General features: G+C 40.1%; 11 protein-coding genes and 1 pseudogene across 37 annotated transcripts; 6 read left to right on the forward strand and 6 right to left on the reverse strand.

The window, feature by feature from the left end:
- Positions 1-152,766: 152,766 nt before the first annotated feature.
- Positions 152,767-274,602, reverse strand: bckdhb (branched chain keto acid dehydrogenase E1 subunit beta). Its single transcript, XM_088625913.1, has 11 exons — positions 274,370-274,602; positions 273,460-273,537; positions 270,458-270,526; positions 255,724-255,857; positions 253,398-253,553; positions 244,155-244,263; positions 231,842-231,939; positions 225,891-226,001; positions 179,797-179,883; positions 154,705-154,851; positions 152,767-153,128 (listed from the first exon to the last, which is right to left on the reverse strand). The coding sequence occupies exons 1-10, from the start codon at positions 274,566-274,568 to the stop codon at positions 154,711-154,713; spliced, it is 1,182 nt and encodes a 393-aa protein (XP_088482039.1). The 5' UTR covers positions 274,569-274,602; the 3' UTR covers positions 152,767-153,128; positions 154,705-154,710.
- A 1,597-nt stretch (positions 274,603-276,199) lies between these two features.
- ttk (ttk protein kinase) lies at positions 276,200-297,089 on the reverse strand. 2 transcript variants are annotated; one of them, XM_088625914.1, is made up of 22 exons: positions 296,945-297,089; positions 295,020-295,106; positions 294,499-294,721; positions 293,526-293,632; positions 291,845-291,988; positions 291,419-291,533; positions 291,234-291,312; positions 290,978-291,066; positions 290,714-290,816; positions 290,086-290,194; positions 289,520-289,689; positions 289,303-289,430; positions 287,262-287,409; positions 287,057-287,143; positions 286,258-286,415; positions 285,542-285,693; positions 285,070-285,194; positions 284,698-284,766; positions 282,693-282,869; positions 281,876-281,972; positions 278,936-279,021; positions 276,200-278,430 (listed from the first exon to the last, which is right to left on the reverse strand). In XM_088625914.1, the coding sequence occupies exons 1-22, from the start codon at positions 297,063-297,065 to the stop codon at positions 278,353-278,355; spliced, it is 2,652 nt and encodes an 883-aa protein (XP_088482040.1). In that variant the 5' UTR covers positions 297,066-297,089; the 3' UTR covers positions 276,200-278,352. The 2 variants fall into 2 exon arrangements, with proteins under 2 accessions (XP_088482040.1, XP_088482041.1); XM_088625915.1 differs by having other exon boundaries at positions 296,949-297,087.
- Positions 297,090-301,434: 4,345 nt separating this feature from the next.
- Positions 301,435-321,653, forward strand: elovl4a (ELOVL fatty acid elongase 4a). Of its 2 annotated transcripts, none has more exons than XM_088625916.1 (7): positions 301,435-301,681; positions 303,995-304,088; positions 311,058-311,245; positions 312,236-312,316; positions 316,709-316,880; positions 317,492-317,619; positions 319,202-321,653. In XM_088625916.1, the coding sequence occupies exons 2-7, from the start codon at positions 304,022-304,024 to the stop codon at positions 319,493-319,495; spliced, it is 930 nt and encodes a 309-aa protein (XP_088482042.1). In that variant the 5' UTR covers positions 301,435-301,681; positions 303,995-304,021; the 3' UTR covers positions 319,496-321,653. The 2 variants fall into 2 exon arrangements, with proteins under 2 accessions (XP_088482042.1, XP_088482043.1); XM_088625917.1 differs by lacking the exon at positions 301,435-301,681 and adding an exon at positions 301,760-301,780.
- Positions 321,654-325,186: 3,533 nt separating this feature from the next.
- On the reverse strand, positions 325,187-398,026 carry LOC148675027 (uncharacterized). Its single transcript, XM_088623467.1, has 104 exons — positions 397,799-398,026; positions 396,704-396,855; positions 396,346-396,519; positions 395,377-395,581; positions 394,875-395,080; positions 394,105-394,304; positions 393,011-393,135; positions 392,473-392,605; positions 391,157-391,242; positions 390,927-391,074; positions 390,468-390,603; positions 390,043-390,180; positions 389,729-389,849; positions 389,060-389,152; positions 388,723-388,934; positions 388,278-388,362; positions 387,946-388,157; positions 387,365-387,482; positions 386,603-386,728; positions 385,665-385,767; positions 384,819-385,014; positions 384,141-384,361; positions 382,410-382,588; positions 381,975-382,088; positions 381,448-381,623; positions 380,902-380,992; positions 379,749-379,814; positions 378,587-378,699; positions 378,068-378,167; positions 377,462-377,575; positions 377,234-377,365; positions 376,753-376,862; positions 376,139-376,235; positions 374,368-374,631; positions 373,545-373,637; positions 372,936-373,135; positions 371,878-372,064; positions 371,351-371,464; positions 370,933-371,067; positions 370,132-370,356; positions 369,503-369,611; positions 369,081-369,205; positions 368,596-368,664; positions 368,220-368,318; positions 367,846-367,983; positions 367,131-367,351; positions 366,734-366,927; positions 366,182-366,330; positions 365,801-365,999; positions 365,330-365,589; positions 364,435-364,521; positions 363,953-364,060; positions 363,563-363,649; positions 363,227-363,291; positions 360,808-361,014; positions 360,573-360,723; positions 359,998-360,112; positions 359,765-359,863; positions 359,228-359,310; positions 358,843-358,986; positions 358,542-358,616; positions 358,165-358,335; positions 357,737-357,889; positions 357,487-357,591; positions 357,143-357,309; positions 356,838-357,021; positions 356,404-356,511; positions 355,716-355,852; positions 353,977-354,108; positions 353,648-353,849; positions 353,092-353,243; positions 352,316-352,482; positions 351,480-351,572; positions 351,150-351,295; positions 349,247-349,330; positions 348,680-348,839; positions 347,110-347,209; positions 346,418-346,545; positions 345,946-346,190; positions 343,205-343,294; positions 342,944-343,056; positions 342,644-342,769; positions 342,098-342,206; positions 341,417-341,599; positions 340,493-340,648; positions 339,849-340,058; positions 338,143-338,288; positions 337,661-337,846; positions 336,049-336,160; positions 335,134-335,301; positions 333,728-333,844; positions 333,139-333,263; positions 332,737-332,959; positions 331,525-331,710; positions 330,794-330,991; positions 330,225-330,329; positions 329,910-330,021; positions 329,310-329,440; positions 329,142-329,226; positions 328,879-328,988; positions 328,316-328,432; positions 327,352-327,564; positions 326,398-326,559; positions 325,187-325,746 (listed from the first exon to the last, which is right to left on the reverse strand). Exons 1-104 carry the CDS (start codon positions 398,009-398,011, stop codon positions 325,420-325,422), a joined length of 15,141 nt encoding a protein of 5,046 aa, XP_088479593.1. The 5' UTR covers positions 398,012-398,026; the 3' UTR covers positions 325,187-325,419.
- An 8,099-nt stretch (positions 398,027-406,125) lies between these two features.
- Positions 406,126-434,663, forward strand: mtcl3 (MTCL family member 3). Of its 13 annotated transcripts, none has more exons than XM_088625919.1 (10): positions 406,126-406,214; positions 408,169-408,957; positions 409,250-409,474; positions 413,446-413,604; positions 416,134-416,205; positions 417,000-418,175; positions 420,094-420,396; positions 423,727-423,777; positions 425,019-425,125; positions 426,155-426,291. In XM_088625919.1, the coding sequence occupies exons 2-7, from the start codon at positions 408,226-408,228 to the stop codon at positions 420,202-420,204; spliced, it is 2,475 nt and encodes an 824-aa protein (XP_088482045.1). In that variant the 5' UTR covers positions 406,126-406,214; positions 408,169-408,225; the 3' UTR covers positions 420,205-420,396; positions 423,727-423,777; positions 425,019-425,125; positions 426,155-426,291. The 13 variants fall into 13 exon arrangements, with proteins under 13 accessions (XP_088482045.1, XP_088482050.1, XP_088482053.1 ...); XM_088625924.1 differs by having other exon boundaries at positions 417,000-418,166; XM_088625927.1 differs by having other exon boundaries at positions 417,000-418,166; positions 420,277-420,396.
- An 8,720-nt stretch (positions 434,664-443,383) lies between these two features.
- On the forward strand, positions 443,384-450,060 carry grcc10 (gene rich cluster, C10 gene). Of its 3 annotated transcripts, none has more exons than XM_088625935.1 (4): positions 443,384-443,526; positions 444,250-444,346; positions 448,204-448,380; positions 449,689-450,060. In XM_088625935.1, exons 2-4 carry the CDS (start codon positions 444,295-444,297, stop codon positions 449,826-449,828), a joined length of 369 nt encoding a protein of 122 aa, XP_088482061.1. In that variant the 5' UTR covers positions 443,384-443,526; positions 444,250-444,294; the 3' UTR covers positions 449,829-450,060. The 3 variants fall into 3 exon arrangements, with proteins under 3 accessions (XP_088482061.1, XP_088482062.1, XP_088482063.1); XM_088625936.1 differs by having other exon boundaries at positions 443,397-443,526; positions 444,192-444,346; XM_088625937.1 differs by having other exon boundaries at positions 443,415-443,438.
- Positions 450,061-451,040: 980 nt separating this feature from the next.
- Positions 451,041-469,802, reverse strand: LOC148675030 (cytospin-A). Of its 3 annotated transcripts, XM_088625933.1 has the most exons (13): positions 469,435-469,802; positions 468,999-469,296; positions 467,502-467,999; positions 462,503-463,009; positions 461,881-461,954; positions 458,802-459,307; positions 457,898-458,027; positions 456,751-456,829; positions 456,071-456,152; positions 454,305-454,401; positions 453,584-453,700; positions 452,701-452,760; positions 451,041-451,955 (listed from the first exon to the last, which is right to left on the reverse strand). In XM_088625933.1, exons 3-13 carry the CDS (start codon positions 467,539-467,541, stop codon positions 451,866-451,868), a joined length of 1,782 nt encoding a protein of 593 aa, XP_088482059.1. In that variant the 5' UTR covers positions 467,542-467,999; positions 468,999-469,296; positions 469,435-469,802; the 3' UTR covers positions 451,041-451,865. The 3 variants fall into 3 exon arrangements, with proteins under 3 accessions (XP_088482059.1, XP_088482060.1, XP_088482058.1); XM_088625934.1 differs by having other exon boundaries at positions 469,052-469,802; XM_088625932.1 differs by having other exon boundaries at positions 468,999-469,802.
- A 6,407-nt stretch (positions 469,803-476,209) lies between these two features.
- On the forward strand, positions 476,210-481,027 carry LOC148675031 (avidin-like). The gene is made up of 4 exons (XM_088625938.1): positions 476,210-476,444; positions 477,533-477,734; positions 479,323-479,443; positions 480,145-481,027. Exons 1-4 carry the CDS (start codon positions 476,370-476,372, stop codon positions 480,176-480,178), a joined length of 432 nt encoding a protein of 143 aa, XP_088482064.1. The 5' UTR covers positions 476,210-476,369; the 3' UTR covers positions 480,179-481,027.
- A 2,430-nt stretch (positions 481,028-483,457) lies between these two features.
- On the forward strand, positions 483,458-513,842 carry cmtr1 (cap methyltransferase 1). Of its 6 annotated transcripts, none has more exons than XM_088625940.1 (24): positions 483,458-483,848; positions 489,370-489,600; positions 490,877-491,031; positions 491,915-492,073; positions 492,807-492,899; positions 493,970-494,041; positions 496,369-496,463; positions 496,785-496,857; positions 497,459-497,657; positions 502,128-502,246; positions 502,436-502,532; positions 502,979-503,111; positions 503,268-503,447; positions 504,971-505,027; positions 505,321-505,378; positions 506,993-507,061; positions 507,256-507,387; positions 507,748-507,873; positions 508,692-508,783; positions 509,092-509,160; positions 509,541-509,588; positions 509,892-510,004; positions 512,280-512,388; positions 512,552-513,842. In XM_088625940.1, exons 2-24 carry the CDS (start codon positions 489,378-489,380, stop codon positions 512,685-512,687), a joined length of 2,607 nt encoding a protein of 868 aa, XP_088482066.1. In that variant the 5' UTR covers positions 483,458-483,848; positions 489,370-489,377; the 3' UTR covers positions 512,688-513,842. The 6 variants fall into 6 exon arrangements, with proteins under 6 accessions (XP_088482066.1, XP_088482070.1, XP_088482065.1 ...); XM_088625944.1 differs by having other exon boundaries at positions 489,370-489,483; XM_088625939.1 differs by having other exon boundaries at positions 483,458-483,634.
- On the reverse strand, positions 498,854-502,128 carry LOC148675033 (E3 SUMO-protein ligase ZBED1-like; annotated as a pseudogene).
- Positions 513,438-520,221, reverse strand: ccdc167 (coiled-coil domain containing 167). Of its 4 annotated transcripts, none has more exons than XR_015935432.1 (5): positions 520,073-520,221; positions 517,073-517,167; positions 516,561-516,613; positions 515,028-516,082; positions 513,438-513,805 (listed from the first exon to the last, which is right to left on the reverse strand). XR_015935432.1 is itself a non-coding variant. In XM_088625948.1 (5 exons), the coding sequence occupies exons 1-4, from the start codon at positions 520,208-520,210 to the stop codon at positions 515,979-515,981; spliced, it is 390 nt and encodes a 129-aa protein (XP_088482074.1). In that variant the 5' UTR covers positions 520,211-520,221; the 3' UTR covers positions 513,438-513,800; positions 515,954-515,978. The 4 variants fall into 4 exon arrangements, 3 of the variants coding, with proteins under 3 accessions (XP_088482074.1, XP_088482072.1, XP_088482073.1); XM_088625948.1 differs by having other exon boundaries at positions 513,438-513,800; positions 515,954-516,082; XM_088625946.1 differs by having other exon boundaries at positions 515,954-516,082.
- Positions 520,222-524,685: 4,464 nt separating this feature from the next.
- LOC148675035 (immunoglobulin lambda-1 light chain-like) lies at positions 524,686-530,280 on the forward strand. The gene is made up of 4 exons (XM_088625950.1): positions 524,686-524,766; positions 525,090-525,385; positions 527,688-527,727; positions 529,196-530,280. Exons 1-4 carry the CDS (start codon positions 524,718-524,720, stop codon positions 529,534-529,536), a joined length of 726 nt encoding a protein of 241 aa, XP_088482076.1. The 5' UTR covers positions 524,686-524,717; the 3' UTR covers positions 529,537-530,280.
- Positions 530,281-576,716: the final 46,436 nt, after the last annotated feature.

Consider the following 576,716-nt stretch of genomic DNA (forward strand, 5'->3'; position numbering starts at 1 on the left):
CAGGGTCATAGGGGGAGTCGGAACCTATCCTGGCAAGCAACGGGCGCAAGGCACGGTACATCCTGGGCAGGACGCCAGTCCATCGCAGGGCAATGACCTGTAACCTTGTCCATGATATGTGAATTTGTACCCCTGAATCCATCAAAGCCTATGTCCCCCAGTTGTTCTAAGGAATTCAGGAATGATTATGTCCCTGCAACTCTGTGATTCTTCATTCCCAGCAAGGCTTTACTTTTTACTTGACTCATCTTCCTCATGGTGTGTGAGGAGGATTCGTTCCACTGCTTCCTCCCAGCTCTCAAGATGCTCTGTGTCTGGTGACAGGATGAGGCTTGTATTTCTGGATCATCACTCCTTCTGGAATGCTTCAGCCTCTGCCACCCAACATGAAGCGCTGGCTCTTTTTTGGAAATTCCATTTTTAGAAATTGCACAGATCAGGGGGACCTCAAGTTTGATGCAGACTGATGACCTAATTCTGTAACTTATCTTGATAGATTATCTCAGATAGATCATTTGTAGACCGAAGTTCACTTTATAGCTGGAGGGTTTTAAATTTCCATTTGCTGATGACTCTGCATTGATACCCTTGTGAAAGGTACTTTATTCACATAACATTGGTAAAATGCTTACCTAATGTTCAGGCTTGTAGACTTGGGTAGAACTGAAGACATTGTTCATATCAACTAATTAATTATTTTGTCATAGTATTTATCTGTGCTTCTCATACAGTACATTAACAATTAAAGGGGAACATAGCAAATTACAATGATAATCTTACTGTAATATTTGTTTAAGTAAAATTAGAGGTCTATACGTAAGAGAGTATTTTACCTTTCCCCCCTGAAAACAGAATGATCAGATTTTTTTGCTCACAAATGTAAATTCTAAACTATATTACACAGTACATGTTTTTCTTCCAGCAAGAAAAAACTTGTGAGATTTAATACTGTATCTGAGAGCACTGAACCTGAATGTGTTTGAGTTGTCTTTTGATGAATGGATGGAAATGGATAAGACAGCTTTTTCCAATGTACAGACTTGTTCTAATACAATTTATGAAAGTTGGCTCTGTGTGTATGTTGCCATGAGGCTATTGATATAAAAATGTGTTATGAAACTCTTTAGTTTGCAGCTAGAAAGTAAGACTTGCTAATTTCACGCATTCAGTCAACTTGTTAACTGAACAATGTTAACTGTACTGTAAGTGTTATACTGTACATTGTTAATACATTAACAAATATAACTGAACCTCGGTTGTATTTAATGTCTGCATAACCATTTCAGACTACAGGATACAAAGCCTTGTGCTTTTACCAAACTACAAGTTTGTGTGATACTAATCCAAAATGTACTTGTTATTTTTGTTTGAAATAACTGACCACAACATCATTTTTTCTAAGTTATTGCAAAGGTTGTAAATCCTTTGTATCCACAATTTTATGTAAAGTGGTACAAAATGTGTCTGTAGCAAAGATTTTTTAATTAGGTCTGTCAGACCCTGCTCTGGAAGGAAACCTGCACAAAGCGGTTTGTGTGGATTGCTGTGTTATTTTAATAATGCTGAACGCAACTCCTAGTGGCAGTAGCTGAGGAGCATGACATTAATCTAACAGTTAAACTGCACCTGTGGGTCACAGGTTTTCAGACAAACCAAGATGTGACAATGAACACGTAAGGATAGCTCTGTGCTCTTCACAGATAGTTCTCTGTCTCCTGGTGCACTCATCAGTGGTGTCCTTTATCATCGCTGTTGTTTGCTATTTCAATAGAACACAAGCACTTTGCTGGCCACCGTCACCATTAACATTAAAAAACATACAGTACTGTTCATAGCACCAAATCTCAGTTTATGCTGATGATTTCCTATTATTCCTTTGAGATTTTGCCAATGACCTTATTATGTAGTCCTTTCATAAGTTTTAGGAACTTTACAGTTGTTGATTTGTTCTGGCAAATTTAGTTCTGAAATCTAGTTCTGACAGGTTTTCTCTGGGAACAGTTGATGGGCTGCAAATGTCCTGCCTTGCTATACATTTTCTATTAGATTTCAGTCAGGACTTAGACTGCGGTCAAGGACAAGTCAAGTCAAGGACTTTCACTTGCCTCTTATAAGACCGCTTCACTTTGGTTTTAGAATATCCGTCATCTATGGTGACGCAAGTGAGTCTTGTGCCAGACATAGCAGCTAAATCACCTTGCAACTCACAACTGACACCTACTGAAGCTAAGAAGCCATGAGCCTTGCTACTACCTGGATAAGAGACTTTTTGGAAAGCTAAGCTTGCTGCTGGAAGAGGTGTTAGTGGGACCAGTAGGGAGTGCTCACCTGATGGGTCCTGATGCCGCAGTATAGTGACGGGGACACTGTACTATAAAAAAGTTGTCCTTTGGATGTGACGTAAAACTGTGGTCCTGACTCTCAGTAGTCATTAAAAATCCCAGGGCATCCCCCGAAAAATGTCCAGGTCAAATTTCCTATCGGCCTTTACCAATCATGGCCTCTTAATAATCCCTATCTCTGAACTGGCCTCATCACTCTGCTCTCCTCCCCACTGAGAGCTGGTGTGTGGTGAGTGTACTGGAGCACAATGGCTGCCATTTCATCATCCAGGTAAGTGCTATACATTGGTGGCGGTGAAGGGGAGTCCCCATTACTTGTAAAGCACTTTGAGTGGAGTGTCAAGAAAGTGTTATATACAGTAAGTGTAAGAATTATTAGTATAACACCGCATTTAGACAAAAAAAGCTAGAGTATCAGCAGCTGGTGGGAGTAATAAACTAAGTGTACACTAGTGAAGATTCCATTAGCACATCACTCAGTATTTAGAATGAAAAATCCGGTAGTGTTCTCATTTTTTACTTTTCTTTGATCACAAAAATTACAACATTTACAGATGTCTATCTGCCCTTTGTAAATGATTAATTCCAATCACACTCATAGGTGGTATTTATAAAAGCTTCCATAGGTGAACAAGCAAGCACTATTTTTTTTGTCATATTTCTTTTCCAAAACGAATGTACACATAATCTATCTAGCTAGTGTCATGTTATATCCTACATTGGCACAGGTAGCTAGAAGCAATGAAACTAAGTTATCTAGGCATGGGCCTAGAAAAATAAAAGTAAGAGAAAAAAGTGTATGCAAGTTCACAAACAGTACTACAAAGTCAACACTTTTATGAGATCAGCAATGCCACTGAAGGGTCTGAGAGGACTGGCACAGGTTTACGTTAAGCGGCAAGGCTGCTGATTTCTGTATGTGGGTAATATTGCATCAACATTTACTGAAGTTAAGGCCAGGACAGTTCAACTTGTTTGATACTTTTTTGATGCTGCTAACAAGTAGAAGCATGTCTACTTAACTAACTTAATTTTTTTTTTAGTTTTAGCTGCAGTATGTTGGTTTTTGAGGCCAATACAATGCATTCACAATGTCTACTACAGTATGTCAAATTAATCTAGATGCATTACGTTCCAATGTTCATTTACTTTTTATAGTACATTTATTTATGTTTTGTATTGATTGATGCATATTTGGGCAATTGGGGGTGGTAATAAAGGGCGTGAGGGGTCCCCATCCTTTACGTTTGTTCAGGACCCCAGAATCACTTACTCTAGACTGCTGCTGATGATAAAAACCCCTGTGTCATGGTGATAACTAGAAGAAAACTCTAGTTTAATAAATGTTATAGTTTAAAAAACATACAGTAAATTCATATTTCTACGTTTTTTTTTTTATGTGATCACATCAATTACCTATGTTTCACAATGTTGTCTTTTCTGCTGGTTATCCTTTCATTTTTCCCCAGTGCTCTGATTTCACACTCTGGCAGATAACATGGAAATCAACTACTGTATATATTTCAGGATCACCCTATACTTTACTGCCTTGTGGTTTTTTTTCCTGTCTTTGCTCAGCAATGCAGGCTTATAATATTCCCTGGGGTAAAGCGCTTCCGTTTTTAATAAAACACTGAACGTACAGGGCAGGACAAACAAAAGTATTCACTCTATATTCACCTCTTGGGATCCTTATATACTGTAAACCACTGGAGATCAGTGCTCTCTGGAGCCGGGCCAGACATTTGACAGTTGAGGACACTTTTTTGACGACTCTTTGGGATAAAAAGTTGGTCTTTAAAAGCCCTAACCTTTATCTGATCACTTTTAATTTTTACTCACAGAAATCCTTTTGAGTATTGAAGATGATTCCTAATGGGTCTAAGGACACCCTCAAGTGTGCACACTGGATTTACGGAGCAATGGGTCCCTTTGTTCGTGTGATCAAGGAGGTTTTTAGGGTAGTTTCTCTTCAACGTTATCTACTTTTATGGAAAAAATAGATATCTTGTTCTGCAGTGATTCTTTCGTTCGTTGATGACTAGATGTGTCTGTGCAGTGGAGGCAGGTTTGGCTGTCTGCCACTGCTGCTGCTCAAAGGATAGTTGCTCAGCACTGGTAGCCTCTGCATTCCTTTTCCTGCTGTCAGTGGGACTCTTCTATGTTGATGTCATACATACTGTACTGCATGCAGCTCTCTGTTACATGTTTCCATTGGCCTTATAGGGGATGGAATCTAAGTAAAAAGTGCAGGTTTTATTAAAGCTTTATGGACCTCACTCCTAAATAATGCTACCTGACGGGAATTCTTTGGGTGCTATTTGGATGTGAGGGATGACGGGTTGGAGAAACCTCTTGGGGAAGGGTTTTGAAGACGGAGGAAGGGGAGCATGAGAAAAATGTTATGTGACTATTTTGTTCTCTTTCTCCACCCAAACAAAATGGTCACAAACAATGAAGTAATCATTATCCATAGATCCCATGACAGCATCACATAAACACACGGCATTAGTCATTAGCATTAGAGTGGTCCTGCAAGTGTAGCTGCATAACAAAAACTTTTACTGCATGAAGGCTGACCTGAAGTGTTTTTATCCAAGTGCCACCTCTAAGCAGTCCTTACTGCAAGAACATATTTTAGAGCTTTTCAAATATTATAATTTGTAATGGCAACCATTACGTATGTTTGTCAGATAGCAGCAGTTAGGGCCAGAGAACTTATATTACCATAGAAAACATCTGCATATTTTCAAATTCATGTTTACCTACATAATGTTATCCCTCATGACAGCTCTGTTGTAAATTATAGTAAAATAGGAAAAGCATAAATGTGATAAAAGATGTTTATTATTTAATTCTTTGTCTTTAGTAATCCTTCCTTCAGCAAATTCTTATTTTGCTTTTGGGCTGGCCCAGATCACACTCTGATAATCTATGATGGCCCAACGTTGTTTGCTAGTATACATTTCAAACACCCAACAGTGAAATATGAACCATGTGGAAGTTACTCTTATTTCATTTGTCAGAGAAAGGCATATTAACTTGGATCTACTGTAATTCCATTATACTGTAAGTGTTAGTGAGCCTCTTGAAGTTGAGTCCATTAAAGTAAAGTCACTGAAGAGGTCACTGGACATGGTTTCTTCTTCTGTGTAGTACTTAAGCACTGCAATCTTCAGTACTTGCTTCCACAGTTCTCTGTACTGTTTGGAAATGACTAAGAAGCATTCATTTAATTTCTGATGAGACTGCCTCACTTACAGTATTGTTTGTTAGTTTTTCTTCTGAAATTGCAAACAGGTACACTACTATGTTCATTGAAAAATGTACAACATGATATTGAGGAAAATGGCTGGAGTTATATATGAGATGATGTTTATGATTCCTCACAACTTCTTTTCAGCAATATTGGCAATTGCAAAAATAAAAATTAGATTTGTTTCTGTCGTATGTAGTTGTGTTTTTGCCTGAATTATTCAGTTGAAGACAAATTGTACCTTTTGCACATTTTGGCATATTTTTTTAATAGCTCAAACAAAATAGTAATAGGAAGCTCAACATTCATTTCTGAAGATCAACCTTAGGTGAGAATTGAGAGGATAGTTTTTGTTGGATGCTTTCTGTTTTGCTCCAGAAATGTAGATATTTTATTTTCTTTCAAAAAGGATTGATGCTCTTTGTTTTGATGGTTTTAGTGCCCTATTTTCCAGGGACTTTCAATGAATAAGTTTCAATGGTCTTGAAGAGCCATAGGCTCCTCTACTTTATTTTCTACATAAGCTCTTAATGAATTAGGAGTGGCTAAGGTAAAGCGCTTGCTGTCAGGAAGTTCCAGGTTCACAATTTGACTCTGCTACTAACTCAGTGCGGATTATGTTGAGCACATTACTGAACCCACTTGTGGAAGAGACATAAAACAGGTCACACCGTGCGTACCTCAGCAGGGTCAGTTTTAACGTATACTTCACTTCCTAGCCTGTTTAAGACTAACTGACTTGGATAAAAGTGAAACCTAAATGAGTTTCTTTCTAATATATTCATATATATTTATATTTTACATTCCATCATTTATATTCTTTTTCATATTTTTATTGATAATCAGAGTAATTTTAAATTAACCTAAAAACATGCAGGGCAAACTAGGTTCAATAGGCTGGTGGTTAAAGAAAAATATTTGAAATCAAGATGTTTAGTTACTGCCCCACTTGGATGATTCTGTATATTGCAATGAAATTTACATATAAAGAACGTGCAACAGGAATTGCAGGTAATCAATTCACTCCAAACATTAAATAGTCAATTTTATTTCAATTTATGTAAATGTTCCACCAAACTTTAAAATGTGGATTTTGCAATTAAGGTAGAAAAATATCTAAACTTCAGATGAAATCCTTTGCTGCTGTTTAATGCATTTTCCAGTCATGGACTGGAGGAGAGCCTATTCTTTCATGGGATTCTTTTCTATGTTTCCATAAAACATTTTTTTCCAGATGAAGATTTTATAGAATTAGGGACTTTTGGTATGGAAAAGCTTCTCTGGTTAAATACTTTTACTGGTACATTTTAGAGCTCATTTTAGATTCCCTTTGCCTTAAGTATAAAATGCAGACCTTCTGTTTTGATTTATTGTGTGGCCTTATTCTGAAACCAAGTAAGCTGATAGGGGCAGGATTTTCCAGTTAAAATAATAAACGGAATATATACCCAACACAACAGGAAGTTTTATAAACAAATACCAGAGCAGTAACTTTGTGAACATTGAATGAATTATATCATACAAACCACCAAAGTGGAAATTGTCCTCAGGACAGAATTAGGTTTTTAAACAAATGTTGATGGGCTGCCTGAATTGTATTGTGTGTTCTTTTTGCACAATCTAGGCTTTACAAATGAGGTGCATGATAATAGAACATAGACCAAATGGATGAGATCAAAAATGTTTTTAAAATAAATGTATATATAAATATTGATTTATCCTGCAGTGTGATAATACTAGCTCAAATATGTTTAAGCAGTTCCCTAACCAGAACGTAAACATTACACACTGAAATTTATTCTAGTAATTTAAAAGCAGGTTAGTCTTGCTAGTTTACTTAAAGATAGTTTATGAAACAATGTGGTTGTCTTATACAGTAAGTATCACGTTATTTTTATGGTTAATATCCTTGATATATAAAGTGTTGTGCAAATGCATTGGAAATTCTCACCTTCCTGAAAAATGTTCCTGTTAAAATGTTTGGTTGATGAAGGGTGTAAAATTAGTATTGTTCTCTAATTTATATTTATAAACCAGTCAAATGAGTGATTTATACAGCATGTACCTGGCTAGCTGAAAAACGCAGGTACTGGCAAGAGAGAGCTGAAACATATTAGTATGATATCCAGTGTTAAATACTTGAGACTGATGGTTATCCAGACATCTCACAGCTAATCATCATTAGAGCTGGCAGCTTCGGCTTTAGTCAGTGAGATGCTTTTCACTACAGACAACTGAGATAATCATCATCTCACTGTATTAAGAGCCAGAACTACAGTTGGTGGAAATCGCAGCACTACCGTGTGATAAAGGAATTACATATACTGAAAAGTTCAAAGAATGCATGATGTAAACCAGTTCTTTTCATAACTTATTTCAAGTATGTCAAGTATGTGAAAAATCAAGTGTGATAAAACATTTTTGTACCTTTATGATATAGTCCAGTTTGTCTCTTGGGTTCTTTCGATAGGAAGAAATGTTCCATTCTTTGTCTCCTTAAGATGTTGCGATCCTGAAATCCTTCAATTGCTAAAGAATGAATAGCCCCTACTATACAGTTCTTTTAAAATATTTTTTAGAATTTACCACAAGTACAGTATTTTTGTGAAATGGAAGTCAGATCAGGCTTTGCTACTCCTGCTGCCATAATGCCTCATTTGATGGTGCAGGACTTCAACTGGCCAGTTATTGCCTTGCATAAAACCAGGTAGCGCCCAGCCAGTAAAATGACCTAGTGTCTTCCTGATATTGTGCATGACTAAGGGTTGAAAAGGAAATTATATATGAGGCCAAAAATATTATGCTTTTTACCCTTTTGATTTGTAACTGTAATGCCAGCACTGTGCACACTGACATGGCAAATACTAGTCAACATACCAAACATTACTGCATTCATGAAGCAGAGATGCCTTCAATGTTTTGGTGATTTTCACAGTAAAGATGATGATGATGATGATGATGATGATGATGATGCATTCTGAATGTCCAGCTTTCCAAATGATAAAAGGCCAGAATACCACAAAAAAGTATCAGTCAAGGATTTAGGTAAGCAGAACATGAAAGCTATTGGTATTGGTACAAATCCATTTGAAGCTTTGACAGGGTCCAGAGACAGATGACACCACACTCTCCAACACAGATTCCAGCACCAAGATGAATCAGAAATCAGGACACATGGATACAGAAACAGGATAGAATTGTTTCATCAACAATGGTTGCAACACAGCGCTCTGAAACTTATGGCAGTGTGTGAAAATCTTTAATCGCCTTTAGCACCTGTGTTAAGAATGTAGTATATTTTGCTGAAGAGTTAATGTAAAAAAGGATGCTACAATACCGATCAGTTATTAAATAAGCTACATTTTTAAATAAATATATGTATAAATATTTTATTGTGTTTTGTTTCACAGATAATTGCAGAGACTGGATTTATGTGGAAAATGTTTTTCAAATTTATTTCTGTATAATTTTCAGTTTACAGCAATTTCATTTTTTAAATGGTCTTCTTTTCTAAAACCACATAACTATACGTTTTACCACTCTAAGTCAAGACTGGCAAGTATATCGGAGAAATATGCAGAGGTTCCAATAATATCTCTATGGCCATTTTTAAAAGTGAAATGACTGCAGTCATTCTCCACTCTGCTGTGGTGCGTTTTCCTCTTGCCCTGAATCCCTTGTCTCAATTTGCTTTAACATTTGTATTTATTTTTTAAAGAAAAAATATTTTTTATTACAACAGTCTGGCATTTGTGACTCAGACACATTCCTTAATTCCTCTGAGGAGCACTTCCAAGAGATAGAGCAGTGACGCTTAAGCCAAGGTCTCCCCTCAGAAGCTTTACTCTTTCAGTCGGATTAGGCGTATTAACTCTTTCCTGTCTAAGTCTTTGAGAAGGGTTTAAACTGGAATATGTCTTTTTGCAGATGTGCCTCTGCTAATATAAATGTTATATTATATTAACTTATATTAAATGTTTCCATAATAATACTACTACTAATAATAGTAGAAATTATGTAATGTAATGCATTTAAGAGAATGTTATGTTTATTTGTCAGTTGTTTGTTATTATACAGTATATACAGTATATTATTATAATGAAATTCACAGCAGCATTTTGAAATACGTTGCACCCTAAAAGCCAACATTTAAAAGAATAAAAAGATCTTTTAAAAGTTAACTGAAAATTACATTGAAGCAATTAGCTTCTACAATAGTCATTCATTATTAATAAATTGTAGTATTGTATAATTTAAAAAGAGGTTTTTCAAAAGAAGGAGCACTAGTTTTTTTGAATACATCAGTTACAAAGTCGACTCAGGGTGAAGTTTTATTTGTTTTGGTTTAATCAAAATTTTTGGATTTAATTAAATTACCTATCATGAGTTTATATTATATTAGCACTACAGCCAGAAGATGGAGTATGGGGTGCATATCGAAATGTAACACACAATCCTAAATATAAATACTTTGGAACAGTAAGTGAAATCCTGCCAATAAGTACCTCCATCTTCTTCTCATTTGTGATGTTCTAACACAGTATAGAAAAAATCAAAACAAAACTTAAATGTAAGTCTACAAGGGATACAGTACTAATTACATTAAGGACATAAAAAAGCATTTTAATATTTCAATGCAGAATTGTTTTAGCCAATTGTAGAAATAACTATTTTGAGCGAATGATTAATAAATGGCTACACATTCTGAAACAAACTACTGACTCTTTTCTTCTATAATGGAAATTCAAGAGCTTGTAACAGAACGTTCAACAGAAACATAACTAAGTCCAAAAGTACACATAACTTTTGCTGCTCATTAAATTGCATTGCGTGTCCTAAGTGGTAAGGTGACTTAAGACTTGGCCTGTTCTGCTTTTGTTGTCTTTATTCAATTAAGACAAACCAAATTTGAGAGTGGAACTGAAAAAGGTCACTGTTTTCCATCCTTTGCAGTTGCACACTGCAGTTACAGGGCATGATGTGACTCATCAGATAAGCACTATAGTTCATATGTTAGGTTTGGCAAAGTGTTATAAATGAGTAGCATTTTGGAATTCTGTTTGCTGCAGAGATTAACAAGACTCATAAAATGGCATGTACATTCTCGTAGATGAAGGGTGGGTATTATCATATCTGTCAGATGTTCAGGCATGTAAGAACTACTCAAGTCCTACTGTCCCAAGAGCACATCAAATTTCTCCATGCCTTTTGAACACAATTTACCACATGAACTACTTGTTCATGCTTGGCTTTCCTTTTAGTTCAAATTCACTTTTAAAATCTTTTAACCAAACTGTAAAGCATCTTAAAATTAGATTAAAGTAGATTAAAAGTTTCAAAACAAATTTAGATATGATGCATTATATCTAGAAATCTTGTTCTGTGATGCATTAAGATATTTAAGGTGCATTATATCTACTGTACATCTTGTTCTGTGGTGCATTTACATATTTAAGAAACAAAGATAAGATATGTGAATGAGAGGACAGGCTTCTGTGAGTATCTTGGCAGCAACAGGCAATGGTGTAGTCCAGAGGCATTATAGAGAGCAACTTGAAGAGAGAAGTCAATCTGCATCTAGACTCCAGCTTGGAAGGCATGAGTCTGGGCCTTGCAGTTAGAAGTTTTTTTTTCTAAAGCCAGACTGGGCTGCCTTAACGAGTGCTGCACTGAGTTGCATTACAGGTTCTGATAACATGGTGATTGATAACATGTGTGCCACTGTATCTTTTCAGCACAGATGAAAGAACAACACTGAGTAAAGTGCAGGAACTCTCTGTATCTTATTAATAGTAGACACAGGGGCAACCAAAAGAGCGAGAAAGAGTAAGGAACAGAAGACTGGCTGCTGCTGTTTCAGAGACATTGGTATAGAGAAGCCTCCCTGGCCAAACAGGATCATCCAGGTGTTGAGTGTAAGTGTGTGGTAAGTCTGAATACTCTCCATGTATGAGGTGCATTGAACTTGCCAGCAGACTAGGGAACTCAGTGAACTGTATGGTGGTTTGAGAGAATACAATGAGGGATGCTGTACTAGGAGGCCACTGGAAGGGAAATTTGCCACGGAGGACACTGGAGTGAATATTCTCTTACATAGTGTAAAATGGGAAATCTGGAAGCTACAAGTACTCTTATGCCTCGTAAGAGATCAAGGAAGTAGTGAAAGATAAGTTTGGAAACAAGGAAAAGATCTTCCTTTCCCAAGAAAGAGACCAATGTAAGAGCCAATCCCTGAGGGCAAGTGGGAGTCTGGAATAGTTGAAAGGGTTAAGGTGAGGATCACTGGCTGGGCAGGCTCCTTCAGGGACAACAGGAAAGGAGGACTGAGAAAGAGAAAGAGATGAACACTGGTGATAAGCTGGCACTGAAGGTGCGGTGAGGTGGGTGCCCTTTCATGAAGTAGAGCAGAAAGGGCAGAGAGAAGGACGGAGAGACCAAATGAAGTTGGGGCTGTGGAGGAGGAAGGGAAAGAGAGGAGGGAACAGAGGAGAGGGATAGAGAAAAGTGTCATTAGAGGAGCAGTAGTTTCCAGAGCTACAGGGATGGGTGAGAACATCAGAAGGAGAGAGAAAAGAACTGACTTCATAGCCACTGCTGAAGGTACTGACATAAAGCGACTGCGGAGGGCCATTGGTTTCTGCGGAACGTGAAGTAGAGGTCAAAGAGCTGCACGTTCGAGACAGCGACTGCCTGTGGCTTGGAGGAGGCAAACATCAGCCAGATTGCTAGATTTCTCCCTGCTAAACAGCTAGCAATCGCAAGGAGATAGTGGAGTGGGAGCCGGGTGACAGTTCCTGTTGCTGCTGGAACTGGAAGGAACAATAGAGAATAAAATGTTGGAGATAGAGAACTGGAAGGTAAGGTCTGTTTCTGGTAAGAGCTAATGCTGAGTGAGAGATATCTTACTTTGGCAAGAACAAAAGCAATGTGAAAGAAAAGATCCACACAAACAGCACTCAAGAGGAAAGATATTTGTGTGAAAGAGAGCCGAAGTTGGCAAGATTTAACTTTTGAATTTGACCTGCTCCTGAAAGAAACTAAATCAAGCTTTTAACTGGACATAAACCACCTTAACACATTTATCTATTGTGTATAAACCAGCGAATATGCTGATGAAACTATAGTGTCCTACTTTAACATAATTTCTGATTAAACATTAATCAATACCTTCCATAAAGTAAGAGATTGTAGTTAAATCTGAATACATACTGTATAAAGGAGTTGTAAATAAATGCATGTGTATTATTTAGGTAACCATCATTAAATATACTCTACTGCTGGAGGTCAGAAATACATAGACACCAGAGAAATCTCACTGAAATGCAATGAACAAAATTAGAGTTAGCTTAAATTATTATAATCATGCAACTGCTGATTATACAAATCTCTTATTTGCAACAATAGAGTTGTTTTATTGCAGACATTTCCATTGTATGTAATCATAGCTATACTTGAGGCACATTTTCCCCTTTCCTACCATGCTTATCCTATATCACTTCATTTGGGTTAAGGTCACAATCAAGACATTTCAATCATTTCAAAATCATTATCTGTTTAGAAAAAAAGCCTTTACCATAAGATGGATTCCTGAAAAATTAGAGCCAACATCTGATTTTCAGTTCATTTTTGATTTAGCTTTATGTCATTCAGCAAAAAAGACCTCTAGCCCTAGCAGCAACATTGTTCTAATGTAACGTGGCTCCTTCTGTGTGAGCCTGTCATTGTGATGATGACCCCTGACCCTCTGGAGCTTGCTTTAGGCTTTCTAGGATTGTCATAGATTGCACCGAAACTGTTGGCTTGATAGTGTGGCTTAGTTCTTGCAGTTGCGTATTACTCATATCGTCACACCCAAGTTGTATTGAAGATTAAAATGATACCAAGTAAAGGGCTCTAATTGGAATTATGTAAATTGCCAAAGATTAACTGTGTTCGTAGTTTTTTTCTTTATGTCTTTTGACAAATGTCTAATTTCCATAATTATTCTTGAACTTCACTTTAAGGTTTTATTTGTTCATCAGCCTATAAAATTGTTTTTTTTTCTAAATGAGGAAAAAGACAAGGCAAGAGGTGCTGTTTGAAGCGATGAGGCAAAAACTCTGACGTAGACAAATGGAATATTATTACACATACTAGCAGGTAGAAATATGACGTAGCACAATAGCTTTACTAGCAACTTTATCCAATCAGAACAACAAGGCAGAAAGACACAAGGCAGCATCCAGCGAGATAGGTGACCAGTCAAGACACAAGGCAGCATCCAGCGAGATAGGTGACCAGTCATTGACATACACACACTGACACAAACACACTCAAACCAGGGCCGGGTTTCCCAGAAGCCAAGTAACCTACCAGTATGTCTCTGGGCTGTGGGAGAACCCACAGGAAACCCACTTAAACACTGGTAGAACACACAAACTCCACACACCTACAGTAACACTCCAGGTCCACAATTGAACCCAGACGTCCAACACCATGAGACAGCAATGGTTAACACTGCGCCACTGTGCCGAATTTAGGTTGTTTATTGCGAGCACCAGATCAGCTGAGGTAAGGAAAGAAAAGTCTGACATTTATACTGGGTCAGAGTAATTCTGCTTGACCACTGCTGTTGTCTATAGATAAAAATTACTGGATGCCATATGCAGCCCATGGTACTGTATACTGCAGACCTTAGTCCAGCAAAACATCTCTGAAACCAGTTCATCAATGCCATTAACCGGGGGCAGCCTTGACCAGTAAAAGTTTTGCTAACTGGCTGCAGCTTTGCAGGAGAAGTGGCCGAACATCAGCACTCTGCAGTTAATCAAGTCAATATATCAACAAGGCAAGGACTGTATTAAAGCTCAGGGAGTATTCCTGATCCTAAAGTACTGCATAAAGGAAGAGAATGTTTTAAACAGACTTCACATTCTGAGAATTTGTTAACTATGAAGGTAACCTGTAGTACGTGCAGATTATAAAAAATTATGAGGTCATGGAGAAAGTCTGAGGTAGGATGGTCAAGAATCAAAAGCAGAAAAACAAGACCTGATGTTCTAATCTTCCTAATTCTAGAATAGATGAGAATTATGGAGCTCGATGACAAAGAGAAAGGAAGAACAAAAGATGAAAAATACATTCTATTTACATGACTAATTGATCAAGATGGATTTGCCAATTAAGTATTTTTTCATATTCATGGAGCAATACCTATGAAAAGAAAAAAAAAACGTTATATACTGAATAGAAAAGTAATTTCTGAAACAAAATGTTTTAATTTTAATTATTTTTGTATCTTATTAAACATAATAAAGCAGATCTTTCATAGAACCTAGATGCTATTTTAATAAAAGTGCAGTGCAACTCTAGAAAGACTGGATACAAAGTGATTATGCAACTGCGTCTTGCTAACTGACTGTGACACACCCACTGTTGTTAAATTTACAATACTGGTTATTCTGTTTATTAATTAATGAAGCTTCAGCTATTTTAGGCAGTGCAAACAAAAAGATCATCTACCTTCTTCAAATCTCTTTTTACTTTACAAAGCATTTTAGTGCCTTAATTATATATTTATGCAAAGCATTATGTTCTGGGGTGTATGACACACTTCTCATTGCAATTTCCCTCTCCACAGTTAGGTGAATGTTTGATGTATCAGCTTGAATTTCAAAATTTCAATACATAAAACAGTAAATATCGAGTTTTGAAGTGTGCTTAACTTGGACTAAAATGTAATCAACCCCCAGATGTAGAATTTGTTTCAGTGTCTGTCATGTAGCAAATGGAGCTCTGCATCTGTATTACCTGTAAAGACACAACATTCACAAAGTTACCAGATCATTGCTTTTGCTTATATTTTTTTACCATAACATTAGGACAGGAAGTACAGTAAAAAGGCTCTTTCAGAGTGCTCTGGACATCAACTATTTAGTCAAACAAACTTCTCCAACTTCACTTGTCATCCTAGTTCTGGGACATTGCCAAAGTGGATATTGGCTGGATATAAGGAAATTGTGGGTTTGTGTATGAACAGCTCAGTATCAACGAAGAGGAAATTATATTCACTTTAAATATTGATCATATTTTACCACAATAGAAAAGTTAGGATATATATAATGAAAAAACATACAAAATATCCCTTTGTAAGGCCCAACATATGTTTATTTTCATCAGCGATGAACAGTATAAAATATACAACAGTTTACTATCTGATAAGAGGCACAACAGTTGTTGATGAAAACAAGACCCATCACAGGTTGAAGCTTTGCTAATCTGACAACTGAAATTCTCAAGTTATGATCTTGGAAATTCTGTAGAGGTTGTTCTTTATGACTAGACTCCACCACTAAGCCCATTCCCCGTGCTGTTATAGCATTTACAGTCTGACCTGCAGTAATAGAGATCACAAAAATCGCAAAATCTTTTTCTGTTATATATTACTCTATTATTACTCTCACCACCATCTACAGTACTGCTACAAGAGGAGACTAAGCTTTGTAAATAATACAGATAACAACACAAACAGAAATAAAATAAAATCAACACCATACTCCATATTGTCAGATAAATCAGATAAATCCATCTCCAGCTATATTTGCCACAGTTAACACTCTTCAGGGACCACTTAAGTACAATATCCCAGAACTGTAAACGATTTACTATCTGTTGGACACTTCTTCATAAATGGAATATGTTTTTCTTGATAAAGACAGATACAGAAAAATACGTATGACTTCTATCTCTGTAATAATTTCGTGATAAAGGGTTTATCTGTGAAGCAGGATTCTTAATGTTCTTGTACTTTGTATTATTTTCCCATTGTCACACGGAAAGAATCTGAAATATGTGCCATTGTAGCAGAGTGAAAGGAGACTGTTAACCTGATGTGACCCCCCCACCCCCCCAATAAATCTTAGTAAACCCATTAGAACATCAATAGCTTGAAACCTGAAAGATATTAAACCTTTACAATTAAGGAAACGATTCATTACTGATTTAGGGGTAAAATTAGGGGTGAAATTTGGAGTGATTTATCTTTGCATTAAAGAGAGAATAACACCGGACACTTTCTGCTGCATGACAAACTTTGCGGCATGAACACGTGTGAACTACAGACCTCTCAATTCAGATATCCATAACGATGCTTTACTGTTTAATGAGACTTATGTGTAGCAAAAAAGATACCATCATAATTGTACTTACTAAATGACTTATTTCCTTGCATAGACCAGGATGAGCTAATAAGGAGAGCTTATTTTAAACTGAAATAGTGAGGAATTGATTTACAAGTCAATCTGAAAGGGCACCAATACAAAGACAAATGGATTAAAAGGGCAGATGTGACCACGTATTGTCACTTTTGAGGTACAGTATTTATTTTTAAAATTTGGCTAAGAATTCTAATAGAAACAAAACAATGTAAATGAAAAATAATTAGTGCCTTGCACAGTTTCACATTTTTGTTGCTTCCAGAAATGACTTTTTGAAATAGTAATTAATCATTTTTAGATATACAACATACTCCCCACATTCAAACAAAGTAAATCGATAATTATATGTGAAATATGTAATATGCGTACTATAAAAAATAGCAAAGGGTTTGCTTGATTCCTTTTCCACAGCACATCTAAATTAATTTAGGTGCACGAAAAACCGTAATGAGCTACACAATTAGATGACTCTATCTGTGTGTAAAAATAGTCGTTTTGTGATTTCAGAATAAAGACAGTCTCTGTGAGGTTCCTTGGTCGAATAATGAATTTAAAGTCTTAATAATAAAGACTCAGGCACTGTTTAAAGCAAGTCAGTGGTGAAGTTATTTAAAAGCACAAATGGAATTGAAAGACAATATCAAAGTCCCTGAATATCCTTCTGAGCAGTCTACTCCATCATCAATAAATAGAATGTGCATCCTTAGAGCTTGTTAGGAATGAAGGAAAAATGAGTAAAGCAAATTAAATGCAGATAATAGAGGAAAACCTAGTCTGCTAAACAGGGTGATAATTCATCTTTCAGTAGGGCAAAACAAAACAAGAAAGTGAGCATCCTTCAATGGCTTGAATTGTATTGAGGAAAAGCTTGAGAACTGCTGTGGATAAGAGATTCCATGAGCAAATTGAAAGAGATTCAACACATTTGTGGAGAAGAATGGGCACAAACTGCACCAAGCCAGCATGCAAAGTCGGTAGATATTTGTTAAAAAGACATGTGGCTGTAATTGCTCACAAACATGCTTCTATCAAATGCTGCGTTCACGAGTCTGAATACTTATTCTACATATTTCAAGGTTTTTTTCTCTTTGCTGTGTTGCTGACACTTAATGTTAAGAAGCTGTCAGTCTGAGCATTCTTAAAATATTAAGTTTAAAACATGTAATTTCACTAAATGGTTCACAATTGAAAGGATCTGAATATTTTTGCCTGACACTGCAGTATTAACAGAAAGAAGAAAAAATAATTGTTGCATTTTAACAATGTATTACTAGAGGCACAGATATAGTTTATGCTACATTAAAACAAATTAAGGTCTAGAAAATATTTGCCTAAATGGGTGAAATGGATCAATAAATGGATCATATCAGGATTAAATTGTTTTAGAAAACAATGAGAGTGCTATGGTGGTAAATACTGGCATTCAAGAGGACTTTGCCACTATTCAGATTTGGGTTTACACTTGGCAAATTAAATGTAATGTAGATAAATGCAATACATTACATGCAGATAGCAAGAGTGTGCAGTACATTTTAAATAATAGGTGATATTGATCTAGGAAAATCAATGTATGAGAATAATCTAAGAGTTCATGTAATAGTACCACTTTCATCATTTTGACACTGCAGAGAAGTACACAGTAAAAAGGCCAAGAAAAATGTCTGAATTTATAACAAAGTAATGTTATAATATACAATACACAAGTGAGTTCTCCTTTAGGGTGCGGTATTCAGTTTTGGTCACTTCAAAACAGAAGAGATGTTGTAGCATGTTTCCTGGTCTGATAGGAATATAATACTTGGACAAATTAAGTGAACAGTCTTTTATGTTTGTAAAAGATGGTTAATATGTAACTTGGTCCGGGGTTCAAAATCCTGAAATTTTTTGATAAACCTACGTATTTCACAGGACATCCTCTTTCTGTTTCATAGCATTGCACAAAAAAAAAACAAATGTTTTTTTCTCAAGACACATTTTTATCTCCTGTTTTACCTGAAAAATAATATATATATATAATATATATATAATATATATATATAAAAACACAATGCTTGTGTACATTAAAAACATACAGATAGAAATAACAGTGTTTTGTATCACTATTCAGTGGATTTACTGAGCCCACAAAAATTGTTTCTGTGCTTTTGAGCTTTTTAAGTTTTCAGAATATTCATTCACTTGAAGAATTCAAATAATTTATTTTCTTTCCAATATTGGTATCTATTTTATGACTCCTACACTGTAATACCTCTCTCATAACTTCTGCAAAGCTCAAAATTCCATCCCTAGCTGAATGCTCTACCATAGAGAATACCACCACTTTAAGGATTCTGAGTCAAAAAACAGCTGCTAACTAAGGAAGTGCAATAACATTACCACAGCAGACCCAAGTGTGACTTATACAAGCACTGTACTCCTATTTCGCTGACAGAATAAACAGATGCGAGCATGCAGTGCACTTAAGGGTGCAATAACAAATGTCTCCCAGTTGTAAACACCTATAGTCACATGTTATTTTCAGCTTTCATATACACAGCATGCATTCCCTGATTAAGATAAAATAGAAACAAACTATTTACTTCCACCTATGTGTATTACTTTTGTATTTTTTAATTTCTTCTTAGTCTGTTCTTATCAAACAAAATCTGTTTGAAATTGCTGTCAAAGTGCAATACCTTTGAAATAAATATTTATACAAACACAAGGAATTTCTGTGTAAAAGATGGCCTGAACTACACGTACAGTATGAGACTTTTTGGATTGCATAACTTTCAGAGACCCAGCTATCTGACATACATCTGTTACCTGTAGCAATATTTAGTGTCTGGGATCTGCTGCCAAAACCCCACAGGGGCTCAAACAAAATCAATCTAATGCAAGAGAGGCAGACATGGCCTCTTTCCAGAAGGTGAGAAAGGATATGAAGGTACTGCATTCATTTGTGGGTATTTTGTGAGGGCAAAATAACATCAATGAAGAAGAAAATAAGATCATGTGGTGTTCCTTAGAAATGCCCAGTGTGCAAGATGTGATACTGTAGTCAGTCAGAGTGAGAGGGAGGAAATTAAAAATATGCATTAAAATCTCCACTAGTGGTTTTATGACCCAATGGGATCTGTTTAGTCCTACAAACAAAGTTTGAACATATACTGAGTGCTGCTTGCTGCCTCCACTGGACTGGACAACTGCATATCCTGTGAGCCAGACTGGAATATATAATGCACAGGAAGAACCCACTTCCTACAGTATTACAATAACTACATTCCTTGTTGTGTGGCTGATATTGTTGGGGGGGGGGGGGGATATCTACTTGCCTTTAGGTCAATCTCATCTCATGCTCTTTTTCCCTTAGTCTCACACATTGAATTCTGAACATGGACTGCAATACCCACCCCTCACTATTTCCAAGGGGCTTTAGCTGATCCTGACAAAATCCTACTGCCCACCACGCGGCATACTCAGGAAAATAGTCATAAAAATATTAAGAACTGGTGCAGCAACAGAAATCCAAGCTTCTTGATTACAGCTTGACAAGTCCAAAATCTGTCCAGTTTCTTTTGATCTACTACTACTGCTTATGCCTATCAAAGCACATCTGTGGAATTTGCTGGGGGAAATTATCTTCACTAACCAGGAACGTTTTCACTGTTTCTTTTTTAATTTAAGACAGTTTTGATCTTGGACATGCCTTATTCTGGATGTTATGGCCACTCTTGTGATCTCAGTAATACATACAATTTCATTTCAAAAACAAGACCATTTCACCAACATAATGTATGTACTTGGTCTTGGGAGAAGAATGGAAAAAGAATATTCATGTAGTAGAGATAGAAAGTCAGGAGGATAAGATGCTTCAATTGAAGGCAGACCCCCATCATAACAACAGGGTTTACCAGAGGTAAAAGAGCAAGTGGGACGATCCGGTTAGATTTGTAACAAAAACATCCTTGTGCTGTTTCCAGATCTGCACGGTGGGATTGGAAATCCATTCACTGAATCTATGGAGACCACTCACAAGCTCCAAGTATTTATTTTCAGGGTTCTTTATTACACACTGAAAAAGTATTTGGAAATTAAACAAGCATTCTGGTTGAGGGATCTAGGTTGCATTTTTACCTGAATTCCAGGTTTTGTCCAGAAGAGATGTGTGTTTTAAGGAAAGAAGAAATCACTGTGAGGCCAGCATCCAGAACTGTTTACTTTACTCTATGGTGCTCATAGTTCTCTATGCTAGCAAGCACCAGCTGTTTAATCTAAAATCTAAAAAGAGGAGGTGGTCAATACACATGAAAGTCTTTCTACAGTATATCAGATTGGATTTAAGAAAACATTCTTTCTCAAGGTTTTTAATGGTTTTGGTGGTATTTCATTTTCTGATAAGATTACATCTTCGTATGTAAATAACATCAGACCTGCTGTAGGTGTACTAATTTTTTGTTTACTTCTGTTTTTTGAGACACATTTCCTTGTTGTGACTTTTAATTCCGAGGGGTGGTGTCAGTTTAGTGGTTTTGTGCTATGCCAGATATCGCAAGCTGAGGCCTCACTGACTGCATCTTTCTGCTACATTTATTTTTTTCATCAGAAGTAACACCTGATTCCCTTACATTTCTTTTGCTACTGCTTATGTTTATATACAAAGTCTGTTTCTGATTATGTCAGATGTCTAGAAGATTTTATAGCAGTCTGGAAGAGGTTTATTTTCCCTTTTATTGGTGAGGGTTATTGACTAAGGCAAACAACAGTTCATCTGCATATGTGTTTCTCTTTTTTTCTTACTAAGAGATGTGTTTTTGTTACAGCATCTGTTGATTGAATAATAAGGATGGGGGGACATGAAGTACTTTTGCTTTGAGCCATGATGCCATGCGTGTTGCCTATTCTGCAAGGGCAGAGATTTGGAGTTAGCTTACCGTTCCTAGTTAGGGACTTCTCTGTGCCCTTGAGGTGTGTTTTCTGAGGGGCTTCCTGTTTTTGGTGTGGTTTGGGATGTGGTTCCTTTAGCAGTAGATATGTATAATTAATTTACTGTATTCAAGACATAATTTATTCCTCCATGATACTGGGTTTACTCTCTAATGCCCATGACTAATGAGTTGGTGGAATTCCCCTACTGAAAAGTGATAGCTATTTGGATATGCAGTAGTCTTTGCTAAGGGGAATCATAACACATACAGTATCGCCATGATGCAAGAGTCCCATGTGAAATAAAATATTTGTACATTTATTATATTATTACACATTTATTACACAACTGGCCTTGGCATGAGTGTCTGTGTCTGTGTGAGCCTTGTGATGGACAAGTGTTCTGTCCCGCTTGACCTTACTTTGTGCCCATTGCTTGCTGGGATAGACTCCAGCTCCCCCATGACCCTGAATTCGCTGAGGTGGTTGGAAAATGAATGGATGGTTTTGCTATCCATCCATTAGGGATACTGTTTGTTTTTAGCTTTTTAATTTACTCACTTGTGGAATATTTTTTTACATGGAAAGTTGAAGTCTTCTTTAAAAATACTTATTGTTTTGCATATACAGGTAAATTAATAATTTCATTATATAACAGTGAATTGTAATCCACATCTGCAGTACTTACCTACTTATGTCCATGGACACATTTAGCCAATTTCCATCTGGAATTTCTTCCCCCTTAAACATTTGTTATATCTCTGCAGCAGAAAATAGCAGGAGCCTGGTTCAAATTGAAGCTAACCCCCTTGGCTCTGAGTGTGAACAGTCAAATTTCTTATATTTCTTAATGTGTCCACTCAGCAGACAAACATATGAAAAAATGTTTTTAATTCTATGCATGTAAAAAGGCCTGGGAATGATTTGAAAACCTAGGTGACTACTAGCTTCTGGGACAAATTGACTGGGACTGGAATGAAATTTCATGCCTATAATAAAAAATCATGAAAATATTGAAAATAAGCAATTGCTATAAAAACCTTAAGACACTGCTAGAGAGCTTTTATCTGCTGTTATGCAATGAAAAAAACCTCAGAGTTGCCTTCTGGTGTGAAAAAAAGGAGCACTTGTTACGATCCCTGCCTCCCAGCAACGGAGGAGGCAGAAGTAGGCGTAGCCCCTATCCATCAGTTCACCTATCAGTTTTCCTATTCACCACCACGCCCCCGTCTCATCCTACTTAAACACCTGTCCTTCCCTACCTCGTTGCTCAGTATTGGTTTTCCCTTTCGAGCTTCCTGGTTGCGCTACTTCTACCCTGTGTTCGTCTTGGCTTTCGGTTTGCGGTTTTTCCCTTTGGACTTCGGCTTTTCGGATCTCGGTTTGGCTTGGTTTCTTTCACTCTGTTTCGGATCACTGGCTACCCCTGGATTATTGGATTGCTCTACTGACTACGACTTCGGATCACGCTTCGGCTTCGGTACTCGTTCCCTTTCGGATATCTGGCTTCCCCTGGACTCTCGGCTCGTTCCTACGATTACGGCTTGCTTTCGGATTACGGCTTGGCTTTGTTTGCTCCTGCAAGTGGGTTCACTCACTGGTTCGGTCCCTCGTACCGAATCCCTAACAGCACTGATAAGAGAATGATAAATAACTGATTGATTACCCCTTCTGAGTCAATGATTGACAGCTAAAAGGCAGGTGGAATACAGCCTGAAGCTTCTAGAGGACGTCTTACCCCCTAAGGGCTCTGAATGGCTGAAAATACAATGAATGACGGCACTTTTTACCAATCAGATCGCCTTATTTCTCTCGGTCCTGCTTCAAACATTTACTACTATTTACTACAAAGGCAACAACGGTCAGTAGCCTCCAGGCCTGGATATTAACTAGTCTGGGTTCCTTTGGATATGTATCATGCTTCAGAATAAGGTAAAAACATGGGATATATATATATTTATTTGCTGGTTTTTGCTTTTGTGGTTTTGTTGGTAAAAATGTATGAAATTGACATGCTGTGCTGGCCGGGTGGCCGGGTGTTTTTATTGGGGTTCTGCTAGTTCATTAATTTATTTGTTTATTGCACAATTGTGTTACATCTGTAGAAACACTTTATGGTTTTGTTGTGATGATATTGGAGAATACTTGCATGTAAGAAAATCCGTGGAGTGGTTTGAAAAAAACGTTGTTTATCTTGCGTTTATCTTTACAAAAAAAAAGTGGAGGCTGAGGAGACGGGCGTGGTCGTCGGCGACCACGACCCGGACTAAGTGGGTAAGTAGTGAACACTACACCTTTGAAATGTTTTTAATGAATTTGATCCATACTGATTCAGATCTTTGATCACTCTGCTTACAGACGAGTCCCAGGAGAACAGCCGTCAGGCACAAACATGTGCTCTTTATTTATAGTGCAGCAATACAAAACAAACAAAAGTTGAGCTTATTTTTTAGTTCTAGCTGACTAATATCTTCAGTCCCCTCTCTATTATAGTAATAACCAGGTAGCTAATCTGCTTACCAGCTTCAGAAAACAAACTCAATTTAAAAATTCAAACTCGCGTCACACAGACTCCATTGTTACACAAGGGATCCTTCAGCTTCTCACAGAAGATCTGCACGTGCACATGCACTTGGTTCTCAACCCAACACCCTCACAAGTGCTATACCTCCATCTCTTCTATCTTTCCTGTCTCTCAGGAACAGAGCATATCTACTAATGTTAAATTCCTGTCCCTGAGTTTCTGTTAGCCAGGTTTCTGTGATTCAAATAACATCAGAATTACTTGCTGTTGTGGTAGTTTCTATCCCATCTAATATGTTTCTTATACTCCTAGCATTTAGGTACTGTTTATGTCCTTTATTACCTGATCATTAATTTTGTTTTTCTCTCTGATTCTTTGTTTTTGGTTTTTCTTTGGATTCTCTCCCCTGCCATTCTAGTTTAAGTGTTCTGTATCTTGTTTGATACGTTTTGAGCCATGGAGACCAGTACCCACCTCACTGAGGCCTAATCCACTGCATCTGTGCAGATGGCCTTTTTGCATGTTTTTTGCATGTTTAATACCATTGTTAAGATTGATCCTGGCTGACCTAAGTTCTGATTTATTGCCCGATTTGAATGCTGCATCCCTTGCTTTGATTAGGGTGCGAACCTCACTGTTCATCCATGGTTTCTGGTTAGGAAAGGTTCTTATTTCTTTTGGGAGAGTGACATCGTCAGCGCATTTCCTGATGTAGCTAGTGACTGACGATGCATATTCCTGTATGTCGGTGTATGATCCCTGTGTGGCTGCCTCTTTAAACACATTCCAGTCAGTGCATTCAAAACAGTCCTGCAGGACCGATTCAGCTCCTTCAGGCCACACTTTCACTGTCCGGAGCGCTGGTTTCACGCGCCTGCAATGCCTTTCTTTTCCTGCAATGCCGATTTGCAAAGTACTTCAATGGTCATCAGTGGTCTAAGAGTAGATGTACTGTACTTAGAATGGATAATGATCATATCCCAAAAACTACCTTAATATGGACACCATCAGGCAAAAGAAAACCAGGGACGCCAAAAACTACTTGGTTCAGACTACTTGGTAGCCAAGATGAATCTTTCCTGGGCAGAGGCATAACAAGCCGCCAAGGATAGGAAATATTGGGAAAAGCTCATTGTAGTTTATGTACCACTTGGGATAAAGAAGACTCACTAGCTAATGGGCATCTATCAGTAAAACAAAAGGCATTTTATTTTTAGGTTAGAGAAAATCACTAGCTAAAACAACTCCTATCCGGCAAATCTTTTTTACCAAAATGTCAACTTCATCTGGTTTCGTTCTTCTCCTTCCAAGCATTCTCTCTGCTGGTCAGCTTTCTGTTCATTATACTCCCTTCCCTTTGACTGTGTCCTGTTGTTTTCTCAGTGCTTTCTTTGCCTTATACTGTATTCTTCTTGTTTGATTTATTTAACTATTCAGGCCACTGCGTGCCTGACAGTGATGCATGTTTTTGTGGGATAAACAGAATCTATTTAAACTGTTGCCATCCTTTTTCTTCTTATTTTATCTTTATCGTGTTCCTTTCTACTCCTCTTGAGCTCTGTCCCAATTCTTAAAAGTCTGCTTTTCAGACATTGTCAAACTCTGTCCTGGACACTCTCCACACTTAGAGTGTGTTTCAAAGCATGCCATATTATAATCAAACTTCTCTGCTATCTCTTCCTCCCCCATCTTGACTATTTCATAGCACTAAATTGATACTAACATGCCCTCTAGTAGATGTACTCTCACACTGAGCAAGAGAGCAGTCATTAGACATACCTACTCTTTCGGTTTTAACTGCTAATATTCATACTTGCTTTTTCCCAGTCTATGTGATAAAAATTAAAATCTCCCATGAGAAACTCTTCTTTTCTTATACTGTATATACGTCCCAGATTTCAGTATGTAAGAAGGCATTATAACTCATGTCTGAATTTTGTGGTCTGTAGCATACTCCTAACTCTGCCTTTTGAATGTTTTTGTCAATTTAATCCTTATAGGTTCCAAGGTCCTTGATTTATCTAGGTCAGTTTCCTGTGCCCGAATGTTATTTTTGATGTACTGCCACTCCCCCTATCCAATCTTCTCCTGTCTTTTCAGAATGCTGTGTATCCTCTAATTTTGTGAATCGCAAAGTATAAACTTTGGTGGAAGAAAATGTTGAATTGTTACTGTAAGTGTCATTTTTTTCTAAAATACAAAATGAATATAAATTGGTTCACATTAATTATACAGTTTTGGTGGATGTAAAACAGCTTGGAAGGTGACCTCAGGTAACTTGTCATGCACTGATAATTTATCACTAGGCAAATTTCCCTTGGCTGAATTACTAATAGTCTGTGCTACTACTCTAAAGCTATTAATATTATTGTGTATAATATTAATATGCAATGCCGATGAAAGCTCTATCTTTCATGTATGAATATTGACAAGGTCCTTGATTAATGGGGAATTGACAGGTTCCCCTGTGAATTTCTCTGTGAATTTTGACCTTTCCCAAATGCAAAAAACTCTGATGGTGTTTATACATCCCGTGAATAGACAATTTTGGCATGAAGTGAACTATGCCATTTCCTTTCTTTTTGTTGTAGATTCAAAAAGCTGTCACTGTAGGGACATTTAGTTAACAATATTTATTCAGTTTTGTGCAGATCTATTTAGTAATGAAACAGTGAAATGAACAAGCACTTTAATGTGTTTCCAGATCTTTCTTTTTTTATATAAGAATGGGAAGAGACAAAATGAAGTGAATGTAGATCTGTGGTGTTCTGTTTCTTTTGTGGATTGAAGAACCTCATCAAGTAAGTTCCTGAATAATGTATGTAATTCAGTTTCTGTGAAGCTGTCATGATAATTTAATAACTCATCGATGCAGATTATTAAGAAAATATTAAGGAAAATTAAGACTGTCTGGAAAATTTTTCTACTGCTAATTCTTATAACTAATTTGCTGTAATTAAAATATGAAAACGTGTCCTCACTGCGGTTTGCCAATTTGGGAACTCTAGGCAATTGGCCAATAGTTTATTAATTCAAGGATCAGCTCCAAACATTACTGGTCCTGGTTATTATTTTGAAAAATAGAATGTTCCAGACACCCAACACACTATGTGTAAAAAAGGCTCCCGCTCTCAGTAATAAAGGCATTTCCCCCTTCATTTTCATTTGTACTTTGTTTCATTGCCAAATGTAAAACAGATACAATGTTTAAATCCCACTCCTTTTGATTGTTTAAGATATGAGGTAATGGAGCATCATATAATTTGAACGGTGCATGATTCTGTAATGCGAGAACTGAACATTTAGGGAATTTTGCTTTTGAATTCTTATGATTTTTTTTTTACATTGGTAATACATTTTGAAAATAAGGATATATTTTTAGGGTGGTATGGTGTCACAGGGGTTGACATTGCTGCCTCACAGTACTGGGGCTCTGCGTTCATTTCCTGGGGTTCTCTCAGTGTGGGAGTTTGTACGGTATTGTAACGAACAGTTCTTTCCGGACCCTATGCGGACGACACAATCCGACGAAGTGGGGGAACACTGGGGAAACGTCATGCAGGAAAACAGGGCTGAAGACAGGGGGGCGTGTCCAAGGTGCGCTGGTGCACGGGGGAGGTGTGGCCGAGGCGAACAATCCCAAAGAATAATCCATAGAGTATCCAAAACACGAAGGTAAGTCCAAAACCAGGAGATCCATCAGAACTCGGAATTAAAAACCACGAAGGCCGGGTCGGAACCGGCGGACGGGAAACAGGAACGGGAACGGAGGTTAAAACCTTAACGGGACCAGGCGCTTCCTGGTCCCGGACTCGCACGATATGGAAATCAGATGCAGAGCCCGGAAGAGCGTCAGCGCCTGGCTTTTAAGGTGGGCAGTGAATGGGAAACAGGTGCAGAGAATGAAGTCTTTAGTGAAAGGGCTGGAGCACCCTTAAGGAGGGGGGACTATAGTCGTGACAGTACGCCCCTCCTTTTCAGGGCGGCTCCGAAGCCCTAAGAAAAAAAAGGGAGAAAAAAAAAACCGATGGAATCCAGGCTGCCAGGGTGCCGTCCGCGGGGTCCAGGTGTTGGCTCTGCATTCTGTAACGAACAGTTCTTTCCGGACCCTATGCGGACGACACAATCCGACGAAGTGGGGGAACACTGGGGAAACGTCATGCAGGAAAACAGGGCTGAAGACAGGGGGGCGTGTCCAAGGTGCGCTGGTGCACGGGGGAGGTGTGGCCGAGGCGAACAATCCCAAAGAATAATCCATAGAGTATCCAAAACACGAAGGTAAGTCCAAAACCAGGAGATCCATCAGAACTCGGAATTAAAAACCACGAAGGCCGGGTCGGAACCGGCGGACGGGAAACAGGAACGGGAACGGAGGTTAAAACCTTAACGGGACCAGGCGCTTCCTGGTCCCGGACTCGCACGATATGGAAATCAGATGCAGAGCCCGGAAGAGCGTCAGCGCCTGGCTTTTAAGGTGGGCAGTGAATGGGAAACAGGTGCAGAGAATGAAGTCTTTAGTGAAAGGGCTGGAGCACCCTTAAGGAGGGGGGACTATAGTCGTGACAGGTATGTTCTCCCTGTGTTTGTGTGGATTTCCTTTGGTTGCTCTAGCTTCCTGCCACACTCCAAAGACATACCGGTAGGTTAATTGGTTCTTGTATAAGTGTGCATGTCTGTGTCTGTCTGTGTCCTGTGACGAGCTGGCGTACTGTGTCACAGGTATACTGTACACTGCCAGGATACGCTCTGCAATGGGTTAGAGTTAAGATGGATGGGTCAATTTTTAAATGTCATAACCTTTACGGGATTAACTTTCATATGAGTTAATGTTAAACATATGAATCACACCCATTGTTAAACATTTTGTAAATGTTTACAGCTTTTTGTACTATGGAAGATGAAATCAAGCTTCAACATTAAGCTGAACTATTTGGTCTTCCAATGAGATCATAACACCACCTGTGTGAAAAGGATGGTGTAGGATAATTAACTTGTAGTGCATAAGAAACTAAAACTATGTACTGTAGTATCTAAAGCAGCTTTTTCTGTAATGTTCATCTATGTTTCCTGCAGTGCATTAAACTCTGAACGAATTAGTTCCGCAATATGTTTTTGCAGTTTCCTGCTTTTGTGCTTTTTTTTAGAATACCAAATACATGCACTATGAATCACAAAGACCCTCAGGCAAAGACTGAGGAGACTAAGTCTTTCTTGATGTACTGTAGGTTCAATACCGCACATTAGAATTACTCATGATGTCCCAAGTTGGCAAGAGTGAAAGTAGGGCAGCACAGCTGTGGAGGTGGAAGGGCTGCAGGCTGACAAGCAGACGGAGAACAACCTTTCCCTGCCAATATCTTATAATCATGTTTAATTTGATCCTCACTGTTTCCTGACCTATCACAAAAACGTATTTTCTGACCTTAAATTCTCATTCTCAACACGTTAGTTTTGTTGAGTCATGTGATTGAACACATTTCAGCATTTGACATATTATAAAATTGTCCATACTTTAAATATCTGTTTTGGTTTTATGTGGTATGTTGTATATCTTAAAAGTTGGTTTTTGTAAGTGACTTCTGGCTTAATAGCAGGGTAACATAGGATGTGCAATTGCACAAGGAAAGTTATGCAGAAAAGAGACATGAGAATTGTACAAGCAGCAAAAAACATTCCATGCCAGGAATTACTATTGGCATACATTACACATTTCACTGGAATAAATTTATGTAATAAAATGCATTTATTGGATTTTAGTACCAATTTGCAACTTATTTTTCTCCATGAGTGTAACTTTAAGTTACAATTACACCACAAAAAGGCTTATAAATCACATGGGGACTCTAAGGTAAAAGCAACACTTTTTGAAACATATCAACCCACTTCACTCTGCCCTGCAATTTATCAACTTCTGTTTTCTGCAATGTAACTGCTGCAGCACAACTACACTTATAGCCTGTATGATTACAATGGGTAGTATGTTATCAGGACAATATTTTCATAAAGGGAATCCTGAGTTAACCACATACCTGGGAAAAGATAAGTATACCTTTGCAGATGACAGATACCTTCATTTAAATAGCTGGTTTCTAAAATGACTAGTCGTTGAAAGAAGCATGTGATTAAATTGAGTCTTACATAAACTTTCCTCACACCTGGGCAGTTTAAGTCTTGAGAAGCACATGTCTGCAATCCAAGCCAATCTAACAGTCCAGTTCTCTGTTCAAGTCAGTCCTGACTTCCTATGTCCTCAGACCTTTTTAATAAATTGTTCAACAGGGATCTGGCTTTCACACTTTAGCATTAACAAATGATTCATGCTTAATCAAAAGCTATTGGCTACTCTGTCCATTTACAAATCCAGAATTGTCTGTCCTCACTTTTCAGGTTTGTTGTTTATACAGTATGTTAAACTGTTGATTTGTTAATTTATTTTTGAAGCATCGTATTGATACCTGTTAATTTAATCTATGTGGTATAATGCTGTTCCATTTTTACTGTATATTTTCTGTGCTTGTCGGATGTGCTGCTGAAATCCAGCTGAAAGAAAGGAACTGATTTATTTCCAAGGTATCCAAATGGAAATATTTAGAAGTCTTAGGCTCCAGATTTCAAAACTTCATCCTTTTGTTTATTTTGTGATGAGACTACAAAACAAAAAAAAATAGAGTTTCCAAGCCAGCTGACTCTTAGCAAACAATTCAGTTTGTTTCTGGTGCCGAGGGAGGTACACTGTGTCTGTGTGCCTTTTGAGTTTGAGGTAAAGCTTTATGTTGGCCTGCCGTATGATTATGAATTCATATAGTTTTGTGTGGTCATAAAAATGGTATGATATGGCATGATATATAACATTCAAGTAAATCTATTGATATTGTTTGGTACGGTATATTACGTTTAAAGAGTATGAGTAAAGCCATGTTTTGATTATTACAAACAGGCATACTACTTATTGATTTGACCGAAAAGATAATGTATGTTTAACGTGCTGTTTAATTTAATTTTGATGAAGTTTTGAAGTTGAAGTTTTGATTCAGTGGTGTACCTTCGGATTACATTACTAAGCATTTATAGCACTTGCTCTCCAAAAGTTTGATTGTCTCAAGGTGCGTTTTAAATATTCCTAAATCTTCCTATATTCCTAATACTCTTAATAAAATTCCTAATATTCCTTTATTTGTTCTTCATCTTCCTCTTTAGTAAATGTGCAGCTTGCTTTGCCCTTGACTAGATGGATTTAGTCATGGACACTTGTAGGCTCGTAGCAACAGAGTGCCATTCCCTAGACAGTGGTGAACGTGCCAAAGACTGGCTCTCCTGCTGTGGGGAAATTCTACTCTATCCAGGCTTCAATGGCTTGATGTCACTTCTGCGGCATGGGCAGTGCCACTGAGCCACTGAGCTGTTACACCAGCTCACCCCAAGCAGGGCAAGCAAAGCAGCTTTTTCTGGCCTATCATGGTCACAGGGTACTGTTTAGTTGCTCATTTAATTTTTTACATTTTTGTGTTTGAAAAGGCATAATTCCAAGTTGAATTCCCATTTTTATCATATAGTAAATGCGTTAGGATTATTTTAACAGAAGGTAAATGAATGAAGAAATGAAGGATTTCTACAGCGTACACTGTACATGAAATACAACAATCTATTAAAAAAACTGTTTTTTGTGTTTAAAAAATGAAGAAAGGGTGCGAGAATGGTCTAGTATGATTTGCATATTCAAAATCTTTTTCAAACGACAGGTGTTTTATTTTCCAGCATTTGTCAGTTATACTACTATTATAAAGTGGAACAGCTCATTTAAATTGATCGTCTTTTTGCATTGGTTTGAAGGCAAGCTCTGTCTGTCTCTGGGGAAAAAGTCATTGGCATTCTTTTAGGAACTTCAAGCCCATTTCCATTTATCCATCTGCCACACATCTTTTCAAATGAAGTATTATTACTAACAGATCCCGGACTCTCTTCGCTTTCTTGAGCATTAAGCAGATTTATGGCATGAAAGGGCAGCTACAGGCCCCAGTGAAAATGTAAAACTGTTTCTCTTTTCCCTGGAACCAAAACATCATTCTGGCAATCTCCATCAGTAATAGGAAGAAAACACTGGTTTTTCCTGTGTCAGCTGTTTCAGTCTCTAATTGTTAACGTCAGCCTTGCCTCATAGAATCATGACCCTGGAAATGCAGGTCACCATGGAAATTGCAAAAGCTGACTAGCCCACCATGACCTCTGGCACATCTCCTGCATAGTAGCTTACTGTAGGTCTGGGTCTTACAAAAAAGCATATAAAATATTAATCAATACAAGAAGCCCTATGGCACCTTTCTGTTTCATTATTTCCAGTTTGTTTATTATTTCAATATTTAAAGCTCACAAGGAAATATTTACTAGCTAAACACAATTTCTCTTGGAAAGTTATAGATGGGATTTCAGGATGAAAAAAGAAAAACTACTGTGGACAAAATATATTTTTACTCATCCTATTAAAAATAATTACAAATATGGCAGCCACAATAACCAGATGCCAAATGAAGGCAAACTTTCTAAAATATTTTCCTCATTTTAAATCAAAATGAGTGGATTGCAACTGGATTAATGTTGTTCATGTTTACTTCAGGTACTTCATTAACCTCATACTGTTTACAGTATGTATGAGATTAATATACATGATGTATATTATATTGACCTTATTTACTGTATATATGTAAAATGTTAATTTGTTACATGTTTATTGGTTGGTCATTACAAATTATAAATCTTATCTTAAGACAAAATTTAGAGTTATTTAAATTACATGATGGGATAATCCTAAATAAGAGATAACACTGAAAGAACTTGAAGAAAGATGTGAAGACGGGGGTTTGATTTTAATCCTTTCTGTAGGGGGTTTAGACTTCTAAGTCACAAGCTGGGGTTTATGGCAGGAAAGGGGGTTAACTGATAAGGATTGCAGATGCAAGCTAGGAACCCCCCTGGGTGTAATGTTAAACTGACCATTTGTCCAGAACATCGTAAACTGGCCAAATACCATGAACCCCCCTCTTTACCATCAGACCGAGTGACGTCAGAAAAGGAGAAGAAAACACTATATAACCCAAACGTTTGTACCAGTACGTTGAACAATACTTCGGTTTTGTTGTTTCTTGCGGGAAACAAGACTTCAGCTTTATTGTTCCTTGCATGCAATAAACTCATCTGTTTTACTTCATCTCGGGATCAAGAACCTGGAGCTGCAGACATTTTAGTAAGATTCTCTTTTTAAAATAAAAAAAACCTTGTTATATTCAAGTCAGACTTTTGAAGGTTTGATTGTACTATAGACATAGTCATGGTACAGTAGGCCCTATTTAAGAAATCTGTGAAGTAACATTTGAGTAACACAATAATTCAGATGTTGACTACTGTATGTGATGACCTATGCTGTGTTTCATACATTATTTTTTACTTTTTGAAAGTATTAAAGTATTTAATGCATATAAAATAAATCCTTACATAAGGAATATTGAAAGGTAATGCTAAAAGTTGTCTACAACAACTTAACACCAGTAATGATCTGGCAAGCTACAAACTGCTGTGTGATTTTCAGGAAATTGGAAAAACATTAAGGAGTGTTTAAATAATGTTTCAATGGCTATGAGGTGCGAAAAATCAAGAGGTGGACAATGCATGAACTACAGAAGGACAATGACAAGCAGATTCAGTGTAGATTGAAGAGTGCCTACAGGATATAGATTAATCAGGTGGCAATGACGCACCAGTAGCAGAATCCAGACATGAACAGGTACTATCACCTCCAAAATCACTTGCACTCTTGATAAAGCTGAGCAAAAAATGCTGTATAAAATACACAACACACATTATGAGCTATATTGTTATTTTGTGACGTTAAATACATACTTTATTATTGATTCACAGATCGTAAAAAAATTAATTGTATTTCCAGAACCATTAAGTGCCATTTACTGGCACTCATGTTTTCAGTACTTTATGCACCCTCCACGCAAGGATAACAGCACTCAGCCTTGTTCTAGGAGATTTTATTAGATTAGAGAAGACATTAGGAGAGATTGTATACCATTCCTCCATACAGAATCTCTCCATTACCCTAAGATCCTTAGGCCAGTGCTTATGGACTGTCCTCTTCAAAGGGGTTCAAATCTGGAGGCCAAGATGGCCGTTGCAAAATGTTGATTTTGTGGACAAAAAAACACTTCTTTCAGGATTTTGATGTGTGCTTGGAGTCATTGTCTTCCCGGAAGATTCACTTGGGGTCATGTTTGAGCCTTCTGGTAGATTCCATAATGCCAACAAGGACCGCAGGGCAAGTGGAAGCAAAACAGCCCCAAAACACCAAAGATCCACCAATGACATATTTTACAGAAGCTATGGTGTTCCTTACTGCATACACATCTGTCTTCCAACATTGCTGTGTGCGTGACCGAAGAGCTCTATTTTTGTTTCATCAGGCTATAGCACCTGGTTCCAGGCAGAGTGCCAATATCGTTTAACAAACTCCTGACGTTTACGCATGCTGGTTGCTGTCAGTAATGGTATTTTTTGACAGACTTTCTAAATAGCCTATTGGCACATACAGTACATTACAGTAGGTGGGATATTGTAGATTTAGAGTCTTAGTAACCCCAAGATGCAATATGTTCTGTAATTCTCCAGCTGTGGCCCTTGGGTTTTTCTTTGTCTCCTCCATCCTTATTTACAGTATTTCTACCCAGCTCTGTATAAAAGATTGTAATGATTTCTCGACCTGGATAAGCTGAAGTAGCTTCCTCAAGCTTAGCTTTTCCTATGTTGCATGTACAGTATTGTTTGTTTTTGGCTACCTGCATGTAATATTCTGTTTTTCTCTCCATTAAACATCATACATGCGTTTGCCCAGTCTTGAAATGCCTTTAATGATTTGGATTCCCTTTGAAACTATACAATATTTTCTAATTTTCTTATCATCTGCCAATGCCATTAGTTCTAGAATTGTCTATAAATTATAGGAAGAGCGGTGGTCCTAATACAGGTCTGTGTGGTACTCCACTGATTACATCTCCCAAACTGAAGCATTCACCCCTCATCTGTACTAAAAAATGGTGTTTGCATTGGTTTTTTTTTTCTGAAAGCTATAAACTGAGAAGCATTTATCCGTAAAATATACCAAACATTTAAAACATGTCAAATAAACTGTATGACTTCCTTTAAAAAACTGACATTACAGTATACCAAGTTTATGATAAATGTTAAGAGTATAGAGTTCTGTGCTCACTGCACCTTTTAGTGCAGTGTTCCTGTGGTCCCCCTGACTTTACATGGATAGAAGCACCCCTCCATCCCCCAAGATTGCATTATGTTTCATACTGGGAATTGTAATTTTTCCATTTAGAATAATATACTGTACATACACCTGCGTGTACAGTAAGAGTTTTTGGTGACCATGACACTTATTGTCTTTCTTGCATTTGAGGTTACATTTTCAAGGATGTTTTTAAGTTTCATCTCCAGGTGAAATCTAGGTCAGATGCACAATATCTGGAAGATGTAGTAGTTCAGGTGGATAACTGCGTCAGCGTGCACAGGCTGCAAAGGAACAAGAAATAGGTTTATTCTATGCTGAAAAAAAGAAGAAAGAAAACACAACGTTTCGGCCGTGGAGCCTTCTTCAGGTGTCTGGAAGATCTGGATATCTGGAAGATGGTTATCTAATACTGGACACATGTGTAAATACATGGAATCTGTCAGTGTCTAAACCAGTTAATTGCTTCAGGAAGGACTTGGGTAAGAGTTAAATAGTTGATGCTTATCTCTTTACAGCTCTTGCAGAAAAGGACCTGCACTGACATGCTGTCCAGTTTGTTCTTTCCAGGGACTGTAAATTATTAACCTCAGAACTGAACATGTGTAGGCAAAGGGTGGATGGGTGAAGTCATAAACATGGAAAGAAATCTGATTCATTAATGAAGTGTACAACAACTTTGAAGTAAAAGCACAACTATTTCCAAAGTGAACCGACATTTTGAGTTTACTTTTCCATTTTTTCTTTTGCCAATTTATAGCAGGATTGCCTTGTAGAAGGCTGAGAATGTCAACACAAAATCTGTTGTTTGGTGAAGAAGGTACCATTAATAAAGACTGTTGTTGTTGTTATGGCTGTTGCTGTGTCCAAAAAAACACACCGTATCCACACCAATGTAAAATACATCTTTGTTTAGATTGCTGATACAGTAGGTCCATCTTCTACCCCGACATTCTTTCTTCTGTCAACAAATATTTATAACGGTTTGATGTCACTCAGGCACCAGAGAATCACAGATTAGAAAATTCAGCAGTTTTCACAGTGCATACAAGGATGAACAGTCTTTAAACACTGTAACAAGTTACAAAATGTTTAAATATATTGTTCTAGCCTTTTATGTTATTTAGTCAGATGTATACAGAGTATTGGAGTAAGTGGGGCTCTACAAATCAACAAAGGTAATACACAAGCCTTTTGGAACAATGTTATTTGGAAAGATGAATCAAAGGCAGAAATCTTTGGCCTCAATCTCTGATTTGGTGAAGAAATACAGTGTTTGCCAAAATCCTGACACTGCTTTTGAACAGAAAAACCTCCTACCAGCTACAGTATTAAGCATGGTGGTGGGATTGTGATGGTTTCGGAGCTGCTTTGCTGCCTTAGGACCTAGACAGCTTGCCTTTATTGACACGACCATGAATTCTGTTTTGCATTGGAAGATTATAGAGGAGAATATCAGTGACCTGAAGCTGGTCCAAACATAGATCTTGCAGCCTGATAATAAATCTAACAGTCAAGCAGATCTACAAAAATGGCTGAAGAAGAAGAAATTTGACTTTTTACAATGACCTAGTCAAAGTCTGGATCTAAACCCCATGAAGAAAGTGTCCTAGGCCTTGAAGCTAGCTGTCCATGCAAGGTATCCTTATAACTTTTAGGTTTCAAATATGCGACATATGAGAAAATGCTGAAGGGTTCACAAACTTCTTCACAGCACTTTAGATAGGGAAGAGCCAAGGGCCTAAAATGAATCCCTGTGGTATACCGCTGCTTACATGTTCAGAGGTATACACCCTAGATGTAGCAGATGAGTAGTAGAATGGTTAACAATGTGTGGAAGATGTACTCAATGTTAATCATTACAATTTGAGAATTAACATTTGATGACCTTATCAAACTTTTTCTTGACATTTAATTACGTCAGATTGTATGCTTATCAAGCCTCCCTGTTGCCTTTTCAATTCTCATATGTTAACCAGTACGTTGTTTTTCTACATCAGCTGGAAAGAAGTGGGCCTTGGCTGGCAGCTGATCTGGTGCACAAATGACCAGTAGGAGTGGAGTTTGTCGCTGCTGTGAGGATGGTTAGCTCTGATCCAGTTGCAGACTGGAGTTTAAATATCAGGGAGCGTGCCTCTGTGGGCTTGATTAAATTGCTACTTCATGTGGCGTTGACATTTTTGGACAGTGAAGGGAACAGTTGGAACAAAAGGTCATTCTGCATGTGGACGTTGATGGGTGTTTTATCCTATTTTTAGCATCATGGGTAAAGTTCCTGTGCTGTGTTGTGTTCCTGTGCTGCTTTGCAGTGCAGCAGAGTCTGGAGAAGGACATCTTGAAAAGTGTATCCTCTGCTCAAGGGTGTAGTTCTTTGGATTGAATTGAATTGCTCAACACTTGTTGGCCTCTGGAAGGAATCAGGCAGTACAAATCTGTTTACTGCTTTGTGGCTGAGGAAAGTGGTGAGACACATTGAGAGCCACTGTCGGTGGTGATGGCCTGAGGCATGTGGAGTGCAGATCACTTACAGTACTACCAGAAGGTATTGCTGATGGTGGGGAATACAATGGATTTCGGGCAACAGGTGTCAAATTGCATGTGCCTGGCTACTACTCTAAGCCATGGCTCAGCCTCTTCAGCTTCAAAACTTGCACATGGCCCTCAAGTGCCATATCTAAAATGGGTGTACAGTACATAAGGAACTGAGAAGAACCATGGAAAGGCCCTGCACTAGAATACTGTTTCAAAAGGACAACATGGACCAGCAAGGTCATCAGGGACTTGAGCAGGCCAGTCATCAGTGGAGCATAGTATGCACAGCAAAGGGTCTTTTATAGCCTGCTAGAGCTCAAGAAGAACATGGTTTCCTGTAGAAGAAGGTGTTATAGTAACAGCCGCTCATGTCATAGTCAGTGCTTCAATTTCTCTTGTGTTCACTTCTCCAAATTTAAAATGAAATTCACCCCTGTTAAGTTGTTCACTATAAAATCCATTTGATGTTAGGCTTCCCCACCTTGTTTACAGGAGTCCCCACTTTTTCACTACTTCCTCTTCACGGTCACATTAAAACAGACCAGTTGTAAAAGAAAAAATACCACATTTTGTTGTAATCATTATCAGATCTATCTCCTTGTTAACTCTCTTTCCCTCTTATTCGATTATTATTTATGTTTAATAGACTTCTAATATTGTTACTTCAGGCTATACAGTATATACAGTATACTGTATAAACTATGTTTTTACAGATTTTGAACAATTAAGCTCCTCTGACTTAAAGCACAAGCAGTAGTCCTGCTTTGCAAAGCCCCAAGGTTAAACTAAATGTGCAATTATCATGTTCTTCCATGCAATTACAATGCTGTTTAAAAGGGATCACTTTGTTATAGGAGACCATAAAACTCACAGGATTACACAAAAACCCTATTTGTTAAAATATAGTCTAAAACTATGAAGTTTTACTTTTGGGGCAATATTTTACTTCTTCACATAACAATGATATAATATGCACAGGTTCAGACACTACTTGCAGGGCTAAATTCCTAGGTTCAGGGTTAATATTAGAGTAAAACAGTGAGAATCTGCAGACATAAGATGACAAATTCTTGGCAGCTCTTCAGTCCAAATATCTACCATAAATCTTCAGGAAGAATGTTTCCTCTCTGTACTCACTGTTGGGTCTCTCAGATGCTCACAGTCTTTTATTCAATAATGAATGCTGGTGGCTGGAGCTTCCAGCCTAAGCAAACATTTAACTTATTAGTGGTTAGTCATGATAATTAACTTTCTGTAAAAGGTGGTGATCACTTTTTAAAAAGGTTAAAGTGGAAATTGCTATCTTGCAGTTTTGACTTTGGCTTTACTCTTGCTAATCAATTTGCTCAAAGAAAATAACCTGTATTTTGCAGGAATGTGATGATTTATCAAACAAAAAACACATCTTCCCTACTGTAGCTACTGTACTTTATATAGCAACATAGGACCAGGAGGGAGGGCCTCCTCTTACAGTATTTGTAAACTTTTATTTTTCTGTAGGAAGATGCATTCAACTGCCCTTACAATCTCAACACCAGAAGAATCCTCATCAATGTTTGTAAACAGCATTTAAAAATGAAACCATTATGCAATTAATAACCATAACACATGCTAACAAACATTTCTGGTAAATTGTTTCATCATGTAGTTTGATAAGCTTCATTTTTCCGCTGATAGCAAATACTGTAGACAGTACACAAATCTATAGAAACTACTTATACTTCCTGTAGAAAATAATTCTATGTTGCTGTAAATGTGTTACATACTGTATGTCTGTAATTAGGTGCCTTTCAATTCTTGTTATAGAGTAGGTATTCTCCAAGTACTTTTCAAAAACAAAATCTTTAAAAATATCAATATATGAAAACTCAAATGGTAAGCTAATGTTGTAAATGATTATGTACAATTAAAAAATATACTTTTTTTCCTTTCACATATAAGCAATTTGTTTTTATGCATGTTAAGCTGGAAAGTAAATTTTTATGTATTTCTTCATACTGTATGTAATGTTTGGCTAAATGTTTTGCACTTAGAACCCTTCAGTTAGAGAGATACTAATAGCTTGACCAGAAACTGTGTACAACATGTACTGTACATGACACATTCCTATTTCTATTGAGACTTGTCCTCCATTATTATAGTCCATTTGAATGCTCTTATCGTATTGCTATTTTTATCATTCATTTATGTTACACATAACAAATGTACAAACTAGGATTGTTGGAATATAATGTGTTCATTTTCAGTTTAATGTTTGATAGAAAATGTATATACCTTTGCCCATTTGTTTTTAATCTTTTTTTTGTTAATTATACCTTTTATTTGATAAATAATGTCTGACCAATGTAACATTCTGCTCAGGAATAGGTATGGTTTTGTTTGCTTAGTTTCACAATATATTCGTACTTTCTTATATTCTGAAATCTTAGAAAGTTCTAATCTCTAGTTTTACAAGTTCCTGGTAAAACATTTGCACTAGAGTCTCTGGTTTTTAAATTAGGTACAGTAAATGTATTGCTATTACTACAGTTACTGTGGAAATTAGTTGATTTTTCCACTATACTGCCTGAAACATGACTGACTTTGAAAGCAGGTATGATTGAGCTTGAATTGCAGGTTGTGAGTAAACTAAAGGGATTATCAAACGTACTTTGAAACAAACATTTCTTGGTAAGTGTAGCATCTCAGATCTTTTTAAGAATAATGTTCTGTGTGTATGACTTGATTGTGTAGATAAAAATTAAAAATATTAAAGAATTGTTATTTCTTTAGAATTTTTAAGGCAAGGACTAATGTTACAAATTTGTTATTTAACTAATCTATGCGATAGTTATAGTATTTAACTGAACTTCATTAACCCACCCTGAAGTTGTGGGTTTTAAGAAAAACATTTAATGATGAATCATTAAAACAATATGTTTAAATATAACAAAGAAGAATATGAAAACAAAGTTAAAGCAATTTAATTTTAATTTTAAAATTAAGGAAAGCTAAGTACCAAATAGAAATTTATAACTGTTGCTCATTGTGGCTGTGTACCTTCTGGGCATTTCTGACAGGCCTTTTCATTGTATGTGTTTATGGTTGGAAATAAGATCGAGCACTGTCTCTTTTCACTGGCCCAGTGACCGCAAGTCAACAGTAATTCACTTTTGCCTTGTTCTCCCAAGCCCATCGGTCATGAATCATCTGCTGATTATGGTCATTAGCAAAGGAAGACCCTGTGAGAGCATTACTTTATCAGTCAAGAATACTTATGATGCATGTATGAGTTGTAACAGGAGGGGAAAATGTTCTTTGGAGCCTCAGAATGAAGACAAAAAAATAAATAAAGTAATCCTTCAGTTAACCAAATAAGTCACTTGGAAAATATTCTCGTTTACAGTGATAACCAGGCCAGGAATCTTCACAGCATTGTTTCAGAGTACAGATCAGTGAAAGAAAAGGAGGATCAAGAAAATGTAAATACCATAAAAGTAATTGTCATTCTGAACAAGTTCAAGTATGGAAGGAGGAAAAGATTTCAACATACAATTGAAAACACCCTCAGATGAGAAAGTTGATAGTATAATCTCATTTTGCCAACGGCTCTAGCCATTTTCAGCAGCCATTTTAAATTATTTATGCCCAGAGTTGATAGGTGCTCTTGGAAGGTCTAATAAAGTAGAAGAATCACTTAATAAATTAAAGGATGGTACAGAGAACTACAATACTTTTATAAGACAGGAAAGAGTTTTCTCAGTTAAATTGGATTTAATTTAAATCTGAAAGTGAACTTTCCAGTCAAGGACAATCAAACAATAATGATCACCATGATGTTTGTAGGAGAGGGTTGCTAGTGATTGTGTGCACACCTTGAGCAGAAGGGCAAGAGGCTTCTGCCCAGAAAGAGAGAGATAATTGGGTAAATGCAAGCCACAACTACAAGGAAAAGTGTGTACTCTAAACAAGCTAGGTATCAACGTATCTTTCTGTGTTCGACTGCTTCCAGAGCACCTTGGAGCCCACTTCCCTCATTAAAAGTGAATTAATTATACACTGTAGTTGGACACATCCAATGTACAGTATAGACAATATTGTGTGCATGTGCAATTGAGAGTCTCACACTGTACATTGTGTTGCCTGCCTGATTGTCAGATTGCACACTCCACTGAGCAAGTGAACAAGGCCAGAGCCTTGTGTCCAGAGCCGAGCTAGAACCACTTACCATGGTCCATTTAGGAGCAAATGACTTGGAAATGACAATTCTGCAAGACACAGTTAAGGATTTAGCTTATAAACTAAGGAACCGAATGTCAAAGGTGGTCTTTTCAGGAATTCTGCCATATATAGAACATGTCCAGAAAAGCAAGAGGAAATATGAATATTTAACACATGGCTAAAAGATTGGTACAAAAATCTAAATTGGGGTTTGGGCTTATGGGGCATTGGCGGTCTTTCTGGAAGACGTGAGACTTGTAAAAGCAGGACTAGTTGGTAATGGGAAAGCATGTTCATGCACTGAGTATATTTCAATGGATCTTGGGGATAGGTTCATAAAAAGCCAGTTCTGATAGGACCATACAGTACATGCCCCACACAATCTTAAGAAAAACATTAAAACAGCTCATCCTTTTAAGTGCTTATACTGTATCTTAAATGCTACATGGAACAACATGCATGACTCTGGGGATGTTGCATTAACACAGAACTATGACATTATAGGAGTGACAGAAATATGGCCAGTGCAGACTGGCAGAGATGGATGTGGTATACACATTTGTCTGGAAACACTGGCAAGACAGAAGGGGTAATGCTGTGGGATTATGGATTAAAAAATATTGTGAAAGCTAGAAAACAGGCTCATAAAGTTTTGAAGCACTGTTGGGTAAATTAAAAATTCAGAAGTGTTAACGACACCTACAAACCTTATGCAGACATGGGCACAAACCGTTACTGTATAATAAGTTAAGAGAGGCAAAGGTGATGCTAATGTATACTAATGGATGATTTTTCAGACAAAATGGGATGTACATTTATTGACTTTCTTTTCAAATAACCAAGATATAATTAAAAGAGTAACAGAATCACGAGTTGCAATATCTATTGTTTTGTGGTAGGGCTTCATTAATTCAGAAACGTAAATCAGAAATGATGGTTAATATTAAGTAAGCAGAATTAAGATTAAAAAGGATAAAAATAAATTCATATTCTATAAACTGCCAAAACTATCCAAAATTCAAAAGAAGACAATATACTGTAAGGTTGCATGAACTGCTGAAAAAAGTAAAATGTATAAATATAATGGGAGGCAGAAAAGAACACGACAGTACTGTAAGCACTGAACACTACAGAGGCAAGCACTATGCAAAGCACACAATTTTCCCAATACCTCAGCACTAAAAGAACTGTAAAAGTGGGAATAGGCATTCTATATATTAATAGAGGATTAACAATATAAAATGAGAAGGATATGAAAGACTTCATTAGTATGATCCATGCTGTAGAGGAAGCATAATCAAATTATGAAATTTTAATATAACTAACACTGGTGTTCTGCAGCAGCAATATAGCCAGGGCCTGATGGTGTTTTCCCAGATATACTTAAGGAGATGAGGGATGTTATTCAAAACCCCTTAATTGGCTATTTCCATTCACACTTAGAATGGGAGTAGTACCCACAGACTGCAGAGCTGCAGATGTTATAACAATTTATTAAAAGGGGGAGCAGATCTGAATCAGGAAGTTGTAGACCAACCAGGCTTATTGTGTTACAGACAAAGTTTTGGAAACTATAGTGAGAGCTAAATTACATTGGAATTTCAAGACAGCCAACAGGTACTTCATTAGGAATGGCTTAATTTAACTAACTTGCAATGGCGAAGTCTCTTAACAAGCTTCAAATACTTAACTCGAATCTGATCTTAAAGGCTGATCAGAACAAGAACCTTTCACCTTCTGTCTCCTTGTCTTTCTGTCTGTCCTCTTCCTGTCTTTTTATCCTGTGCTCCTGAAGTGTTGGTGACTCTTAGTGATTTACCAAGAACTAAATTAACCAGATGATTTCTTTGATCAATGTGTCTCAGACCCCTTATGACTTAAACATCTCGGTTTATACTTCTTGCTTTGAAGGCCCCATAACTGCAAATGTTGACAACAGCCAGGTGCTAACCTCAATGAATACTTCCAATCATCATAACATTATAAACGTTTCCCCAAATTGCAGTTTCATCCATCCCCAGGTTCAGCCAGGAGAACTGTTTTATCTCAAACCAAGCAACATGGAATTTTCTCAATTGTTTTTCTGGGAACCCACCAAGACACGTTGAAGTATTGGTGACTAAAATCCAAAATTTGTTGTTATTCTAGGTTGACCGCATTGATCGTCCAAAATGAAAACATCTTTCATGCAGTTTTAATTTGTAAAGCAGGGATATGCTTGTTAAATGCAAACCGTACTGACTCTGTCTAATGTCAGGTTTTATCAAACACGTTAGAAAAAGGGTTTTGCTGGAAAGAGCTCAAAAAAGCCCCACTAAAATAAATCTTCATCTTAAAAGTGTATAATTTGTAGATATTTTGAATAAACTGAATTTTGGTTTTCTGAAATGATCATGGCCTTTACACTGTATATTTGAAGTTTTTTTTTTTGTGGTCATGGAAATCATTCTAATTCTCTGTGTCAGAGCCAGCAATTAAACAATAACCCAATGAAACAAACATTAAGGGGCAGTTCATTTTAAATTTTAATTGGAAACTTTTGCTATATGTTCTGCATTACTCTATGTTATTACTGAAATACACTTGATAAAAAGGTTTAGTAATAGAGGTTCCCAAATTGGCTTAACTTGTGAAGGAGGGTGGATTACACCCTATAGGTTTTATGAATTTTATTTTAGCTAGCAAAGACCAGTATTTGCTAAGTAGGGAGGTCGTGTCAGCATCGGGTCCATTTAGTTTGAAGAACAAACTCTTCCTCTGCTTAAAGCAGTGGTGATCTAGTTACCCCTTTGCCCTTAAACCATTTTCTCTATATTCATATTTCTAAACATCTTCTTTTAATTTTTTAGAGATGCAAAATGGTATCTCTTAAAATGGACACAAGCCTAATAAAAAAATTAATCACCAGATGAGATTACATGCTTTTTCCAATAGGGAAAAATCCTCTTTCCAGTTTGAGGTTCAAAATCAACAGCAAGAAGATATTATGCCTATCTGAATTACATCATGTCTTTTTTACATGCTTATTCTATACATTTTCTAGGCACAGTGCATAATAAATGACATACAATAAGCTGAGTAATTATAGGTTAAATGTTTAATACTCAGATACTATGTAATGTAACTAATGTTATGTATGTAACTAATGTAATGTTACATTACATTGATCTATTGTCTAACAAGTAAGTTTAAAAGTTATTTGGTTTTCTAAGTCAAAGGCATTTGGTTTTCTAAGTGAGCAATATATGTTTCATACAGTTGCACCAATGTAAATCAATTCCATATACAGCAAATATGCAACTGCAGAACAAGTTTACCATACATTTTGGCTGCTGCCACGACTAATGATGTCTTGGCATGGAAAACCTTAATTCACTGTCTTCATACTGAAATAGCTTTACGAACCTTTCTCTTTTTTGACACTAAATATGCGTTAGTTTCTCATTTTAAAGAAAGTAACTCTGCCAGCATTAAGATTTTTGTCAGCGTCTTCTGTTAAAGTCCAAGATGTTTTTCCTATTTATTAAACACCATTAAAATTTAAGACATGTAGGAGGCCAACTGCACAGGGAAATCCTTATGAGGTACCTGGTTCTGACTATAACTAAAGCCAACTTCTTTGATCACAGATTCGAAAAAAAGCTTTCACCTTATAAATGAACATGTAGCCTAATTGTGAAACCACAGATGTTGGACATACTATTGCCTGTGGCTGAAGGCTCCAAAATCATTAAAAGTTTCCTTGCAATAAACACACATTTTATTTCCACCAGATGAAAATGGGAAAACTAGGACAGAGAATGAGGAAGTATTACACAGGCTTTGGAAGCATGTGTCAGCACTTAAAGGTGTAAGGTATTACATCCATATAACTTTTGACAGACTGTATGTTTTCAGCAAATACAGTACATAACTCCTAACAATTTCTTCAGCCTTCCATTCGCATTATATTAGCTGTTGTAAATTACAAGTGTTTTGACACGAAGAGCTGTATGTACAGTATATTGTATATTGTAGTTGCATGCTAAAGGCAAGACCCATAGGACATTGAGACCTTGGGCTTGGGGAAACTGAATAATTGATCGGTATTAGATGGTGCAACAGATATGTCTTTGAGGAAATCATGACACTGTTCCTAGTGTCATGATCTCTCATGTCATTTATTGCTTGTGTCATACGTTTTGCCCCTAGGAGGGTCTATGAACAGGAAAAACCCCAGTGCAGACTCTTTGTAGGAGCAGGAGTGTCCTTACAGTGATCTACTGTTTGAACATTTGCACATCTGTAGGTGCTCTGTCCTTTGTTTTTTTCTCTTTAGTTCCACACGGTGTCTAAAGTAGGTAATCTACTGATATCCTTTTAGCCTGTCTATGGTAACCTGTGAACTCACTGAAACAAACTGTTTCACAACAAAATAGTGTAGCGTTCCATTCCTTGGTGTTGGACTGCCCTTTGACCTTCACCCTGTAACCTTAGCCAGGCTCATTCCTTCCTGTTTCCACCCTATTTAAGGGGGGGATGGGGGTTCCTTCTCTTCTTTTCAGTTTACATGTATGCCAAGTGAACGCCTCTCTTTCTCTTTCCTTATCTATACTCCTCACCCCTCTCTGTGATCAGCACTCCCAACTCCTATAGGCAATAAGCCTGAGAGAGCCAGAGGCTGTATCTCCTGCCTGTATTTCTGTACCCACTGACAGCTTATTTTCCCACTCTGAAAGTTGATAAAACTCCTGAGATCAAATACAAGACTTGGATATGAAGACAATGAAATCAATTGCACTTTATATCAATACCCCTTTAACTGAACTGCAGTCACAATGAGAACTGTTTGTCCCACCCTTCCTTTTCAATTGCATGGCTACAGTAAGATTTCAAAGCTCTGGGGATGTGGATGGCTTGTCGTGTATTTTAGTATAGCTGAAACATATCAGTTACACTTACTAGCAGACTATTAATATCCGCTTTCTTCTCAGCCTTTCATTTTATGACTGTTCTTTTTTAATGTGTTATTCCCCACAATTTGAAACCAAATAAAAACATGGCTGTTGAAAAGGGACAGATTTCTGAGTCACAGTAACAAAATATCTAATCAAGAACAGCAGTTTGATTGTCTTTAAAATCAAACTCTTGTTATTTATGTCTTTTATGATGAAAAAGAATAAATTACACTGTTGTTATAGCAGCAATTTTTTAATATACAGACAAAAACACAATGTAACACGTTTCTCTCATACCGTAGGTGTCTATAAATTATCCTAAATTTATCATAAAATACTAAATGTTGTAATAGCCCTTTCTACCACCACAGGTACCACGATGTGTATATTCCTACAGGGACATCCCACAGAGGCCTTTCCTGCTAATTTATTTAAACGTTTCCATAGGGAATAAATGCCATAATATCCAAAAATGTCAAAACAGAAAACATTACAATACGTTGCATGTTGAGTTAGCAGTTTAATTGTTTGTAGTTTTAAAAATTTTGTTTTGAAATTGAATTAGAACAATAAAAATAATGCTTCAGATCTACTTTATATCGATGCCTCAGTGGCAATTCAGCCTTTATAGTATAACTGTCTTCTCTTTTGTCTAGCATTAAATGATTTAGTAGACATTTTGTTCGTTTTTTGACATAGGCAAAAAGGATTTGAATTTTGATTAAATGTGCAAAGTCCTTCATAATGAGCCTTCTCTTCCCCTGTTGTGGAGCTTGAAGTATTGATTCATATACAAGGAATGATAAGATTCCTGAAGAAACTGCCATTCCAGGTGATCCATGCCTGATGCAATGTGTGGAATGCCTGACAATGCGTTCGCAGCTTTGTGGTGTAAGCAAGAGGCATCCCATGTGACCAGTGGCAGCAGTATTTCCATCCTGAGCCTGCAGTTTCAGTTCTGCTGAGGTGCTTGGATTCCAGGCGTTGTCCTTAACTCATCTATCTCATTCTACGCCAACATGTAAATTGCTATTGGCTCGATGCAGTTTCCTTTGGGGGATGAGATCTTAGCAGGGATGAAGCTGGAGAAATATTTTAAACTGACAACCTGCCACACACACACAAGAATTTCTTGCGCAAACACATCTGGAGGCTAAACTACTTATTAATTGTTTCATAAATAGAAAAAAGTGCCCATATGACATTTCTGTACTGTTCATTATATCAATCATAATAGGATATTATTTCTGTTCCCATTTTATTAGAATTCTAACTGCAGGGAATTAATAATTTTAAAGTACTGTATTTTTAGAAGCATGAGAATCGGACTATCACCTAAGAATAACAAAGGAAGGATTCCAAAGAAGTATTTGTGTGGCACTAAATTGTAGTTTAAAAAAGGACATAAAATATTAAGTTAATAACCAGCATTCAAATGGTTGGAAAGATACTTCAGCTCTGTATGACTGTAGAATAAAAAAGATGTCATTGTAACTGCTTTTCACCCTTCTCTGCCCTGGTTACAAGCCTGATTCAGACATTTGCGGCTTGAAAATGACTGAAGAGCAAAAAAGTCTCACATAAGGTGCTGAATCTTTAGCTTTTCTAAAATCAGATTGTGGTACACCTTTTCTGTTTGGGTCACTGAAATTGATTTACAGTAGGTATGTATGGAGTCTTTATGTGTACAAGGGAAATATAACAAAGAAACTGTTTTTTGCAAAAAAGTATGTTTGGTAAGTTGTTGGAACAGAAAATGCAAAAGAATTAAAGGATTTTTATACTGTAGATTTTTATGACACTTTTCAAGCACACACTTTCTATAAAACATTAGTTACATTAAAAATGATAAAGTTAAATAAAACTCAAAATTACTAAAGGGAAAAAATAGACCTAAGTGGAATATGAATTAAATTCTGATAGCTTAAGTCTACATAAACACTGAAAATGAGCTGTTATGTGCATACCTAAAAACTAACCTTAAAATAGACACTTACTGAATTAGAAACCAACCTTTTGAAATGTTCTGTTTTGAAACATAGTAGATATAGCTATTATCTGAATACAAATTTAAGGTTAAGTCAAATAAGTAAAAAATAACTTATTTCCTTTTATCCTTATAAATGCCAGAATGTTCTTTGACAGAGATGTGTATTAATACATTTTAAATAACAGATCATTATTATTATAACATTAAAACATGTAAATAATAAAAAAATAAAAACTGAAGATTTCTTAGAGCTTGTGTATAAGTCAAATTTGACTAAAATGTACTAATTGTACTATTTTTAAAAAATGACCAAGTTAGTAACAAGGAACAGACAAACTGAGAACTATCAAAAATGCCCATTTAGTAAAAGAAATCAGTCCTAAAAAGATGTTACAAACATTGCATAAATAGGACACTATATGGACTACATTAGTTATCACCCCTTTTTTCTCCTTTTGATCTGTAAGATGTGAGTTTTATAATGACGTGTAGACCAGTGTACCTTAATAATCTCTTGATCGATATCTTTATGATAGAAACCTTTAGTCAAATTAGGATGCTTAGAGCATATTGTACTTTATGTTCATGACTGTACATGAATAATTATTTCACATCACAATGCTACCATTTTAAAAATCCTTTTGTGATGTTACAGATCAACATAATATTCAGCTTATGTCCTATTGGCAATCTGTGGAAAGACTCGAAAACTGCTGTCCATGAGCAATCCCCAAGCAACTTAATCTTAATCTTAAACAAACTTGGCAAGAAAAATAGGTAGAACTTGCACCTAGATGGTATGCAAAGTTCGTAGAGCCAAAACATGTGAGGCTTCAATTGCTGCCAAAGTACTTTCACCAAATATTGAATTCACGGATCTGAATACTCAAGCAATCAATATTTTCATTTTGCTAACATTTACTGTTTATACCTACTGTAAGATACTCTTTGAAGTCTTCAGTCTGAGCATTCAGGTTTTGGATGAAATCTTAACTTTAAAAATGTGTGCGCATTATTGTGTAATTTCACAAAGGTGTATAACATAAGGAGGACTTGAATACTTCTTCAAGGCACTATACAGTACATAGTGTCTTTCTTCAGATCTCAGATTTTTTACAAACTTTTCTAAACTCACTTCCTGCAGGTAATGTTAAAGACATTGTTTACTGTAATAATATTTGTAAGAATAGTTTTCACTAATTCAGTAATGAAAAATATATAATCTTCTCTTTTGCTCACTTAGAATCACTACTTTGATTATTATAGTTGTATTCCGTATTATGGTAGAAGACAATAAGGCTTCAATGTAAAATGGCAACAGAACTTTTTTGTTCTCTGGATATACTGCATTGTTACATGTACATAATTAGTATCATGGTTTTAAGATTAGGTAGGTATATCATGTGATCTTTTTCAAGTATTTATTGCAAGTGGAATATATTCAGTGAAATATGATTAGAGTAGCATTTAGTTCACCAAAGCTGTTCATTTCCTGATACACAAAGCAGTATTATCATTACATCAAGCCAAGTTTTAAAAGATCCCAGTGCCTCTAGACCTTATTGATTTATGTTTATAAAACTTGACAACTAGTTCTAAGAATTAATAAGTGCATTCGAGTAGCATTAGAATGTTTTCTTGTGTTGATGTAGATTCCAATCATTAGGATTACCATGGTAATTTGATAAAAATATAAACATATAATACAGATAAAAATATTTTTCTGGATGAAAAATACGATTTTCTTTTCATTATGGGCCCTGTGTATGTCATGTTTCCAGACATTTTTGTTTTGGAACATATTAAGGGTTTTGCAAGAATTGTGTTTCAGACTAAGTGCATGGATTGGAATTAAATAACCTTTTCTTTTCACTGTGCCATTTGTTGTTATCGTTGTCTTTGTTGAGTTACTGAACCAATGAGCTTTGCATGTGGTACTCATTAGTTCAAGGCATGATGTTTCCTTACTGCAGGTCTCGAGTTCTGCAGCTAAATATCCCTTATGGGTGTGTTAATGATGAGTGTTCAACAACGCAAGACCATTTAGGCTTTGAACAGAATTTGGCACATGACCACATATTAAGGAGAAAAATGTATTTAGCAAAATTCCTAATTTTAAAAACCTGGTTGAAACGTGTTATTTCTGTATACAGGAACTACTGGAGACAAGTGGGGAGATAAGGGGTTGAGATCCAAGGGTATTTGTTAGAAAAAAGTATTAATCAAAATCAAATAAAAAATGTATATGGTATCCAGTTTTAATAACGTGTTTCGAGATGAAAGGAATAAAACACCACATAAAATGATTTGGGTCTCAGTGATGTGCTGTGGCTTGATTCTTGAGAGGAGAAGGAAAATGAAGGACTTCCTTCATCCTCCTGGCCGAACCCTCAAGGGGAAGAGGGACCTGATGGGCTGTCATTGTCATACTCGCTAGAACCTCCTGAGGAGGAAGAAGACAGATTTGGAATCCACTTTCCCTGTCGTTATCACCTAAGGGAGAGAGTGTCACAGCAGCCTCCGTGCGGGTGGACAGTTGTCACCAGGATGGAGGTTTGGGGGCATCCGCACAGCCTCCAGGAGACCACCAAGATCACTTAGCAAGACGAGCAAGGGCTTGGAGGCTCCAGACGTCTCCCGAAAAATGACTCACAAGAGAGGTATGTTTAAAGAATTGTTCCCTTCCAGCCTAAACCTTGCAGCAGGTTGACTCTTTTCCTGTTGCTGAAGGAGTTGTATAAGGCCATCTTAAGATAGGACTGCAGATACAGGTGACCTGCCCCTAATCCTTGTAAATAGCCACAGTGGGTGTTTATTATCTAATTATATAATTATCTGTTATATATATTAATTGTACAACTGGTAGAGGTTTGAAAATTCCCCTTCGCACATGGGTTTAATTATAATATTAGGTAGCTTGAAAAGGTCTGCAAATAAATGCTTCTGAACTTCATTTTGTGGCCACTGAGATTTTGGGGAAAACTTGCAATTGTCCTCAGATTGACCTACCTGACTTCTGTCCATGATTTTCTTCCATTACTTAATGTGCTGTGTAGTTCCCATAATGAATGTTACTGATTGAATTGGCCATTTCATTGTTTCTACCCAGAGTTTTTTTTTGTGCAATTATAAAGATCTACTGTATAAAGGTGAATGTATTTCACAGTGAAACTTAAAATCTTAGAGAATTACAGTACTTCTTCCTTCACACATACTGTATATATATATATAATTTTCAGTTGTGACTGTCTAATAACTCATTTGTTTTGGTGGGCTATGAAATACTCCTAACATTATGCTTCTTGAAAGTGTTTTAAAAGACAAATTCTAAGCTATGCTTGATTTATCCAAGTTACTCTGTATGCACTGATTTTTATACATACAGTATAGTTCACGGCACCTTGGGGGGAGTATCTGATCACAAAAGGGGAGTTCATACAGTTGCCCTCTAGCATAGAAGCTGAATAACTTTTATATCCCAAGTTCTTATAGTAGTCAGGGGGGTCGATCCCCAGCCTTGATTTAGCAACAACAAAATATCTCCCAAGACATTATTTTCCTCTCTCCCTTCAAACTATGAAACATCAATTTCAGGCTTTTTGTTTTAAAGAAACAATCTTAAACTTCTACCATGTTGCTATTGATCTCCTAACAAAAGACCCAAAGCACACGTTACCAAGCCCCCGGAGTGGTGTGGTGGCTCTGTGGCTAAGGATCTGCCCCTGTGGCTGGAAGGTTGCTGGTTCAAATCCTGTGGCTGGCAGAGGAATCCTACTTCATTGGGCCCCTGAGCAAGGCTCTTAACCCCAACTGCTCCAGACATGCTGTACAATGGCAGACCCTGTGCTCTGACCCCAAGTGTGTCTGTGTCTCTGTTTTGTGGAGATCAAGCTGGGGTATGTGAAAAAGACAAATTCCTAATACAAGAAATTGTATATGGCTAATAAAGTGATCTTATCTTATACTGAAACTCTGAAGAATAATAGAAAACAGCTGTGAACAATCAACCTAGACAAACTGTCGGTGTACTCTCAATTGCTCAATTACCCCACTGCTCCCTGGTAGCAAGCCAGAAGGGGTATAAACTGTTCCATGTCCTGAGTCCACAATATACTCTTTCCATTCCCCTTACATTATCACAAGTGCAGCTCCTACCCCTCCTTTCAGTTTCTTGTATTCTTCACTACAAGTGTTTGTTAACCAAAGGGTTTGTGATTCCTCTTACTGTATGTAATTTTGAGATTCTAATGCAGTTTTTCTGTTAGTTTGTTTGCATGAACCTAGTGTTAAGATACAGTATAATTATTTATGTAGTTCTTTAATGTTTTATGTTCACCTGAGGTTCATTTTTGACTGTTTGTATTCTCTATATATCTCCCTTGCAGATTTTCTCTAGACTGCCCTCCTTTAATTCTAGTTATGTTTCTAAATTTACAATAGTTACTTAACTCTAGTTGAGTGGTACCTTCCTCATTTAGATATAGCACATTTGTCTGCAGTTGTTCACCTTTGCATTTTTGAGGGACAGGAGACCATTTATACTGTACAGTCCCACTGTTTAGTTTGTGTCTAAGGTTTTTAAATTTGTTTCAAACAGAAGGTGTGTTATTTATGCCAATGTCATCTGTCTGGACATGGACAATAACAACTGGATACTTCATGTGTTTTAGCTCCTTTCTTAAAAATGTGAGGAATTTTGAAACATTTCCAAAATCAGGCATCCCATAGGTTTGAAAGTTAAAATATGAAACTTGGAGGGCCATTTTATGCCATGTATATACTGTAGTGTAATTGTGTTCATTAATCACAAGGACAGCTTGATTTAAGGAACAAGTAAAAGCAGCAAAATCCATTGTTCCTTCAGAGCAAGGCAATCAATATGGAAAGTGGAAAAAACTACAATATTAATTGTTCCGTATAGCTGGGTACTAGTACTATAACCCTGGTCTTTGCTTTGGAAGATTCTTCAATAAATAGAAAATGTAACATCTTCTGTATTTCTCTCTTGATAACCTAGTGTTGGGTTGGGTTGTTTTCTAACCACTTCAATTGCCCAAGGTGGGGTACACATTGGATGGGACACCAGTCCATTGCAGGGCACACATAGACACGAAAAGGCACACATTCCTACCTTATAGCATGTCTTTGGACTGTGGGAACAAACTGGAGCACCTGGAGAAAATGGGGAGAACATACAAACTCTATGCAGATAGCACCCCAGGTCCAGGGGTCCAAGCACTGTGAGGCAGCAATGCTAACCACTGTGCCATTGCACCAGAACTTTAAATCTTTAGCATCTCATCGATCTTGATAAAATGTTAACATAAATTTTAAAAGAAGGAATTTTTAAACTGAAATTTCAAACTGAAACTTTAAACTATGTAAACATCCGTGATAACTTCTAGGATAAGTGCAATTAAATGTAAAGTCTTTCTAGCTCAATTTTTAGTAAAGGCCAATTGATTAAGAAAAGATGCAGCCGTGAAGTCTGACTTCTCTTTTTATTGGCAAAAATATGCACTTATTAGAGCATATTTAAAAAAATAGTTTAATAGTATTCTATTTTATCATATTCTATTTAGATGCTTTTTTAGAGCATGTAGTTTATCTTCTCTGGAGCTATATACTATCTTCTTTTATTTAGCCACATATACATTTGAACTAGAGCCGGGCGATAATTCGATAGCGATAATAATCGCGATATAATTTTCCTCTATATAATTTTAACAAAAGTTCGATAAATGTTCGATATATATGTTTATGCTTTGCGCACGATACGCGCATGCGCACAAAATACTGCGCGAGTGCGCGTGCGTGTTGCAGACTGGGCAGCTAACAGATTTGTTTAATGTTTCTGCTGTTTGGCAAGTGTTTGTTGTGTTCTTAAAATAAAAAGTTGTTTGATTTACCAATGAACTGTCTGGTTTCTTCAACTTTCACTCAGAAGGAAAAACCTGCCTTTAAACTTGAAAGAAATAATGATTTCACATTTATTGTGATAATTATCGATATCAACTGATATGAAAATTTTTATCGTGATAATTTCTTAGCCATATCGCCCAGCCCTAATTTGAACCACTGTAAATTTTATACAGTTAAAAACTGATTACGTTGCAATACAAGTAGTGAGCTGGAGCACTTTTGACAAATATATAAACGAAGGTAGAAATGAGTTTTATGGTCATACGTCAGTTACAATTTGACACTATAGACATACTGGATACAGATAAAGGTCTAGCCTTGCCCAGTTACTGAAAAACATAACAATTACGGTTACTAGTCTATCATGTGTGTCCGTTAACCTCCTAGGCTTCAACACATAGGAAATGATTTTGAAATTGTTCTTAAATCTTGGCCTTGGTGCATCTACTGATAGAAACTGTTTTTGTTTGATTTGCTTTTTTATTTAGAATTAAGTCATTTAGAATAAATATGAATTAGAAAAAAATCATATATATATTTATACAGTAAATAAGAGCAACAGGAAGAGAAATACTGTACAATTCCGCTAACCATATACTGTAGTAATAAACTATGTCTGTGTTTATGCTATGTTGATTTCTTAAATGTATATGTTGCATTTTAAGGAAACAGTACACTAAACTGCAAAATAACAAGAGAGTACTCTTCTGGTATTAAGCCACTTCTGGAATTATTATTCTTGTTTTTTAAAGGCTTGCTTGTTCCTCACCTCATGCTTTGCATTATTGATGAGGTTAAAGTTACACGGAGTGAGGAGTTAGGTGAAGCGTAGCGCTGGCCAGCTGGGAAAAGGACACCAGCATGTCGTCATCCTCCACAATGGCCACCTTTGTGTCCTGAATTCTTTAGCTGGAAAGCTGCGCTGTGCTGGGATGACCAAACTTCTGTGTCTGGTTACTGGGAAATACTGATCCAGTGAGCTGAAGCAGCAGTGAAAGAATCTTGGCTTTGGAACACACATTTTTTTGTGAAAACCTGTAACTGACATAAATCTATAAATTCCTTCAAACGAGAGATAACTGTAGGTTAAATTGTTCCTAATCAAAATGAAAGGATGAATATACAAAGAGACTGGACGGTTGTTTTTATACAGTATTTTTTATTTTGATTTATCTAACAAAATATTAGGTATACTTTGTTATTTTAGATTCATAGAGATTTCTTTTCTTAATTGAAAAAATCATTTCATAGTATTTATTTTGTATATCACAGTATCAATATAAATATAGTATCTATTTTATCATGTACTATTTACATGCTTTTTTTAGAGGGAACTACCAAGACATGGGATTTCGGACCATTTACACTGACATTTGTAATGAGAAGAGATCTGTATCATGATAAGAGAAATACAGATCAATCATCCATTTCTAAAAAATGTTATTCAATATCCAGTATTGCTTAGTAAAACACGCTTTACAATTTTAGTGTATCTCTACCACTATGTGGAATTATATGGATTAATCTCTAATGACACAGGCACAGGCAGGACTGAGAAATGAACTCAGTTCAATGCTTGGAAAGCAGCTTTATCAACCACTATCCTGCCAACACAGTTTGTGAATGTTCATACCAGTGAAAATAAATAACACAGAACTGGAGGATATCAATATCCAGCCATCTAACAAGGTACAGGACGTCTTCCAATATTATGGTGTGCTTTAAGAGCAAGTGAATTCTCTGTGAATTATTGGAATGTCATTTTTAATTAATTCTGGCCATTTCATAATTTTGAAAGTCAATGTAATCTTAGTTGACATTAATCCTTCTATATAAAGTTTTGACAAAGTGTAATACAATTTGGAAGGTTCTGCTCTCTACCATTGTGAAATGGTCATAGCTATTAATATTCAAAATTCTCATTATTTATACGTTTCAGTCCCTACATAATGCTACAGAAGTGGGCAGTGCTGTTCATTTTATAAAACTGACAATGCTTGGCATGAGTCACAGCAAAACTGAATGTATTACAGAAGGGAGACCTTTCATTGCAGGGCATGTAATGCACGCTGGGGAATTAAGAGATACTCATTAACATAAAGATTGTGTCTGTGAGAGGTGGGAGAAAGATAGCGTACCCACAGACAGCCCATACAAATATAGGTAGAGTAATACTGTTCTATATAGGGCTGAGAAGCTACAATTGTGTTTAGGCTCAGTGCAGAATTCGTCTAGATCCTGGTCTGTGTGTATGCACGTGGTTGTATGGTTGTATGGAATTGTTGTATGGAATTGAAAATGACACCAGCACCTAAAATGTATTATGGGGAGGAAGATTGTCTCAGTATTGAATTGCTGCATGTAAGATTTAGCAAAGTTTCTGTGTCTGCTTGGTCCCCTACAGTAAGCTTCAGACAGTACAGAGGTAATTGTCTCCCAGATATTCAAGGATTTCCATATAAGAGTTGCCATTTATTCTATATGCTAATGTACAAAATATCTGGTTTAGTACAAAAGCAATCATTGCACTTTATATTGCATGCTTAACTCTTTGGTCAGAATAATTGATGTTTGAGGAACAGATAGTGCATTCTGTCTTTAATAGATATTGTAACGCATACAGCCACCATTGCAGGTTGTTTGAGCCAGCTTACCAGCGCGGTGACGTCACCACCCTTCCCTGTGAATAGCAGGGACCGGAGCCGTTGTGCTGAGGGGAGATCTCCCTTTAGTTCAAGTGGTTGGGTCCCTGTTGAGTGATGCTGGAGGCCTGGGTTCGAGTCCTTGACGGTGGGGGGCCGACCTGAGGTGGTAGCGGTGAGGGCGCATACCCACATGAACCCCGGAGCATTACAATATACTATCTGAAATTTGTATGATAATTTGGAAGACAATGAAAGTCACACCTACATGTACAGTGCCTTGCGAAAGTATTCGGCCCCCTTGAACTTTTCAACCTTTTGCCACATTTCAGGCTTCAAACATAAAGATATAAATTTTTTATTTTATGTGAAGAATCACCAACAAGTGGGACACAATTGTGAAGTGGAACGAAATCTATTGGATTTTTGAAACTTTTTTAACTAATAAAAAAATGAAAAGTGGGGCGTGCAAAATTATTCGGCCCCCTTGCGTTAATACTTTGTAGAGCCACCTTTTGCTGCGATTACAGCTGCAAGTCGCTTGGGGTATGTCTCTATCAGTTTTGCACATCAAGAGACTGAAATTCTTGCCCATTCTTCCTTGCAAAACAGCTTGAGCTCAGTGAGGTTGGATGGAGAGCGTTTGTGAACAGCAGTTTTCAGCTCTTTCCACAGATTCTCGATTGGATTCAGGTCTGGACTTTGACTTGGCCATTCAAACACCTGGATACGTTTATTTGTGAACCATTCCTTTGTAGATTTTGCTGTATGTTTGGGATCATTGTCTTGTTGGAAGATAAATCTCCGTCCCAGTTTCAGGTCTTTTGCAGACTCCAACAGGTTTTCATCCAGAATGGTCCTGTATTTGGCTGCATCCATCTTCCCCTCAATTTTAACCATCTTCCCTGTCCCTGCTGAAGAAAAGCAGGCCCAAACCATGATGCTGCCACCACCATGTTTGACAGTGGGGATGGTGTGTTGAGGGTGATGAGCTGTGTTGCTTTTACGCCAAACATATCGTTTTGCATTGTGGCCAAAAAGTTCGATTTTGGTTTCATCTGACCAGAGCACCTTCTTCCACATGTTTGGGGTGTCTCCCAGGTGGCTTGTGGCAAACTTTAGACGAGACTTTTTATGGATATCTTTGAGAAATGGCTTTCTTCTTGCCACTCTTCCATAAAGGCCAGATTTGTGCAGTGTAAGACTGATTGTTGTCCTATGGACAGACTCTCCCACCTCAGCTGTAGTTCTCTGCAGTTCATCCAGAGTGATCATGGGCCTCTTGGCTGCATCTCTGATCAGTCTTCTCCTTGTCTGAGCTGAAAGTTTAGAGGGACGGCCAGGTCTTGGTAGATTTGCAGTGGTCTGATACTCCTTCCATTTCAAGATGATCGCTTGCACAGTGCTCCTTGGGATGTTTGAAGCTTGGGAAATCTTTTTGTATCCAAATCCGGCTTTAAACTTCTCCACAACAGTATTACGGACCTGCCTGGTGTGTTCCTTGGTCTTCATGATGCTCTCTGCGCTTTCAACAGAACCTTGAGACTATCACAGAGCAGGTGCATTTATACAGAGACTTGATTACAAACAGGTGGATTCTATTTATCACCATCAGTCATTTAGGACAACATTGGATCATTCAGAGATCCTCGCTGAACTTCTGGAGTGAGTTTGCTGCACTGAAAGTAAAGGGGCCGAATAATTTTGCACGCCCCACTTTTCATTTTTTTATTAGTTAAAAAAGTTTCAAAAATCCAATAGATTTCGTTCCACTTCACAATTGTGTCCCACTTGTTGGTGATTCTTCACATAAAATAAAAAATTTATATCTTTATGTTTGAAGCCTGAAATGTGGCAAAAGGTTGAAAAGTTCAAGGGGGCCGAATACTTTCGCAAGGCACTGTATATAGTATGTACTGTATAGCATATAGTGCTGGAGATTCTGCCACTTATATTTGTTTGAAACTTTAGCAATTATGGGGATTAGCATTCAGCAGAAAGAAACAATAAATGGAGTGCAAAGGAAATTAAGTGAATATTCTTATCATTCCAGCTTTGTGAGAGAAAATCAAAAATAATTCAAGGAATGTAAAAATTGTCAGAATAATGATGACAAAAGAAATTCTCCAGGTATCTCCAAATATGCTTACGATATATTGTCAAATAAAAAAAATCAGTTTCTGAAGAATACTTTTTTTTTTCTTTTAATACTCTGTGCCTGCTAATAAAATGCTACTTGTTAAGTAGTATGTCTGTTGGTTTGAGCACTAAACTAAATTCATGCTTCTATTCACTTGTCATCTGTCAAAGATGTTTTACTAAAATTCTAATAATAATAATAATAATAATAATAATAATAATTGCTTACACTTATATATACATATATCATGTAAATATATTTACAAATATATCACTGCTGTTTATCAGAAATATTTCTGAATGAGCTACTGTAGATAAGCATAGCTACTGTATATAAATGAGGTAAACTGTTATAATAATTATTTTGGGATTCACATAGCAGCTGCGTGACATCTCTAGCTAAAGAAAATTCTGGATCTGATTAAATAAAAAAAATACCCCATCTTTTGGCAGGCTTTCTCTTCCTCTTTTGGGAAAGCTGTAGACTAGAGTCTCCATAACATTCTTGGCAATAAAAAAATGTATACTGTGACACACCTGGGGCTTGGGGATGTTGTAGCGGGCAACCTTTTAACAGGTAGGTCCCGTGAAGATACGACACAAAAGCAGCCATAAAGTACGAAACTAGTGCTCTTTATTCAAGGTGCGAAGGAAAACCGAAACTTTCACAAACAAAATAGAAACAAAAGCCTGAGCTTCTCTTTCAGCTACTAACTAAACCTCAGCATCACTCTCTAATAAAAACCAGGCAGCTTAGGCACTTATCAGATTCACACTCCCTCTATTCACAAGTCCCTCTCCAAGACTCTTCTCAAAACATACTGCTCAAAAACAAAATTATTTTTCTAAAACCTATCCTAAAACCTCATAACACAAAGACTCAGTTCCTCACAGGAACTGCTTTTCACTCTCTCTTTTCTTGCTCCTGCTGTTCTTTCTTCTCTTTTCTAGAAACCTCCGCATCCCTGGTTTTAAGCCATCCACTGACCAATTGTTTTCTCCCAACTGGTCAGGTGACTGAGGATGGCAAGGCATTCTCCCCCCCCCCCCCCCACAGCTTTCTGGGTAATGTAATTCAGGCCAGAGCTGTCATTTGCCACTCACAGCTGTTCATCCATCTATTTCTAACTGTTCTATCCCATAAAGGGCCGTAGGGGAGCTGGAGCCTATCCCAGCAAGCAAGGGGCTCAAGGCGAGATACACCCTGGATGGGACACTAGGTCATCGCAGCCAGTGCTCTTACACCAGAGCCAGATTCCTATAAATAATTTAACCTGCCTTTATGACCGTGGAAGGAGCACCTGGGGGAAACTCATGAGAACACAGGGAGAACATACAAATTCCACACTTTTTTGTATATATTTGTGAGACACTAAATATAATCTACCTTACTTTTAAAAATAGTAATATTATGCCAAGTTTTGTTCGCTGTGTTGCACACAAACGTCTCTACATCTGTGGCTAAATAGCTGGATATGGCAACCTATTCTGGTTTTAGGTTTACATTTCTCATTGTGCCCAGTGTTGTACTATGTAGGATGATCATTTTTCTGCAGTGTGTGTATATACTGATGTTTGTCTCTGGTTACAGTGTATCTTGTATCCCATGCATATTGGGTGGAGAGACTAATGAGAAGTAATGTAATGATATAATGTAATGTCTGATTCTGTGACTTTCCAACTAACAGTGTGCCTGACTCTAATGTTTAGGTGTCCTGGGGTTATGGTTTAATAAAATAACTCAATGCACAGACAGTCAAGTCCATCCTGGTCAATATTACAATTAAGATTATATTTATGCCCCCATGAAAATGCTAAAGGATTTAATGTTTCTTAGGAGAGACTTATACTGTCCAAATTATTGGGAATGTTTCTATGTCACATGCCCCATGATTCCTGCAATGTGGTAGAAAAACACGTATCCTCAGTGTGCTCTACTGTAGAAAAGATGAATGCAAAGTAAGCTCCCCAGAAGGTCAGTAGATATCAACAGCATCAATTCAAATAATTTTGATGCAGTGATAGGCAGATGAAAAGAAATACCACAACAAGCACAACTGGGCCAGTGTACAAGAATATGCAGAACCAAAGAAAATGAGGATGGATTTCCTCTGTCTTGTGGACCCATATCTCTATGGACACATAAACGTGCAATGCGGCTCTAAGTCCGAGATGGACTGACCTATTAGTAGTGCTCCTTGTTTTCTTGGGTAGTGTTGCATATGTATATATTCTGTTCTGTTGTGTTTTTGGTGTTATTGAACAGACGTTCAGGTGGAGGTGGAATTCACACTTCTACTTCCCTGACTACTGCACATCCACTCCTCCGTCCACCCCAAAATCACTGCTGCAGCAGCTCCATCCCCCCGGGTCACTGATCCTCGCCCAGCACTGCCATCTCCTCGGACGGGTGAATAAAGGCGGACTAGTGAGCACGCTATCTCTTACTTTGTCAGGTTTTTCATCATTATTGGAATTCGACTGAACAACCGAATTAGTTGTTGTGCAGAGCTGTGCAAATCTTTTAAACATCTTCAACACAATCAGAAGTTACAACACAAATAAAAGCATCAATTTACTCAATGTTTACTCTTGTAATACTACTACTAATAATATATTGTTATTTATTTTGCACAGTTTTGAGGCCCTGGATTCAATTCCAGACCTGGAGTGCTATCCGCATGCAGCCTATATGTTCTTTGTGTGTTCATGTGGGTTTCCTCTGGGTGCTCTGGTTTCTTCCCACAATCCAAAAACATTAGTATAATGTTTTTATTATACTATTTTATTTTATTATAATGATAGTATAATTGGCTTCTCAGAAAATGGGAGTGAGTGCATGCATACCTCTGTGTCTGACTGCCCTGTGATGGACTGGCATCCCTTCCAGGGTGTAGCCTGCCTTGCAGTTTTTGCTTGCCAGGATAGACTCTGGCTCCCCTATGACCCCGAATTGGAAAAGAAATGTTAGAAATGTGATTGATGGATGGATAACGTATTTAAGTGGGAAGAACTCAAGCTTGTAATTTAGCAATCCTGAATTTAGGAATCTTGAATTCACATAGATCAGAATCTTCAAAAATCTCATAACAGATCCAGTTGTTACTGTTTTACTCCATTTTCAAGTTTTCCATTTCATTGATGTATTTTTCCTGCATATCTATAGAGCTTATAATATAAAACATGCAAAAAGATCAAAGCATGTTTTACTAGCTAGCCTAAGAAAATATTAAAATTTCAGATCTCTCTAGAATTTTGCGTAAAGAAGGATCTCCAGTAAGTCAAAAGAGTACAACAATGTAAAATGTCCATTAAAGTCTATACTGTATTTAGTACTTTGCAAAAGCATTCACCTCATTGCCTTGTCATAGTCCCGTCCTTCAATAGTTTAGAAGTGCAGATGGAATGCAGCAATAATGATGACACCGCCAGAACTGCATAGTGCAAAGGTGTTCATTGTGAGGAACAGTGTTCCCAAAGTCCAAAACCAAAAAAAAAAACACTGAAAAATACAAACTAACCAAAGGGGAGAAAAAACACAAACTCTTTCCATCCTTTAGAAACATTGCTCTTGGTATCAAGACTGTTTTGCTGACAAGTACTACATACTTGTTAACGTTGGAACATTGTTGCACTGGGGATGTGCACATCCTGGACAAGCAAACATGTCCTAGGTCATCACATTGCATACTGCCAAAGACACGACTTCACCTGGGAGAAATCTGATGATCTAACAAAGACAGTCATAGCTGTGTCTTCAGAGGGCAGGTGTGCCCTCACGCTGTATTCTACACCAAGGACTGACCAGAAACACAAAGATAAAAGGACTGTGAGCTGACCGTTTCATGTTTGCGCATAAGAGCCCTATAAATACAAACACGTGGATAATGCCAGTTTTTCAAAGAACCTGGATATATGTTCACTTCTGTTCTGTGAAAATAAAGTTTACACAGTCCTGAAGTCCTGGTTCCTTTTCATGTTGGCGAATGTGCTTTGCATAAAAAAGAGCAACAATGGTTCAGAAAGCTGCAAATTCAAGTCTATTTAAACACGTGGCTCGACAGACAGGTCGAATCTTCGAATCAAATCTTCACATGTCCCTTGATGCCTATGTTTATTTAAGGAGACAATGCGAAACTTTTTACTTCTTCAGATTTTTTAAAAAGGACACCGCTACGAGGTATTGAGACGTGTTCATTAAAGCTTCTTTGTAAGAACATACAATTGTTTGCTAATGTTCGCTTTTTAAAGCTACACCCGCAACTCTTTCGAATCGGGTATGATATTGGAGACAAATTTAATTTTCCTGTTCACGTAAAAGATAATGATATTAAATGCAAAATCCACCGCCGTACAAACAGAGGAACACAATTGCAGAATTGTTACTCTCGCGCCGGTAACAGGCGCTTGAACTCGGCAGACGGGGTCACTGGAGGTCAAAGTCACCGTGCATGGTCACGTGATCACCGGAAAAACAAGGCGCTATATCTCGGGAATGACAGCAGCTGGGAAGTTACTTTCAATGGCACAAACCGGCACAAACGTAGCACTAACGAATGAGACCGGTCTGGATCCCCTACGACGTTGTAGGGGGGCTGAGTGACATCACGACCCTGAAAAAACAAAGCACTATATCTCAGAAACAAAAGCAGCACAACGCTACTTTCAATGACACAAACCGGCACAAAAGTAGCATTAACGAATGAGGTGGGTTTCATCATTTGTGCTGTCTGTACGGTGGCCAACTTCACGGAGCTCACATTGGTACATCCTGATAACTGACACAGGGGAGGAGTGTTATACTGTGGGAAGACCTTATCAGATAACATCACGGTAATGTGATCAATTTTGTGATTATCACACTAATTTGTTCAATTCTATAATTACAGAAAAGATATAACCCAAGGGACATGTGCGTACTTAGCACAGATGGAAGTCTTAAAAATAAAATGTTGTTTCTGTGTTAATATAAAATGTTGCATTTTTAGCTTTATATGAAAGATACAGCATCTTCTATCTTGATTGGGGTGCAATTGTTTGTGGTATGCCTCACATGTCTACTCATTTGCTACTGTATTTGACAGATAACGTGCCAAAAAAAGGTTTTATTTTCAATTTTATTTCCTGAGTTTAAAAGAAAATAAATGAATTAGATTTGCATTAATCTTGACAGAAATAATACTTCAAAACGTTTAGCAAATTCTAGTGGAATACATAAAAAACACCAATATACATAATCTAAATTCACAGGTGTCATCCATCATTTCTCCAATAGTATGCAGACCTGTAAAACATACTGTAGGTCTCTTGAGATAATAATGTCCAAGATTATGTTTTACAGATGCTGTGCAGCCCAAAACTCTTTGTTGTCATTGCCACACAATTAGAAGTGACAAAACTCACTGTACTCAGGGGATAATTATTGACAGAATTTGTATTGCCAGTATTATTGTATTTGTCTTGTATGTGTGTGAAATAATGTGTTTTGACACTGCAAATTTCATGATGCTTTAAGGGTGGGAAATACTGTATATAACGTACAGTAGGAATGCAAATAATATCAATGTTTGAAGTCCTTAGGACAAAGTGGAAGTAATGCATCAAGATCTTTTAAACATTCTTTACAATTCTATTGTTAATTTCAAAGAAGGTGTTCAAGAAGAAACAGTGTAATCTGTGTGAAAATCAATGTCTTTTTCTATCGCCTTTATGTTTTCCTAATGACAATATTGCTGTGGAAAGGGAGAAAGCTGAGCTTCAGCAAAATTTGCAACATTTGCTCTTCACAGATTGATTGCCGTACACAAAAGGATTGGAACTATGGGTATGGGAGGGTGGTGCTGATAATAAAAATGAGACCTCATAATATACTCAAGTTAATTATCATCACTGTAAATCAGGAAGAATCGTGAGGTCATCAAACCAGTTTCCAAATGCACATGAACAGACATCCAGAGGGCAACATTATCATTGTCGTCCATCACCCTCCTCTTCCTCCAAAGCCTGTGTTGAGGAAGAACATCCATCAATCTGTTTTCTAACCACTTCACCCTTTTCAGGGACACCCTGGAGGTGTTCTTTCGCAAAGGTAGCATGGTGGCGCAGGGGTTAACATTGCTGCCTTACAATACTGGGGTGTGGGGTTCAAATCTGGACCTGGAGTACTGTCTGTGTGGAGTATGTTCTCCCAATGTTTGGGTGGCTTTCCTCTGGGTGCTGTGGTTTCCTCCCACAGTCCTAAGACATACAGCATGTAAAGTTAATTTGCTTCTTTGAAAACTGGCCCTGGTGTGATGCTGTCTGTCCTGTGATGGACTTGCGTCCTGTCCAGGTTCTATCCACTGCTTGTTGGGAGAGGCTACGGGTCACTGTGAAACTGAATTGGATAAAGCAGTTAGAAAATGGATAGATGGATAAAAAAAGATATGATGCTTTTATATTTGTATGGGTGGCACAGACTGACCTTCCTGTTAACTTGTCATACATATTTCCTGTTGCCAAAATACACATTTTACTGAGAGGATATTCTATTTCAGTTCTAAGCTTACAAATGTGTTATGGAACCCTTTGAACACAGCTGGAGAACAGACCCTGAAATAAAGAACATTGTATCTGAGAAACATGAGCACTGAGTGCTGCTTACAGGTCCTGTTAAAAAACAGTGATAAAGGAATCTGGAAAAATGTTGTGTTTTTTTTTCAGAAAACGTCATCGTTGTGTTGTAGGAGAACAGTAAATACTGTAGAATTTTCCACCACCATTTGATAGTAATAGCACTTATAATTTACCTGATTAGTGTGATGTAAGTGGTGTTATACGGAAATACAGTACTTGGGCACAAGGTGGGGCACAGCCCGGACTGAACGCCAATCCATCGCATGGCACACAGAGGCAGAATCATACACATTCTGTTAATATTGATGAACTTTTTCAATACCATGTATTCTTACTATAACAGAATAAATGTTTCATTCATATTCATAAAACTGAGTTGAAAAGGACATTATCAGCAAATCTAGATGAAAATATGGATGTTGTTGTTGTTTAGGCAGCATTCATCCTATAAAAGGTCATATTCAAACTTCATATTCATGCATCCATTTTCAACCCACTTTATAAAATACAGAATTGCAGGGGAGCCTGTATGGCCGAAAGCAATGGTCACAAGGCAGGACACACGCTGGACAGGATGCCAGTCCATCGCAGAAGCTTCATATCATTTTTGAGAAATAACTTTCATGTGTTCAGAGAAAATGCCACTGTCGTAGTAGTTTACTACTGTATGCTCTTTGTATTCTCTACTGTATTCTATTAAGTAGTGTGGTTCCAATTTCTAATCAAAAGACATCCTGGGTTTTCTTCATCAGGATATTTCTCAAGTACATGACAAATTAATGAGTGACAAATTAGAAAGTGGAATGAATTTAAATATGGTGTAACACGTGAAAGAATGGCAAGGAGTTACAGTAGCACAGTGCTGAGCATTGGGGCCCTGGGTTCAATTCCTGGGGTGCTAACTGTATGTGTTTTTTAATGTCAACCAACATTCACATGGGTTTCCTCCCACAGTACAAAGACTTGCTGGTAGGTTAATTGGTTTTTGCAAATTGGCTGTGTTGTGAGTGTGTGCGCCTCCCAGGGTGTATCCCACCTTGTGCTGAATGCTTCCAGGATGGACTTCTGGCCATCGGGACCCTGAACTGGATAATCAGCTATTGAAAGTGATCTAATGGGATGTGGCTGTAACACTATAATAACATTACCTGTTAAGTTACTGTAAATACAGTTTATATTCATCTCTGTATCCGTTATAGCATCAGGTTTAAAACACGGGGTACAGAGCATTATAAATTGTCAAAATGTTTGTTCAGAGATCTTTTTTTCTTAAGACACGTGTTTAAAATTTCTCTTCTTTGTTCTTTTTTCAATGCTGGGTTACTGGGTAAGAAGGGAAGCTGTTATCCTCTTAGTGCACGCCTGGGCACTGTTACTTTAAGAATCCCTGTCTTAGCAGTTGTCATTAAAATAACATCTGCTGTGGTTTTGCTCTCAGCCAGGTTGTTATACAGGTCACCACTGGGATTGTTCAGTTTGCTTTTTCTGTTCTGCTCTAAATGGGTAATATCTGCCTTAATTTTCATAAGGGAGATTGCATATAGAAATGCAACTTGTCAGTGAAAATTCCCAGGTCTCATACAGTATCTTCAGCTCCTGGAATATAGTATGGCCCTGACTTCAAAGCATACTCCATGTCCTAACACAGCTGCAGTAAATCTAAAAACAAAAACCTAATGCTAAAATAAAAATAGAATGCCAAGAATCTGCATTTCTAGCATCTGTATATATGCAAACAGAATGCTCTACTTACTGAAAAGTGGATTTAACTTCTGATTTGCCATTATACTTTATACTTTAATACTAAAATGTTTTCAGTATTGAAAGCCAAATGGGTAATTTGACACTTGGTGTGCACAATAAATAATTTGTTGCTTGTTGCATGCTTGTGAAGTAGGGTTAGTGGTGTGAAGGCTTAATTATCCCAAAAGGGAGGATATTCTAAGTGAGCTCTTACCAAAACTTATGGCAAAAATGTAAACTGTGCAATTTGTGTTCAGTGTGCTAAATATTAATTTTAATAGACTTATGTATGCTTTAAATTAACTCTGTGTAAATGTATTAATATTTAATATTCAGTTGCAATATTTTTAAGTAAAAAAAATAATGCTATGAGACCTATATGCTATACTCAGAAAGACTATAGACTGCTGTAAATTGCTTGTAAAACACAGGATTTCTTTGTTATATTCTTTTGTGGGAAGCTTATTTGTTCTATTCCAAAAATGACTTATGAGGGAGTTGTGGGCAAACGTAGCTCCTTTCATTTTGCCAGAACTATTGTACACACACATCATGAGCTTCCCATTGTCCTCCTTTCCTGAAGTACTGAAGATCCAATGGACATACATACAGTAACAATCTGTATGAACAACGGTGTTACATCTGTAATTATCCAGTAGAAGACATTTTGTTTTCTCAGTTGCTGATTGTCCAACTGCTGTACCCTTCTTAATGAAATTAAGTTTGGGACTTTCTGACAGGCAGACCTCAGGCTGTCAGGCTTGGAAACCACACCTCTGGCACACTAACTCTGAAGACTGGGGTCCCCCAGGGTCGTGTGCTTAGTCCATTACTCTACTCCCTCTACACCCACGAATGTAAGGCCAAACACAACACCAACCCCATCATCAAGTTTGCCGATGACACCACAGTTGTAGGTCTGATCAGTTGTAGACGATGAGAGGGATACAGGGAGGAGGTCAATCTTACAACGTGGTGTGAAGACAACAACCTCACCCTCAACATCAGCAAAACCAAGGAGTTGATTTCAGAAAACTGTAAAATGGCCATGCCCCTATCCACATCAACCAGACTGAAGTGGAAAGGGTCAGTAACTTCAAACTCCTTGGCATCCATATCACCGAGGACCTCACATGGTCTCTCAACGCCACCTGTCTGATCAAGAAAGCGCAACAGCACCTGTACTTCCTAAGATGGTTGAAGAAGGCTAAGATATGTCCCCAGATCCTCACTAACTTTTACAGATGCACTACGGAAACCGCACTGACAGGTTGCATCACAGTGTGGTATGGCAACTGCAGTATTGCTGACCGCAAAGCCCTGCAGCGGGTGGTGAAAACTGCCCAGTCCACCAGTGGGGTTGCTTTCCCATCCATCCAGGAGATTTATGACAGACAGTGCTTGAGGAAAGCTCTAAGCATCATCAAAGATCCCACACACCCCAGCTACAGACTGTTTGACCCTCTACCATCTGGAAAACGGTACCGGAGCATTCGGGCCTGGTCTACCAGACTCAGAGAGAGTTTTCACTCCCGCACTATCAAACTATTAAACTCCCAGCCTCTCTCACATACAATCTGAACCTCACAGTGCCTTCTCTCTTACCAAAACTCAAACACACATTGAAATCTACCTCTACCTCACTCCCCATAATTTTCTATCCTTTATTTCATTCTGTCGATGTATGATTTTGCATATCTGATGTTGTTTTGCACATTACCTGTTACCTGTTGTTGTTTTGCTCACTGCCTGTTGTCTCTGTCACTTTTCTTATACAATTGTATTGTTGTTTTTTTGTACTTCATACCATCTGAGAGCTAGCTTAATAGCACTTCGTTATACTATATACCCATATATGAGTATAATGACAATAAACGTGAAGTAAAAAAATTAATATTAATCAAATTAATTAGGTGAATTATTAAGAATATTTGAATTGCTTACTAAGACTATAAAAATAAGTGATCCTAATACTCAACCCTAAGAAACACCTCTGAATACTTCATTCCAAGATGATGTATTTCTTTCTACAGTTTCTGTTTTATGTGCATTAAATAGATCTTAATATGTCCACATAAACACCTTCAGTATAAACTGAACTTAGCAAATGAAGGGGCTATCTGGTTGGTATCTTAGACTATGCTTTATGTAACTCTCGGAATACTTTATCATACACTGTGCTTTAATCTGTTTTCATAGTTCCAAAAATGTCTGGCTAGACAAGAGCTTCTAAACCTATGCTAACTATCTTAGATGATAAAATCACAAAAATACAGCTAACTGGTCTTCAGTGTAGGTGGTACTGTACATTTCACCTCCTTTTGTATATATGTTATATGTACATTTATATTATACCTAAAAAACTTATTTTACAAAGTTTTATTTGACTAGAAAAACTTCACCTCCTACATTTTATATTTACAAATCTTTATCAGTGTTTTGGACATCAGGGACATCTATTGGCTAAGGCAAAGTAAAATTTAAGGCTAAATAAAATAATCTGAATAGCATGAGATTTATTTTTTCTAATGCATGATTTACATGTGTTTGTGTAAGTTGTCATTTTATTGGAGATGAATGAAAAGCTGTTTTTGTTTCCATGTTAAGACATGTCAGAAAGACTCAAATGGATAAATGTAATAATGAAATGGCTGATAGTGCCACATCAGCAAGAACAAGACGACTGTTGATCTTGGAGGTTTGAGGTTACACAAAGCGTTTCACTGACAAAGTGCAGCTTTCCTAATTTTTTTGCATCACATTATCATTTTTTTTGTAAATGATTTATCTCTTGGGTTTCTTACTGATATTATTAAAATTGTGAATAGCATTTTCCTTTTTTAAGGTGCTGGAGGAGCTCCTAAGGCACATGAATTTCGAAACCTATTACAACATATTATATTGCCCTAGTAATCAAGTAAATTGTAAATCCAGCAAAAATTGAAGTTTTATTTATTAAAGTAATTAGTATTTGAAGTAAAACATTTTGTTCTTCATGTTTGCATTTACATGGTTAATTTTTTTAAGCAACTGCTTTTCATTTTTTTTTCCAGATTGACCCCTATTAGACACAACTTTATTTACTACTGTGTATTAGCTGTGAATTATATTTTACAGTATAATTTATTATAATATAAAATCTTGTGACGCTATTGTTCAGGGGCAGTGAGCATTCAGCATATTTGAAGGCCATTTGTCTTTTCTCATCCGTTCAATGAACAGCGTAAAGGGCTTGTGGATGGTGAATACAAGCATGTATTTTTTTACTAGAGCTATCCTTTGGTCTTTTATCAACAAAGGAGTGGAAAAAATAATTCCTCTTTCTTAATCTTTCGCTTTCTTTATTTCACAGAATGTTACACAGAAACCTTTCAGATGTGAATAAGAAAGAAAGAAAAAATTAAAGATGCCAATTTGCACCTTCCTGTTAAGTACAAAGGGGAAAGAAATATGGGATATTGACTTACTGTGTCATGTAAAACTGGGGCAGGCAAACAAAGCATGTATTCTCTGAGCCCGAGTTGCTCTGATGGTAAACACCTATTTTCACCTCTGGTTTTGAAAATTAATACTCACTTAACACAAATTTATTCAGCTCAAGGTGTGAAGAAGGAATGTGATTGATAATGTCCATTTGACACATTTTTCACATACAGCACAGTTGGAGAAATAAGGGTGGTGAATCTCCCTTTTATTCAATTCAATTCATTTTATTTTTATAAAGCGCCTTTCACAACAAGCCCAGCCCGGGCACCATCCAGACATGTGGGGAGGAGAATAGGATAGTCTGGTCAGAACAGATGTATCTACCTGGTGGGCCAACACAGAGACACACAATGGCATGTACAGCAGCACCAGCAGCCATGGTTGCAGCAGGCTATGATGTACAGTAAGGTGTGAATAGGCTAGGCTGAATAGGTTTTCAGTCTTTTTCATCCCATACGTAGGCTGGCAGACTGTTCCATAAACTAGGGGCCCTGTAACGAAAGGCTTTACTGCTGTTTTCTTTATTAAAGCGTGGAATATGAAGAAGACCTGCATTCTGTGGTCTAAGATGGATTGTATACCTTTATAAGTTCCATTAGATAGACAGGTGCCTGACCTCTGAGAGCCTTGTAAGTAAGTAGTAAGGATTTTGAAATCCACCCTGTACCTGACAGGAAGCCAATGAAGAGAGCTAAGTATGGGGGTTATATGGTCATACCTTCTGCTCCCAGTACCAATTCTAGCTGCTGCATTCTGAATTCGCTGTAAGGTGTTGAAAGAGTGGTGGGTGCTCCCTGATAGTAGGGCATTGCAGTAGTCTAACCTGCTGTATACAAGAGCATGTATTAATTTCTCTGTGTCTGGAGCAGAGAGAAACTGCCTTAGTTTTGCAATCCTGTTTTTATCCTGTTTTGTTTTTGTAGTTCTATTGAAAAACCAAGAAAAGTAGTAAAGTATTGACAATTCCTCTATGAAAGCTGTATTTCCGTGTTTTCTTTTTAATATTGTTTTAAATTTTATTCTGAAACTGTTGTGTTTAAAGGATTATTTTCTATGGTCACACATTCAATCCATCATGAAGAAAATTTCCATTCCTCTTTATTTTTCATTAATTTAAAAACAAAAATCCTAAATAAAAGCAGAAGTTAGAACAGAAGAAAAGTTATAAAATAGAGACCGTCAGGCCAATCTCACACATCTGGTAGATGTTAATTGATCTAAGGATCTCCTCCAGACATTTGTTGAAAGAAACCAGGGTATCAGTTTCAATAATATGACTGGTTTGCTTGTTCTATACTTATAAAAGTAAAACAAATACTGCTAAAAAACATACATTAAAAATAAGTACAATTATAAAAATAAAACACAAATATTGCATTGGAATCAAGAAAACTTTCCAAATGAGCATATGAGCTAAAGTACACGTAAAGCATACTGTACTTAATAATTACAAGTATAAGGTAATATTACAGGGCACACTTGAACTAAGTTTCCCTTTCATCTAGCAATGAAGTGAGTTACAAGCATCATGCCTAATAGCTGATAATAACAGCTAGAGACCTTTCATTTTTTGTGTCATGCTGGGAAGCTTTAGATCCCTTTTTAAATGTAACATTTATGGGCATATAACTTAGAGTCTGATAGATCCTTTATTAATTAAAGTTTCAAATGGAAGTTAATGAATAATTGTTCTTAAACCCATTGATTGGAGGAACTTGTAACATGCCTTCAGCTAAACTTTTGGGACATTGTGCTGTACTGTCCAGATAAACTCCAACTATGTTTCCATATGGGTATTGAAATTTTTTCTATAATATTTTACATTTATTTTTGAGACGTGCACAACAGCCTTTGCTCTGGAAATGTTGGCTTTGGCAATAATATTTTTTATAGACGAACAGACTTATGACACTTTTTGCAAGAACAGTCAGTATTATTGGCATGGTTTATTGCAATACATGAAAGCGGTGTGAGAACATATCCTAAACAGTCCTTCTTTGCTTATTTTATTTAAATAAATACAAGTATTTTTTTCTCAAATAATTATTTGAGAGACATTCTATTTGCAAGGAGATGGTTACTGTATGTAATTGAATAGCAGCAGCAAGTTCTAACATTTTAACAAGAAAAGTAGGTTGGATATGGTGTGAAATTGTTCGGGTTGTCCAGGCTTTTTTTGGCACAGGTTTAAAGCTGTTAGTATCACTCCAGTGCTAAAAAACTCGTTTATTATGTTGAGGACAATAGCGCAGAGGCCAGAAAAACTGTATTGAAATAAAAAGGCAGAAATGGGATCTAATAAGTGGTGAATTTTATAAGCAATACCAATTTACTATGGAATGTAGCGTCAAGCTGAGAGAAACTAAAAAGAAGGGAACCAGCAAGACTAGGCAGGCAGGGAGGAGGTGTAGTAATAAAATGCATTGCAGAGAGAATGTGATGCTGGATGTTGTCAATCTTGGAACTCAATAATTATAAGGAAGTATTGTAAGGTTGAGAAGAAGCAGGTCATGTAGTTGGCAGTTTGACTTATGCAATCTATTGATGATGGAGAACAGGCATCTAGGATCGTGATGGTTGTTCTCAACGATAAGTGAGAAGTATGCAGATCAAGCAGACTCTACAGCGTCCTTGCATTCAGTCTGGTGCGCCTTCCAAGACTGAAGACACACATTTAAGCCAGAAAGGTGCCACCTACAGTCTAGTTTATGGGAGATGGCCTTCATTGAGAGCAAGCTGTCAGTGTACCATGGGGCAGAGTGAGTAAAGGAGATGGTTTGAGTTTTAAGAGGAGCTAAGGTGTCAAGAGTAGTCAAAAGGGAGCTATTAAAGACTTGTACCTCGGAGTTAGAAAAGCAAGCCAATGAGGACAGAGCTGAATCGGCAGAACTACTCTGGTCAACTGATTTCCAGTTGTGAAAACCTACAGAGCGTGAGAATGAAGACTGTGAGAGAGGAAATTCAAACTCAAAGAGAACAGCTACAGCAGGTGATCAGAAAGGCCAAGTTCTAGACAAGATAAGTGAGAATTACATCATTTTAATCCAAGGTGTGACCTTTGTTGTGAGTTGGGTTGAGTACAAGCTATGTAAGACCAAAGCATGCGAAACAAACCTAGAAACTCCTATGTTAAATTAGAAGGCTGTGAATCAACATGGATAATAAAACCACCAAGAATAAGGATCGTGTTAAATCTGAAGCATAAAAGTATATAATATAAATAATAATTGTAAAGTGTAAAAAAAGTGTTGTTTTTCACACTTTCCAAGTAATTTTTGCTTGCTTCTAGTACCAAGTAAAAAACAGAAGCTTTTGTAGGATGTAGGATGTAGGATGTAAGTAGAAACATGAACTACATAAATATATTGCATTTCTTTCACAACTAATTTTTCAGGTAATTGAAGCTATCTCCATATTATAAATGACAGCTGTTCTCAGAATTAGGTTTCAGGTGACAGAAGTGATACTACTGTATAGTCAGTGGAATTGGTGGACAAAACAGTAAAACTCATTTAAAACTTTAAAATGGAATGAGCAGTATTCAAATTTGTTGTAAATTTGTATATCCTGCCTTAGGTGTAAAATATAAATTAAATAAACATCTCAACAGAATATTCTGCTTTGACACTCAGCTGATGTAATCACCTGTTCATTCAGCAATTAGAGGTAATACATAAATACAGTGCTAAATGCGGTGTTTAAAACGAATCAGTGAAGAAGCATATGTCAGGACTGTTGTCTGCCAAGAACAGTTGTTTACCACCCTGGCATCAGTACACTTGAGTAACTGGAAATAATCCAGTATTTAACATCCGGCTCAGGTATTTTTTTTTTTTTACATTTTCCTCATTTGTATAACATAGCTCAAGATTAACAGTTATACAAGGCTTCGACTAGTCAAATGTTTTACTGAAAGTCCAATTACAGGAAACCATTTAAATTTTTACAAACTAAATTTTATTATTATCATCATTACAAATGAAGTTCACAGTTTTCTTTACTGATCTTTAACAACGTTAGAGCTTTTTGTACTTTAGAAAGAGCCTAGTTTTATTTGCTTTTTCTTATAGTGTTTAGTTTAACAATGTATTTTTTTTTCCCAAAAGAACGGGGTGGCATGGTGGCACAGTGGTTACCGTTGCAGTGCTGGGATGCTATCAATGTGGAGGTTGTATGTCCTTCCTGCGTTTGCTTGGGTTCCCTTGGGATGTTCCAGTTTTCACTCACAGTCCAAAGGCATACTGGTAAATTCGCCAGGTGTGAGTGTGTGTCTGTGTGCCCCTTCCAGGGTGTATCCTGCACGGTGCCTATTTCTTGCCAGCTTAGGCTCCAGCATCCATGCGCCAGCAGCCATATCACCCTGCAACTCACAGCTGGCAGCCCACTGAAGCTAAGCAGGTGTGAGCCAGGTCAGTACCTGGATGGGAGACCTCCTGGGAAAAACTAAGGTTGCTGCTGGAAGAGATGTTAGTGGGGCCAGCAGGGGGCGCTCACCCTGCAGTCCATGTGGGTCCTAATGCCCCAGTTTAGTGACGGGGACACTATACTGTAAACAGGCGCCGTCCTTCGGATGAGACGTAAAATCGAGGTCCTGACTCTCTGTGGTCATTCAAAATCCCAGGGAGTTTCTCGAAAAGAGTAGGGGTCCTGGCACAATTTCCCATTGGCCCTCACCAATCATGGCCTCCTAATAATCACCATCTATGAATTGGCTACATTACTCTGTTCTCCTCCCCACTGATATCTGATGTGTGGTGAGCGTTCTGGTGCACTATGGCTGCCGTCGCATCATCCAGGTGGGGCTGCACATTGGTGGTGATGGAGGGGAGTCCCCCATTACCTGTAAAGCGCTTTGAGTGGAATGTATATAATGCTATATAAGTGTAAGTGTAAGTAAGTAAGCATCCCTGTACTGGATAAAGAGGTTAGAAAATGGATGCATAGACTTTGAAATGGAGGTTTGGGGGAGGTCAAATACCTATTTATGTACAGATGTCATACATTAATGTAGTACTGCCTTGATCACCTGGACATTTAATTTCACATCTCTTCCTCCATCTCATTGCCACCCATCGCGCAACCTGAACTTCCTGACTCAACCCTCTTAATGGTGGTGGTGGTGGAGGGGGGGGTTCTGACAGCTTTGGCCTCTCTATGAATGTGTCGTTCTCCTCTACCAGATCAACTGTGAAAATAGCACACAAGATTCCAATCACATCTAGTACTTGTTAATTGAGAGTTTGGACCAACTCATGAGCCATACATTTGTGCCATAAACACAGTAACTGTGCACCAAGTGATTTGATGATTATTTGAGCCCCAAAGTGGGTAAAATTGGAAAAAAAAACAACTTTAATGTCCAAAAAAGTAATCCAGAGAAATTTTTTGTATTGATATTGTAACGCAACGGGGGCTCAGGCGGGCGCCCTTGCCGCATCTGGTCGGCCCCATCCCGACTGGAGGCTCGAACCCGGGACTTCCGCGTCTCTCTGCAGTGACCTAGCCCCGTGAGCTAAAGAGAGATCTCTCCACAGCCCAGTAGCTGTGGTCCTGCTATCACAGGGAAGGGCGGTGACGTCACCTGCTCTGGTACGCCGGCTCTTACACACAGTGCTTGTCGGCCGTAAGCGTTACAATATTTTGTGACTTCTGAAAGAGTTGTGTATATACAATTGGTGAAAGATATAAAATTTGTAAATGTGGCATATACATAAATCTACATAATCAATACAGAAGGTATGCATTTAGAAAGAATAAAAGTCTGTCATTTCGAAATGCATCCTGTTAATATAGGAGATTAATATTCTGTATAATCACTGACAGTGCAAAAAGATGTTGCATTTAAATTGAATTTGTGTAATTGCTAGGCTCATAAAAGTATAATACCTGGACGTAAAAAGATACCATTTTAATACAAATTATGTAAAGTCTGGAGCTTTTAAATATACTTTGCTAATTTATTGTTCTCTCTTTTCCCTTGCAAATCCAGTCAGTACCCCAGTTATGCTTAATGACTCAAGCAATTTTTCTTTATTACTTAATACTAATGATTACATAGAACAGACTTCATATTGAATGTTATAAAATTACCCTTTTCTTTACTTAACTGTTTTTATTCTTTCATTGCTGAGTTGTTTTCAGTAATGGTAAAGGGGGGATATCATAACAAAAACACACAGAAACTAAAAGTACTGTAATTGCTTTAATAATTAATCTTGCTAATTAATCTTGTTATTTGTGGAATGCTTGGAATGCTCATGTCAGAGTATTATTAGTGTGAAATTATCTGCACAAAAATCTTTATTGAATTTCTGCAAAATATCAGTCTGGTGAACTACTATTTTTTTTTCTCTTGACCTGATTCCTTCATTTAGGGGGAATTCATGCTTAAGTTAAAATGAGAAATTAATTCCCTCTGACTTTCATACATATAATCTGAACGAAAAGATCACCTGAAAAAATAATTTACGTCATTTTGATGTGCTGCACATTGCTTTGATTTCTTTGAACTTATGTTTACATAACTAAATCCATCTGTATTTTATTTTTAAGCATATGTTTTCCTGTGGGATTGCATTATATAGCTACTCCAGCTGTATACTGTATGTAAAAAAGTTAGGAAAATGTATTTCCTAGTAAAATCCCTTCTCATTGACATATTTATGAGACTCGCAAGAGTTTATTGAATAGGTAAAATATTACATTATCAGGACTTTCCATCCATCCGTCATTATTAGTAGAGGATTATGGCAAGCTTGATCTTATCACAGAAGTGTATTTCAGCAGTGAGAGTACGCAAATGCTCCCCATCACAAGGTCATCACTTTTATTAGACTGTAAGTCCTGGTTTGCATTATTGTATTTTGGGTTTGAATTGTGCCCATGATTTAGGTTTTGGTATGCTGGGTGGGAGAGAAGAGAAAACCCCTGTAAGAGCTGTTTGAATAGTTTTGCATTGTCTGCTGCCTGGGTGGTGAAATGACACTGTACGTATATCACTTTGCTTTAATTATTTTGTCTGTTTCATGAAATAAAAGAGAATTTGATTGCAGCTTACTCTTTGATCTACTCTTGTGATATTGCAATACTGTATATGGAGTCCCAAATTACATTGGCATCAGCTTGACTAATTGGAGAAGTTCGGTAGGTGGGCTTCTACTTGAGAATGTAGGAAATGCTGCCAGAATGACTCCAGCATTAATGACAGTTAGAGCAATAGAGAATTTTCAAGACAGTGTCTCTGCCAGGAAGTCAAGACATCTTGAATCAATCTCAGATTGCCATCAAATTGGAAACAAACAGCTTTTATGATAAGATCTTCCTGTACTACATCATCAAGGCTTTCTTGACATTTAAGGCAATATATTTACTTTTCCTTCTTAGGTTTGGAAATGTGATACAAGACCCTCAGAGAATAAGTAGCCTGATTTCTAGCCATTAGAATACACAAAAAGAGTATGTGAATCCAAATCATAATTGTGTGTGTAAGCAACACCTCTCATATTATAACTACACTGGTTCACAAGCCAATAGGTAGCACTCTTCCCTTTGGACCAGTATTTATAAATCAGTGCCACTAAATGGCACTCTGTACTGCAGTAGGTTTCAAGTGAGGCATTAAACCATGTTCCTGAATATTTAACCATTAAAGATCCCATGAAACAGTTTGTAAGAAAGAACAGTAGTGGACACAAAAATAGCATGCAATATGGTACTTTTAGATTTTCAGGCAGCTTTTGATTACAAATTACATTGTGTGGGCATTTGAGGAAACTCATGTCCTTGGATTGGGAACTGGTAAATAAATCTGATTTTGTCACGATTATAGTCCCCCCTCCTTAAGGGTGCTCCAGCCCTTTCACGTGAGACTTTATTCTGTGCACCTGTTTCCTATTCCCAGCCCACCTTAAAAGCCAGGCGCTGACGCTCATCCGGGCTCTGCATCTGATTTCCGTATCGTGCGAGTCCGGGACCAGGAAGCGCCTGGTCCCGTTAAGGTTTTAATCTCGGTTCCCGTTCCTGTTCCCTGTCCGCCGGTTCCGACCCGGCCTTCGTGTTTTAATTCCACGTTCTGATGGATCTCCTGGTTTTGGACTTACCCTTGTGTTTTGGATTCTCTCTAAGGACTTCTCTTTTGGATTGTTTGCCTCGGCCACACCTCCCCGTGCACCAGCGCACCTTGGACACGCCCCCCTGTCTGCAGCCCCGTATTCCTGCATGACGTTTCCCTAGTGTTTACCCACTTCGTCGGATTGTGTCGTCCGCATAGGGTCCGGAAAGAACTGTTTGTTACAGATTTGTTATGGAATCATTTAGGATGACAAATATTAGAATTAAAACTGTATTATTCTGTCTATGCTTTGATGTTAAAATACTGGGCATTACTACTGTATGATAGGATGGGATCCACTTTGTAAAATGAAATGGTTACATTGTTGGTTGTTAATTTCAGATTATTTTTTCAGTTTTATTTAGCAGTGGCAAAATCAATTTAAGTGCACATAATTACCTTACCCACACACAATTAGTTGAGTGGCCTGTATCTGCATACAATAATAAAGGTGCACTTGATTTCAGACTTAATACCTTTATACCAGACCTGTATGAGGTCCCTTGGTCAGGTAAAGAATTTCAAACAAAGATTCATTCAAGAAGACAGATGAGCTTTCATAAAACAACTAAGGGATAAAGTTATAAAGGCACAGACAGTATTTAAAACAGGTTATAAAACATTTCAAATACTCTTATCTCTTTGAGCGTGATTAAATCAACCATTGAGAAGTGGAAGGCACTTCTACACTGTCTAGATAAGGCTAATACCCCAAACTGAGCAGCCAGACAAGGAAGAAAATGGTTAGGGATGTCACTATTAGATCAACTGTGACTTTGAAAGAGTTAAGACTTGTATGGATCTGAAAAAAGCTAGTTCTGCATGTGGTTTGCAACAAATCTAAGTTATCTAAGTTACAGTGCAATCATGTGGCAAATGGTTTTGTGATCAGACGACACAAAAAGGGAACATTTTGGTCTAAATGCAAAGCGTTACATCTGAAACATACCCAACGTAATGCATCACTCAGTCAACACTATCCCTGCTGTCAAGCAAGGCAGTGTCAGCACTATGTTATAGGTCTGCTTCTCATTTGCAGGAACTAGAAAGCTTATCAAAACAGATGGGAACATACTGTAGATGGCAAAGTAAGATAAAATACTAGCAAATTTTAGAGGAAAACCTTCTAAAACAGGGACAAAAAATCACCTTTCAGAAAGATAGTGACCCAAAGCATAAGGACAAAGCTTCACTTGAGCGGCTTAATAATAAGAATGTGGAGTAGCTCAGTCAAAGTCTAACCTGAATGAAAGAATCTGAATGTAACTTTCAATTTGCATGAGAATGGGATCATAAGCGATCCCCAAACTGCTGTCCATAAGCAATCTCCATTTTTCTTAATTTCTTTTCAAATAATGGCCAACAATTGCACCAAGACAGTGAGCAAACTTGTAAGAGACTAATCCCAAATTTGCAACTGCAATTGCTGCCAAAGGTGCTTCCAGTTATACTAAGTAAGTCTGAATGCTTATGCAATCAACATATTTCATTTTTTGCTCTTTAGTTTCTTCTGACATTAGCTGAATTTCTCTCTAAAAATCTTCAGTTTGAGCATTCAGGTTATGAATAACATATTACAGTATGTTTAAACAATGTGTATACATCATTTTGCAATTTCAATAAATGAGATATAGGAAGGCTCTGAATAATTTTGCAAGGCACTGTGTCTTTTGCCTTTATTTATTCTTATGAAAATGTACAGCTACAGGCTTAATGATGGGGTGAGGGATGCTCAAGTGAGTATAAACATCAATTTCCCTACGGGATTAATAAAGTATTATCTATCTATCTAAATGAATATGTTTTATTTTTGAAAACTGAAGTTTTTAAACATTCATGCATATACAGTACCTGTACCTGATTGGGATGGGGGGTAATGAAGAATAAATGTACAGGTTTAAATGGGGTTTATTTAAAATGGATGATCTGGTGGGGATTACCTAGGCATGGGGATTTCTCAAAATCCTAAACAACACCTGTTTGCCAAACGTCGGAAATAGTATCTGAACTCATGTTCAGAATCTTCTTGTTTTCAGTTTTAGCTGTGAAAGGAAAGGTTTTAGGATTTTGTATGTAGTTATGTTCCCTCCTTTTGTGACTTTAGTGACTTTAATGCATTGTGTGGATTCAATTCAACCTACCAACAGTATATACAGTGCACCAAATGGATGCAAATAATCCCACCTTTGCCTGCTCATTGTTTCAGAAAATCAAGTGCCAGAAACCACACTCCTTTGTAGTTTGATTAGGTTAGGATTTCTCCATTCTAGTTTGTCTGCCAAAGCTTCAGCATCTCAGTGACACTGTGAAATTAGCATATTTAAGCAGCTCACTAGTTGATTTAAAAGTAATTTCCAATGGCCATCATTGTAGCTGATACAATAAGTAAAAACTGATAAGATTTTCTTAAGAGAAAAGTTGTGACAGTTAATTTCAAGGAATTGTCCTGGTCTTGAATGAAACTTGAAAGAGGTTTGTGGAAAAAAGAAGGAGTGCCATAAGAAGTCCAATTTCTTAGTACTTAGTGAGTCATTGACTATTGAGGCAAAAAAATCCAGTAAATTTTCTCTGAGGAAAACTTTGCATGACATTTTACTGAGGCTGGCAGATGGAATGATGGGAGGGTCTTTTCTCTGAACTCTGAAAGTGACTTTTAAAACCAAAAGTGTGTTAAGTTTCAGTCCTGGCTCATGTCAATATTTTTTTTAACACTACAGAGAGAGAACAGATGAGAGATTGCTAGAACTGGCCATGGCTACCAATCCCCTAGAGCCAGTGAAGCTCTAAAACTATCCTGGAAAACTATTAAACTACCCTTCTTAGAATAAACATTCTCTGTGAAAATTAAATAATACTCATGAACTGTTGGTATCAAACAAAACAAAAGCATAAAACTCATTGTCAACATTTCCCTAACATAATCCTAATGTTAAAGTGCAGGTATCTTAAAATATAAAACCATGTTATTTTTCAGTTCTGCAGATGAGACATCCATGGTGATTTTCAGTACATATTTCAACTACTTATTAAAGTATAATACCAGCTATACATTAAAAGGCATATCACATTGATTAGATTTGCCTTTTACGGAAATTAAAGTATCTGTTTAATACTTGTGCTAAAGATGGCTTGCACTCCCATAATGCTACAAGAACCAGCCACGTCTCCATGTGGTCTGAATCATCCACTGGGGCTGTCATACAGTATGTGATATGGGAATCTGTCAGTCTCCCCTGCTGCTCATTAATGAGGTACTTACTTGTTTACTGTGTTCATCTGCTTTTGTATTTAAGTCCTGACAGAGCTCAGTGCTCTATCATTGAGTTTTCTATTGTCTGTTGTGTGCTCTTGCTTGCTCTGCTAGTATTCTCTCTTAATTAATAATTAACAAAACTTTATTTTATATAGCACTTTTAAAAGTAGCTTCTCAAAGCACTTTACAGAAAGAGAGAGAAAATACAGAGTGAGAGAAGATAGCAGAATTAAACAGTTACAATAAGGGTTTGAAATACAGTAGGAAAGCAACAAGGCCTACACAGAACAAGTGAAAAAGAGCCCATCTGAAAAAGGTTTTGGATCTAGATTTCAAAGAGCTCAGGAAAGGTTACTCTCTGATATCCGTGGGGATAGAACCCCAGAGCTCTGGGACATAACAGGAGAAGGGCCTGTCACCCATCAAGTGGAGAGGGTCTTGGGGGACAGACAGGAAGCCAGAATTAGATGAATGAAGGTTGTGGATTTTGATACCCCAGCGAGTAGAGCATTACAATAATCAATTCAACAGAAAATGAAAGTGTTTGCCAGCACTTCAGGCAACAGTTAGTAATATCATAGGACATAGTCTGGTGATATTTCTGAGGTGTAAGAATGATGTTTTTACAATATTATGCAGCACATGTGCGTCACAGTAAATGTCAAGCTTCTTGCTTTGCTTGCTTTCCACCATGCACACTGTGTACTGACCTCTGTTAGTTTTCCTGACCGTGATCTCGGATTCCCCTGGCTTGTCTTCTCGTGTGTTCCCGGCCTCGAACCCTGCCCTGTTGACAACAATTTCTGGAACTGACCTACAGTTCAAGGACTGTGTTTTCTTTACCTGTCTAGCCTGTCTTACCTAAAGAGTACATTTCCAAGAAGCTCCGGAAAGATTTCATTCGCCCCTCTACTTAACCTGCCAGTGATGGGTTTTTCTTTGCTGGAAAAAGATGCCCTGCACCCCTGTATCAACTATAATGCTCTCAATAACCTCACAGTGAAGAGTTGGTACCTCCTCCTGTTGATTTCTTCCCATTTAGAGTTAGAGGTAGACATATAACCTGGTATGAATACGGAGGGGAGATCAATGGAAGATGGTATTTAACACCATCTTGGGCATTATGAATACCTCATCATCCCCTTTGGAATTTATAATGCCCCAGTTGTTTTCCAAAACATTATAAATTATGTCTTCAGGGATTTCACTGAAGACCCTGTGGTCATGTACATTGATGACATTCTGATCTACTCCAGCTGCTTCTGTTAACACATCCATCATATCATGCGGGTGCTCCTTCATCTGTGTCAACATCACCTCTTTGCCAAGTTGGAGAAATATGAGTCTCATCAACAAGTAGTGACCTTTCTGGGTTACATGTTCTCCTCAGTGGGCCTCCAAATGGATCCTGGGAAGGTAGCTGTAACAAAGAACTTGCCTACTTTCTCATCTCTGAAACAGGTGTAGCACTTCATGGGGTTCGTCAACTACAACTGTAGCTTCATCTGGGACTTCAGCACAGTGGTGGTGCTCATCACCTCCCATGCTAAGAAGGGTCCCAGATGTGGCAGGTGGACTCCTAAAGTGAAACAGGCTTTCGAGGAACTTAAGCACCACTTTAGCTTGGCTCTGCTAATCAGACACCTGGATTCATTATTGCCCTTCAAAGTTGAGGTATATTCTTCAAACATGGAACTGGGAGCCATCTTATGTCAGAGGACTAGAACCCTGCCAAAGCACGATCCCTGTGCCTGTGCACAATTCCAGGAAACTGTCAGCAGAAGAGCAAAAACTATGACATTGGCAACAAGGAGCTTCTGGCAATCAGACTGCCTCTGGAAGAATGGCAGAACCTACTGGAGAGGCCGGTCATCCCTTCTTAGTCTTTAATGACCACAAAAACCTGGCCTACATAGAGAAGGCCAAAAGGCTAAACCCCTGACAGACTTGATGGGCTCTTTTCTTCTTCCAATTTGCCTTCATCATTTCTTACTGTCTGGCCTCCAAGAATAGAAAGGCAGATGCCCTGTCTTGGATCTGTTCTCCTCTTGAGGCCCCCCATGATTCTAGAATCTATCACGCCTGCCACCCAAATCCTAGAGGTTACCCTGTTATGGGTGGAAAAGGCAGTGTTGGTTGGTCTGTATCCAAGCCTGACCCACCTGGAGCCCTGCTGGACAAAGAGTACATGCCCTTCTCATTCAGACCCACGGTGCTACAGTGGAGCACTTCATGCCATTGCCCAGGCTTCCATGAACCCCTATATGGCTGACATATTCATCAAGGAAATATTTTGATTGAATCAGCTCTGATCATGGCCCTCTGTTTGACTCTAGGATTTTTTAGAGCCTGAGGTGCAAAGGCTGTTTGTCAATGTCTGTCAACAGACATACCCACTGTTGAAAGATCTGCACAGAACATGGATGCCATTTGGAGCCTTGTTCACGACTCACAGGCCTCACAGAGGCAGATGCACCCAACTGCTCAGCCTGCTGCTGCAGGCGAGCCGCTCCTCCTCTGAGGCCAGACCAATGAGTTTGATTGTTGACACGTACCTCAGTCTGTGGATCCCCTCTAAAACATCAGCCCTCTGATTCATAGGATCTTTCAGGGCCATTGAATGAGTGAATGTCATAACATACTGGCTGCTCTTCCCCACCAGCTCAGATGATGGATCTCATTGGCTTTGCATATTCCATTATTGAAACCTGCACTGACCATCATCCTGGCACAAGAGACAACCAAATCTATGTTCCCTCTGGTTGAAAGGGCCCAAGAGCCCAGGCCCCAATGCATACTGGATTCCCGATTGGTCCAGGATAACATTCAATTTCTGATCCACTGGAAGTGTTGCCGTCGCCAAGAATGATTGTGTGTCCCAGCCATCGAGCTGCATGTGCCACACCTGGCCCGATCCTCTCTACCAGGTTCTCACGCCAAGTCTCATCCCGTTGGTCACCAGTTAAGGGGGCGGAATGTAGTGCCCGTGCGAATGCAGGCTCACACCCCCATATCGCTACAGAAACCAGCCCTGTTTCAATGTCGTTTGAATTTGTTTCCACCAGGGCTGTCTGTATGTGATTGACGTATCCCCCTGCCACTCATTAAAGAGTTACTTGTTTGGTCTTACGTGTTCATCTGTCATTGTGTCTCTGCTGTGTTCTTGCTTTCTCTGCTAGAGTTCTCTGTCACTTTACTTACTTTGTGCTGTACTTGTCATGGACTGACCTCATGTATTGTTAGTTTTCCTGACTGTGACCCCGAATTCCCCTGGCTTGCCTTTTCGTGTGTCCCAGACTTTGAACTACCATTGTGAGTACAATTTCTGAAACTTCCCTACAGCACCTGGACTGTGTTTTCTTTATCATTAGCACCTGTTTCATCTCCATTGAGCCCAGAGTGTGGATTCAGCCCAGCTCTCAGTGTGCTGTACTGCTTTATTAAAGTCTGTCAATATTTAATTCTGAACTTAACAATAATCTCCAGTTCACACTAAATCCTCAGTTGTAATTATGCCACAATATTTTTCAAAACAGACTAACTTTATTTTCTTCATTGTTAATTCATGGAACGTCAAATTTTCCACAAACAATGTTGTTAAACCAACAAAAAAATTACCGTGCACTTTCATTTGCTTATACCACCCTGCAACTGGCAACCCACTGAAGCTCAGTACGTGTGAGCCTGGTCAGTACCTGGATGGGAGGCCTCCTAGGAAAACTAAGGTTGCTGCTGGAAGAGGTGTTAGTGGGGCCAGCAGGGGGTGCTCACCCTGCAGTCTATGTGGGTCCTAATGCCCCAGTATAGTGACAGGGACACTATACTGTAAAAAAAAATATATAGTGCTGTCCTTCGAATGAGATGTAAAACCAAGGTCCTGACTCTCTGTGGTCTTTAAAAATCCCAGCACATTTCTCGAAAAGAGTAGGGGTGTAACCCTGGCGTCCTGGCCAAATTTCCCATTGCCCCTTACCAGTCATGGCCTCCTAATAATCCCCATCTATGAATTGGCTTCATCACTCCGTTCTCCTCCCCACTGAGAGCTGGCGTGTGGTGAGCGTTCTGCCATACTATCGCTGCTGTCGCATCATCCAGGTGAAGCTGGACATTGGTGGTGGTGGAGGGGAGTCCCCATTACCTGTAAAGCGCTTTGAGTGAAGTGTCCAGAAAAGCACTATATGCAGTAAGTGTAAGCAATTATTTTTATTAATTATTATTACTGTTTGCACATACCAATGAAAATGTAGTGAAGAGTTACTTGCATCTATGACAGTATTCCATTTCTGATTATGTAAACACAGAACAGATACCTTAAAGAACGTAAATTGGTAGTTACGTACACATACAGTACAGTATACCAAAAAAATTCTGATATGTGCTATAAGAAGATTATACTATCACTATAAAGAGTGTCTTCTATACCTTAAAAACTCTTTTGTAAAAGAAAAAAAATTGTCTTAGACTTTTGTGCAAGAAGAACTAGCACTTAAATTTGTAGAATAAAAATCATATAGATTCCTTTGTTTTAGATTTTTTATTGCCAAATGAGTATGCAATATGACTTTAGACATAAGGACTTTATTAAATCAAGCTGCTTTCAATAGACTTCTAGAAAATCTGTTTGAAATCAGCATAAAATAAGCTTGCTTAACTGCGAAAGCATGGTCTATATGATGGTATCCTTTTCATGGGCTTTTCATTCACTATAGAATATACAGTATAATTATGATCTCCCTGTTTCAGTTAGAAATCTGTTGCCTCTTTCCTCTTTCCACACAAGAAATAATATTATGGCACTGTCAACACCAGCAGGGATCAAGTAATGAAACTAGTTCCAGGAAGAAACTTAACGAGCAAAAGCTCTTCAGTCTCTTAAGTAACACTGTCAAGCAACGGGATAAGCAGACCAAACTGGCCATTCATTCAGCACATCCATTCAGCCAAAAATCAACTTTTCTGTATCATATTTATATAATCCCAAGAAATGGCTATTTGGGAGACACAATCAGGACAAGGGCACACGGCAGTATGCACCCATACAATTTGCAGTGGGTAGCAGATTTCCAAGTATTTTCATAATAATTTGAATTTTCATTAAATAATATGAAAATAATATTTTCATCACACTAATGTTTTCATAATAATATGATGATGAGCTGCATCTACAGTATATAATGTGTGTCAATTCTAAAGCTCTTTATCTAAAGAAAGGGGCCCACTTCTTTCACCACCAGACTGGGGAGGCTGGATTGAGAAAGCCCAGAGTGGAATTTAGCCGGGACGTGTGGGTTACACATCTTTTTCATTCACTATAGAATGCACAAATGAGAATATTTCTCATTTGAAATCCTATGCTTTGCTATGGCACATTGTCACCCAATTTAAGAACTGGTTTGTACATTCTGGTAATCAGCATACACAGAATATATTTAACAACATTGTGGAATTAACAGATAATATAGAATGACAAAAAAATTCATGGGCAGATTCATATTGGTTGCACAGCACATACTGTATGGTAATGAAACACAAATACAGAGCTCCTGCCTCGCATTTCTTTTGAGATGTCTTTCAATGTTTGATGATCAGCAAATCAGCATGAGAACAAGTATCAAAAAAGTTTGCATTTTTGATCAAAAGGTTCCTGAAGCTTGGTCCTTGAATAGTGCGACTATTAGCATGTTTTAGTTCCTTTTTCCTTTATTTCAACACAAACCTGATCTTGTAATCGGGTCCCACTGTAGTTTGGAAAAGTAAATATCACTCAAAGCAATGCCTAAATACACATTTTTGAATTAAATAAAGATTTAAATAACATTTTTTACATTTATTACAAGATCTAAATCCATTTAGCAAAATATATAAGTGCTGTTTCTAACATGAATGATACATTCTAATGTTACTCTTTGCTTTGCTTCTAGATGTTTTGCACAACAAAATGTGTTTTTAAAACAGTAATATATTGTGTAAAGAGTGTCTTACAAGGGCTGAAATAATACAAAAGCCATAGTAAGTTGAAGTGCTTAGATATTCTGTAAATGTCAAATTAATGGTTGCTAAAAATTTCTAAGACAGTAACACAAGTACAGTAAATACACAGTCAAAATGTGTGTGGATAATTGATAAAGTATGCAAGTTGGTATAGAATCATTGTACAAAATTACTGTATGTTCTTATTCTTTGACCAAATGGAACTGTGTTGCATAACTTATCATTCCTCCTGTGAGTGAGATAGTACATCAGTGAAATATAATAGCATATATTTGATATATATTTGAAAGATTTATGTTTTGTAGTATATGGGGCATCTCTTCTTAATTATGGGATAATTGTGTCGTATGCCAATAAATTAGACCGTTGCATTTATTACCCAGCTTTACTTAGAGTGAAGTAATTAATTAAATATGCTGTTCTTGGCATCAAAGAGAGCTGCATCCTGGAGAATCAGTCAGGCTATGGCTTATATTTACACCGTGAAAAAAGAGATTAGCTAGCACAGCAGGAATTCACCATCTTGGGTCTCAAGCAGCACAGTTTTTATAGTGTGATCAGGTGAGAAAGGAAAATCAGAGTTCATATTGAACATACTCCCATTTAACGTGAACCACATGTGTGCACAGCACGCTGCTTCTTGAAATCTGGGCCAGGCAGCAGGATCCCTGATCAGAGGATGGTTTTTTAATGATCAGTATTATCTTGGAAAAAGAATGAAGCCCAAATCTTAAAGTAAAACAAATCCATAAAGGTAGCAGATAAAATCTAAATTGCTTTGAAAAATGGTTGCAGAGGGTCTGGGAGTTGTTGAAATGAGTGCATTACAGTTATCTGTAATTATAAATCAATATATGTTTTTAAGTCTATAATTAATAGACACAAACTTAATTTAAGTGACATTTTTTTCATGAATTTTAATAAATAATGTATAACTTTACTTCAAGAGCTGGTTGTCATGTGTTCTGTAGCAACCCCCATTCCCCCCAGTATAATCACTGTCCTTCCCTATGTCAATCTGACACAAAATCAGTGAAACATCATATCACCATGTATTATTTTGAAAAAATATGGATTACTGATGTTGAATGTCAGGCAAGAAGGTTAACTGAAAGAAGAGGATGGGTTGCAATGCATTATGCTGTGAAGCAAAATTTGTTCCACTTTATCTGACAGTAATTGTTGATGACTGAAAGTGGAAATCTAGTAAGAGTCAATACAGAAGAGGAGATATATTAAAGAGAAATTAAGTAGAATTTGTTTGCTGATCTTTTATAGTTTAACTACTAATAGTGATGAGAATTTGAAAAGCGTGGTAAAGTTTTCTCTGTCACTGAAGTGTCAGATGTCATGAAAGCCTACCATTTAGAGAAATATTAAATTTGAGACAGCAATGGAGAATTGAAGGGAAATATGGGACTTTTGTTTTTCATTATCTGTTTTATTCCTGAAGTATAAAGATAGATCCTAAATATGACAATAAACACCCATTCTCCTTGTGACTTTCATTGCGTTTCACAGTCACAGAATGACTTTCATTCATTTCTGTATGAATCCAACCTATTTTGATTTTGAAAAGCTTAACTACGAATGTTTTGTTAAGGCTTTAGTCTGTAGCCATAAAATCCCAGCATCTCTGTTTTTGTCTTATGAGGAGCTGCATATCAAGATTGGTATGGAACCATAACCTAATCAGTTGTTCTTCAAGCCCATTAATTTTTTTGCTCAACAGTGAATTCATCATTGTGAGTTGATTCTGATTACCTTGAACTGAATTATTGTACTGAGGATAATCTTTTACTGTTCTTGTAGTTAACTTCAGTTGATCTTCCATAAAAGTCAAAAAGCAAAACTGCTCCTTTATTTTCGCATAGAATTAATGCTTATGTTTAAATGCTTAAAGTGAAAGAATATTGATGCATTCTCCAAATTGTAAAGCTATTGGTTCAAAAACAACTGCAAGCTTTTGATTAAAAAATGTTCCAATATTTTCCAGATATCAATATGTAACTTTTCCACTCACAACCCAACAGTTGCTATGAAAAAAGAGACTATCCAGATTTGCATCTTCTGTTTGTGACAGTCTAGTTAAATGCATTATTTTGAAGTTCCAAGATTAATCAAAGCACTGTTCAGCGCAGACCTGTGAGTAAATGATGTGTTTCATTTACAGTATATCGTCAAAGTTCCTGCTGTTTGCCAATGTGTCTTGATGCACATCCTACCATGTGCAACTGTCACGGTGTATGAATTACACTGAAACAATTCCATGACACTCTGACAGAAGACAGTGACAGGAAGGATAAGTGATCAAACCACACCAGGCAAGCCATGTGTAGTGACCAAGTGACAAGGTCTGCTTGTGGGGTCACTGCGCACAATGGGTGTCACCACTGATCTATAAACTCAGATGCAGTCATGAGGTGCCTCATCAATGGCAACTTTAAAACATACTACCAGACTAACACTGGATAAGTGTGCATAACATATCTGATATCTCATTTGTTACAGCAAATGTGACAAGGAAAAACAGTGAAACAGATCTAAATAAGAGAACGGCAAGTTATTAGAAGAAACCACTGTAAAACTGTAAGATGTTAATGCTCCTCCCTACATGGTTGTGGTCTCTCAGGAGCCCCTTGCATCACTTTAGGAATGGTAGCTTCATTCTTTATTTTTCTGTGTTTGAACCCTATCACCTGTGGAAGAAGGTGGGTTGTCACATACATTAATATTTACCGTTACCAAAATACATTCCTGACCTTGCAGACAATGGAGTAGCAGTAGTAGCAGTCACTGCCATATCACCATGCAGTTTAAATAGAAATTAAATCGGTGTGTAATGACCTAAAGTAGCATCATTGTGTTGTGTAGTTATCCTTTCTAAATAATAACCTGAAAGTGATGTTTAAAATAGTTTAACATAAATTAATTAATTACCTGAAAGTACAATAATACAAGTGTTTTTGGTTTGATAGCTGATCAAAAATCTTTGTTAACAAAAGTTTACTTTTCCAAGAACAGCACATATCGCATAATCTCACAGAAACCCACACAGGGTGCAGGAAAATGCAGATGCAAGCAATGAAATTGAAATTACTGCCCTTACAGTCCCTCACATCAGGTACTGATGCGCAGGAAACCATGTGCAGAGGAATGATTCAGACATTTTATGCAGCGAGAGATTATGGGCACACAAGTTTCTGCAGAATCATTAGTCTCTCTCAAAATCTAAGGATATTACTCATTCATCCTTTCTGCCATCCACCCCTTCATTTTCTAACCGTTCTATCAAATTCAGGGTCATAGGGGACATGGAACCTAGAAAGAAACACCAGGGCCAATTTTCCCTGAATTCAGTTAATCTACCAGTGTCTTTGGACTGTGGGAGAACACTGGTGCACCTGGAGGAAACCCACACTGACTCAGGGAGAACATACGAACTGCACACATATAGCAACCTACAGCAGGTCTGGATTAAACCACTGTGTCTCCAAGCTGCCCTAGTATATTTCTAATTTCAGAATTTCCTCAAAATAAATTTAATATGGAATTTTGTTGTTCTTCCGTCTAAAGCATGTCTATGGCTTCCTTGTGAAATACCTAGGTTCTTGCAATTCATTATATTTATTTTCTTTTCTTTAGCTTGATCTTGTTTTTTTAATAATTTTATGGAGTGATTTCTTTCTTTCAAGCCTTCTGTTTACTTTTCGGAAGAACGTGTTCTGCACTTTAAGGAAAGTCTTTTAACCGGTGCCATCCATTCTTTCCTGATCCCATACAGTATCTGTCTTTTTACTACTGATTTTACTTCTCATAAATTCTGTTCCATTCCTGAAAAAGTCTGCTTTCATGAAATTATAAACCTTTCTGGGACTCTACAGTACCTGTACTGTTTCAAATTATACTTCAAAGCATATGATATTAAAATCACAGGATACTTTGCCATTTTGTTACTTAATCTGCCTTGATTGTCTTGTCTTAAATGCAAGACTAGATGAGTACAGATATTCCCTCTAGTATATGTTCTGACAAACTGAGTCTAAAAGCAGTTGTTAGTTTTGTCTACAATTTCCCTTTCAGCTGCTGACATTCCTACATGTTTTTTGTCCCAGTGAGTAAAATGAAATACTATTATGATGTTAACTCTTCATTTATGATTTTATTATGGATGTTTTATTATGATTTTATGTTATGCCTAGCAGAAGTATTCACAACTTCCCAGTAATGTCATATTTTATTAAATTGCAAATTATTTTCAAATGAAATTCAAACTACGAATGATGTTCAAATTACAAATGAAATTCTGTGGCAAGACATGACAATTGCTGTCCATCAATGATCCCACACCAACCTGATAGAGCTTGAGCAAGTTAGCAAAGAAGAATGGGATAAAACTGTACCATGCCGGTGTACAAAGTTGGTAGAGATCTATCCTAAAAGACACAACTATGTAGTTGTGTTGGTTCCCTTTTATATTACTCCTGAATCACAGGAAAATAAACCAATTTTCTAACATGCCTGCTTTTGTAACAAAACGATCTATACAATGCTTTTGAATAATGGTAATTAATTTTAAAAACATTGTGCTTACAACCTAATTATATAATACAATGTTAGTACCTGCGAAGGGCAAACATCTGAAGAAGAACAATGTGTCACAGATGTGACTTTGGTGATTAAAGCAAAATTAATTTGATACAGTATAACTAACTATGTGACAGTGAGCAAACGTATACAGTATGAGAGATATACAGTATACAGTAACATACAGTATGAGAGGAGAACATTTAGCCCTTCTTATTTGGTATGTTAAATGTTGCATTTTAGATTAGATGTGCTTCCTGTTCTCAGTCATAAATGTCTGCGTACAGTACTTCACAGAGACTGTCATGAAACTGCAATGTCCTGAACTTTACATAGCACACAAGGGTTACTTATGCATTAATGTATAATGGATTTATTTCAGGCTTTCTAATATTTAAAATCTTAATACTTTTTGATGTTTCATAATTCAATTTTGATATCCCATCAAGCAGTCAGGCAGTATGTGCTGTAAAAGAAAGTACTGTAACATTAAACCTACTACCTTTGGCAAAGCTAAGACCTCCCCAGAGCTTACAATGAGTAAAAGTGATATATTGACTTATAAATGTATTACAAAGCCATACACCATATGATGTATTCCTAATTCACCAATATTTGATAGATTACTCCTTTTTGAGGTTACATGGGTTACATTTTGATATCCTTTCAGAGTGCTGTGTGCACCAAAAGCACATAGTGTACGGTATGCGCTAACCTTACTAGTTCAGACAATAGCTTGGGTAACAGGCAGCCTATACTGTAGGTCTTTATGGGCCATTAGTGGTGCATATACTGTATCACTTCATGGTAGCCCAAAAATGTTGATCCTGTGGCTCAGACAGAATAGAAAAGCATTATTTGTCACAAACCTGGAAACACAGATTAACAGTCAAAAGAGTGAGTTGAACTGATTGACATTGACTTATTTTAACATATAAAGCTGAGTGTTGAGTAAGTGAGTTTTTCCAAACTGTGACAGTAAGACATACAAGGAAGTGAAATATGTTCTGTTTCAAATTTGACCACAATAACGAATACATTTCTAAAGATTTATTCCAGTCTTTTATTTAAAGGAAGCAAGGCTTGAAAAACACCACTGGGTAATCCATACCATGCTCCCACAATTTTGGATACAATTGTGAAACATAAGACATTTAAACATATTTTTTTTTTCTATAAATGCGTGAAATAGAAGGTATAGTTTGATGTAGGATAACCAGATTTTACAGAAACTATTACAGCAAACCATTGCTAACAGTAATACTAAAGGTAAATTAGATGTACAGTACATGGTTGTCTTGATTCTCAGCTCCTTCATCTGTATTTATTGGAATCTAAAGAAATTGAGCTTGGCCACAGTGGCTGCTTAGCTAAAAGGCTTCAGTTGCATGGCACATCCTTGTCTTTTGAGTAGTTAATGTAAAAAATGTGATATTTCACAATTTGTGAAAATAGTTTTAGTGGAGTTTTTGCTGCAAAAATCTCAGTTCTCTAATCCTTAACTGGATCTTTGGTACCCATATCTATTATTGCAATTGACCACAGGTGACCTCTAAGAACTCCTACAGAATACTAATTTGTGGACAACTTTTCTTTATTTTTGTTCATGCCTCAAGTACATTCTCCACATCATTTTCTTAAGTCGTCACCACTACACAACCATCTCTTCCTGGAACAAGTTCAATTGTATTCAATTATAGACTGCATAGTAGTTCAGTTCCTGTAGTTCTGAGCTTACACTTAGTGTATCCACAGAGTTCCTTCACATATACTCTAATTTACAGATTATAGCTTTTACAAAATAAAGAATAATGTCTACTCAGTCCTCCCTGTGGTTATCTTATCTGGTTAGTAGTCTGAAGAACTAAATTTAAAAGCTACTTTGATGGTCTGATGAAAAGAAAGGTTTGAGATCTGGGGTTGTACTGTACATTTTTATGTCAACTAATTTCAAACTTCTCAGAAACAAAAAAAAAGATCTAAATTAGCAAACACATTCATGAATGTGAAACTGTAGTTAGGAAGGGTTTATGAAAATAAAGTTACAATACCTCCAGTATGATTTTTTTAATGAAACATTCAAGAGGAATTACTGTACTTTTTTAAAAAAATACCTCATTACCAAACACATGGCATTACCAAAACATGAAAATAACATTTCTTCCATTCCTGACATTATTTTTTTTGTGAATATGAATATGAACAACAGTAAGTATTATGAAAAAGAAAGAGGACACTTTGTTTTTGGTCCCCAATTAAGTTTTTGGTTTTGTCTGAAATAATACCAGACAGTATATGTGGATTATCTAAAAGCTTGATATACAGTATGTACTGTATATGGATAAATATACTTTAGATGTCAAAATAATGGTGACTCTTACATATCTTACAGTAAGATGAATGGAAAAATCAACATTAATTACTAATGTATTTGACAACCTTGTTAAAATAAAGTACAACAGAGGATATATTTTTACAGTACCTTACTGAAAACGTGTCCCGCACAAACATTCCTCTTTAGGAATAACAGTAGCTCATACTCCAGATATTCCACCACACAAGTGTAGAAATGTGCTGGCTTTCACTTTTGTCCATTTTTTCCTAATAATGTCTTAGAGCATATTAATGCCCAGTCCCTCAGTTTCTAAACCTGTTGATCTTTTTCCTTAAGGTAATTAACATTTAGTCTGGGTCTGTGGTTAGGCTTATTATTATGCTGAAACGCTAATCCTTTACCCACATACCACACTCCTGGGAATGTGGCAGTATATCAAAGAATGGAATGATATTGGATTGGATTAAACCAAAATGTATACCCACCCACCGGTTGCAAATTACAAACCCTCTTCTTTGATGGTTTCCACTGAGGAGATGGAAAAAGCCTCTTTCAAACCAAAACTCACCAACAAGCACTGAATTTGTCATTTGTGATTGGCGGTGAGTCAAAGTTTAATTTGGCCATTATTCCCTCACAAATACACCTTCCATTTTTATTTTATCTTATATATATATACAGTATTTACCAGCAAAACAATTCCATAGCTTCTGCACCATAGACACTGGACAACATTCTGACCATCTCTTGTTTTCTGCTTACATCCTGATTCCTGGACCTGGATAGTTGTTCAAACTTTCTATAGCACTTTTCGAGATCTCTTTACTTTTCCATAGCACCTTTTATAGGAGTTTTAAATTGTCCTTAGCACAGAAAAACAAGAATTTTTAACTTGAGTTAATGTCATGCACAGGCTTCTGAGTGGTATGTCCTCACAATACGATATGACGAAACTTTTTCTGATTTCTCAGAAATTATTTTTGCATCCAAATATTTTTACTTTTTTTTGCAAAAACACATACAAACAGTACATATAAACATTAGATTAAAAATAAATATAACATTACATATAAGACATCAACCTATACATAGTCATTACAAACTACTCCCACAGGAATTCACATAGGTTAACAGAACCTGTAAGTTTACTTCCCCATAACTACCCTAAGTCCCTAACAATACCCTTTCATTTTTTACCATAACCACTAATTGTACATGCTCATAAACCCATACTCCTTTATTGAGAAGTGATATATCGAGTAGTTTGATTAAATGTGGCATAAAGGAATTCCTTATTTTGTTACATCTGCATTGAGGAACTCTGTTTGAAAGCATCAGTTGTTATTCTTAATGCAGAACAGCTTGTCTCAACATTCTCTTAATGTAAGCAGTTTGATAGCTAAAGTTTCATCCCTGTTATCTTAGAACACATCTTCAAGAATCTGGACTTCTTGACTTTTTGTTACATGACTATTATACCAGATTTGTTATTCCATACTGTGTGACACATTCCATACTGTACTTTACCATAGAACTTGAAAAATGGACACAATGTGCCTGCTGGCACCTGAGAAGAAAGTAAATTCACTGTTGTACTTTATTCCAAATAAAGTTAACATGTGCCTTCAAAGACAGATCAGCATCTATGTATATTCCCAGAAATTTAGAGAATGTAACTTGCTTAAAGGACACGTTTTTAATTATCACTGGGGAAGAATATTCTTTGTCAAGACCAAAGACAATTTCTTCCTTTTTTCTAGTAATTAAAATCAAGGCAATTTTTCACACCATATAACCAAACTGTCTACAGTATTATGATACAGACTAAGGTCATCATCCATCAGAGAGTGACCATTCAAAAACTTCGGCAACTATAAATGATGTTCATTCTGACTCACTGGGGCTCGTCTGTGTAGTTCTGTCATGTCATGACCAATACGTAACAATTTCGTCTGTCTCATTTCTAACAGAAAACTTCTTTTCCTTTCCAAATCATTTATTATTCACAAACCTTGCACAGCTTCTGAAACTTTGATTAATTGAATGACACCGCAATGTACCAAGTAATGAAATATGAGACATGAATCTGAAAGCAAGTAAAGCCATAGATCACCCACACATTTACCAATTTGATCTTTTTAACAGAGAATGATATTATGAACTAGTTAAGTTATTAGGAAAAACAAGTTATTAAGTTCACAGAATAAGAGACTGGTAAGGCAATAGCAACAGAATTAAAGTAACAAGAGTACTCTTTCGGAAGGTGTTTATGAGAGAAATCTATACTGGGAGGCATAAAGGTAAAGGCATGAGCAGAAAAGGCCTTGCTTGTGCAGTTCTGTTAGCCTTCGTTTCTATCTGGCATTTTCCACAGAGTGACAGTGGTCAATAGAACTGATTGGCTCAGTTGTGTACACCTCACATTTCCTCTATAATGTTCTACACACATGGTGCCATGACAGTGTTTTATAAGGAGGGACTACTGAAGCAGCAGATCATTCAACAACAAAATAATTACATCTCCAATCATTAGACCTTCAAGTGACAGACTGCATATGTGTATTATTGTGATAAAGCAACAATGGAAAGGCCTTCTAAATTTTTAATTAAATAGTAAATGTGTTCTTTACAGTTATTGTGATAAAGAGACTTGCCAAAAATTAAATAAAAGCACTTGAGATAATAATCTGCTCCAATAACTGTTAATAATAATAATAATAATAATAATTACACTTATATAGCGTTTTCCTGGACACTCCACTCAAAGCGCTTTACAGGTAATGGGGACTCCCCTCCACCACCACCAATGTGCAGCATCCACCTTCACATTCCTCTCAATAAGGGGTTAGCTGCACTTTAAGATATAAAGAATGTGTTCTGTTTTTCCTAATGGATTTTTTTCTTAGTTACAGGTCAAAAACTTGTTCTAAGAAAAAACGGTGTTCTAGTTTTTACCACCTCCTGCTCATCCTACACAAGTTTTATCTTTCATTCACAGCTGATCGCCTTTCACGATCATCAGGCGTATCAATAAACAGATAAATGATACAACCACATACCAAAAAAAGGAATACAAATGAATACATTGCCATCGTATATAAAAAATTGAAGTTTTAGATCTGTACCATTATCGCTGAAATCATACTAACTTGTTCTTTCATGTTGCTAGAGTACTTTACTTATTCCTGGAGTTCCCCTTTAGCTGTGGTTTTCATTTCATTCTTAGTCATTTTGACAACTTAAAGCCATCTACTTGTTTAAACTTTCTACTTTCTACCACAAGTAGGTGGTTTTAAAATACGCTGGTGCTAAATAGTCCTATAATCTTATCAGATTCTAATACATACTATAAAACACAAGCAGACAAAATGATCAACTTTATCAATCTGCACACTACTCTCATAAGTATAGTAATTTAACAGTAAGGCAATCTCATTGTATAATCTTAATGTGATTATCTGGCACCTGTCTAGGGTGTATTCTGCTTGACAAACATTATCTGTACAGTTAGGCTCCACCTAACAATAATCCTCTACTGGACTTTGCTGAAACCACTTACTGAAGGTGGTGACTGAAAATGGATACATTATTTGATGAGTAAAAGATGAGTAAAAAAAAACACTTCCATCTGGTGCTAACCAACAGTCCAGTATCTCAGTATAACCCAGTAACTGATAGTTAAATTTCATATACTGTGTATCTTACGGAAAGAGTTAAATCATTCTCATGGTCTGGGAAAATCACTTTTTTATAAGTTATGGAAGAGTATAAACATCCCTGCGAATTCAAAAACATTATTCTGCTTGATCAATCCAGAGCATTTCATAGGAGTTTCACTCCACAAAATTATACCAATTTCAGATTTCTGCTGGTGTTAGTGCTTTCAAATATAAAACTATTTCTACAAACTTTACCAGTGGCACTCTTTTTTCTGCTCTCTTTAGTTGAAATTCAAAAATAGGAAGTCTGCAATAGTTTGTCGCCCCAGTAAACACGGCTCTGCTAATTTTCTCATGTTTAATTACAATTGTGCATTCACAGATTCTAATTAAATAACAATGAATCAGAATTAATGTAATATAAAGTTAGAATATTATCAGGCGGTTAGCATTAACACACATGAACTTTTAATTTTGTTTTCACCCAAGCTTTGCATAGTAATTGTACTTTCTGTAGCTTGGTGAAACCCTAAGATGGAGTGGAGGCTAGTGTGCTTTACTCGCTGAACTCAAATGGAACAGCAGCATGGTCATGAGGTTGACACAGACCACCCCCCCAAGAATAAAGTGGGACCCCATAACCTAGATGAATTCCTAAATTACAAGTTTAAAACAGAATATGAATAAGCACACAGTAGATCAGAGAAAGTAAACGGACATGCAAAGTCCAGTGGACACCTGAGAATTAAGGGCATGATGCCCTGGAGAATACTGTTTTAAGAGTAGGGGTCATAGGGGTTACTGGAATATAAATTCTGTGTGGGGAGGAACCTGCATTTTCTTTCGGAGCTTGTCTACGTACAGAGCATCCCTCCCCCACCCAAAATAAAAGCACTAATACAAATTTGAAAATTGCCAATGATGAATCTGGAAGGGGAGTTAGAAATATTTATTCGAGGGCAAAGGTTGCACACCATTTCGTCCGAAGGCAGGTATCAGCAGTGCCAGATTTCCCAGTAGGCACAGTGCCTAGGGCCTAAGAAGGAGGGAAACACTAGTGACCAACGAAAAACCAGCTGAAACAACATGCTTGCCATTGGCTCTAGGTGCTCCCAATCAATAAATATACGCTCTCTAGCGGCTGTTCTAGAAACTAGAAGTATCGAAGTGATGGTCGCTCGACTCGCTCCAGCCCGCACTGGTTGCTTTAGCGGGTGCACCTCCCCTTACCTACGTGCCCGCAAGGCAGGCTGGGGGCAGCGGCCATGGGGCTGGACTTGAGGTCAGTATGTTGACCAGAGATTTACCTGGCATAAATAACTTAGAGAGTTTATGATGAGCCATTGTAAATAGTTGTCAGTGTTTGATGCTTTGCTCCTGTAACCCACCGTAAACCCTCCTTGATCCTTACCCTGTGTGTGTGTAACCACTTCGAGGAGTTTCAATCTCTGTCTGTCAAAGTCCAATGGGCTTAGGTAAATAAACTTCTTGTTGCCAGCACATCAGGGGTGTGCGAACTTCATTCTATGCAAATCCCCCAATATATTTATAACGATAGTTTAAAGTGCATCATGTCAATCAACATAATTCAATTGGCATTTAACCCTCTTTTTGCTCATTTAGGAGTGAAAGTGCCTAGGGCCTAGGAACACCAAAATCCGGCCCTGGGTATCAGGGACACTGGGCAGGAGCCTGTACCTGAGGTGGACTGTTAACGCTTAATATCATAAAACTCCTAAAGAAAGCAGATCATGGTTTCATGGTATAATGTTGTGTATATTGCTTTATATATATGGTCATTGTTGGATTAGATCCAGCAGTTATTGATGTTCATCTCTGTTTTTGTGTTTCTCTTGTACTTATTTTTTGTCTACACTACAGCAAATGAATGTTTGGTTTGCCCAAATCTTCGTGAGATTCTGCTGAAACTACTAGTTTATCACAATATCATAAGCAGGTGTGACACTGCCGGGGGCTCAGTGCGGTAAGCAGTGATCTTTTAATAGGCACTTGGGAAACAGGCATATAAACACAGACATAAGGTAAAAAACACCGCTCTATAGTCAAACAGCTTTTAAACTATCAAATAAAAAGCAAAGCAGAGCTCTAATTCCTTTGCAGGCAATAACCACCTTTCTTCTTTGTACCTTCTGTATAAAGAGCAAGCAAACTAAGCTGCTTGCTGGTACTAAAAAACGTAAATGATTTGTCCCAAAACTACACATGTAGATCTGGGCTCCTCAGTTGGTCACTTCCTTACTCCCTTCTCACTTTAGAGGAGTGGATATCAAAGGCTCTGCTGCCTGCAATATGTAGATGAAGGGCCACCTGGAAGCCTCTGCTTCCTGGTTTTTAACTAACACCCAACCAATTGTCTTCTACCAACTGGTCAGGTGACGGAGGATGGCAGGTAATCACACACAGAATTCTGGGCAATTTATTTTCAACGAGAACCGCCATCTTGTCTTCTATTGCCCTCTAATATAGAATATTTGGTTAGCATCACATACTAATATAAGGATGTTAATCCTGGTACCTGGTTGGTATCATGATTCACCATCATTGCTTGGCAAAATATCTGAGCAGCAATACTTCAAAATCATTGAAACTCAATGAACATTTCGATTCACATTGAGTCATTTGACTTTTGTCATTTGGGATGCTATTTGGATGCTGTAGCCATTCTATTAATCATTTTTCAAATAAAGATTTTGGAATTGCATCGTATAACGCATGTATTTGTGGACAGGTGATGGTAGTAAGAGGTCCATAGTTTCACCACTTATGCAGTCCATGACACATTTGCATGTCCATCAATTGTACAGTACAATATACATCTTTAGCATCCTGCAGTGCAAAGCACTTCTCTGAATACTATTAAGCGTTTTTCTTCAAAAATGCTCGATGGAAGATTAAGTTAGAATTTTAGTTAAAGTAGGAAAAGACTATAATAGAATAACTTTAACCCAAATATAACATAATTAAAACCACCTACATCTAAATATTTAAGGAAGGCTGTCACGATAACTAAGGGACCTGCACCTTACTGTAAACCTTGAAAACAGTAGGCAAAATTTAAATAAATATTGTGAGCTGCCATTCCTCTTAATTATGTCTTTATTCATTTTATACATCAAACTAATGGTATATTTCCAAACCCAGCAAGTCACTAAAACACCATGTCACCTTCCTGGTCATTTAACAGAACTTGAAATCGAAAACGTACGGTTTTTGTCTTTAAAAACAGCAACAATGTTACTCGGAGCTCATGGTTAGCTTATGTTCTAATGCAGCCTTTATAGTGTTAAGCAGAATGCACCTCATCAAATGTCTGAAACGGTGAGTGAGAGGCAAAAAGAAAAGTGGGTGGATTTACAACTTGTCTGAAACTTGCAATTCTAAGTATCCATCCATCATCTGACTATGCATTGTGCTCTGAAGCGTATCGTGCCTCAGGCATTGGCACCTTCATTAGCTCTGCAGATGTCCATTGATACATGTAGAGTGACAGAGGCTTGCAAGTGCCTGTTCGCTATAAAACAGAGCAGTGTGGAAGATTTCCACAGCCAGCTTTTAGAAAGAGTGTAATCAACATATGACATTTCCTCCTCGCCATTGCACTAGGTATTTGAGCTTAGGCCTTGATAGACAGTGTAAAAGTCTTTAGTTACAGATACATTTTGGTGCTGACACTGACTCCTACAGTATTTTGCTTTTCCAACTGGTTTCTGTAGCGTGCAGTAAAGGCACAGTACTACCACCACATACTAGCTATTATTTGTTTTGAAAAGCAAATTATTTTTATCATTTGAGATACAGTATATTTACATTAATTATGGGCTCTTTGTCAATATTAAACTGATTATACAATGGAGCTGCTCTTGTAATCTGACTTGTAATATGAAGAATGTAGACTTGAAACTGAAATACTGTAACATGGTAAGCATTGTTAAATAATAATGTACAATTCTAAGCATTTAAACAATAAGGTTAAGTTTAATTTTTAGGCTTCAGTTATGGATCATGAGATGAGTAAAAATAATGTAATCGTATGTATAACAAATCATTTGCAAAAATTTAAATATTAATAGGAAGCAGAACAATGTAAAGCATACTATTTAATTAACCTGTAAAATAGTGTAGCATCTACAGTAATAGTTTACCAGTACACTATAATGTTGAAATCTGTAACATTAACTGCACCATTAAGGTTCAAGAGATACACAAAACCTCAACTTGCATTTGAGTTTGACATAAAGATTAAAAAACATTACTAGATAATTAGACTTGTTAACACTTGAGGCTTGACATGCATCAAGTTCATAATCTAAAGGTTGAAGCCTTTTCAATAAAATGAGCCAAGGGTCTGTTGCATTGTTAGTAATGATGGCTTAGTAGAGCGACACATAAGAAAAGATTATTGGGCAGGTTGACTGAAGTCCTCTGGTGAAACATTTAAGCAGGGGAGAGTTTTGTCTTTCACTTCAACTTTTTATTAAGAACTCCATGTAAATGTTTAAGTAGCAACAGCATACAGTATATTCCTATGATATAGGCATTTAAATTCCTAAACACAAATATTGTCTGTTCATTAAAATTCTAAGATATTTGTTTTATGCCAAAAGGAGTCAAAAGAGACAGGCTCATCCAGTTCTATCAAAACAGCAAATTACACATTGCTAAAAAGACATTTCTTCTCTGGAATCAGCAAGGAAGACTTTCGTTGAAGGGATTTGACTGGTCTGATTCAAGTAGTCAACCTCAAAAGCACTGAAGCACAAACTAGAAGACATTTAAAACTGAAAACATTTGTTTACACAGACGATTCATGAGTTTGGGACAAACTGGCTTCATTAAAGAAATGGTGGAATAACATCCTTGGATCAATTACCTCTCAGCAACTAAACAAGCTCTAAACAAGTCAAATGGGCTGAAAGGTCTCCTTTTTTATGCAAACTTTTTCTGTTCTAATATTTCTTAGCATTATCCCCAGAAGTATTAATGTATTTTTTTCATTAGTGTTCAAGATTCTGTAGGTCATCCAAGAAAAATTGTGGTTCCTGTTCTGAAGAAATAGTATGTCTCAAAGTTTCCAAATGCTGTTCTCTAGAACATTCCTTGAGTTTTGGAAAGAGAAAGAAGTCTCACTAGCCAGGTTAGTAACTGCCATTACCAACATAGGTTCATAGTCGGTGGTAAATTTTCCAGCATTTCAATTTTAAGCAGGATATACGGTGAATTAAAAATTTGAATCTGTATTATTTTGATAAAATAATACATTTTTATTTCAAACCCACCCAGTTGGAACTGGCAGTTGTTCATCAATCTGACTTACTGCAGGAAACCCCTGTACTGTGTTTGGAGAATGAGTGAAAACACGCCTCCCCTCATAGGTGCAAACTAACGATATTGAGGGAGCTTGTCTTGAGAGTTCTGGTATGTGCCTTCCATCTTAAAATAAAAACATTCCTTAATTGCTCTTCATGAGACACACAGACAAGGAGAGAAGTTTGGGGTCAGAGCGCAGGGTCAGCCATTAATACAGCACCCCTGGAGCAGTTGGGGTTAAGGGCCTTGTTCAGGGGCCCAACGGAGTAGGATTCCTCTGCCGGCTGTGGGATTTGAACCGGCAACCTTCCAGCCACAGAGCCACTGCACCGCCCTATGTTGTGATATGTACACAAAAAGTGGTCCATTAATTAAGGACAGTTCTACATTACACTAGAATCTCTTCCTCTATATACTGTATCACCTTCTCAGATCACGCTCAGATTATTGCACCCTGAACCTTCCACTCATTCATTACCTTAAATTCATCTCTGTCAACAGTCCTCTTAAATCGCCCTATTTCCAACACACTACTCCTTGACAAAGCGATAGCGAATGACTTGCTACAGTATAATCAGTTCCTACACCTCGAAGCTAAACCAGCTTCAACAGTAACCACGTCTGGCTATTCCTTCCATTAGTGCAGCATTATCACCACTCATCAAAGAATTAAACCTTGTTTGAACATTGACCCCTACTCCACTGAAGTAACTGATGTTTACAGTACATCATGTCTGACCCCCATCTACTTTAATAATGCTGATTGTGTTCCAAACTTAAGGATTCTGCTTCTCATCCATTCCCCTTATTTGTTCTCACCCAAACAACATTCTTCAAAGCACCATGTTCCAAACCTCCTTTCTCCATGGTTGATATGGAAAAGCAATTAAAACTTCCTTCAAAATTTCTTTTTCCCCTAATGCATTCAATCTGCAGACAGTACCCTCATTAGCTGTCTTTAGCTTTGGTAACTGAAGAATGCTACTTCGGTGTCATGGAATTCTTTTCATCTCTTTCTGGGTTCTTGTCAGCATTCCTGCAGCCTAGCAAATTACACCAAATAAACTTTAATACATTTCAGACTTTGAATGCATCTCATCCCTTTGTCACATTGATTAGGATTTGGCAGTACTACTAAGAAAGAGTAAAACAATTATTTTGAAAATGCAATAAATACAATAGGAGTCTTCCTGCATACTGAAGGAACTCTTTGTTTTTATTCTAACTTTATGTACAGATGCAGCCATCTAGATTGCAAACTGTATGCATCGCGGTATCCTGGACAGCTGACCGTCATTACGTTTTTATTCAAATAATCAAAAACAGGACTGCACTACTCTGTATAATTGCCAGGTGACGCAGTGAATCCTTAAAGTAACACAGCTGTGTGTGGTTTTCAGATAAACTGGTGGCGTATTAAATGTTTATTAACACATTAATATTTTCTTGCGAATCATACCGTATGCATGCCACTGACAAACAATTTCATTAAATACAATGATTACATTCTTGACACAGGATGTTGATACCACGTTGCTACCACAGCTCCAAATGAGATACAGTATGTCACAACACAATATAACACTCATAGAATTATGTTTTTTTTACATAATAACAGAATTATTAGCAATTGTATATAGTTATTAGAGAAGAGATCATTTTATTTTAGAGTTTAATGATAAAACATATTACATATGGTTGCCTTAAATACATATCATATTTAGAAACAAATGAAACACAAAAATAAGGCTAGATTAAAATAAAGGTTTTGAGTAATGATATGAAATATTTTGTCGCTTACTATACGATACATTAAAGCTAAAAAATTTTTTGAAATTGTTAATATTACAATTTGCCATTGAGCTACAGTATGCACCGCTTGAAACATTTTAATTAAAATTAATCATTGCAAAAATAGTGGTGTAAAATCTAGGTGAAGGTTGTCTACAAGAACAACACTGATGTTTTAGTTGTTGTTTAATTATTTTTTATGTCATCATTTGCTTTTAAATATAGTTCATTTTTATATCCACTATATTTAATATATTTTTATAATTAAAATCTAAAACAAAGTTATCAGCAGCAGTACTTCAAGGATTCACTAAGTGGGAAAGTGCAATATTTACAATTTAAGTTGTTTTGATTAGTTATAGTCACTCAATGAAATTAATTGTTTTCTGAGAATTTCAGTGAATCCAGGCACATTGAAAAATGAGGCATGATCCAAACTCCATTCATGGCATGTAATCCCCTTTTTTCTTATTTAAATACCATGAATATAACAGGTTACCTTTTACAATTTAGGCTATGTATTTCATATGTTTTATGTAACATATAAAATATGTTCTACAGTATTTTCAAGAAATATTATTATTAGACTAAAGAAAAAACAGATTAAATGAAGCTACTGTTTCACTAACATCTAATGCAAAAGAAGTTCAACCTATCAATCTCCTTTGAGCAGTGAAGGGCGAAATTCATTATACCATAGATTGCTTTCAGATAACGCAAGTTTTGATATGCATTCTAGGTGGCTACACTACCCTTTTTAAACACAACTACAGTACATAAAACAATGAAGACTCAGAGTTCAGAGCTACCCTCTTAACCAAAATAAGAATTGTGCATCACAACATCAATTCACACAGTATAAAAGGTGCAACATGGGAAGTCTACATCCACTATAAAAAGCAGTTATCAAATGCATACGTTACATTTTCTTCCCTTTTAGATATTGGTCACAACAGAGTTCTCTGTTCAGTGTTGGTCTGATGAATTAACTACAGTATATTCAATTAAGTCTGGTGACTTTAAGTTATATATTGGGATTTCATTTGCTTTTTCCTTTGCTCATGGCCTTGAGGTAGGTGTTGACTTTTCACTTACCTTAACATCACAGATCTGATCTATATGACTTCTCCAGATACAGATGTAAGATACATGTACATTAGGGCCTGTTCTCATGACGATTTTCTCTGATGACCACTTATCCGCTCCATAATCTCATGCAAGAACTTCCTGCCCTATAAAGCTCCTGATTGGTTTATCATTCATTTGATTGAATTGTTTAATTTGTTCTTGTATCTGAATGTCAGGTGCAAGACTTCAGGTTCCTGTTCAAGAACAAGAAGAGGAAGAATATCATTGCATCTTTATTCATGTTTATTCGTGTGCATTTTAGAAAGTTTGCACAAATTTCTCCACTAAGCCATTTGTGGTTGGATGGCGAGGAGCAGATGTGAAGTGTTTGGAAGTCTTCAACTCCTCTGAAGTAAACAATCATCCATTATCACTGCAGATAATGCATTGATATCCTCTAGAGAACTGCCCTGGCAATTAATTTCATTGAAGAAAATTATGATGACCTGTTTGAATTTTAGTCAATGATGACAAAATCCTCTAGAAAAAACAACCCACAATTATGCTGTTGAAGAAGTGGCTTCTTTAAATGTATTTAAAGCATTTAAAGACTAAATGCATTTTTGTTTGAGCAAATTAAGACAAGACAAAATTACCTGTTCTACTAAAACTCATGAACATTTCGTCACATGTGGTTCATCTTATGCGTATTTACCTTCTGTCTGGTAAATAGCTAGAAGAAAAAGATCTGGAGTTTGGCAGTACTTCGAGGATACCAAGTAAACTGATTGCAAGACATTGCTGAAGATAAAAATAGAATGTGGTTACTACAACAAATTTGAAGTGCCATATGCCAAAAGCACTTAGACACCTCTGAACTGTAAATGACATCTGTTTTTTACACTGTAGCTAGTCAACAAATTAAGTAAGACTAATTCATATTTTATCATTTGAATATTAGGAAATTAGTAGTTTTATTTCTTGACTAGGAATAAATGTATCAGAACTAAATTACTAATTTTAAAATGTGAGAATTGGTCATCCACACTGTATGGGTTGCATTTCAGCTTTGTAATGGCATTCTGTCAGAAAGAAATAAAGTTTAAATTCTTTTGTTCATATTTGATTTTGGAAACATTAAAGTGAGTGCAGAAACCACTTTTTGTGTACATATCACAACATGGGGCGGTGCAGTGGCTCTGTGGCTGGAAGGTTGCCGGTTCAAATCCCACAGCTGGCAGAGGAATCCTACTCCGTTGGGCTCCTGAGCAAGGCCCTTAACCCCAACTGCTCCAGGGGCGCTGTATAAATGGCTGACCCTGCGCTCTGACCCCAAACTTCTCTCCCTGTCTGTGTGTCTCATGAAGAGCAAGCTGGGGTATGTGAAATGACAAAGAAATTGAATATGGCCATTAAAGTGATCTTATCTTATATAATAGTCATCAGACATGAATGGTCTTTAATTGCATTTAGTTGTTGTAGCTGGGTGCTTAGCTAACCAAGAAAATATTATCATATCTCTAACTTCTTATAGTGTATGCAGGCAGTCTTTTTTATTTATTCAGACGAAAGTGCATGGAGTGAAAATGTAACGACAGACCTAAACCCCAGGCATGTCACTTTGTTAGCTAGCATGACATCATTAGCACTTAGACAACTTTTAGACTATGGTAGTTTGAATGAAATAATATGGTGTCAAAAGAGCTAGTTATTAAATAAAATAAGGAACTATTATTAACAGTTCCAAAATGGATTTTGTTATTATTAATGAATCATATAATGTCTCTATATAATATTATTTAACCTTTATTGTATAATCAATCATTGTATGTAATCTCTGACCACTCTTGGGATCAATGTACTTTAGAAACAATGACTTGTGCTTTTTGATAAAATGTCACCAAATCTTTGAAATATTTTTAGAGTCAATGTTAAGGTTTCTTAACTGTTTTATGCACTTGTTTCTTGCTCAACATTGTGTGTTGCCACACAACTATCCAAATAGAATTGTAAATTAAAAAGGACTTAATTTAATTTCCTAAAGAACTAATTTATTTTGTACTACAAATAAATAAAACTAAAATGTTTCTACATTTTATTATTTAACTAAATGAAACTGGATGAATAAATGTTAATGAAACGAATTCAATTTTAATCAACTAAAAGAAAGAGTGATTACAGTCAAAATGTACTCAACCTGACTAAATGTGAAACATGTGAATAAATGTGACTATGACTAAAAGACAATTTAGCTGACTTGACTAAGGTTATGACTAAACCAAAAACTGGTGATTTAATTAGCACTGCTTCCAGGCCATTTTTTGAGTACATTGTTACCAGTACAATCTTTTCAGAGGTTGTTGACTTATTGTAAATGACACTGGCCATGTACATCAACTGCAATCAGGAACACACAGTCTGAACTGCTTTGCAAAATCAACATGCATACAGTATGTTGAAAGCCACTCCCATTGGTGTAATGGAGTGTGGTGCTGCGTTCAGGATCTTTGTGAAGCATTCTCCTCCTGCCAAAGAATCCAAAATCTCTTTAATATGAGGCAGTAGATACTAAACAGTGAGGAGTACATGATTATTACTTTAAATTCCATTAAGATATGTGCTGTATGTTTCCAGCTTTTCTTCTCTTTAAAACTGGGGAAATTGGTATAGTGAACTCACTCATCCCCATCCCTGTATCCTCCGTAATAATTCCTACTGTAATTCCTACTTTGAGTAAGATTGCATATACTGTAGCTCTGCACAGGGCTTAGTAAATTTAAGACAAGCTTTTTTATCTTGTTAAATTCTTGCTTTCTTTCCTTTCAGTGTTCCAATTCCTTTTTTTGTAAAACTACTGAGAGTGTGTGAGCAGCTGTGAGTCTTTCGGCAGTGATCCTACTGCTGTTGTTTTGTGATGATACAGTACAAAGCTTTGATATAGTACCAGTCTAGTTCCAGCTAATTTTTCTTAACTTTTAGCATCCAAGCAATACTCGTGCTCCTTTGCAGTTTACAGTCACATTTATTTTACCCTTTTCTCCAGTGAAAATTTTGAGTTACTGTTGAATCACGGCTGTTTTTTTCAGTGGTACTTTTGAAAACAGTCTCTTTCTACAAAGCTTACAGATAAAGCTGATCCTCTGTCTACTTCCATATTCAATTTCAGAGGCATTCAAGACTTCAAATACCTCAAGTCAATAATAAGTTTTCAGCAATAATGTGAAGTTGAAAGCACAGAAATTGATTTTTCTCATTCTGATTATCTGATTCTGTCACTTTAAGTTATTTCGGACTGTCACTTTTGTTACGATCCCTGCCTCCCGGCAACGGAAGAGGCAGAAGAAGGCGTAGCCTTACTTCATCAGTCTACCTATCAGTTTACTTATTCACCACCACACCCCCGTCTCATCCTTTACTTAAACACCTGTCTTTTCCTACCTCCTCGCTCAGTATTGGTTTTCCTTTCGAGCTTCCTAGTTGCGCTACTCCTCGGATTACGGTTTTTCCCCCTTTGACGATGGTTTTTCGGAACATGGCTTGGCTTCGGTACTCACTCTCTGTTTTGGATCTCTGGCTTCCCCTGGACTCTCGGATTGCTCTTTTGTCTATGGTTTCGGATCACGGTTTGGCTTCGGTAACTCGTTCTCTGTATGGATCTCTGGCTTCCCCTGGACTCTCGGCTCGTTTCTTCGACTACGGCTTTCTTTGGATCACGGCTAGGTTTTATCAGCTCCTGCAAGTGGGTTCATTCACTGGTTTCGGTTTCTCTTACCGAATCCCTAACAGAATACTGAGCCATTTAACATGGACCCAGCGGAGCAAGAGGAAATTCGCTCGGTTTTGGATCAGCACTGGCAAGCCTTACTCCAGTTACAGGCTTCCGTCCAACAGATTTCCGCGCACCTGTCGGCAATGCCGCCCACCAGCAATCGAGAAAGTAACGCTGGAGCTGCCGCTTCGGCTCCACCCCCGCCAGCTCATACACCTGCCCCTCAACCTCTTCCACTTACTCCACCTGATAGGTTTGACATCAACCCTACGAAATGTCGGGGCTTCTGTGTACGCTGGTTTTCAGGCTCCATCCGGAAACGTTTTTTTCTCCTACAAGATTGCCTTCGTAGTTTCACTGTTAACTGGTCGTGCTTTGGAATGGGCTACTGCCCTGCTAGATCGTGGGGCCCCCGAAGTTCAGGATTATGATCTCTTTTTAGGAAAATTTAAGGGGGTTTTTTGTCGTCCCTTAGTTGGTCAAGACTCCGCCTTCCGCCTCTCCTCCATCCGCCAGGGCCGCAGGTCTGCATAAGATTATGCCATAGATTTTCGAGTAGCAGCAGCAGAGACTCACTGGGATGATGAGGTCCTTATTTTTCTTTTTCGTCAAGGACTTTGTGAAGAAATAAAGGACCACCTGGTAAATATGCCGCAGTTGGGCAGAACCTTGTAGGAAGTAATTTCCCAGGTGTTGGAATTAGAGCTTAGAATTCGTCAGAGGAGTACAGAAAGATCTTGGACACCAATACTAGGGGCTCCTCGGCCATCACCTACAAGAACTTTAGACTCAGAACAACCTATGGAAATAGCCCGCACCAGGTTAACCCCTGAAGAAAGAGAGATACGCCAACGAGAGGGTCGCTGCATGTACTGTGGAAAATTAGGACACTTTAAAGCTGACTGCCCTGCTTCATACTCATCCTTGAGGCGCACCCACCTTCTCAAGATCCTAAGGTGAGTGAGATAACGCAATCGCCTCAGTTTTCCTCAGGATTTTCTATTCTATTTACACTTTTCTGGGGTAATAAAAGGATGCCTCTTCTTGCTTTTATTGACTCAGGGGCGGCAGGAAACTTTATAGACGCCTCCATCGCTCAAACTTGGAACTTACCCTTGAACCTGGTGACTCCACCTCTTCGTGTTCAATCTATTGATGGTTCCCCAGTATCTCCAGGACTTATTAGGTGGCAAACTGAAATAATAAGCTTGCAGATTGGCGCCACCCATGTGGAAGACATCTGGTTTTATCTCCTTGAGACCCCAACACATCCCCTTGTACTAGGCTTTCCTTGGCTACAACAGCATGACCCTAACATTTCATGGTCCCGTAAAGAAATTTTAACTTGGGGACCCTGATGTATTAGGAATTGCTGTCATCTACCCGTAAGAATTGCACTCACGGCGACCTCCCCTTCTGGTGTTCTTACCATACCCCCTCAATATTCTGATCTACAGGAAGCATTTAATGAGCAGGAGGCTTTGGCCCTCCCACCCCATCGACCATATGATTGTGCCATTGACCTTTGCCAGGTACTATCCCTCCTAAAGGTCGTATATTTCCGCTCTCCAATTCTGAATCTGAGGCCCTGAAAGTATACATACAAGATTCTCTGAAGGCTGGACTTATACGTCCATCCACTTCACCTGCAAGTGCCAGTTTTTTTTTGTGGAAAAGAAGGATGGTGGGCTCCGTCCCTGCATTGATTATCGTGGCCTCAATGAGATCACAATCAAGAACTGGTACCCTTTGCCTCTAACTCCAGCAGCACTTGAGTCTGTGCATGGGGCCAAGATTTTCACCAAACTGGATTTACGAGGGGCCTATAATCTAATCCGTATTCGGGAAGGGGATGAGTGGAAGGCGGCATTCATGACTACCCATGGACATTATGAATATTTGGTCATGCCTTTTGGTTTGGTAAATGCCCCAGCAGTGTTTCAAACTTTTATTAATTACATTTTTCGTTATCTGCTACAAAGATTTGTCTTGGTATATTTGGATGACATTCTAATTTTTTCTAATTCCTTCCAGGATCATGTTCTCCATGTCAGAGAAGTACTCTCCCGGCTCATTAGGGATTAAACTTTATGTCAAACTGGAGAAGTACACCTTCCATGCTTCTAAGATTCATTTTTTAGGTTACATCATCTCTCCAGAGGGGGTGGAAATGGATTCGAATAAAGTCTCCGCGATTACTGAGTGGCCCACACCCAAGAATCTCAAACACATACAACGATTTCTTGGCTTTCTTGGTTTATTCGAAACTTCAGCTCGGTGGTTGCTCCAATAACCTCTTTAACTCGAAAAGGACCAAGACAAGGTAAATGGATCCCTCAAGCAGAAGTGTGGGTGCTGTTCTCTCTCAACGTCATGGAGAAAAACAGATTCTTCACCACTGTGCCTTCTTCTCTAAGAAGTTATCCCCTGCACAGATGAACTATGACGTTGGTAACCGTGAGCTCTTGGCCATTAAGTTGGCATTGGAGGAATGGAGGCACTGGCTAGAGGGTGCTCATCATCCATTTTTGATTTACACTGATCACAAAAACCTGGAGTATTTGCAATCGGCCGAACGGCTTTGTCCTCACCAGGCCAGATGGTCCCTTTTTTTTTTACCAGATTTAATTTCCTCATCACCTACACTCCAGGCTCTAAGAACATCAAGGCAGATGCTCTCTCATGGATCCACGACCCTCCTGAGGCTGAATTGATTCCTGAACCCATCATCCCATCTGGTAAGTTCCTGGCAGCTGTAAGATGGGACATTGAGGTTATAGTTCGACGAGCCTTGGTTGGACAGATGGTACCTCCTCAGTGCCCTCAAGACAAATTAATCGTCTCGAATCCAGTCAGATCTGCAGTTTTACAATGGGGACATGACTCCCGTTTCGCTGGACACCCTGCATTCCAACGTACTTTGGATTTCATCTCCAGAGACTTCTGGTGACCAACTATGGCCAAAGAATTCAAGGATTATGTCCAGGCCTGCTCTATCTGTTCTCAAATGAAGTCTTCTCGGATGAGGGCGGCAGGCCTTCTTCAACCGTTACCCATCACTGACCGCCCTTGGATCCACCTCTCAGTTGATTTTATTACTGACCTTCCACCTAGCCAAGGACACACGACTATTATGGTAGTAGTAGATCGCTTCTCCAAATCTGCCCATTTTATTCCGCTGCCTTCTTTACCTACGGCTCGAGAACTAGCAGAATTGTTTGTACTGCATATCTTCCGTCTGCATGGCATCCCTAAAGATATTGTTTCAGATAGGGGCCCTCAGTTTGTCTCCCGATTTTGGAAGGCCTTCTGTAAGTCGCTGGGTGCTTCAGTTTCGCTTACTTCAGCTTATCACCCTCAGGCCAACGGTCAGACGGAACGCATGAATCAAGAACTGCTTACGGACCTATATCTCCTCTACCCATGATAATTGGGTGTCCTTGCTTCCATGGGCAGAATATGCACACAATTTGTTGTATACTGCATCTACTGGCATGTCTCCCTTTAAGTGTGCCTTAGGTTATCAGCCTCCTCTTCTCCCAGACTCCCATCCCGACACAGAGGTTCCATCTGTTCAGGACTATATCACAAACCTGCAGACCTTCTGGAGAAAGGCCAAAGCCACCCTTCTTCGCACCACAGCTCAGCAGAAGAAGGTGACTGATCGGCGCCGTCGAATCCCACCCAGATTTCGACGTGGTCAATTTGTTTGGTTGTCTACCCTTAACCTTCCTCTAAAGCAACCTTCTGGCAAGCTTGCTCCCAGGTACATTGGTCCTTTTCGTGTCCTCACCCAGATTACCCCAGTAACTTATCAGCTGGCCTTGCCTCCTACCCTTCAGATCCACCCTACTTTCCATGTTTCCCTACTTAAGCCCTTTCACAGATCCACCCTGTCTAAACCACAACAAAAACCCCCACCGTCTCGAGTAATTGATGGACTCCCTGCCTACACTGTCAATAAGATCCTGGATTCTCTATGGTCTCGTGGATCCCTGCAATATCTAGTTGATTGGGAAGGCTACGGTCCAGAGGAGCGTTCGTGGGTTCCGGAGAAGGATATTCTGGATCCCAACCTCATCCGAGACTTCCACCTCAACTTCCCTGATTGTCCCGCTAGGGCGTCAGGACCCGCCCGTAGAGGGGGGTTTATGTTACGATCCCTGCCTCCCGGCAACGAAAGAGGCAGAAGAAGGCGTAGCCTTACTTCATCAGTCTACCTATCAGTTTACTTATTCACCACCACACCCCCGTCTCATCCTGTACTTAAACACTTGTCTTTTCCTACCTCCTCGCTCAGTATTCGTTTTCCTTTCGAGCGTCCTAGTTGTGCTACTCCTTCTGCTTTGTGTCTTTCTTGGTTTTCGGGTTACGGGTTTTCCCCCTTTGACGACGGTTTTTCGGATCACGGCTTGGCTTCGGTACTCACTCTCTGTTTTGGATCTCTGGCTTACCCTGGACTCTCGGATTGCTCTTTTGTCTACGGTTTCGGATCACGGTTTGGCTTCGGTAAGTCGTTCCCTGTTTGGATCTCTGGGTTCCCCTGGACTCTCGGCTCGTTTCTTCGACTACGGCTTTCTTTGGATCACGGCTAGGCTTTATCAGCTCCTGCAAGTGGGTTCATTCACTGGTTTCGGTTTCTCTTACCGAATCCCTAACAACTTTCTATGTCAGTAATTTTGTGCACATTTGTGTTTCTCTCTCTGAAATTTCTCTTTGTTGTTTACAGTATGCACATTCTCTAAGTGTGACCCCACTCAGGGTTTTCTCTACAATCTTTGTCTTTAAACCTTGTCATTTGCATCATTGACCTGCTGATGCCATATTTAGTGCTGGTGTTCTCTCCATCTTAGTTTGGGCAAAAGTGTAAACAATCTGAATGACAATTCATGCAAAGTATTGTCCTTCAAATTCAACACCCCTCATGGCATCACATAAAGTACAAAAATAATTGCCAATATCTCACAGTCTTAGAACATTTACATCCTTGTATGGAATTTGAAAACATTTTAAATAATCAAAGTAAATAAAAGGGGTTTTAAGCAAATAAAAGAGGATTCCCCATTTAACATTTTCTTTGAATGTGATTAACACCACAAAAAATATGTGACTGTTTTTCAAAACTATATTTTGCGACACATGTCAGGTTTGAAATCTGATCTGTGACATGAGCAAACTTAATCATCATAAAACTATTTAAAAAATATTGCATTGGTGTTGATCCTCTAAATGATACGGTCCACAGCTGGTATGTCTTAATGATTCTTTGAAAGCTTCACTAGAGCCAGATGAGGTCAATTTTAAAACATGAAATCCTTTTCTTCAAATCCATTTCTCTGACATTCCTCATGATAACCTGGTATTGAGTGTTTCACTTCCTTTCAAGCCCAGATTTAATCAAAGTGACTTCAAGGAGGGTCCCTAGATACCTTTATTTCCTGAGTAAGGTTTTTTGAAACTACTACATAATATCTCAAATAACTAAATGTTATTAGGTTGTTATATTTACAGCATTTAGTTTTGGCACATTTACTAGATATAAATAAATGTAATTTTTGTGTATTTAGAAATATATGTAAATATTTTTAATGATATGCTATTTTCATAATAAGGTATACTGTTGTACATAATTTTTAATCATATGTTAATCCTGAAAACGTCTGTCATTGCTAAATGAACTTTTAGTTTCAGATCATGAAGGATATGAATACATTTGGAGGCTGCTGTAGATCAGATATCACATGTATTTAACTCTTCAGTCATGGTCCTCCTTAAGGCCTGTTTAATAAAAATAGAAATGTACTGTATCTAGATCTACACAGAATAAACAAATAAATAAAATTCTGTATTAAGTGGCTGCATCAGTAACTTAAAAATCCTAATGTATTAAAAACGTGTTTAAAAAAGAGTGTATAAGTACTTAATGTTAATTACTGACTTAGACCTGAGGTTTATTTAAGCCCTACTGCATTTCCTATACAGCTCAGTGACTGTCAGAAGATAATTTCAGCAATGCGGAGAGAAAACCACAAGATGTTTCTGTTCTCTTAAACAATTTGTCTTCACATTAATCTTAAGTGTAGCTGACAAATGCATAAACCTGCTTGTCAGTCATTCAACAGACTACATTGATTCTATAACTGAAACCTTTTCACACTTTGTGTTTTGTCCTTTATTCCATATTTTAACCAAAATAAAAAAATCTTTATGCCTGAGATAGCTTTACTGTATCTATTGTCAAGACAAGGTCTCTAAAGCCCTGACCAAGTGATTGTCAAGGGGATGATATGGAGGTACACTAAGAGGAAAATGTGTATAAAAATAAAAGGCACTGTTCTTTTAAACAACAAGTACATTTGATTACTTATCCTATCGGCCAGGTCATCCATGTGTAAACAAAAAGTTATTTTTGTAAAGCCATCTTGTGCTTTTTTCACCTCCTTCATTTCAAAGCCACAAGCCATTATTCACATAAAGGTCAAATAATCTCATTCAGTTTGAATCTTGTGTACGCATACATATTAAGTTAACAAGTCCGACAAAGAGAGTAGACCTATATGTTAACAGTTAACATAAAATAGAAGTGAAAGATCCAACATTCTGTTATTTCCATTAGTAGTTAGATATTAAGCATTGTCAGTACTGCATACACACATACTGTATATGCGGTGCGGTGGCTCTGTAACTAAGGATCTGCGTCTGTGGCTGGAAGGTTGTTGGTTTGTATCCCACAGCTGGCAAAGGAATTCTACTCCATTGGGCCCCTTAACAAGGCCCTTAACCCCAACTGCTCCAGTGGTGCCGTATTAATGGCTGACCCTGCGCTCTGACGCCAAGTTTCTCTCCCTGTCTGTGTGTCTCATGGAGAGCAAGGTGGGGTAGGTGAAAAGACAAATTCCTAATACAAGAAATTGTATATGGCAAATAAAGTGATCTTTGTCTTATTGTTTCAAGGTATATGTAAGAGCATAAGAACCGTTTCAAAGAAGAGGAGGGCATTTGGCTCATCTAGCCTGTTTGGTAGTAGCTAACTGATCCAAGGATCTCATCCAGCTGTTTTGTGAAAGAAACCATGGTATCAGCTTTAACAACATGACTGGGTAGCTCATGCCATACTCACACAACTCTTTGGGTAAACAGCTGCCTCCTGTTTTAGGTTTTAAAATCACTTCCACACATTTCCACTTTCTTTGAGCTGATGCCAGAGCAGAAATATATTTTCTACATATTCTAACGTAATGATCAATATTGCACATAATGCTCTTAGTGACGTTTTACTGCTGCATTAAACATCTGTTGATTTAAGTTCTGCTCTTTTAACTGTTTATTCTAGCATTGTTTGCCTTTTAATTACTTCCCCACATTGTCTATAAGATGTAAATAAGGTATCAACATTAACACTTAAGTCTTCTTCATTTACAGCATCTTCTATAGTATATTAATATTTCACATTTTGTATTCATGTTCATGTTTATGTTTTTGCTACCTGCATACAAAGCTATGCACTTGTCTAAACAAAACGCCATCTACTGGTATTTGCCCACTCTTGAATTTGAACTAAATCTTTTTTTAATTCAATTTTCTGCACAGTTCTTCCTAATTTGGTATTATTACTACATGTAAATATAATTAGAAAGAGCAGTAATCCCAATACAGAACCCTGTGATGCTCTACTGATTACATCTACCTAATCTGAGCATTCACCCCTTTGTATACTCTCTATTTTCTTTTTACTAAACATTTCTTGATCCAATCACTTTTTGTCGAATTTCTACCACCAGAAATTTGAGAAATAATCATACTCCATATCAAAGATTCTGTGTGCATCCATTATAATTGTTGCTTGTTCCAAAAAGTAACAGATACGTGGGTCTGGCAAGACCTGCCTTTTCTAAATCTTATGTTGACTGTTCCCTAGTGTATGACTTCCATAGAGGGGACCCTCTAATTTGAGTTCAAACAATAATTACCATATCCACAGTTTTGTCACCCTTGTTATGGATGGGCACTACATTGCTGAATGTTGTTGAAATTAGCAATGTTGAATTATAATACCTTTATTTAGTGGTCTATACTATAGACCAGGGGTGCCCAGCCTTTTTTAATGTAAGATCTACTTTTTCATTTGCCAGTCCAGCGCGATCTACCAGTGTGAATTTGAAGCTCTGATATAGGAAAAACAGACTGTGGGCACATCAGTACAATAACGATACCCATCACTAAAATGACAGCAAATAAAAGCAAGTCACTCATGCTACAGTGAACAAGTAATCTTCCCCATTTTAGAAAAAAAGAATATACTACCTTAATAGGAGCATTGGCACTGAGTAGCCTTTTTTTCAGTGTCAGCCAGCACTCAGGGAAGAGACTTTTACAACCCATTCCACAAGGGCTAAACATACAGAAGGGCAGTAAAATGTATGACATTACATGCACAGACCTGAATTAATTTTTAGGCTATCGGAAAAAAAAAGTCAAATAGCTCATTTATTTTTTAAATTTTTAAATCGATCGACTGGCAAGCACTACGGGATCAACTGAATAGACTCTATAGCATACTTCTAACATGATTCCTTTATAATGTTTCTTAATCAATCTGGCCACATAGAATCTGAATTCCTCTAGCTAGATGAATATTCTTTTTAATATGGTGACTCATTGACACGAATTTTCCAACAGGTGATCAAGTCAGGGATAGTATCTATGGACTGGAGGATATGTAGCTCGATAGCTCATCCTCTGCTATCTCTCCTGTCTCTTCTGAACAGTGTGTATCCATTCATGATACATGGATCTCCATCTTTTTTCATTAGACAGGTTGCTGGGATTCCAAATACATCATAATTACTTGCTTCAGTGGTAGCATCTGTCTCGTCTAATTTCTTTCATATACTCATAAGTTTTAGCTATACAGATATGCACATAATTGCCTGGTCTTCATTATGTTATTTATTTTCTCCTGAGCTATAATGTAACTTCCATTTTGAAGTCTGTCTCTAACTAGAATGTTTTCAGTGGCCAAGAAAGCAGTATATTCACCCTTGTGTTGGGTGGATAGGTTAACAGTTGTAGTGGCTCACCTTTATCGTGAGCTGGTAGGATTAATGCAGAGACCACAGATTTAGTCCTGTACTTCAGGGCTGTGTATTCACTACTTCTGGTTTGCAACAAGGCTTATACTCCACCTGTGTTTTGGAGCATCCAAAGGTCTACTCTATAGTGGGGTGGTCAACCAATCTTTGTACATTTCTGTAAATACAATTGTTACTTGGTTGTAAATTGCTGCGAATTTTACAAAATATCAGATCTGAGAAATCTAAGCAAGGTTAGGCCTGACCTACTGACTGAGAAGGACCAGGTTGTTGTTCGAAGTGCTGTTGGTGGACACACAGGTGGCACTCTCCCTCTGCACCAAAATTTCTATACTACTGCTCCAGTATGGTGAACGGTAAGTCTTATCTATACAATTTGCTGTGCTTTGAATGAAATATTAAACTAAGGTCCTGACTCCTGGATCATGAAAGGTCTGATCACACTGCTTTTCAGAATAGTGGTGGAAATCCCAGTATCCCGGTTAAATTCCACTTTGGGCTGTACAATCTGCCTTCCTGATGTTCACCCTAAATTGAGGGAAGATCTCACATCTCCACCTTAAACAAACTGCCATGTAGGAAGACTGCTGGAGCAAAATAGCTGTTGTGAGTCACCCAGGAAGGTGTTGCACCTTAGCATTAGATGGTGTTGGTCCCATCTCATGTCTGAAACACTTTGAGAGCCTTTGGGATGAAGGGTGCTAAATAAATGCAAGGAATTATTGTTGTCATTAGTCCAGGAGACATACAGGTCCTTGTCCTTCCTGCTGTAATCTGTACAAAATGGGATTTTCTTGTGGATTTTATTTCATTTGTACTTTTTACAGTATATATAGGCCTTGTAGTTATACAGATCCATTGAACAAGTTAACAATGTAAAAACAGGCAAATACAGCTTGCACCTTAAAAGTATCTTGGATACGGCAGTTTAGGAAGGCAGCCAGTCAGTCCCTGGCATCAAAAAGATTGAGACGCGCTGGCTTACACAAGAGCGTGCATTACCATATTTATTATTACAGAGAAGTAGTACAAATTAAATCAAATATTTAGCCGTTTTGGGAGCAGCACACTGTCTAGGAAAAAAATGTTCTCTCAAATGCACAAGGCGTCTTGTTTTTATAATATGTACTGAAATTAAAAAAGAAAAAAGTAGTTTCCTCTGGAGGAAAGTTGATGAAAGGGGCAAGAAAGGGGCAAGTTTTAGTTTATTCGAACAGCCATGTTATAAGTGCACCGTTGCTTGTTTTTTTCCTCAAAGGCATTTAAGGTTAAAAGTAACAATTCCATTCCGTGTAATACAGTATCACTGCTCTTTCAGTGGTTTAATCAAAACCTCATCTATACGTCTGATTTTTACTAAATTTGTTAAACATTTAATGTTGTCTCAATTATACATGAGGAGTGCAACAAAAATGTTTCATATTTAATGTTTATTTTCTAAAATAATGTTTAGCAAAATATATCTAAAGCATCCACTCCAGGCACAATGTAATTTATTAAAGTTTCCAAGAATTTCCAAGAAAGCATATTGCTATAAACATACAGCAATTCATTTAATTTCAGTTTATATTACAGTACATGAATTTTTAACAAGAATTTGATGTTTTTAATTAGCCTTGTTTTACAACAGTTAAAAACTCTTGCCTTGTGTTCTGAAAAGGTTTCATCTGCCATACTGCTCTTGCTGCAGATAATAAAAAACAACATAATTTAATGGAGTGTTTCATACAGTACATTGTAATGAGAGATATCTACTCAGAGGAAAACATGACGTCCCTGCTGAGCACGAGCTCTGATTGAAATGGAGACTGAAATGTAAAAGCACTGCACTTTTTTTAAGAAGCAAATTAACATCTCAAAATCAAAGTCATTGTCCTATCAATATCTACCACTTGCGTCATAACATTCACTTCCTAGTGATCAAGACTTCTTTTCCATGTCGCAAAAAGGAAATAATTTCTATTCAACAATTGCTGGGTTAACTGTCAGCCAGATTACCTCCACAAAGCGAAGTGTCTTTCTGTTTCCCTAGTAACCCTCAGCTAATTTCATCCGGCTGCTTTCACTAATCTGTTTTGCATGAATAGAAATAATACAAATGGCAAAAAGGCACGAATGTGGTCCACACTTGAAAATACCCATTAATCTGCTTTATCGGAGGTTTTAAAGTACTCCTCTTTATACTCCTCTCTATTTCACATTCTTCTGATGCTTATATATATTATTTGTTCCCGAGAGAGCCGATCCTCTGCTATCATGGAAGATCAGCTCTACTGTATGTTCAGGAAAGACGTGCTCTCAGGTCCTCTGCACAATTACCTGACCGGTGTTATTACAGTCCTGTCATTAACATCATTGCTAATGTCTAATGGATACGCGGCAGGAAGTGAATTTTCTTGGTAAATGTTTGATGGAGTAATGGAAGTTTAAACACAGTGGAAAAAAGAACTATTCCATGGCAAAGCAGTTAAATGACCTTGGTGACTCAGTTAACAAACACTCAGTGGCTGGTTACAGCGGATGATTTATCTTTTCACTGTTCAGTTGATGTCTGCTTTGAAGGTTAAGGTGATGTTTCCAAGTAAAATATATAGTACATATGTATATCATATATAAATTAGACATCCTCATAAAAATATTTTTATTTTTAAGAAAATTTCACAGCTGACATATTTTTCAAAAGGTGTAGACGATGGCGCAGAATTACCTCAAAAATAATGTAAAAATGTAATGTGATGTTTGAAAGCTGACAGTTTAATATCATGCTGAATGTTTTGCATTCAAAATACAGGCATTTCCAAAAATGTGAATTAAGTGCATGTTCTCTATAACAACAGCTTTAGGAAATAAAATAGAATCTAATCATGGTAATGATACACAAGCTGTGTTAAGATTTGTTTTTGTGTTTTAGGTGAATCCATCTGAATGAATTTAAGAAAAAGCATTCTTTTGAGATATATACTGTACACACAGTAGTAAATTAAATGCTTAAATTCACAGTCATAACTAGGTGTAATTATGGATGGTATGTCAAACAATGATTTTGATTCTCAAGAATATTAATATATATATATCGTTAATTGTTTTACTCATTTTGATACCTGTCTTTAAAAATCAGTTGTTTTAAGTTCCTAGTTGATAAAATCTAAACTGCAGCCAAGCAGTTTAACAACTGAAATGATGTAGTGTGTCTGCCTCAGAACTGAAATGTATCATTAAAAACAAAAAAAACAAATAAGAAAAGGAACAATGACTTATAGCTGCTTATAGCCACAATTATTTGTATAATTTCAAACTAAAGGTAGACAATTTAAAGAGCAGATATTCTTAAATCTAAGTGGCAAGTAAATTAAAAGTCACCTAGTCATCAGGCAGTTTGCAAATGCATCTCAGACTGTTTTAAATTTGAAACAAAACAGATTAGAATCACGTTCATACTTGTGTCATCATGAATTTAAGGAAGGATTATGTATTATCTTTCACATTGGTATTTACAGTAAATATTGACTATCAGACAGAATAGCTTTGGACCTACGGTGGACTGAACAAATTTAATATTTCACTGAATCTTCTAAAACCAATGAGTATACATAGTGAGATAACTCATTCTTCAGTTTTTTTTTACTGTGCTCTTCAAAAGAAAACTTTTGTGTGAAAATAAAATTAATAGTTTTTATGCTTTTGGTGAATAATTAGTGGGGTTTCTGGTCCCTGCAGCTGGGCTCCTGTAGATATGTTCTTCAGCATGCAGGAGACTCAGGAAGAGTAGATGCACCAATATAGAAACACAATTTAAATACATTTACAGTAATAACAAAGTCCTTCTTTGCAGTTCTATTTACCCTTAAAAGAGACACTCCTTTCAAAAGAAGTGTATGACTAATTTATTTGCCAAACTGAATTAGCTTAGGAAAAATATTTAACTTCACTTTATTCCTTTCCCTTTATTATAATATATTCTAGTTTTTACACAAAATAAATCTTTTCACCAAGAGCAATTTAAACAGTATAATCAGAGCTCCTATACTCTACTTTAAAAAGAGAGACAAAATATTGCTTTTCCACACTTTTACCTGTACATACTCTAAACATGGAGCTTTAACTGAAATCACTTGTGCCTGATTAACTCAGGAATGATTCTAATAATTTGACTGTAATTTTGTGCATCACCACCTGGGAATTTTAGTTCTTGATATCTACAATGAACTACACAATTTAAGTGTCATGGTTACAGAAGGTACAGTACACATCCTTACAACATAGTAGACACCTTCTACTGTATAACCTTACTTCATACTGTCACATTATAAACATTTTTGGTACTATTTGTCAAATATTTAGTTGTTAAACCATGATATTTAATAACATAATTGAAAATATACTAGTTAAAATGCATATGCTATTTTTTTTAAAGAAGCATAAATATTTCTTAAAAGCATGTGATTGTTGTCCTTTTTCCCACCTAATCTGTATAATCTTTTGTCTACAATTCTCTTAACTTTCCACAGCCACCATCCAAACCAAGCACCTTCTGCTCTGGACTGCTTAGACATCCCTGTCAAAGTCCCCACAGGACTTTAATCAAACGAAGCAGATTTTGTTAACAGAACATCGATTCACAGCATCAATGTTAAAAAGTTAAAAAATAATTTCTCACCTAAATAAAAGTCTGAAGACTATGGAGTTCATAACGTACAGTGTCAATTATCACAATTTTTCTAAAGTTGTTAGATGATCTGTGACCTATTGTGTCTCATCAGCAACATGTACTAAACAACAACAAATCTTGGAAATTCAAGTCCACACTGTACTATAAATTTGAACAATACATTGTATTAAAAAAAAAACATTGATCTTAACTACAACATCTTGTGAAGCAATTGCAATTTGTTCCTTTGCGTTTTAAATTATTTTGATGGACTTCTTGTTGGGGATAGAGGTAACACGTGCGTCACCATTTTCATGACCCCCAACAAAAGATCCTGGAGCCCGAACATGCTCTAACTGGGCTCTTGAAAAGAGAAGAGCCACATTGAGATTTCATTGTCTTAATGGTCTGAGCGCTGCTGCACTCAGGGAGGTGGGAGTACCTCCCCTCCACTTGTACACTGTGATGACCTTCCTCCTATTCATCTGGATCAACAGGAGCTGCGAGAGAGTTCATAGCAGAACATAATTTAGTCAAATAGGTAGGCCATATTTACCTGAATTTAAGACAGCATTTCTTTTTATCAAATTTCAGGGTGGTCCAATTGGCCTGTATCTTATATTCGAAAGTAAAAGAAAGATTTTGGAAGTTGATCTGGTTGTTGACATTTGCCATCTCAGTACTGAACAGTATTGAACTGTTTGCACATACCGTATACACTGCTGTTTTGCTCGGTTCTGGCATGTTGATGTGATTGAGTGCTAAACTTTTAGATCCATTTTTGCATAATTATCCAAAATGAACAAGAGATCACAGTACATTTTTACTTACGAGAAGGAGGTGATGATGAGGCTGAAAGACAGTTTGCAGTGGATTCGTGGGCACAACAAATATGATCAAAGTTCAAAGCCCAGGAGGTACCTTAAAAATAAACATTCCAATTTAAGAATTCAAAGTGTCCCTTGCCTGGAGGAATGGGTTTTATCATTGTGGTCTTGTCCTGATCATTTTGCTGTAGGCTAGGTGACATTACATATCAGATTGCTCATGCATTCCAAAATTTACAATTTGAAATAGACTGAAGATTAAAGAAACCACTGGTATAATTACCCATCAGCCAAAAATAAAGTCTGCATCCGATGACAGAAAAATTATCAGAACTGTCAAGGAAAACCCTAAAACAACTGTGGATGAAATTGTCAACAACCTCCACAATGTAGGGGTGAATGCATTATTATCCACAGTTCACAGAAGACTGAGAAACCAGAGTTACAAAAGCCACAGTGCAGGATATACACCTCTCACTTACAAAGGAGAACCATTCAAGTTTTGGAGTGAGACCATAATATTAATAATAATAATAATTGCTTACACTTATATAGCGCTTTTCTGGACACTCCACTCAAAGCGCTTTACAGGTAATGGGGACTCCCCTCCACCACCACCAATGTGCAGCCCCACCTGGATGATGCGACGGCAGCCATAGTGCGCCAGAACGCTCACCACACATCAGCTGTCAGTGGGGAGGAGAGCAGAGTAATGAAGCCAATTCATAGAGGATGATTATTAGGAGGCCATTATTGGTAAGGGCCAATGGGAAATTTGGCCAGAACATCAGGGTTACACCCCTACTCTTTTCGAGAAACGAACTGGGATTTTTAATGACCACAGAGAGTCAGGACCTCGGTTTTACATCTCATCCGAAGGACGGCGCCTGTTTACAGTTTCCCCATCACTATACTGGGGCGTTAGGACCCACATGGACCGCAGGGTGAGCGATCCCTGCTGGCCCCACTAACACCTCTTCCAGCAGCAACCTTAGTTTTTCCCAGTGTCTCCCGTCCAGGTACTGACCAGGCTCACACCTGCTTTGCTTCAATGGGTTGCCAGTTGTGAGTTGCAGGGTGATATGGCTGCTGGCCATTACTTTACCAAATGTTAAAAGGTGGAGAAAGAAAGTACAAATGCACTTTATCTGTGAAGCATGGTGGAGGTAATTTCATGGCCTGGGTGTCTAGAGCTGCCTTCCTTATCTTGATTGATAATGTAATAATGCAGCAACTGAATTAATTTTTTAATTATAGAAATAATTTTGTGACTTTTCTAGAAGTACTGTACCTATTGTTGCATGACAATGACCCAGTGCATACAGCTAACATAACAAAATCTTACTTGGGAGAAAAAAGTGGAAAGTCTTACTTTGGGATTGTGTGTTGTTCTAGAAGACACCATTTTCTCAGCAAAACAAAGGATCGTCCTGATAATCATTTAACAGTTTTTATTGTACATATGTTATATATCTGGAGTCTTTGACTATTAGGGTTTGTAAGTCTCTTATGCTTTCTTAAATCAATAGAAATTGTTCAATTTAGTTAAGAAAGGTGGAATAAAAAATAGAAGATCCTGCAGATTCCCAGGACTGAAGAGGACTCGTCTTGTCTTAACAAGTAGGCAACCTCTATAATGAACCACTCAAGCACAAGCCGATTACAGACTTGCACACTCTGGAAAAAATTGTCACATACTGTGTGATATTATATTTTCTGCTTGTAATTGAGAGTTAACTTTGGCCAGTGTTAGTTTGGCCACTGAGCTTTTACCCCTACACTAGTATAGCTACACTGTTGCCTTTGTTATATGTGAATTTATGAGGTAACGTCATATTACAACGCATTTAAAAATGAGGAGACTGTAGACTTGTTTCTAAATATTAGATAGGTGTATATTTGTTGGTATGGGCAAATTTTGACTTAGATAAGTCTGCAACCTATTTTTTTTTTACTGTTTTGTAAACTACAGTATGTAATCCAATTTATGTAACTGTAAAGAATCACATAATTTGTGAATTTGTTTTTATTCGGAAAATTCCTGAACAAAAAGCTAGGATACTCATAGATTGCAGGTCATCTTGGCTGGTGTCAAGGAGTCTAAGGAGAACAGACATCTTGTCAAGTGCCCTGGCAGCAAGCATTCCCCTGTCACGACTATAGTCCCCCCTCCTTAAGGGTGCTCCAGCCCTTTCACTAAAGACTTCATTCTCTGCACCTGTTTCCCATTCCCTGCCCACCTTAAAAGCCAGGCGCTGACGCTCATCCGGGCTCTGCATCTTATTTCCATATCGTGCGAGTCCGGGACCAGGAAGCGCCTGGTCCCGTTAAGGTTTTAACCTCGGTTCCCGTTCCTGTTCCCCGTCCGCCGGTTCCGACCCGGCCTTCGTGGTTTTTAATTCTTGTTCTGATGGATCTCCTGGTTTTGGACTTACTCATGTGTTTTGGATTTTCCCTAAGGATTACTCTCGGATTGTTCGCCTCGGCCACACCTCCCCCGTGCACCAGCGCACCTTGGACACGCCCCCCTGTCTTCAGCCCCGTATTCCTGCATGACGTTTCCCCAGTGTTTCCCCACTCCGTCGGACTGTGTCGTCCGCATAGGGTCCGGAAAGAACTGTTCGTTACATCCCCCTGTTCCCACCCCACATGCTGAATGCCAAGTAAGCAGATGGCAGGTTACAGTTTCCTGTGGTACAGTATGTCTGGGCTGTGCTGAAACCCAGTTTGCTGAACACAGATCTGATACTCTAATCACATGGCTGCAACAGTTTGTGCAGTATGTACATTTTTATTTTTTCTGATTTACAGATAATAGGATGCCAAAACCTGAATTTTCTTCATCATGTTCTCAAGAGGTCTCCAAGCATCAGCTTTAATTCCACTCCATGTACAGAGAGACACACACATTCAACTCAGCCCCCAGCTTCTACTTCAAGGCAGACTCTTCCACTTATGTGATTATGACCTGCATTGCTCAAAGTGCACATTGCTCAAAAGCACACCATATGATGTATCATAATGACAAGGCAACAAGTCATGTTGACCCTAACCTCTGCACCATTTCTGGGTGTGGAACGAATACTATTTCACAATCATTCTATGGGTTTTGTGTGTCCTCCAGCAAAAAATACTGAGCAGACCCCTATTCTACTCAGTAAAAAAATATTGTAATTTATATTATACTGTAAATGAGGACACGCCACATCTTCACATTGAAGACTGAATGCATTGAATTCTCGGAGCCTGCAAACAACTGATTTCCTAAATGTAATGCTTAACATTCTTCAAGAAAGGTAGTCACCATTCATTTCAAGCTAAGGTTGCTGCTGGAAGAGGCTTTAGTGTGATGAGTAGGGAATGTAGGGAGCGTAGCATAGCCTTCATCCTGCTGTATGTGTGAGACTAATGTCCCAATCTAGTGATGGGGACACGGCATTGTAAAAAAGACACCGTTCTTCGAATGAGACGTAAGGTCCTGAGGTCCTGACTCATTAGAAATCCCAGTGTGTTCCTTGAAAAGAAAGGGTATAACCCCAATGTCCTGGCCAAATTTCCCCCTGGCCTTTACCAAACATGGCCGCCTAATAATCCTCATCTATGAACTGGCTTCATCACTCTGTTTTCCTCCCCACTGATAGTTGATGTGTGGGGAGCGTACTGTCACACTATGGTTGCTGTAGCATCATCCCAGTGGCTGCTACTGTACACACTGGTAGTGGTTGAGGGGAGTCTTCATTGCCTGTAGAGCACTTTGAGTGGAGCATTTTAGTCCTTAATTCTCCATCGGGTCTTGAGGAGGTCCTAACCTCCTCATCCTATGATCATGTGGTTGGTCCTCAGTCAAACATGTTAAGCCAGAGTTTCATATAACTCCTTAATAAATGTTCCTAAACCTTGTTGAGTAAAATTGAGTTTTTCACAAAAGTTGAGAAAAGAAAACAGCAACCAATGCAAACTCTGCTATTCTAATGTGTAATTCTCCATGACACCACTTATACAGACCATTGTTGATCTCTCGATCATATTTGTCTTCTGCGTCCCTTCTCTACCCTGTCTCCACCTTTACAGCCTCCACTTGGTTTGCTAGCTTTCCATCTCCTTTCTGTGGCATACTGGGGTTGTGGCAACATTCGAGCTCTTAGCAAAGGAGTGCTGGTTGGTCACGCAAGCTAATCTTCAAAGATTTGCTTCGAGGTACCTTGGAGGGCAGTATCTAAAATTCAGTCATTTAATGTCAACATTGCAATCCTCAATAAACATCTATTTATAAAACGTCTGTTGACTGAGCTGATGAATACTCTTCAAAGCACACAGAACATTCCTGACTCTTTGAAGACTGTTGCTGCAAGGAAAGTTTAAATGGAAATAAAAAAAACTGATTATTAATTAGAGTACAGGTTGAATCACATTATTCTATTCTAATGAGAGGATAAGGGGGACAAAATGCACTGGATTTATTTTATTGAGTCTATGGACTGAGAATTTGCTTCATAACTGTTTTATATATAGTAAGTAATAATATAGTGTTACAGCAATGTATGGTATTACACAGTATATACTAGAGGTCATCTCTGGAGACCCACCCTGGGTGGAGTGCAGTGAGCAATGGTTAAGGCTGAATTATTTTGACCAAAATGACAGACATTATTTTATCTTTATGTTTTGTCAGTGGTTTGAGGTTCTAGGCTTTATGGCTGGGAACTGTTCAGAAGCTAACATAAGGTTAAGAGATAATTAGTGATCAAGAGTATTGTCTAATTTTTCTTTGAAGTTTAAGCCAATTTAATTTTCTTCAGAACAGGGAACATTGGCTAGGAGGTAAGAAAACCACCTGCTTTGTCATATTTTAAAGATCAAATACTATGACAGAGTTTTTATTTTCTTTGTACAAAGAAGCGCAGAAGGTCAATCAGAGTATCATTTAACACTGCCACCCCCTTGCTCTGTTAATTCTCTAGACTGTATTTCTGAACGTTTGATCAAAGAACGCACTTTCTAGCAAAAATAATTTTAAATATATCGAAAAATGTTTTTGAACATTTATTTTGAGCTTTATTTCACTTTTGGTGCTACTGGCATATAGTATAAAATAATGACATTGTGAAATTTCAAAGTGCCTGGAAGGGCTCAGAGTTCAAGTGTAGAACTGGCTACCATTTTAAACAGGGTTTAGATATTAAAGTTAATTATGTCATTCATTACCACTCACCCTACCTAATTCTAAATTGTATTTCTGGTACTGTACGTCACATCAAACAGATTGCTAAATGGAAACTTACATGGAGTTGGGGTGATATAATATGGAGGTGGGTGCCACCTCGTACAAGCATTTTCCAGAACCTGGACCCAATCTTAAAGACGAACCCAGTCCTTCACCCTGTGGAATACCTTTAAAGCAGACGGTCTGATAGAAAAGGACTGGCCACCGTACGTGGATAAGAAAGGTTACAAACAAGAACAGCCCTACCTTGTTGGTAGTTAGTAATGAATCGGTTGCATTTGCCTTTTTATGGCCTCTCATTAGAGATATTACTTTTTCTAAAAGATGAATACAATTTAAAAAGTCATAATCTGTTAGTATGTATGGTAGTATTGTTCTTTTATCACTTCTTAGTCTCACTATACTAAAATATTTTTCAATATATGGAAACATAAAACAAAATAAAGAAAGTCTTACACTTAATGTTATTTTTATTTTGCGTGCTATGCCTTTCTAGTGCACAATTGCTTAAAGATTCAATACTGAACCACTTATACTTCCTTAATGATTTCCCTTTGCCCTTCAATGGTGCTGTTATCAAGATTCATAATTCATTGATATTCAGCACTGAAGAATATAATTGGCTTTTTGATTGAATGTGGGTGTCTTATAGACTTTTCCAGCCAACACTGCCATTTAATAAAATGTCAAAACTGTCTTTTAAATACAGAAGATTAAAGTATATTATATTAATGTAACCGTTTCACTTAAATATTTTCTTAGTTAGTTACAAACCTTTTAGAATTACTGAGCAATAGAAATATTTATGTTAAACTAGGAAGTGGACTTGTTTACAGTTACCATGATTTGGCAAAACCAGAAGCATAATCAAGTCACTGCTCAATAACATGCCCTTTAATTTGAATTGCACTCACACTCACCGTACACCCTATGTACAGCTTCCAACTATGAACTGGCAAACTATTTAATACTGTATCTTGCACTGGAATTACATCTGAACACATTGGTAACTGTTGATACCACTTTCCTTCTTTTTTTAAGTCAAAAAGAGAAAAGATAATGTTGTTTTAACTTCTACAATGAACAAAATGTATATAAAGCCTTTTAAAAAATATAGTCTATATATCATAGGGGTGGTTGATGTTCCTCACAAAAATGACTTAAATCCCAGTGACTATGCAGTTTCTGGAGAATGATGTATTAAAAAAAATCATTTTAATATATATAGTGTATACATTAATAATTTTACTGTACTTTCATGTCTATACATCTAAAAGCACTTCACAATAGAGTTCATAAATAGCATGCAGGAATAAAATAACATTTTCAGACAAAAACATATAAATGCATTACTGTATGAAATATTCAAAATGCATATGTATATAGAGGTTTATAGTCTAGCATTGTGTAGTCTTGTGTGAATTTACTGGACTAATTTATTTATTATAACAGTAAATCAGGATTATGAAGAGATACAAATACATCATAACTCTTTAATCTCATGTAAACACAGATACTCTCTGATAAGTAAATACTTTTACTTAGAGGAATTAAACTGGTATAAACGTGTTTAAAATCCTAATCAGATTAGGAATTGAAATATTGAGATCAATAAATTTAAATTTAATTTGTTAATTTGTTTTAGGCCTTCTGACCAGCAATACAGCTTGTGCAGTGAGGCATTGCAATTTGCCAATCACACGATTGCTCGTTAGATGCACTTTTAACCAACGAGGTCCAGAGGAACAATGCCTGATCAGGTCACTTTTAAAAAGGCCTTAATTCAAAGCTTGGGTCACTGCAAGAAAAAGGTCACACTTCAGTCAGTTTTCTGTGCATTCCATAATGCCTCGATTGTCACCAGAGGCAAAGGAGGGGGCCATTGGCATGCTGCAGGCAGGCATGTCATGTGCCAGCGTTGCCAGACACTATGGAGTAAGCCTCTCCACTGTGTCCTGACTGCAGAGAAGGTTTCAGCAGACTGGCAGGACAGATGACCGTCCAAGATCCTGTTGCGCCTTGGGTGAACACACCAGAGCAGGACCGACACATCAGACTGGTCCATCTGAGAGATCATTTCAGATCTGCCACCCGTACTGCTACTGAAACTGCTGACAGACACAATGCCCGCATCTGTGACAGGACAGTGAGGCTCCATGCTGCTGGCCTTAGAGTAAGGCGACCTGTCAGAGGCCCTCTGCTCACACCTCCTAGATGCACACCCGACTGGCTTGGGCCAGACAGAGGCTGCGATGGACCTGTCAGCAGTGGCATCAGGTCCTCTTCACGGATGAGTCACTCTTCAGCCTGTTCAACGCAGATGGGAGGGTGGAGGAGGAGGTGTTGCATTTCTTATAGCATACAGTATAGTACAAGTTAGCATATATGAGGCAGTTGATAGAAAGATACCCATGTAATATTTATGATTGAATCGCAAATGATACAATAAACTGGGGTGGAGAAGAACAAGATTTTTCATCTAGCTAGCTGATCTGACTTCCAAGCTATCGATTACTAGGTTAAAATATATCCATGATGAGCAGCTTTATACATACCACACTGGCATATACTGTAACAAATAATCTTTGCTTTCTGTACTTTGCATTTAACGTATACCTTTCAGTGTATTTTTTTCTCATATTCTTGAAATTTTCCAGCTGATAAGTGGATTAGACATCTGGTCTCCACTTACAGTAGATTGGGTTGATGTACATTCTCACAAAAATGATCAAAACCTTAGTGGCAGCATTTTTGTTGTATACCCTCCTTTTAGAGGTTAATTTTTAAATAAAATATTTAATATGAGTCATGTTTGTTTTGTGTGATGTGTTGTCAAAAATAGGAAAAAATGTAATAATAAGGAACAAGTAAGAAGTGTATGACACCTGAAGAAGGCTCCACGGCCGAAACGTTGTGTTTTCTTTCTTTGGGAATAAACCTATTATTTGTTCCTTTGCAGCCTAAGCATGCTGACGCAGCTACCCATCTGAACAAATTTAATAATAAAATGACTTCTACATATCCTTAGGACTGAAATTAGCCCACACAGTGAAATGGCTTTTTGGAAATTTCAAATAATGTAATCCTAAAGCTGCTTAATTAAAATTCACATTCAGACTTCAGACAATTCAATTGTTTTTACTTTTAATATGTTCTTTCCCCATGACCCTTAGAAGAGCATATCCAGATAATGTTAATTAAAACTGAATTAAGGTTATATTGCTCAAGGCAATAACAATAATACAAAAGTCAATATTGTATAATAAATGTTTGAGCACAGTGGGTGGTGCTGAGTCTTCCTTCATAAAATCTGCACATTAAATCCCATTCCTCAACATAAACACACAGATACATCATCATCAGTCATCATCATAAGTTTCATTCACTGTAAGACTGTGATGTTAAATTGACATTCGCTATTACTGTTCATACACTTTCAGATCTACAAAAGTGCAATCTAAGTATCATTAGAGATTTAAAGCATTTCAGGTAGTAAAAACAGTAATGTCAGACATTAAGAAACTCTTTTAACACTTTCAGTTTTCATCTGGGTAGTACAAGGCAACTCAGCTGACACCAGAATCTGGTAAAATCAGCACACATAAAATTAAGAATAAAGGGCATGCGTATAGTAATGTACACTATAGAATTAATCAAATTCATTGAGAAAATGTCTAAACTGTACTAGAGAATTTTTAAAATGTTCAATTGACATTTTATTTTTCAATTGAAATAACAACAAAAACAGTACCAGTGGCCCTACACAGTGTTCAAGGTAAGCATTCTTTTTGTGGGAATTGCAAATGTCAGCATTACATTCTAAGGTATCATGCAACAATAGTTCTTCAAACTAAGGTCTATCCACTAAAAACGTTAATAAAATAATCAAAAATACAATTAAAATGGCAACACAATTATAATCAGTCTGTACCAGGGATTGGCAATGAAGAAGAGAAAAACAAAGTTAGACTTGATGTGATCTCCGTCACGCAATTTCTGCAGTGAGAGAAAAGCTGCCTATCATGGAAACAGCCGTAAACTTGCCTCAACCTTATTAGTCTATCATTGCATGAGAAATAAAAATAAAAAACTATGCAATACAACAAACGTTATTAAAACAGTATCAATGGTGCTTCTGAAACTGAAATTAATTATTTTAGTTTTACTCAGCAGCTGCGTTGTTCAATTTAATAGCTTTTATTTAAATTGCATTTAAACATGCATATTTTTCTTTGGATGCTGATATTAAAATACAGTGAATTGTAATGTATTTACTGTTATATCCAACTTGGACAAAACTTTAAAGTAAAACACCAGGGAGCGTGATGGAACAACCTTATTTATATTTTTTTTCCTCAAATATATTATTATACGCTGACTCAATACCACTGGCCACGTTTTTGTTATGCAATAATTATTATTCATTAAACTTACCAGCAAGTTTAAAGGGGGGGATGTTCTTATAACTGTAAAATTAAGTTTAGAAGAAAAAGTGAAATTGTCTCTGGCATGTTCTATGAAAACTATCAGTATTACTAAGCTGTACTGTATTTTGTTTTTATAAAGTAAAGATACAAAGTAATTACAAGCCTTTACAGATACTGTACTGAATCTGATACTGTCATCACAATTGTTTGCTAGAAACGAGCATAATTGTAGTAACTAAGTTCATGTAGGATAACTTTGACGTGTGAGGTTAGAAATAATCTGGGGATCCTGCTTCTGCAGTTATTTGCTTGATGTGTTTTGAAAAAGAATTTTAAAAGAAATAAATGTATATCAGTTGAAGAAATTGACTCATCAGCAATGACAAAATAATTTTTGTGTGAAAATTGTCGGGATTTTGATGCCTCTATTCATTCTGGGCTGAAATGTAATTAATTTGCCTGATATTTTGTGTTATCAAGGGACCTACTGTATATTCTTTAATGCCACAGATCTCACCCTGTGAACAATTTTAGTTCATACTGTATCTGATGTTGTCATCTAAAAATATTAACAGTAATATGTCTGAAATTCTACAAGTAGACTTTGACATTTACGTTTTTATAAGACTTGCATTAAAAAATGTTAAACCCTTATCCTTGTCAGTTTATGTTATTGGCACCCACGGGAAATGTGGACCAGAACAGGGCTGAAATTGTCATTCTCAGTTTCAGAATCTCTACAATCCATTAAAAGATATAGAAGACTGAAGAAATACACACATCTGTCTATTCTGTTGTACTGTATGTGTGGTTTGATGGGGAAATTAGTGGATTTCTGTTTAGAAGGACACCTCTAAAAATGCATATCTTATTTGATTTTATTTTAAAACTTCAATTCACGAGTATTATTGCATTTTAATCATTGACAAAATCTTAGGTTTAAAATAGAACCTAAGATTCAAATTACTTACACTTAAAATATCAAGATTATTTCATGTTAAATTATGTTGGGCTTCTCTAATCATTATTAATGTCTGATGAAGGAAAGATGGTTTTGACATTATTAATACAAACATAGACTGAGAACATGAAGTATGTTTTCATTTTTAGTCTACCTAAGCAACTGACTGATTCTCAACCAATAAATAAAAAGCAATATGGGACATGATGAAGCAGTTCTGCTTTTGGAGTGAGTTTTAGAAGTTAATAGTACCATAAAATACTCTCCTACTCTGCTATGGTAGTTCTAAGATTTTCTCAAAAAAATCTAAAACACATTTTAAGACATTGGGATGCACTCAGAAAGAACTGTCTTTTCTATGTTTTATGGGAGTCCACCAAACAAAAAAAATTTAAAAAAGTTGTAGGAAGAATTCAATTTAAATATAAAATTGTCATTGAAATATTTATGATAAGAAAACATAAAACAAATACTGAGATTGGAGACAAACGGCTTCCTTTTGAAGCAAATATGTAGAAAAAGGGATATAACTCTGACTCAAAAGATATTAACACAATCAGACTTTTTCTGATTTAATTAACCTAGAATATGAAACCAGTCTGGATGATATACAAACCCCGTATTAATAACAGAACCACCTAGGGCACTGACAATGAGTCCTGGAAAGTTGTTGTGCCTTCTGGTTTACATTCAGAACCTAGTGGACTGTGACTCTCCAGTACCAGATGGATCACGGATCAACTCCAGACTCATTCATGAGATACTCTCCTGTCCTATGAGGAACTACACAAGGCTACAGTTGCATGAACGCTTACTCATACTTTCATTCTATCAATGCTTACTCAATACTTTTGGCCAGTAATATTTCCCTCCTTTTAAGAAATGTTGAAAGACTACTTCATTATAAACTAATCCATAATCTATGTGCTTTGTGCTTTGATATCACCACTTTTGAAACAATTACACTCTCTCGTTTGCTATACAGCAATTACCTCCCACCCATTATTATGGTGAAGTGTAGACTTAGCATGTGCAAAAGCATAGAAATATACTGATGAAAAAAAAGAAACACAACACCTCCTCCTCCACACTATGGCCTTCCTGTCTGCATGGAACAGGTTGAAGAGTGACTCATCCGTGAAGAGGACCTGATGCCACTGCTGACAGGTCCATCGCAGCCTCTGTCTGGCCCAAGCCAGTCGGGGGTGACGTCTAGGAGGTGTGAGCAGAGGGCCTCTGACAGGTCGCCTTGCTCTAAGGCCAGCAGCATGGAGCCTCACTGTACTGTCACTGATGGGCATTATGTCTGTCGGCAGTTTCAGTAGCAGTACAGGTGGCAGATCTGAAACGATCTCTCAGTCTGATGTGTCGGTCCTGCTTTGGTGTGCTCACTCGAGAAATCAGAGAAAGACATCACAAATACACAGATTACTTACTACACAGGAAGAGTGACTTTTAATATCCCAAAAGATACACTAGAAAGTGATCTAAATACTGGCACTAATATAATAAATTTAAAATGTATCTGTAATACTAAAATAAAGCTAATCCAACATAAACATCTACAATAAGCAAACCTAAGACCTTTCACCATAGGCCCGGTACAGTATCTGGATGTTTAAATTATGCCAGGTAATAAATCAGCTTTGTGATAAATCATCTAGACAGGGTATCTAGATTTTTAGTCTATTATATCCCAACTTATAGCTGTTAGCTGTGATCTCTCACCTAATGATCTGACCTTTAAAAATTCACAACTGATTCACAATTTATTTCCCTTTCAGTAGCAAAACAATCTTTTGTTCAACAGGTAAAGTAGATCTAATACTTCTGTTAACCAATGGGCTAACTAAAGACAGAACATATGTGTTGAAATATGCATTGCATCATTGCAAGATATGATGAAATAATATATTATCAGAAATACCTTTTTAAAGTTTTAAACTATTAATACTTTTAAACTCTATCACATTTGTTTTAAAGCTATTTTTCCTAAATGAGGTAATATTGTTAATTTTTCCCCTCAGTCCATATTCCCCTAATCTGTATCACCTACTGCATAAGAATTCAAATTCAAATATGTACAATATATGTATACATATACTGTATTGTATACAGCCTGCCAATAATATCACATTAGATGCATTACATGCAATGGATATATCCATCCATCCATTTTCTAACCACTTTATCCAATACAGGGTAGCAAGGGAGACAAAGCCGACACAGACTCAAGGCAGGATGCACTCTAGACTGGACACCAGTCCATCAAAAGGCACACACAGACACAAACACACATAAAACCACACCAGTGCTGATTTCCCAGAAGCCAGCTAACCTATCCATTTTTTTGACTGTGAGAGGAAATCAAAGCATCTGGTGAAAACTCTTGTGAACACATGGAGAACATACTGCACAAACGCCATGCAGATAGCACCCCAGGTCTGGAATTGAATTAGGGGCCACAGTGCTGTAGGGCAGCAATGCTAATCACTGCACCACTGTGCTGTCCCAGTGGATATACTGTACTGTTTCAAATTAATATTTTATATTCAAAACTGTAATGATCAGACTGAATATTGTTAAATGTGAACGTGGTATAATGTCCCTAAAACATGCAATGAAAATATACAGAAAGAAGTTCTCAGATAAAAAAATATTCAGCTCCTAATTCAGCACTTGAAGTACATTTGGCAGAAAATGCTGTTGTCAGTAATTCTGAATAGGTCTGCACATTGCAATGGTGTACTTCTGTCCATTTTTCCCGATAAAATTACTCCACTTCTGAATTCATTAGAAATAGCTTATGGATTGCAATAGTCAAGTCAGAGCTTTTCTTGTGCTCAACGACTTTCACTCATTTCTTATTATTCACTTACTGTCCAAACACACAAGAAAACAAATCAGTGACTTGGGCCTTCTGCTTTGGATCACTGTCTCGGTGAAATATTAATTTTTAATCCAGTTTCAGATTCTTGGCTGACTCGTGGAGGTTTCTCCTAGGATTCTCCTGTATTTTGCATCACCCATTTCCCCTTAGTCCTGACAAGCTTCCCAGTCGCTGTTGATGAGTAGCAGTCCCATGACATGATGCAACCACTATGCTTGACCAGTGAGTTTGTGATGCGCTATGTTGGGCTAATGCTTCGGTTTATGTCTCATGTGACCTTCAAAACATCCTGCCACGCGTCTGCAGTGTATCTGCGGTATATCTCATTTAATTTACTCCATTCCTTTCCAAAGTCAATGTTGGCTTTACAGTGGCATCCTTGACCAGCCTTCTACTACTTTATTAAGAACAATTTTCTTTTTTAAACTGAAATACTGAAAGAAATGGTCATTCTCTGCAAGACATTATTGTAATGAAAGAAGTTTAAACGGGGCTCCACCTTGAATGTCACTAGTCAGTGGTGCCTGTGATTCCTCAGGTAGTAATGCACAGTTGTCAGTTTCCCTGGGTTACAGTGGGGATAAGTTAGGTTTTATTTGGCTTACTGTAAAACATCTCCTGCTTTTTGCTACAGTAGGTACCTGCAGGCTTACAGTGATATTACTGAGAGACCCAAGATTCTTCCAATTGTGATTATCTTGACTGTAAGGCACTGTGGAGTTTTAAGCCTATCGATAGTCAATTTATAAATTAGTGAATAAAATTAGTGTAGGCATATTTATACCTGTCACAGTAAATTAAAGCTCTTAGGAAACAGTGACATAATATTCTAACTGAGCCATAGAAAGAGAGGAGAAAATGACATAATGTATGCTGCATAAGTCTGTTAAATCATAACTCAACATTTTCTCAAGATCATACTGATCCAAAACACAATGTATCATGAATACGTCTTGGAACCCATGTCTATAAGAAAGAATCGTAGTGATTCTGATTTTTATTTCCAGACAAACGCACTCTGTAATTTGAACATCAATGACAGGCAGCAAAGGTTTGTTTTTATTCATTTACTGTGCTAATTATTATTGGGCAAGCCAGGCATATTTAATGATGAGTAACTGTGGAGGCTATTAGGGAAAGTACTGTTTTTCAACACATAAAAACTAGAGTTGAAATAAGTGACTCATTTATTCCTGTGGATTAGAAAATGTTTGTCTCATTTAACAATGTAAAGCAGACTGCGTGTGCTGTGGAACAGAAGAAACTTATTTGACAGCATCTCTTTCTCCTATTTCATGCCATAGGCTTTCATTTCAACTTCCTCTATTCATGAATTAAAAAGAGCGGTTATTTAAATTTTTTAGTTGAATAAATAACTATTCTAAATGTTAGTGACATTGCTACAAGCAATGTCAAAGTTCCTAAATAATGGTCTAAGAATGAGAGCTGTGTATTCCCACACCACTTTTCTAAGCAACAAGCAAAAGAGAATATTATAGTTCCCAGAACACTTTGGAAAATATCTAAATGTAAAAGATTTCAAAAGAACAAAAAAAAACACGTTTACTAGCAAGAAATGATCCATAACAAATGTTTTAGCCTTGACATAAAGATTATACATACAGTATACAAGAAAACACCAGGCACCAATAGATCATGCAGAAACCATTTTTTCTAAATGGGTATAAATATGTTACTTTGGTTAAAAACATCAGATATGTGTAGTTGTTATGACCTTAAAAATACATCTAGGGTCCCACCAAAAGTTGTTTCTAGACAGACAAAGTAACCACAGGCAAACATCTAATGTCTCGGGGATCTGTCTGATGATGAATAACTATTGGTGCCAAAATATTCTATTTTATTAAAAATATTTAATGCATTCCCAGGGAGGTTATTTAAGCAGTTAGCGGTGCAACATACAACACATAACAATAAGAAACAACATTTCTAAAAAAAATGATCATCCGTGAGAGTGCCTGGCATTGAACAGCTAAGCATCTCTCGGAGTCCTTTCTATCTTTTGCAAGAAATCTTACAGTTTTTATAACAATTGTTTATATACACACTGAAGGTAATGTGGAAAAGGTATGAGAAATTATTTTTGACGTTACCCAGAAACTGGACACTGCATCCCCAAACACTCCTACATTCATTTCAAGAGATTTTAACAGTTGCAAACTAAAAAAAATAGACAACTATCTCAGTTAATTGTGCTGCTTTCCCAGTATGTGGAGCGGTTGGGATAATTATACAGTATTTAGAAAAGGCACTGGTCCAGATAATACCTGTATACTGTATGTGGAAGAGTTATTCACTCTTGTGCAGATTAGCTACAGTATACTGTATGATATTTTAGTCTGCTTTTTCAGATGTCCTTAAATTTACACTCTTTGTGGAAGAAATCTATTATTATAATTCCGATAACAGAAACTGTCAGACCAAGTGACCTTAAGTGAAGTCTGGAGAGAACAGTGAAGCAACACATCACAAAGAACACAGAAACTTATTGACCCCCTTCAGTTTGCATACAAACCAGGCAGAGGAAGAGATGACACAATACTCACATTGTTAAATCTGTCTATAAGCATCTCCATCAAGCAAAGATATTTTAAGAATCTTATACTGTATGGTGATTTTCCATTTGCTTTCAATACAACTATTCTTTCCAGCACAGAAACTCAAAGAAGTTCAAATTAAACAGAAAGCAGACAAGATGGGTCCTAGACTTCTTAACAATCAGAACTCAGTAGGTCACAGTGGGTAAATGGTTACACTACAGTTGTGTTAGATCACCACAGAGCTGTGTCTTGTCCCCAGTACTGCATGTACACTAATGAATAATTGTTAGAGCAAACACAGAGATAAAGCTCTGGTCAGCTTATTCAAAGATGCCGAAAAGCATCTTGGCCCATTCCACATGGTTTTACAAAATGGTGTGATGAGTTCTCTTTGAAGTTTGAACTAATTTTAGGAAAATGCAGCACCACTCCAACTACTGTAACGAGTAGACTGTAGAGGTTGTCAATGAATACAAGTATTTGAGACTGGTTGTAGACAAAGACCTAAGATGGGACAAGTGTTGGGATTCCATTTATAAAATTGGCCAACAGAGACTTTGTTTCTTAGGAAACTCCACTATTTTAAGGTACAGTAGACAGAACAATTTTAACATTTTTTACAAATCATCTAATGAAAGTGTCTTAACATACTCACTTGTTCATTTGGTAACTCCTGTACCGTTAATTGTGATAGGCTGGGAGAAATTAGTGAAGATAAGTAGCAAAATAATTGGGGCAATACAGATCAACTCAAAAATCTTCTACAAACAGGAACAGAGGGTACTTAGGAAGGCCAGGAAAACTATGGAGTGTATGCCTTACCCACTTGATTGTGAATGTTCACTTCTCCTATCTGAGAGATGACTCTGCCTTGGTGTAAAACTAACAGACACAGGAAATCTTTCTGCAATCCCACTCTCAGACAACGTAAAGTTTTCTCCTGTAACACTACTGTACTGCCGTTTGTCTGTCCTTCTTGTGTTGTTGTAATGGACTGTGCTGTGAAACAGATTTACCCCAGAGAAATTCTTGTTAGTAAAAAGTTCAGCCAGAAATAGTTTTGTTTTAATGTGATTTTAGAATGTAGAAGTTGTCCCTGACTTTCCGTCAACTTTGCAACCTGATTCTTAGCTCCTGTGATATTTGAGCCCAACTAACACAGATTAATTTAAGAACCAGACAGATTAGTAGGTCAGAACGAGATGGTTTCTTTGGTGGTTACCTTGCTGAGAAATGTTTTAGTGAGGACCTAGGCTTTTGTAAAGCCTTGAATTTCAAAGTGTTATGCTGATTCATAGCGTTCTGGGCATTTGGCTTCACACTATTAATCATTTTGTATTTTCTATTCAATAGTCATTTTATTGCATTTACATTTGAACCCTGTTTTTCAATTATTATTGAATGTACAGGAAAATATTATTTGCATATGTCCTCTGAATACAAACCATAATAATACTACTAAATACTGTGAGGATTTTGTGTTCCTCATAGTAAGTCACCTCATCACACACAGCATGTTAATTAATCATGCCTTCTGCAAACTCTTGTGTTCTTCAAGATCAATAATGTAATCCTGCTTGGGTTGTATTAAAAGTTTTTTTTTTATTATTCTTTCAGATTTGCCCAAGAATATATTGAATGCAATATTTAAAGGTAACATCTCAGGGTTTCCCAGAATCAAATCCAATGAACTGTAAAACCCTTGTGTGGTGCTGTATTTAAATGTCCTTATGGTCTAAACATCCTCCCAAAACGTCACTTGCAATAAGAGACTATTCATTAACAGTTAAATGTGAATAATTGTTACCTTCAGATCTCAATCATATCCATTTGCATGCACTCTTGTGCCTTATTGTCACTGGCAGGCAGCCACCTCCTGTAATAATGCGGCATAGGTTCAAGCTGTTGGATGAAATTCATTTATTCAGCGTCAAAGTATAGAACTTTCAATTAAAATATTAATGAAAATTTGAAAGGGATATTAGGAACAGTTTGCACACATACACAGCAATAAATAAACAGAACAATAATAATGTATTGCTGAAATACATGCACAGCAATAAATAAACAAACAGAACAATAATAATGTATTACTGAAAACCAAAATACAAATTTGGAAATTGTGCAATTAATTTTATTTACTTGCTCAATAAATATGAAATTAGAGTAAAATTAGAATTGGCTGCTTATATATTACATTATAATATACTGTACATTTGCTGTGGCAAGAAGTTTGATATATTTCAGATTTCAGAAGTCTAGTGCCAAGAATTCTTCTCACAGACAAAATAATATTGATATTAAACTCTGTATTTTGATTTTTGAAAAATAGACTGACATTAACAAACTCTTCAGTCTGTACTATATTTTGACTGTACTCTTTAGACTGAAAATACAGAAACAAGAATAACAGATAAACAGGAACATAGGGTCATTTCTCTTGGTCAATACTTCTTCGTGATAACCCTGTTGTGTCCTGTGTTGAGTGGATGCAGCTGCATATCTTCTCAGGAGTTCTGGTGAAATGACTCAGGTTTCAAAAGAGCACAGTTAGAATTTAAACCATTGAGAGCCAGATGAAAAGAAAAGTCATCAAAGTGTGATGAAGAGCCAAGAAAGCCTCACAGACCTTGCTTAGGCGAAAGGTTTAAACAGAAAGTTCTGACTTCCTGACACTTCTGTAATTCCTTGCAAAAAGAAAGCGGACTAATATCAAATGTAAATCTATGCTATACTGTAGCGTGTTAAGAAACACTGGTTTCTAGTACACCCAATGTTGCTAAAAAAAGTCCAAAACCTTGGGGTGATATTCGATTCTGGCTTAACATTCGACCCGCATGTGCAGTATATTGTCAAAACATCTTTTTTCACCTCAGAAATATTGCTAGACTACGCCCTATGCTATCACTAACTGTGGCTGAAAAGTGGATCAGCACATTTGTATTCTCTCGAATTGACTACCGTAATGCTCTACTCGCTGGGGTATCTAAATCTACATTGAACAAGCTCCAGTATGTCCAAAATGCGGCTGCCAGAATCCTGACCAGATCTAGTGCAAGTGTTCACATTACTCCTATCCTGGTGTAGTGTGCTCTCACGAGGCACCAGTTCTGTAGGGTTTGGGCATTTACGGGGACAATTATTAATTGTAGCCTTAAGTCACAAAATTGATTCTTTTAATGGCCTTAGAATCCAACCATGCGATATAACTCAAACAACACACACACAGGTACTAATACACGAGGGTACATTAATTAATACATAAAATATGCATGTAAACCTAACAGATCTTATCGTGAGAGTTATCAGAATACAAAAGATATATATTAATTCAGTTACAAGAGTTACATATATCAAGAGGACATACGTTCAGTATATCATTCATTTAGACCGTTTCGTAAATGAACTTGGTTATAACTTCTACATTGGATACTCAAAACAAGTACATAAATCTTAGGAATTAAATTGATATCGACTGGTTGGGATAACAATTGAATTCTCGAGCTGTAATGCAGTGAAGTTGAATACTCATCCAATCTCTGGGGATTCAGATCTCCTGCGGGCTCTCTGGCTCCGTGCCAGGCTGTGCTGTGCGGCTTGCGACGGTGCTCTGCTGATGCTAACTAACCAGCTAGTTAGTGTTGGCTTTAACTAGCAAAGTTTGTGCACAGGAGAAAAGATGACTGTGGGTCCCAGCAGGTCAGGAAGAAGACCGGTTCGTTCCTGATGAAGCGCTAGTTCTGAATAGTGATTCAGCTGTCCACAGTTCCGACCTGTTCACGAGGCCTGCTGCTGGTGCTAACCTCGGGAGGATCCTCTGGTAACTCTCTGGCAACCTCCGCTCTAGACTCTTAGAACAAAGGAAAGTTCTGGCACTCTGACACACTGGCCGTTCCGTGGTTGTCCGGGCTGAGTCTCAGGATGGTCAGGAGGCGCGCTGCAGAATGTCCTGCCCTTGGGAGCCTTTCTGCTCCTGGGCCGCTTGCCCTGGAATTGTCTCGCACCCCTGGAATTCTCCTTAGAATTCTCTTTAGAAAAGTCCCTAGAATAGTCTTGGAGCTCTGTGTTGCCTGTTTTTACCTGGAGGAACGTCAGCTCATTCATTGGCTGAAAGTTTCATGGGCATCGTAGACCCACGTGGGTTACTCGGCCCTACCAGTCCCTGATTGGTTGATCAAGGTGAGATATGAGTCACTTACTCCTGACACTTCGGAATGCAGTCCAGATGTCCATCTGGCACTCCCTAGACAGATAGGATCCAATGGATGACCATTGATCATGATAGCAAGGCTTAGCTAAGTGCATCCCCATTTGAGAGCTGTCCCTTATCAAAAGAAAACATCTTTAAATCAGCCTGCTTGAATAGCTTCTCTGTGGCTGCACCACAGAGATGAAGAGGGAGATGGGGCCTCATCTGGGAAAGCACAGCAACACTTAATTCTGTCTTATTAACAAGCATTGCCACTACACTGGAGTCCTTGCACTGGCTTCCTGTCAGATTCCATGTGGACTTTAAAATCCTCATGCTCACCTACAAGGTTCTGCATGCCTTGGCACCTCAGTACCTGTATGAGCTATAATCATCCAACTCCCCACCTCGCAACCTTCGCTCCTCTAATTCTGGTCTCCTGTCTGTCCAACAAGACTGTCTACATTCTATGGGTGACAGGGCCTTCTCCTCTTATCACCCCCAAGCTCTGGAACTCTATGCCCAAGGATATCAAAGAGTCACCTTCTCTAAACTCCTTCAAATCCAGACTCAAAACCTTCTTCTTTAGAACAGCCTTTACTTAACTGGTTCCATTCTTTACCCCTCTGCTCCTATTATACTTAGTACCACCATCCACGGTCTTCTCTGTGTATTGTAATTGTGTTTTATCTTGTGTATTCTTCTTATTTATTGTTGTTCTCATTCTGTAAAGTGCTTTGAGAAGCCACCTTCAAAGGCGCTATATAAAATAAAGTTTTTTTATTATTTTTATTGCTACCGAATGGAAAGACTGAGAAACTGAATCATACACTTAGCCCTGCCTTCAGGCCAATCAACTTTTAACATGCCACACTGTCACAAAACAACTTCTGTGTGGGTAGTGTTTGGCTGGAGAACACGTTGTTCACAGAGAGGAAAGAAAAATACACGACGGGGTGACCGTCGCAGTTCCACGCGGGCTCCTGCCCTCCACCACCCCGTTCCGTCCCGCAGCACCTGGGGCACGAACCCGGGTCTCCGGTGTAACGCAACAGCTAAAGGAGCTGTTAAGGAGCTAAAGGAGACCTCCCTCAGCCCAGGCAGCTGAGGTCCCTGCTACGCGCAGTGAGGGGGCTGATGTCACCATATCCGAATTAGCTCCGCTACAATGGCAAGCACAGCAAATAATAGGCCAGTTTTATTGAAATTTTGCATGCAGCTGGCCACACAAGCACTCACTGGGGTTTCTTCACCAGGTATGAAAAAGAACAAACTTTGTCTACTATCACACACACCTGCTCTTATTTCTAGACCTCTGACCCTATTACTCACAACACCCTTTAAATAGGTTTTGGGCTGTACCATTATGGATACAATACGTGTAAAATATAAAAATCCCAAGACAAACAACACATAGCACAGTAGTCTGGATTACTTGGACACACAAATACATCAAACCCTTACCAAAACACAGAACAGACATTCACTAGATCTTCTATACCTGGTTGCCATTTTTAGTAATAACATTAGGCTCTGATATCCTCCCCTCTCAGCATTCCAGCAATGGTATGATCCTCTAGCTAAGCTTTCAGGCATATAACCAGTCTCCTATATGTTTGCAACCTTTTGACCTTTCTGAGGACCCCTCCAAACAAATAGGCACTGGCTTCTCCTCTCATGTGGTGTTGTTAAGAGGTAAGCTAGTGGCATTCTACACTATGCCTTGTTTCCTTAGTTCAGTTTCTATAAAAATAGTGTTCTCTACCTTTTTTCCCCTCCATTCCACAACCTGCGTGTGCACCCACAGGCTGAGAAATGAACAGGGTGAATTGGTGAGAACTGACGCACTACGGTGTTTTAGAAAAACAAGCTCCATTAACTATTGCCACCCCTGTCCTAGCTGTACTGGAGGTGCAGCACTGACTGAAGGAGAAGCTCACTCCTCGTCAGCTCCATATGACTGCAAGCACCAGAGAGCCGAGGGGGGCCCTGGCTGACTAATCCCACCTCACCTTCCGCAGTTCTCAGCCATCTGTACAGCACTGCTTGGGAAATCCTGGACAAACTGTCCAGCTAGTGACAGGATCCAGGCTTGAGGCTGCGATGCCTGAATCATTGATCTCAGCCTTTAGTGGCCGAGCCATTGATGTGGCCTCAAGATGTCCTCTAGTGATCCCCAAGTTAATCTGGTTCTTCACTATATCTCTTTTAATCCTCTAGCATCACATTTTCAGGCCTTTTTTTTAATGTAGCCCTTTTTAACAAAAAAAAAATATTTTTGTTTCACAACGTACAATATTTCCATTCTAGAAATGAACTTACAAAGATTATTTTTTGGAAAACAAGGTTAAATGCCCCCTTAAGGAACTGATTTTAGAGCTATTTCGGGCTCATGTGCAATTCCGAAAAGTTGAATGAACACCAAATGGTTCATTAAATGCAGACAATACTGAAAGAATGTCCTGTGCAGTCTGTTTGAAACAAAGTATGTTTACTAAGCCATGGTTATTTTCAAATTTAAATATACTCAGAAATTCCTAAGTGCAGGTCACCTAAAGTTAATTTTTTAAAAAGAATACAGGTTTGTAAAATGGAAAATGGAAACAAGATTTTTTCACAGAATTAAATTACTAAAAAAGTTAGATTAAAACAGTAACTGCTGCCTGGCCATCCTAACAGTATTGTGTAACATATTGTGCCTAATGTGTCTTTGATGCTGTTGTGATTTGGCAGGTTTTTTTTTAAATGTCCATAATAATTCCAAAGATGTACACCAAGTGGAAGTTTTCTTCTTCTGTTTACAATTACAATTATAGAAGTGCGTTAAGTATTGTACTATTTACTGATGTTTTAAATTACCGAATTACATTTCAGACACCACAACTGCTTTTGTTTTATGGGCTTATGCAAATTAAAATCCAATTTACATACAAATGACATACTGCAGAAGAATTGGGAACATAACAACTAAATGTTAATTGTACTTTTTTCGAAAACAAAGAATCTAATAAAGTAACCCTTTAATTTGCCAGAAGATCTAAATGGGGCTAAACCTTCCTGGCTAACTGTAATGATAACATAATATTTGAAGTTATATTTTGTTAATATACTCTTGAAAACATTTCGAAAGAAAACATCAGAAAATAGGAAAATATGTATTAGATATTGGCAAAAAGCGGAGGAGGAAAGGGACCTTTTTAGGTTTCAGAATAAAAGTGGACACATGCTTTTACAACACTGCAACTTCATTGCTTTATTTTTATGATTTTCTTTTTTGGCAACGACCCGACATTTGTCATAACCTACTGATTGTCACTGTGGCTATGTTTTGACTTGGTAATTAATCAGACTGCAAAAAATAACAGGTTCAACAGTCCAGGCTTATTTGATCAGGACAGAAAGACATTAAATTATTCTGACACAAACTGCTGTATATGGAAAAATTCATAATCTGTATGACAGGCTTGTTGCCACGATACCAATTCAAGCCAGAACACGATCCTGAACTTTAAGCCAAATGGAATACAAAAAAATTTGCTTTCTTAGTCCCATTGGCAGCAGTGTAGGAGCTAATCATGAGCCCCTTATACCTTACAAGATTGTCATTTGAAATGTGCAAGTTTCATAGATGTCAAATAATAATTAGACTACAGTAACTTTACAGTAGCTCTCATTGTGTCCGAACTGTGTCAATATATACTGATGCACAGAAGAAACCACTCAGATTGAGTGGATTTCGTCAGACACTTTAAACATAGATTTAAAAATCAAATACAACGTGAACAAAAATACAGGTCAAGGAATTGTGACGTGTTTTTTGCATGAAATGTAATGAACTGTCAAAATAGAAAACACTGCACAGTGCGTTCTATTGGAATCTGACCTCCCTGAGCATTGTCACAATCTGTGAGTGGCAATGTTGACGCGTGGACCTGATCAGGTTGGGATGGACTGCTGCGGGATGCTTCTTCAATCTTTTTGTGTCGCTGCAGCCAGCTGGCAACCTTTGTGTGGCCAAGGTTTCCCTAGGGTGCTGGCATTGATGAGGTGGTCTCATGGACCTATTCCAGGCAATATTTTCTTGAGGTCACTCAAGAAACTAGTGCAATCCCAGTTCTGTGAAGTCTCATCATTGGTCACTTTGGTCACTCATCACTTTTTTATGGATGTCTTAACTTACCAACAAACCACTGAACAGCAAATTCACCCTCAACCTGCACCTAAGGTTGTCTTTAATGGAGATTCCTTTTCACGTTATCATACTCCCACCAACTCAGTCAGCAGTGAGCAGAATATTCAATAATAACACACACACATCAGGTCTGACAAGGATAAATGGCACTCACTGGTGATTAATACACTTCACTTCTCTCTTTGCCACTGCTTCTGATGTTTTCTGGACAACAGAAACAGCAGTTTCATTTCTTTCCTGTCAATATCTACCAAGACTAGATTATTATTATTTACAAGCACACAGTGAACAACAGTCAATCATCAGATGTGAATGGTATTTCTTTGATAGAATTTCTTGTGCTGCAGCCACTCGTCTGAAAACAATTAGACAGATGGGTCAGATATATGTGACCTGACCTCCCTGAGCATTATCACAATCTGTGAGTGGCAATCTTGACGCGTGGACCTGATCAGGTTGGGATGGACTGCTGGTGTTGGTGGTGCTGGTGTGTTGGTGTGTTGGTATGGTGGCCTTCTGCCATTCAGGGGGGTGACCTGTCCCTCTCAGAGCTCATATGCTTGTTTCTCCGGACTAGTCAGCTAGTTGTATAAGTAGAACATCTCATTATCTGAAAGCGTCTCTTACAAACAGGCCATTTTCAACCAGGCCATCTTCATTACTCAAAAAGGTCAGGGTCATACAGTAGCTTTCACAGTTTTTCTGTTAATTAAAATGGTCATTTTGAATGGTTATTTGCACATGCTAATGCACACGGGTTGTTTGTGAAATTATAAGGCTTGAGCTCAGTGATTTGTATGCCAAGGAACAACACCATTCAATAAACTCAATCGTCTTAACATTACTGATGAAAATGTTAAGACAATTAGACAAGGAAAGACAAGGCCATTTGGTTGGAAATCAACTACATACAAATACATAGTACATATTTTAATTCAACTAAACTTTCCTTTTAAATTGAACACAAAGCAAAACAAATTATGTGAATCTACAATAATTACAGGATTTAACTCAGAACATTAAGGTTGGATGTCTCTAGGACATTTTTCAGTAGATTAAGACTACTTCTCATCTCTTTTACACAGTAGCTTCAAGCTAATTCACTGTGACACCACACATCCTGTGCTTTGGGTTTCTGTTTGGCTTGGCATTCTGACAAATTTGCTTGGGGTCAATTTACCAACATTTTCCTGTTTATCAGCATTAATTAGAAAAACAAGTCTCTGGAACTACTGTAGCACTCCCTCTTTCAAGAACGCTTTTCAGTTTCTCACAACACTTTCAAGCTATTACAAAGGACCTTTTTCAATGAGTCTTTTGTGAAAGCCTTCTGCATAACTTGAATATTGCAATAAGAAGTCCTATTACAAGATATAGCATCCTCACATCAAGCGTACACAGTATTGACAAGTTGTTCTTTCTCTTTCATCTATAAAATGCATATTAAGAAGGACTGCCAGATTTCAAACCTAAAGCAGATGACCTTTTAAAAACAAATGGTAAATTTATTTGAAAAAATACCATATGGAAAAAGACAAATAGTATGAGAAACAGAATATTGTGTGGTTACTTTAATCCCAGGATCCAAATATCTCTGTGGCTGGGTTGGCGATTGCATTGTACAAGGTTGGGCGACTCCTGCACTGTCATTTGCTTGAGCTATGTTGAAATCACTACTGACTGACCCTCAACTGATGAAGATGATATTTTGTAGGAGATCAACAGGTGATGACCAATATACAATGCTTGTGTTAAGTTCGAAACGTTATACTAATTACTTAGTAGTAAGTAAAGCAACTTGAGAGAAAATACTGGGTTTATTTGCATTTACCATAAATCCAGGTAGCGAGCCAAGCAAAAATGCGGCATTTGATCCTGGTCTAGTTTCAGCAACTCATTCCTCTTCAGTCAGTAGGGATTATCAGATTGAACTTCACAGATGGTGCTGAAGTGAAGAAATTATGAGGCTACTGTACATTAGTAAAAGGAAAAAGCAGTTTATAAGTTTTACTACTTTATTTTTAGGCATTGAGAAACACATGATTCTCCTGTCCCATATAATATATGCTAATGATACATTAAAACTATTGAAAATGTATTAAGGTTTTACTGTCTTTACATACAGTATGTAGAACAAATAACACAATTTAAGTTTCAAAGTTTGAGCATTTTATTGAATTCAAATTCTCCTGCATATCCATTGTTCATACAGCCACTTACAAATCAACAAAAGAAAATCTAATTTACCAATTCTACAGACTTCATAAAGAATGCTTCCGAAAGAGCTTATGTTTCATCTGATGCAGTGTAGTGATAATGAAAGTCCACGCTCATCCTGTCTGGTGGTTTCTTGGTATCTTGGCCAGTCTGCCAGCTCTTCCATACAACTCTGTAAGATCCCTTGAGATGAGAGATGGACTATATCTGTCAGTATGTAGATGAGTTCCTTGATGAAGTTAATTACCAGAACAAAATGTGTCGAAGCTTTCCTTCAATGTCCTCAAAGCCCTAAAAGAGAAGCAGGTGACATTACTGTACTGTAAAGAGTTCAGAGTAGGGAGCTGCATCAGAGTATGCTGGCTGCAAAGGAAAACCTTCAGTAATCCTTTGCCAATCACAAAGTGTTACATTACGTTACATTAGGTAGTTACATTAGGTAGTTTACCTACCATGGGGGTTAAGATCTTATGGGAAAAATAGACTTAGGGAACTGATATCACGATTCAACTTATTGAAACATGTCTTTCAAGTACCGTATAATAAAGCAATGACATCAGGCTAAAGTAAAAGAGAATGTTATAGAAATAATATTGTACAGATAGTTTTTACATAAATTATTAAACATTGCTGTTCCACTTCCTACACTTACTCCGATAGCTTCCTCATTTGTCTTTATTGTATTGATTCGGAGAGTCATTTATACCAAACAATCAACCAACAGCAACTTATCAAGCACTTTCGTTTTTTCTTCTCAGCTCATCAAGCATCTAGATTGCTTAGTGACACTGGACTCTTCATCCTTTCTCACACGCTTACTAGCCATTTTAATTTATTCATCTATTATTTATAAAATGACTATCACTTTTATTTAGGAAATCACTATTACTAACACTTCTTTACACAATCAAATAGTAATAACCATCAAGCCCAATGCAATAATATACACTAACATGGGCAGAACACTAAGAATGTGAGAGAAGTTGCAGACACATCTCGGGCCAGCATGTATTACAGCTCACGGATGGTTCTCAAACTGGCCAATACTCAAAACTGGGGATTGTGCAAAGGAAAACGTTATACAGAAAATTCAGCTCAGATACACAAAACCACATGAGGTAAATTTGCATACAGTGAGGGATTACTGTAAGGATTTATTATTTTTTATTTTTTATAAGGAATTAAATATATGTTATTCTTTCTAGTTTCAGAGTATAATTAACCTTTATTTGTTCATGTACATTTATGTAGATGCATGATCATCTACATCAAGAAAGCAGTTTTCCTCTTCCATTGGAATATTTGTCTTTGACCACCAATATCGTGTAATCTCTTCAGCTTCCAATACCATCTTTATGAAAAAGAATGAGCTGACTTCTTCCTGGGTGGCACAGTGGTACAGCAGTTAGCATTGCTGCCTCGCAGCACTGGGGTCCTGGGTTCAATTCAGGACCTGGATTGCTGTCTGCATGGAGTTTGTATGTTTTCCCCATGTTCACCTGGGCATCCTGTGTGTGTGTGTGTGTTCGTGAGATTAGCCTGCGATGGACATATGGCCCATCCAGGGTCTACCTTGCCTTGCACTTGTATTTTGCTGGGACAGGCTGCGTTCCCCCTAAGACACAAAATTGGATGCAGAGGTAAGAAAATGGATGGATGGATAACTTCTTCCCTTGTGTTTTCTTAGGTTAATAACTAAATTGAGAAGCAGAAAAAGACAGGTGTGGTCATACAACATTTACTATCAACAAAGAGAATGCCTGCATTGTTTTACTTTTAGATTAAATGATGTGTGAATACCCAGCAAATACTAATATTTTAAACAAAATCATTTAGAACAACCAGATATTATTTTAGATGAAAATACCTTTCATTAGTAGTTTATCATTTTCTTAACAGCATCAAAACATTTCCATTTGTCAGGTATATAGAAGGGCTCAAAAATGTGAGGAAAGGGCGTGTCATATCCACACACTCTGGTAATAGGGGCTTCGAGGTTCAGAAAGCATTCTTCCTGTGAAGACACAAACATGGCACATGATAATCAGCATCAATCACCGGAGAAAGCAGTGAGCTGTGAATTGAAGAGTAGTACAGTATAAATGTTAAACATGTCTTTTATATGTAAGATATAAAATCATTTTTGCAGGGTAGAGATAGTTCTAAATAGCATTGGTATACGCACTTCGATTACTGCCAGAACATTTTAACATACTGTATACACATAAGAAATCTCATTCATGTCTGGCGCTTTAAAATTAAAGGGACCTTCAAAAAGCACTGTTTGGGGTGTTTTTTTTCCACTTTTTCAATTCATTAAAAACGCTGACGATATTTTTAAATCTACCCTTTTAACATTTAAATGTGAATTCGAACAAATGTGGAAAAATAAGCGGCACAGGTCCTCATTCGGTCCACAGGTTGAGCCCTACAGGCAGGGCATCTCCAGTACATGAACGGGCTATGTCATTTTCAGTGCGCCAGTGGTGGTGCGAAATTGATCGATTGCTTTTGAGATTTTGTGGACTGGAGTCCTTGACTTAACACTTACCAGTGAGTTGTCAGGCAATATATCTATGATATACAGTGTCCTGACAGAATAAAAAGAGTATTTCTGACAAATATATATAACAGAGAGCACTTATTGGAGATTGCTGAGCAAGTAAAATACAGTTTACTTATTTAATATACTATCAAACATGGGTCTGAAAGGGGAAGTGATTGTCCTTTAGAATATAACCTGACATTCTGTGATCAATCTAGGTGGGGAAATAGGGCAAAAATGACATGACTCCATCTCATCTTTTTATGTTTTCTAATATTCTCAATGAATAAAATACATGCTGGTTATTAACGAAGCGTCCTCCAGGACATTGAGGTTACTCACAAGTATCGTACTACTTCTGATAATGACCCCTATTGCCAGACCTCGCCAGAACCTAGCCTGGTTTTGGCATGCTGGGTAGCAGAAGTATACAAGGCAAGCCTGTCCGTGCTCTGCCTTCCTGGTGAAGAAGCAGATCCTCTAGCCAGTGGGTAGATTTGGGAGGGTTCCAGCCACCCTGAAGGACTGGCGGAGTTTTGCAAAATGAATGATTATTTCTGATTACATTTTCCTCATGCAATAGCAACACTGGTACTCTGATTAGTTTTGACAAGCATGTAAAGAAAGCTATTGTGCTGCTCTTATCAGAAATCTCATTTTCATTTTTTTCATTTTAGAAAATTGAGTTGGACAGCAAAAATGTTTTAAGCATTTTCTTATGCTGCAGTATTTGAAACAGCAATGATATCACGGGTAAACAAATGCCTGCATTTTCATGAAAAGTGTATTAATTGCTGAACTAGAGCCCTGAAGGGTGACTGGGACCAGTTGCCATAGAAGTGGCAACATTTTTACAACAAAATGCACATTGTTGCAGTAGGAATGGGTGGGCAAACAAAAAACAATTTTTCTTTGGCAATTTGGAGGAAAACACTAAATTTCCTGTCATCATACCAAGAGTAGCCTTTTCATGGAAATTACACGCACTGTCACTGTTATATAAACGTGCTGTCAGTACAGAATGTCTGATCCAGAATCTGAGGATTCAGTTTAATAAACAGTCCAAAAGAAAACAGCATTAAGGTTTTTGGTATAGTTGCTGGTGCTGAGAAACACTTCCAGGGAATTTATTATAATCACTTTTACTGTAACAAAGAAATTACTGAAAAATGTGTATATGTGGCTTTTACTGATATAAGACTGTGCAATCTTATAGCTGGCAAAGGTTTCCTTCAGCTCAGCATTTGTTTGACACTGCAGCAAAATAGAAAATACAATGAGCTCAAAACATGGCACTGCAAAACTGGTCACTGACTTGCTGCACTGACAAGGCTATATTCACAAGCTAAGAGTAAGCTTTGTTTCAGTTTCTTTAAAATTGTTGACATAATGGCTCTATAAAAAAAATTAAACAGTCGTTCAAGATGACTCGACTATCAATCATTGTCTCTTTTTAAAATAATATTCTCTGAATAATCCAATACAATGAAAAGTGTTTTCCATGACATCTTTTATATACGTGGCGTATATAAAAGTAGTTCTAGCGAGATGCTGTGACTCACACAGAATTCAAGAAGACCTATGCCAAATGCCAAGATCAATAGACTATTCTATGGCTGAGACCACAGAGAGGAAGCCACTGAAATTCCACAGCAATTTTAATTCTATTGTTTTAATAATCAGCATTGCTTCTATAATATTATATTTTAATATTGCATCATTTTAATGGGTCAAAATGTAAGTAGGGTTATACATGACATCAGAACAGTGACAATGGCACACAGATCCATACATGTAAGTGGACAGCTTAACTCTTATCATGCCCTGCTGAGAGGCTGCAAACCGCTGATTGTGGGGAAGCAATAATAAAGTAATAAAAAACAAAATGTTAGAATATGTAGTTAAATACCTTGAATTGAAACCATTGTTAAACTTATTATTTATATTAAAATTGTACAATGCACTAGTAAAATCTAGTTTTCAAAGTTATATTTATATTATTTTTTTAGATACAAGCTAAAAAATTTAAGTCTCCAAAATTACACAAAACCCAAACATATAAGAAGGTAAATACTAGATTTACTGCAAAGCCTGACACTTGCAGAGACCATGAACATTTTCACTCAGACTCTTTAAGATATTTTGGCATTAAGTCAGTTGTTTCATTTACAGTGCACTCCACCCTGAGGCAGAATTTATCAACATGTACAATGTAAAATAACTGCAATTCAACTCAAAGTCTTTCAGCACCATCTGAACTTTTCTGATAATAATGTACATTTCCTGTATATTTAATATTTGAGCAGAGCCTAGGAAGAGTAGGAGGCGTCTGGTAGAAAAAAACCAACGATGATGCAAAAGTGTAGATCCCTAAGAGGGGACCATACAGGTTTGGAAAGAGGGTCATGGGCAGTAGGTCACATGTGCTGGCATCTTAGGAGCCTTACAGTAATCGACTTTGACTGAGCGAAGGAGCTTACTGCTTACTATCTGATTAGAGCTAATGTGGCAACGAAGAAATCTGTGATGTCAGAGAAAAGAAGTGCTGACCAAGCAGAACAAGGCCTAGCACAAACTCATCATGGCTAGATACAACTGTCTTTATCATAGAAGAACTTTAAAACCTGGGGACATGAGAAATTTCAACTGTGGATACAAAAATCCTGCTGATCATGTAGATCTTAAAAAATCTGAAGTTGCGTCACTCAAAGCAGAATTAGATGAGACGTGTCTATAGATAAGGGGTGCACTGATCAAGATTTTCTTGGCAGATACCAATATCGTATGATTACCCAAATATATCAGCTGATAATTGATGCCAACGATGATGATTATTTGTAATTGCAGGTAGTTGGTATATTTAGTTCAGCCCCTGAATACAAAATCTAATATCATAAAGTTTAAAAATATTTAGTATCAATGTCTCCTCAAAAGAACATACTGCAGTAAATTTTTATGTTTCGTTACATTGTAGTAGAAACTGTTTACATGCAAGCATCATTTTTGAGTTCACCACAGAAAAGACCAGCATAAAATTACAGCAGTTCTTGCACACATTCTGCATTAACAAATTAGCCACTTAACAAAAGAAGCATCTGGCCTCAAACTGGACCACAAATACATTCACGAGCAATGCAGACCAAGATGGAAAAAAGAAAAGATCCAAAAAATGTTGGGGGTATTCTTTAGTGGTGGTAGTCAGAATAATAAAACAAGTTCTGGTAGTGCGAGACAAAACCCTATTGCAGTGCAAGGTGTAACGAGGCTCCAGACTTCAATGAAACAGGTGGAATCCAGGGTCTTAAACACTCAATATTGAATGAACTTTCTGAGCTTTTAATTCCTTTGAAAGTGATTTATTTTTAGTCAGCAAGACAACTGCTGGGGCATGTACCCATAATTTCTCTATTCCTTCAATTTTCTTGTCCTTTGCTATCTTCAGGTAATCATTGTATTCAGAGAGGGGGTAGTACCCTGAGGATGTTTATTAAATTTGTTGTAATCAAATCCTTACACATCCTGCACATCATTGGATACAACAAAACTGGTTACTTCTACCCTGAAAAGTAGAAATACAATGTTTCAGTTGTTGAGTTGTCTTCACACCTGAAGCTGAAAGGTTGTGTTCTTTCTACGTTTTAGTATGGAATTAACCTTTACTTGTATCACACTTTGTGTGCATCTCTTTCAGTGTTCTCCATTCTCGTCATTTTTAAACTCATCTCAAATCTTCCCTGGACTGCACTGTGACTCCTTGCATCCCTACAAAAGCAAACACGCTTTGCCCACATATGTGATTTTTTACAGTATATATGATTTATATATCATCTCGTTAAATTGGGTAACTTCAATTTTGTATTACATTTATGGTCTCTCAGATTAACACATATAACAAAACCGTGATCTTTATGATTGCTGAGCATGATTTGCAGAAGCGTGGCGAAATTACCAGAGGACCCAAGTGGAAAAAATGAGGAAGTGCTTTTAAACTCAGATCTTAGCTACTACCAACCACATGCTCTAGGATGGACTGAATGGCCCTGTCAAGGTTCTAACCTATCTTATGTTTTTAGTAAAATGCAAACAGCATAATAATGCAGCACAATTTTCAGTAGTAATTTGGGATGTGTAAAAAGACACTTATGTAGGTGTCTGTTTTGTTCTGTATAATCTTTTATTACAATCCAACAAGCTATGGTAACAAAATCTGGCTTCCACCTCATTTTCAATAGCCTCCCAGAAATATGTTTAATTTTAGGATCCTTTCTCATAATTAATGGAAAAATTAATAAAAAATGTGTTAAAGCCAGTTTATCAAAAAATGCACAATGAATGAAAACTCATATAGCAAGAAGCGAAAAAAATATTTTTACAATGTAAAAGTACAGAATTTAAGGGTGTTACATGGGAGAAAAACATATCAATAGTGAAAACTTAGGTGAAAAGCTTAAAAAATGGCAGAAAATGAACACATCAGTGTCAAAGTACTATATATACATCAGCCATAGGAAAATAAAGATACATTTTATCATTGTAGAATTTTGTTTTTTTTAAAGAATTTGTTGCCAGAATTACACAAAAGTATATTAATTTGCTAATGGCTTGGAAATTCTGGTCAACAGAGTGCCACCTATTGGTCCAGTCAGCACAACCTACAGGTATTAAAAGTAATATACTTTTGAATCAATTAATTTTAATAGTTCATACCCACACTAACCTGAGGATAAACCCACCAAGAACAGGACTGCACATAAAAGATTATATCTTGAGTCTAAAATGCTCTACAGTTAAAGAACACACCCACATGATTCATAGACATTTCAAAATCTTGTAACTGATAAAGAGTAGACTGAACACTAGCTTTTGTAGCAGGTGTGGTTCTTTCATAAACTTTAGTATCCTCTCAATGTCTGTATATTTCACACATAAGAATGCACTTATATTCAGAAACAAGTCACACTTAAAGAACCTTTAAAGTGCCTAAACAACAGACATTTAGAACACTGCCATGAAGAATTAATTTAAATTCTTTCATCTGGAGAGAAATGACCTGCAAATAAGAGATCAGTCTGTGAGAGCTCAGCATAACTCCTTAAATGTATGTGTACTTCTGTGTATAGTGTATACAATATATTTGAAAAAGGCCACTGAAAATGTATCTTAAACTTCTACAAACAAATACTGTATATTAAAACTGTATATATACACATAAAGAATATGTTCATTCACCGTTTTAGAAAACTGAAATTTAATGCTTTCCTACCAAAGTCTGCTTCTGCTCCAACATGGTCCATTAGGCTCCATTGATACAAAAAAAGATACTTTAGTTTTAATAAAATGGTGCACCATCTAACACTAGCCACCTCAAGGGCCTGCCAGAATCTAATTATCCGAAGTTTGCAGATAACATGTTTTCCCTGTCAATTCACAACAGTGAATTCTGTTGTATTGTGATTATTGTATACAGATTCTGCTGTATTGTGGGCAAACATTTCTTCTAACATGTGAACATCCCCATTTTGCAGCTGTTTTGCTGCGCCTGTGATTTTGAACATTTTAACATACTGTACAGACACAGACAGCATGAACCAAATGCTTCCAAACTGGAGAAACCACGCCTATAAGAGGAAACTGTTAGCACACATATCTGAAGTTGAACACTGACTGCTAGAAGCTGCAAAAATGTTTTTCCTCTCAATTTGCCATTTTAGAGTTTAATAATAATAAAAGTAATGATAATAACAATAACAACAACAATAATAATACAATGATGTATGATGTGATGGCTGACTAATCAGAATGTTTAGGAAACAGTTTTTAAAAAAATATATTTTGGGCATCAAAAACTAGAAAAAAAAGATTGACCTCTAGCATGCTTTTCCAAGCTTAATGTGCTTCTGGATTACGCATAATGTTTTAATTGTTTACTAATGTGAAAGAACTGCTAATTGAAATTAATTTGAAGTACATTGTATAACAGAAATTAAAGTATATATTAATTCAGGCAGTATAATGTTTCCTTCTATTGAATCCAAAAGGCCATTTTGTAATATATGTACTGTATATGTACTATATACACAATATATACTGTATATAATATAGGTAATATTAAAATGTCTTATTGTTAAGGAGCATGTTTTATTATGAAACTCCTTACTTGTATGTAACATTTTTGCAATTTAATGTGATATGCTATGGTTCCAAATAGAAACAGGACAAAAAACAAGAAATTACTAAACTCTTACAGGATTATGTATCTTTCATTACTTCCCAATTTGCTCTTTTTCAATCATTCCAGAATATTTGAAAGGACTGAATAGAAGCTCTTGTTACAACAATAATAAACAAATAATAACAACAAAAATTATTATTATTATTGAACATCATCTGTGGAATAAGGCCCTTTCCCTGACAGGAAAGATACAAATGTTTATGTTGGTTTTATTTCACTGTGACGTATCAGCGGTTTGAAATGCTAGGACTTTGAAATTAAAACCAGATATCCATTAGATATCAAGAAAACAAGGACAGAAAACAATTCAGAGCACCTAGTCGTAGCAAGCAAACAAACATGAAGAATACTTCTCATTAAGCGAATCTTTATCTGCAATAACGCACACCATCATTATGACCTGTGAGGGCGGACAGAGAGACCTGAGCAGAACGCTGCTCCAGAGGATAAATCTCTACTACCTCCATGATAAATGTTTGTGCAATTAAATTATATTTGCAAGAACAAAAATTCCATAGTACAAGTGCATAGGAGTAAGATAAGCAACTGACTCTTGAGATAAAAAGGGGGAAGCTATATAGTCATGGGCCATACTCAATATTATTTGCTTGCAAGTATTGGTGTGATGTAACTTTATGTATGTTAAGCAAAGCTGTTTGGAATATAAGAAAGGTTGCAAATGAGAGTAGGCTATTCTGCTCATTGAGTTCATTTTTTTGTAGGTGCTATTATGATGCAAGAATCACACGATAGGCCAGTTCCTTCTTGTAAGACGCCAGGTATCAGCTTTAACGACATGGCTGTGGAACACCAAAGCAGATGACTGAGGAGTGATGCATGAAAAAAGGTGCTTTATTTTCCTCATTATATTGGGTAGCTAGGTTTCCATAGAGATGAATTAATTAGTTTTTGTTACCATACCAGTGCGGGCTTGTTTCATTTTTTAGAGCTATGCACTAATTTTAACACCTTACCTACTAGGGTATCTATTCAGGAGCTAAACACGCTTCATTGTGTTAATGAAAAGTATAATGCCTACTTCTGTGCAAAACTATTAGAGACTCTGTGACTGCTGACAATTTTAAACTCCACTTAAAGACTTATTACTGCACTATACCTTTTAATGCAGAATTTTATTTTCACTCTTGGTCTTTTACTAGGTCAAATTGGCACGCTTTCATTTTTATGTGTGTATTACATTTGTGGTACTGTTAAGTGCTTTAAGTTTTTTTGAAAGTTGTTCAGAAGTAAAACTATGACTTTATTACTATTTTTAAAATGGAAAAGTCTCATGGGCTTTATGTATCAGTTATTATGGTTTAAAAAACATAAGAAAAGTCTGCAAATGAGAGGGGGTCATTATGGCCATGTTGCTTGTTTGGTAGTTTAGCACTTGAAGTGAATCTACAATTTCATCCAGCCATTTCTTAAAGGTACCCCAATTTCGGGAATCGACCACATGGCTGGAAAACCATCCAGAAAACGTTAAAAAAATATTTTTTTGAAAATAATTTAAACAATTTTAAGCACTGTGGCTAAGGATCTGCGCCTGTGCCTGGAAGGTTGCCGGTTCAAATCTGGCGGCTGGCAGAGGAATCCTACTCCGTAGTCTTTCAGTAAAGAAGTGTTTTCTATTCTCTGTTTTAACTACATATCTGTTACGTTTCCCACTGTCCCATGTGTTTAACCTATCTACACTATACCTCTTAGGATTGCATATACAGTCCCCTGAGACCAGGAATCATTCCCGTTGCTCTTCTTTGAATTCGTGCCAAGGTTATAATGTATTTTCGGTGGTGTGGTGACCAAAACCAATACCTCTAAATGAGGTCTTGCTAGTGCGCTGCAGAGCTTCAGCATAACTCCTCTGTATTTTAATTTTATACTTTTTTCTACGTACCCAAGCATTCTGTTTGCTATTTATATTGCTTACCCACACAATCTTGATGAAGAATAGAAGAATCTACACAAACACCCACACCCCTTTTGTAACTTCCTGTGGCTCACAAGCACCAATGCATGTCTTTACTACCAGTGTGGATTACTTTGCACTTATTAATGTTGATTTACACTTTACACCAAGTGTCAGTCCATTGCCGACAACCACCGCTGTATGCTGTATTGTTGTGCATTTGATAAATAAACCTTGATTGATTGAGCTTTTGTATAAGTCTTTTTGAAACACCCTTGTTGCTGTTTCACTGGTGCACTTCACATTCATTAGCCAATCTGAGTCTATACCATAATCTAGATCATCCACATAGATCAGGAAGAGCTATGGGCCTAACACGGATCCGTGTGGTACACCACTACTTACATCTGCCCAGTTTAAGTTGCACCCTTTAAAAAAACTGTTTCCTGTTTGTTTACCAGGAATTTGAACTCATTACCATGGATTCCTATGGATTTTGAGAATCCAGCTTTTATGAGGCACATTATTAAATGCTTTCTGGAAATTTAAATATATCATGTCATAATCACATCCATGTCAGCACTCATAGATTTACATGCCATCTTCCATCTTCTTTCCATCAAGTAATATTAATTTTGCTTATTATTGTTGATTTAAAGACTGTATTAATTCACATATGTACACATATTGCCATACTCCACTGAAAGCATTTTTGAAAACAAAACGTAGTTACCGGAATTACAAAAATACTGCATCGCACATTACATTACTGCTGCTGTTTAAGAGTAAATCTTTTTTTCACTGTACATTACATGAATTTGTAGTTTGCATGCAGGGGTGTTTTCTTGATGCTGCTATTTGAAGGATTAGAAGAGTTACAGGCACTATTCAGATTAATGGGCTTCAGTCTCACACATAGGGCAGATGGACCAATCAAATATCTGACAATCTAGTTTAGACTTCATAATTCTCTTTGAGTAGACTGTTCCATTAAATGTTTGTGCACTCATTTGCACTCAATTTACAATTTCTAATGGGAACATACTTAGAAAGAGGAGCATCATTTTTAACAATATTAGTTCTGCATCAACTAAAGAGTTGTATGTTACATTCATGTTTCTGAGAGGTGGAACTTTCCAGTACACTTTCATTTATCTTACATTTCATGTATATTTGTGAAGCTTTGTAAAGGAAATAAAGAATTTCACTAAATTCTAAAACACTTTGGCTGTTTAAAAGTAAAGAGGCAGTTCAGCTCCTTATATAAATTCAGCAATTTTTTCATGTATGGAGAAATAATAAAATCTAGGATAATTGTACACAGAAAATTAGCTCATTAAAGTATAGGCACAAAATCATTCAGAGTTCAGGTCTAGCGTTCATTATCCTTGGTTCAGACTGAAACACGTTTAGAAAACGTTGACAGAAATGCAGACAGTAAAATTCAAGTATGAAACAACTTCACCACAATAACAATAAATGAGTAAACTTATTTTGCAATTTTACTTATAGTTTGCATTTTCTGTAACATCTGTAGGATACCCTGTTCAGCTAGTATCATCAACAGTATATTTCATTATCAGAGAACAATCACATACAAAAAATAAGGCAGGGATTCTTGCAGTAATCAGATGCTAATGAACAACCTTTGATTGCACTACTGGCTTCAGGGCATACCTTTTATGCTTATCAGATGTGTATTTGAATAAGAAATCTTTCATAATAATAGTATTAATTAAACTGAAATTATTAGTCAGACAAAATGAAACACAATGATTTATTTAAACTGTTTTTCACCACTGACTAAAAGCTCTAAATGTAAAATAACAGTTTGTTTTTCTGTACACAGAGACATGGTAGTAAGTTTCCTCATGGTAAAAGTGTAATGCATTCTCTTTAAAATGGAAAAATATTAATTTTTAAAGAAATCTTTTTTTTACTGGAGAGAATAAAACAAGCAATTGTTAGAAGGTGTTCATTACAATTAAACAGAAGCATAAAAAGTCAGAAACTCAAGGAGACCACTCCACTCATTACTTGGTTGTTAGTCTATTATTATCTGCTTCAGGAACATGACTGGGTGTTTAAAGTGTAATTTAAATGGTCAGAACTGTAAATACCGTGAAGGGTTTCGCCCAGGAAACAGTTAATCAAGATGATAATTTTGCTGAATTCATAATCTCGATCAATTTCCTAATATTTTCTAAGGTGACTCAATGCATATTTTAATTCATAAAAGCACTAGATAAACACGGCACAGGAAATAATAGTATTATGAGCCTTCTTGCTCAAATTGCTTAAAGTACAGCATGAGATAATTTTCAGAGTTCTCAAAGGTCTGACTAAACTTGTACTTAAGTTGGTTTTATGTTTATTGATTATTCTAACAAAAAATTCAATATCAGCCACCCCCGATAAATCTTTAATCAATGTGATCTGTATAAGAGTTAAATTTTCTTTGTCAGTGCTCCTCGTATTAGCAACACCTTTGTAAACTGTAAAACACTGTACCATAATGTATATGAAAAGTTACCTTGCATGGATTCTGAAATTTCATAAGCTGGTTCTTTTGAATCAACGCAAGATAAAATATAACTATTTTTTGGGTTTAAGGAGAAATTATTATAAATGGTTTGTGCTTTGTGCTCATTGAGAGGAAGATGTTTAAAAATTCAATCTTCATTCAGTGTACAACATGCATTATATAAACAGAAACTGATCTTGACAGCAACTATTTGATCTTTAAAGATGAAGAAAGATATATTTAGAATTGTTTTACATTTTCAGTTACAATATTCTACAGAATACAGATATTACAGCACATATTTTATTCCCCATCAATACAATAAACTTTCACTATGATTCTGTGGTCAAAAATCTGATTAAAATCTGCATATATTCAGAACAGATTTTACATATTTTCCATGTGATATTTATTTTGTTTGAAATAAGTCTAGAAATTGAGGGGAGTGCAAACTATTTACAAACTTTAAGCAAACAAACAACATAATAATACACCTGAATTTTCACATTGTCACAATGGTAAGCTACATTTATGTTAGCCTTATTTAAAAAGGTATACATTTATGACTATGTCCTTTATCTTATTTTAAAAGAACAACCCTACAAGAGAGAACAAGTAATGATAACAAAATAGAACCTGCCTTCCACGTCACCTCAGGTTCTATGCCTAACTAATTCAGGCGTCCTGTCCTACCTCCTCGCTTGGAATTTATCTAAGAATAGAAAATAACCTGTTAACGTTATTGCAGATCTTCCAAAAATGCACTGTGATGGCACGTAGTGGAAAACTGAAAACGGAGACTCGCATGACAGAGAACATAAATCAATTAATCTGAAAGCTTGAGGTGGGAAACGTGTATTCCTGTTCTGCTGAGGCAAAGTGCTTTCACAGGACCCTAAAACTTAGCTGCTTATGTCAAAGGTTCATACGTTGTTTTTCTCAAGCAAAAGGAAAAACACAGAAGAGGACAGGCTCTTTATTTTATATTCTTTACCGCACTGTATGCAAGCACCGGCTTTTCATCACACAGAAAAGGAAAGAACTGCAAGAACATACTGTAGCAGCCAATATAAACTAAGCGCTACAAATTCATCATTTGAGATTTATGTTAATCTTTGTTCTTACATTTTGCCAGTTAAGGTGGAGGATTCTCAGACCTCTGAAAATCCTTCATGGCCCTACATCTCCGTCTTGGAAGACCAGAGATACCTTTCTCCATTGCCAAATCCATTGCCAGAATTCTCATAATCCCCTTGTTAAATTTACCAAACAACAGTAATCCATTGTCTTCTAAAAGCTTAAACAGCTCTGCCCTATTTAAGATACAGCTGTTATATAGAAATGTATTTGACCTTTTTACACCATGTGAATCTTAGAAACAACAGTCGAGTATTCAAAAATAATGGGACTCTTGCTAAAGGTAAACTTTAAAGTCTGGAATCACAGCTAAACTTCTGAACTTAAAAAAAAATTAAAAACTTAAGTTTATCAAAATCAAAACTAATCAGTACAAACATGAGTGCAAAAAATGTACTTTGTGCACAAGAGTATGTCAAGAAATTGCAACGTACAGTAGAAATTATTTTCAAGGTTATTCATAAGGCAAATGAATTAATTTGTACAAGTTTATGCTGGTATTAAACCTCCTCAAGCATTCTCTGTAATATAAACCCACCTGAAAGAACTCCACATGTCATATCCTTTGAAATGAACAGCAGTTAAAAACTCACCCCATAAAAGTATGGACTTTTTCCTACCTTTGGTATCACTCAAGTGCATGCCTATTTATTTTTTGGAAAATATTAAAATGTTCATGCAATCATACACATAAAAAGCCACATTAAAGTTTTTTTAAAGTTCTTAATATAGTGGACATTTATAATCCAGCCATTATCAATTCCAAACACACCCGTAAAGTTCTTCTCTTTGAAGAGGAGTGATCTGTAAATAATATATTAACCCATGGAAGTTTATCCCCCTTGCTCCACGTCTTTTTACAAGTTACGCATATCAGTACATTTCCTTTGTGTAATAAATCTATAATAAAAACTTAGTGAACAAAGAAGGAAGTGTCAATTTACAAAAAAGCATCAGCCAATTAATAAAGACAAATGCCAAGTTACAAGACAAAACAGGGGAGAAGCTTAGCTTTTGCCTTATAAATTATGTCAAATTGCTTGTGGGGCATGTTTACACTAATCCTTTCTTGTCGTTTGGCATCTATTTCTGATAAAGAACAAGTAAAGGTTTATTCCATGCTGAAAAGAGAAGAAAAACACAACATGTGACCCCCAAAGAAGGCTCCACAGCTGAAACATTGTGTTTCTTTTCTTCTCTTTTCATGATGGAATAAACCTTTATTTGTTCCTTTGCAGCCTACGGATGCTGATGCAGCTACCTTCGTGATCTATTTCTGATATGTCATTTGAATTTTTAATGCATGCCTTATACGTGGTCAATTTTTTCACTGCAAATTGCATTTATTTATGTGTTTTAATTGCTTTGAATTAAATAATACAGTATGATTAAAACAAACATTGTTTTATATTTTAATAGGTGGCCTAGAACTGCACATCACACATTATTCATAGAACCCACATTACAGCTACTGAAAGCAAATTAACTAAATTCTAACAGGGATTATGATAGTAATTCCTTATATATTTATCTTCAGGCAATATGTATTGTTAATGCCTAGAGGCAACTGTTTTGATATAAATAAACAAAGCTGGTGAGATTGAAACCCAGGAGGTCTGGGTCACAAACGTGCTTTTATCCACTACTTCATCACAGATCCCTTACAGCTGCAATCCAGTTAAGAAGTGAGTTAAAAGATGTGTGTAAATAGCAATCTTATATCTCTCTGACTAGACGAAGTTCTAACTCCAAGTGTCTTATTACATCCTCTACTTTCTAGTGTTGTTCTTTTGTACTGCCATGCCCCTGATGAACATCATTGCAGATGGGTTGATTAGATGACCACAGGTCTGTGTCTTGCATACATGAATATGTGCAACTTATTTGCGTAGAATAAAATATATTCCTCTTCCATATTGTGCTGAAAAACAATAGGGTCAGGGACAGTTTCCTTCACAATAGATACGCTATGCTTGCACTTAGCTTTTACACATCTAATGCTTTTTTTCAAAGGCCAAACCATTACATTTGCATAAATAAAATTAATCCAGCATCTCAGGACAGTAATAATTACAAGAGGTTTAATTTATAATATGAAGCAAATGACTAAACTATGATAGTAAAAGCTATTTTTTAGGAGTGACTTACTTTCACCTGTGCTCAAAATACCTCTTATAATTTAAATAATACTTATAACTTATAATATACTGAACACTTATATAATTATAAATATAATTAAATACTTATACATTTTATACTATTTTTCTATACTGTTAATAACACAGGATGTTTATTCTTATATTCCAATTTTTTGTACGAATTCATTTAGAACTGAATATTACTGAATCTTCCCTAAGATTGTATGGTACAGAGAGAAGCTTGGGGTCAGAGCGCAGGGTCAGCCATTGTACAGTGCCCCTGGACCAGCTGGGGTTAAGGTCCTTGCTCAGGGGACCAACAGAGTAGGATTCCTCTGCCGGCTACGGGATTTTGTGGGCGGAGCGGTGGCTCTGTGGCTCAGGATCTGCATCTGTGGCTGGGAGGTTGCCGGTTCAAATCCCGCAGCCGGCAGAGGAATCCTACTCTGTTGGGCCCCTGAGCAAGGCCCTTAACCCCAGCTGCTCCAGGGGCGCTGTACAATGGCTGACCCTGCGCTCTGACCCCAAGCTTCTCTCTCCCTGTCTGTGTGTCTCATGGAGAACAAGCTGGGGTATGAGAAAAGACGAATTCCTAATGCAAGAAATTGTATAGGGCTAATAAAGTGATGTTATAATGTTATTTGTTATGTTATGTTATGTGGTTTACTGTTGGCTTATTTAATGCTGAAAGCTGTCTTCCACTTGTCTCCCTTTCTCATGTGCACCAGGATGTAGGACCTGACTAGTCTTCTCCAGGAGGGAGGAGATCAGCAGAAGAGGATATTGATTTTTTATGGCCATCTTTTTGAGATCTTAGTAATAAATACAGGGATGTAGGGAGCCATTCTTGTTCTTCTGAGTGAAAAACCTATCACCAGCTGGTGAAGTGGATGGACAGATGAAGCCTTTCTCGAGGTTAACCAAGATTACAGGAACAGGTGACCCGTCAGCAGTGAGGTCCTGCTAGGAGGTCAAATCAGGAAATCATGGGGTTCGTGTGGAGGTAGGTCTGGGCTTTGTACATGCTAAAGACATCAACAGTCCTGATATTTTGCAGGCAATTGAGAACTGGTGACATCAGAAGTGGTGAGAATTTTTGGGATGGAGAAGCAATGACCCTGTCAGTCTTTCCTCCAAGTTAAAAGTTTGTGCCTGGGCCAGTCAAGATGAGGACTGTGTAGCTCCAATGAGGGGAACCCCAGAACCAAGGGACAACATGACGTCAAACACAGGAGGAGCTGAGCTTGTTCTTTAGCTCCTCCGAGAATCCCGAAATGGAAGGAGCAGTGAGCAACCAGTTGGCTGTCCTGTTTTAAGAGCAGTGAATGGTGAGTAGATTCAGCTGACCACGGGAGTCAAAGACGTCCTGGAAGGTGTCACTGAAAATTTCAGAATTGCTCCACTCTCTCACAGTGCTGAAGCCCAAGCCAGGATTTCCCCAGACAACAGCGAGATCACATAGTAAAGAGCTTTTATGTGCTTTAATTCAGCTATAGCAGCACCGTTCAAAGCAGAAAACCAACTGCAATGTGTATACTTTATATATGAATGCATTCTTTATATTTAAAAAAGGCAGTAGAAGATGATAAACCTTCCAATGCGCAATGTGTCTATATCTTTAAATGCATTTAGTGACAGACATAAACACACACATATATATATAGTATAATAGCTCTCCCTCTCTCTCTTTAAAAATGAATAACAAAAAATCTGTTCACTTTAAAAGTGAAATTCAGTGCTTTCCAACACATACTGCTTCTACCCAAAAATAATCCATTAGGCTCACTGATACAAAAAAATACACTTTAGCTTTAAATAATGGTGCACCATCTAACACTAGCCACCTCAAGGGCCTGCCAGAATCTAATTATCCGAAGCTTGCAGATAACATGTTTTCCCTGTCAATTCACAACAGTATAGATTCTGCTGTATTGAGGGCAGCCAATCTCACAACACTTTTTGATTCCAGCTTCCCAGCTGTTCTGCAAAGCCTGAGATTTTGAATATTTTAACATATTGTACAGACACAGATACCATAAACCAAATGTCTCAGAACATTAGAAACCATGACTTCTGGAGGAAAATAAATAAAACTAGCCAGTTAACACACATCTGAAGTTGAACACTGACTGCGAGAAGCTGTGGTTAAGTCTGCCTCTTGATTTGTCTTCTTGTATTTCATTGAATAATAATATCTGACTACTCATTTTACATAAAAACCACTGGTGCATATTTACAGCACATTTTAGTGGAATCATATACTCTTAACTTTTGATTACCTGATAGGAAAGATCAAATATTAATAATAGGGTTATTTTTTTATTTTTGATTCAATTTCTTAAAAATAGTGTAATACATAGAAATACATTCTAGACTTACAGTATGAGTTTGATGCTTATATATAGAATGATTTACAATTTAAATAAACTTTATGTTGAAAAAAATGTTTTGATTGCTTACAATGACAGAAATTTACAGTTAAAAATATCAACATGACATTAAGAACCAAGATAAGAAATCATTTCTGAGCAGCTAACTGTACGGAGCAAACTAATTAAACTTCACATTCCTTTCATCTTAAGTTGCAAGTGGAACTTTCATCTGGAGGTGGTGAAAGATGGAGAAAATAATGTCTTCATTAGAAATATTTCTGATTCAGCTGCTATTTATTATATATGATATTGCACACCGTCATCCTCCCCTGTGGGGGTGGACACTGAGCCTTCAGCGGAGAATACATTCTAATTGCTCCCTTTTCTATGATGACTGTGGCATGAAACCTGAAAGCCTTCACTATTTGCAAACAAAATCAAAAGAACACAAGTGTACAGCTGGCTCTTTTGCAAATGGAAAGTTATTTAGCCTGGAGTTCTTCTCCATAATGTCTGCTTACACATCCCACTGTGAAGTATCAGCATGCAGATAAAGCAAAGTGGTCTGGAATATAATGGGAAAATGAGAAAAATGACATACATGAGGGGTCATTTGGTCCATTTAACATGTTTGGTTGCTTGTAGCTAGATCTGAAGACCTTTTTTCATTTCATTGTGGTTCTCGAGAAAAGCCAGTATCAGCTCTATCAATGTGGCTGGGGAACACCGCTGACGAAAGCAGGGAATTTCAGAAAGATGTGCCACAAGGTGTTTAATTCTGCTGATAAAAGTCAGCATTTTTACACAAAGTAAGAGACAAAAAGTCATGTATGCTAGCTGTTCTTTTTGGAGTGTTTGACAACCAAGGATCCTGAGAATTAATTTAGGAATCTATATTAATAGTGGGATGCTCCTGCAAGTCTGTAGTGTAAATTTAATCTTCTTCTGCAGATGGACACATCACATGTGCTACAAGTTTACTCAGTGGACAAGAGAATTTTGCATGCTTTTCTGCATGCTTAAGATCAAAGCCTAACTAACATTACATGCATAAAGGCACTGGAGGAGAGTAATACAAATTGGAAATAAGTGTAATTATATGATCTAGTAGTTTAGGTGAGTAGCTGCATCAGCACGCGTAGGCTGCAAAGGAACAAGTAAAGGTTTATTCCATGCTGAAAAGAGAAGAAAACGCAATGTTTCGCCGTGGAGCCTTTTTCAGGGGCCACATGTTGTGTTTTTCTTCTCCTTTCAGCATGGAAGAGTTTTCTTTTAATTATTTATTACATGGAGTTGGAGTTGATGTGCAGGTGTGTTTCTCCAAGGCTTCTGGGTGACTGATTTCACGTGCAGCTGCTACAGAAATACTGAAATGCTACAGAAATGCTCTTCTCCCAATCTTGATGCAAAGATCCAGACCATTGAGGTAGATGTTTATGGTCAAGAATGTAGCAAAGCATGGGATATCAGACAGCCTCAATCTCTGCACCAACGACAGATCCATGCTACAGTAGCTGATATCATACAAGTACATGGAAACCTAAGTCTGAAGATCAATAAGAATGCAAACAATGATGTGAAGAATTATAGAAAATTGATATTAAGAACCTTATGAATAGCTCTTCAATACTGTATCAGTGTCTTTCTTATTTTTACATGAAAGGAATTTCTTCTTCTTGTATGGATTCGGGCAATAAGCTTTCATAAGCCTTTTTTAAAAGATATTTAATTGGAATAGTTATGACATCAGCTGTTACCTTGAAGGACAAAGGTAAATAAAGATGGAGATGAACACTAATAAATTTAGGAATTAATACTGGAGGCAATATCCATGCCCAAGACTCTTTAAGGACCACACACAAACTAGCATCTACTTTATCTACCATCTTTTAAACTTCAGTATTATGACCTTTTAAAACACTAATCAAGCCCAGACAAAGACAGAAATACTTGCTTTCTGTGAAATTCTTTTTAGAGTTTTCATATGTGGTTGGGGGTAAAGAGCTAGTTTCCTTCAAGGATAAATAATTTAGAAATAATAATAAACCAAACTGCTAGCCTGGAGACTCTGCCTTTTACTCTACTAATGTGAAGTAGTTGGATTGGATTTCGGTATCACACATACAAATCAATGAGTACTTGTAGCTCCTGTGGTCCAGTTAAGACTCTTCTGTGTTGACCAAACAACACTACCTTTGCTGCACTACAACTATTTATAATTATTACGAGTAACTCTAAGCCATTGTTAACATGACCTAAGTCAACTAACATTATTTCAATCACGTGTTTTTCTGAGGGGGGGAGAAACATTACGGAGAAACAAATAAAATTCATGACATTAGGCTTGAAAGTGACATAAAAAATACTTTCATTAACACTGCAAAGATTGTAACTGCAGACTGAAACCTGACTGATCTACAAAAACAGCAGTTTAGTTCATTTTTATCAATTGAGTACAACTTTAATATATGGACCAAAGATATGATAATGGCTATGATAATTGCATGTAAAAACTTCAGTATGTTCAACTACAAGTTTTGCAGAAAAGCATTAAAAGTTCAGCTCTGGTCTTCATTATCCCTGGTTCAGATTTAAACAACTTTAAAAAATGCTGACAAACTTGAACGCTGGAAAATTAAAGTTTAAAATCCAGCTTCACCACAACAACAATAAATGAGTAAAAGTAAACATTTTTTTCAACTTGTAATTAAACCATGCAGTTTCTGTAATGTCTGTGGGGTACCCTGTACAGATCAACTGTACCATGTTTCTTTTATTAAAGAACACACACATACATGGTTTCTTGCAAGTAAGTCACCAATAAACATTTGTGCATGTTGACAATTGGTATGTTTCTCACCAGCACACAATGTCCAGTAGAAGTTTTATTTTTCTCTGCACAGTCGTGGTAGACAGAATACCAGTAGTAACCGTGCAATTTTTAATATTCATACATATTTTATTGTATATAAAGAAGTAACTGCATTGGACAAAGTATGAAAAAGCTTTTTGTTGAAAGGAGTCACATTAATGTGAAATTCACTGTCAGAAAACTGAAGCCTGCAGAGCTTTCAACAAAAATACAAATCCATCAGTGTCTTTTTTTTTTTGCTGAATTGATAAAAATCACATACAGTATCTCTCTCACACGTATCTCTATTTATATTGAAATCATTTTGAGTGAGAACTCTAGGTGTCTTCTTGTTCAGAACGGGGTATCTGATAGAATGGGATTGTAAGAAATCTGACAGTTTTCAGAGAACTGACCAAAGCTGGTAAGGTACAGATATAGCCATTCAGAATGTGCGTTAAAACCCTGTAATGCGTTTCAAGGCCTACACTTTACAGCACCTTTGGCTGTCCAAAGATGATCGACAGGTGGCACCTGTGGTTCATTAGATTTTAGTGAAACAATAACTTAATTTAATCTCTCTACTGTGCATGTTTAAATCTGTGGAATTTTACAACTAAAGGGAAATTTTGGTAGCTGAGAACAAAAATAATAGGATCATAACGTCTCTGAACATCATAAATGATATTGATTTAGGAATATAAATATGTTACACATACCGTATATTGCTGGTAGTGGTAGCTAAAATTAATAAAAACAGTGTTCCACTTTCTTCATAAACATATTATGAATCAAAGTCTTTAACTCTTACTGCGGTTATTTTGGAAAAGTTTTGACATGCTCGTTCTAACTATATTAAGTTGATATACTTCATAAAAAGCTATAATGTTTTAACCTTTTCTATGAATACTTGGTGTCGTTATTGCAGTACAAAAATGTGTACTTTTTAGAATCCACTTAATAGGTAATTTAATATGGAATTGCTTATCTAAAGAAATAAATATTTATATGGCTCAAAGTATTATGGCATTACACTTTCTTTGTAAACATCTGCATCAATTTCTTTGAGTCATTCACTCGTGGTTACTTTGGAAACATTTTAATCTGTCTGTTTCTAAGCAATGCTTTGGTACAATGGATTTTGGTGCTTGCCTATCAACCTGGAGGTCAATGTTCGATTCCTGGTCAAGGAACAAGCTTTTCTTAAAACAACTACAGACTCATTTAAAAAACAAAGCAAATATTATGGCAATTCAAAACAAGCCTTAAAACAAAATTGTACAGTATATATTATAATTATAATTGAGAATAACAAAGTGGTATTAAAAAGACCACTGAAACTATAATAACATATGTGATCATTATTAACAATGTTAATTTCTTAATAATAAAAAAAATCAAACTGCTTGTATCTTGTTTAGGGTCATTTGTCACTGTTTTCATAACCTTTCTTTCTTATTGAAACCTATTGCCTATTTTTGAGACACGATGCTTCAGAGCAAACCACAGGCATTTTAAAGATCACGTTTTGTGAAAAGTTTCACAACTTTTATATAAACAACATCTAGCACCCGTTTCCATGTTCAGAAACCTTATATTAAATAAAGCGGATCCCAGGTGTAAGCGAGTTCATAATGCGAGAAGTACAGTACAATTTAAAAGTTATAATGTATGTATGCAAAACACCTGACCATGTATATCTATATATTATGATTACAATCTAGAATAACAAGTAATATTAAAAAGACCACTGAAACATGCACTGAAGCTTGCAAAATGATCTGCGTTTAATCGCAGCCAAAACGCAAGTTAGCTAATTATCCCTTGGAGTGCCTTTAGTGCTTTCTTTATGTGTTGCTTAATCGCGGTGGGGGGAGGATGTGTGGTGGAAAGTTTAGGCTGCATTTGAATTGGCACTCTCCGTTCTTCACACCTGAAGGTGGCTCCACAGCAGAAACGTGCCTCTTTTCTTCTCTTTTCAGCATGGAATACATTACTTGTTCCTTGCCGGCCTACACATGCTGACACCGCTACCTACTTGAACTCTCAGTTCGTGTCTGTGAAAGCTTTGGAGCACTTTACAACCATTTTTATTTTCTTTGTGGTGCAACTTTGAAGTGCAAAAGAAAATGAAACCAATTGTAAATAAAATGACATTGTCAGCTGTAAATATTATGACATTTACATAGACGTTTTTATTCATTTTATGTATCGCAGTATATTTACTTGACATTCACGATTACTTGAGCTTACTGAGGAGTATCAGATGTCAAGGAGACGCAACCCCCGAGATTTGTGTCTATTGTAACTGTTGATAAATGGAGGATATAATTCCAGTCTTGCTGTTTATTGACGAATATTGCGAATATTATACATGTGTGCTGTGTGATGTGGTTTTTGAATTGAACACACATTTTTATTTGTGGAATAGATTGTATTACATATTGTTAAATCACATTGTTAGGCTATATACTGCGATGAAAAAAAATCATACACAGGACTTTTTTATCCCAATCAGGATTTTTTAAGGAGTGCCTTCTTGTCTCCTGACACGACACACATCTGTATCACATGAAGTCATATCCACAGATACAGTATACTAAAACAGTAGTGTAGACAGGTCAATGAACTGTAGTTTAAGTGTGATCTATACTGTATAACTATACTGTGTATACAGTATTAAACTGCATTTTTTAAAGCCACTACAATACAATATGTGAAACATTTTTACAATCAAAATGTACTAATTGCTGAAATTTGCATTAAGGCAAATTCTAAATTCTAAATGCGGAAGTAAACCTGAAAGAAGCAAATCACGTTCACAACAAGCGCAGTATAATAAAAACATTTTTATACATCAAACTAAGCAATTTTGTTTTTGTAAATTAAAACAATATTAATTTCATATTTTATATGCTGTAATACACAGTTTAAAATTAATAAAAGTCTCAATATTATCCAAGTTAAATTCTATAATTCTAATATATTGTATATTCTAAAAGATTGACCCTCAGCATTGACCAGGATTTGAAACCAGGCATTTTCTAGCAACAGCCCAAATACTTCTACCCGCCAGATTAAGCATTCACTGCTCCGCCTGCTGGTTTTACTAAGTAATGCAATCCAAAAACTGATTTTAAAAAAATGGGGTGTGTTATGTTGCACACACCACAAGGTGCGCCAGTATCCGGCACGCATTCTGATTGGCTGGATCTGTAGATAAACACATTAAGACAACCATCCTCTTAGGAAGGTGAACTTGTTTTAAGGTCACCGGCCTAAATTCATGTTAAGTGGCTGCATCACAGGAGACCCCTTATGCAAATTACTGGAACAATTTAAATTTACAATTTAATGAACTCTGCATCTGTGATGCTTATATGTATTGAGCAGAATCAAAGCAGAATACAGTAAATGCAAGATGAACATCTGTTCTGAGATGTAAAAATACTTCTTGAGCCACTAAATTGAACCCCTACCTCTCACTTCTTGTCTTAGTTGATCTCCCTTCTGCAGCACAGTTGTCACTAACATCACATATGCTCTTGAAATTGGAATTGTTATGCCTTTTCATATCACATTTAATCTATTCTTTCAAAAATACTTTTTAATTCAAATTAAATGAAGCAGTTTTTGAGAAATTGTGTTAACAGAAAAGGTTAAACTAAAAAGCAAGAGGATCAAACACAGAAGTGATATCTACCTCAGGGACTGGAGAGAAATGCAAGAACATATATGCAAAAAAGATAAGAAGGCAGCAAGTGAGGACATATTTTTAATAACAGCTTCCCCAGCTGCACTGCATTCACCCTAAGGTCCATCACAACAAGCATCTACAACAATCATCTAGTTAGTTCCAGCTTTGTACTGAGGGCAAAACTAGGTAAAAGAATCAACGCATTATCTTCACTGACATGCAGTGTGAGCTCATCAGCAGAAAATTAGAAAAAAATGTAACACAATCTGCAGAAATAAAGTACTGAAAAGAGCAACTTTGAAAACTTGGCCATATCGTCCATCTCTTTAATGCAATGACAGTCCTGACTGCAAACATGAAACATTTCTTATCACCAAAAAAATTGGACAGTTTCACCACTTCTGTCTGAAAACTCTATTACTTTAAGCATTTAAAGATGATGCAAATGTAATAAAAATAAGTATTATGAGTAAATAAGTAATAAGTAAAATAAGGGCGAGGACGGGTATTTTAGCTCATCGTAACTTATTAGCAGGTTGAGAAAGAGAAGTTTCGTAATTTATTTAGATATATATGTGAGGCAATTCTTTGAAACATTATTTTAACACTCAAAAGTCAATGCCATTTACATATCAAAATCTTTGAAGAGAATGCTAAGGAAATGCAATGCAACAATTCCTATCATTTGTCTTTTATGTCCTCATTTTCTTATGATTATGTTTTTAAATAATTACTGCTTTAAATAAAATCACTGCAAAAACTCAGCAAATACTGTAATTCACCTATGTAACATGGCTCACTTGAGGCATAGTCCTCTTAAGGTCACACAACCCCCTAAGGCGGCCATTAGTGTCAACTTCTCCCTCAACAGCAGACTAGCCTTTTGGTATAACAGAATTCATCAGTGGGTGGAGGAGGCACTACCTGACTTTGGGCTGGGAATATGCCTCAGTGATGACAATGAAATCCTGGAGAGGGATACGTATTTATAAAATCATCAAATCAAGACATTTAGCATACTTCTAATATAGTTAACAACATGCTTAGAAGACTTTCAAGGAAAGAAGGCAGAGAGTGTATTTCACCCTTAAAAGTATTCAACTGATAGCCCCACAGAGGGGATAAGTGCTTTGAAGCCTCTCTATATTCCTTTGAAAAGGTGAAAAGGTTACAGACTCCACAGCATGCACACAATCACAGCATGACATCTTACCAGAAAGGCCAATTAAACTTTTAATTGCGACCCATGTGTGTCAAAGATGCAACACAGACAGGCTAGTCATCAGTTTGCTGGCACACTTAAAAGGAAAACCCAGGGTTCTGAAGTCACAGAATTTATAGGATCCAGTGGACATGGCATACCAGTTGTACTCCAAACTGAATGCTAGGCGTAGTTCAAATCTGCCAGCTGGTGCACTGTAAAGTGCACTTCATTAATAAAGAAACAAAAAAGCTCCAGATTATTAAAGCTAAAATGAAATCTTTCATGGTATTTCACCCAATCATGTTATCAGTGTAACTGGTGTTCACTTATTGGACACGGCGCCTTACCTGTACAGTGGAACTGATCTCAGCAGCAAATCCTCCTGTTACTGGAGCTTCATGGCTGATAAGGAGTCTCCCAGTCTTCGCTACAGACTGGAAAAAAAAGCAAAATAAACATGAGAATTTATTTCCTCATCGAGAAACACTGGAATGGTGTTTGCAAATAAATCTGATTGGAAAACAATTTTTGGAAGTTTGCAGAAGAAAGTAACAGCTAAATATACACAGTATACAATGTTTATTTGATATGGCTATGCACACTTCGGAAAACCTAATCATCAATACTGATTAACTGGCTTAACATGTGGCACCATGAGGTTTTACATTTGCGCATTATGACACATTTTATGCATGCAGGGAGATATAAAATACAAAATACAAAAAATGATTATGGAGTCACAAAGATAAGAACTCTTTGAATTTTAGGGTGTGAGAATGTATATATCAACCTAATCAACAATGTAGCAAGCTACACACTTATTAAAATGCCATTCTTTGCATCAGTGAATTCTATTCTGGTTTTAGCTGAAGAGTAGGTAAAAAAATCATACAGGTGAAGCACATTAACATCTGACACTGAACACTTAGATATGCAACTGAAGATCATGAGAAAGATAACAGTCATCAAGAAGGGGCATGTTTTGTTCTGCTTTAAGAACTTCTGTCATCTTATCCTGTGCTGGTCTTTCTACTTGTTGGGTCATTTAAAGATTGATAAGGGAACCTCCAGAGGCACGGGATCTTTAAGAGAACAAAGTAATGTGAAGTGTCATTGTTAGACAATAAACCTGTAGTAAAGATATTTACCTGAACATCATGAAGTATGAGTAAGAGTATTTTGGCTTGTTATGGCATATGAAAAAATAGTCTGTTAAGACGTGACAAAAAAAATATATGCTACAGTATGTGGCCCTGAGACCATTTCATAAATGAATTTAACTTAATGAATAATTAATGAAAATTAAATGAATGAATGAGTACATTCCGATATAAGACTAAATAAAGCAGTGATATTTTACTCAAATATAATTTCATTCTGCAATGCTACTTTAAACACTAGCACTTCCAGATATGTTGTTCTGAGTATTCTCATTGAACCACACAAGTTCAGTACTTTATTCGTTAATAACCACATACAATAAGTTTAAAAGTATTTATATAGTTGTAAGCTTGAAAAGTTGTAAACGAATCTATATTTTTATAGTCTGACCAAAAACACATTGACAAAAAACTCCAGCTGTTTATTTTTAAAAAATCTTAACGCCCATACTTGACAAAGTATCTGTATTAAAAAAAACTAAGTACAGAGAATATTCTAGTTACTGGATTATCAGTTTTAATTTGGAATACCCAGTTGGTTGATCAAGACGTACTTCAAACAGTGGAATATTTTTTTCTCCATAGATCAATTAAAAAAACCTCCCCTTTAACACTTAACTTCAGTTGTCTCTCAGAGAATAGTTTTCTTCCAATCTTGATTATATACAATGGGCAACACTGATGTAAGAGAGGTAGAGACATTATACTGCCATTTGTTGTAGCACAGCAAGGTTTACTGTTAGGAAAGGCCATTTTTTTAGAACACTTAGAGCACAAGCCCCCTGTGACCAAAAAAAAATGTTTTCAACCTGCAAGAAGGTTGCACAGAACTGACATAAGACACGTGTTGCATGTAAGGCATGGCATTTGTATTGCATTAAAGCGCAAGGGCATGATAATTCATTTCAGTATTATCTTACAGAGCAAAAGGTCAAATATAACACTAAACAATGACGTAGACTGATATTTGCTTGGCAATGACATTAAAGTGCGGATTAGTTCCATTTCTTTTTAATCTTCCTAAATAAATGGAAAAATTTAATCTTCCTCCCTACATGTTCACTTTTGAGCCACACCACATGGTAATCACTCTGCTTTAAAACTCCAAACACTTAATGAAGTTGGTACGACCACCTAAACATTCAAACCGGATGTATGAGTCAAGCCACAATAATTTCTTATTTATCCGAAGATCAAGCAATGAAATGAATAGCAATAAAATATATCAGTGTTGGCTACATCTCCAAAGTTCCCCCAAAATTATATTTAGTGAAAACACTGCAATATTTTCAGGTGTCACATTGGGCTATTTCATTTGTTCCTTAAAAAAATACACACACACACACACACAAAGCAAATATGGTAGCAAATGACTTAGAAGTGTGTCCAGAGAGGAAGTATTGTTGTGACTGTGCGTCTGAAATTTAGATACACATGGTAATTAAGGAATACAACCATTTCCCTTTGGATTTACTGTAACCCTACATTTCTGTATGAAGAGACTCCACCCGTGTTAAACCACTGCCTGAAGTATGAGACCAGACTTCAGCTGGGAGTCGACTGCTTGTTGGGTGCATTGTTTGCAGTCATGCTGAAATCAGCAGTTTTTATGGACAGAAGAAAGCCAAATGAGCTTCTTCAGAAATAAATTGCATAGTAGACTCTCACTATATGATTCCATAACTTGCAAACATTTGCATTTTTATAAAGGGATTAAAATGTATAACCTGTAATTCGGATAACTTCCTTCTAAACTACAGATTAGAAACGGGGGAAAAAAAGGCTTTCGTTTTAAATGTGCAACGTAAATTTATAGTATTTGAGACAGACATGGTCTAAAATCATTCTTTGGCTGTGTCGATTAGTGTTTAAAAAGCTATACAGGAAGTTAGTTAACTCTCACGTTTAACAACTTAGCTTTCAATAACTTAACATTTTCTACGCTGAAGTCATGCTTAGCGTTAAAAACATAAATAGGTTTTGCATGAAATGCTACTAAACATATGTTAAGACAACATGTTTTAGAATGTTGTCCTTACAGAACACAAAGGATTCATGATCACATTCCTATTAACATAAGGAACAATTATGAAAAAACAAATACAAAGAATATGAGAAAAGGTTCGTAGAACAGATACTGTAAAAACGAGTTCGAGTAAATAATTAACCAATGCAAAAACAAAGAGGTGAACAGGTATGTTATATATGTGCCAATCTCGGGTAAATGCATTACTTAAGCTAATGAAGCAAAGCATGTAATCAACATGCGCAGTTTTAAAAGAATATCTGAATTTGCATCTTAGCTGTAGCCCTAAATACTCTATAGCAGTGGCTGAAACTGGACATCAAACATCTCAACCTCCAGCCCTATAAAAATGACTGCTTATCTAATAATCTCACAGCTATTGATTACAAGAAAACACATTTCACAACAAGTCATTCTTTTGCAAATTTTGGCAAAGAATGCTTACTGAAGTCGTTCATTTACAACTCGGCTTCTTCATAAATGCCATTTTTTCTGTTACTGTATGTGGTTTCATTAGTGGACAAAAACTGAAAATGTGGGCTAGCTGGGGAATATTAAAAGGGGTTATACAGTCCTCATAGAGCTTCATTTTTGCTCTTTTGGCTATGTACTAAACATATTATACACAATATACTGTATGTAGATCTTGTCCATGACAGACTTTCAAGTGGGATACTTCCAGATACTAACTGCCAGGTGTAAGAAATTCGGTCATTTTTTTTCTATAAAATCCAACCAACTGTAGACCCACGTTACAGCTGATAAGGGTGGAAAAGTGAGAAATGGTTTCACTATTCCATTTAGGGGGAGGTGAAGATGGGATATAATGTGTAAACCCAGAATGGAATTTAACCTGGACACCAGGTTTATCACTCCTACAGTATTGCGAGAACATTACTGGCCAAGTAGTCAGGCCCATGGTTTATTGTTTCATCTGAAGGACGGCCACATGTCTCCAGACACCATAAGGAGATATTAGTTTGGAAAGTCTAGGTCAGAGGGAAAATGTCATACTGGTTTATCAACTACAAATCAACACTTTATTCATTAAGTGCACTACAAATCACACACATTTTAAGGTTAACTATGAGTTAAAATAAAAAATATTACTCGCTTACATCTAATAACAATTTTGGCTTCTTTTTCATTCTTTTGATGTTAAAAGATCAGAGAGAGACTTAATATATGATTTTCCGATACAAAAGACTCAGATGTACTGGGTTCATAAAGTACTAAAGCAGTATTTACAACAGATATTCTTACAACAGGTATTATGCATGTTATAAACCAACATGTGGTAGAGCTCATGCCTTACTTGGCTTCTAAGGTTTTAGCATTCTCTTCATCTGAAGTAAATCTCTCAGGCCTGGCGGTGATGTACTGCTCTTAATAAAGAAGACGACAGCCCATGACTACGCTTTAAATAAAACACTACATTACATCATGTCAGACAAAACAAAGGAAAAGGGAATTCCAAACTATGAAACATGCAAAGAAAAAAACAGAAATGACATAAAAAGGCTTGTGAGCCCATATTTCTGAATGAATGAATGCAGAAAATTGGAATTTCTTTGGCACAGATTCTTTGAGTATTGTGCATACTGTGCATACCATGAAGCAATATAATTGATGTTGAAATCTTTTTCAGTAAACTAAAAACAGATTTAGAAATAATGGAAATAATGCCTGTGATGCGGATGGAATGGTGCAAGGCAATACATATTTTATATAATTAATTAAAATGAAATGGTATTTCAAAGTTGACTAATTTAATCAAATACATTTTTTTTAAATAATATACCAAATCATAATCCTGAATGGCGGACCATTCTGAGACATTTAACATGAATTTGTAGCTGAAATCTCTATTGCACTATTTCAATTAGTACAAGACCGTAATTCCAAAAGACAATGTAACCATTCCGCAAAGTTCATGTGTAACTCTGATTTAAGTGTTATTTTAATACCAGAAGTGGTTAAAATATAAATGATTATTTAACAGGAAATGCCAGTTCTAGAATAAAAATACTACTTTAGGTGTACTAAAATTTGGTACCTCTGACTAGTAGTATATTGTTTAAAAAATAACTTTCGTGTATTTTTTCTGCTTTAGTTTTCCAGTTTAAATGATAACGAATAATTTGACATGTAAAGGATATACTTCATGTCCTCTTGGGTGAACCTCATTTTTAGATGTAAAATTCAGTTTAGAAGCACCAATAGGGGTTCAGAAAGATCATAAGGAATCACATTACTTAAACGTCACTAATAAAGAATTCAGAAATCTAACTTCGATTGCCTTCTAGTAGCCAGTTATATCATTTCAAATCCCAAAGGGTCTACAAAACTCTCATCTTGCTGCTGCCTCTATTTGACACCAAGTTTCTGAAATCAAAAAGATGATATTGGTACAGGGCGGCATGAGGGCACAGCGTTTAGCATTGCCCTGGGTTCAATTCTGGCCCTGGGGTGCTTTTTGTGGGTGAGTCTGTATGTTCTCCCCATGATCATGTGAGTTTCCTCTCTTAAACAAATACTGGCAGGTCAACTGGTTTCTGGGAAAATTGGCCATGGTGTTGAGTGTGTGTGTCTACCCTGCGATGGGCTGGCATCCCACCCACTGTGTACCCTGCCTTGCGCGTGTAGCTTGCTGGGATAGGCTCGGGCAACCTCATGACCCTGAATTAGATGAAGCAGTTAGAAAATGAATGGATGGATATTGGTATGATGCATACAGCTCATTTGTGTGGGCTTTGTTAGTGTGCAATTCTTGCATCGGTTCCAGGAGTTTTTGTGCTTTATCTGTGAAACCACATTAAAGACTTTCAAGAGAATTAAGAAAAGATAAGAAACACTTAACTTTCTCAAAACATGTTTCATTCAGTATGGCAGTCTCAGATAATCATTTGTGTCCTGAAATAACAAATTTCCTTGAATGAGACCTTTATAACATTCAGGTTGAGAAGTTTATTGAACTTTGTATCTGTTATTCACACCAGGCATCACTAAAACCCTCTTTTATCACCGGTTTTCACCAAAGGGCTGACATTGAAGCAGATCATGTTTATTAGTTGGTCAAACGGTAGCCTTTAACTTTTACATAAATATAATTTATTACAAAATAAATGTGATTAGCATGATTATATACCTATATTCTGTTGTGATTTTCACTGTGAAGTCTATTCATTTATGATTTGTAAAACACTTTCAGTTTTAAAGAAGTCAATGAGATTATCATGTGCTGAAATCAATTTCATATTACAATGACTAAATAAGCACAATTACAATCTCCAAAACAGTGTGCACAATGGGCTCTTACAGTTCACTTAAGGTTCACAAGAAGCTAAACATGATGGACAATATGAATGCTGTTTCACATTTATTTGACATTTTTCTTTTTTTGTTTACTGCAGAGAGTAAGAGAACTCTCCAACTTATTTTTTTGTTTGTTTTGCATGCAATTAACAAATTTGAAGCGAATCAGTTCCAGGAGAATTAGGGATATGGAAACCATTTCCAATTAGAATTAACACAGCTTCTCAGACAAAACTATACACAAAAGTTAGGCAGATATTTTTGACATAGGTAAACAAGAAAAAAAAACCTTGGATCTGAAAACTATCTCCGTTGTCTCAGTTAGTTTAATGCATTTTTTCACCAATCTCCATCACTCACTGCATCCTCCATAACCTTTTTTGATTTATATATAGGACAATACAAGTGTCTGAATGATATCACCAACCTGTTATTACAGCTTTCTTTTCAGCTCATCTGCATTCCAACTTGGTTAAAACTAAATAACAGCTTAAGAAATTGTAATATGTAGTTGAATGGTAAGGACATTCTTTTAAAAAATTCACTTCCATAGAATCCAACATTTTTCATTTTTAGAGAAAGAGATTGACAGTAATTAGGTGGTTCATTCTAATTGTGGTATATAATGTTTAACCCTACGCCTTCTGGGACCTGTCAACAGAGAAAAGACAACTATCTTAAAGACAGCAGATAAAACCAAAACCGTAACGATGCTTTAGCAGTAAAAGTTAAAGCTTTTATGTTTTAAATACCTTAAGATCAAATCTTATTTAATATTTTCAGCTTACAATCATCCCAGTCTCACCACACAAGAAAATCTTCTTAAACGAATCACAAATGGGTTAAAAGGGAAAAAAAGACAGCCTTAGCAATGCACTTACACAGGTCAGAGTGCAAAGAATAATAAATCTTTTGTGGAAAGAATTTTATTTTTGGAGTAATTAGCCTTTGTATTACTGATACTATAAGATGTACTTTGACATAAAGACATACTGTAAGTACATAAGAGATTAAGTACTTGACCTTTGGGGAAACACAGGAAGGTATTTTTAAAATAAAGATGGATATTTTACAGATCTTAAAATATACTGTAGCCCAATTATGTAAATTCAATAGACTTCAGATTTATTGAAGCCTCCAAGGAACTGTAACTAAATGTAGATTAAGGGTTAAATTGAAAAACTAAAGATTTGTCCGATGTTCAATATTGCATGCAAACATAGCACCCTTCAGGATATACAGTACTATACTCCAAATTATATACCTACACCTGTATCATGAAATGTATGATGATATGTGATTAAATTCATTTCCTGATCATCTGTATTTTGGGAACCCTACTTTGGCTATTATAACCTTAAGTAGATATTTACTGTAAACTTTTAATAGGTTTTGAAATCATGACGTGTATTTGACCACTCCTTCATGCATTACCTTTCCAGCTCATTCAGGCTGCTTGACCTGCACTTCAGATCAAAGCATACATGTTCTACTAGAGGACTGTGCTAACCAATCAAGAATACAGTTTTTTATAAGCTAATTTTTTAAGCTAATCATATAATTTGTCTTTGGCATTTGTACTTTTATCCAATTGTACAACCAACGATCAAACTTGAGTTTCATGATAGAAAGCAACAGGTTTTGGCTAAGACACGTAGATAAACGTTATACTATGCCTCTTCCTCTGGTCTAACTAGGACACCAGGACCAGAGGGAGCAAAATAACCCTAAAGCAAAAACACAAACATTTCTGTTCCTCATAGAAGGGATTACTTCATTTTTCAACATTTACTTTACCTTTCTGTGCCAATCACGCTCCTAGTAAGACTATTCAACAGATCAGTTTGGGTTTGATCTAACCACATCATGTGGTCTCAATGGACTTTAGTCAATTAGTTGCTGTGTGGAAAATGCTCATGTTCCTTTTCTTTTTATGCTGCCATGGAGCTCAGCCATAAACCACAGATTCAACTGCAAAATATTGAGGCATTGGGCGTTATTCATAGAAAATAGATGATAAATCCATACTGCTTGGTTAAATCCGTGCTAGCCATTTCATTTTATTAATAAAACCACCATTAGGATAAAAAATAATTTTAACGTAATACTGAAAATCACCAGCAAGTTTCAAGCAGCCTATATACTGTAAGTAAATGTTTCCAAGTCTGGCCCTTTAACCATGTGGTACTGGCTTGAGAAATGCAAAAGAATATTGGAGGTAGGCAAATAAAGTGGAGTTTCCTCACTCAAGATCTTATTATTTCAACCTGTGGAAAAGGCACAAACAGAGCTAAGATAGTAGACATTGGCCAAGTGATCATGATTTAAAAAAGGGGATGGGGAAATAGGTTCTAATATCAAGGTTCTATGATTGTCCTTGTTCCAAGAAGGAACACAGAACATATCAAAACTTCTGCTCTGGTAAAATTAATATGTAAACAAAGCCACACCATTGTGTCATGATAGTTTCATAGCACAGAAACAAAGGTTCTTTTCAGTTACACAAGTGTAACTGACAACTGGAAATTTTCCCTTTACACTGGAGAAACATGGAACCAAGGCTGAGGCCAGACCAACGCTGGTTTGATAACCTTCCCAAATCCTGTACAGTCCATAATCTACTGGCTTTTCCAGTTTCCCCTTCAGTCTTAAGAAGCTGTCTGGGGCTCCTTCAGCCTCAATCGCTGGCTGACATGGCTCTGTCCCTCTTAATGGTGCAGTTTAACCCTTTGCTGTTACTCTTATCTAATTATACCCCATAAGTGAGCACGATCAGCAACCCACTTGTGTGCTAATTCTAAAACTAACCTGAGACAAGACAACCTTTCCTGTGTGCTAAGCTTATTTCTAGATAAACTTGAGGAATATCAGCTGCACCTGATTCCTCTTACAACCTCCTTCTAATACCCTTGTCTTCTGTCTGAAGTGTCATTAAGGTGCCCTCTAGTGGTTTAAACGGACACTCCCAGGTCCAGCTGCTCAGTTAATCCCACCTTGCATCTGGATACCTTTTTATTGGAAGACTATCAATTGTTGCCTTTGGATAAGAGTTATCCTCCCAAATGACTGTTTGAGCAAACAGTAAATCACACTACTACTAATCATCTTTCTTTTATATAATACCTTAAAAAGCAATATCAAAGCACAATACAATATAAAAAGAACATTACTCACATTCAGACAAACTCAAGAGCCAAGATAATAAAGCACATACAGAAGACAAAACAATTGCAAAACAGCCCTTCTCATAAATGTGTCTGAGCTGCTGAGTTCTTTCGGGTTCCAGAGATGTTGGCCATAACAACAAAAGGCCCCATTTTGCAAATACACCTAATTACCAGGAATACATACTAAACCACAATCAGTTGAGTAAACATCATGTGGAAGTGGATAAGAGGATAACATTGAGTTTATAATGGGGAACCAAGCCATGTACAGCTTAAGTAGAGGACAGGAAATCAGTGCAAAGACACCAAGACACGGGTGATATGATCACTTATGCAAGACCTAGTTTAGATTTTAGCTGCCTAAGTTACAGTACATTTTAACTGTAGTGTAGTTTTAAAATATCTTGAAATAGGATGTTACAGTAATGAAAAACAAATTCATGAATAAGATTTTCATCTGCCAGTATCTACCAGTATTGCCAGTATAGAATGCAGCCTGGCAATACTGCTAAAACGGCTAAACATAGTCTTTACGATATTCTGTGCATCAGTTTACAACAGTAAAGATAGATTCAAAGATCACTCCCAAATACTTAATTCTGGATGGAATCACTAAACTGTTAATTGACAAGGTTACCACACTAAATTTAAGCAACTCAAGGGAGGAACCTCAAAACATAATGCCAGTCTTATCATAATTAAAATACTAACTTTTTGAGCCATGAAAGTTTTTTTATCAAAAATGCAGTCAGGGTGCACTGTTTAGTTCCACTTCAAAAGGAAAAACCTATAAGAGAAATGTCAGTGCTCAGCAAGGTAAGATTTAAAGGGCAATATCAGAGATGCCAAACAACCTATCTGTCTGAGTAAGTAGAATGTCATGATATAGAGTATCAAATGCGGCACCAAGATCTAAGAGAATATAGAAATTGTACCTGGATCAGCTGCTATAAGGTAATCATCAGAATTTTTAATAAGCAATTTGGTCTAAAGCCAGACTGAAAGGATTTGAAAAGTTTATTTACAGTGAAGTGACTGAGCTGGATATGTATCCAACATTATTCAGATTCTGGAGTGATTTATTGTGCTACGCAGCAAGGGGTAATGGAGAAAGAAACAGGAAATAAATAAGATGAATGGAACGATGTCCAACACCCAGGCAGTGGGCTTCATATGTACTACCAATTCAGTCATTTAGGAAGTGAAGCAACTGTGTGAAAATAGAGGAGAAGCAGCAAAGTCAGGCGTACATAGAGGCACTACGCAGAGGTGGGAATGCTGGGCTAGATGTTACCAAGGTTAGTTGTGAAAAATTCTAGAGAGGTTTTCCATAAGTGAGGCAGGTATTGCACAAGGATAGGAAGGTTTTACCAGCAGAACAATGTGTAAAAGTGTAAAAGTGGTCTCTACGATTGTTGTGATTATTCTCAATAATATAGGAAAAAACAGCTGGATCAAGCACTTGCCATAGCAACCCAATTTAATGTACCTACAGTGATGTAAAAAAGAAATCATACGATTTTACATATTACAATTAGATTTAGATTTTGCAATCTAAACTCATGTGACACACACAGATTTTACTGTGTCTATTTATGAAACAAAAAATCAGCCAACACTCAGAAGCCTTGTCCAAAAAAGTAAGTGCACCCTTACTGCCTGACAATTAGAATCAGGTGCTGCTAAACAAGTGCACATAATTAGCTGATCATCAGGATGTTCTTCCACCCTTATATAAAATCAGAAACCTTGTCAGTTTGGACTGGGGCATTCAGGGTTGTGGTAACATATCATGCCTGGGTCAAAAGATATCTGTGATGGTCTCAGAGAAAGAATCATTGTAGTTTATCAGTCTGGGAAGGGCTATAAAACCATTTCTTTCTTCTCTTTTCAGCATGGAATAAACCTATTACTTGGCCTTTTGCAGCCTACGCATGCTGACCCAGCTACCCACATGAACCATTACCAAACAATATGTCCATCAATTCCACAGTGAGAACAATAATTTTCAAATGGAGAAAGTTCAAGACAGTTGCCAATGTACTGTACCCAGGAGTGGATGTCCCAGCAAACTCACCCCAAGATCAGACCATATGATGCTCCTAGAGATCATAGAGAACCCCAAAGTTACATCCAGGGATCTATAGGCCTCTGTCAATATGGTAAACGTTAGAGTTTGTGATTCTACCATTAGGAAAAGACTGAACAAACATGGCTATTGTGCAAGGGCAGCCAGGTTTACAAAACAGCACCTGAATGAACCTCAAGACTTCTGGAACAATGTCCTCTGGACAAATGAGTGGAGTTGTTTTTAAAATAAAGTAAAACATGTTTGGCGAAAACCAAGCACTATGTATCAGGACAAGAATTTCATACCAGCCATCCAGCATTGTGGTGGAGAAGTGATGTCTGGGGCCTGCTTTACAGCTACAGGACCTGGACATGGCATTATCATTGAGATCACCATGAATTCCTCTCTATACCTGCGCATTCATGAGGGAAATGCGAGACCATCTGTCCAACAGCTAAAGCTTAAGAGAAAGTTAATCATGTAACAGGACAATGATCCAAAACACACATTTCAGTAAAATCGATGACTGAATGGCAGAAAAAGAAAAGAATCAGGGTTTTGGAATGGCCAAGTGGAAGTCCAAATCTCAACCCCTCTGAGATGCTGTGGCAGGACCTAAAGAGAGCTGTGCATTAACAAATGCCCTCAATTATCACTGAGCTGAAACAATTTTGTTAGGAGGAGTGGGCCAGAATTCCTCCCAGGTGATGTGAGAGACTGATGAACTCTTACAGGAAACATTTAATTGAAGTTATTGCTGCTACTGGGGGTTCTACACATTACAGTATCAGAGGGTGCACTTACATTTTCACACATGGGTACTGAATGTTGAGGTTACTGTCAGAAGAGGTTACATTTATCAACTATTAGGACTTGGTGAAGACTAGATGAAGGTCAGATATGTCATAATATGTAAAACCACAGAATCGTAAGGGGGTGTACTTTCTTTTTCATATCTCTGTATATATACCCTTATCCGCTCACAACTAGGCACTACTTCCATGATGAGAATGTACACTCAGTCTAGAAGCTCACTACCTATGCTCCAATGTAAGAGAAACTGCCTTTATAGAATCCAAGTATTTTGTAGTTGTATTATTTTGCTTCATTGTGCAGCCTCCTCTCATATCCAGTGGTAATCAAGTGACTTCTCAAAGTTTCTATCAACTTCCTGGGGTTTTGTAAAACTACCAGAGGACTAAAAAAACATAAGATGATTAAATTAATAGCATTTGTTTTAATCATATTTAGAAGATATGAATACATCTGAACATTGTGAAACTAAAGTAGATATTTTAAATAATGTTTAAAGCCTAATAATGATCAGAATTTATTCTGTATGCATCACAGGTTTCACTTTTTAAGAGAGACAAAATAATCTAAATTACCCAAAAAATGTACTCATTTTTTTTATGTTTTCAATTCAGAACTTTATTTTTAATACATAATATTATTTCAAACTGAACATTTGCGAAACAATACTGTTGAACTTGCGCCTATAATTTGTCTATAACACCAGCAGCAGTTTGTTTCAACTTTGCTATTCATCGTGTTAAGGGCTGTCATTACTGATGGCCTATGGCAACTGGAATTGGATGTTTATGCTGCTGACTTTGGTTAAAGTTTGCTAACATTCCCATACACACCCAATATAATGAGTATTGCTTGCCTTAATTTGCTGCCCACCATTCTTTATACAAGTAGAAGCCTACTACTGTTAAAGCACAAGTTCAAATGTATAACATGTGCGAATCTGGGTTAAAGTAAACACCAAGCAATAAATTTGATGTACACCAGCTGTTAAGGTTTTCTTCAAAAGGATCCTGCATTTTAAATTTAAAATAACAGAGGTTAAAAGGTTTCAATTTTTACCACTGTCCATTTTATAACTGTTGATTTGTTCCCAATAAATACTTTGCTGGAATCGTCAATGTTTCTGCTTATTTTCCCATTGTTTTCTTTAAACGTGGGATGTTTTTCACCTGAAAACTGCCCCTTACATGCATTCAGTCTTGACTCCCACCTTTCAAGCATATAAAATAAGAAATAAAATGGTAAAATGAATTAACAATACAAGTACTGTGTACTGTAAGCAACTCCATTTAAAATTGCTTTAAATCCATTTCTTAAACAAACCAATATTTTTCCTTTGATTTCAGAAGTTATAAGAAATGAAAGGGCAGAATAACAAAATAATGCACATACATTACAAATATACTGCATTTGTCTGCATAAGAGTAGAAAGTTTAAATTGAACATCATCACACCATTCTCCAAATTTAATTATTCAATTTAGACTGCCTTTTCTAATTGACTTCTGTTTCTTTTAAAACCATGTTTTGCTATGTAATCTTTGGCACAACAGGACATTGAAAAAAGAGATAAAATGGAAGCCAACAACTTCTGATACAAAGGTTAGTGGCTTACATGCAAATGCAAAGCACAACTGGAAAAATTACCTTAATTATTGTTTTTTTATGGAACTTAATTATGGTTGCTTGTAGTAGAAAACAATAGCTTTTCTTGCCAACCAGTTACTTTGAAGTAATAGAAGATATCTTACAGTAAGATCTGTGAGAAATGTCTTAAAATGTTAATTTAAATGTTCAGTTCAGTTCCTAACCAATATACTTGTATGCTTTGTAGCAATGTTAACCTTTCACGATTGAAGACATATATTATCCACAACCCACGTCACCTTTACACACATGACAGAAAACCTTTATTAATCTGTGAGGCAATATGACTCACAATATAATTGCCAAGTGGTCTTTACCTTGCTGGTAAACAGACTGAATCACAAAAAGATATCAAACAGGGTGCGCAACTGCACAGCCACTGCAATTTCTTATATAAGACAAAAAAAACAAGAAACCCACCTTTGTTAATGTTTCTCTATATTTTGCAGATATTTTATGAACTTGTGATGCGGTTCACATCATGGTATTCTTCAACCATCTAGTACAATAAAAAGAGCTCCACGTAACAGTTTGTCATTTTGTTTGGTTTTTTGGGGAAAAGATAAAAATTATAATAACACAAGACTTTAGTTAAAGAATAATTTCATTGGTTTAACTTTCCATCGGTTTTCTTCTAAAAACTAGTCAAACTGCAGCTATGTTGTCATGTCAAGTGAAATTTAACTTTTCGGTTCAAAACACCTTTGACCTTAGGGAAACACATTTTGCTTTGATCCACTCTAGTGTTCTTCTATACCCACATTAATAAATATATATCCCCCCCTGCTGAAGGATCTGCAGTGACTCACAATCCACCAAAATGCTCAATTACAACATGAAGGATTACAATTTGGAAAGAAATGTGTAACATTTTGCTGTACTGATCTGAATGAAAGCAATTTGACTTTTAATGTGATTTTCGGAAGCAAACTACTCCCCTTGCCCTCTGAATTGCTCAAATGACACCGAGGGCTCACCAGAAAATTGCAAGGCTCTTGAGCAGCAGTGAAACCAGGAATGCAGAAATTTGGATAATTGCTCTTGTTCTTCAAAGCAGATGGCAGCTACAGACACTAAAAAATGTGGCTACACAGACAAAAATCACACGTCTTGTAGAAACAAACCTGCAGCCTGTTTTCCAGAGAGTGACATGAGAGCCAAATAACTCGGAAGAGCACACAAGCCATATATCAGCAGCAACACTTGCAGTGCTGACTCAAACAGTAGACTGACTGTGCATGGCAGCATAAGCAATTAATTTACATTTATGTTAGGAACTTCCTAGAGCGAAAATTAAATATGTTCTGCTGGCTCTGCTTGTTAAACCCGCTGAAGCGAAATAAAATAAATGGGAATGTAGTCTTTGCCACTGGGATAAGATCCTCCATGAAGAAACAAGTGTATTAAAGCTCAAGGACAAATACTGTTTTCATTAAATCACAGTCATAGTCTGTTCGTACGTCAGATCGAAGCACCCCCTGAGAGAAAAATAACAGATCGTAAAATAAATCAGGTCTTAATAATATTAGGTATTTTTTCATTAATATGATATCTCATTTTTTAGGCCAACTGGAATTTTTTCAAAAGGTGCAACTCCCAATAAATAAAAAAAATAAAAGGAAATTAGAACAGTTAGCCTAATATATCAATTGACAAAAACATAAAAATGATTTAGACACTGCAGATGTAGCGATCATCATACTGTATATATGTTGCCGAAAGAATTAGAATATTCTGCACATCTGATCATTAACACATCCTTTTATAAATCTTTTAAGCAGCTAAGTAATCTCTACAATCTATAAAGCTGGCCTGTAGCCCTGTCTCTGTCCCAGTTTAGAGGTATCTACAATGCAAGGTGGAAGATTCTGACATCACAGAGAACAATTTGTTGAATAAGTAATTGACAGCACCCCTGGAGATACCAACCAGTAACACCAAAACCTTTAAGAATCAGAGATGCAGATCCCAAATCTAGACAACTGAGTGAACTTTAGAAAAAAATATTTCATAAAAAACGTGCCAACAAAAGAAGAACTACCATATGATATAAGGAATGGAGCAGAAAACATTACAAGATGTTAGAAAAATAAACACAAGAGCAGCATAATAAAGTAATTAATACATAATTGTATTAGATGGAAAATGTTCTCAGGGCAAAGTGCACAAATTCATGAGAGAGGTTAATGAAATGTAGAAAGAATTAGAAATGTAGAAAGAATTTCAATATATAAATGGGCACCCTTTCTGCATTGGTAATATTCCTAGTTGGTTATGTGCATTAGAATATAAGAATATGACAACATACGAAATATTACATAGCAGAGAAGAACATTCAGCCCATGCTAGCGTTGCTAGCGTCTAATTGCTCAGCTAACTGTTCCTTGAAAGAATCCATGGTACTGTATCAACATTCCTGGATAGCTTGTTCCATTCTCCCAAAACACTTTCTGGGAAAACAGTGCATCACATTCTCTGTTTTAAATGCAGTTTCAAGTAATTTCCACTCGTGTCCTGTGGTTCATATTTCACTGCTGATTCTGAAGAAGCCCATAGGGTTAACTTTGTCAAGACCTTGGAAGATTCTGAATATTTGAACCAGGTCCACTTGCAATCTTCCCTGTTCAAGACAATGATTGAATTATCTGCACATTCTGTTTGCCTTTCTTGTTAATACCCCACTTTTTCTTCAAGTGCAATGTTTGTTCTTTATATCTATAGTTAATGTTTTTGCAAAGTCTGCATGAAATACACTGCGCTCGACTGCATTAAACATCATCTGACGGGTGGTTGCCTAGTTTAATTCTATCTGGATGGATCTGAATTTTCTTTGCTGCTTCTAGTGATTGTGAAACAACTTATTTAAATACTGTTAGTTGCTTAGTAATTATACAAGAATCTAGATTGCTGTCATAACAGAACAGTGGTCATAATACAGATCCTTGTGTTACTCTGCTAATTACATCACCCCCCAGCTGATGGAGAACATATTATTGCAATTACAAGTTAAAGTACCCAAGAAAACAAAAATATTAATTTTGAGAAAGATATAAATTAAAGGGTGGCAAGGTGGTGCAATGAATAGCATGGCTGCCTTGCAGCGCTAGGGCCCTGGGTTCAACTCCTGGGCTGCTATCTCTGTTGAGTTGGTATGTTCTCCCTGTGTTCATGTGGGTTTCCACTGGGTGCTTCAGTTTCCTCTCACAGTCAAAAGACATACTGGAAGACTAATTGGATTTTGGGAAAATTGCCCATGGTGCATGTTTGTGTCTGTTGTGCCCTGCGACTGGCTGGTCTCCCGTCCAGGGTGTACCCACCCTGTACCTGTGGCTTGCCAGAACAGACCCCGGCTTCCCTTGGGCCCTGAACTGGATGTAGCGGTCAGAAAATGGATGGATGGATACAAATTACATTGCTGGGCCCTTTTCACAACAGGAGCAAAAAACAATTTCCCTGCTCCCATAGATCATAACACTATGACATGGTCACAGTAATGTGCAAATTTACTATGATTCAAAATGACCTTTTGATTTATGGAACCTCTTACTTCTGAAGAGTTGGTAATGTTGTTTAGGTGCTGTAAGTGACCGATTTATAAAACAGTTACTAAAAACTTTATATATACATTATGAGTAGGGTCAGGATTATGCATTGTTATTATCAGACTTATATCACTCTATTAATATAAGAAATACAATTGTTTTATAAAACATTTATAAATGCAGGTTGCAACCCCTATTCCAAACAGTTCCGAACATTAAAGTATTCATTAATCCATTAATAAAGCACTGACATATGAGAACAAGATTACTTTTGCTGGTAACCGTGGAATTAGTCATTAGTAGCGCCCAGCTGCTACCAGGTTATTAAGACTCCATTAGTGTTAATCTCTTACAATTTATAAAGAATTTATATTTAATATGAAATTGCAGCCTCTAAACTAAAGTGACAGCAAAGAGTGTACAACAGGTCATAATGACCTTAAGTCTGTTTTAAGTGTCAAGGTACAACTGTACCACAATAATGAAACCTAAGAAGGATGAAAAAATATTCTGTATTTGGCTGCTTGTCTTGACTAAATATTAAGTGAAGCAGAACTCAAATTGTTTTTAGATTATTCTGTTTCCAATATGGTATAATAGCCACAACAATGTATTTAGCAGATTTTCAATAATTAATATATTTTGTGTAATATATCCACTAATTAAAAACCATCTTACAATTGTTTTATTAGAAAACTGAACACAGATGAACAAGCAGGACCCTATGCGGCGCGTGTAGGTATTCTTGAAGTCAGACAAATCCGAAAAGTACAGTCCGAAGGTCAAGATCTGGGTCGAAAAGCTGGGAGAGCTGATCAGGAGAAAAGATGCGGAAGGAGACTCACTATGGCAAGAGACTCCAATACCAAGCACGGGAATGTGGGATGTGACGGTTTAATAGTGAAGGAGGCAAGTGTGATAGATTAACGAGGTGATGAGGTGATAGACCTCCTGGGAAAAACTAAAGTTGCTGTAGGAAGAGGTGTTAGTGGGGCCAGCAGGGGGCGCTCACCCTGCGGTCCATGTGGGTCCTAATGCCCCAGTATAGTGACGGAGACACTATACTGTAAACAGGCGCCGTCCTTTGGATGAGACATAAATCCGAGGTCCTGACTCTCTGTGGTCATTAAAAATCTCAGGGTGTTTCTCGAAAAGAGTAGGAAGTCCTGGCCAAATTTCCCATTGGCCTGTACCACTCATGGCCTCCTAATAATCCCCATCTCTGAATTGGTTTCATCACTCTGTTCTCCTCCCCACTGATAGCTGGTGTGTGGTGAGCGTACTGGAGCACAGGTGATGCTGCACATTGGTGGTGGTGGAGGGGAGTCCCCATTACCTGTAAAGCGCTTTGAGTTGAGTGTCCAGAAAAGCGCTATATAAGTGTAAGAAATTGTTTTTATTAATTAGTGACAGGTGCTGTGTGTGGTCATAACAAAACCATTAATTTAACAAGTACAATTTATAAAAGTTCTTTAAGGTTTTTTTTAAAAAGGCACATCTCTAATTGCAAGTTAAACTATGTTTGTCTGTAAACTTATTAGGACAATCCAAAAGCTTTATAATATCATTTAAATGTGCTGGCTGAAAATATTCGAGTCTCATGTCATACTCTCAGAAACTCTTACATACTGTATTATTCCTCTTTGTTCTTTCTTCCTCTGTACAGATTAATCCAAAGACTCAACCAAATGTCTAATGTCCAAATGTCTAATCAATGTATAAAAGATTAATAAAACTTCACATTTAATTTGGTTTAATATGCTTTTGTAAAGTGCTGTCCTTAGATAATTCACATACCTAATCAATTGAGGCTACATTAAGTTTTGGTATTGAACATGAAAAATGCCCCTTCTTAAAATGATCAAGTCTGTTGATAAAGATACATTTTGATGGAGATTTATAGACCTCTTGACAAATCCTTGCAGTACAAACATGCACATGGTGCACATCTTCTGAAATCGTAGTGTCTGACTCTGAGCAAAGGAGGCCACTTTTAGTTTTATGACAGAAAATTGACCTGCCTAGAAGTTCTACCTTACAATTATATTCAAAACCCTTGCCAAAACCACAGTGGCCAGGCCAAATGCACATTTGTTATGATTTATATGAAAATGACACAGAATAGAGACAGCCACATGAAGTTTAACTAGCCTTTCAATGTCTAAATTTTTTTTTTGTTTTGTATTTGATCTTTCATTGTGAAATACAATAATGATAGTGTCTGAAATTCCTGAAAGGAACACGGCCTTACAATTTTTATTTTTAAGAAACTGATTTTGATTTTTCCATTATTCGCAAATTGCAATTAGAGTTTTATAACAGTTAAGAAACTTTTTTTTCCAAACTAATACATATTAATGCTCACCTCATTACTGTTACAAACATACCCACTGCTACAGCAAGTACTCTTATTGCATATGGTCATGTAAGCTGCCTTCTTCAATGGAATTATATTTGTTGAGACAAAAAGACTCCACAAGCACATATAAGAATAATAGTAGCACTAATAGTCATTAATGGCATATTTTAATTTAAAGGGGTTTAGAGATAAGTGGGTGCATTAGCCACTTCTACTGTGAAAAATATAAAACAGGATCTTAGTTTTAAGTCTCATTTGAAGAATAAAATAAAGCTCAAAAGTTATTTTATTTTGTTTACTTCACAACATTCAGTATTTTAGACCATTCTTAAATAAAATTATTCCTGTGGGACAGAAGTAAAATCTCCAGGTCTTCAGATTTTATGACCCGACCTTTACGATTTTATGACTCCAGCACAACACATAGAAAATAAAACAGCTAGCTTTTATCAAATACACCACACTGTAATATTAATATAAATAAAAAAAAGCCAACATAAAGGGCTTAAGTGTTTAGCAGTCCATCATCTACAGCTTGAAGTCCACAAAAATAAAACAAGGCTATCAAAACGATATTTTGAAATGAAGACTGACAGCTATTTAGTTATTGACTGGATAAGCAGCACTTGTTACAGTATATAAAATATTACATATAAAATGTTTTTGGTGTGTAAAGATAACATTGTAGTGTTTGCTGGGAAGAAAAGTGAGTAACTTGATGACAACACATACAGTTTATTAGGAAGATTTACCTGCTGAATGAAATAAAGGATATTTTTGCAAGTATTGTAGTGACCAATTATATTACTCACTGTTTCCTTTTTAATATTTCTTTTATGGTCTGTGATATTTTCAAACCCCTTAATTTATTAATTAATTGTTAATCATTCATTACTATAACTAATTTCATGACAGTACTTTCGATCTGTGCATGGACAACTAAATACTTTATTACCGATTGAACAATTATTAAAGTGTCTACAGTTCAAAGCATTGCATCACAAAGACACACAAAAGATCTCTAGTGTTGAGGACAAAAAAGTATCCTTCACAGAATCAAAGCAGTTTAATTCTGAAAAACAACGAGTATATATTCATAGAAATAATTTAATATTATAAATGCACAATACTGCACATAACCAAATCATAGAACTGTTGGCAAAATGTAAATCATGTATGCCAAGAGGGTACATCTATGCACACTGTGTTAATATTAAAATTGCACAGATTGGTTTCAAACAAATACGCACAACAAAGACTTAACTAAAATAAAAGATTGTATCTTTATTCTTCTGCCATTTTCTACAATTGTTTCCAGGACTTTATTATTACTGTACCAAAAATAAAACAGCAAATGTCAGCAAATGCAGGACTTAACCTTCTGACTGGCAGTATTTTGTTTCCACAGACGTTTAAAGAAAAAAATGCTCCTGCTTCTGCTGCTTATTAGAGAATGACTTTTACATGTAGCTGGGCAAAAATTAAGCTCAGACCCCACAACATTAGATGACAAACCCCATATCTAAATATGTGAGGGTCGTAATGTTTTCTTCCAACATATTTCCACTGACAAAATTACTTTGAGAAATCATTTTATACTTTTGTGAAGAAAATATTACTGTTTTGCTCACGGGACTAAGAGAATACTATCTTAGAATTACGCCATACAATAGTAAAATACCAAAATACCAAAGCGTGTTGCTAAACAAATCTGTTGGAGGTGAAGGAGTTTCAAAAGGTATCAAATTCAAATTTAGCAGAATGTAAGAGTAACACCGCATTACTAGAAACTGGGATTTTCAAAAACTTCAAAAACTAAATACCATACAAGGGGAAAACTTGCAATAAGAAAATAAACTTTTAAGAAAAACAGTCCTCTCCAAAATGTTTAGGAAGCAAGGAATGACAATAATTGTATGCTTGAGTGCAATTATATAACAGCTAGGAGCAATGGTGTGGCTAGTTACAGAACAGAGAACAAACAGACCTACAAATATGTGGACAATACTTATTATAGCTGTGTTCCCACTGCATGTGCGCTACGTTATCGGCAGGGATACTTGACATCTCTGTTCCAACAGACTAATAAACATTTTATGAGAATCAAGTGGAGGAGAAACATTCATTAAAACTCACTTTTGTGACTGCTAAACTGCCTAAGATATTGAAACCTATAAAAAAACACACACAAGTTATAGGCTCACCAACTATTAACCTGTCAGGGAAATGTTATTTTTTTCTTTAAATTACTTTGATATTTAATCACTTAATTGTCCATCACAATGTATCTTTATTAACAGACTTGATCATTTTAAGAAGGAGCATTTTTGAAAAAACTTAAAGGGAGTTTTTTCATAGCTGTAAAGAAAGGAAAATGTATTTTAAAGATGGTAAGATCTGACTTTATATAAATGTAATAAGAATAAAACACAGAACCATTATCTAAAAATATAATGCTGTTTAAAATATTCGAAACATAAAAATATTTTCTTTTCTACAGTACATAATATCTAGATTTCTTACTGAAATCTTTCACTAGGACAAACACTTCTACATGCAAACAAAAGAACTCCAAAAATATTCTGGTCTCACGCAACTGGTACCAGCACATACCAAAGCCAACAAGGAAACACTGTATACAGTATAGTCAAAGAGTCTCTTTTAAGAGCTACATTTAGCTTTCAAAATATATGAACCTTCCCAGTAAAATGTTAATACTGTAATGCACACCTAGTACTCCTGCATTAATGTCAAACAATAATAAAGCTAAAGACTACAGAGTGAGAGGAAGAGGGATGTGAAGATTTAGTAACGGTTATTTGAGTTAATCACACAAGATAGTAGAGAACAAGGTGAGAGAGGCAAAAAGTCTAAAACTGAGAATAATGTCCTTTATGATTCTGTATTTGGGGTCCTTTAAGTTCATATTTAGTTTCTGGCCACTGTGTTAACTGCAAAAGAATCTGTGCTAAAAGATCAATTCTCTGTATTCCGTTTTTTAAATTCAGAGCAGATGTTAGGCAAAATAGCAATAAAATGCAAGAAAAAAATTCTCAGCAACATTTTTAATGTTGCAAAATAATTCTCTCATCGAACTTGACAGATTCATGTACCTGTTTATCTATTTAACAAACATGAACTGCAGATAAATTGCACCTTGCCAAGACTGGCAATAGCTACATTAAGTGTTCGCTTTAATGCACCAGTGGACCAAATCAGCACTGCTCTTTTGCTATGTGAGCATATCAGTCTTCTTTTCACAATGTGTTAAAAACAGATTTTCTCAGTTCACACAGATCACAGTTACCATTATGTCATCTGGCATTAGGCGCAAACTTGAGGGTAAGCCATTAAGCTAGCTGGACAAAATACTGTACGAAAGAGTCTTTTAATGGAAAATATAAGACAGCAAGTGAATAATAAGAAAAAAGTGTGAATTGTGCTGATTAGAGACCATCGCTCTTAAGGTGCTGGCATGAACAACACAGCCATAAATAAAGAATGCTTATAAAAATGACTTTAACATTAAGACAAAGAAGGGGCAGTGTCAATAAGATCAATGATTTTGTGTTACAAAACCCCAAAAAATATTTAATTCACTTTACATAATTCCTTAAAAAAGAACATGCAAAATGTTAGGAAATGATATAACACTATTGACATTGATACTACCATTTAAAGTACTGTAGTTTAACGTCCCACTCTACAGCTTCTATCACGGGACGTCTACAATCGGTGTATAAATACGCAAGTAGCCTTTGGTAGTTTTTAACCAGCTTGATTACATTAGAACAAGTAATTGAAAACTTCATGAAACATATTGTATAAATCTCTTCCAATAAATGTAGAAAAAACCTTTTTGATGCTATCATTTCTCTGAAACCTAGTCTAAACTGCTGATACCAACCCGCCTGTCTTTTTAGCTTTTAAAACGAAAAGCCTCTTTAATGCGGTGAAAAAAGTATCCTTTTCTGTTCCACAACTGGCATTGAAGCCATTTGAATCATCCACTGTTGTAGCAATTTTGTTAATTTTCATCAGACCAGGTCAATCTCATGTCAAATTGTGTTTTGATAATCACAAGTAGAAACTATAAGGAAATGCGTTAAAAACTGGAAAAAAAGGAGACATTCTGTTGAGTTGTGGCAGTTTAAAACAAGCCTAGACCTAGCCATCCTTTTAAATACCCTGGCTGCTTTCAAGCAAGAAGTCTGTAAACATACCTATATACTCATGTTCAAACTTATTTATTGACTGGGTGACTTTGCACATTGAAAAGAGCAGTCCAAAAAAATACCCACCCTCATTATCCCACATGCCTAAAAAAAGAGCCGGAAAATAAAAAATAAGCCGTAAGATTAAAAAAAACAGACAGTTTTGTTTTTCTTTCTTCTTACTTTCCAGTGCACAACTAACATCTTCTTGTTCCTTAAAGGTGTGCCTGATTTTCGGCTGAATGCGATGAGCAATAACAAAAACAAATATTAATGCATCACAGCAATACAAATTGTTTTTTTCTTTGACTTGCACATACAAACTCATTCTTTAAATCCTCGTAATATTTATCCACCCATCCATTTTCTAACCGTTTTATCCAATACAGGGTTGTGGGGGAGCCAGGGCGAAGACACCCTTGACTGGACGCCAGTCCATCGCGGGGCAGACAGACACAAATACACTCACACCAGGGCCAACTCTCCCAGAGGCCAACTAACCTACCAAGCATGTCTGTGGAATGTGGGAGGAAACCCACACAAAAATGGAGCGAACATAAAAACTCCTTGCAGATAGCACCCAGGTCCGGAATTGAACCTGTGGCCCCAGCGCTGCAAGCCAGCTACACTAAAAGCTGCGCCACTGTGCTGCCTTATTAAAATGTGTGAGTGCAATTTGCTTTATCATACTGAAATTCAACATGCATTAACTTCTCTTTCAGATTTACACACACATGTAAATGAGCATATGGACTCCATCTCAAGTTCTGTTGTTAAATTACCAACGCAGCTGGATACAAAGCTTATTTACCCTCATCAAAGGTGGTTAACAGAAATACAACTCTGAAACCACCTGAGGCCTTCAGTGAAAGCTATTCTTCTTAGCCATCAGGGGAACACACTCATTTGTTGGGCAGACTGAACTGTGCAAATTAATTCTATGATCTCACACGTACATCTAAAATCAGTAGGTGGAAGAAAACACTTCTCTTTCACGGAAATCTAAAAAAAAAATCAACGTTAAATGTTTTGTGACTTGTCTTTGCATAATGCATAGAAGAAGAAAAACAAACTGATATCGTGCGGACAAGATTTGTAAACCCTTCAAGGCAAGAACTCGTGCTGTGCTCCTTGTCATCAGTAAAATCGAGGGAAGTGGAATCACACGCAGACTTTTAGGGCTCCTCTGCTGGCACAGATCAAGGATACCCTGCTCGCGCACAGAAACGTAGTGCTAGCAGGGGTGTAATGCACTGGGTCTCTGTCTGTCAACACGTACCCCTTTCTTGGGCAGTTGCATTGCATCTTCACGTTCAACGTCCTCCGAGGGGAACCCTGACTTGTGTTTGCTAACAGCCTCCTCTCGAGAGGCTGTTGGCAAACGCAAATTTGCATGGGACACCGAAGGTTATCCCCAGCCTCATCCGGCACCCGGTTAAAAAACACAATCCACGCTGCAAATATACAACACCAGAAGTCTGAAAAAAGCCACCAAAATTATGTCTGACACACTCACCCTAGTCATAACTTGTTTGTTCCCCTACCATCTGGCAGAAGGTTCCAGTCACTCCAGTCGCACACAACTAGACTCCAAAATAGCTTCTTCCCCAGAGCTGTCAAGTTGGTGACGCCCCCACTCCCTCCCACCATATTATGATCTCTCCTAACGTCTTCCTGTACCCACAATGACTGTACTCCTACACCACTACACACACACGTAAGCCGAAATTGTACTGTCCCCTCGATAGCCCAGTAAAACTGTACCGGTCGTAATATTTAATATTTATTAATTAACCATACTATTTTTAACCATACTAGTTTTGCACTGTTCCAAGAATTACCTTGCACTGTTTTTGTCCTGTTATATTTTCTCTGTGGAATTTTGCACAGTTTTGATTACTTGATTACATGTTATTTATGTTATGTTATTACACGTTATTGTTATTGCTATTGTGTTACTGTCTATTGTCTTATCTTCTGTCCTATTTATATACTGCACCTGAGTGACTAATGAGAAACACTTTTCATTATACTATGCACCTGTGTAAGTATAATGACAATAAAGTTGAATTGAATTGAAAGAGAAACACATATTCATGTGAAATCTAGTCTTAGGACTCAACAATACTGACTTGTGTCAGGCTGTGTTCCAAACCAAGCAGCAACAGAAGGGTGCAGTTCAGCTGCATTTAATTAACTGTTACAATGACAATTTAATTTAATACTCACTCAGGGAAATCTTTCTTTATTTTGTCAGGGATGATTGCGACGTAGTTTGCTTTTATTCTTCACTAAGAATATGTGCAGGACAACATTGTTTGTGAGTATCTGCTTGTTTTCCTCCTAATGGCAACCTGACCCAATCTGATGTCAGAGTTATCTATCTCCAACGAGACATGATGTCAAACTGGCTTGGATCAGCTATGACTTTAACCTTCCACAAATGCTGAGTTCTGCCATTTTCAAATCAGTAACATCTGTAAAGATTAAATTCTTAGGCATTGTTACTGAGATTTCACTGTCATTAATTTTCATTTGTGCATTTTAGAACGTTTTTTTTTTTTCAAACAAAAAAAGTTTCTTGTTGCAAAAGTTTCTGTAAAGCACTTATCTGTGCATGGGATGTGAATACCCTAACAAACTTACTGTTGTAAATTCTTTATGGTTTACTGAATTCCGTACAGCAGTTTACTTGGAGTTTTTTTCTCTGGATTTTGAAATTAGCTTTCAGGTGTTCAAAAGAATCTTCAAAATATAAAAAAACAAATATAATCAGTAAGAAAATACAATGTTTTAATCAGAACGTGTAAACATAGAAGACACTTTATGATAAGCATGAGTAAAACAGAATTAAAACTAAAATAAAGACATTTGTAATGACAGAATTTTGCAGCTCAAAGTCAGTAATACTAACAGAAATAAGAGGAATGCTCAAGATACCTTTGTGTCTCCTTGGCAGGAGAACTGTTAACACAGATGACCTAAAAAAGGCTTCCTTCACAATCGATATCAGAAATAGAAGAAGTATATGAAGATGTCATAATACAAAATGTTTTTTTAAGAATATCTTAAACTGCAAAAGCTTAGACACCTATTTAATGTGAAATATTTAATTTATAGATACAAGCTCTATAAAAACTTCAGTTGTGATTTTGGTGTCCATCATCAAGACATTCAAGCCTGGAATGACGGCCGGTTTACAAATTCTCCCAAGTATCGTAGCAATAACTTAGTATCTATCCGTCAAAAAACACTGCCTACTGAAAATAAACTGAGGCTAAGTTACAAAAGGCTTTAAAATAGGATAATAAACATACTTGGCATCAAACACAATTACCAAAGAAGTGAGATACCATAAAGATCAGGGCTCTTGATTGGTTACCACTGTCCCCAATATAGCATTTACCACACAAACCGCAAAAAGCAGTTTGCACTTGTGAACTGCACAACCTAATGGACCCGGAGAGGTTCAACATGAAGGAGTGGTGAAATATCCCTCATACAAAGCTGAAGAACCCTTTACACGACTACAGGAAAAACCTCTGTGATTTTCATAGACATTCCATTTAGAAAACCTGAAAACTCAAAAGAGAAAAACATAATTTGCAACCTTAATATACTATATAGTATAGTGATAACACACTGTATACATTACAACATTTTAGATTAAGCATCTCTGACGAATAACAAAAATATTTATACATCCAATATTGAGTCTTTCACTTCATTTCTCTACATTAGAAAACACTGAATTGTATACATGGATTTTCTAATGTAATCAAATTTTAGTTATAATATGTCCAGGGTATGAATAGTTTTAGAGGTTGCTACAAATGGATTTCATTATATATTTTGGCCATCTACACCTCCTTCTTATTTCAGACTTACTGTTCTTCACAGAAAGCAATTCAATGCTTAAAACTTGGAATCCTTGAATATAACACCTATGAAGAGAGCATTGAATATGGTCATCATAGAGATAAGATCCTATCACCCTAATGACAACCAATGACATTGTAACTTAAAGCAAAACCTTGGCATAAGTGCTTGTATTACATTGTCACATTTAAAGGGCCATAAAAACTTAATGCCCACATTCAGTATTTTAATAAAGAGGTTGTGTCAGGTTAAGGAGTTTATTTGTAATCTAATACTTTCAATTATAGACATGATTTAGAGGACTTTCAGAACATTGTATTTCTTTATAAATCAATATTCATTTTCCGTTACATATCCATTTTCCATTATTTACAATTATTACAAAATACAAGCACTACAGAGGATGTTCAAGCAGAAATCAAAATATGATGGGTACTACATCAGAACATCTTTATTAAAAGAATAAAAAAATCTGAAAAATCTTTATTAAATGCAGTAAAATTCAACACAACCCCAAACTGCATTACCTATAGTAAATCATCCTCAAGTCCCGATGCATATTAATTTGTAATGCTGCAAAACAAAGTCTTGTCAATTGCCCTAAAACGAATTAGATAAACGATTCGATAACATTTTTGAGGACAATAAATTTTTATGCAAAGAAAAACTTGAAATACTTCATATATAGTATACTAAATATACTGTAGATCCCTGCCCTGTAGATAACTTACACCGTATACATTACAACATTTTAGATAGCAAATGATAGATAAATCAGTTCTGAGAAATAACAAAAAGATACTAAAACATTTTAAGCTTTCCAGATAATCTGAAAACACTACACAAATACAGCATATAAAAACACAGTGATTTTGTGAGTTTAGGGAGGCTGACATCTGTGGACCCTGGGGTACTATTTGCATGGAGACTGCATTTTCTCTCTGTGTTCTTGTGGGTATCCTACGGATACTCCAGTTTTGTCCCGCAGTCCAAAGACATACTGTACATGTTAGTTAATTGCCTTCTGGGAAAATCTGTGTCTGCCCTGCGATGGACCGGAGTCTCATCCAGAGTCTACCTTGCCAGGACAGGCTCGGCATCCTCGTGAGCCCGCACTGGATGAAGTGGTTAGAAAATAGATAGATAGATAACACTTTATTAAGCCCGTAGGGAAATTGATGTGTTACAGCAGTCCAGCCCAAGACAAGCAAAAACAGACATCAGAATAGTTATAAAACAAAAGACAACAAAATAAATAAAAATAAATAAATAAATAATGGTTTTTTAGAGGTATTTCTGAATAGGAACTCTTTATATAATCGGCAGCAGTTTTGCCAAATAGCTCATTTCCAATAAGTGGGTAAGGAAATAAATGCAGGAATTTGTGAGGTACAAATCAGAATCTGTTTTGGCTGTTAATGAAATCAGACAGGTTTCAACTGAGTCAGTGGACTGGGGCCAAGAACAAGGGCAGTTTCAGGTTTTGAGGACAAAAAGAGATGGCTAGGCGTCCCTCTTTGTTTACACCAAGTTTTAACTTCATTTTCATTAGAATGCTACCTAGAAGTTTGAAACTAATTGACTATTTTTTTCCAAGTGCTGTCAGGAAGACACCTTGGTTTATGCAAGGAACGAATAATTAAATATTCAAATCTCGTTGGCCCTAAACTATATTTATCCATTGGAGTTAAGAAGAAGCAGTTTGTGTTATGGCCTGCTTTCAGCAAAGCTACTGATGACCTGGTGTGGGTAACAAAACATCTCAGCCACATTTTACAAAAGTTTCAATTCAATCAGTAAAGAAGGAATTAATACAGAAATTTAATAAGCACTAAAGATTTAAAAGCATAAATCAAAAAAGAAAGCATCAGCATACCCAAATATAATTTTTAGTCAGAAAAATCCAGCATCTATATCAATATACATCAAGATAATAAAATTAACTGCATTATACCCGTGTCAGAAGTTTATAATTCAATAACCTATGTTAATTAAAGGTGCAACATAAATACCTTAGTCTTCAGATACACATGCTAACATAAACATGTTAAAATTAATACATCATCCTTTTTATAAAAAGAAAAGTTTTAATTTAAAGTTAGTCGTGTAGAAGTAGCAAAGTGAAGCACGTATACTGCATAAGACCAATTGTTCATTCATATATTTTCACAGCTCTGTATGAGTCTTGCCTTTTCTTCTATTTTTTCGATTCAATTCCCAGGAAGAAAATATGAAAAGGGTTTTCAAATATGAGTGCCTGGCTGCCGTCTTCATTAACATTGCATCCCTGTCCCTATCACAAATTCAATGGCTAACATATCCCCGTGGACGTGCCTAGTATCGAGTTGAAAAAAAGGAATTCTGTATTTTCCCAATAAGGTTACAATAGGCGTGCACTCTTTATAACACTCATTGTAATAACTGAAATGCTGGTAAGTGTATTACATTAATTAAGGTCACGCAAAGCAAAGACTGCCTTTCTGAGCTGAAACCAATACAAGTAAAAAAAGACAGTGTGTAACAACCATCAAGTGTTTCGTCCTTCTGTTTGAAGTAAACCTTCAATTGTTCATTTCTTTTTAAATCAGTTAATACAGTCAAGGGAAAGGAAAGCCAAACTATAGAACCAAAAGGTCATAAAGTCAAACTGGTATTAATTGCCGGTATTAAGGTGTCAAGCTATAGCACGAAGCGCAGTGTCCTATATATAATTCAGAAAGAGATTATGAAACAATGAAATTTATGCAAAAGCAAATTGGGTTTTCCTAAAAGATGGAAGAGATTATACTGTGTTTCTGCATTAATTCAAATCACCATGTAGTTTGAGGACAGACCAGCACAAGAATCCAATATTTGGCAGTCTAATGATATGCTAAAAAGTTATATAAAACAAACAAGAAAATAATATTTTTATATTAAAAATGTTCACACTAACAAACTTACCACACAATTGTTTTCCTTCTGTGCCAAACAAACCAAGAAAGCCATATACCTTCAATCAATAGATATTACCTGACAGATGCACAGAAGTGTTAGTCTTTAAATTTATGGACTTCTTAATCATTTTGAAGTATTTATCAGGCTCTGTAATTCAAAAATATCTTTAAGATTAGCATAAAACAGTGAATTAATCTATAACATGGCAATCCAATTGAGATGGAATGAGAATAAGGATAAAGAGCAGATAACAGGGAGATGCAGAACTTGTTGCACATCAATAACTCTTATCACCACCCAAACAGCCAGGCAAGTACTAGAGATAATCACACACACCCTCAGCAGGGCCTTGTGTGCCTCTTTTCTGCTTCAGTTTTCAGTAGTTACAGGGGACACAAGAGATACTGACTGGGCATTTCTCTGGCACACATTTATCAATCCAAGAGCACATTCAGCAGAAGCATTTGCTTTACTAGGAATTTCAATCCACTCCAAGAATTTCTAATACCGACCTGTTCTAAATGGATTAAATAACACAGACCACGACAGTAATGCAATTCTCTAGAAAACTATAGAATCTCTGAGTACAGAAGCCCAAAGCACAGATGTTATTGAAATTCCATCACCAATATTGTCAATGGGTGGAGACGGTAAGAACTATATATTTAAAAGCGGAACCAGCCATTTATAAATGTTATTAGTGCAGTATATCTATCCACTTTCTAACTTCTTTATCTGATATAGGGCCCTGGAGGGGAGGTTAAGCCTATCCCAGCAAGCAATGGGCACAAGGCAGGATAAACCCTAGATGTAGTTCAGGTGGGTAGCTGCGTCAGCATGCGTCGGCTGCAAAGGAACAAGTAATAGGTTTATTCCATGCTGAAAAAAAGAAGAAAGAGAACACAACGTTTCGGCCGTGGAGCCTTCTTTAGGTGTCAGACTCCACGGCCGACACGTTGTGTTCTCTTTCTTCTTTTTTTCAGCATGGAATAAACCTATTACTTGTTCCTTTAAACCCTAGATGGGCTGGCCATCACACATATACGCTCTCACTCACACCAGAAGCGAATTAATCTCCCGGTTAATCTACCGGCTGGAGTGTGGGAGGAAACTGGAGCACCTGGAGGGGACCCATGTAAGCATGGGGAGAAAATACAAACTCCACACAGAAAGCACCCCAAGAATTGAACCCAGGACCCCAGCGCTGCAAGGCAGCAACGGTAACTACTGCACCACCGTGCTGCCCAGGTATTTAATATCTGAATCAATCAAGACGTGATACACAGAAATGTTAGTCTTTAAATGTTGGGACATTAAACAGTGAATTAATCTATAGCATGGCAATCCAACTAAGATGGAAAGAGAATAAGGATGAAGAGCAGATGGCAGGGAGATCCAGAACTTGTTGTTCATCAATAACTCCTATGGCCGCCCACCAAAACTTTAAAAGCTAAATAAAATAAGTAAAAAGCACTTTGCATTTAGGGACTGAAGTTGACAGTAACTGGGTAACATGCTGTTGTTATGATAAAACTTGTATTTTTATTTTAAAAACATGTATTGGTCTAGTGTGGGATGCAGCAAAGTTTCCACATTATATCATCCAATCATTCTAAGTGGTTTGGCATGGCAAACTAACTATTTTGTTTATCCTTAAAATGAACGTCTTTTACATTTACAGGACTATTTCATACAGCAGAAACCTTTCACTTATTCTCACTTCACATCGTTCAGGATTCTGAAAGATATCAAATTATCCACAAGCTATTAAGTTTAGATTCCAAGTTTTCAAATGCATGACAGTGCATCATTAAACAGGAAAGCAAAAACAAAAACACAAGGGAAGGTTATTGCATATTCTTGCAGCAGGCTCTTTTAGGGTTGGCTGTATTGTCCCGACATAGGTGACTAACTATAATCCAGGATTTAATTGGTCTTTAACATCAGGAAATGCGTCTGTGACCTATATGCTATTTACATACAGAACCTGGTAATATGATTATCGACGTATGACTAATGATAGAGCTCTTGGGGGTACAGGCGTACTGCAGATGAGCACAGGATAGGTGAAGCTACAACTATACAGCCTATGACCACTATATATAAAAAAAAAAATAAGTACAAACTATAAACTTTCATCATTCAATTATAAGCACATCCATATTTTTACCAGCACATTCTGCATGGCTTGTAACGAGTTGTTTTAAATTACTGATAATACATGCTTTTCGACAAAGTTAAAATTTAAATCTAATCTAGGTGGATGTGGGCTTTTACTCATGCCTTAGTGTCCCTTCTTCAGATCGTGGATGAAATATGAACTTGTACCCAATACGTGAGGATGTAACATATTTGAATGCACAGGGCAAAGTAAAGGTTAATTTCACGCTGAAAGGTACAAAAGAAGGAGCAGTGTTTGGGTTAAGACTTCTGCAGGTGTGGTGATTCAGTGTGGAATTAACCTTTACCGCTTCATCTGCAGCCAAAACATGCTGACGCAGCTCCCCACTAAAACATCTTCAATGCCATTTTGCAGTTTTATAGTCATTAGTAGCTTCTGCTTAAGAAGGTTTGTGTTAGGAAACACAAATATATATATATATTTTTATCACTGTACCTATTGATTGATTAATTCCATTGTTTGGCTAAACATTGTCTTCAGCAGTCAGATCTAAAACTTTTTTATGCCAAAATGTCAAATGCCCTTTTGAGATTAACTAGAACTGATACAAAATCTGGATAGTAACCATTTGACAGTGGTTACCCTTTTGGCCACTTGCCAGGCAGCACAACAGCTGATCAATTTACACAGAACTGCCTGCATTAAGGAATGGAGAACAATTTAAAAAAATGTAGCACATTTATAAAAGCCAAAAGAGAACACATTAAAAGATTACTTTGGTCTACGCATTACATCTGTTCTGTGATTCTGTAATTTGTGCAGCACACTGCAGGATTTTCTTTAAATTTAATAAAGCATGTACTTATAGTATATTTAAGTTCTCTTGCTCAACTTAGGCAGTTATGGTGCATTAACATTTGGCATATTTAACTGGACAAATTTACACACTGTTAGGGAAAACGGGATGCTCAGTTTGTTGAAGCATGGCACTGACAAAGCTAAGTATCAGGGTTCACTCTCATTTTTACGTAAAGAAATGGGTTGGCACATCATACCACTGCTTAACTGCGGAGTTCAATATGTTATTGAAGCTATGGTCTGTTACACTAGGTACAACTGACTCAAAAGAGAAAGATGCATGACCATGTACAGCCAACAGTTGTGTCCTTTCATTTATGCCTTAGAACTGTTCAAATGTGGCAAGATAATTGTGGTATAATTTGACTTTCAAACTGAAAGTAGGAATTCAGAGTTACACAAACACAAATCCATGTTCCAGGTAATTAATAGCCCTTTACATTATTCACAGCAAGCACAATATCATATTCAGTTTCAATAGTTTCTCATGAATTATTACTTTAGAAGAAGAAAATGATCAAAACCGAACAACTTAGACTTCTTTAACTTTTCAACTGATACTCCAGCACCACAAGGTAAGCAGCCCTGTTACATAACTGCTGTTTGTTCGAAAAAGGCAAAATTCCAGAAAAACATTAACTTGCTTATCTTGGTAGTATCTCATGGAAGAACAAGAAATAGGCTTGTAATATGCAATGAAAATGAACGGTAGCATCTGATTACCACACAAACTAGAGTTTGCAATAACAGGAAATACAGTATATAAGGAAATGCTACATCATTACATAGGAGCAGGACTGAGTAAGTATAATTAGCTTCTCAGTTCTGGGGGGTTTCTGTGATTATTAGTTACCACACAAATCTCTGCTTGTAATTCAAGTCTGCCCTGACACAAGAACAAAAGAAGGGTTTCACAGGATGAAAAACACAATTCTATTCCTGTGTCCATATAAAAAAAAGTTCAGGAAAAGAAGCAACTGGGGCTTTCTGTCAAGCTCTCTCAGGAATGTTTCCCTTTAAATTTAAAATATTTAATCTAAACAAAGCTACCAGAATGCTTGTCTCTGTTTAGAGTTAGCTGCCAAGTGAGGAGCACCAAGAACTCCAAAAGCTACATATCTGAGGTGAAATGTCATCTCTTTATCAATCATGTCAAGATTGTTCTCAATTTGTAAGCACAGAGTTTGACGCCTGGAAGATGAAGTAAATACATGTTTTGCCATGATGGCTGCATAAGGCTAGTTTATGTCAAACATCATTCTGCTTGAATTTTAAGTAACCTTAAGACAAGGGAGGCAGAGATGATTCTATTTCTATATACGTTTTCAAGTCAGTCCCATGCCATACTTTTTACATGATGGTGATGATCTCTAATTCATCTCCTTTATTATTATTTATTTTGTCAATTGCAAAAACCAGCCTAAACAAAAGTTCCAGTTGGTAACAATGCTAACAAATAGTACTAACTAGAGCACCATAAACAATGGTTCTCTTTTCAAAGCAATGATAAAAATAACAATGTTTATTTATAAAGTGCCCTTCCAGACCCAAGGAGACTGTAATACAGAAGAGAAAGAGAGAAAAAAACAATAACAAGAAAATAAAATGAAACAAGAACAAGGAATGAATTCATTCTTTTAATCAAGGAATTTATTTTACCATGATAGTTCAGCTTTCAAGGTCAGTATATTCCATCCATTCATTTTCTTACTGCTTCGTCTAATTCTAATTATAGCCAGCAGCCATATCACCCTGCAACTCACAACTGGCAACCCACTGAAGCTCAGCAGGCGTGAACCTGGTCAGTACCTGGATACTCCTGGGAAAAACTAAGGTTGCTGCTGGAAGAGGTGTTAGTGGGGCCAGCAGGGGGCCTAATGCCCCAGTATAGTGATGGGGACACTATACTGTATACAGGTGCCGTCCTTCGGATGAGACGTAAAACCGAGGTCCTGACTCTCTGTGGTCATTAAAAATCACAGGGCGTTTCTCAAAAAGAGTAGGGGTGTAACCCCGGCGTCCTGGACAAATTTCCCATTGGCCCTTACCAATCATGGCCTCCTAATAATCCCCCTCTATGAATTGGCTACATTACCCTGCTCTCCTCCCCACTGATAGCTGGTGTGTGGGGAGTGTACTGGCGCACTATGGCTGCCGTTGTATCATCCAGGTAGATGCTGCACATTGGTGGTGGTGGAGGGGAGTCCCCATTACCTGTAAAGCGCTTCGAGTGGAGTGTCCAGAAAAGCGCTATATAAATGTAAGCAATTATTATTATTATCAATTAAGGGTCATGGGGGAGCCAGAGCCTATCCCAGCAAGCTACGAGTGCGAGGCAGGATACACCCTGGACAGGACGCCAGTCCACACAGACACACAGCACAGCAAACACACAGACACGAGCACACACTCACACCAGGGCCAATTCTCCCAGAAGCCACTTAAACTGCCAGCATGTCCCTGAACTGTAGGAGGAAACTGGAGACTAGAGGGCAGTGCAACCATCATGTTTGCCATTTTGCCACTGTAATGCACATTACATTTGGGTAATGTTAATAAGCTTTTCAAGCTCACTCTTTACTTTTCGCTGTTCTCTAATTAAGTAGTAGCAATAGAAGACTTTCATTTTTATTTTCATTATTATATAAACAATGTGAAATCTTCTACTTTATAGATGGAATATAAAATAGATTAGAAAATCGTGGCTTTGTAATTATCAAATCATTTGTGTTAAAAACTGCACTTGCAAATTCGGAGATGTTCTAACTGGACTACATTAATAATGCTTAATTAATGCTTAATGATACCGGTCTTCAGTAAGCACTGGGGCAATGAGGACTTACTGAAAGTAAGAGTTTTAAGGGAAGTTTTCATCTTTTTTCCCCTGAGATGAGAAAAAAAATTGTCCTAGGCTTAATATTTTTAATTGGTTAATAGACAACAACAATAGGATACAGAAGGACTTGATTATTAATGATTATGAATTTTGCTTTTCTAAACTGATTCATGTGATTAGCACTGTTTCTGCTATTGCGATATCCAAGCCTGAGCTACTCAATCTCCGAAGTACAAATACCACTGTAAAGAAATAAAACCTTAAAGAAAATTGGTGTTTTCTTACAACATCTGTATAATTGTGAGGGTCTATTACTTCAGTCCCACATATATTTAAACATTTATATTACTTACTGTTGAATAATTGAATATTTAAGAAGATGGAATTAGATCCATGATTTATTGATACATATGATATACATAAAGTATCTATCTATCTATGATACATCAGAACATTAAAGACACTAAAAAAGGTCTGGCATTTCTTCTCTTGTATATCATTCTATCAATAAACATTTCTGAATAATTCAAATTCAGACTTGGCTTTGCAAAATTCCTCTTTCATGATCTTGTTAACACACTCTCCCAAAACACAGACATTTTGCATGAGACTGTTTCTGCAAGATAATTTTCTTGAACAGAAGGAACAGAAGTAAAATGTAGGACTTAAAGGTGATAATGAATGTAAAAATAAAGAATATTTCAAGACAATCTGAAAAGCACTTGCATATTTTACTGGTATAAATATATAAATTTTCAAGTTTTCAAAGCTGTTCCCTTGAACAAAAAATGCATACACTGAGCATCATTAAAAAATACATCTACAAAACTAGCCAGTTGAAATCCTTATTTTAAATTCAATATAGATTTCAAAATGCTCCAATCTTCATCTCAAGTCTGATTTCTGAACACCAAGTTGTGATTTTTGCTGAGAAACCACAGGAATGGTGGATTGGTGCTTGCACTCAGGAAAGAGAACTATAATCAGCCTAGGTTGACTGGACTCACCTACCCACAGTGACCCCCTCGGGGCAGGTCAAGACCAGCCAAACCAAACACAGTCCAAACATAATCCTAGTTCACATTTATTACACAGACCTGCACTGTATCAATTGACAAGAGTCTACAACTCATACATTTAATGGCAATGGGACCACTCTGATATTGGTTTTAAGAAACCCTGTACAAAAAGTAAAAAATGCAATTCTGTCACCATAGTTAATTAATCTGGCATCACAGTTAATTACTCTCATTTACAGAGTATTTGATTTTAGACAAATTAAATTTTTATAATTTTTTTTGTGTCATACATAAGCTATGGGAATTCTGTTTATATTTTATTTTCAGGAAGGAGCCTCTTTAATTAAACCTGTTTATCTGCAAACAGGGTCCCATGTTAAAAGTCTACAAACATCCACACATAGAAGAGTACGTTCTTTACAAAAAATAAGAAAGAAAAACTTACTGTGGTTATGTTTAATCTGAAAATATTTTAAGCACAAAAAACACCACCTTTTTAAGAGGAAACTGATATTTTCAAGAGCAAAATTATCACTGTAATGATTAAACCCTATTGTACACATGCAAAGCACGTAACAGATCAATTAAAATTATAGTGCACGAGGCCCTCTAGTGGACACAGTGTAATTGAGAACTCCAGCTTCATTTAAGCTGGAGAAAAGGTATCAAAAGAAATGTGAAATGTGGCCCACATTTTTATTTGAATACATAATAAAATAAAAAAAACAGAACACAAGGAAACTGTCATTTTCCCTTTAAATATAGCCAGAACGTTAAAATGTTTTCAGAGATGTCTCCTCCTTTGCCACTTTCACTTTTTATTTATATGTGGACTGTAAAATGCTTTTCTTCTCAGTTTCCTCACTAAATCTATTAGGCTCTGACGTGGCACAATTACCCATCTCACTGTTCAAGAAGGAATGCTGTTCTCAGCATAAGACATGAGAAGAAAAAACAGGTGGCAGCCACATTCGTGCTAGCAAGCCAATCATTTTAAAGCAGTTCTTAAAATCATTCATTTTATTGCAGTTCTTAAAAGATATGGAACTGAAAACAGGCTCCTATTCCAACAAATGTCCCGTCCAGCAGAGCATAGCACAGGAAGAAATAACTTGTATAAGTAACACAGGGGGAAAATGAAACAGCATGCATTTTTATATACAGCAGTACAGATTAAGCATTTGGAAGCTTTGTATCAACCTACAATTTACAGCAGGAATTTTACTGTAATGACTATAACTATCATATATTTCTATGGGGGTGATACTCAAGTCTATGTCCGTACTAAACCTGACTCTGACGGAACTATTGCTGTACTCTCTAATTGCATCTCTGATAGAAAACTTCATTTAAACTGTGACAAGACTGAAGTCATTCTCGGCACCTCGCATCACCGATGTAAAACTAATGCAGTAACCCTATCTGTAGACGGCTCTGTGCTTGTATTTCAATCAGAATGAAATAATTTAGATAATTAATCCTGGCTTGACTTTTGACCCTCATGTGCAGAATATTGTAAAAATATAATTCTTCCATCTCGGAAATATTGCTAAACTACATCTTATGTTGCCTTTGACTGTAGCAGAGAAGCTGGTCAACACATTTGTGTCCTTTAGAACTGATTACTGCAATGGTCTACTCGCTGGAGTATCTGAATCATCACCAAACAAACTTAGTATGTCCCGAGGACATGAAACTAATTTCCCAGTGTTAGGGAGAGAAAGAATTGGTCTTAACCAGGTTTTGTAAATGGAAGAAGGATGTGCTGCAGTCTTTGCAGGCATGTGATTCGAATGATTGAGAACAAAATCACACTTTAGTTATGAACAGCATTTGAGGGAATCATTTATGTATCACTAGAAATGAGTTTTGGACAGTCTGCCTTTGAGACCTGATGTGGAGAGCCGATTCAAATCATCTAGGTTTTCTTCTTGATTAAGAGACGCTTTCTGTAGCATGAGAAATAATTGATTACTGCTCCTTAAAGAAACTCTCCAGCTCGATGTGCAGATGTATCTGTGCCTGTGGTCTCAGCTCAGCTCATACCATAAATGTTTTACTATAGACTGTGATACCTAATTGAGAACACTTAACCTTTGATTGCTGAGTTTGATGAATGCTTTGTACTGATAACCAAATAATACATTTTATTAGTGACCAGGCTTGACCTTTATGACAGTTTTTTGCAAAAATAATGTAGTAAATGTTATACTCCGTTTAACGTTTTTTAGTTCTAACTTGGTCACCAGAAGGAAAAACTCTACAGCATAATACATTTATCTTCTTCAAAGAAGGGCTCATCTTTGAGCTAATTCTATTTCCACTGAGATTGTCCAAAAACCTAGGGTTTCATTCTGCCACATCATAAAGTCATATTTGAATGGAGTCAATCAGTTGCTGTCAAGAAAATTCATGTCTTAAGGCATAACTACATAAGGCAGTTTGGAGACTTCATATACTGATAACACAGGTTTTTTTTTTAATTGTCATTTGTTGCCTTTGGGTGTGATTTATTGTCTTGGTAAAGTTCTCCACAATCAAACCAAGGAGGTCTTATGTATATTTTTTTAACCATTAATAGAGTCCATGACATTGACAATCTTTTACCAGAGATCAGACAACTCTCTGACATTTTCTGCGATGACACGGTATTGTTTTGTCTGTGTACTTGCTTTCTTTACCAACCTGTGTGAATCAAGGTAACCCGTACTGCAATCATGTCTGGGATGCAGTTGAGTGATCAGATTATTTTTAATATTAACTGTAGATTTTTTTGCTGAACAGTAAAATGGAGGATAATGTAATGCACAGTAAAATATTTTTGAAGTTGTTAAAAGAATTCTCACTCTCCAATGTGCATTATTTATTGTATTGTATATTTCTTCATTGTATGTTATAGTTTGTGTTTAATTATTTTAATTACAGTAGACTGCAGTTAGGTTCCTCACATAGAGTGAATAGCCAACAGCAGATATAGTCATAACAACCACCTTAGACCCTTCTATTCTCCTCCCTTCAAAACGTAAAATCAATCGTACGTGTATTAGTATGTGTATGCACACAGTTCAAAGTATTAGGATAGGAACAGTAATACAGCAAGTACAGCACTTGTACAGTATACAAAAGAGATCAAATAAAATAATAACAAAATGCAGGGAACACAGCAGAAGCTCTCTTGAATAGCCGCCTCTCTGTCTCTAACGGCACAAACTGAAGAGTCATTCTTGCCATACACACACGCCAAACTGGTCACCGTCACCCCAACCCTTCAAAAACTTGATTTTATCTCCAAATCAGGCAGTTTTCTTGACTTGCCTTTCCCCTTCCTACTTGTTTCTTCCCCCTCAGTACTTGTTTTGGGTTTACGAGCCATATTGACGGTGATGCCGCACGATAAAGAACGCAGCGGTGTGCTACAGGCTCTGGAACAAGTTTAACTGCAGGGTTCGTGAAGGTTCATTTCTCACTATCTTCCTGATATACCCCTATTTCCTCGTCACATTATTCAGCAAACGAGGAAATGTATTTTAACATAAACCTGTCTACAAACTGAAAGAGTTCTACGTAACTTAAAAATACTTTGAACTGTACCACTGAATAAAACAGCAATAACAGAGTTCCCAAAGCGTACTGTAGCTCTGGTGCCTGCCACGCCAGATTCTAATTTGTGAAATTTCCTGAAATATTTGATTTGATTGACATAAATTCTAATAAAATATTTAGTATAAAACCCTGGTCCACTGTAGGGGTTCAAAACGTTTTTCAGTATGCAAAACGGTTTCAATTATTAACATCATGAATGATAATTATATACTGTATGTTTACGCAACAGAAAAGAAGGGGTTAAGAGGTCTTAAATATGGCCAGCAGCCATATCACTCTGCAACTCACAACTGGCAACCCACTGAAGCTCAGCAGGTGTGAGCCTGGTCAGTACCTGGATGGGAGACCTCCTGGGAAAAACTAAGGTTGCTGCTGGAAGAGGTGTTAGTGGGGCCAGCAGGGGGTGCTCACCCTGCAGTCTATGTGGGTCCTAATGCCCCCAGTATAGTGAACGGGACACTATACTGTAAACAGGCGCCGTCCTTCGGATGAGACATAAAACCGAGGTCCTGACTCTCTGTGGTCATTAAAAATCCCAGGGCGTTTCTCGAAAAGAGTAGGGGTGTAACCCTGGAGTCCTGGCCAAATTTCCCATTGGCCTTTACCACTCATGGCCTCCTAATAATCCCCATCTCTGAATTGGCTTCAACACTCTGTTCTCTTCCCCACTGCTGGTGTGTAGGGAGCGGACTGGTGCACAATGCATCAACATCATCAAGGTGGGGCTGCACATTGGAGGGGTGCAGGTGGAGGGGAGTCCCCATTACCTGTAGAGCGCTTTGAGAGGAGTGTCTAGAAAAGCGCTATATAAGTGTAAGCAATTATTATTAATTTTTGTTGTGGTCTAGGTTGTGGTCAAAATGTGCCATCTGAAGGACTGTGCAATATTTTACATTGCTATTTAAAACTAACAGACCCATAATTTATAGAATGGTAGTTGAAAAAACAAAAGGTGCTAAAACAAGCAAAAAACTAATTGTTTCTCACAGTTAGATTGCAGCAGATTCAAAATGAGCTGAAGCCTTTAAAACAGTCCAGACTGCTTCTAAAAAATAGTGTAACTGTAGACTACTTCACTAAACAAAACCGATGAATTTTAATAATACTTCTGAGGAAAAATAATTTACAGACTGTTTAAAAATATCCTACATAACATTACAGAACTTGCTTTAGAAGATTCTGCACAATTTACATTCAGATTATATTTCAGATGAAAAACATAGTAAATATATATCATCATAGACTTTACCTCCCAAGTTTTGCTCAAAGCTGTACCATTATGTAGATCTACATGAGCATTGCATATTTTTATGAAATTTCTAGAATAACTATACAATATCGGAGACAGCACTTAGCTGATTTTTGCCTTACTTCTTCGAGTGGTCAAGGGCAAGGATTCTGATCATTCGCTGACTGACTTCTACAGAAGTGGTTAATGTCAGTCAGGAAAACACATCTGCCATATTTCATTTTAGGCAACATGTCTAGCTTTAATCTTAAAATAACATATATATATATAATTACCAGAAGAAATTTTAAGAGGTCAATTACAGCATAATTATCAAATCCAAAAAACTAACCTGTTAAATAATCATGAATTTGATAGCAATTTGTGCACTCGATCTTATCCAAAGCTCAGTGCAGTCAGTAAGAACCTGTGGTGTTAAGGGCAGGATGAGAAAACAGGCGTTGATATGCCGGGTGATGATGACACCTTTTTAAGATTTAAGAAGGTAAAAATAATTTTAAAACAGCCTTGAAATAGCCAGCTACTTTGACTTTCCTTTACAAGATGAGAACAAGAAAACACCAGAAGCATGCTATCAACAAAGCGTATAAACACCCTTACTGTAGCATCATGGAGCCAGTAAAATTTTGTAAACATCTTAAAATGACCACGTTTACTTGGAAAGTTGTGTCAGAACAAAAAAACATATGACCAAGAAGGCCCATATTTATTTCAGATTATGTAACAGCAAAATAATACATGCAATTGATTCCAATCGGGCTTGTTATTTAATTATAAGTCTGCAACCACAACTTCATTCTGAGCCATAAGGACTGGTTATAAGGTTAATTTAGCAGACAGGAACACTTATGAGCTTAGGAGATCAATCATGTGATTCTCAAAATCTTCTTCAAAACAGAATGATTAAATGAGAATGTAAAACTCATACTGAAGATTTTCCATCTGATATTCCCAATATGTTTATTGCTATGACGAAAAAGATAATAATGCATTCTGCAATAAGTTAAACCACATGCCACTCAGCTATTCACTGTGCATTTCATGTCCATTATTTCCAGTATTTCATTACTGTGTACTTCATGTCCAGCATTCATTACAGAAATATATCCTCTTCAGGGTACAAAAAGCTGGAGTGATTAGGCAAGGATAGTGCGGCATTTATGTTACATAATAAATATATTTTAATGTCCACAAATGTTTTTTAAGACTAGCACTCTTATGAACCGAGGCAAAAAAACCTTTTCCAAGAGTGAAGTAAACTCTCTTCAATATCTCTGTATCGTGTTCACTTCCTACAATCACTCAGCTTCATATGAGAGCTTATAATTAATTTGGCCATTGATTCATACCATTTACGCATTAGTAAATTAATAAAATTAGCTGTAAATGTATGTAAATAAGTCATCTGCTAAAGCAGTAAAATAAACGTAAGGTGTCAAAATGTTTTGTTTCCATTTTATCAGCAGTTTGATTATGCATATTAAAAATGCAATAACTGCATACTCTTATCCTCCATGTGAAAGCACAGTTCCTGTACTTTGCCAACAAAATAAAATATCCTGATGTTCCAGGGAAGATTACTCTCCAGCAGACCAATTTGCTTTATTTAAGATTCAGAAAATCTCTACAGAAATGCCTATAAGCAGCATGCTAATTTAAGGCTATAAACCAGAAGGACAGTCCCACAGTACCTGTGGACCAACAGTTTCACTTTATACTAAAGACCTCTTCTTTCAATGACTTCGGTGTACCTAACAGATCTTACATTAAAAGCAAAATAAGGAGAATTCTTTCACATTTTAAAATCTGTAGATCAAGAGGCAAAACAAAAATAAGCAGAAAGAAATTTGGGTTTTGTATGATCGTGCATTTTTTTTAATTAAACATTACAAGACATTTTTTCACAGTAATATTTTAAATAAAGAACACCATTATTTTTCCAGAACCAGAACTGTGTGGGGATATTGTTTCTAACTTAAAGTGTTGTGAAATACATATTTCATATATTTGTTTTAAGTTTTTTGTGACATAAAAAAATACAACACTCTATGATTGTCCTGCTTTTCCAGCACTGTGAAACAGCTGGTGTGCTACGACCCCAAGTGTCTAGGGGTAAAGGGGTGTAACAATAAGGATAATTTTTGGTTGCAGGTGGGTTCTGGTGAGGGACTTAGGAAGCGTGATAACAAGTGTTGGTGCAAAAGTGATTATTTTAAGGTGAATAAGTGACCGGTACGTAATAGGACACAAGAACACACAGGTAAAGAGAACTAGAGTGGTGCCAAAGAAAAGAAAGTAACAAACAAAATGGAGCTGGCTAAGAAGGTGAGGGAAAGCTGACCTAACTACAAAAGAAAACCCAAAACACTTGGTATTCGGCGTCTTCTAACGCCCTAGCTAACCTCCACTGACTACCCAAGACCATACAAGAAAAAAGGCACTCACCTGTCCTAAACTAGTGTTACTAATACAGACACCAACTATGTGTGCAGAAGGTACCCAACAACCTAAACTAACTCTATACACAAAAGTTCACACAAATACACAAGTGAATTACGAATACCAATAAGGGAAAACGAGAGTAGACACAAGGAATAGGGTACAAAAGAACACAGGTTGATACAATACGTCTGGGCAAGGTAATGGCTAAATAAAGGATAACACAAACAAACAAACCAACAAAGCCGAAGCTTGTGTGTGTGACACACGAAGTAAAACAAAGCCGAAGCAAAACCAAAAGCTAAATGAAACCGAAGCAGAGCCAAGCAGGACCGAAGTCAAACGAAAGGCCCCGTCATTCTGACAACCTCCAAGTTATATACTGAATAAGCTGCACTCTGATTGGCTGAGAAGCTGATTGATGATGACGTCACAGGGAAACAACGGTGTAATGATAAACCAATGGGGGAGGGAGAACAATCAAAGTGAGGAACGTGGAACACAGCAACAAAAACACACATGGACCACACACTGGGACATAACATGGTGCTAATTGTTAATACTCACATTCCCTTTATATTAGTTCAAGTTATATGTTCATTTTATAATCTCTTTAGCATCGTGACAGCTTACATTTCTATTCTAATAAAATCAATGAAACTTTTTAAATGACTAAAACACTGACAGTGCCATTGGATTAAGTTTTCAGATGTACTATTTCAACAATATTAAATGATTGGTGGGATATTTATTCTCTAATATTCTTATAACTCCTAACAAAAGTTGTAATACTCCAAGAAAGAGAAAATACCCACATACACATACAATTTAATGAAGTTGTACTATTTAAAGCAATGTGTGAATTAGTCATCTGACTAAAAGCATGGTCGGTACCCCAATATAGCACTTCAGGCATTTAAAAGAATGTGCTGGATGCCCTATGAACATGTAAAAATCCCTGTGAAAAATCAAGTGATACTGTGACCATATTTAGGCAGCTGGAAGTTGGGTCACTTCAAATGTAAAGTCAAAATCACACATCTACAGTGAAACAAATCTAGGTGTATTCACATTTTCAACCCACAATTACATTGCAGCTCTTTTCATGTGACTCTTTGAAATCAGATTAAACCTGAATCATACAGTGTTCTTATTTCGATTTCATTTATTCACAGTGCCGCCTTACCTTGCAAACCGTTTCCGTGTCCCATGGCAAAATCGTCTGCAGGTCTATGACTTCACACGAGACTCCAAGCTTCTCCTGCGCCATATTTGCGACTTCCTTCATAACATGGACCTGAGAAAAGAGTATTGTTCAAGCTTTACACACAATCAGGTATACAAAAAAGGTACAGGCAATGTTAACATTTCCACTTCCCAAATGTACACTAGAAACAAACTGCAGTACATACTGTATACCACATAACTTTTCAGAAACACCTGGTAATTGAATTGGCAAAGAAATGTATTTTATCTATTTTATTAAGGACAATGCATTATGAATTAGAAGTTAATTATGTTAATTCAAAACACTTTCTATAATAGATTTCCTTTTCTGCTCAGACAAAAGTACAATGCTGGAAGCACAGTTATATGCTCTGTGACTACTTTAAAAAAGTCCTTCCTAAACTCAAAAAATAATTAATTCTAAAAATCACTATATAATCTTAATTTCAATGACAATTATTTGAAAAAAATGAAATTGTTCCGTTTGAAGAAAGTTTAGTTTTACAACAGGATACAGATTAATGCTTAGGTTTTTTTTAATGCTTAGGTTTTTTTTTACCAAATTGCTTAAAATAATTTACTTAAGAACAATTGTTTTTGTTTGTGCTAATTTCATCACTACCTGTCCATTTAAACATTTTTCTTACTGTAAAGTGGTTTGAGAAGCTACTTTAAAATACTGTAAAGGTACTTAATAATAATAATAATAATAATAATAATAATAATATTACTACTAATTCTTAATTAGCACGAATTAATCATATACTATTTTTGATATCATGCCTTTACAGTATTTTAAAAAGTTTATTTTCATTATTATTATGATTTAGGATTATTATTATTTTGAAAAGGAAAAAAAATACATTTTCAGGTGATTATGCATTTTAGAAAAAGACGACGAGCTAAAAGGGGGTATAATCAAGTATTACAGAAGTGCAACGAGGCAAGGAAAAAACATACAAGAATGACAACAGGGGATGAAATCAAAGGTAACAAAGGCCCAGAGGGCAGAAGGGAAGGTGACAAGGAGATTTATGATGAACTTAGATACCGATCAGTACAAGAACAGGTGATCAGTGCAAGAACTCCAGGTGAAAGGTGCAAGTCAAGTTCTACATTGAGTTAAGGTCATGCAATTTTACTTTAACCAGTACTTCAAATACTGGTTGAAGAGTGTGCAATCACAAGACTGCAGGTCTGGAGGGCACCCTGCTGGGCGAGGCGGATCTGGCAGAAGGTGGGACATATATAAACTTTGAGAACGGCTCACACTCACACACAATACAGGGCAGAGCAGCAGAACTGCTTTAATCTCTGCAAAGGTCCCCCGGTAGCGACAATCCCTCAAGTGTAGTTCTAAAGACGTATAATAACATTCATAAATGATTCAATAAAGTGCATTGGGGCAATGTTGGCACAGGTGATATGTGATGTGAAAACAATGAAAATGACTTCCTTCTTCCTTGGGTTAGCCAAGGCAATCTTAAAAATGAACAGGTATAAAATCTCAATCAGTTCTAATTAATAAGATTCCACACATTTAATTCTGTGACGTATGATTTTGCATAACTGTTGTAGTTTTGCACATTCCATGTTGTCTCTGTCTTTCTTTTCTCACACAATTGTATTGATTTTTTTGTACTACAGTACGTACCGTCTGAGAGCTAACTAAAGAGCATTTCATTATACCATATACCTGTGTATGAGTATAATGACAATAAACTTGAACTTGAACATTCAAAATTCATACTTTCGTAGTAGAAAATAGCGATTCCTCGCAAGTTTTATTTTGCATGTAAGATCAAGAACTTTCATTCCTGGATATAAGAAAAAAGTTTGATTTTTGAGAGGGGTTTTCAACAGGCTACACCAGTGGTTCTCAAACGCCAGGTGGTACACCATATGACCCTGAAACTTTGTTGTGTACACTGAAAAATCGGGATGGTTTTTCATATTTTCTATTTTAATATGCGTTGAATACGCAGCCTACGTACTACGATACAGCGCGCGCCAATACTTAAGTGGACACAAGAGCTACAATGTAATTCAATACCATTGTATAGGAATGCGTGCTATGAACTTAAGTGACCAATTGCATTGAAAAAAACATATCTCCTTGAAATAGGGACATAGGAGAATATGTGTGATTTTGGAACAAAGCCAATGTTATAAGCACAGGAAAGCATAGAAATGTGTGCTACGAATGCTGGCAATTGCATGAGCACAGGAAAGCGTGATAGATAACAGAAACATATTTAAGAACTGTTCTAGGTTAATTTGAGCATGGGAGCGTCTCTGTTTCGCTCCCATGCTCATGAAATAAAAACTTATTTTAACTTCTGAGATGGACTCCTGACACGGAAACGGGGAAAAATACAAGCTTGTGGATTGCTAAAACAGGTAAGCCCCATACTATTTTTGAAGAACCTTATTTACCGCTGGGAAAAGAGCTGACACATATTGCCTGTGGAGAAAAAGCTGCTAAACAGCTCGACCTGCTGCCCCCTCTGAAAGGCCACATAGAATTGTTAATATAGCGGATTATATCAAAAGTACGCTGATAGAGCGCGTTAAGATGAGCAGCTGCTTTTCACTGCAATTAGATGAGTCTGTAGATGCCTTTGATTTGGCCAATTTGTTCATTTATGTTAGATATGAGTTTGAGGCATGTCCCATGAGGACTTTTTTTTCTGTAAATTGCTACCAACAGGAACTACAGGAGAGCAAATATTTCAGCTTCTGAATGAATTTATCAAAGAGAATGGCATCAACTGGAAAAAATGCGTTGGAGTTTGTACAGACGGTGCTAGAGCAATGACAAGCCGACACACCCGTGTAGTTGTACGAATTAGAGGGGTTGCTCCAGAAATGAATGGACGCATTGCAACATCCACAACAAGACCTTTGCTGTCAAGAAAATTGTTGATTAAAAATCTGTTCGACTCTGTTGTGAATTTTATCAAGGCTGGAAAAATGAATTCACATCTGCTTTGCTCGACTAAACAGGCTCACCCCACTGAAATGGTGCTTTTTATTGTCTATTTTTAATTGTTGTTGTTCCTGTTTTTTTTTCTGTAAAGCGCTTTGAAAAGTCACCTTTAAAGGTGCTTTATCAAATAAAGTTTATTATAATATTTATTATATGTGTATGTGAGTGTGTGCGTGCACACACACTCATGTTAGTCATTGAGAATTTCTGGGGGTCCTATGAGAAGATGACTTTTAGGTGGTACTTGGATGCTTTGGTTTGATCAGGGGTGGTACTTGGTCCAAAAAGTTTGAGAACCACTGGGCAACACCATCAAACCCATATTTACACATATTTAAAATTACCAAGTGTATGTTATATGCATTTGTGATTAATGAAAGAATGATCTGAAGTGTATTTCTCTTGGATTATGAAAGCCAGTAAAATGAATACACCACTGCAAGCAGCAGGTGTCCCTCATTGTACAAGACAACTAATTGTAAGCATACCTGGGTTTACAATGTATTAACCTCTGTAAAAAGTTCTATTACAAAACTAATTAAAATGATTAAGAATGCCAGCAGCTTCATCCAAAGGAGGGAGGTAACTATAATCATTTTCAGCATCACAGATTAGATACATTATCTCGTAGACTGAAAAAAGCCTGCTTCATATACTCTAGAAAAGAATGAAAAACATCATTATGATGAACACTATGTAAAGTTGCCCTGTAGATAAGTCTTTATCTTCTACTTGCTGTTGCCTCTGAGGGATTACAGCAAATTTAAAATGGATGGAAAAAACACTATAGCAAACTAGATAAGCAACTGATATATTTATATCTGCTGAGAAGTCAATGAAACTGACAAATGTACAGTATTTAATAAAACTCTAACGCAAAAGATAAGCTAAATGACACACATTTCAAAACTACACTGTATGGAAACTGCAATCTTTCTCAAATGTACAGAGCAAGAACATTTCCATTCATTTAAATGTACAATGTATATAACTGACATTTCAAATCAAACTCTCAAATAACACATTAGTAAAACATTGTGCATACAATCATTTCTTCTAGAATAATTAAATTATTTAATTCTGACTGCAAATATGTTTATATCTTTCTGAAAATAAATATCTACAGTAACACTCGTTTGGGAAAAACAGAAAAGTGGAACTTCCATTTCAAAATATACTACTGTCATGAAATAGTAAATGGTATCTCCATCTAAGATGATATCCTGTACAATTTGTCATAATGTGGCACTTCAACTCTTATCTCGTTTTTTTTTTAAGTGTATGGTTTTATATTTTATTACATGTGGAAATTTCAGAAAGAGAATTGGATTTTTTTCTGGAGTAGAAATTTATTATGGAATTATTTATTACAATACTCATTCCACTTAGAGTTATTCAGAGTGAACATGCCAGTAGGTTTGTCACACATCAGGGAGTCTCAAAGAAGGGCAGTGCACAAGACAAAATGAAGTGAAAAAAGAAACCATTTTTGGATTGAGCAGCCCCACGTTTCCTTTCTCAGGCTCAGAACTAGGGCTCTCAAATACGACTGAGATTTTTTTTATTTTCGGAGTTGTGACAAAGCAGGACAATAGAGAGATTAAAAGCTGAAATGAGAACCCTGAACAGTGCATTATCACTCCAGCAAATGAAGCAGCGCAATCCACTTTCTCGCGAGATATTGGGAAATTCTCTCAAACTGATTTCCCAGTATATAAGCAGAGGAAAGCCAGAGACCAACGTACTTAGGTTGGAGACCAGTAAAGTTACGGGTAAGACAAAAGTCTGCGGAAGACACAAAACAGTGAAAGCCTGGTGTATGAAACTTAAACGCTAGAGGAGATATACCATGTCAGATGATGAGATCACTTTATTGGCCATAGACAATTTCTTGAGACACACAGACAGGGAGAGAGATGCTTGGTGTCAGAGCGCAGGGTCAGCCATTTATACGGCTCCCCTGGAGCAGTTGGGGTTAAGGGCTTTGCTCAGGGGCCCAATGGAGTAGGATTCCTCTGCCGGCCTTGGGATACGAACCGGCAACCTTCCAGCCACAGGGTTAGATCCTTAGCCACAAATCAAATCAGTGATTACTATATACCATAGCAGACAATAAGATACCATATCCTAGCAATTTATCTTAAGACCAGAAGACCCTAAGGCATATGATGGACAGGGATGTAGTTTTCGTTGCTGGTATTCACATTCTGTTGGTATCAGTTTAGTTCAGAAATGAAAGTCACATTTCACATTCACTGACAACAACATGGAGAAGAGAGAAAAATATCATGTGGGCAAAAGCCATTGTAAAGTCTCTCTATCACACAGGGCTAGAGTAATACATTTTACCTTCGCCAATTTAAAAATTGAAAAGAGCATTATCTGTAAGTCTTGTTAGCAGTAGATCTTGGCTAGCATAATGCTGCGACATTATACTTCTCTGATTCACCACCAGTTCAAAACAGGTACCACCAATGCTATTTTTATATGGAAAACTAATAGCAGTGGTGTTTTGTCATAGCCACCTTGTGCCCAGCTGTGAATCCTCCATCGAAGAAAAACACATAACAAAGACAACATAGCCAGAAGTCAAAGAATTACTCTGTGAGGCACTGGATGAAAAAGAAACACCCTAATCCAGTAGCTGTATTTATAAAATGTTATCAGAAATGACTGTAGAGTTCATTTTACTGAGCAGCATATCCTGCTGGGTCTAAAGCCACCAGATGGAAATCCAGCAAAGTTAACTTTAATGGAGTTAACGATAATTCATACTTCCTCCCTATAAGCATAAATGTCACAGTACTTAACACAGCAGGCAGGCCTCTCCTTTCTGTTTTCTATCCCAGTGAGGCCCCAAAGACATATTTCTGAAGTTCCATTAATGGGCCCCATGTGCAGTTCAGACACGTGACACTGACCTGTGTGCCCCAGGCGACCAGTGTAACATCACTTCCCTCTCGCAGCACCTCGGCTTGAGACAGCGGGGTCTGGTATGGCTCCACGGGCACTTGTTCAACTTCAAAGAGAAAACAACAAATGTCGCATTAAATGCGTCTGAGCATACCACACTGTGGAGGGACTCCTGGCTAAAAACAAACAAGTACAGAAGGGGAAGAAAATACATTTAATGGCTTAATTTCCGTACAGTTCCACAAAGTGTAGCATGTTACCGAAAGGATATTAATAACTCCTAATACAAGCTCTAACAGCAACCTTTGACAACCTGTGCAGACAGGAAAAGACACATTCTTTCCTGGATTAAGAAAAAAAATGATCTGAGTTTTTTCTGTATATTTTGCACACTGTATCAGTATATACCCAAGTCAAAAGTGGTTTTATTAAGTGTAAGGGAGGCAGACATATTGTATACATAGCCCTACTAAGCCGAGCTACTTTCCATGTCCTGCTGAAATCAGTCACAACAGCTTTCCCTTCCAAAAACAATTTCAAGAAAATGCCTGGACGAGGTCATTCGAGGACTTACTGCTTGTGTAGAGGAAAAAAAACTCTCTTGCATGAATGTGTTTTGGATCACTGTTAAGTGAAAATAAAAAAAAAACTGGGTATTGAGTGCAGCATTGTTTTTCCGAACACTCCCAAGCTTCCTTGCATGTTTAATACACTTCCGTGCTCCCATGTGGCTCAACCTGTCAACGTGTGTGTGAGGAGTGAATAAGAACACACAGGAGGTTACAAAGCATTCAGTCTATCTACCTATTTAGGGAGTTATATTGTTTGCAGGTTTTAATAATAATAACATCACTTTATTAACCCTTTACAATTTCTTGCATTAGGAATTTGTCTTTTCACATACCCCAGCGTGCTCTCCATGAGACACACAGACAGGGAGAGAGCATGGGGTCAGAGCGTAAGGTCAGCCATTGTACAGCGCCCTGGAGCAGTTGGGGTTAAGGGCCTTGCTCAGGCCTTGCTCAGGGGCCCAATGGAGTAGGATTCCTCTGCCGGCTGCGGGAACCGGCAACCTTCCAGCCACAGGTGCAGATCCTTAGCCACAGAGCCACAGCTCCGCCCATATTTTCCCCATATTCCCGGTTTGAATCTGGGCTATGCCACTTGCTGACTGTGACCAGGTTTTCCAAAGCCGTAAGACCCACTGGACTGACATACAGTAGGTGTCGCAGGAAGGGCCAGACCAACACACATAGGAAAACTAAGTATCATGGTTAGGTGTGACTCACATGTTTTCTGTGTATTTGATTTGTAAACAGGTTTTATGCATGCTTTGACTGAAATTTCTATCATTTGGTCTCTATCATTAGCTTTTCTGCAGAATAACCATTAACCACAGAACCACAGAAAACAACTGTGGACTTTCTAATATACAACATTTTGTCATTGGCACACATTCAGTGATCAGTTTTAATTTCAGCTTTATTTAGCACCACATATTCAGTCTTTGAATTTAATCAAACTCTTCATTAGACATTCTAAAAATTAACATCCACTAAAGACATTTTGTAAATTCGTACTGCAATAGCTATGCGGTACTAATAGCTAGATTATTATGTTTGCATTGGATTTTTGTGTATGTCTATGTGGTGCAAATTGTACTCAATTCTCTTTGTGTCGTATCACAGCTGTTGCGCACAACTGGGAACACACTTTTCTACTACAAACGATTAAAAGGGTGGGTGCATTAGAAGCTTGGAAAATAGGCTACTATTATTTAGGTGAATACCTAGGACACTGCATTTGTAAGTCAGGTGCTCTGGCTGCAGAGGTTAAAGTAGGCTATAACGGGCAAAGCCGAAGTGTCAAGGTCATCTGAGGTGAAAACCTTTTAGAGAAACTGTACAATACAAGACAGGTATTTCTGAAAGATAACACAGAAACAAAACACCGAAACAGAAACAAAATAAACATTCACCTGGGAGTACCTGAAGTGCAGGAAGAAAGCAGGAAGCATATAACAAGAAGCTACTAACATAAACTATAACAACAGGTGTAACAGACAGCAGACCCTCATTTTCTGAACATCCATCTTATTCTACATTATAAAGACGTGACACTGTGAAGAGCCAATGAAAATGATCAGTATCTCAACAGTTAACAGAAAATGACAATGCAATACTAAACATGAAAAAGAGATTTGACGCTCTATGAACAAATAAGACCCCATGGACAGAACAAAATCTAAAAGGATCAGTCTACACAAACAATCATGTTTAGTTACAGTGAGCTAGCAGGATTAGTGTTTATTGCCTAATAAGATATTAATAAGAAAAGTGCATATTGAACACTTTTTTGCACATGTAACCAGCACAGTAAATATACCTGAGAACAATGAATTCAGAATACACAAGAACACTGAGTAACAAAAATAATATTGTAGTCTTGTCTTGTTTCCTGACCTTTTACTAACAATGACAAAGTAAAACACTGATATGTCTTAGAGCTCTGTGAATCATATTGAGTTCAGTAATCTAGTCTGATCATTTGTTACCTATGTACATTTAGCTCAGCCTCACACCTGAAGAAGGCTCCACGGCCAAAACGTTCTGTTTTCTTTCTTCTCTTTTCATGGAATAAACCTATTACTTTTTCCTTTGCTTTATACATTTAGTTTCATTTTTATTATGCAAGACCTGAACTGTATGCTCATTTCAGTAACTGGATAGGTAAATGTCACTTAACTGCAAAGCTCCCATTCAGATCACTAAGCAACACTGCTAAAAAGAGAACAACTTTCTATTTACATAACACATAAGTAAGAGCGTGTTCTTTAATTGGCTGAATCACATTTTAAATACCAATAAGTACAGTGTGTGCTTTATTTCCGAGAATGGCTTGGTTAACTTCCACCATTTCCTTTTAAGGAGACAGGCAAAAGTGGTAAACCTCACTTGAGCAGTTAAAGGCAGTCAAAAAGGCATAACTCTAGTGTAGCACAGCTTGCCACCTCATGCAAAAGTATTGCTTGGTCTTGTTTCAAAATTCCCTTTTTAGCTGGTATTTCTATTACTTCAAGTTACCATCTTGTAAATAAGAAATGAAAACAATTTTTTGTTTGTAACTGATCCATACTTCTCTCTATTAACCTTCACCTCAAACATAAACATAGTACTCTAAAAGAATCATATTCCTCATATCTCTTGTATCTTTCAAATGAAACAGTCAGAATATTTTAGAACTAAGAATTAGTACTTTTCACCATCAAATGAGAACCATACTCTACATTCTTTAACACTAAGTTGAAAAGTTGCAATCATCTGATCAGTGCGAAAATAGAACTGTCCTTATTGCTATTCGAGCACAAATTGGCTACAAATGTATTTCTTAACAGACCACAGTCTTTTAAACAACACTAAACTTAAAGCTGATGAAATTGCTTTACATGAAACAGAGTCATAGTGACTACACTCCCATGTTTATATACACATAACAGCAACGTGACTGATTTAGCATTTTTATAATCATCTGGTGTCAGTTATTTGCATGCCTGCAAGCTGTCTGCAATGTTCGATTTTATTTGTTTTGATTTGAATTGGATCTAGGCCAGAGAATCTGTTACTACATAAAGCAATGGCATATATCAGAATGATCTACCAAGTTCCATTTTTGTCTTTTAGATAAACTACATGGTTGTTTGTTTTCCCATTTTTACCACTTTACATATGAGTTATGCAGAGCAGACAGGTTATCTAAGGTTTATGCTACTGACATGGAGGAAAATAAAGACCACAGCCCATAACAACTCCCACCATATATTTAAAAAACAACTATAAAAATGATCAGATTACCGTATTCATAAAAACTGAATTTATCATTGCATAATGAACAGAAATCAAAGTGATTTCCACTCCAAAGGTGCACCGGGGTATTCAAGTTGTCTAAGAAAACAATTTTATGTGTTTTTAAGACACAAGAGACATGGGAAATTATTACTCTTAATACATCAAAGCACAAATACTAACCGCAGCAACTATGATAATGCTGTGAAAAGTAATCAAATTCCTGAATGAAAAGAATACCTTGTGACACAGCAAGGTCTGACTTTCAGAAATAGCACCAAGCGTAGTTTATTATCTTTCCAGCCACTATTCCGCTTTGAGATTTTTGGCTGATCAAGACATAGTGTTATGATAAATAAATGAACATGATTAATAAGGAAATATTATTACTAGAAAAGTGCTGCAACCTCACCACTACCATCAAAAGCAATTAAGAAAATGAAAATTGTCACATCAGGGTGGTGGAGGTTTGCATACAGAGGAAAACGTACATATGGTATTTAAAAGACAATATATAGCATGGCTTAGGCAAAATATTTTTTTAAATTAGCAACAGTAAGACAAACACAGAGAAAATGGGTTATCCTTGTATCCTTCAGGATTTCTGGAGAAGCAGATGTTCAGTTCCTTTTAGGTTTTAAACCTAATGGTTTCTGGGGGTTTTCTTGAGCACAAATGGGATGTCTTGAGTAAAATGTTTTGTATTAAAGCAAGCTGTGTTGCACAAGAGGCATTTTAAAAGTATCAGATATGCCTTGGCTTTAAAATGATCAACACAATTACTTATTGGCAGTAGCAATTAAAACAGTGATTAACACATTCTGAGCAACCTATGAGTAAATTCTGACTTCCTCTTCACACAAACAAATGATTTATATTGAATTAATATTTTTAATGCATACCGTGCGAAGTGAAGTACATAAGCCCATATATTCTAAATTCTTCCGAGTCTGGGCTTTGTGATGAGCAGACTGTAACTGGGATTCGCCAAGCAATATTGCCCACACTGGAGCACTTTCTACTTTGAGGTGACAAAGCGAGCAGTGGGATGCTTGTGCATTAAAAAAATAATGATTTTGTTGACTAAAAAATCAGGCAGATTGAAATAACGCAGTGCATGTTTTTTACTTCTGTAAACGTTTGCTTGAGCTGGGCTCGGCAGTCTCTGTGTTCGTTATCTTGGGGGAACAAGAGGATACCATGCAATTACCAGGAGTAAGAACAGGCATTTACTGAACTAGAGTAAAAACCAAATGACTGAAATGTGAGAAGAGACTCCCAGCCCAGTCTCTGGGTCAGAACATGGTGCCCCATAACTTAATGTGTCATAACAGGCCATGCAAAGCAGTCACATAACATTGAACTGCTAAAATCTTACACTTCAGATTTGACCTGAAGAAATACAGCGAATTATCCTAGTTTATATTCAAATGCACATTAGAATCAAGTTAAAATAGTGCTTAGGCATTCTAATTGTATTAAAAAATACTGCATTAAGCAGTGAACAGTCATGCATTATTAGTGAGAACATTAAACAGAGCTATGTTAGCATTTTGTCAGCAGCAGATATTGCTCTATCTTTATTTTTTTTATTTGCATGCAATAAAACCTGTGGTTCAATAGTTATTTATTTCAATTATTTCTATTTAGCATATACTTTCCAGATATTAAATGTCTGTACATTCCCAATGATGTTAAACTAATTAGACTATTTTTCTATCAATACACAGCAATTCAAATAATTATCAATGTCATTAAAGGAACATTACCATTGACAGCCAAATTTCACTACAAATTTACAAGTGTTTTTTTACTTGTGACTGTACAAAAAAACTTTAAAAAGCAATACAATTAGATTTTCTCATCTACCAATGCCAAGAAAAAACATTTTAATCTACAGTACAGGTGACTACTATTTATTTAATGTAATAACTTTCATGTTGAAATTGTTTTTCATGGTTAAATGATGTTATTAATTTAGCTTGAATACATCTGCTCCTTCAATTTGCTCAATACCCAAATCAAGTAGGTAAATTTGACATTTAGACTTCAAAATTATTGAGCATTTCCTACAGCTATGGCTGTTTCTTCAAACTGTACTTGGGAATCTACTCATGTGCTCTAGAAATCTAATATGTTTACATACTTAAGCACTGTTATTTTGTCAGTCTGGAGTTGTGAAAGGGTGGAGAACTGTGAAAATTCTATATATAAACTCCTATTTGAAAGTGCCATGATTGCAAGCTCAGATGGCAGCAAACTTTGCATGACACTTAATCATTTTAAAAGGGACAGTATCTAAAAGAAGAGATTAAAATTGTGAATAAACACCCCTTTTTCCATCTAATCTGTCTTTAATAAACTATAAACATAATTTCTCTTATCCTTTCACTCATAGATGCTTGGAACGTTTTTAAAGATTGTTTTGGCAATATTTTCATCAAGTTCCAATTTTGAAGTTCAGAGTCGCAATAGCTTTTGGCTTAGTCCCAAACTGTCAACTTTAATAAAACAAAAGAATCTAGCTTGGCAAAACTAATCAATCAAAAACAAATGCACACAATCCATTACAAACTCCAACATTTACAACCATCAGTTGTATATCCCAGAAACATTCCCCCCAAAAATTGGTCACACAAATTTATATTTGAACATATATAAATATATAGAGAACATATTACTACTATCTCTTCTACTAGTTTTAGTTACTTTGAAATAATGCTCTACCAGGTAAAAGAAACAATTGGTTCATTCATTCAATAAACATTTGTAACTTTCTTAAATGACATGCTTCACCAATGCTTCAATATCAGGAAAAGGTTTAGACCAGGTGGTAACCTCCCTCAGATGGCAGAAAGTGGCACAGCTCAGTGCGATGTGGCACGGAGCCGAAGTGTCAACACAGGTCTGAGGTTTGTGGTAGTTGCTTGTCATGGGATAAAAAGAATGATCACAACTACACAGTAACTAAACAGTAAACATGAATATTTCTGATAGTGCAATATTCTGAAAGTACACTGTACACAAAAATGATAGCTCAGAATAATTCAAAGTAAACAAAATGAAGCTTTGTGCGTGAAACGTTGCTGTTTGCTCCTTTCTGTGTGCATCAAGCCATCGTGTTCGTTTTGCCATTGGCTCACTGCTCCTTACTTTACACTCTTTTATTTAGAAAATTAAGTGACTTCCACTTCCTTAATTATTTTTTACAAATGGTGATTCTCATCATCTTTTGCAAGAGATGAAGGGTTACAGTATTTGTCGGTCACGCAATGACTCAGTTGTGAGGAAAACATTTTCTTTTTGCGTTTTTTTCCTGCGTCGAATATTAACATAACTCTTGAGTCCTAAACTCTTATGCATGAGATTTTCCATCAAAAATTGCGATCGCATGCTATTTGTACTAATGGCAGCCATAGTGCGCCAGTACGCTCACCACACACCAGCTCTCAGTGGGGAGGAGAACAGAGTGATGAAGCCAGTTTATACATGGGGATTATTAGGAGGCCATCGTTGGTAAAGGCCAATGGGAAATGTGGGCAGGTCACAGGCGTAACACCCCTACTCTTTTCGAGAAACACCTTGGGATGTTTAATGACCACAGAGAGTCAGGATCTCCGTTTTAAATCTCATCTGAAGGACGGCGCCTTTTCACAGTATAGTGTTCCCGCCACTATACTGGGGTATTAGGACCCACAAAGACCACAGGGTGAGCGCCCCCTACTGGCCTCACTAACACCTCTTCCAGAAGCAACCTCAGTTTTTCCCAGGAGTCTCCCATCCAGGTACTGACCAGGCTCACACCTGCTGAGCTTCAGCTGGTTGTCACTTGCACAGTACAGGGTGATATAGCTGCTGGCTGTACACAACACAATTAAATATAGCAATTGGAGTAAAAGACCCAAAATTGATATTTTATCATGATAGACTAGGTAAAGCTATCTGATAACCTACAAGATCAGATTCACATACCATGACACATAAACACCAACTTAGAATTTGACTGGCAATAACGCAACACAACATATATTTTAATTTATTTAATTACCTCTCACCAGTAAAACACGAAAATAATGTTATGAGATGGACATAAACAATTAAAAACTCAACACCAAAAGGAAGAACGATTTTTATTTGACATTAAGAAATTATTATTTCTAAGAAAAAAATAGAGTTAATGTAAAACAACCCAGTTATACTTAATGTTTGAAAACGTCATAAACTGATGTCCTCTTTCAAAAAAGTACTCAATAACACAAAAGCAAACTCATTTCCAATAATAGTCAACAGCATTCTGAAGCCTTTATGTCAAGTTTAGGCTTCAAAAATAAATGTTTGAATCTATGCTTTTATAATTCTGGTGTACAAATAAATCAATTTCCTGTGCTCCCAAATTCAGTGGAACTGTTATATTCAGCAAATGAAACACATGTGTTGTGTCATCAGTTGCTATAGTGCCAGTCAAAAGTGAAGTATAAAAGCAGACATGATACAGATTTTTCCCAAATTAGCCTTTTCCTCCTTCTCTGACTGTCACCTATAAACACTACAACCATTATGTTTTAATACTGTATCTCATTATGTCATCACATTCCTGTGATCATTTGCAAGACAGGATACAAGCTACTTCACATTAGGGTAAATATACATTTAGACGTTTGGCTCAACATTACATTTAAGTTAAAAACTGTCTGCTTCCAAATAGGACATGGAGAAATGGAAGCTGAATACTGCAGATTCAAGTTATAAAATGTAGGCAGCGCTCCTGTTGGCCATCTGACCCTGCTACACAACTCAATAACCAAGGCAGCAGCACGTAGAGCTTTCTCTCACAGTCTCAACTGGCCTGGGCTCCACTTCACTCACTGCTGCTGCACCATTAGAATATGTATACACTGCTGCTTCCGCAACATAACTATCTCAACATTGTTAGTAGTCATTTACAAGACACATTGTCTTGTAACACATTTACAATGTTGTGAAAAAGATGGAATACGTTTAAAGTCTTAAAATACTGGGCACAGAGGTTCCAGATTGACCTAGGCTTTAGGACATTAGTAAGTACTAAAATGGTCTTCTGGTCTACAGGAACTAGCTGGCCTGCCAGTGCTGGTCACTGGAGGCAGATATGCCCAATGATCTGACATACTTCGAAGTAAACGGCACCTTACAGAAGGGCAGAGAAAAAACAGTATCAAAGGGAAATGTTACAAAGTAAAAACTAACTGCAATTAGAAAATTGCCAATTTTGTTGCTTTTAATTTTTACTGTATTTTAATTGGTGTTAATATCCAATTTAGAGTTAAGACAGGAGTAAAACATCGGCATACCGCAATTTTACATAAGTCAGAAACACCTCTTTTTTGGCAATTACCATTCATTAACATTTATTACCATGAATTACTAATCTCGATATTGCAGAGATTCTTCCTTATTTTTCTTTACTGTGTGAGTGAGCAAAGACTGAACTGCAGGTTTATCAGGGTTTAATGTCCTTTAATGGTTAACAGGTGCATATGCTCACCACACCCACTGGGTCACACACAAACACAACACAAACTAGAATGCTGCAGGACCATAAAAGAGGCAACACACACTAGCTGAGTATTTAACCAGTGTAAGAGACAGCAAAGAAAAAACAGACCCTGTGTGACCACAGCCTGGACATAAACACTGGGCAACCGAGCTAGACCTGACTGCCCAGTGAGGACAGGCTGTGCTTCTACTGCCAGCAGGGAGAAGCAGAGAGAGATGCCGCACTGTGAGAAATACTCTGGAATTAGACAAACATTTGTCCCTAAAATAGCAAATCTAAGCCCAGAATTCCCACAATTGCCAGAGACAAAACAGCTTCCAATCTTACTGGAGGAGGAAACTCAAAAGAACTGCAGCTCAATATATGATCTCCCATCACAGCCTGAGGAACAGTGAGCCTGTCTCTCAATAACATTATATGTTTTATGTGATGTATATAACTGGCCAATAATGTGTTAGTACTGTAAATGTTGTGGTAATTGTATCTTCTCTGGCAACACTGTAATTCATTGGTCATGCCAATAAAGCTCATTGAATTTGAATAATCATGCAGGTGAGAAGAGAGCTAGAGAAAGAATGTAGCAGCAGCAAGCAGTCCGTGAGGTAGAAAAAGAGAAGAAACATCGCCCATTAATACAGCGGGAGAGAAATGAAACAATGTACCAAATATAATACACACTTAGAACATACAATACAGTAAATTAGAATGATTTACACTTTGGTTTATACTTTACATTCCATCGCCCTACCACAGTGCTGTTCAGTCATTTAAAACAAAACAAAACACTCAGTAACTAATAAAAAGACTTGGACACTTCCCTGACATGACTGCACAACAGGGTACTCGCCACATAATTTTCAATGAAAAATCTTAAAATAATCTGCAGAATTCATATGCACGAAAAGAAAAGCCAGTCAGAAGTGTTAAAAGGACATTACCCTCACTCTGTAATAGTGATCACTTGCTCTTTATGCATTTAATGTATATCTCAAAACTTTTATTACAAAACCCATGGGAGGTTTTACATCAATCGAGTCATACAGAACCCTGGGAGAAGACAAGCCTTAAATAACACTATATTATTTTTGGTTTGAGGGATAAACGGGCAATTAACCGTGATCCTCTAGATGTGCAAATGCATAGAAACTTAACTTCCGACTGCCTTCCACCTTACTGCTCTCAGAGCGGGATCAGACACTGTCTCGTAAACACCGCTGCCCTTAAGCATTTGCCGTGACATGAAAAAGGGACTTCACAGGTGAAGAAGCAGGAAAAAAGTGTTGACTTCAGTACTCAAGGTGGTAAATTTAGACAGGTTTGCTAAGGGTGAAGGCTCATCCTCCGTGGCTAATGGACGTAATCAGTTGACCATAGATAGATAGATACTTTATTGATCCCGTGAGGGAAATTGCAGAGACCATGCATGCTTTGCAGAGAAACGCAGCAGAAATTAGAGCTAGTGTTGCAGCAGTATTGTTCCTTCCTCAGGATACTGCCATGCTAAAGATGGAGTGAGATGGAGGAACAAGAGAACTGAGGACCAAACATAGAAAACGGATCCAACTGGAGGGGGCAGCGATTCACAGAAAAGGTAAGAGCCCTTAAGACCACCTAAACTGGGACAGCTTCTGTGAATAACAGTGTAGCCAAGGAATTCAATTTCATAATTTCTAACAGAGAAGTCCTAGAGAATTTCAAAAGGGCTGAACAAGGTTTAACTGTTTGCTGAAGCCCCACCTAAAGACCACAAAGCAGGAGCGAGGCTTATACTTCAGAATAATTTATTTAACTCAGGTGAGACTGGTTTGTTTAGCAAACTGGTGCTCCAGGGTTCAAGGCTGCAGAAGATCAACTGAGCCAATGCTGCTTCACAGAGGCCAGAACACACAAGGGGTCAAGTGAAGAGATAAAAAGCAGTTACCAGTATTCTGGAGGTCTCGCCTCTGTATGGGGCTCATTTCTGTACTTTCTACAGACTGGTCTTCATCGTTGTTTAGTACACGAAGTGGAACACTTCAGAAACACACAGGTGGATTGCTGCACATTTACATTTTCTTTGCAATTTTGATTTTGTCTTGATCTAACTGCTGAAGCATAGATAAGCCATGTGGAGATCACCATCGGTAGCCTCCTTCCTTTACTAAAACTGATATCCTGATAAAAGAGATCTCCAGGCTACCCGAGGGGTTAAGTGTACACGAGCACCTTCACAGCATTAATCCCCCATCTGTTGCTCGTCATCTTTAAATCTTCACCAACAAAAAACATGTTACCACTGAAAATGGGATTAACTGACTATCATCTGTGCCAAACATAAAACACCATGCTAGGAAACCACATTCCAGTACCAAAAAAAGACCATCCAAAGAGAAATGACTTCCAAGACATCCAAAACTTACAAGTGCCCAAAATCGAAGCAAGCCAAATGTAACAATATTTATTATATTACTTACATGTTGTGATTTTCCAGAAAGAAAACATGCTGTGACAGTAAATAAAATCACATGGAATATCTTAACTGTATACAATAGGCCCTGTTACACATTACTCTGGAGTCTTCATCTCGACTTATACATAATAAACACTTATTAGGAAAAGAATAACAACAACAAATTACTGCTAAAGTGTTTTAAAGTTTAACAATGATTTGAAAGAGAAAATCTGGGTTATTCCCTTATCGGACAAGAAAACATAAAAGCAAATATTAAACCTTAAGCACAGTGATCATAAAGAATGTTGTTATGAGCACTCTCCACAAGATAAGTTAAAATAATTTCAGAGAACACTGTAAAGCAGCCAATAAAATCACACTTAATGGGCAGAACAAAGAGTTACTTTGCATTCCTTACGATACGGAGTCATTCTAGATGAGTGGGACTGAAGTTTATTGAAAATGGTTTTGAAGGGTCTGAGAGTTGCCACAGTGATCGGTATCTTGCTCACCTGCAGCTCTGTAGAGGATCTTCGGCTCAAAGAATATGCAGGGGTTGTTGTCTGCTATGCACGACAGCAGAAGGCCCTTGGCTTGAACAGGACTTCTGGGTATAACAATCTGAGGGGGAAAACAAAAAAACAAACACTGCCAACTTGCATCACTGTGTCACACTATAGTTAGCATAAAAGGATAGTTTCAAAATAATTCATTTTCAGTGAGCTGCAAATTCGGTAACACTTTATAATAAGTCATTGTTCATGGTTCATTAGGAATTTAGGAAGTCCAAAAAACAAGGACACATTGTTACTTAAAGTTCATTTAATCCCACTGATAAGTATTTATAACAACTTAAAAAATAATAATAACTGCAACAAACTCACAAATGTATTATTGTCATGTTATTGCAGCTCAGCCAACAATACTCTGTATTGGAACTTATGGCTGGTTAGTAAGGCAACCACAGCTCAACTGTCCTGTTGTCATCCCTGGAGAAAGCAGCTGTTACAGCAGCATGACGACGTGCGTTGTGGATGAATACACATGAAAGGGAGCTAGTGAGGACTTGATCGATGCATCGCTGTGTAGTGAGACTGCCGTGAATAACTAATAATGGAGATCTGTTAAAGAAAACTACACACTTCTGTCCAGAAGATCACACTGATGGACCTCTCTATCGATATGGCTCTTCCACATAGCAATGAGCACATCATTCTGCACGTCTGTGACACACTTGCAGATGTCCATCAGGGCGAGCAACACAAAATGACTCCTCGGTAAAGAGGACCTGGCTCTACTGCTGATGAATCTAATTGAGGTAACCTACAAAGGACCAATGATACAGAGGCATCGTTTGCTCCATAAGAAAGTCACACATCTATGTATATCCTTTCTTTTTTGATTTTCCAATACAGTACTTGCCTATTTCTTGATTCTTGATTTTAAATAGAATGGCTTTTCACTTTTCGTGTCAAAAATTATTATTATTTATTATTAAATTATTATTTAATTTATTATTCGGCTCCACCTCCTGTTATACTAGCCTGTTATAGCCCTCATACACACGGGTGAAGGACTGCCAGCTCTCCTCTCGTACCTCCACTTTCAGAGCCTCCTCTGTGTCAGCGACCAGCAGAGTAACACCAGAAACACTGCACATGCACAGGCACACTAAAGGGCACAGCAAGCGAACAAGCTTGAAACAAGGTCCAGTGACCTTCCATAAGGATCACCTGTTTGGAGCTCAAAATAATTTCAATGCAAGTCTTCTTTTTGACCTTTACCAAAAACACTTTCACTGCAGGATGTTAAGGAAAGAGGAGAAAGTAAATGGAGAAACATCCTGAGACTTCTTGACCACCGTATTGCCGCATTGGCATACTAACACACAATATGAAGGAACGGAACAACTTCAACAAGACTTCTTAAAGATCATGTGATACCCAAAGCAGGCGGAAATGTTGTCTTTTCTTTCTAATTTTCAATGTGGAATTTGTTTTTTTTTTCTTTGCAGCTTTTGTGGACATTTAACTATTTTCACACATGTAAGTGCTCAATTTGGGCAATCAATTTTTGAATAAAAATATTTTACTTTAAATTAAGTGTATACATCATGCGTAATCTTACAAAATGGAACATTACTGGAAGGAAATAATACTTTTACAAGGTAAAAAAATCCCCTGTAGTTTTTAGGATTGAGTAGAACCCTCATTTCACCAAATTAATTTTAGTGCAGACAATTAAAAAGCATCATACTGTATGAAGGTAAAAATGTCCGCTCAAAATATAAGATGAGTGGCACGTCAGAAAGAACCCAAGAAAATAATTTACGTTTTGACTTCCTCTACTGAACATCAGTGGGAATCGATTTAATAGGCCAAAAATACTATGATAAAAATCGTATAACTTAAATCAACACTGACATAAATACACAATACAAAAAGAAGAGCAGTCCTGAAGGAGAGTTCCCTTGACACTCCCTGGTCCAAGAGGAATGTCATACCGAGACCGGCTTGAAGATCTTAACCTCTGCAGCCCTGAGCGAAGGATATCATGAGGGCTTTATATTCACAGCCACACAACTGACACGGTCCACCAATGGAAAACCCAATTGCTTCAGTATTGATAAAAACATTATTCCAGTAATTAGAGCAGGATTCAAATAGGGGGCACTTCTTTACACTGAGTCATGATGTACTGAAAAACTTTTCCATTATTTATCAGCATTTTTTTAAGTTTATAAAATACATTACTCTATACAATGTACACAAAATCTTTAAAAAATCAAATATTTCATCCTTTCATCAGTACATACATTACACTGTATTTCTAAAACAAAAGGAGAGAACTAGATACAAATCAATCATTATTCATAATCATAATTATGGAAATCAGCGCTATTACAGAATGGTATGTTCAATATTTTTAAGAACAGAATTATTAATCTAAAGAAAATCTTTACTCTGTTTGATGATAGATATATTCCCAATTTGGACCAACACTCAAAAGGGGAACCACTTCTTTAGACAAAGATTCACTGTGCCTGGAACAAACTAACACGACAGGCTGCTGAAGCAGACTCTTTGGGACGCTTCAAGAAAAGGTCAGATGAGATCATTGGCTACAAACAACTAAACTGTCTGGAAGGGTCATTCCGTCCTTGTTTGCAATCTTTATCGCGATCTCATAAACGTTCTGGTTTTAGCAAAGTAAAGCCTCTAAAGCAGTTGTTCTAAAATCAACTTATCTGCTATCAAAAGGAACTTACAGTACACTGGTTAGTGAAATCAGTGCAACAAAGCAGACTGCAGCAATCCATATTTAATTGCAGCTAGGCAATACAGTAGATTAACCAGGAAACATACCACCACCTCTTCCACAAGTTTTTTATGATTAATTATCACCTATGTGGAATGTAGCAAATTTGTTAAATCTCCACATTTTATTAACTACTATTCAATGGATTACCAAAGTCATCCCAGAAAATACATCTAAAGTACAATACCAACAGTTTCATCAACAGGGAAAGAAACAGCAGTTATTCTTAGCAGATGGCAAGAATAACTAAAGAAAGGGACAGGGAGAGCTCTGTTGGAAAGCTATAATGTGTATTGCTGGGAAAGCTCTATAACGCGGCCATCCATCATGACTGAAAATTGAAATCTACCCGATCTTAATTTTTCACTTCATCTATACAGTATGTAATGGTTCTTTAACCTTCAGGTTTTTTTAATCAATTTCTCGTAGAAGGAACATTATTTATTAGCATGGCATTTAAAACTATTAATACACCATGGTGAGTGTGCTGGGGAGATTACATTGATTGGGCACAGTTATTAACTCTGCTTATTAAAGTTTGGTGTCTAAAGAAACAAATCTGCAAGAGTCAAACTATATTCCATCCAGCAAGTAGATTCTCTGTGATGTACTTCACATACTTTATTCATCTCATCTTAGAAACAAATTACCAGCGATTCACAGTTATATACAAGAGAGAGGTTCTAGTTTGTGAGTGTATAGTGGGCCCATATTGATTTCTGCTGTGTACTTCCTGCCTCTGTGGTGTATCTTGGCACTCTCACTACTTTCACACATGTGGTTGAAATGACTTTATTCCAGCTGCCAGATATTAAGAATCCGTAGCGCAAAAGGCACAAAGGGAAACTTCAAAACTGCGACCAGCAGCTTCAGAATGGCAAGCTGCCGAAATTATTTATGACAGAGAGCAACGTGGAAGACCTTGTGGCGCCTGTAATTACAAACGTCTAATGTAAACAATCACATTTTAGACGTGCTTGTTTAAAACACTTTTCCAGAGTTAAATGTAGAGTAAATTAGAACTTGATGACATGATAAAGTACTTTCTGCTGCAGAGAGTCTATAAACTTCTCTACAAGATATTGCAAGCCTTCAATTTAATATGTTACAGTGTGTTTCTGAAACAGAGGTACAGTCGTGCTTGAAAGTTTTTGAACCTATTACATAAAAGGAGATTTCTTTTTAACCATAAAATGCATATTTAATCAGAATTTGTCACTTCCTAATTTAAATAAAGTATAATTATTCACCAATTTGAGTGTTTTGAAAGAAAATGTCCATGCAGCAAAATAATACACACAGTATACAGAAATCGTGCAGGTGCACAAATAAGTGAACCCTTAGTTCTACGTCTTACATCAAGGTAAAGCAGGATCAGGTGGGTCAATGACAGAGTGTTAACCAATTAACCGAGATCTGAAATGATGTGTTAGGGAGGAGCAAACAGAAATAATTGCAAGAAAGCAGGTCAGTTACCCATCCTACGAGTCTAGCATGATGCCTCAAACTAAGGAAACAGCAGCAGAACCGAGGAAAGAAGTAGTGGATGCTCATCAATCTGGACAAAGTTATAAAGCCATTTGAAAAAGATTCAAACTCCATAAATCCACTGTTAGGCAAATAGTATACAAGTGGAGGGCATTTTTCACAATGGTATCCCTGCCAAGAAGTGGACGTCCTTCTAAAACTTCACCACGGGCCACAAGGAGAATAATAAAAGAGGTAAAAGGTAATCCTAAAATAACATCCAGAGATCTACAAGCCTCCCTAGCTGCCTCTGGAGTAGTGGTGCATCAATCAACAATAAGAAGAGCCCTGAACAGAAATGCCATCTATGGAAGTGTCACCAGGAAGAAGCCTCTTCTGTCAAAAAAGAACAAACCTGTGTGAAGTCTGCCAGAGACCACCTGGACAAACCTGAAGAGTTCTGGAAGTCTGTTCTCTGGACAGATGAGTCCAAAAGTGAACTATTTGGGCACAACAAGAGGGCCCATGTTTGGCGAAGAGCCAACACAGCCTACCACCAACAAAACCTTATCCCTACTGTCAGGCATGTTGGTGGGAGTGTCCTTGTATGGGGCTGTTTTTCTTACTCTGGTCCTTGCATCATGAATTCTGAAAAATATCAAGGAATTCTTGAGAAGAATGTCAGGCCATCAGTTCGAAAACTCAAGCTGGGCACAAAGTGGATGTTTCAACAAGACAACGATCCTAAACATTCAAGTAAGTCCACTGAAGAATGGTTTAGGAAGAAGAGGGTCCGTGTCCTGGAATGGCCAAGCCAAAGCCCTGACCTGAATCCTATTGAAATGTTGTGGTAGGACTCGAAGAGGGCTGTTCATGCAAGACTTCCTTCAAACCTCAGAGCTGCCGGAGTTTTATAAAGAGGAATGGGAAAAAATCCCTCCAGGAAGATGTCAGAGCCTGATAATTGGTTTTAGGAGGCAACTGTATGAAGTTATTGCTGCTAAAGGAGGTGCCACAAGTTACTGAAAGTGTTCTTACTTTTGCACACAAGAATATCTGGTGATTTGTTAAATATCACAGTCTAATAATCTATGAGTTCAAATCCCCTTTTATGTGTCTTTATTTAGGATATTCATTCTATATGTTCATTAAGAGCTCAAGTTCATATAATAACTCTATAATATCTAAAATAATGACCACCTTGAAGGGCTCACAAACATTCAAGGATGACCGTAGTAGATAAAAATCCATCTATCCATCCATTTTCTAAAGGTTTCATTCAATTCAGGGTCACAGGGCACCCGGAGCCTGTCTAGACAAGCAACAGGCAGAAGGATACACTCTGGATGGGACACCAGTCCACAGGGCAAACACACAGACACAAATAATTCAAGACGGTTCACAAAATCACATTAACAACCTTCTGCATTATAAAAATAGAAATCTCTACTGGAGATAGAGAACTATCACAAACCTGCAAGTGAAAAGTGCTGCTAATTTCTAACCATATCCCCTTCCTAAGCTGATTCTATTTAATGTGAACATTTGTTTTTTGACATTTTTTTAACAAACAAAATTAAAGTACAAAAATAAAAATAACCCTTCCTCACCCCAACACTAAATCCCCAGAAAGCAATTAATTACCTTAGCTTTGCAGTTAGGTGTTACTATACAAGATGCATTTTGCTTTATATTGCAGTTGACAAATTGCACAAAGGGTGAGTTCTACATGCCGTAGACTTGGATGAGACATTTTTTTAAGGTGCATTTTAAAACCACAGTAGATCAGACATATAAGGGACTGTGTAAGAACTCAAGAGATAGATAGATAAGACTTTATTAATCCCGTAGGGAAACTGATGTGTTACAGCAGTCCAGCCCAAGACAAGCAAAAACAGACATCAGAATAGTTATAAAACAAAAGACAACAAAATAAATAAATACATACATGTGATGATCATAGTCACTGTAAAAACAATAAAATATGTGCAAAATGTGCATAGGTTTATACAGACTGATTGTCCAAAAAGTACAATGGAGCAAACATGCTGTCCATAGAGGAGCAAATGAAGGGCTAACAGTCCTAGCCTAGGGCAGCGTTATACACCCTGACAGCCGCTGGGAGGAAAGACCTGTGGAAAAGTTCCCTTGAACACTGTAACTGGAGCAGTCTGTTGCTAAAAGTGCTCCGCTGCCCAGTAACAGTCCCATGAAGCGAATGAGAGGCGTTGTTCATGATGGCTGTGACTTTGGTCAGCACTCTCCTCTCAGCCACCACCTCCATGGGGTCAAGGCTCATCCCCAACACAGTGCCAGCCTTCTTGATGAGTTTATTGAGCCTATTTGCATCTTTTGTCATGATGCTGCTGCCCCAGCACACAACAGCATAGAAGATGTTGTGTGCTGGGGCAGCAGCATCATGACAAAAGATACAAATAGGCTCAAGAATATCTCTTATTTGCCATAGATATTAGATAGCCAGCAGCAAAGTGCTTGCCAGAGACTTTCAAGCAGTAAAGGCTGAACAAATACTTCCAAGGGTGCTCCCAACCCTCAAAGGGGATGAGAATTACACATTTCAGTGTCAGGCCTAATTAGCAGAGGATAGAAATGCACTAACAAACAAGGGGAATAAATTGCTGCTTTTGTTTGCAAAAATTTGACAGCTCTTAAAATCACACATCTCCTATCTGTAGTTTCAGGGTAAGCACTCGAATTGATAAATGATCACAAACTATGTACATGTGGCAAGAGGAATAAGTCACAGACACTGATTCAATCAAAGCTTTGTATAATTTATTGTTTCGCAAAACAAAATGTGGGAGAAGCTCACTAAGCTCAATGCTCCAATGTCCCATTACCAACTATGTTTAAAAGGAGACAGATGCAGGATAAATTAAGTACCACTTAAATGTGTAATTAAATGCAGACTTTATTCAGCATGTTCAATTTTTGAACACTATGCAGAAAATAAATTCAAAAAATAAAAGCGATGTGAATTAAGACTGTATATGTGCACAGAAATGCACTTCACTCTCCTAATACTCCCATAACATCTATGTTTTTAACACAGTAACCCTGAACATTTGCCAATGTCATTTGCACTAATTGTACAGTTAGTACAGTAAAAAGAACAAGAATAAAAGAAAAAGAACAGTAAAAAGAACAGAACACCTCAAGCTCTTACTTGAAAGCTTGCTGATCAAAGGTCTTATTTCACAGAACACTGCTGTTAAAAAAAGTCTTCTGAGATTTTTAAAAAAATATGTTCACTTTTAACAGACTGTTAGCAGATACAGATGTCTAAAGATCTTTTACATATACTTCAGGGCACAAAGAACATGACAACCAAATTATAAAAACTGTTTTTGGCTGTACAAACCACCAAGAGTATACAAGAGTATGTGGCTTTGCTATAAATAAAGAAGAATGTTGCCTATTGTTGAGCTACAATTCATTGTCGAGACGCATAAGGTTAAAGCATAGTAATCAACTCATTCACATTTGGGTGTCTAGGGATAAACTGGATGTCTTTGTCACTCCAAGTTGGTTAACCAAAGAAGCCCAAAATACCTTTTCAGCCTTTTGAAGACTAAGGGGATGGAAGCAGAGGATTTCCTAAGATTGGCTACTCATGGCTCTACAATTTAATTTCAGAGCACAAAAAAGTCAGGTATCATTTTTCTTCACCCTTTTGTTTGTACAATAATCAATATGTAGTTAAAAAGAAAAAGAAACAGTGAACACTAAAATTGTGAATGTATAAAGTATTTTCCAGCAGCTGATGCACCAATAATCGGTGTAATAACCAATAACAAACAATAACAAAAATCATTTAGCTACTAGAAGTCCTTATCTATGGCAATACAATACACTCTGTACAGTGGTGCAAGAAAGTTGGTGAAACCCTTTAGAATTTTCTGAATTTCTGTATAAATTTGACCTAAAATGTGATCAGATATTCATCTAAGTCATAAAAATAGACAAAGAGAACCCAATAAAACAAATAACACATAAAAGGTATAATTTTTCATTCATTTATAGATCAAAATGATTCAACATTAAATGTCGGAAAATACCTATACTAAACCTGACACTGAAGTAGCTCTCTCTACAATGCCATACGCTGTCTTTGTACAGGTGGCACTGGCAGTGCACTTTAGTAATCCCTTTGGTTTTCACAATTTTATTATACTGCATTAATACCAGCTTCATCAGGTAATACTTAAGATTTAACATCACTTTATTAGCCGTATACAATTTCTTGCATTAGGACTTCGTCTTTTTCGCATACCCCAGCTTGCTCTCCATGAGACACACAGACACCCATACAGGGAGAGAAGAGAGCCTGGGGTCAGAGCGCAGGGTCTGCCATTGTACAGCGCCCCTGGAGGAGTTGGGGTTAAGGTTAAGGGCCTTGTTCAGGGGCCCAACGGAGTAGGATTCCTCTGCCGGCTGTGGGATTTGAACTGGCAACCTTCCAGCCACAGGCGCAGATCCTTAGCCACAGTTAATGACTTGTCATCTAAGAAAACTGTTTCTGTTTGCACTTCTTACTTCATGTATCATATAATAAATGAAAATACAAGACAAATTTAAGCTCCTAGCCGAACAGCAAACTTAGGCTTAATGTACACAGACACCTTACACAGTAACATTAACCAGAACCTTTTAGGGGGGATTCTGACTGAAAGGCGTTCAGTCATAATGCCACGAATGGCAGCTCCACACCATTGACTCCTCAGCCAAGCACAGAAACCAGATGTCTACCCCACATACACCAAATACACCCACATAAAAAACATGGTGACCGAGTGAGGGCCAGCCAGGCTACAGAACACACGACGAAAATAAAAGGTCTCACGTTGAAAAAATGAAGGTAATAAAACTGAAAAAACCCTACATTTCAAACAAAGTGCCATTTTGGAGTTTTAATGATCAGTTAATTCCCCCCTGATTGTGAAACGTACCTTTAGTCCCGGACAGTGTGCGAAGAAGGCCTCGGGGCTCTGAGAGTGATACAGCGAGCCGTGCCCCACACAGCCCCAGGGTGCTCGGATAGTCAGGCTGCCACAGTCAAACAGGTTGCCAGAGCGGTACCGGTACTTTGCAGCTTCATTGACTATCTGCAAACACAGAACAAGAACAACACTCACATGTCACTGTAATGCTGGCCTATAAAAAGACATGACATGTTTCTCCTTTCCATTTATGAAACCTTCAAGATATCCAAAGAGCCCTCATGATCACACGCAACTGCCTAAACCAGGGGTCTCACTTGGACTAACAAAACATTACCAGTAAAATTTGCTCGTTTTGGTCATTGGATACTGTAGCGCCCCCGACGGGTGACAAAGCGGAGGCGCGCCAGGATAATGCACGCACAGCGGTGCAGACTGGGAACTGTAGCGGGGGATGGTCTGTGGGTTCCGCTATATAAGAGACACTATAGCGCTTAATGTAAATAGTAGTTAATTGTTCATTACTGTTTAATCCCTTGTCTTGTAACCACCCTTAACCTGCCTTAAGTGTCCTATTCACAGCCCTTGTGTGTGTTAACCCGAATTGAGGTAGTGTGTATGCCTTTGTTGCCTGATTGCCACCTGACAGAGTACTATAAATAAAGAAAGTGTGTGTGCAATCAAGAGCGTTGTCTTGATTATTCCTGCACAAGCCCCACGTACGCTACAACAATTCAATTCAATTTATTTTTATAAAGCGCCTTTCACAACAAGGTTGCCCCAAGGCGCTTAAATACATTTTAAACATACATTTTTTGTTCTATAGATTCTCTTTCTGTTTCAATAATTGACAGGGAAATATTTTTCTTATTTATTTTTTATGCCGCTGTAATTTTAATTTCTGGTTACATCAACATTTGTTACGTAAACAACAGTTCTAGGAAGTATGAATGTGGCCTACCGACTAGCGCATTTGATCTAATGCGGCCCCCATATTCATTTGAGTTTGAGACTCCTGGTCTAAACCATATTCAATATTCAATATGAAGATTTTGCATGTATCAAAATCCTACATTAATAATTAGACCAAAATAGCAAAGGAAAAAAATAGCCATTTCCTAGGAGACTGACATTGCTTGCTCAAACCCCCACCATCCTGCACAGCCAATCCAGGGTAAACATCCTCTGAGGCCTCAATCTCCCAAGGGCACAAAGAGGAAAAGAGAAACCAGAAAGGGCAGAATATCATCCAGAAAGATCACAGAGGTTCCGATTTAAGAAACAAAAAACTGAGGCTAAAAGACTTATATTCACGTCAGATCATACTTAACCACTGTAATAAATCTGAAACAGACTCGGAAGAAAAACTGATAAAAGGTCTGGATTAATGCATACACACATGCCAAACATGGTTAATGCATTTTTTTAATCAAAATTTCCACATTTAGTTCTGACACTGTCACTGTGAGAGCTCACACAATCTGCACCACATTCTGTCTACAATCGGAGGTTGGTCTGCGGATTTCCTTCCCATGTATTTCAGCTCGTAACAAAGAGAAACCTAGAGATCGGCACACAGACTCTTCGCTTGTCTCAGATACCTGAGCTATGTAGACAGATAAAAAAACAATATCATAATAAGGGGGGTTGATTATTTCTCAATATTCAAAATGAATAAACTAGACTGATTCCAGCTCTATACATATCGGAAAGGTCAAGTGATAAAAGGAAACTTAAATATAGATGCTGTACCAATAGTAAGAAACACTCTTCTACAGGGGAAATGGAGGCTAACCCGTGGGATTACTCTAAATTCAGTTTGACTGCTCTAATACAATAACTTTATGCAGAATGAAATAGAAGAATTCTGAAGGACTGAATGACCTGTTTTATTATATTCTGTGATTATAATACTAATCATACTCCAGGATGGTGCATTAAATGCCCTTTTAAAAATAAAAATAATAAAAGGCATAAATATGTTCACTTTAAATAGCTTGTGACTTTTTTGATGTTTTGTCTGTCTTCTCTTATCTGTATTGCAGATATACAGATATGATAATTTCCTACATCAAAGCCGTGTGTCTTGTGAAGGACTGATTGAATATCCGCCAGCCTGTTCAGAAAAAGATTGTTCAACACTAGCATCAGCCACATGTTTCCAAACATATGAACCTTTTTAAAGAATTGCAAAAAAAAAATGGTTTTCTGTTGTCTAACAAGACCGTTACAGCTAGTCTGAACTTGCCAAGCACCTGGATCGAAGACAAATTCAAAAACCCATTTTAAACTAATGAGTGGTATAGAAGAACAGATAAAGACTTAAAATGCATACCTGGTCAAAAGCAGGATAGATGTAGTCTGCAAACTGGATTTCTGCAATTGCAGTGGCACCTGTTACTGCAATTCCTATACCAAAGCCAACAATTCCCTGCTCACAGAGTGGAGTGTTGAAGACTCTATCCTTGCCTAGAGAGGAAAGAAAGGAATCTTGTTATTCATCATATGAAAATAAATACTGAAGAGTGACCATTCTGACAGATATTGTCACTATCCTTTCAATTGCAAAAAAATGTTCTTTACATGAAACATTTACAGCGACAGCACAGTTTCTTTGTTTGACGATGTATTGTGTATTGGTTATACATGTTCATTTTCTAAACAGAAGTGAAGACAGAGAAGGAATATAATATTCTCCTTATGTGCAGTTCATTCATAACATTCATAAGTCAACTGGTCATTCGCAAAGTGTTTAAAATGGCCTTTGCCTTGACGTTATAAAAATAAAATAATAACCCCCCACTCAAGAGCTATCAACCTCTCTTGCTTTGAACTCAATGTTGAGAGTCCATAGTCAAAACTCACAAGGAAAACCATAGAACATTTTGTTAAAGCTAAACAAATCTGTTGCAGAAAGAACCTAAGAACACAGAAAGGACCATAGCACAGAAATGATAATGATAAGGAAAGATAAAACAGATACAGTGACATTTTTACGGTGTGAAGTCAAGACAGTGCCAAGAAAGAAAAATTATCTGCAGTTAATGACTGAAAAAATGATAAGGAAGCTGATAAGGAAGGCTTAGTGCAATCACCGAAAACCTCAGAGGTGCAGGTGTGAAGCCACCAGAAACCACACAATACCGAGACATCAGAATAAGAAAGTATAAAGTGATCACCTGCAAAAAGAACAGAAAATCAGAAGTACCAATATCATTTTTTATGGACAGGCGAGACCAAGGTGACATGAAGTGAACGTGTCACAACAAATCTCTGGTGTGAACATGATGTATGCTTGTGATCTAATAATATCAAATGTGATCCTGGGATTACACAAAAATAAAACATACTATTTTCTGCCAATTAGTCATATTAATACAGATTGCTTTAAGACCATTGAAAATGAAAATCTTGAAAGTCTACATATTCCACTGAAATCATTGCATTCTGTTTATCATAAAGTTACGAATCTAATGTCACCTTTTCAGGATTTTGATATAAAAGCCATCTGCGACAAGGGCTTTATTGTCCAAACTACAATGGGGATTTTAAAATGACACCATGCCACTAGAAAGGTTAGATGGAATTTCCTCAGCTCAGTAGTGACATCAAGCATGTGCTCAGTCAAGGACACAGCTGTTTTGCAGACATCTAAATGAATGATACACTTGTGTCATAATTATGCTGAAGAAAAAAAACAGTCGTTGCTGGCCTACAAACTAAATCCACAGCAAACAGTGGTTCTTTTATAAAAAGAAAGAAAACACTTCATTTCAGCTAAGAGGAACCGGGAACTCATGATGCAATCAAATTCTGCTCAATAAAAATAGGGCAGGATTTTTCTTCCTAATCCACCCTACAATTTCAAAACAAACCACAGTATTTGTCTAAATTTAGTTAAGCAACTTTATTTTTAAGCACTGCTTTGTTTACTTACAAAATATACCGCATTCACAGCACATCTTGTTTTCTCAGAGAAGCCCTTTTCATTTTGGCTGAGGGTCGTGAAGTGCTTCAGGATGTCCTAATTCATGAACTGGTACACATGGGAAAGCAGCTACAGGATTTCAGGAAAAGCCTCAATGTCCCTTTTTACCATGCCAAAGTCTGTCAACAACGCTGAAATAACTGAAACACGAAGTACTGAAGAAAAAGTGACACTAATTCTAATGGCATGTAGATGTAATATCTCTGGCTTAGCCCTCTCTTGGACAGAAATGGGAAACCTCTAAAATAGTGTATAACATTTTTGTCCCCATGCTACAGAAAAGATATCGCTGCTCTGGAATCAGTCCAAAGAAGAGCAACCAGATACATTCCTGAGCTCAAGATGCCCTACACTGACATGCTGGAGGACCCAAACCTTTTTAGTTTTCGACAGAGAAGCCATGGGAACTAGGCGGAAGTGCATTCATAACTAAAAGCACAGAACAAATTCCTGACACGTGATTTACTAGCACAGTGCTTAAGAACCTATGACCAAATAAGTGGCAAACATCTGCCTTTAAGTTTACATTGCTTACTGATCAAATGGAAGGTAAGGTTGTACCCATTTATTATTCACATCCAGTTTTACTACTATCTAGCTGAAACTATGTGAATGTGCATAGTCCTTACCCAAAGGGCCCTGGGAGTATGGCACAACCTTCCTAGCCATGTTGCTGGAAGCCAATACCCTGGCTTTTTTCAAAAACCAGCTGGATGGATGAGATCCTTGGACCAATTAACTACTAGAGAATGCGGGGGTCCAAATGGTCTCCTCTTGTTTGGGACCTTTCTTATGTGCAGAGCAAGACTGGGATAAGGGAAGTAATAGCTGGCTGGGGTTCTCTCAGCAATGAGCACCCATCAGAGGACCCGACAGTGTGTCAAAGGAAGAATGGCTCTGACAGGTGTCTCCTGTCGCAGTGGAGGAGTCACAGCTGTACTGCAAAGCCACATCATTAGTCACGATTCCAAACTAGCACAGTACATACAGTAATAACAATATGACAATCAAATGTCTCATTGCTATTGAAGCTGGTAAACATATGTATACTGCAGACAAACAGGATGCAATATTCAAAATCAACATGATCAATGTGGTCATTACATTTCAATGAAAAACACAAGAAACAGTCAGAGATGCAAGTGCTCAGATGTGTGTTTCAAGCTTAAGAACCTCTTGTTTATCAACTGTTAAACTAGAAACAGTGTAAGACTGAGCTTGAACAGGTATTTTAGTTGCTCCATATTTTAGCACTCCAATCATCGCCAACATTTTTGCATAAAAAAGCAGAAGCAGAAGCAGGAGGGATAGACTAAGATGGTAAAAGGGAACGAGTCTTAATTTTGTATTTATTTTTCGTTCGAGACCCATCCTGCACCACCGATTCGTTACAAGATAATACAATACTGGTAAGTACCATTGCAACATATAGTATAATTGTTATTTTTTGTAATAGTTCTGTAGTAAGTAAGTGTAATTCTACAATAAGGTGGACGTTAATGCCAATAACTCCTTCTTTTCATCATAAAAAACAATTCCTGAAGGCAATGGGTTTCCTCAACATTGTCTAAGTTGTTTTTCAGCTCTTGCAACAGACATGTAAGCCTGTATTAAATGATACAATGGCCACTACAATGGCGTGGACTGAAGTGCTCACAAGATAAAGAGCCCTGCTGTAAAACCTTCTGAGTGGAATTCGCCTTTTTCAGCTGTTTCCTTGGTAACCATGGAAGCACAAACTACATTCTATGGCGCACAAGCTTCCACTAAGTTCTGCACTGAATTCTTGCAGCTTGCGGTAAAAGCAACCATTAATTTCTCAACACCTGATAGAATTTATCCACGTACTCCAAGTAACAGGAATTTGATTTTGTTAACATTATCATCTCGGTATCTCATCTTCGTGGGACATTAATTCAGGAGAGTTAATATGCTATTTCTTCTTAGGTTTTCTGAAAGTACAACAGGGTCGTGTAGGGGATCTGAAATAATCATTCAAACAATAATACCATTAGAAATGGAGGGTTACGAAAATGGTGAAAGTCAGGAATTGACCGAGCAGTTTAGTCAATGAGTAGAATAAATGTTTATAAACCACTACTTGTAAGTGATTTCTCTAAAATATACCCGAGCAGCTGGTATACTTAAAGGCACATTAATTCTGTGTTCTCTGGCATTGTTGAGAGGAGTAATAATCCAGGCACACTTGGTTAAACAAATATTTATTACAAAGAAACAAAACACAAACAAAAGATACAACACACAAGTTACTTTATGTACAGTATTTACAAACAAGGCGTTTCAGAGGCTTAACGTTCTGGTCACCCAGAAAACCCCAGACCGCTGCTAAGCATTAAACTCTTAATGCCTACAGAGGCCACACAAAAAATGACCTTCTAAGTAACTACAATGCAAGCTGCAGTTAAATCTCTCTTCTCCTTGTTCCCCAGATGCCACAAAATAAATGGGAGCCTATATCCCTATCCATAAAAATGCACCCTAAGCAGGAAAGATGTTTCTAACTGAGGTATCTTTTACCCAGGAAACCGAAGTTCCCTAAAAACACAGAAAAGCACGCTCTCTCTAACAAGGTTCAAATACTTGGCTCCAGTCAGGTTTTGCCTGGATGCTCTCGCCTGGCAAAAGCTCTCAACTACCAACTCCTCCAGACTCTTCTCTCTTCTCTTCTTCTCTTTTCTTTCTCCTCCCCTTCTCTGTCCTCTTAATGTGATCTTACAGTATACTGTGTGTCTGTACTGCTCCTTGACAATCATGAATCCACATCTTACCTAGGTATACCAAGGTAAACTTTACAATTGTCCTCTGCTCAAAGGACCCCCCAGACCTTAGCATACATCCTCTCTCCTTTGAAGTTAGAAGTGTTTACTCGGCCAAGTGTCACAAACTCCATCTAAAATCCAAGAGACACTTTTCAGTCACCTAAAGCTGTAACAATACATTTGATTGTTCTGTTGCATTTCACTGTGCTGGATTGCACTTAAAGATGACTACACTTTTGTTGGTTAGCAAATAAATTACACGATAAAATATATGGCTGTAATCTGTGGACAAATGTCACTTGCTGAGTCCCATATTACTCTCACTGACACCCAGATCGCACTCATCAGATGGGATGACCCCAGGCAGCACTGGTGCAGCTCGAGCTCTTCTTGTGATAGGGATCAACATAAATGGTTACCTGAAACCTCTAAACATATTCGACTTGAGCTTCACACCCACAGAACATACACACAAAACCGATACATTTTCTTTTTCTTTGATGGAAAATGGGGGAAAAAAAAGAGTAAAACAACAACCCACATTGCAAATACAGGAAAATATCCCTTTCTGGAGAGTGACAGAAAGTGCTGCTTGTTTTTGAAAAGCGTCATTTCCTGCGTCATTCTCGCTCTCTGTGATCTGATATCAATCTAATCCGAAAAGAGAGAGCCCTTTTACAGTAACATTCATTTATATGGTAATGAGACACTTCTTAACTGATGGCTGTTGTCCATTTCCCTTGTCTGAGTATAAAAAAAAAAGGGAGCAAGAGCCGTGTGCTGAGCCTTATTTCCAGGAGAAATGCAGTGGCCCTTAATAGGCTTCAGACAATGTGCGTCACCCATGGAAAACGCCTCATGTACTGTCCATTCGGATTAACCTGCCTGGTCTATAAATAGAACATGGAGCAGGAGGCTAAAGCAGTTTTCAATAACAATGGGGATAAAACTCAGTCAGCCTAGAAGGAATGACTTGGAAACTAATGGCTCTCTACAAAGATCAATCCCCTTCGGGTTAATGAGAACATTTATTAAATGAGATCTGCGGCAGCCTTTTATTTTTCATTATTCGCTAGCGTTGCCTCTTGAATGATATACGTTTGTGTAAACTGCAGTGTATTTTGATAAGGGGTAATCGTGACCGATACATGCATACAGCCGTCCGGAAAAATTCCTAACGTCATTTTCTGTGTTCTCTTTCAACTCCCCAACCAATTTTGAGGTGAAAATGCTCATCTGCAGGAATTCAGCCAAGATCTTCCATGCACTGAGATGAACAGATTTCACACTTAAATCGACCTTGAGATCTAGCCTCAACTCCAACAAAGAAAACAATGCTGTTCACACAGACTCCACCATTCCATATTCAGATATAATGATGTGTTAATTGATGAATCATAACCATACACAAATACCATGCACGTTGTTTTAGCGCTTATATATAACGTAGCTATATGAAACCATAAGGAAATGTGATTTTATGCACTTTTCCTGCCTTTCAGGATCTGTTACACACTATTCTGGTGATTAGCAGTCAGTCCTAAAGGCAGGTGGTATCAGCAATGATATTTTCTGGCTCATGGGAATCGGGACCAACAGTCAATGATGCCTGCCCGAGACATTAAGCTGAAAAGCTGCAAAACGTTTGGTTCTTCGTCTCTTTAGTCAGTAGCTCCCAAGCATCAGTTTTCCCCACAGACATCACACGGTATACAGACATCTGTGTATCGTCTTTTACACCTACTCCTGCACGTCTGACAGGCACTGCAGAAACTACTGTGTGAAGTTTGGTCATGTTTCAGCAGCTCAAAGTTTATTTACCAAATGCACAAACTTGCACACAAATATCGGTACCCAGCTGTCTTCATCACGTGATTACTTCACAATTCTACCCACCACGTGTCACTTTGAGATTCTTTTCTAAATCCTTAACTGTTTTCGTGCAGTGGAAGGGGATTGCGGACAAAGGCAGGGGGTGGACAAACCGGATCCCGGAGGTCCTGACGTTTTCAGGTTGCATTTTTAACCAGTGAATTTCTAAACACTTGCAACAGTAGTTTAAAGATAACCTGAAATGAAAAACAATGCTTCACACTGTAGCTCTCAAGAAACATGTCTGACCATCCCCAGCTTAAATGACCCAATTAACTTAAAAAAGGTTCAGAACCCAAATCTTAAAGTCTTTAAAAATGAATAATTTAGAACCAGCCTTGAAGACCCGACTAGCTCTCTCTAGGACCAAGGCTGGCCACGCCTGAATAAAAGCATTTCCTCGGAAGGTTTCAAGTTCCAAGGTTTACCTTGGAATTGGTTGGGAAACAAGCAGATATTTCAGCTGGAACACAAGTGTAGCATGTGCATGTGGAAAATTCTGAAACAACCAACTGCTGAAGGAGAGAAAGTCAGCTGGATCAACTGAACCGAGCCAGGTTTATACTGGAATTAATCAAACGGGCCAACACACAGGTCTGACTATGTTTTTACACATCATTGCCTTACGTTTTATTCAAAAACAACACAAACGGCAATTACCGAACTTGAAATGTAATCACCTTTAACTTACACTCCCTCTAAACTCCACTTGCTGTTTTAGGTTAAATACTTCACAGTAAAACTTTTACAGCATCTTAATTTAATTATTCCCAGTCACATTCCATTTCTGTTTGAAATTACTAATCAGTAATCCAAAGCCTATGATTCATATAACAAGTCTCGGTATGTGAATGTATAATGATCAATGGGTTTATGTAACTTAATCAAATATATGCTCCATTGCCAGATAGTTTCTCTTTCACCTAGGAAAAGTGAAACAGTAAAGTGAAGGGCCGCATAAATGCTCAGGTTTGTTAGCACTGGTTAGGATCATGAGCTCAGGTTAAGGACTGTTTAGAATTTGTAAAACTAAGTGTAAACATAATTATTGGATAAACTGTGTATGTTCTAAATATTTTATTCATTTTTCCCCCACTGTGTGTTTTACTCATTATTTGAAGTTGCAAGCTTTTTTGTTTTAATTCTCTAACAAACCCTTTCCAATAAGTACCGTATTATTTGTATGCTCAGTTTACAAACTGCCATTCAAAAGCCAAAAGGCAAAAAAAACACTGGATAATTGCAAGCATGAAGTTAGCTATTTTATGCTTCACATTGGAAAAAAACATTTCAATCTTTTAAAAATCCAGATTTCTAAATACTTACTGTTTTAAGAGCAATTGGAGAATTAAAGAGCCAGTGGTTTAGTGGGTAGACTTTCCATCAGAGAAACTGAAAATATACTGCTTACAGCAGAGTTGTTCTAACTTAAGGGTCTTTACATGACTCCCACTGGCAGATCATGCAGTACCTTAGTATTATAAAATACAATGTTTCAAGCTAAGAAGGAGTTTCTTGATTTTAACCATGGCTATGTGGATGAACCCCATATTCTACTGCACTCAAACTCTCCTTTGGAGATAACTCTATACTTTAAAGTATTTACGCATTGCAAACTGCATACATGTCATCACACTAAAACTACTAAACTAAAACCCAAATTGGCTCTTCTAGATCATGAACAACTCCAACTCCAGATTGTGCCTTTTTTAGTTATAAATTTCAGACATCCAACAAGATCCGGAAACAAAACGTAAGTGGTTTCTTCTATCTTTTCATTTACTTAGTCTTGCAGCGTGATATGCCAGCAGCCATATCAACCTGCAACTCACAACTGGAAACCCAGTGAAACTCAGCAGGTGTGAGCCTGGTCAGTACCTGGATGGGAGACCTCCTGGCAAAAACTAAGGTTGCTGCTGGAAGAGGTGTTAGTGGGGCCAGCAGGGGGCGCTCACCCTGGGGTCTATATGGGTCCTGATGCTCCAGTATAGTGACGGGGACACTATAGTGTAAAAAGGTGCCATCTTTGGGATGAGACATAAAACCAAGGTCATTAAAAATCCCAGGGTGTTTCACAAAAAGAGTAGGGGTGTAACCCTGCTGTCCTGGCCAAATTTCCCATTGGCCCTTACCAATTATGGTCTCCTAATAATCCCCATCTCTGAATTGGCTTCATCACTCTGTTCTCCTCACTGATAGCTGGTGTGTGGGGAGTGTACTGGTGCTCTATAGCTGCTGGTGCATCATCCAGGTGGGGCTGCACACTGGTGGTGGAGGGGAGTCCCCATTACCTGTAAAGGGCTTTGAGTGGAGCGTCCAGAAACGGTGCTATTTAAGTGTAAGACAATTTTATTATTATTTTACCGGAGATGCCTACATCCCTGACTGAGCTAGGGGAGGTGATCTAGGACATGACAAAGACTTCATCTCTTGGCACTGATAGGATTCCAAATGAATTTATCATTTTCTCCCCTACTTCCTTTTGCTGCTTCATCTTCAGTCCTGCAATAGCATAAGCCTCTTGGCCAGATCATCATTGCATCTGAATATTTGCACATCACTGACTTATCTGGTGAAATTAATTAATAAAAAGTCATTTTGGAAGGATGTTAATACTGCCATTATATCTCTTTTATTACTTGTACTAGCTGCCATGACCTTTCACAAACCCATGGTCTCGCCACAAGCGACAGCAATAGTTCCCGTGAATTATAATGTGGTACGTGGCTCTTCCTGCTCACTAGTCACTGTATTGTGTAATGATGTACGAGCGAACAAGAACAGGTTGTGCAGCGGATATTTCGCCACAGAAAGTTTCCAACGTGACCTGCTTGCAGAGTTAATAAGTAAGTTCCATTTATCGGCAAAACCGTCTTGAAATCGAGGGCAATATCTCTATTGCTTCCTCACAGTGTAATAGGGCCCCTTCCCATCACCAGATGTTTTGTCGCTTCATTCTGAAACGTGTTGCGCATACCTAGAAATGTGATCTGTTTTGTGATGTAAACTGGCAGTTTTACAAGGTACTCAGTAAAATTAACTTTTATTGTGGTGTAAAAGGCACTCATGAATACCGATTCTTTCTAACCCTGAAAAATAACAATTGTGGCGCAGATCCCCTATAAAGAATGTCTAGCATGTGATAATATCCATCCCCTCTTCCACATCATGCATGCAGCTACTGACACAGATTCCCCTCTTTCACTCTTTCACTGGAGGCCACCTCAAGTGGGAATACAAAACCTGCTTATATATTATATGGGCCTGGAATCACATTCCATTAATATGCGCAATAGTCAATACACCAATACTACAACAATAGTTAACAGGCAGCGAGTGTCCCTGCCAGCTCTGTTAGGGAAAGCCCACATTCACTTGTGTTGATTGCCTTGTCACTGGAACCAACAGCTCAAGCTGTCATTTTGCTTTTGTTAACCATATTTCTATTAACAACACTAGATATCTCTCTATGCTGCAAATTTCATTATAAGCCAAAAACTGTTTCCCATTTCCGACTTCAACTGCTAACCATTTCAGATTATTGTGTTGCTCTATCAGTGGATTCGATTATTTGAGCCAAGTCTGCATTAGTGCCGTGGAAAACACAGAAAAATGATCCTCCTCCGACTGTGAACACATTAGATAATTGAAGGTGCTGATCCGAGCAGTTTTCAATTCTTTTGACAGAAACCTAGAAGTGTGGATTTTGAGGGAACAGAGAAATTGCATTTGTTCTGTATTTCTGTTCAAATATAAATTTTGCAAAAAAGGAAATTACAGTTCTCCACAGTACACCATGTGGTACATAATTTTGTACTAGGCTTTCAAGAAATTATACAACTTACATGCTCAGTCTAGACTATGCACAGTTCATATGCAGCATTTAAGGCAGCACATATGCTTGTAATGCATGGCTATATTCACGTTTGTGTCAGCATCTGTAGATGGGTAATGCCATTCTCTTCTTTCTTGGGTTTTTGAATACCGGAGATTGTGCAGCATTTAAATGTGCTTTTGAAGGAAGGATGTAAAGCAATTGGTAGGGAAAGCCTCCCCCAGTCCCCTGTGTACTAAGAAATTTCAAGGTAGCACAGAACTCACTGCAAATGACCATAAGACAGGATCAATCCAGAAATGTTTTCTGTTGTAATCACCAAATCAAGGCTTTAGAACTTACAAAAGAGATGGGTATTTCTGCTGAAAGCTCTGAAATCATGAACGTCCAGACATGAAACCCCAGCTCACAAGATCATCGTCCAGAAAGTGAAGTCCACTAAAGATATGCTGGAGGCCTCTGAAACTAATTCAGAGGAATTTATTTGGTTATTTGGTGGACACATGGTCATCACGGTGAAGAATGAGAAGAGCAGAAGAAACCAGCAACTTCTCTGAAAATGCTGTTCTGCACAAATGCTTCCCGTTAGATCATGATTGCTGTCAAATGGATGCCACAGAATGATCTATTCACTAGTCAATGCTTTTCAGTCTATCAACCTTAAACCATCCACAAAAAATGCCAGGGGAATGCTGACACATGATGACAGAAGAGTGCAGTAGTTCACAAGGCTGGAGAAGCACAGGCCACCATTCACTAGTTTGGATTTTAACAGCTGTATCACACGCACTAGAGCCCAGTCTTAGTCCTGATTGTCTACTATTTGTCCCAACTGCTGAAGTCTAGACGACTGCTGTAGATGAGTGGTTACAGCAGAAGTCAAGACTTTATTTAAGAGGTGATTGCTAGTTTGAAGAATAAGCTGACTGCCTAAAGACTTTCTATTCTGCTGAAGGATTCAGCTTCCTCTAAATGTTTCGAGACAGGTTTCCAATCCCTTTGGTACAGGCTCTTCCCAAAAAAAACTTTGCTCCAAAACTCTCCTGGTTCATATTTGTACATCTGCATAAACTCTGGAACATGGTGAAGGTAATGTCCAGGTCTGAGCGCGCACGGCTCCCTCTGAAACTGTCTTTCTCAGCCTGCTTATTGGGCAGTGCTTCGCCATGCAGTACAGCAAGGACTCAAAACACAGGCCACTGCAACCGAAGAGTTTATCAGGAGAAAAGAAGTAGAAGAACTGAGAACTGTGAACTCAACTAGAAACAGATCCATCTTACACATGGAAAGTCAAAATAAATCAGAACATTGCAAGAATTGGAAAAGGCTTAAAATGCCTCAACAAAGCATTTCAAATGATTGAAAAATGTGAATTGCTGACTACGCAAATGTCGTCTCAAAAGGATATGTAATGAACTCTTAAAGTAATGTGACCCACCAGTAACAGCACTTCATAGCTACCTAGATCTTTAAAAGGACCTTTAAAAACCATATTTAAATAAAGGCAAAAGCAGACACACAGGACCGCATAATACAAATATGTGTCCTGTCGGCTTAATGTACTTGTAAAATTGAAAAAGAGTGGGGAAAAATGGGAACTACTTTCACTACAAGTCACTAACTAAATGTATTTTATTTTTAATTGAATGGAATTCAGATTAGGAATTCAAATCCTACTGCACAGTATATGCCCATAAGGCCAGAAAAATTGCACACACTTTTCAATATAACATACAAGTGAATGTTAAAATCTTATATTTGAATGATGGTCATTATTTCACATATATTATCAATACAAAAAATACAAGATAGGTAAAAATGACAAAGTTACAATGTGAATAAAACAGAACAAAAAGGACGCACGCACTCCAAGGCAAAACAAAAGCTTGTTACACAAATTGATGATGTTGTTGAGCACTGTCACACGGACTTGCTCATTTGAAGAAATGCAATATGAACAAGGAAAAGTTGTCACTTGCATTTTATTTTATACCATTACCTTTATTTATGGCCCTACCTGAACTACCACGCTTATCAGCAGCCAGATAAGTTACTCAGATCAAACAACACTATTGAGCACATTTTAAAATTCCCCTTTGATTAGACTGTGAATAGAAGGCTCTATTCAGGCCCTCATGCTCAGCTGGATGAAATAGAAACAAAATGTCGTCCATATTTCTGGTAGGTTTTTACAAGTCTGTGCTATACTGTATACTCTGCATCAGACGAAAAAAAAGTTCATCCAGATCTTGGGTGGACATTTCTTTTACCTCCATAGTGAGAGAAATAGCTGCTTGGGGGAAAACTTTTTCATCACAGTTATTATTTCACAAGTGCTACAGATCTTTCCATTTTAATTAAATGCCATTTCCCCAAAACATGCATCCTATAAGAGCACAAGTCTCATACAACAGATATCTCGCTTTAAATCTTCATTCATCATTCATTACCTGAAACAGTGTTGCCATTAAGAAACCCTCAATCCTAAAAATGCTTTAAGAGCAATCCTTTCTCCCCTCAGACACTTATAGGCCTTTGTCACAATCTGCACTTTCCCCATACTGCAGCACTGAAAACACAGTGATGCTCTGCCACCTAGTGCCAGTTTCAACATTTAGCAATTTTAATGAGCTAGGGCAACTGGGTAACAACTGGACAAAAAAAGGCTAGAAACACTGTTCAAACATCAAAGTTCTTTAGGACCAAGTGCATAATTCTGCACAGTTCTTGACATATTATTGGCATATTTTTATTATAGTTTCTCACAATGATATACATTTATTTTATTTTATATTACAGTAGCAAGTCTACAAAATAAGTAGCACAGCTCAGACTACACACTTAGTGAGAAGGAATTCTTTGTAATAAAGAAAGCCTGAGCAAAATCAATCAAAGATGTGTGAATTAACATTAAAAGAAAAAAAAACTTGCCTATTAACTTTAGTTCAATCTGTGCCAATTTACCAAACCTTGTTCATATTAATATTCTGTAAACCATACAGTTAAGAAACCAAGGCTGTGACTAAAGCCAAATGCATGTTAAATTTATCATCCAAGATACTATAAAGTGTCTTGAAAAATTAAAATTGAGACTTTTATTGAAACCTTAGTTCTGGCTTGAAAATCAAAAATAGTCTCAAGATACAGTAGCAGTATTTTGCGGTTAAGTTTTCTTCATTTCTTTCTTCGCCTGCTATATCAGCATTATAAATTTTATTTCATTATTAAAATAAAAGCTCCAATTTAATATGCGCTTAAATACATGTAAAAAGAAACACATATTAATAACACTAAAGATGAATGATCAAATAAAAGACTATTCAACTGTCTGCTGTTTCAGTGAACAGTGTATGGAATTTAATTTGTTTGATGTAACCATCAAGGCAATCTAGTGAGTTTAACGTGCTTGAAAACTCACAGGAAAAAGTGTATAATCTAACTTCATAATTTGACACATTTGAGATTATGCAGTTTTAAAGGAAGCATATAACTCAAAACTGTCACTATATTTTGCATACATTTACAACAGATGTGTGAACTAAACGTTTTGTCTGTTTCCATGATTGATGATCCCGGTTGATCATGTTAAAACCACAATAGGCGCTTTGGCTAAGGAGCTGGGAGGTTGCCGGTTCAAATCCCGTGGCCAGCAGAGGAATCCTACTCTGTTGGGCCCCTGAGCAAGGCCCTTAACCCCAGGTGCTCCAGGGGTGCTGTATAAATGGCTGACCCTGCGCTCTGACCCCAAGCTTCTCTCCCCATCTGTGTGCCTGTGTGTCTCATGGAGAATAAACTGGGGTATGCGAAAAAACAAATTCCTAACGCAAGAAATTGTATATGGCTAATAAAGTGATCTTATCTTAATAATATAAATATATATGATATGTAATAACTTATTTTTTAGGACAATAACTGTTGCTTAAACATTCCTGAATAAAAAAGGCTACATAAAGAAGACATAAAATAAATCTAAGAACACAAGAAAGGTTACAGGGTGATGCAGTGGTAAGCACTGGTGCCCTGGGTTCAATTCCAGATCAGGGGTTCTCAAATAACAGGGTCGTAATTGCCACTGCAATTACCACTTATGTATCTGAAACTATTGGGGGAATAAGTGATCCAATTATGAATAGGCTCAACACGTACTTTCAGAAAACCATCATAAGGTCATAAAACTCAACAACTCATTTTTCAGAAATGCAGTTGTTGAGATAATGGGTACTATTTTCTTGATGGGGTGTGGATACAGGAAGAAATGTATTGATTTTTAAAAATACAGTATATCTAGGAGAAAATGATCATGTAATCACTACTGTACAAATAGAAGAAAGAAACAGCGTTTGTTGATCTATATACAATTACATTTTACCAGCTGAAGGAAAAATGGCATACATCTCAAAACCAACTTCATAGAGACACAACTGTCACAAACTGCCACAAGTCTTGAACTTAAAGCATCAAAAAAATAAACCAGAGTGCAGTGCAAAATAGTTTATATACTTTGGTTTATAGTTTATACAGTACATTCACTGTCAAAAAAAGCACTAGAAATTAGATGACACAAATTGCAGCATCTTACTTTGAAAATACATACCGTATTTATCTCGCAAACCAACAGTGCATCTGAAGACACCTCCAAAAGCAACATCTTCTCCAAAGATGACTGAAAAGCAAAAAAATGAACACACATTAGAAATAATAATAATAATAAACTTTATTTTATATAGCGCCTTTAAAGGTGGCTTCTAAAAGCGCTTTACAGGATGACAATAACAATAAATAAGAAGACTACAACAATAAATAAGAAGATTTCACAAGATAGGACACAATTATAATTACAACAATACAACAATAACAATAGAGGAGACCGTGGGAGGTGGTATTAAGAAATGTATGGTAGAAAGTAGTAAAGTAGGCAAAATTGTAAATTTACATAAAATTCAGCAACAAAGTAAACCTTCTGCCACACTTATTTGATTCTTAGTGTTTAGAGACCCTCCACAAAACCTGAACCGATAAGCCCATAAGGCTTTTAGTGGTTACCATCCACCTGCATTCAGACAAGATCCAAAGTGATTTCTTTTCATAAATAGTACATTTTATTTTATGAATAAATCTACAAAATGGCAATACCCTTTCAATGTGTAACTAAGAAATAAAAACGCAGTAGCAGAGTATTCACACTGTAAACATATACAATACAGAACTGTCATTTAATTTTACAAAACATTGTCTATCCTATAAACCAAACTGGAGAAAGAAACATCAAACTATTCCTGTCAGAAAAACGACCCTTTTCATCAGTGATTTTAAAAGTAATTAAGCATTACTAAGTGGCAAAGGAATTTGCAAAGAGGAGCATTTGGGAAACATCCAATTTTATTTTGCCTGAGTGAGATAACTGTGATGGTTATGGTTATATAAATCCTCACAACCTCTAGACCAAACTGCTCTTTGAAGTAATTTTCTACATACAATAGCTAATGATATCTTAAGCAAATGATAGCTTATCTCAAGCAATAGAAGGAACAACCCCTACCTGAAAGTAAAATCATGAATTAATGTGCTCTTGGAACATTCAACTATTCCTACTCCCACTAGAAATCTGCAAACATAAGCGATGAATTTTGTTTTGGACTAGGTCTTACATTTCTGGAAGTGCATTGCTGACATCAAGGGAATCGTGGGCTATCGTGTGATTATCACATAAAGTACGCAATAATGGACTACTGAGAAATAATCATTTTCTCATAACTATGAGATGGCATAACTTTTTTTTTTCTTTTCATGTCAGCCACACGCTTCTGGATAAATTAAAACTGTTGCCAGTGCCTATTTAAAAAATAATCATTGACATAGCCTCTGACGATGAAGTCACTAAACAACAGAATCTTGGTTTTCTCAACACAGTCTGTGCCACTTTATTTAACTATGTGACATCAAACAGCTGTAACATTTAACAACAGCTATGCAACGATTACCGGACTAGAAAGAGGGACAATTGATACCACAGAGCTATAATTTCATCACTTGCACAAAATGCTTAAGGATCTAAAATACACAAAATATCATCTGTTTGCAGTCTTATAGTCATTTCACAGGGACTCCAGACCCACATCAATTAAGACAGTCAATGAACAAATTAAGACACTATGGAGAATGGAGTTCATGCACCAACTCCCTGTTTCTCATCAGCCAGCTAAAATCCAGCATGACTGAAAGAGCAGTCATTCAGAATACCCTGCTAAGACTTAAAGCACTGTCACAGTCAGTAAAATTAAGCTGTCATGTCAGATAAAAACAAACATAAAATGAGGTGTGGCTATAATTCTATACGATCAAATTGAAGTCTTAGAGTGCTAAACAATAATCAAAACATGCTGGATAGAAGCAACAGGATAACTTAGCTTGTGATAAAGGCAACCTTTTATTGGCAAATTTTCCAAAGGTTGTGAGTACACTCCCCACCATCAAATATGATACTGGGGCAAAACAGTCTTTCATGAAGGACAGGTCCCAAGAATGTAGTTGGAATACAAAGTTCACATTTTCCCTTATATTTAGCTACTTTTTTGTCCAAATATTATTTTTTAATTGTTTACAAGATATCTTAATCCAAGGTTACAATTTCTAAATCGAATCGTGTAATAACATAAGTCTATCTTGTTGGTTCAGAAAAAAATAATGATCAGCGTGTATCAGCAACCATTCTTGCAAATTGGTTGAAGCTGCAAAAATGTCAAACCACATTGCACAGTAGAGACAAAAAATAAATATTCAACGACTATTTGTGTCGCATTTCAGGCCCAGTCCTGCTTTTTAATTATGACCATTTGAACAATTCATACTAGGCTACCATGCCTGCTGTGTGTAAAATTACAACTATTTTACTAGTCCCCACATTAGTAGTAATATGAAGTAGGTTTTAGGACAAAAATATAATCATAACAAAAGTTACCTATTTTTATAAACAAAATCTAATTACTTGTGCGCTGGTTATCTGTATGTCATGCTTAATAAAGATTGAATATAGAATTGCTGAGATAAAAAGCAGAAACATTTTAATCAATATCTCTCCTGTAAATTTATGATCTTAGGCGGACTTGCTTCCTAAATTCAAAATTTCTGCACAGCTTTAAATATTCTATTTGATTGTTTTATAATTGGTAAGGGGTAAATGCATTCCCAAGGCAGCTTTTTTTAATACTAGATCAAAACACAAAGGTGCTAAATATCAATTCAGTTCTAATGCTAAATGAAGGACAAATAGTTGTGTACCATAAATCACCCAAATATGTTAAGTACTGTGCGGTCACAACATCATTGCAAAACTGAATTCTAGTAGTGCACTTTGCCAGTCGAAGCTAAAACAAAGTAATACACCACTAAAGAGACAAACAGCAGTTAAACTTTTTTAAGATTCAGGCCTTAGGGAAAGTTAAATGACGTCATGTTTCATACAGCTCAGTTCACAACAAAAGCACATTTTATAAGTATACAGCATTTTGATTAGGTTTCATTCTTTAACTTGGTAATCTGCAAGTCAGCAGTTTAATGCAAACTCAGCAAAATGAGCCGTCACATCCTGTACAATACCTGCAGTGGGGTCATTGGCAAGGGTGTTGTCCAAGGCACTCGTTATTGATTGGAAAAAATTCATTTTTTGGGTCTGACCTAGAATTAAGAACATAAAACAATAACATTAGAAATAATCAAAAATACCTGATTGTCTTTGCCCAAATTAACAGGACATTTTTCAGAATAATCACCATGTTTAATGATCACATTCAGGGACTTAAATGAATTCATCAATAAGCTATTTCCGCAGAGGAAATCTAGCAAAAACTAAGATTTGCTGTCATTCATGTTCTTAAAAAAGACACATTACACTTCTCGTGCAGTATTTAATTGCCACAACATTTACTTTTGCTTCAAAACAGGAATAATTTAGATCAACATTTTTTTTACCTTTTTAAAACTCAAGAGAAGCTGAGGTTTTGAATGCCAGATTGATCAGATTGATTGAGAATACAGCACAACAAAAATATTTCGCAAAACAAAGCGTAGTAAAATCAAGAATTCTGTACTTCAAATATATGTATCTACTTAACCGTCTTCTCGAGTAAAATTTCAGGTATAATCTTCAGGTTCCATATCTGTCCACTAAAAAGAAACTTCACTTTGTTTAGTGGAGCTTCACAACTTGCTAGCGTTTAAAAGGTCAATATCATGTGAAAAATGGGACCTCAATGGCAATTTTTATTTAAAAAAACATAAATTAATATTAAAACCTTTAGGATATGTAATTCCCAGGAGCTATATAGATTTTAAGACACAATTACTTTGAAGCCGAGCATGTTTTATTTCGAAGAAATTGCAAAATACGAGAAATAATATCTGACTTGTGTTAAAACGCATCCACCTAAAGAATATAGCATTAACACTTAGTGCGTCCAACAGTCTGTCCTCTATGTAAATAGAGCAAGGGCGCCTCAACTAGTCTTACCATGCTGAGTTGGTGTTGGGTCAGCCTGAAAAGTGAAGTGGGCAGCATGCCGTTTCTGTATTTTCAAATGGGAATCACAACTGGGGACCAGTTTAAGCGACACACCCCCAAATCGGCAGAGCAAAACACTGTTGATATTGTAGATAGTGGCTTTGCAAGAGCCTGCACTTCTCTGCAAGAAGCGAGCCACGGCCGCCATTGTTGTTGGAACCAGGAAGAGAAACAACCTCCGAGGGCGGGACCAGGCGTACAGCGCTCTGGTTGGCGGAAAAGGAGGGCGGAGGTTTTTCTCCCCACACGTGGATGACCGGTTCACGGGAATGCTGAATGGAACGTCATTTTCAAGCTCCAGCGTATCTATGCAACGGACGAAAGGTTACCCTGGACCCAAGCGGAAGTGCGGCAGTAGACATCGCCAGCGTTTCATGGTTTTGATACATCTATTGGATATACAGTATTGGTGGGATTATTACTAGTTGTAATAGAAGTGTCAGAATAAACCTGCTGGCCCACGATGCCTGCCATTTGTCACCTTTATGCAAAGTAACAACCCCTGTTCTCAGATTTAATTTTACTTCTCGATTTCCACTTTGTGTTTCACTTTTAAGGATTTTGAACTCAGGTTCCAAACAAAAGTACCTAAAAAGGCTCGTCTCTAGGGATCCTTATCAGCAGCATGTGAGGTTCTAACATTAAATGCATTCAGGTCCCCATTATAGTCTTTTCTGTTCGAAACTTAAATGTATTGAGTTGTTAACCCGTGAGTGCAGGACATGCCTTTAAGCTTGCGAATGCACCTCTGACGCTCTTCCTTGCACTGAGTATACGGCACCAATGTCTTTCTGAAACACATCATTATATCTTTAATATCTTTTAAGTTGCTTACCATTTTGTATGTGGATGTTTTTTTTTTCCTACCCGTGTACCTCCACTTGTGTACATTACATCACCTGACATCTTTATAAAGTCATATTCGGTATTTTAATATTTTGAACCCCCTTGCTGCTCCTAGTTTTTTTTATCTATACCAGAATCCACCCATCATCAGAAAGTTGCATACTAATGGTAACGTGAGTCAGCATTCTGGAAGTGGTATTAATAATAATAATAATAAAAATAATAATAATAATAATAATTGCTTACACTTATATAGCACTCAAAGTGCTTTACAGGTAATGGGGCCTCCCCTCCACCACCACCATTGTGCAGCCCCACCTGGATGATGCACCGGCAGCCATAGTGCACCAGTACACTCACCACACACCAGCTCTCAGTGGGGAGGAGAGCAGAGTGATGAAGCCAATTCAGAGATGGGGATTATTAGGAGGCCATGATTGGTAAGGGCCAATGGGAAATTTGGCCAGGACACCGGGGTCACACCCCTACATAGCAGATAGTGATAGCAGTGTATCTCAACCTAAACAGCATATCATTGGAAGGAGGAAAAAAACACAAGGAGCTGTCAACTGAATATAAAAGGCATCTCATTCCAGAACTGAAATAGGAACTCAAAGAGTTGGGAGGCAGCAGTAGTGTCACACCACGATTCTGCTCTATACCAGGATCTACAGTACATCAAAACACATCTCTGGGGTATTCTATTAATAAGACTGCTCTGAACATTTATCACTTATCTGTACTGCTGTTTGTTGACCTGTTCTCAGTCAGTTTCAATGATGGCTACAGCTGTTAGTTTAGAAATTAATATTTTATGTAGAATATCACCATGAGACTTTTCAAAATCTAAGTCCTGGGACCAGAATCAGTACAAGCAATTTAATAAAAAAAGGCTTAACATTTTTATTGAATGGTGGAGAAATAAGCAATAGCTTAAAAGACATGTACAGTATTTATTAAACAGAACTACGGACAAGACAAAAACATAACTGATATTTACAATTGAAATGAGATCTTAGAGCCAAAATATATTGTATCTAGCCTTTCCAATTAGATCCTTTACAGTGATAACCTTAAACCTTATCTTCATAAGGATACGTAAACTAATTTTCTTAAAATATTTAGTTCTCCACACGTTAGTCTGCCCTCTTATAACTGATGCTAAATAGAATGCAACCTTTTACCCCTGAAAAAAAAACTTGAGTGGCAAACACTACGTGGTAGATTTCAGAAGGTAGTTTAAATAAATCCACAGCTCCACTCTCTCCCCTTAATTTAATCCAGTGTCCAATAACCTCATTTCATGAATGAGGTATCCATTTTTGAAGATGTGTCATAATAACTCAAGTCTGTTTTCTTGTTCTTCATTAATTTGGTTATGTTTTTCCTAAACGTACCATATAGTAGCACGAGCTTCCGGTAAATATCTGGAAATCACACTGCTATAAAATCTGATTTTCACTCGTCCGGGAGTGGATATTTGACTAGATATCCTTGAGCTTGTGGCATATTTGTATATGCTCTGTTTGAAACTGTTACTGCTGTTGCTTGTTAAAAGAAGTTTATTTGCTTAGTTAAGCGAGATTCTCTAAATAAACGTAGAGTGGGGATTCCATTTTGGGCTTACACAGCCTGACCAAATTTCCTTCTTAATTCAATTGGTAAAATAATGTCACACATTTCCACCTTATCTGCTGTATAGTGTGGCTGCTGGCACAAACAGGCTGTCATGCAATACCCAGATGAGTGTTTTGCAATTCAGTGATGGATGCAGTAGATCCCCTTACATGTGAAGCCTTTTGGAATGAAAAGAGCTATATAAATGCAAGCAATCATTCACATCACAGTCATATACTGATGCAGCAGCTTGTGTTCCTACATTTATCTTTATGAACATGTCTGTCATTTAGATACAAGTACTTAACTGTAGAGTCCTTACAGTTTAACTCCCTGCTCTCCATTCTATAGATTTACCTTCTTTGTAGATCCATTTATTTAAAATATGTTCATCACACTAAGCTTTTTCACAGCTTTCCAGGGTCCCAAAAAGCTGAAGGCTCCTTCAGTACACCATGACCTCAGACATGTACGAACAAGGTCTGTCATTGCTTATCCATTTGTGTGGTCCTGAAAACTTCCAATTTGATCTCGATTTTCAGTTTACTAGATTTCTGAATTAGTTACTCATGGAATGACTGCTGGTTAGTCCACTGTTGTTTTAAGACATTAGGACTCTAGTGACCATCTTACCTTTTCTTATTTACTAATTCTATCTACCATATTAATTTGAGAATGTTTGGTATCTCATGAATTGCATCACATTTGCATAAATGTGGTTGAGTTTTCTAACATGACAAACCTATGAACTGGTATGATAATACGGTATATTACGGAACATCCTCATACCCGAAGAAGGCTCTTCAGCCTAAAAATTGTTTCCTTTTTTCTCTTTTTAGCATGGAATAAACCTTTACTTGTTCCATTAAACAATACTGCTAATGAACAATACTGGATTAAAATGCATTTATGAAGGTACATTTAGGCTTACAATACACTATTAATAAACACTTAAGATGATTATATTGAGCTTTCTATCTAATTTGCACAATTATACAAGAACTGAGCCAAATGCTTTTACATGGAAAACTGGTATAAATTGGTACCCCCTGAGAAAATAACAGGCGGCTTACAAAGAACATTGTTTTATTTAACATATGCATTTACAAAAAGTGGCAAGTGAGATGAAGTAGCTAAATATCCAAAATATGATTATGTAGGATGTTTGTCAATTAGAGTACATCTTGTTTTATAATGGTTTATAACCCTACACCAGCTCTTTCTGGGTGTAGATCTCCAACAACTGTACAGCAAAGTGTTCACATGTGAGAAATACACCATAACTGAGAATAAAAACCTTTACGGAAACATCCAAGAGCAGTAGTCAGAAATCTAAACAACGAGCAGCTGCTGATAAGATCCCTGTTGAGGGTTCTGAGAAGTGTAATTTAAAAAAAGCAATGATTGGCTGACAGAAAAGATGTAAGAAATGTTCATAAGTTTCCGCAACGGTCACAGCCATCCTGGTCTCAGGAGGAGTTAGTAGAAGGTTTCACGCATTCAGACGGGTCAAATTTTTTGCCAGTGCTGCACATCTTTGCCAAGTTCTAAAAGAAAAAAAAAAGTTATTAGGTTAATTGCAATACCCTGACATACAAGTTTTATATTACGTATAGGAGAGGCAGAGTTAACTATAAAATTGCATTTTGTACATGTCAGGGGTGTGACTTTTAAACACAAGAACTGTTCGTGAGTTAATTACTGTTATATACAATGAGCCTACTGTAGTCTGCTCTTCTTGGACTAACACACAGCACGTTTTCCTGGGAACTGTGTCCTTGCTCTTACCCTGAAGACAGATGTATCTCCTAGACTAATTACATCTGTGAGAGACTCTCACAATGCGTGTCATTTTTAATAAAGTACTGCATCACTACGGAGTCCCTTTGAATCAACAGTTTACACAGAGATATCAATTACACCATTAGAACCATTATAAGCCAACAGTCAACAATACTATAGTCCTTTATGTCACTGATAAACTAATTTACACCTCCCATTGAGACGTCAGTATAAGATGAAAATGTCATTAAAACTTGCATTAATACTTACATTGGCAGCTCTTGAAATGCTGTTTGGTGAATTTAAAGCTGCAAGACTGCTGAAGATTTGTTTCAGTTCTTGACTGTTGAACTGAACTGTAGAAAATGAAGCAATGTTAATTTTGTGCATCGTTTCTAGTAATTAGATACACAAATAGCACAGCCAAACTCATAAAAAGAAATGCTTTCATCCATTACAGAAGGTCCAGATTTTGACTAAAATATAGATTTTTAACTCCAGCTTAAGACAAGTTTAACATTTAGAACTATGCACTTACAGGTTTGCTGAATGTATTAATTTCTACATATGGAACCTAAATGTTATATTCTATCTTCTTTTCCTGCAGGGAAATTGGTCTCTACATAAGTGCATTTCACCTACTTTTTTAGCTGTTACATTGCTATATTCGATCATTTAGACCTAAATGCAGAGCAGATCCAAACTGAGAAAACGTATAAAACCTCACATTTGACAAAGAGTGGTCTGTATCTACATGTAGAATGTTGTATTAACCACTACCAAATGTACATTTGGATCTTTTACTATATTTAGAAAATTTAACTCAATCTGTTTCTAAAAAAAAAAGAGGCAGATTTATGAAATGTGAATTTTTGTAATGGATCCTTTGCTACAATATATAAAGCAAATCCAAAGAAACTTCAAACAATACATTATAATGTATACACAAAACCAGCTAATTTAAAGATTTATGCTCTTATGTAGCAATATTATTTGTTCTTGCCCTTTACAATTGCCTGCATAAATAAGTCACCCTATTTAAGTTATATGACTTATAACTATAGTTTATAGTCTAATCAAGTGAATTTCATGCATTCAATTCACTTTTACAAATCCCAGGGTATTGAAAGCGTGTGATCTGTCCATTATTTGTTTCCATAATTGGCCTCCAGAGATTGTTTCAGTGCTCTAATCCAAAGCACCAGGCTCAAGCAATTTCTAGAATACAGTTTTTGAGATATTACGGAAGGGTGACCTATACCAAGGGATACAGTGGCTATCAAAAGTATTCACCCCCCCGGACGTTATATCTTACAGTGTTACAACAAGGAATCACAATATATTTATATGGGATTATTTGCCATTGATCGACAATAATTGACAATAATGTCAAAATAAAGTGAAAAAAAGTATATTTTCAGAAATATATTCTATAAATATAAAACAGAACATAAGTTATTGCATAAATACTTGTCACCTTTACTATGATACACTTAAATAGGCTCAGGTACAGCCAAGTGTCTTTAGAAGTCACAATTTGTTGAATAGAGCCCACCTGTTTCACATGAACTCAGGGTAAATATACACCTATCACTGGGAGGTCCCACAGTTGATTAGTACAACTCCCAACAAAAACTACTGTACATCATGAAGACAAAGGAACAGTCAAAGAAAAACTGGGATAGTTTTGGGATAGGATTATTGAAAAGCACCAAGCAGGGGAAGGATACAAGAAAATTTCCAAGGCAGTACATATCCCCCAAAGCACAGCAAAGACCACTATACCAAATGCAGAAAATAGGGTACAACTGTGAAACTGAAAAACGGGGTGTCCTCAAAAACTGAGTATCCAGGTGAGAAGAGCACTAGTCGGAGAGGCCACCAAGAGCCATGTGACGACTTTAAAGGAATTACAGTCTTTCATGGCTGAGATGGGATAAACTGGGCATATGACAAGTGCCTGGGTGCTACACAAATTTCAGCTTCATGGGAAAGTGACAAAAAACTCCCATCAAACCTTGATTACTTTGCCAGAAGGCATGAGGGAGAAACTGAGAAAATTCTATGGCCTAACAAGACCAAAGTAAATCTTCTTGACCTCAACGGTAAACCTATGTTTGGCGCAAGCATAGCAGCATCCCTACTGTGAAGCATGATGGTGGCAGTGTTACGTTATGGGGAAGCTTCGCTATATCAGGGCCTGGAAGAGTTGTGAAGACAGGAGGAGAGTACAGAGAAATCCTGCAGGAAAGCCTACTGCAGCCTGCAACAGACATGGAACTGGGAAGAAGCTTCATCATCCAGAAGCACAACGGCCCAAAACATACAGCCAAAGCCTGGACCTCAACCCAATCAAAAGTCATTGGCAGGAGTTGAAAATTACTGTTCATCAGTTCCCATCCAACCCGAGAGAGTTTCAGCAATTTTACAAACAAGAACAGACAAAAACTGCAATGTAAAAAGCCAGTAGAAACGTATTCAAGAAGACTTATGAGTGTCAGTTCTGTAAAACGTGCCTCTACCAAATATTGTCTCAAAGGGGTGAATAGTCAGTCATTTTCTATTTTATAATTAACTTAGGAGAATCTGTAGTATAATCTGTAGAGTGTTTTCTTTCAAATCAATAGCAAAAACTCCCAATTTAATACATTATGGTTCTATATTGTAACAATGCACAAAATTCCAAAGGGGCTAAATGCTTTTGATAGCCTGTGTATATTACTAATAATTAACATTACAAAACATCTGCAGTATTACTTTCTAGAACATTACTTGGTCCTGCACAGTCACAAGTAACTCACAGCACAGCAAGTGACTTGAAACATTAAGTATATTCATGGACAACTCAATGAAATGTGATGTTTTAAACCCATTAGCCCCCCAACTACAAATTCCACGATGTTTCAAACTGTAATAACAGCATTTAGCAATGGCTTTTAAGAACACATAAACAAAATGATTTCACCTATTTATACAACACCTGCCACTGTCCATTTTAGTTCTTAAATGTGCAAGAAGTTCTCTGAACCCCACCCATTTTGTAAACCAACATGCTGACCAGGCTCAGAAAATGGGTGACAAAAGGAATTTTATTAATCTCCTCCCACTATAACAAACTAAGCATGCATGTTATATGGGTCTCCCCCCCCCTTCAAGAAAACTGCAAACCAGCCTTTCTGATAAAGTGACTAACTTCAATAGCTGTATTACCTGGTTCGGGTGTGGGCTGTGGCTGCAGCTGGAGATATGGATGCGCAAGAAGTTCTGCGATGGAAATTCTCTCTTTTGGATTGCGTACCAAGCACCGCTATGAAACAGGAAATGTTTGTTTATTCTTGTTCAAAAATGTCATACTACATTTCACACCTTTGCTTAACTATTTGATATCCAGCTCATATTACCAGTGCATTTCACATGAAATGAAATCAGAATGAAAACAGAGAATGTATTGAATAACACCGGAATAATACATTTTAAATAAAAGTTACTGAAATAGGGACATCAATTTAAAAAAATAACATTCCGTCTCATAAGTTCCACAGAGTTCTACATTTAAGAGGTTTATATTTTCTCAAAAAATAACCAGAAAGGGATGGCTACATCTGAAAATAAAATTACAACTACAGAAACACTAATCTGCACTTCTGCTTAACATTATTGAACAAATTCAAACAAATGAAATGACTTTGTCTATGATTCAATTTGGGAGCTAAAGGACTGGACCAACTGCAGGAAACTTCATCACTAGCACTTTTTAACAGCACTTTTCCCACCAGTAGGCGGAGATGATTTTCCACTTCCAGATGATGAACTTTGCAGCAGAATAATTATTCATCTCAAATCTCTCTCCAATATGGATAAGTAGAGGTGATCACTTTACCCCCCCCCCTTAAACCAACAAGACACCCCATTTTTATAGCTCCCATGAACACGATGTAAAAAATGAGGCTGAACTGTTGCACATTGGGTATTTATGTTGTGTAGCTGGTAAGAAAAGGCAAATGAACTCGAGAACTAAAATGCATACCTTGAGGACATCCTGAAGGTCCTTTTCTGAAATTTCCGGAAACTCAATTTCATGAGACGGGTCAATTATGGCTTGCAGTTTTGCAATCTGGTGCGTAATGTGTTGAAATGGAGTCTTTCTATAGGTCATGCAATATAAAATGCATCCAAGTGACCAAACATCACTTTTAGGACTGATCTAAGAACGAACAAAAACAGTCATTAGTATAGCACATTCATAATGAATTACTGCTTGTGTCCAGAAACATTGTCATGTTGTGTTCCTCAGAAGTGGACTGCTGTTTCCGTTACTGTGACCCCTGTACCTCATGTGCTACACTCACTAATGCTTTCAATGACTAGCACTCTGTAATAATTAAGGGCAAAATCTGTTTGGTCAGGATCGCAACCTGCCTCCTGTAGCTTCCTCCTCCACACTGATACTCAAACAGCAGAAGGTCCTGGAGACATTCTCAATTTCAGATTATGTTAATATTGTACACCTTTTTCACAATGAGAACTAAAGCTGACTAACAATATTTAGACAGCACAGCATGAATTGCTTTTGAGACATTACACTTAATGTTGTGCATCTTTTTCATATTCTTCCGCCATTTTTCAAAAGCGAAGTTTTTGGTAACTGTCAAAAGTACAATACGCTGCGCATACTTTCACTTTATTGAAGCAATGCAGCTGCAAACATATCATTAGTGCCTTACCATAAACGTCTAAATCCTAGTATATGGCAGTGTAACTGGTGCTTAGTCCCTTAGTTTAAAAGCAATTTCAAGCAATATTACACACATGAGATGAAATTTTCCTTACAAGTCACTGCTAACATGTAAATGCAATTGAAAGTTAATCAAAACACTTTAGATTAGCCATATAAATTTGAATGTCATATGACAAACCTTTGAAGATTTGTCAGTAAATTCCTGGCTAGGAATTGTACCTTTAGATCGGTTTACACAGCTAAGGAACATAGTTGTATTATGAGCATTCCTTTTTAAAGGGAATTTAAAAAAAGAAATAGATTAATTAACAAGCTACTGCTTCATTGTAATCCACAAATGTTACATCTAATAGAAAATTTACAGATAACCTTTAGTTTGCAAATATACACTACACCCAAATCCCACTCTTTTTTTTTTTTGTTTGTTCACTGCACGTTCACCATGAGGATATTCATTGGAAAAAGTATCAAAAGGTACCTTTTTCATGACAGTCTGAGGCAGTGATTATGGATGAGGATGGAGTAAGTGTTATGTAACTTCACATAAATGTAATAAAAAAAATCACAAAATACAAAGAGGAAGATATTTGGCCCTAGCAGTAAGAATGTTACATATTGCAATAAGAATGGCATATGACAGGCATTTCTATATACCTGAAACAATTTTTCAATTTCAGAGGAGTTCTTCAATTCAGACATCATTTGAATCAGACCTCAAGGACTAGAGTTCCCTTAATTAAGCACATTACTTGTTTTATTCATCAATCATTTAATCTTCAGAAAGAGGTGTACCACAGTATAACAATCACCCCATTGAGGCTGTCTATAGTCAGAGACCTCTAGTAAACAGTCTTTAGAAAAACAGTAAATAAAATATATAGTGGCTACAGGGTGGATATGAATGTCTTCATCACTTCAATGAGCCTTTTTAAGTGACTATATCCTGGTTGTGTTAAGCCACTTACACAAAAGCTTTCAGGAAGACATTTATCAAGACCAAGAATCAATATAGGGAAGTCGGTGCAACAGACATCCAGTGCTTTTCGTCCCACTAATATCCTGCCAGAGAGAGGCACATTTATCCTCAAGTTTCCAATATCTGTAATGGGATCAAGAAAAGTGGTGCAGTGTAATTTACACAGATTGGAAATTGTGCCTGGAGGACTGATTCTCATGATGATTGATCTGGAGCACATCACTCAATATCATCCAATCACAAAACAATGGGGAAGAATAATTTCTAAAAATGAGATCGTAACCATTAAACAACACAAATAATCTGAGAGGCTTTTACCTTAGACCTTCCATCAAAGGAGGTGGTGTCCTTGATTGCCTCAGGGGGCATGTAGTTGAGGGTTCCAACCTATATCATGAAAGCATGCAGCATTATCATTAGCATATGCAATTTTAAAATGGCACAGATTCAATTCAAACTATTTCCCCAATGGGGCAATGTAAGCAGCAAGCATTACCAATTTAAGCACAAGACATACCAAATAAAACAAGATTACTAAGAAATAAATAGCATATAAACCAGAAAAGTATTAGGAAAGTAACCGTGTGCAATATTTAAGGAGGCATTAAAATACATGCACATTTGTAGAGTGGGCTCTATCCAATAGAGATGATAATACATGTCTAATACTGCAGTCTTACATCCACTCACCTGTGAATCCTTTACAATGCTGGTCACATCAGGCTGGATACGGTTGGCAATGCCAAAGTCAATGAGTTTGAGTGATGCATTCACAATTACAAAATTGGCAGGTTTCAAGTCACTGTGGATAATACCTGTTTTAAACATAAAAAGATATTTTGTCAAGTGGTGCAAAAATACTGTTACAGCTCTAGGACACTGAGAAGTCCCTTGAGCATAAACAATTGTAAAGTTTATCTTAGTATAATTTTTAAATATGTATTTGATTATGTTAAGTATAATTTCTCAGACATGATATTAGTTATTTGTAAGGTCCTCCAGGACCAGTAGTGGGAACACCCGTCAAACAAGACTAGCAAGACCTCAAGAAGATCTTTACCGAAGTTACTGATTCCTAATAAAAACATTACAGTACTATACTGTATGTGCTGCTACAAATCTATTCCACTCCAGCATACTTATTATACTAACTTGTTCTTACCATGTTTGTGGATTGTATGAACTGCTTCCAGCATGTTTCTCCAATAGAACTTTCTCTCCAGGGGATTTACGGATTTTCGGCTTCTCAGCCAAGTATTAAGGTCAAGGTTCCCACACTCCATTAACATGTAGATATAAGTGTTTGTGATTTCACTGAAATGATAAAAAAATGAATAAGGCACAAAACTCACAAAAAGCTCTACAGTTCTGACACCTAATGTCCAGTTTCAAAGTGATTAATCAAATAACTTTTTTCTAGAAAAAAATCACCAGCTTTGAATTCTTGCAGCCAATATCTGTTTCTGCTGTATAAGTTACTGCGGTCAAGAACTGTACAAAACTTAAGTCCTGAAACTTAAATTAAGAAGGTCTTGATTTTTTAGCTATTTAACAATGTTACATTAAATTTGAAAACTACAAGACAATATTAAACTTCCACCGCATTTCTTTATAACATGTTAATAAAATTACTTTTAAATTAAAAACAGCACACACATCCTAAAGAAAATCAACAAATTGTGAACATAAATTTTATCATTCTTTTCTACACTAGAGGCGTGTCGTGTTTTAAACAAGTAAAATCTGTCAAATGATCTGAAAATGCAATTGAAGAAATATATTGTATAGTAATTACAACAGTATAGGCAATTTCACTGATACAAATGAAAGCATTTTAAATGTTAACTACAGTCAATACATGCCATTCTTTTCACTTACTAGTCATAAAGCTTTATAATCTGGTCACTATATTGTTGCAGGTGATTAAGGTGCTCAATCTCATTTTTGTAACTTTCAATGGTTTGGCTGTCTGCTTCCTTGAGATTCACATATTTAACAGCGTACAGCTGCTTTTTGGTGTCCAGAACTTGGAACACCTGAAAATAAAACATTAAAAATCATGCACAGAAACTACACTTTCAAAGAAATATAGGTAACTACTATTCCAAAGCCTCCAGAGAAAGTACAAACTTTCATATCATATTTCCTTCCCTAAGAACTCTAATCAGATGCGTATAGATTTTAAGATATGCTTCTGTACTACAATTATGATGCTCACTTCTTTGAGCCCAGATATGCCTCCAATAATCTTAAGTGCTTTACTTTTTTCAGATATATAAAAGATGCACATAGATTATTACGATTTGTGATACCAATGATATATGAAATACAACAATGTAGACTCGTTCCATAAGTCACAATATTTTTCAAAATATTATTTTACAATAGCTTGTTAAAGTTGATTAAACATGCATTTAACAAAGTAGTTATAGTTAGTTATTCTTGGACAGTCTTAGTCCTGGTTGTCCAAATATCTATAGGCTTTTATTTCACCCATGCTGAAAATGCTTTAAGAAATTAAAAAAGCACAGCATTTCAAATAGCATGAGCAATAATAATAATGTGACAAATTATGATTATAAAATGTTGAACCCCAGCAACCGAGACCTACTTAAACAACACCTATAATTTAGCAGACCTAGAAGAAATTAGAAAGTAAAAGTAAACTGGGGGTTACCTTACTGGAACCACCAACTCCTATTTGCTTGAGAATGAAGTAGGCTTTGCCTTTGATTGTAACTGACTCATTGGAGAACGCAGGAACCTACAATTGGAAAAAGTATTACAATAGTAGGGACGCACGGATAAGGTCATATCCGTAACTCTATTAGCATTTACATAATTATATCTATTAATGGACATGCAAGTTACAATCTCTTTACCTGAGGAGGCTGTTGTGCATAGCTGACTTGGCTAAAAGGAGTGGAAGGTTGTTGCAGCTGGCCTGGATTCTGACATGACCCATAATTGTAAGGTGTAAAAGTTTGCCCCATTGCTGGATGGTCTGTCCTCAAAACTGGAGTAACACAGCTGTCACAAAAAAAGATTTTTTAGATCTTTATAATCATCAAATATTCCATTAAAATGATATAAACCTGCATCACTGCAAACATAATACATCTTATTTTTATGATTTGTATAGAATTCTAAAATTTGTTTTTGTGATTGATTTTGTTTTGTCAGGCAATTCCAGGTTAAAAGAATTACAATGTCCTATTTCAACATACAGTGCCATCCTAAAGTATTGGGACAAAGTCGAGATTTGTAATTTATATCATTTGTATTCGTCATTATCGGAATAATAAGCAAAATATATCTTATCCTTTTGGGCAACTCCAAGTATACATTTGACCATATGAAAAAACAAATATGCTGTTTAATCCAGTAATTTCAAGATAAAATAAATATTGGCAGAGTAAATATCAAAGTGCAAAAGCCCATACAGTAATACCCCAACATCCACAGGATGAATATTCGCGCAAAATTATTAGTGACCACTTTTTCCACATTTAAGGACCAAATTCAATCTATGTGTGGACTGTGCAGCAGGGGAAAAATTCGGGCACCCACTTCCGCAGCATTTTCATCATACGAAACACTTCGCCCAACCTGCACCAGTCTCTGTGGCCAAGGCACAGCTTGATTAACAAACAGTTTGGGTAGCAGTGCACCATGGGGAATGCTTCATTCAGTTTCCTTCAGGAAAGCATTAGATGTGTGTTGTGTGTAGACCTGTTATCATACTATGATACTATGACTTAAAGTGATGCTGTATGTGACTCAGTTTTGAAATAAAAGATTAAATATATACTCCATTGTCCCTTAAGTTATCACAGTCTCAGTTATCACGTATCTTGTGGAAAATTATAGCAAAGAAATAAAGAGAAATACACAAATCGCAAGACAAGGAGTGAGTACACTTAATTTAAGTTCCTCGCTGTTATTCCTATGCTGTAACTATAACTTTATTATAGCACAGTTGTGCTGCATTTCTAAAAGTAATAATGTAAAAAGCAAAGAAAATAAAAAAATGTACTCTAATACAGGGTAAGATATAACACTGGTCTAATCTGCATGTGCAATAACTTGCTTTAAAGGGAAAAAAATAGCTTTTTGAAGTTTGCAGCAATTATAATTAAAAATACTACCAATAATTACTGACTTTAATTATTCCTGATATAGCTTAGTTATAACAAACATAACTACAGATATGAACATTTTTCTCCATATGGTATCAAGTTTTGTATTTGCAAATTAAGGTACCTAACCCACAAATACCACAATTTTATTGTATTTGTTCCTTTGAGAAAATTTCTGCATGTAATCTGTTTTCCACTAAACTCATCAAACTCTTGGTATAATCCATGATATTTTTGATTGGCAATCATACCTCTGGTTTCTTTCTTTATTATGCACCCAAACTGTCCATTTTAGCACACAATTTCTGTGCTATGGTTCTTCATTGGGTTTTTCTTTCAGCTTCAAAGCTACATGATTCTCTTTAATAAAACGTTCTTTTATTTTCATTTTGACTTTCAATTATAGACCAGTCAAAGTGAGGTCGGTTGATAGGATGTTCACAAATCTTTAAGCAATTCCTAACGACCCAACAGTAAACATCTGACCAACCACCTGAGTAACCTGTAAACCCATTGCCCAAGTGGAACTACCTTCAAAATAAAAACATTCAACAATATCAATTGAATGGACCCAAATAGGTAGAGCTTAAGTAAATATTAAAATACAATTAATACAAACAATAGTTAAGAGTTCACTGTCCCAATACCTTTGGAGGATATTGCATACAATCCAACATATAAGAACATGAAATCAGATGCAAACTGACTTAAAAGGTCTGAGCACAAATTACACTATATACATGAGACAAATGTACCTTTTTATAATCTGATGTTCCAAACATACCTGTTTGTATTCAAGCCAGACTTTTTGTATTTTGGAGTCTCAAAGACCATTTCTGAAGACTGTCTGGATGGAGCTGGAATAGAGTTTTGAACTTGATGCTGAGCATGTTCCGCAGGTGACCGCTTGTCCTAAGGGGATTAATAACAATAGCATTATAACTCATGATGAATGAACAAATCCCCCCAAAAAACATGGCATTGAAGAACATTGCACTGACCTCAAGGAAGGCTTGTCTATTTATTTGTGTTGGCATTTTGAAGGCATGTGATGGAGGGTCTTTAGACCTAGGCTTGCTTTGCTCCAGACTTGAAGACATCTTTAGGTTTGTTGGTGCATCTTTTTGCTTTTTATTGTGTGATACAGAAGTCCGTGCTTGCAATGGAGTGCCTTTAAGAAGAGGGAAAAAAATGCAAATTACTTCTGATCAAAGTAACCATCTTAAGTCATTTTTTGCCTGTGGTTTGAACTGATTTGCCTGTGTTTTAAGATATACAGGCTATCCTAGAGAATACTTCAATGGTTTGGTATTAACTACAATATCTGCATTACTAACATAGACAGAAACCAATTTCCCCCCCCAAACAACCACATCCACATTACCACCATCCTCTCTCTACCATAACCCATCTCCAGTGCGGCACTGTCACTGATGACAGAAACTGTACGAAACATGTAGCACACCTTATGAGTAACTGTTTCTTTGTGTCTTTGTTACAAGGAATTGTATTTTGGTTAAATATGAAAAAATCTAAAGAGGTTTGTTAGAAATGATTTATAACCTACCTTCTGTTCCAGGAGTAACATTTCTGTCTACTTTGTTCAAAAGCGTCATTGTTGAATCAGAAACCCCGGGCAGCTCAGCACCGCTGTTCTCAGGACTGATGTTTGATGACTGAAGAAAAAGTAGAGATAAAATCTTGATTTCTTAATCTTGACAAAAATAGCATAGACCCTTAACTGCCCCTATGAAACAATGATGTACAGGTCCAGTCTAGACAGTCTTCAAATTTACATTCCAACTCTTATCTAGCTGATTTTTCAGAGAGGCCTGGTATTATAACGCCTTAATCAAAATGTAAAAAACAATTAACATTCTTAGACATTTTGAAAAGTAAAAACTAGAAATAAGTTAAAGGAAATATATCTATTGAATTTTGTGCACAAATTCTAGGAAAAAATAAAAAACTAAGCTCACTAATGAGCTTATGAACTTTACAAAGACATAAACTTTACAAAAAAAATAATTCATTGAATTATTCTACTTATGGACATTTTTCACAGTTCAGCAGAGATATTGAACAATTTTTAGTTAATAATCTAAAATAATTTTGACATCTGACTCTTATAAATGGAGACACTTTCAACATTTACCAAAGTAAGAACTTATATTAATAAAAAAAAATCAATGTACCTTTAGGTTTAAGAGACTGTAGGAGTCTCCATCACCACCATTCTTACTTGATTTGGACAATGAGGGCACAAACATTTGATTTGTTCTTGTTCCTGACGTTTGCCTAAAAAGCAAAACTGAAATTTAACACAATAAAGTAGCATCTCAATGAGTCCTGATAAATTCTTTTGAGAAACAACAGTGATAAACCCTTAAAGGTAACATTCTAAAATCTTTTTACTACAAACCAACAATACGGGACATAAAATATATTTTTTACTCTACCGTTTCAGATGACTGCAGGAAAGGTCACTCTTTTTGACAGCAATATCAAAATCTGGATTTGTTAGTGGCTGCATGGGAACTCTTCCTACCTGTAAGGCATAAGAATTACAAGACATTAAACAAAACATTTCCACTGCGTCTCCCATTTTGTATATGAACATCTTTCACAACATAATTCATACATTTAAATGTTTATAATTTTCAAGAAATGAGCACTGAAGCTTTGAAAATTTCATAAAAAACAAAAGTGTCATACCACAGACTTTTTCAAGTGTGCACTAGATTTCCATCCGCAAGTGCCCTGTTCTTCTTGGGACCCAAGCTTCAGATCCATACTGGAAAAAAAAAAAGGTACATTATACTCCGGTTCTTTTAAAGACAACACTTACGTTCCAATCAGAATGGATGTTTATTAGGTCTTTCAGGCTAATAATGACCTACCCTTGAGAAAATAATGAACCACTCAGCTGTAGATCTCCTGTCCCTTCACTGCTTCTGCTGCTTTTTGGGAACTCCAGACTTCTTTTTACAGAATCTTGTGCATCATATGTTGACACTGTACGAAGGAAAATCAGTATTTGTACAAAAGAGAATGTCAAGGCTTTAACATCTTTCAAATAGTCATATCCACAACTAATTATACTATTCCTTGACACAATATCAAAGGGAAAACAATTTTATGAGATGAAAGCACTCAAGCAATAAAATGTTTTCTAGAGGAATAAAACTAAAACAAATCCATTGCAACTTGTACCAAATGCACAGGGAAAAAATTAAATGCTGATGAAAATTAGTTGCATGATTATATACATGCAATAGAAATGCTAAGTGGTGATTTTCCAAACAGAAGGACATTAATAGATCAACCTATCAGGTTCTCTTTGTCTTCAGGGGACACCAATGTCTGTTTCCCAGATCTTAAATTCCGCAGTGCCATCTCCAAAAGTTCTGCAGGTCTAGCGTTTAATTCCAATGCCTTCTGTAGTATTGAAGTACTTTTCTTCACATTGCCTGGAAAAATAAAAAGGTATTTTTACAATTAAAAATGTTTAAGCATCTAAAACAATAAAGTAAATGATAAATGCCTCAAAATAACATTTGAAATAATTCATAAGTACATTAAATAATTATAAGTATTTCTTGTAAGGATGTCATGTTTTTATCCTGGTATAGATAGATAATACTTTATTAATCCCGTAGGGAAATTGATGCGTTACAGCAGTCCAGCCCAAGACAAGCAAAAACAGACATCAGAATAGTTATAAAACAAAAGACAACAAAATAAATAAAAATAAATACATAAAAAATAAATACATAGGTGTGTGCAAAATGTGATGATCATAGTCACTGTAAAAACAAAATATGTGCAAAATGTGTTTAGGTTTATACAGAATGTATGTATGTTTGCATAGCTAAAAAGTTCTGAAAGTTGGTTTATCCATTGTCTAGCTTTAATTCCAAAAAAAGCAGACAAGAAACATTCCAGGATACTTATGTCTGTACAAATTGTCTAGTTGAACACATTTGTCATATATGATGTTTGCAGCGGAGAAAAAACAGAATTATATGTGTAGTAAGCCAGAAGAGCGTGCTTTTCTGTGTTTTTAGGGAACTTAGGTTTCCTGGGTAAAAGATACCTCAATTAGAAACATCTTTCCTGCTTAGGGTGCATTTTTATGGATAGGGATATAGGCTCACATTTACTTTGTGGCATCCGGGGAACAAGGAGAAGAGAGAGAGAGAGATTTAACTGCAGCTTGCATTGTATTAAGTTAGATGGCAGCTCATCTCTTGTGTGGCCTCTGTAGACATTGAGAGTTTAATGCTTAGTAGCAGTCTGGGGTTTTCTAGGTGACCAGAATGTTAGGCCTCTGAAACACCTTGTTTGTAAATTCTGTACATAAAGTAACTTGTGTGTTGTATGTTGTGTGTAGTGTAGTTTATGTCTTGTCATTGCAATAAATATTTGTAAACCAAGTGTGCCTGGATTATTACTCCTCTCAACAGAGCTGTGCCAGAGAACAAAGAATTAATATGCCTCTAAGTATATCAGCTGCTCGGGTATATTGCTAGAAAAGACAAGTTGGGGGATTATGATTAATTATTTCACTTATTGACTAAACCGTTCAGTCAATTCCTGATTCTCACCAGTTTCATAACCCCCCATTTGTAACAGTATTAAACTATCACAAGCTCTCGACAAATGTATGATGTTACAAAAATGATTAAGATAAAAGTAGTTTAACATTAGTAAAAATAAAACAATTACTTTGACATGAACTTTAAGTCTGATTTCCTATATAGTTGCATTTACAGTTCAGTCAGAAACAGTACAAACAGTTAATTAGCCATGCTGTCTGCTAAAATCAGTTCTTCTATCAGCCGGCATTTCAACAGGCTACTTGATTTTTTTCAATGTCTGCTTACTATGACTTTCACCAATACACAGTCCTGAACAAACTAGCACACAACCCCTAACTGAAGTGCATAGGTTCAGTTCTTACTCAAGCGAATAAGTAAGCACACTCCTCTTAAGCATTGGGATTACCTTGAGAAAGTTCAAACTGAGCATGAGCAATGTGCACAAAAGCAAAACCCTTGGCGTTCAGCCGAGCTATGTTGTAGCAATCATGTGCTTCATCGGGGTCTTCAATGCTGCAACAAAAACAATATTAACCTCTGAATTATCAATGAAATCTGCATTTGGCAGTTTAAAATACTGTACTGCTACATGTCAACTATTAGTTTTTTGCTTTCATAATAAAAATAATCAAATAATTATTGAACAAAAAATGAATAATTATTCATGATTTTATATATTTTTCTGGTTCTAGAACATACCTAATGGTTTTAAAGACTCAGCTCTCTGGCAACATTTATTGTCTGTCCTTGAGCGAAAGAATGAGACAAACAGTATGCTACTGTAAACAGAGAAGCAAGGATTTTGCAAAACCCCTCAATATTTTTTATAAAATACACAAAACTCTTAAATGTTTGGGGGGGAATCATGAAATTTCTATTTTCACGTTCTTACTGTATATATTCAATCTTTTGACATGCAGGTCTCCAGAGCCATTCATCATTTAATATAGAAAGATGGAAAAGCATCTCATCTATCACTGATGAAGCCACAAACTGCCAATGAGCCTAGCATTCTGCTACATTCCTCTGTGGCTGGCGCAGTGAGGTGGCTCTGTGGCTAAGGATCTGCCCCTGTGGCTGGAAGGTTGCCGGTTTGTATCCCGTGGCCGGCAGAGGAACCTACTCCGTTGGGCCCCTGATCAAGGCCCTTAACCCCAACTGCTCCAGGGGTGCCGTATAAACAGCTGACCTTGCGCTCTGACCCAAGCTTCTCTCTCCCTGTCTGTGTGTCTCCAAAATGCACTGAGCATTCATCTAGCCTTTAAAAACGGTGAACTACTCAGATATGGAGAGGCAGCAATGAAGGAGTAATGGATGTTTTTCACTGATACCACTGCAAAGCACACACACGAATCTGTGATATTAACCCATATACTTACGCTTTCAATTCTGCAAACTTGACCAGCATCATTGCATAGCTTTCATTGCGACAGTTCTTTTCTACTGGTAGACAAGAAAACACATGACCATAACAGTCAACGAGCTTCTTTAGAAGACATGGATCTGTATGAGGGTTGCCTCTCTTCTCTATGTTTTTTAAATGGGCCAAGCATGATTCGGGTGAGCTGGAACTTAAAATCTGTTTTAAGCTGTCGGTATCATCTAAGGAAGAAAACAAAAGATAAAAGTATTAAGTGACAAAGAAAAATAAAGAATAAAAATGAATTCATTAACACTTCTATAAAATCAGATTGAGAAAAAACAGCTTACTTTTTATTAACAACTCTGAGGGTAACTCCAATAATAATAAACTACCATGCATCTGCTTTGCTTTTAAACAGAACAAGCTTAATTTGACTATTACTGAGCATTTTTGCAGTCATTGAGAAATGTTTATAATCTGTACGGAAATGCACAAAATATTAAACAAATACATACTATAGTGCAACAATGTAATTACCTTCATCAAAGAGCTTTGATTTAATATTCTTCAGTCTTGCAGAAAGCAAAGCAAGTTGCTTTTGTGTATGCTGTTCATCATCCATGGCTGTAAGTAAAAATAAAATCTGGAATGCTTAGTTACTGTAATAATAACGAACAAAAGCAAAAGAAACTTATCGCGCATAGCTAGTATTATCACATCTTTAGAAATGCAAAATAATTTACAATCTACGTTTACTGTAAACCTTGTTTCAGTACAGGTGTAGAAATAGATGCTGAGCAGATATTTATAAAATTCAGATGTTAGGGTGTCCGAAATAGATCAACAGTAGTGCAGCAAAAGAACATTGGAAAATCAAGGCAGTCGTCTATGCCGCTTAAGTGCGATGAGGACTGGAGCAATGTAAAACTCCAGAGAAGCTTAAAAAAAATAAACACCTCCACGTTACTGTTAAAATTATCCGTGCGGAGTTGTTTGTATTTACACACTAGCACCGAGTATTCACTACCCCACAATTGTAAACGACACAGTACGGTATATGCTGTGAGGAACTGTAAGACAACACAACTGTAGGGGTCCTCCAAAAGAATGGCCACTTCTAGCTAAAGTCTCCATGGTATCAGTGCAAAATATCACCCAAGTTCACAGAAGTCACAACACAATCGGGTTAATAGGTCACCTATCATGAATAGTCTCCCGTCTGCCACAGAATAGTCACGCCCATTGTAATCCAACATGTGACATATAAATGAGAGAATGAATTTATCTCTACATATAATCCGATTTAGGTGTAAATAGGTCTTATTGGCTGAGCTCAAGCGAGGAGCGCTAAACTGTACATATTGTGTGTAAACACCTTCTACTTGATTTAACTCGTTTAACCACTCACTCTACTTGCAAAACATTTAATAACACAGGCAGTACAGTTCTCTTCGTGAAACCTGCGTTCTCACTGCAAATTTTGTACTTAAATCCAAAATATTTTAACTGTCATTTAATTTAATCTACACGCTATCTTTGTAAATAGACAAATAATTTATTTTTTTCCCAAAGAATTTATGATGAGGCTCAAACTGGACTCCGATCACCCGTTCACAACCATACGAGTGTGTGTTTAACCACGGAAAGTATGTGTGAAATAAACCGTCAATTTTGTTTCTATAATTAAACCACTGAATTTTAGCGTCTGCATCACGCTTATTAGAAAGGTTTTATCGTTTGAAAGCAGTGTTTTCAGACCGGGGGGGATACCCAGTTCTTGTATAAACAAGTCATATGTCAGGAATGTGTGGGTGACCAACCTCCAAAACAGGAGATTTTTTCATTAAACCGCTTCCGCAATTTTATGAACTTTTATAATTTACGTAAAATTTCATTTTTTATAAACGTCTCAGATGCGTGGTGATACTGTCACACAGTTTTAGAATGATAAAAACATATAATATATCCAGGTTTAGTGTATTATAATCACTATCGAGCGTTAAGTCTTACTTAAAAACAAAAGTGCACTTACTGGGATTCAAATCTCCAAGAAAACCTAGACATATATAAATGATCGCTATTTATAGAAAAAGGCGTGTCTACAAGACCATTCAACCGAGTTTGCCGTTATTGTTTTATTTCGCCGTTAGGAATGCTTACGTCCTCGTCAAAGAAACATATCAATATTGGATTTCATAAACTACACATTCCCACGCCTCACCTTAAAGAGGTGAAAAAAATATATAATCAACAAAATACGGCAAAACGCAACACAAAGTGAATGCACTTTGCCCAACCCTTATGCAGCCATTCAAAAAAACAGAACTGCAATCAAAAAATCTGCAATTTCCATCTCCGCAACCTCCTCAAAACACTGTGCTCCAGAAATACCTCTTGAGGCGATCAATCGGCAGACTTCCTACATTAAATGATATAAATTTGATGGTATATTTCACACATACTTACTGCTCTTGAACATATCTGCAAGATTATCTCCACATGAAGCTGAAACAGCCTTGTTGCCACTGTTTTCCTCCCCAGAACATTCAAATTTCGCCATTTCCGTTCAGCACGCCCGCCCATTGGTCGGTTTGTATCGCTGCGTCATCACAGAGAGGCTGCGCTGTCGCTGTCCTACAGCTTCCGTCTTGGATTTATTGTTACTCTGCCGCCGCCGGAAACTCTTATTTTGAGAAAAGCAGCTTACATAATTTTGTTCTGTGAGATTTAATCTCCCTCTTACCTACGTACATGGAACAAATTCCCAAAATACGAATACTGAAAGCTCTTAAATCTAATGTACGGATTTTACTAATTCCAAAGCACGAATTTCCACTATTGCTGTAATTAATAATGGAACAAAACTTTTAAGGATAAAGACAAAATAGATAATATTAGTCACAAGGGCCGAATTAGTAACAACAGTTAAAGCTGCCAAATGATGATTTATGGATCAGAAGTAAAGTATATTGCTACAAAATGTGTTTTAAAAGCCTTGTTGTTTCAGGCGTCAAAACATATTTAAATGCTGTAACTATGCAACTATTTGTAACTTATAATAAAAAATAAAAGGTTAAATAAAAAATACGAAATCGATGTGACTTTTTGTCCAGGGCATTGAGCTCCCAGGGGTGTTTAACAGTAGCCAATAACCTTATAGCCTTATCTCAGAAGCTAGATAAGACCAAATGTTGGTGCACCACAGGTGGCACTATTCCCCTTGTACCAGAATATTGATGTGTTGTATAGTGGAGTTGCTGCTAGGTAGGTAAGCACTGTACTGTACTACAGTGTAGGGATGAAGTCAGGTTCCTTCCATATATAAACCATCCATTTCTAACTGCTCTATCCAATACAGGGTCACGGGGACAAGCAACAGGTGCAAGCCAGGACACTCCCTAGATGGGAAGCTAATCCATTGCAGGGCACACACAGACACATTTACATTCACACTCACACCAGGGCCAGTTTTTCCAGAAGCCAATTAACCTACCAGCATGTCATTGGACTTTGAGAGGAAACCGGAGCACCTGGAGGAAACCCACTTGAATATGGGGAGAACATACAGTACAAACTGGAATCGAAAAGCCTAGAACTGAACCCCAGCAATAACCACTGCGCCACCGTGTCAATATTGTGATCCTTTGGAAATGAAAGATATGACAGTACAGAAATACCAGGGATAGTTATTTTTGCTTTCGTGGAAAAGAAAGCGCTATGCAAACATACTCCTTTTTCATGTTTTTCTGGTGACTTGCTGTGTTATTGACATACACTGTTAACTCACACCTCTCTGCACCCATTCTGACTTCACACCTCTTGATTGGCCTCTCTTTCTGTCCCCTGCTCCCGCCTCTCACTCCTCCTCCCTCTCAACCTTTGTTCTCCCGCTACTTTACCTTTGCCTACTGCCCTGTCTCTCTCACACCTGAAGAAGGCTCCACGGCCGAAATGTTGTGTTCTCTTTCTTCTTTTTTTCAGCATGGAATAAACCTTTTACTTATACACTGTAAATGGCTGGTATACAAAGAGGTTTTGGATCCTTTGCATTCAAGCTTGCCGGGATGGGCTCCAGCTCCACTATGACCCGGAACTGGAAGAAGCAGCTAGGAAATGGATGGAAGGATATTTTGGAGATTCTTGGAACTGGTTTTTATGATGCCCAGAGGCCCTAACTGTGACACTTTGAACTAAGATGAGATGAACTTGCAAAATAAATCAGACTCACAACATAAATAGAAAAAGTGGAAAGAAACATTCTGTGTGCATTAGGAATACCTTTCTAGACATTATAACACTTTGCATTTCTGAAATCTTGCAAGTCGATCACTTTGTTAAAGGGTGCTTGTTAATGTTTGGCTGGTTGTTAATGTTTGATTTCTATGACACCATCAGCCTGGTGTAGATCTTGATCATCAGGTGTTGGATGTGGCTGAGTTCAGAGCCAGCCTCTCCTTCTTCAAGATGACATCTGCACAGCTCTTTGGGGCTGTGTGGGCTGCCGGTAGGGTGTACCAGTCCTCTATGTGTGCTGACAGGGGGGCAGGTGGTTCATATCCTGTGTTCCCCGGCATACTGTTGCTCAGTTCCCTAGTTCTCCGTTTGCTGGACTCTATGCAGATCTGAGTATTTGATGTTTCGGGCCAAAATGCGCACTCCCTCCCTGTTGAGATGCACATTGTAACACTAGTGGCCCGTCTTTGCAAGTGGCTCATCAAGTGCACAATGTAGAGGCTAGCGCAGCTGTGGCTGATCCTGCTATTGGCATCCTGGAAGATTTTCAGTCAGATAGTTTGACAGGATAGATAAGGATAGATAAGGACAGGATAGATAAGACCAAATGACTTATGTCGTATGACAGGAACAGGGTGCAGAAGGGGATTCTGGCCTCTCTTTGATGAGTGTGCAGGTCATTGCTGGCCATAAGGGTCAGGGAACGTTTGGGGTTGTTGAGGGTCGGTGTCGTCCGCTTGGTTATGGTGCACTAAGTGTTAGGAGAGCAGATCTTGAGCATGTAATGTTTCTTGCAATAGATCGGCTTTCTCAGGTATTTTTAATTCGAGTCAGTGAGGATGACAAAATCAGCTGGTGCTCTGAACTACTATATCTGTTGTAGTCTGCAGCTAAACAGTGCTCAGCAAAAATAAGAGCTTTGTCAAAATAAATTAAACCATTACAGGATAAACAATGGTTTAAGTGATCATTATGTACAGGCAAAGCAAATGCCTTTGCTGATTAAAGCCAAAGTGAGTTATTTACATAAGGTGTGAATGAAATCAGACCAACATATTTTGGTCTACAGTATGTCAATCCATCCATTTTCAGTAACAGTTTTACAGCTTCAGTACTGCTGGTCAGGAAAGACTCTGACGATGCCAACTCACACATCTTCTGATACCACTCGGAAAGTGTCCTTGTTGCCCCTTCCTGAGTTCCGCTGCTTCCCAGCATGCTCTCTGCAGCTCCCTGGGTCAAGCACCATACAATGAATTCTCTCCAGCAGTTCTTCGCTTCTGCTCTGTCAATGCTATTGCTCCTCTGCTTTCACGACTCCTGCTTGTAGAGCGCTCTGCTACCTAGGCTGTGGCTTAGAGACCTTTGGACGCAGAATGTGAGGATGCCTGAACTCATCGGCTCCTGAAAGCCGCTCCTACTCCTTGATATCCTCCACCTGCAGACAGCATTGTGCTAGGAAAGAAAGCTGAAATGTAAACAGGAAAACCCAAAGGTGTTCCTCTGTCAGTTCACAGCAATTAATCCCTTGTGTTCACACCATTGTTTGCTATTTGTCCTCTCAACAAAGAGATGATGAATAAAAATGACGCCGACCATTTCAATTCATTGTGTGTGCATCCAAATCTGACACTTTATTTTGTTCTCTTCAGCCCACCTCTATTGTCACATGAATTACCTCACAGGTTAATTCTTGCTGGCAGGAATTATTCTTAACAGCAAGGTAATAATAGCGGAGTAATGTAGTAATGAAGCAGAGTAATGTAAGATCATTCTAAATGACACGCAACTAACATCTCCATTGCGTTTAAATCTGTAGGCTCTCATGTTTCAGTCGTTTCATTCCTGTTCTGAACACACACTTGCTGATGAAATGTTTATATCTTTAAAGACAGCTTGAGTGGCAGGGTGGAGCAGTGATTAATTAGAATTGCTGCCTTGCTGTTCACCCTGTCTCCATGTGGGTTTCACCCCACAGAGACATACTGGTAGGTTAATTGGCGTATTAGAAAATAGAAAACTGGTCATGGTGTGAGTGTATGTGTGTCCGTCAGCCCTGTGATGGACTGGTGTCCTGTCCAGGGTGTACCCTGCCTTGCGCCCTGTGCTTGCCAGGACAGGCTCCAGCTCACTGACACTGAATTGGATGAAGGAGTTAGAAAATGGATGGATGGATGGATGGATAAAAATAGCTTGTGCCTTTCTTGATCATCAACAGTGCACTGTTTCGTCACCTAATCTGTCACTTTTAAATTTGTAATTTTAGAAATTAAATCCATAACATCTTAAAGAAAACAGATGAGAAACGACACCTTAATTTTAAAAAGCGAAAACAAATTATCTTAAGTAGTGTAGAAGTGAGTTTCCTAGAGCGTTGGCAAACCGCACTAAGTTTTGTTTTAACATATTTGAGCATAATTATATTTCTCATTCGGGACAGAGATTTAAGGCTACTTAATTGAATCGCTTCATTTTCCCAGTATATTAGCTGCAGACCCTGGTTCGATGCTCTATTCTTACTTTGATCTGGACACAATACGTTCCCTTCTATATGACACTTTTTAAAGGTCCGTAAAATATGAGCTACCAGCCACTAGGGACCTACACAGCCCTTGCAGTGTCCACGGACAGCAGTGTAAGTGTGAGTGTGAGTGTAGCGATCGGTGTGGATCCTTGGACCACGGCAGCCGTCTCCGGAGTCAGCTACTGTTACCCGCATGCGCAGTGCTCCTCGTCTGCTCCGGTATCCAGGCGCTTGGCACGGGAGCAGCTGTAGTGCATTTGCAAATCCTCCATGTAGGATCTCAATATAGATTTTTTTCTTTTTTTTTTGGCCAAACGCATGGCTTATATATACAAGGAAATAAAATAATATATTTTTTGACGGTTTTGCAATAAGAAAAGGTTTTAATTATTTTGTTCCCTGACCTTGAATGTCATTAGGAGGATCTTAATTCATTAATAAGGTAAGAAATGCAAGCTTTATCACAGCGGACAGGATTTCACCTTTGCCGTGAAAACGAGTATGGGTTGCATTGTTATTTAAATGCTGAAGTTGGAGATAGGTGTGTTAATATGATGATTCGATTGTTTTTTTTGCATGGTATAAATTGCATGGGGAAATTTCTTCTGTAAAGAATCAATAAACTATATGTGCTATTTGCCTCCGATAACAGCCATAACCATAGTGCATGTTAGACTACTTTACTCTGAATGGAGAGTTGATGGACGATTATTTGCCTTGTTATTTCGTCATGGCGTTATACATCGCAGCCTCACTGTATGCACCGTTAAATTATTTTTAATGGCTGGTGTTATGTAACGTTGATGAAAATAGATTCCCGAAAATATCTAACGTTAATAATACAGGTTCCATGTAACAATCGCTGTCGAAATGTTAGTCAAATCTCATTTATAACAGCGGTACGTTTCATGTACAGTGCGGTATTGCTTGTACTGTAGCTGCGTATGTATCACGAAGGGTCCATTTCATTAACACTGTAAACGCAAAAAGTACCTTTTCACTGGTTCTTAATGTGTGCCCAGTGGGGTGACGAAATTAGATCACTATTACCAATATACAGTACCTTTCATCATTCTAAAGAATGACTTAACAAAAGCCTGGCTAGCGTTTGTAATTGTATTTACTCGCAATTGGAATTAAGCCTCTTGACCAGAGTCGAGAAAAACCTGCTGACACATTCAGACTCGCTTTAATGCCTCTCAAATGCAACGCTACTGTATTTCGCCCGCGTGAGCGATTGTTTTTAAAACTAATAGAAATCATTCTTGTGTATGATAATGAAAAAAAAAATCTGACACATGTTTTACAAAGAATAGTGCAGTCCATTAAATTGGTATGCACAATAAGCAAGTGAGTATGTAACCGCCTTTGTTAGGGTTGACACAAAATGAAACGCCAGAATCCTAAATAACTGTAGTACTGCAGTCTTATATTAAGTCTTGTATACATTTATATTTTAACTATATTTCAAGTGAGAATATGGGAGTTAAATGAATTTGAATGAAAGCAAATACATATATCTACAGACATTTAAAAGGAAGTATGGGTATTACATGCAAGACTTACTGCAAGTGTTAGGGTTTAGCTTGTTTTTTATAGTATTACATTAATAAAACAAATGATGTTGCAAAAGACGGACAGACCAACGTTATGTATTGTAATGCATTGAGAAGCATTGTAGGCTATTTTCACAACATACAACTAGAGTAGCTAGTATCTAAAAGAAAATGTGAAACTGGGTAATTCGTTCCTGACTAGTTTTCTTCTAGGCCCAAAGCGTTTGCCTGTAAAAGCACTTTACAGGTTCAAACCCTAGCATTTGACAGTAGACTTCGTAAAGGAGCATATAAAGAGTAACTATAAAAATGTTTTCTATATTGCTCTAGAGGTGTCTGCTAAATAAATGATACAAAAAGACATTGATAGATCTTAGCTGTGTCCTGCAGTCACCCCTACTGTATATACATTCATTTTCATGAACTGAAAGGTCAGTATGGTTAAATGTTACAGTAAGCAATGAGTCCTGCCTGGCGGAGGCCCCTGGTCACATTGTGGCACAGTATGTGCTGTACAAGTGGGAAACGGCTCATTCAGATATGGGCTGTGACTCCAGCAGATCATAGCTGTGCACTCCAGCTATTCCAGGGACTGTGTGTTACTGCCCAGGTACCTCCAAGGGTCTGTGGGCAGACGTTGTCAGGGTAATCATTAGGCTGTTCACACCAGTGACCCCTGTCATTGGTCTGGCATACCCTGCATCTGGTTTATTAGTTTCTGTTGTGTGCAGTCAGAGTTTATAGTGTGATAGCAAGTGTTGTCTTTCTTTCCTGGACTGGTGTCTGCTGATCAAAGGAGATGCTAATGAGCACCATATACTGGGATATTAAAGGAAGAATAACTTCAAAATAAGATGCTTAACTGTTATGTAGACTTTTAAATAAATATTGAGCTATCTAATTCTGAATTAATCTAACCTAGGATAAAGGACAGATTACCATTCACTGTTTAGAAGCATACTGTATGTTGGACCATCATTTTGTAAAAAATTATTGATCTAAGTATTTCGCTTTTGTATTTTAAAACATTTTGTCAAATTTTCTACATTTGTTCATAGGTAGGTATTGTAGGCATATTCTGATAATGCATTGCTGTATTTAACACTATAATCAATAAAATACCACCACATTTACCGTGGACTAGTTTGTATATATTTCTGTGTGAATATTATATTAAATGATTGATTTCTGCCTTTTAGGTTGTAGTTGGACTATCGTCTGAAAGAATGGAGATGGTAACGCATTTCATAAATGACACCATAGAATTCTACAAATGGGGCTTGACCATAGCAGGTAATTGTTTTTTTTTTCTTTTGTCTTACTGATGAGGCAGTGTATCTGGGCTCACTTGGTGAGTCTGTTTCGGTAACGGTAAAGGCCAGATGGTAACTGCAGTCTGGCCTTTAGCAAAGCACTGTTTCCGGATGGCTTGATTGGCTCAGGCCTGGGAGTTTGCCTGAAAGACAGGGAGCGAATCCCAATGGGAAAAGAGCTACATGCTTATCTTATTGTAGCACACTCGCCGCTGCCGCCTCAGGTCAGCCCCCCACCTTTGGGGACTCGAACCCAGGCCTCCGGCGTCAGTCAACAGGGCTGAGCTAAAGGGAGATCTCCCCCCAGCCCGGCGGCTGAGGTCCCTGCTATTCACAGGGAAGGGCGGTGACGTCACTACGCTGGCAAGCCGGCTCGCACAACCTGTAATGTCGGCGGTATGTGTTACTTTATCTTATCTTACATGCACCCCAGGGGTACCAAGGCCTGGATAATTGAGATGGGGAAAAGTGTAAAAAGGATTGTTCAGTGTGCCTGTTATAGTTACTCAGCCCTCATAGGACTTCCAGTAGCATTGAAGTCTCACTCTCAGGAGGCTGGGCCTGGCCTTTTGGCAAAGAGGATTTCATCACGTTAGGAGAAGGTACTGTGTGTTTAGCGGCGGAGAGAAAGGAATCCATTTTTTGCAGGGGACAAACAGCACGTCACGTGCACTTTATAGAAGAATACATGTGGTGATGTCATAAATACCTGTTATGTGCAGCATTTGATACACGTGATATCATTGGTATCATTTTTTACCTCTGATACATAAGTTAATTCAATTTTTTACTATGTTTATAATATTGAAAATAATCACAAAGGTTATTCAGAATAATTCTTTTCTTTAACTGGAGTAAGTCTTTGTCTGATGGTTAAATTGTAATAGATAAGGTGGAAATTATCAGTTTACCTGGAAAGATTAAAGTATTGTGCAGTATGGAAATATTGCCGTTACTAAGAAATGGGTAGACCTGAAAACATGTTTCAGGCATACAGTTCGTCTGCTCTGCACCCTCTGTTCACGCCTGTCGAGCTCGGCTTTGTTCCGTTTCCTGGCATTGAGGATCAGTCTCACTGGGAGGACATACTGTACAGAAAGCTTGCTATCGTTTTAAAAAGTTTCAACCCCTTATTTTCATATAATTTATATATAAATATTTTCCCCTTGTTTGTTCAATGTTATTATGAATCTGAAATTCTAATTACCAAATAAATGTAATTCTGGATAAATGAGCAAGTAATAGGTTTATTCCATGCTGAAAAAAAGAAGAGAGAAAACACAACGTTTCGGCTCCACGGCCTACGCATGCTGACCCAGCTACCCACCTGAACTATTCCGGATAAATGCTACACTTCAGTTACTACACTATTTATATAATAGTGCTATACTGTATACTGTATGCTTATGGCCTAAATTTGCCAAAAGAGTTCAAGTACAATTGCAGTTCTTTCTGCCATTACTTCAGTAGTTGTTTAGGAATATTAACAGGGTAGTGTTTAGTTACGCAGTCTTTAACATTCAGTATATTAATTATGTGGTTATATACAGTATGTACAGTTTATTTTTCTAGCTTTATTATTCATTTCTTATTGTATTTGCAAATGTTTAGTACAATGATACCAAGTCTGTGTTTTTTAATTATTTTACAGCTTTAGGCCTACTGTATATTTTAGCAGTAAATTATCAATCTGACACTTTATGAATAGCACACTACACAGCAGACTGCTGTATCGCCATATGTTGTACTAAGCATAATCATGATTTTGCATTGTTTTGAAAATGCAGATTTGCATGTGTTTGATTCAGAATAGTAAGTTGAAGGTCCTAATTAGCTGAGAATCCTCTACATTGATGTTTCTACCCTAAATCCTATTTGAAATACTATAGTGCCTTGCAAACTTATTCACCTTTTTCCAATGAGCTCACCTTTTGATTCATTACATTTGTATAAGCCCACATTTTTAAACTGGATATGTTTTTATCAAAACCTTTTGAATGTTTGGAAAATCAAGAACAAAAATGAAACTAAAAGACATTGATTGCAAAAGTATTTGCCCACTGACAAATTTGTGGAAGCACCTGTTACACCAGGTAGAGATACAGTATGAGTCTTTTTAATTAAGTCGCTGCCAACTTCGCACACTACGATGGGCCAGTGTTTGCCCATTCTTCTTTGCAAGCTTGCTCACTCTCTGTCAGCTTGGTTGGGGATCATTGGTGAACCACAATATTCTGATTTTGTAGCAGATTCCTGCTGAAAGCAGACAGACATGCAGTGTTGCCAGTACTGACCCATCCATTTTCCTCTCCGTCTTGACCAGTTTTCCATTCCCTGCTGATGAGGACCGGCTCCAGAACACAACACTTTTACTACAATGGTGCTGGCTTCTGGGTGGCACAGTATACAACATAAGAGGTTACATACACTATAACACCATTTGGTTCATGTGGCCTGTTTGGTAGTGAGTAGATAATTAATCCAAGAATCTCTTTGTCACATCTTGAAGGATGCCAGGGTATGAGCTTCAACTATATGGCTGAGAAGCTAGTTTCAGACCCCCACCACACTACCTTATAGTTCAATACCCTTCACACTTCTTAACGATGAGCTTCATTCAGCTGAAAGGGATATTCAATGTCTTCACAATTTTTGTACACATACTTCTCCTGATTTCTGTCTTTCTCAAACTTTAACCCTGAGCTGTTATGAATCCTTTTTGGTCTTCAGATGGAGACTTTGCATGAACGTCTCTGACTGAGAGACCTTACAGACACAGGTGTATTTATTCTGAAATTAACCAATATATTTGTACACAGGAGCAGTTCAACAAATTGTGACATGTCAGCGCAATTTTCTGCACTCAAAGTAATTTCTGTGCTCTAACAAAGGGTGTGAATATTAATATTAATAGAATCAATATTTTGTTTGTTTGTTTTTCTTTGCATTGTTTATGTTTCACCTTTCCCCCATTAAAGTGATCAGTTTGAGCATTAAAGTTTTGATTAAAATATTCATTTTAAAAAATGGGTGCGTACCCTTTGGAACTGAACAGAATAGGACATTAATAATTAATAATAATTGCTTTCACTTATATAGCGCTTTTCTGGACACTCCACTCAAAGCGCTTTACAGGTAATGGGGACTCCCCTCCATCATCACCAATGTGCAGCCCCACCTGGATGATGTGACGGCAGCCATAGTGCGCCAAAACGCTCACCACACGTCAGCTATCAGTGGGGAGGAGAGCAGAGTAATGTAGCCAGTTCATAGAGGGGGATTATTAGGAGGCCATGATTGGTAAGGGCCAATGGGAATTTTGGCCAGGACGCCGGGGCTACACACATTATTAGGACATTTGTAAAACAAGTGCAAGGCTGTGTATATGAGGATGGAGAGGGATTTCAGGGTCTCATAAAGGTAGTTTTAAGTTTTGAGAAGGTGCTGGCAGATGGTCCGAGACACTACAGTCCTTTTGGTGGCCAGGAGGTAGGAGAGTGAGGGAAAGGTATCACCAGATATACAGCTGGAGGAGCTGTCGGCAGAGAGAACAGGAGGAAAACAGGAGGGTGCAAAGCGGCAGATAGGGTAAATTCAAGATTTCTCACCTTACTTACTGAGACCAGTATTGAGTGAAGAGTCCAGATACAAGAGCAATATGCCCCAGATGAAGTACTAAGCGACCAGCTGGACTTTGAATGAGCTGGAGGAGGCAGGCTACTGCTGCACATAGACCAGTAAGGTGAAACATGTAGTCAAGGCTATATCGACAGCAGAGAGCAGAATCATGTCATTTATTCAAAGAAAAAGGTCAAGATCCTCTCTATATTATCAATATTTCTATCTTGTAGGTTTTATAATCTGAATGTAAGTGGTTATAAATAAAAGGAGGCCATATAACCTTTCTATAATAGCTTCTTTAGTTGCTCATAGCTAATTAATCAGTCATTGCTTGAATTAGTCAGGTTATCTCCTTCAACAGCATGGGTGGGTAGCTTGTTATAGACTTCCATAACAAAGAAGTGTTTCCAATTCTCAGTTTAAAATGAATCCAGTTCCACTCATAGTCTACTCTCTTCAAAAGATTTCATTCTTACTGCCCTATGGCTTAGGATCTCTGTATATGAAGTTGCCTTTTGAACAGTTAACCCCTTCAGGAGTATTATTACACATCTTTTTCAAGGAATTCCTGTCTTTAGAGGAATAGCTTTTCTTTCCTTGCAGGGCTGTGACAGACTTAATTCATTGGTCTGTCTTTAAGCTTTGCACCTTGAACCAGGAGTCTGTATGCAAATGTGCCATTTCTTCCTCCAGTGTCATCCTGCTAGATGAGATTGGTGGTAACCTGTCTCCTTTTCATGTCTGCTTTGTGCTTCATGGGTTGCATTGTGGCCTGTTCTCAGTGACGTCTGCCTCAGCCCCGGTAGAACTCCCACGTTTAACATCTTCCTCGCTCACATTCTCCCTTATGGCTTCTAATTGCTGGTTGGTGGCACTTCGTGATGTGGCTGGTGCGTCTCTCGCCCTGGGTTCCAGGCAGCACTTCTGCTTTTACCTTCTGCTACCGTCACACGGCAGATTTGCTTTTAAACACACTTTTCTAGGTCAATAGAAGAATGTTCCTGAACTTCTGCTTTTAATAATTAGTGCTCTTAATTTACACTATCCCGTCTTCTACTCAGTTTGTTCTGTGTTGGGTTGCTTGTATTATTTGACAGTTCTCATTACACTTCCCCTGAAGTGTCAGAGTCGTGCCACACAGTAGACTTTCCATTTTTAATCTGTATGCGTCCAAAGACTGAAGCCCATATTTAGCTTTCTCAAAATCTTCACACCATTGCGCCAAGTTCTTTGGGTATCATTTAGACTCAGCTGGCCCCAAGGCTGTGTTGCTGATTGCCATTATTTATAGGGCCATTTTTAAATTACTTCAGCTTGTCACATGAGCATTGTAATAGAATGCTATCATCAATCTGTATACTGTTCGACATTTTAATCTAAGAAAATGACTGGTGTGTTTGTGGAGCAGTGGTTCTTAACTGTATGTTAATTTCTGTTCTTTGTATTACTGTATATCTCTTTCCCATATGCTAGTCCTTGATTTGTTTTTCTTAATGTGACTTGTTTTTGGAGACGACTCAGAAAAACATTAGGCTTTCAGAATCAGTAAGGTTTTCATCCATACTAGACCCTTTTTTCAACAGGCTGTCATCTCATAATGGTGGATAGAGACAGACAAATGGTGCTTCTGATTTCGGTGCAGACTGGACAGTACTTATTCTCTGATGAACCAGTGAGCTCTCCATTGCATAAATTAAAACCTCTCAAAAATTGGACCCCACAGGCTTTCTTGTGAGCTTCTGTTTTTGTATGTTTATTTTATGTTTGAGTTTTTTTCATTTTATTTTGCCTTATTCTATTTAAAAATATCATATGTTTGGATACTGGTGTATTGTGATGACACAAAAGTACTCTACATAAATTACTTTTTAAAGTACGTAAGGTCATTTTATTCATCATGGTGTTTTTGCCCCGTGGTTGTTTTTTTGCAAGCTTTCTGAACCACCTTGGTTCTTCATCTGAAGTTGTACAAGGGAACTAGAAGTATATTCATGGTGATCCTTATGTGTCAGATACTCAAATATAGAGGTGTGCATTGCATAGTGTTAAGGCATAGGTAAATATGACATGAATCTGTGTGAATTTATTATTGTGAGTAAATAACGTCATCGGTTGTACATGTTTTATTGGATTTGGAATTGTCCCAGAAAGTGAAAAACTGAAAAGGGATCGAAAAATGTAGAGCGTTTCACTGTTGAAATCTCTGAATTGCAAGAAACTTCCATTGCTGTTCCCAATGGGATAGTATTGCAGAGTGACTCCCCTTTGGGTACCCTAGAGGCACTTGGCCTTTGCCCGATGTGATGAAGGGATGGGATACGTTTATGTATCATATTCCATCATAGCTGCAGTGTACGGGCTTCCGTAAGCAGGATGTTGACAGTAGGGTTGGAATGCGTCTCAGATGCCTCCACTCTGTGTACTGTGCCAGCATGGCCATCTGACTACCATGGTACACCACTAGAAGTCCTTGCCATCAGGCATGGCTCCAGCTCAGTGCATTCAGGATATGATGACATTACCTTGGTTGTCAGAATAGGCCAGAATGCCACTTCCAGATATTCACACAAGGGATGATATGATACTGTATGTTAACCTAAGTCTCACATTGTACTGATCTGTAAACTCTGTGAAATTGGCCGTTGAATACATATGTGCATTTTGTGTGAAATATGTTAATACAGGTTAATCTCTCACAGAAGCACAAAGTCTGCTAGATGTATGTGTAAGACAGGAGAGGACGTCTATGAATGGCTTTCAAATACTGAACAATATCCATGATTTAGTATTCAGATATGGAACTTTTCATTCGATGCGGTTTTAAAGCTAGAAAAGACTTTCTTTTGGCAAGACTGTAGCCTTGGGGTCATCTTTTGCAAACACAAAATGTGGATTTCTACAAAGCATAAGGCGACTGTCCCCTTTAAGCAGTCCACTTTTGCTTTGCGTGTTACTATGTGTTAATCAAATGTTCTTAAAAAAGTGTAAATTTGTTTTGCTGGGAGTCATTTTTCCATGTGTTGGGAATCAAATGAATAGAGTAAAAAAGACTTAAACACTTTTATTGCAATGTTAAAAACTACACACACTAATTCCACACGTTTATGGTGGAAAGATTAGTGAGATGAGAGATTGGGATGGAAATTGGTGAAGTACTGTTGAATGTATCAGTTTTAAAGTGACTGATTTGGCAGGGGGGTGGTGGTTATGTACAATACATGGGACTAGTGTTCTACCATTGTTTTTTGCATGAAAGTCAATGGACGCGATTACCAGCACGCTTTCTGAAAAGTTTGTATTTTGCCTTTCTTTTGTATTGTATTTACAGACAAGCGGGTGGAGAAGTGGCCGTTGATGCAGTCTCCTCTTCCCACGTTGACAATTAGCACTCTTTATCTTCTGTTCATATGGCTTGGCCCAAAGTGGGTGCAGAACAGAGAGCCCTTTCAGTTGAGATCCATACTCATCGTCTATAATTTTGGCATGGTAATACTGAATTTCTTCATCTGCAAAGAGGTAAGCATAGTCTAGTTGTCTTTGGAATGATGGTGGAATTACATGGAATTACAAAACCAGTAAGGGTCATAGGCTTGTCATGCCTTTCTCTTTTTAACATTTCAATATTGGTGTACAATGTCCGCTGTAAGAAATGTTAAAATAAATTATACTTTGAAACGTGATCAAGAAGTCAAGAGTGAATCTGATATTATCATTTATTTTAAAGGTATATATAGGTGGTTATAATTGTAATAATTTCCTATTTTTACAAATACAAAAATTAAGATATTACATCTGATGTATATGAATTTTGAAGTTTATTGTGGTATAGCTCTAGTCTCACTCTTAAGACATTTTCTGTCCTGAACAGGACCTAATGCTGTTTTCAGTCCTTTGCGTTAAAACCTTTGTTAAAATATGAAGCGCACATGGTTTGATTTTAGTTTTAACAAATACCCAAGCATGTGTTTATTACATAATCTGGCTTTACGCAGATGAAAGAAAAATGTTTAAAGTACTAGTTCATATTTTTCTCTGATGTGTGGTAAGATACATAGGTGAGTCGCAACCTGTACATAAGTAAGCTTTGGTATAGCCAGCATTCTTTACTGCTATATTAAGAAGCTGATTGTAGCAGTGCTACACTGCTCCATCTATATGAGGTTAATTTCTAACTGAAAAACAATATCGCAATGTTTGTTAATATTTTACAGTATATCCACGTATTACAATGTTTTTTGTTAAACACTTGTTTTCTTTAATTTAAAATAATGTAAAAACGGAGATATATATTTTAAACTTAAGGTCTTTGTAACTCAATTATTCTCACCAAAATAATTCTGGATATCTTTGATGTTGACTTATTCTATGGACAGAACAGGATAGATAGGGAAATTGTCAATGTCAGAGCTGCACAGGAGCAAACTGAGTTTAACATATTTATGCTATATTTATTCCATTACAGTATTTTAATGCTAGAAGTAGTGATAATTATCTTGCATTTTTCAGCTCTTTCTTGCTGCAAGAGCTGCGGGTTACAGTTACATTTGTCAACCGGTCAACTATTCTGACGATCCCAACGAAGTGAGGGTAAGCATTATCACAAGTGCTTCTGATCTAATTAACAGCATGGTTATTCCAGTTAAGAGATAAATGAGATGATCTTCCAAACAGTATATTGAAACTTAAACCTTGCCATGTATCTGATGCGATCCCGTAATTAGAAAGTAGGCTCCTATTCCTTTTTGGCTGATATTTAGAGCAGACATACTGAGAGCTGTAGATCCTTGACGTTGCACTTGTAAGTTTGCAATACTTTGGTAGTAAATTATAATTGCATAATATAAAGTATTTCTCTTGGCACTCTGGTTACGAGTTTGAACCATCGGGCCTTTGAAAGCATTCTGTTTTGGGTTTGACTTTGCATTGCCTACGATTAATCCAGGCCAGGTCTGTGCTTAACAAAGTACTTTTCTGATAGTGGGATATTGTATCTTGAGGATCAGATACAATCAGTGTACATACTGTATACTGTATGCCTGTGCTTCGTTAAATACCTCACAAAACCCATGTTCATAATTGTTTAAATATTTATTTTGGCCTTTAAATACTAAGCAGGTTTATATTATCCTCTTAATGTAACTTTTTCAATTTGATACATTTGGTCGTTTTTAAAAAATGACAGTATTTCTTACAATCGATTGCATCTCTTGGCAAAAAGTTTTGGAAGTATTGTACACTTTGTGAATTATATTATCCTCTTAATGTAACTTTTTCAATTTGATACATTTGATCGTTTTAAAAAAATGACAGTATTTTTTACAATTGATTGCATCTCTTGGCAAAAAGTTTTGGAAGTATTGTACACTTTGTGAATTATCTATATACAGATATTTACTTTAAACTCGTTTCAATGTTCTTTGTTTCTCCTTAAGAAGTGTTTTTTGATATTTCTATCCTAATTAATGTTGTAAATTTAAATTTGTGTAAGTAATGTCCGTGAATGTGATGGTTAGGGAGCGACAGGGACTCCTGGCACCTATGACCCAGTTTTCTGTCATTGTCCTGAGAGAGGAGTCACTGAACATAATGTATTACAAAGCACTAATTAATGGGGATTTAGCCTAATGAGAATGGACAAGGCATAACAACTCAAATAAAAAAACATGTAACTGGAATTGTTTGCTTGTCTTCATACATGCCGATATGTACAGTACACATGGTTGAAACTGGAGTGGAGGTGAAACCGATTCCAAGATGTGGAGTTGTGAATGACACAATAGAATGTTTCTACACTTCTTAGTCTTTCCAAGCTTCTTACTGTAAAGCTTCTAATTTCCACTTGGCTTATATGATTGCTCCTGACCTCCTTATCCAGAGGCTAGAACTGCAGCTTTCATCCATATGGCTCATTCGTAGTCCTAACCTCATTCTGGAAAGGTAGAGGTACTGGAGAAAAACACTAGTGAGAGGCCGTAATTCATCACTTTAATTTGTGATTTATTTCGTGTTTAAATCTCTGGCTCTACAAGAGAATGATGTGTTTGGTAAAGTGCTAATGTATTTTAGATGCAGACATAACTTTTGGGTCTTTATACTATGGATCCATCTATTCAGAGCTTATAGGGAATGCAGATGGAATTGCATCTGAAAAAAATGCATCAACAACCTTCTTCCACTCACTCTAGGTCATCTTGTGTATTCCCAGCCTAATGGTTTAACATAATCTTCTTATTGAACATATGCTAAATATTGATAATAATAATATAATATTATCCTTATATCATCATTATTAAGGATGTACAGTAGTTCACCTTTTCATGTAAAGTGCCATCAAAAGGCGGAAAAGTCGCTATTGACATCTCTGATGCCAATTTCAATTGAGTGTTAATTAGACAACACTGTTATTTAAAGTGCTTCTCGTAACTTTACGCTCATGTGTGCACTTGCAAATATGAGAAAGAATAATGGCACAAGGCATCACGTCGTCATGGGAGGCTCATTAAAAGGTAGATCAAGCAGAGCCGCTCACTGAGATTAGGGATGAGCCCACAGTTTCTAATTTAGTGATTGCTCATCTGCTGTCTACAGGAGCAGCTCTTCAGTTGAATGGTTAAGGTTGGGGTACAAACTTTTACCCAGCTTGGTTATTATTTTAACCCATGAATGGTTAAACACAGTAGGTTTCAAGGAGAAGTAGAAGTGGAAAGAACATAAACTTCCAGTTCCTCTGGTTGTTTTTGTCAGACTGACGTCCAGTTTGTCTTGTGGGAATATGGACTTATGTCAACTGCTGTACGTGGGCAGGAAAGAATATTTAAGTACAGGTCAATCATTGGCATATTTTGCGTGTACTTGGTTATCCCCTACATGGTTCTTGTAACTTATGAACACCTGTAGTTTACTTTCAGTAACGATTGTAATTTCTTGCATTTGAATACAGTAAAAGTTTGGAGTTCACAAGAGTATCTGTGAATGCCAAATATGCCAATACAGATTTTAAACATTATGGGGAATATAGGTTATGGTTCTGTAGCTTGTGAAAAAAATTTCTGTAGAATTGTTTCAGCATAGTGTTTGTAATTATTGATAGTATTTTAAATTTGCTGCTTAAACGTGAAGCATTATATTCAAATTACTCACATTATTGCGTGAGCAAACAAATTAGCCCACTTTTATTGTAATTCACCCTGTATTCATTTTTTTCATTCTTATTAGAACACATTTTCTTTACTTTTTATTACGTTTATAAATGCACCAACACGGTACTGTAATAGTTCCTTGAAGCACAGTAATAACAGACAAGAAAGTAAATTAATTATTGTCGCTCCTTTTCCACTCAAAAAACATGCTTTGCTGCTCCTTGGTTTGTCTCACTTTTTCTTATTTGTTGTCCTCTAATGTGAGAGCCAATAACTGCTACTGTTATAAAGGGGCTACAGAGCTTTTTTAATTGAACATTTCTTTTATATTGCAGCACAACAGTGAGTGTCATGAACAGTACTGTAGGGCATTACTTTGTCACCGACATACAGAACACTCACAGGCAGATCCACACTTTGCACACAAGATGTGCACATGGGTACTCGCACTCCTCTTGCTGCAGAAAAAGTGGTCACTAAAAGTTTCGCATGAATAGGTGAAATCACAAATGTTGATCTTGCAAATTTTGAGGTTTTGCTGTAGTTCTTTTCATTAAATTGCTTTACATAAAGTTGGGGACAGTTTTTCCTGCTGGTTTTCGAGTCTGCAAAAGTGGGGAAAATGCCTAATGTACTGAGTAGTACTAGTAATGTACTAACAACACCCCTCAAAAGTGGGATTCCTTTCATTTTTACAGCACTTTCCATCAGAAAGGATGCCAAAGGGCTTCACACAAAGGAGGAGATACACTTTGTCCTCCACTGAACTGCAGTGTCCACCTTGGAAACACACAACCACCATTATGCATCAGCAGCCCCACTACACAATTCAAGTGGATAATACATTCCTTTACCAGCTGGAAAAGTTAAGAAGGAGTCATCGTACAAGTCCAGAGTGGATGTTAGGCAAGACACCGGGTGTAACATCTTGGTTTTGACATCTAATCCAAACGACCATACCGCCTGTAAACCAGTGTCCCAAGTCACCTTAGAGGGAATTGGTCTGGAAATTGTGGTACAGAAAAAGAGTGACAATTACTGGTCCACCAACGCCACTTCCCACAACAATCTGGTTTTCCTTGGAGCTCCTCCATCCCTGCTCAACCTTGCTTAGCTTCTAAGCTGGGACAAGAACAGAGTGGAAGCTGGTAACACTGCTGCTCAATTTAGCCTGTAATTAATGAGGCCATATGTCCCATGTATGTGATAATGTGCCACATATCCAACTGCTTATATGACAGTAATTATATCTAATATTGTATGATGGTTGTGCACAGTTGGAGCAGGCGGCAACCAGCAGACACAGTGTGCTGATGTACTAATAAAAGCTAAATATTGAATGAAATAGCATCAATAACGAGGTGCTGGAAAAGCCATCTTAAATGTCTTTTATGTTGACATGGAGAAATATTCAAGTGATAATATATTAGAAGAAAAATCCAAATGTTAGGCAGTGGATTTAAGATTTCAATGCATCCATAACCAGGAAGACAGACAGGTGTTTTCAGCTTTTTTGAGAATCTGTTAAGAACTTGTGAACCCTGCAATATAAAAGGAAAGATAGTCGGGATTTTATGTTGCACGAAATATGCAGTTTTCTGGACACATTTTGACCTTTTTTTTTGTTTCCTTTTTGTTCTGCTATCTTGCTTCTTTGTTTAGCATTTGTAACTGGGAATGGTTTGATTTCAAGTACAGCCATAACTGTACAGTCCACATTGCCATTTTAAATGAACTGTAATACTTCTTTAGCTATTTAGCTCCTGACCCCTAGCACACAATGTGCAGATGAATGTCAACATACCCTGGTGATGGTGATGTTTTGTCTCCTGTCTGACAGATAGCCGCCGCCTTGTGGTGGTACTACGTCTCTAAAGGAGTGGAGTATTTAGACACTGTGTTTTTCATCCTGCGCAAGAAATTTAACCAGGTCAGCTTTCTGCACGTCTACCACCACTGCACAATGTTCACCCTCTGGTGGATTGGCATCAAGTGGGTGGCTGGAGGGCAATGTAAGTACGGAGCAGAGAGGTCATGGGCCACGCAGATGGCTGGGCTGTGAAGGGGATTCTCTGGGGATAAGGGTCGGGTTTGGTTAATAGGTTTAACCGCGTTAGATGGGGTTAATCCTTCAAACAATATCGGCACAATAAGGCAGTGCCCAAAGCAATGTGAACCTGATCTCATTTAATGAAAAAAGAGTGTGGAAAAAAGTGTAGAAAAAGCAAGACATGAAACATGGCTAGGAAAGATAATTTGCGGTCCCAAATCCTATTAAATCTAATTTTATTTGTGTTGGAAAACTGCATTTACAGCATTTAACCTTACCTTTCTCCTGTTTTTACTACTTTCATGAAAATCATTTATCTTAACTACCTGTACTACTGTCTTCGGACCAACTTGGGCAACTGCAGAAACCATTTTTCACTTGTTGCATTTTAGAAGTATATTTTGGTGATAAAATTAAATACATTTGTTGACATTCTGTATGGTGTGATGTGTTGTGATTCTTTACGCATTTTTATATCTGTAATGAGGTCTTCAGAAATTTTGTACGTATAGAAATATATAGATATTGAAATGTGTGTGTGTGTATATATATATACAATTTTTTTTCTTACAGCTTTTTTTGGAGCTCACATGAATGCGTTCATTCATGTTATAATGTATCTGTACTATGGACTCGCAGCTTGTGGTCCAAAGATCCAGAAATATCTATGGTGGAAGAAATACTTGACAATTATACAGATGGTAGGTGCAGCCATATTTTTTATCCTGCTTCATACATACACATTTATACATGTCTATACCGTGTATTATGCACAGTAGTCCTATCCTTCTGTCCATTTTCTAACCTCTGTTTCCAATAACGGCTTGCGGGAGAGCTGGAGCTCCGCCAAGCCACTTCCAAGGCAGGGTTCATCCTGGACAGGACCCCAGCACATCATAATTAGTAATTGCTTACACTTATATAGCGCTTTTCTGGACACTCCTCTCAAAGCATTTTACAGGTAATGAGGACTCCCCTCCACCACCAGCCCCACCTGGATGATGTGACGGCAGCCATAGTGCGCCAGTACACTCCCCACACACCAGCTCTCAGTGGGGAGGAGAGCAGAGTGATGAAGCCAGTTCAGAGATGGGGAGTATTAGGAGGCCATGATTAGTAAAGGCCAGAGGGAAATTTGACCTGTATGCTGAGATAACACCCCTACTCTTTTCGAGAAACGCCCTGGGTTTTTTAATGACCACAGAGAGTCAGGACCTCGGTTTTACACACTCACACCCACACCAGGGCCAGTTTTCCCAGAAATCAGTTAACCTGCGAGCATGTCTTTGGACTGTGGGAAGAAACCAGAGCACCAGGAGGAAAGGAAGCCCATGTGAACACGGGGAGAACATACAAACTCTTAGCAGGTAGCGCCCTGGGAACAGGGGCCTCAGCAATCCAAGACAGCAATAGTACCCACTGTGTCACCATACCGCCTTTACAGCAGCCCCATTCTCCTAATTTAATCTTACAACTTCCTCCTTCCTGAAGATGTAAGCTTTATGAATGTAATTGTTTTCTTTGGATTGCATGGAAAGTGCAAAACATAGTTATTACAGTGAAGTTAATTAAATAATTTTTTAATTTCTTCAGTTGTTGTCAATATAAAGCTTTATATTGAAATTCAGTGTACTGTAAGATGGACTGCAGTTTACAATTACCACACAATATATGTATGCTAAAATGAAAATCAGCATTCCTCTTATAGTGTGCCACTATATTATTTTGTGGTATCTGCATACTTCTGGCCAAATCTAAATCCCAGCTCTTATGACAACATGATTAGCTTCCCCTTTGTCAATGCTTTTTTCATGTACTGCAGAAAAACTGGCAGTGAGATTTTGTGTTTCTGAATTTCAGAGTTCTTAACAAGGTAAATCCGGATCTAAAAATATAAACTACCCCTCCTTGATAGTACCAGTACTATCACCAGTGTTGTCAGTATCCTCTAGATAACCCCAAAGGAAATTCTGAACATCCTCCAGAAGGCGGTAAAAGCCGAAACGTTTTTTTCATTCACCTGGATGTAGAAACTAGCTGATGATTCTATTTACATTTTGTGCTGTCAATAACATATCGTACTGTATGTGTAATATTCTTTTTCCAGTGTGAGAAAGCCTTGTCTCTTCTGTAAGCTGTTTGGCCCGTCTTTCACGTTCCGTTGATAATAGTTTTCCCCCTATTGGTCCCATTAAAATTCTTATTTTGGATGATCAGGGAATCGGATTCTATACCCCGAGCTGCAACAGGCCGGCTAATACTTCTCTCCGTTTCCCTTTTCAGATTCAGTTCCACGTCACCATCGGTCACACAGCCCTGTCCCTCTACATCGACTGCCCTTTCCCCAAGTGGATGCACTGGGCTCTGATTGCTTACGCCGTCACCTTCATTGTCCTGTTTGCCAACTTCTATTACCAGACGTACAGGCATCCGAAGAAGGACTTCTCCTCTAAAGGCGGCAAAGCGGCCGTCAATGGTGCAGCCCCGGTGGCCGTCAATGGGCTCAGCAAGCAAGAGAGCAAGGCGCTGGTGGAAAATGGCAGGAAGAAGAAGAAAGGAAAAGCAAAGCGGGAATGAAATGAGTAAGCCGGCCTTACCAAAGCGGGTGGCTTGAGAAACGAAACCAAGAAAAATCCCAGATTTATAGGCAGGAAGGGAAAAGGTCTAGCCAGACTACAAGCTGGGCAGATTTGTGTTCATTTTAAAGTTGGTCAGGTTGGTCAAGAGGGGATACTAATAGGGTATCTTGTTCTGATATTTGGGATTCAGATTATGGCATCATAGAATAACAGTTTTAGTGACAAAAGGTACACTTTTATTTAAAGGGATATTTTGTTTTTTTTTATTCTGGATTAATGTTTTTAAACAATTCAGGGAATCATGTAAACAAGACTGGCATGCAGTTAAATTTTATCCACAAAAACAGCTTTAAATTGAACAATGTCTAATAGAAACCACATGGCTGAAGCATTCATTTTCTTGCATCTGTAATGTGTGATATTCCATTTTACATTATACAACAACTGTATTTTGGGGTTTTTTTTTGTCATTGCTTTAAATCCTTCCCAGTGGTTACCCAATTGTTCTGTAATTTTTCCAGTTTTGAAGACCATCCTTTCTGCATAAATGGGACTACACTTCACCAGTGAGCGATAGTCATGTCTTTATGCTCAAAAATCATTCCAGCCTCATGTTATAGTTTAGCACATGAACTGCAATCCTCAGCATTAAGGTTGGATTGTAGCTGTATTTAGCTGTGAGTAAAACATCTCTCAGAGGGCAACAGGATTTGCTGATTGTTGGGTTTCTTTTTTGTACTTCCTGCTGTGAGCATTTCTTTCAGCACTCAATAACAGCAGTGGTCACTGTTGTTTTTAACGTTCCAGTGTGTCTCACAAGGCACCAGATCACAGCTCGCAACAGTTACTTCCTTACATATATATTTTCATTAGACCCTGAGATTTTGGTCATTTTTCAATGATGCAGCACAATGGGTAAAACACTTAGAGAAGGGGGTCTAATTTAATAAGAGGTCATAAAATTGTGCTGCAGATTTTTCTGCATACTAAAGAAGAATGAATGAATATCTGGGCTATCCTTTGCCACATACTAGCTTAAGAAGTCTTTGTGCTGTGTTGTATTGCATTATATCATATCACACTGTGTATATTAAAAGTGTTTTTTTTTCCTATTTCTACGTTTCCTTAATGCGAGATGGGATTGGTGGGCATGTGGGTACAGTTGGTGCATCGAAAGCATTTAGACATTTACAGTAGGACGTACAGTGAAAATGAAGATGTAGAGGTGAAGCACATTGCCCAGTTTAAGATGAAACCTTTGCCAAAATATATACGGTTTCATGAGAGCAGGAAAAAAAAAGCAATTTGAAACAGTGGTCCGTTTTGCGTAAAATAATTCTGTTGCAAATCTGACTGCCTCCAGAAGTAAATAATGCTCATACTATTCATATCTGTAACAAGTCCCTGTTTCATTGCATGCCTTGCCATGTATTTGTTTTGCTGTAAAGGGCTCCATTACAAAAGGGGTAATGATTTTAAAACCGGGTCTTGGGTTAAGTTAAAGTAAATCTCATCAACCCCTTTTCATGTTGCATCTCAGTATATCTGGTGTAGATGCTGCAAGTTGCTTCGAACAGGAGCTGACCTGTTTGTAAAAGGATCCAATTCATTATCATTATAGACCATTGATATGGCATTTTTGTATGAAAGCCTAAGCAGTTGCAGGAGATACCCGTTTCTTCAGCTAATGAGTATTCTTGTAGAGGCAATGTTATCCGTTTTAATGGTGTAATGCCCAACCGCCATGTACTGTCGCATCTTTGCTGTATAAAGTGGGGCTAAAACAACTCATCCACAGCAAGAGAGACAGTAAACATTTTGAGTAACAAATGTAGCCAGTGAGGTTATATGTACTGTATATGGGTTTTTTTTTTAGTCTGTGGTACTCTGCTCCCTTTACGTGGTGATGAAGGGCACCAATGCTCATGAAATATTCCATTCATGTGTTTTCAATGGGCAATATAATGCCTATGTGATATGTGTTCTTAGTATTAGGGGATAAGCATGCTCAATTGTTTGGTTTCCTTTTAATTAAGAGCGTGTAAAACAGGATTACTCCACCTGCATTTATTTGTTTCTCTTTTCTGAATAGACGCTTTACTGTCAGCACATCAGAACAGTTAATCCGTAATAAAAGGATGAGTTGGTTGTACCTCGGTTCATTCCATTTCTTTTTGTGGAAATCAAAAGTAGAGAGGGGCAAGCAAGCCCACCTGCAGCAAAAGGAACTGCTCACATTTTTTAACAATAAACATCATACTGACCAACTTATATTTATTTCCTAAATAGAAAACCTAACTGTGCTTCGTTTACACCAACCTACAATTCATGGTGCTAAGTGAAGGGCTAACTTTCTTCTAGTGCACGCCACAATTGAAGTATTTGCTTCATTTCAATTTATTATTTTCCCACTGGTTTCAGGGTCATTAGTATGTTAGAAAATTCCTAATGTTAATACATTACTGTTATAGAACACCTCAAAAGTATCATAATGATTCCTGCCATAAGGGCAGCACTTTTCATCATTAAGGATCCCAAAAAGTTTTACACACAGGAGGAGATACAGAACACTTCATCCTCCACTCAAGCAAAGCACCCTCTTGGGTCACATGTAGCAGACATGATGCACCAGCAGCCCCACTAAATGGCTAATCACGGGAAGTAAGACGTTTCTTAATTAATTAAGTGATTGTATCAAAGGAATCCATAGTGTAGTCTTGACTATCTTGGAGTGGAATTTAAGAAGAAGAAGAAACATAAGAATAAGAATATACATAGAGCGCTTTTCTGTACACTCCACTCAAAGTACTTTACAGGTAATGGGGACTCCCCTCCACCACCACCAATGTGCAGCCCCACCTGGATGATGTGACTGTAGCCATAGTGCACCAGTACACTCCCCACACACCAGCTCTCAGTGGGGAGGAGAACAGAGTGATGAAGCCAGTTCAGAGATGGGGATTATTAGTTTATTAGCTATTATTGAGCTTCAGTGGGCTGCCAGTTGTGAGTAGCAGGGTGATGTAACTGCTGGCATAATTTAGACAGGACAGGTGTTAACATCCCTAGTTTTCTCAATGGTACCTGGGGATCTTTCAGTGACTGGTTTAACTTCCCATCTGAAGAGAGGAAACGTCTACAGTGTATTTTTTCTGGTCTCTGTAGTAGTAATTGTTTGGGAAATTCAGGCATAGAGGGAAAAGTGCAACCTACTGGTACTGACTTACTTGAACTACCTGATTCTCTTTTGAAGTTCCCATTCCAGTTCTGCCAAGGCACAAACTTGCTCAGCTTCTGAGATCTGAGAAGATCAAGCTACAAGGTTGTCGTGCTCTTGTGAATGCATATCAAAATAGAGAAACATTTTCTTATTGAAAATATGAAGCTTAAAATTATAGAGAAAAATTTAATGTTTATTTTTTTTAATGCCTCAGTTGACTTTGTGAATTCGTTGCAATAATATTGCACTGCATAGCCACACCCTATTGGACAGTTTCATGTTTTGTGTCTGTAAATGTTCATGTTGAGCGACACAAAAACTTACTTTTGAGAAAAAAAAAATCAATTTATGAAATTCCAATTCTTGGTTGAAATGGTTTGTTTTCAATGTACTCAAAAACCTCCCGAGTAGGATCCATAGGTATTGGCCACTAATCCTATTTCAAGATAATTACAGCCTAATTAACAATACAGTAAATATCGATCTTTGAAATAGTTTAAAGTTCTGATGCTTATACTGTATATTTTTTAAGATGGAAGAATTTATATTCCCACTTATCTATTACAAAGCAATGATGCTTGTGGTCCAATTAAAATGATGATCCCTTTTCATTTTTTATAACCATCATACTTTCAAAATAGTTGGGAAGATGTCCCCAGAAATTTCAAGCAGCTGCACAGGTTACTCATATCATAAAAGAAAATGCATGCCCTTTGATTAGATTCTGAATTCCTACTGCGAATGAAGACGAGTCCTTTGAATTCATATTTGCAAAATTACAGGCGAATATGTATAAAATATTTAGGAGCTTCATAACAATGTGAAGCCACCCCACTGACATATTAAAGAATAGCACTCTTCAGCAGTGACCCCTCCTGTCCAAAGCAGTTTGTCCTGTGATTACTGAGCACTGTGAAGTGCAGTAGAAGCGCTGTGCTATTGCCTCTTCAGGGAGTGTTGAGTTTTTTTCAGGCAGCTGGTTGGTGTATAAAAACCGAAGGAACTTGGAAATGAGCCTGCAAGCATCTTCTGACCCAAAGGGATAAATGGCAGATAATAGATTCATTAGAAGAATGTGTTGTGGTCTCGTTAATCCACAAACACTGTATTATCTAGAGGAACCAATGCATGGTCTGTTACAGCTGTGAATTTCGTTGAAGTTGGACTGGTTTGCTGTTTGAAACATTCTTTGGTTTTATGATTAGAAAGGGTGTACTGTGTATATAGTTTTTAAACGAACTGTATAACGGCAGTAGAATGAGTGTTAAATGTTACGACTAAATTGATTGTATCGGGAAGTAGTTTGTGGTGCGGAAATACTGTAAAATGCATCGGGTATCGTGTTCCACTGAAGGCCAACCAGGTAAGTAAGGACATTGAGTTCATGTGGTTCATCTATAGGTAACCTATAAATGTGGTTGACATTTATAGGTTAAAAATATGACTCTGAAGTTTCACGATGGACTCCAGTGCATCAGCTTCAGAAACAATCCCTGTTGTAAAATGACTGAGTGACTCTTGCAGAATTGTTGTAAAATTACCATTGGATCAGAATTTAAATGCAGGAATGAGTGATGTCCTTTGAAAAAAATTGAAATAGAGTGCTGTTTTGCCTTTTTTTCTACCGGCTATTCATTGTCATTTCCAAAATAATTATAATGCATGCAGTCATTTCTGGACATTCCACAGTGAATGTCGTGTTAATACAGCACAGTATTTTGCATGCATGTTTAGGGCATTTTTGTCTGAAGAGGTTTTTAATAATAATGCTCTAAGGAAATGGAAGTAACATATTTGTTATTATGCTGACAAAAAGTCGTAAACCCTATCTATTCTAGTGAGGACAAATATGTGTCTGACGAGTGTCACTTCACAATTTTTTAATGTCAAGCCACAGCAGATAAGTTACCTCAAATAAATGTTAAGTAAAACTGCTGAATGGTACATTGGCTCTTAAATAACTACAACTGTGTGTCTGTGAAACATGTACATACAGGGCTGTGTCTCACTGAACAAATATGCTCATCAGTTAATGGACAGCTAGAAATATCTTAAGGTCTATTAGCTTACAGAATATATCAGTCAGCAACATTGTTTTTATTTCAACTGCTTTTCAGTCTAATGCTATTTTGTAGCCTCCGTAAATTGTATGTACATACTTTGCCTATATTTGATTTCAGATTTTTAAAAAGTATTTCCAGCTGGTAAAATGACTTTTAAATCTGTATGTCAATATGGAATTCGGAATGATAGGTGTTTCAAGTGTTTTTTATTTTCTGTCAATATGTTGTATTTGCTATGCAGGTTCGATATTTGTACATTTTTGACAAAATGTGAGGTTCATATCGCTGTCAATGCTGATGATCGATGTGAGAGGGGAATTATTGACCGGCTATTTAAGAACTTTTGATTCCTTATCCTGTTGCATTCAGCTCCTTGCTGCAAATACAATTTAAATAAACAAAGCCATTTCTGTGGTGTGATTCCTTTATTTTTCTATTATTTGTTATGTTCTCTGAGATGCTTGTAAGCATTGATGTATATTGACAATTGACTTCCTCTGCAAAGTCTAACTGACCCTGTTATCAAGCTATGCTGCAACGATACGAGATAGATAGTTTGACGGTGCACTGATCGCGGTAAAGGAGACACTTCTTTCATTTGGCGGTCAGCTGAAATGCTCAGTGTCTTGAACGGCGGAGTCAGAACGGCTGCAGTGTAGCCTTCATTCCCCGAAGAGCCCACCTCGCCGCGGGGATGTTCTCTTTGTACACCTGGAGGTGCAGGACGGGTCCGCGGGGCCCCGCGGAGGAGCCGTACACAGGGCACTGGTAGGAGTCTGCGGCTCTGGCGGCGTCGCCCAGGCCAGCTTTCTCGGATTTGGGCAGGAACCGCAGGTGAATGACCGGCAGCGCCACGGGGCCGTGCTTCGGAGGAGCATCCAGGAGCTCCGCCTCCGTCTTGTGCCAGGACACGCCCCACACATGGAGTCCATACACGAACACCCCCTCCTGCGGAGGATCCCGGATCTGCGGGGAGAGGGTGGTGTTGAGGTGTTTCACGTCACTGAGCGAAGAGAGGCGACCGGCAGCAGCTGAGAGGCTCTGGGTCCTGCTACTGTTCTCCTCCACAGAGGATTCGGTTAACACGGCTTAAGGATTTGTTCGTTAATCATGAAGAAGTCCAAGCTGAGGGGACTGATAAAATACCAGTTCCAGCACATAGTGTGATCTGATTTTTGTTGAATCCTGCTGTGTGTTGAGGACCGAAGTGCTTTCCTGAAAATTACGTTAACCAGTACCGTGTCTTGGCAAATGTGTTCTATATTAAATATTTATCAAGTTGTCGTGTATTAGGCTTATGTTGCGCGTTACAAACTCAATCGAGCAGGTTAAAAAATACAGTTTAGGGAGGTTTACCACTGGCAGAAGTCAATATTCATTTCAAAGTGTGCTTGTTTCGAGGCAAAAAAACACTTTGCAGATGACCTTATAGGAAGACCGACTTCTCTTGTGCCGGTTCTCTTGTGCCTTATAGACAATATAATGCTAACTGAACTGCTACAGCTCTGGGCTGCTTCAGTCTTTGCCTCTCTGATGTCCTTAGTGGTGACTAGACAGCATGCCCTGTCTGTAGGCTGTATTGCATAACCGTGTAACACAGTGTCCGCGCACACTTACATGGTCTTTGTCTCTTTGAGTGATGACGGTGTGGAGATCCATAGGCTCGATGAAGCCTGTTTGCTCTGCGTGTTGCTGGATGCTCTGTTGTCTGAACACTCCCAGCAGCCCCTTTGGATTCTTAAATGCCCCCAGCCAATATGTTGGCATTTTCTCTTGACCCTAGGATTGGAAAAATAAGTATATTTTTTTATTTAAAATGTGGTGACAAGAACTCAGGTCTAATGCTTACAGTTTATGATGATGAAAAATTTAAGATGTATTAGGATTAAATATTTTGGTTTCAGTTTCGCTTCCAGCCAAGACAAGCAAAACGGATTTTGCAAAGACTGGGTTTTTTCGCATTTGAAATGTTATTTGAAGTAATTTAAAATCTAGTTTTAGGTTTTATCCAAAGTCCACTGAACAAATCGAAATACTCATAAAACCTCAGATGTCTGATTCTTTAATTTGTATACACATATTACACAGATTTATTAATACAGTATTCTAAAAGAGTATTCTAATAAATACAGAAGTTGCAATTAACTCACGAGAAAGTTATTCGATAAATGTTAGTGTATTATTGGTGACAGCCTTGTTTTTAAGGTGCCCCTGCTCTCCAAATACTCTTCCTATATTTTGCATTCCTGACCAGCAGCAAACCCCGAGCAGAGTGCCAACATGCTCCCACTTTCCCCAGCAGATGAAGCCGGATGAGGAGACAATGTTACGCGCACAGCACAGGCAATGGTTAATTATACCTTCCTCGCCAGTGATTGTATTTCTTTTTTCAGTTGTCATCTATACTGTGCTCTGATGCAGATCATGAGATTGTGCATGGAAATACGTAGAGGTTTAATCTGCTGCGACTCTGTGAGAGCTGAAGGGACGTTGGAAGAGTTGGGTCTAACCAGGTTTCCTGCCTGAGACTTTGCTTTGCTGCCGTCTCTCTCGCCCACGACTCTAACTTACCAGCTGCAGAATCTTCTCAAAGTGGAGGACACGTTGCTGGAGGTCTCTGACCCACGTCGCCGTTGCCCAGTGCTCGGGGGGGGTGTCTTGGCCCTCCAGGGAGCTCCAGTGTGTCGGGACCCTCTGGCGGAAAAGGTCTGCAGCAACGGAGAGCTCTGTCACCGACAGGGTGCCTCCCAGCCTGAGTGGACCCTCCGTGCTTTGTCTGATGGCCTGCGGTCAGAAAACCCAAAAGCTCACGGACTCTCCACCCAAATCTCTATTGCAGAAACCATAATCAACCTGCACTCTGTTCGACCACACGTCCATGTTTCGAACTCGCTTTGTCCGATTCAGGGTCATGGGGCAGTCGGTGTGCAGGTCGCAAGCGACGAGAGCAAGGCAGAGGACACCTTCGATGGGACAGTAGTCCGGTGCATGTCAGACACAGACACGCACACGCTCGCACCAGGGCCAGTTTTCCCAGAGGCCACTGACCCTACCAGTAGTGTCTTTGGACTGCGGGAGGCAACTGGAGCACCTGGCGAACACAGGGAGAACATACAAACTCCACGCACATAGCACTCCGGGCATTAAAACTAAGGCCCCAGCTGAAAAGTTAGCAGGGAAGAGGCCATGAGGAAGCAGGGCTGACCATTCAAAGTTTTCGCTTGAATGATATTCATATTTAATATTTTATTGCCTTTATATGATTGTTACGATTGTTGTTGTTCTTATTACTTCTGGTATGGACAATTAGCTTTTCCCTCTGGTAATTTTGCTGGGGCGTCATTAAAAAGAACTCACAAAGTGTTAATAAAATCACCTTTTAAAAAGTCATGTTCTAGCTTAAAAGGAAAACTCTGGGAACTTCTGTACGAAAGTAGGTACAGTATGTAATCAGACAGTATGTACAGTACCGTTTATGAAGCCATGTGAAGCAATATCTGAATAGAAGCTCTAAGAACACAAAAGCTGACAGTACTTGCAAATTTCTCTTCACTTCAGAGAGGAGTTCCATTAGGTGGTTCAGCTCTTTCTTCAAAAACAAGTTGAAGGGCGTATTTCCACCAATCTTTTTCAGTCTCTCATTGATGAAATCCTGTTTTATATATTTTCAAAAGAAAAATCAGACTTAATGTCTTCATACAGTATTATTGGGGATCCAAAGGACTTGTATTTGACACGACCAGAATTATTACACCTCAGTTGCTACTTTTGCTGGCAGAAATGAAGAAGTTATTCATATTTTATATAAAGTAGAAAAAATAACCACAGTGAGTAACTGCTAAATTACACAAATAATCCAATTATAAGGACTTGCCTTAATGTGATTTTCCTTATGTGATTGCCTAAAAATAATGCCCTGAATTACCATCTGGATTATTAAGGACAAAAGAAACACATCGTTTCGACTGCGGAGCCTTCTTTGGGTGTGATAATAAAAATGTCTCCTCATTTTTAGAACTTTAAGATATAACCACCTATGACTTACAACTTGACTTTATCAATTTTGGTCTTGATAAATAAGTGCTCTGTGCGCATTACCTTGCTCCACCCTTTCGGAATTTTAGCTTGGATGTTACAACAAATCTCCCACACTTCCTCTTCTTTCCTCGATTTCAATAGGAAGTCCCTGCAATGTCTTTGAACTGCCACTAGAGGGAGAGAATTTACAGTAGCAGATACCGAGTGGATCAGCACAGAATTCTGACGAGTTAATCCCAAATTACGATCGTCCTTAAAATTTACAAGAGCTGCTTTCAGACAATACCAAAAAAATACTTTGCCTGCAAGATAATTCTACTCACACGAGTGCTGCTGATGTTGAAATGATAAAGATTTGTACAGAGTTTTCAACCAATGGCAAGCATACTGCTCATCTCCAAAGTGAAGCTGGAAAACAACATGGAAAGTATACGTTAATTCTGAAGAATTAAAGCACTAGAAAAGGGCGCAGATGAGGCTCCAGTGCTTACCCCTGGAGCAGAGTGCAGGCTGGTCCCCTCCGGAACGTCCAGTGTGTGGCGACAAACGGAGTCCAGGGCCTGCAGCAGGCCCTCCAGCGGGGCATCGGGATCGAAGAAGGCAGCTGGGATCCTGTATTTCACTGTGGAGCGGCCCGCATACATTTGTTTACTACAGCCGCATGTAGCAGTCTGACCCTGCAATACCTTCTCTTACTTTACATATGGGAGAAAACTGGCTAAATTCAGTGAAACATTTGTTGCTGAGGTTTCCATCTGATATGGACATCTCATTTGGCGATTACCTTCATTTATGATCTCAATGTTTCTGAAAAAATATAGTCTACCCAGATTACTTTCTAAAATCCCTTTCCTTCTGCAGGTTGCTGTTTGTTTATATAGTACCTAAAACCACAGACGCTTTCAATTTCACAAGTAGGGCGCTCAAATGACACTCCCATTCTGATATCTAACGTATTTTGTACATTTGTTAAACTAAAACTATAATCATCCTTATTCAGGACTTCAAAAACACCAACAAAAAATGTCTCTGCTGATGTAGAGGAATAAATCTAAGCAACACATTTCCTGAATCTGTTGAGTTAAACTTACATTTTGTCATATCGTTGTCTTTCTTTGTTGCAGTTGAACTGATCCACAAATCAACCAATGATGCCAAGCTTCTTTTATCACAGTCATCAGTTATATTTTTGCCGTAAATAACCTAGGGAAATAAGCCAGTCCATTGAAAGCAGTCACCACAGCTGGTACTGTAACCTGAGCACAGAGCACAGTGACAGTCCACTACTGTGGATCCTGATTACTTAAAGCTAAGTACATTTTTTCCCAATGATTACTTTAATCAGATCAGTTCCTGAAATGCAACTATTTGTGTTTCAATAAGCAGAATGAGTAATAATGCCTTACATTTGTCAGGAGATACCGAATCCCAGTCCAAGAAACACTCCTTCCCTCTCCTACGTCAGAGGTGGAACCATCTCTGAATTCCTCTCTTAGTACCTGCAAGGCATCCTGAAGCAAACAAGAACACATAAATGAACCTGAATTAATACTTTAGAATCTACTTACAGGAAAGGAAAAAAAAAATGTGTATAGCTGTAATAGGTTTTGGACGTGACCAAAAATACTACTTCAAAAACAGATTGCAAAATGTACAATTCTAGCCTAGGTGTTGCAGCTTGTGCAATTCCTTCTCTACCGAGATTTGCTCCTTCGTTTCCCGGCCCCCGGAGTGACACAGGAGAAGAACTCAAATGGAAAATATAAACCTCATGGTGTCCATCTAATAGTTTTGCAACTCTAAACCCCATGTGCCTTTTGGAACAGGCATTAGAAGATCTACCAACATGCTGCAAAATGTTTGTTTGTTTTTTTACCCAGTGTGCCCGAAGGTTATTTGGGATTCACAGTCATGCTCATGTTCACTGCCACTGCCCAAGAAAAAAACAACCCAGCAAAAACATGGCGGGGTCTACCCTGAATTCCTGGATGCCAAACATCATGGCGTGTCTGAAGTTCCAGCCTGTGGTGCCCCCTGCGGCGGCCCGGAGCCTCACGGCGCAGTGCAGGTAACACAGGTTGTGAATGAGGGCTGGCCATTCCGCACGGCTGCAACTGCGCAGCGCGTCTGGGCCAACCTGCTGCAGGCATCTCAGCATGGCGTCCTTCATGTTCTGCAATTCCAAAAGCAAGTCAGCCTCGCGGACACGAGGGGGAAGCACCACCTTCCTTTGGAAACGCGGTCCTGGAATCTTTTCACAGTGCGGTGAAATAAAGACTGTCAATATGTGGGAACCAGTGAGGATTTGTCGGGACCGTACGCATTTAAATTTCAGTCTCTGTTGATGTGTTATGGATATAACTACTGCAGGGCAATGGCACCAGGAACAGATTATATCAGCATGTAAAAATAATCATGGACTACAACCACGGTGTCTGCATTACAATCAATAGAATGAGAAACAGTTGTTGAGTTAATTTCATGAAAACTAGGATTATTCGATTTCTGCCATTTAAGCACTTTAAGTCTACTCAGTGTTGAATAATATACAATGTGTTATACAGTTGTTTCATTTTTATAATCGTAACTGACTCTTTTATGGAAAAAGTCAAAAGCAAAATTACATCAACCTAAATGGCATTAATTTGAATTACATTCTAGATATATACTGCAGCAGTACAACATTTAAAGCACTACAAAAAGTACCTTTGGTGTGTCCACCACAATTCGCAGTGATACATGCATGAGCCTCACTGGAATGCTGGTGTTGGCCTGAGCAGAAATCCAGAGGCGGAACTGTTTGTTCGGATTCTTATTCAGATGGATCAGGCTTTCTATCGATGTCATCAAGTGCATTGAATTATGGATATTCTCCAGCAAAACCCAGCTCCCCTGGTTGGAAAACAAGCAATTCCTAATTTTATGCAACTTCAATTCTTGGTGTCTGCAAAAAATATTGTAATATTTTCTGGGAGAATCTTAAAGTAATAACAATTGTCTGACAGTGGAGTGTCAGGAGCTATTCTTAAGGGGCTTTTATGTGGAAGAATTGAGGGCCACAATGTGAGGTCCACAGAACAAACCGAAGAAAACAAAATCTTTCTATGAAGTCTTACACTATAACAAAGATAGACCCAGACTAACTTCAAACTAATTGGCACAAATTCTTTTGAACTCTGAATAAGGTGATTTGTTCAATTTACTAGTTTCAAGTTTTCATAATTTCATTTCAAACTGCCTCTAAACCACACAACTGAAAACATCTGCTTGAGTGGTCAAAATGAGATTGTTCCAAGTGGTTAGAGATTGCTGATTAAAGGAAAGCCTACAAAACCTGTTGCAGTGTGGCTCTCTGGACCTGGGTTCACCATCGCTATGCTTTTGCATGTAATGTTATGACAAGAGTTTCATAATTCGTGGTGTAATAACATTTGAAGGACTGATGTGAATTTTGAACAGACGTTAGGGTGGCACAGTGGCTAGCATTCCTGCCTCATGGTGCTGGGGCCCTGACTTTAATTTCCGCTGTGCTGTCTGTGTGGAGTTTGCATGTTCTCCCCATGGTCCTGTGGGTTTCCTTCGAGTGCAACAGTTTTCTCCCATACTCCAAAGACATACTGGTAGGTTAATGGGATCTGGGAAGACAGGGCCTTGTGTGTGTGTGCTTCCGTGTTCGTGTCTGTGTGCCCTGGGATGGACTGGCATCTCATCCAGGGTGTATCCCCCTGCCTTGCGCCTGTTGGTTGCTCCCCCGCAGCACTGGTTATTCAATGGATGGATGAATTGCTAACCCCATTATGTTTTCATGAATATTTAGTAATATTCTCATTTTGAGGTACGCTGACTTTGTGAAAATGTAATATGGATGTCGCGTGCTGTATAAAAAATAGTGTTACCAAGTCCCTTGTGAGACAATACCTTGGACTGGCCGTTTTCAATCACATCCTTGATTCTCCTCGCTTCGCTGGCACTATCTTCACTGACAAACACAACTTCGGTTTTACAGCTCCTTTGGCTGCACAGTTCCAGGACAAGCCTCCGAGGCTCCTCCGCCTCACTGCTGTACAGCAGTAAAACTGGGATCTGGGCTGTCGTCTGGTGTATGCATCTTTGGAGATCAGATGGGATCTCAGTGATGTATCTACAATGAAACCAATGATCAATGCATATAAACTATTGAAAGCAAGTAACTTGCTTAGCTATTCAAAGTTCAGATCATTGAACAGTTGCTGTTTTCCGAGTTATACAGGGATGTAATAATTTGCTCATGCGCTATTTTTCTTTCCGCGGAGTCTAAGGACTGACTATCCACGCACTCACTTCTTCCCAAGAGTGCTGCCGATGAACAGGGAAGCTGCCTGTATGAGCCTGTCACTGCGGATTGCTCGGACGACCAGAAGGCGCTGCAGTGCCGTCAGGCTGCTCAACCCTTCAGGGCCCTTAACCTTGAACAACACAAAAACAACAGTGGTTTCAACAGTGGTAATTCGCTGAAAAGAAGATGTATGATAGATGAAAGGATTTCAAAAATGTTGAACTGTGTGCCAAACCGATGCCACATGATTTTACTTATATTCTCCGGGCACCTTAATTGCAAACCATTTTAAACAGATGCATGGAAAAAAAAAACAGAAAATAAAACAAAATAACCACAACTGGCAGTTCCAAGACAGAAACTGTGTCAAAATCATTTTTAATTTCAAATCCACAACTATACTGACCAAAAATGACACTACAACATTACAGTTAAATTACTTTCAAATAGTTGTGAAAAGTTTACTACAGTATACTGTACTATCAAATATAACTTTCAAGTATATTTACAAAATACCACACAGCAACAAGTAGATATTCAGATTATTTTTTGGAGTAGTCAAACTTCATTCAGAGGCAAAGAGCAGAGATTTACCTTTGCAGGGTTCTCTGGCTGGTCACTATCACATAAAGCCTTCCATGTCATTTCTTTACCATCCTTAAACATTCGGTCAAACAGATCATGGAACCAGCTATAATACGTACCCAGAATCTGAAACACAGTTAAGAAATATTCAGTGCTCTTCAGTGCTATGTAGAATCTAGTATAAGAATTTTTCACATTATTTCTCGTTAACAGTTGTGAAATTGGATGACTAATTTTATTGACTTAAATTAATTTATGAAAGAACACCTTCAATTCCAATCAAAAAACACAACTATTGAATGAATGGTGCTCAAAACAAACACATAATCCCCCAAAATATTTAGTAGCAGAAATTATAATGTGCTTTATACTGATCTGAATGATGAAAGATGTTTCACCAGAAAGAAAGTGTTGATTTTCATACCACCAGTTAAAATGCAATGATTAAAGTACAACAAAAAGTTTGCTCAGGATTTTGAACTCAAATATACTGGGTATGAAACATTATATCAGGAGTCAAAATTTAGAACAGATTCACAAACTGACAAGTGTGAGAATATGACATACTGTATTAAAACCCCAAAACCTTGTTTTATAAGAACTATTATAACAAGTTGTCTTGTGTGTCACTGCAACCAATGAGCTCTGTGAACGTAAACTGTCCGATATAGGAAATAATACAGTAGTGTCTCCACATTTGTGAGGGTTCAGTCTAGAGAACGGTCACAAATAGCCAAATTCTCACGTACCTGTAACTCAGTACAGTAGTAATGCATTGGTTTAAATTTAAATAATTTTGATCAAATATAAGAAACAATCATAATCATAAACTTAAAGTAATCATCTAAAATAAACAACATGAATCCCTCCTCTGCATCCAGCGAATGCCTGCACTTTCTCTCGTTGCCTATGTGATTAACACGCCACTGTAATGAAAAGGCAATAAAACTGTCAGGGAGCCTGTGGAGTCGTCTCCAGCCTGTCATTCCCCGCGCTGCAGACACAGAACCAGGAGTTTTCGTATCAATACAAAAACAAGACCAGGCTGAGATGTGGATGCTGTGTAGTGGGCACTTGGGCAGGAGCAGGGAGAGGCTCACTCACGAGCTAGATTTGTCTGAAGATCCTAGTCTATTGCACTTCTAAATTGAAAGTTGCAGTTAACCTTGAGCTCAGTTTCATCTCATTGTGCTCTTCTTCTATCCAAAAAAACAATACTCAGTTGACCAGAATGAATCTCGAATAAGCAAATTTGCAAATGTTAAATTCATAGATGAAGAGTCCCTACTGTAGTCAATTTAGAACTGCCTCTCTGTACCCAGATATTGTACATTCCAACATTGACGATTAATGGTCTCAGAAACACTTTAACAATAATTCTGGGCTTTTTGGAACTGAAGAAAACACCAAAATACCTGCACATTTTTAAACTGCTCCTCAGTCATCCACTCGAAAGGATTCTTGGCAGCCTGCCTTGTTTCTGAGGGTTTTGCTTTCATGGCTTCCATCAGAGAGGCACAGAGGTCGGGGGAGAGAACAAACTCTATCATACCTGGGCTGATGTGGCCGAGGCAGCTTTCAATCTGGAAATCAAAGCGGAAATGTATACAAAGCCCCTTTCTGTTGTAGCATTGTCTCCTGGACAGGCGTGCAGATCAGGAGCAGTAAAATTAACGGTCTAAGGGAGAATGGCTATTCTTAATAAACTCAGAACTGAAACTTGCAAAGGGCGACGGAATTTTACGATTTTTTTTGTACAGTTACACAATTATGGCTGTGCTTTACTGTCGATGGAATATCCTACATTTGTGTGTCTGTTATATGAGGTAGGCTCCCTGTCTGGTGCCCCTGAGTTGAAGAAGTGGTTCAGTAGCAGGGTGCCAGGTTTCTCACTACAGTGTGAGACCCTGTGAATGCGCATATTTAGCTGTGTTTCGTATCGTGTGACTTCCATCACTGGAAAACTGTCTGTAAGCTTTTCTTCTCTGTGTTTTGTGTGTGACTCTTTGGCATTTATAAATGCCATCATATACTGTATATGAACATATAGAATTTAACACCCTTTCTTCTCTAGCAGAAGAAAACTTGCATGATTACAAAACTTTACATGATTAGAAAATAAAGAAAATTACAACTTCAAATCAAACAGAATGCAAGGGAGAAACCCATTACACTGCACCGGGTTTCTTTTAAAGACTGTTTTTACTCCCTCCAAAGGAATTTGGTAATTAAAAATTAACTGAAACTTTATTTATACATGTAATGTAATATATTATATTACAAATGATAATTGAACAAGACCCTTAGGAACTATACACATAAATTCTTACTTCAAAAGCTAAGAGCAGGGTATACACCATCTGATCTCTTTCCAACATGTATCTTCCAATGTAACAAAATATGTTATATGTCAAGCGGTCAACAAGAGTCTTGATTGAAAATCTGTATAAGATAAAAGCAAAACATCCAAAGTTTTAAAACTGATCTGTAAATATATATTTAAAGACGGTTCTATGCCAAAATATACAGGCAAAATGCCCAAAGCTTTGCATTTTAATTTTTCTTTTCATCATAGAGTTACCCTCTGCTTGTTCCTTTTGCAGCCTGAGCAGTGATGCACATCCCCTATCTAAAGTCCTAAAACATGTCTTCAATTTTAAGGCTACATTTGCATATACCAACACAGAATGTTATAACATTGGGAAGCACAGTGGAAAGGAAAGCATTGCTGGCTTGCAGCTCTGGGGCCCTGGGTTCAATTCTTGACCTGGAGTGTCTGGATTGTAGAGGACCTGGAGTGAGAGAGTCTGTGTGGAGTTTACATGTTCTCCCCAAGTTTGGGAGGGTTTCCTTTCGGTGTACATTAAAACAGGATGCTTAAGTGAAAAGTGTTTTTTTCCACTCAGATACAGGATAAGTCACTATTTTTTGGAGCTTTTCTTTAGCCATTTGTAAGACTATGGAAGCTTGTTAGCCCCATGGAGAATTTTTTTTTTATATGAGATAGTACTGTGTTTATAAGAGAACATTATTGTGTTTAGACAAGAAAATTATTGCATCTATATGAGAAAATAATTACGTTTAAATGCAATACTGTAGTTAATTTGTGAACAACATTGCCAACTATATTAATAGTAGCATTGATTAACAACAATAGAATATCATCACACACCTCTTTTTGGAACAAAAGAATCTAAAGGAGCACATGTTCTGTCTTTTTAATACATGAAGTACAACACTGTGTCAGTAAGCACTCCCAGGTTAAACACATTGTTTTCGCAATTTCTCTGACAAGTAGGAATGACATGGCTTTCCAAACGTATGTTCTTCTTGATGTGAAGCTGCAGAGACATGGGTTCATGGCTGCAGTGTACATGGGTTTTTGCAGACTCTTTAAACATTGAACAGATTACGATCTCATATAAATGCAATACGTTTCTCGTTTAAATGCAATACTGTCCCTGTATAAACGCCATACTATCTCATATAAATGCAAAAAAAAAATTCTTCTCCATGGAGCTAATAAGCTTTTGCATAAGACAAGAAGAAACCTTTCAGACAATTGCCAAATGTCACGCAGGGACAAAGGGAAAAGAATGGTAATGTTGTAACAGAGAAAAGTCAATAGTGCATTACAAATCCACAAATCTGTTGAAGGATCCACAGATATCCTTTCTAAAACAAATGTTTGTTGCTTAAAATGACAGAAAAACAGAAATATCTGTGGATGATAACAATCCATTCAATGGCACTTGGAAAGCAACATCAATATTTTTTCAACTGTAATATAATCCATAGAAAAATATACACATTTATGAATCGATTATACATTGAAGTAAATCATAAATGAAGACCATTGTAATACATTGTGAGAAGTGATTAAAAGCCTCACTTTTTGGCTCTCCATTGGGGCATCAGTGTGGCAAAAATACTGATTTGTACCTTTCTGAGTGCACAGCTGAACTGTCGAAAACCTCCAGAAGCTGGCTAAAGCTAATGTGATATGCAGGGTTCACTTGTCTCATCGTATTGGCAGTGTCAAACATCAGTGCAGCTCTGTCTGCGAGGTCTCTGAACCCTTCTCTGGCAGTGAGTGCTGTCTTTTCCAATAACGCAAGCTTTGATTTCCTGTAAGAACGAAAACATCTCGAATTTCAGGATGTGAACATTTTTCACTCACTTTCAGGGCGCTGAAAATAAAACATCCGCTAAATCGCAGAAAAGAGATCCTAAAATCCAGAAGACATTAAACAAAAACTGACAACTGAAGTGATTTGGTGTGCAATAATGCACAGAATGATGATGAAGGTAGTTAATCCATAAAACATACTGTATCTACTGTACATTAAGGAGTCTGTGAGTGGATATGGCTGAAAACATTTGGGGGAATGACAAGTTTCTCATGTGCACCAGGTTTTCCTTACATTTCTAAGGCTTCATCATAGAGCTGGTGTAGGTCACTCAACGTTCTGTTTAGAGCCAGGTGGTGGAGGAGAGAGGATTCCTGGGATAAGGTTTCTGCAATCTTCTCTTCCACAGTTTGAAGATCCTCCATGTTGTCCAAACATTCCTAGTGATGACACAAAGGGAAATAATGAATCACACTAGTATCTTGTTCCTTCTTATAAACTGGTACACAAAAACACAGTAGGTGACATTTATACAGACAGATCAAGGGCACGGTGAAAAAACAATATGAATATAACAGTCAGCTAGATTTCAAGCAAGATAATCAGCACATGTGCAGTATACACTGAAAGTGTTGGCAATGTTTATACGCAGAACAAGTGAAGTGAAGTTGATTAGCAACTGTTAAAATCTATTGTATATATATAATTAATATCACTTAAATTTACAAGCTGTGTAACTGAAATACATATTCTGCTTTTCTGAATTTCAGCAGGTTAGAAACCTCACTGAAGATCTGGTGAGTAAACCTCAGAGGCAGGATAACCCCAGGTCTCCTTTTTTAGCCTTTTTCAAGACAGGTGATTGTTTATTAATTCTGAAAATGCACGGACACGTCACTTTTATTGCAGCAGTTATTTACCAGGATTATCAATAAAATACTAACAGAGATACAGCACACATTTAGGCTTCAGCACAAAACCTTGAATGAGATAATATTAGGTATTGTTTCTAATAGATATTTGCTTTCCTAGAAGGTTTGCCTGCTAAATGTAATGATCAGGTTTAATTAATTGCTGACCTTTGATCATGAAAAAGTCTTACGATATCTATGTTGTTTTGTCTCTGTTACTCTCTAACAGTAAGGTGTAAGATATTAAGAATATTATCTTATTCTTATGGAACATGCTATTTCTGTGAATGGACTATTTCACATATTTTTTTGGTATCATGTTAAAGATTGAGATCCTTAATTACATGCATTGATAGCTGTCAACTTTTTCCTCTCTAATGCCTCTTTTCTTTTTGTACTCCATATATACAGTACTTTTTTGCTTGAACATGGCATATGCCATATAATCTGTTTTTAATACAACCCAAACTTCAAACAGATACTGCTCGTTTGGAGTAGCAGAGCTGAGAGATGTGTTTGTCTTTGCACATTATGTTGCATTAGAGAGGTGGGTCAAGTGTAGACAGATTTAACCTGAGCTCTTCCAAATTGGCTTTTGAATGGAAATGAGCTTAAGTGAATGTCATGCTGACCACACACTGATATATTGAGGTCAAATCAGAAAAAGAAAGAGGAAGGTTCGATCCTATTGCAGACTTGATGGGGTTGAACACATTCTGCAAAGACGTGTGAGTTCTACCTCATCAGAGGATCAAAGAAGCAATTGCAGGTTTTAGTAAGAGTAACTAGATTCTTAGGCAAATGAGCTACATTGCTTCATGCTAGCAGGATATCAGAACAGAAAATGGAAGAACACCCTCTCATGTATCCTGTACATAGGTTAAAGGAACTTACACAGTTTTTTTTATTATTAATCACTGATCAATTGCACCTCTGAAAGCACCACTTTGTAAACAACATGGATTCTCCTCTCATAGTTTGTTTGGAAGATCTCTGTAAGTGCTGTAAATTTCTATAGGATCAGTTGTACTGTAGCTGCTGGAGCTATTTTAAATAAGGTTGAAGCTGGTTTCAGGGGAAAGTACATACCTTCTGTAGTGTGGCGTACTCCTTACTGAGTCGGCTCTTCTCCAGCTGCACGAACCTGTCCAGCAGCTGTTCAGACAGCCCTTGACGGTCTTGGTAGAAGTGCAAAATTGTACAAAAGGCAGCAATCTCTGCAGGAACCTCCTCTGGTCTGCTGGTGGTGTGGAGCAGCAGTCTGAATCCTGGGTGGCACTCAACCTCATGGTCTGCAACCTGATAAGAATAACATTAATTTTCTTTTTAGCATAATCATATTTTTGTATGAATATTCAAAAGGGGTAGAGTGATACAGCCATTTTGGTTTGACTCCTTCGTAGCTCAGTTTTAAAGTATTATTTCAAATGTTTTACCTTTTCATTGAATGTTATTTATGCTTTTCGCAGTCACTCAACATACTGTATACCGACTAAAAAACATTGATATACGGCATGAATGAGTGATCTGTAGCAATTCTTAGCAAGAATCAAGCCCAATATAGAGCCAAATGAGATAGAAATTATAAGGTCCTTTTTGTCCTGTGAATGAAGGAACAACTGTCTGTTGCAAAGAAAATTAGATGGTTTGTCACTCTGTGATCTAACACGCAGGACTACCTGTGGGCACGAGCTATTAAACAATGGTTCTTAAAAATACAGATAGAGAGTTACCGTGATTTTAAAAGGGGTTCCCGATCTCACAAACTGCATTCTGGACCGTAGAACAGTGGCAAACCTCTGATCAAGTGCCAGGGCCTTAGGGTCACAGTATGTGAGCAGCAGGGGGAGCCCATCAGTCAGACAAGTGTCCAGCTGGGTCTGGAGCTCCTACAAGCAGTCACATCACGGCTGGAGTCAGGAATTTACATTTTATTTTGTCTACTGCAGTGCTGTTTGTGCATTTGGTCATTAAGTACAAAACATTCATATGATTACAGAATAAGCACCAAAAGAAACTTTCTTGATTTATAACTGTAACAAATCCTGACAGCAAAGTTATTAGCAGGAAAATTCCAACATCATTTTTATGGCAGGTAAACAGATATGACTGACATTCGCTATGCATCTTGCTATTTATTAATATTGGGGATCTCCATTGAAAGTCGCATGATTATAGCATTGTGGTTACTACTGGAAGCAGAACACGGGTGTGCTATACATGCTTTGAACCAGATTGCAGATGCTGTCTTAAAACTGTTTTATAACACTGAATATAAAGGCTGTAAGGATAAGTACATTACTGGGAAAAATGAACGGCAAAAAAACGTCACTGCTAGATTTATGCAAAATGCTTGTCTGAGAACTGGTACTGACTAGATCCTCCTTTGTTATTTTTTTCAGTTTTCAGTGAACCTTAGCAGTTTCAATTATTTCATGTAGTATAGGTTTATGATTTAGACAGAAACGGAGGTTTTGTTCATTGGAATTTCATGAAAATTATATGTTGTATAGCACAACCAAGCATTAGCTCAAAATACAACATGGAAGAACAAAATGTAAATTCAGAATGACAGAGTGAAACGTGCCACTTCATATCAATACAGTCAACTCCATAACACACTGGGTGGCTTAGGAAAAAGATTACAAGGTACCTACATGGTATTGGACCTCCATGCAATCTTGGAAGAACAGAGTTTTCACCCACTCAATGGACTGAGCCATGGGGTCACAGAGAAGCACCCATGTGCTATTACACCCGTCGTATTTGAGAACACAAGAGACAAACTCCGTATTCTTGTTTAGGGCTGGTCCTTTTGTTTCAAGTCTCTTAATTTCGGTCTAAGTAAAGGAAAAACACATTTTAGGACATTTCACACTGACAGCAGAGTTATTTTCCTGTAGCCTGATCTTCTCAGATCTCAGAAACTAAGCAAGGCTGGGCTTAGATATTACCAGAATGAGAGACTTCCAAGCAAAACCGGGTTGCTGTTATAAGAGATGTTGGTGGACCAGTAGGTGGCACTCTTTCCTCTTGTCCAGAATTTCCTAATGCCTTCATTTGGTGACAGAGGACACTGTTCTTTAACAGATACTGTTACTGTCTTTCTCACACAGACCCTCAGTATTAAACAGGTTCTGATGACTTTCTCTTTAAAGATTCCATGGAAATGCAAGCATATGGGTGTTAAGCCTTGGACTTTAGCACAGATATGAATTACTTCTCTTATTATTTTTAATAGATGATGAAAGGATTAGCACGTAGAACTGTTCAACTCCACTGGTATTCTATGAAATTTACAAAAATGTTAGCTGCTAAAGAAAACCTTAACAACTTACTGGACTGTTTAGGAAGTTTCTCAACGTAATGTCACTGAAGAGTAACTTCCTTGGTGGCGAGAGCCCGCCTTCCACACACGTCTGCATGAAAAGCTCTGAAGCTAGGTGCCTGAAATAAGAAATGAAAAGTAAATGTGTTTTTACTTGTTTGGAGTAAATCCGAATTGCATTTTAAATGTTGCATTTCTGGGAAGAGCAGAGTCTGTAATTCGTAATTAAGCGTGACATCATCTCCCCACTCCAACAGCATAAATACTGTACGTTATCTCCTCTCCCTCGCATTCATCTTTTTCATCCCTCCTCCACCCCATCCCCTCCTCTGCAGCTGCCCTCACTCCTCACTCCTCATGGAGGTCCTCTGGCCAGGAGGTCAGGAGGGTTAAGCCAAATTATTGTAACTTTAAATACTCAATAAAACTTTTTTTGTCTTATCCTTTGCTGTTATCATTCCTAGAGAAAATAAAGGTATTTTCATTTTAAAGAAGCTACAGCTTCTTTAATGCTAATGTCCCGGTGGCCCTCAGAGTTTCCTTTCCACCAGCTTACCGTGCTTCACTGTGAAATGGTCCACAGTACGTAAGAAAGGCTGAGGCAACTAGACAGTTGAAAACCAGTCCTGATGTGTCACATTGTTCCAAAGTGTCTTTCCAGTGTTTCTCTAGAGTCCTTAACCTGCAAGAAAATATTGTTTGCGTTTTGAATTCTTCATATTGTTTGTAGACAATATGTCCATTTTCAAGTACGGAAGTTTGTCCACGTGAGTATGGCACCAAACTGTTGGCTGTTGAAATATTCCAGATTCTATTGAATCATTTCCACATTGTATCAAATGATGCCTGAAATTACCTTCTGAGCACGTCTTGAGCCGATCTAAGCTTCTCCCTGTGGGTTTGTAGCTCAGTCTCCAGTGTATGTTTATTCATTATAGCAGCATCATATTCAGCTTGAATCTCCTCGACCTGTGAAACACCATTTCAGAGTCAAGCATATTTTCTGTTTATGTTATAATCTGGACTAAGTGTCAATCAAGCTTGTTGCAGAGGTAAAAGTTACAGATTTATGCAAGTAAGAAAACCCACAACGTTTTCCTTAAACTTGTTGTCCTACCTCAGACTCCAGTTTAGGCAGGTCCTCTGCTGTAAGCTCAGAACTTAGGGGTTCAATTTCCTTGAGGTCCTCTTCTTCAGCATCAACAAGCTACAGTATGAGCACAGGGGAAGCAAGACTCTTATTGAACACATGACTAATACTCATGATGTAAAGGAATTTTTACTAGTACTAGTATAACCAAGTACCCATTATACCAGAAAATAATATAATACTATATATACAATATACATGTGGTCTTTTTAGCAATGTGAAATGCATCCTCCAATTTTTTACCTAAATGTTGTAAATGAAAATAGTGTACTAAAAGAAAATCAAAATGTCTTGGGTGAGCTGTATTTTAAACCTTACAGATAACCTTTTAGTAAACTAACAGCAGACATTATTGTAGTTACGAAGAGCTGGTTTCACATTCGTAATTCATGTAACCACAAGAGTGCACCCATCAGGTTCATTAGTTCAGCCATATTTAAGCTTTTTACGTGCACAACATGCGCCAGGAGGCACGTGTACCTGAGTAAATGACGATCAAAGTATTCTTAATTTGTTATAATCAGGCATACATTGCCAAGGAGACTATGTCAACTGCTCTGTTATGTAAATAAAAGTCAAGTACTTTAATATTCAGGCTTCCTACCAGGGAAGGGAAGCACTGGGATAAGTAACTATATACTAATGCTAAAATAGAATAGGTATAGTGCCCTCCAAAGGCATTGGTGCAGTCAAACTATCACGTTTTCACAGTTCAGCAAATTGTATTTATGATGAAGTTAATATAAATGATAAGTACAACATAATAATGTTATGGCTGAGGGCAGCTGAGTTTCTTTGAGGTTAGCACAGTTCTTAGTTCTCAGCAAAGTTACTTCATTCTGAAGGTCTGAGATAATGGGTGTTATTTTGCTGTACTTTGAGTAGGAAGCTGCTTCGGTGAGCTTTGACTGCAAAGGAGCAAGCAAAGGTAAATTCTATGCCCAAAAGCAGAGCCCAAAACACTATGTTTCTTCTATTTATTTTTCAGCTGTGAACCTTTACTTGCTACATTATTATCTTATATTTACACACCTGCCTTGGCCAAGAAGTGGATGATCAAAGGAGTTTTCCTAATAACTTATTTTGATTAATTAACTTCAGGGTCTTATCTGGAAATCCTGACGAGAATCCACAGGTTAAACACATCTCTTCTATTTTAGTAATGCCTTTTGTATTGAATAGAGAAAATTGTTAACATTCACCACCTCATTCCTTGAGAGAGGAAGATTTAGTTCTGGTCAGGATCCATTTTGTTTATTAGAATGCAGGTTCTCTTTCTTTGGCCTCTTAGATTAGAAAAATGGAATTCTGGGATTTTCCCTGTCTCTAGAAGGCAGGACTCTAAAACTCAGAGACCTGTGAATATCAGGTCATCACGTGTTGTACAATTGTCTCATTTATTTAGTAAATATTTGTCTAAGTTTGCAACTGATTTTTACTGTATTTTCAAACTATGCTGTAGAATAAAAGACAAATGAGCTGGGTAATACTTGTCGATCTCTGAGATGGAATTATGCAACTAAGGATCTTTATAATTTGCTTCCATAGCAAACTAGTGTGATCTGATGACCTGATTCTTACATTATAATTGCATAATTTAGAACATATAACCTCTTGTTACAACACACATTTTGTTTTGGAGTCCATCAATTTCAAGCGAGTATAATTATTTGGACACACTTTAGATACATTTCAGATTTATTTCAGAGAGTTTAAGTCAGTATTTGGTTATATATCTCTTTAGACAAGGCCTGCATGAAGTCTGCAACAAATTAAGCTCAATCATTTAATCATTTGAAATGTTTTGCTGTTGCTAATTTGAGTTATTCTCTATGCTCTGGGATGCTCTATTTTTTTTTCAGAATGTAAAATGCATGCTCAGACTGAGGATAGACTTGGCACATCTAGATGTTCCACTTAATTCTTCTGATGACTTTCCTGATTGCATTGGCCATGGCCAAACCATACCTCCCAAGTGAGGCACTGTCCTTTGGAGTATCAACAGTAACATCTTTCACACTTTAATCTTTCCATTACTTTAGTGAAGGCCCATCTTGATCTCATCTGGTCATGAAACCTTTGCCAAAACACATCTGACTCATTTTTGTACAGTAATAGTAACCCAATTCTGAAGCGTGGTGGAGTGGTAATATTACAGCTGGGACACGCACGAGCATATCCAAAACTGGCTCACACGTCTTTATTGATGATAACTAAAGACGGCAGCAGCAGAGTAAATTCAGAAACCTTTTGTGTGCTTATATAGAAAAAAAATGTTTCCATTCTTTTAGAGTGGCCCTTTGCCACATAGCATGACAATGACCCAAAACACAGCCAATGCAACCAAAGAGTTCATCACACAAAAAAAGTGGGAACTCCTACAGCGTCCTTCAGGCTTCGGATTTAAATCCAAAGGAACACATTGTAGCGCAAGTGATTGAGGTCGAGGGGGTGAACATGTTTTTGCATGCTTGCAATTGCCAAAAAATAAAACATTATAATGTACTTGTCGTTGATATTCATTTCATGCTCATAAATATAAATTGCTTGACTCTAAAGCACAGATAACTTTGCTGTCCCAATAGGATTTGGAGGCCACTGCACACACCACTGATCTCCAGGGCAACTCGGTTGCTTTGTGAATTGCAATGGACCAGTTCCTGGCCCTCTGTCATCACAACACATGACAAGTGACGCAAGAATGGAACCTTGAGTGTTTCCTGGTGGCTTCTTTCATGGTCTTCCTTCTGCGTCTCCAGGACGTGCACTTGCTCCAGCGTGGACCTCAGGGGTCCGCAGAGCTTGGTGTACTCCACCAGAGCCACCACCAAGGCCACCAGGGCCGCGGCCTCCTCCGAGCTGTACCGCGCCGCGGCGATGGTGATCTCCCCTCGCCGCGCGCCGCTCTCCGCCGGGAGCTTCCGCGCGGGAGCGATGCTCTGAGGGCTGGCGTCTGGAACAACACAGAAGAGCTGCTGCTGAACGGACGAAGCTGAAAACGCTATTCTGTGACTGTCGCAGGCAAAATGTGCAATGGTGTTACTACTGAAAAGAGTAATCGACAATTTTCTAAAACAAAAGGTGAGAATTTTATTACAATTTATATATAACAATAAGGTTACGATTATTAAGCTTTTCTGTGGTTAAACACCGAGCAACCCTTCCAAATGAAGATCTTACGCGGAGCTGCGTTCTCCAGTAAGGACCCTTCTCCTGTAACTCCCAGGCTCCCTTCTGTCGTCTTTCCCAGATAAGACTCCACGCGCTCCAGCACATGGCTCGGCAGGCCGGCCTCTTGGCGAGCTACACTGCAGACACACAGACTCAGCATCTGCTGCACACTACTAGACACTGTCACATTGAGTGCATAACCATATTTGTTTCTGTTAAAAATGGAAACAACACAACATACTGTATAGTGGACACTCCCATTGACTGGGAAATGGCGATGTACTGTATATACCCCTTCATCTCACAGTCTCTTCAAACACTAAAACTACACAGTAGGTAGGACAAAGAGAACATTCATGTTGTGAGAGAAAAATCAGGATGGCTAGAGGGAGAAGACCAAGGCATCAGCTGAAACACTGCTGTACTTGAATAGGGTACAGGGTACTACTGCTTGAACAGGGCCCTAGACATTTTGGGAATTTTAGCAATCAGTTACGCAGAACATCAGTTTTCACATCTCATTTGAAAGACAGCACAGTTGTCTCATTTACCACTCTCTGGATACAAGACAGATGGTATTCAGGCCATCGATCATCTGGAATGATGTCTGTAGCGAATTTATTGAAGTTGAAGTGAAGTTAAAAGCAATAAATCAGCTAGGTTATTTGAAATGAATTATTTTAATGAAGTAAGAAACTTACTTCTGTAACATGTCGACAAACTTGCTGCTGTCACCAACATGACTTTGTAATGCTTTCCACCACGAACGGTCAACCTTATCATTGCTGCTCTTCCCAAATCCTGGAAATAAAAAATAAGAATTTGCACGTCTGATCATTTTCAAATTAAGTTCTCCTCAGATTAAAATAGAGACATTTGAAGATACAACTAAAGGTATTGTTTCTCTCTTCTCAAAGCAATGATAACGGCTGTGATAGTGCATACATACAGTGTCATGCAAAATTATTCAGTCACTTGTAATGCATGCATACACAAAATGAGGCAATCACATTTTTGAACTTGAAAAAATTTATTCAAAACCTTATTGCACAAACTGAAAGCTAAGGGTAAGATGAGTTGTCTTACACAGTATGAGGGATGCTTAAGATAAATATGAAGGGATGTGTTTGTGTTCAATACATAGAGATAATTCCTGCAATGATTGTGATTAGGAATAACTGGATGAGACTGATTTGTCATTGTTATCCCTCCTGAACCTCAGTTAATTACTTCCATTTATTGCTGTTAAATGATACAAGTAACTGAATCAAGGGACGCACTTACTTTTTCACAAAAATATTGAATGCTGGCTGATATAAAAAAAAAATAATAATGACAAAGAAGATGTCAATAGATTTGTGTATTTGTCCAATGTGGTTAGTCTGATCTCCCGTTAGCACTTGGTGAGGACCAGGTGAAAGTCAAATCTAATAACTGACACATGCCTTAGAGCTGAAAGAACTAAGAGATTTGGATTAGCTGGGTTTTTATTTAAGCATGAGAGGTTGCAATGGGTACCTGAAAGCTCAAAGTGAGGATTTTGGAAGGCAGTTTAAAAATTACAACCTGGATAGTTGATCAACCATTTTAATCTGGATTTCTCATTGTCATTGAAATCCCGAGCTGTAGTCATGAGAAGAATCTGCATGGTTGTGGAGGCAAGAGAACTATATAAAGGGTTCATTTGTTGATAAGGTTACTAGAGAGATCGGGGCAAATCTGTGCACACTTTTTCACGTTCGATTTGAGCAGCACTTCAGCCTGTCTAAATACAGAGCTGAGACAGGAGCAAAAGAGAGGCTAAATACCAGACGTTCAGGGAGAACGCCCATGAGCTCACATCACTTTTCACAAGATTCTCGTGGTAGAAGGTTAAGAGCTGTCTCTCAGTTACAATGGTTAGATGGGGAAATTTTATGATTTTAGTCAGATGGGCTCAGAAGAGAAGACTGTGAGGACAGCAGCTTGCTGTGGTGGAAGGTTTCCCGTCAACAACCGAGAGGATATTGTAATGCAGTAGAAGACTCAGCTTCTGATTAAGGTCCCTGGCAAAAACAGGATCGACTGAGAAGTTTTTACACTGCTATTGCCATTTGTTAAAGCTTTGAGGTTAAATATGTTCTTTCTACTAGCAGTGGTTAGTTACAAATTTACTTACTGAAGGTTGCTGGTAGTGGTATATTGAAGACAAATATACCCCTCCATTGCAATGCATGTTTTCCACATGTAACAGGACTATGATTCTGAAGGACAGAGCATGAGATACGGTACCTCTGGCTGGCCATCTCCTGGCAGTCCTTGCTCCATGTGATGACTTTTGGGAATGTCCTGCCTCAGGAGTTTCTCCTGGATGTTTCAGTCTGGGTGTCTCGCGTTCAGTGTCAGCTGGGCAGGGAATCAAGTCCAGCATCACCAGCACCATTTCCATTACCTGGCAAGAAATGTGACCAGCAAAACAGCAAATCAGGAGTGATTAACTCAACTATGTTGACAGAAAAGGTTAAGAAATTGTATCCAGGCCATTGCTTACAGTAAGTATAAATATTCAAGTAAATGTTATACACTACAAAAGTAAATATGATTAAAACATAATTTAACCATGTAGATAGATTGCATTGATATACAAAATGGTTTGTTTCGTAAGAGAGCAGAGTAATTAAGGCTGCTGGTGGGAATTCAATTACACACATTTAATGTACTCATTTTGTATACTTTAAAACACAATGATTGTGTACTCTTAACATAAGTTTTATTTTGTTTTGTTTAATGTTCAGTGTTTCCGAACTAACAACTGGCATTTTGGGAACAGTGAATATCAAAAACAAAAAATGTTTGTACCTGAGCCAAAAGAAATGGCGGATTCTGGCAACGACTGACCCTCTCAATGCAGCTCCTGTCCACTTTATTACACCAGTGCATCACCTGCAGATTGTGTTCAATTGCAGAAAGTGATAGCATACATTATGTTAATTGCAGGGCGATTGCAGTGAACCAGACACTAACCAGGCAGACAGTGCGCAAGGCAGACAACACCCTAAACGTGATCCAGTCCACTGCAGGGCACAGTTTCATAGCTCACTACTAAGAGATGTCAATTAACCTAGGCAGACCTTGGGAATGTGGGAGGAAACCAGAACACCTGGAGAAAAAGGTGCAGATACGAGGTGAACCTGCAAACCGCACACTGAAGACCTCCCCCGCCCAGGTTCGAACAGAATCCTGGACACAAGAGCTTTGAGGCAGCAGCTCTGACTGTGATGTCCCTGCACCACTACACATCTACCTCCCATGTGAAACAAAGCAGTTCAAATTTTAAATGTTTGACATGAAATGAAACAGATATTTTAGTGCAGGACTGAATTAAGTGCTTTGCAACATGTAGGTTTTAAAGGGTCGAAAGAAAATTATGTATGCATCATTTGCAAATAAAATGTTTTTTTTCTGTTCTTTTCTAGTGATTGTAATGTTTGCACTTGATTAAGTGCTGTTTTTCATGCTCCCGTCCCATCATTGCCCATGGTCAAACACTGAACTAATGTTCCAATCTGCCCGTTCCCGACAGAACGCGGTCAGGCAGGTGGTCAATACCACCGGCACTAAATTAACAGCAGTTCTCTCGTTCCCAGCAAGGTATTTATTCCAGTTCTGCGGCCATTAGAGTGCTCAGTCTTGGCTTTTTAGCCTGGAGCCTGTTTCTCCTGTGCTTGGATTATACCTCTTGTGTGTGGATTTTCTCCCTGACCTGACTCCCTCCTTGCAGGCCCCCCAAGAGCTCAGATGAGACCCGGGCCATTCCACACCGTGGGCCCCCCTCATTGTTTGGGAAGAGGGGTAAAAAAATATTTAAATGTAAAGAACGGCATGCTGGGAAGATGAAGGCGGGCATTTTGAAACTCCTAAAGAATAGGTAGATTCAGCACTGAAAGGGGGATATTTCTCCACAGCTGTGGACTTTAGTCAAGAATCACAGTATATGGTCAAAGTTCCAAATTCGTCTCAAGTCGAGAAACACAGCCAAAGGGGTTGACGTGGAGGATCGTGCACCTTGGCTGAGGCGAGGCCCCCCTGTGAGGTCAGGCCCGGCCAAATGGCCCTGCTGGCCCCCCCTCTCGTGGGGCCTGCCTCCTTGTTCCCTGGACCTCAATCTTTGGATTCTCCCTGTGTTTGATGCGTCTCCCTGTTTTGACCTGGAGCGCCCCACTTTGTGAACCCTCCCCAGTGCTACGATGTCTTGGCTGTTCTGGATGTCCCCCTTCCCATCTTTCCCTGGTGTTGTGCCTGTGGGACTGTTACGTGGCTGTCTGGCTGTGCAGTTGCATCTCTGCCTGCCTGCCTGCTTGCACTCTTGGGGCCAGCAGATGACTGCGATGCGCTCTGCCTAGCTCAGTGCTTGTCTTCTCCTGCATCAGGATCCTTCTGCTGACCTGGACCACTGCCCATTTCTGGTTTGTTGAGTGGTCCATTACAGTGATGTTTTAAAATAAAACATATGTACATATACTGTATTTGTCAACTGCCTACCTACATTCTGTCAGTGTTCACCAACAATAAAAGTAGATACTTGAATGAGTGGATAGTGAACATGGCAAAATAACACGATCTATACAGTATGTAAGATCTATATATACTGTATATAACTTGGTCAAAATAAGGGGTCTATATTCTGGCATTGCTGTAGTTAATAAAGGTCTTTTACCAAAACCTCATTCTCAAGACACTGCAAACTCCCTAGCACCAGCACCTGAGTTTTGGCATGGGTGAGTCTATTTCTTGCTTCTTCCATCTCATTTCTTGCCATTCTGAGATCTTCATCCAGCTGACTTAAATGAGACTTGGTGTTTACCTCCTTCATTTGAAAAAATGCTTCGTCATACTGGTCAAATTCATCTGAAAAAGAGCAAAATGTACTCAGACACGTCATTGTGTTCTGACTTCGCAAGTACACAGGATGTGATCGAATCCTGGCAGGGACAGAGCAGAGCTGCACTCATCACACAGCTACAGTATGATAGGTACAGTACAGGTACATGAGAGGATTGGTACACGTAAAGCCCACACTCGCAAGACCTACCCTCACTATCTTTCAGCAGAGCCTCCATTTCAATCTCCTCAGATCCACTTTCTGCCTGTGCTAGGAACACCTTCAGGCTCTCTGCGCCTATTCCTGTAGTAGTACAGATAAAGAGCGGCGATTATTGTGCTTTAAAGAATATTCCCATGGGGCAACATTAGTCAAGTATTTCCATATGAAAATAAAAATGACCAGAATTATTAAAAGGTCATCTGTGTTACAGTTTTACTTTTCTATTTTCAGCGAGACAGATGTGGCATGAATTGTGTTTGGATGTCAAGAACTTCGTAGGTCATGTCTAGAGCATTTACATTTAATGACCTCTCAGTCAAAGGAGGGTAGCTATTCAAATGCACAGGAATGCTACAGAGTTTTAGAAATACGAACCATTCCTTAAAGCCTTTCTAACAGACTTTCATTAGAATAAAAATGCAGTTGTTTAGATGATGGCACTAAAAAATTAGACGTATCAAAATTGAAGACATCAAAATTAGTACTGTTACTCATCATCAAATGATACCCTATATCACTTCAAAAGTGATGGGTAGGCAATTACTTTACCCTATCTGAGTCTGTCACCCTTAGTAAACACATTGGTGTCTGCTAAGCTGAATATGTGTGACGGGACATAGAATATTTTGTGGGCAAAATAATGCTTTAGTGATGTCTCATACTGAGGAAGAAGTAACATTTTCCCCTTGATTTTCAACAGCACTCCAACGAGCAGTAGATCGTGTACTGTACAGGCCAAAATTAAGCATTGCTTGAGGAGGGGAAAAATCTAAAATAGTCAAACCAACTGGGGGAGAATGGAGAAGGCGATTCTTTAATCTCACCTAGTTTTTCTTTCAGCTGTTCTAGTGCAGAAGCTCTGGCTGACAGTTTATATAACAACTGGGAAGCAGTATATTTGGCATCTTCATACTGAACAACCAAGCGCTTTATAGAGTCTTGAGTATTCTGTGCGTCAATCCGGCTTTGTTCCAGTGTTTCCAACACATTTCTGAAAAATGTTTGGTTTCACAAAAGAGGTACTTTTTCAACTTTTCATTGACTAAAATACATAATGTAAGTGCATAGTTGTCTTGCTGTAATCTGGTACTCAGAATACTATAAATAATTGTCCTCATTAATGATTGAAAATAAATAGTAACCATTTTCAATTCAAAAGATTTCATTTCTCTACAGTACAAAAACATTTTGAATTTTGTGTCCAGCATAGCTTTCTTACTTTTTACATTCATTCAAACCTCAGTTTATCCTTGTTACTACAATATACTGTGATATGTCAGATTGCAGGAATGTAAGCACTGTTAATTTCTAGTGTTTCTAATTATTGCTGCTTTTCTGAAGTATTTTTGTCAAGTAAATAAAGCTTTGATTTGCTCATCACTAAATGACTCACAGTGCAAAAAAAAGTGAATATTTAAGAAACAGAATTTATTCTGCAGTGATCTGTCTACATTTTGAGGTAATTTCTTAAACCATAGAATATCATAGTATTTGGTAGGTGTGTTTAGATAACATTTAATGATAATTGCAGACAATGACTTAAATCTCTATGGATAGACTTGTTGTTTGTCAGACAGCGGCGTGAGGTGTTTCACCCTACCTCAGAAGAGTTCTTGTCTTCTCCAGCTCTGTGCACTTCAGGAAGTAGATGTGGCTGAATGTCTCCAGGTAGTGCCTGAAGGTGCTGGGTCCACAGAAAACCTTATTGTACACCGACTTGTGCTCATTCTTGAGAAGCACACCAATACTTTCCTGTGATTGGAATTACACTCATTTAAGTGATCATTCTTTGAATGTTCCATCCTAGAATATTTTTAATGATATTAAGACTTACACACACATACTGTACAAATACTGAATCTTAATAACATGGGTTGAGACTCCCTCCATGTACTGTATGTCAAATGAGCATTTTATCTTGCCTACAGGTTACAACTATTCCTCATGTCCCTTCATCACCTGACAGGAGCCTCGTTTCAGTATTTTGTATTCCTGTATAATTGACGTGCTTGTCAATTGTCGGATTTTACCTTTGCTTCTTTTCGACCACAACAAACCATTTTTAGTATGTGAGTTCTATTCATGTGAGGGGATACCTGCTTTAAACATGCCCAAAGGAAATGAGCCTTAAATTTGCGTGATTCAGAAAGAAATACCTTCACAATAGCCGCTGAGTAAGGCAGGTTTGGAACCGTCAGAGTTTCTGTTTTTGCAGTCTCTTTGCTGTCGCTCTCTGTCTTCTGTGCAGTGAAGGTGTCCAGAGTCAGTGTGGGCCCACAGTGCCCAGCCCAGGGAACCTGCTGGCACTCTGTCAACATCTGATGGTGGATGGAGGCCATGGCGCCGGCAACCGTCTTCCTACAGCAGACATTCAGGCTATTTCAACACTCAAGACTTTTCTAGACCATCGACAGAAAGGGATGCTGTTTGTGAACGTGGTGAGAGAAGCAGCTGTATTTTTTGGATGATCAGTCGTGGCACTCACCTTGTCCCTTCAGACATATTTTCAAGCACATCGCAGGTGCTGATGAAGTGCTCAGCTTCACGCAGAACAGCCTCTTCTTTCCAGTCACAAATCCACAGCACGTGGCACCCAGACAGGAATCCTGGATAGCGTCTGAGAGAAAATAAAATATAAGCACTTGAGTGTTTGATGCAAAAAAAAGTTTAACTTTTCTATAAAGTATGGATTTTATTATCACGGCTATAGTTCATGTGAGCCTTCATAGAGCTTATAACAAGTTTGGAAGGAAGGTAAGATTTAATCTCGCACACTTACAGTTGTGCTCTTAGTAAGTCACATCAAATACTTTATATATTTCATTTCTTTTGTTGCATTCATTAGTGTTTAACCCAAACCATTGACAATGTAAATTGAACATTACTTTACTCAAACAGAGGAGCAGTGGCACATAATGAACTATTTGTCTGAGTCTGGTCTCCTGTTTGTCCCCCAAGCCCGTAGACATACTGTACTATGGGGGACAGGTCCTTCTCTTGCTACAGTATGTCCCTATGTTCTGGAGGTCTATCCCCAAGGATAGCAGAGACTCACCTACAGTACACTGAGTGCTTTCAAATTCAGACTCAAAACTTTCTTCTTCAGAAACACTTTTATTTAATTGGTGTCTGCGTCTGCACTTTAAATCTTCTACTGCATTTTTAACCCCTTGTATTTATTTGTGCTAATTTTGTTATCTTCAATCTTTGTTAACCAATTTAAACCGCGTTTTTTTTACTTTAACACAATGGAAACAAGAGTAAGCTCTGATCCGATGAGCATTTGTGTCTTGAAATCATATAGAAATATGGGAATTACCTACTTACTCAAACAGAACAAGTCCCAACTATATGGTGACTCTTTCCTTACTCTGCTAATATAAAACCAAACATCAGTATGTAGTGAGTATTGTCTTACTCTACTTCCAGACAAGCAACGCATGTAGTGAATGTGTATAGTGAATGTTGTCTTAGGTTATTCCCACCAAAGCCCAATCCCTACTGATTTATGCCGGCATCACACTACATGACTTTTCCTTGGATTTTCAGTCACATCCTTCATTTACAAAATCACAGCGAGTTGTAGAGTCGCAGCGCACGCACCCATTTCCATCAGTTGTGTATTGTGACACCCCCAGCGACAGTCATAGTTCTCTTAATAGTCCCTACGACTCTCTGCGACTCGCTACGATAAACTCAAACAGGTTTGATTTTCTCGTAGTGAGTATCAAGTCGTAGGGGTGGGCTCTTGTGTCTGCGACAAGTAGACAGCCAATGAGCGCTCAACTGGAAGTACAAGGCATACAATGCAGCTGCAAGGAAAGAAGGAAAGCGCGTGTTTTGGACTGTATAAATGGAGGAGAGGCTCGTCGACCTTTGGACCCAGCACAGATGTTTGCTCGATTTTTCGTTTTCGTCGTTTCGCGTTTGTTTTGTTTATTTTCGTGCAGTGCTCCTCCTCTTATTCCTGTGTGCCGCGTTGATTGGCTGCTAAATTGGGGCGACCTCGCGGTACTTTCACGGCGCAATACGAGATTTGGAACCGTGATGAAGTCGTGAGGGAATTGTGTAATTAGTCACCCCCTGCGATTCCTAGTCGTGTCATTTGACAACCTCTAGGACAGAAAAGGCAGCGAGATTTAGCAACTGCAGTCATTACATTTACGACTAGAAGAAAACTAGAAGTCGTGTTGAGTCTTGTAGTGTGACAAAGGCTTTACTCACACAGAAGCAGTCTTCAGCAAAGTGTGGTCTGGGGGAAGGCACATGATCACGTGAAGGTTGGACTTCACTCGAGAAGCAAGACATAAATTTGGATCTCGAGCAAAAGCAGGGTTTTGCGGAAGAGCAGGGTTGAGAACCTAGAAGGATTAAACATGATCGGATTAGTGATCGTACTATAAAATGTTGGTTTATGAAAATTATAAGGGAAGCTTTTATTCCAGTTACCAAATATTAAAAGGGATCCATTACTATGAATGTTTCATAAGGGGAAGAAAAATCAGCGAATGAAATTTGTGGGTAACGTTTTTTCACCCGCAGAGAAACTACATATTTTAGATGTAATTTGCATGCAAATTTTAAATAAAATTAGAAATCAATAGAACCTGTCTAGGAAATGTTTGTATAAAACCAGCAAGGTGACGTTATAATTTCAACCTATCCTTTTTTTCACTGATACATTATAGGAACTAATGACAGGGTTTTAAATGTGCTCATTCAGTCCTGAATGTTGAGATGAGACAAAATAATAAACATCTGTTTTGTTCAAATTAATGCTGTATGGTGTCCTGACAGCCTAGGTAACAAGTCAGAATGTTATTTTTGCTTTGCAGGTCTGTTGTTGTGATGATTTAACTAATATATCAATGTTCTATCAAAGGTACAAAAGGCAATTTGAAAAAACAAACACCTGTAGTATGTCACGGATCTCCTCTGGAGTAAAGAGTGGCACATAGTCTCCACTGATGAGAATACTGTTGATAGCATCCAAATAAGACTCATCTGTCAGCTCCCGAGCCTTATAGAAAGAAAAACAAATTTATACTCAACTGATTTCTGGAATTTATTCAAGATCTGATTAAGTATACTGTATCTGTGTCTAAATGAAGAAATATTTGTTTGATATATCAATAACACCAATCAACAAATGCATTCTGCACAAAAAAAAATTTAACTCCAAAATCACCAGTGTGTGAATACTTGAGACAAATTTAAGTTAGTCAGAGACAGACTTGAAGAATGATATTAGTGCAAGGGGTCTGATTACGTCTGATTTCAATGAAATGCAGTGTGTGGTGTAGAATGAAGACAAGAGGTGTTCACCTAAAGTGACACGAAACTCACAGTCAGCAGTAAAGCTGCAGTCTTTCCTTCTGCTGTAAGTCGAACAGCAGATTTAAGGCTGCTGAAGAACTGAGCTGGCTGGGAGGCATCCAGGTTGTGAAGAGGGATGTGACTGACAAAGAGGGCAAGTTTCAGCAGTGTACGCAGATGGCTGCCTGGTGAACCCACGACAAGAAGGTTCCCGCTGTGGAAGAGAAACCATTTACAGTATTCCTATATCACCTTTATCTAGGTCTTTCTTTCATGCAGGATTATAACCTCTGTGCAATAAACACACACACAAAACATTCCTGAAGGACCCCTACCTGTACTGATATACCAGGGCTCGGTGGATTCCCACCACATGGGCCAGTGTGTTCTCAGACAGCTGAATGTCCAGCACATGGTTCCCAAGTTCCTTGTTATACTGCTGAACATAAGACTGAACGCAGCTCTTCACCTCCTGGAATCCTTTCACTGCCTGTAACTGCACCTTGTGGAGAATCAGTGTGGGAAAACTCTAATGAATGATTCCAGAACTTTGTTTTTTTTTTAAAGATTTGATGTTTTTATAACCAATAATTGCACACAATTCAAAACTCTAACCCACAAGAAAGCCGTAGAAATCTTTGCAAAACTGAACACAGTTATAAATATCGTTAAAATCTACCTTTACTTCCAATTCCGGTACCTCAGCAAGCCGATTGTTGACTGTCTTATCGAGTGGAAAAGTTACATAATGCTGCTGTAAGTCATATTGGTGCATACTGAATTCCTAAAAAAAGAACACATGCATTTACATTTCCAGGCACAGTTATCATAAAGTTCTTCTAATGTCAAAACAGCAGACTCAACAAAAAGTGCTCTGTTATTGTAGGATTTGTTGCTTTTTAATATTTCCTGTGGAGAGAGCAGGGTACCTGTTCAATGGTGCTCTTTAGCTGTTGTTGAAACCAGCTGAGATCAGCATGCCGACACAGTCTGTCTCCCACAATATGTTTGACTTCATGGTGCCATAGAGAAATAACTCCATCTGCGTTCTTCCGCTCCCCAGGAGATAAGATACAAAGGCTCTGACAAAAGGAAGCACATACTTTATATCACAGTGTTAACAAAATGAACAGGTTCTGCATCACTACAATGTGTCGGTTATGTCAAACAATTTATGGGCATTTAATGTTAGTGTTACCATATTGCACAGTAGATATTAGTAGGTTAAGATGACCACTATCCATAAACATCAGAAAGATTTGGATGTGTAAAACCAAGACAAAAATATTAGAGAAGGCTTCCTATAGAAAGAACATCAAGTGTATCATCCGCAGGCTGCGAAGTCGTCTTTACTCACCTCAAAAGCCCTGGTCATTTCTCTCAGGGAAAAAGCATAATGCTGCCTCCCAAGGTCTGTTGAAGGACGAAGGACTGTCTTAATAGACTCCAGGAGACTGCAAGAAGCTGACACGAGTGCTGAGTGCAAACTGTTTTCCAGTTGTTGTCCGTTGTTTTTTGCCATGTTAGCCTACAAAATATACATTTAAATGAGTAATCCTTTTGAATAAATTGGGACCTCCCAATAGCAGAACCATCTCTCAGAAGACAAATGAGAACACATTCCTAGGCCACCTGGCTGAAGAGTTACTGGGGACTAACACTTTTGTTATTCCCCTGAGCAGACAAACTATTTAGTCTAGGAGTAGAACAAAAAACAAAGTCAAAACACTTTACCTGAAGTACAGTGAATACGACTTGATTGAGTTTATATCCTTCAGGGGGTGGGAGGTATAAAACAGCAAAGTGGCGCTAAAATGAGGAATTTTGGAAAAGTAGAAAGTTAATAAACAACAAAGCCTGAAATGTAGGTTTGGGAATTTAAATAATTTTTTTTCTAAGATGGATGGTTATATGATATAACCTGTCAAAAAGACTAGCCAGTATGAGGTAGATGAGACACAACATATATTTATACTATATATATATTAAATGTAATTAAAACTAATACAAAACATGAGTCAGGATTTGCACTTACCAATAGCCTTCTAGAAATAGTGTTTTCACTGAGGCTTTCAGGCAGTGACATGGTGGCCTGAACCACAACATCCTCAATTTGACGCTTTTCAAAAGGTTTGGTCAATTTGAACAGCACTTTATCATCCAATACCTGTCGTAACAGCTGTGCGGGAAAAAAAAACCGTTTACTTTCTCTTTTTATTGATTGATCTACATAAATAAGCCTGTGCTTGTACTGTACTGTACTTTATAGTACTGTATAATGTACATGTGATGTACATAGAATATATAACTACTAACAGACTTGGCTAACAAACTCAGATCTTCCTTAGAGCATTAAAATGTGCAGTATAATAGCATGAAAAAATAAAGAGCCGTGTACATATGGAAGAAAGCTACTGTACCTCACAACACTGCGTCTCGGGCAGATTGATGTCATCTATAATTATCTGTAAGGTTTTACCATCTTTTGCGCCAAATAAGAAACCTGCAGCCAAAATGAATTGAACACCCTTATTCAGTTATAACATTTTTAACAAGGCTGAGGAAAACAGAAAAAAAAAATCCGCTGAATTACCAAGATGGCTTTCTAATAACATTTACTGCCGGCAGATCCACAGTACTGCACACAAGTAAAATAAATTACAAGTCACTGCTCTGATTGTTGACATACAGAATTTTGCATAAACATTTTTCGGCAAGCTTATCTTTATACTTGAGCACAAGCTTTTTTTACTGTCAGTACAAAAAACTATATTAAATTAGAGTTAAAAGAACAGTAGATTAAAATCTACTATTGTATTACTAGTTTGATGGAAGTAAAGAAATGCTAAAGGTTTTTCAATCAGCTTTAATATCCAGGTCTTTGAATGGCCAGCTGATTATCTGCTAAAACATATTTTGCTCATGACTGACATAATTTGCATTATTGCTTTTTTTACCTTGCCTGTGGACAATGCTCTTTTCAAACATTTCCTGAAGGTTTTTTGCTTTGGAGGATCCTGAGAATATCATTCTCTTTGTGAGAAAGTTAGTCTTTTCTGGGAAGAGAAGCAGAAAAAACCAAAGATAAGCATTTGGTCAATGATGTATGATGATGGCTTTATATTTCAAATCCGATAAAAAAAACGATGGTTTTTGTATATAATTAAATCTTATCCACTTTGGCTTATACCTTGTGTGTTGTTAAAATCATTCAGTAATGCTGATTTCCCACAGCCACGGGATCCCACCAAGAGCACATTCTGGGAGGCCATATCTGTATATTCCAGAAAGATCCGTACTGCTAACTGAAAGACAAAAAACAGTACACTCTAAGGAGCATGGGAAAAGGGCAAAACGGTAAAGCTTTTGGTAACAAACGTATGTCACGCGGAATTTCCTGAATGATTTGTGGTAAAACACATCCCCAGTACGGATGGGGTGGCCAGCAACAAGGACTGTTGGTTTCATGATTTACTTTAAAAGAACTGCCCCCTTAAAAATAATCATCTTGAGGCTGTCGAGAATACAAGACAGGAACAGGTTTGCAAAACAGATACCAAAATCTCAAATTATCTCTTTTGACGCCAACAGAATACTCTGTAAATCAACGTAAATATTTGTTGAAATCACCTTTAAAAAAATATTTCTAAAGAATAATCCTATCTTATTGAAAATCACTCAAATCTAATACGCATTTCACACCAGTAATGCAGTCTTTCTTTTAGTTCATGCCACACATTCCACAGTATTAGAGTCTTAGCTTACTGTGTCGATGGTTTCCACAAACACCTCCCCGAGTCCATCGGGGGAGCTCAAGGAGCTGTGTTGGGACATACGAGACTGCCAGGGGTCCCACTCGCCAGACTCATCCACGTAGTAATCAAACACCGAGATCTCATCGTCACAGTCAGGCAAGCTATGGGGGAGGAGGGATGAAATGCATGTAATACCGACGGATTTACTTCTCATCAATAAGCACAGTTCTGCTGGACCCACTCACTTTGCAGTGCAGGCCTTCAGAATTTCACCGAACTTCTTCTTCTCATTGCTTTTCAGCAACCCTCCGACCAGCCAGATGAGACAGAACAGAAAGAGCCGCTCGATATGTAGAGGTCCTCCCAGACTCTGGGCCTTGTCATTCAGCATAGCCTGCAGAAGGCTGGTGATTGTCTGAAAGAGGCCAACTTCTGTCAGGGGAACCGGGAGCCTAAACAGGAGATAAAAATACAACTTTAACAAAAGACTATGGCACAGTCCTTTTTAAACCAGTGCTTAAACTATTTATTCTTCCATCCGTCCATTTCCTAACTGCCTTTTCCAATCCAGGGTGCGGGGGTGCCGCAGCCTAACCTGGGAGACCAAGGACAGGATGACAGTCCATCACAAGACACAGACACACACAGACACACTCTCCCTGGGGCCAATTTCTCCAGAAGCCAACTACCAGCATGTCTTTGGACTGTGGAGAGGAAACCGGATCACCTTGAGGAAACCCACATGAACATGAGCAGAGCATACAGTACACACTTCACACATACAACACCCCAGGAAGTGAACTGAGGGCCCCAGCACCGAGAGGCAGCAATGCTGTCCACTGTACCACTGTACTGCCCACTTACTCTTCTGAATGTGTATTCCATTTTCAAAACAACCTGGAATGAGGTTATCAAATCTGGACCTTTTTACAACTGTGTCATTGTGGTGTGAATCAAATGGAAACCCCATGAGCAATTGTAGTGACATCTGTCTAAGAAATGTATTTATCATTGTTTAGCATACAGCGGTAGAGGAAAAAAAATGTCTAAAGTGGAAGAGACTAATAATGAAGGGTTATAGCTTTCAGGTAAATGATGAAGGCGATAAGGTAATAAGGTAATAATGTCTTTTAAAAAGGAATAGAGTGTATCATCATTCAGAGTCCGTGATGTCTGTTAGACATTTGGTTAAAGGAACCATATGACACAAGTGGGAAGAACACAAAAGTGCACTTAAAGCCATGTACAGGGGAGACACTTCTAGGAAAGAAGTTGTGGGAGTATGTTACCCATGTTACTCATGTTGTTGAAGTGAATACTCTTGTTTCTTTCAGGAAACAGTTGGATGAGATTCTCTGATCAATTAACTCCCAGCAGCTGTGACAGGCTGTCCCATTAAAGGACTGCAGTGACTGCAGATCTGTCACTAGAGGGGGTCAAAATGGCCTTTGATCTTCATAAGTCATTCACTCAAGTAGGTTCACACCTACTGTAAATCGAGTAACTGGTGAATTGGTTAATTGTTTTTGAAGTGTTTTGATTCTCCTTTATGGATCATTCTTATGTTTTGTTTATATACCAGAATGGTAGATAATGAAAAAGGAGGAGTATGAGGGGTGTCTTCTGTGCTTGCTTTATTGTTAGGCACATTAAAAGTTAGTACGGCTAGGATTTATTTTTGTATTTTGTCAGTGTATTTCTGTTACAGCATCTTTAAAATAAAACTAGAAAATATTCAGGACAATTGTAACATCCTAATTTGGGGTATTGCATGCATAAGAGGCAATGCTACTTCAAGCAGGAAATGTTTTCATGTAGTGGTTGTCAGGACAACCAGCAGGTTGTTTCAGAGGATCCTGTGTGTACAGTAGCTATGAATTCTGCGGGATGCAGAGGCACTCAATCCAAAATCGGAATCCAGAAGCAAGGTCGAGAGAAGTTAGGGACCCGTTAACAAGAAAGAGCCGAGACATACCGAGGAGACAATCTGAAAGGGGAAATCCGAGAGAGGAGATCAAAGAGGGAAAAGTTAGGTAAAAAAAACCCGGGAAATCCAACAAGTTGAAAAAGCACCAGAGAACTCTCAATAGTGAGCACCGGAACTTTAAAAGCCGAAGGGAGAGGGACGTGGTTGGATAATTGGTCCGGAAGTGAGAGTCTGTGAAATCTGGTCCCTGTGAGAATGTGATGGGTTCAGTAGGAATGAGATCGTGAGTGGAGAGGAGGTGGGAGCAGGAGAGAAGCAGTGTCAACACTCGCGTGGTGTGAAGTCAAGGCAGGTAAAGAGAGGTGTAAAGTTAAAACCTGCAAATGAATAGAGAGAGCCTGGCTTTACTGGTTTTTAACTTCACCTACAACCCCATCTAACAATACAAGAGATCCTAACCCTTACAACCCCTTTCCTAACGAAACCCTTACAGACACAGAATATACTCATGAAACCACACCCTAACTTTCACAGAATATTCTCATGGGACCTAGGAAATCTTCCTTCATCTGGGAGAAGGGAGAAGGGTAAGGATGAGAATTAACTTTATACACACAGTTGAACAGCCTGTGTAAGGGCAACTGGAAATGATTCACTGTGAATCTCTCCAAGATGCTGAAATGCCACTTTACAGTGGAAAAATATAGAATAGAAATTAAAGCATAAATAATTCTTACTTGACATCATGAAGAACAAAATTAAATATCGGATCCAATGTACTGTTGAAAGCCTGGGATAAAACCTATGGAAAGATGAAACAGCAATATTCAACTTAGTCTTTTACAGCTTTATTGTAATACTGTCTGTTATATTTAAAGGAATAGTAGTAACAATATTTATCATTTCCATGCCCTGGCCTCAGCAACTCCACTGGCCACAGCTTCTTCTGGTGTTTATGGTGTTAAATAGACAAGAAAGCACATGACTAACAAATAATAGCATGCTGCACATGTTATAATACAGATAATGCAATCACATACTGTACATTTGTTATTCCAATATGTTATGCTTACCTTGTTTTCTTGTTCATTTCTTTGTGCTAGCCATATTTTGGCTAGTGGTCTCCATCCAGTTGTGTCGCTGTCGACATATATTATACCCTGTAGAAACAGGCAGAAACACAAAGGAAACAAATATTTTTTTAAAAAGAAATTCAGGACTATGTTACAGAGTTTCAAGCCTTTACTTTGCCTAAATTTGTCTCCCTGATTTTTTTATCCTTAAATTAGGTACTGCATGCTAGTCTTTTTGGATGTGCCATACCTAGAGATTGTGCCTCTAGGTATGGTTTTGAACATTTTGTTTTTGGTTATAAACTGAAAGCATGCATGTATATTTCTGCGTTGATCCTTACTGGGATTTTGCTAAGAAGAGCGTTTTTTTAATTATTTTGCTAAACGTACCGCTCTTGAAATTAAAGCTGGCGAGGCCAGTTCCAAATCTGAGGTCTCAAACAGAAGCCTGATGTTGCTCGTAAGAGGAAGATGTTCTCCGTTGCTCAGTTGCAAAACCTGGAAAAATATTATGCGTTCAATGTGCTCACATTAATCAACACACTCAGTGACAATAAAAATCTCATCCTCCCTTTCTATCCTGTTATTTCCATCTATTCTATATTTTATTTCTAATGTTTGTTATTTTGGAATGACCCATTGTTTTATTCTAATACAGTCCAATGTCTCCCCTAAAATATCAGAGTTCTAAAGTTGTAAATTGAGTTTTAAATAAGCTAATTCACTGAAACCCAGTCATCATCTTCTAATGGCATAACCAATAAATGAGATAAGCAAAGTCTGCACTAGATGGCTAAGTGAATGCTGTAAAATCATGCATTTTTCTCTGAAACAAAAGAAAATACTTTTTAGCTACAAAATAAAACTGGTACCTTTTTTGTCTCTAAAACACTACTGAAGTTGTCTGCCCAGGTCTGTGTAAGTGTCCCATCGAAGCAGAGCCAGCTAATACCACTTTGCTTGAAGAAAAAAAAAAGACGTAGGGCATGATTAATAGGCTAATTCACTGTGAAACTCTAGTTCTCAACATTATATAGTGGAGCAGCTGTGTGTGACATTCCCTCCAGCACTCTGTCATGCTCTGGGCTGATTTAATGGACTCAGGCTCTGACCTGACATAAAAGACAGTAGAAAAATGATTTTGAAGCTGATAGTCTTATGTGATTTCTAATGTGTGATTCAATTTTTCCTACTGTATTACTATTATGATATAACTGAGGGGATCTGTGACAATTCAAGTGGAAACCTGCGGAGACCTTCATTGTTGATACTGAAAGAGCAAGACTTGTCTCTTCTTCATATTAACACACTTTCTATTCAACTAAACCTTTCAAATCCCACTTCTCATTTTGCCTCCTTTCATTGGTGAAGTTTCCCACAATACTATAAATTTTCCTTTCTTTCCTTTCTAGTTTCTACAGTATAAATGCTGTTTCTGTTTTCCTTCACATATCTAATACACAAGGGAGGGAAGTCGTAAAATAATTCTATATAGCCTTCCCTTTCTTTCAGGCAACTATCATTTTATGACAGACCAGACAGATAAAATTAAGGATGGCAGCTGTCATGCTCAAAATTAATTTAACGGCAAGGGTTTGTTGTGTTCAGATTTAACAATGATAAATGTTAGACTCCACTTTATAATCTCAAAACGGAACTATCATCTGAATTTCAAAGTCACAAAGACAACTAAATAAAAGGTGTCTTTTGTCTTTTATGCGATTTAATAACAAATATAGTCAAATCGACCAAAGGTGTTAAAAATACCCTTATAGCCTTTCTCCACGCATGGGTAACAATACTGTCTATCCAAACGTGAGGAGCCTGGAATCCAAAAAGCAGTGTGCAATCATCTGTTGCCTGGGGGTTAAATTTGACCAGTTTGTGACTGGGTAGCTCTTTCTGCTCTTCGCTGGGAATCCCTGGTGACTCTGCCTGCTGGTCTAAAGGCATCAGATTGAGAGCCCGAATGAGAGTGGAGATACAGGAGCTCTTTCCTGCTCCTGGAGGTCCAGCCACAATGATGCCTGCAGAAAACACAGTAACATCCCACTGTTACCACTGGGCACTGGGCCTCTGTTCCCTCAGCGCTGCCACCCTTGTGATTAAAACACATTTTACGCATTGCACCTTGTTACAGATATGAACTTAAAAAAACATTCATCGGATCAAAAAAGGGTTTGTTTTCTGTCCATAAATACAGTATACGTTTCTACCATGGCTTGACAATTTTCTCACCTTGATGACACTGGGACAATCTATAGAGCTGCTTAACTTTCTTCACCCAGGGCACATGAGGAACAAGACTGATATTCTTAGCAGCTGTTAAAATAGCCCCGTCTAAGGCATTCTCAGACTGCAGACATCCCTCTGAGACAGACGCGTCCAGCTGACAACCAAACATGTCCTTGACAATCTGATCGAATACCATCACGTCCTGTGAAAACATGGTTAGAAACTGCAATACAAAGATACTGTACCTGACAAAAAAGCACATTTCAGGGCCAAATTGAAAATCAGTATTTATAGCTTTAGAGTCACGACCTTCATATGAATGATTTGGCGACTGTGATGCTGCTTTGCCCATTTTCTTTAAAAAAGTGGTAGCCAGTGACTTACATCTCCCTTCATTCTGGGGCCTAAGCACTCATGCAGCGTCTCTCCCAACAGAGCATGGTCCAGTCTGGCTGCAGACGTCATAGCGTTGGAATGTGTAGCTACTGTCTTTCTGTCCATGCTCTGGACTGTTTTTAGACTAAGTGACGGACCTGGAAAAGAGAAGGTGGAAACAATGAGGAAGTACTTCTCTTCAAATATCATGAGGCCTCCTCAAAAGGTGAAAGAATTTCTCAGTTTCGCACTTTCGTATCTTCTGCATGATTCCCTATCATCTGTGTGTACAGTCCCTAATAATTCTATTTAAGTAGCACACTAATAACATTCCGAGACATGTTGTACTGTGCATCTTAAAAAGAATGAAGAGGCACACTGAAAAATAAATTCACAACTTAGATTGTCAGTGCAGGGACGAATTACAGCTACTGGCATTCATGAAGCAATCCATGCTTTACAATAGGAATGGTAGCAACAGACGACTATAAGAATCAAAAAGCACTGAACTAAGTATTAAGACCCTAGAGAGATACTTAAGAGATATTTCAGGGACTTTACTCAGAGCTGTGGCAGCGAACTGCAGAGTAGAAGTGACACTGTTGGACCTGGAGGTTCTCTCTCCCCCCATCCGGACCTCGGTGTGGTTCTGCCTCCCCTCTGCCCTTACTCTCCTTTCAGCCTTCTTCTGAGCAGCTCTCTGAACCACTGACACCAGCGATGCCAGGCTGAAGAGGTGGTGCAGTCCCTCAGGGCTGAAAACCATGGAAGGCGAATATGTCAAATCACCCACAACCACACTGAGGAGTAGAGTCCGCCATGAAGGCCGCTTGTTAAACAGTCTCGTGCAGCTCAAACCTCAGTATCGGATGACCTAGGGAAAAGGGCGACTCACTAAAACGATTCTAACTGGCGCTGCGGTCAGGTTAATAGTAATGGAGAAAGAGTTCCTACTAACAGCTGCTCCTGGGTGAGCCGGGACACGAGCAGAATCCGGTGGGTTAGCATTCTGGGGCTCTTGAAGCCAAAGGCGGCGAGAGTTCCCCTGAGAATCACGGCGCGGTCAGGGGCCGCCAGGGACACCGTGCGGAACAGGGCACGGACGTCGCTCGGGAGAGTTTCCCCCCCTGGCCTGCAGTGGGCCGTCACAAAAAGGCTGAGGCTTCTGTTTAACGTGACCTGTAGACAGACAAGAGGAGGAGAGAAGCTCCAGAGCTTGAAATGATACATCATACGCTGAAGAGCAAATGTGCCATGCAAAAATAAATCTATAAGGTACTTTAATTAAGTATCGTTTAGGGGATGCATCATATCAAATATGTGATTGATATTGAAGTCCATTTATCTTTTACTGTACATTAATTATTCATTACATACAGTAAGTGTTAACGATTACTATTGTCTCATGTTTTGGGGGACTGTTTTATGTGAAAGTCCTTTCAGTCACTACAACAATGACACTATAATTATTTGCAAATTTAATATTTAGATAGAGAATATAAAATACCTGAGATGGTTATAGCTTTGAAAATAGGACTTATTAATTATCCTATAAAAGGGAAATTTCTCTGTCAAATGCAAACTATATGCAAGAGTTTCATTAATCAGCAATGTTATTATAGAGTGGTCTATTAATGTTTATTCGAAAAATCTTAGAAAAGAAAGACACTCACCTCTTTCCCATCTCCCAAAACACAGGTATTTAGTTTTGCTTTAAGACAATCATATAATGTCTGGGAATTAAACATTACAGCAGAGACAGCTGATTTCTTCAGGAGGTGAAAATCATCAAAACAGACCCAGCATCCATCCTATCATAATAAAGACAGAGCTGGGTTAAGAAATCATTTTTACAGAGCACAGATGTGATGTTAATTGTGACGGTGAGGAATCAAATAATCAAAAAAAGGTATATAGTCGTGTTATTCTATGTAAAATATACTGAACAATCCTTTTCCTTAGGAATTACTTTCTGAATGTTTTCGCATCAAACACATAAAACAATTTCTTTGCTTTAATAAAAAAAAAGACATTATTTTTAATTTACCATAGCAGCCCCATGTAAAATCTTCGTAATAGATGCTGGATTTGAATGGTATGAACAGTGAAAGAGGAGAAGGAACTTCCCCAGCAGATGAGCAAAACCCTGTGAAAATCGAAAACATGTACACTCAGTATGAAAACTGCAGTTCCTGTGTTGACAACCAGTGACACTGCTGTGTGAATGCAGTCTTACGAGGCTTTCTATAATCTAAAGAATTTTAAAATGAAGAGCCTCCTTTCTGTGTTTTTCAAAAATGATGTGTTTCATTACATAAATTTGTATTACTAAGTCAAAAGGAAAACATTTTGCTTCACTAAGAGTTGGAGTTATAGAAGTCAGTTATATATTTTTACTGCTCTTTTGTTCTCACTTACTGTACCTTCAAGGTCTCTGTCTTGCCTGTCCCATGATCGCCCAGAACTGCAGCACCTCCGAGGTTTTGCTGTGTCTGAAAACAGTTTACAGAAAACATCGATGACGCAGTTAAAACATATACAATTGTTGTGACTGGTTGACAACCATGCTCTAGTATGGTATAGCAGACTGAAGCTCAAACATTTCATGGTAAATAGAAAACACAGCTGAAAGTTATTGAAATACAGTACATCACGCAAATGTTAACCAGCCCTCTATACAGTACATGTTAATGGTATTCTCAATATCAGTTTCTCATTTCAAAATCCACATATACCACATGTACACACGTATCTGCACAACCCTTTTCATACACTGTAGAGTGCTGAGCTAAAGCCTCTCCTTTTAGGTATGTTTCACAAAGCCAAACTCATATACCGCAATTCTCTTGCATAAATCAAATAGATGGAATTCAACTGATGACGTACTGTAACTAATTGGTATACTTACATATGACAACGCAAGAAAAGACATCTCTGTTGCTGGAGTCATTATAACAGGTGCTTCAGCACCATAGAATTCATAGCCACATTCATACTGGGCGTTGTGTATACATATAACGTGTCTTTTATCATCTATCAAAGAGAAGAAGGGGTAAACAATCAGTTACTTTCTAACAAATGCAAAACCAGAAAAGAAGGTAACTGAAACACAAAGGTCTGCATTTCTAATATCATTAAGCACGGAGACACTATTGGTTATTATTTAAAGCTATAACTTTGAGGCTATTCTATATTTCACCATTTCCATCCAAATACAGATGGTTTCACCCTATGTTAGGTACAGAGCCTAACACGAAGGCTAGACAACTGTGAATGAGCAGTGTGCGATTGGAGTCGGTAACAATCATGCTGTCGGCAAACATCGCTCACCCTTTTCATCTGAGTAAACCCTTAATGCTCTTCTCCATTCAAAGTCTGTGATCTCCCGAACTTTGCGAGTAGATAAGCTTTCCATGACATCACGTAGATACACTGCAAACTGTAGAGTACAGATCATCACATTGATAAATACATGTACGGTATAAAGCCTTTCAATAAACAATCCAAAATGCTGTGCTCAATACCACCCAAAACAATAAAAACCTAACAAAAGGTAGTTGCAGAAGCTGATTGCACTGAAAGTGCTGGAAGACAAAACGGGCAGGATAATACAACCTACCCTTATCTTGCAGGATGAGACAACAGATATACAGTAAAGATCTAAGCAGATAGGGTACACAATCAAAACCTTAATTCCAAGCTAATTTCACCATGAAGCTCGGTGGATTATTTCTCTGGTTAAAAGGGGAGTTGTTATTGGAAGCAAGTTATAAATCAGCTTCACGGGCAAATAATTTAAGACCCCATTGTAAAATTTAAAAGTTTAATTAGTCTTTATATTTCACGTCTTTTTACTTAAAAAAAATCTGTATTGATTCTTCTCGTAACTGTGTTTACTGTTATCCCCATGATTATAAATAGGTTGACTTGAGTATTTCGAGGACTTTAATACTGCATACCATGATCATGTTTTCTAGTTTTAGCTTCTGGCTGGCTGTGACAAGCTCCTCACAGTGATTCCAGCTGCCCTTACTGATGATGTTGGAGAGCTTGAAAATCATCCCAGAGTGTTTCTTCACAGCTCCTGGAAGGGCCTTCCGATCTGATTTCACATTGGTAATCGCAGCCTCACAGTCCCTTGTCCAACAGTACAGCAGACATAGCCTGGCTATTTGAAATGGATGCTGTGGAGGAGAAAGATTCGCACAGCAGGAAAGTCAATGGACCAACGGACAGCTAATCCTTTTTATTATCGAGGTGGATCACTCACGAGGGACAAATACATCCAAGAACCAGATGCTTTGTGAGTGTTTGAGTGTTTTAAGTATGATAGTTTTGACTTAGCCCGTGTAGTTAAGGGGAAGCCTGCTGGCCACAGGACGAAGAGGCTCGAACCCAATTCAGACAGGAGTTAACCAAGGAGCGGCAGCAAGATAGAGATGGGGTGCAGGAGAGATGCATGAGACAGGTGTTTGTGTAAGATACTGTGCACATACTGTTTCTGTAACAATAACGCTAATTTGTGCATCTGTATGAGATTGACTCGCTGTTGATATCCCTCCCAGACTTCAGTTAATAACTTCCATATATATACACTGTAATAACATTTGCTGACTGTGCACATGATCTATCTGCACAGTGTGCATACTGAAATGACTGAGTATCTAAATCGCATGCTTGAACTTGTTTCCTTCGGGGCCGTGAGTATTTCTTCCACCTTCTTTAGTTCAGTGCGGGAATTTACGGGGGACGTACAGTACCTTGTATGTCCACTCATCGATGCCGACTCCCTGGCTGATATCTAGGGTTGCATCGGTCATGCTTCTCTCCAAAGTCTGTTGGATCGAGCTTTGAAGATCAGAGAGCCACTCCTCCACTGCGGAAGAAATATGAACCTGTGGGGGAAAAAAAACAACAATGGTACTGTATATGACAAAGAAAGGCTAAAACCTTAAAAATGATAAACCTAATTATTTTCACTGCTTTCAAGGTCTGGACTTCAATAAACAAAATTGCTGCATTGCGTTCAGAATTTCAAAATATTAACTGACAAAAGTGGTGTGAATTAATACAGAATAATAATGCGATATTCGGAATTAATACCGATTTTCTAGGGGAAGGGGGAGCTCTAAAGGAACACAGACAAACATAAAGAAAAACTTATTTGATCACTTCTACCTCCTCACCCAGCTGCAGGCATTCACCGTCATTCGCAATCACAGACACAGCCATCATTCCCTGAGTGGCTTCCCTGCTGCTCAGTGGAATTGGACTCTCCAGCGAGAGTCCAGCCTGAAACAAGTCCATGTGACAATACTGAAGCAGGAACTCAGTGACTCTGCAATTTGCTTGAAGGGTATCAGCGCTGTCTTCTGCTTTTATTTCAAGAACAGCTACTGTATAATGATGACTCAAAGTTCAAGTGCGAAACCAGCAATTCTAAAGGACAAGCACCACAGGACTAAACCTTTAGAAATATTTACAAAATTAACCGGTATATCTTCACATTGTGTTTTTTATTAAGATACTGACACATATGAGGAGAATATTGTCCTTTGCCTGATATTTTTACAGCACACATTCAAAAAAGAAAACATGTTTTTATATTCTTTTAAAAGAAACATGATGATCACGAAAGCAAAAACAAGTCACTATGAAATGTTTGCAATTGTAGTTAGGCCCCAGCTCCTGGCTATCTGGCTTACTGATCTCAGAGACTTGGGAAAGAGGCTGTCGCTGTCAGTCATGTGAGTCAGACTTCTGTAACTGGCTGACTCTAGCCCCTCAGCTGCTCCGGGACTGAAGTGAGGGTCTGCGGGCTCACTGCTACAGCTGCTGCTGCAGCTATCGGACCTCTCCAGAGCCAGACTGGCCACACCACTGAATATCAGTCTTCGAAAAGGAAATGATAAAACAGACAAAACAGATGAAAGTTTCAGCACTGAAGATTGTAAACTGAAAGTATACTTCCCTTCACACTGTGTGACAGCTATCAGCTATTCTTTCTTTGTTTTTTTTCAGAAGATACTTATGATGCTAAGGAATATAACAGGTGAAGGTATGATCCCTGATCCCTACTATCATATCCTCAATAATATTGTATCCTCATATAGTAAAGTACAGTAAAGTAAAGTTATGCAAAGTACACTTCCTGATTTATTGTGTATGATATTAAACCATTCTGTTATATACAGAAGTTGAACCATTTGGTTTTTATATATGAAAACAGTTCTAGAGCTCATAAAGGTTGTGGATTGCCACACGACTTACAAGGCCATGTTTTGCTGAAAATGTCTTGCTTTGGTTGGTATTTATTTTATGATAATCTTCACTTTTCTAAATGTAAAAACCCTTTTTAAATTTACATAAATCACAGCTGTGACACATGGCCAATTATCGTGTAGGATCAACGAAATTTCTATTTAACAATTTCAGAAACATTTTCAATTTTACTGCTCTTAAAGATTTTGCATACATTTTGTTATTGTTTGCTTCATAAAGCTTTGGACGTGAACTAAATTGTCCAATAACTCACAGCACAATTCAAAGTTTTGAACACTTTTTATCAATGTGTTATTATTAAAAGTTCACTTAAAAAATGCAAAGAGTACACAGAACACTCCGTCTTACTGTGCCACTTCATGGACATTAATACTGATTTTTATGTCCAGTGAAGCCGCAATGAGGTGTGAAGCAATGCATTTAAGAAGAATTGTTGATACATGTTTTCTCTCTGGTGTTAGAGAAAGATAAAGACAGATACCCAAAATGATTGCGGAGGAGTCCGACATCTGTTGGGTGGCTGAGAAAAGACAGCAGAACCAAATCTGGCAAGAAGTAGAAACGAGGGAAGGCCTGTCTTTTCATTTCCAGAAAGTGGGAGAGAAACTGACAACAGACTTCCAGATCTTTCCGCATGCGCTGCAAAATCACTTCTTTTGGAACTTCCGTGGCACAGCAGCACTAAGAGATAAGTTGTTGTTGTTAAAGTACACATTTAAATATTTACAACTCAGTCACTTATCAGAAGATGCATATTTTCAAGACGTAGCAAATTCTTGTGGTTTTGCCAAAAACCATTGTGTGACTTTGGTTTGGTTATCCCATGAACTCTACATTGTATTTGTTAAAACATAGAATTTAACATTTCTACATCCAAAAAAATATCACATATATCCATAATTAATGGATTACCTGAACATACTGTATGTTTTAACTGAATTAGAACCAATTCCTATAGCATCTTGATAAAATAATAGTCAATATGGCAAAATGCAATTCAAATTGTAATTTTTAAAATAAAACGAATGATCCACTTAAATAACATTTAATTACTGCGACACATATTTGATACATACTGTATCCAACGTACCTGTAGGACATTTCTTGTCCTGTAGGCTGAGTGCATCATTTTGATCCAGGTTCTCTCAACCTTGGCAAAGCGTTTGGCCTCCTGGGGGAGCTCCTGTTTAATTGAGTTGTAGTATTTTAGATTAAGACCTGCAATAATAACTAAATTGATTTTAAATGACCTCTCACGAGTGGACTGTACAATTTAACCATCACATCCCTTAATTCCCCTTCATTTACGTTCTGCACTCATATATATATATAATCTCACTTTGACTTGGCCTTTTTATTGCTTCCCCACTTCCTAAAGATGTAAATGATGAATCAACACAAACCCCTCCGTCTTTTTCATAAGTAGCCTCTTCAAGCACCATGCTTACCTTTTTATACCGATAGTTAATGTTTCTGCAATCTGTGTAATACTCTGCACTTGTTAACATTAAATGTCATCTGAGAGATGTTTACCCTTGAATTGGCTTGAATTCTGTTTGAATAATTTTGCTTTTCCACTGGAGACTATGCAGTCTTTGCTAGGTCTAATGATTTGACTTCATCTGCAGGCTTCACTAGTTTGCTAACTATACCAAAATCTCGATCATTGATATACAGTAGATTAGGAAGAGCAGTGGACCTAATACAGAGCCCGGTGGCACGCCCTCAGTTGCATTACACCAGCATCCACCTCTTACCTGTACTCTGTGTTTCCTACCCACTAGCTGATTCTCAATTCAAACACAAAAGAAATACAGGACTGAAAACAGAACATCTAAAAACCTGAACCTTAAAACCTCAGGCCCCAGCCACTGAAACCCCTTTATCTGAAATTAAAGAAAATGTCACCTCACCTTGCTGAGGTTTGCGTCACTAAACACAGGCTCCAGGTTCCGCCAGAGGTCCTGCACTTCCAGCCACAATTCCAAGATGTTTCCCACCTCCTTCAGTTTGTCAGTCCAGGAGGCCGCCTCCTCTTTTAGCGGGCCGATGTGCGGGGAGGTCAGCATCTGAGCCAGCAGGAGCCTGGCATGTTCCGCTTGCTCCAGCGTCAGCAGAGTGTCCTCCTTCCCCAGCAGCACTGGGCCCATCGTCCTGTAAGCTTCGAAGCTCAGCACCTTGTTATGTGCAAACAAATCACCAATAACAAGATGTCAATGATTAAACACAAAACAAGCTCTGTGTGGTTTAGAAAGTGTCCTGCCTGTTAGTGTATTACATTGAGCTAGTAGATTGCAGCACATGTTCTGAGTGAGAATGCTGAGTTTAATTTTGCATCCAGGTAGTTTGTCTCAAAACAAGCTTCTAAAACTTGAATGTAGAAGTGCTGTTTTTTGCTGTTCTTAAGATGCTTTTATTTACAAAAGGGAAGGGGCACAATTTAAAGTCTACAGTCTTCCTTCTTTGGAGTCCTACACTTTAACAAACAATCTTCAACTTCAGTGTACTTGTTTTGACCACTACATAAGGGGATTGGTTCAATTAGCTACAGTAGATTAGAGGTCAGAATGTTCATTTCATTTGAACAATTCTTTCTCTCAACTACTTACTGAACTAAATTACTGAAGTAATTGAACAGATTATGTGGTCAAGTGGTCAAAATGAAATTGTTCCACGTGGTTAAAAATTGATGATATTTAATTTAAAAATGATTTTGTTATGGGCACTCAATGTCGTTAGAATCATTGTTTACTTCTCAGCTCACAACCACAAACCCTTTGACTGTACACAGGGGAGAATGAGGAAATGCAGGCAAACTCTTCTAATCCTCCCACTTTGAGCTATTCATCATTTCTCATGTCACAGGCACCATGTGTCACGCCCTGTACACCTAGAGGGCGCTCTACTTCTGCCCTGTTCCTAGCCCCCTCTGATTATTCATGTCTTTCTAGTGTATCTTGTGTAGCCTATTTACTTCCTGTGTCTTCCCTGCTCCTTGCTCAGCATTGAGGGTACTGATGTCTTGAGACCCGCCTAGCACCAGGTTGCTCCAGTCTGTGGCCTGAGGGCATAGGTTTCTATACCGACATCGTCATACCCCCTGAGCCCGGGCTAACCTCTGTGTTGCCCCTTTTGCCACTACGCATAGGGTCTCTACTGCTCTCCTTGTCATTCCACAGCTTGCCCCTTCTGACATTCGTGACACCACGGCCCTGACCAGAGGTTCAGTTCCAATTACACAACCAGGTGCACCACGTATCAGCAAGCTCATGAAATGCTGTATGGATGAGAGATTTCAGGCCATCTTTTCCCACCCTATACTCAGCGGTGCTCAGCTGATTGTGTGCTGTCTCCTGGGGAACCTCAGTCATAGTCAGCTGACCCAGTCCCCAACCTGCCATGCCTGGATCCTATAGCTCAACTGTTACCGGGTGAGTCACTCAAGAGGTCCTGTGGGTTTTGTGTTTTAATCTCAAGAAAATGGCATAAAGTCTAGCTTCAACATACTTTTTAGGGAAAAACTATATGACTTAACTGTATGCCACAAAATATAGTGTTTTGAATATTGAAGACCACGAGCCAAATATTCAAAAGTGTTTAAAAGTACTAAAAGGAAAATAATTCTGTTGAAGACAGAAAACAGAAGAGGCTAGGTCTCTATTAACAGCCATGCAAAATGCCTACTTGTTCTGTCCATTCCTCTTCAATTGCCCTCATTTTCACCTCCAGCTGCAGCTCTTCTCTTGCTGCTGTTGCTATCGATGTAATACCAGCCTGATGTCTACATAAAGGCAAATGAATCACTGTGTCAGAATTACAGTCATTAAAGTCTTCTGTTATGTGTGCAAAAATACATAAGAAGAGTTTTGAATGAGAGGAGGTCATGAAGTTCATCTGCTTTGATTTAATGTATCTGAGGATGTCCTCCAATTTTATTTTAAAGAAAATAGTGTATCAGCTTCAACAACATTTCTAGGCAGCCTGGTCCAGATACCCATAATAAAGAAGAAACATGTTCCTTTAAATGTATTTCCTCTGAGCTGCCACTTGTATTCATTCTCAAAGTTTATACGGCATAAAATGACTTTGAAAGAGTTCAAGTAGGGAGTGGCATCAGCATGCAAATTGCAGAGAAAAAATAATTGATAAATGACATGCTGAAAAGCAGAAAGTAAGAAGAAAAAAAATGTTTTGTCTCCAGAGGTGAATAGCGTTTTCTTCTATTTTCAGTCTGGAATTAGTCTCTACCTGTTCCTTAAGACTTCTGTGCGTATTTGTAATAAAATAAAAGTGCTTACTTCATCAGCTCCACATCTAAGAGGTGATGAAGTTTGAAAACCGTGGCTTCTAGAGGAAATGAGCTGCCTGTGACAGCCATCACCTCAAGCCAGTGTCGATTACGAATTTCCTGCATAACACAAAATGGGAGGCAAAATTAATTCCTGCTTTTCAATTAAAAAAACATTTCCTTCATAAATGGCATTTCCTATAGTTATACTTTTCTTCAATTACTTAAATCTGTTATTAAAGATCATTTAAATAGAAATGCAGATGTTAGAGGAATATGCTTTTTGGACATATACATATATTAGGACGTAGACTTTGCATTAAATATTTGGTTCACAGAGGGGTTGCTATTACAAAACTGCTTTTATGTGTCATTGTCTCTTAATTCTTAATCTAGTGGAGAGAAAAAACGTATTTCAAGCAAATAACACAGTTACCTCAACATCCAAATATAATTGAATATCACTGACAGATTTGTACAGTATCTCATACCTTGGCAGCAAGTTTGTGTAAAATCGGAAAGCGATCAATGTAAAACTGGATTTGTGCAGCCATTTCATGGTAGGGATCCCAGTCTTTCAGTTTGTCTTTTTCTGCCAGGCACTGAGACCAGTAGTTCATAACCTGTAAATTAAAGATATAAAATAAAATATTCTTTGCTGCATTTCCTTAGTTGAGAAATGCAGAAGTTTAGAAAATGAAATGAAATACTAATCAAACCTCTTCGTTGCTCTGCTTTAAATCTGCTTTCGCCCACAGAGTATCTTTGAAATGCTCGTTGAAGGATAGAAACTTCTGGAAAAGCTCATACAAGGTACCCAACTCAAGCAGGTCCTGATAACAGAAACAAAAATTAAATAAAGTGCATCATTTTGGAAGACAAGTTGAGAAATAATATTTGCCTGAATTCTTCAAATACATACAATAGTTTAAATGTGTAGTAAATTTCAAAAAGACTTTCGATTGATAATTTATCTTTTGTTTTTAGATGATGAAGTGGTATGCTCAGAATAGGCTGGCAAACACATTTATATACTGTATACTAATGGCATTAGATTTGTTTTCTTTTTAACTTTTTTTTCCTAGGATGTGCTTTGCCAGGCAAAGGGGACTAAGAATATATGGATGGAAAGACAGAATTGGATTTGCTCATCCTAGTGGATAAAATAAAGACTACATCAAGAGGGGAACAGGGGCAGTTATACAGAGCTTCTGAAAAGAATAGATGTTAACATATTGGAAGCATTGTGTGAGTTTAAACCAGTCTTCAATGTTGAGTTCCCATCTAAAACAAAATAGGATGATTAAATCAGGAATGTTAGTTACCTTTCCTGTTCGGTCGAGTTCAGGGAACGCTTTAGGTGTGATACTGAAAAGTCTTTGCAATGAGTTGAGGGTTTTTCTCTTTGCATCATAAACTTGAAACCTGCAGAAGTAGGAATTGGTGTGTTATTCAGGATAGTTTCAAGAATAACTATTACTGCTTAATTTATTCTATCTACCCTAGCCACATCTTTTACTTTTGGAACTTTTCATCCCAATCGTAAATATAAAAAGAAGCTCAAGGACAGAGAACAATGTCTGTAAATGAGGCATTAACAAATCCATAGATTTCTTCAAGTGCCTTCTTCTCTACAGTACTGTTGTATTGACATCCGTTTAGCAGAATCTCCAGGTTCCAGAATTTCAGAAGAGTTATATGCAGTGTCACTTTTGTGAGCAGGGGACCAAAACCTCAAAGTCATTGAAACACTCCACACTGAAGACCCCTGCGTTATAGACTGTAGCGCATGGTGAGGACAGTTGTCATTTCATGCCATTTTAATCAGCCGTGGTGAAACTCACTTTTCCTGGAAGATCTGCAGCTTTTTGACAGCCTCCTCAGGACTCAGTCTGGGGGCAGCAGGCCCCTGGGTGTCGAAGCTGTTCCTCAGCTGAATCACGTCCACCGCAAAACCCTGCGGGTATTGAAGCAAAGGTTGGCAGGCAAATTGTACCAGTTTACATGAAAAAATACTGCCAAAAAATTATGACTAGAACATAAGAACATAAACGTTACAAAAAGGAGGAGGCCCTTGGACCCATCTGGCATGTTTGACAGTTAATTCATCCAAGGGAATAAACGATAGAATCAAGTTCCACATCATGACAGAGTATCTTGTTGTATAATTCCATCACCCTTACGGTAAAGAAGGCCCTCCCATATTTGATTTAAACACACTTCCATGTGATTTCCACTTGTTTGGGAGTAATCTTCTTGGATGACTTTGTTAACACCTATTTCAGATCATCGTGAAAAGGTTCAGTTCCTTCAGCGTGTCATTATCCTTAAGGACATTTTCATTAGCCCCAGAATGTATCTGGTTAGTCTGTGGCTCAGGATCTGCGCCTGTGGCTGGAAGGTTACTGGTTCAAATCCCGCGGCTGGAAGAGGAATCCTACTCTGTTGGGCCCCTGAGCAAGGCCCTTAACCCCAACTGCTCCAGGGGTGCTGTATAAATGGCTGACCCTGTGTTCTCCCTGCCTGTGTGTTTCATGGAGAGCAAGCTGGGGTATGCGAAAAGACAAATTCCTAATGCAAGAAATTGTATACAGCCAATAAAGTAACCTTAACTGTTATCTTAATATCCTTTCTATAATATGGCAACCAAACGTTTTTCTAAATTAAGCCTTTCTAGTGCATTATACTGCATATTAACATAATATCCCTTAATGTAAAGCCTACATTTTAAACTGTATATCCTAGCATTTTACTTTTTAATTGCCAATCCACATTGTTTCGAAAATGTATATTAGGTATAAATCTAAAAAACACCTACAGTAAGTCTTTATCAAAAGAGGCTTTTGTAGTGGCCTAAAAAAGGAGTTTGCTGAGCTCTACCCTGCAACATATCACTTCTTCCCTTGTGTCTGGAATGGTCAGCAGTGAGTTAAGCAGCAATATTTATTATAATAAGCAATATTAATTCGAGTAAAGTCTGACTTTATCATTACAGTATCATCTTACCTTTACTTGCTTATCAAGTTCCTGTTCAAACATGGTTTTCTTGTCTTTTAATAAATGTCTCCTAACCTAAAGTAAGAGATTAAAACATACTTTTTATTAAGAATTTATGCGTGGAAAATAGATTCTTTCCTTATTTTGGTACTGGACATGACAGTTTCAGATGCAAAACCTGCAAAATGATAAATACATTGCCTTCCAAAAATATTTGCCCCTGTCCATTTTGCTGTATGACAAAATTCCACACTGTACACATTTTTAAAGAAAAGACTGGTATAAATCATAAACATGAAATATTACTAAACACATTTTAGTTTTTGGTTTATCTGACCAACATCACATACTTCCAGACTAGGCTGCTCTGGATTTCACTGCTGCCTTGCAATAAAGCGAGATTTAGTCTGTATCAGTCACATCTGCCAAAGGAAGCTCTTCACTCAGGTTCAGTGTGGTCAAGCAGAGTCCTTTATTCATGCGCATGGGGAGGATACCATACAGCCTCTCAATGATGATGGCAAAGCTAATGGGTTTTATACAGTAGATTCAGGGTCACCTACTGTAGCTCATTCTAAATGTCCATATTAGGGGTTGTTTTTTTCTGCAAATACTTCTTTGTAATTGACCACTTTATTCTTAAGAAACAAAATTCACCTTTTATTTGGTGAAAAGGAAGTATGTAAACAGAAGGAGTGAAATTTAGCTGAACATTCTGTGGTTATAGCATTTGCGTCAGGGGGGGTCTTAAATAGAGAGCAGAGGGGTGTTCACGCCAGAATACCCTCCAAACATGAAGTAACGCAGATCTGTAAGCAAATCCTGAATTCAGTTTGAGCCTAATGCACATGTACTGTAAGTATCTAAAGACATTAAAGTACTGCTCCCCACGTGTCTGTTTCAGCCTTTCAGCAGCCTCAGGCAACAATAGTATCTCTCATAAATAAATATTTTGGCCGTTTTCAGGTAGAGATAAAATATAAGTAGAAAAAAATCCCCACACACGCATTATGGATATCCAATTTAAGTTTCCTTTGTCCTTAATGATCATTCAGATTTTTTTAATGGGGAATTCTAGAAAAATGTAAATCACTTGCATACTGTTACACTCTATATGCTGGATAAGACCATTTGACAAAGTATGCAGGTATTTCTCACTTACTCTGTCTGCCAAAGCCATGAGCTCAGCCCAGTTGCTCCTGAGATTCATTACCTCCATCACTTCTTGTCTCGGGAGTCTAAGATCGAATGATCTATGGAAACAACAAACATTTCAGTGGTGTCAAAACTGTCAAACCCCAGCACTTGTTCGACAACACAAGCAACGAGCGTGATAATCACATTTCAGTGAATTAATCTACTGATGTTCAGTTCTGAAAAATGTGCTTTGAGTTTATTTTTTGGAAAATTTGTTGTCTTCTCACTAGAACATTAGCTGAATCTTAAAGAGGCATACAAACTGATGTAAAGGGAGACCATTCCAAACTACTGTACATAATAATGAATTCCAACAAGTGGTTTAATGAGCCATGCTAAAATTCATAATATGAAGCACATAGTAGAACTGCCTTTCTAGCCTTTAAATGTATTATGTATAGCATCTTACAGTAGTTATTAGAATTCTACTCATGCCTTTACAGAGACAGGAAGACTATTATTTTGTACTGCAGTGGTCCCTTAGGAGAGATACAGCATTTATTCTACACACCCCAGCTGCTGGTACGTGCTCTCGATTGGCTGGTACATGCCATCAATTTTGTTTTCCATGTCAAGAAGCTCTTCAAGGAGGCAGAGGGAAATGTTTAACTCCTCAAGAGAAATGACTTCAGCTAGCAGCTGCTGGTAACTTTCCTTCTTGTAGCGGATTACTTCATCAAGCCTTTTCTTGAAGGGAATAAACAAGCAGAATCCAACACACTGCACACTTCAGGCTGAACGTGTTAAATTTATATACATTCTGTTATGTTATGTTTAAATACCTAAATGTTGTTTTCTTTTAAATATCACAAGACCTTTAAAGACCTTTACCATTTCATCAGAGTTTTATTATAAAAGGCCTTTATTAGAAATATTGCAAATTATAGGATATCATTTCTCTCATCTTATTCGTTTAGTTCCAATAAGGTGAGAGAAAGCAAAATTGTTATTGTCACCTACTAACTAATGTAGAATTCATCTTTGTCACAGAAAGTCTTAAAACATATGTATAGATTTTTTTTTCTTCATTTTTTTTACCTTGACATCTTGGTGTAAAACCGATGCATATCTAAATTTCCACACTCCCGCAAAGCCCCTCAGAGCATCTTTAATGGGACTCGTGTCTAGCCAAAGACATCCGGTTTGAAATACCTGAACAACATCCGCCGTTATTTCAAAATGGACATGAAGTTCTGTGATCAAAGAAGTCATTTCAAAAACCCAAAACATACTGTAGAATGCCACTAAGACATTGTTTCACAGTCACATACTAAACTTAAAACATTCTTATAGTAATCAATAACATTAAACATAACCTGCAATTTATAACAAGTTCCAGAATTTCATTATTATTGATGAAAATATCCTGAGGAAATATGTACTTTAAAGAAGATGGAACCTGGGTAGCACAACTCAAAACAGGAATATAAATGAACATGTTTTCATTTTTATGTGACAAAAAAAGAACTTTACCAAAGGAATGTCTGTTATCTTCTGTTCAATCTTTTGCAGACGCTCCACCTCTTTAACAATAATGAACAATTCACAATTGGTTTCTGTCAGCTCACTGAATTGGCTGTTCATGTCATCCTTCCAAAGAAAATCAAATTGGCTGTACTGGAAAATGTGGTTCTCCACCAGGGGTTTCAAACCTAGCAAAAGAAAAGAGCATTACTGCAGTTTCTACCTAAACGGATCGACCCTTGAAGTCAACCATAACATGACCTGAGCTGAACTAAAATATAACCTCAGATTATGGGCTCATTTTGACAATATATTGTGTTACGACCCCAAGTGTCTAGGGGTAAAGGGGTGTAACATTTAGGATAATTTTTGGAAGCAGGTGGGGTTCTGGTAAGGGGCTAGGAATTTGAGATCCCAGACGAGCCCCCAAGCCCACAAGCCCACAATAATGTTACAGCCCCAAGTGTCTAGGGGTAAAGGGGTGTAACATTTAGGATAATTTATTGGGGGCTCATCTGGGATCTCAAATTCCTAGTCCCTCACCAGAACCCACTTGCTTCCAAAAATTATCCTAAATGTTACACCACTTTACCCTTAGACACTTGGGGTTGTAACATTATTGGGGGCTCGTCCAGGATAACACAAACAAACGAAAGTACAAAGAGACGAACAGAAACCAACAAAACAACAAAGCCGAAGCACACACCCAAAACCCAAAACCCAAAACCCAAAACCAAAAACCAAAAACCAAAAACCAAAAACCAAAAACCAAAAACCAAAAACCAAAAACCAAAAACCAAAAACCAAAAACCAAAAACCAAAAACCAAAAACCAAAAACCAAAAACCAAAAAAGCCGAGCAGGACCGAAGTCAAACGAAAAAACCCTTCCTTCTGAAAGCCTCCATGTTTTATACTGAATAAGATGAGTTGTGATTGGTTGAGAAGCTAATTGAAGATGATGTCATACGGAAACAGTGGTGTAATGATGGACCAATGGGGGAGGGAGAACAGTCAAAGTCAGAAGTGTGGAACATAACAACAAAAACACACATAGACCACACACTGGGACGTAACAATTGTTTTAATAAAGATGATACTTTTATGTCTTGATGAGAACATTTCACTGTGATTTAAATGCCTAAATTTCTGATAGAGGTGGCATGGCGATGGGTGGCTTGAACTCCGGACTCATAGCTCCGGGGTACTGGTTTCACATCGAGCCCCAGATTTCTGTCCACGTAGTGTCTGTTCCTTTTCTCTTTATTTGTGTGGAGTTGTGTGCGGAATTCTAGTTTGCTTAATGTGATCTAGGTTTAATTGGTTATTATCCCTTTCTTTGTTATTCTCTAATTCTGGACTGCTCAGGGGGAGAGTAGCTGTGTGCTCTCAGTTCCACCTGGTGCCCCATTATTGCAGAATACACTCTGTTTTGCCAGGGCTTTTACCAGGATACTGCAAATTGGCATTGCAAAATCCAAGAAACAGTGACATTAATATTTTTAAAACGGGCGGGGTGCAGCAAATCTAAATTTATAGGAAGAGGATTAAAAAAAGATGAAGTAAACAATCAAGCACACCAAAACACTTTTCACGTTACTGCAATTCCAACTCTATCCCACTCCAAAACAGTGACTTAACTGTTTCCGTTATTATTGTCACACTTTAGGTATACACTATATAAACTGTACAGTAAATATTTCACACCAGTCTGTAAATGAAGTAAAAGAAATGCTCTGTACCATTAATCGCATTACTAAGATGGCCTAGGATGTGCTGAATTGTCTCCTCTCCTCTTACGTCTAAGGGCAGGGCGTCATTCTTGTCCTCCCCAAGATTCCACTTCAAAGAGTCAGTGATGTCCATCACCGCTGAAGCAGCCTCTATTAAAGCATGTTGTGCAGATTCCACTGAGGGGTCAGTTACAATTGTGGGGATGGTCAGTCTCAGCCTCAGGGTGAACCTTTTCAACAGAGTTAGTGACAAACAAGGCACTGAGTGTAAAAGGCATCACTCCTGAAAAGAACAGTGCATAACAACACTATGGGAGCACTGCAGAAATAATGCTTTTGATTTATATGTTAATTTGCATTACAAAAGAAACAATTTCAGCTCCAAATACACTTAGGGTCTAAAAAGATTCAGTACTATTCACATTCCTGTCTGAGTTTACAATATACTGTACCACAAACGTTAATAGGGTTGATATAGGTAGTAGTTGAAGTTAAGACGGAAATACATTAGGTTTAATTCAAATCAAAAATCATTTTTTATAAAAATAAACATTCTGTTTTTGGGCTAGGTTTCAGTATGCATAAAAGAGCATATCACTCTTTTACCATCATATTACTCAGATGTTAGTTCTCTGCCCACATAAATTAAGACACTGGCTCACAGCTGGAACCTTTTCCCTGAAATACCTTAGGTTTCTTAGGTTCTCAGTTCTGGTGCTTAGAGAGACATTTGAGCTGCTGTAGATTGGACAACCCTCTTCTTGGTGACAGAGATGCTTCTCTGCTAATCTGTCCAGGTCACAGCCAGAAACCCGAGCCAATATCAGCAAAGAATGGCAGATACAGCACAGTATAGCCTTGCAGGTCTGGTCACGGAAATATTCTATTGGAAAAGAGACATGGAAGATAAGATCACTTTATTGGCTATATACAATTTCTTGCATTAGGAATTTGTCTTTTCGCTTATCCCAGCTTGCTCTCCATGAGACACACAGACACACAGACAGGGAGAGAGAAGCTTGGGGTCAGAGCGCAGGGTCCGCCATTTATACGGCGCCCCTGGAGCAGTTGGGGTTAAGGGCCTTGCTCAGGGGCCCAACGGAATAGGATTCCTCTGCCGGCTGCGGGATTTAAGCCGACAACCTTCCAGCCACAGGTGCAGATCCTGAGCCACAGAGCCACCACTCCGCTCTGAGGGAGCAGGTTATAATATTGAGAGAATTACTGAGATAAAAGCCGTGATTTCCTAAGAACATGAAACCCGCCTCTCTCCAAGGCAATCTAATAAGTCTTCAACAAGCTGATTAAAACTAAATGCAGAGCTCATATTACTTTGGTTGAGGGAGTCAGAAATATGCAGTAAGAGTCATTGGTAGAACACAAGTGAAGGGCTCTTCATGTTAATCCACAGCCTTTTATTTTGCGTGACACTGCGTGCATGATGATACCTGACTATAGCCAAGTAAACTGGAAGTCTTTCAGAAACGTATATGAAGATTCTGGTAATAAAACAAAAGGTAAATTAATGCATACCAGAAACCGGTCTGCTGCTGTCATCGCTGTTATGATGACTAGAGGAAGATGAGGCTGTACAAGCAGTCTGGTTTCCTTTGGGCAGTGTCTGATGAGACGCAGCCTGCTTAGGGTTAGAAGTGAGATGGTTGTACTAACAAAGTTTCAGAGGTCAACATCAATATTGTTTGGTGCTTTCAATATAAAGTGTTGTTTTTGTATTTCCCTATCTTAGACCTGGATGACTAATGAAAAATGCATACACACATAGCTTGTTCCTCACCTATCAAAGTCAATAATTTATTTTACCTGGTGCTTCAGTAGAAAATCTAGGGGCATGTAATCAAAACATATACAGTAGGTAAGTCTCATAAACTCAGAAAAATGTCTCCTAGCAAGGTGGATTGATTCATGAAAGAACTCAAGGATTAAATGTGACTTTCATGACTACACGATAAACATATGGTGATTTCTAATGCTATTTGCCCCATATTAATAAATGGCGTCAATGCAATATGAAGTTTGGAGGATCTCATTATGTTTTCTCAATCATCATCCTCCATGCAGCCCCCAAAGGCTCTGAATTGTGCAGTGGTCTTGTGACATGGACTGCCTTTCCTGCGGAGTACGTTAATACAAGGAAAACCTGGATCCCAAGCCAGTTTTGCAAACAAGTGGCCGTAACTGATATGGTACAGTATTACCATAGCAACTTAACACTGCAGTTTTAAATGAAGCTGCAATTTCTTTTTGACGAAGTGTAATATTTTATCTGTCATGTGACCCAATCCTAAAAGCATCTGTAAGATTGCTGATAGAGTACCAAAATATGTCATAGTTTTTATGAGTTGCAAGTGCCAGAGATGTCGTAAAGCTGACAGGTAACCAGTTAGGGAGTTCTCTGAGCTTTTCCATTCTGATGAGAGGGTTTCCTTCTCTCTCTTGCTGAAGCTTCTCACCTTACTGACCTTCAGAACAGCTCTGATGTCTGAAATGGCTGTTTGTATGGTTTTAACCTTTTCCTCCAATTCTACCTGTTTCATTTTTAGAGATGATGTTAAGATGTGTAAAAATTCTTGTGGGCTCTGAAAGATACAATTGAGAAAATGTACAAGCATTAAAACATGTTTTCACTTAAAATCAGATCAATTTTGTCTGTTTGAGACACTATGTGCAATATACACTATGTGTTTATTAATTTCTGGTTTATCAGTATTATTAATTTTACTGATATATATGTATTGGATATAAATAATTGTTTTACATTTTCAATGTTTTTTACCATTTATTGCTAATATTATGTTACAAAATGTATGGATTCAGCTAGGTATTGCAGGTAGAAACAAAAACCACTATGTTGTAATAATTAATAATGCATTGGGCCTTAATCAGTACAGTAGGTTGAAATATGCTTAAAGTAAGGATTTCCAGTGATTCACATTTCTGAGTCTACAGAATATATTGTGGCTTGCAGACTAACCACATAACCTATTATTATAAACCCTAGGAGTGCTACCAAATCCATTAAGCATGAAAACAATTTATTTGTATCCTCAGAAGATACCAAGAGTAATGCATTTCCTGTAGGGAAATTCTTTCCTTTCAATGCTCTTTAGACATTGAAAATACAATGGAAAACAGAAATATCAATTTCTACAAAAATGAATGCATGTTAGCTTTTTATATCTTCACCGAAAGACAGAGCTTGGATGTTGATTTACCTTTGACTCAAAGAGGATCTCATCAGCGTTGAAAAGCACCAGTTTCTGGATATCTGAAAGAGTTTTGTCTATAACAGCTGCTTTCATTTCGGATATTTTCTCCACTACAATTTTCAACCTTAGCATAAAACAACAACAAAAAGAAACAAAATAAAAGTTTAAGCAGTTGCAAATCCATCTAAGTTAACTTATTGGAATTTATAGTAGTAATAATTCTACCATAGTTTTTTATCTAAGCAGACAACAGCAGGGTAGGCTTTTTATTAAACAAAAGTATGCAGGCTGAACATTTGAGAAACGTTTGGTATTTCAATGTGTGTATTCAATTTAGATTTTTATGGAAAACCCAAAGATGGTATCAAGGAAAGAAACCAACAATAGGTGGAAAAATAAAGCAAAGGGAACATAACTTGCAATGACCAAAGAAAATTCATGTAGAATATAAAACAATGAAACAGTTCAACCTTCAAACTTAGCCAAAGACCCTTATATGACTTAATAGACCTAAACAGACTACATCTGTTTACATTCTGAGTCTCTACATCACTACAGTCTGAGTATATGAATCTAACGTACTCTACCTAGAGATGTCTGTGTGGACATTGTGAAGGAAGGCCTCTATGTCTATGCTGCTCCAGGTCAGAACAGACAGTCCTGGCTGCAGGTGACGACCCACAGTTTCAAGTGGAAAAGCAAACTGTGTAGTGAGGCATTCTGGGATTTCCTTCTTCACACTCTGAAGCTCTTGTAGAAGATCCTGCAGATTGCTCCTATATGTCTTAAACTTCCTCTCCTGTAACAGAAAAATAACTTTGGTGATTTTCTCACAACAATTCCTGTTACTAACGCACGTGAAAAGGCCTTGCTCTGCATTTCAAGCACGCTCATTGTATGAGGTAATTAAGATGATCACCTGTTTCAAAGACAACACAGCAGGCGGTGGAACCTCCATCCTAAACCGAATCATCCATTTTGTTTCTTCAAAAAGTTGAATGACCCTGATAATGGTAGAACAGAATAAAGACTTCATAATTCCCACATTTAAACACCTCTTGCCTTGTGTCAGTAACTTCACCTGATAATATTTTTGCTAGTTTTAAAAAATACTTTACTGCACTTCCATTAATCTATGATTTGCCTACTCAGTTTCCGCATTGCCCGACATTTTCGATTATCCGACATACTATCGGTCCCATTTAGGTCGGATAATTGGGACTCCACTGTATGTAGAATATTTGAGATACACAGGCTATGCAGAATTGAGTGGCTTTGACAGATACATTGTAGACTCCACTTATTGTCTTTGTCTAGTTCTTGAAAGCCTTCTGCTCTTGGTGCCATGTGACACCTCGCATTACCTTTCGTCACAGTTCACCATGAACTCCCCTGTGAGTGGATGGCGAACCAGCAGGGTAGCTTTCAGCCCAAGAAGACACCCGTCCACTTCAGATCTCCACTTCTGGTACCACAGGTGCTCAAAAGCCACCAGGGCTGCAGCGATCCTGTTGTACAGCTGGACAGCCTGGGAGTAGCTGTATGAGGAAGCAATGACTCTGACCCCCTTGAAGACCTGTCACAATAATAAAGAACGCGAATGAACTTTTCACTTCAACGCTTCTTCTCAAGGCATTCGTGATATTTTAAGTCACATGTCCAGAAAGGTATAAAAGCAGTATTAAAAGATGACAAACGTACTTTCATAGGTCCGTCTATCCTGGAGAGAAGTTGCCTGGACCAATAAATTGCACCTGAGGCTGGGGGCATGTTTTTAGGTAAGACAGGGTCATCCTGAGGGGAAAAGACAATAAGAATTCAATTCACAAGCAAATCAAGAGAATGCTGATTATGCATACTCATAAACTAAATGCTGTTCTTGGAAGAAGTGTGATGACAATATAAAATTCACCTTTTCACCATAGCCATGTATTTGGAAGAACATTATACCAATTCCTAATGTTTTATTTATAGCCTTGCCACCTATACTTGTAGGTAACTCATTCTTTTAAAAGCATGGGCCGTAATTTAGTACATTTAGACTTACAGTATATTTAAGGGCAGGACCTATAATTAGGCAGTGATCTTACAGTGTTTGAAGACAAGAACTATAGGACCTACAGTACCAACTAATGGTTGAGTAAATGACACCCCTTCATCAAACCATCGGTAGAAACAGGTGATGACCGGTACGACCATTACGGTAATACACAGTAGAAGATTTTACATTGAAAACCTATAAAACATCAACTAAAAATCAGAGAAATAAATAATACAAGTGCACCATTTAGGGATAAAATGATTGTAGACTACTACATTTTCAGCACATACTGTATAATCAAGAACAACATGTCCTGTTACTAAACTCACCTTGTATTTTTCATAAATCTCCTGTACGTCTTTAATTTCTTCATAAAACCAATCTAAGGCTTCAACATAGCATTCATTGATCATGGGCTGAATACCCTGACGCTGGCTGACCACTGAGAACCTGTAAGCAGCCATGCAAAGAATATTGCAGAAGTGAATAAAACTTGATTAAAGGATTTCATAGCACATGTTCAGTCCATGAGAGCAATACTGTATGCTCCAGCAATTGATGATATTCTCTTAGGAAAAGACATTCACAATAAACACTTCACAATAAATGTGTCTTTTTTCTGCCCAGAATGAGTAATGGTTACCTGTGTAGAACAGAGAGAGCCTCCCTGGTGTTCAGCTTCCTCAGAAAGAGAGCTTGTATGTAGACTGAGATATAGCTCTCCAGCTGCTGGTTCGTCACCAGAAAGTCCGAGTAAGCTTCTTCAAATTGGTCTGTGTCTCTGAGGAGATAAAGAAAACAAAAGCCACGTCTGCCTAAAGGATTTGTAGGAGCTGTGACCCTTTGGGGGCATAAACAGGGAGAATGCCTTAGAAATGTAAGAACATGACTCAGACACACATACAGTGCCACGCAATGTGTACCTGTACAATTCATTCAGTTACCAACTAAAACATTTCAATGTGATTATATTAACTGCATGAGCTCATTAATAAGACAAATACATTTTTATTTATAATATTTCATTACTAACAGGACCATGGAAGATATTTAAATGTAAGTTCCTACTTCTTCTCTACATCCAAGAGGACGCCCGTGCTGACTACAGAAGCCATGGTGTCCATCATGCTGTTCACACAGTCACCAATGACGGCTGACAGCGAGGCCCCCTCCTCGTCCAGATCTTCCCAGTTGTACAGGTTTCCTAAGACCACCGACATGACATGCAGTACAATGTACAATATAATAAAATGAAATAAGTCAGAATCGTTATTTTCACATATAAAAATGATTTCATGGCATTTTAAACAGTAAAGCTGGCTTTACAGTTAAAAAATCAGACTGTCCACCTTCTAGCTACTGTAGCACCACTCATTTAACACCTTGTGAGAAGCAGTGAAAAACTTGCAATTCTAGCCGAAACAAGCACTGCCTGCCTTCAAAGTCCCAAACGATTCTCTCTTATACAGTTACTTTTCTCAAAACAGTCTTAACCCTCGCTCGAGAGATGGTCTTTTCATGGCTTACGAAGCATGTGTTTTTCCTCATTAGTCAGCCCATCTCCATTCTCTTCTTCTCCCTCCTGACATGTCGGCTGAAGAGGTTCTGAACTGCCTTCATTCTGGAGGGTTTTCAAGGACTGGAGTTCGGAGTGAGCCGAGGGCAGTCCACCACTCTAGATGAGAAAAGATCACACTTATTCTTGCAGTTCATTAGTGAAATGTAGAAGGACAGACTTCAAGTATAGTTATAAGTACCTGAGCTTCATCTTCTTCAATAAGTGTTTGAAGATGGTAGGGTTCTGTGCCATGGGGTATGGTGTCGGTCTTCAATGTTTCTACAGCTGAAACAAAGATCCATAGAAAACCAAAAATTGCATAGAAACAATCATATTGATATTGCTTTCTTCCCGTTGTGGTATGTGGTATTTATTATGTATTAAAGGATAGTTCATGATAACTTGAAAGATATTCTACTAAGAGAAAACTTCATATTGCAGCTGTTATCGATTATTCTTTAACTGATTATCCAGTCTAAAGGCAACATCAAACCAGCAAGAGCCACACTGAGGAAACACTAGCACTAACCAGCAATGTATAGACACCATGTAACAACTTCAACAGTGAAACTACAGATTTTTCCTTTCGTTCTATGAAGGAAGTCACAGAAAAAGTGCAGTTTTCAATGAAAGATCTTCCTGTGAAATAAGGTCAGTGTTAATTATGTTTCCAGATATACTGTATATAATACAGTAGACGTACTGAAGTATATCATGTAGTATTAACAAAAAAAATCTTATTAAACATTAAACATGAACAGGACTGTATTAAATGTAATGTACTGTACTTTGAAATAAACAAACTGAACTAATGTGTACTGTACAGCACTGTTTCTGCAATACTGTGCTTTAAACACACAAGTAGTGTTTTTAAGCATCTCATGCCTTATTTATAACATTTGTATACAATAAATCAAAACACTAAAATAACATATATAGTAAACAACACCATAAAACATATTTATAAAACAATGTTCTAAAAACAAGAACTTTTTTGAAAATAATAAACGTAAATAATCAATAATTTACTGCATAAATAATTCATTATTGTATAAAGTTAATGTTTGATCAATGTGACAAATGCTTAACTTTTTTTTAAATCTGTTTGTTCATCTTTCTAGAAGATTTTAATTTCCCACATTTCTTCTGTGATATTTCCTTTAGATAAAGATATAATCCATCAAAAATGATAAGTAATTACAGTTCACAGAGGAAGGTGAGTGTTTCTTCACAACCCTTTAAATATATATTTGTGCACACATTCGTGTCTGCTGGGAACACAATAGGCCTATGTGTACTGCAGAAAACACACGATTATCCTGGAGTACTCTGGGAGACACACTATTGGGGGAATAAGTGAACTGTGAACATTTTGAGTGAAAAGCTACAGTTACACACAAGAAGACGTAAGTGCACAGTAAATACAGTATGAATAAGCAAAGAGACACCTAATCATAATACAGACACACAAAGCTCATGGATTTACACATAATGTAGGTGTACCGAAGCTCTTACCGAGATACTCTTCCTTTGTTTGTGGGTCATCTGTCTGGTCATGAGTGCTCTCTCCATCAGTGTTGTCATTTATAAAGAGGTCTTCATGGCTTGGTTTCTGTAGCCCTTCAGTGCGCTCTGATAGCTCTTTATACTGGAGCAAAAACACACCCAAACTAATGCATCTGCACTCAGAATCAATTATATAAAAATACTAACACAAAAGTGAATTGAATTTTAGATCTGAGACCTAGGAAAGCCTTCAGAAGCAAAAATGTTCTCACTCTAAGGCTATAATTTTTTTAGCTGATAACATCATTCGTTTAAATTTAATCTGTCTTCTTCTGGATAACAAAAAGGGAAAGCTGTTGTTTAAAATGAAATAATAAAGCATTATCAAGGAAACAAAAAAAAATATTTTTCTATTATACAAAGATAGCATTTATATTTAATATAAAGAAAAAATCAGGAACATTTTGGGATTTAAAAGACTTGAGGTTTGTTGTTTGAAATAAAAGGTGGAAAGCAGTCGTGATTAAATGCAAATGAGAAAGCCCACCTGCTGAAGAGTGAGAATTACATTCGCAAACTGCCTCAGTTTACAGCAGAGGGTATCCATGTTGTGCATAATGGTCTCTTCATCTGTGAGCGATATCCCTGTCCCTTGGCAATCATGGCTGTGATCTAGGAAATAGGATTGGGGCTCTTGAGTTGCACTGCTCCTCTTTCTTGTCAATGGCAGACAATAACTCACATCATTAGCACAAATGTTCTTTCTGATGCACTTTGCAGTAGACCCACTGTAATCAAAAATGTAAGAAATAACCATCTATCCATTTTCTCCCCGCTGTTTCTAGTACAGGGTCATGGGAGGGCTGGAGCCTATCCCGGGCGAAGAAATGGGTGCAAGACAGCATACACACTGGACAGGACGCCAGTCCATCATAGGGTGGACACAGCACAGACAACAATGCTCACACACACTCCCACCAGGACCAGTATTTCCCAGTACCCAATTAACTTACCGTCCCGGTTCTCAGTAATTCAACCTCGGCCCCTTTTAGAAGGCGTTCGTCTCGGTCAGCTATCTAACCACCCAGCGCCCCGGCTCACCACCACACCTTCACTCTCTGATTACTTCAGTGCGGCGAGCGTTTGCATCATTGCTCAGTATCTGGGTTCCAGCCGGCATTGAGCTCTACTCTCTCTTTTGTCAGCGCGTCTTCCTGGTTCGTGTACTTTTGGGTTTTTGGGCCTTGTTTTCGGGAAACGACTACGATTCTCGGTTAACGGCTTCGGCAGCTTTTTCCGGGACTTATAAGCTCTGGAATACTACTCTCTCTCCCTTGAACTCTGGATAGGATCCACCTCATGTTTCCTCTGACCCGTAACACTTACCAGTATGTCTTAGTGCTAACCTACCATTAGGGCTGTGGGAGGATACTGGAGCAAGAAACCGCCAAGACAGGTTAATTGAATAAATTATAAAAAATCATTTATGGATGCAACAAAATGAACACAGATTAGAAAACAGAATAAGGTTCGCATACCATTCTTCTATCTTAAGCAGCAACAATTTAACAGGAGTTCTCCCTGTGGAAGCTGAAGTTTCTACTGCTGTATATTGGCCCAACAAACAGAGCCTGAGCTCACCATAACTGGATGTCACGGAGGCCTTGCGAACGCTGGATTTTGGAGCTCGGCCCACCGAGTAGGAGGTCAGTTTTCCCTGCATGGTTGACAGGGAGCTTGAAGAGGAAAACCGATGCATCCCATGAGCACCTCCCAGAGCATCTCGCAACTGACGCACTGCTTCCAAGAAGAAGGCCTGTAGGGTCAGGCAAGCCTGAATCCTAAAGGGGAACATGAGCAAAATTATTCACATCTGCTTCCACTCCTTTCATGTATGTATATTTATTATCAGCTAGGGACTACACATACTAACACGAAAAATTATAAACATCTTACAGCTTGAGTTTGTAGCCCCAGCAGCAATGAAATACAGACCAGAGGACATCAACTAGAACTACAACCATCTGCATTGAGAACAGAGACCACGAGTCACTCTTTTAAGGAAGGGTGGATCTGTGACATAAGGGAACAAGCTACTCATCCAAGTTGTTGAATCGGATGGCCAGATGGGTAGAATGGCCTCCTATCTTTATTGTGAGGCTACCTTAGCAAACTAACACTCGTCAACACCAACAATACACCAAAAGCAGATATCAATGATGATATAAACAATGTGTGACTCTTAATTCCTTCTAGTTGCTGTACAGGGATTCTTTTCAAAAGTACTACACCCATCCAAAATGCAGATCCCCAAATTAGAAAATACATATGCAGTGGATGTAATAATTAAATATGTATTTGGCCATTTTGTGGCAGTTGCAACCTTTACAGAAGGGCATGTTTATCTCCACCTTTCATAAAGAGTGTGTGTTTGCATTGACAGCTGTGGCTTCTTCTCTTTCCCCTTGTTCTTGTGAGGAAACCCAGGCTGCAGAGGACTAGAGCTTCCTTTCTCCATTTCTTCCTTTACTCTGTGCCAGAGTCTGTCGTCAGTCTCCTCTTTCACTATATCAGCCTTCAGGAACTCTCTGCAAGCCACTGTCAATTGGTTACACACCTACAAAAAAAAACCCAACATAATGTGTACTGGGAACACAATAGGTCTTGCTTTGACATTACTTTAGGAAACCAGTAAAGACACTTTCTTGGAAAACAGCTTGATCCCTGTTGTCCAGACTTCACTGGCTCTGGTCTGGGCTTTTTCCTTAGCTGGGATTTTCAAAAAAGCGTCTCAGCTCTTTAAGATGTTTAAAAACAAAAATGGTAACTACATGCTACAAAACTAGATAAGTTTTATATTTGGTGGCAGATCTCATGCTGGAGCATGGCCCAAATTATTATAGAGAGACAAACCTTTGTGAGCAGGATGCCCAAGTATCCGTTTCGAGCGAAGGAGCGGGAAATGGCATCCATCTGTTTAATCCCAACAATCATTCCAGGCAGGACAGAGTCCATTAGATTGACCGGGTTTTTCTCACGGGCCAAGGCATCAAAATGGCGCTGCAGGGCTTCAAGGTACTTCACTTTGCTCTTTGTATCATTGGTAACATCTGTAATGCTGATGAAAATCAAAGGAAAATAATGCAAACATAAAATATCGCCTGAGGGATATGTACAGAAAGACATACAGTAAATACTTGTATTTATTTAAACTGAGACAGAAAGGGTTTGAGTTATTCCCACGCACAGATTAATTTAAAAGTAATACATTTTTAGCATACACAATACACGGTATTTATACAGTATGTGCGCTTAGAGCAGCTACAGAACATACATCCACTGTGAGATAGTCATTTCACTGCCTCCTATTCAACTCCAACTGTCTGCTCATGGCTTTCTGTTTAATCTCAAACTACTTCCAGTGGGGTCAATCGAGCTACTCTTTTTATAAATAAATCACAATATCTCAACCCAATACTACCCACATTCAAAGGTGACATGATCTGAATAATGGTATCCAAGTGTGAAAGACTGTAATTGACCACGAATTGGCCCTCTGGCCAGCATGTGGCCAACCATTATTAGCATTTATAAAGCAATATACTACGTTTGTTCATTCTGTTCACATAGCATTGTAGTCATTTGTTGTTAGAAAAAAAACCATCATAAATTCAGAGGCCTTTTTCAGTGACAGTTACTATGAATTTTGCAAACATCTATTAGAATTTGAAGTCACAGCACAGACCACCTTACAATCACTGCAGTTTTACACACTACAGAACAAATCTCTTGAACAAGGCTGTGTTCATGTTTGTAAACAGCAGTAGAAATTGGAGTAATCCATTCTAGCGCCACACTGTCTCATGGAGTTCTCGGTGCTACCTTATGTCTACAGCTTTCCATTTTTTCAGCAGGCGAGATTTGGTGGAAATAAGAAGTCCAATGACTGTTTTACTCTCCTTCCCCCTAAGCTGCTCTGTGATCGACTCCAGGGTTCGCTGTCTCCTCCTCCATCGCTCAAGCTCAGTGAATGGGCTGGTGTTGATATCGAGGACCCTACAGCAAGCAACATAGCATTCATTTATGGTACACATTTCACAGCAGCATCCTTGTTATTTGCCATTTTAATCATTTCAGCCAACTTTGTATGCCAGAGGCGTTTTACAAATATGATGTATGTTCTGATATTTACATAGTATCAAGCATCCCACTGAAACATTCCAAAACTTTATTTAATCACCTGTCATCTCCTCCTTCATGCAGGATGTGCTCGATTATTTTCATCCACTCAGAGACAAGAGCCTCATGCTCACCAATCACGTCAGAATCGAAAGCTGCTGATCTCTTTTGTGTGACATCAGGGCTCACCAACTTGGTTGGTTTCTTCAGTATCTAAAGAAGAGCAAAGGAGGTTTGATTCTGTTTCCATTGAGAACACTGGAGATGATTTAGAAGGGCCGCCTTCTTTGTGGAATATTTTACAGTATTTTCCACCCTTGTTCCCTTGTAATACAGGTGCTAAAGTTTTTTCACACCGGACATGCTGCCAAGATGAACTGGTGTTCCTAAAACGTCCCTAAGCTTGTGCATGTATTCATGTGCCCTCCAATGGACTTATGTCCAGGATGTTGTCTTGCCTTGAGTCCTCTCTTTCCGAGAATATGCTAGATTGCAGTGACTTTTACCAGAAATAAACAGATTTTTGACAATGGATGAATTAGAAATATAAATTCAATGGAAGGTGGTGTAACTACACAAAAGAGGTTTTACACGTTTTAAAATTAAATTAGTTTAATTCTGCATGTTTAATTATATTTGTTAAGATACTGTCTTACTACAAGCCATAAACACTTTATTTTCAAAATATTACTGTATACAATCATCTTGTTCAGTTTTTAGCAATGGATTATGAATGAATTAAACAACGTCTCCTAATAGAAAGGAGTGACAGGGAAAAGTGAGCTTTTTAGGACAATAACAGGGATTGCTTTTCCTCTTCAGTGTAAAACAGTTGAGCTTTTTGGCATAATCAAACTATTTTCACGAGCATAATAATAACAAACTGGTAGATATCACATCTTCCCTCGGTTTCCAAAAGCTCTAAAAATACCTGTAGCATACGAAAAGTGACAGAAAACAGTAAGAAAAAGGCTAACATATCTCAAATAAAAGCCCAATGTGTACACTCTGGTGTGAAATTCAAAAGCGGATCTTCACATCAGGAGGTGTTGATCACATGTCTCGCTTGAGACACTTTACAGAGGGAGATGTGGACGATGGCGGTGAAAGGGGGCATTGGGCTCTTCCTGTGAAGACCTTGCAACCTCAGCTTTACCTGCTGCCTCTCCAGGCTGACGGCTCCAGCAGAGTCCTGCAGGGAAACCGCGTATCTGTCCAGCTCGGCCAGAAACTGAGCGACGTGTTCAGGGGGACAGCTGCCCCAGTGCTTCTGAACCCGCAGCAGAGGAGTGAACACCTCAGACAGCTGGGACCTCAGACTCCCAACAAGGCTGTCCCTCATCTGGCCACAGAAAATGTCTCTGGCCATGTGAACAGGATCCACTTCTCTGTCAGTCTGGGTTTGAAAGGGACATTTTAGTCATCTTTTCCATCTGTCATTGAACTTGTGTTGTGGGTGAGTCAACCTATTGTCGTGAATGAGCTCCCATTGCCTTTTTGTAGCTAGGAAATTTTAGTAAGGGCTTTTTCTCATGAGGCAATAAGTCCTGCATTAACAAACAAATCAGAGGGTTTTCAGGTGGAGTTTTCAGGGTGATCTTTAAATCATGTTTATTCATAAATAAAGAGTATTGTACTAATGAAGGTGGCAGTAGCACCTAAGCATAAAAATATGTTTTTCATGTTGAACTGATACACTATATTGATACTGTAGTAACACAAAATACGTTTCTGTGAGTTTTTTCTTAGTGCAAAACTTATTTTGTCTTATAATTTTATAACTTCAGTTCCAGAACCAAGTAAAGTGCCCCTGTTTCTAACTTAACAAATATTTGATCAAACCTTTTGAAAGGAGACAATATCAGGACCCTACGGATGTTTTGCTGCAAGGAATTCAACTGACCTTCGTTGTCTTTGTAAGGCACAATGCCAAGTGAGATCTATCTTTAGACTGTTCAAGTAACTACCATGCATGAACACAGATAAATAACATTATCACTACTTCAGCTCACTCAAATACCTGATTAGTAAGCATTGGGCTTGAAAGCAAAAGTATTTTCCTTATTGTATGATGAATATAAATATGTGTAACCAAACGCATTATTACTCTGTGCCTATGTAATTAGTGTAAGATGTCTTACACTTAAACTCTTGAAAATGTCTTCCACAATTAGACTTTATACCATACAATATACTGTACAACACTAAAGTAAGGCCTAATCATTCTTAATTCTTTATATTTCAAAGACTAACACAACATGAGTTTCTTCATCTGATGCTCTTTTAAATATTACATACAGGTAATTATATTTAAGATAAAATATACAGTATAACATAAACCTATATACTGTACATGAAACGTATTCACAGTATTTTTCTTCTTTGAATTATGTGTTATTTAAGGAAACTAAATGTTATAAGGTGGTACCTTATTTTATGTCCAGTAAGAAAAACCACTGTGCATTTGTGTTATATCTTATGGCAGGAAGGTATGTCAGAAAAACAGTAATATTTACTTTATATTGGTTTACGTGAAACAAAAACAAAAACTCGCCTTATGTCGGAGGAAGTACAAAATGAGAGTGTGCTTAAGATCAATGTCATTTTCCAGGTTTTCTCCAATTTTCACGTCACACAATTTTAATCTTCCCTCTTGGCTGTTGAGATCTATGTAGAAAAACAGCTTGGAGAGCCCTTCGCCTGAATAAAACAGGATACAGATGGATGGTAACTTTGGCATATTACATTATCCATTCTGTAGCAGAAAAAAATCTACATCTTTCCGAAGCTCAGAAAGCAGTGATTCATTATCTTACGTTTAAAATGCTATTTCATGAATTACTGTGCAATACGTGTACAACTCTTTATTAGCTTATACTTTATCTTGTAATAGGAAAACTGTTGGTACTGTGTAACTGTAATCTGGTTATGTTCAATGAAAAAGTAACATACCCACAGATACAAAACTCCCTAGAGTATTACACAATGATATTTGCCAGTTTTTCTGTTTATATTTATTTTAATCTGGGCATTTTAGCTTCAATAACACAATGTAATCATTTAAAATGTAAGTTATTCCTTCTGTTTTCTGCTTCCAGTTAATGTTAGTTTTTCCTGAAAGATTATATATATACACATTAAACATAAAAGTACAAACAAGTACAAAGACATTAATAATTAAGTCAATTAACAGCTGTCCAAATAAATATAATTTATGCTTAGTACGTATACTAATTTTACAGATGTATGTTTCACCAGATCAACTTAAACAAAGGACTTTGAGTAGAAATACTGTATTGTGCTTGGAACTTGAACCTAGTTTTAGATCCAGAACTCTGCCCACTGCTCCCTGCCCCCTGTTGCAGATGACTGAATATCTAGAATCTCACATCTCCAGATCTGACTGTCATTGGCAATAGTTTGCTTTGAATATGTATGAACCTTTTCACTATTATCTGTTCTTAAAAAACAGTTCTTTTTATTTGATGCTGATGTTTAAATCAACCATGATTCTTGCAAGAATGTCATTAATTTTGTTCAGGTCTCCTTGTCACTGGATATATTTGTTTCCCAGCTGACCTCTTACCTGTTAAGAAAGCATTGACCAGTTCCAGATTATCAGGCTTCAGGAAGAACTCCTCCAGGTGTGTAGTGTTGTCTTTTTCCTCAATCTGGAACGTTTCCTGCAACTTAGTTGCAATCCACCAGTGTCGCTCATCCATTTCTTGTAAGCATTTACCTAGATTGTGTTACAGCTGAACAAGAAATTTTCATTTTCTCCTGACTAGCCAAGTCAGAGAACTTCAGAACAACTGCTGTTGTCAAGGCCACAGTAAACAACAGCTTATCAATGCCTGCTGTGCTGATACATACAAAACTGGTTTTTCTACAGTTCACACACTGACTTGGACAGTTTTCTCAATGTGATGATGATAACATGTCCTTATAAGGTGGAAAGTGTCTTTTTCACAGATTCTGTGAAATATAAAAGTGTGCCCTATACTCAGTAATAAAGAATTTCATACATTTAAGTTAAGATAGATCATAACATTTTTATTTACTGTTTTATTGTTTAATTAAGTAATTACTGACTTAAATAAAATGTTTTCTAAATAAAAACTAGGTATCAAAAAGTGTATGTACAGGTATATGTTTAGAATATGAAAACATATCCCAGAATTCAAAACACGTGGTAAGAAAAACCTGATATTTTGAAATAACCTACAATGATATATATACAGAAGAGAAAAATAGAGAGACATAAAAAATAAGAAATTCAACACATAGACTGGCTTTACTGTACAGTATGTTTCTAGTGTTCACCAAAGTAATCTGTCAGAAGATAGTGTTGCCAAAGCTTTGTGAATTCAAACTGACCCAGCTGTCATGAATGAAAACGCTGACATGGTAACTAAGCACTTGGTTACTAAGCACAACAACCACGCAACAGGAAGCCTGCTTTCTTGCCAATGCCTACAGGGCACACTGTGCTGCCTGTGGTGTAATAAATCGATACTGCAGTCCATGAGTGACAAAAGACTCTTAGATATAACAGAATGTTAAGTTTAGTCATACAGCAAATTATATAGCAGAAAATGAATATATTTAGACATAAATAATCTAAAATTAATTACTTAAATTCTAAAGGTGAATGAAAAAATCCACTTCTGGTAAGATCATCATACAGGATGGTTTGAACCATCCTAATTCCCAGAATGCCACAGGGAATGTGCTGGTGTCCTCAGTCGCCTGACTGGTTCAGACAATTTGTCAGGTGACAATTTAAAAGGCAGGAAGTTGACGCTTCCAGCTCAGTCTACAGTATATCAGTCCCTTTATGTTCTGTCTGGGAGCAGTTCTCCAGGGTGAAGGAAAAGGAAACTATGGAACTTGCAGGTTTTGAAGTGCTTTTGAGAAGCGCATCAGACAAGTGAAGTCTGAGAGTTATTTGTTTTGAGGCTGGCAAGCAGATGAGCTGTTTAGCTACTTTTACCCACAGAATTACAACTTCAAGTAAGGAGCTCAACATGGAGCCTAGGGTTTTGTTTGGTTTGTTTTGAGTATTTTCCTCAAAACTGACAACAAAAGATTATTTTTTTCTTTACCTTATTGCTACTTTGTGGTTTTGGTTTTCCCTGACCTACCCATTGATGTCCTTATTGTATCGCCAAACACATCAGGGGGTGTCACAGATCCACCATTACCACCAAATCACCAAATCTGTTTTCTATACTTAAGGACCTGTGCTAAGAGAGGACACAGAGCCGGAGCTCCTACGACACCACCAAGACTGACACAGAAGCCCAGATACTAGTCACAGCAGCTTCAGTCATTGCAAATGACACCAGCTCCACACAAACATTGCATATGAGACACATCAAGAACCCTAAATCAATAAATGCACAGTATGCTGCCTCCTTGGAGCTGAGGTGGCTGACACCATCCATAGAGCAGACAGACTTCTTACAAAGGCCCAGTTGTTGCTGTCCATATTGGGACAAATAATAAAACACATTCAGAGATCTAGAATACAAAAAGGAAGACTAGGACCAATCCAGTGGTCTTCTAATGGATCCTGCTTACAGCAAAAAAAAAAACATTCATTCGTCACTACTACACATGACTGAGGACATGGTGTGTTGAAAAAGACTTCAGCTTCCTCAAGTCCCTGGAAACATTTAATGATGAACAGCATTTGTATACTGTATGGAAACTGTACAGTGGACCGCATGTGTCAACAGTTTGCTTAGCACAATGATTTACAGAGAAATTCAAAAACATTTAAAATAGAAAGTAAGTGGGAAAAAGCCTTAGAATCCCTGTCAGCAAGATATACACATTGAAGGACTACAGTAAGTTAAGTGGTTACTCCTAAATTGTAAAAGTATTAGGAATTTAATACAAGGGACAGAAGCTATTACCTTAGCAGGTGAATATTATGTACAGTAATTGCAATTAAAGATACATCACTGTTGGAGAACAAGAATGTAAATAGTGAAATAAATACTCCAGAGAGACAGTAAAGATGAAAGAGGGTGAGAAGCAGCACTATATATCACGAAAAGCATTCAGACTCAAGAAGGTAACCTGGATAAATCACAAGTTTCATAAACTATATGGGTCAACCTTAGAAGAAAAACATACAAAAGGCACAGATACAACTTTAAAAAAATAAATTTAGACATAAATAATAATTCAACCTCGGAACATTTGTGTAAAAGAAGAAGTGATTTTCATGGGAGACTTTAATTTACTTTAGAGGAAAGCCAATAGGAATGTCCACAACGGAAGCTGAAATGGTAAACATGGAAAAGGACGCTGTTAGCTCACTTTGTCACAGCACATACTGGAGGAAATGCCTGGATTGATTTACAGTAGCTGGAGTAAAGGAAACACTCATGAGAAAATCGTTAGGGAACAGTGGTCATAACATAGAATGCTTTCACGTATATTTTGAAACAGTGCTGGTGTAGTCCAAAATAAAGGTTTAAAATATCAGGAATGCTGAAAATGAAGGAAAGAGACAGAGTTTAAGAAAAGTACATTTGATAGGGTTGATATGGATCAGTAGAGAATGGATGATACCATTTCTGCAATATGAAGCGCAGAACAGATTCACCCCTGTAGCTTTTCAAGTACAAAAACAACAGTGGCACAAACGGATTAAAACAAATGAGTAGTTTAATTAAAAGGTTAGGTTCCTCCATCCTGTCAATGGCAGACAGCTCCCCCAGAATTTATGTGATTCTCTTTTCTGAATGGTTTTCAAAGCAGCAATATCTTTAGAACTGGGTGACCAAAATTTTGCACAACATTCTAAATGAGGCCTTACTAGTCCATTATACAGTTTTAACATAAAACCCATTTGATTTAAATTCTACGGCATACTTTAAAATTGTATATCACAGCAATTTTGCTTTCCTTTTTAATTGCTTCCCTGTGTTGTTTAGAGCTATGTGAGCTGCAGCCCCTCCTATCCTTCCCATTACTGAATTTTATTACAACCTTGTCCATGAATTTTTTAAATGACAATTAACAAGATCAATGCAGCAATTAAAAAAGCTATCTGCATCAGAGCACTACAACAGAACAGAGAGACTCTTGGTTGAGTAGCCTTTTTTTGTAGATATTCTGAGGAAAAAATAAAAAAGCAAACAGTGTTAGGATATTTACTTAAAGTACAGAATTTAAATCAAGGGATGTTTGTGAAAACTGGTAAAAGCTCTTTTAGAATAAAATTGTATACAATTTGGGTCATATATGCATCAAACTATTGCTGCTCTGCAATCTGTTCAGTGAGGAGCGACCAGATACGTTTTTGGGCTCAGACGCAAGTCCTACGCAGGATGAAACAATGGGGCCTTTTCAGTCTTGAACAAAGAAGACCATGAGTGGACATGATTCAAGTACTTACCATCCTCAAGGAAACTGACGAGGTCAGCCCAATGAGCTTCTTCAAAATCAAACAGGAAACACAAAATAGAGGACACAACTGGAAGAAAACTACATTAAACTGTTAACAGGAGGCCTTTATCACACAAATAAGAGTTCCGGGAATATTGAACAAGCTACTCCGTCGTGTTCCTAAAGACGATACTCTGGGTTCTTCCAAAAAATGGCTGGATGTGGTTTTTGCATCAATGAAAGTACTAGTTACCAAAATGGCTAAATGAGCTAAATGACTTCTTTTCACTTGTAACTGTTCTTATATTTTTAGGTAGTGAAAAGTAATGTGTATTGACCCATGTAGAGGCTGGGTTGCAATGTAACATTTATTTAATTAACATGCTGCCATGCACACTTTCAAACAGATCTGGTGGTCTTCATTTTAACTGAAAGAAACAAAGTTGGGCCAAAACCCCCATATACACCTAGAAGTAATTTTCTTCAAATACATATCCAAGTACATTACAAAATTAATAGTTTTTCCCTTTCCTTAAATGCATTTTATTTAGACAATGTAAAATGGAGCAAACGTTCTTCTGGAGCGAAGGATGTTGAGAACTGATGTTTTGGTGTTGAATATATACTTCAACAGGACCTCAACACACCATAAATGTTCACATAAAGGTATTTATGCATAGAATTTTAATCATACACATTTCCCTCGGCATTGTAGACACCGCCGTTTTTGACAGACCCATAACTATATTACAATCAAATAACTAGCATTAATTTTGAGTTTAGAATGTAATTTATATATTTATGTTATTATAATGGTACTTGTTCCAGCATCCAGATACATATACTTCTTCTAAATTGACATCAGTGTTATTTAGAGACACTGGTGATGAAGTGCTACTTACCCACACCAGAGCAAACAAAACTATAAACTGTGTGCTGCCTTCACCTACTGTCCAGTCAACTGGAAAATACTCACCAGAACATATCCTATCAGGTAAAAAGCCCACCAATATATAATTAAGCTCTTAGGTTAACAATGTAACCCTAACCCATATGTAGAAGCAGGGTTTTCTTCCTTGCTGCTATTAATCTGGTGCACTATCTACTGGTTAACGGTGCTCTACCGGACTGTCAGCCGGAGGGCCCATTTTACATTTCTGTAAAAAGACTACGGGAGGTGAGAGTAAACAGGTAAAGGTGGGGGTTAAGCATTAACTTGTAGAACTCATTGTTCATTTATTAGCCAGCAGCCATATCACCCTGCAACTCACAACTGGCAACCCACTGAAGCTCAGCAGGTGTGAGCCTGGTCAGTACCTGGATGGGAGACCTCCTGGGAAAAACTGAGGTTGCTGCTGGAAGAGGTGTTAGTGGAGCCAGCAGGGGGTGCTCACCCTGTGGTCCATGTGGGTCCTAATGCCCCAGTATAGTGACGGGGACACTATACTGTAAACAGGTGCCATCCTTTGGATGAGACATAAAACCGAGGTCCTGACTCTCTGTGGTAATTAAAAATCCCAGGGTGCTTCTTGAAAAGAGTAGGGGTGTCCAAATTTCCTATTGGCCCTTACCAATCATGGCCTCCTAATAATAATTAATAATAATTGCTTACACTTATATAGCGCTTTTCTGGACACTCCACTCAAAGCGCTTTACAGGTAATGGGGACTCCCCTCCACCACCACCAATGTAATCTCCCTCTATAAATTGGCTACATTACTCTGCTCTCCTCCCTACTGAGAGCTGAGGTGTGGGGAGCGTTCTGGCGCACTATCGGTGCCGTCGCATCATCCAGGTGGGGCTGCACATTGGTGGTGGTGGAGGGGAGTCCCCATTACCTGTAAAGTGGAGTGAGTGGAGTGTCCAGAAAAGCGCTATAAAAGTGTAAGCGTAAGTATTAATTAACATTTGATTTTAAAATATATAAAAAAATATTTACACATAAGGCACACTCGCAGGAAGGGCATCACTAGTGTAAATGACAATCACACAGACTGGAAGACGAAGTGCTCACTCCCACTGCCTTTTCTCACTTCCCCGTTACGTCCGCGGCTTGTGATGACGTCATGTCATGAATATTAACGTCGCTTTTCTGGTTGTCTTGCAGTGCCTGGTACCTTGTGTCAGCATCTCATCTGCCTTCTGTGTTCGGCAATCAAGCGGGCTCGGTGAGTAACTCTTTTTAACGAATGACCTCATTTGTAACTCAATGGGTGCCACCGTATTGTTCGCCGTGAACATGTACACATGACAGAAAAAGTTGAATCTTTCGCATTTATATCAGATATAGCACTTTTTTTTTTAAATGAACCCCCACCCCCACCACCCACCCGGCTTCGTTCTCCCGTGAAATAGCGAACAACACAGGAATTCAAATGTGCTGGAGGGGGGGGGAAAAGCAAATGCGATATGTAGTAATAACCATTCGTGGATGTTAATTCCTGCTGCACGGGAAAACCTGCACAAATTGAACAGCGGGCAAGCTGGAGTCACGTGACCGCGCGGCTCTATCATAAAGTAGATCTCACTTCAGCATCTGTGTGTACAATGGACGGAATTCAAACATCTGCATCTACATCGGTTGCCTCGACTATTTTCTTTACTTTTGTTGACTTATTGCGCAACATCCCTTTGTTCCTTGTGAGAAAGTCCTGACTCTGGTCCACAATCTGGACTGATAAACAACAGAATGCGCTAGATCACCGTCTCCCATTTCTTTTCGACTGTTCTGGCCATTTACAGTAATGTCATAAAGCCTACTCCAGGCCAAAGATCCCCCACAGTGAAATTCTCGATTAAAAAAAAAATACTCTAGAACAACTTCTGCACGCACATGGTGGTATTCGGAAGGACTTGCATGAATAATGCAAGGTACTGTAATTCTGTACTATCGCTTTTAGAGTTTTGTCTCATGACTTTCTTTTTTATTTTCAGCTAATGATTTTAAATGTTTTTAATACACTATAGATAAACGGGTTAAATACAACACAAAATGTAAAAAAAACAGCAGCCTCTTCTGGATTATTTATACTTTGTACATCAATAAAGTATTCAATGATCAATAGTTTTCCAAGCCGTTAAAATGGCACAAATGGCAGCACTACAATATGTGAATCTGCACCTTATGCTAAGGTTACAGTTTCAAATACACCTGAAACAAAAGCGTGAAGTAAAGATGATTTGGGGCTCTTACGTCTTTTAATCGACATGGTTTTCTCTGAAATGTTCCTTATTTTTATGAACCAAGGTAAAAAACAATTTGTTACTGAATATTTTATTGATATATAAAAGTATAAATAATCCAGAAAAGTTTCCTGAGAAATATTATATTGTATTTAATCCGTGAGTCGATGATTTGCGTTAAATATATCTATAGATGTAGTTTAGCTGGGTTGGAAACTGTAAATTGAACTACATAAGAAATATTAAAATTCTGTAGACATGTAAAATACAAGCCAGCAGAATACAAATGCGACAGAAATCTCGGAAGACTATCCTTACAATGTTTAGTTTCTGTCAACAAACATTAACGGAAACAAAATTATCTCTGTCTCTAGCGAAGTGAGCTTTTTACGTTATGACGTTATATTCGTCGAATTTCATTTCCTGCTGTGTTGGTTTACCTCAGTGTTTGAGTCATGACTCGAATCACTGACAAGACAGAAGAAAACGGGTATTCACAATATGGATCGATATAGCACATGCCTCGTGTATAAACTAGATATGTGTATATCAGCAAATAGGGTTGCGTGTTCACTGTTAGTTTTAACCTACACGGTGGCATTGTAAAAAAACTAGTTTTACGTATAGTTACGTCCGTATATTTGAAAGAAGTACAAATTCAAAACCCCAGTGCTTCCCGGGGTGAAGTAAGCACCTACGTATTCTGAATACAGAGCTCGTAAACATTTTACAATGAGAAAAATATAATATAAAATAAAAAATCAAATTCTAAACTGTATGAGAGTGATATTACCTTAATCGGTTAAATTGAGCCGAAGCGACATAAACGAATTAATAATATGCAGTTTGTGTTTTATTAATGTTGCGTCAGTAGCAGTAGTTTTTTTTTTCAGTACAATATCAAATTCAGTCATTCGATTACCGTTTTTTTCCCCCCAGCCTAGGAAGTACAGGGGATGGATGATTTGCAAATATTGAGTCTGCCCAGATGACACCATGAACCCCGCCGCAAGCGGCGCTGCTGATTCTCGCTGCCAGTCAGACAATAGCAACAGAAAACCACACCGGGCTTCGTCTCCAGCTAGATTCAGAGACGGGGCGTCCAGATTAGCCACCAAAGCCTCGGCGATCTCTAAATGTGTCGCCGCCAAACAGGGGCCGAAAAACAACCGCAACTGTAACCAGGCGACGGCGTCGAGCAGCAGGGAAAAGCTCTCGCCGAAAGGTGCGGCAGCTGTCCCCCCGGCTGGTGCTGAAACTAATGCTTCGGGTACGTGCAGGGCGGAGGCTAGCAAGAAAACAGAGGACCGTAATAACCATCTGGCCGAAACCCGGCACACGGATGCAAACTGTACCACAGCAGATTTCAGCCGAGTAGTTGCCGACCAGCCCGGCTGCTCCCCCAGAGCGTCGAAAGGGAGAGCGAGAAATCCGAGGAGCGGAGCGGACGGGCCCGGGAGCGGCGGCAAACAGAGCAGTAAGACTTCGGTGGGCTGTGGGCCCGGGTTCTGGAAAGAGGGATGCCTGCAATCTGAATTGATTCAGTTTCACATAAACAAAAGGCTGAAGAAAGGTGGTAAAATGCACACCAAAACAGCGAACGTCCAGGCTCCGGAGCCGCAGTTAGAGGTTTCTCCAGAGGGCATCAACATGGAGAATGTGACACAGCAAGATCAGAGCCTCGAAAACGAAATAGAGAGGCTGATGGAGGAAAATGAAGAACTCAAGGTACGCCGTTTGTGCTCTGTCTCTCTCTCTATATTATACACGGGTCTGTCTTGGCAGGTAATTCAATTATATTTAAACATTGGGGTGACAGGGTGACAGTGCACGTTTTTTTATCTCATCAATATCGTTTACTAGTTCGTAATAATATTGTATTATAACGTCTATAAGTCGTGCGATGAGTCGTTTATAATTGTTATTATACGTCTCTCTCTCGGCTGTATCATTCATTACACACCGGTTTGTTTTTATTATTAAATCCGATTTTCCCCATCCGAATGTCGCCTCAAATCAGAGCGAAATCGAGGAGATGCGGACGGAAATGGACGAAATGAGAGACACCTTCTACGAGGAGGACGCCTGCCAGCTGCAGGACATGCGTCGCGAGCTGGAGCGAGCCAACAAGAACTGCCGGATCCTGCAGTACCGCCTGCGAAAGGCGGAGAGGAAGCGGCTGCGGTACGCGCAGACCGGCGAGGTGGACGGCGAGCTCTTGAGGAGCCTGGAGCAAGACCTGAAGGTACAGCATCACCTCGCGTCCAAAGGCAGGGTGTGGCGCTAGTAGACCTCCTGTTCTACCATAATGGCAGTAACACTTCTTCATATAGACTGTTCATTGGTTGCCGACTTTTCGATAGCGATACAATAATATATTTTTAGCTCAATATAATTACTGGAGAGCTTTATTATTAAATATATGTTCGCCATAAAAGCAGGCTATCGAAGTATTGTTGTCAGGGTGCCAATATAAGAGAAACTTTGAAAGACAACAGACCTTTTGTGGAGTTCTTGCAGTTGAGACGGTTAATTTGCTTTTTTTTTTTGTTGTTGTTCTACTTTAGAGTTTGCTGCTGTAGGTTGTGTGGGTTACCAGGGAGCTGGATATCTATTTTTCTAGAATACTTGCATTTCACCTGCCTTAACTTTGCACTCGGGAATGTCTTGATCGTTGTTGGCATCGTCCACAGTAGGCACAGTGCAGGAGGTTTCACTGGCATACAGGTGTCTCTGGGTGGCATGGTGGCACAGTGGTGAGCATTGCTGTCTCACAGTACTGGGGCCCTGGGCTCCGTTCTGGACCTGGGGTGCTGACTGTGTGGAGTTTGCATGTTGTCCCTGTGTTCACTTGGGTTTCCTGCATGTGATACAGTTTAATCCCACAGTCCAAAGACATACCGGCAGGTTAACTGGCTTCTGGGAAAACTGGCCCTGGTGCATGTGCGTGCATGTGTGTGTGTGTGACTGCATTTGCGTGCCCTGTGATGGACTGGTGTCCTGTCCAGGGTGTATCCCGCCTTGGTACCTGTTGCTTGATGGGACAGGCTCTGGCTGCCCCAAGACCCTGGATGGATGGACCTGCGGGCTTACATCATGTCTGTTACATTCTCTGTCTGTCAGTGCCAGTCCTCCACACAGGAATGGACTGACGCATGCTTTTATCGCAGGAATACAGGTTAATAGAGTTCAGGGTTCGACCGGAGTTAATATCATATTGCAGCTCGTAATCTTTTTTTATAATTGAGTTCATGTTCATTGTCTAAATATGGATGAAACCTGCTCTATCTACAGTATACTCTTGAATAATAATTATGTAAAAAAATATTTCATATTCACTCTCCAAACTGCATGAAATAACAGTTTATCATGGCTTCTATATTGTTAAACTGAGATATGTAAAATTATGATGAACTTTTAAAATATAATAATAATAATAATAATTGCTTACACTTATATAGCAATTTTCTGGACGCTCCATTCAAAACACTTTACAGGTAATGGGGACTCCCCTCCACCACCACCAGTGTGCAGCCCCTCCTGGATGATGCGACGGCAGCCATAGTACACCAGAACGCTCACCACACATCAGCTATCAGTGGGGAGGAGAGCAGAGTAATGTAGCCAATTTATAGAGGGAGATTATTAGGAGGCCATGATTGGTAAGGGCCAATAGGAAATTTGGACACCCCTACTCTTTTCAAGAAGCACCCTGGGATTTTTAATTACCACAGAGAGTCAGGACCTCGGTTTTATGTCTCATCCGAAGGACGGCGCCTTTTTACAGTATAGTGTCCCCATCACTATACTGGGGCATTAGGACCCACATAGACCCCAGGGTGAGCGCCCCCTGCTGGCCCCACTAACACCTCTTCCAGCAGCAACCTCAGTTTTTCCTAGGAGGTCTCTCATCCAGGTACTGACCAGGCTCACACCTGCTTAGCTTCAGTGGGTTGCCAGTTGTGAGCTGCAGGGTGATATGGCTGCTGGCGTGAAAATATAAATCTGATGGCAAGCTCATGCTAATTTGTTCCAAATAAAAGTGTGTTTTTTTTTTCTGTATTAATAATACAATGGAAATGCTAAAGATACCCTAAATGGTGTTGTTTATCAGATGTTCGGGAGGTGGTCAAGCTCTAATCTCACCCTTCTGCTCACTTATTTATAAATACTCACTGGATGCCCAGTGCGCATTTTTTTTCTAGCAAGCAGACTTTCTGTCTCATCAGCGACATTCTATCGTCTTATCAGCTCTCACATACAGCAAGACCCTTACCTTTATCTTCTTCTCCTTCTCCAAACCAGGAATGGAGCCTCCTTTCGAACAAACACTTCTACAGACTCTAATCCTCCACAGAAAGCAACTGGCTGCCCATGCCCGCCATGCTGTCTGCTCTTTTCTTTCAGTTTCTCCTGATGTCGTCAACCCTCTCTGGAACTCTGATGAACCGCGGCCCCTTCATCTCTCCCTTTATTTTAGGCCCTTCTCCCTTCTTCTAATTCTGCTGTCCGCCTTTTCGTTCTCTTTTCGGACGAGTATCCAGTCATCCGAATGAGTGTCCAGTTCACCGCTTTGTCTCTCCCCTCTCCCCAGTCCTCCTGTCCGCTGTCCTTCGGGGAGCCCCCTTGCCAGCTGATGGGGGCGCAGGGCAGCAGTCTGAACTGGGTCCAGGCTGCCTCGCTCTCCGCCCTCGCAGGTCCTGGTGCCAGTGGCCCAGGCCGTGACAGCGGATCCCAGTTTTGGCCGCGTTTGTTGGGGATAGCTGATGGACTGTCAGGAGTCAGGAGTTGGACTCGGTCACTTTTTCTATCTGTCAGACCAGTCTCAGGTCATTGCCCTGCTGAAATTTGTGGCCCAGTTTTAGGTTCTTGGGTCACCCAAGCAGGTTTCTCTCTAGGATTCCCTGTTTCCTTACATGAGAGTAGTTCTCTCCCTGTCCTGTCAAATGGCCCAGACTCTGCTGATGACAATCTGGCCCATAACATAATGGTGCCATTATCGTGCTTGACTGCTGAGCTGGCGCAGTCTGTGTTTTGTGCGGTCTTGGGTCTTTGTCAAGTATAACACTATGAATTTATTTTTGTCTCATCACACTTTCTGCCATGTACAGTTTAAGCTTTTTTTTAAGTATAAGCTTTAAAATGAGTTCCTTTCAGGAAAGGGTTTTTTTCTATGCTGCTCACCAGCTTTGTGCTGGAACTGGGACATTCTGTCTGTGAACACTGATTCCCATCTCAGACACAGAACTTCGCAAGTTTTCTAAGGTCACTGTTAGCTGACCAGTTACCAGTTTCCAGCTTGCCTGAGTGCTCAGTTTGGAAGAGTGGCCAAGTCTCGGTAGAGTCTGGGTGGTGTGATGCATATTCCGCTTTTTGGTGATGTACTGTACATCATGGTACTCAAAGGGATAAGTAACCTTTTCCTGAGCTGTGCCTTCCTTACTGCTTCTGAAGGAAACATGACTTTCAAAAGCTCTTTGATCCTAGCTGTCGATATTTTGTGCCCAGTGTGAGTTGTGGCTTGAAATGTAATATCTATCTAGGGAAAATACAGGGACAGGTCCATGTACTCTGGTGTCAAGTTTTGTTTACATACAGACAACAATTACTCCGGGTTTGTGACCTTTCAAGCTTCTCCTTTGCAACTGAATAGATTTACATTTGCAATATCTAAACCACAGAATATTTATGCAATCGAGAATTGTCTTTAAAAATGTAATTTATTTACATATTATCAACATTTTCAGATATATCAGTGTGGGGTAGATTGTGTGGATTCTAAATCTTATATCTTATTTAAAAGTGTCATGTTAGCAAACTGGCACAGAGTGTTCTGCAGCAGAAAACATTGTGAATACCCTTAAAGGCACTGTACAGAATATTTTAACATTTTGCAGATGTAAAAATGTAAAACATTATGCATTGATAAGCACTAGCCTATTTTTTACTAAGTGTAAAAGAAGTCTAAAATATCTTACGAAACATAAAATGATCCCAATATTTTATAAGAAGTACAGTTTGAATTTTACTTATGTATAATGCTTGCTATAGCATTGTTAATAACGATTGGAATCCCCTTAATATTAACAGGCTGGTATTTTTGTTCTTCTTTAGAGGTCAAAATGAAAAAATAGTCCCAAGTCTTCGCTATATCAGTCTTCAGCAAAAAATGAAAATGAGAAGTCTCTCAGCGTTGCACATAATTATATTTCCCAGGTGGCAAAGGATGTGTCGGTGAGGCTACATCACGAACTGGAGAATGTGGAAGAGAAACGTACAAAAACTGAGGAAGAAAATGAGAAGCTTCGACAGCAACTGATTGAAGTGGAGGTCACTAAGCAAGCTCTGCAGAATGAACTTGAAAAAGCCAAAGAAGTGAGTTGTTAATTTTTACAGTATGTAGTGTAAAAAGTGTAAATGTGATGTATATGTAAGTGTGTTTATATGTAATGTATATTTGAGTATTTGTTGGAAAAAATGGCTGAATTCAAATGTTTGATGGCTTAAGTTATGTTTCCAGTAACAATTTTAATCTGTTTCAGAAATCCCATTTATGAAAAATACATCCACATCAAATCTAGTGAATAATGCCACTTAGATTGTTGGAAAACAGATCTAAGCCACTTTTTTAAGATTGCGGGCAAGAAGAGTAAAGGATGTTTTGTAATGAGCACAGTTCTCACTCCCCTCCTATCTGCCCTGAACTAAACAGCGAGGACTGGCGCCAAGTGCTCTCTGTTGTGCAGAGCACAGCTGGGAAGACCGTGCTGCAGAGTACTGCAGTGCTGCTGGAGATATTCCTTTGCTGCCTATACAGAGCGGTGCTAGACTTACAGCAAAAATCGTGGAAATATAGGAACACTAAACACTGCACTGCGGCCTTGCATCGCCTGCATTAGAGTGATGTCTTGTACTGTTACTGTATGTATGCTAATTACTCTGCCAAATATAATTGAACACAGTACTAATAAACACTCAGATTATATTTCACCCCTCTTGTTTATACTGGCTCTTACAGAAGCAGACTTTTAGGCTATGTCATTCTTCTTAGGTTGATGGGTTCAGGCACATTCATTGGTTAATAATAGTGTCCATAGCTGCACTGTGTTTGATGAAAACGTTCACATAGCTTTATGATCATGTATAGTCTTAGTTAATTAAAAAAAAAACAATGGAAAGGGGATTCAACTACAATATGATGACTCTGAATACTAATTGGAATTCCAGAGTGTAGTTAGACTTAATTAGGATAGTGCAGGCGAGTGTAGATAGACTAAATTAGAATCATTTAAATTGTAGTTAAACTAAAGTAATAACCTGCTGCAACATTAGTATTTAAAATGAAAAAAAGCCACTGTTTAAATAAGTATCCAGTAAACGTAGATCACTGGCTTTGCCTTTCAGCGACTAATACAAGTGCTCTACTTTTGATTCTAATAAATATGGATTTTGTGTGGCTTTGTAATAAAACTAAAGTGTGATGTACAGTGCTGTAGTAACCTCTAATACTAATATGTGTCATATTAAGCAAAAAACATGTTTTAACATTTTTATTCACACAATTGCTACCTTTCAGTCCTTTCTTCAGAATTTGCCCCTCAGTGTTTTCATTGTTAGTTTCATCCTCACCTTTTCTTTATCCGTTTTTCCAGCCCCTGCTCTTGTCCTCCATACTTGTGAAAAAGCGTACATTCTCTACAGCGTACCTGTGTGTATATCATTCCTGTTTTTCTCTTCATTCTGGAACGAACCACGCTATCGGACCTACCCACTCTAATCTCCGCTGTTACGTTTATCTTTTTACATTGGCCGGTTTGGCCCGAAAGGCCTTCACCTTGTGTACTGCCATTATTTCCCTGGATGACAGTAAGAAAATATCAGGCCAGCAGAAAAGAAAGTGTCAGTGTTCCTTTAATGAGTATTGGTGCACAGCTTTAAAAAAAAAAGTAGTCTTGGTGTCTGAGAATGATTGGGGAAAAAAGCTTTGTGAATCCCAGGGCATTGTAAAAGGTCTCTCCTGATGGTGCTGACTGCACTTCCCCGATGCCTACCAGTTACTTTGTGTATATAATAGTATTATGTCAATTATTCCAGTCCTGTGTTTTGAGGTTTAGTCATCTCATTACTAATCACAGAAGGACAGCAGTGAATTTCACAGCTTTCTTTTTTTGGGTTGTGATGTCACTCAGCCCACCCCCCCAGTGGTGACAAGTCATGTGACTCCCCCAACAACAAAGGCACTGTATCTGAGGAATTAAGCCACCTCAGATGTGCCTTTCAATGGCACAGACCGGTACAGACAGAGCGCAAACGAATGAAACTGGTTCGGTTCTCCTGCCCCATTCTGGGGGGTAGTGACATCACATCCCAGAAGAAGTAAGGAGCTATATCTCGGGAATGAAAGAAGCAACAAAACAAACCAGCACAGGAGGAGCACAAACAAATCCATGGGTTTCATCATTTTTTGTGCTGTTTGTAGAGTTGTGAACTTCCTGGAGACATAATACCTGAATGTTTATAAATCCCATTGGCTTGCCTTAAATTTGGATTGTTGCAGTTTGGGGGTAATTATAATATCAGTTCCTCAGTGTTCCCTAACAACGTGATTAAAAAATCTGCTGACAAAAGGGGTTTTTCTGTCATGTGAGTTGCTTACAACCCAGACAACACCCTAATTAAAATTACAGACCTGCACTTAAGAAAACAGCTGGAAGATACTGAAGGAAATGAATCTGTGGTATTCTAGAATCATGGTTTGTCTTGCTGAATGGGGGTGCTACAGTACCTCTGTCTCGCTGTTAAAACATAACATGGTCGTGAATTGAATTTATTCAATTACAGGCTATATTTCAAACAGCAGTTTGTTGCACTCATGTTTTCCTGTGTGTTTAAATCTTTTGTCAGCTGTCACTGAAAAGAAGAGGAAGCAAGGATTTACAGAAGTCAGATAAAAAGAACGTACAGACCCCAACAGAGGTAAAAGCAAATACAAGTGGTGTTAGAAATATTAAGTACTATCATAAACAGCGGCAATGAATGTCATTTAGATCAGCAGTACTGGTGTTATACAGTACGTGATGCCTAGATTAAAAGTATTGGAGCTTTAACAGTATAATGAACTCTCAGATATTTAGTATGGTTATAAATGACTAAAGTGCTCGAAAGATGTTCAGAATATCTAAACATGTAAAGAAAATTACTGTTATTTCTTGAGGTGATTATTAAAGCACAGTTTGGAGTTCATGCCTTGACAGCAGTACTGAATCATACCCACACCCTGCCCAGCTGCTGGTGGATCACATGCAGCCCCAGTCGCACTACAAGAAGCAGCTTGTACCTCTGACGTCACTGTAATATATAACTGCTGTACCTCCTTATACCTTGTGAAAACATGCCCTGTGTGTGGTACCCAGTTTATTTTGACTTGTTATCCGATTCACTCTTAGTCTCTTGTACTAATTAGAGCTATACAATAGTAGCCCACTTTCTGGCCACAGGATCTGAGTCCATATCTATATTTAGTCACAGAATAATGATCAATATCACATCGACATCGCATGATGTTGATTCTGAACTGAAAGTACCTTTAGATGAAATGAGATCTAGTTGTATTTGTGAATCACTTTGTTTCGTTTTTGTTTGCTTTTACTCAAAATTGACATGTAAATGTAACCAAAAAGGTGTGTGACGTTTATTTAAAATCGGGATTGTGCCACTATAAAACATGCTTGCTCGTTACAAAAAAAATGTTTTGTCCGTTCCGTCTTCAGGAAGACAATGAAGACTTAAAATGTCAGCTTCAGTTTATAAAGGAGGAAGCTACCCTGATGAGAAAGAAGATGGCAAAAATTGACAAGGAGAAGGACAGGCTGGAACATGAGCTTCAGAAGTACCGCTCTTTCTATGGTGACCTGGACAGCCCACTGCCGAAAGGTGAGGCAGGAGGTCCCCCGACCACAAGGGAGGCAGAGCTCAAGCTTCGTCTGAGGCTGGTGGAGGAGGAGGCCAATATCCTCGGCAGGAAGATTGTGGAACTAGAGGTGGAGAACAGGGGCTTGAAAGCCGAGCTGGATGACCTACGGGGCGATGAGTTTGCGGGGGCCGTCAACCCTTCCTTTCGGGAGCAGAGCGAGTCGATCTCCGAGCTGCGGCAGCAGCTGCAGCTCGTGGAGGACGAGGCCGAGCTCCTGAGGCGAAACTTGGCCGACCTGGAGGAGCAGAACAAGAAGATCACTACAGAGCTCAACAAGCTCAAGTACAAGGCTGGCTCGCACGAGAGCTCCCGGCACACGGACAGCGCCAAGACGGAGGCCCTCCAGGAAGAGCTCAAGGCCGCCAGGATGCAGATTAATGAGCTCAGTGGCAAAGTCATGCAGCTGCAGTACGAAAACAGGGTCCTGATGTCCAACATGCAGCGCTACGACCTGGCCTCCCACCTGGGGATCCGGGGGAGCCCTCGAGACAGCGACGCGGAGAGCGATGCCGGGAAAAGAGAAAGTGACGACGACTCCCGCCCCCCTCACCGGAAGCGAGAGGGGCCAATTGGTGGGGAGAGCGACTCAGAGGAAGTACGCAACATCCGCTGCCTGACGCCCACCAGGTCCCTTTACTCTGCTGAGGGCCGTTTCTTGCCCAAAAACTTTAAAGACCGCCAACAGATGATCGATATCCGCATGGAAGCCGAGCGGCTCAGCAGGACTATAGACCGGTTAATTTCCGACACCAGTACCATCATAGCCGAGGCCAGGATCTATGTGGCCAACGGGGATCTCTTCGGCAGGATGGACGAGGAGGATGACGGTAGCAGGATACGAGAGCACGAGCTGCTCTACAGAATCAATGCGCAGATGAAAACCTTCCGCAAGGAGCTACAGAGTTTTATAGACAGGCTGGAGGTCCCGAAATCTGACGACAGGGGAGCCGAGGAACCTCTGTCTGTAAGTCAGGTAAATGTATTTGTGCTGACGGGCCCAGTAGGTTTAGTGATCAGACTGGCCTTCCCCACCACATTTGGATATTCTTTATTGAGGGTGTATACCCCCTTAAAGGTTCTTCCAAATTATTTAATCGCATAAACCAGTATTTTGGATGAGCTTGAAAAGCCTTTTCTTCACACAGGAAACATTTTCTATAGATAAATAATAATAATGATAACGTCACTTTATGAACTCTTTACAATTTCTTGCATTAGGGATTTGTCTTTTCGCATACCCCAGCTTGCTCTCCATGAGACACACAGACAGGGAGAGAGAAGCTTGGGGTCAGAGCGCAGGGTCAGCCATTGTACAGCACCCCTGGAGCAGCTGGGGTTAAGGGCCTTGCTCAGGGGCCCAATGGAGTAGGATTCCTCTGCCGGCTGTGGGATTTTGAACCTTCCAGCCACAGGCGCGGATCCTTAGCCACAGAGCCACCGCTCCGCCCAAGATAATCCAGGAGTTAGACCTTTAGGGACCCCTTGAGCTGTAGTGGAATAATTCAAGTGCAGAGAATAATTTTCTCTCCCACTATTTGTTAGGCAGAGTTAGGTACTGTATGTCGTATATTATGTGAAACATGTAGTTCTATCACTTGGCCAGTTTGAAGGTATTTCAGTTTCATAGTAATTTTATTGTTAGTTTGTTTGACTGATGTTTTCATCCAAGTAACTTTGGATGGGTAAAAATGTATATTTTTATACCCATTTATACAGTTTAGTAAAAGTAGTCTATGTAAACTAACTTGCTCAAGGGTTCAACATCAGTGCGCCACCTATGATTTGAACAAAAGATCTTTGATTTTACGATTCTAAAGGCTTTAGTCTACAAGTGTCTACTTCTAATTTACAACTGAGGTCTTTCAGGATGCATTAATATTAAATGATTAAGTAAGCTCTAGCATATTTCTGAAGAGAAAGCTCAATTTTCTTGCTATGTTTGCTATTGCTTGAGATCATGCTTTGAGAGCACAATCTAAATCCACAGCGCTTAAAATTGGGGATGAACCAGGGTTTGTAAATTAAATTGCCATTAAAGGTTTCACTTTCAATCATAAAGTAATGAAAAACACAAATATTCTTCCATGTTTGAGAAGCTTCTTTTTTAAAACAACAGGAGCTTTTCAAGATTTTAACGAAAAAACACTTGATCAAATCCGCACAAATCTTCTTGTCTGACAAACCCTCAAGTTCAATCCCTTGAACTTAAAATTTTACATTTATTTATTAAACGTTTGATGTGTTTTTAAAAATAATTAAGTCATTTTAAAAGACGTTTTTTCTGTGTATTTGTATGTCCACCTTACAATAGTGTAGTCACAGCAGTTTTAAAACACTTGAAAGACAGATCCAGTTCCTCATTATATACTATTTTAAAATGGGTTGATTACATGAAAACTTAAAAATCACAAAGATCTTTGTAATTTTAGGGTTCCCAAGTAGCCTTACACTTAAAGAAAGCAATAGTTCTTTTTTCTGATGAGAGGGAAGGGGTTTTAACAAAAAAGAAAAATTGAAAATGTCACATGTACAGTATGTAAGGGATACTCCCAATGTGACGTTCATAAAAGCAGCTCACAGATTCTAAGGACATGATTATCTGTAAAACAAAAAGCATGATTTCAAACATAATAGGCTTTGACAAGCATCATCATGATCCTCCACCTCATCAAAGATGTTAACTGGTGCTGCTAGTTTAAATCAACTAATAACTAAGTTTAAAACACAATTATAACTGTCCTGAAATGCCTCAGGTTATTGTACTGATTGTTAATCCAGTATGAAATGTATTTGTGTCTTCTGTGTTCTGCATACATTTCTAATTCTGTGTTCTGCTTGGCCTCCTCTAATTAACACTTGTTTTATCTTATCTCTTGTATTTACCTACCCAGATGTTTCAACCTATTATTTTACTTATTCTCATTCTCGTCTTATTCTCCTCACTTTCCTATGCCACCATATTCAAATTGGTCTTTCTGTTTACACTTTTTTTTGTCCTGTAAATCCCATCTCCTTTAGTGTAGTGCTGTTTTGTTTTTTTTGTTTGTTTTATTTATTTTCAACACGTCACCAAGGTTACACGAAGTACAGGAAATATTGTTTTTGCATGGGCCACCGCTCTACAACCGATTATATGCTTATGAATAACACTGGAGACTGCAAACTTTATACCATGGCACATTCTTCATTAACAGGTATGTGGATTACATTACTAGACCTCTAGAAAACAAATACTTCAAATGCCCTGATTTACAGTACGAGCTGTCCATTTGAATTAATAGTACTTTCTATTAATTTGATATAGTAATTCAGGACTGTTTGTTAAGTTTTATAGAGATATTTATCTGTACTTAAGGAACCACTCATATGAACTAAGAAATAAGAAATGAAATGTATGTAAATCTTTAAAAATCGTATTAATCATTTTATACATTGTATCTGATAGCATTCTGTCCATGTGATGTGGAATTTACAGTCTTTATGTTAAATAAGCTATATGGCAACATAAGTTAAACTAATTATCGGCCACTGCTTAAGTAATGAATTATGTGATGAAGATGGTAGGGCAGAACATTTTGTGTACCTCTGTCCACCCATCAAATTTTAAAATGGGGTATTTTCCCAGTGCAATCATTTTGAAGACCAGAAAATCCTTTCAAACTGTGTGTTCTCAGTTAACTAAATCCCTTCTACATAATTAGGGAGGTAGAAAATATTATACAAACTTATAATAACAATAATCAGAATTAAAATACAGGTACTGTACGAAGTTGTGATTCTATATAATTTCCCTCAGTGGTTGGTGCACACAGTTAAATTGTGCTTAGTCCCTCTGTCTTCTTTAAGTCTAACCATATTTTCAGTGGTTTTGCGACTTCATTATTGTTATCCCCGCAGGATCCTAATAGATCATGATTCTTTTTTTTAACAACCAAATTTAGGGACCTAAAGGAAAATGACTGATTCCTCAATGGCAGCAAGTAGTAATGTAAAAAAATCACTGAAAACAGTGAGTAGAAGGGGAATGGATTGAGAAGCAAAGTATCCGAAAACGTCTTAGGAATCAACAGTGGGATAATGTGCATGTGCATGGATTTTTAAAAGGAACTAGCAGGCCATGCTCTGGTATTTTCTGGCACTGACAGTAGCTGCTTTAAAGAACAGCTCTGGAGTGATTTCAAGAAGAAAGTTTGTGCCAACTACATTCTAATGGAAGCTGCTGAACTGAAGCAAAGTGCCTGCTTTTAAAAACTCATGCTGCTTGCAAATGAGTTAAATGAAGATCCTGCTTTTCAGGAAATATAGACTTAAATAAAACTAAACAGTATATCAACATAATTGCAACTATGGCCTTTCCTTCTTGGAACTTTAAAAGTAAGATAAAGTTGTCAATAGGTGAGACTGAAAGATTTGCTTGATTGCTGTTGGCCAATTGATTTTGTTCTTCACAGTTTTCTTTTGAAAAAAAACAGTGCTATAAACATCAATGTTGTGGTTGTGTAAACCAGGCACACATTTTCTACGCTTTATTCACTTTAGTTTATGCATTTTTAATGCAAGTCATCTGTTTTGCTATTTTTCAAGTCGTATGTCATATTCTTTAACTGCCAGCATAGTGAATACTGTTTTAATTGAGAATCTAATGAGTAAGCCTTTCACAGAACTTTAAAGATATTTAACATTTATATGGGTTATGAATTATGCTCTGGAATAAGTGGAAAGAAGAAAACTAACTGAACATAAAAAGTTGAAGGTCTCCTCATAAAAATATGGTGCTATAAAAAGAGTAAATAATAGGAAAAAAAATATTTCCTAGTTCCTTCTGATTGGAAACAGGCAAGATGCTACTAGTCATCGCAAGCCTTTCCTAACACGTCACTATAAAAGAGGGATTGAAGAAGGCGAAACTATGCATTGCATACAGAAGCACCTCTGAGTAATCCTGGGCAAGCAAACCTTAGAATGATTAGTCATCTCCTTCAATTCCAGAACCATCTGTGTACTGGAAAATATCTCTGGCAATCGTGAGCAAATTCAGTTTTTACCTTAATACTCAGATGTTCTCTTTTACCATCTCCACCTGGTGATATCTATAAGGACGGTCAGTGCCTTACACAAGTATTCGGACCCCATGGTGTCCCATTTCCTGATATTTCAAAGTGATGCGCACACATTGTTTTAACTTGTAACTTAATGCGTTATATAAGAAGTCTGAATGTTCGAACTGAAGACTTCTAATTGTTTGTTACCGTAAATGTCGAGCAAAACTGATGAGAAAAAATGGAATACATTAGCCCCATGATACATAAGTGTTGAGACCCATGAATTCAATATTTGATGGAAATCCCCTGTTGCTGTGCTCCTTTAGGGTTCATTCGGATTCTTCAACCTCACGTCTTATGCAGCAGTGGCAGCAGTTACAACCCCAAGTCTTTTTGGCTTGAGTCTCTACCAACTTTGCACACGGCCGTGCTGCATGAGCGCCCATCCTTCTGAGCTGATTTGCTCAGGGTCTCTCGAGTTACTGGGGAATGGGGAATCGCTTGTGAATGGTGGTTTGCACTTTTTCCTCAGATTCCCTATAGGATTCAAGTCAGGGCTTTGGGCCACTCAAGGACATTACCTTTCTCAGTCTTAGGTCCCCCCAGTGCGGCTTTGGCCTTGTGCTTTTAACCTTCCTCCTGCTGAAACGTGTATTTTTGCCGCAGTTTAAATTCTTCAACAGAGCGAAAACGGTTTTCCTCCGGCGTTTGCCTGTGCTTGTTCCTTTCGTTTGTCCTTCAGTCCTCACGCGCTTTCCACTTCCCCTGCTGAAGGAGGCCCCCCCCGCAGCACGATCCCGCCCGATGTGCTGTTTTGGGTTTGTGAGGGCTGTCAAGACGAAAAGGTTGCAGTTTGGGTTCGTCTGACAGCCTCGCCCTTTCGAACGTTTTTTCCGCATCGCTCGGGTGCTTTGTTGCAGACGCCAGGCGGGATACGAAGCGCATTTTCACTCTGCCACACAGGCCTTTTGTGGAGTGACTGGGATGTGTCGACTGTTGCACATTTCCCCCATTTCAGCCATTTCAGGCACTGTCTGAGTGGTATGAGGCACCTTCCTGTTCTTGATATTGTGTGGACCGTGTTTGCAGGTACAGTACATTCAGAGACGTCAGTATTTTTGTAGCCCTCTCCTGTTCTGTGCTCTTCAATGACTGTATCCCTGACTTGCTTTGAAAGCACCTTAGTCTTAATCATGGTAAGACTGTAAGCATTAAAACAACAAAATGTGACAACTACACAAGAGTCTGAATGCTTTTGCAGGGCACTGTACTGTACATGTACTGTATACGCAACAAGAATATGTATATACAGTGTAGTAACCGTGCTAAGTGTTCAAAAAACCCAAAGCTTTTGTAATTAAAGTTCTTCAGAATTGATGTTCTTCAGGCTATTATGAGATATTTGTATTTGTGTTTTTAAAAGCAGTTAAAGAGTAAATTGTTTATTAACATCATTCTCTCTATTATTCTCTGTTTGGATAGTTTATAAAGGCATGCTTCCAACCTAGAATTCTGAAGTTGTAATATAAATAGGTAAGTACTGTCAAACAAAATGTATATCAACGTTTCATTGTATGGTAGCAATGTACTGTAAAACACATGTATTTTCTGCCTTAGCACTTGGATATTTAACTTCCTAAATTACATATAAGAAAAAATGATGTTGAATGATTCTAAACTGCTGTTTGTAGGTATTACACAATATATCCAAATTGAAAAACTAATCCTGCAATTATATTTTAAGAACTTGGGCTTCATAAGTGTTTTGTAGCACGGCTGTATTAGAGGGCAGCTGTCAGATTATTGAATTAGATGTTTTTAGGTGCCTTTATTTGTCTCACACATTACCCTCTTGACCTTGCTTTTTTATTCTTGTAGTATTCTTGTAGTACAAAAATCCAGAATGATTTTTGTACTACACTGGAGAGGTTTTGATGTTACAAGTAATGATAATATTCCTACACTCTGAGCATATTGCCACACAGACACTTTACATACATGCATCTGACTGCTGTTGTATTCCAGCATGCACTGAGACCCGTTTTATTCTGTTACTCTGAAAGTGCATAGAAATGCCAGGATAATTATTCACGTCATTCACGTTTGTTTTATTTACATGAACACAATATTAGTCAATATATTTTAAATGTATTGGCCACTACAAACAGGTGCTATTTTGAGCTCTGGGGAGACAATTTAAAATAAAATGTCACACGACTTACCAAAGCCATTTTCATATTTTACTATTGCTCTGATTTGAGCCAACATTTAATTTAGAAGGATGTCATAAGACCAAATCTGCAGAATCCTAAAGAAGCGCAGCAACAGGAGTTCTCGCCCGTGTCGCAACGGGATGGACTGAAATAGCGCTGTAAACAGTGTGGCTGTGAGCGCGTACGCATAAACAGAGCTTCGTGACTACAGCTTCTCCATCATAGTAATTAAAAACCAGAATGGATTTGACTTTATGACACTCAACACTGGCTCCTGTGGCTATCACCTAATATCCTGTCTCATTACAAAGTCTTAAAATGTCCTGGACCGGGACTTGTTTACCCGACAATACGGACAGGGTCTAGAATTACACAGCCGACAAGGGGGGGGGGCGAGTTTTAATCCAACCTCTGGGGCTGTTACGTCACGCAGCAGCCAGCTGCTGTGAGGATGCTAACGTAAATGTTTTTCAACAAGTGAAGGCACTGGAGCTGCCAGAGAAACTTCAGAGCGCACATCCCTCTAACGCTTGTGTGGTGTCTGTTTCCGCTTTATAAAAGAGCTGCTCCAGAGGCTTTGGGATCATCGGGCCGGATTCCGCCTTCTGGACCGCAGTGTTATAATGCAACGGTTGCGTACTTAATTAAAAGTAAAAGACAAACAACAGGTAAGCCCCGGCTTTCGCGATTGCTGTGAAGGGGGTTCTCCTGACAATGCTAAAGATAACAATACTGAATATTGTAAAATGAAATTAAAAGCAATATCTCCATTATGAGAGCTGAGGTATTGTGTGTGTGGTGGTATTTGAAAATGGAAACAATACGTTATGTCTAATCCGATAATAAGACAAATATAGTAGTTTGATGTGTTAATTTGGGTCAGAAGTTTAAAATGTTGTGTACTGTATTTTGTATGTTTTCAGTGATTGTGTGTGTTGATTTATTTGCCTTTTTGGTGATTTGATTTTAAATTTGGAACTCAGACCCGTCCCAAGTTTATTTACTTTCTCGCTATAGCGTTAGAGTTGGGATGGCTGGGAAGATGTGAAGCATAGTTACAGGGAGATAAAAATAATCACAGGGTCTTACATCACTAGGTGTATTTTTGGTGACTTGCATTCTGCTAGGGAGGTCGTAGTTACTGGGTGTCGTTTGCAGTTTGAGGCAGAATGCATGTCCTTCTGAAGTCAGCGGGCGTATTGTGTATCAGCAAGAAAATAACGTTTGCCCTGAAACGTGATCCTATAACTAGCTAGCGCAGGGCTGACCAGTAGTGCAATGCGGCGTAAAAATATACCTATAAAATTTCAGAAGTTTTGCACCGGCATGTCTGACTGACCTTGTCGTGGTCACATGGAAAGAACAAATGCTTGTTGTGCAAAAGCAGCAACGGTAGCTGGACTGGAGATGACGGGAGGCGGGAGAAATGACCGGCTTTGGGTAATTGGAATTTGACACTGAGGACTGATTCAAAAATACCGAAAGACACAAGTGCATTTTTTTCAAGCTTGCCGGCGTCTGGGTGAGAAATGTGGAATGCGTTTGGAAACGGTCTACCCGTGCATGGGGGCGGTGGGTACGTGACCAAAGCTCAGGGATGGGAGTTTGTGCCCCTTTCCAGGTTAGAAAGGGAACGGGGCAGGGGGAAAGTTCGCAGTCCGCTCAGGACTTTCTCTTCCCCGGCTCCGGTCACGCAGTTTCACGAAGAACCTCAGCCAGGACTGGGAGCAGCATCCGAGGCGGCGACTAGAGCACAGACCAGCAGACTCGATTTCCAGGCACAGCATTCGCGTCTGAAAAAGAAATGCGAAGAGCTGAAGAAGCGCTACGGACGAGAAAAGGATGAATGGATGAGAGAAAAAGAACAACTATTGAGAGAAGTGGCTGATATACAAGTAATTATTTAAAGGGAAAGAAAGTGCAAACCAGAAAATGCCATTGAATAGTTTAAAAAATGAGAATTACACCGTTTTACATTAAAACTAAGTTATAAAAGGAATAACGTTATGCGAAGTACAGTACATAGCCTATTTGTTGTTGTTTTTTTTATTCACGATAGCTGTTATTTGGGATTTCATTCGTAGGGTGGGGAAAACAGAAGGATTTTGCTGGATTTAAGGTCCGTTTTGGGAGACGTTCAGTCGGATTTAAAACGGGAGGAGTCGAAGAGAAGTGACTTGCAGCTGCAGTACACGAAGGACCGGTGTGCTTGGGACCTAGAGAGAGCAGAACTGAAATGTCGCATCGCACAGGTACGGCCGCTGTAACCGCTGATCGCTGCCTTGCGTGTTTTGAACATTATGGTTAAAAAATTACAAATTCGAAGACTTTCATTTAGGTCATTTAAAGATAAAATGCCACTGGAAATTTTGTAAATCGTTTCAATGGGGGGTAATGTAGCACAGTATACACGTTACGAAACAGATTTTGTTCTGTGATTTTTAAGTTTGATTCTTTAAATCACAGTTTTAGAACGAGGGGTCAGCCACCTACGTCCTTCATTAGAGACATGATTAGACCATTTTCTCCTTGGCAGTGAATCAAACAGAGGATGTTCACTTATCTGCATGTGTCCTGTTGCTACTTCATTACTGGCTTTGAGATATTAAATTTGAAAAAAGGATCTTGCAGATTATGTTCTGTAGGTATATTGTAGTACCACATTTTAAGATAAAACTATGCAGTTCACAGAGGCTAAATTAAAATATATCTTGTTAGCTTGTTACAAAGTCACACCCTCTTGCTCCTTTTTTACCAGTGTTGATCTCTACAGGAGTTTGGATATGTATCTTCCATGAAGTTTGCTTTGTGTTGCTAGGAGATTTTCAAGGGGAAATGATTTGCATAGTGGTCTTGTTCTTGTGGGAATCTAATACATATTTCCCCCCAGTCTCTGTACGTCTCTTTTTCCTTCCACCTATGATAATCATAACACCTTTAAGGACAGGATGTTAACTGAAAAGAAGGGGTAAGATCTACAACTTTAAAAGAATGTCTGTTGAAGAAATACTATCTCTTCCCCTAGGAGTTTTGCATTGCAAAGAATGGCCATGCCATCTATTTTTAGTACAAGGTATACAGTATATGTCCGTTTCAGGGTTAGTGTGTCATGAAAACCACTCTTACTATTGGCATTGAAGTTTGAATGAAAGTGGTTAGGATGGTGCCTTTCAATTGTTTACTTTCAAGACTTTATAATCTGTATTTTGTGCAGTGAAAGGCAACAACAGCTAAGAAAGACAGTGGCTTTTCAACATGAATTGAGAACACTTTCATGTTCTTCTGATTTGTGGTGTACCCTCTCTCAGGATGAATCAGGCTGGCTTTGCGTGTATGCACGTAGTCCAACTTGTTTTTTTTCTGCAGCAGTTTCAACTTGTGTAATTTGCTGTGTTAGTTACAGTAGGTTACAAGACTGGATGAAAACATTGTATGAAAATATATGGTTCCTTTATTTTCCTTAATTGTTAAACCTTTCAAGATCAGACATGAGTCAGCCATTAAGTCATGTACAGACATAATATTAAAGGATATCTTAATAAGTCATCATTTTAAACAACATTTGTAGTCCAGAAGCAGGGGATTGTTTGGAGAGCCAGACTGTGAATGTAATCTCACACTTTTACCAGTAACCTCTTGTTTCTTTGCACTGGATATATGTTTATGTGGCAGTACGTCTTTTATGACAATTCACCAACAGATAAATATGAGGGTTATGAGAATATTATAAAGTAATGTGATACAATATTTTTAGTCCGTTATAAGAAGCAGCACAGTATGCTACCCAAATACCAGGATTTTAAATGTAAAATATTCAAAGAACTAACAGGTGTGCAGCTTTGGTGCTGGTGCTCTTTTATGAATGTGGCATTCAATGACGAATGAATAATGAATTAATAAATTAGTGCAGCACACACTTCACGTCATGTGAGTTTTTCCCTCTGTTCGAATCATTTGGGAAGACATTTTCTTTCCAGTTCTTCTTCCCCCCCGAGAATATAATACAAGACCCCGTCCCTCTGCATAACACAAACCAGGGGGAAGGAAGATGTCGGTTGTGCCCGTGTGTAGTCCTTGTATGGGTTTGTTGACAAAGGCTGTTTCATGTCTTCCCCCGGCGCCGCGCCGCAGCTGGAAGCGCAGCGGAGTAACGCGCGTCTGGACCAGGCGGGCCCCGGAGCGGAGCGGAAGAGGTTGCTGGCGGACACCCACACGGTGGCCATGGACCTGCGCCGGCAGCTGGAGCACAGCGAGCAGGGCTGGCTGAGAGAGAAGGGGGAGCTGCTGGAGCGCTTCGACGGCGAGAGGAGGGAGTGGGAGAGCCAGCTGAGGGACATGCAGCAGCGCATCGAAGAGGTGCGCCCGCTCAGCGCCCGCCGCCCTGTGTGCCAGTGGCCCGGCTCTGTTAAGCCCTCTGGCTCGTCTCCCCCGAGAAACCCCCCTGAGGGTCAAAACAAGAAAACAAATGTGCTGTGTGAACCTAAGCAGAACGTAAAACTGAGAATAATCCAAAATGCTTTAAACCTTGAAAGATGTTTTAGATTAAAAAAAAACGATGTGTTTATTAACTGCATGGGGAGCTGTGTCAGGGTTGTGCAGACTAGGCTGGTTTTGTACAGTGTCTTGAGGCGATTATGGCACATCTCTGTGTGTCAGGCGTCCTTGTAGTAACAGTCAGGGCAGATGTCGTAATGAAGAACAAAGCTCCGGTACTTTAAAGGATTATTGGGAAAAGGAATTTTAATTGGGCAATTTTATGGGAAAAAAAACCTGCTCTATATGAAAGCCAAAGTATTAAAGAAAGAGCAGTAGGGCATGCTAGTGCACAAGAAAGACTGCCTTTCTGACTGGCCTATATTTCACTGCTCTTACATTTACTGTTAGTAACCGAGAGTACCAAGAACTTGAAGAGCCATGTTGAAAAGCTTTGAAATCTATAACAGTTTAAGACGTACCGCTGTCAATAATTTCATGCTATTTACTGTTGAGAGAGCGGACACAGCCCAATAGGTTGTTTGAGGAGAAGGGTAGCTCAATATAGGCAACAAAGAAAGCCAGTTCGTTTGAAACAATCGCCAGATTGAGAAAATACGGTGTCTGTGAATGTTGAAGTCCGGTGATTTTGCCCTACAATGTCAAGGTGTGGAAATGTTTCCTTTTCGTTCAGCTGTACCATGAAGTAAAGGCAAGACGGGAGGGAGCTGTGACTGGGCAGGAGCATGGGACCCACGCCGAAGCACTGAGGCTCAATTTACATTCCGGCAGTTCTGGATCCAGTGGCCTTACCGGCCCTGCGGATCAAAGGTTTGACCATGTCACAGAGCACGACATTTCAGAGGCAGAGGAGACTCTTCGCGACAGTTCTGGACAGAAATTAAGCAGCTTTCCAGTGCCTATGGGAAACGAGCCATCCATCAAATCATCTAACAGCTTCCAAAATAGTAATGACTGCCAAAATAATGGGACATGTGGGAATGACAAAAAGAAATATACCGGCGCTCTTAATGCGGTGAGTAGCATAACGTCATGATAATCTACTGAAGTTTTGCTGAAGACGTGCAGCTGAAATTGGCCACTAAATATTCTTTGTGGTTCTTAGGCATTAAAGGAAATAGCAAAAGTAAGTGAGGAGCTGTGCAGCTATCAGGATGAAATAAGAAAAACAAGTCTCCATAGAAGGTAGTGTTTTTCTCATTTTTTCTCATCTCTTTTCAAGCAAACCTCAGGTCGTGTGCACAGTGACCTTCTTCAGTAGTTCTCTTCTGAAATTACTTTTCTTCCAAATAATTTTCTTTAACATGTTTATCCATAGAGTAAATGTTATAGCGTGTGCAGAATAGACTTTGAGGTTGTTCTGCACAAAATCTATAAAGAAAACTGCAAAAGTTCTATTTTGCTTTTTCCAAATTGTATGATAATTGAACAAAGCATTAAGTGTCATTTTAGTGTCGCTTTAGTGCTTTAGAGAAGTTTGAAAGGGCTGTTTTAGCTCATATGAAAACAAAATGAAACAACATGTGAAATAAAGAAAAGTGAAATTGAATGGCTTCATGTGAATGAGAAGAATACTGGAAAAAAATGTCCACTTTTTTCTGTTTGATTGTGTGTATTAGGAGCAGAACTCAGTCGACATCATTTATGAAGGAATTTGAGGAAGCCCAGAATATAAAGAACAAAGCTTTTCCACCGTTTCAATCAAACAACGGAGACTCGGCTTTGAATTCAAAATGGTCCGGAGATTTGAGTATTACAGAGAAAGAAAGCAACAGGATTAACGGGGTCAGCATGACCAGGGACTTGAATGACAGCTTTGGAAATGAAGCAGACTCAGGGACTAATCCGTCTCTGAGGAAGATAGAAGCCCCGCCGGTTCCTCCTCGCACAACATCCTGGTATTTAACGAGTTCGGCAGCCCCTGAACCTGCGGACCTTCATCTGCCTGAGTCCAAAAAAACCCGGGAGACACAGGAATCACTGAGTGAGAGGAAATGCAGCAGCCCATCGGTTCTGAAAAAGTTTGGAGCCATGCTTCAAGAAAACGAAGGAAAAACACTTACAGATTCTGGAATTTTTACCCACATCGTGCCTGCAGATCCTAAGTGTAACATTGGCTGCTGTCATAGTAGGTGGTCATGTGATATAAGTAGGTTTGGCAGCAGTAAGTCATCCACATATTTGCCTGTCCAAAAAAGTCTGTCGGACGCCAACATTTTTCCAGCTGATACAGAGTATTGCCCAGACTACAGTGCGCTTGAGAATGCCAGTTGCACAAACGTGCAGGTTCAGACTGTAAACAAAGACATTACAAGAAAATGGAACTCATCTTTCAGTTCAGCAGAAAGGGGAAAGTGCACCTTGGGCACACCTTCCACGTACATTGAAATGAGCACGCCAAAGAACAATGAGACTTTAGCATTGAAAACTGCTGAATTCAACAGAACTTTGTTCCAGGTGGATGCGAGTAGTGCTTTAGAGGAGGACAATGTGATGTTTGCTGCAGTCACTGCAAGTTCTAGACCCAGTGGTTTGAATGTAGACTGTGCACTTCGTTATACAGAGCATATGGATGCTAATCTCCGTAGTCCAGACAAAAAAGTCTCAGCCTTAACTGAGTGTGTACCAAATAGTCATGTAAATAACACTAGACTGAAAGGCCAGGGAATAAAAAATGTCTGTTCTCTCTGGGTTGACAACGCCAATGGCCAGCAGGACCTCTGGAGACCAAGCAACTTAGCTTCATGTCCTCGGCCAGTGGATCCAAGCTCCAATGATGGAGCTGTTGAAAAGACTCTGAAGGGCTTTGAGCAGTCCGCTCCTTCCTACCAGACTTCTAAATGTGGCTGTTGTCGGCAGCAGACCCCTAATTCTGGATCTTCCCAAACTCGGCGAGACAGCCTCGTCGAGCTCTTAGACATGCTTCAAGCCGAACACGAAGCCTCAAGACTTTCAGGCCCCAGACTTCCCAGCCCGAGACTTTCAGATACTCCTCCCGTGTGGTCGGATACGCACAAGGGGATGGAGCTAAAAAGGAACGAGGTTAGTCCAAGCTCACCTCTTACAACTAAGAACCGGTAGTAGCCGCTTACGATTTCCACGTGCGGTTGTGTTCAAAATAAAAATGCAATTTGTCTGGGGAAAAAAAAACTTTTAACTCTGGGGAAATAGAATTGGATTTATGTTACCACTTTTCACTCAAAGGATTCCAAAGCACTTCACATATAGCATGGCACCCACTTCATTTATGTAATGTTAAGTGCAGTGTCTTTATGGCTGTTATGAGGCATGCAAACCTAATGCATAGCAGATAAGATAGCGAAGTAAGAAACTGCTTCACCAGTTGTGGGAATGAAGCAGGGAAATGTAGGGAGGCCAGACTGTACAAGCCCGGAGTTTGCATAGTCAGCCCTGCCAGTCGGCAGCCTGGATACTGGGGCAACACCCATAGTCCTCTGAATCTTTAATGGCCAAGTACTGTACATCACATTTGGTTTAGTGTTTCATCTAAAGGATGAAAACTGTTATATTTAGCTTTTATCCCCTAATTGAGTAATTTTGCAGAGTAATTTCATGATTGGAAAGCACTGTTTCTTCCTTTGTCTACTAAGCATATGTATCCAGTTGTTCTCATATTGAGAACTCTCTTAAAGTCGTGATAAACCTTAATCCTGATTTGAGATGAGAATTTCCCCAGAGATATTTATATTAAAAATACACCGTTACATCATGTGAACCTTGTGAAATAATATTCCAAGCTCTTTTATACTTATTTACGCATAAAAGTCCAGACTCAGAAGAGCTTAGCTGTGGATACAAGTTTTCAGGCGTGGTAATCACTAAGACTACCACAGTAGTCATATGGTTTCATCTTGGGCCTGTAGCTGAATTAAGGCAGACCTGGTTCCATTTTTATTTTTTGTTGTTGAACAAGGTCATGCAGTCATTCTGTTTAATTTAAAGCCTTACTTGGCTCTTTTCCCCAGAGAGACTCAAACATAAATCCTAAGTGTAGATGTTTTACTTGTCCGAATCCAGGCCTCTACAGCGGCTCTCAGGTTAATTCTGGCGCTTGCAGTACAGTATGTGCTACAGAGCCTCAAGCAAACAAGAAGTCTTGAGCTTTATGATTAAGTCTTGAGTTAATCATCACAGGGCTTGAAAGCTATGACTGGAAAAGCCGTGTTGAGGTGTGTTGATGATTATAGTTTGCTGCTTCTATAATCATACTGCTGAGAAAGCAACCCTCTGGTAGAGCACTTTTTGTTAGAAAGGGTAATCCTGGGTCTCACATTTTATAGTAATACAATAATTGATATTTGGCACAATAACGACTGGATCTGGTACTGCCCCTGCTTTTTATTACCCTTTCAAAATGTTTTGGGCTCTTGAACATTATGGTAAAACATGTAAACAGCAAAATGTTTTCTTTGGCACTCCACTTTAAAAGATACAGTTCTAGGATCTATTCGAAAGGTTACAAACAAAATTGCCTCACATAGAAGATGTTTTTCATAAGTAGTCTTGTGCATTCATTGTGATAGAACAGGAATTGTGTCCTTTGGTCTGTAATTGATAAGGAATTGCCAAATAAAGACAGAAAAATAATGAGGAAAAAAGCCATGCAATCCCATTTGGTGTCTTCAGGAATGGAGAACCCATCACTTTTCAAAACTCATTTTCAGAGGCGGATGTTATTTTGTACCTAACTGATGTTGGTCTGGCGATAAGCATACAGTACACAGTTTGCTCTCTGCACATGACCTGCGTTCGTCTCTTCATCAGTGCCTTGTTGTAAAGGTGGGCTCCGCACCTATTGCGTGACAGAAACAGGTGTGGTGCTTTTGTTGTTGAGAACTCATGCAGTCTTCTTCTGCCGTCTCTTAAGGGCAATGATGAACCTCCCTCCTTTTCAACCAAGAAGAATTTCGCTCGACCCGCCCGGCCGGCAAACAGGCGTCTTCCAGCCCGCTGGGCCGCACGGTCGCCTTCTGCCTCTTCCGCGCAGAGACGCCATTTCTCCTTCTCCCGCCACCCAGCGACGGTCATCGTCTGAGCCCCGACGGACGCAGCCCGACCCCCGCCACCACCGCTAGTATACCTTATCGCTCTTTGACAATGCCTTTTATCTTCTGTAAATACTTAACTGTTATTTGTACTGAGCTATTAAGTGCTTTAATTGTGTACATCGACGTACGCAATATGTTTTTAGAATGCATTATTTAGAAATGGACAGATGATGCTTACTTCCGAGTCTCCAGCATTTTCAGTGGCCTACTGTACTTCTGTACTGATTTGAATCACAACATTCTACCAGTTGTTTTTTTTTCCTTACAATTTATTTAATTATAATCTTGTGTATATTCTACATCGTTCTGCCAGCGGCAGCCATGTCATTGTTACATGCATGCTAATGTGTTTGTTGCATGTCTGTGTTTATGAGTATATCAGACATTATGTAGGTTATTATTAACAGACAATAGACTGATATTGTACTTTTCACTAGCAGTTAACCATCTGTTTACTATATTGTCGTTCAACATGATTATGATATATAATACCAATTTTAAGTGTTATAGTAACTGACAGTGAAACATGTAATGAGAGTGACGTGTTTTATTGTCTTTTTCTGATAATAAATATTTCAATGCATTTATTAAAGTGTGTACTGCTGGATATTTTAGAAAAATAAAAACAACATCTTTTAAGCAATACTGTTTTGATGTGTATATATATACTGTTTCCCAGAGTAGGGAATAAGAACAGGCAATAGATGTCTGTTTTTAAATGTTAGCTCCCCTGCATATTGTACAACAGCTTTGTACTGATACAGCCACTCAGCCACTCGCGTCAAAATGCAAAAACACGTTTATTGTGTGGTTATTCGCTTTGAAATATGATATGTTTTTAAAGCTGCTATGTATATTTCACAATCAGAATCTAAAAAAAATATTACTTTTCATACACAGTTACTAATAATTCTGTATCCTGTATTTAATTAAAAAGAAAACCCAAAATTCTGTTAGTGTTACTGTACGGTACGACAAGTGCAGGAAAGCAAATTCACATACACATTCAGAGTCATTTTTATTTAAATAAAGTTATCTTACTTAGCGCCGTCCTTCGGATGAGATGTAAAACCGAGGTCCTGACTCTGGTCATTAAAAATCCCAGAGCGTTTCTCAAAAGGAGTAGGGGTGTAACCCCAGCATCCTTGCCAAATTTCTCATTGGCCTTTACCAATCATGCCCTCCTAATAATCCCCATCTCTGAACTGGCTTCATCACTGCTCTCCTCCCCACTGAGAGCTGGTGTGTGGTGAGAGTACTGGTGCACTATGGCTGCCGTCACATCATCCAGGTGGGGCTGCACATTGGTGGTGGTGGAGGGGAGTCCCCATTACCTGTAAAGCGCTTTGAGTGGAGTGTCCAGAAAAGCGCTATAGAAATGTAAGCAATTATTATTATTATCTGTATGTTTAGACACAGCAGTTCATTAAGGGTTCACTGTGCCACCTGGTGGTCTTACAAAGTAGTGCAGCCCTGCACCAGATTATTTGTAAAACAAAATTGTTGGTCGTTAACTTTCAATGTACCACTCCATGTGTCTTTCAGTGCTGCACAATACACCTTGAGCATTCTGAACGGCTGCATCTGTAATTAAATGATAATTGGCCATTGTTAGAAAAAAACTTCCAGTCTAGCAATGAGTCATTTGTGTTCCAATAAATGACAGGGAATAAAAGGTCAAAAACCTATTTGGATTTTACACGTAGAGGGGGACTTTCTATATGAGACTGGATACTTGTCATATGGACACAAATGTGGAAGTTTATTTGGAAAATAGAAAGTACAGATAAAAGTCCTGTTTTTTTTTCTTAACTTTCATTTGACATTTGTGGTATACTGTATACATACACTTGATATCTGAAATATATAATAAATCAGATATTTTTTATTATTTTAATCTGACAAGGCAACATAAATTGGACCACACATTATCAGTTAAATTGAACAAGAATGCAAAATTAACTTTCAGGTCCTTCGGCATTATTTTGACACTGCCGGTATGCTATTTACTTTTCTTATGTTTCATATTGTGCCAATGCATCAGACCATTGAAGAGATGTCTCATATCTAATACTTACAGTACATTTATGAAGCAAAACCTTACTTCACTGTGCAAACTGAATTCCGTTTGTCGTCACAGTCTAATGTATCTGTTGCAATGTCTCTCGTTGAAATGCTGTATCTCATCTCATTGGAATAGTGTTCCAGAAGCTGCAGAGGACACTTTGACTTTATAAAACAGCTTACTTCATAACAGATACCAGCATTTTGGACTGGTTTGACTTGGATTACTCATTTCAGTTATTGTATACATTATTCCTGTAAGAGGAAAGTCTGTCTTTAATTACAGTGCATGTCAATTCAAAAATTAACCTAACAGGCCAAATAACATCAGACTGATAGAATTCCAAATGTGTACCTAGCGTAATGTTTATTAATGTATACAACCACTGAGTTATTATGATATGTTTGATGAATTTGGAAAAATATTTTCAGAACATTCAGTAAGTTTTAAAAGCTGCATCTGCCTACATACTGTAGCATTTTTCAAAGAATCAAGTAATAGGTTTATTCCATGCTGAAAAGAGAAGAAAGAAAACACGTTTCCCCCGTGGAGCCTTCTTCACGTGTGAGGTCAGAAATAAACAGAAATAAACCTATTAATTGTTCCTTTGCAGCCTACGCATGCTGACACAGCTACCCACCTGAACTACAGTATAACAAAGAATGTATACTTGCCTAATGTATTAATTGTACAATCACATACTATATCTCACTGTATATGGGAAGAACACTGTGGCCTGATGGAAAATGTGTTTAATCTGTATTACAATATCCTGAATCATTGTACTGATTTTATGCAAATAGCTTTTTTTTTCTAACTAGTACTCATTCTTCACAAGCTAGTTGACCGAGGCTTCATTTTCTGTTTGGTGAGTATGGACTACAGTATATTGACTTGAAACTTGAAACACTGGAGAAGCGATCGCACTTTTTGATTGTCTGTCGAAATCATTATTATCTGTATCCGTAGTGTTTTCATCAGATTCTGATGGTACATATTCTGAGGATATAAAGTGCTTGTGTTGTGTATAAGTAGACTTTAGACTTCAGTGCTCCACTCCTGGACCCAACCCCCAGCACATACTGTACAGTAGGAGGTCTAGCAGACCCACAGTGATAAAAGAAAAACGATTTTATACAGAAAGTGTTTCTGATATAACTGACATTCATCTGTGATTGAAATCTTTCTTTGATCTCTTTGCATGGTTAACACATCTGAAACTCATTCACACTCCATTATATCAGAAGGTTTTATGACCTAATGACCACTTAGGATTACTACAGTAATAAGACACCTAGTCCTTGGAGTGAGCTAATAACGTTCTCCACTGTCCTCGTAAACACTAAGGATCATCTGTCTGTATTTAGTCTGCCAGCAGACTGGTCGTAATAGAAATGTTTGCAGATGATATTCTGTTGAATAGACTCTGAAAGTGATTCACTTATCAGCCATTTATACAGCTTGCAATGATACTGAGGAACCCTATCCCAAGCGAAATCTTGCACCCAAGACTGGAATAGCAACTGAGACTTAGTTTTGGTGCCAGAAATCCTATCCTGGTGGTGAGATAAATAAAATTAGTCTCTTCCTTATCCATTGCTGCATGTTTTTTTGTTTTTTTAGTGTCTATGACAAGCTCACAGACTGCTTCTACCCAGAGTTTGGTAATGTACATACTGCAGTATATTAAAATAAACTGAAAAATAAATTGGATACAAATGTTTTTAGAAAAATAATTCCATAAACAAATAAGTTCATTTAAAGGAAAGCATTTATCTGAATGTCATACTTAAATAAATTAACATCTAAAGTCGGAGGATTCTTTACATATCAATTTTATCTGTGAATATATTTTCTGACTATGAAAAGTTGTCATAACCAGAAACCCATCCCTGACAACACAGGACATTAAAGAAATAACAATTCCATTAATAATTTCAATATCTCCCACAGGTGTCTGGACAGACTGTGCACTGGTCTCATCCAGCTCTTCAACCTTTTAAAGTAGAGACGTGTTCATGTTTTCCATCATCATGCTGTAGATGTTGTTCTGCTTCTATTTGAGAGATTTCCATCGTGTTCCCTCTTGTTAATCCTATTATTCACAGATCATTGGATGCCTCATTTCTTCCCCACATTTCTTCACATGGGTTAACTAACTGCTAATACTCTTTGTAATACAATACTTGGCACCAGTCTGTCTTTATTTACAGTGTAAAAAATGAACCTAACAAGCAGGCCAAATAACACCAGACAAGACAATATAAAGGCTCTGAATAGCAGAGACTCTGTACTATTATGAACACAAAACACCAGCCAACAGACAGAACATTGAACTAGCTGGTAACAATCAACAATTACACACAGTTTCATCGCACAATTTAGAAGCCTGTGCTGCATACAATTGCTTTGTGTGCATATCAATTAATGTAATGTGTGCAGATTGGGTCATTTTCCTTACTGCACACTCACTGTTTGCCAGCAATGCTCTAAAACTTGTGTTTTTGCATGTGTGTATTGTGTATGTCCATCCTATACAATTTCAACATCACATGGGTATCATTCATGCAGAAGATTCTGTAAGAGAAAATGATCCTGGAGACTTACTGTAGGAGTCTGCCTTTTGATTGCAATGCTCCTCTCCTCTTGTTACTACCAACTCTTAATGATCTGCTGTTGCTTTATAAACATATTTCTAAAACAGTGGTTTTGTTGCATTTGCAATTTGCTAAAATAATTAATCAAACACATTGTAGGCGATTAAAAGGTTAGACACTGGTGTATTTTTACATGAATGGGGAGACCTTCAGTCCTCCAAACCACAAGAGGTGGAGGTTTTTCTTTTGAAGACTTTATCTTCTGCCTTGACTCTGAAAATGGTATTCCAGCTGAATGTAGGTGTGTGGTATTTGCAAGGTTACTGGCTGCAACAGTAACTTAGTGCCGTTCAGGACCCTTTGCGGATGGTGTAATCCGGACGTAAGGACAACAGGGAAAAGACATACAGGATCAGGACGGGTTGACAGACAGGGGGGCTGGACGGCGGTGATCTGGTGCTCGGGGGGCAAATCCGGGGCGCAGCCCAAAGTCCAGGAACGGGGGGACCCATCCAAAACGAGACTAACAAGGTTAAAAATCCGGAATGGGATCCGGAACAGGAACAGGGACTAAAACCAGGGTAATGAGGCCAGGCACTCCGAGCCCCGGACTCAGCAGGTCAGGACGCCGTGATGAAGCCGATGCCGTGGGTCTCTCCTGGACCCACTGGTAGGCGGGCTTCCGGGCGTCCATCTCCCAGTGCTGAGCCAGGAATAGTGAGAGGGTCTGGCTTAAATAATGGCAGACTAAACAGGGGGCAGGTGCATGAAATCAACTAAAATACAAAAGGGCCGGAGCGCCCTTAAGAGGAGGGATGATGATCGTGACACTTCGTCTGGCAAAAAAGACATAAATAGGGCATGTTGTTTTCTTTTTGTTTTCCTGCTATCCTCTGATAAGGTGAATTAGTGATTATGGATCAACCAGCAATAAACTATCAACTGCACAAAATGATTCCAAAAACATTTAAATAATATCCAAAATCTGTATAGTAACATATACTTCTACTATACGTCCAAGGAGTTTTCCTATAGGGAGCATGGGACTCTACTGTCATGGTTTGTATTAGTAATGAAACTTCTTCACCCATTCTTGCAAGTTTAAGAGCCATATTTATATTAATAGGAATTGTGAGCAGGTGTACTCACTGACAGAGAGAAAAAGATCTCTTCTCTAATGAACTCTCACACCAGCAGGTCTCGCAAGGTAAAATGCCACACACAAAATTCAGCACGGGTACTCAAAACTACATAAGGTCAATTTGCGTAAAAGAAGGGATTTCTGTACTTCATTCAAATGGCATGTTCCAATACAGTTTTGTAAGTATATGTACTGTATATTAAAGAACAATTACAAGGTAATAAGCTTATGTTGAACAAAATAGCAGGCATACTGTATAAAGCAAAAAATGGAAGCAGGATATAGTTTCACACTGAAGTGAAAAGCAACCATTTTCAACATTTGTTACACACATTTTTATTTTAATGGTTTTAAAAGCGATTTTTTGAAGTCATCCCCCTCGCGGCACACAGTGACTGTATGACCTCAGAAATGTTTGACCTCTGTATCCATATATTTTCCAACACATACTGTTCAGTATGACAGCCAAGTGTAAGTCTGCTATTTCTGGAGGAGGAGGTTATTTTGCACTTCCACTGTCAATGAAAGGAACACGATGGGTCCCTACGTGTAAATAGACGAGTTATGCACTATCACGTGCCTCATGACACAAACGTTAGCCCTCGCCAGTCTGTGTGATAACGTAAAGTGCAGACTGTCTTCACTCTGTCACTAAATCCTTTCTCCGTTACTTGACACTCGCTTCTAGATTTGTATCCAGGCCTAATCTGAATATATATATTTTTTATTTTTGTCGCTGAACGTTATGAACTCACTCACCAGGAAAAATGCCATTACAGAACAGCAATGTACAGTACCTCTGTTCTCTAAACTTTTTCACATACCAGGAATAATTTCCTCACAAACACCCACCTGATAGTAAATTGGTAATTATGGTAACCAATAAATATCAAGGGGGGAGTGTGATTTAAAGTGAAGCACAAATATTAAGCTCTGGATGTGAAGAGAATGCCTATTCAAAAAATGTGTACATTCAAGATGCTTTTTGTTGAGCCAAAGATTAGAAGAAAGCACAAAATGTTAGAGCAATCTCTTCTCCCGCTGTCACTGATTCTGAGAGATGTACAGTACGTTAGGATCTCAGTAACAAGAGTAAAGCAAGGCACTGTTTCCACAGTGTGGCCCCTTGCATCTCGTATCTTACACAAGGAGTGGGCTGGACACTCTGTGTCGTGGGAAGATCCATGGGCACACATTGAAGAATGGAAACATTTAAAAAAAATACTGTTTACTATGTAATTGGAAGTCCTGGAGAGTGCATATTATCCCTAGAAATGTCAGATACAATATAAATTCCCTTGTCTGACCATTGCACAAAGGCAAAAGGGTGTTCAGATAAGAGACCAGCATTCTGAAAAACGTATGTTTGTGTGATGTACAGATGCAGCCGTTCAAAATGGGTGGGGTATTTCGCGGTATACCCCGGTGGGCGTGTCGCAGTATCACGCAGTATCACGGGGTTAATCGCGTCATTTGACGTCATGCCGGAAAGTATCTGGCATCACCTTGTAAAACCGCCAGGAGGAGCCAATAAAGCTTAACCTCTCATGTACAGCATTTGAGCTTTTAAATTTAAATTGTGATGTGTATGTGTGTACTGTATGTGTGAGAACCACTTTGGTCTTTCTGCTATACATCCTGTAATTAAAATTAACACCATCAAAACATAATTTGCATGGCTCACAGTGTAGCGTCAGACACTTAATGTGTGGCCATCTTGCCCTCCTCACAAACATAGTGTTTAGTGTTCAGTCTGATTGATACAGTTTGGGTATAAAAAAAAACAACAGTCAACAATTCGCAACTTGCTGTTTGTGCATATGTGATATCATATATGGTTTATAATTCAGTAGCCACTGAGGAGGAGGGGAGGCATCGAGCTATAGAAATGACCACAAGTGAGTATCTTCATTTCAATAGTAGAGACATGGGCTTGAATTGAGTTAGTTGCAGCCATCTATCTAAATCCATCTTAAAGTTCAAACCCTGTTGAAACAGTAGTATGCAAGCTGTATATATTTACTGTACACACATTTGTATTAATAAATTCCTAACGTCTGGGCTCTTTGCAGGTACAATAGACCTGTGTCCTCTAATGCAATATTTCGGGGAAGTAGTGCAGTCTTACTCCAGTAGATTTTATACCCAGACAATAATCTAGAATCATTAGAAATATCAAGGAAAACAGAGAGTGACTGAGTGGGTTTCGTCACGAGTGAGCATGTATTACCTACACACATGTAGATATGATGCTGGGTAGATTTCATTTCAATAGGAGTAATTGCGGTAGGGAGATGGACTGTGCTGATGACTGTGCTAGGGGTTCTAATGACATAGCGAATGGTAATAGTGAGAGCAGGAGGTGGGGAGCTGAGGAGAACAGATAGCATTCATCATGACCATAGCTGGGGGGATTGCGAATCATGTTTCAATCATTTTGAGGGGGACCGTGCCTAGCCCCACGTGGTCAAGAGCTGTCCAGAGATGATCACATTCAAGACTTTCTCAGCAACCAGTGACAGAACAGCAGCAGCTGAACTGTCAGTGTTGGAGGCATAGGTGACTTGAAGGAGACGGCGAACGTCATCCGTAGCCAGAAGATACTGTACCTGACAAATCCTGTTTGATCTCGATGTTTTAATCTATTCATCAAATGACCAAATCTGTGTAATAATAATCTGGCTCCGTCATACCGTACATCTCCGAACCCCTTCCTGTAGGCTCTGTTCAGATGAGGCTGGTTCTTAGCTCCCTGTTCTTCGGATTAGTGTAAATGTAGGGCTGCTGGTGTCTTGGTGAGTATGGCTGCTTTTCCTGTTGCTGCTCCATTGTTATGGAATGCCCTTCCTCTGACTCTCAAGAGACAAATTCTTTCAAGTCTAAACTTAAATCTCACCTTTTTACTAAGGCCAATGTCTGATTTCCTTACAGTTCACATATGTTCTTGTTTATTTATATTTACATTGTATTGTATTTTTTTTCTTTTCTTCTTTATCACTGTGTACAGTGTCCTTGGGTGCGGAAAGGTGCTTTATAAATAAAAGTTCTTCTTGATCTTCTTCTGCAAAGCAATAGGATTGGACGTGGTTATATGTGAATTTGGCTGTGATGGTTCTCGGTACAGAACCCTCATGAACGCCCAGGGCGAACTGTATTGTATTTCCTCGAATCCTCCCCTCCCCTCTCCTGCTCTGCCAGTCTAGATTATTGTAACTCCCTCTCTGCCACAGATCCAGCTCACACAAATTTCTGCAGCTCATGTAGTCTACTCTCCTCTCACTCTCCTGATGTGACTCTGTTAGCCCTTCCCTGTATATAGACACCTCTCATCACCAATGAATGCTGTTTCTGTACTGCCTGGTATCCACACCATACACAGAGTTAATCCAAGTGCAGCTCTTGCACTTGTAGCCCATTTTCACATTATTGTGGATTTTCTGCTCCGGTTCTCTCATGGCTCTTTGCAGTGATGTCTCCTCCTGTCTCCTGCAGACCTCAGTTCGTTCCGCGGTCAGTAGGGGGCAGCAAACATACAGCAGCACAGAGTTTGGGAAAGAGCAGTCTCACTTGTCTGCAGTTGCGGGGCGGAGTGTCTCGGCTGCAGTGTTTGTTTGAGTGAGTTAGTCGCTGAGATGGGGTTCATTTTTTAAATTTGCGTTTGTGAAACAATTTTCTTCGTTTTAAAGCTTTTCCGGGGACTCACGTGAGTAGGCAAGCCGAGAGTTTGATTGGAAATGCATATCATTTACCAGATCAAACACAACGCCGCTCTTTGTGTAGTTTTGTGTGATTGTGTTTTTAAACCCAGCCTCGGTTACAGTCTGCTGCAGACAGGAATGGAAGGCTCGGGTGATACTGTACTATAACTTATAGTATAAATGCTGTCCAGCTCTGTCTTTCTCTACAATGCAGTGTAGCACTGTAAGTCAGGCATTGTGTCATCATCCTTGGTATTATTATAAGATTTTCTTTAAGCTATCTAGCACTTTTCCCGAACGATTGCAAAGCTCTGTACATATTGCAGAGGATCCACTCCAGCCTTTACTAAAGCCCAGCAACCCCACTGCACTGCTGATCCAGGGGAAGAGAGAGAAACTGCTGCTCCGGGTGAATTAAGGAGGAACATCAGAGAGGACAGAGTGTTTAAACCAAGAGCAGAATTTAGCCAGGACATCCCGGCTGCTAAGAATAGTCCCATGTTATCGTTAATGCCCACTAACACTTCGGGTCCTGGTCAGAATATCTCGTCTACAGGACAGTCCCATCCCATGCTGGGTCATGGGTTTGGAAATTGGGGTCCAGAGGGAAGGGCATCACCTGACCTGACCTTGCTTTTCCCTGCTTACACTCTATCTCCGTCTGATGAAGTGTTACTGTACTGGGGTATCCTGTTACAGCATCTTAATGCCCTGGCCTGTCTCCTCAGCACTGTAACCAGGGTGTCCTGCTCCAGGTGTTGGCAGGTCTCAGGATGGCCTCTGCTCAGCCGCAACAGCCTGTCCTCACAGTGGAACAAGCCAGAGGTGAGAAACCTGAAGCTCCAGGACAGTCCTACTCCCAAACCCGCTTCAGTTGTTTACTGTTTCAGAGGGCATACAGTATATCTGTCGACAGCCCCCTAATAAAACACAAGGCCCTCAGCACTGGCTGGCAGTAGAACTGCAGTATCGAACATCCTGCTATATTTTATATCACATGTGCGGCAAGCAGTGATGTTCTTTGTCTGGATCAGAGGGCAGAACCCTCCTCTATTCCAGTTCTCACAAAAATACATTATTGACAGTGATTTGAAACAGCTTTAAATCAGGAAGAAAAGCTCAGATCTGCAGCATCTGAAGAATGTTGGACTGTTGCCCTGTTCAGTCACTGTAACAGTCTGTAACAATGCAGTGTATTCTGTTCTGTGCTTCAGCTGGGACAGTGTGAAACAGTGCTGCCTGTGTTGCAGTTGGGACAGTGTGAAACAGTGGGATAGAGGACCTGGTGTGTCTCACAGTGCTGTCCTGTGCTTCAGTTGGGACAGTGTGAAACAGTGTTGTACAGGGCCTGGTGTGTCTCACAGTGCTGTCCTGTGTTGCAGTTGGGACAGTGTGAGACAGTGGGATAGAGGACCTGGTGTGTCTCACAGTGCTGTCCTGTGCTTCAGTTGGGACAGTGTGAAACAGTGTTGTACAGGGCCTGGTGTGTCTCACAGTGCTGTCCTGTGTTGCAGTTGGGACAGTGTGAGACAGTGGGATAGAGGACCTGGTGTGTCTCACAGTGCTGTCCTGTGCTTCAGTTGGGACAGTGTGAAACAGTGGGATAGAGGGCCTGGTGTGTCTCACAGTGCTGTCCTGTGCTTCAGTTGGGACAGTGTGAAACAGTGGGATAGAGGGCCTGGTGTGTCTCACAGTGCTGTCCTGTGTTGCAGTTGGGACAGTGTGAGACAGTGTTGTACAGGGCCTGGTGTGTCTCACAGTGCTGTCCTGTGTTGCAGTTGGGACAGTGTGAAACAGTGTTGTACAGGGCCTGGTGTGTCTCACAGTGCTGTCCTGTGTTGCAGTTGGGACAGTGTGAAACAGTGTTGTACAGGGCCTGGTGTGTCTCACAGTGCTGTCCTGTGTTGCAGTTGGGACAGTGTGAGACAGTGGGATAGAGGGCCTGGTGTGTCTCACAGTGCTGTCCTGTGTTGCAGTTGGGACAGTGTGAGACAGTGGGATAGAGGACCTGGTGTGTCTCACAGTGCTGTCCTGTGCTTCAGTTGGGACAGTGTGAAACAGTGGGATAGAGGACCTGGTGTGTCTCACAGTGCTGTCCTGTGTTGCAGTTGGGACAGTGTGAAACAGTGGGATAGAGGACCTGGTGTGTCTCAAAGTGCTGTCCTGTGTTGCAGTTGGGACAGTGTGAAACAGTGTTGTACAGGGCCTGGTGTGTCTCACAGTGCTGTCCTGTGTTGCAGTTGGGACAGTGTGAAACAGTGTTGTACAGGGCCTGGTGTGTCTCACAGTGCTGTCCTGTGCTTCAGTTGGGACAGTGTGAAACAGTGGGATAGAGGACCTGGTGTGTCTCACAGTGCTGTCCTGTGTTGCAGTTGGGACAGTGTGAAACAGTGGGATAGAGGACCTGGTGTGTCTCACAGTGCTGTCCTGTGTTGCAGTTGGGACAGTGTGAAACAGTGGGATAGAGGACCTGGTGTGTCTCACAGTGCTGTCCTGTGTTGCAGTTGGGACAGTGTGAAACAGTGGGATAGAGGGCCTGGTGTGTCTCACAGTGCTGTCCTGTGTTGCAGTTGGGACAGTGTGAAACAGTGGGATAGAGGACCTGGTGTGTCTCACAGTGCTGTCCTGTGCTTCAGTTGGGACAGTGTGAAACAGTGGGATAGAGGGCCTGGTGTGTCTCACAGTGCTGTCCTGTGTTGCAGTTGGGACAGTGTGAGACAGTGGGAGAGAGGACCTGGTGTGTCTCACAGTGCTGTCCTGTGTTGCAGTTGGGACAGTGTGAGACAGTGGGATAGAGGACCTGGTGTGTCTCACAGTGCTGTCCTGTGCTTCAGTTGGGACAGTGTGAAACAGTGGGATAGAGGGCCTGGTGTGTCTCACAGTGCTGTCCTGTGCTTCAGTTGGGACAGTGTGAGACAGTGGGATAGAGGACCTGGTGTGTCTCACAGTGCTGTCCTGTGTTGCAGTTGGGACAGTGTGAAACAGTGTTGTACAGGGCCTGGTGTGTCTCACAGTGCTGTCCTGTGTTGCAGTTGGGACAGTGTGAAACAGTGTTGTACAGGGCCTGGTGTGTCTCACAGTGCTGTCCTGTGTTGCAGTTGGGACAGTGTGAGACAGTGGGATAGAGGACCTGGTGTGTCTCACAGTGCTGTCCTGTGTTGCAGTTGGGACAGTGTGAGACAGTGGGATAGAGGGCCTGGTGTGTCTCACAGTGCTGTCCTGTGTTGCAGTTGGGACAGTGTGAGACAGTGGGATAGAGGACCTGGTGTGTCTCACAGTGCTGTCCTGTGTTGCAGTTGGGACAGTGTGAAACAGTGTTGTACAGGGCCTGGTGTGTCTCACAGTGCTGTCCTGTGTTGCAGTTGGGACAGTGTGAAACAGTGTTGTACAGGGCCTGGTGTGTCTCACAGTGCTGTCCTGTGTTGCAGTTGGGACAGTGTGAGACAGTGGGATAGAGGACCTGGTGTGTCTCACAGTGCTGTCCTGTGCTTCAGTTGGGACAGTGTGAGACAGTGGGATAGAGGACCTGGTGTGTCTCACAGTGCTGTCCTGTGTTGCAGTTGGGACAGTGTGAAACAGTGTTGTACAGGGCCTGGTGTGTCTCACAGTGCTGTCCTGTGTTGCAGTTGGGACAGTGTGAGACAGTGGGATAGAGGACCTGGTGTGTCTCACAGTGCTGTCCTGTGTTGCAGTTGGGACAGTGTGAAACAGTGTTGTACAGGGCCTGGTGTGTCTCACAGTGCTGTCCTGTGTTGCAGTTGGGACAGTGTGAAACAGTGTTGTACAGGGCCTGGTGTGTCTCACAGTGCTGTCCTGTGTTGCAGTTGGGACAGTGTGAGACAGTGGGATAGAGGGCCTGGTGTGTCTCACAGTGCTGTCCTGTGCTTCAGTTGGGACAGTGTGAGACAGTGGGATAGAGGACCTGGTGTGTCTCACAGTGCTGTCCTGTGCTTCAGTTGGGACAGTGTGAAACAGTGGGATAGAGGACCTGGTGTGTCTCACAGTGCTGTCCTGTGTTGCAGTTGGGACAGTGTGAAACAGTGGGATAGAGGACCTGGTGTGTCTCACAGTGCTGTCCTGTGCTTCAGTTGGGACAGTGTGAGACAGTGGGATAGAGGGCCTGGTGTGTCTCACAGTGCTGTCCTGTGCTTCAGTTGGGACAGTGTGAGACAGTGGGATAGAGGGCCTGGTGTGTCTCACAGTGCTGTCCTGTGTTGCAGTTGGGACAGTGTGAGACAGTGGGATAGAGGACCTGGTGTGTCTCACAGTGCTGTCCTGTGTTGCAGTTGGGACAGTGTGAGACAGTGGTTTAAAGGGCCTGGTGTGTCTCACAGTGCTGTCCTGTGTTGCAGTTGGGACAGTGTGAGACAGTGGTTTAAAGGGCCTGGTGTGTCTCACAGTGCTGTCCTGTGTTGCAGTTGGGACAGTGTGAAACAGTGGGATAGAGGGCCTGGTGTGTCTCACAGTGCTGTCCTGTGTTGCAGTTGGGACAGTGTGAGACAGTGGGATAGAGGACCTGGTGTGTCTCACAGTGCTGTCCTGTGTTGCAGTTGGGACAGTGTGAGACAGTGGTTTAAAGGGCCTGGTGTGTCTCACGGTGCTGTCCTGTGCTTCAGTTTGGACAGTGTGAAACAGTGGGATAGAGGGCCTGCTGTGTCTCACAGTGCTGTCCTGTGTTGCAGTGGTGCTCAGCGAGGTGATCCAGGCATTCTCAGTGCCAGAGAACGCAGCGCGGATGGAAGAAGCCCGAGAGAGCGCCTGCAATGATATGGGCAAGATGCTGCAGCTGGTGCTGCCTGTTGCCACACAGATACAACAGGAAGTTATAAAAGCATATGGCTTCAACAATGAAGGAGAGGGTGAGAGTGCAGTTAATACTGACAAGATACCTACATGAGCACTGTGATACTGTAGTCCTGCTCAGAGAGAGGGGTTAATACTGACTCACTACCTACATGAGCACTGTGATACTGTAGTCCTGCTCAGAGAGAGGGGTTAATACTGACTCACTACCTACATGGGCACTGTGATACTGTAGTCCTGCTCAGAGAGAGGGGTTAATACTGACTCACTACCTACATGAACACTGTGATACTGTAGTCCTGCTCAGAGAGAGGGGTTAATAATGACTCACTACCTACATGAACACTGTGATACTGTAGTCCTGCACAGAGAGAGGGGTTAATACTGACTCACTACCTACATGAGCACTGTGATACTGTAGTCATGCACAGAGAGAGGGGTTAATACTGACTCACTACCTACATGAACACTGTGATACTGTAGTCCTGCTCAGACAGGGTTGCAGGTGCCAGAGTGACAGAGGCAGTATGTCTGTGGTTACACAGTACCTGAACAAAGCAGAGGTGGAGGAATTGTATAAAGAGACTGATGGCTGATCTAATACACAGAGAAGCAGGAATGATGGAGGCCCTTCACAGAGGTAAAGATTATAGATATTTATCATAGGACCTAGCACAATTGACATCCACAATAGCATCATTTTGTCGGTCGAATACATTTGTGATGGAAATGCCAAAATACTGTATATCAACCAAAACCATAATTATTCCATGTAAATTTAATTGTTCCATTTGTATCAACGTATAAAAAAAAACGTTCAAACTAAGAGGAGGGAATGTAAAATCTGACTCTGGCCAGGGGTCATTACTCCTGAGTGGGCCTGAGTGAATTTTAAACAGACACCTGCTATTGTATCTGACACCTTCAAAAGAACCTAAAGGCAGGGATAACATGATCAGTAACAGCCACTGTACCAAAAGTCGAAATGTTTTTTTTTTATTCTAGTCTGATTGGTAATGGTCATTTATTAACCTCCTTTCATGATAGTAACACAGGGTGACCATAGCTGGATTCTGATTGTAAAACCTGCTGTAACACTGTTGTAATTGGGGACACTGTGGGGGATATACTTTGTGGTGTGTCTGTTTCAGTGTTCTCCAGAAATGCCCATTTTTGTAACAAATTAAACGACTAATCTCAAATCTTCACTGAACTACGTTGCAACTCCTTGACTTCTCCTTACAGGATAAAACTGCAGATGCACTTATAGTGTCTGGGCTGAATGGCCTGTTTGGGTTTGAAACTTTTTTTGTTTTAGTTAATGCGGAGGTGCTGTGTTGTTTATTGCTACGTTGTGTTTTTAGGTGTCCTGAAATTTGCCCGCCTCGTGAAGATGTACGAGTCTCAGGACCCGGAGATCGCTGCTCTGTCCGTCAAACTCAAGTCTCTCCTTCTGCCACCCATGTCTGTTCCACCTGTGGGGGGCGGGATCACAGCTTCTTAGACGGGCCTCTTCCTGTATGTCATTTCCTCTGCGTGAAATTTTTTTTACTCCGGTGAGACTAGGGTGGAGTGTGATTTTGCAACATTCCATATATACAGCGTATTCATTGTCATATAGATTGTTCGGGTACAGTTATATCAAACACTGATGAAAATCTTTTTGTGACCATTTGTAATGCAGGCAGTGCAATATAAAATGTCTGAGTTTATTAAATTATGTTTTGTGCTCCTAAGATGAACATTGTTCCTTCTGTTTACAAGCCTTGTAGAATACAGCAGTAATATCCTCTATGACATGTCTTTTTTTGCCTGCTCTCTGCTGGCTGGTGCAGATGACGTGGTGGGTTGGTGGCTGTGGAGCAGCAGCCATGTGCTGGTCAAGAGTCCTGAACAGAGAAGCGCATTAGGAGATGTGCTGCTGCAGGTATTCAAAATCTGCAACATCCCTGGCGAACTCAACCCAGCACATCTCGGCAGAATCGACAGTGAAATGAGACCTAGAGGACAAGTGGAAATCGCGTAGAAGTGCATTTAAAATCAAGCTTAGACTGAGTGTGGAATGAGCCACTGCCAAGTTTTTGAAACTGATGTCTTGGCTTTTTTGAAGTGGCTGGATGAGAACTTGGGCTCAATGAACTCCTGGCAGCCGGTCCAGATGAGCCAAATAGCTCCTCCTGTGTCAGTGTCCTGCTGCGAGTCACATTTCTGCTCCCATTACGATCCCAGGCAGCAACTTTGTTTCTCACAGTGCTCCACAGCCTCAGCAAGAGGGGCCCAGTGCACATTTTTCTCCTCAGCTGTGGCACTTCCAGTGCTCACTTACTGCATAACAGCATGCTGTAGGTGTCAAGTCACGTCACGGGCAACCACATTGCCTTTGAATAGCAGTGGACTACCCCGATACTTTCTGAGCTTTAATGAACCAGTGCACAAGTGATCCACATCGCTGACCCAGTCCCAGGTTCTGCTGCTGACCATGAGCTGTTCCCCTTGAGTTCGTCTTCCTGTCCCTGCTCTGGCAGTCAGTACCCCCCTGTCCTCTGCACACCTGCAGCTCGTCAGTGAAGACTCTGGCGGTGCCCATCACCTGCTTGCCGAAATGAGCCGTATCTTTATCTCCTCAAAATAAATGAGTCTTAGTCTCCATTCAAGTGCTCATCAAAAGGGAACTGGAGATCCAGATATAGTACCTTTGCACATAAAATAATTCTGCTTTATTCTGGTTTAAGATTTATCCATTTTTATTTCAGGGTGAAAGTGATTACAAAATACTCACATTTAAGAAAATTAAAACCATATGAAGCCTAATGCTGATGTAGAAACCTTTCCTTACCAATAAGGGGCCACACTTACACTGTGCAGAGTCTGCCCCCTGGTGGAAATGATGCTGAAAATGGCCCCAGTCATCTCAACAGTCTGTGCCCTGCAGACAAACTGAACGTGTTCTCCTCGTACCGGTGGGGCCTGACCTCAGGAACTCGACTGCTGTTTGCGAGGTAAATGTCCACAAAGAATAAGAGCTCTAGAGCTCCGAAGCCTTTTGATGGCCAATGGCTGGAAAACCAAGGCTCACGTTCTCAGTACATACAGACCTCATCCTCTGAGCTGCGCAACAGCTGCATATCCCTCATCGCACAACCGCAGACAGACCCTCGTCTTCCCCGAGGCGGTTTAGCCCGTGACTCTGTGCTCACAGCTGATCTTGGGCCCCGCCTGTTGATCGCTCCGTTCAAGAGCGATGAAGCCTGGATGGCCAGACTTGGAAAGCGTGGCACGTGCTGCGTAACCCCTGGTTTGGAAACTCAAGGAAGGAGATGAAGGACACCAGATCCGAGGGTGGGCAATTCATGTCTTGGTGAGGGATGAGATGTTACTAGAGGACGACTGATGCGCGTGTTGCCCAGCTGGAGTTAGGAGGAGGGAAAAATCGGTCTGCCCACGTGGTCCAACTCAGTCTGTCGAGGCCTGTGCTCGTTAGATAACCCACAAGTACAGCCATTGCTGCTGTAGGAGAGGGCAGCGCAGTCTGGTGAAGGGGTCACATCTCAAAGTGCCTGTAGATGCTCTCCACGTACTCCAGCACCCTCTGCCAGTCTGGACCTCCTGTGCTCAGCATCTCTTCCACAGTCTGCAAGAGACAAAGCCCGATTCTGCTGCAGTTCTCTTCCTCCAGGTCCTCCCAGTCCAGAACCCACTCAAGATTTCATGACTGCCTAAATAATACTAGAGCGTATCAAACAGTTTGTGCTTAAAGGGGGTGTCCTTCTGGTTTAAAGTGTTTCCTTCAGAGGGTTCCCAGGCAGACAGTTCTGATGGACTGTATAGTCCAGACACAAGGAACTGAAACACATGCCCAGGGATATATAGTACTTAAAAAGTAGGATAGATGCTGCAAATTGTGACTGGAGGGGTGTTCCTAATCAGTCTGGACATTTCAGAAATGACATTTCATACTGTTACAGTGACCGGGAATACTAATTCTTACATCGAATAGAACAATCCCAAACTGGAGAAATCTCTCTCCGTCTTGTAGAGAGTGGAGGGAACAGAGAATGAACTACCATGAAACTGATACTCTGGACCTTTTATAAACAATAAAGCCTGCGCTTTATTCAATACTGACTGACAGAAAAGCAGTGGACCTCGATTTGAAATGAACTTTGTTCATGTGCATTAGAATAAAGATTTAGCTTTGGGACATATTCCAGCACTATGCAACATGTGGGCTCTTTCTGGGCTGAGACCTGCAAATGTGCACAATATCTTTCAGAAAACGGGGATTTAGGTTTTATTTGAAGGAAAGAGCTTTGAACCCCAAACCCCACCAAATCTTCCCAGCAAAGTTACTGCTGTGTGCTGCCGAGGAGCCTTACCAGAGACGAGGGGACCCCCACGCTGAACCCCGTTCTGAAAGCGAGCTTCAGATTCTCTCTCTGAAATAAAGCATGGAGTCATGTCAAACACTTGTCTGTCTTGGCCTGAATGCGAAGTTGGCCTCATCTGACCTCCAGCACCAGGCTCTGGGCTTGTTTGTGTGTCGGAGTTGGGTTCAGAGGAACAGACTCGCACATAGGCCTCTCCTCCTTAGGCTGTGACCTCCCTCGCAGGATGGGACTAAAACTCACTCAACCTCATGTGCTCAGTCTGAACTCTCACAGCATCTTGACAGTTAAAAATCTCCCTGTAAATCAGCCTTTTTGACAACACTTCTGGTTCAGGTGGTACTCTTCACACAGAAGCAGGCCACAGCACTTTACAGTGTTGAATTATGAAACAAGCCTCATAAAAATCAAGTTACAGGTACAATTTCACAAAGTTCCGACCACAGATAATTGGGTTCAGTTAAACCGCTGCTTATAAAATGAACAATTTATAAGTGCAATTTACTTCACATTTTCAATCCAAACTCTAAGGCCCAGCTTGAAAAGAGTTCAGCTGTCCTCTTAACAAGCATTCCAGGAGTGTGTGTGCATACAGGAGGAAATGAATCTATCCACTTAAAAACTCCTGCGGATTCTGCTCAGTTCCTAATATCAACTTGTGCATTTCTCAGTGAACTTCACACAGGAAAGACATCAGCTCTAGGATGATGAGTTGCACACAGCACTGTTTTGGACCAGAGAGGGTCAATTTATGAGCTTTCTGGATATACAAAGAGCCGAGACACAGGAGCGGCCAGCAGCCCTGTCATAAAGTATTTCTGTTTGCCCAGAGGGAGCCCTAGCTCTGCAGCTCCAGAAGCGCTCAGACACTTACCGGGTCTGTGGGGCTCAGGCTGCTGTAGGCAATGTGTCCCGGCAGGTAGGTGTGATAAAGAGCACAGAAAGCCAGGCCATCCGCCCAGCTGCTGCTGAAGTTGGTGATGTCAACATTCTGGACAGAGGGAGCAGGGACAGGATTACACAGAGACAAACAGCTACAGGCACTGTTCTGGACAGAGGGAGCAGGGACAGGATTACACAGAGACAGCTACAATACTATACAATGGAAACTAAACACAAGGTGTTAATCTCACTGATACTGCGAGTAGGAATTTTCAATCCACGCTACATTGAGCAAGATTTACAGAAGTGTGAGAAAAATAATGGCCTTCCCACGTCTCACTTGAATCCAGCCCTGACCTTGTTTCCAAAGCACCTTTTAAAAGACAGAATCTCCGCCTCCCATCATGCCCTAACTGGAACTGTTCCACTCAACCTGATGCCCACCAGTCATGGAGATCACTGATCACTGATCACTGATCACTGATCACTGATCACTGATCACTGATCACTGATCACTGATCACTGATCACTGATCACTGATCACTGCTTCACCATGGCTGGCCTCTGATCACGGGAACAAGTCAAGGCAGTGGAGGTGCGACAGTGCCCATCACAGAAACATCTGGAATAACTGCTCAGCAGCCTCGGACAGGCCCGAGCGTCGCCGCCCCGCTGCCGGGACAGGCCTCCGCTCGAGCGGTACAGCGGCTCACCTCGTAGCCCTTCGTGCGGCTCTGACACCAGTGCAGCAGCGAGTTCCTCTTGGAGCCCCCGTGTCTCCGCAGCAGCGAGTTCACGCCCCCTCCGGACCTGGGAGGGGCAGGACATCGTGACGAAAGACCGAGACGACAGCACCCGACACCCACCACTGGACAGGAGGCTCGTCCCATCCTGGGCTCGGCCCCACAGACCCACACCCACACGCCAGACTCACATCGGTCTCATCCCCACGTGCCACAGACTCACCCCGGGCTCAGCCCGACACGCCACAGACCCACACCCACACACCACAGACCTCCACGCCAGGCTCATCCCCCACACCCCCACACCGGACTTGGCCCCACACCCTAGGGACCCACAATCCTTCTGTGCAAGACCGGACTCTTCCGCTCAGTTGCAAGTTTTCAACTGGGACCTCTTTTCTGTGCCACTGTGCTGTATCAGGGTTGACCACTGCGGTTGTTGTACAGTTTTGAAAATGGAATAAGCTCCCAAAACTTGTTTTTCCCCCCCTGAGTCAAAGCAATCACTACAGTGAGGAGAAGGTGAAACAAACAAGCCCAGACAGTATGTTGAACAGCTGCAAGCCTCTGATTCCCCTGGTGGTGATTCACATACTGTATTATTTCTTACATGTGACCTTTGTCAAAAAAACACAACAGAGTTTTTGTCTGCTTTTTACATTTCATTATGAACATTGGGAGTACGGGGTACAAAATGGTGGCAGCTCGGCTTGTCTAGCTCATTTGGTCACTAACGACCAACTAATATGGGAATCTCCAGCTGTTTCTTGAATGAAACCAGGTTATTGGCTTCAACAACATGACGGGGGAGTTTGTTCCAGACTACCACAACCCTTTGTGTAAGGAAATGCATCCTGGTCTCAGTTTTAGACACACTTCCCAGTAGTTTCCACTTGGTTTTCAAGTTTCACTGTTGATTCCAAAACCCTCTGGGTTCCTTTAAATTCCTGTCATTAATAAAGTGCTGCAGAGACCTGCACTAGGATCACCACTCTTTATACTAATGATCTAAATTCTGAGAATTCATCAAGTTTGCAAATCTCAAGAATTTTCTAGCAACTGCAAACACTGGAGATGCTACATATTAAATTGAAAGTGATGGATATTACATAAAATTCAATACTGGCCAAACACCAGTAGATGACATTTAATAACAACTACTTTCACTGCCTGCGAACAAAAATCATTCGGGTGTTCATGTTGACAACCCTCAAAAGCAGCCCGGTGGATCTGGTCAGAGTGAACAGTGAAACGTGAACCAGGCGCCACAAGTGGAAGCTGTTCTACGTGAGAACAGGAGGCACTTCTTCACTCAAAGGGCTGTGTTGTCTCGTTTGTGAACGTCCTTATTTCATAATGGACCGACTTCAAAATGGAAGTAGCAAAGTAGTGACAAGAATAATCCACAACATTATAAGTGACAACAAAGTAGTGCATTGGACAATTGTATGTCTTAATATTGTATGCTTTTAATTACAAAATAGGTCAACAGTGATAAATACGCTTTTGAATTCCATCTACAATCTACTCTGCAAGTAGAAACTTTAAGCTCAGCTTTTCTCATGTGTTTTATCTCTGTTTATCTCTTACTGGTACACAACATTCCGTACTGGTCTATACGGAGTGTCGTTGGCCAGGTATTTGCCTAGACATGAATTCGGTCTATAGCCAGAGGTCACGAATCCGTCGGGAGCAGATCTCAAGATAGCGAGAAAGTAGGGAATCTGCTGGCTCACCTGCTTCTACTGCCCAACACCATTCCGGTATCCCTGGACACGCTATTCTGTTGACTGAGAGGCAGAATGTCTTTTTGACTATCTGAAATAAACAAGATTGGCCCACCAATTAATCTCTTGACGTGAGTTCCACTAACATCGGACAGTCTAATGTCAGAGGGGTGGCTGTCACCTAGGACCCCTATGAGCATCCCCCCCCCAACATAAAAGCACAGCCTCCTGCTGCAGTAAGCCCCTTCTGTATGAAGACACAAGGCTAAAGGGCACAGCAAGCTGCTGATAACCTCTATAAGGTCCATACCCAGCCAACAACAGACTCCAACCCCACTAGTCCCAGTCCATCTCTGGTCAAATCAAGATGAGCTTCACTGCCATAAATTCACACAAGTGGCGCCCAGTCACTGGGATGGGAGGTAAGTGTAGTGGGAGTGCTTTGATGACCAACAGAGGGGTAAAATATGGTATTCTAATCCTGCACTGTTCTCCCGTCTCAACACACAGGTGTGGAGAACTAGGCTACAGCAAGCACAGCCTCCTAAGGTCATTACTGACTGGCAGCAGAACAGTCACCCGCTGGAACAAATACCGTGGCAATTCCGGACACGCACATTCCTGTGGAAGTCAACGCTGAACATACTCCTACAGCAGCTCAATGCTCTCACACACACACACAAACAGACCTGCAGCAGAGGCAGCACAGCTCCCCGGTCTCTCTTCTGAGGTCTCTGTTCTCCTCCCCCTCGATACGCCTTCGGGATTCTGTAATTATAGCATTACAGCAGCGATCGCGGTTACTGTGCGGTGGAGGAAGGCCGAGGAGTGACAACACCTTCTACTGTAGCACCGCCTGCGTGTTCAAGCCATAAAGAGGAGCCTCGACGAGGACAGCCCACAGCAGAGGGGGCAATACTACACATCCCACTGTCCCATCCTGCTCTCTTAAACGAGAAATTCGGTCTAGAAGTTTCCTCACCAAAAGGCAGGTTGTACAATTCCTGGATTGTCCGGTGTTTTTTTACATGGTAGGTTGCAGTACTTAAGCGCATGACTATAATCCTTCTGACCACATGCTGGGGTGCACCGCAGGTACTTTCTGTATAATGTACTCACAACATTTACTGCAGTAATCGGACAGAAAATACGGTTATTTTTAGGGGACAGCAGCAGTCCTGAAAGCCCCGTGTGAAACAAACTAGGAGCTTCTCTCAGGGTGACCCCGATACCACATCCGACCCCCAAGTCAAGGAGACAGACACCACCGGGTCTGCTGCAGAATTCCCCGATTCCCATCTTCACATCCTAAATCCTGACATTCGGTCCTCGTCCTGGAGTCGCAGTCCCGGAGTCGCTCTTCAGGTTTCATTTTGTGGCGTAACCCAGGAGGAGACGCTCCAGTCATGAAGCGCTTGCAGGTTTGAGCTTAATACCAGATTAATTCGTCCAACACTTTCCCCAGCTGTTACAGAGAATTAGAAAGCCTGCAGACACGATCTGTGCTCTAATCCAGCCCGAAATATACAGTTTATTTATTTATTCCGATCACTGTGTTGGTACTTTCTCTAATTCCAACTGTGGAAAAGGAATGTGCAAACTGTTTTTGGCCACAACACTGCACTGCACAGTGAGAATGAGGACCTTCCAGGGCCAGTCGACTTTTAACACCATGCGAGTTCCACAGCGGGAGTCAAGGAAAAAGCTAACCACACCCTGTGGACCCCCTGCTCGAACCAGAGGGTCGCTCGGGGTCACTGGCCTCACAGCTCACGTCTGAGCGACGGCTCTCCAAAGACATTTATTGCAAGGAAGAAAATGAGACGACTACGGTACCTGTCGCTGCGATTCAGCTGTGGCCGTCAGCCCGAGGGAGGGGTGTAGAGCCGACGGACGCTCGGGAGACAGCGAGGGTCTGGAGAGGGTTCTGAGCGACACCGGCTGTCGTGCGTCTGGCGCCCGGCCCCTGTAACGGCAAACCAATGAGCACTACCCTGGGCCAAGCAGACCGACTCAGGCGTACAAGCAGCATCAGAAAAGGAGCTGGAGATCAGGAACGGAGAAAACCACAAGGGGGCACAGGACCATCAGATTCCAAAAACTCACATCACAAAACAATTTCAAGTAGGTAGCTGTGTCAGCGTGCGCAGGCTACAAAGGAACAAGTCAATTGTTCTTGTGAGGCAACAGTGCTAACCGCTGTGCCAACATGCCACCTACCAGCAGTCCTGTGGTGGGAAATTCCGATGTCCTATATTGCAGAATCCTCACACTAAAATGCTTTCTTGCGAGTTAGAGATGCACATTAAGAGTAAGAACATTGATTCTTATTCACTTCTGGGCATCCTAGATTGTAAGAAGGGAGATTTAGCCCTGAGTCATATCCTTTATTTTCACTATGACAGAGCAAGTCTCTCTCTTTCACCCGTTCTAGGTCATGCAAATGACCATCTGGGTGACCGAAGCAAGGTCAGATTCTGGACGGCATTGATTGTACAAGTCTCACTGGTGTATGTTGTGCAACAATGTGTTGTACAGTTGTGTCATTTCGTTTAAGAAATAGTTGTAAATCTTGTCCAAGTTTCAACCTAAATTTATTACTTATCACCAGATCCCTGCCAGAGAATAAACCAACCCGTTTTGTGTAAGGCTCAGGTTATTTCCTGCTCACTGTCTTGTAACAGTAGAAATGTCCTCTCTGCCAGGGGGACAGAGGATGGGACTGCGGGACCCCGCTCACCTGTCCTGGTCTGCTATCCATTCCCTTGCCCTCTGAGACTTCAGTCCTCGAGAAGACGCCTTGCTGTCATGGCTGCGTGTTTCTCTCGTCCGCTCCAGCCTGAGAAAGCTCCTCTGCTCTCCCTCTCCCTTCTGCTGATGCTCTGTTTGTGTGCCGTGCGGCCTCGGCTCACTCGTTCCTGAGCCCTGCCTCTCTGGCCCACGCCTCTCTCCTGAGCCCTGCCCCTCTGGCCCACGCCTCTCTCCTGGCACTGCCTGGTCTTTCAGAGGGTCCAGCTCCAGGGTCGCACACCTCCTTTTCAGAGCAGACAGCTCACTGCAGGTCTTGCTGTGCCTCTGCCTCAGTTCCTTCAGCTCCCGCTCCAGCTCTGCCTGCCTCCCCAGCGCCTCCCGCTGGGACACTCTGAGTGCGCTCAGCTCCTCCTCCGCCTCCGTCTTCAGCCGGTCGGCCACGGACACTGCCACCTGCAGGTCAGACTGGAACTGCAGCCACTCCATCCGCTCCGCCTGGGCCCAGATAAAGGGAGAGAAGGATCAGTCACCCAGTAGGTGCCACAGGGAGAGAGGAGGAGGAGGAGGAGGAGGGGATCGAGTGTCACCAGTTATGCTTAGGAAGGGAGGATCATGCTGGTTTCTCTCCTTTTGGACTAAAACGCTAATATACATTGTGCATCTCTGGAAGAAGTGTCTCAGCTATTTAGTAAATCTATTTATGAATTGTAAAATAGAGTTTCCCTCTGTTCCAGCACCATGACCAGAGAAAGGAGGAAGACTGCGGGACCAGCGATATAGCAGGATCTCACTACAGTAAGAGGTGAGAGGGTTCGACACTACTGAAACAAAAATAATCAGTTCAGAAAACTTCAAACTCATCATGGTTTGAAAGAATCTGGAGGTTCACAGAACTGAAAAAGCTGAACAGCTTAGAGATTCCCCCCCAAAAAATCAGCCAACAAAACTTTTTGAGGAGGGGAACACATGGACATAGGACCTCTTGGAGCCCTTGGCTCTGACAAGAAGGACATTTCAGTAGAGAGACTTTCAAGTCAGTTCAAAAGCAAACAACCGAGTCATTACTGAAACGCTCCAAGTACAAGTCTCTGCTTGTGCTGCTCGGATGATTTCCCAAAGGCCTCAGGTATGTGAGGCCCCAGTGACAGAGGACAATGAAACGCAGCCGCCAGGAGAAAAGCCTTGTTCTGACAGGAGCACAGCCCAGCAGCAGCTCCAGGCTCCCAGTTTCCAGCCCCCTGCACCCAGTTTCCAGCCACCAGCCCTCGGTTTCCATCCCCGTCTCCAGCTCAGCAGCAGCTCCCGGCTCCCAGTTTCCAGTTTCCAGTTTCCAGCCCCCTGCCCTCAACCCCTGGCCCCTGCCCAGCAGCAGCTCCCAGTTCCCAGTTCCCAGTTTCCAGCCCCCTGCCCTCTGGCCCCTGCCCACAGCTTGTACATTCCTCTGGTGCAAAAAGAGGGTCTGTTGTCCTTCGATTGCAATTGGGTCAGAAATTCTTTAGGTCATATTTCCAGGGAAACTGCCGAACCCCAAAACCCTTGTGCAAATGTGGAACAGCACCGTCTCCACATACGGGGACCCTTGAACTGTCAGACATGTTGTCCTGCAGAAATACAGAAGATTCAGCCAAGGGCAATGACTTTCAGAGCAATGTTGTCTTCATTTTTTTTTAAACTTAACAATGTTTCTTGTCTTTAAATTTTAATAGCAGCTTTCAGGAAATCGAGATTTGGCTAAATGTTCCAACAATCTCATCCATCTTCTCTCTGTTCACAGGTCTATCTACAGCCAAAAGGCTAATTTCATGAGGTTGAGGGGGTGCGTGCAGGTGCAGAAACAGATCTTCAGCAAAGAGGTTTGACGAGGTTTCATTTCGGTCATTTACAAATGAGCGACGATGGCCACCTGCTGTCGCTCATCTTGAACGCTTCTTTGATTGGCTCCTCTTCCCTTCTGTTTTCTTTCCAGTTAGCTCCCAACTCGGTCATCTCGGTCTTCTCGTATTTGCTGCTGGTTCTGTCCCGTTTTCACAGTTCCTGGGACCTGTGGGGCTTCTCTTCCTGAGAGGCTCCGAGCCGCAGGCCTCGCTATCCCGGGCCAGGCCTGGACCAGAGCCCAGAGTGTGGGTGTGGGAAGGGGTGGGAAGGCCCCAGGCAGAGGGAAACCGCAACAGGAAATTACGAAAAAACTGGAACTTCTCTGAGCCTCAGGAGGACTGGAGTAATACCTTTGGAATTGCAACTGTTCGAACTCTGTTACTGCAGCTCCAAATCCAGACAGAAAAAAGAGTCACCCATTTCTTTTAACAACAGAGAGAAGCATTGGTATCAGGCCCTGGAAAGGATACTCTGGTGCTTCTGTTCATTTCATTTAATACTTCACATTTGGATGCCGATATGCTGCTTCTATTTTACATCTGCTTATTTGAATACTGCAAGGCTCCCTCTCTCGAAGGCAGCTTCTGTACTCACTGTGCACAGCACTACCTCATCTTTCAACAGCCGCTCCAAAGTCCCAGGAATCAGAGCGGAGCACTCAGTACTGAGCAAAGAGCTGGGGAGAGTGGGCTTATGAGGAACAACTGAACACAGTGTCTTCAAGAAGGATCAGAATTAGGCCCTGCAGTCTGGGACAGCTCTCCCACACACACCTGTGTCCAATCAACACCCCTACTGTCTGGGACAGCTCTTTAAATAGTATTAATAGTCCCCGTGTACAGTTTCAGGAGTCAAGCCATGAGAAGCATTCAGTACATTGGGTGGGGATAACAAAAGATCAAAAGCAAAAAAAATCCAAAAGAAAAGTCCCATTTTTGTTATCCAATATTACCAGACATTTTAACCATTGATGATACCCAGTGTCCTGGATAAATCCTGTTTTGTACTGCCTGTCCAGCCTTAAATTCCCCCCTAATCCACTTGGTGCAGCTGTTTCTCTCTCCCCCCTGATCTGCGAGTCTCCCAGGTGGGGTTAAACTCTTAGTGGGGGGTGAAACTGGAATTGTATCTAGTACTCCAACGGGGATGAGACGGCGCAAGGCCCTGCTCAGAGTGCAGAGACACGAGCTCACCCTGATAGTTTCTTTCAGACTCTTGACCTCCGCCAGCAGCTCCTCCCTTTCCTCGAGCAGCCTCCCCGCCAGACCTGCAGAGCAAGCAGACAGCCGGTTAGTAACAAAGTCCTGGAGGGGCAGAAGGACACATACAGAGGAGTGCTTGGTACAGCATGTACGTCAGAGTGACCTCGGACACCACATTTTGACGCGACCAACTTTCAATTTCTGAATGGGCAAGTGGCTAGTGGAGTGCCGACAGCCTCAAACCGAGAGGAGACCCCCCCAGCTCAAATCCACCACAGCTGTTATAATAAGCCGACTCCCACTATACAGCAGTTCGACCCACACCTGGTTTCACAAACTGCACGCTCGCCCGCCTACTGAGGCAGCGAAGCGGACCGATTTTACCGCGCAAATCAGTTTGCTTTACCGCTTCATTAGGCACATGAGCGTGCGAGTTGGTAAAACCGCAAGCCAACAAGCGCGGGATACCACAGCTCCTGCTTCGGCTTGTAGGCAAGACTGGAATTCTGAAGGGGCTCAACCGGGCACCGCAGGGCGTGTCTGAAGAGAAGGAAGAGCCGGCGTACTGCCCCAGGTCTGGTCAGTGTCAGCCACGGCAGAGCGCCGCCCTCACCTGCGACGCTCAGGGTGCCGTCCCAGCCCGGGTTGGGACTGAGAGAGGCCCCTAGGCGACCCAGGAGCTGCTCCAGTGAGAGGGCCGACTCCTCGGCCAGGCTGCAGTCCTGCTCCGACGACTGGTCCAGCCCGCTGTCCTTCTCCACCCACTCCGCCGGGCTGCCCGTCCCAGTCGAGGCGTCCTCCGGGGGGCCGCCCCCCTGCTGCGCGGAGAGGGGGCCGCGGCGCGTGTCCTCACAGAGGGGAAGGCAGCGGACGGCCCCCGGGGGCGCTCGGGGTCCCCTGGCTACGTCCTCTACCCCTCGATCGAGCGACGTCCAGGGCTCTGTCCCTCCCGCAGTCCAGCGCCCCCCGGGGCTCCACTCTGTTTCCTGCGGCATCTCCTCCGCGGGCTGCTCGGGGGCAGAGCAGGGGGGCGGGCAGGGCAGAGAATGGACAGGAGGCGTCGCTGGGGGCGTGTGAAACGCGTCGCTATCCGCGGGCGCTTTTCCAGACTGCTGGTGCCCTGGGAAAAGACATTCAGGACATATGGGGAGCAGGTATTACCCAGTTTGCACCGCCCGGCTCTCGGCTCGAGCTGCTCGGAGGCGGTGGGGTTCCGTCAGAAGGCAAGAGAGCCTCGGCGTCCTCACGCCTCAGTTCACCGGCGTGTGTCCGACTTCACAAGGCGCCTCAGAAATGTGCCTTCTCTACATTGTTAAACTGCAGAGCAGGATGTGAATGAGTAAGCACAGAGGAACGGAGACACACATTCATCTTTTAATAATAATAATAATAATAATAATTGCTTACACTTATATAGTGCTTTTCTGGACACTCCACTCAAAGCACTTTACAGGTAATGGGGACTCCCCTCCGCCACCACCAATGTGCAGCCCCACCTGGATGATGCGACGGCAGCCATAGTGCGCCAGAACGCTCACCACACACCAGCTCTCAGTGGGGAGGAGAGCAGAGTAATGTAGCCAGTTCATAGAGGGGGATTATTAGGAGGCCATGATTGGTAAGGGCCAATGGGAAATTTGGCCAGGACGCCGGGGTCACACCCCTACTAAGCTAAGGGGTGTCAAACAAGGTCCATGGGCTGGGTCTGTCCTGATAGACTCATCTGTTGGTTCTGTGTTGTAGGTACTGCCGGAACCTCAGTCAGGATTTAATGTGCACCTTATCTGAGCCTGCAGAGCCCACACAGAGCTGCCCGAGGTTCAGTCTCAATTTCTGATGTCTGATGATTTAGTCTGACAAGTGTCAATGAACCTGCTGGATTTCCGATCCCAAAGGGATATTCTTGAGCTTAGTAATAAGGGCCCTGTAATTCATTTATAAAAGAAAAATTAGAGAAAACTATATTCCTTCATCAAAGTGAATGGAAAGTTTACATGGGATTTGCCCAAGAGCAATAGTTGAAAGTCATTTTTTTCCAATTCTTTGATAGCCTATTTTTTTGTGAGGTGATGTTCCTTTACTCTTCCAGCTTTCCAGGTAAAAAACACTGAAACTGCTGATAAAACACACTGACAGTCTCATCAGTCTCTCAAACTAATTCCAGAGCCTAAACAATTCAGTCCTGCAGTTGTTGATCTATTGACAAGTAAGAGTTGCACATTTTCTTTCACCTGTTGTTGAACAGAGTGTCCCAACAATATTGTCAACAGAATATTTCCATACTGCACAAAACTATGTTGAATAATTACACTTAATAATGCTTACACAAATCCCAAACTCAGTTGTAAGGCGTAAGTTGCTAAATGGGTATTTAATGAAGATTCAATGACTGTAAAAGGCACTTTAGAGGGTATGTAAGCTGTTGTAAATTATCACCAAAAATACAAAAGGAAATGGCCTGATTGAATTCAAATTATATCCAGGTTGGCCCATTACAGATAATGAGTCTGGCACCCCTGTAATAAGAACCTAAAGTTTTAAAAGATCACTATTTTTAAGAACTACCATAGTCACTAGACGGCTGAAGATTTACATCTAGAAAATGCATAATGATCAGTAGCCATGACCCCCAAAATCGAAAACGGATCAAATGGATAAATCAAACAGGTACTGGAAAAGAGAGGAATATCAAGACAAGGAACACCACTCTGAATACCTGTGTGCACAATCGAGAACATAATAGCATCACAGCTCACAGCATGGGAAGAATGATCTGCAGCACTCATCAGAACACCCTCAGACAGAGTACTGAAGACACTGAAGAGCAACGCGCAGTTTTGTAAATTATTTTAACTCCAGATTTCTGCCCCTGCTCCAGAAACAGTCAGCAACCCTGCAGCAGTTTAAACTGCTGTGCAAAGGAGGTCTGATTAATTTTCCTGCACAATAAAGCAAACGGAGAGCAGTGGGCTACAGAAAAAAAAACAGGAGGCCGAAGCCCAGTGTATCTGCAGTGAGAGACTTCGGTGTGACTGCATCCTGCTGCAGCTTGAAGCAAAATTCCTGTTATCACCACAGCGTCTCGGCAAATTTACTCGGCTCTGAGGAGCCACAGATCTCGCCAGTGTCTTCTAACAGCTGTGAAAATGGCAGCTGCAGTGGATCAGTCAGCTACAGCTCACCTGCTCTGAAGGAAGATGAAGTTAGGAACCACAGCAGATTTGAGGATCGAATATTCCCTTTGTTCTCAGCAGGAAACATCCCAATATACAGAGCCCAGGAACGCTTTGAAACAGCGTGAGAAATCGGGGCAACCCAATGAACTTCAGACATCATCACAGGCTGATTAAGGAGACAAATGTGTGGACTCACCACAGAGTAAACTAACCAGGCTTTAGTCAGCACTTCTGAATATCAATGCATATTCCATGCAGCAGCTACAAATAGCAGTTAGCAGATTTCCTAGGCTTATCCCATTTAATTTCAAATTTGCAGATATTCCCAAATTTGGAGGTGTTGTGCTCGATCCACTGGAACTTAAATCAGCGCAGTCCATAGATGGAACTCTTCCCTCGTTCGCTGCTGACAGGATGTCCTTTGGCACATATCGAGTGGACCAGCATGCTTTTCCTCATTGTTCACATTGTAACCCAGAAGGATCAAACCGTTTGATAATGGCTCCAACGCTATTAGTTTGAGTATCATTGTAATCCCTGAATGTTGTCAAATTTCAATTTCATACTCAATATTCTTCCCACTGCCAATTTTTCTCAAGAACAATCTGGGAACAGGTCGTGGCAGCTCAGTTACTCCAGATTCTGATGAGTTTTAAGTGTATCAGTGTGTACACACGTGTACACAGAGAGAAGGCACTGAAACAGCCCACTTTAAGCCAATTAATGATTCACCCATGACCTCCAGCTCCTTGCAACTTAATATCCTTTCCAGCTGAAGATCTTAGAAACCCCATGGGCTAGCTGGGGGCTAGCTGGGGGCTAGCTGGGGGCTAGCTGGGGGCTAGCTGGGGGCTAGCTGGGGGCTAGCTGGGGGCTAGCTGGGGGCTAGATGGGGGCTAGATGGGGGCTAGATGGGGGCTATTCTCATTTTTATATATTCGTATGTTTTTTTTAATCTAATTCAAAGCATCCTACTGCCACAGTGGCTCAGGTATGTATGGGTCATTGGCACATCCCTCCATTCTTTTGACAGCTACGTATTTGACTGCCAGGAGACAATTCATAATTCTCAGATGTTGTGCCACTTTCTCAGGGTGTTCCACAGGGCTCTGTGCTGGGACTTGTAGTATTTATATACGGACGTACTGACTCTCGGTTAGATTCTCCATCCTGGACCTGGGCGTCACTGCTGTTCAGATGACTTTCAAATTTAATTGCAGACCAAATCAGATACTACTTCTACACTTATAAGGTGTCTGTCTAACACCAACGTGGACTATAGTAACACTGGGGTTCTTGCTCATAGCCTTTGACCATCAGGAGACCTTAGCGTTACTGCTGAGTGGTCAAATCAAACCACATGTGAAATTTAGAAACCTTGGTATTAATTACTTTTGGCACTGCATGATTATGTGAAGCTCATGCAAAGTAAATTATAAAGGCATCTTTCTACTAAATGTGAAACGCTGGTCAGTTAAGACTTCTACCCTGCATGCCCGATTGAAATACTGACAATTAGACTACAAAGGAACAGTAACGGTTCATTCCATTCAGAAAGGTGACACCTGAAAAACGCTCCACAGCCAAAACCTTGAGTTTTTCTTCACCTTTCAGCATGAAATTAAGTTTACCTGTTCCTTTGCAGCCTATGCATGCTGACACAGCTCCCTACTCAATCATGATTAGACTACCCCATTACATAGGGTGTATCTACTAAGGCAAATAAGAGGTGCAGAATTTCTCAGCTCCTGTTTTTACTAAACCACCCTGCATTGGCACCAGCCCCTACCTGTGATCACTGCATAGGCTACCCCTGAGAGTAAGTGCGTTTTAACAGTCTCCTACTCGGGTACAAGGACCTGGACACCTTTCAGGGCATCGTATGGTCTTACTGTACGAGTACAGGCCAGCCCAGCATATTCAGGCCCTTCCGCTCTGCCAAAGACCAGCCAGCAGGTGATGGGCCGCCTGTGTGTAGGACCACACATGTGGAGCTCACTGCTTACATTCTGCAACCTTTAAATTTTAACTCACTTAGCACTAAAACCTTATCATATGGTTACAATCTTCATTTTATTTGGTTAATTCACATGAGTTTTTTTTTCGCCTTCATTTTACTCCGCTGTGCCTTAGGTACAGGAACGGTTTTTAAAAGTGCTCATAATAAAACAGAGTTTTTAATAGAATCATACACCTAACCATTTTACCACAAACCCTTATCTTTTTATCTGAATGGCTATTCAATGTGGACGGCTCAACACTGTGTAAAATACACCTCTCACTCCTTCATAGATTGACTGCAATGAGCACCTCATCCAGCCTGAGCCTGCCCCTGCCCGAGTCCAAAGGTCAGAGGAAGCTTTCTGCCAGTGCGTGTTCATGCAGGCCCTGTGGACAGGGTCGCACTGGGCAGGAGCGCAGATATCGGGCTCTTACCTTCAGAGAGGAGCCCGTCCTTGGTATTGAAGTTTCCCATGAGGACAGTGTGGTGTGGATAACAGCTCTAACCCGTCTCTCCTCCCAGAGGCCCAGGCAGCGGTGCTGTGTCTCCGTGTGTCTGGGAGCGTCAGTCTGTCCTGAGAGCAGACAGCAGCTCTGACCCCTGTCTCTACTCCCAGAGGCCCAGGCAGCGGTGCTGTGTCTCCGTGTGTCTGGGAGCGTCAGTCTGTCCTGAGAGCAGACAGCAGCTCTGACCCCTGTCTCTACTCCCAGAGGCCCAGGCAGCGGTGCTGTAGATCTGTGTGTCTGGGAGCTTCAGTCTGTCCTGAGAGCGGACAGCAGCTCTGACCCCTGTCTCTCCTCCCAGAGGCCCAGGCAGCGGTGCTGTAGATCTGTGTGTCTGGGAGCGTCAGTCTGTCCTGAGAGCGGACAGCAGCTCTGACCCCTGTCTCTCCTCCCAGAGGCCCAGGCAGCGGTGCTGTAGATCCGTGTGTCCTGCAGGCAGACAGCAGCTGCAGTCAGTGCAGTGGACAGCACATACAGACAATTAAACAGGACTGTTTTGCTCACCCGCAGCATCTGTCAATGTGCTGCACTTTAAAAAGAAAATTGTGATCCCTCCCGCGTCCAAGACAAACCTGTTTTCATGTCTTGTATTAAATCCTGCTTGAGCACCGCTTAATCACTCTGAGCCATGATTGGATGATTTATATTTTATAGAAACGTATTCCAGCAGCCTGTTGCAGACAGAACACAATTTCTAGTGATGTGCTGCACCTCCAGGGTTTGTTCTGGCAGTAAAAATACATCTGAAATTTGAATGCGGTTTCCAGGAGGGAACGGAGACCGAGACTGGGACCGGGTGAAATTTGTTTAGCGAACCCTCTCTGACCCTGCCATCGGCCACGCAAGCCAGCCAAGCCGCGTTTCCGCCTGGGGACACAGAGCTCATCGACCCTCCGGCTCAGAAAGGAGCAGGAAAGAGCACAGAGGCTCAGAAACGCGTCCCTGGAACGGTGTTCAAGCAGGGCGGCGCTTTTTTGTTGTAACATCCAGTAAAACATTACCAAGTGCTACATTTGTCTAGTGAGGATGCCGTAATTGGGATTGTACCTATCTGTTTCCCTTTTTAAAAATCACAAATTGGAACGTGTTTCCCGGTGTGACACTGACGGCTCTCGAAGCTTTTTTTATCCGCAGTGTGTAATGTCTCCTGTTTCTGTCTCGGACGTGTGATAAAATCCCAGCGTCATGTTCACTTAATAAAAACTAATTTCACTTCTAGTTCACAAGTTCACACTGCTGCTCCCACATTTGTTCACTGAAGCTCTTCAATGACCAAACCCAGCCTTCCAGCGGCAGACCATATATTTTACACTGGCAAGCGTTAAAATTCAGCTTATTACACCGTTCCACACTAAACTATGATGATTATTATAATACTATGAGTCCTAATCAGCAGGAAAGTGACTGACGGTCGCCAAGTTCTCTCACCCGGTACAGCGAGTCGGCAAGTCCTGCAACACGCCGGGCTCACGGCCACACACCTCCAGAGAGCAGCGGGGTGACTGCGGTCCTCTGCGGCTTCTGCGGTCCCGTCCTTTCGGGTTGATATCAGCCCTGGTGCTGCTCGTCCTCCCCGGTCTTGACTGCTCCGCTCCCCGTCTCATTCCCCGCTCCCCAAGGTGGGAGTTTCTCGCTCTGTCGAGGAGGGTGTGTGTGAAAACTCGGCGCTCAGGAATGAAGGAAGCGGCTCATCCGAAATCCGTACTCCCGACTCCGGAGTGGGATCCTGCGAAAAGGGCCGGAATTGAGCAAGACGAAAATACCGACAGCAAACATCTAGACTGAAGGAAAAACCAGCGGTGAGCCCTGAAGATCGAAACGAGAAAAAGGGATCCAAGTCTGCTTAAGAAGTAGAAACACGTACACAGCTTCAACAGCAGGGACTGCTCTCCGCCCAGAGTGAGACCAGCGCAGGTGTCGCGGTTTAGCGCTTCTGATCAGCGATAATACAGCAGCCTGGTGCGCAGCGGTTATCATCGTTCAATTTCGGACCTGGGGTGCTATCTGTGTGGAGTTTGCATGGCTTCCTCGTGGTCACATGGGTTCCTCCGTGTGCTCCGGTTTCCCGCCACAGTCCAGAAACATACTGGTGGGTTTATTGGAAATGTATTGGAATGAAACCTACTGTATGTGAAGAAGGAAGAACATACAAACTTAATTCAGATAGTACCCCAGGAATTGAACCCAGAGCCCTGGAACTGCAAGCCAGCAATGCTAACCACTGCATCAAAACGCCATCCTAGTCTGGAGTCTCTGAATGTAAATCAGAGAAAAGGTTCTGACATAGACTGGAATCTCCTGTCTAATCTGGGTACATACAGTACTGTACACATCACAGCACTCAGACAGAGGTGTCTCCTGTCTAATCTGGACACAAACACATCCCTGCATTCTGACACAGACTGGAGTCTCCTGTCTAATCTGGACACAAACATATCCCTGCACTCTGACACAGACTAGTTTCTCCTGCCTAATCTGGACACAAATATATCACCGTTCTCACACTCGGGTTGTTGCTGAAAATACCTACAGTAGCTGCTTATGCATTATGGTTAATGTATGAAACTAACTGCCCAGTTTTGTCTAGATTGTGGAAGAATAAGATTTTTTTTTAGCATAAAACTGAATCACTGTGTATTGTGCTCCTGCTGAGTCCAGAGAGGAGTGTTGTTCTTCAAGAATGCAAACCATGAACAGGTGGAGACAGGGAAGGTGTGATTTTTCCTGACTGAATTCTCAGAGAGTCACTGAGCCCTGACACAAACACTCCTTGCCTCACAGGTGTGTCTCACACATGTCTGATAGGCTGAACACCTTCCTCTCTTTAATTTTCTCATGGGCGTGTTGTTGATTTTTGCTACTAATTTTAAATAATCAGTTATCATTATTTTTTTGGAGGGGGAGAGGGGACCATTGCATGAATGATATTCTTCACACAAGTTCCAAATTGTTTATGTTTAAAGCAAAACTCCAACGAACTGAACTCCACAGCAGGCTGTGTTATCTGGTGTTTCCAGGTATGTTTTGATCAGCAGTGAGAAACTCTCACATAATCTCTCTCTCAGTGTCAGCAAAACCAAAGAGCTGGCCATGGATTTTAGAAAGCAGGGGGTGGACCACACACCTATACACATCAGTGGGGTGGCTGTAGAGATGCTTAGCAGCTTCAAGTTCCTGGGTAAATTCATCACTAATGATTTAACGTGGTCCCAGCATGTAAGTGGAGCTACAAAGAAGGCACAACAGCGCCTTTAAAAATGTGGTCTATCTTCAGCTGTCCTGACCATATCTTACAGGTGTGCTACTGAGAGTGTGTTCACGTGTGGTATTAACGTGTTTGGCAGCAGCTCATTGTCTGACTGGAAGGCGTTACAGGGGGTGATCGATCAGCCCAGTCTATCATTGGAGTACAGCTCCCCTCTGTTGTGGACATGTTTACAACTCGCTGTCTCAGGAAGGCTGGAGGTATCGCTAAGGATACCAGTCATCCTTGTTTATCATTTTTCTCCCCCCTCCCTCTGGTAAGCATTATAGGAGCATAAAGGCACGAACGTCCAGATTCAGACAGTTTCTTTCCACAAGCTGTCAGATAACTGAAATCTACCCCTTCCGCTGGCCCACACCAATGTTTATTTTCTAAGCTGTACTGTATGTTATTTAACTTGTTGTTGCTGCTGCTGTTCTGTGTTTATGTTTTTGGTGTTTCCTTAATGTCTTTCTATTGGAGCATACATGCAAAGATGCATCTCCTTGCACTTGTGCATATGACACTGGACTGAACTGAAACTTAGGACAGGTGACTGAGAGCTGAGAAGTTCTGCAGACCGATCAGGGGCTGCTCCCTAAACCACGGCCCCTACATAAATGGAACAAGACAAGGCCATTCTCCGACCTCTCCTGCCAGACTATCAGCAGCTTTTTGATCCCAGACTCTGGGCAGCTGCTTCTTGACAGATCCCAGGGCAGCCACCATCAAGGCCACTGGTCTGTGAGAGTGAAGGTCCTGAGCAAGGGACAAGACCGTCTGGAAAAAATGAAACAACAGCAGGGACACAGGTGTCCACATCATATTGATTTCTGCTGTGATTGAAAGAAATGAAATGATCGTTCTCTCTCTTCGGCGTTTCCTTCTTGGAGCTAGACAGGGGGCCCAATTGCCGGAGTAGATTAGCCAGATGTTCCATTACACCACACGGCAGGGGAGCTCTGTTAGCCAGCAGTTTTACCGTGGTGACAAACAGAGCCCCTGGCTGCCATGTGCCATCTGCCTGTTTGTGTCCAGACAGGAGTCTGAAGACAGGATCTGAGATATGTGATTAATCACAGAACAGCCTGACACGACTGCTGAAGTGTCTCTTTACTCTGCTGATGCGTCTTCAGCAGGATTCCATTAGGGGTCTGAGTGTTTCTCACAGGCATGACAACATCAACAGCTGTGTTGGAAAACCGAGAATGAAAATCCCAGGAATTTCCCTGTACGGAGCCTGAATCGGTTTTGTGAACTCCAGCTTTTATTGTTCCATTCCAGCTTCCTTTCCCCAGCGATCTTCAGCCAGGAGCTCGGAGACTGAGCCAGACAAAAGCAGCATTGTTATGTGTGTCAGTGCTGGCTTCAACCCACCACAATAAATCGTTTATTGTTCTTTGAAGCAATAAATGAAGCAAAGTTTTCCCCATCGCACTGAAAATACCTGGCCCCTATTTGAGCATGTCTGCTACCAGACTGGGTTGAAGTGCTGGCAGCCCATTAGCTTGTAGTGGAGAAGAGGGAGGCATTGTCCGTGCTGACATCAACCTGAAAGATGATGAATACAGTCACCAAGAGCTTCTCGAATTCCTCAAAAATACAGGTATAGATTGGTGGGCTTGTGCTTCATTTGCTCATGCATAGTAATTCAAAAAACCATCATTGCACAGCTGTGCAGCGTTATAGCTGTGACCCAAGGGGTATAAACTGAGCCAAGAGGACATTCCTGATATGTGACACAACAGCCGGTCTGACCACCATAATCTCTCCACACTGCAGCTCATGTGGAAGGAGTTGTTCTGTAGACTCACGCACCAGTTCAGGCTCCGCCTGCTGCATCTCTCCAGTAGCATGGTGTGTCCAATGACTCTTCTGATTCAATGGGCAGAGCTGTTTAATGCAACTGGGAATTTCTATCACACAGCACATGAATAGGTGTGTAAAGACTTGAGTGAAGTAGTTAAAGTACCTGCTATCTCAGCGTCAGTGTATGATGCCATCCGCACGCACACACTGACATACAACCGCTCAGACACGTGTGTGCTCCTGGCTGGGGATTTAGCACTGACGTTCACACTGTTTCTGTGCTGTGCTGGAAAGACAGTATGCAAACTGAAAAAGGTGCATTTTTTATGTGAGAGCAGACAAACAATGACACTTTTAGACTTAAAGGGAAACGCTCTTTGGCTAAAAAGGGGCTTTTACAGTCTTTGTGGGGATGTCCTCGCATGTCTGTTTGTCAGGGGTTGTGGCCTTCGTTGGTACAGCTTCTCAAATTGTATTCCTGCGTCGAGAGGTAAACAACCTGAAAGAAAGCAGTGAACCTGGGCCAAACCTAATTCTGTGCCCGTGGTGTAGAACAGTCTCTTACACTTAGCTGGTTAGATTGCACTGTCTGGAAAGAATACTGACTTGATTCCTCTTGAGACTCTGCGGCAGATTGTTTGCAAACTGCTGTCCATAAGAGATGCCCAAGCAACTTGAGAGAAATCTGCCCAGAAAAATGGGTACAAATGACATCACGACAGTATACAAAGTAGGCAGATACCCACCTGAAAGACATGTGGCTGGAATCGCTGCCAGAGATGCTTTCACCCAATATTAAGTTCATGGTTTTGGATACTTATGTAACCAGTGTTTTTGCAAACATTTACAGTGACTCATCTTACCTTTAGAAGTCCTTAGTTTTGAGCATTCTGCTGTTGAATAAAATATTAAGTTTAAAAATATTTGGATGCAAAATCTTGTAATTTTACAAAATGGGACAACATTGGGAGGGTCTGAGTACTTTTACAAGGTGTTGGATTGTTTAGATTAATTGCTGTTTGAACAATTTAGACTTATTTCGCTACTAAGCTGCCTCAACTAAACCTAAACTCAATGAGTTGAAAAGATGGACATTCACGTTTACGTATTTATTTTGTAGACACTGACGTCCAATGTTACTTATAACATTAGGTCAAGAAGGGCAGGTGAAGGGTAACAGTGGCACTAAACAACAGGAAACCCACAGAGAACACGAAGCACAGTGTTAATCAAGTGCTGCATGTTGCTCAGTCCCAAGGAGTTTCAGAGCTGTTTGACCAACAGGAGGTACTGCAGCAGCATGAGATCGTGTGCAGTCGGTAAGGGGGAGTTTCAGTTTCTTCTCAGCGATGGTGAGTCAGTCCACAGTTCTGATTGGGACATGAAGGCTTATCCACCAGCACAGAGAGGTGTTGTGCCTGGGACTTGTTGCCCCTCAAGCAATGGCACTGCCTGCTGGCCTGAGGAAGCAGATCTCAGAGCCCCAGGGGGGAACACAGGGACCGAGAATCAGTCCCCCTGGAATTCATCATTGCCAGCTGGCCTGAGGAAGCAGATCTCAGGGAACACAGGGCCTGGCTTTGGAATAGAGGTGTGCTGGTGCAGTCCCACTGGAAGCCTTGTTCAACAGCACAAAAAGTCTGGAACTGATGAGGACCACAACCGTAAATTGGAATATTTTGCTAAAGTGTTAAAAAAGTAGCAGCAATGTGATTACAACAAGCTTCTACAGTAGATTACATACTGTACATGTTGGTAACATAACGCTTTTTTGACCTTATGCTGAACTGCATTCCTAACCCCATCCCTGCCTCCTTAATACTTAATAATCATGTATAGCATCATTATGAGATTGCTTCTAGTCAGTCATGACCTAAACCTATGTTTTATTACAATATTGTGACAGTATTCAGTACCTTATAATATTGCATCTGATTTTCTCATTTTCTTAATCCTTAGTGCATCACTTAAGATGTGACTCTTGTTGAATTGGAAGCAACATTAAGGAAGTATTTCTCAATATGAAGCCGTTTAAACCACATCTGTGGCTCAATTCAGGTACACCTCAGATGAATCTTTTGCCCTGCATCCGGCTTAATACATCTATCATTTGAATAGTTAAGACTGTATTTAGTAACGCGCTGAACATTAGTGAGCTTAAGAACAATTACAAATGAGAGGGGGCCGTTCAGCCCACCTTAAAATGTCTAGAACCTTATAGGTAGATGTCTGGGGTAAAATGAAATACATAAGGACAAAGGTCTACACAGAGTAGCATGTAATGAACTTCAATAAACATCTGTATAGAAATATAAGGCAGGCCATTTCTGAAAGTGATTTTTTAATAAGGAAGACATCAAATGCTCTGTAAAACTAGAAAGTAGAAAACAAGTAGATCATCACGGTTTTTTTTTCTCAGCACTTGAAGAGAATTCTCAAGACATTGTTAATGTTTTCAGAATAGTTAACATAATCGTTTTTGATCACTTTTAGAATAAAATGAATTTGTGTGACACACATTTTTCCAAAACAATAAGTTCCAATTTCTGCACTAGACACAAAAAAACAGTTGTGTGTCCCATCGAGGTAAACACAATCCCATTTTCCCAGCAGAAACAAATCTTTCCCAGAAGTGTTTGGGACCTGCACCCCACATGTGCAGAGAGTAATTGCTTAATTATTCAATCAAAAATCGGTCCTGAATCACACAGCGTCTTGTAAAGGTATTTGGAACTTTTCTGTGGTGTCTCATTGTGTAAAATGCTTAAACTTCATATTTTACTCATAACCTAAATGCTCAAACTGAAGCATGTAAGGATAAGATAAGTCACAGTTAAACCAATACAGAAGGAAAATGAACATGTCGACTGCTGTTCCAGTTTATGTGTGGAACATTGATGTCTCCCACTACTATAACATCACCTGCTCTCTTCGTACAGAGAGCTGCTGGTGCCCGTGTTGGGGGTGGGGGTGGAACTGGGGGAGGGTATCCTCACCTCCTCCTGGAAAGCACTAACTGCGCCCCTGCTTATAGAGCGCATACTGTATGTGCAGAACAAACTGTAAACAAGGAAGACCCAGGTGGATAATCAGCATGGAGCCCTGCGGTAAATACTGTGGTGAGCTAGGACAGTGTATTACTATACAATATATGTGTATGTGAATGGAAATGGATGTGGATATACAGAAGGAGCTGTAGCAACACCAGTTTTTTTTGTACTGTTGTGGTGCTTTCTGGTTGCTTACACCTATCTAGAGGACTTTTCCGGGTAAATACCAGTACCAAAATGTGAATATTGCGTCGTCAGGCATGATTAAATCATTATAATGTACTCAATAAAACATTCAGAATTAACAGATGTGATGACTCCTGCTGTAACTGTACTGTAAAGTTCCTGAACATTAAAATACTTGCAGTGCTTGTGACTGTTTCGTTTAAATTGTTTCGTTTAAAAACACAATGGATAAAGCTGCTCTAATATGAGGACAGTGGTTGGTAAAATAATGTTTGGTAACAGGTTTTGCAATGTAGAAACCCCTTGGTTACCACAGATTTGCTTTCATATTTCCTCTGATGTTTCTACAGTTGAACTGTTCTTGTGGTTTGTTACCGTGAGCTGGGATATTCAACTCTGTCACTGAGAGCAGCTGAATTCAGAGCATTCCGACGGGCACCTGCGTGGTCGCACACTGTGGCTGTCCATTCCTCTTTGACTCCTAAGGAAAATCTCTCCCTATCCTTCAATATGAGACGCAGGACTTTTCTCTTCTGTTTCTTGTGTCTCTGCCAAGTATCTGGTTTTGCCTTCCTGCAACAAAAGGTAAGATTTCAGTGCAGTTTGGACCCTGCCTAGACTGTTAAGATTGTTCCTGAGGTGCTGCTCCTTACTGATTCTGCTTTCCGATCACTGAAAGTCACATCCTTGCTGTAAAATAAGTGGAATCTGGCAATGTGTATGATGATATTAAGCAGCAGTCAGGCTACATATTCCTGATAAAATCATTTAAGGAACTCTTGGTGAGTTTCCAGAGTTTTCAAACTGGAGAAAAAGAAAAAGTAGACATGCAAGTAATAACATTGCTACTGATTAATTATTCCTAAATGTGTTTTGACTTTAGAATACATCTAGTCAATAGTTCCACACAGTATAACAATGTGTCCTCTCCTGGCTCTGAACAATCTTATACAGTAGAATATCACTGCTGCCAGGGACAGGGAGTGATCGGGGCTTGCGTATAGCTTCTGGGAGTAGTGCTGAGGGAAGAGCAGAGCGGATTAGTTCCCTTTACGTTCGTTTTGTTCACAAACATACTTCAGTTCACTCCTATACCTCATTTTCAGGAGCAATAGTAAGTAAACTTTTAATGTTTTCTATGCAATAATAGAAAAGTATGGATGCAGATATTTGGATTTCACAACTAATTATTTGAACGAACCTGTAACATCAATACAAACCTATAACAACATTTGAAATGTTGAAATATAATTTCAACATTTTGAAATTCTTTGGGATTTGTGTTCTGGGAGCCCAGTTCTGGTTTCAATGGCTTCGCAGGTGCTGGACCAGATCTGGACGCCCTGAAGCAGAGGGTAGTTCGGCTCCGTCCAGCTGGTTTCAGCCATGAACATTTCCAGCTGCCTTGTCTTTTCACTTGAAGGGGAGTCACTGGCAGCAATGCTGGACTATTTGCTGTCTTATATGCGTTTCTAAGGAAGTCTGGGAGGGACAGCAGCTCATTTCTTCTTTACTTTTCCTGCTAATGTTTTTATCAGGTGCTGTTCTTCCCTGTAAAATGATATTTTAACTGAATGAGCCCTTCGGCCCCAAGGCCTGCCACAAGCAGACAAAGGAATGACTTCAGCCAAAAGCAGCAGTTCAACCAGCCCGTGTCTTGGGTGTCATTTCAGTGCAGCCTGAAAGGGAGATGGAAGAACGAGCTGGGCTCCAACATGACTGTGAAGGCTGTGGACGGATCGGGACTCTTCACGGGCTCCTACTTCACTGCTGTGAGCACTCAGCAGGGGGCACACATCAAGGAGTCTGCTCTTTCCGGACAGGTGCAGCTGAAACACCCTGTGTTCGGATTCCTCGTTAAGTGGAGTTTTGTGGGTAAGGAGCTGCCGATTTAGGACTGCCATCTTTCGTGGTTTATTTCTGTCTTTCTCCTCTAGTTCCCAGTCTCGTCAGGAGCTGAGCTGTCCTCCAAACTGCCTGAATTATTGGTCCAGCTAGAGGAAAGACACCAGAATTCACTGTGCCTCTGCTGAGTTTATTTTAACTTCATTTGAATCAGAATGGTCATTTAAAGAAAGCCACTGGCTTTACTGATTATAAGCACTCTGTCGCTACTAGATGACAATTAAATATTACTGAGGCAGGCCTGTTGCTCAATTACCATTCTTGAGAAATAGACAGGATACAATCAAGGTTACCTAAACTATTGAGAACATGTGATTGCAGTGAACATTGTTACATTGTTGGTATAACAGACATTAGTGGTTATCAGTGCTGTGTCACATCTCTTGGATTCTGGGTTTGATTTCAGAAAGGACACCTTCTGTGTGTAGTTTGAATGCTCTCAAGGATATTACCTGGTGTCTGTAAAAAGTGTGTGTTTATGTGTGTGTGAGTGTTTGTGTTTATGTGTGTGAGGTGTCCTGTCCAGAGATTCCTTCCTCTGGAACAGGCTACGGACTGTGTGACTCTTCTGATTCGTCTGTATCCTGGAGTCTCAGAGGCTGTCAGCCCTGCATGTATTTAGGGTCCACAAAGCAGCTTCTTCCCACAATCACATGTCTGTCCAGTCTGCCGAAGCTGGTCAAGGTCCAAGAAACACGGGGCTCCCCCGAAGGAAGTGACTAAGTCCAGCAAATTTCAAACAGCAAAATCAATTTATTTTAAAGATCACCCCGCTGGCAAAGTGTGTAAACAGGCCGAACCAGGTATGAATGTCTGCATGAATTCACAATTTCTTTGGTTCTTTGCAGGATTCTGGGTTTCCCGTAAATCTTTTTGTCATGTGGCAACATAACAGAACTATATTTCATCTTATGCAAACCTTTAAACAAACCACAAACCACAGTACTTACAGTATAATGTCTTCACTTCTGCATGTCTAACCTGTCTTACACAAGCCAATGTGAAAATTCCTCCCACTAAATGGCTTCATATATTAATCAACATACACACCAAAAACATGCTGTAAAAACTCACTTTTGCACTGTTTACAATATTGTCTTTTATTGCTCATGAACAATTAATTACAGGCAACACTGTACAAGCCTGTGTGCCCGGTGTGAGATAGAGATAACTACTTGTTTCATCATGTAAAGTCAATAGCACACAATAGCAAACAGTATTTTAATCGATTTTTTGCAATCAATGCAAATACAAAAAGTTATCATGGTTAGACATAACAATTTCTAGGTTCCTTCTTTTATGGATGCAGATACTTTGGCGCCCTCTACTGGTAGAACCCAATCCCAAGCTGAGCAGTCCCGTACTTCCATCTGAGCCCCTCTCTCTTGCAGCCACCTACACAGCACCCACAAAAACGTCCGCTGGCTGAGGGGTCTCAGCGCACACTTGTGTATCCATGACACAGCACACCTCCTTCTGTCCATTTTGGAGGCACAACACTGTGTTTGTGCACCGCGAATCGAGCGCGTCTGCTGAGGGTGACCTTTCCGTTCGGCAGAGTCGGTGACATCCTGGGTCGGGCAGTGTTTTGTGAGCCAGACCGGGGAGGAGCGCCTGGAGACCACGTGGCTGCTGAGGGGGAAGGCAAAGACTGAGGGCGACGACTGGTCGCAGACCCGGTGAGTGAGCAGAGCGTTCGGACACAAGGGCACAGGAGCTCAGCTTCCTGCGGCACGGCAGGACCGGAGGTGGGACCTCGCTACGTAAACTAGCCCGGCAGTACTCTGTACTTCCCTACCTCCAAACCTGCTCTCTGTCGGGTTCCATTCATGCTGTTCTGTCCTGTTTAAAGAATCTACTTTAAAGTTGGACCAACACCCAGCCCCAAGCATTATTTCCCCTGACATCCTGAGGTCTTCAAAGGAACAAGTAATACGTTTATTCCATGCTGAAAAGAGAAGAGAGAAAACACAATGTTTCGGCTGTGAAGCGTTCTTCGGGTGTGAGGTCTTTCAAATACCATCAATACCATTTTCAGCTCTAAATGCCTTCTGGGAATTGCCTCTCAGGCAGGGATAATGTAGGTGAGCAGTGTCTTTCACAGATACCTCTGACTGCTGGTAGGGAGAATGATTTTTTCAGGTAAGATAAGACACTCCTTTCCAGTGACGCACTGGCCAACAGGCTCACACCAAGGCCGCAAAGATGACCAAACACTGAATGAAAAGAGCCATTCATACAGAACGATTAACATTAGAGGACAGTGCCCAAGATCTAGACCTTTTGCACACATTTCATTGTTAAATTTATCTTTAAAGTGTGCAGTTTGAAATGTATGCTGGAAAAATGTAACAAGATACTTTTGATTTTTTTACTTCAGGGTTGGCAAAGATGTGTTTACTCGGCTCCCCTGAGATCTCTTACTGGAAAATCAAGCTTAATTTTCGCTACAGACTGCTGCTCCTCTGCCAGTCCTGTGTCTCCTGTCCTCCAGTCCGGCAGCGCCATGGCCATCAAGCCTTCAACGGGACACGTCTATCAGCTTATAGAGCCGAACCACCTTTGAACCGTTGAATGTCACATGAAAATTACTGATCAACCCAAAAGTCTTTATGATAACCCTTCAGTCCTCTCCTGCCCCAGAGTTCATAGCGACAGGGCCTTAACCTAAAACCTAATCCTAACCCTTCAGGCCTCTTCATATTCATAGTTCATATTGTTAGGGCTAACTTAACCTCATTTAACCTTATTTTAACCCTAACCTTAACCATCGGAACATAAACTGTGAGGGTTTCAGTCGTTGGAAGGAGAGTGCAGCCCTCTTTGTCCCAGGTGGTCCCCTTTTGCAGAAAATTTGAAAAAAGAGCTCTATTCCCCTATCCTACCCTTAAACTTAGCCCTACAGTCAACTGCAGAGCCCGTGATCCAGGTTCATCATCAGTCAGCATCGAAGTATCTTTGCAATATCTGCAGTCTAGTTTCCTCCAAAAGAAAAGTTTGAAAAGAGTGAGACGAGAAACCCTTACCTTTCAGATCTGGTTCATCTCTGTTACACGCAGGGATTAAACCTGGAAAAGCCAGAGAGCAGGGGAAGACAGTCTTCCACTTCAGTCCAACAGCTTCAGCTGACCCTTTAAATTACAATGAGGGCTTATAACATTCGGAGAAATGTCCATTCAGACATCTTTAGCAAGCCCAGACTTGTCTTTCTGTGCTTTCCTGTTTCCATTGCTATAGCGGCAATAAATATGCAACATGCAAAACCTGCTGTGTCTCTCCGATCTGTCTGGTTCTGTTAGCTCCAGAAGAACAGGGCTGCCTGTGAGCTCGGTGTTTCTGAAAGTCTCTGCTCAGGCCTCCTTTCCCCATCTGACTGACGGGGAAGAAGTAATCTCTTCGCCAAAATCCTGAAATACAGTCTAAACACTTTCTATAAACAGGCATACTGTAATACATATGAATTTTAAACACCTTTGTCCAGTGATTCTGACGCTATCATATAACTGGAACTACTTGGATGGCTTTTCTTAGATACTGTTTTCAAGTATTTTATTTATATTAGATATTATTTATCACTTACAACTGCCCCACCTTCACAAAGTTATCAGAAACAAGTCGTGTGTTTTTGTAGCAGGTTCACTGACATTCTCCAGCACAGAAACAGCATCCATATATTCATGATGTGTTGATCAACAGTGAGTGTGTGGCCATCGGTGGAGGCTGCACAGATGCTGTGTTGTGGGATTCATTTCCATGACTTTAATGTACATCTCTGCTTTTACAACGAGGCATGACAATCCCATAGTGAGGATTTCATTTTTTTTACACTTCAATCTATAAAATACATCATCACTCTCAAAATATAATTATACAAAACTCTTCCTGTCGTTAACAAAGGCTGTAACATTCTTGTGAAAGTCAGGTTGTTATGTCCAAATGCACTGGCTCCATGCAGAGAAAAGTGGTGTCCAGTGGTTAGTCAATCCACTGGCCAGCAGCGCTGTCCCCATGCTGTCCACTAGGACACACAGTGAGAGAGCCCTCCCTGTACCTGTACCTGAACCTGTACCTGTACCTGTACCTGTTCCTTTCAAATGAGCCGGATAAGGACAATGACATCCAGCATCTCGCAAGGAAATCAGCAGGAGCAATCTACCACAAAACTGAAACCAATCTGAGCAACGTACAGGTGGCATGTGAAAGGAGTCGGATCCTGGTACAGTACTGTCTTACTTTCGGATCAAGATATCGTTGACAGCTCTGACAGACAGGGAAACAAGTCCTGGAAATGATTATGTGACATGCAAGAGGCATTTACAAGGCCTGCAGTCAGATCCCTGGTGCTGCACTGTACGTGGAACACGTGACGTACTCAGATCATCAGTGCTCTGTCCCAGGAGGTCTTCCTCCATCAGCTCCTCTGGGTGGGACATGATGTCGGACTTCAGGCCCGCGGAGAGGGGGGCTCTTCCCTAGAGGAGCCAGGGCCGTTCAGAGACATGATTACAACAAACACAACACGACACGAGATTATGACCCTCGACCCAGGCCTCTTCTTTTTGCCTCATGTCCGTCTATCGAATACTGCCGCCCCTCTCTCTGGATCACAGGGCTTCAGCTTCTCCCTGCAGTGGCTAGCACACCCCTCCCTACGTAAGCCTGTGTGCGAGCCTGTCTTTCCACGAAGTAACCCGGGAGTCACCACAATACTGTTGTCTTACCGTACTTGATTTTCGGACAACATGAGTACAACAAGTTGTAATGTAGATTGGAAAATTAAAGTTCAAGCAGCAAAATCATGGGTGGATATCAGGCAAGCCTCATTGCCCTCTACAGGCAGAGGGCAGTAAAGAAGGCTAAGAGTGTCTCTCCCCCTCCGCTGCGAATACCCACTCCTCTCATCTGGGAGACGCTTCTGTGTTCCCAGCTGTAGCAATAACAGAATCTAGACATCTGCCCCTCTGCAATCTCGCTCTCACAGTAGTGTAAAATAACTCAATTATCCACTGAAACGCTGTTGTGTTGTGTGCAGTATGTTTTCACAATTGCATCTGTCTGGTTTTGTTGTATTGTTGTGTTTAACTCTGCTGTAATACAATATTCCTCCAGGGGATAATAAATAGGCAGCATGGTGGCACTGTGGCTAGCATCACAGTCCTGTGGGCCTAGGATCAACTCCTGAGGTGCTATCTGACTGAAGTTTGTATGTTCGCCCTGTGTTTGTATGGGTTTCCTCCAAGTGGTCCGGTTTCCTGCTACAGTCCAAAGACATACTGGTATTACTGGTAGGTTAATTGGCTTAAAGGAAAGTTGTCTCTGCTGTGTGTGTACCCTACGGTGGACTGGTGTCCCATCCTGATTATATCCCACCTTGCGCCCATTGCTTACGGGGATAAGCTCCCCTACAACTCTGGATTAGATGGTTATAGAGTGGACGGGTGAATGGATAAGAAAGCTTAAATTGAATTAAAAGTCTGTAAAACCTCTATGAGGAATACTAAAGGACAGTAACTGAAAATAAATAACTCAAATAATCATTTTCTAGTAATATTCCAACATTTTACATTCTACTTTCTATTTCATCAACTGGTTCTACCTTATCTCTATCTTACAACCCTGGTCGTATCGGTTACATTGCAATATTCGGGCACAAGAGTGAACACCATACATACGTCACTAATGCCAGCCGCGGGACTGAAAGGACCCCAGCGACACCAGCGCAGAAAATCGAAACTGGAAACTGAGGTTTTGCTTGTTCTGTGGGATAGCGGGTTTGAATGCGACATAAGTATAGGGTTTCAGAAGTTAACTTCACATTGGGAATCGACTGTTCGAGACTGGGAGCTAAGGCTATGTGAGAGAAGCGGCTGGTAAGTAACGTGTTGATTTTGGAAACAGGACCCAGTGGGCACCCGATCGGAAGGAGAGTGGATCGCCTTACGATCGGTCAGGCCCGCTTAGTACTGAACCGAGCCGAAGAGAAGCAAGAGGACGTGGAAATCAGCACTCGTCTGCTTACGAGCCGGGTCAGCGAGGCGGGAATGAGACAGCTGGTCTAGTGGGACTACAGCTCCGTAACACGAGGTACCGCTTGTCTGGTTCGCACTTTCTCTGAGGTTTGCGCTGTCGTCCTTGGTCAGGGTAGGACCAGAGCGGGTTCGCACCCGCGTTTCACCTTTAGATAACTAGTGGCTGCTCGGTTGTAGAGGGTAGTCAGTACCAATAAGAAGGTACGCTTCATGGGGATGAAGGTATGCGCTCGTTATTGCAGAGGAGAAAATGCTAATACAAATAGAAACGAGTTCTCCTCTTTCTAAATTGCTTCATTTAGCGATACTAATTTATTTCATTTATACTCATTGTACCACTGAGTTGCATTATTACTATCTTTCACTGACTAGTAAAATAATTTCCTTGTACCCACTTGTCGGCATGTGGAAACGACGGTATTCTTACTACAAGAAGGACAGAAATTATACGCTATAACGTGGGGGGTCCAATAAGAGTCCAACTATAATATTCAAAATAGTAACGGAGGGTGGATAAATGCTTATGCTTAAATGTAAGGAGAATTGGGAAGGAAAGAAACAGCCTCTACTGCATTAGCAGGTGATTCCACTGTTATGGAAGTGACAGATATGTAGCTAAGGGAGAGTGGTGTTGGCCAGTAATGCAGTGAGTGGACACAGAGAGGCAGGAAGGAAGGAAGAGCCAACCTACACTGTAGACGAGTGCCTAGTCCTGACCCTCTGATTCTGACTCTGTCATTCATTCGCCACACTGCTTGATTTCTGGCCATCCTGTGGACTCCCTTGTGTTAATTCCAAGAAGTACAGTGAGCAGGTTCCGTTTCATCTGGGTTTATAACTGGTCCTGTATAGCTTTCCAGACCTCTCTTTTGTTCTGTGTCGATTACAAAAGGATACAAATGTGCGAATAATACCAATAACCCTGGCGTATGAATACGTGTGTGGTACAAATGTTGTTTCACAGATGTGCTGTTTCAACATAAACACCCAAGTCTTTTGTATAAGCAGCTTCTTCAAGCTCAGTTTCTTGTTTTGGATTTAACGTTTACAGTTCTCAGTCCAAATGCGTTTCCATTTTCCTTAAGGGCAACCACCTGTGTTTTCAGAATTAATGCTTTATGAGGAGCTTTTTCAAAAACCTTCCGTAAATCTAGATACACCGTATCCTGTATCTGTTGCTGCTGTTGTTTGTTCAAAGAACTCTGACATGTTGGTCAGACAATACCTGACTTCCATGCTTAATCTATAATCCAAGTTTATTGGTCTATAGTAGCTTGGGTCAGTTTTGTCGCTCTTCGTGTGGATGGGCTCTACATCAGCTGCTCTCCAGTCCCTGGTACGAGCCCTGTCTTGAGGGATTGTACTGTAACAGAAGTCAGAGTTACTGGTCTACAATGGCCAGTAGTTCTCCAGTCCCTGGTACGAGCCCTGTCTTGAGGGACTGTACTGTAACAGAAGTCAGAGTTACTGGTCTACAATGACTATATCGTCCAGTAGTTTTCCAGTCCCTGGTACGAGCCCTGTCTTGAGGGACAGCTGGAAGAGCTGTGTAAGTGTCTTCTGAATCACAACTGTCATGTCCTGGAGTACAGTTGCTACTGTAAAATACCATCAGTGCTGGGATTTATTCATCTTGAGGGCTTTTAGTACATGAATCTCTTCTCCCTCTTTTGTATTGGTCCTGTAAAATATAGCACTGTGGTCTGTACCTGAGGCCTTCTTTAGTAAATACCTGGGTGAAATACTCATTTAGTATATCAACCATTTCCCTCTAATTGTCTAGAAGTTTCCCATCTTTATCTCTCAGATAAATGTTACTTTACCCTTAATGATTTTCTTGTGCTATTGAAGAGTGTAGCAATTATTTGGTTTAACCATAGCAATATTACTTCACCTCTCTTGGCAATACACACTGGTTGAGTATCTGGGATAAGAAACAACAAGGAAAAACAAACCCTGATGAAGTACAGGCTCAGTGATCACTACCTGGGCATAGAAAGTGGATACTGGCACACCTGGCTGCCCAGAGAGGACAGGCTGTGTTCCCACTGCGAGCTGGGAGAAACAGAAGCATAATACAGAATGTGACCTCCTCTCACAGCCTGAGGAACAGACAGTGAGCCTGACTCTCAATAATGATAATAGTGTGTGATCTCCTGTCCCAGCCTGAGGAACAGACAGTGAGTCTGTCTCTCAATAATAATAATAATAATAATAATAATAATAATAGCGTGTGATCTCCTGTCACAGCCTGAGGAACAGACAGGAACCGAGGAACAGACAGTGAGCCTGTCTCTCAATAATAATAATAAATATTATTATTGTCTCTCAATTATAATAATCCAGTGTGTGATCTCCTGTCCCAGCCTGAGGAACAGACAGTGAGCTTGTCTCTCAATAATAATAATAATAATAATAATAATAATAATAATAATACAGTGTGTGATCTCCTGTCCCAGCCGGAGGGACAGTGAGTCTGTCTCTCAATGATAATAACATTAATAGTGTGTGATCTCCTGTCACAGCCTGAGGAACAGACAGTGAGCCTGTCTCTCAATAATAATAATACAGTGTGTGATCTCCTGTCCCAGCCTGAGGAACAGACAGTGAGCCTGTCTCTCAATAATAATAATAGTGTGTGATCTCCTGTCCCAGCCTGAGGGACAGTGAGACTCACTCTGAATAATAATAATACAGTGTGTGACCTCCTGTCCCAGCCTGAGGGACAGTGATCCTGTCTCTCAATAATAATACAGTGTGATCTCCTTTCCCAGCCTGAGGAACAGACAGTGAGCCTGTCTCTCAATAATAATACAGTGTGATCTCCTGTCCCAGTCTGAAGAACAGACAGTGAGCCTCTCTCTCAATAATAATAATACAGTGTGTGATCTCCTTTCCCAGCCTGAGGAACAGACAGTCTCTCAATAGTAATATTAGTGTGTGAGCTCCTGTCACAGCCTGAGGAACAGACAGTGAGCCTCTCAATAATGTTTAATGTTTTATATGTTGCATGTAACTATCCAAGAATACGTTTGTGCTGTAAATATCTTTAGACGTTGTATTAATTATATCTACTTTGTCAACCCTGTAACTCATCCGTCATGTCAATAAAGCACTTGAATTTGAGTTTGTGAAGTGTGCCTGCTTGGTATAAAATAGATATGCCTGTGACGTACACTAGCTACGAACGTGTAGGTGATAGTGTTGTGCATCTCGCAGGGCCTGATACAGGCAGTTGCGCAGAAGGTAGATATCCATGCTTGTGACAGGACGGGCCTCTGGGGGAAATTGGGCAGTTCCACTGTTCTGGGGGGAGTCTGAGGATTTGTGATCTTGCAGAAGGGCAGCGTGTATCAGTGCTGTGCAGTGAACCTGCAGCACTCCTACAGCTGCAAGGAGGCTTTGCAGCAGATGTTTTTACTGCACCCAGTGATAAAAGGATGTGAAACCTGTTACAAGTAAGCAACTAACAGATTATATTCAAATCGATCTTTTTTTTAATACTCTGCTATGTCTAGCTATCTCCAATTACATTACACACATTTTTATCTTTGGTTTGAGCCTGAGGTTGTGAGCCAGGGGTTATGTTGTTGGCAGTTCGCATCCTGATTGCACTGCTCAGGGCCTCACTCAGAAACCATGTATCAGTGGGCATCATTCGAGACGTTAGCCCTGCTGCGTGTGGGCCAAGAGGCAGGTAAGCACAGATGATCAAAGGGGGTCTTCTGGCGAATTACACGGATTAACCCCAATACAGAATATACACTCAACAGCCATAGAACACAGCACAAATACAGAGAGAGGAAAGGAAAGGGAGAAAGAAGATGGGTATAGAGGAACATCATAAAGTGTCTCATATGGTGTCAGTAAATATCTTGTTAAGTGGTAACACTGTAACAAATCATTGGTCATGCGAGTAAAGCTATTTGAATTTCAGTTGAAGCAGAGGAAACGACACAAAGAGGAGAAGGAAAATCCCCTTCAGTCCCCGCTTCCTCTACGCTGTCCCATGAACTAGGACCTTGATCTGATCAGTCCTGGAGACCAAATTCTGATTTAGTAATCTGAACATAATTTCAGGAAGATTGCGTTTTTATTTATTTGAGGAAGTTCAGATTAATGTATTGTGGAATCCTCAGACATTCTCTTCTAGTTGGGTGATGTATGTTTTCTAGACACTCCTCTCAAAGCACTTTACACATAATGGGGACTCCCCCCCACCATCATCAGTGTGCAGCCCCACCTGGATGATGTGATGGCAGCCATAGTGCACTAGTACACTCCCCACACACCAGCTCTCAGTGGAGAGGAGAACAGAGTGATGAAGCCAATTATTAGGAGGCCATGATTGGTAAAGCCAATGGGAATTTGTCTAGGACGCTGGGATTACACCCCTACTCTTTTCGAGAAACGCCCTGGGATTTGTAATGACCACAGAGAGTCAGGATCTCAGTTTTACATCTCATGTGAAGGACGGCACCTTTTTGTAGTATAGTGTCCCCGTCGCTGATATCGGCAATAAGTGCAAAGGAGAACAGAGTGATGAAGCCAGTTCATAGATGTGCTTTGCTGTTGGGGGTGTAGTTTAAAGAACGTGATATCTAGTTTAATTTGGGATTTGTTTTTAGGATGCAGGTTTTTGTTTCTGTTGTTGATGTATTTAGGTATAGTATTTTCAGATGACAGGCACAGAATACTGTGTTCTTAGTCTGTAGGACATAGGCCCCTGGAATGCATTGATTTGTGCATATGCTGTTTAATGTTGTTTGTGTTGTAGTCATGTTTATGATGATGATATTTATTGGTCCATCCACATTTGACTCTGATTAATTACTCTTTCACTAGAACTGTGCTGCAGAATATAAAGCACTTGCATTTCTCACATTTTACCTGAACTTCAGTTTATTTCCTGGAAGCTGCCTCTACTGTGTAAGGTGGCAAAAGTTGTATAAAGCTGAAAATGTTGTTAGTGGATGCACACCACTTCATTTACAGTAGTACCTCCAATGTTATTTTATAGGAAGTCTCCCCCTGTAACATTTAGAAAACAGCTGTAGTGTAGTTCTGACTGCTGTCCTTGGTTGAAATCCATCTGAATTATTTTCTTTAAATGTCACTTAGACTGTTAGGTCTCTGCTTCTTATCTGCAAAGTTTTAGTTTGCTTTAAGAAACCAGCCTGCCTAGTCTCTGCAATGAAATGAGATTCTGTTAATAGTGAAATGATAGTGTTGATGATGCTGGTGAAGGCTTGACTCATGTGGTGATACAGTATTCATTGCCATTCCTTCCAGCCTGCAGAGACCAGCAACGGCTCTGAGGGCAACATGTAGGCATGGATCTGCACCTTGACAATTAAACCAGATGACTGGTTTTGTTGACAATGTTTGGCATACAGATGGTCATGCTCGTTGTTGAGCTCTTTGTTCCTTCAGGATGAATCCTTCAAGATTGTGGAGCTCATAAACTTGAACAAGAGCTTTCCATTTCCTGCTTTGATCATGTGCACTAACCTCAGTTTTGGTTTATGTCTTTGAGCTCCATTGTGATTCTCTGTCCCATCTTTTTGCTCCTTCAGTTGCAGCGATGAAGCGGAGAACAGACTCCGCGGAACCACACAAGAAGAAGAGGAAACGCTGTGAGGAACCCAGCTCAGATGAGGAACATCTAAGTGACAGGGCGACGAGCCAGGGTACAGTCATCACACTGAGAGACAGGGCGACTAGGCAGGGTACAGTCATCACACTGAGAGACGGGGCGACGAGCCAAGGTACAGTCATCACACTGAGAGACAGGCCGACGAGCCAGGGTACAGTCGTCCCACTGAGAGACAGGCCGACGAGCCAGGGTACAGTCGTCCCACTGAGAGACAGGGCGACGAGCCAGGGTACAGTCGTCCCACTGAGAGACAGGGCGACGAGCCAGGGTACAGTCGTCCCACTGAGAGACAGGGCGACGAGCCAGGGTACAGTCGTCCCACTGAGAGACAGGGCGACGAGCCAGGGTACAGTCGTCCCACTGAGAGACAGGGCGACGAGCCAGGGTACAGTCGTCCCACTGAGAGACAGGGCGACGAGCCAGGGTACAGTCGTCCCACTGAGAGACAGGGCGACGAGCCAGGGTACAGTCGTCCCACTGAGAGACAGGGCGACGAGCCAGGGTACAGTCGTCCCACTGAGAGACAGGGCGACGAGCCAGGGTACAGTCGTCCCACTGAGAGACAGGGCGACGAGCCAGGGTACAGTCGTCCCACTGAGAGACAGGGCGACGAGCCAGGGTACAGTCGTCCCACTGAGAGACAGGGCGACGAGCCAGGGTACAGTCGTCCCACTGAGAGACAGGGCGACGAGCCAGGGTACAGTCGTCCCACTGAGAGACAGGGCGACGAGCCAGGGTACAGTCGTCCCACTGAGAGACAGGGCGACGAGCCAGGGTACAGTCGTCCCACTGAGAGACAGGGCGACGAGCCAGGGTACAGTCGTCCCACTGAGAGACAGGGCGACGAGCCAGGGTACAGTCGTCCCACTGAGAGACAGGGCGACGAGCCAGGGTACAGTCGTCCCACTGAGAGACAGGGCGACGAGCCAGGGTACAGTCGTCCCACTGAGAGACAGGGCGACGAGCCAGGGTACAGTCGTCCCACTGAGAGACGGGGCGACGAGCCAGGGTACAGTCGTCCCACTGAGAGACGGGGCGACGAGCCAGGGTACAGTCGTCCCACTGAGAGACGGGGCGACGAGCCAGGGTACAGTCGTCCCACTGAGAGACGGGGCGACGAGCCAGGGTACAGTCGTCCCACTGAGAGACGGGCCGACTAGGCAGGGTACAGTCGTCACACTGAGAGACAGGCCGACTAGGCAGGGTACAGTCGTCACACTGAGAGACAGGCCGACTAGCCAGGGTACAGTCGTCACACTGAGAGACAGGGCGACGAGCCAGGGTACAGTCGTCACACTGAGAGACAGGGCGACGAGCCAGGGTACAGTCGTCACACTGAGAGAGCAGCAGTGCCCTTTGTGTCACATGATGCCACGTGGGTGTTCTTATACAGTGTGTTTTACAGCGAATCTTTCTTTCTGTTATAGACTCCAGCCACAGCGACTCCGGCAGTGACTCCGAAGACCACAGACCTGGCTTCGCCTCACACTCACTGTCCCATAATGCTTCACCGACGGGGGCCACGCAGGAGGGCTCCTCCAGTCTCTTCTCCATGTACAACAGCGTCTCCCAGAAGCTCATGGTAAACTGGCTGGTTGTGTCTCACGTCTCGGTCTGTGTAGAAACAGTGACTTGTAGTAGAAAAGAGTCCCTAATTCTTAAAGCCTGCTGTGTTAAAGGCAGCGCGAGCAGCAGGCTGGGCTGCCTGTAATAATAATAATAATAATTGCTTACACTTTTATATAGCGCTTTTCTGGACACTCCACTCAAAGCGCTTTACAGGTAATGGGGAATCCCCTCCACCACCACCAATGTGCAGCCCCACCTGGATGATGCGACGGGAGCCATAGTGCGCCAGAACGCTCACCACACATCAGCTATCAGTGGAGAGGAGAACAGAGTAATGAAACCAATTTATAGAGGGGGATTATTAGGAGGCCATGGTTGGTAAGGGCCAATGGGAAATTTGGCCAGGACGCCGGGGTTACACCCCTACTCTTTTCGAGAAACGCCCTGGGATTTTTAATTACCACAGAGAGTCAGGACCTCGGTTTTACGTCTCATCCGAAGGACGGCGCCTGTTCACACTGGGGCATTAGGGCCCACACAGACCGCAGGGTGAGCGCCCCCTGCTGGCCCCACTAACACCTCTTCCAGCAGCAACCTTGGTTTTTCCCAGGAGGTCTCCCATCCAGGTACTGACCAGGCTCATACCTGCTGAGCTTCAGTGGGCTGTACAGGTGCAGAATGTATAGAAAGTGTAGGGTCCGTGTCTGTGTAGAGGCAGAAGGAAGGATGTGCTGTTTGAGGTAGTATACCATTCGGAGTCAGGGACAGGTTCTCATCTAGAGTGTGAAGAGTGACGTCAAGCCCACTTCCTCTTGTTCCTCTCTTTGTTGCTTATTTCGGTCTCCCTTCGCTCTCTCTTTCCTGTCTCCCTCTCCTCCCTCTCCTCCTCCCCGCAGGCGAAGATGGGTTTCCGGGAGGGCGAGGGCCTGGGGAAGTTCGGCCAGGGCCGGCGGGAGATCGTGGAAGCCTCCACGCAGCGCGGGCGGAGAGGGCTGGGCCTGACCCTGCAGGGCTTCCAGGGCGAGCTGAACGTGGAGTGGCGGGACGAGCCCGAGGTAGGGCCGCTAACCGCGCCTGATCGGAGCGGTCACTGTCCAGAAACACGAGCGCATCCACTAGGCCGAGTGAGGTCCCGAGCACCGCGGTACGTTTCTGATGCCCTGCGCCAAACACAGGTGCACTTTATCAGCCCCATACAATTTCTTGCATTAGGAATTTGTCTTTTCGCATACCCCAGCTTGCTCTCCAGGAGACACACAGGCACACAGACGGGGAGAGAGAAGCTTAGGGTCAGCCATTTATACAGCGCCCCTGGAGCAGCTGGGGTTAAGGGCCTTGCTCAGGGGCCCAACAGAGTAGGATTCCTCTGCCGGCCACGGGATACGAACCGGCAACCTCCCAGCCACAGGCGCAGATCCTTAGCCACAGAGCCACCGCTCCGCCCTAAAATCATGTGACGGAAATCATGTCAGACCTGAGGGGGGACTCTGACTCCTCCGTCTCGCAGCCGACCGGAGGGACAAATCCTTCAGCCGTTCTCATGTTCACAAATATATTTTCACAATATTCTTAATCCTTAGCAATGACGTTTGTTTTGTTTTTCATACAGCTTTAGTTTTTCTTGCGGATTTGTAAAGCTGTCTTTCATGATTGTATGTGTTCTGGACAGTTGAAAAAGGTGATACTGCAAAAACCGACCTGGTTCTCTGACTGCACCCGCCCCTCTCCACCCTGTCCTGCCCTGCCTCGTACCCTCACCGCACCTCTCCCCTTCCTCCCTCTCCCCAGGCCAGCGCGGCGGAGGAGGTGCAGTGGTTTCCCGAGTGCTCCACCGAGATCCCAGACGCGGAGGAGCTGGGAGAGTGGATGACTGTGGGAGAGGTACAGGCGCACTGTCACCCCCCGTTAAACGGCTTGTAGTGGCAGGACTGGCGAGGGGGCAGTGCCAGGTACACAGTGGAGGAATGCGCTACACTGAGGCACACCGCTGTGGTAGTCCTGCTTCCGGCACAGTTCATTACTTTAGCTTACTAGTATGAGCTTACTGTGGGCAGCCTGCTGAAAAGGGTTTCCTTCGCTTAAATATGACATGGAGACCTGCAGCAAGAAAGTAGGCGCTTTGTTTGAAAACTGCTCATTCGAGTATAAAAAAGAGACATCTACCTAAAGTAAAAACTGCTCATTTGAGTATAAAAAAGAGACATCTACCTAAAGTAAATGATTGGTGTCTAGCGAGACACATGACGAAAAGAGCAAACGTGATTGGCTCGGAGTGTAACTGGCTACTCCCTGGTTTAGTAATCTGGTGTGTATTAGCGGCCAGGAGGTCTCCAGCCGCTGCAGGTCTGTTAGGGTTAATGTACCTGCAGAAGGGAAACCCAGAGATGTAGAACCTGTAACATGCAAGGAGCCAAAAGTGCTGCAGTAATATATGTGAGTGTGTGTGGCCAACATGCCGTGAGTCAATTCACAACACACTAGACAGGTAAACAACAGTGCTGATAGTTAGAGATGAGGAATTCCACAGGAAATAGGAAGACAGACCAGCTCTGTCTCTGGTGCCAGGAAATACGTCTTCACACAGCGTTGTTAATACACCGTATAAGCTGTTAAGCTCAAAGAATACAGCCAGTTGCTGCCAGATGAAAATGAGACGCGGAAATCCACATTTCATCCACAACTTTTTAAACTTCCTATAATTTTCCAGTACAGTCTCGACGTGAGAAAAGAAACTGGATTCTTTAGTGTATTGCAGTTTACTTCCAGAAAGCAGAACATACCTTGGTAGGTACCGAAAGGTTATGAGGTATACCCCAGAAGGGTACCGATGCCCCTTGAAGAAAGGAATGTCCTGTTTTCATTCTAAACTCCAATTTCTGCAGAAGTGCTCAGGGCCTGGTCACGTATCCGCTGCTTTGTGAGGACTCACCTTTCTGTTTTTGAACTTTCAGAGAAAGCTGAAGATTGATGATGAAACCGAGTTCTGCAGCGAGGAGCTCTTACACAGCCTTCTGCAGTGCAAGGTTGGGGTGTTTGCATGTCTGAATCCTCCCCACAGAAGACTGTCGTCGAGTTTTCTTTTCCCTGTGGGACAACATCCTTCAGCTGTTTCTTTGTAATGCAAACTCTTTTAGTTACTGAACAGTCTAGCAAAAAGAAACATATGGTACAGACTAAATTTGTTAAAAAAGGTCATGTATGCTGATGTGTAATTCATTTAGGATGCTTTTATGAATATGCTCATTTGATTTTGAGGTATTTTAATTTTAAAATACCTCATTCATGTTTTCATATTTTATATTCATGTTTTCATTTATAAATACAGTGCCTTGCGAAAGTATTCGGCCCCCTTGAACTTTTCAACCTTTTGCCACATTTCAGGCTTCAAACATAAAGATATAAATTTTTTATTTTATGTGAAGAATCACCAACAAGTGGGACACAATTGTGAAGTGGAACGAAATCTATTGGATTTTTGAAACTTTTTTAACTAATAAAAAAATGAAAAGTGGGGCGTGCAAAATTATTCGGCCCCCTTGCGTTAATACTTTGTAGAGCCACCTTTTGCTGCGATTACAGCTGCAAGTCGCTTGGGGTATGTCTCTATCAGTTTTGCACATCGAGAGACTGAAATTCTTGCCCATTCTTCCTTGCAAAACAGCTCGAGCTCAGTGAGGTTGGATGGAGAGCGTTTGTGAACAGCAGTTTTCAGCTCTTTCCACAGATTCTCGATTGGATTCAGGTCTGGACTTTGACTTGGCCATTCAAACACCTGGATACGTTTATTTGTGAACCATTCCTTTGTAGATTTTGCTGTATGTTTGGGATCATTGTCTTGTTGGAAGATAAATCTCCGTCCCAGTTTCAGGTCTTTTGCAGACTCCAACAGGTTTTCATCCAGAATGGTCCTGTATTTGGCTGCATCCATCTTCCCCTCAATTTTAACCATCTTCCCTGTCCCTGCTGAAGAAAAGCAGGCCCAAACCATGATGCTGCCACCACCATGTTTGACAGTGGGGATGGTGTGTTGAGGGTGATGAGCTGTGTTGCTTTTACGCCAAACATATCGTTTTGCATTGTGGCCAAAAAGTTCGATTTTGGTTTCATCTGACCAGAGCACCTTCTTCCACATGTTTGGGGTGTCTCCCAGGTGGCTCGTGGCAAACTTTAGACGAGACTTTTTATGGATATCTTTGAGAAATGGCTTTCTTCTTGCTACTCTTCCATAAAGGCCAGATTTGTGCAGTGTAAGACTGATTGTTGTCCTATGGACAGACTCTCCCACCTCAGCTGTAGTTCTCTGCAGTTCATCCAGAGTGATCATGGGCCTCTTGGCTGCATCTCTGATCAGTCTTCTCCTTGTCTGAGCTGAAAGTTTAGAGGGACGGCCAGGTCTTGGTAGATTTGCAGTGGTCTGATACTCCTTCCATTTCAAGATGATCGCTTGCACAGTGCTCCTTGGGATGTTTGAAGCTTGGGAAATCTTTTTGTATCCAAATCCGGCTTTAAACTTCTCCACAACAGTATTACGGACCTGCCTGGTGTGTTCCTTGGTCTTCATGATGCTCTCTGCGCTTTCAACAGAACCTTGAGACTATCACAGAGCAGGTGCATTTATACAGAGACTTGATTACACACAGGTGGATTCTATTTATCACCATCAGTCATTTAGGACAACATTGGATCATTCAGAGATCCTCGCTGAACTTCTGGAGTGAGTTTGCTGCACTGAAAGTAAAGGGGCCGAATAATTTTGCACGCCCCACTTTTCATTTTTTTATTAGTTAAAAAAGTTTCAAAAATCCAATAGATTTCGTTCCACTTCACAATTGTGTCCCACTTGTTGGTGATTCTTCACATAAAATAAAAAATTTATATCTTTATGTTTGAAGCCTGAAATGTGGCAAAAGGTTGAAAAGTTCAAGGGGGCCGAATACTTTCGCAAGGCACTGTATCACTGGGTATTCTGTGTGTATTGGAAGTGACGCTTCTTTGCATAAAACCTGTGAAAAACACAGACTTGCTCGGTTACCGGAGCAGCAGAACTTTATCATGAGAATTATTTTTGAAAGTGAAACCCTTTGCTCGAGACATAGCACTGTTACCACCCAAGCTGCCTTAAGATGTGAAAGCGAAGCGACAGACAATCTGAAATCCATCTTGAGCTGCACCAGATCAGTGGTTTTGGGTGAAGGCTTCTGGAAGTGTCCCCCTTCCGTATTGCTGCCTGTCTGAGGTTTGCCCTGTGTGTGTGCCTGACACCAGGCCCCTGACTGAGCAGTGTGTCCGCCAGGTGTGTGCTCACTCCGCTGTCTGTCCACAGTGTGTAACGGCCTCTCTCTGTGTGCAGAGTGTGTTTGATGACCTGGAGGGGGAGGAGATGCGCCGTGCTCGGACTCGATCGAACCCCTACGAAACCATCAGAGGGGCCTTCTTTCTCAACAGGTATTTCAGTGCTGCTTGTCAGTAGCACAGTTGAGGATGGGCTCTGGCATAACTGGGTTACCCTCGCTCGGCGATGAGCTCCTGGATCCGGGCACAGTTAGCCTCGCTCGGCGACGAGCGCTGTGCCTCGGTTACCCTCACTCTGTGAACATTGGATTTTGATAGCACTCACTAGTTGATGTGAATTCTGTGACTTGGTTACCCCCACTTGGTGATGAGCTCTGGGACACAGACTCAGTTAGATTCACTCAGTGACATGATATAGACTGTTTCCTTGTATAGACTGTTTCCTGTGTCTCTAACTATGTATCCTCTTCTCAGAGCTGCGATGAAGATGGCCAACATCGACCATGTCTTCGACTGTATGTTCACTAACCCCCGTGACACCCAGGGGGTATGACCTGCCTTCTGGAGCCTCAGGCAGCTTGTCTTTATCTGTTTGTGTCTGAGTTTTCTCTCTGAGCCCCTCGCCAGTCTGTCCCTGTGATATCTCTACCTCTAACTCTTCACCAGTCTGTCCCTGTGATCTCTCTCCCTCTCTGACCCCCTCGCCAGTCTGTCCCTGTGATCTCTCTCCCTCTCTGACCCCTTCACCTGTCTGTCCCTGTGGTCTCTCTCACTCTCTGACCCCCTCGCCAGTCTGTCCCTGTGATCTCTCTCCCTCTCTGACCCCCTCGCCAGTCTGTCCCTGTGATCTCTCTCCCTCTCTGACCCCTTCATCTGTCTGTCCCTGTGATCTCTCTCCCTCTCTGACCCCCTCGCCAGTCTGTCCCTGTGATCTCTCTCCCTCTCTGACCCCTTCACCTGTCTGTCCCTGTGATCTCTCTCCCTCTCTGACCCCTTCATCTGTCTGTCCCTGTGATCTCTCTCCCTCTCTGACCCCTTCATCTGTCTGTCCCTGTGATCTCTCTCCCTCTCTGACCCCTTCATCTGTCTGTCCCTGTGATCTCTCTCCCTCTCTGACCTCCTCCCCTGTCCCTCTCTGTCCCCTGCAGAAGCAGCTGACCCGGGACCGAGATGGCGAGCTGCTGTATTTCGGGGATGTGTGCGCGGGGCCTGGCGGGTTCTCGGAGTACGTGCTGTGGCGGCGGCGCTGGCACGCCAAGGGCTTCGGGATGACGCTGCGCGGCCCCAACGACTTCCGGCTGGAGGATTTCTTCTCCGCGCCCAGTGAGCTGTTCGAACCGTACTACGGTAAGATGACATCAGGCAGAACAGAGTCACCCTCGCGCAAACAGCTTCCAACACAAAGCTTGCTGTGTTCCTTTTTCTTCTTAACCCTCTGCAACACAGCTAACTTGGTGTGTGCTTTACGAATTGGTTTCCCCGAGAGAGCCATTGGACCGCAGGGTTAGCGTATTCACTTATGAATTCACTCATGTTCTCCAATCAGAGCTGAGCCTCCAGTACAGGGCTGTGTCTCCTGTAATGAGTTGAGATAAGGGGACTGGGGACACTCCTGTCCTCCAATCAGAGTTGAGACTCCAGTATGGGGCTGTGTCTCCTGATGTGTTGAGGGATAAGGAGACTGGGGACACTCCTGTCCCCCAATCAGAGCTGAGATCCAGTACAGGGCTGTGTCTCCTGTGATGAATTGTGATAAAGGGACTGAGGACACTCCTGTCCTCCAGTCAGACCTGAGCCTCTGGTACAGGGCTTTATCTACTGTGGTCACAAGGGTTCAGAACTTCATTCCAAGATATAAAAACACAAGATTCCAGATTGATTGGACAATACAAAAAAAATGATGAATCTAAGTGTAATCAAAACAACCAGAATCTACTACAATCAGTAAGCATTTGTCTTTGTTCAAAACTGGTGTCTTATTTACGACTTTAGCTCCCGAGTCTGACTGGGCTCTCTGGGTGGGGGCAGGATCTGTACAAGACCTCCAGACAGTGAGGTCAAATAGCCTCTTGCAGTGTCCCAGACTCCCAACTGGCTTTGTGGCCAACTGAGCCCGGACACAGCACTCTACCTTGAGTTCTTTTGGTTGTTCTGTACAGAGGGACTGGGGAGCCTGTCCTCACACTGAGCTCTGTATCTCGTCGCACTGCGAGCCCTGTCAGCGCTCTTCTCCTGTGTCCCCGTGACTGGCAGACCATGTAGTCTGGGGGCGTATGGACCCCAATGAGAGAGAAGATCACCTCACTGTGCCTTTCTTTCTCAAACCTCTCAGTTAGGGCTGGGCGATATGACCTCAAATCAATATCACGCTAATTTCACACATTTACCACGATAACGATAAATTAACGATATTTTTTTTTGAAACCCTTGGAATGATACGATGACATGATATGCTGGAAGATCATGTTTAAAATATATAAAACTATTAAAGCTGCACACACCTCATCTTATCTCAATGTCTTACAAATAATTTAAGGACATAATTCATGGAAACACTTTTATTGAACATTTTAACATATTGCACAATGAACATTTATGAAAAATATAGAACTTTGAATACTTGCAAACAAAATCTCAATGTCTCCCATCTTAATTTTCAATATAAATTATGCTAGAAATCAAGATATACATCCTTTGGAAAAAGATCACTGTTATAAATTGTTTTACAGTAAAAGGCAAGTTGAAGATGCCTGAATTACTAACAAAAATAGAAAATAGCTTTTTAAAATGAATAGTGTAAATAAATAAAATCCTCCCTTATGTTGCTCTTTCGGTGTCCATGCTGCACTTGTAGGCCTCCTACTCTACGTTCTTAGCCAGGAACACCAGCATGTTAACCTTTTCTGGTTTCAGGCAGGACCAGAGGCGTGTAACAATGTTTCCACCTGAACTGAAAACCCGCTCTGGTGGGGAGGTGGTGGCTGCTAAGCAAAGGAACTTCTTTGCTACCTTGCGTAAAGCAGGAAGGTTTACATGATGTTTTTTTTCCACCAGTCCAATGGATTCTCCTCACTATCCAGTAGGGCTGGGCGATATGGCCAAAAACATCACGATAAAAATTTTCATATCAGTCGATATCGCTAATTATCCCGATACACGTAAAATCATTATTTCTTTCAAGTTTAAAGGCAGATTTTTTTCTCCTTCGAGCTGGTCGTTGGCAGCACTACATTTGCTTCAGTGTCCTTCATTTCTCCACTCCAACTACATACAATCCTGTCAGCCACCACCGTGTGGGGAAACGACAGCACGTTAGCTGCCCGGTCTGCAACACGCACGCGCACTCGCGCGGTATTTTGTGCACATGGGCATATCACGCGCAAAGCATAAACGTATATTGAACATTTATCAAACTTTTGTTAAAATGATATCGCGAAAAAATTATATCGCGATAATTATCGTTCTCGAATTATCGCCCAGCACTGCTATCCAGCATGGGAGACACCAAGCAGCTGCTCAGCGCTGCTTCCACTGTTTGCTGGACCGACACAGTGGAGGTGATTGAAGGTGTTGCCTCATTTCCTTTGAAAAAGCTCCCTAATGACCTCCTTGGCTTCTTTCCTTCCGTTGGACAAGGAGGGGGCTCTGCGCTCCCTGTGGTACTTTCCTGGGGGACTGCAGCTGACTCCATCTCTGTTTTCACTGTTTCCTTTCTGGTGGGGACGTGGTGTGAAGCAGTGTACGTCGTCTTAAATCTGGGGTCGACAAAACCGGCCATGTCCGGTAACTCCCCTCTGATGGGACGCTCTGCGTCATCTTCCTCCAGAGCCAGCGCTCGTGCACGGAGGATTCGTAGGACAGGTTTCGCAAGTGAGACGGTGACATACTCCTGTCCTGAGAGTGCACCTGTAACCTCCATCAGTGGGGAGGGAGCTTTTTTTGACAGCCCCTAAGATACCCAGGTCAGCCCAGGACGGGACAAGGTGCCTTAACGTCTTGTCATCAGTGAGGACCTGTGTGATGGCTTGTTAGTTTTGCTCAAGGACCCTTTCAGTCATTATCTGCATTGACCCCCATCTTGTGTTGAAGACATGCAGTCTTCAACTTGTGCTGTGGCAGGTTGAGTTCTTTTTGTGCCTTCACCAAGGCCTTTTTGTTTTCCAGCTATAGGAGAAGGCGCTGACAGTCTTCTTACATAATCCTGTTGCCCGCTCCACACGCCGATCTTTCACAGCATTTTCTGTAACGCAATACACATACAAAACTGAGGTATTATAGTGAGGGTTCAGTCATTGGTGTGTTGACCAGCCACAATCTTAAAATTAACAGATGAGGAGAAATGTCTTTTTTTTTTCTTGTGCTTCCCCTTGACTATTAAATACTGGGGGGAAAATATTGCTTACTATTCTTAAGCCCAGGATAGATAGATAATCTTTTTTGTTATTTTCTGGTATTATTTTAATGATTTTTTTTCATATATATGTTTGGTCATATGTATTGTAAATGGGAGTACTTTTTGTACAAAGCACAGTGTTACACTCTGAATATGAGAAGTGCTATATAAATATGATTGATTATTTATTATTCTATTAATTATACTTTAATATTCACACACATTATGGCATTCAAGCCTGCTTAATGAAGGGTAGAACTAATCCAGTTGTAGGAACTAATCCAGTTGCCAGGTGCAATCTGTAGCCAAAACACTGCAGCCGTGTCCAGGTGTTAACCTCTGTGGCTTTGACGACATTCGCACCGTTGTCTGGCGTGATGGACACCGGCCTCTCCTCCGGGAGGTCCCACGCGGAAAGGGCATCTTTCAGGCCCTGTGCACTCATACCTGCTGGGTGATCATCAGGAAAACATGCTGTCTGAAGGCATCTGCTGCGCAGGATCCATTCACCGTCGCTAGAGTGCAAAGTAAGGCTCAAGTATGGTTCCATCGGCCTACTTGACCAGAGATCTGCTGTGGCTGATTTGAGCTCAGCAGCTATCCTTTCATTTTTTATAAATGTCGGGCACCGCAGTTTGAGAAAAATATTTTCTCGAGGGCACGACGTATCTCTTGTCAAGGCCTTGAACGAGTCTTTTGAGACCTCTATGTTCCACTGTAGCTATGGGGACCATGTCCTTCGCTGTGTAGTCTGTAATGGCGTTAGTTGTCTCGTTTCATCTGCGTGAATCCTTTGCATATCGAGTGGCGTTAGTAAATGTTTGTGTTAGAGACAGCTGTTTGGGGGAATCACTTGGGCCATGAGTGCGCTTGTCAGCCTCTCTTTTTTTGGCCACACACTCTTCGTATTCCACAACATGGTTGTGTTTCAAGCGATGACACGAGTTGCTCGTGTGACGTTTGGGCGCAGAAACGGTTTTCCGACAGAGTTTACATCTGACTTCTCTTTGTTCAGTTTGCTGAAGCCAAAATATGACCAAACGATCGACACTGCATCTGTTTTAGATACCAGCTCGTCTTCATTTGTACTTGAGCCTTCCCTGCCTGCCTGGGTTCAGCATGAGCGCTCGTGTTGTCTCACGCCCGGCACGCTTCTCTGTGTTTTGAATGAAGAGCGAAGGGTGGTCGAGGCAGAAGCATGTGACTGGATATGACTACCGGGTGTTGTAGTTTTTTAAGGGGACCGCTCATGAAAGCTCACAGAGGAGAAAGCTTTTATCAAACATACCGAAATAAGCAAAATTAGGTCAGTGAGGTCGGTCTTAACGTCAATGTCGGTACATTTTCGGTCTATCGCCAAGCCCTGCTCTCAATCTTAGAAATCCTCCTCTCGGCTTCCCTGTCTAACTGGTAATCTTTTGCAGGCGAGGGGGGTGTGGACGGCGATGGCGACATCACTCGCCCGGAGAACATCAGCGCGTTCCGGAACTTTGTCCTGGAGAGTACGGAGCGCCGCGGGTTGCACTTCCTCATGGCAGATGGGGTGCGGAGCCAGGCTGTCTGCCTGTTACTGGGCGGTGTGTCCGTGCGCGAGCAGTGGATGTGTGTCCGTCTCTGTCCTTGTGTGAGCAGGGGTGTCTGAGTGTGTGATTCGTGGAACTCTGCTGGGTTTGTGCGCCCTAAGTTGCTGACAGATGCTTTGTTGTGCTCTAACTGGGTGTTTCCTGTGCAGGGATTCTCAGTGGAGGGGCAGGAGAACATCCAGGAAATCCTGAGTAAACAGTTACTGCTGTGTCAGTTCCTCACTGCACTGTCTGTGGTCAGGACAGGTACTGGAATTCCTCTGCTCCTTTCTCTCGTACCCTGCTTGCACTCTTCCTCTCCTCCTTTCACTCTTACCCCTGCTCTCTCTCCCTCTCCTCCTTTCTCTCCCACCTCTGCTGGCTCTCTCTCTCTCCCTCTCCTGCTTTCTCTCCCAGCTCTGCTCGCTTGCTCTCTCTCCCTCCCTCTCCTCCTTTCTCTCCCACCTCTGCTCGCTCTCTCTCCTTCTCCTCCTTTCTCTCGAACCCCTGCTCGCTCTCTCTCCCTCTCCTCCTTTCTCTCCCACCTCTGCTCGCTCTCTCTCCTTCTCCTCCTTTCTCTCGTACCCCTGCTCGCTCTCTCTCCCTCTCCTCCTCTCTCTCGTACCCCTGCTCGCTCTCTCCTCCTTTCTCTCCCACCCCTGCACGTTCTCTCTCCCTCTCCTCCTTCACCCTCTCTCTCCCTCTGCCTCCAGGTGGTCATTTTCTGTGTAAGACATTCGATCTCTTCACTCCGTTCAGCGTGGGGCTGGTGTACCTGCTGTACCTGTGCTTCGACAGGGTGTCTCTCTTCAAACCCGTCACCAGCCGGCCGGCCAACTCTGAGAGGTCAGTGTGTCCGTCCGCCCGCCTGCCCTTGTTAGGCTGAAGGTGAGTCTCGGCGTCTGCGGCCGGCCGTCGGGTCCCGTTGAAGAGGCTAGTCTGTCAGGGTTTCCACTATGCAGAGACGCAGTATTGACGCCTCTGCCTCTCCTTGTCTCGAAGGTACGTGGTGTGCCGGGGCTTGAAGCCCGGTTCCGATCCGGTGAGGGAGTACCTGTTCTCCGTGAATCTGAAGCTGAACCAGCTGAGGCTCTCGTCCTCTGACGTGACGGAGGTCGTCCCTCTGGATATCATTAAGGGAGACACGGACTTCTACCAGCACATGGTCCGCTCCAATGAGAGGTCAGGACACTGAGGTTCCCTGCCGTTGGGCTCTGAGCCACTTTAATCCGGTCCTGTTCTTTACTGTAATCCAAAGCTGCTGGTCTCGCATAGTGACAGTTCAGCAGAGGCAGCAGTGAGAGGGCTTGGTGTATAAATATGGAATTGCCAATTATTTTTATTACCTATCCACCCAGTTTGAAACTGCCACTTTTGGGGACCCCTGTCCTTAAAGGGAGAAGGGGGGGAGCACAAGACAGGCTGGTCCTGTGTCAGGTGGACAGACTGCAGTATTGCACTCTGGGGGAGACTGATGACGTCGCTATGGGCCTGCAGGCCCCAAGGAAGCCTGTCAGTGAGAGGGGTGTGGTTGGGACTGAAGCTGAATTGAATGCTGTAAGATCATGTGTTTGCCCGTGAGCAGGTGTTAGTTGAGAGTTTGAGAGTTAGAGAGGGGTGTGGATGGGACTCAAGCTGTATAAAATGAGGTGAGGTATGTGTTTATTGTGAAGCTGAGTGAAGAATGGAAATGTAATCAGAGTAAAACTTGTCCCACAATTAACTGGATTTAAGAGATGGTTAAGAATAGCCATCTTGAAAGTACAACTTCCTGTGCAATTATTTTTGTTTAAAATCACAAAAATCCAGAATCAGATTTTTTCCATTTATACATTACTGTCATTTATATTTATACTTTCATTTATATTTGTATCAGTCTCCTCACAGTCTTCTCTGTTCAAGACTGAAGAGACTCCGTTCCTTCAGCCGGTCAGTGTAGGACAGTCCTTTAATATTTTTTTCACACAAGGCTACTGAATGTTGGCTAAGTTATTTGTTCAATACATAATAACAAAGCAAAATTTGTGGTATCTGTCACATGAGGTTAGATTTATCTACTGTTGGGGACGTGGTGAGGACAAGGTGAAGGTCAGATATGTCTAAGTGTAAATAAAACCATAGAATTGTGAGGTAGTATACTTTGTTTTTCACATCACTGTAGCTCCTATCACATCTTCAATGTGCAGTGAATACATGCAGTGTGAACAGTGTGGTACCAAGGCATTAAGCTCTTACTATCGGAATGCTGATGCCATTTAATTTTCCGGTACACATACAGTAGCTGCACTTTTTTCCCCATTAGCGAATAATTAGATTCATACCAATATTTTCCCTACTTAATTGTTATTGTGCTCAGAATGTAACGGAAGAGTCAAATACCTTTGGAATTGAGTGTGATATCAAAAATGGTTTGTACAAACCTGTGTTTCTTTAAGCAGGCAGGTACAGAAAGCTGTGTGTATCTCTAGAGGAGCTTTCTTAATCTTGTGTGGCCTCTGTGCAGCTGTGCTGACTGGGCACTGTGTGTGGGGAAGCACTCTGGGCTCTTGACCTGTAACTGGAGGGTTGTGGGTTCAAATTCTGAGTGAAACACTTCTGTAGTACCCTTAACCCACATATATAAGTTAGAGCAAATATTAAGTTGCTTTGGATAAAGATGTCAGCCAAACTGAAAATAAACAGTGTTACTGTGCTCTTTCCTGTAGCCACTGTGCAGTCCAGATTAAATCTCTGGCCAAAATCCATGCCTTCGTCCTGGACACGTGAGTACCGCCTGTATGTAAGCACTCTGTGTATACGTTATTCTCTTCTGGTCTTAGAGCTCAAAACTGGCGTTTGCTCAGAACTGTTTTAGTTTAACATATTTCTCACCCAACTGTCATTTCAGTTTGTCAGATCACAATGAAGGGCCTTCGAAATCTCTTCTTGTGCCGTATGTGTCATTTGTGTGTCAACTCATGTACCAGTCTTCCCATCTTGTCGGTCACCTGCCTCTCTCCAGCTGCCCCTAGTGTCTGTCTCTACGTGCCGCCTGACTGTGTTGTCTGTATTTCAGCACGCTGTCGGAGCCAAAACAGGCAGATATACGAAAGGAGTGTCTGAAGCTGTGGGGGGTGAGTCCTGAAAAGAGCTGCACACACTGCGGGGTTGGGTACAGAGCTCTGACACTGACACACACACACACTGCAGGGTTGGGTACAGAGCTCTGACACTGACACACACACACTGCAGGGTTGGGTACAGAGCTCTGACACTGACACACAGACACACTGCAGGGTTGGGTACAGAGCTCTGACACTGACACACACACACACTGCAGGGTTGGGTACAGAGCTCTGACACTGACACACACACTGCAGGGTTGGGTACAGAGCTCTGACACTGACACACACACACTGCAGGGTTGGGTACAGAGCTCTGACACTGACACACACACACTGCAGGGTTGGGTACAGAGCTCTGACACTGACACACACACACTGCAGGGTTGGGTACAGAGCTCTGACACTGACACACACACACACTGCAGGGTTGGGTACAGAGCTCTGACACTGACACACACACACACTGCAGGGTTGGGTACAGAGCTCTGACACTGACACACACACACACACTGCAGGGTTGGGTACAGAGCTCTGACACTGACACACACACACTGCAGGGTTGGGTACAGAGCTCTGACACTGACACACACACACTGCAGGGTTGGGTACAGAGCTCTGACACTGACACACACACACTGCAGGGTTGGGTACAGAGCTCTGACACTGACACACACACACTGCAGGGTTGGGTACAGAGCTCTGACACTGACACACACACACTGCAGGGTTGGGTACAGAGCTCTGACACTGACACACACACACTGCAGGGATGGGTACAGAGCTCTGACACTGACACACACACACTGCAGGGTTGGGTACAGAGCTCTGACACTGACACACACACACTGCAGGGTTGGGTACAGAGCTCTGACACTGACACACACACACACACACACACACACACACACACACACACACACACTGCAGGGTTGGGTACAGGGCTCTGACACTGACACACACACACTGCAGGGTTGGGTACAGGGCTCTGACACTGACACACACACACACACACACACACACACACACACACACACACACACTGCAGGGTTGGGTACAGGGCTCTGACACTGACACACACACACTGCAGGGTTGGGTACAGGGCTCTGACACTGACACACACACACTGCAGGGATGGGTACAGAGCTCTGACACTGACACACACACACACTGTGGGGTTGGGTACAGAGCTCTGACACCGACACACACACACACTGCGGGGTTGGGTACAGAGCTCTGACACTGACACACACACACTGCAGGGTTGGGTACAGAGCTCTGACACTGACACACAGACACTGCTGGTTTGGGTACAGAGCTCTGACACTGACACACACACTGCAGGGTTGGGTACAGAGCTCTGACACTGACACACACACACTGCTGGTTTGGGTACAGAGCTCTGACACTGACACACACACTGCTGGTTTGGGTACAGAGCTCTGACACTGACACACACACTGCTGGTTTGGGTACAGAGCTCTGACACTGACACACACACACTGCAGGGTTGGGTACAGAGCTCTGACACTGACATGTGCACCGCAGAATTGCCTTTCTCATTGTTATCAAGACAGTTATTCCCTCTCTCTTCATCTTTCTTTCTTACATTGTTTCTTTCTGCAGATTCCTGACCAGGCCAGAGTTGCCCCTTCCCCCTCGGACCCCAAGGCCAAGTTCTTTGAGCTGATGAAGGTCAGGAGACATCCGTCTCTCTGTGTGTCTGCCTGCCTGTGAGTCTGTCCTTCTGTCTTTAACCCTGTCTCTGTCTCTGCCTGCTGTCTATATGTGTGAGTCTGTGCCTGTGTCCTGTAGTGTGTCTCTGTAAAGGAAGACCTGATAATCGTACACAGTGTATACTGAGTGCTTGTCTCCTTCTGTCCCCTAAGGGCTCTGATATTGAGTCCTTTAACTACAAGCCCACGTCTCTGACCTCGCGGACACTGGACAAGATGCACCATGTGCTGGACTACCGCTGCATTGTGGGTGGAGGGGAGCAGCTCTTCCTGCTGGGGCTGGGGGTGAGTGGAGGGCGTTGCCTGTTAACTCGCACTGTTAGCTCCTCTTTGACACTGATCGAGTTCCTTTTCCATCTTAATGTGAGCTTCACAAGCCAGACCTGTTTCTAACATCCCTTGCAGACAGTCTCTGTAGTCACAATCCTGAAGCAGAGCATCGGGCTCCGTCTGATCTGCACAGGAGATTGAAGATTACAGTCCAGGCACTGCTGCGTTCTTGCATATTACATGTGCAGAATCCCTGCTGACCTCAGTCTCACCTGGGGTCAGAACCTTCCCTATACCAGATACAAGAATCCGGTCCTGTGCCTGTGTCATTGTCAGACGCAGAACTGTTAACAAGCTCACCTGTGTGCCTGTCAGAAATCCCAGATCTACACATGGGATGGGAAGTCTCCTGTACGCTGGAAGAAGCTGGAGAACTTCAAGATGGAGCTGCCCAGGGACACGCTGCTGAGCGTGGAGATCGTGCAGGAACTGAAGGGAGAGGTACTGACTCCGCAAGGCTCTCTCCGCAAAGCTTAGTGGAGGCGTACTCAGTGTCAGTGCCGATGAGCGAGTTTCAGCGCTGCCCTTGTTTGGGGTGTGGCCTATTGGACTTCAGCAGAAGGAAAAACTCCCACTTTTTGTATCTGTTTATCAGAAACTAGTCAGGCATTGTGAGCCTTTTAGTCAGAAATAAAGAAACAAATTCTTAATTGGCTAGTTTTGGAGAGACTGCAGAATGTTCTGTCTGCTGACCCTCTTGCAGCTACATACTTCAGCCAGGGTGCCTTTGACACCGAGGTCAGAATCCAGAGAAATACCTATCCACCAGTGATTAAGGGCTGAGTAGGAATGAGTGGACAAAGGGTTCGAAAGGACAGGTCCCTCAGGACTGAACCCACTATTCCCAGACACTGTGGGGAAGGGAACACGGCCATCAGAATCGTAGGGTACATAGCTAAATAGGCAAAATTTAATTAGGAGAGAGATCCTACGGTAGAATTGTGCAAAACATTAATATGACTTAATTTAAAATACATGACCCTGTGTACAGGTTTGGTCACATTACAAAGAAATGAAGAAATACTTTGTCTAGAGTTTATTGCATGCAGGTAGCAGGATTGTTCACAGTAAGTACTGGAAGGCCTGAATCTAGAGAGCGTGTGGGAAAGGGGGAGAAATAAACCTGGGCACTGAGTGCAAAGTGTGAGCTTCAGCTTAGGGGGTATTGGAATCGGGCGAGTGAATGAGCAAGGCCTGCTGGATGAACCCTTCCGTTCCGCGACTCTTACGGCCTGCTGTTGTGCCACGTGTGTCCGCAGGGTAAGGCACAGCGCCGGATTGGTGCTGTGCACGTCCTTGATGCGCTGGTACTGAATGGGACGGATGTGCGGGACCAGCACTTTAACCAGAGGTGAGCCCCCACTCTTTCTCCAAGTGTGCAGTCTCTCCAATGTAACCGTGCGCAAGTCCACAACTAGAGTCCGGCTCATTGTGAAGGTACAGAGTCTCCTATTTCACAGTCATAAAGACAGCAGAGATACACCATCCTACGCCAGCGTGCTATACTGATCAGATGATAATGCCATTCATGAATGGCCCCTCAGCCCAGTGAGCTGCAGCAGGACTAATCCAGCACGGTGATCACACCATGCATGTGTAGACTGCTGCTCACCTCTGCCCAGTGGCTGACCCCTCTGCCTGTGCTTGCCGGTCTCTCAGGGTCCAGATGGCAGAGAAGTTTGTGCGAGCCGTTTCCAAACCCAGCCGGCCAGACATGAACCCCATCAGGTGAGACTTGAGACCTCCCTTGTCCTGAGTCACCATGGGCTCCCTCTCCACAGTTGAACCACGCGGCCAGTTGTACTGGTAATGCAGAAAAACAAATTTATGGTCCGTGAATTCTGAATGTTACTGTAGAACTGTTTGTCTTTCAGTGCAGAATTGCTGCTGGGGCAACCGAAATTAAATTATTTCCAGCACCTGGTACTTGCAGGCTGGTGGAGCCCTGTGCACTTTGCCGCAAGAGTTTCAATTTCATCACTGTGTCCCTATTAAAATACAGCTCTGTGCCGGCGTGCGCTACTGTGCGTCTGAAAGAGATCCCTGTTGGAGTGTTACAGTATCAGAACTGTGAGCTGCAGCTGTGATTGTCCTTCTTCCTGTTCCAGAGTGAAGGAGGTGTACAGGCTGGAGGAGATGGAGAAGATCTTCGTCAGGTAAGAGAGCGGTCAGAGGAGGAAGAGGAGCGGTGAGGGTATAGTCAGGGAGCCTGGGCAACTGGAGGTGATGCCAGAGAATGGAAAGGTGACTCCCAGGGTCTGAGCTTCATCAGCCTGTCAGGGTGGTGCGGAGCAAAGCAGTGCTCATTTCAGCTAAGAGCCGAGAGTTCGGTCGGAGTGAGGCAGATGGGCCGCAAGCGCGGAGCCGGAGGGAGAGAGCCGCCCGGCGCGGGTCCCGACGAGGAGGTGGGAGGATACCGATTCGCGCGCATGTTCGTGAAGTGTTGCCCGTTGTTTCAGGCTGGAGATGAAGGTGACCAAGAGCTCCGGGGGCTTCCCGCGCCTCTCTTACACCGGGAGGGACGACCGGCACTTCCTTCCCACCGGACTGTACATCATCAAAACTGTCAATGGTGAGACGCGCTCAGACACACAGAGAGACAGACGGTAGAGAGAGAGGTGGGTACGTAGGCAGAGCACAGAGCTGGAGACCGAGCTGGGCGGGGTGTCGGAGAGAGAGGGAGGCAGGAGTTCAGTGTCGGTGATTCCCAGCGCTTCAGTCTTAAAAAAAACCCCCACGAGCACGGGCACAGAAATCGTCACTTCTTCCGACTGAGAAGCTCCCACTGGGAAAGCGATTTGCAGGTGTGGATGGGCTTGACCTGCTGCCTTTAAAAGGGAAGCAGTTTTTACCATGTTTTGTGTGCAGAAAACCCAAGGTTGAAAAGTACTGCCCGTCGTAAGAATAACTTGTATCAACAGCAATAATGTTTATATATCATTACACCCCTGGGGGTTAAAATGACAAAACGGGGACATAATCAAAGCAATGTAAAAACCAGCTTGCTAGGCAGGAAAATTATAAAGATTAATATTTCAATCCCCCAAATTTGGGAAGACCAAGCATTAGGTGATACGTGCTCTTTGATTCACTGGTGGAGTTCGGTAGAGTACTGACAGTAAATAACAGTAGTTATAATATCAACAACTGTTACACTATGCGTCAATATTTAAAATTCAGTGTATACCTGGATCTAGTCTCCCCTGTTATAAATGGAAGAGATTTAGCTCCCTCAACCTTTCTATACCAAGAGCAGGAATTGTTTTTCTGCTTTCGCTTGACATTTCTAAGGCTATTGTTACTTCCGTGGTCAGAGCGACTCATGTCCTGCTGTTGCCTCTGAGGGGACTCAGCCTGCATCTAACCCTGTACAGACTCCCTCAGGACACATCTCCCAGCCCCTGTTCCTCTATCAATCAGGAACACCTTCCTCATCCAATTCTCTGGTCAGTGCTCTGACATTGAGCCATGCTCAGTTTCTCTTCTCCTTACTGAAGCCCTACTTGACTTTCTGCAGGGAACTTGTGTTTTTCCACACTGCCTTCCCATTGAGCCCTACTTCCTCTGAGCACCTCAGCTCATCTGCCTCAGGAATTAAGGCAAACTTTGCCACCCCTGAAGTCTCACTGAGCGCTTGCACCTGGAGCTTGGCTTGCCATTCACCACGGTCCCTGTAGGACAATTGGAACGTGGCTTCTGTGCTTGCCACTCTTCCCCTGCTAAATATCATCAGAAACGTCTGACTAGTTCGCTAACTGTACTAACATCTTGATTGTTAATACAGTTCAGGAAGAGCAAGAGGTCTACAATGGATCCGAGTTGTACCACTACTCACATCTTCCAGTGAGGCTCCACCCCTTCAGTCCACACAGTTTCCAGTTTGTTAACCAGTTCTCCACCCCACTGCTGAATGTATCTTGATTATTCTTGTGTAATTTGGGAATCAAGCTTTTATGAGGACCTTACCAAACTCCTTCTGGAAAGCTAAACATGTCATTTTCTTTAGTGTTATCTAATGTCCTTCTGGCTCGATTAAAGAATTTTAAAAACGTTAGTTTGACAAGACCTTTACCTCTCTAAACCCATGTTGGCTGTCTGTTAAATGACTTTTTTTATAAACATTCTTCTGATTTAGTTCTACAATCTTCTAGCAACAGAAAACTGTATTTTCTTGGTTCTGACAAACTAATGGGTCGACGATGATGGTGATGTCCTTGTTTTTCCTATTCTTGCTTCTTCTGATTTGCCCTTTCCAATGGGGCCTGGCTTAATGACCTCACAAGGAATGTTTTACTCACTGTTGAATATTAATGGTTAATTTGTCTGACCAAATGATCTAACAGTGACTTGCGATGATTATTAGGAACACCCTTTGATCATCTGTAACTCACAAAGACAGCCGTGTAGACACAGTACACATTGATCCAAACCTTCAGAATGAGGCGATCAAGGTGAGAAATGCAAACACCCTCATCCTTAAACAGGGCATAATTTAACATGATGACTTCTGTTTTCACCCTTTTTATAAAATGAATGAAGTCCTGTAGTATCACGATTATATTCCTCCTCTTTAGAGCAAGTTTAATAATTCAAGACACTGTAATGATTTGGAAATTCTCACTTCATTCTTTTATAAAGAGCTTAACATTTCTCTCTTTATCAATAATTATCATGGTGCATTGAAAACGTTTGCTGGAGAATGAATCAAATGAAGTGATCTTAGAGCACAGGGTGGGGAAAAAGATCCGTCAACAATATCAGTGTGCTGCAGTAACTGTGGACAAGATCCCACGTCTGTTGTATGATAGTCGCACAATCACACGCACTTCTCTCTTCTCTGACTGCAGACCCCTGGACGATGGCCTACAGTAAGAATTCCAAGAGGAAGTTTTTCTACAACAGACTGAGCAAAGAGTCCACCTATGAACTTCCTCCTAACGCAGTGGCCCCCTTTCAGTGAGTACCCTGTTTGGGGGTGGGTTAGGGTGGATCCCCTTTCAGTGAGTACCCTGTTTGGGGGTAGGTTAGGGTGGATCCCAGCTGTCTCTGCCTTCACCTTTTACTATGGGTATCATGCTTATGACTGATGGTCTCCTGTTCTCTGCTTGTCACTCCTTAGTATCTGTCACGTCGAGCGTCTGTTCTGGGCCTGGGAGGACGGTGTGAAAGTTCATGACTCCCAGACGCGGATCGACCCCGAGAAGCTATCCAAGGAGGACATACTCTCCTTCATCCACCAGCACTATCAACCCTGAGAGAGACCGCCCCGGGCCAACTACCCCTGGCACCAGACGTCTCAACCCTGAGAGAGACCGCCCCGGGCCAACTACCCCTGGCACCAGACGTCTCAACCCTGAGAAAGACTGCCCCAGGCCAACTACCCCTGACACCAGACATCTTAACCCTGACAGGATAACTACTCCCGACTCCAGACGTTTCAACCCTGAGAGAGACTGTCCCGGACCGACTGCCCCCGACACCAGACGACACAGCCCTGACAAGATAACTACCCCCGACACCGGACGTCTCAGCCCTGAGAGAAACTGCCCCTGTCATGACATGATAACTACTCCTGACACCAGATATCACAGCACTACGAGAGACTGTTCCAGCCCTAAAAGGATAATTACCCCTGACACCAGACGTCCCAGTCCTGAGAGAGATTACCCCAGTCCTGACAGTATAACTATCCCATCAGCCCTGGCTGCTTCAGTTGTTAAAGCCCTGACTAACTCTGCGCTCTTCACCAAAGTGATTTCTGACAGCGTGGCGGCTGTTCTGGGTGTGATGGGACGCATTGATACACACCGCTGAGACCCTGTTCTGCTCCTTTTCAATATGACCAGTAGCTGGGACAGGGATTCCTCTGAATGTCCTGTCTGGGTTTAGGTAGTATTATTGTTGTTCTTAAAGGTCTTATCTCCATCCACCCAGCCATGAAAATATTTTATGTATCATTAATTGCGTTTGATTCATAGTTTATGTAATAATGGAAAAAGTCTATGTGCTGATGGCACTGTTTTTATTTTATATATTCACAGATGTGACTGTCAGTAGTACTCTGTATGGAGCTACGTCACTATGGAGAGATGGTGGTAGAACTTGCAATGTCAGTTCAGCTCTGACCTGCAGACAGTGCCAGTGTGGACAGAGCATTGAGCAGCAGTGACTGTGTATTCTTTTAGGGGGGTGGTGGTGAGACCTTCTGTGTCCTGGCCTTCCCCCTGAGCAGCAAGCAGCTGCCCTCCCTCTCCGAGCGCCCCGAGACTGCAGCACAGCACCGCAGACACTGCTGGGCTTCGTCCGACCTCTTCTCCTTTCTGTTGCAGAGTGTGTTGAAGCCGATGGCAGCCGGTCCCCCAAAAAAGCTGGCCTAGTCAAAAAGAAATAAAATCCTTTGTGTTCTTAAACCTTTGAAAGTTTGTTTTTTAGGAGCGCTCACAATTCCAGGTTGCAGGTGGTAACAGCGAGGAAAGCCGGAAGCCTGGTTTCTGAAGCCCAAACACTGGTTTCCATCGCAAAATGGCCGTCGGAGCAACTACAGAACCTTCCACACAGGCTAGGTGCCCTGAATTGGCCTCCCCTTACCTGCAGTGTTAATTTCTTATAGCAGTTCTCTAAGTGTCAGGATTGCCTGTTCAGTAAGAAGCTACTGGACATAATGAAGGCTGCGTAGAGAGCAGGTCATTCCGGTTCTGGCCCTTCTTGCTCATCTGGTTGCAAGAACCTTAATGTTCGAGTGAGGAGCTGCATCAGCATGTGCCGACTGCAGAGGAACAAATACAAGTTCCTTCCACCCTGAAAAGGAGAGAGAATCAATCTGTCCCTGTCCCCTGTGCTTTATATCTCTGCTACCTTCCTCTCTCTCCTTCACAGACTTATGTCCCTGTCGCCTGAAGAGACTCAACAAGCAAAACCCTGAATTTGTTTTATATGCTTTTCAGTGTGGAATTAACCTTCACTTGTTCCTGTATACATAGATCCATCTTTTTTAAAGCACCCTTAGGAGTCACGATCAACAACATGTCTGAGGAGATGGTTTCACAATCCTCTGTCTAAAGAAGTGTCTGCTTTGAATAATTCTAAAATTCGTTTTGTTTGGGGCAGCTGATCTTCAGTTCTCCTGAGCTAATTTTTTCAGTGTCTTTCTGGACCAGAAATATATATTTTTTGTACCACAGTAACCAAACTGAACACCAAATTAGTTGTAACAAATGCCTGACAACAAATGCGTAACTGTGCATGACTTCCCTTCATTTAAATTCTTGTCTTAATGAAGGACTTTATTGGCCCTTGGTCCCAAAACGCCTAGATATGCAGCACCACGCCTGTCTGGAGGGTGCAGCTGTGGGTAGTTAATCCCACTAACCCATTTTATCATCTTCTAGACTGAGCCAGCCTGCTCTCCGGCTCAGCTGCCTCTCAAAGGCTTACTGCACACTGTGGCACCAGCCCAGTTTTAAACCAAAGTTCAGGAGAAGGTCAGACCCTAACCTTGCCCACTTCCACTCCACTCTGTGTAGATATCCTTCTCCTGGAGCCTCGCTGTACGTTCCCACACCGAAGCGTGCCTGACAGTCTCGCTCCACACTTACCCTGCTGCCTGACGCCTCTGTGGGGCCCTGATGTTAGAGTCCGAGCAGCAGATCGCCTGAGAGAACAGAACATGTGCAAGGAGCTCCTCGATCTCTGCCTCCACACGCGTTTCTTTGCCATCACTAACACAACCAAGGAATTCATCAGGACAAACTAGTGAGAACTTAGATTGTCCAAATCGAGCTCCAAGTTCAAACCTAATGGAGGTCCCGCTCCCCCTTAACACACTCCTGTGCCCCGGGGCTCTGCGTTCAGGGTCCAGCAAGGAGGCAGTCCTGCTTCCCCTCAACACACTCTCAACCCCTGGGGCTCTGAGTTCAGGGTCCGGCAAGGAAGCAGTCCCTCTCCCCCTCAACAGACTCCCATCCCCCGGGGCTCTGCGTTCAGGGTCCGGCGAGGAGGCAGCCCCGCTCCCCCTCAATACACTCTGGTGCCCCAGGGCTCCGTGTTCAGGGTTTTGAAGTGAAGGCTGGATGCACCGTGTTGATGTCAAGAACTCACTCCAGTTCTGGAGAGACCTGGATGTTCATTACTTGTATTACTACTCCACCACATTAAATAAAGCACAACACTTGACCTCACGTTACATTACTCCCTGACCAGTGGAGGGGAAGAGTTTATTTGATTCTAACACATTGAAGTTAGTGGCAGGTCAAGTTCTTCTAAGGACATACACAGTACATATAAAATGAAGGCACAGAGAACCTGGCCCAGAAACCCGGCGGTGGCAGATCTGATCTTCTCTCTCCAGAAGACTTGAGTCCTGTGAAGCAGGAGCGAAGGACCTTGAGGCCCAAGTGAGAGCTCCGCTCCTCCATCACCCCTGCTTGTGTCCTCAGGAGCCCGTGGATCCCGGAAGCCTGTCTAGGGACCCGGGACTGCGGGCAGGAGAAGGCCTCCAGGGGGAGCTGGCGCTGATACTCACAGCCTGCTGCACCAGGGCTCTGGGCTCAGTAGATCAGGGAAAAGTAGATCAGAGCGCAGACAGCCAGCAGAGCCACCGACAGCAGCATGTTCTTCCTGTTCTCTGCCCGCAGCACCGCCAGCTCCTGATCTGAGGACAGACAGACACAGGGCCCTTATACCGAGGACACCCACAGACACAGGGCCCTTTTATACTGAGGACACCCACAGACACAGGGCCCTTATACTGAGGACACCCACAGACACAGGGCCCTTATACTGAGGACACACACAGACACACGGCCCTTTTATACTGAGGACACCCACAGACACAGGGCCCTTTTATACTGAGGACACCCACAGACACAGGGCCCTTATACTGAGGACACCCACAGACACAGGGCCCTTATACTGAGGACACCCACAGACACAGGGCCCTTTTATACTGAGGACACACACAGACACAGGGCCCTTTTATACTGAGGACACACACTGACACACGGCCCTTATACTGAGGACACCCATTTCAATTTTTATATGAAAAATCTTGATTTTTAGCATTATGAAATAAGCAGCAGAGCCACAATACTGACTATACAAAGAGAGATGAAAACTCGGCAATCCCTCACCATATTTCGAAAGCCTGCCATTCAGAATGGTCATCTCTTCCTCCAGCGCCTGTCTGAAAAGAGAGAGGCGTGACCAAGCGATTCAGAGCAGCTCATCTGCCTGTCCGTGTGCTGAGATGAAGGTTGGGCTGCTGTCAGCTGCAGATGCTGCCCTGTACTTCATCTCTCAGTATATGTGCAGAGACAGGCAGGGTTTCAAGTCCCTATTTCTTTCATCATTGTAATACTAATAAATAACACTGCCCTGTCTTCACTCGCCTGCACCTACATAGACCTGTGGCTGTACTGTATGTAAGGAGGACTGCTGGAGAGAGTGGTAACCACACTATAAAATAACACGCAGATCAGTCAGCTATTACCTGTCAAAAACAGTTTAGATGGGCCAAATGACCTCCTCTCATTTGTAACCATTTGTTCATGAATTGAGAGTCCCATCCTTGCCCACTCAGACAGCGCATCCCGCCCGAGGCAGGTTGAGAGAGGGTTTCACTCATCGTGTGTTGGCGTCTCACCTGTCCTGCTCACAGAGCTCCTCGCGCCGGCGCCGGTACTCCGCCCTGTCCAGACTGTCCCGGCAGAGGGCACGACGCTCCTCCACGCGGTCGATCTGTGAAAGAGGGCGGGACCTGAGGGGCTGCAGCTGTTGGTCCTCACAGACCACGGGCAGCAGGAAATAATGAATAACTATTCCTTACACGTATATAGAGCTTTTCTGGACACGCCCCTCAAAGCGCTTTACAGGTAATGGGGACTCCCCTCCACCACCACCAATGTGCAGCCCCACCTGGATGATGTGACGGCAGCCATAGTGCACCAGAACGCTCACCACACATCAGATATCAGTGGGAAGGAGAACAGAGTGATGGAGCCAGTTCAGAGATGGGGATTATTAGGAGGCCATGATTAGTGAAGGCCAGGGGAAAATTTGACCAGGACACCCCTACTCTTTTCGAGAAACGCCCTGGGATTTTTAATAATCACAGAGAGTCAGGACCTCGGTTTAAGTCTCATCCGAAGGATAGAGCATGTGGATAGAGCATTAGGACCCACATGGACCGCAGGTTGAGCGCCCCCTGCTGGCCCCACTAACACCTCTTCCAGCAGCAACCTTAGTTTTTCCCAGGAGGTCTCCCATCCAGGTACTGACCAGGCTCACACCTGCTGAGCTTTAAGGGGTTGCTAGTTGTGAGTTGCAGGGTGATATGGCCGTTGGCAATATTTCAAACATTAATGCTCTTGGCTGTATAATTAACTGACTACTTATTCACTAATATTCTCAGTTCAACAAAAGGGATTTGTAATAAAATTTCTGTAATAAAATGTATCATTTTTTGCTTATGCAAGTCATTCCTTGAGAACCACATAAAAGCAAGTCAAATTTGTGTTAAAGTTTACTATTTTAGTTAGCATCTTTCATGGCATACACAAATTGAATTAACCTCTATTGCTCCTAAAGGAATTTGTCTTTATGAGCACGTCAAGAGCTCATAAACATATATATGACAATAATACAATACAACAAAGGTACAATACCATAATACAAAATGATTTTCAACATTGCTCAATCAGAACTCTTGATCAGATTAGGTAGTAAAGAGTCTAAAAACAATAACTATACGTTTCCGCGATCACCTGAAGGCTCAGGTCAGAGCCACTCTGATTCCTGACCGGAGAACCAGCCCTGACTCCATCAGCAGTCACACTGAGGAGAGCCAGTCAACATGACCTCCTGAAGACTCAGAGTGATCCCAGATTCCTGACCGAAGAACCGGCACTGATCCAATTACTTCAGTCCTGTCATCACATTACATCTGTTGGTTATCATCATCTAACCTAAGAGCAGGTAGTGCTTGATTAATCTCAGGTTTTGTGAAAACATCAATTTTGATGTCACGAAAGAATCTGACCTACTGGGAAAAATGTTTTGTATTTGTTTATATTATTTTAAAACAAAATACTTCCCCTTAAAAAGTAATAAGTCTTCGTGTCTTCACTAGTTGCCAGTTTAGCAAAACGTACTAATACATAATCATAGTCTCAAATGTTTTTGCATTATTAAAGTCAAACATTAAGTTGTGCTTACGGTACATTACAGAAATCTACTCTATTGAAAACATGACAATGAGCATAACATGCTCACAAAGAAGACTGTCGAGAAATCTAATTCAAGCTAATGTCATTTCTGGTTCCACTGGCAATAATAAAATAGCAACTACTGTATATACACTCACCCCACGCCATACAAATGCTAGATTGATATTTATTTTTGCGACAATGCAGCAAGTATTTTAACAGGTGTTTTTCACTGTACGATGCCATTTTCACTACAGTGAAAGTGCTTCCCTTATAATGCCACATGATTTTTATCATTGAACATCCTCCTTATTTTCAACATCATATCAGGAATGTGGGTGTAACAACAGAACAAAAACTAAGAAAAGTATTCATAAGAACACAGGAAAGCAAAGGTCAGGAAAAGTCACAATTCGGCCCATCTGCCAGTTAGGAGTTAATTAATCCCAGGATCTCACACACACCTGGAAAGAAACCACGGTATCGGTTTTGACAACGTGGCTGGGTAAGTTGTTCCAAGCTCCCACCACCCTTTGTGTAAAGAAGTGCCTTCTGTCCTGACTGGAGGATCTCAGCTGGGTAAAGAAGTAGCCCAGAGGGTTGGGATTCTCTCTGGCCAGAGTTCATGATATGGCAGAACATCAGTGTAACACCTTAAACATAAAAGCCACACTGTCGATAACATGCTCACAACAAGGTAACAGGCTCGGTTTGAAACATTTCTTCTCGGACGGACCTGTGGTGGAGTCAATACGGGTTTGCAGTCTGTATGATCTCCCACTGGCCTGTACAGTACCCAGCCCATGGGTAACCATTCTGACAACAGTATATTCATTTAAAGATTACATTTTCGTATTTTCCCCCGTTTTCGTAAATCGGCCATTTATACACATTTTTGGTTTAAAACGAGCGGCGGAGCAACAATTAGCAGACATTCCACTGGGGGGCGACCTTGTCTTTCCAATGAACTGCCGGTCACAGTTTAAAGCTTTGCTTACTGCCCTGAGTTAAACTGCTCAGACAAACACGGATCTGAAGCGAAGTTGTTGCTGTTATGAAGTGACTCTTCTCTGTACCGGACACGGGCCCTGTCGCCTCCTGCACACAGGCACAGTGCGGCCGCACCGGATCTCCTCAGCTGACCCAGGACTGACCGCAGCGAAGCAACACTTCCGGATTCACACCGCAACATAGATACACCAGGTGTTGCATTGCTATACGCAAGACAGACAGCTACGGACACGCAGTTCTCATTAAATACAACTGAGAAAGGAGTACATGCACACACTGCTTGCCTATCCTAGCTCCGACTCTCATCTCGTCTTCTCCTCTGGTGCTGTGCAGAAACACGCGTCGTGCAGCAAGCGCTAATAAAGTTGTAAGGCTAAAGTCTTTGAGTAAACCGCCTTCCCCCGAATCAGAATCCAGCGCTGACTGACCTCTGTGGCAATGCTGACTTTTTCCTGTCTCCTTTTCGCCATGCTATCCACAGTAGCCTTCCCGCACTGGTGTGTAAATAAAGACACGCAGACAGCGGAGCGCTCCCACCTCCCAGAATGCCGTGTGCGCGCAGCCATGTTGGTGAGGGTCTAAATGTGAAGAACTGGCCGGGACCGCATGATTACGGAGCGATTACAGAGAATGCTACTTTAGTTCAAGACTGAACATATTCTATCCCTTCAGCCTCTTTGTATAAAATATTTGTATTTACTCTTCTCTAGAATTTATTTCTCAGCGTCAATATCGTTCTGATGTGGTGATAAACAAATGTAGGCAATACTGTAAATGAGACCTTGATAGTGCAGTTGTATATAATTTGAACACAAGACCTCTTCATTTATACTATGCAATATGCAATAACCGAAATATGTCCTGACATCTTTGACACAATACAGCTGAAATTAATTACTTTTATGAATAGGCAGTTTGTCTTGCTTCCTCACTGCTCTTGAATTCTGGGTTCAACTCCAAACTGGGGCACCTCTTATTAATATGATCCATAAACCATTTATAAGGTTTTTAGAATGAGAACCAATGTCAAATATATATATATAGTGCTACCTGTGTTTTGCAGTCTGTAGTCTAGATTGAAGGTCCTTCAATCAGACGTCCCTGAGCTCGTTAGTTCCAGGCAGGAGAGTTTATGTTGGGATATATACAGTATATATATCATTGCCGAGCTCCAGGCTAGCAGAGCTCCGGACACAACAGGCAGTCCCAGTTCTCTCCCCTCTGTGTGAGAGGGCTGCTTCAGCTGCCTCTGACTGCTTGTTGTGCCTGGACACGTCGATGGCCGAGCGCTGTAATTTCTCCCACGCAGTGCCTCAATCCGGTGATATTTCTAGTGAGGGCCTAGTCTAGTGCAGCTGAGTTAAAGGCCATTCCGAGAAGTGGAAGAAACCTGCGGAAAAGCAAGATCAATATCAGCCTGTCAGAGATCAAGGCCGTAAGATCAAGGAAGTAAGGCAAGACCACTGGAGAGATGTCACCACGAGCGCGTGGCTCAGTACCGAGCCTGAGGTCTCCCGAGACACTCCTGCTCCAGTCAGTCACAGGGGGCCGTGGGAGAGAGGGACAGACGATTAACGAATGAATGTTCACTCTGTGTAAGAAATCACGATGTGTTGTTTAATGCGTTGTAACCGCAGCGTGCTTTTGCTTCGAAGACTCTTGTTTTTAATATTGTGAGTTTTTTTACATTCCTAAGCAGGAATGTTAAAAACAAAATTGTATTGTCCTGAATATAAAATGTAGTCAATATAGTTATATAAATCTTATTCTTGTGTCTACTGTTGCAACCTGCTGCCCCTAATTTGCACAGAGTCTTGGAAGCCGGTCTATATTTGGCACGGTGGCTGTGGTGGGGACTGTCCCTTGCCAGAAACACTCCAGAACGAGAGAGCAGCTGTGAGCCACGGAGGAACTGAAACTCCGCGCCCACATTCTGACAGCCATACCCACAGCTGGATCGCTGACCTGCTCGCACTTCACAGCTCCTGAGTTGGAAAATCCCCCAGAGAATAAGATGCCGAGTTCAGCAGTGGTCGTTCATCTCGTACCCTTTACCCACTTAGCTTTGGGGTCCATCTGCACCCTGGACAAGCTGGGGTCTCCCGCCTCCTCCCCTATTCAAGCCATAAAGACCTTGTAAGATAAGAAACAGAAGAGAGAGGTAAGGGTCTGACTGGTATGTCATTGATTGGACCACAATGACTTAATTATAAAAATAAAATAAAAGTCTTGTCATCGCTCACCAGTAAAGATATTAACCGTCATTTCTCACCCCATATAAGGCATAAAAGCTTGGATGTCTGGGCTTTCAGCTCTGGCCACAACACTTACAGCTTCTTTTCCATTTCTTCATGCAGTGGCATTTTTTTTTAGAGTTATTTTTTGAGCCAATTGCTTTTCCAATGTCCTGATTCTCAGTATTCTCTTCCCCTCTGATGATCCTCGGTCCACAGTGAAAGAACAGGATCTCGCCCTGCCCAACACACCTCCCACAGCTCGTCCTGAGTCAAGTGAAGCAACAGGAGTATAGACTGTTTCAGAACCAGCAGAAAAATGATTAGTACTGGTGGGTTTGTCAGTGCTGGTGGACCTGGTTAGTAGAGGTGGTGGCCCTGGTCAGTACTGGGGAAGATTGGTGCTATTGGACCTGTTCAATACTGGTGGACCTGATTGGTACTAGTGGACCAGGATGATACTGGTGGGCCTGGTCTGTACTGGTGATCAAGGTTGGTACTGTCAGACCTGGTCAGTACTGGTGGGCCTTGACTCTACAGATGGAACTGGTTGATACTGGTAGGTCTGGTTCGTACAGATAGACCTGTTCAGTACTAGTGGGCCTGGTCAGTTATGATGGGCATGATTGGTACTGGTGGGCCTGGTCATTACTGATGGGCTGGGTCGATACTGGGACAGGTGGCCTCCGAGGAAGATCAGGTTGCTGTTCTAAGGGGTCTTGTTGGACCAGTAGGTGGTGCTCTTCCATCTGGAGCAGAATTTCCAGTCTAGTGCCCCAGTATGGAGACAAGGGACTCTGTTATGCTGGAGGTCTTTCAGATGAGAGTTAAACCAATGTGTTTACTGTGTGTGATAATTTCCGATCCCAGGGCTGATCATAAGAGCAGTAAAAGAAGGTTGTTAACCCCTGTACCTTGGCTGAACCCCACTCTTGCCTTGTGCAGTCTGACCTCACTAAACTCCCCCCTTAGTTAACCTAGTAAAACAGTTTCATATTATTCACAATGAACACTGGACAGTTCCCAATGGAGTGTCAACATTACTACCTTAACTCCACACTGCCTGGGTATGCTCCTATTGTTCTTTTACTAATGAGGTGTCTACATTACCACCTTAACTCCACACTGCCTGGGCATGTCCTATTATCATATTACTGACTAATAGGGTTGTCTGCATTACCACCTTTGCTCTACATGACCTGGGCATATTCATATTTGTCTGTTATTACTGAGGTGTTTATATTAAGGCCTTAACTCCACACTACCAGGGCATGATTAAATTTTTCTGTTACTAATACCTTAATGCAGCTTTATTATCATGTTATTTTATGGTAGATTTTGTAATGTGCGTCCTAACCCTTGTTGCACATCTTTTTAAATATTGTGTTTCACCCTGGATAAGGGAGTTTGCTAAGAAAATAAAAACTTTATTAGCCATTTAATTGAATTTTGCTTCCGGAGCAAAGACACAATTTTATTATATATTGAGATGGATTAGACATTAGTTATCAAATGAGCAAGGCTAGCTGAATTGCTTCCTTTCTCTTGAAACATTTCATGTCAATTGGCCCTTTTATTCTGTATTAAAAGATTAAAAACACCAATTTCCTTTATTTACAGCCGGTTCTTTTGATATATAGTATACCTCCAAACCAGAGGGAAGTACTGTAACTTAGATAGAATTAGATAAGTGAACCCATTGATGCAGCCATATGAACCCATAGGATGAAGACGTATGCCAGTAGCCGCATAACCATGCAGCTCACAACTGGCAGCCCACAGAAGCTCAGCAGGTGTGAGCCTGGTCAGTGCCTGGATGTGAGACCACCTGGGAAAGCTAAGGTTGCTGCTGGAGGAGGTGTTAGTGGGGCCAGTAGGGGGTGCTCATCTGCAATCTGTGTGGGTCCTATTGCCCCACTATAGTGACACGGGCACTATACTGTAAAAAGGTGCTGTCCTTCTGATGAGATGTCAATCAGAGGTCCTGACTCTCTGTGGTCATTAAAAATCCCAGGGCGTTTCTGATGAAGAGCAAGGGTATTACCCTGACTTCCTGGTCAAATGTCCCATTGGCCTTTACCAGTCTTGGCCTCTTAATAACCCCCTTCTATGAACTGGCTTCATCACTCTGTTCTCCTCCCCACCGAGAGCTGGTGCACTATGGCAGGTGGGGCTGCACATTGATGGTGGTGGAGGAGAGTCCCCATTACCTGTAAATCCCCTTGAGTGGAGTGTCCAGAAAAAGTGTTATGTAAGTATAAGAAATTATTATTATTTTAGTGCTTTCGGGTTTACGTGGGTATGTGCCCTCACCGCTCCCGCCTCAGGTCGGCCCCCCACCACTGGGGACTCCAACCCGAGCCTACGGCATCACTCAACAGGGAACCAGCCAGCTGAGCTAAAGGGAGATCTCCCCCCAGCGGCGGCGGCTGAGGTCCCTGCTATTCACAGGGAAGGGCGGTGACGTCACCACGCTGGCAGATCGCACAACCTGTAATGTCGGCCGTATGTGTTACATTATTATGGATGACAGCTCTCTTTCACAGCATGATAGTCCCTAGTCCTGCTAGCTAAAAGGCTTCACGTTGACTATCCTGGTACTCCCCTTGTCTGATTAGAATGTGAATTTAGCAGTGTGTGATAGCACGTTTCTGCAATAAGTCTTTGATTCAGTTCCCCATGTGGAAAATCAGTGAATTGAAACCTGGTGGAAGATTGTGAAACCCCGGGTGGGAGGGTCTGTCTGTGTTCCCAGGGGGCTGAGCTGTTTTAAATAGGCGGTGTATCAGTCCTGCTGTCCCATCGCAGCTCCAGAGCCTCAGCAGTCCTGTCAAACGCCATGGTCTTCAGCACAGCTCTCCTCACAGCCCTGCTGCTCGCTCTCCCTGGTAAGAGCTGCCTCTACACTCAATCTTACATTTATAATCTCTTCTAAACAGCACAGCAAGCAATTGACTGCTAGTACTGAACTCCACTGTGTTGAATATAAATCTACAGAGGTATGAACTGTGACTCCTGGTTAGCTACCTGGGCATTATCCAACATTTTACTCATTTTACAAAGACTCTTCAGTGTCCTTGGTTTTTCTTCAGAAGGCCAGTAGATCATTAATTTGCCTCTTGTTGTGACATTTACTGACAGGGTAATGGGAAAGGTTTGTGAGTTTGTGAGGTATGTTTTATGAATTAAAACCACTTCTGTTCCCTCACAGGCTCACAGGGACTTGTGATGACCCAGCAGAAATCTCTGTCTGTGTCTCCCGGAGCTTCGGCTAAAATATCCTGTGCTATTGATAGTCACAGGAGCTGGGTTATTACCTGGTACCAGCAGAAGACCAGCAGTGCTCCTCGGTTTCTTGTGAAAGACTCAACCCGAGGGTCTGGAACGCCAGAGAGATTTACTGCTTCTGAAGAGTCCTCTGGCAAAATGGAATATCTGAACATCGCCAACGTTCAGCAGGAGGACGAGGCCACCTACTACTGCGCCTGCCACGGCTGTCCCTCAGACTACCACAGTGTGACATCAGTGAGAGACGGCCGTACAAAAACTGACTGCAGCGGGGCAGTGAAATGGGGAAGACTACACAGCCATCAGAGACTGACTGCAGTACAGTGGAGAAACACACAGCCTGCAGAAAGTGACTGCAGTAGTACAATGGAGAGAAGACAGAGCCCTTGCTGAGACTGTACTGGTCCTACCTCAGGCCTTCAAAGGATTAAGGCCTTCCAGATCCTAATAATAAGAATTCCTCAACAGCCAGGTCCTGCACTGTGGATATTGTCACAGGATTGGGGATTGCTGTGAACTGATCAGATTGGGTGAGTGATATTTATTATTGCTTCTGTTGCTGTTATCATCAACACTCATTAACATTAACAAGCTGACGAATATGTACCGTACACTCATGAGCACTAATCTTAACCACAATCAGGATTTACAACATGGGTGTGTTAGAAGCATCAGCAGCATACTCAAAGCCTGCTGTGGTGTACTGTATGATCATAACTCTCATTGTTATTTATACAGCATAGTTAGGGTGAGGAGAAACCTATCTTATCATCTAGCAATTTACAGACTGATTGCAGCCTTCACAAATCTGTGGTCACAGCAGCTCAAGGTCAAGAGTCAATATGAAGTGATGTAGTAGATAATCCAAAACCATTACATCGACCAACCCTCTCCATCTTTAAAATACATTGTACAACTTACACTGATATCAGAGTCTTACTTACGATGACAACTCAGAAAACTTCAATTAACAAGGGAGGGCGTTTACTAGCAGGTACAGTAATGTGAGTGATATCACCCGGATATGAACCCAGATCTGTCGATCTAGGGCCCAAAACCTTACCTCTACTTCACACTGCTAATTGACTCATTGTCAGCTGATCAGTAAAGTCACCAGACCACCAGAACCTCAGAATCAGAACCTGGTATCAAACCCAGGTTCTGTTGCTTTTAGTCAGTGCCTTAGTCACTGGTCATGAAATCTGTCTCTGGGAGGTGGGAAGTTGTTGGAGCACCTGGTCATGGAGAGAACATGCAGACTCCACACACACAGGACCTCAAAGCTGGAATACAGCCTGGGAGCTGTGGGGCAGGAGACTCTCGTAGTGAAATCCCAAGACCACAGCGAGAACATGCAGACTCCACACAGACAGGGGCACCGAGTGTGTTTCTGCTTGAAGGACAATGCACGATTTCTAAGGATTTACAACAGCGGTGTATATACAGTATGTACTGTATATTGTTACAGCTAAACGTGACTAGGAAGTGTCTGTAGGAGTCTAGATAAGTATAAACAGCTGGCAGCGTAAACATTTCCAGCCTCAAAGCAAAGAGGATGTTTGTTGAGATGTAGGGGGTTCAGAGTCTGTGATCAAAGCAATCCGTTTACTTTGGGTTACCTTATTAATTAAGTTTGGGGTAAATGATTAAGTGTCACTCAACAGTCCAGAGAGACACCATATAAGATCAGATCAAGACAGTATATGTCAATATTTTATAATATGTCTTTGTTGTAATATGTCTGTAGATTTAAAATTACTTTTATTTTTTGTTTTGTTTAATGTGAATATCATTATTTTTATCTGCTTTGGCAACACTGATTGTACCCATCGGTCATGCTAATAAAGCACCTTGAACTGAATTGAATTGAATTAAAAGGAAAGAATAGTCCAGGAGAGAGAGAGGAGACATGAGGAACATACAGAACAAAGAGCATGTGCCAGGCAAGAGGTACTTGTTCCAGATTATCCGATTGGAGCCAAGTATTTGAACCCAGCTCAGAGAGCTTTTTATTCTTTAGTTTTTAGGGAACTTGGACTTCCTGAGTGCAGAATTGGTTAAAATGGCCTCTCCTGCTAAGTGGGTGCATTTTTAGAAAAGAGGGAGATTGGTTACCGTTTGTTTTGTGCAGAGAAGAGCAACCAGATACATTGTGGGATTAAAGGACTGTCCCGAACTGTTTCAATCTCAGACTCTTTAAAGAGAAGACTACAAGGGCACCTGATACAAGTACAGTAAAGTCACTGACAAAGGCCGCCCAGTGCTCTTCTTCAGAATGAGCAGAGAAACCACAGGACACAAGTGCAAGCTGCAGAGGGGTGGACTGACACTGGAAAAGGCTTGTGAGGATCTGGAGCAAGCGACCCATTTGTTGTGAGCAAGTGTTCTTAACTCGAAGAGAGATGGTATCTGGGGTCTGAATCTGCCTATGCCCAGTGTCTGCAGTGAGCTGAGAGCTCATGAAAGACAGGTGCAGCCTGATCTGTGTCTGAGGGTTTTTGTACGGCTCTGTGTCACTGTGGGGGTGACAGTCTTTGGAGGGGGAACGAGGCTTGATGTCGGTGAGTGAGCGTGCCCGGTCCTTGAGCCTGATCTCCGCAGGAGTGCCAGAAACAGAGACAAAATCTGTCTCTGAGCAATTTACAATTTTTCTGCTTTTCGACGGCCAATGTTAGAGTAGGTCATGACTCTAAAGTAGATAAAGATTCTAAACACACTCTGCAGAGAGGCGTTTCGCCTTTGTACTGTTCTAAGTGTGGATGTTCCCTTTCTGTTTTCTTTCTCCAAAAACCACACACATTCGGTTATTCAGCATTCAGCAGGGCTGTTGAGGGTCCCACAATCTGAACCCAAGACAATAGAAAACCGACAGTTTTATTTGTTCCATTTTTATATTTAAAATTTACTCTGAAGAGGTGGTTCTAGCTTTTGATCGGACACCAGATATTAGTAGTTTAGACCGGATAGCCCTGAAATTAACTGTTTTTCTCACTGTATGGGAATGTCTATCCACACTAGGAAAGGAGAGTTTTGTTTGTAATCGTCATTAGGAACCCACCTCAAAACCTTAACCTTACTATGACTAGGAAATGCAATTCGATTGATGTTTGTGTCTCGTATCGAAGCCCTGGCGCTGGTGCTGGAGAGCCCTCCTCCTGTGGCCGATCTTTAATCCACAGGACAGTGACAGCCAATGGTCAGAGGCATCAGGGTGACCGTTCGGTCTTCTGACGAGACCTGAAACAGTCTGCTTGTGTCTCATACCATTACCAGCGCCACCGCATGCAAAACAGCCCGTAGTCAATGCTTAGGTGTATTCTTGAGATGTTAAAAGAAGTTCGATGCAGCACATAAACTGTATAATTTATAAAATATAACATATCATGTCTATTATATTGTACATAATATAAATATATTCCAAGTCTATTTCCCCTTTTAATACACACACGGGACAGTTTTCTGCCAGGTAGTTCACACATGAAAAGGCACTCGGTCTCTCAAGAGCTTCACATCAATATTCATGTCTAATTAATGTGGAAGCTGTGCTCATTGTCCGCTATCCTTTGTGATTTTAGGTGAGATCTCAAGTTTTTGAGAGCACTGTTAGTACTGAAAGAATGGTGTGTACATTGAGAAGCTGGGATAATTAGCTCTTGGTTTCTCAGAACCTCTTGGAAAGTCCAAAGAGCAATATCATATAGGGACAGATGGACAGCCAGCCATGATATTAATGAGTAATAAAAATTAAAAATAAACGTGATGAATATTTTTGGTAAGGTGAGAATCGTCTGGCTGAACATTTTACCTGTATAAACCTTTTTTGGACTTCATTGTGATTCTGTTTTCGGTGACTTTTTAATTACAAAATGAAATTACGTGCAAACTGGCTGTTGGCTGTTGGGATTAGTGCCCAGCAGAAAGCCCTTCTTCGCTGCTTGACTGCTGTAGGTTTACAAAGCAAATGAGAATGGTGGTGATGATGAAGATGATGATCAGCATGACGACGAAGCGTATGGTTTCTTCCTCCAGGTGGCCGGTCTCCCAGCCCCCCCACGCTGACCCTGATGCCCCCCTCCCAGCGGGAGCTGTCTGAGCGTGGCAGTGCCACCCTGGTGTGCCTGGCGCAGGGCTTCTACCCCGACTCGGTCAGCGTGTCCTGGGCGGAGGATGGCCAGGCGCGCAGCGGCTCCGCGGTCCAGACCAGCGCGGCCCAGCGCCAGCCCGACGGCACCTTCTCTCTCACCAGCCTCATGTCACTGACCGCTGCCCAGTGGAGCTCGGGGCACTCCTTCTCCTGCCAGCTGAGCCACCCAGCACTGAGCTCCCCGCTGACCAGGAGCGTGAGCCTAGCAGAGTGCAACCAGGGTTAGAGAGAATAACTGTCCTGACCGCTATCCCTGACCCTAACACTGCTGCTGAAAATAACTGTCCTGGCCTTCGCTCTGTCCCCCCTACTGACCGCTATCCCTGACCCTAACACTGCTGCTGAAAATAACTGTCCTGGCCTTTGCTCTGTCCACCCTACTGACCGCTATCCCTGACCCTCATCCCCATCCCCATACTGTTTCTAACAATGACCCTTAACCCTCAAACACTTGGCTGTTGATTAGCAGCCTGAGCACAGCAGTGATCTAAGACTAGAGGACATCGCACTGCATATTGACACCTCCACTGTAGCATACCGCCCAACACAGCCTGCCTACTGATGTCACTACTGCCACTGACCTCGATACTGGCCCTGTTACTGACTCCCTTCCTTCCCGTGACCCTGACAATACTGCTGCTGACACCCACGCCCACTGTTCATGCGTGACAACGACCTCTAACCCCAAAAGAAAAGATCTTTGTCTTCAGCTACAGTGGACTCAGCAGCCGTCGGCGGGGCCTCAGGCCGGCCAGCAGTACTGACAGCTACGGGCGGCTGATGCCGCGCTCTCCGATGTGCCTGTATGTGTTCATGTGTATGTCTGACCTCTGACCCCTGCTGTCTTACTGACCCTGTGCATGTTCCTGCTCTGCTGACTGTCTCGCTGGGGTGGTCCTCTGCTGTGATCTCCGCCCCTGCACCCGGCTCTGACTGTGTCTGTACCTAATAAAGCATTGAGAAAGTCTCATTCCGATGTGTTTTTATTGTGAACGCTGAGTACCGGAAAGAAAACGCTCAGGTGTCCAAGGGCCTCGAAGCCACAGCTCTGCCTCAGGCTCGGTGTGTCGTTGTGAGTGAAGCCCTGTACCTCCCCGGGTTTCATCCTTCATGTTTCTGCCTGTAACCCTGCAGCAGCCCAGCTGGCACTTTAGTCCCAACGAGGCATTATTACCGGAGGGAGATACAGGACAGACAGCGTTGTAACATCCTTAGTCTGGCACAGAGCATTCTCTCCCATGGGAATTACCCAGTTTGCAAAGGCAAGATGAAACCACTGAAGGATTACTTTCCAAGCAACTTCACCCAGCTCTGTGCAGCTCATACATGACAGCTGCAGTGACCCAGAAACCGTGTCTGGTGTGAACAAGACCTGTGTCTTTACAGAATCATAACTGCTCTGAATTGTGGGTGGAGCACACCCAGCCTGCAGGCTGTTAGAGCACTAGAGGAGATCCAGGACCTGGCTTTTAATGAAGGGGCATGTTGATTATCAGATCTCTGTATTTTTAAACAATATTCCTTTAACCAATGATCAGCTCCGCAGTCCCTAGTGGCAACACACTGAGGAAACATGAAATATCTGCAGTACTGTTCCACCCTCTGCTGTCCACTACAGCAAACAACAAGTGACTGGTGGTGCTGGAGATCGGTGTGCACGCACTTGCACATTAATAAAATGGCTGTGTTACAAGTATTTATTATATCCCTATCGAATTTCATGAAAATATATTATTTCTTAGATTAACTGGGGGCTACGTGAAGGGCCAAACTATATCAGGTGCGTTCGTGTTTCCTATGGTAATTGCACCTGCCTGCTTCCGAATCTCTGATAAGTGTGCTATCACACTAGCTGAGACTTTCTGTCAGAGCCATCCTCAAAGTTGGAGGAGGAGAGTCCTCACTGGCTACAGCATCACCACAGGCACCTGCTGTGTGTCTGGAGGAGGAGAGTCCTCACTGGCTACAGCATCACCACAGGCACCTGCTGTGTGTCTGGAGGAGGAGAGTCCTCACTGACTACAGCATCACCACAGGTACCTGCTGTGTGTCTGGAGGAGGAGAGTCCTCACTGACTACAGCATCACCACAGGTACCTGCTGTGTGTCTGGAGGAGGAGAGTCCTCACTGACTACAGCATCACCACAGGTACCTGCTGTGAATCTGGAGGAGGAGGAGAGTCCTCACTGGTTACAGCAACACCACAGGTACCTGCTGTGTATTGGGAGGAGGAGGAGAGTCCTCACTGTCTACAGCATCACCACAGGTACCTGCTGTGTATTGGGAGGAGCAGGAGAGTCCTTCCTGACTGCAGCATCACCACAGCCACCTGCTGTGTGTCTGGAGGAGGAGAGTCCTCACTGGTTACAGCATCACCACAGGTACCTGCTGTGTGTCTGGAGGAGGAGAGTCCTCCCTGACTACAGCATCACCACAGGTACCTGCTGTGTGTCTGGAGGAGGAGAGTCCTCCCTGACTACTGCATCATCACAGGTACCTGCTGTGTGTCTGGAGGAGGAGAGTCCTCACTGGTTACAGCATCACCACAAGTACCTGCTGTGTATTGGGAGGAGGAGGAGAGTCCTTACTGTCTACAGCATCACCACAGGTACCTGCTGTGTGTCTGGAGGAGGAGAGTCCTCCCTGACTACAGCATCACCACAGGTACCTGCTGTGTGTCTGGAGGAGGAGAGTCCTCCCTGACTACAGCATCACCACAGGTACCTGCTGTGTGTCTGGAGGAGGAGAGTCCTCACTGGTTACAGCATCACCACAGGTACCTGCTGTGTATTGGGAGGAGGAGGAGAGTCCTCACTAGCTACTGCATCATCACAGGTACCTGCTGTGTGTCTGGAGGAGGAGAGTCCTCACTGACTACAGCATCACCACAGGTACCTGCTGTGAATCTGGAGGAGGAGAGTCCTCACTGTCTACAGCATCACCACAGGTACCTGCTGTGTGTCTGGAGGAGGAGAGTCCTCACTGACTACAGCATCACCACAGATACCTGCTGTGTGTCTGGAGGAGGAGAGTCCTCACTGGCTACAGCATCATCACATGTACCTGCTGTGTGTCTGGAGGAGGAGAGTCCTCACTGGCTACAGCATCACCACAGGTACCTGCTGTGTGTCTGGAGGAGGAGGAGAGTCCTCACTGGCTACAGCATCACCACAGGTACCTGCTGTGTATTGGGAAGAGGAGGAGAGTCCTCACTGTCTACAGCATCACCACAGGTACCTGCTTTGTATTGGGAGGATAAGGTCATCCTTTACAGCCTCATCTCTTTGGAAATGTGACCTCAGACCAATGGGTACAGAAGGATTCTAAAAGTACCCCAGCTAATTAAAATGAAAAGTTGTTTTTTGTCTCATGTGGCTCTAGTGAATGCAATCCAACACCTGACTGTCCGTATCCAGCACACTACTGTGAAGATTAAAAGCAATAACCCCCTGTGAGCAGTGTGCGCAGTGTAACCCGCCTCTGGCTGCAACACTCCCAAGGCAAGTGGGAGACACTACAACGTGTTCCTTCTTCAAGTAATGTCTTCACCGTGAACCCACCGCGCAGATTGATCTTACAGGCTTTGACTTGATTTTGTGCATTTTTAATGATTATATGCTGCCCTCATGCATTACTTAAAGCTTTATGAGTGCAAGAAATTCCTCTCTCCACCCGTGCAGCAGTTGGCACTTCATGCAATGCTTCTTGTGCCCACAGGATGGCAGTAGTACGTCATCAATTGTGCTGCGTGGCGCCTGGGACCTGGAGAGAGCTCCCTATCCTTCAGAGAGAAATGCAACAAAATATTGACCACATATATACACATTCTCTTGAGGAAGGACTATATTGATAGGTTAATTCTCCTATGGGAAGTGAAACGAATAAGAGCAACAAGTAATGATCAATTTTCCCTGTCACCTAGAAGGATATGAAGGGTGTTATTTGCAGACCTCCAGTTCCTAGGATGGGAGCTGCAACGGACTACAGAATTACAGATATAATTGAAAAAAGAGAGACAAAATCCAAGCAGGAGACTAAGGACCCATTAGGTCTTACTTCTGTTACAGGTACAAGTATAGAAACAATAGTTACAGGACAGCTACATTCAGGACCATGCGAAGAATACTAAATCTAAATGGCATTTTAACTGGTCAATTATCCTGGTAGAATTATTTGGATAAGCAGCTAGGATAGAAGATAAAGCTAAAGCACGGGACATGAACCTCTACCACTTCCAGAAGGTTTTTGAAAAGGTCTGTCATGAAAGTGGGTTCGGAATTGAAAAGCTTCAGGAACCCAAGATCATGTCTGCACACGGACAGAGCCATTATTAACAAACAGGAAACCGTCTTTTCTGAAGGGGCACAGCTTCGACGTGGAAAAGCTGCAGTTTGGTTTGCTTTTGAGCAGTCAGGAGGAGATGATTAGCTTCAGACAGCAGCCCAGTGTGGTCGGGCTCTGACACAACTGAACCGCACCAGGGAGTCAGCAGGGAGCGGGGTATTTGCACGCCAGCAAGAGAAAGTGGGCAAGATAAGGGTTCGACCATCTGGCTTCTGAATAAAACTCCAGTTCTTGTCGCTCCTGGTTGTGTCTGAGATGTGGAAAACCTTTTCAGTTGAAGTCCTTATGTTCCCATCACCAGCATTACAAGACCACAAGACTAAAAACACCATCAAATGTTAGTAGAAACTGTGGCCTTTGTGCTACTAGGGCAGTGAAACTCTGGGGGCTTTTAGCCCAGTAGCATGGGGAACATGAGGGAGACACACCCCAGTCTTGGCAGCAGGAGGGTGGCTAGGGTTAACACATGCTCAGCTGGTCTGTCACCTCCGACTAACAGCGTCTTTATTTTCACTGAGCACTTCAAGTCTTCCCATACTTCCCAAAATGCATAATTTACTGTAATGTACAGTCACTGCCAATCTACTTGTTACTCACTGTTTCATTCAGCTTGACAGCTCAGGGCTTCACACTGTCCAGAACAGTCATTTAGATTTGAGAAAAGGCTGCTGGGGAAGAGCCCCACATTCACAAATCTGGATAAATGGATTTTAATTGGCTATTCTGACACCTGCAGCACAGGGCGCAGCCTCTGGGACTTGTTAATGAATTGCAATGTGATGACCAGCTGTCCTCAACGAATTCGTTTATACATGTATGTTCTGTAGTAAGAGAAGGAATAATAGATGAGCTTAGTGAAATGCAAGGTTGTTCCAGGTAATATTTAATAATAATTAATCATTCTTTACACTTATATAGCGCTTTTCTAGACACTCCTCTCAAAGCGCTCTACAGGTAATGGGGACTCCCCTCCACCACCAGCAGTGTGCAGCCCCACCTGGATGATGTGACAGCAGCCATAGAGCACCAGTACACTCCCCACACACCAGCTCTCAGTGGGGAGGAGAGCAGAGTGATGAAGCCAGTTCAGAGATGGGAATTATTAGGAGGCTATGATTGGTAAAGGCCAGGGGTATTGTGGCCAGGATGCCGGGGTTACACCCCTACTCTTTTCGAGAAACGCCCTGGGATTTTTAATGACCACAGAGAGTCAGGACCTCGGTTTTACGTCTCATCTGAAGGATGGTGCCTTTTTAAAGTATAGTGTCCCCGTCACTATACTGGGGCATTAGGACCCACACAGACCGCAGGGTGAGCGCCCCCTGCTGGCCCCACTAACACCTCTTCCAGCAGCAACCTTAGCTTTCCCAGGAATCCCCCATCCAGACACTGACCAGGCTCACACCTGCTGAGCTTCAGTGGGCTGCCAGTTACCAGTTGCAGGAAGATGTAGCCACCAGTGGAAAAAAAGCATTCTAAATGTATAAGAAGGGTTTTCAGTTGAGAAAGAACATGCTTCTGATTGAAAGGAAAGAAAGAAGGTATCTGGACACTCCACTGTGCCATTCACTTGACTGTAAGTTTCCACACAGTTGTTCTCACGTCGCTGAGAGTTCAGTTTCACCGCGTGAAGACTGTCTGCTGGCTGTCTTGTGTGCTGGGCAGGCGGGTGGCTGAGCTCTTCACCTCCGGAGCTCGTTCACAGCCCCCTTTAGGCACAAACAATACAACTCTTTTCCGCTGCTGCTCTGACAGCACGCGAGGAATTCCCTGCCTTGCGTTTGCTACAAATCTCTTTTAAAAAAAATAAGCGCACTAATTATTGTATGAATGAAACAGATGCATTGGGTGGATGAAAGCCAGCTTCTGCTGACACCATGTCTAATCAGGTCAATAAAGCAATTAGATCTGGAGTGGCTCAAGATGCCGAACAAACGCGCTGTCATTTGCATCTGAAAGCAGCAGGGCTCCTGCCTGGACCTGCCGAGGCGTGACAGGGGTAATTGGAGCTGCCTGATGTAGAACATGCCATTGTGAGCTACTGAACACTGCTGAAGCATGACACCACAGGAACACCGCTAGAGACGACGGCTTTAATGAGATTCCCTCCTGGAGGCCAGCCAGCGGCACCGCACTCCTCCGTGGAGGAAGGCTCTGCATCCAACCCGGAGCGCTTCCCCAGGCACGCAAGGCTGGGAGGTCCTGGGCAAAAATCCCTGGATCTCCTGCTCCATGTGAAGCTGTGGGACAGAACTGCAGAATGCATTTGGCAGATACAGAATATTTTGTCTGCTTCAGTTAGATCGGATGAACTAAAACAACATGGGCTGAATTTGAGCTCACTCGCCGTTTACACACGTGTTGCAGGCTGTATCTCCCTTTGTAGAAAAGCCGGTACTATATAACCATTAAATAACTGTCCTACACTCACAGACTGGATGAAGTGAGTCTCTTTAGTCTTGAACAGAGAGGACTGTGAGGAGACCTGATACAAGTATTAAGGGACTGTCCTACACTGACAGACGGAAGGAACTGAGTCTCTTTAGTCTTGAACAGTGAAGACCTGATTGAAGTATTCAAAATCTTGTAAGGAACTGCTAAACCCAATCCAGTGGATTTCTTAGAATGAACAGTGAAACATGAACCAGTGCATTTAAAAGCAAGAATATGAGGAGTGCTGTCTGTTCTGGTGGTGAGCCTGTAATTGTTTTCCATTTTATGTATGCAGGTACTGTATGCAGTGAGGCTTGTACAGGAATTCTCCACTTTCTTTCTCCCCCCAGTAAGTGAAGACTCACAGGTGCTGATGACACAGAGCTGTGCAAAAGTCAATCTGCGTGTGTACATGTGGCACACGTGTCTCAGAAACAGACCACATTACAGGCTTGAACGTCAGCAGAGACAAAGTGCACAGATCATCCTTGTCTGTTGTTGTTTGCGAGAGTTCACAGAAGAGCAACAAGAATGATTCCTGGTCTCAGGGGACTGTTGCACTTGGACAACGTGAGTCTCGAACAGAGGAGATGTGACGAGGTATAGAAAATCCTAAGGAGTTTGAATAGATTCAGCTCAGGAGACTCACACTCATTTCACACTCATTAAACAAACAAGGACACAGGGTCACACGTGGACACTGAAGAGGAATTCCTTTAGGTCAGAGAATAGGAAGCACATGTTTACACAAATAGTGGTGAGTGTCAGGAACAGCCCTCCCAGCCGTGAGGCTGAGACCCAAACTCTTTAAGAAAAGAACTGGATGAAATATTAGATTTCACTCAGTTACTAAACTACCAGATGGACAAAACAGGCTGAACAGTCGCCTCTTGTCTGATGGTCGTATGTTCTTATATCTGTGTTGAAATCCTGCTGCGATCCTGTTTTGGAAACCAGGCAGCAGCTCTCTGGACAAATGGCTTCTTTTAGCTTAGAACTTTGGGATGATCCCTTGTCACTAAGTCTTCTCATAATTGTTTATTTGTCTCCTGTTCCACATTGCAAACCTCCTGAAGACTCGATTGCTGCCGTTTAGCCACCAGGACACGCAGAGCTCTGTCTGAGTCAGGCCGGGCTGCTGGGGCAGAGAATGGAGAATGAAATTAAACTCGGCCGTTCATCCATTCTCCTGCATTCAGTTCCATCTGCTTATTAACTAAATCTTCAGCTGCTCCATGCTTGAATTAAATTCCAGTTTAGAGTAGTAATTCAATACAAATTAGGCACTATTGGATACATAACCCTGCATGTTAATTGGGACAATGCAATAAAAGGAAGGAATATTGGGCTGTTAATTGCCTGTTTGTTCCAGTATTTATTGATGGTCCAGCTGTAAAGGTGTTTCTGTCTTGCATGGCTGAGGCTTGCAGCAGTGTCATTAATACTCTGTTGTGTGAGAAGTGTGGATAGCTAGCACTGTGATACATTCTCTACTTTGTGCTTAGGGCTGGTGCTGTGCTCCTGTCTCCGCTCTGTGCTCTGTGCTCTGGTACAGGGCTGGTGCTGTGCTCCTGTCTCCGCTCTGTGCTCTGTGCTCTGGTACAGGGCTGGTGCTGTGCTCCTGTCTCCGCTCTGTGCTCTGGTACAGGGCTGGTGCTGTGCTCCTGTCTCCGCTCTGTGCTCTGGTACAGGGCTGGTGCTGTGCTCCTGTCTCCGCTCTGTGCTCTGGTACAATGCTGGTGCTGTGCTCCTGTCTCCACTCTGTGCTCTGTGCTCTGAGCTCTGGTACAGGGCTGGTGCTGTGCTCCTGTGTCCGCTCTGTGCTCTGTGCTCTGTGCTCTGGTACAAGGCTGGTGCTGTGCTCCTGTCTCCGCTCTGTGCTCTGTGCTCTGGTACAGGGCTGGTGCTGTGCTCCTGTGTCCGCTCTGTGCTCTGTGCTCTGTGCTCTGGTACAGGGCTGGTGCTGTGCTCCTGTGTCCGCTCTGTGCTCTGTGCTCTGTGCTCTGGTACAAGGCTGGTGCTGTGCTCCTGTCTCCGTTCTGTGCTCTGTGCTCTGGTACAAGGCTGGTGCTGTGCTCCTGTCTCCGTTCTGTGCTCTGTGCTCTGGTACAAGGCTGGTGCTGTGCCCCTGTCTCCGCTCTGTGCTCTGTGCTCTGAGCTCTGGTACAGGGCTGGTGCTATGCCCCTGTCTCCGCTCTGTGCTCTGTGCTCTGTGCTCTGGTACAGGGCTGGTGCTGTGGCCCTGTCTCCGCTCTGTGCTCTGTGCTCTGTGCTCTGGTACAGGGCTGGTGCTGTGCCCCTGTCTCCGCTCTGTGCTCTGTGCTCTGGTACAGGGCTGGTGCTGTGGCCCTGTCTCCGCTCTGTGCTCTGTGCTCTGTGCTCTGGTACAGTGCTGGTGCTGTGCTCCTGTGTCCGCTCTGTGCTCTGTGCTCTGTGCTCTGGTACAGGGCTGGTGCTGTGCCCCTGTCTCCGCTCTGTGCTCTGTGCTCTGGTACAAGGCTGGTGCTGTGCTCCTGTCTCCGCTCTGTGCTCTGTGCTCTGGTACAGGGCTGGTGCTGTGCTCCTGTCTCCGCTCTGTGCTCTGTGCTCTGTGCTCTGGTACAGGGCTGGTGCTGTGCTCCTGTCTCCGCTCTGTGCTTTGGCACAGGGTCTTGTTATGTCGCTCGCAGTGTCCTTTTGGGGTTTACGAGGCTGTTGAGCTTTGGGTTTTGGGGGTTACCGCTTTACGGCACTTGGGTACCTTGGCAGGTTTTGCCATTCTGTGTCAGTTGCGAGTTATGCACGATAAAGAGCAGGCGTCTGTGGAATCTGTCCGCCTCAGTCCCTGGTTCTCCGCAGTGTAACAGGTTTGTACTGTGCTGCTGTGCACGCTCTGTGCTTGGTGCTACACCTCTCTCCGTAAGTGAGATCCCACCCCTTTTGTTCTGTTTGTACTGAGCAGAGCTTATTTAGACTACCAGCCCTGTTCCACAAACAGTCTGCTATTTTACTTAGTGTCTGTATTGTTTCTCCAAAGAGCTTTGTGATATTTTACCCTGTGGAATCAATAAACCTAATCAGATGGTTTCCCCATACATTAAATTTCTGGAGCTTTAATAACTAGGTAATATTTTAGGGATTTCACTTTACTTTTTATTGCCATGGAACAATTTGGAAACAAGAAAGTATCTGACTCATAAAAATGAAATCTTGCATGCGAGGAGTTTCCTTCTGTTTTCAAACTGGACTGTACACAACACCTATACAGGCAAGAAAAGGGTCTCACGAAGCCAGGATATCATGTATCTGTACACAGGCAGTGCTGTAGGATCTTTCAGGGAATGGAAGTGATACCATCATTCTAATGGCCTGTTCTGCTCACTGGAGTCTGTTCCCTTGGGATCAGTGCTCCGCAGGTGAGTCTGGAGCTGGGCTGCTGCAGTGATGCGGTCTGACTCCTCCGCAGGTGAGTCCGCAGTGACGCGGTCCGACTCCTATGCAGGTGAGTCCGCAGTGACACGGTCTGACTCCTTCGCAGGTGAGTCCGCGATGACACGGTCTGACTCCTCCGCAGGTGAGTCTGCAGTGACGCGGTCCGACTCCTATGCAGGTGAGTCCGCAGTGACGCGGTCCGACTCCTCCGCAGGTGAGTCCGCGATGACACGGTCTGACTCCTCCGCAGGTGAGTCCGCGGTGACACAGACCGACTCCTCCGCAGGTGAGTCCGCAGTGACGCGGTCCGACTCCTATGCAGGTGAGTCCGCGATGACACGGTCTGACTCCTTCGCAGGTGAGTCCGCGATGACACGGTCTGACTCCTCCGCAGGTGAGTCTGCAGTGACGCGGTCCGACTCCTATGCAGGTGAGTCCGCAGTGACGCGGTCCGACTCCTCCGCAGGTGAGTCCGCGATGACACGGTCTGACTCCTCCGCAGGTGAGTCCGCGGTGACACAGACCGACTCCTCCGCAGGTGAGTCCGCAGTGACGCGGTCCGACTCCTATGCAGGTGAGTCCGCGGTGACGCGGTCTGACTCCTCCGCAGGTGAGTCCGCGGTGACATAGACCGACTCCTCCGCAGGTGAGTCCGCAGTGACGCGGTCCGACTCCTATGCAGGTGAGTCCGCGGTGACGCGGTCTGACTCCTCCGCAGGTGAGTCCGCGGTGACATAGACCGACTCCTCCGCAGGTGAGTCCGCAGTGATACAGATCGACTCCTCCGCAGGTGAGTCCGCGGTGACATAGACCGACTCCTCCACAGGTGAGTCGGCGATGACACGGTCTGACTCCTCCACAGGTGAGTCCACAGTGACATAGACCGACTCCTCCACAGGTGAGTCCGCAGTGACATAGACCGACTCCTCCGCAGGTGAGTCCGCAGTGATACAGATCGACTCCTCTGCAGGTGAGTCCGCGGTGACATAGATCGACTCCTCTGCAGGTGAGTCCGCGGTGACATAGACCGACTCCTCAGCAGGTGAGTCCGCGGTGACATAGACCGACTCTTCCGCAGGTGAGTCCGCGGTGATACAGACCGACTCCTCCGCAGGTGAGTCCGCGGTGACATAGACCGACTCCTCCGCAGGTGAGTCCGCGGTGACATAGACCGACTCCTCCGCAGGTGAGTCCGCGGTGACATAGACCGACTAATCCGCAGGTGAGTCCGCGGTGACATAGACCGACTCCTCCACAGGTGAGTCCGCGGTGACATAGACCGACTCTTCCGCAGGTGAGTCCGCGGTGATACAGACCGACTCCTCCGCAGGTGAGTCCGCGGTGACATAGACCGACTCTTCCGCAGGTGAGTCCGCGGTGATACAGACCGACTCCTCCGCAGGTGAGTCCGCGGTGACATAGACCGACTCCTCCGCAGGTGAGTCCGCGGTGACATAGACCGACTAATCCGCAGGTGAGTCCGCGGTGACATAGACCGACTCCTCCACAGGTGAGTCCGCGGTGACGCGGTCCGGCTCCTCCGCAGGTGAGTCTGGAGCTGGGCTGGGCTGTTGCCAGGCAAGGCAGACTGTGGGTACCTGCACTGACTCGCAGAACGAAAAGTACCTGTTTTCTCTTATATTACATTTTAACATTTTATTCCACTGTGCCAAATCAAACCATCAGCTCACTCTCAGCAGGGCTCTGTACGTCTCAGCAGGAGCTGTGCTGTTAGTTTGTGTTACAGTTTGTTTTTGAGAATTTGCATTGAAACATTTCTATAAAACTCGGGTTAGGTATGAGGAAAGAAACTCTCATGGGAAACAATTGCTGGCTTCTGAACCTTTTACTTGTATGTTATTAGCGTAACAGCTGTAAAAATTGCAGTCTCGCTGTTCCTCAGTGTGTCTCCTTTCTGCCTCCCTCTCCTTTCTCTCGGTTCCTCTGACCTCACTGTCTCTGCTCAGTGTGTCTCCTCTCACCTTCCCTCTCCTCTCTCTTCATTGCTCTGGCCTCACTGTCTCTGCTCAGTGTGTCTCCTCTCACCTTCCCTCTCCCCTCTCTTCATTGCTCTGACCTCACTGTCTCTGCTCAGTGTGTCTCCTCTCACCTTCCCTCTCCTCTCTCTTCATTGCTCTGACCTCACTGTCTCTGCTCAGTGTGTCTCCTCTCACCTTCCCTTTCCTCTCTCTTCATTGCTCTGGCCTCACTGTCTCCTGTCTCTCTCACTCTCCTCCTCTCCACCTCTCACTCGGGCAGCACACTGATGATCCCCGAGCCTTATTTAGTCAAACCTCCGGGGCTCTTATTAGCAAACCCAGAGAGCCGCGTGTTTAACTGCAGATGGTGAAAAGCCTTTAAGCCCTTTCTGTGATCTCTCTTTACAGGCGCAAGCTATAAAATCAGACCTGTCCTTCTTGACTTCGTTTCGCTTGTAACAGGTCAAGGGCTACAATTCCTGCTGTTAAAAACTGATGATGTTAAACGCCTCGTTAATAAATGATTGTTCGCTCTCCCGGGTCGTGGCACGTGTCCGGGGGAACGTGTGATCCCAGGGAGGCTTCACTAGAAGGGACCGAAAAGCTGCTGCGATCTCCCAGCTCCTCCAGAGTCACGATTAGAGCAGCAGACGGCTGCATCCTGTTCTTATTCATTCCCACACTCTTATTGCCAAGCAGCAGGAAGCAAATTAAGCCACTTCATAAAACAAAATCGATTCATTCGAAAAGCACCGAGCAAGTCAGGAAAAAGTAGACAGCAGTTTTTTTCCACTTTCTGCTTGTTGTAATTCCTGATTTTGAGGCCCTATAAAGGCTCATGAAAAGTTAGGACCTTGTACAGAGTGAAAGTCTTCAATGTTGAGTGTTCTTCTTCATCACAGATGTGCAGTGGAGGGAGAGGTAGGGATCAAGGATGTTTGACAATCATGCTCAGGCGCCTGTCTCTCCAGGCTGCTGGTCAAGGTCACTCTGGTTAACTCCAGCTACTCTCACGCCTGACCACTGGTCACTGTCTCTCCAGCCTGCTGGTCAAGCTCTACAGCATGCAGCCCCCGGTCATTCTAATTGTTATTATCACTGACGTCCAATGAATGACCTGGACCAGCAGGCAGATCAGACATCACTGACACACCCCAGCAGGATAGATCAGACATCACTGACACACCCCAGCAGGATAGATCAGACTGACACACCCCAGCAGGTAGATCAGACATCACTGACTCACCCCAGCAGGATAGATCAGACATCACTGACACACCCCAGCAGGCAGATCAGACTGACACACCCAAGCAGGCAGATCAGACATCACTGACACACCCCAGCAGGATAGATCAGACTGACACACCCCAGCAGGCAGATCAGACATCACTGACACACCCCAGCAGGATAGATCAGACTGACACACCCCAGCAGGCAGATCAGACATCACTGACACACCCCATCAGGATAGATCAGACTGACACACCCCAGCAGGCAGATCAGACATCACTGACACACCCCATCAGGATAGATCAGACTGACACACCCCAGCAGGCAGATCAGACATCACTGACACACCCCAGCAGGATAGATCAGACTGACACACCCCAGCAGGCAGATCAGACATCACTGACACACCCCAGCAGGATAGATCAGACTGACACACCCCAGCAGGCAGATCTGACATCACTGACACACCCCAGCAGGATAGCTCTGGGAAGCTGCTTTGTTTAGCTCTTTGGAGCAGCTCTGTGGGCACAGCCCAGCTGGAGTAAAGAGCTCAACAGTCCGTCAGTGTGCTGCCAGGGGACACCTCTGCTGACCGTTGTGTTGGGCTGCTCTCCATGCTGACCCCAGGGGACAGGCAGGGTAATCACATGACCCTACGCTGCTGGCGGTGGCCAGGACACAGGCGGTGTTGCCCAGGATAGATCACTGCTAACTGTTGCCAACTGTGATCCAGCTGCAGGGCGGGCAGTAATGCTTTTGTTTTATATGCCTGTAAAGCCCTGTGGTCGACTTCTAGTGAAGCGGCCGCCTCTGGCTTTCCCCCTAAACGCCACACGTCAAGGCCTGTGCCCTCTCTCAATGGATCACCGCTTCACTCCTTGCTAACTGGGTTTCCAGCAGGAAGACAAACGAGGAGCTGGCGAGGCGCGGCCTGGCGATACTCGGGTCCCCAGGCGCAGCCGACCGCGGGCGCAGCAGAGCGGAGCCGCCCGGAGAGGAGCTGTCAGACCTCCGTGTCCAGCTGCCAGTGGAGAGCCTGGCGCCCGTCAGGCACCGCAAGCAGGGCGAGAGAGAGGCCTGCCCGCTGCCCTGCTCTCTGCCAGCGCGGCCTGTCCTGCAGGGCCGGCACCAGGGGAACAGTCCGTAGGGGGCGTCTGAAATTCTGATGGGGGCCGGTGATATTTCGGTTGAATCGGAGCCGTTGCAACTACCCAAGTGAAATCTCACAACCATGCCACTGATTAGTGCTTCATGACAGAAGATAACGACGAGCAATCTGGCATTTAGCGAAGAAGTACAGTTTCACGTTCATCAGCACTCTCGCGGTTATTATTGATGGGCGCGACAAAAGACCACACGCGTTCATTTTCGCAGCTACATCGACGAGGTTCTGAATCGTTGAGGAGAAATAGTTGTAGAACCAACAGAAAGCACAATCTTCTATAACTACAGTCCTAGTCATATAACGAGTGTAAGTATGAGGATAAACTACTGCAAGGAATCGGTCCACCTGAGCAAACAAGATGGTCATACTGTCAACACCCAATAATGTAGACGCTATGTAATATATCTGTTCCTGGACGGATAGCCCTCCTGCACATCAAACAGTCCGGTGTAGGAACTGGGAATTCGGGGTTAGTGTAGTTATCTAACCATTGACAAAGTACGACAATTTTTTAGGGCGCAAGTTAAGTAAGTGAAAGTTTTCAAAAATCCTTTTGTGCAAAACTGAGGGGGTGGTGCTGTGTTACGATCCCTGCCTCTCGGCAACGAAAGAGGCAGAAGAAGGCGTAGCCTTAGTTCATCAGTCACCTATCAGTGTACGCTTTCACCACCACACCTCCGTCTCATCTGGTATTTAAGCATTAGTCTTTCCCTACCCCCTCGCTCAGTATTGGTTTTCCTTTCGAGCTACTTAGTTGCGCTACGCCTTCTACCTCCTCGTACTGTTCTGGTTCCAACTTTGGTTTCTCCCCTTTTACTACGTCTTTTGGATTACGGCTCGGCTTCGGTTGCTTTCTCCTAGTTTGGTTCTCTGGCTTCCCCTGGACTCTCGGCTCTCTCCTTCGTCTACGGTTTTGGATTACAGTCTGGCTTTGGCTACTTTCTCCCTGTTTGGATCACTGGTTTCCCCTGGACTCTCGGCTCTCTCCTTCGGCTACGGTATTTGGATCACGACTTGTCTCTGTCGGCTCCCGCAAGTGGGTTCACTACTTGGTTTCGGTTTCACTGGCTGAATCCGTAACATGCTGGGTCTAGTGTCCTGCCTGGGGTCCCGAGACTAGTCGGGGAGGAGGGGTCGTACCTGCTGTGAGACAGGCTCATTTGCTCTCCCCTGATGTGTTTTACACAGTAATGTCACATCTTATAATGCTTTTCCACCCTCTCTTCGTCAGAGATTGTATATTCAGTCATTGTTGTATTGGTTGTGACATGCATTCAGAGGCCATGCGTGTGCCACGTGCGTGAGCTACCCGCTCTGAGCCGGGCACTGCCCTTGACACCTGACCCCTCACCCGCCGCCTGGCGCAGTGCAAAGACAAAGACAACGTGACAACAGTGAAACGTCACCTCACAGGCACAGGAGGATCTCACCTAGGGCCGTGTGAGGGAGCTACGGGCAGGAGGACCGTGGAGAGTGCTGAACAGACTCCTCTCCCTCTCCTGGCTGTGTTCTTCTGCTAGAACTATGTTCAGAGTGAAGTCTGAAGACTGTGCTCTAATCGATCTGAGCCCTGAGCACACTCCCAGTCCTGAGCACTCAGCCCAGAGTGAAGTCATGTCACGCTCGTACACCCCTCCTCTTAAGGGCGCTCCAGCCCTTCCTAGTTGATTATTTATCTCCTGCACCTGCCTCTGGTTCCAGCCCCCGTCCTATAAAAGCCAGACGTTCCTGCCTATCGGGGCTCAGCTTTGGAAGATGGACGCCCAGAAGCCCACCTACCTACGAGTCCAGGAGTGACTCGATGGCATCGGCTTCACAACGGCGTCCTGACCTTCTGAGTCCGGGATCAGGGAGCGTCTGGTCCCGTTACCCCCCTTTTATTCCCCCGACCCTTCGCCGATCCCGCTCCGGTTTTTAACTCCGTTTGTCTGTGTCTGGATGGATCTCCCGGATTTGGACATTGGCTTTCCCTGGTTTATCTTATGGACTCCCTTGGACTTGCTTGCCCTGGGCACCCCCCCCGCCCCGAACACCAGCGCACCTGTACTTCTTCCAGCCCCTAACCAAGTCTTTTCCCCGTGTTTTCTCTCTCCTCTCCGGATTGTGCTGTCTGCATAGGGTCCTGAAAGACGCTTTGTGACATCCTCACAGGATCTGCGCCTTATTCTGCTCTGCTTCGGGAATCTCCTGGATCTTACGGACACTGATCCAGACCGGCTCAGGAGCTGGGGAATGAATTGCTCAGGAGAGAGGCTCAACAGGCCCCAGTCCTCCGTGACCCAGTATTGGCCTGCCGACAGGAAGCTAAGCGGCTTCAGCCAGATCCCGCTCTGGCTTATAACTCTGTCTGTGTCCGGATGGATCTCCCAGTTTTGGACATTGGAATACTCTTGGATTGCATGCTTTTCCCCCCGTGTTTTCCTCACTCCTCCCTGGATTGTGCTGTCTGCATAGGGTCCTGAAAGAACGCTGCAGGATAAGTCTGAAGAGTGTCCTCTAACCAATCTGAGCCCTGAACACACTGCCAGTCCTGAGCACTCAGCCCAGCGTGAAGTCGGAAGAGTGTCCTCTAATCATACCTGTGGGCTGAGACTCCAATCATCATCCCTCCTACTCCTCCCGGTCAGATGTGCACACAGTGCTCTGTTGTTTACTGCTGGTTTCGTTTCCGACCATAAAATGAATAAAAATAATTGATCATAAAGCCCTAAGAGATTCCAGTCTCCACCCGGCCGGGGAGGCGGCAGTCTAGCACCTCTCACTTTGATGTATGAGGTTCCTGCTTCAAACAAGCGCTTGGGCAATGTTTTATCTCCTCCAAATGTTTCATAATTTATCATTATTAGATCCAATTACAGCCCAGCAAAGCAAAATGCAATATCCTCAGTCTTAAAGCCAGCACAAATAAGCAAGCCATCACAGAGATATTCTTCTTCTGATTAATAAAAGTAATTAAATTTCAGGATAAAATACATTCATAAAAGAGGGTTGACTATAATTATTACCAGCAGTCTACAGCCAGAGTGTAATAAAAGAGGCGACTTGAAGACTTAATTAGAAGTACTCAAATATATATGACCATAAAACAAACACTCCTCTCAGCCCCCCAAGATTTGTGTGATTGCTGTTAAATTACAAACTAATATGAGTTATAGATGAGCTTTAATTCTCCAATTACTTGCAAGCTTTCATTACTTTTGACTTTAATCGGATTGTAGATTTTGCTGTTTTATCAGCTCTAAAGAGAAACAGAGCCCTCTGCATGGTGCTGGAACTGCTGTACTCAGGTCTCCTGCATGGTGCTGGAGCTGCAGACTGCCCAATAGCACTGGAGCTGCAGGCTGTATTTCTGTGCCCAATAGCACTGGAGCTACAAGCTATACTGTTGTGCCCATTAGCACTGGAGCTGCAGACTGTACTCCTCTGCCCAATAGCACTGGAGCAGCAGGCTGTTCTGTTGTCCCCAATAGCACTGGAGCTGCAGGCTATACTGCTGTGCCCAATAGCACTGGAGCTGCAGGCTATACTCCTGTGCCCAATAGCACTGGAGCTGCAGGCTATACTGCTGTGCCCAGGTCCCCTGTCTGCTTTTTCCAGGGAGTTGTCAGCTGCAGTGTGTAGTGTAGTGTTTGTGTTGTCATTGTTGATTGTTTGGTCTGAACTGCATCACGATAGTGGTTCTGTACCAGTTCTAGTGCAGTTCTCTATAATGATAAAAGCTGAGGGTGACTGCTTGGTAAATTAGTTCTTAACTCGCTCCCCTGCCTCAGTGAACAGGTTTCTCTATCCAGTGTGAGAGCTAGACAGCTTCTTTAGTCCAGCTGTAGAACCGCCCACACAGACAGGAGCTGCCCTCTGCTTTTCTGTCACACCACTGACACACCACTCTGGTCAGAGGGGTCAGTGCTGAGGGGTCAGTGCTCAGAGGTCAGTGCTGTGGGGTCAGTGCTAAAGAGTCAGTTCAGTGTTGAGGGGTCAGTGCTGAGGTGTCAGTGCTCAGAGGTCAGTGCTGAGGTGTCAGTGCTCAGAGGTCAGTGTTGGAGGGTCAGTGCGGTGTTGAGGGGTCAGTGCTGAGGGATCAGTTCTCAGAGGTCAGTGCTGAGGGGTCAGTGCTCAGAGGCCAGTGCTGTGGGGTCAGTGCTGAAGAGTTAGTTCAGTGTTGAGGGGTCAGTGCGGAGGTGTCAGTGTTGAGGGGTCAGTGCTGAGGTGTCAGTGCTCAGAGGTCAGTGCTGAGGTGTCAGTGCTCAGAGGTCAGTGTTGAGGGGTCAGTGCTGAGGGGTCAGTGCTCAGAGGTCAGTGTTGGAGGGTCAGTGCAGTGTTGAGGGGTCAGTGCTGAGGGATCAGTTCTCAGAGGTCAGTGCTGAGGGGTCAGTGCTCAGAGGCCAGTGCTGTGGGGTCAGTGCTGAAGAGTTAGTTCAGTGTTGAGGGGTCAGTGCTGAGGTGTCAGTGTTGAGGGGTCAGTGCTGAGGTGTCAGTCCTCAGAGGTCAGTGCTGAGGGGTCAGTTCTCAGAGGCCAGTGCTGTGGGGTCAGTGTTGAATGATAGCCCTCTCTCCCTTTCTGCGGGATCATGCAGCAGAGACAGGTGAATTTCTTCCTCTCTGCACTGTGTGTGGAAGCGCACACTAATTATGCCAAACTGAGTACCAGAAAGCAGATCCTGACCTGAAGGCTACATGCAAAATCCTGTGCTTACAACCTGGTGAACACAAACTACACAGAACACATAATGAGGAAAAAACACACCTGAGACAAAATCAGGATTAGTGGTAGTATTCTAAACTTTGGTTTCTGGATGGGGTGTTAGTTCGAAGCAGTGGCAGAAAGTGAAGACTGAGGGCCCTCATACTGGCTACAATGTGTGGTCTGTTGTCACGCTGTGAGAGCGAGGAAGGGCTCCCTAACTGATCGGAGATCACGACTGCTCCTGGGAAGGTAACCAGAGCTGCTGTTGATCCATCAGACTGACCAGCCAAACCTGACTGAGAGCTCCGGGGCTCCTCGTCATCAACATCGCGTGTTCCTCTCTACAACGCCCAGAAAGAGAAAAGGCTTTAGGAATTAACCGCCATCTTAAGTCTAAATGAATCGAATTGCACCAGAAGATCACAGTGGAACTGTGTTTCTGCATAAAGAAAGATAAACATCGAATGGAAAGTGTAGTGTAGGATACTTCAGCTTTCACACAGCAGTGCCAATATTTCAGACCTCCACAGAACCTATGTCCACCTCAGCACATTATAACTACAACTTCATTTAAATATCCTGCTCTCAGCCCAGATCCTCATCTCACAACAGACTGATACACATACCAAAACGAAATACATGTTTATGGTAAGGTATGGCAGCTTCTAAATTTAACAGCATCATTCATCTTCCTGAATGCCATTATTTTATCTTCCAATCAGATGACTAAGTACTCAAGAAAGACGAGCTGCAACTATTAAACTATACACTCAAGCTAAAAAAAAACCTTCTAGAAATGTCTCCTGGGATTCAGCACTGCAGCATCTTCAAACCTTCGGAAATCTTTCCTCTGACAGGCTGACAGCCCACGTATCTCTCAGACTATATTAAGCACAAGATAACCTTCTGCCTCCACTTGTTTGTCATCTTAGTTTTGACCCAGTTATGACTAAGAGTAACCATGTAGATCTGACCCAGTCTACATTGATATCCAAAAATTAAAAAAAACAATCTTCTACACATTAAATGCTGTTACAGCAAATGCTTTTTTCAGGATCATCCCAGTCTCACAGCTTACCCAACTCTTTTTAAAAACCTGCTCCTCATTCCAAACATTTTTCATGCCCACGGATGATTCTCTACAGGTTGTCATGTCTGCCATCATACAATACACCAGAGTGAGCTAACTCCCAGAGTGCCCCCTCATACGATACACCAGAGTGAGATAACCAGCAGCCATATCACCCTGCAACTCACAACTGGCAACCCACTGAAGCTCAGCAGGTGTGAGCCTGGTCAGTACCTGGATGGGAGACCTCCTGGGAAAAACTAAGGTTGCTGCTGGAAGAGGTGTTAGTGGGGCCAGCAGGGGGCGCTCACCCTGCGGTCTGTGTGGGTCCTAATGCCCCAGTATAGTGACAGAGACACTATACTGTAAACAGGCGCCGTCCTTCGGATGAGGCGTAAAACCGTGGTCCTGGCTCTCTGTGGTCATTAAAAATCCCAGGGTGTAACCCCAGGGTGTAACCCTGGCATCCTGGCCAAATTTCCCATTGGCCCTTACCAATCATGACCTCCTAATAATATCCCCATCTATGAATTGGCTTCATCGATCCCCCCTGAGAGCTGATGTGTAGTGAGCGTTCTGGTGCACTATGGTTGCCGTCGCATCATCCAGGTGGATGCTGCACATTGGTGGTGGTGGAGGGGAGTCCCCATTACCTGTAAAGCGCTTTGAGTGGAGTGTCCAGAAAAGCGCTATATAAGTGTAAGCAATTAGTATTATTAACTCCTAAAATGCACCATCATATGACACACCAGAGTGATCTACAGTAGCTCCCAGAATGAACCATCACATGAAACACTAGAGCGATCTACAGTAACTCCCAGAATGCACCATCAAACGATACACCAGAGTGAGATCACTCCCACAGTCCTCCACATGATGCACCATACAATGCACTCTAATCCTTTGTTAATGACTATATAACAGAAATTCATTCCCCTGTAACGTGGTTCAGTGAATTCCTCAGATCATGTCTAATGCAGTTCTCTCTTTCACACAGCTCAGCTGGTCTGCTGAGATCAACAAACCCAATGTTATCAGCAGTGGTGGCTGAATACATATCATATCAAAATTGCGTATGCAAGCAAACTCACAAGAGATAAGTACGTGTGCAAATGAATGATGTAACACCCGCCGTCACCTGTCCATCCACAAAGTGTAATTATTGCTGTATTTGAGAAAGCAACCAGCCCTGTCTAGAGTGAATCACGATGGCACTCTTCCTTTGCTGTGATGAGTGAGTGCCTACCTTGTTTCACAGTTAACCCCAGCAAACCTCCAGCACGGGCCTGAATCACTGGTGTGTCTTTCTTGCCAGCGGTATTTTAACTTGCTTTGTTTACTGCATTTGAATGTCTTCATCTGTTTACTTCTGGCCTTCTTTTACATTTTCTATTTCTTTCTGCAGAACGTCATTGGCTAGGCACAGAAATCATCCCTTTGACACTCACCCAATAGCAGGACGCAGGCAGTTGTTTTGTCAGGAGTTTTCTACCGAGCGAAGGTGAATTCCTGGAGGAGTTCTGGAGAGAATGGCCGGGGACGTGGTGAGCAGAAGAAGACTCCAGCCTCCTCACCAGCAGGAGACCCGCAGCAAAACCCATCTGTTCAGAATACAGCAGGCGGCAAGTGAAGAAGACAAATGAAGGGCGGAGGACTAACTCTGGGGTGTCACTAGGGGGCGCTCTGTGTTAGAGATGATAATCATGCCTTCACAACTGGCGGCACTGCCATGTGGCCAGAGCTCCATTTTGTTTTGTTGCACATAAGATCTTCGAATTATGTCTCTCTCTCAATCTTTACAAAATCTCTTGGTACTGTAATTTCCCATTCCGCTGGTTTCCAAAAGTTATCCTGGTAGATAAAATATTATTGTGTTATTTTCTTTTGACAAAACTGTTGTTCTGATGATGTTTAGTGAAAAACTTTGTAAAACACTGAACACATGGAGTAGGGTAAAGAATGGTTATCCAGGGCGATGAAACTGTGTTCTACGTTACCACGTTGACAGTAGTTGGTTCTATTATTTTTTGTACAGTATGTCAGGGTTTGGTTATGAACTGATGTTTTTGCGCCTCTGTGTTTTTTTTCTTATGCAAATAGTTTTATCAAATGTAGTTCTAAGTCAGAACTCCATTTTGTCTTGTGATGGGAGGACTGCCCTCCACTAACTGCTGGACTGAAATAACAGTTATAAACCTGCATTTCTTTAATCTGCAAAATCCACTGTCTCTTAATTTGAAATGATGAACTGAGAAATTAAAAAAATAATCCTATGCGAAGTACAAACTGTTAGAGGTGTGCCTTGTCTGTTTATCATAATACTATATTTAAAATCCTAATTTGTGAAGATACAGGTGTGCGGGTGTCATTTTTTTATCTGCTGTGATCGGTCAGCTTTAGCGATCTGGCTGTTTTTTTCTTGTAAATCAGCTATATCTGCTTGCAAAAGCAAGATTTTCCTAATTCATATCAGGGAACTACGTTCTGGCACAACTAGTAGGACTGTCAGGTTTCACGGATGATGCAAATATAGGAGGATTAACAAAAACCAGAAAAGCTGCTAAGGAAATTCATAAAGATTAACATAAAATTCAAGATTGGACAAAAACCTGACAGATTGTATTTAATCTAGAAAAACAATATAAACTGTAAATGTAAGATTGTGAAAACCCATCTTTAAGTAAACTGTTTAGGGAAAAGCCTGAGGTGTTTATGAAGACACATTTACACCTTCTAGACGGTGTAGAAACAATAAAAAAGGCTTGTTTGATTGTAAGGATAAATAGATAAAAGAATAGAATTGAAATCAAGGGGTGTTACAGTATGTTGAAGAGATTATTACAGGTGAGGTCGGGGACAATGGAGGGGTGTCTAAGACTCTAGATAAAGTGTGTAACACCTGTAAACATTTCCAGCTTCAAAGCAGAGGGGATGTTTTCTGAAATGTAGGGGATTCAGAGTCATCATAAAGTTTACTTTTGGTTACCTCAGTTAATGAAGATCTGGGAAAAATGATAAAGTGTCAATCAGCAATCCAGAAAGACACCATGTAAGATCAGATCTGATGAGGGTGAGAAAGGAAGAAAAAGCAGGTGAAACTACAAGAGACGGAGGAGTCAGGAGCAGTTGGAACCTGAAGCTTGTGCCAGGGCGAGAATCCCTTCTTCGTGATCATCCGAAGAAAAAACGGATTGGAGCTCATTAATGGAATCTGGTGCAGAGAGCTTGATATTCTGTAGCTTTTAGGGAACTTGGAGTTCTTGAGTGAAGAATCCCACAGTTTAGAACTGCCACCCCTGTTCATTGGGTGGGTTTTAGAACAGGGAGATGGGCTCCCATTTGTTTTGTGGCATCCAGGTTAGAGAGGGAAAGAGATTTAACTGCAGGCTGTATTGCATTTAGGTCAGAAGGCAGCATATCTCTTCTTTGGAACAGGTAGCAGGTTTATTCCATGCTGAGAAGAAAGGAAAGGAAACGCACACACCTGAAGAAGGCTCCACAGCCGAAACGTTGTGTTTCCTTTCTTCTCTTTTCAGCGGGGAATAAACCTGCTACCTGTTCCTTTGCAGCCTGCGCATGCTGACGCTGTCACCTACTTGAAGTATCTCTTCTTTGATCTCTGTAAGCATTCTGTAAGAGTCAAATAATACTTGGTAGCAGTCTGGGGTTTTCTTGGTGAAACAGACATCGATCTCTGAAACGCCTTGCCTATACATACTACATACTACACTGTATACGTACAGAAATAGGGTGTGTGTTGTATGTTCATGCTGTGTGTAGTGTAGTGTAGTGTTTGTATTGTCATTGCTAATAAATCTATGTTTAACCAAGTGGTGTGCCTGGATTATAACTCCTTTGCCAAAGCTGTGTTCGAAAATAAATATTCATGTGCCTCTGACTATACCAAGCGCTCGGGTGTATTCATGGCAGAAATCTTTAGAAGCTGGGGGTTAGGATCATTTATTTTATAAGTGACTAATCCGCTTGGTCAGGTCCTGATTTTTCCCCCATTTTTGTAACCCCCCCATTTGTAACAGTTTTGTGGCCACATTCTAGAAAAGATAAGATTGCTGCTCTGGAATTCATGCAGAGAAGAGCAACCAGATACATTCTGGGGTTAAAGGACTGTCCCGAACTGTTTCAATCTCAGACTCTTTAAAGAGAAGACTACAAGGGCACCTGATACAAGTACAGTAAAGTCACTGGCAAAGGCAGCCCAGTGCTCTTCTTCAGAATGAGCAGAGAAACCAGAGGACACAAGTGCAAGCTGCAGAGGGCTGGAGTGACACTGGAAAAGGCTTGGTGATGAGGCTGAGGCCCTCTCGTGGATGAGATCTTTGGGTCAGGCATCCACTCAGTAACTGATCGAGCTACTGTAGGTGGGTCGAATGTTCATGTGGTCCTGTACCTTTCTCATGATCCTCTATCACTTGGAGGTTCAGTCCCTGAAGGTTCTTAAACACCGTTGTGCTGAAATATTGGAATGGTGGCAGAAGAACATCACCTTGAGGTTAGAGAAAAAAGGCTTCTTATTATTTATAGATGTATCGTCGTTGTCTGGAGACAATTTAGTGCACACAATTTATTGAACCCATGATAACTGATGTTAAATGCTGGTTTGTTAATGATCTCTTGTATCATCATTTGATACCACACAAAAAAAAGTGACATGAAGCACCCATAACACGATAATGAGACAGCTCTTCACTTCATGGAGATCTTGCAGGTAATCATGTCTCCCATTGTATATTAAAACAGTGCCTGCGCTACATTTATGAAGCAGCTGTCATGAACGTTCTTCTGAAGAGACGACAAAATCCGATTCAAATTTCATGCTTTTCAGGCTTGGAAGTGTACGGGGAATTGAGTCTCTTGCTAATTCCTGCCCATTTCAAACAGGCTGCCACAGGACTCACACAATCATGCAGCATACAGTGGGAGAGCAGAGTGATCTGCAGTGGGGCTATGCAGTAAGGAGTGGAATGAGCAGGTTTTGTGATACAATGAAAGTTTATTTTATCAGTTAAATGTTTTCCTAATTTGAGACTGGTCCTGCTGTGCTCATCACACTGAACTCCACAGACACTCTGAGACTGGTCCTGCTGTATTCAACACACTGAACTCCACAGACACTCTGACACTGGTCCTGCTGTATTCAACACACTGAACTCCACAGACACTCAGAGACTGGTCCTGCTGTGCTCATCACACTGAACTCCACAGACACTCTGAGACTGGTCTTGCTGTATTCAACACACTGAACTCCACAGACACTCTGAGACTGGTCCTGCTGTGTTCATCACACTGAACTCCACAGACACTCTGACACTGGTCCTGCTGTATTAAACACACTGAACTCCACAGACACTCAGAGACTGGTCCTGCTGTGATCATCACACTGAACTCCACAGACACTCTGACACTGGTCCTGCTGTATTAAACACACTGAACTCCACAGACACTCTGAGACTGGTCCTGCTGTGTTCATCACACTGAACTCCACAGACACTCAGAGACTGGTCCTGCTGTGCTCATCACACTGAACTCCACAGACACTCAGAGACTGGTCCTGCTGTTCTCATCACACTGAACTCCACAGACACTCAGAGACTGGTCCTGCTGTATTCAACACACTGAACTCCACAGACACTCTGAGACTGGTCCTTCTGTATTCAACACACTGAACTCCACAGACACTCTGACACTGGTCCTGCTGTGCTCATCACACTGAATATTTAAAGATTTTGCTCTGATGTACTGTCTTTTGTCATGAAATAACTATGTAAAATAAAGGTTGTAATTAATATAACAGAGAGATAATGAAGCTCCTATGAAGACACAAAAGACACTTCTTTCGTTTTCTAAGTGGACTGTTAATAGTGACTAGTGGGGCACTTATAGACAATAAAACTTACCATGAAGAGTGTGAATATGGATTGATATATAGTTAGACTTTCTGAACGACTGATCAAGTACACCAAGAATGCTCAATGATCACTCAAGACTATTTCAGCAAAAGCAGTGTCAGAGGGTTAATTAAATCGGAGGATTACAAGTTATATCTCTCAGCAGAAAGAAATGAAGATGTTTTCATTAAATATCTATTATTTCATTCCAGGTGCTTAGAAAATTAAAACTCCAGTATTAGAAACTTTCATTTTCCTTCCTGTCCCAGGTCCTGTCTTAAACCTCTCCTGTGTAAATCTGGCCCATGTGTGTCTGACGGTCCAGGACAGCAGAGAGCCAGCATTCCTCTCTCAGCCCTGTCACTGGAGCTGCCCAGGTAGAACCTACAGCGCAAATCCATCACCCCCCAGTGTGACACCACTGTCCCCAGCCTGCCCCACTTTGGATCACTGATGGATAGACTGGAGCCAGCAGAGTGTTTCACTCTGCTAACATCAGACACAGCACATTTCTCCACAGCAATAATCTGACTTGTATTTCAACTATATGTTTCTGCATTTGCCTTTGCGCTGGCTCACTCGTCTTTATTGATGATGGAACTAATGACTGCACTGCTCCGTGCTGCATGACAATGACCCAGAGCAACCAAGCAAGTAGAAAATCTTCCAACTGACCAAGTCAATCTCCAGGTTTAAATCTAATTAGGCATATAATTGATGTTTTCCTTCATGCATGCAGCTATGTATCTCTTTTGCACTGTGTACAAAACGCCATTTGTCCTGCTCTGTGCTCCAAATCTCTTTCCTCCCTGCTCCAAAACTCCACGTGTCCTGCTCTGTGCTCCAAATCTCTTTCCTCCCTGCTCCAAAACTCCATGCGTCCTGCTCTGTGCTCCAAATCTCTTTCCTCCCTGCTCCAAAACTCCATGTGTCCTGCTCCACACTCCAAATCTCTTTCCTCCCTGCTCCAAAACTCCATGTGTCCTGCTCTGTGCTCCAAATCTCTTTCCTCCCTTCTCCAAAACTCCATGTGTCCTGTTCCGCGCTCCAAATCTCTTTCCTCCCTGCTCCAAAACTCCATGTGTCCTGCTCCACGCTCCAAAATGCCATGCACCCTGTTCCTTACTCCTAAAGGCACAACATATTGTTGACCCGTTAACTTGTCTCCTGAATGTTCATCTTCTTCCAGGAAGCTGCTGGCCTAAACACTAGAGAATAGCAAGAAAACTCACTGATCTCTTATTTACTTACTTTTGTCCCACATCAGACATGTGCTTTGCAGAGGTACACAACATAATACACATAATACATTTACTGTAACATGACATGAATCCATTGACAAATAAAAAAGCCTACTTGAATAAGATGAGAGATACCATTTTAACAGCTTTTTATAATCTTCACAATTTAGAAGGAGAAAGGAAGAGATTATGTCATTGGTGTGTGAAATGCATGCGTACATCAGAGGTATGATACATAAGATACATAAGAAACATACATGATGAAAAAAATAAATTATAACAATCAGTTGTCCAGATTAAGCAGGATAATAGCTATGGGTATAAAGGATAACTTAATTCTATTGCACTTAAAGCTGGGTAGCACAGCTCAATACCCTGATGGAAGGACTTTACATTCACTGTGCAAGGGGTGGTCAGGACAGTCAGTGATGATGTTGGCCTTCCACACTAGCTGTTTGACGTAGATGATTGCCAGTTGTAGATGTTGTGCACCGACAACTTCACTATCCTGCTCAGTCTGTTTTTATTGCGAGCATTCGGGTTAGCAAACCAGGCTACCACACTGAATGCTGGAACAGATTCAATAAAGGATCTGCAGAATAAAGTCATTGTTTTAGTATATGATCACTTTATGGGCGGTATACAACTTCTTGTATTAGGAGTTTGTCGTTTTTCACATACCCCAACTTGCTTTCCATGAGACACACAGACAGAGAGAGAAGTAGCTCAGGTGGGTAGCTGTGTCAGCATGCATCGTCTGCAAAGGAACAAGCAAAAGGTTTGTTCCATGCTGAAAGGAGAAGAAAGAAGTAAGTCGCTGAGAGGGGAAGGAAATCAAGCCTGTGGACAACACAGTTCTCACCTCACCACCTCCCTTCGTAAGCAGGCGTCTTAAATAACTTGGCAAGCCAACAAGGTGTTCTGACAAGAGCACTGTGGAGCCCTAGTGAGAGGAGACACTGCTGTGTGTCAAGAGAGCACAGTGAGGCCCTGGTGAGAGGAGACACTGCTGTGTGTCAGGAGAGCTCAGTGAGGCCCTGGTGAGAGGAGACACTGTTGTGTCTGGACAGCTGGGGTGAAATGGCTCTGATTCAGTCACTCTCCCTGCACTTTGCTCTTGTTGTATTTGTGTTTCAGGGGTAAAAGTGCTGACAGGGTGCTTTTATGATATTTCCAAGTAATGATAATGCATACAGTACATGCCTGAAAGTCTATAAAATAATAAAAACAATAAAACATCTGAGGTGAATAGAATTTAAATTAAAGGAGTACTTAAAATAATATTCTGTCATTTTACGGAGGAACTGCATTGACACTGATACCTGCTCTGCTACAGGGCGAATTCACTAGGTTGTCCTGAAGTGCTTCCTGTCTACAGCCAGTTTTGACCCTGAACCCTACAAATTGACAGTTCTGCCTCCAGACCCATCAATCCATCTCTCCATCCATTTTCTAGCCATTTCTTCCAGTTCAGGCCCTGTTCAGTTCGCGGGGGAGAGCAAGAGTCTGTTCTGACAAGCATCAGGCACAAGGCAGGCTACCCTCTGGACAGGACGCCAGTCTGTCGCAGGGCACACACTGATACAAACACACTCACACCTTGGCCAGCTTTTCCAAAAGCCAAATTTACTCTACCAGCATGTCTTTGAACGGCGGGAGGCAACTGGAGCACCTGAAGAACACAGGGAGAACATACAGACTCCACGCAGATAGCTCCCCAGGAACTGAACCCAGGGCCCCAGTGTGGTGAGGCTCCACCACTCGCCTCCAGACCCATTGATTTGACTCTCCAGAGCTGCTTGAGCTCCAGGCTCTTATCTGAGTGCCACACACTTATGTAACCGCGATTTTGTACTGTTTATGTTTCCTTTTGCAATATTCAGCAGAAGCAGTACTCTGTTTAGAAAGGAGCATGTGTGTGATTTATTTTTAAATGGCACGATACAAACACTGCCTCGATTAAATAGCTTGTAACAGCTGGTTCTTGTAATTGCAATTTTTATCAACCAAATAGCTATTAGGCAGACTTTATATTATTTAACAAATTCCTTTCAAAGGAACGTGAATAAACACGCTGCCTGTGTTATAAACGACCCTGCCCGTGTTTAGGCTGTTCTGTGTTCCTTGGGTCAGATCAGGGGGTCTGGGGCAGGGCTGAGCCAAGCAAGACAGAAGAGAAGTCATCCTCTTTCCTGGGACAGTGCGAGGCTCCAGAGGCAGGCCAGCTAGACGAGGAAAGAGCTGCAGACCTGCTGCACAAGCAGATCCTTCCTCTTCCACTGGGGCAGTGGATGGGAGAGACTCTGAGGACCTGCAAGTGCCCGAACTGTCTTCTGTTCTCTGTCTCCTTCAACGGGCCTGTTCTGCCAAGAGTTTGGATTAGAGGGATAGTCTGGGCTCAGTGGAAGTGGAGTTCAAATTTCTATTTCCTTTCCAGCGTTCAGTGTGTACTGAGCGTCATAGTTATACAGCAATAACGGCCTCTTTCTTTCGTTCACGATTGTATACCTGTGACATAGCTTTCAGATATATTTGAAATAAAAATCCCCATCAACAAAGGAGGGTTTGGATTTTTAACATTTTAAACACTCAGCCAAAGTAGTCTTAATTAACATCAGAATATTTACACAGTACTTTTATTAAATTACTTGGCAAAATAATATCATTTTCTCCAGAGAAGTAAATATGAAACAGTATACCTGGAAAAAGTAATCAAATTCAGAGCTATTTATTTTTTCATTTCCTAGGCAAACAGTTCCATTATAATTTTCTCTCATCTGGACTTTTCTAATAAGTAAACAGTGTGGATTTTTCAGATACATAGTAAAAATGGTATATTATGTGTTTGAATTTTAAATGGACTTATTATGTAATATTTAACAGATTTTTTATAAATGCTAATTAAATTTGGTACTGTATTTAACAAGCCAACAACAACCTCTGCTGTACCAAAACTCCAGGTGTGAGAGACTGAGTCACCCTGTGTCTGTATAGCCCTGCGGACACACTCTCTCTCTCTGGACTGACCTGCAGACACACTGTTTCTCTCTCTGGACTGACCTGCAGACACACCGTCTCTCTCTCTCTCTCTCTCTCTCTCAATTCAATTCAATTCAAGGTGCTTTATTAGCATGACCGATGGGTACAATCAGTGTTGCCAAAGCAAATAAAAATAATAAAATTAACATAGAACAAAACAAAAAATAGAAGTAAAATAAAATCTACAGACATGTTACAGACATTTACAACAAAGACATATTATATAATATTGACATACTGTAGGCAGCTGGAGCATTATTGGGAGACGGACTCACTGTTCCTCAGGCTGTGACAGGAGATCACATACTGGGCTGCCAGATCAACTGAGTTCCCTCCTCCCTCTCCCAGTAGGATTGGGACCTGTTGTGGTTTTGGCAGGTGTGGGAACTCTGGGATTAGATTTCTGAATTTCGGGAAGAATGTTTCTCTAATCCCAGAGTATCTGTCACAGTGCAGTAGGAAGTGCACCTCTGTCTCTATTTCTCCCTGCTGGCAGTGGGAGCACAGCCTGTCCTCTCTGGGCAGCCAGGTCTGCCTGTGTCGCCCAGTTTCTATGGCCAGGTTGTGGTCACTGAGCCTGTACTTCGTCAGGGTCTGTTTCTGTTTGTTATTTTTTATTTTGGTCAAATATTCAGCTAGTGTGTATTGTCTGTTTAAGGTTCTGTAGCATTCCAGTTTATGTTGTGTTTGTGTGTGTGTGTCCCAGTGTGTGAGATATTGCTGTTTGATCTGTGCTGTGATGTGGTTGAGTCTGGGTTGTGGTGCTCTAGCAGTGCTGTCCTGAGGCTGGTTAGTGTTGGTGTGGCTCAGGTCGGTGAGCCTCAGGACCAGCTGGCTCAGGGGGCTCTGTTTTGGGCTCAGCTCTTGGCTCAGCAGGGCTTTGTGGTGGTAGGAATTTTGGTCGCTGTTTTTTAGGTGTAGCCAATACTTTAATATTCTTTTCTGTATGTTTATCAATAGTGGGTACTGGCCTAATTCGGCCCTGCACCCGTTGTTAGGAGTTTTTCTCTGCACACGGAGGATGATTCTACAGATCTCCATGTGCAGAGTTTCTGTGGGGTGTTTGTCCCATTGGGTGTAATCCTGGTCTGTGAGGGGACCCCAAACTTCACTGCCGTATAGGGCAATGGGTTGGATTACACTTTCAAATATTTGGAGCCAGATTCTTGTTGGTGGGTTGATGTTGAAGAGCCTCCTTCTTATTGCGTAGAAAGCCCTGAGTGCCTTCTCCCTCAGTGCCTTCACTGCCAGGTCAAAACTCCCGGAAGAGCTGATGGTGAGACCGAGATATGTGTAGCTGGATGTGTGCTCCAATGTGTTCTTGTTCAGTGTGAATTTGTACCTGTTTCCCTGAGGTCTGGCTTTCTTCTGGAAAACCATAACTCTGGTCTTGTCCAGATTGACTGTCAGTGCCCAGGTCTGACAGTACTGCTCCAGCAGTGCCAGGTTCTGCTGCAGCCCCTGTTCTGTGGGCGACAGCAGGACCAGGTCATCTGCGTAGAGCAGGAACTTGATTTCTGTGTCGTGTAGTGTAAGACCAGGAGCTGCAGACTGCTCCAACATTCCTGCTAATTCATTGATATAGATATTGAACAGTGTTGGGCTCAGGCTGCAGCCCTGTCTCACCCCGCGGCCTTGGGTGAAGAATTTAGTCCTTTTGTTTCCAATTTTCACTGCACATTTGCTCTCTGAATACATTGATTTAATGATGTCGTACACTTTGCCCCCTATGCCACTTTGGAGTAGTTTATAAAACAATCTCTCATGCCAAATCGAGTCAAATGCTTTTTTGAAATCGACAAAGCAGGCAAAAATTTTTCCTTTGTGTTTTTGGTGGACGTGTTTGTCTATCAGTGTGTGTAGGGTGTAAATGTGATCAGATGTGCGGTGATCTGGCAAGAAGCCAATCTGACTTTTACTCAGGACATTGTGTTCGGTAAGGAAGGCCAGTATTCGTGTATTTAGGATACTGCAGAATACCTTCCCCAGGTTACTGTTCACACAGATGCCCCGGTAGTTGTTGGGATCGAGTTTATCTCCACTCTTATAGATGGGCGTGATCAGTCCTTGGTTCCAGGCCTCGGGGAAACATCCGGCTGTCATGATGAGATTGAGGAGTTTGAGCAGGGCTTGTTGCAACTTTGGGCTGCTGTGTCTCAGCATCTCATTTATGACTCCATCATGGCCACAGGCTTTGCGTGGTCTGAGGGCCTGGAGTTTGTCCAGTAGCTCCTGCTCAGTGATTGGGGAGTCTAAGGGGTTTTGGTTGTCTTTGATAGCCAATTCCAAAATTTTGAGTTTTTCATAAATGGTGTTTTGGTCTGATTGATTTGTATTTGGGAGCTTTTCATAGAGATTTTCAAAGTATGTTTGCCAGATTGTTCCATTTTGGATGGCCAATTCTTCTGGTTTTGATTTGTTTAAGTTGTTCCACTTCTCCCAGAAACAATTCTGATTTAGTGACTCCTCAATTTCTGCAAGTTGTTTGTCTATGTATGTGTTTCTTTTCTTTTTCAGCGTGTGTTTGTAAAGTTTTACCATGTCACAGTACCCACAGATCTGTGTTGTGTGGTTGTCTGTGTTTTTCATTTGAGACTTTTCGTAGTGCATTTCTGATGTTTTTGCACTCCGTATCAAACCACTTTTCTTTTGCTTTTGTTTTTTGGTAGTTTTTTGATGTAGTTGTTTTTAGCTTAGATTTTGATGCTAGTTTGTGGAATAGGTGATTTAGTTTTTGTGTGGCCAAGTTTATGCCTAATTTGTTGGTTTGATACGGAGTGTTTAGGAATGTGTCCATCAGTGTCTGAATTTCCTCATGGCCCAGTGCAGTTTGGTATCTGTCTAGGCTGTCTGTGTCCCATCTGTATGCCTGGTTGAGGTCATACAGCTGGCTGGGCTGTGTCAGTGTGTCTCTGTGCTGGTGTGTTCTCTTCATGTAGAGTGTGATCTGGCTGTGGTCGGAGAGGGGAGTTTGTGGCCTGACAGTGAAGGCACTGATACAGGAGGGGTCCAGGTCGGTGATGGCGTAGTCCACCACACTGCTGCCCAGAGCTGAGCTGTAGGTGAACCTGCCTAGAGAGTCCCCTCTAGTCCTGCCGTTGACGATGTACAGGCCCAGCCCTTGACAGAGCTGCAGCAGCTCGCGCCCGGTGCTGTTGACCGTGGTGTCATGGCTGCACCTGTGTGAGGTGACCGGTGTGTGGTACAGAGGGGATTGTCCGAATATGTGAGTATTTCCCTGTGTGCTGGTGAAGTCTGCCAGTGTGCCTGTTCGTGCGTTGAGGTCACCACAGAGCAGCACGTTTCCCTGGCCCTGGAAGTGACCGATCTCCGTGTGGAGACTGGGGAGAATTCCCTCACTGTAGTAGGGGGATTCTGAGGGCGGGATGTAGACAGCACACAGGAAAACCTCGTTTTCTGTACAGATGGTATTTCTTTTGATTTTAAGCCAAACTCGTGACTCTTCTTTCTTTACTAATTGTATGGAGTGACTGAGCTCCGCTCTGTACCACACAATGATCCCCCCAGAGTCTCTGCCCCGGGTGATTTGGGGTTTTTTGACAGAGGGCACCATGATCTCCTTGTAGCCTGGGGGACAGTGGGTAGCCAAGTCTCCCCGACACCATGTCTCCTGTAGGATCATGATGTCTGTCTCCTTTACATCCTTGATAAATTCAGGATCAGTGCTCTTCAGCCCAAATGCTGACGAGCCCAGACCCTGAATGTTCCACATACTTATCTCTCTCTCTCTCTCTCTCTCTCTCTCTCTCTCTCTCTCTCTCTCTCTCTCTCTCTCTCTCTCTCTCTCTGGACTGACCCTGCAGACACACTGTTTCTCTCTCTGGACTGACCTGCAGACACACTGTCTCTCTCTCTCTCTTGACTGACCTGCAGACACACTGTCTCTCTCTGGATTGACCTGCAGACACACCGTCTCTCTCTCTGGACTGACCCTGCAGACACACTGTCTCTCTCTCTGGACTGACCTGCAGACACACTGTCTGTCTCTCTGGACTGACCTGCAGACACACTCTCTCTCTCTCTGGACTGACTTGCAGACACACCGTCTCTCTCAATTCAATTCAATTCAAGGTGCTTTATTAGCATGACCGATAGGTACAATCAGTGTTGCCAAAGCAAATGAAAGTAATGATATTTACATTAAACAAAACAAAAAATAGAAGTAAAATAAAATCTATAGGCATATTACAGACATTTACAACATAGACATATTATAAAATATTGACATATTCTATAGGCGGCTGGAGCATTATTGGGAGACAGACTCACTGTTCCTCAGGCTGTGACAGGAGATCACATACTGGGCTCCCAGATCAACTGAGTTCCCTCCTCCCTCTCCCAGTAGGATTGGGACCCGTTGTGATTCTGGCAAGTGTGGGAACTCTGGGATTAGATTTCTGAATTTCGGGAAGAATGTTTCTCTAATCCCAGAGTATCTGTCACAGTGCAGTAGGAAGTGCACCTCTGTCTCTATTTCTCCCCGCTGGCAGTGGGAGCACAGCCTGTCCTCTCTGGGCAGCCAGGTCTGCCTGTGTCGCCCAGTTTCTATGGCCAGGCTGTGGTCACTGAGCCTGTACTTCGTCAGGGTCTGTTTCTGTTTGTTATTTTTTATTTTAGTCAAATATTCAGCTAGTGTGTATTGTCTGTGTAGGGTTCTGTAGCATTCCAGTTTATGTTTTGTTTGTATGTGTGTGTCCCAGTGTGTGAGATATTGCTGTTTGATCTGTGCTGTGATGTGGTTGAGTCTGGGTTGTGGTGCTCTAGCAGTGCTGTCCTGATGCTGGTTAGTATTGGTGTGGCTCAGGTCGGTGAGCCTCAGGACCAGCTGGCTCAGGGGGCTCTGTTTTGGGCTCAGCTCTTGGCTCAGCAGGGCTTTGTGGTGGTAGGAATTTTGGTCACTGTTTTTTAGGTGTAGCCAATACTTTAATATTCTTTTCTGTATGTTTATCAATAGTGGGTACTGGCCTAATTCGGCCCTGCACCCGTTGTTAGGTGTTTTTCTCTGCACACGGAGGATGTTTCTACAGATCTCCATGTGCAGAGTTTCTGTGGGGTGTTTGTCCCATTGGGTGTAATCCTGGACTGTGAGGGGACCCCATACTTCACTGCCGTATAGGGCAATGAGTTGGATTACACTTTCAAATATTTGGAGCCAGATTCTTGTTGATGGGGTGATGTTGAAGAGCCCCCTTCTTATTGCGTAGAAAGCCCTGAGTGCCTTCTCCCTCAGTGCCTTCACTGCCAGGTCAAAACTCCCGGAAGAGCTGATGGTGAGACCGAGAAATGTGTAGCTGGATGTGTGCTCCAATGTGTTGTTGTTGAGTGTGAATTTGTACCTGTTTCCCTGAGGTCTGGCCTTCTTCTGGAAAACCATAACTCTGGTCTTGTCCAGATTGACTGTCAGTGCCCAGGTCTGACAGTACTGCTCCAGCAGTGCCAGGTTCTGCTGCAGCCCCTGTTCTGTGGGCGACAGCAGGACCAGGTCATCTGCGTAGAGCAGGAACTTGATTTCTGTGTCGTGTAGTGTGAGACCAGGAGCTGCAGACTGTTCCAACATTCCTGCTAATTCGTTGATATAGATATTGAACAGTGTTGGGCTCAGGCTGCAGCCCTGTCTCACCCCACGGCCTTGGGTGAAGCATTTAGTCCTTTTGTTTCCAATTTTCACTGCACATTTGCTCTCTGAATACATTGATTTAATTATGTCGTACACTTTTCCCCCTATGCCACTTTGGAGTAGTTTGTAAAACAATCTTTCATGCCAAATCGAGTCAAATGCTTTTTTGAAATCGACAAGAGGCAAAAATTTTACCTTTGTGTTTTTGGTGGACGTGTTTGTCTATCAGTGTGTGTAGGGTGTAAATGTGATCTGGTAAGAAGCCAATCTGACTCTTGCTCAGGACATTGTGTTCGGTAAGGAAGGCCAGTATTCGTGTGTTCAGGATACTGCAGAATACCTTCCCCAGGTTACTGTTCACACAGATGCCCCGGTAGTTGTTGGGATTGAGTCTGTCTCCACCCTTATAGATGGGCGTGATTAGTCCTTGGTTCCAGGCCTCGGGGAAACATCCGGCTGTCATGATGTCTCTCTCTCTTTCTCTCTCTCTCTCTGGACCGACCTGCAGGCACACCGTCTCTCTCAGTGTACAAGTGATTGCCGGCATCATGAACATGCTGCTTTCGCTGTTGCTCTACAGAGTCCAGGTACACCATTGACCCTGGCAAGTCACGTGTATGAAGCAGAAAGATCAGTGCTTTCTAAGAAACAGCTTTGGGCTCTGCAGTGCCAGATGCAGACTTTCTGGATCAGCCTTGCAAAGCCTCTGCAGCAGCAGTGCTGTTTGTACACCCATAGCTGTGCTGACACTGACTGACACTCCCAATGACACACTGACAGACCGACACGCTCACTGTGCTACGCAGACTGACGCTCTAACTGACTTCCTCACACTCATTGACTGACACACTGACTGACACGCTGACTAACACCATCCCTGACACACTGACTGACTGACACACTCACTGCGCTACTCAGACTGACGCTCTAACTGACTTGCTCACACTCATTGACTGACACACTGACTGACACTCTGACTAACACCATCCCTGACACACTGACTGACTGACACACTCACTGCGCTACACAGACTGACGCTCTAACTGACTTGCTCACACTCATTGACTGACACACTGACTGACACTCTGACTAACACCATCCCTGACACACTGACTGACTGACACACTCACTGCGCTACACAGACTGACGCTCTAACTGACTTGCTCACACTCATTGACTGACACACTGACTGACACTCTGACTAACACCATCCCTGACACACTGACTGACTGACACACTCACTGTGCTACACAGACTGACGCTCTAACTGACTTCCTCACACTCATTGACTGACACACTGACTGACACTCTGACTAACACCATCCCTGACACACTGACTGACTGACACACTCACTGCGCTACACAGACTGACGCTCTAACTGACTTCCTCACACTCATTGACTGACACACTGACTGACACTCTGACTAACACCATCCCTGACACACTGACTGACTGACACACTCACTCTAACTGACTTGCTCACACTCATTTACTGATACACTGACACTCTAAGACTGTCACTGACACACTGATTGACTGACACTCTAACTAACACTGTCACTGACACACTGACTGTGTCACACAGACTGGCACACTGATTGGCAGACTCTGACTGTCTCACACTCATTTACTGTCACACTGACCGACGGGCACACTAAGCATGATACACTAGCACGCTGTCTGTGACACACTGACTGACTGACACACTCACTGCGCTACTCAGACTGACGCTCTAACTGACTTGCTCACACTCATTGACTGACACACTGACTGACACTCTGACTAACACCATCCCTGACACACTGACTGACTGACACACTCACTGCGCTACACAGACTGACGCTCTAACTGACTTGCTCACACTCATTGACTGACACACTGACTGACACTCTGACTAACACCATCCCTGACACACTGACTGACTGACACACTCACTGCGCTACACAGACTGACGCTCTAACTGACTTGCTCACACTCATTGACTGACACACTGACTGACACTCTGACTAACACCATCCCTGACACACTGACTGACTGACACACTCACTGCGCTACACAGACTGACGCTCTAACTGACTTGCTCACACTCATTGACTGACACACTGACTGACACTCTGACTAACACCATCCCTGACACACTGACTGACTGACACACTCACTCTAACTGGCTTGTTCACACTCATTGACTAACACACTGACTGGCACTCTAACTAACACTGTCACTGACACACTGAGTGTGTCACACAGACTGGCACACTGATTGGCAGACCCTGACTGTCTCACACTCATTTACTGTCACACTGACCGACGTGCACACTAAGCATGATACACTGGCACACTGTCTGTGACGCAGCGACGGAGTGACACTGCCTGACGCTGTCACACTCACGGACTGGCTGAGAGACACACTGACTAACGCACTGATTGACAGGCTGACCGAAGGACTGACTGTCTGACGCCCCGTCGTATGTTGAAAACGAAAGGCTACAGCGATGCTTTCTGAAGTCACGAACAAGAAGTCAGAAGCAAAACAACAAACAGACGAATGAAATCAAAAATCTATTACTGTGAATATTTATTTCAGCGGTGAGCTCTAACAGAGGCACAGCCTTGAGCACGCTCAGTAAATAGCAAGAAGTCTCCCCGAGGAGACGCACAAGGACCAGGAGTATTTTTAGCAGGAGTTTCGCCTGTGCTCTGCTCCACCTCATTATAGAGATTTCAAAAGGAAAATGCTAATAGCCTTGTGGTTGCAAATAACAGCAGCCTCTTGCTGCCTGGGCTTTAATGAGTTTCTCTACCTAATGAACGACACAATCCTATTTCGAAAGGCTTTTCTTCAGCCCGGTGATCAATACTGCCTGAAAACTTTTCCTCATCCCCCCGGGAGGACACGGCCCGCGCGTCCCTGGAGATTTCACTCGACCGAAGACGAGTCGGGACACAGACCAAGCTCTTCGAACGTCAGACCGTCGCCGCGGGGCGACACCGCGTCTGATCGGCCCCCGACGGGCAGGAACATTCACACACGTGGGACAGCGAGTGTGTGAATATACAGTACGCACACGGACCGGGCGGAGCAGCTATCGATGTTTGGGAATGGAGTTCATTTGTCTGGGAGGACCTGGAGTCGCTCGCTGGTTCTCCATTAGGGAGAAACACAGAAAGAAAGACGAGGCCCAGGGTGCTGGAGGGGGCTGGAGGAGGCGGCAGCAGTGTCTGAGGGCCTGTGCCTGCCTCTCCCCTCCTCCTTGGCACCCATTCGTGCAGATGTCTTTGGGCAGCTGTCTGCACATGCAGAAAAACCTCGTATCGTCTATTAGACCTGGCGGGAGAGCATTGACTCAGAAAATGCTTATTGATGGCTTCGGTAGCAGGGTGCAGATTAATTTGCAGGTTGAAATGAGATTCTCCAGGTCAGTGTTTATCACTCTCGTAGACAGCAAAGCTCCTTGCCCACTCAGGACAGCCTTAGTGAGAGGAGCTGTTTTACAGACAGGAGACACAGCAGCCTCAGAGACACAGCAGCCTCAGTGAGAGGAGAGCCTCACAGACAGGAGAGACAGCAGCCTTAGTGAGAGGAGCTGTTTCACAGACAGGAGACACAGCTGCCTCACTGAGAGGAGCTAATTCACAGACAGGAGACACAGCAACCTCACTGAGAGGAGCTAATTCACAGACAGGAGACACAGCAACCTCACTGAGAGGAGCTGTTTTACAGACAGGAGACAAATCAGCCTCAGTGAGAGGAGCTGTTTCACAGGAGACACATAAGTACGTAAGAACAGCTACAAGCAAGTGGAGCCATCCAGCCCATATAGCCTGTCTGATAGTAAGTAGGTAATTGATCCCAGCCAGCTGTTTCTAGGGTATCGGCTACAACCGGAAGGCTGGGAGGCTTGTTCCACACCCCTACCACCCTTTGGTAAAGCAGTTCTCAATTTACACAGTGCTATTGCAGGGACAACTAAATGAGTAAATCCCGTAGACCTGCTGATATTTTTCTAATTTTACTCAGAATATAAAATAATTATTACCAGGTCTTCCACCAGAACAGACAGTGCCCTGCAAAACCACACAAACCCTTGCACAGTAATCATATTTTACTGCTTATCATACAGTCATGACTCTTTGAAGCTGCGATTCATATTTATTATGTACACAACCTACTCACCATATTCAGAGCAGAAATCAAAAAGAAGTAAGCAGATAATTAATATGAAGGAAAAATAGAAAAGTCCTGATGACGTAGGGGATGGCTCAGTGGAGCAGTGGTGAGCATTGCTGCCTCACAGCTCTTGGGTTCTGGGTCTGATGGATGTCTGGAGCTCTGTCCGTGTGGAGCTTGTATGTTCTCCCTGTGTTTGTGTTTGGATTTCCTCCAGGTGCTCTGGTGTCCTCCCACAGTCCAAAGACCTGGTAGGTGTTTTGGCTTCAGGGAGAATTGGCCCTGGTGTGTGTGTGTGTGTGTGTGTGTGTGTGTGTGTGTGTGTGTGTGTGTGTGTGTGTGTGTGTGTGTGTGTGTGTGCCCTGTGATGGACTGGTGTCCTGTCCAGGGTGTATCCTGCCTTGCACCCATTGCTTATTGCTTACTGGGATAGGCTCCGGCCCCTGTGACCATGAATTGGATGAAGTGGTCAGAAAATGGATGGATGACTGGGTAAGTATTCTAACTGTGGCAAATATAAATGAATTTAGTTGCATAAAATTCCTTAACGAGCCACACAGTTAAATGAGCAGCCTCTGTAGTGCATGATAGTGGTTCTCATGATAATGAAAGGATGCTTCTCAACAGGGACTGAAGAACGTGTTTGGATTGAAGGAAAAATGAACAGAGAACAGAAATTTTAAAAAATACTCGAGGAACACCTGTTGTTTATCTTTTATGACTGCTCATATTAAGTGTAATTTATCTCACCCTCAGAAGTCGTCAGTTTGAAACGTCAGCTTCAGAATAAAATATTTATTTTATTATTTATTTAGTCACCAGACCCTTTAGGAAGGGTCTGAATACTTTTGCAGGGGCTGCATCGATTGAAGTGCTATAGAAGTAGCACTGCTCCTAAAGTTATGGACGTAACAGAACTATGATAACAGAAGCGACATGATGGAATTTGAAAACAACCCTTTTAGAACCGTGAGATTGCAGTAATCTACAGGATTTCTGTATATTTTACCATGTAAGTCGATTTCATTCACAGTGATCAATAACAGCCAGCCTTTTATACAGCAGAGCAATAATCAGCGTTGAATTCAATGATCAAGCACAAGGAGAACTGATCTCTCCCTGCAGCCAAGTGCTACAATCTCTGAACAAGCACAAGAAGAGCTGATCTCTCCCTGCAGCCAAGTGCTACAGTCTCTGAACAAGCACAAGAAGAGCTGATCTCTCCCTGCAGCCAAGTGCTACAGTCTCTGAACAAGCACAAGGAGAGCTGACCTCTCCCTGTAGCCACTTGCTACAGTCTCAGAACAAGCACAAGAAGAGCTGATCTCTCCCTGCAGCCACTTGCTACAGTCTCTGAACAAGCACAAGAAGAGCTGATCTCTCCCTGCAGCCAAGTGCTACAGTCTCTGAACAAGCACAAGGAGAGCTGATCTCTCCCTGTAGCCAATTGCTACAGTCTCTGAACAAGCACAAGGAGAGTTGATCCCACTAAAGTATCATGATAGTGTTATAAGCTGATGGTGCAGACTAACAAATTAAATGAACCTAAATTGTCAATGATCAAACCAGGTTGTAACACCTGCTTGCCTTGCAAGCAAATTGCAGAACTTAGTAACTCCACACATCTGTGTCAGGGAACACTGAGCTGAAAAATGCGTGGGCTCTTTGTTTAGATAGATAGATAAGACTTTATCGATCCCGAAGGGAAATTGATGAAATTGTTTCTTTAACTTGGAGCAGTGTAGAAGCAGAGAGTGAAAAAGCACACATTTAAAAAAAAACGAAAAAATATTTAAGTTCCATTATGAATAGAAAGAAAACATACAAAGTCTACTACTGTTATTTACAGTTATTTAACAGTTCACTAAGGACAGCAACATCCAAGACTTGTGAATGTTTGTTATGGTGACATAGGTTTGGCTTAAAAACCTTGGTTAATTTGAAGCCTCTTAGCCATAATACAAGGATAGTTTAACCCCGTTTAGAAAGGGGGAACAGAGAGGGATGCTTGAGATGAATGTGAAGGGAGGAGTTCTCAATATATATATCTGATTCCATAATGAACTTGAACTGAACCTCAGTTAACCATTTAATAACAATGAGTGCCTGGGCTCAGCCTTCCACAGAACCAGAAAACAGATCTTAACACGGAAGAAAGGCACTAACTCTGCACTGGAAAGGTGAATCCATTTCTTATAAAAGACACTACTTACAGAAAAATAACTAAAGCAATGGTAATCGAGAGGGGCAGCTTTTCTCGAACTAGTGCAATGTAACATAAATAATAATAATAATCTTAATAAATAATAATCTTATCCTGGTGGAAACCACAAACAAGAAATAAATATTCCCTAAAATCTAAGACAACAGTCCCTTTCCTAAATCCTGAGATTGTTCTCATCGGTGCCTTCATTGCCTGGCCTGTAAACGAGGGAGTCCCCACAGAAGCGGAGTGGTGGCACTGTGGCTAAGGATCTGTGCCTGTTGCTGGTTCAAATCCCATGGCTGGCAGAGGAATTCTGCTCTGCTGGGCCTCTGAGCAAGGCCCTTAACCCCAACTGCTCCAGGGGTGTTGTACAATGGCTGACCCCCAGCTTCTCTCCCTGTCTGTGTGTCTCATGGAGAGCAAGCTGGGGTAGGTGAAAAGATGAATTCCTAATGCGAGAAATTGTATATGGCCAATAAAGTGATCTTATCTCTTACATGGTGCAGCTTCTTATAAGATAAGATCACTTTATTGGCCATATAATTTGAAAGAGTGTGGAGTCTTTTTTTCTGCTGTACTGGGGTCAAATGTACATTCCCTTACAAAGTTGTGTAGTGATGTGAGTGATTAATGTACTGTAACAATTAGAAATTGGAACAGCAAATTACTTTTAGGATCAATCACACATCATTATTTAAAGTCTCACGTACAGATTCTAAATATACAGTCTACATTTTAATTGCTATGAATTTAAATTATACAATTTTTTTAATACCAAAAACATACATAAAATAACTATAAACATCATAGAATATATCCGGGATATGACCTGCTGTGATACAACAGCTGATCATTCACTCAGGGATTACAAAGATCAGAGTTAACTTCAGATTTAAAATAAATCAACGATACAGTAGCTCTATAAATCAGCTATAGTCTAGCTCGTAGGTCCTATCAGCCTTATATAATAACATCACATCCATATCCTCCGATTCAATTAAATATGCATTTACTATTGTGAGCAAAACATACATTTTTGGTAAAAATAGTTGAACTCTTGAGAATTATATGAATAAAGAATCTCTATTTCTCTATGAATTTTATACTCAAAGATCCATAGGCAACATTTCCTTGACATGTTCAAATTATAACTGAAAATAACATTGGGTTTGTGAACACAAGATTTCTTCTCTTGGAGAAAAAATGTCGAGGGCAGAATTCTGTGCTTTACGAAATCACTCCATCAACCAGGCGTCTTGGAGAAATGTTTAAGTCCTGACTCGGACAGCTTGCAGTCACATGGCTGGAAAAATCAGGAGGCCCGTTTAGCTGGGGAGAGATGAGGGGCCAGTGCGTTCAACAATGAAAAACGAGCTGGGTACTAACTTTTCAGGTCTGACATCACAGGTGGTGATTGGGCAAGGATGGTATCAGGTGTGGTCCTGGTACCCACCCTGCAGGTCCCTCATTGGTGTATGAACAGTGACCTCGGACCCTTGCTCTTGGGGAATAAACAGACTACAGACTTGATGGAGCCCATCTGTGCTACATATCATTAGATTGTACAGCACTGGATGCAGCCTTACAGTGTCTCTGATCAGAAGGGCCCCATAGCCACATTCCTCTGCATGTACACAGAGGCCCAGCCTGCCTTGTCAACACAAAGGTGACGAGAAGTCCTCAATAACACTTCAGTCTAAGTTAATTACCTTAATGATTAGAAATACTGTCACGTGTAAGCAATCTCCTGATACCCTGCCACAACATGACTGAATTTCCAGACAGCTTTATATAACCTCTCAAAAAAGAATTTGTAGGAATCAAATGTAAGTTATGCACAATAGATGATTGCTTTTTCTAATTTGTATCAATTATTTAGATGTTAGATATGAATATTTCCCAGACACCAGGAGATTTGTTTTATCCTGTTTTTTCTTTCCGGAATGGAATTTGCCTGTACTTGTTCCTGTTCAGCACACTCAGTGTGCTCTCCACCCAAATGAGTCAAGACCTCATTTACAATATTGTGGGTCATTTTGAGCACCGTGGTTTCTCACTCTGCCAAAATTGCTGAAGAACTTTATGTTTGTGATCATTCCTTTGTCCTGCCATCAGCTATGAAGTGATTCATACTGTCTGGACACGTGCAATGAGGCTGCTCTGTGCTCAATTAAACTGTCTGAACACAGCCATGCACACTGTATCTCAGTTTCTCTGCTGCACGCCCTTGTAATGGCAGATTTATTCTAAATTTAAGTAAATCAAAAGCTAAGTAGCAAAAGGGTCAAATTAGGGCAAATATAAGAGAAAAGAGAGCACTTTATAAAATACTTTAGAAACAAAAGGATATTTTTAAAGAATAATAGGACAATGTATATTACAAGAACAGATAATGGGGAAATTGAAAGGAACATTACAATGGAGTCTACAATTATTAATAAAAAGTTTTTTATGTATTTCAACAGCAAAAGAAACAACAAAACATCAGGGATAAAGTCTGATGTATCTGAGACAGTGATAGAAACTTGTACAGAATGAGAGGGAAATGGCTGATTGCTAAACCAGTATTTTACTCCTCACTGAGAAAGAATCATCACCAGGCCTCAGGCAGCAGGGGGAAACAGTTCTGTTTTAAACAGCATCAGTACAGAAGAGGGAGAAGAGTTTCAGGTACTGAAGGACTCAAGATTAATAAACCCCAGGGCTGGTGGTGTCTTACCAGCTGTAGTCCAGGACATGAGAGATGTGATTCAGAAGACAATGAGACAGCTCTTCCAGCTGTCCCTCAAGACAGGGCTCATACCAGGGACTGGAATATTACCGGTCAATATAGTCATTGTAGACCAGTAACTCTGACAGTACAGTCCCTCAAGACAGGGCTCGTACCAGGGACTGGAGAGCTGCTGATGTAGAGCCCATCCGCAAGAAGAGTGACAACACTGACTCAAGTGGTTATAAACCAGACCAAAAGTCTGACTTTAATGGACCTTTATGGAAATTAGATTTCAGGAAGCATGGATTTAGAAAAGGTAAGTCTTACCTGACCAGCTTGTTAGAGTTCTTTGAACAAGCAACAGCTGTAATAGATCCATACAGGTAATAAATTATGGTGTATCTAGATTTACAGAAGGTTTTTGATAAGGTTTCTCATAAAATATAAAATTCTAAAATTACAGGTAGTAGACGTTCAGGAAAACACAAGTGTCTGGATTGAGAGTTGTTTAATAAATAGAAAACAGAGGGTACAAACAAAGAATCAATGCTCAAGTGGAGGTGCTGTAATTAGTGGAGTACCATAGTGGTCTTTACTAGGACCACTGCTCATCCTAATTTGTAACAGCGATGTAATCAGTGGAGTACCACAGGGGTCTGTACTAGGATCGCTGCTCTTCCTAATATATATCAATGATGTAATTAGTGGAGTACCACAAGGGGTCTGTACTAGAGCCACTGCTCTTCCTAATTTATATAGATGTAATTAGTGGAGTATCACAAGGGGTCTGTACTAGAGCCACTGCTCTTCCTAATTTATATCAATGTTCTGGATAGAGGTGTAGTTAGTAAACATGTCAAGACTTAGATAAAATTCAAGACTGGGAAAAACAAGTGCAGGTTTTGCATGCAGGTAGGAAAACATATAAAATTATTAAACGAAAATGTGAAACTATGAGCTAGAAGAGGCTACTTATAAAACAGACTGAGGTATTTATGTTGACATCTTGCTTACATAATCTAAACTGTGGGAAAGCAGTTAAAAAGGCAAAAAAATGCTATGAAATGTTAAAAGCACAGGACTGAGAGGAGACCTGATACAAGTATTAAGGAACTGTCCTACACTGACAGGCTGAAGGAACTGAGTCTCTTTAGTCTTGAACAGAGAAGACTTTGAGGAGACTGATACAAGTATTAAGAAACTGTTCTATACAGACAGGCTGAAGGAACTGAGTCTCTTTAGTCTTGTACAGAGAAGACTATAAGGGGACTTGAACAAACTCAATACAGAACCACCACTGAAACCACAGGATACAAGTGGAAACTATGTGGAATCCATTTAAAAGAACAAAGACACTTCTTTACACAAAAAGTTGTGGGAGTCAGGAACACGCTACCCAGCCTTGTTGTTGAAGCCGATGCTCTGGTTTCTTTCAACAAACTGCTGCATGATATTCCTCAGATCAATTAACTACCTTCCTATGGTAGGTAACACCTATTGAGCTAAAAAGGCCAAATAGCTTCCTCTTGTTCGTAACTTTGTCATCTTACCTATGTTGTTCAGTTATGAGGTAATTTATTGTTGCAGCTTTACTGATCAGGGAGCAAATATAGGGAAGACAAACTTAATGACAGACACAGTGCCTGAGCTGGCTGTGATCCAACTGTTTTCTAAGCATGGTTTAATGCGGAGCGGTGGCTCTGTGGCTAAGGATCTGCGCCTGTGACCGGAAGGTTGCCGGTTCAAATCCCGCGGCCGGCAGAGGAATCCTACTCCGTTGGGCCCCTGAGCAAGGCCCTTAACCCCAACTGCTCCAGGGGCGCCGTGCAATGGCAGACCCTGCGCTCTGACCCCAAGCTTCTCTCCTTGTCTCTGTGTCTGTGTCTCCCTGGAGAAAAAAGCTGGGGTATGTGAAAAGACGCATTCCTAATGCAAGAAATTGTATAGGGCTAATAAAGAAACATTATTATTATTAATTAAATTACCAGTGTGAGGGCCCCTAGTGGTCAGTCTTGGAACAGCTCTAGTCTTCACTAGAAAAACGAGATCTCAGGGATTGGGGCATCTCGTAATATTCTCTGATAACATAAATGCAGACTGCCAGGTAGGGCGCAACCTGCCTCCAGCAGGCTCTCCTGGAGGCTCTCCCCATTGCTAATAAAGCCAATTCTTTCAGATG

This window comes from Lepisosteus platostomus, chromosome 3, assembly GCF_059453375.1.
Source record: "Lepisosteus platostomus isolate fLepPlt1 chromosome 3, fLepPlt1.hap1, whole genome shotgun sequence".
NCBI lineage: Eukaryota > Metazoa > Chordata > Actinopteri > Semionotiformes > Lepisosteidae > Lepisosteus > Lepisosteus platostomus.

Bases quoted from the DNA above. Each gene is read 5' to 3' on its own strand.
- cmtr1 (XM_088625940.1), top strand. From the start codon at position 489,378: ATGAAGCGGAGAACAGACTCCGCGGAACCACACAAGAAGAAGAGGAAA. The intron at 505,379-506,992 runs GTGAGTCCTGAA...TTCTTTCTGCAG, and splicing joins AGTGTCTGAAGCTGTGGGGG to ATTCCTGACCAGGCCAGAGT. The intron at 507,388-507,747 runs GTGAGTGGAGGG...TGTGCCTGTCAG, and splicing joins TCTTCCTGCTGGGGCTGGGG to AAATCCCAGATCTACACATG.
- grcc10 (XM_088625935.1), top strand. From the start codon at position 444,295: ATGGCCTCTGCTCAGCCGCAACAGCCTGTCCTCACAGTGGAACAAGCC. The intron at 444,347-448,203 runs GTGAGAAACCTG...CCTGTGTTGCAG, and splicing joins CACAGTGGAACAAGCCAGAG to TGGTGCTCAGCGAGGTGATC. The intron at 448,381-449,688 runs GTGAGAGTGCAG...TTGTGTTTTTAG, and splicing joins CTTCAACAATGAAGGAGAGG to GTGTCCTGAAATTTGCCCGC.
- LOC148675030 (XM_088625933.1), bottom strand. From the start codon at position 467,541: ATGGGAAACTTCAATACCAAGGACGGGCTCCTCTCTGAAG. The intron at 459,308-461,880 runs GTGAGCTCGTGT...ATCTGGGCCCAG, and splicing joins GTCTGAAAGAAACTATCAGG to GCGGAGCGGATGGAGTGGCT. The intron at 453,701-454,304 runs GTGAGCCGCTGT...CCCTCTGTCCAG, and splicing joins GCCGCACGAAGGGCTACGAG to AATGTTGACATCACCAACTT.
- mtcl3 (XM_088625918.1), top strand. From the start codon at position 425,987: ATGTGGAATGCGTTTGGAAACGGTCTACCCGTGCATGGGGGCGGTGGG. The intron at 426,353-426,541 runs GTAATTATTTAA...TTTCATTCGTAG, and splicing joins GAGAAGTGGCTGATATACAA to GGTGGGGAAAACAGAAGGAT. The intron at 426,710-428,588 runs GTACGGCCGCTG...GCCGCGCCGCAG, and splicing joins TGAAATGTCGCATCGCACAG to CTGGAAGCGCAGCGGAGTAA.
- elovl4a (XM_088625916.1), top strand. From the start codon at position 304,022: ATGGAGATGGTAACGCATTTCATAAATGACACCATAGAATTCTACAAA. The intron at 316,881-317,491 runs GTAAGTACGGAG...TTTTTCTTACAG, and splicing joins GTGGGTGGCTGGAGGGCAAT to CTTTTTTTGGAGCTCACATG. The intron at 317,620-319,201 runs GTAGGTGCAGCC...TTCCCTTTTCAG, and splicing joins ACTTGACAATTATACAGATG to ATTCAGTTCCACGTCACCAT.
- ccdc167 (XM_088625948.1), bottom strand. From the start codon at position 520,210: ATGGCTGCGCGCACACGGCATTCTGGGAGGTGGGAGCGCTCCGCTGTC. The intron at 516,614-517,072 runs GTGAGACGCCAA...CTCTCTTTTCAG, and splicing joins GAGCTCTGTGAGCAGGACAG to ACAGGCGCTGGAGGAAGAGA. The intron at 516,083-516,560 runs GTGAGGGATTGC...GTCTGTCCTCAG, and splicing joins TGGCAGGCTTTCGAAATATG to ATCAGGAGCTGGCGGTGCTG.
- LOC148675031 (XM_088625938.1), top strand. From the start codon at position 476,370: ATGAGACGCAGGACTTTTCTCTTCTGTTTCTTGTGTCTCTGCCAAGTA. The intron at 476,445-477,532 runs GTAAGATTTCAG...GTGTCATTTCAG, and splicing joins TTGCCTTCCTGCAACAAAAG to TGCAGCCTGAAAGGGAGATG. The intron at 479,444-480,144 runs GTGAGTGAGCAG...TTTTTACTTCAG, and splicing joins GACGACTGGTCGCAGACCCG to GGTTGGCAAAGATGTGTTTA.
- ttk (XM_088625914.1), bottom strand. From the start codon at position 297,065: ATGGGCGGGCGTGCTGAACGGAAATGGCGAAATTTGAATGTTCTGGGG. The intron at 295,107-296,944 runs GTATGTGTGAAA...TTTTACTTACAG, and splicing joins GATATGTTCAAGAGCAGTAA to CCATGGATGATGAACAGCAT. The intron at 290,195-290,713 runs GTACATTGATTT...CTTTTTCTTCAG, and splicing joins ACAGTCTCTTAAACCTAAAG to TCATCAAACATCAGTCCTGA.
- LOC148675027 (XM_088623467.1), bottom strand. From the start codon at position 398,011: ATGGCCAGAGACATTTTCTGTGGCCAGATGAGGGACAGCCTTGTTGGG. The intron at 360,113-360,572 runs GTAAGCTAAGAC...TTTGTCTTTCAG, and splicing joins TTGTGGAAACCATCGACACA to TTAGCAGTACGGATCTTTCT. The intron at 358,617-358,842 runs GTAAGTGCAAAT...TCCTCATTTTAG, and splicing joins CTATTTCTAGAAGGCTATTG to CGCCACTTTGCTGTTTTATA.
- LOC148675035 (XM_088625950.1), top strand. From the start codon at position 524,718: ATGGTCTTCAGCACAGCTCTCCTCACAGCCCTGCTGCTCGCTCTCCCT. The intron at 524,767-525,089 runs GTAAGAGCTGCC...GTTCCCTCACAG, and splicing joins CCTGCTGCTCGCTCTCCCTG to GCTCACAGGGACTTGTGATG. The intron at 525,386-527,687 runs TACCACAGTGTG...TGTGTCACTGTG, and splicing joins GCCACGGCTGTCCCTCAGAC to GGGGTGACAGTCTTTGGAGG.
- bckdhb (XM_088625913.1), bottom strand. From the start codon at position 274,568: ATGGCGGCCGTGGCTCGCTTCTTGCAGAGAAGTGCAGGCTCTTGCAAA. The intron at 273,538-274,369 runs GTAAGACTAGTT...TCTTAATTCTAG, and splicing joins CCCAACACCAACTCAGCATG to GTCAGACCCAAAAAATGAAT. The intron at 226,002-231,841 runs GTCAGTGTCACG...CTCTTTTCTCAG, and splicing joins TGGTCGCCTGGGGCACACAG to GTCCATGTTATGAAGGAAGT.